Source organism: Sturnus vulgaris, chromosome 13 (genome assembly GCF_052056855.1).
Source record: "Sturnus vulgaris isolate bStuVul1 chromosome 13, bStuVul1.hap1, whole genome shotgun sequence".
Taxonomy (NCBI): domain Eukaryota; kingdom Metazoa; phylum Chordata; class Aves; order Passeriformes; family Sturnidae; genus Sturnus; species Sturnus vulgaris.
In genome coordinates, this window is record NC_142255.1 from 4,558,671 (window position 1) to 5,135,386 (window position 576,716).

General features: G+C 40.2%; 3 protein-coding genes and 1 long non-coding RNA gene across 13 annotated transcripts; 3 read left to right on the forward strand and 1 right to left on the reverse strand.

The window, feature by feature from the left end:
* Positions 1-86,192: 86,192 nt before the first annotated feature.
* RORA (RAR related orphan receptor A) lies at positions 86,193-446,253 on the forward strand. Of its 4 annotated transcripts, none has more exons than XM_014879113.2 (11): positions 86,193-86,564; positions 333,306-333,335; positions 416,750-416,835; positions 424,680-424,821; positions 426,520-426,915; positions 429,649-429,770; positions 430,989-431,121; positions 431,775-431,882; positions 433,272-433,382; positions 434,629-434,741; positions 435,956-446,253. In XM_014879113.2, exons 1-11 carry the CDS (start codon positions 86,399-86,401, stop codon positions 436,118-436,120), a joined length of 1,572 nt encoding a protein of 523 aa, XP_014734599.1. In that variant the 5' UTR covers positions 86,193-86,398; the 3' UTR covers positions 436,121-446,253. The 4 variants fall into 4 exon arrangements, with proteins under 4 accessions (XP_014734599.1, XP_088028537.1, XP_014734600.1 ...); XM_088172411.1 differs by having other exon boundaries at positions 86,237-86,564; positions 426,520-426,726; XM_014879114.2 differs by lacking the exons at positions 86,193-86,564; positions 333,306-333,335 and adding an exon at positions 374,724-375,085.
* On the reverse strand, positions 407,424-448,379 carry LOC148222216 (uncharacterized). The gene is made up of 4 exons (XR_015806464.1): positions 448,243-448,379; positions 447,607-447,703; positions 412,029-412,142; positions 407,424-407,966 (listed from the first exon to the last, which is right to left on the reverse strand). It is a non-coding gene; the product is annotated as an uncharacterized LOC148222216 (long non-coding RNA).
* A 94-nt stretch (positions 448,380-448,473) lies between these two features.
* ICE2 (interactor of little elongation complex ELL subunit 2) lies at positions 448,474-471,666 on the forward strand. 5 transcript variants are annotated; one of them, XR_015806462.1, is made up of 16 exons: positions 448,474-448,581; positions 449,447-449,551; positions 451,710-451,977; positions 453,042-453,161; positions 454,425-454,559; positions 454,920-455,036; positions 456,118-456,277; positions 457,023-457,207; positions 457,676-458,621; positions 460,630-460,808; positions 462,226-462,355; positions 466,576-466,660; positions 466,752-466,802; positions 467,796-468,048; positions 468,752-469,760; positions 471,001-471,666. XR_015806462.1 is itself a non-coding variant. In XM_014879201.2 (15 exons), the coding sequence occupies exons 1-15, from the start codon at positions 448,553-448,555 to the stop codon at positions 468,941-468,943; spliced, it is 2,955 nt and encodes a 984-aa protein (XP_014734687.2). In that variant the 5' UTR covers positions 448,474-448,552; the 3' UTR covers positions 468,944-471,666. The 5 variants fall into 5 exon arrangements, 4 of the variants coding, with proteins under 4 accessions (XP_014734687.2, XP_088028536.1, XP_088028534.1 ...); XM_014879201.2 differs by having other exon boundaries at positions 468,752-471,666; XM_088172410.1 differs by lacking the exon at positions 448,474-448,581 and adding an exon at positions 448,821-448,840 and having other exon boundaries at positions 468,752-471,410.
* A 10,789-nt stretch (positions 471,667-482,455) lies between these two features.
* Positions 482,456-506,848, forward strand: ANXA2 (annexin A2). Of its 3 annotated transcripts, XM_088172413.1 has the most exons (13): positions 483,839-483,893; positions 487,646-487,705; positions 491,356-491,455; positions 496,354-496,448; positions 499,239-499,352; positions 501,308-501,398; positions 501,862-501,941; positions 502,263-502,322; positions 502,915-503,008; positions 503,729-503,824; positions 504,789-504,847; positions 505,465-505,587; positions 506,478-506,848. In XM_088172413.1, the coding sequence occupies exons 2-13, from the start codon at positions 487,658-487,660 to the stop codon at positions 506,535-506,537; spliced, it is 1,020 nt and encodes a 339-aa protein (XP_088028539.1). In that variant the 5' UTR covers positions 483,839-483,893; positions 487,646-487,657; the 3' UTR covers positions 506,538-506,848. The 3 variants fall into 3 exon arrangements, with proteins under 3 accessions (XP_014734690.1, XP_088028538.1, XP_088028539.1); XM_014879204.2 differs by lacking the exons at positions 483,839-483,893; positions 506,478-506,848 and adding an exon at positions 482,456-482,925 and having other exon boundaries at positions 505,465-505,674; XM_088172412.1 differs by lacking the exon at positions 506,478-506,848 and having other exon boundaries at positions 483,538-483,893; positions 505,465-505,674.
* Positions 506,849-576,716: the final 69,868 nt, after the last annotated feature.

The following is a 576,716-nucleotide window of genomic DNA, read 5'->3' on the forward strand; positions in this document are numbered from 1 at the left end:
GATATTTCAGGCAAATGCTCTTAGTCTGTCACAAATTACACTGGTCTAAAGCAGTTCACGTAAGCAGTAGTACTGAAAAATCACATTGTGTATGGTATCTGGGATTTGTTGCTTCAGAGACTATAGGGAACTCCTAACTCCAACCTCCACTTCTTCACAACTGGAAAAGTGAATGGGCACAGGGATGCACAGGCAAATCTGCTGTGCAAGCACAGGAACAGGGTTCCATGGATGTGACAGCATGAAAAATGAACTTGCTGTGTCTGAACTCCTCAGATATGGTATAATGTTTAGTAAGCTGCTCTCTCCTCCATGTCTGTTGCTTGCAGACAAGGATTCTCTTCCTGGCTTCCAGCACGGGTCTGCTTGCCATCAGCATGGCATCAGCAGAGAGAAACAAGCACAGCTTGGGGAAAAGATCACTGCCAGTCAGTGCTAACAAAACTCACTTTAAACCTTTCCTCTGTGCATTATTAAGGTCAGTGAGGCAGACTGTAAATAAGAGGCCTAATTTCCAACAGATCTTACCTGTGCCATTTCCTTGAAAGTTGGCAGTGTCAGGTGAGAGCTGGCAGATGTGACTGTGGCAGCAGAGGCTGTCCCTGCCAAATCCCCGGTGCAGCCTCTGTCAAAGGAGCTTCTCCTGCTATGACAGAGAAACGTTTGCCTGTGCCCCAGTCATCCCTGCTCACACCTGACTTCTCAGCAAGATCCCACCCTTTGGTTTAAATGAAAATGAACGGCCCCCCTGCCTTAGCCAGGATAGGTTTGTGTTACTGAGCTTCCACCCACGGCTCTACTGACACAAATGGAAGTGGAGATCTCGAGGGGTGGGAACAAGCAGGTAGGCACAGGGATACACAAGGCACCTCTCATTGCTATAAAGGAAACATTTGTGCAACTGGAACTCTTGGACTGACTGGGGTAAGCATGTGAGCCTTCAGCTGCTTTTGCAGTAGGCAGAGATGGAGGATGGAGCAAGGGGAGACTGGCACAGCAGGGGACACTAATGCCAGCTAAATCCACCATGCCTGGCATCTCGGAGCCCTTCCTCTGAGCCGTGCATGCACAGCATCGTTCAGTTCATCAGCCTTATTTCTCTGCTAGTGAGCACTTAGTGAGCAAATTCTATTCCACAGCCATTTGCCAGGATAGCGATCAGCTCTTTGAAAACAAAGGGTCAGATCTGGGAGCAGCACCTAAGAAAGGGTTTGTTCAGTGCAGTTGTAAAGAATCCTGATGTTCTAATTGAAACAAAAGCAAGGCAAGGTGGGGAATAAAGAGCAGAAAGCAAGAGGCAGTTGTTCAGGGGAGTGGGTGGGTCGCCTTGAGACAATTGTTTTTGTTTTTTTTCACCTGTAGCTGCTGGGTGGAGTGGATCTTGGTAGAGGAAGGGGCTGCTACAGCCAATTGTTCTGGTAATGCTGTGTCATCGCCACATTGGTTTGTATTCACAGTCTTGCAATCTACTGAAAACCAGAAACAATAGGAAAAATTCGTTCTGTATAGCAGTGCTAGTGTATGTATCTCTTGGAAAACAACTACAGAAAGCCTAGCTGGGATTTCCAAGTACAACTATTAATTATATGCCTTGTGCTTAACATTGATGAATTTCTTTGTGGTAGAAAAATATGTGCACATTTCTTCTAGGCATTAAAGCCTTTTCTCTTTGGTGGTGATAATTAAAAAACAAGGACAATATGACTGGCAGAATGCAGTGCTTTTTTTCTTTTTCTAAGAAGACATAATTTATAAATTAAAAGCACTATGTCTCAGCCAAGAACAAGCTGGTCTTCTGAACTATGGCATGAATGTCATCAATGAAAATGAAAGAGAAAAGATGAAAAGCATCTTCTTTTCCACTTAGAATGAGCATTTTGCCAGTGTATTCAAATTGCATAGAGAGGAGTTCATAACCCTTCCTCCCTCGTTGGGACAAGTGGCCAGGGAAATCCTGACTCCTTTTGAGAGCAGGAAGAGATCCAGACCATTGACATCCCAAAGATGAACAGAGGGAACAACCCAGGAGTGCCTGTGCTCATCTGGGCACCTCTTGTCTCTGTAAACAGACAGGAGGGTGGGTGAAGGACCTGCTAACAAGTAGAAACAAGTAAATAAGTTCTTAGAAATACACTTTGACTTGACAAGTTAGTAACCATCTAAAGGAGCCAGCGAGGAATGCTTTCCACTCTTGCTGTGGCCTGCACCCCACATAACATTAACACCTATCCAAAAGGTGGTTTAAGGATCTCTGCATTTCTTTTGCCACTAAAATGATTATTTCAGCCCTCCTGTCTGCCTCTTTCACCTCTTATCCTAATATTGGTGAGAGGCTGAACTGAGTCCAGCTTAAGCCATGAAGTAAAAGTAAAGATTTCAAACAGTTCAGGTCCCACTGAGCAGCCTTTACAAGGGAGCAACTGAGAAAACACAGGGAGTGGAAGGAGTGCAGATCTACATTTTTCAGTGGTAATCTGATCTTAGATCGATTTGAATAAATCATGGATTAATCCATTCTTAAACAGAGCCCAGTGTCTGAGAGTTGGATTCAGTTAATTACTTTCCATGTTAGCAAGGTGCATATTCTAAACTGATCAAGTTTAATGATACTAGAAGGGTTGGGCTGATTGGGGTTTTTTATATGAATATAATTTAAAAAAAAATTGTTAGTTTGTGAATTGACTTGTGTTGCACTCCTAGTTGCTCCAAAACTAATTTTAGTGTTGGAAGCTTGAAACCCTGACTGAATCTACAGCTTTACCTTTTGTTCTCAGTCCCTACAAAAGGAGGCTGCAGTTCTCATGTCTTGAGTTGATGGTTTAGGTGTTCCTGCTCTATTGTGGCCATGGAGGATGGAGCTGTACAGTTAATTCTCTCCTATAGTGTTTTTATCTGTTTTGATGACACTGTTATTCTACCTTCTGCTTGGCAGTAATTTAACAATCTCTTATCTGGAAACTAATGAAGAGTTGGGCTGGCTGATTTCTTTTCGATTAAAAGCAAAGCAAGCATGATACTGTTTTCAAAACTATGTCCCTAAACTTTAAAAACCTCAGTGAAAAACTGGCTTTTCTAAGACTTCTCCCCATTTTTATTCTCTTTCCCTGTTCTCTGTCCCTTGTTTCAAGATTTAATGTATTTTTGCCTGGGACAAAACTGGAGGGGGGGGAAGGGGAGGGAGAGGGAAGTACAGAGAGCTGGGAAATAAAACATCTTTTTCAACTCTCCCCACACAAGTACCTGTCCTTCCATCAGTGCAGGTTAGAACCAGCTGCAAATGCATTTCTGTGGCCCCAGTATGCCTGCACCGTGTGAGCACCTCTGCCCTCTTCTTGATATTTTTAGCCCTGCTTTTCTTTGGTGTATCTCTGCTCTTCCTGTGCACTAGAGGACAGCGTACCTTCCTCTGTGGTTCACCTGTTTTCACTGCCCTTTCCTGACCCCTGGCATTTTTTTCCTAGAGGCAGTAGGATGAATTTGACTGCTATTCAAGCTCCAGGCATGACAGTGCCATAAGTCTCTGATGACACTGGCTATCACAGGAACTGCTGAGAACGCTGCTCGTGTTTGAGAGGTCTGATTATGCAGTAGGTCCCTTCTTTTGTGTCCGTTTGCTGTGTACTAAGGGGGAGCTGAGCCAGAGAGGAGTTAATCTCAGCTCTTGGGCCATCAGAGCAGCCAGAGCCTGGATGGCAGCGTGTATTACCTGGGGCCATCCTCCCACTCGGCATCTCCATCCTGGTGATGCCTCCCTAATCCCCTTTGGTGCAGGGTGAGTTACCCCAGTACAGGGGGAAGGAAGCAGCATCTGCCTTGGTCTGCACTGCTGTGAGGAGCTGCTTGCTGATGGCAGCAGAGCTGTGTTCCCCTTACCCTGGGACAGCACAGGGAACTCGTGGTGGGTGACAGACAAAAGCCAGCAGTGAGTGACTGTGATCTGCCTTCTCCCAGTGGCACTGCTGGTGGCAGAGTGTGCCTCATTGCCCTGGAGGAGGAAGATGATGGGGTGCTGGGGAGTAACCCTAACCTTGCTGCTTGCTTTTTGGTATTTTTGTAACCTCCCTGAAGTATTGCTGATTTCTGAAATCTCTGGAGATATCTTGATTAAACACAGAAATAGTCTCAGATGTCCTAAGGCTGCCAGAAGAAAAATGAGATTATGAGGAAAGTCATGGTTTTGTTAGTAAAATACCTCCTCAAACTGATGACTTGTGTGTAATTGTTTAGGTGGTTGGAGTCTGCATAGATTTAGGGTACTGAGAGCCCAAAGCCATCAGACCTGTCAGGAATTTCTGACAGAGCTGCAGCTCTGCCTTTTTCCAGGACAAGAGGCTACAAATGCTTCTGGAAGCACTGTTCTGTTTGGGTACTTCATTTGTTTGTTTTTATATCTGATAGTGAATTCAAAATATGTACTTAGAGCAGGAAGTGTTCTCTCCAGGACTAAGAACACAGTTGCAAAGAAAATAAATAGGAAACATAATATGTAAGTTTTCATTCACTGTTCCTACAGAGAGGTCCTAGTATCTTTTGGGTGGCTTTTTTTTCTAGAAAATAATGGTTGAATTTTACTGTGAAGAACAAGAAGGCAGCTCTTCCACAGCAGCTGGATTATTTAGACTGCTTCTTTTAATTTCTGCGGTTGGATGAGCTGTTTTTTTAGGGTGCTTTAATGCAGTTTGTGCTAGAAAGAGTGACCTTGTTATGAGAAATACCTAGTAGACATTCAATATGCTGGCAGGACTAGCCTAGTAAAGTTAATGGCTTGAAAATTCAATTTGAAATGGTACTTTGATTTAAAAGAATTTATCTTTGCAGTAAATTGACATTTGAATAATGTGGTTAATTCTACTGACAGAAGTATTAGAAAGCAGTGGTGTTTATATATCATTCTCTTGTGGCTTCTAAGGTAGTTGTCTGGCACAATGCAAAAGGAAAAAAGAAAACAGAAGATAAAAGGAGAAATTGGACACTTGAAACTCAGCTGCAGGATTTCAGACTTCTCTTTCTTTTTTTTCCTTGGATTTACTAGATAAACTTCCACTGCAGATCTTTTATATTTGTCTGATAAACCATCAATTGACTTCACTTTGTTAGCGACCAATCCTGAAGTGTGGTTTGAATCTTTCAGGGATATGTGAGGAAATGTATAAGGATAATCAAAGATTCAGCTGGATTTGACCCATTTAAAGAACACGGAGACAACAGAAAACTGGAAAAATGCAATATAGTATCTGAATGCATTTAGACTTGTGAGATGCTGCTATGAGACTTCTCTGCTGTTCGAGCAGTGTTTCTGAGCACCAGTTTGCTACCTATAGAGCAGGTCTTCTTCTGTCTGTTTTTCCCTACTTAATGACTTTTTTTTTAAAAAAATCTGTATTTGAAAGACCCAGCAGGCTCCACCTGCCACACTGGCACAACCTGCTGGAACAGCAGCATTTCAGACTAAGTAATGCTTTTATAGGCAGTAGTCAGCAAAGTGCTTTTCTGAGCCAGCCTGCGACTCTGTGTGTGGGGCAGCAGACAGGAGGTCATGTGAACTTGCCTATGTTGAGCACAAACATGTCATAGCCAGCTCTAATCCTTAAGCCTGCTTTTGTTTTGAGGGTTCTTGTTTGCTGCAGGTATCTAAATTTAGCCATATTTTTGTCAGCTAGAACTTATGTTACAGAAAAGAATGCTAGCAAATCTTAGCAATGTCACACTTCATTAGTCATGCAAGCACTTAAAAGCAAGGTTAGAAACACAAAATTCTAGAGATTTGTGGAGGCAGTTGTTTAAAAATGCCACACTGAGCTTTTTAGGATTTACCTTCTGAAAATGGACCAAGTTAGAACATTAAATTTCATGAACAATGCGGCTTTCTTAAGTTTGGACAAGTAGTATTTAAATCCTGAAGAAAAGCTTCACTGGATGTGTATCCTTCTCTTTCTTTGCAACATTCACAAGTCCCCTCACATTCTCTTCCAGGTTCAAAGGCAGAAAATAGTATTTGCTGACAGCCTGTTTTCTGGTCTGGCTGCTTGGGTCCTGCAGAAAAGCTCGGGGTTCTCCCAGCACCCCATTCTGCACATCCTTTCCCCTTTGTGTGCTGCAGTGGGGCTGGCTCTGCTGCCCTGCCCTGCCCTGCCGGGGTGGCAGGGGGACACACGAGTCCCACACACGACACCTCTGACAGAGCCAGGGCCATTGTTTCTGTTGGTCAGACCTGTTGTTCAAGCAGCTGTATATAAAAATTTCATTTGCTTCTATTGATGTGCACTTCCTGCAGTGTGCTCTTGAAAAGAGAGAAGCTCCTCTCACCATTATGCTTTTTTTTATTATTATTTTTAATATAGCTGTGTGGAATTAACATTGGGTATTAAAAACAGAGGCTTTATTCCCTGGACTCTCTTTCCAATACCTTTTTTCTACTTTTCACCTTTGGCTACTTGAAAATTTGGTAAGAGAATGCCTTTAAAAATTACTTCTTGGTAAAAACATGCACAGAAAGTTCCAGTTACACGCCAAAAAAGCTGAGCTATTTTAATGTGATGTGGAAGTCTCATCCCTCTTGTGATAGTGCCATTCTGCAGCACTACTCTTGAGCATCCTGCAGGTGGGTCCAGTTTCCAGGCAGCCTTTGTGTCCTGGGATGCTTATCCTGGGAAAAGAGCCATCCCAGGCACCCAAGGGCAGTCTGCTGGCATGAGGTTTGTGACATGGATGCTCGGGACACTGCAACCCTCCTCCTTTGACCTGCACAGTGACCTGCCAGCTGCTGTCCTGGGGAGCTCCTTCTGCCAAGGGAGTGGCCGAGCAGAGGGATCCTCGGTGGAGCTGGGCTGGAGCAGCAGGGTGGAAGCTCTCCCTGACAGTGGGGCAGAGGGCAGGGACACACAACAGCGAGCTGGCACAGGATCCAGAGATGGCAGGGTGGCCCCACATCGCTGACTGAGCAGGGAGCAAACATGGATCCAAGGGAAAAATCGGCTGCTGTCACAGTCTGGTTTGCTGTGACCCTGAGCCCAGTCCAGCCAGAGGGAGTGTGGTAAAAATAGAGGGATGAGAATGATGGAGTTGCCTGAAGAATGAAGAACTTTAATGGATAAAATAACAAACATGGAAACTGCAAGATCCAGAGATGAGGGGGTGTGGTGAACATGAACAATATATAGGGGACCAATCACAAATGTGAACAATTAACACGACCTTGTATGTGACAGCTCTGAACCAACTGAGAACAAGAACCAGAAACATGACTATTCTAGAATAACTCCATTAACATACCAACTCCCATGGATACACTCTTCTCACAGTAACCTGACCAGCCATCTCCCTCTCAATATCCTGCTTCCCATGGTCTCAGGTTGATGCCTCCTGCATAAGCTATCGAGGCTAAACCACTATTTATCCCAGCCAGTTCTATTCCCACAATGTGAAGGAAGGTTAGGTTAGGAACTTGTTAGCTGTTGTCCTCTTCAAGCTGCATTTAACCAAAGGTCTGAGTGGAAAACGTCTGGATAAATCCCCATTTATCCACACTAGAATTGCTACAGAAATAATTCAGAGGAAACTAAGTACATAACCAACTATCCTGACTTTGTTGCACAGTTGTGAATTCCACCCAAGCAGTCTGCCCTCACAGCGTGACAATCAAGTGGTTTTACATCTACTGGAAACTTCAATAGTTCTCAAAGAAAAATTCAATTATTGTTACTACTGTTGTCTTCATTAGACTGGCAGTTGCAAAGTTATGTGGAAAGAGATTCACAGATTATTCTAAACCAGGACGTATTAGCAAGTTTTCAGGCCTAAAATGTTTCTATCTCCTGTCAGGAAGAATATTTGGTTTAGCATCCCATTGTAGGGGTTTGGGCATTGGTTTTTCCTTAAAACTTGAATAGCATCTCTATTTCTGTAGACTCAAAAACGTGTATTCTTTCATAAAAGAGCTTTTTTCATAGCACCTAGACAAACTGATATGAATTGTCCTGTCTCCAAATTGTATTACACATTACTAATAGTATTGAGGACTTGTCTACTTTTCTCTGGGCAGGGAAGACACTTTGTAGTTCCTATTTGTACAAAAAGCTATCTGTGTCAGTGCAGTGCTTTGTCCACAATATCACATTTCTAATTGAAACAATCCATTTTGGGTTATTGTTGAATAATAGGTGGGAAATGATCCACCTATTTTCACCAGAATTGTGTATTCTCAGTGGTGACGTATTTATTTATTTGATTTTACAAAATACCCAATTCTGAACTCATAAAATGTCTACCAATATAGGAGGCACTCAGGATTTCAAAAGATCTAAGGTTTCAGAAGCAGGAGTTTCTAGAGTTCTGTCTACAGACTCTACACAGAGTATAAAATAAAACTATAAAGGGTGTAAATACAGAATGATCACCTGGAAATAAAGGACATTTTGAAAGTCATGTTATTGGATTTGTGCCAAAGTCAGAAGTATCAAAAATAAAATCAAAATTGCCCTATTTCAAGTGGGTTTTTTCCTTTTTCACAGCCTTCTCTCCTTTCTACAGCTGCTAATTTTACAAGCTATTCTGCTTCCAGGAACAGTAAATGTGAACCATAAACATCAATGAGTTGCACTTAACATGGTTCCCAGAACAGATTTCTGAAGGCACCACAATGTGAAGTTGTGGGTAATTGAGGCCTCCAGGCATTCTTGTCCCTTGCTCTTTACCTGGTTACAGAACCTCCTCTTCTGATGCCAAATCCCATTAGGATACCCCAAAATGACAGATGGCCCTGCCTAACTGCCAGTTGGCACAGATGTGATCCTTGGTTTTGGATAAACAATAGGATTCTTTTTCACATGTAGTAACCTAAATTTTCCTGGACAGGTTATAGCTGCTCTGTGACAACAATGCAGGTTGCTCTGTATAAATTCAAGCAATGTGTATAAGTGTATGTAGAAACATTTCTGCAAAATTTCTGTGAAACAGAATTATAAATCTGGGCCCTGGAAAGCTGTACTAACATAAGACAAGGTGTGAATTTTAAACCACTCACTTTTCTAATGTAACTCCTCCTGCAGAGCATCTTGACCACTGAGTTCTGCTGTAGTTAAGCTGAAGAGAGAGGGTCAGTGTGAGAGAGAATGGCATGACAGTAGTGGCTGAAACACATCAGCATAACACAGGATACATTGCTCTCCAGACTGGCCCACAGGCTAATCTAAAAATGTGTATATGTTATTCAGATAGCTACTGGCAAATGTTTTATTAAACATTTTAAGTGTAAATGCATCCTCACAAAACGACTCGAGTAGACCATTTAACCTTCCTATTATACAGTTGGTAAACAATGAATATTAATATAAAGCAATCATTTCCATATCCAAGGATATGGTACCTTTCTGTTAAACCTATTCTGCATGACTTTTAGTATTGCTAGTAGTGACTTCTCTAGTTGAGAAGCAGCAAAACTGTAAGGTCTAGAGGAAGCACAGCACAGAGGGAAGGGCATCTTTAGAAGGCAAAAGAGTTCACCATCCATGGGTACAGGAGTGGTTCAGGGTGTTGATGCACTTTACTCCTGCTATCCATGTAGGATTTGATGGTTACTCTGGATCAGTGTTTATATCCAAGGCTGTTTGCTCATTGGAAGCACAATTGACCACATCTGTGTACCCAAATCCATATGCATTCCCAAAATCTCCAGTGAACCTGCATTCTCATTCTCAGTTCTGAGCCTGAGACAGGTCTGTTCAACTTTCAGAGATGTGAAGCCACCTTAACCCCTCCAGCTTCTCTGTTTGTCTCCACCTGAGCAATGAAAAATCAAAGAACTCAGACTTTGCTGCTTGCTTTGAAAATTTAGACGTTGTTATGCAAATTCCCAGGAGCATTTCTCAGTCTGCAGTCGCAGCACCTCTAGTGTTTCTGGAAATCGACTTGAATATTATTTTAACAATAACCATTAATCCTTTCAGTCTGCTTCCCCTGGGCTGCAAACAGCAGAATTGCTCCTCACAAACTGCCGTGTGACATCCTGCTTGTGCTGCCTGGGGACATTTGCTCTGAGCAGCAGATCTTGTTCCAGATTGGTGTGGAAAACTTAGCTGTAAGGGCAGTGACAAAAAAGCCATAGACCTAGTCAGGATGCTATGGAAGCTGAGGAAAATTTTCAGTCTGGGAGAATTCTGTGAAGTATTTGGTAACTCCTGGAGCCATTACTCAATATGTAATTTTAAGGTTTCTACCAATGCAGTGCACAATGATTAATTCACAAAAGGTTTCTAATTCCACCTTAGAATAATTTACAGCACTTGTGTTGGCATTCAGGTGAGATAGATGAACTTTTTATTTACTGAGAGAATCAAGTGTGGATTTCCCTCAAGTCTGAAAGGGAGGAAATTAGGACAGCATTAGGAGCTGATGGACAGCCAAAATTGTATTGGTTAGCTCTGCTGAGGAATTGTTTGGACTGAATCCTGCTCCCATGGGAGGAAGTGAGAAAATTTTAACATAATAAATCTTTGTCTCTGAAAAAAATAAAATTATCATATTATAAAAAAACCTGGAAAGCCTGTTCCAAAAACCGTTAAAACTTTGGTATGTTGCTGGTGGTGTTTCCATCATTGATGCAGTGAATTCTGGATATCCCCTTTGTCTTTCCTAGACATGACAAATATACTGATTTCATGCACAAGGTGAATGAAATATCCCCTAGAGAGGGTCAGTGAGTACCACTAAGTGTTGTACTTAGGTTATCCAGTGCCTGGGCCAGGAGACATCCACACATCCCAGCTCCAGTACAGGATGCTCCTTGCATTAGGGTCTTGGCATCCCCATTGTGTGTCTCTGACTATAAATTCTATTGTGTTTTCTTCTTCAAATGCTTCCTGGGTCATCTTGACAAGTTGTTCTATTTGTTAGAGCAGCTAAAAATATTTGTATCTGAGAATGGAAACTGTGCCTGTTCTCAGTGTGATGTGAGTCACTCCTTTGTGGAGCACTTGGGTGCCAGGCTCAGCATGCAGAGCTGTGCTCACCCCGTGGGGATGAGGCTGGGTCCACTCAGCAGAGTTTGGCCATCCAAAGCCCTTACATGTATGTACAGAGAGATTAAGGAAATTAATCAGAATAGCCATTGCAGTTAACACTGGGTTCTGACACAAGGAATTCCTTAATGCTTTTGTGCCTGGTTTTACTAGGCTCAGCTCCTTGGGCTTGCTCTAGGCTTGGCCTCAATGAAGATAACAGAGGGAAAGTGCTCACAGTTTCACCGTGGACCTGGCTGCTGTCTAGGGGCTGGGAAAAATGGAGCTGGGTGGGGAAACCTTTGGAAAACTCAAGTTGTGCAGGGCAGGCATGTCCCACCAGTCCCTGAAGGGCACCCACTGTAGCAGTGAGGCAAGCAGAGATGCCCTGTGGGAAGGGGATGTTAACTCCAGCACAAACCCCAGCTTTTACTGTAGTACAAACAACACACAGAATGCCCTTGCTCCTTTTCAGTTTATATCTCTATCATGAGAAATACCCACTTACTGGAATGGTTGTTATTTACTTATTTCCTAATTTTTTTTAGCAACTTCTTGCTTTGACATATTCAGCTAAATGAACAGGGAGAAACTTGCATTTGTTTACTTGTTCTTTTAGAGATAAAACACCTCTGTGCCTCAGTCTTTGAAATACTGTGAGTGATGGGTTTTGAAAGTGAATTTAGAAAATATTCTGAATTAAATATTTATGTTTAAGCTTTTACAAGGCAATCTGAATAAGCCTTTGGGTTTTTTTCCACAGCAGACTTAATTGTGCCTAGCCATATACATGAGTTTGATTCCCTAGGTATAAAAGCCTTCTGTTGTTTTTTGTGGAAAATTTAAGCCCTCTGTAATCTCTGTGCTAAGGTGTTGAGCTAGGATAAAATTAAGAGGGTTTTGCCCATGAATAACACTCCTAAAGTGTTACACTGTAGATGAGTCCAGAGTGCAAGTCTACCTGGCCGTAATCCCTGGTAGTTCAGAATAGGTTAAATGCACAATATTCTCACTAACAATCTTGTGCGGGTTGTGGTATTGACTGTTGCAGGCTTCTTGGTGCTGGGAGAGCGAGTGGAGAGGATGTAACCCGGGTCAGGAGACTGGCACAAGGGCTGAAGATGCTCTGCAGAGGGAGTGCAGCGGGCCAGAGAGGAACTGCACGTCCCTGCTGACAAAGCAAGAAAGAAATCTGTGCCGTTTTGCACTTCCCTGCCTGTGCTCAGAGAACAGAAGCGTGTGCTGGTGCTCAGGAGCAAGGAGAAGAAGTCAGGGAGCAGAGGCTAAAACTGTGCATTCTGCTGGGAGCAAGCAAGACTCCACTAGATGTCCTTCATGTTCACATAAATGGCACTGACAGATTTCACTGAAAGGGCTGAAAGGTGTTTGCAAGAGGTGAGGGCAGACACGGCAATGCATGGATCTATGAGCACCTCGGGGTTCCTTTCTGCACAAAGTGAATTCATCTATGGTAGTGAGTGGCTTGCTCAAAAATGGGACCTATGTCCCTGGAAAATTGTTTTACTTGGTTAAAACTACTCTTTAGATTGCTGAAACAAAAAAATAACCCTTTTGAGGGGCTGGTTATGCATTACAGGCATGTTTACGTGTTTAAAATGGCAGCTGGGTTTTTTTTAACATACTGCAGTTTATAATATATTATTGCTGATGTTGACTAAAGTCACTAGGAAATTAGTGTGCATGCCAGGAGTTTCCCACACACAATCTGATGGAAAGCTAATGTTCACTAAGTTTGTGGTGAAAGAAGAAGGAGTTAAGGTTCACAGTTCAGATGAGGAAGATGGCATCAGTGTCACTGAAGTAGATGATATTTAGAATTATTAATACTCATATTATTAGTAGTTATTAATAATCTCTTCTTTGGGATATAAGATGGGCATATTGTTCAGGCAGCTTGAGATGTCTGGCTGTGCTCCCAGGCCAGGGAAAGTGTTTGTGACCGAATGCCAAGTTGTAGGTGAAGAAGAGTCAGAGGGAACTGGTGACATTTACGTACTGAAAAACAAAATATTAGGCTTTTATTATTGGTTCTCTAGACGGGCTGTGGAGAGGCTGATGGTAAATATGGAATCCATTGATGCCCTGGGTAGTGCTAGTGAGGGGCTGTTGATGTTTAGCTTATGGATGTTGGGATGCATTAATGCTCAGAACATTAGTCATGGGAGTGAGCAGCTGGAAGCAGCAGTGCTCAGTGGAGAACAGATTGCTCCAGGAGGACAGAGAACACTGCTCCTGATCTGTTCTGTGCTGGACTGGTGCTCACGTCTCCTCCTTTCCACCCAGTTGCATTCTAGGCCTAACAGGAAAACTGAGCTTGGACAGGGAAGGGCAGAAATGGGAAGGGTGGAGAAGTCAGAGGAGAGAAAGTGGGAATTGCTGAGGGGTTGATTCTTGAGTCTGCTCAGTGTGCTACTAATTCTGTCAGTGTTCAGTTTCAGAGGTTTACCTGGCCTTTTAGTGCCATTTCTAACTACTGTGTGATCTTAGCAGAAATATAGGCAAATGCTTTTTTGCAGTTTCTCACTTGGCTATTTTGTGTCTTTTTTGGATGGGGAGGGATGAAGAATTTTAGCAGCCAACACATCTCAGCAATGAGCACAGACCAAGGCATTTGAGGTGATCTGCTGTTGAAATGCAAGGGCAAAATTAGTATCAGTTTTATCATGGCAAAGGTGTGTGATGAATTATACTTTCTAAGAAAGGACTTTATACACACTGGATTTCGAGTACTTTTGTACTTTATGCCTGTTGGTATTTAAAAATGATTGATTAATCTGACATCATGTGAAAAAGCTGTGTCTGTGCTGTTCCTCTGTTATGTTACAGGAACAGTATCTTAACCTGTTGGGATGTAGGGCAAGTGGCAGAGCTGCTGTGGCCATAGTCAACAGAAGAAAGTTGAAAAATAGACATGAGCTTCTAGTTGGTATAAAAAAGGCTTGGGGAATAGGACCTTAGAGTAAAGACAAGTTGAAGAAGATTGAGGGATGGATATGGTAAAACAAGAATTCAAACAGATGTGGCAATTTGTTTTACAACATAACCATAAAATGCCACTTAAAATGCCTCATTTGTATTCTGTGTCAATGTAATAGATGTAAATCTTTCAGGGAGTTACTAAATATACATTTCTGTTGGCAAGTGTAGAAATCATATGATCAATGGGAGAAAGTAGCAGGGATTTTGTGTTGTCAGGACAGCATGACTGAACTTTCTGGGCCTGGATCACCCAAACGAGCCCTCTATTTTAGGCCATTCATTCTGCCTCCCTTTTTGACATTTTATCACTTACAGCATTTAAACATCTCTTTTCATCTTGTAAGTCATAGTAACTGGTTAGTGACACATCTGCTTTGGGCACTCATTTGCTCACTATGGAGAGGTCCCATCCATCTCACACGGAGATGCTGAGGCTCTAAATAAACCCTTCTGCTCACTGATCTGCCTTAGGAAGTGTCTCCCTCCCTTTGAATGTGGGTATTGCTGCAAATGAAACCACTATTTGTCAGGATTAAGAGAAGCAAACAGTAAGATAAATTTCAGCTTTAAAAGGATTTGTCTGAAAAGACACAAGAGATATCAACAGTTACTAAGATTGCAGATTTTCTGAGCAATAACCCTGTAAAAACGTGTGACACCATCAGTGAGTCTCACAGTGGCTTGTCAAATCCACTTGTGGTTCTGCTTGAAATTAAACTTCCAAATGAATTCCAGACATTTCATGAAAAAGTGCTGTTGGTGAGGATTGCAGTCTTTCCAAAGAATTATTTTCAACATCCAGTTCTGTAGGGGAGCTTCCTCAATCTACTTGTAACAGGTTTCTCATTTAGTTCTCTCCCCTAGGAAGATTATGTTCTCTTAATTTTTGGCCCTTTTCCCCTGGAGCATTATACAAGAAGTGGCACAGTTTCACAGTGAAGTGAGGCTTACCTGTGTTACCTGTGCATTAGGAACCAGAGCCTTGCCATACCTGCTACTGGGGCCTGTCCTCTGCAGTCAAGGCAGGACACTGGTCCAGCATTCGATTCCTAATAAAAATCCTAACTAACTTCTGAGTTGTAAGATTCCCAAATCCTGCTTTTTCTAGGAAGTGAAAAGTTATTATTCCATGAATAGTTTAGAGCTGCTAAAAAGAAGTTAGCATCTGGAGAAGTATTGCACTGATTACCTTTTCCTAGGTTGTCCCTGAGTTTTAATCATTACAGTATTTAGCCACACTCCCTGACTCGGAAATAAGCATTGGTCTTCCTTGTGTTTGGACATAGATTTCTCTGTGTTGTGCTAATCTGCAACATTCTTAATTAATTGAACGGTCTTTACAACAGATATAATACTTTATTTGCTATTGTAGAGAAAGGTTAATTTTCTCCTTTGAAGCTGTCTGCCTAGTGGGGAGGAGGAGGCTCCCTTCATTGGCCATCTGTATGAAGCTTTACTTCAGTGGTCATTGGCTTAGAAGACCAGGATAAAAAGGGTCTGTTCATCTTTTAGGACCTGTAGATTTCCTGTTTGCTCATACTACACTCCAACCATTGACTTTTGAAGTCTCACTTAAGATTGTCACTCTGAGATCAAAACTTAGACCCGTTGTGAGAAAGTTGGTGTTTCTTTTTCCTATCCTCTCCCTACTTCCTGTTTTACCATGACTTATTGTGAAAGCCTCACATTCATCTCCCAGAGCTGTCAGTTTGAGAGTGCTGCTGTGAGGTGCTCCATCTCTGAGCACTGCCATGTGTATTTGTTTTCTTTCTGTTTCTGGAGGAGTGTGTATTTCTTGGATGTGCTTTCTGTATCTGGAGGAGTGTGTATGTGTAAACTGCTTTTGCTTTGCAGTGGTTGCCCACAAGTGCTGCTCAGGCACGTTCTCCAGCTGCTCTGCCTGGCTGGCAATGAAATACAGCAATGAAATAATGAACTGGTCATTTGCCTAGAAATCTAGGGGTGCAGGTATGTACTTCAGCAGAGTTTAAACCCATAGGTACTTCATCTGCCTGTAATCTCCTCTGATCTGCCTCTTGTTTTCTTGCTCCCTAGTCATTCCTTCCACTGATTCAATACTCTCAAAAAGATAACTCCTTTGCTTTCACATCTTCTCCTTTGTACATTCACTGTTTTTCAAGAGGCTGGTTTCCACCATTGCTCACAGGATATTTGGTCCTTGGGGCAGTTTGTGTAATGTCTCCCAGTGAACTCTTTCATCTTGTTGAACTACACTATCAAGATTTTTTTCTGATGCCAACTAATTCTCTAAATACTTAAGCTAGGTTATCTGCCAAGAGTGGTGTTAGCTGAAGAAGAATACTGCAAAACCTAGAAAATAAATCAAAATAGAGTTATCTTCTGAAAACCAGCACTAAATAAAACCTCATAGAGCTCCTCGTTTATTGCTTCTCATGACTTAGGAGCTTATTGATGTTAAAGGTGAAAGAGTCATTCTCCAGATATTTGTTGTGGTTGGGTTTCATTTTTTTTTGCCTCTAAATAACACAGCTAAAGGAGTTAATTCTTCAGTGATAATGTAAAGTGGAGTTGTTGTGACTGCAGGCTTAGGATTTGTTTTCACTGAGGTGTCCACAGGTGGCTGTATGTACAGTATTTGAGAATTGCTCTGAAGAATTACCAAGTTGTATATTTTAACAAGAACTTTCTTAGAATTTCAGCCTGAGTGTAACATATCCTGTTTTACTTGTATGCCTTTTCCAGACACCTTGCTAAAAATCTTCAGACAGAGTTCCACTGTCTGAAGTGGGTATAAATCTGTTTTGCAATTTCAATAACAAAGAGGAAGAGAGGAAGAGCATAGAAACAACAGATGAATATTTGTGGCAACACAGCTAGACTCTGGAGTTACAAACACCCTTCCTGGGGTTTTCTGGATGGTGTCAGGCAGGCTGATGTTCTCTGTGTGAACCTGTTCATGCAGCTTAGAAAATCTTTGGCAAATAACCATTATTTTTGCTGCACATATATGCAACTTCAAGCACCATGTGCTGCTTGATATGCAAAAATTATGCATAGACCTTGGATTCTACATGTTAAGTAGGAACTAGGGGTTTATCCAGCATTGCACACACTGATCAAATTGTACAAGTTTTATGAACTGTACTTTCAACTACAAACAACCTGTGTTTCCTCTGGTTTCCAATTTTGCCTCCTGTCTGAAAAAACCTCTATCAAGAATTAGGTCACTATTAGGTAAAGGATTTGACTACAAAAATTTCAGGGAATGAATCTGTGAGACTTCCAGACCTTACATACCACCCCACACACCTCCCAGACTCTCTTTGTATTTCCATCTCTCATGCAGCATGCAATGCACGGTGTAGGTGACTTCATCCTGGCCAGTACCTCAGACACCTTAGAATGATCACAAAGCACATCTAATGGCACTTGGCCCCTCCTTCCTTTGCTGGTCTGCTCCCCAGGCCCTTGGTCCTGCTATTACAAGAGAACATCTGTGGGAAAGGGTGTCAGAATTCACTCAGAATTTAGTGGACAAGATTGCAGCCCAGCACCATCAGTCAGGTGCAGCATTTCTGTGCTCTGACAAGAAGTGTGTCAGATTCAGGGAGGTCAGCAGAAATAATAAATAATGGTGGCCTTATGTGGTATCTCTGTGGCCTCAGAACTGTTGAAGGATTTGAGACCACCAGAGCCAAGTGCTGTGCTAGCAGCTTTTCTTTCCAGACTTTAGCAGAAGAGGAATGCAGGGGAACAGGGCACTTCCAGTGCCAATGGATGGGCAAACTCCAGCTTTTAGCTAAAGCTGCCTCAGTTCTTTATGGGATCAGCTTCTCTTAGCAGCCCACATTGGTACCCACAGTAATATATTTGAGTTGGTATTAGTATGTTATGTGTTTGAGCTGGAATTTCTGGGTTATGTTTGATTCAGTATTTGTGTTATATTTGAGTTGGTATTTATGTGTTAGTGCAGGGCTCATTGGGGGCTGCAAAGATAAGAGAGAGCCCAATAAGAAAGAAAAATCGAGCAGATTGGAGGAAATAAGTAAAAAGTAAACAGTATATTTTACTTTTGTCTTGTATGTAAATCTCTGGGAAATAAATGCAGTAGTCTCCTCTGTCCTTGTGTCTTACACTGAGAATTAGCCCAAAGCAAACTTAGCAGAGAAATCACATGTTGTTAGTATTTTCATATTTTTACTACTCCTGGAAAGACTGAAGGCTTGGGCAATATGAAGGAAGGAACAATGATGCATTCTGCTTTCCCCTGGCTAGATATTCCTCAGCAAGCTTAAATATATTGACCAGGCAATTATAGAGCAGAGACTACTCCAAACAGATGCCTTATTTTAACATTCCAACAATTATTCTGATTCTGATTCAAGTGACATTTAAATATATTAATCCTGAATTTTTATGCATTATTTTGCACACCACAAAAAGATGCAAGCACATATCCTGTAAACTGCAGATTTTATGTCATTAACTTTTGGGACATGTAGTAAATTGTTTTGCTTTCACCACAAAGCATCATTAGTTTGGTATCACTTTTTCACTAGTTGGTTTTAAAGCATATTCTTAATCTCAAGATGCATTTGATATGAAAACAAAATTGCTCCTGAGAAGCAGTATTAAAATGTGCTTCTTGGTGTTATGTGCTTTTCATCATCAAGAAACACACTGTTAATCTCAGGGAAATGTTAATCTTTGGGTGTACACCAACAGCAAATCTTTTTTCTAATTTCATACTTAAAGATAATAGGCTGATTCATATTGGAAGCAGTGAAGCCTGAAAGTGAAATAGGTTTAAATTTATAGTTAAGCAGAGTATTTTATGTTTTGTCTTGCTTTAAAGAAAGATTCATGGCTATTTACAAGTAATTGTGCTCACAGAGTAAGTAATTGACGTAGCTATATATCTTTTTCCCTGATTAGAGCTTTAGGGTTTTTTCCAAATCTTAAACCAAAAACAAGGTTTAAAAAAAACTAGAATCAGAAGGCTAAATGCAGAGACTGTATAAAAATGAACTGTCAGGAATCTATGAATAGTTTTTTGCAGAAATAAGTTATCAAGGAGTTCTCTCAACTATATTTGGCATTTTTGGAACAAGAGTGTTGGTGTTTTATTAAAGAACAGCTCCATGAAAAGGGAGGGTTTGTGGACCCTCAGCCTGGAATGTTCTTGAAATGAATATAAGGAATTTCAAAGGTGTACTAATGCTACTGTGGCAATATCCAAAAACCCATTATTTGAAAAAATGTTTTTGGAGCACACATCAACCAAAAAGCTGTAAATAATCTACAGGAATGCTGAACTGTCACAAAATTATTTATGATGAAAGTGAAGGTTATAAAATATTCATCTTTTTTTTATTCATGTAAGAGGGTAAAATTCAACAAGGGGAGCAGCATACCTACTTTCTATGTCTCCTGCTTACCTTCTTACTGCCTAATAATCCTGGGAAGAGGTGGACTGGGAGCATTCCAGTTACAGCTCTGAGCAGAATCTTATATCATTGTCTCAGACTCTCTCCAATTTGTTCTCAACCTGATAATTTGATCTACAAAGCAGGTGCTCCCCCTCAGCTACACAGACTATTAAAGACAGAATTACAGGTTCATCTTGATGAAGAAAGAGCCACGTTTTGGGGTAGGAGCTCATGTCTGGATGTGCAGTCCTGTGCTGTCCCCACTTTCCAGAACTTTGGGTCCAGTTAATAGGATGAAAAATAGGCATGAAAAACATGGAATATAAGGTCAGACTTCCGGGTGATACATAAGGCAGATCTCTCCAGGTACTGAAATATAGTGCAGATGCGGTTTGGTTTTTTTTGTCACAGACTGAATTCTTAATAGTTTATTCAACGGCTAAGCAGCAGCTGCTGTTACCATTTCAAGAGTGATGCCTTGTGCTTTAACTACTGTTCTGCTTCAGGTCCCTGCTCTTAGAGCTCACCACAGCTCTGTGTGAGCTCAGAAGCACCACAAGACATCCACAGGCTTTAGGGGCAGCAGTTCTCTCAGGAAGATGGGCTTGCAGGCGTATAAACTGACTTCTTATTTGTGACCCTTGAAAAGGTGTCAACACAGAGCATGTGTATGTGCTGTAAATTATTTTCAGGCTGGCCTAACAATGGGCATCAGGGCAGAGAGCAAAGGTGAAAAGACACCCAAAGGTGGAGGTTTGGATCAAGTCCACAGCTGAATGCTGAACAGTTTCTCTCTTCAACTAGTTCCAACATGGGGAAAAAACCTCCACACAAACAAAAAGAAGGCTCACTTGGATGTGTTCCTGTTTGTCTTACATTCCTTTTCTATGCCATTTTGCCCAGAACCTTGAATATGTTAAAGGAGACCACATGGGAAGAGAGGAAAGAGCATGGAGAAGGAGTAGAAAGGGCAAGAGCACTATCCAGTCCCTCCGATCTCGTTTACTTGCCAAAAAAAAAGGAATACCATCCGTTGTCAGGATGAGGATCAGGCTGCTGCAATCATTTATTCAACTGCCAGTGCTGTATTCAATTCTCTGGATGCCATCCTGAAATCATCTCCCAGACCCCAGCTGTAAACATAGTTACTAAATGCATACCTCATAAAAGCACTTCTAAATGCAAATGGCCCTGTTTTCTTTTGTGTGCACAAAGCCATTTGGTTGTGCATGTGGGTGTGCATCATATTCCATTTGTCTGTGATTGATAGACTGTCTTCCAGACCAGAAGGGTAAAAAGAAAAGTGGAAGTCAAAGCCTCTGATTTTTATTTCAGCAGTAGCCAGGCACATACATCTGTGTGCAGAATTTGGCACTCAGCAAATCTAACTTTTGCCAAACCAACAAGAGTAGCTGGTGTAACAAGGCTCTTGTGAAATGAAAACACACATGAACTAAGTATTTCACATCTCTATATGGGAAGTTATTTTTAGGGTTAATTTGGGTTATGCAGTTATATTGTGGGTGATTAATACAGGGTCTTTACCATGCAAATGGTGCTTGTAAGGAGCAGAAGCCAGCTGATTCCCTTGGGAAGTCTTAGTGGCCTGGGCACCACAAACACATGTGATGGCATGTTCCTGCAGCAGACCTCTTGGAATACAATCCCAAACACAAATCACTCTTGTGATAGGTTGCAGCCATGGGAGGAGTGTCAGTGACACACAGATGCTGACTAGATACTATGGTTTTTTTCCTGACTGTCGTGTCCATATTGTGTGTTGTTCTGTTGCCAAGGGATGTGCTTAACAGACATTATATGGAGGAAGATGTATTGATTGGAGCTGGTTATGCAGTATAGGGATGAAATTGCTTTTTCTAAAATGCTTCTTAGAAACTAACACGGGTGTTTAAGTCCTAGCTGTGCATTCCTAGCGGCAGACCTTGCAATTACAAAATGACTATTTCTGGAGCAGCATTAACTAACTTGTTATTATTCTTTGAAACATCATGATTTTTGTATGCTGCAGATTATTTTCATTTGTTTCCTGGTATTTGTGTCTGTAGATTGCACTCCCATTCTTTTCTCTATGGACGAAATGGCTAGAATTTATACAGGAAAGAGAACTAAGTGCCCTATGAATCAAAGATTTCAAATACTGTGTGCCTTATGATAAAATCAGAATTGGATACCCTCTTTTTTGTGTTTGATTGAAATAGCACTGAAGCATGTAGGATACTTATGAAAATTTTATGGGGAAGGCATAATATTACCAACTCTTCATTCCCTGGAAGACCAAGCTTGGTGAAAAGGGGGAACAGATTTTAACCCTCTCACAAACATTAAAAAACTATGCTTGTACTATAGGTCATTAGAGCATGAGGTTGATGACTTCCTGAAAGTATTGGTGAAAAATAAAAATTGGGTGGTTTTCACACAAAGCTCTTGAGGAAGGAGGGGAACCCTCTGTTTTCCTTTCCTAAGATAAATAAGGACATTCAATACCCACGCTGCCAAAAACTCCACAAGACATGGCAGAAATCTCTGAAACAGGGATTCAAGTCATGCATTTTTCTACAATTCATGTGAACACTGACAGCTGTACAGATGAAACTGGTCCTGCTTTGAAACATCGTTTTCTAGCAAAGAGAGAGGATATCTTAGATGAAAATGGAATTGATTCCTAAAGACTGTTTCAACAGATTTGCCAAAAATCTCTCAAAGATGAGTTCAGACCAAGAAATACTGCTAGCCACATAGTCTGTTCTTCCATGAGCTTGCTTCCTCCTTGGCACCGGTTTGGCTTGGAACCTCCTTCTAAAACTGAACTAGTGGCAAAATGTTTAAAAAGAAAGCATGGAAGAGAAGGAAAAATAGAAAACAGAGGAGCAAAGATAATGTCATCCTTGATTCGAAGATGTCTGCTTTTGTGAGCTTTACAGCTCATGTTTTTAATTTCAGATTGTTTCATTACAATGAGCATCTGAGCTCTGGGAGGCTCATGCCACCTTGGCCCTGTCTCACTAAGCTTTGTGTGTCAGTGCTGGAAGGTGCGTCACTGCACGGGCCACACGCACTTTGATGTCTTTACAGATACCTTTAGAGAAGCATAACAAGCACTTTCCTGAAACTACTTAAAAATTATTTCTGAACCAAAATTAAAGACCACCTCTTGAGGTGATAAGAAGAACGCCCAGCTGCTTTGTCTAGCATAAAGCAGCAAAGGGTGCATTACATTGAGGGTACAGGTGCTTTTAAATAATGATATCGGCTCTGAGAACCCATCTGCAGTCTTGGTCTGGTCACCCCCTGAAAGAGCAAATTATTCCTTGCTCTGCAGTATCAGATGTGGTCCTTGTCTTATTATTTTTGTAATAGTGCATGACCCATGTTATCTTTCTGCATCAATATCCCCTAGATAATGGCCATCTGTGCTTTAAAGGCTTTGTAGGTAAACTACAGCTATTTAATATTTTCTTTTATAGTCAGTCAGTCTTTTTGTGAAGGAGACCATAGTGATCGAGTGATACAGCCTAGCACTGCTTTGTCTGTTACATGATTGTAACGTTTCCATTTATATCACAGTGTCCTCTGTACTATTCAGATTCGGGAAAAGAAAAAAAAACCTACTGCAGAGTTAGATTTTCTGTTTGTAGAAATGCATTTGATAGCAGGGGGAGGGTTTCATAAAGTTCAATTTTGTAATAAAACCCGATTTCCTTTTCACATCAGAGCCACACTAGGACAAAGGAATTGCAACAGGTGTCTTTCACAGAGGGAACATAATTGTGAAGCTTGCTGGCATCCTGCTCGCTCAGTCTCTCCAGCACTGGCAGCTGGGTGAGGGGCTGCTCTTAGAGCAAAGGCTTTAGCTCAGCTGTGGTCGGATGTGTCCATAGCAAAGAAAGCAGCAACAAAGTGTGCAGGACTCTGGTCTGGGGTCCCTGTCCCATGACTGTCACTGTGTGCTGTCCCCTCTTCTACTGAGGGAGGTGCTGCTGATGAATTCCCACTGCCCCAGAGGGCAGCAGCTTCCTCAGGAGCTGGTTTTGGTTTGGCTATCACTCCATCATTGGCACAGGTTGCCTGAGCAGTGGGGGAGTCCCCATCCTGGAGGTATTGAAAAGTATAAATGTGACACTTAGGGATATGGTTTAGTGGTGGGTTAATGGCTGGATTCGATCATCTCAAAGGTCTTTTCCAACCTAAATGGTTCTCTGATTCTATCCCCATACAAATGCTCTAGAGTCACGCTTGCCATGCTCCAGTGTAATTGTGTAACAGAACAAACTTCCCTGAGGACAGGGAGGGGATGTCCCTGCCTCTGCTGAAGCAGGAGAGGGAAGAAAGGGCACTGCAGTACCACAGGGCTGACCAGAGCCAAGCCTCTGCATTCTCTGTGTGGGAGGGATGCTTCAGACAGCCTCTGGTTTGTGTCAGGACCCTGCACTTCCTCCTACCACCCGGAGTCCTCAGTGCTGGGCTTGTAAGAGGGACAGAAGAGTGAAACAAAAGGTTGATTCTCTCTCTTCCTCTAACTTTTGCCTTCCAAAGCACTCCTTATCACATTCCTCTTAAGAGGGTACGGCCTGACACCACAGCGAGATGGGCTGCTGTGATACTGCAGATTCAGAGCAGGTGAAGATCTGGATGACTTTCATCTTTGTAGCCAATGTGTAATTTCAAGAAAAGGGTACTCTGCCATGGATATTTGTACCTATATCACTAGCTCTTAGAACCTGTGTTGAAGCAGAGAAAGCACAGAAGTTGAAATAAAAAAATATCCTCAGTGCAATAGCTTGCTGGATAGCTGCTTGATTTTACCTGTATTCTGCATCTGAATAAGCAGCAATTTCAATATTTCCCTTTCCAAAAATGCCATTCTTGTTCTAGTGAAAAGCTTTCAGGTACTCACTCTAGGGAGCTGATTTGTAACAGTGACCTGAAGAACAGGGCTGTCCCAGCTAGACAGGGAATGTTCATTTCTCCAGCCATTTCTTCACTTGTTAGTACTAGTCCCAAATCTGAATTACTTAATTTCACGTTTTTATTTCTGGCTCCTAATGTGAAATGTTGAGGCTGCTATGCCCAGTGCCATGTCTGTAGCTGCCCTTTTGCTGATAAATTCTACTAGTCCAGAAAGAAGGAAATAGCACCAGTGTTTTGAAATCACCTGAAGACAAGGTGTCCTGCTGAGCACTGCATAATAGCAGAGAACAGCTCCTGGTGCTGTCTGATACTGTTTTCCCATGTTTAATAACCTCTGATTGTTGCTGTCATTTGTACAAGGCTTATAAAACCTGGTTTCTGTCTTCAAGTGCATGTGCATATCTCTTGTTATTGTCTGTATGTTTAGGTAATCGCTCATGTTGACAGAGAATTTCCCTTGTTCTTCGAGGTCAGAGACACTCCAGTAATTACATTAATATGAACAGTTTAAGAATGGCCAACAGCAAAACCATTTGCTTTCTTCAAATATACAGCTCATCTTCCAGCAACTTCAATAATCTCTGCTTACCTCTCTCATATGTTATGTCATAAATTTTTGCTGTCTCTGAGCTTTAAACTCTTGCATGCTTCATAATTCCTCGGATTGCATCCTTGGCAACAATTCTGACTTGCAGCCTGCCATTAGTTGTGTCGTCCAAGTATCTGAGATTAGGTGCAGTGTGTTGAGAAGTTGATGGAGCTGACAGTTCTAAACCCACTACCACCTTTCAGTAAGTCAGTAGGAAAAAACTCTGCTTTTTAAAATATGGTCTTCAATTAGTCTTCAATAATATGAATGTTGATAGGTTTTAGCAAGGTCTCAATTTATGCAGGTTGTTTGTAGCCCAGCATTACACTGGAAGTGTTACTGAATCACATGGCAAGTTTTTTTCTGTTGTGTTCTTCTAATTCAGGGCTTTTAATCCTTTTTTTAAAAATTATTTAATCAGACCTTTGTATAAATGACACCTCACAGAAACATTTTGTTCTAAACCCTTACTTCAGGTTAACAGTTGACTTTTCCATGTCAAGTGTCCCAGTTTCAAAAACCTGTGAACTCCTAAAAGCAATTTAGCACCATTGGACCAGTGACAGATTTAACTCTGGACAAATCCATGCTGAATTTGTTAATCTGTCAGATGGACTTTTCAATATAGAGCCTGCTCATTTTTTACAAATAAACACAGTGGTGCACGGGTACTTGCTCCCAGTTTATGCATCACGCTTACCCTTCTTATTTGTGCGTCCATACCCTTAATCTTCTGAAAATACTTTCTGAATGAATTTTTCTTTGTTTAATTTGTGGCTATTTTTCACATGCAGCCAGAAATTTCCTGCAGTGTTCCAGCTCCTAGGAGACTTCTGGCTCTAGACCAGGGATCCAGAGCTAAAAGGGGCTATAAAACCCAGGAGAGATGAGCAGTCTCTGCTCTCAGTTACAAATCACACGAAGAGTGCTCAAATTTAAAGATACAGACTGATGTTCAGAGGTGCATCAGGGAGGTTCGTTGACCGTAAGGCATCAGTTCATTACACCTTTGAAGCTGATCTAGTGACCTAAAAAATTACAGAAAATGTACTTTTTTCAGCCAGCACAGGAATATGCTGGGCCATTTGAGATCAGATTTACCATTTTCTTTCCCATCATCTACATTCAGAAAAGATGGGTTCTTTTAAGCAGAGAGAGGCTCATTGGGCTATTGCAGTAGAGGGCTACTTTGGACTCCAACCACTGATTTAAATGCATGCTACCTGCCAACAACTTCAAGGGGAGCTAATGGTTGTTTGTAGTCTAAGACAAACTCTGCCAAATAAATCCAATATTAACAGTTTGTCTCCTCCCACCAATTACTTCAAAGCAATTGGATGTTTTGAGACAAGTATTGAATTGTTATAAAAATGTCTCAATCTCTTAGTTCAGACTTTGACATATTCCATAGTGAGTTTATTTCTTTAGCCAGAAATATGGCATTGAGGATTCCACTCAGTACTTTCCCACTCAAGTTATAGATTTTCTGTCAGAAAAAATAAAATCATGCTTGTATACAGCTACATTTAAAACATATGGCTCTGCTTTGGCATCTGTTCTTTTTTCTATTTAAAGACTTGGAAGTGTATAATAAAAGAGACTATATTCTGTGACTATAGTTTTTGTTAGGGATTTTACACTGATATCACTACAGCCATTCTTTAAGAGCTGTAAAAATAGTTCTTCACTCTTTGGTCTCTGGATCATAGCTTCTTGGCAGGAGCTACATCATCTGAATTAAAATGTCTTCAATTAAACAGAAAAAAGACTAGACCTGGAAAAGGAATTCAAGTTTGTTGTAGAAATGCAGCATAATTAGGCTGAAGGTTTGCATAGCCACACACACAACTGGAGGCTCCTTTTGCACTTCTGAGCTTTCTAATGTGAAGATGAGTGGTGTTACAGCTGTAGTAGAGTAAAACACATACTGTCTTCAGTACCTACCTAGAGTAAATTTGGAGAGCAGAAAGGATGTCTGAAATTTGCATGTAACTTTTCTTTCTGAGCCATACACTTTGCTTCTCTGTCAAGTGTATCTGTTTTAAAATAAATTTGTTTTCCATTTTGATGCCATTTTTACTTTTCATGTTCCAGCTTCTGAGCTCTCAGATTGAGTGTTATAGTGTTATGGACACAAACATGGGAACAATCTTGATTGTTTGGCAGTATCTTCACACTCACTCGTCAAACACCAAGTGCCATCTGATTACTTTGACAAATCACAGCAAAGGATACAGTTTACAGTCGGATTATCAGGATCCACAGAGCAAACTATGTGCTAACATATTCATCGCCTTCAAACATGAATACATTTGAGGAAATAATGATCTTCACATTGATAATCTTTGAACTAAAGTAGGCTGAATTTAGTGAGTAAGTTACTCATGAATTATTTGTTCAGCTCTGAAAACAATGATGAATCTTTTAAAAGTAGCAGTGAATTTTTTGATTAATAGAGAGCCTTGAGAGCATCTGTTTAGAAGGTATCTGTATATTCATATTGATGGACTCTTTTTGCACTAGCAGGCTAATGAGAGAAATATAACTTCTACTGCCAAGAGAAAAATCCTCCCATTGAAGCTGTTGGGAGTCTGACCACTGATAAATAAAAACAATCCCCTCCAGGTCTGTGAGAAATGATGCTCACTTTTTAAAATTTCAAAGGTTTATTAAACCTTAACAAAATACAACAGAAGACTGAATAAGGAAAAATTAGAGCACTGAGAGTCTTTGTGACCAGCAATCATGTGCTCAGCTACAACATGGCTGCTCCCCTTTTATACCCCTGGTGTTGTATCAGGTAACCCTGGCTCCTCACAGTCTGTCAGTTCTTCTTCTTCTCAGCCCAGTGGTGGAAATTACTTTCTTACAACTTGATTGGAGGCCAGGTCTTGCCATGCCACACTTCTCAGTTACAAGTCTGCCCTCCTCCCAAATGCCCTGACTGCTGAGGCCCTCCAATGGCAACAAAACAAGGGGGAGGAGAACGAGGGCTATGGGGAGAGCAAATCGCAGTAACATAACTGCACATCAATAAAACTTCTCTTAACATACACAAAATATTCATCCCTTAACTGTGAGGGCCAACCATTGCATTAGCCATCCATAACAGGTTCCTGCATGATCTTAACAGTCTGAGCAGAGCACTGGCTAATGGTTGACACCCAATGACTGCAGTCATGTTTTTTTAATTTTTCTTTTACTGAGCCTTAATAATATTCTCTTTTTCTTTCTTGCAGCCTTCTGTTTCATACACATTCTCAAATCCCTTGTATATTTCTCCAGTTGTTTATTACAGCTGATTCAAGGAAAGTTTACATTAAATGACTATATATATATCTCAACATTTCACATATCTTTCACATTTTAAGATACTAAATAATGGTAGGGGTTTTTTAATGACAGCACAGCCTCAGGTTCTTAAATCAGCAATGTCACTTTATGGCTTTTAATTTGCGTTTTGGGCGTTTCAACCTGACGTCTTCTGAGCATGAGACACACGTAAGTGATCAGTCTAAAAATGTAGATTCATTTCTGTGACTTAGGGGAAAAAATAGTCATATAATAAATTCTTGGTACTCTGTCTTTCCTAGGGCATCTACAGTTTTTACCATCTGCTCATTTTGACTTCTGCCTTTTGGCCAACTGAAGTAGTCAGTTCCTTGAAACAGCAGAGATTTTCATTATATTAATGATTAAAGATTTTGATATGGGTGGAGACTTGGTAAACAAACATATCAAAAGTATTTTCTTTTTTTTTCTTTTCAAATGCTCTTTGATTTTTAGCTGTTTGTTGTTTCTACAAAACCTTCTCCACTTACTGCCCTTTATGGATGCACTGACTTAAAGAAGCTCCCTCACTTACTACTCCTCAGGGAAAATATATTTTTCTCTACTTTTGAAAGCTACTCAAGATGCTACTTTTTGTCTTTTGCCAAACAACTTCTTTAAGAGAAGTTAGAGGAGCATTTAGTGGGATGCAGACTAAGACCTTCACCACTCTCACTCCTTCTTTTTGCCTTGTAGGACAAAAGATCATAGTACAGCTGAAGGAGAAGGATGGAAAAGGAGGTTTGTGGTGGGAATTGCTCCATCTTACTGTCCAGGGAAAAGTCACATGTGTATGGAAGCTGTCTAATGATAGTGCCAGGGAAAGAGTAAAATAGAAACGTTTCCAAGGTCCAGGAAAGACTCCCAGTTTGAGGCCCAGAGAAGAGGATACTGTTCATATACTAAGAGTGAGACCCAAGTGGGAAGGTGGAAGGAACACAGACAGCCCAGACAAAGAATTGGAGGTGAGTTTTCTTTAGTCTGCTTTTTTAGTTTAGCCTTGCAAGGGTAGGATTTGGCTTTGGATAGAAGACTGCAATTACAGGAGCTTGTCTGAGACAGTGGAGGAAAAGTGGAGTAAGGGGAAGAAAGACACAAGAAATTGGTTTTTTAACAGGTCAGTTTTGGGCATGTAGAAACCTAGATAGAACAGTTAAATATTAAGGGTGAAAATCTGTTGATAAAATCTCTCCATGCCCAGTCCTACTTTGTCATGCTGACTGTGGCCCTAGCCAGTGTTTTATATAATATATCACCCTTGTTTTTAGTCAGAATGTCATTTAGTAGTTTAGTTAAAATGGAAACTTCAGAGCATTTTACCCCACAGACCACAGAACTCTTCCTTATGATTTTGTCAACAGTTGAAGAATAATGGGTTCAGTTATGTTTGAATAAACATAAAGCTGTTATTCCCTCAAATGACTTTATTCACAGTGAATATAATAAATCTGGTTCGCCCTTTTTATGCATTGTAGATCCCAATTCAGATATTGAAATTACCATTCTCTCACAGCTCATCTTTATGTGTGCATGCTGGGGAGCCAGTTTTACTAGGAGGAATATTTACAGAAAGAGAATTTTGGATTCATATCGATGTACATGTGGGAGCCAACTGCTGTTGTATTTCCATGAGGAGTTGCACCAAAAGCACTAAGCAGCTATTGTGTCATGAAAGCAAAACCTGTGATATACCTGAGAGATGTGAGTCAACATAAATTTACTGAGCAGGGAAATTATCTTATTTATGCTTCTTAATTAATTTTCTAGCTTTTTATTCCATAAAAATAGTATCAACATTGTTTTAAAATAAAGAGACTGGGGCCAATTTAATCACATTATTTTCTTAGTTCCAATTTTTTTTTTGTTTAGACAGCTACCATATAGACTTGTTTCAGAGGGAAAGAGATTCTCAAGCAAAAAGACTACGATTACAGAAGGGCATTTCTTTTGTCTCTTTTTTTCTGAAGAGGGAAACTGTTCTCACTTGAATCAAATCTTCCAATCTGGTCTCAAGTTAGTGTTCTTTTCTCTCAGTGATTTTCCTCTGCGAGCCTCTGTGTGCTTGTCAAAGCCAGGCTGCCTGTGCCAGCACCTGACTCGAGAGCCTGTGTGTCCCTTCTGGGGCTGTGCCTGGGCTGGTGGGGTCTGTCCCTGAGTGGCATTCCCCTTGTGTCACACAGCTTCCCGCTGCTTCAGAATCAGAAACAGTTTTGCTGTTTCTCATTTTTATAACTTTGATTGCATTTTGACAAAAAGAAAGGCATTCCCCTCGCTTGCTCGCACTTCTGTATCATGTGGCTTGCATCGAATTTCCTGAGGAGCTCTTTGCTTTAATCCAGGGTTTAACACTAGATCTTCTAATAGCAACTTTTTTCTCTGAGCTCAAGTGCTCTCTAAACATTTCTTTTGTTGCATGTGAGAGAATTGCAAGACATTTGTCACTCTAAAACCTGATATGTCTGTCTTTTTCTTCTAAAGCTTCAGTTAGATGTTAGCTAAGGGAATGTTGGAGGGAGGCTTCTGCTTCTTAAAGGAGAAACACTGACAGTGGAGCTAAAGGCTTCTGTTGGAATTCAGAGTGTGCCCCTTCCCTGACCAAAGCCAGAGCTGGGAGTGAGGTCTTGCTTCATTGGGGCTGCAGTCCTTACAAAAGTCCTTTGCAAAAGCAAAATCTCTCACAAAGCAGGGGAAGCTGAAGTGACACTGTTTCTCTGACATTACCGGCAACCCCTTCAGATTATACCAGGTCTGTTTCTTATTTTAGTTACCCTTGTGCTCTGAAGTGTTTTGAGGAGTATTTTTGGACCTTTTTGGAAATCGTGGGGAGTTTGGCACAAAGGCACTGTGTTTTTTCATGTTCAAACAGCCAGTGAAAGAAGGCCTCCAAAGCAATTTTGGAAAATGTGAGTGAAGAGCTGATACATTGACCCATGGGTTATGGTGGGGAGAAATGGCTGCTGTAATACACTGTGAAAAAACCTTTTTGCCTGCATGAGTAGTACTTTTTGCAAAACTAATGTAGACTTTAATAACCTGTAGGCTTTTGTGTGTCAAATTGCAAGCCTTAATAGCCTATTAAAAAGCTCTCAAGTCCTTAATTCATTAAGGTGCACATTCCGTTCTGTATAAGTACATGGAATACTGAGCTGTATATTGAATATACAAAGGAAGTTATGGTGGGCAAAGTAAAGTTCTTTTTCCCAGGCAGATTCTTGCACCAGAACCTGCAGAGCCCTGACCTGCTGGAGGTTCACCCTTTGGATTTATCTGCAGAAGGAATAGTTGCCCATTAGGGGGAACTGCTGTGCAGACAGGCAGTGGGCTACAAGGGGCATCAAGGCATCTCTCTATTGAGCAGAGGGAAAAAAAGGCTCTGACATGCTTTACAGATGATTTTTCCTAATCTTTTTTACAATGAAGTAGTAAAGAAATTGTCCGTATTAAAAGAAGATATGGAAAATATTTGAATATTGTGGTATCTTATAAAGGAGAAAGGGAGCCTTTCAAGTAGTTTTCGTGATGAAAACAAATTTCTGGGGCACCCAAACCTGGTTATTAAACGGTATGATAGAACCAACGTGGCACTTGTTTTGGTCCTATCTGTAGAACAATCAAATATGCCAGTGTATTTGTTGTATAATTCCCTTAGCAGCAGATAAATCAGGTTGACATTGACTTACATAGTAAAACATCAGCAGGGAAACAACAGGCAGGAAAGTGAGGCCCGTGAGATGTCGTGGGTCGCCCTGCAGCCCCTCATGCATGGATCACTGCCTGCCTTCCACAAACGTAGATACTTAAGCATGGGAGCCTCCTCTAATTAAATCTGCTCCTCCTCACCTACACACAGGAAATCTGCAGCTGCCAACGGGGCTGAGGAAACAGGAGTTGTCAATTACTCAGAGCAGTGGATTTGCATAATTTGGGTTTTTCATTCCTTTTCAACATCCGAGTTCCATTATCTGAACTGACTTGGGGTCAAATGCCTGAAGCATTTCATGCACCCTAGAGCAGTGTAAGGGCCATAGTTGTGATCCTTAGGGAAATATAAGTAACATACTCTCTGCAGACCAAGGAGATGTTTGTGACTTGCCACAGGACAAAGGGGAGAAGTATGGGATAAAAATCTGATGAACTCAGGGTTATGATTCATTTGTGCATTTCCCAGTGGCTGAAACAGCCCATGAACCACCTGAAACAGAGTTCCTGCTGCAGAGCAGGGAGGAGTCAAGGGACTTTCTGATTCTCTTCAATGTTGCAAGTGAGGTTTCTGCCCCTCTGACTCTGCTTTGTTGGTTCTCCTAGGGAATTCTCGTAGATAGGTATTTCCTTGTATCAATCAGAGGGAGAAAAAGCAAGCAATCTCTAAAGGAAAATACATAAGAAAAAAATCACAAGCATCACAACAGCTTTGCAAACAGAATGGCATAAAGCCTACCAAGCTGTCATATCAGTTCCTCCCCAGAGGAAATAACGGGAAAAAATTCAACATGGAACATTTTTACATCAGATAAGGGAATGTAGGGTAGAAATCAGAACCATTTTTTAAAGCAAGTGTATTCCAGGAAACTTGCAATATAAGTTCCAATAAAGCTCAAATGAAGCCCCAGTGAAACAGATTCCCTGTTTTACTTAATAAAATGTGGGAAGTGAACCTTGAGCTAAGGCAGCCGTTAAGTGATGCAGCATAGCTGAGGATCAGGCAGCCCAGAGGGATGTTGTGCAGCTCTGAGGGGAGGGGAAGGTTGCTGAAGAAGTGGTTAGAGGGTTTTTTTTTTATATGATGCATGGATGTGCCTTTGTAGAGAGAGGAAACAGATAGAGAGAAGATGTCTCCTTGGGCTGGGTACACACAGAGGGATTGGCGCCCTGAGTGCACTGTGACACGGGACTGGGAGGCTGGCAAATGAGTACAGAGCACTTAGAGTTGTGTATTTTCCCCACAACGTTACATCATGTTCCTTAAATTTATTACTTGTTCATACCTATCTGAAATTTCCCAAGTTAGGCATCTATTGCAGGGGAAAGGAGATAATCTTCAGGGTCTCCCAGTGCAGGAAAGACCTCATGGTGTCCCTGCAATGTGGGAATGTGTAGGCAGATTTGGAAGGGGCAGAAAGCTTCTGTTCCCTGTGACATGCCTCTGCCCAGCCCTGCAGCACCTCTGCAACTCTCAGGTGCACAGCCCAGAAGCCACTTAACTATGTTGAGAAATTCCAGGACAGGGGAGAAGCTGCAGCATAGCAAGGGCTGTGCCCTGCTTTGTCACCTGGTTTGAGAAGAAACAATATTCCTCTGCCCCAATCTCATGGTAACAAAGCAGCTTCATCTGTGCAATTCTACAAGGAAACATATAACAAACATATCCTCAGAAAGTTACACAAATGAGCTAAATGAACAAAAGAACTAGATCATATATTATACTGGCCCAATTAATTTTACTGAAGATTCAGGGACATGAACCCCTATGAGGTTACATCAGCAGCGTGCATTTGTGAGTAGATAATAAATTTGTGCAGGCTAGCAACTGGGGACAAAATTGCTTTTTAACATTTCTGCTGCAAAATAGGCTTTCTTATGTTGTGTCTTGTTGTTCTTATGCTCGTCCCTATCTCTAAGAAAAATTACTGGAACTTCTTTGTTCAAAACCTTCAAGAGTTAATGTGCTTACAGTGCTGGAGAGAAACTAAATGATGCCTAAAATGTTCCCTCAGTAAAGGGTCAGATCAACACACGCCTAAATGTTAAAACCTTGTTTAAAAATTAGTTTCAAGACACCTCTGGTAAAGAAAACTAGTATTAGAAGAGCTGTGTCCAAACGGATCCAGTGAACTGGTTTCTGTGGGAATGGTGATGTTTTCTGCTACAATCTAAGAGATTGCTGAGGAAAGGGGTACTTGATGTTTTCTTACATTAGGAAAAAAAATCATGATCTGGATTTCCAGATGCTGACTTTCTTAGTTGTAGTGTGTTATCTGCAACTGAAAGATGGTCCTTTTTTCATTTGGGCACACCATAGGCAATCTCATTTTATGCTTTTATGGATGTGTGGGAATCGGAGTCGAGGCTGTCAGGGATGTCCTTCTCTTCTGTGCAAACTTGAAAAATACAAAAGCTGTTTTCATATTCCTAAGTACATAATTTCAGATTTGGACAAAAAATTTACATCAGTAAACATGAATTTCAAACTCCAGTGGTAGTGGCAGCATTGTTCTTCTTTATCTACAGTATTTTCTTAATTTGTTATAGTAACTTTATCTAATGGCAGTAAACTACAGTGTCCAACTTAGAACTCAAGGCAGTTATAGTTTCCCTCAGCTAAAGACTGTCAGATATGAGAATAAATATGTGATAAGTGGCTTTTATCTATAATAAAATACAGATCTTAATTTTCTTGATTTTTATTTTAGTTTTGTAATTAAAAAGAAATAGTCTATTTAAATGAACTAATTTATGCTCTGTGCTGAATAGTGAATTATTCCACTACTGTTTGGCTTTTTATTGCAGAACAACTCAAAGGCCTTATATTATTTTACCTAGGAAATAACAAAAAGAAAAAAAAAAGGGGAGGGGCACATTTTTCACAGGAAAGACAACCAGTATTCAGCTCCTTCCATTTTTGTTGGCTTAGTAATATTTGTCTGGATCAGTTCTTCTGTGAGGATGTGTGAGAGCAGGGTAGGAGGCTAGTGAGAGATGTGGAAATGCAGAAGCTTAGGCAAGCATGGCAGTGAGAGCATGCAAAGCTCTAGGTCAATGGCTGGCAGATGGCTTATGAGCTGAGGAGGCTGCTGGCAGATGGTATTGACAGTGTGGACAAGACAAAGATTTTGGCTACAGAAAGGGAGCTTTGGAAAGATGCTAGAAGTTTATCTTTCCTGATAAGAATACTGTCCAATTTGGATGCACATCACATTTTTCTTGGGTCTTTCTTGGTTGTTTTTGTTTTGTTTTTTTTTTTTACCACAGAAAAGGTAGAGAGGCTTTGCTGCTTTAGGAAAGAAAGAGTGACTGAAACAGAGATTGTGAGGTCTGTTATTTGGTCTAGTTCCCAAATTCTGACCATTCAATAACAACAAAACCCCCTTACTATGTGTAATTGGCACGTAATTATTTGTGATTACTAGTCTGATTCCTCTGCTGCTCTCACTGTTACTGAACTAATTACGCCTCTTATGCAACATTAGCAAATTAAATCATTCCAATTATCCACATTTATATCCTTGTGCTTTCTCTACTGCCACAGTTCCTTCTCATCACCCTGTGTGACGGTGCCAGTCACACTTTCATTCGCAACCTACTTTCTTCGTAGGCAATTAGTGGGTGCTGGGGCTGGGCTGGCTGCGAGCCCCTTCCCAGCCAAGCAAGTGCCTAAAGCTGCTGCTCATGTTCCTATGGCTGGGGAGGGGGAGGAATGGGGGTGGATGGGGCACACAACTCTGTGTGTACCCCTAAACTCACATGTCTTAAAGGCAGAAAACTTGTAGCTCCCAGAGGGATTTAGAGAAAAGAGAATCCCTTCAAATGAAGCAAGAAATGGCTTAAAATGTCACTTTAGACACACGCAAAAGACAGTTACTACTCAGATTGGAGTTTGTTCCATTTAGGATGCCAAAATACAATGGGCAGTGAACTCTTGAAGAAGCTGAAAATATGGTAGGAAAGGACATGGTCTGCTGTAGATGTGTTTGTTAGCAATGAACCTCTGAGCTGGCTTGGCAGCAGTGAGAACAAGGGGTTCTAGAAAGAGCTCATACTTCTTTCTGGGCGTGAGAAGGCACCAACACAGCTGATGCTTCGTGAGGTGAGCGGTGGTTCTCCATTAGGGGCCTGACAGCCCTGGATTGTCCTGATGTGCCTCACCTGGGGCCTCCCCACCTTGTGCCCTTGGCCGTGAGGAGCCATTGCAGCTCAGCCTGGGCTCTTCAGAGCTGTGCCTTTGTGCAGCTCAGCCATCGCTGTGTCTCTGCCCGGGCATGGGTACTGCTGCTCTGCACCCTTCAGGGAGCAGCTGGCCCTCTCCCTTCTTGGACATGTGTAACAACGTGGCTTGAAGCCTCAAGCTGTGACCTGGATCCCAGCTCCTGTGGAGCTGAGTTGACTTTTTGGGAGTGAGGGCTCAGAGCTGGAATGGCCGCGTGTGGCCCTCAGCGCCAGGCCAGGCCTGCAGCCCCTTCCCAGGCTCTCCAAGCGGGAACTGGAGCTGCTGCTCCTGCTGGTGTGCTAACAGCTAAGGCAGCAGGCAGAGGTCTTTGCTTATTGCTCAAGAATAACCTCTGTGCTTCTCCATTCTCCCTCCTGAGTGAGGCATTGCTGTAGCTCTGATGTATTTACTACTTCATGCGTTGTAGGATATCAGCATTACTGTTTTCACGGGATTTGGGCTGCATTGCATACTTAGAATATTCACCTTCATAGTGTTGTGTGGAAAATCACACTATGAAAAACCAGGGTCCACAAAGAAGACAGAAGTTCTGCAACTTGGTTCGACTAAAGGAAGAGAGCCCCCTGGGCCACACCCATGTGGGTCTCAAGTTTTTGGAGGCCGTGGACTCTGTTTGTAGAGAACTCCTGGCTGCTTGTTGCCCTCATCTTTTCCTGTTGGCTGAGGTACCAGGAAGGTGCAACCTTCCCGAATCACCAGCACATATTCCCCCTTGAACATGTGTGGTCATTTTCCCCTTTCACACTGTCTGGGTTCTGCAGCACACTTGCACGATGTGATGTTCGTGCAGACCCTCACAGCCGTTCCTCAGTACCCGGTGGTTTTTCAGACCAGTGGTGAGCGAGCACATTAACACCCATTTCTCACACCGGTCTAATGGAACGTTACCATTCAAACCAGAAACTCCAAAGCAGAGATGGATCCTTGCTCTGTTGCCCAACAAATGCCTGTTGGGTCTGGGCAAGGAGCTTCTGTTCCTCTGTGGGGACAGCGACCGGCAGCTGCCAGCCCTGGCTTCACTCACCTGGCCGAGGCTGTACAGTGTGGTTTGGGGGTCGAGGATGGAAAGGAAAGATAATTATGGCACCTCTGGGTGTAACTTTTCTCTTTCACGTCAATATTTAATATGCTGTATCAAAACTACTGTCTGCTTACTAAGTATTTGACTGCAGAACAGCTCTTCTCTGTTGCAGAGGATTTACTGTTACCTGATTAGGCATCTGAATCATAAGGTGAACAGATGCTTTGAATATCTTGTTATATTTTTATTTCCTGCTGTAAAAAAATCTCCCTTTGTTACTGTAATATCTATTTCTGCTGATTTTCAGGCACAGCAAATTTAAATTACAAGCCAACAAAATATGTATTTTTAGCATTTATCCTTAGGAAAGGAGCATGATATACTCTCAATAGGAAGGCCTAAGTAGAAACATGAGGAGACAGAAGCATAAAATAACTTTTCAGCAAGAATCCAGTGAGGCCTAGGAAAGAAGTTGGTTTCCTTTGTCTAGGCCTTTTAGAACTTAGAAGAGACTAGAGAGCAAGTATCTGTTCAGGTTTGAGCTTAGAGTGAAGTAGGAAGATGGCAAGTACAGAGCACCTCTGCACCTTTCAGACTTTTCTGAATTACTTTTTTCTGTGTGCAGAGCTGAGGTGACAAGGGTTGGTAACTAGTCAGACAGAGGAGTTGTTCCCCTTCTTAATAAGTAAGAATCTTGCTTTATAGGAGGGCTAGAAGCAGATATTTAACTTATTTTGTTTGTCTTTATGATATTTCCTCAACCAGCAGTGCTAATACTGTGTGCTAATGACCTAATCTGGACTTCTTAGGACAGTGCTTGCCAGAACATCCAGCATTGCTGAGCTGTCATGGCAGGACTATATTGTAGAAAACCCCTAAATTCAGCAAAAATGTCTTTAGGAAAACCGGGCCATGTACTGTATTAGCACCCACTACAAGTCCATGGTGTTTGTCACTGCAGTGGAGATGGGTGCTGGATTCCAGAGCAACAAATTTACACGAGGAGTGGCTCAAACCACACCTGCCTTCATGGCAGTAGCAGTGAAGAGCTCTGTATGTTTGTGATGACAGGTGAAATTTAGGGTGGATGACCAATCTTGCGAGGATTTCTTCCAGATTCTCACATAAATTCATGTATGAATCTTCTGTTAATGAACAAGTGAGGAGTTTTCATCAGCCAAGTTAATTAGCTCTGCTAGCAGCCTGAGGAACTTCCTGGTTCCCTTAGCTTCCTCCTAGAAGAATGTAAATGATACAGAAGGAATTGCTTCTATGTCTTTATTTTTAAACTTGCTGCTTTCTGGCCTTTTGAATGTGGGCAGCAACTGCAGGATTTAGAAATTAGAGTGGTGAGGAACACTTGGAGGATTTCTGCTGAATGGTGCAGACTGTTTTAATGCCCTCTTTGTGTGGACTGCTTTGGATCTCTAGCAACTAGAAAGTCTGAACACAAGCTTGTCAATAATTAAATGCAAGCTAGATGAGTTTATGTGGTAATAATCTGCATCAACAGGTGAATTTCAGTCAGTACTTATTAATGGTGCTGTACAAGGTGAGTGATGTTTTCTTAATACTAGTAGCTAACCTTATATTGAGCATATCAGTGTTAGTAACAGCTGTTCTACTCTTCAATTTTCATCTGTTTAATGAAAGCTTCTGGCAGTTATAAAATGTTTTTGCCAGTGGTTCTGTGATGATTCGGTATTCTGCTTTTGAAAAAGTAAAGTTTTGAAGTTGCATACTTATTAAATTTACTGGTATCTTCCTGACAAAATATTCTTGGTGTTAACTGCACTTCTCAGGTACTGCAGTTCTGGAAGCACGATTACAATGTTTTGTGTGATTCTTCCATCCATTATCACCAACACCACCTACTTGTGCAGAGCTGTAGCAGTGGGTGTGATGCTGTCTGGTGCACATTATTGGCCTGCAGTTCTGTACACAGGAAGAAAATAAACATCCGACTTGCAATAATGTGGTTACACATTTTAATTTAATTTTGGGATTAATATTCAGATTGTTAATTCAGGAATGGTTTTTTAAAATGGGAAATTGCTCTCTCGTGGAGACATGCAGCTATTTCCCCTCATGGCATGTATGGCTGAGGTAAGATGGCAGCATTTGGTCAGCAGGGCACGCCATTCACAGTGTGCCAAAACCTCCTTACTTGGTCAAGATAGCATAGAATTTGGTGTAGACATCTGTTTGTGTCTCAGCCAGCTTAATTGCTGTGACCCTAATGAATCCTCTTTTCCAGTTCAAGGCAAGCTGAACCAAATAAAATACATGTGTCTTTCAGAATGACATGAGGGAGGAGAGCAGATGCTATCCTAGTGCAAGGGCTTATTTTATACTCTGAATGGGATATGATCAAAAAATTGCTGGTAGGTTTTCTCAGGCATAAAGCAATATTCATCAGTCCAGTCATGTTACCATATAATGTTACTGTACACACCAGAGATGATGGCAAATGCTCTGTAACTGATGCTAAAAGATGCAAATATTTGCTGTATTTTGTACACAGTGATGAAAAGTTGTGACAGGGACCAAAGACTCCTTTTATGATAGCAGCCATCTGGTAAAATAGAAAGGCACAATATTTGTGCAGGATGGCTTACAACTTTAAGGTAGGCTAAAATGCTGCCAGACTTGCTCTTGTTGCTCCTTTCTGATCAAGCAGAGTCCTGCACTGCTTTTTCTACACATCAGGATGACTGATAAGCCTCGGGTCACATTTGAACTGATATTAATTGGCCAATATATCTTTTTAATTAAATAATGAGTAGACTTTATTGAAGTTGTGTAAGGTTCTAAAATGTCTGCACTGAAGGGTTCCATCTTGCTCAAGGATGAATATATAGGTACTTGGTTGCTTCACTGCCTCGTGACCTTTGTTGTTTTAGAAAGGATGAGGGGGGGAAGTCCTTGTCTCTCAGATACTTCTCATTCCTGAATTCCTCAGAGCTCATCCAGCTTTCATTATTTTCTCTCTGGAATCCCTGTGTGAGCCTCTCAGCCCCTCTGTCTCGTTCACCTGGCAGCCTTCCTCTCCCATAGCCAGTGCAGGTTGCTGTGGTGGCACAGGTCCTTTGCTGGGCCCAAGGCAGGAGGCTGCTGCATGGGTGCTGTCCTGTCTGGACTACCTTTTCCCTAATGAGGCCAGTTATTCTGTGACAGGTGCACATATAATAGTTATTGCAGAGAAGAATTTAAATTACAAAACAACTTTAATTCCCTTACAGCTAACCTCAAAGGAGCACAAGCTTAAATAACCTTGGCTGCATAATGTATAAATAACCTGCACTGCAATACATAAACATATGAAGCTTATATTAAAGTTCAAATAGCCTTATTTCTTGCCTGTGATTGAGAAGCAGCAAAAAGACCAGGATCTCTTCATCAGACCATTAGTTTCTCTGGGGGGAAGGGACTGTTTCTTTATGCAGAGATTAATGTCTTTAGTGGCTATATAGTAAGTTCTGTCCATATTACCAAAACACAAAGCAAGTGGTAGCTTCCTTTAACCTAGTACAAGATGAGGATAAGATACCCATGATGACTAAATTACATCTGTCAGCTGTTCTTAATTCTGTTAAGCATGGAACCTGGGGTGTCTGCGTGGGAACAGCAGTTTTGGGTGAACTTTGTTAGACTCTCAGGTTGATGTAGCAGCAATCTTTTAACCTTTATTCCTATGGAGCACACCTCTGTAGTAACATGAAGTTGTTCTGAGATTCTGTACTACTGATGGCTGACACTCAGCCATATAGACACAACATACCAGTGTCTTTTGAATTGTAGATCTGATGAGATTGAACACATTCACCTCTCAGTTAAAGCAGACAAACAGCAGTGAAAATGGAGGAAAGTGAAAGATGGTATTTGCAATAGTAGTTGTGGGCTGCCACTAGAGACCTGCTGCAGGGAGATTATTTCCTTAATTTTTGTCCTGTGATTGTCTTTAAGCCAGGCTGGCTCTAAGACAGTGACAGACCAGCTGTTACTCAGAAGGGAAATCCTACAAAGCCTGGCTGGAGGCATATGACCTTTTCTTCTCAAATGTTGACATTATTTTGTGTTTTGTTATTTCAGACTTTGATTGCTAAGACAGGTTTGACATGAGCTTCCAGGCTGATATTCTCCTCAGCTCTACCTTAGGAATTCAGGGTCCCTCTGATGGCCTGTTAGAGGTCTCCACACAACAGCTATAGCTCCATTATTTCCAATTCAGCTAAACCAAAGAATCATGGCTTAGCTTTCCCTTTGGAATACAGGATGACTCAAGTCAGCCAACTCTGCCTTCAAAAAGTATTGCTTTAAGTGGTTGCAGCCTGAGGTAAATCATTCCCATGGGCAATCTGGTGGAGCCCCTGGAAGGGTTGCCAGTAGATTATCCAGTTTAATACCTCCTCCAGACCCCTGTCACATCCTGCATTTCCCCAAAACTGAGTGCCACTAAGGTTGTGTTGTCTCCCAGTCCTTTATTGAACCTGGGGTGAGTCAGCTCCCTGGGGCACGTACATTCCTTTCTGGCTGTGGCAGCCTGTTCAGGCGTTGTCTCAGTGATGAGAGGACGTGCAGTCCTGTTTGTGGGGCTGGCACAGCACCTGCCCTCCCCTTCGGGCGGGTACAGCCTTTGCATAAAGGATGAGGAGGCTGTCAAGACACTGGCACAACACCTTGCCCTGGCCTGTAGGTTTTGGCCAATCTTGCCTCTTATCTCCGTTATCTCAAGGCGTGTGGTATGTTCTCAGGGCAGCAGCCAGGCGTAGGGGACTTGTGGAGAGAAGAGGAACGAAGGAGGCTGGCGGTGATTCTGTGAGCTTCTGGTGTGCTGCCTTTGTTCTTTCTCTGCTTCAGGTTTGTCTGACAGCACTGGAAGAGATGCTTTTTTCCACAACTTTAACATCTGACTGGGTTTTGTAGCTTCTGGCTTGTGTTTCACTTAAATGTGCAAGTGTAATGGCTGAAAATATTGTGTGAATGATGTTAAATATTTCATAGTATATTGAAGTTTTGGGGAGATGCTGCAGTAATTACCAAGTGCTGAGAAAGTCAGAATCAACATACAAAACATCAGAAAAGCTGAAGGATGATTTTATAGAAGTTATACAAGACACAGCTAGAAATTAATGGCATTGTCTGGAGTGCATCAAATGTATTAATATTGCAATAAACCTTGATCAGCAGATTTTTATCTGGCCATCTTTTATGTTATACGTGTTCACAGTGGGAAGATTGGGACATGTTTCTACCGTAGCAGCCTTGTAGTATCTGCAGATAACAGAAGCTTCTTGGTGCTATTTGTATGTTTTCAATTCTATTGGCATAATCTGGTTCATTACATTCAAAAGTTTTTTTAAAAGCTAAGATACTGGGCAGAGCTGCAAAGATTTTCGATTTCATTCCATAGTCATTTTCTAAACTAGAGTGAGAAAGGAGCTTTCCAGAACTCTTTATTTTTATTCTGTTTATTTGAACTGCAAAGACCAGCGTAAAATATTATTTTGTAAATTCCATTCTTTACTCAGCTCTTACAAGAGAGGCAAATGTCCATCTGAATTCAGGACTGTTGGGCTGGTTGTACCACAAACATTTTTTGAATTTTAGAATTTTTTTTCAGAAGAGTTTCAGATACAAGAACTGCTTGAATTGCATTTTGATGCTAACTAATGTTTGCAATCTCTCAAATAACAGTGCTGTCATAAACTAGGATACTAGCTAGGTAACTCTTAGAAAAAAACTATGTTTCAGTAGATATTTCTTGTCCTTGAAACTAGTTAAAAGAGACAAAGATAAATATTTAGTTCTAACCACAAAATTATCACATTCTTTGTAAAGTATTCATAATGAAATTCTACTCAGAATTAGACTAAGATTTTCTGATAAAATCACAAATGGACTTGTGATAATAGACACTTGTGCAGTGGTACTAGTACATGGATTTTCTGGGAAAATAAGGAAACGAATATCTTGTGAAATTGACAGTTCTGGTTATGAAAATGGTAGTATTTTTCAAGGGTAGGTGTCTTATACCACAGGAAGTAAATGTCATATGTTTTCTAAATTCAGATTGCAATGTGAGATGTCTCTTTTCTAGTAATGGCAAATAAAGAAACTAGGACCACTGTGAAATGAATTAGTGTGTATTGCAGCAGTATCTCAGACAAAACTGAATTTTGCAGACCTTTAATTACTCGTTAGCTAGGTTCAAGATGGATCTGTATATAAGCTAAACAATAGATACAAAAGAGCATTATGCGGAACACAACATGCCTCTAACCATTGTTTGTTCCACTTGATTTGAAGTTCCACATAACAAGATGCCATTTGGACTGAGATTTACTGCATGCCTTACCTTTAGCAGTTATGCAGAATTTTTTTAATCATCTATAGTCATTACTCCAATTAGAAGTTAACTATTCCTAGGCTTTGATTTTTTTAAGAAATATATTTTAAAAAATGTATTTCATTATAGTAAATGGGAGTATAAACTCACTGCTCTTGGTGGCTGGAACTGAATAACTGTAGTCACTCTAAACACTTATGAGCACTGTTTATTAATTTCAGGCATAGCTTGAGCTATATCTGCTTTATGTATATGAGCATACATAGGTGTTTTGAAAGTCTCTTTCTATCTACATGATCTTTGAGTTAGGTTGGACCATTGGGCAGTTACTGGGCAGTGAGTGTGATGCCTGGAAAGGCTGACCTGGAACAGAGACTAGGCAGAGTAAAAGGAATAAAATAGGTATGAACCAAAGGTATGAAACAGCCCTATTGCTTTCTGTGATCAGTGGAGGTTTATTTGTGGAACAAATGGCACTGACAGTTCATCAGAACTTAAATTTGCAATCCACATTAGAAATTCAGTAATATCTTTCATCTGTACTTGCAAATATAAATTGCTCTCTGCAGAATGGCTTACATGAATTTCTGAGGAAACTGTCAGAAAGGGTATTACAGCATGTTTTCCAAGAGCTAAAATGGCTTCAAAAGAATCTGCCCCATAAGTTTATGGAGGAGCTGGAGCAGTGCTGCTTTGATTCTGTCCCAGCTTCTTCCAGCTTTTCTCACTCACTTGGTCTCAACATGCAGAACAACAGAGTGAGGGACTAGAAAAGCTTTGGTTGTGAGACTTTGATTCCCAGACAGGAGATGCAAAGCTCTCGTGGCTGCACAGCAGGACAGAAAGGACAGCTGGGCAGAAATAAGGAAACAAGTAAACTGTTGGAGTATGTTACAGCTGTAACTTGTCACAAACCATTGGAGTTGCTTATTCTCTTCTGTGCTCTCCACATTTGTGCATATCCTGTCATATTTCATCTCGGGTCTGTGATCAATAACAGCAGCATGGTATAAGTTTTCTTTTATTGCTGGAATGGGGGGAATAGATGCCTGTTGCTTTTTGTTGTGATACTGCTAGTGTCGAAGAATGAGCAGAGAAATGGTGAAATGCTTGTAGATTAGTGCTGGTCCTCTTTCCCCACTCCTAAAGAGGATGGTTTGGTGGGTTTGGGGCACTCTTTCAGCAACAGTAAAGCAAATAGGGGATCAGGAGCTTAAATTTCCACCTACTCAAGTAGGACTACTGAGCCATGTGCTATGTCATTGTAGACTTGAAAGGGTTTACTTGCATAACAGAATAGAAAGTAAAACAGGTTGTTTAATTGAAAGTAATCCATAGACACCTACAATGTATAAATCCAGGAATAACTGGGCTGTTAGAAGAAAGATCAAAGAGTGTTTTTCACCTTCACTGTTGGATTCATTATAAAAATGCATGATTCATTACACTTTAAGTGTCACGTGCATCTACTGAACTTGCAGATTAAGCAGACATCAATTTTAAAAAAGAGTCTATATTTTATCAACAAAAAGTATCAAGTTGTACCAACTTTGGAATATTAACTAAAAAAGATCTCTTGCTTAGATCTGATAAAAAATTATGAAAACATAATTGTGTTATGCTTCATATAAACTATTTGGACCCATGTGTAACAAGGGTCCCTGCTTTGAGCACCTTGCTTTCACAAATGCTAGTACAAGGAGAGGCAGGTCTTCTTCAGCAGGTGGCATTTGCACAGATGGTGAAGTACAATTCTCTTGATACTGGTTATGTGTTAGCCCCTGTATTGCCTGCAAGTTGTTGTTTCAAGCCAGGTCACAGCCCCTGCACAGTGAGAAACCAAACATGGAAGTTGTGACTATTAGCCCTGTTAACCTAGAAAGGAGAACAGACATGACCGTTTTCACTATCATAACAGTCTGTGAAGAAATTATTAAAAAAATAAAATCTGCCATTTGTTTCCTTGTTTGTTGCCTGGCAAACACTGTCAAGGGATGGTTAGAGGATGCCCACTCATCAGTACAAGAAGGTGATAAATGTCAGATAATATTTTGTACATATTTCCCTTGTAAAACTTTGCTTTAATGTATATATGCTTGTTTTTAAATTAGATGCATTGAAACACACAATTTCTGTCCCTCAGCCGATTTCTGTGTTTCATGAGACATAAATGTATAGAGTTTTATGATGGGAATTCTTTGTGGATACACAACCTGAAGTGTATCAGCATGATGGAAATAGCAGAAGGGAATATTGTCCTGCTTGTAATCAGTCAAATTTGGGCAGTCTTTAAAGGCATAGCTGTGTCCAGTTGTATTAACTTAAAGGGAAAAACTGCGATGTTAAGGAGCCTGTGAGGTTTTCAGAGTAGCAATGGCTGAGTTTGAAGAGCTACAGTTTGTTCCCCCTCCCTCAGGCCCTGTGGGCACTGTGGGTCGGGTCCAGGTCTCCAGCTAAGGGCAGCCCTCTCTGAGCTGTGAGCTGCTGCTGGGCACTTGCCACTGCTCAGGATTTGATCAGCACATGCCTATTCCTGACAACATCCTGCTCCTGACAGTCCCCTTGCCGTGTTCCTGATGCTCTGGAGAGAACCACGATGTGTCCTTGCCAGCATGGCTGTTGGATCTGACTGCATTCCTTGGGTTTGACCCAAGGAGGAGGGCAAAGGCAGTGCCAGATAGGACTTTCTGACTGGTACACTCAGATTTTTGTAAGGTGCAAATTAATACCTTTTCTAGCAGCTGTTGATAAAGTGGTTCTCAAGGAAGTGCTAACTGTGGGCATAGCTCAATCCGGAGGGGAAAAAAATAAATTTGAAAGTGCCTTATATGAGTTGTCTCCTGCATTTAGAAATAGGCAGGGTAAGGTAACTTATCCTTTAATGGATAAGTTAACATGTTCGTGGAAAACTTCTACACAGCACATTGGGAAAGAGGAGTATCGCAATTGACTCAAGAGACAAGACACCACAGGCTGGGTTTCAAAGATATGCAGTATTTAATTACTGTCCTGATAGCGACATAATCACAGTATCCATCCAGTGCTCAGGGAAACCAGTTCTGTTTTTAACAGTGTTCAGGGAGGTCTGGACCAGGATACAATCTATGCCTGTGTTTGTGTTTGCTTAACAATAATATTTTTGAAGTGTGACTAAATAACATTAGATATTTACATCCTGTCTCTTACCTGGAAAATTAATGTAACTGCTGAAAATCAATTTAAAGCAGATAGCTGCTTTGACTGATCAAACCCACAGAAATGTCAAAAGCTGCATGTCTTTCCACATTGTTGCAAGGCCTACGGTTTTGGTGATGAATTCCTCTCTGGAAATGAAGCTCAGCTTCCTTGTTAGGGTATCTCCTGTCACTGAGTGACAGGGTGCTATAATGGACATGGGCACATGAAACATTGAGAGAGAAGGCAGGGTGTGTGTTACAGTGCATTGGTTACTCTGCAGCACTTGCTGTGTGTGTCCTTATCCTGCACAGCCCCTGATGGACCAGGTTTCCTGCTGGGGAAGAGCCCACACCAGTTCCAGAGAGTTCCATTCTCCAGCCACACCAGAGAGCCCCAAGTGCTGTAAGTTCACAGCCAGGCTGACTTTGCAATAGTTCATTTGCATGCTGAGTCTTGCTTTCTGGTATTTGCAACAGAAATGCTTTTTGAATTTCAGAGGAAATAAATGTTAGATACTCAGTTACACTGGGACAATGTTTCAAAAAATTCTTTAAAAATAATTAAGCACTATATAACTTTGGGGAATTGTAAGACTGACAGATGTGCTGAAAAGTATCCACAATGTCTTGGTGTATGCATGCTAATATATTTCGATGTCTTTATCTTTAATCTATTCTCACTTTTCTTGCCTCTGTTGCACCCTTTCCTCCCTTCCCCTTGAATAGGAGCTTTGCTGTGCTAGCAAACAATAAAACTTGTTCTTTGTGAGAGGAGAATATTTTCCTTTTGTGCAAGATAACATCCTTATATGCTGGCCCTTCTGCTTGTGCCCTGAGGGGTTACTGGAAGGGGTTCCCAGAAGTGAGATGTCTCCAGTAGCAAAGGAGCTTTCAGACCCACCGTTGTGGTCACTTAGTAAATTCAGCTGAGAAACCTGACTATTGAGGCAGTACATCATCATGGTGCAGGTGCAATTGTATGCCAAACTCAGTAAAAATATTTTGCATATTAAAAATTGTTTTTAAACTTATTTCAAGGCAATTCATTTTTGTTTTCTGATGGAAATATACTGTCTAGTTAGCAAGAATTTAAAGGAACATGTTTTGCTTTGCTCTTTGCTATCATAAAGCACATTAGAACCTGCAGGACTTCTAGGGCATGTGTCTAATCTATAAAAGGGTTATCTGATGTAGAAAAATCCATTGAGTTTGTTCCTGCTTTCTTTTTATTACAGGTAATCTTCCAGTCACATGATGTGAACTAAAGTGGTTAGAGGATTTCTTCCAGTTGAGAAAGATGCCAGCCACTCAATGAATTCTGTTTCTTTGAGCAGATTTTAAGTTAAGGATAGATGTAACAAAGATCAATTTTATTGTCCAAGCGGGACTTCATGCACAGCACATTCAAACACAAAGAAATTTTCTGATATCATTAGGGAACAGTGCTGGTCTTGGTCTTTACAATGTAGCCATCAGCAGTCAAGTTGTAACCAGTATTATGGTCCAGGACTCGATTTATTTTCTTTTTGTGTTCACTCTAATACTTTCCTGTCTATTTTAGAGATCTTTTCTGCACTCAGTTCTCAAAATAATTGTGTATCTGAAGTAAACAGGCATCATAACCACCAGAACACAATCTGAAGGGATAATTATCAAGAGGAGAAGAATCCTCAGAAGTACAGGGAGCTCCAGAGCAGCCAAACCAAGCTGTGCTGACCTTGGAGCAGGGAAGGTGCTGTTGGGGCAAACACCTCATGGGATAACTGAGCATTGCCACAGACCACTGATGCTCAGAGGCCTCCCATGTCAGTTATGTTGGGATGTGGAATCATTGCTGTGTGTGCTGTGGCTCCTTTGGCTGGCAGGATGACAACTGCAACAGACTGTCAATATCATGTGCTCAGCTTTACTTTTTTCCCTTAGGGTATTGCATGTTTAGCTCAGCTGGTAAAGCCCAGCACATCTTTACTTGATCTCTGTTTGTCCCCATAACTACATGTGCTCAGTAGGCTGCTTTTGGACTAGTGCTCTCCAGCTGTATTGCTCCTTTTACTACAAATAACTGCTGCAGCAAGGAATCAATGTTTCATTCTGGTAGTTAAAAATAGCTTTATAGAACACATATTTAATTATTTTCTTTTCTTTGGCTGCTTGCCAGTACTCTGCCAATAGACATCATTGGGCTGTGACACTCTCTGATTTTTTATATTTAATTTTGGGTCCTACCTGAGGGGAAATGATTACTTTGTACTTAGCAGACAAGACAGCAATACTTGTTCTTCCTTTGTTATACTTATCATGGGTCCAGTTTGAGTTATAATAATCATACTTCGTTTCTAATTCACAGCTGCCTGGTGAGTTGAATCTTCATCTTTCAGTCTCTTTTTGTTGGTGCCGTCACTTCTCCTGATGTCTCCCATGCACCATAATTTATTTGTGAGTTTAAATGCTATTTCATATCATCACACTGCATCATTCTGTGTTACTTTCCTCTCCTGGAGACCTTCTTCTTGCAGTACAGAGTGTGGTAGGTTTTTGTATTTGCCATTACTGTGCATTGACCAGCTGATTCTAGACTGGGTTTTGTCTTCATTGTTTTCAGTCCAAGTGTGACCCTTTAATCAGGCTTAATAGATAGTCTGCTCTTTTATTGTTAATCTTCCTGTAATCCATAACTGATGGCCACTGCTAAAATTGGTGATGTTAAAGGAGAACATGCAGAATATGTAATCGTTGTCTTTTAACAACTGTGGTTTTCTCTCTGCTTCTTCCTGTATCTACTGTTAAGTCTGCTGTGGATTTTGATTTTTATAACTAAATAGTGTTCCTGCTTCTCAACCATGGGATAAAATAGTTTGAAATCACATCAGATTTGTCCCTCTAATGGGGACAAGGCACTTGAAGGGTCAAAGACTCCTAGTTTACTGTTTGGATTGCAAATACTCAGGAAAATGTGTTTTCATTAATATTCATGGAACACTCTCATTCTGCAAACACTTGTGTGAACAGTATTTGTCAGAATCTACTTATTATACCTAAGCCTCCAGTAGAAGTTTAACATCCTAGGCCAGCATTTCTTTCAAGGCTGTAACAGGTTATTCATTTCGTCAAGCAGGCTGTTTGCAACACTTTGTGTTTAACTGCATGTCAGCCATAGGAAATCACGGATAAGCTACAAGATTGGCTTCTCCATGGGAATTCATGTCGGCTTGCACACAACTTCTTTAGCTAACTCTATTACTGTACAGTTATTATCAAGTAGATATATGTGGTGCTGACAGCTCCTGACAGGAGAATGCCTTATTACATAAAGTTTGCAAAGAAAAACCTTACAACATGACAATCTTTTATGCCCAGAAAGCTACATATTGGACAAGAATCCACATAATTAATATTAATTGTAATAAAGTGTGACAATCAAGAAAAAAATAACATAAGTCTGCTCGTAAGTTAATACCTCAATAGAGTGGAAGAAATAGAGCCAGCCAGAGATGGATGATGGAAGAACACTGGTGCTTGAATAATTCATGGAAAAGCACTGTATACTGCATGTGAGGTCTGGAGCCTTTTAAAGGCCTATGAATTAGATGATGAAATCCACTCAGTTCAGGTAAGTAAGAGAGGAGAATGGGGAATTCATATGTGATGTAGCATAAACTATTAATAAGAGTTAAAAGGTCATGTACTTCCCATGTCAAGTGTGAATGATCAGGAGCAAAAATTGCCAAAAGATGTATATAATTTTTAAGGAAACAAAAGCAAATATGACCTTTGTAAAAGCTTTGATAATTTGAAGATTTGTTAGCTGCATATTTTTGGCATTTAAGGAACCCTAGACTATTCCATTTTGTGAACAATATGTACAGTGGGTATTAAAACAGAGTATGAAGTCTGCAGGAGCAGGAGGTGAACAGCACTGTTATGTAGTTTGGGCTATAATGAACAGCACTGTTACATAGTTTGGGCTATAATTGGAAGTGAGTGTGAGAAGATAAATTCTTTTATGCATCACATCACTTGTGGGAACGTTTTGACCTCATGTAATATTGCTTCAGTAAATTATGGCCATGCTCTTTAAAAAGATAAGCTGAAAACAAGGAGGTGATATTATGGATGACAGAGTGGTAAAGATGTTTTGTGCTGAATGAGGATTCTGCTACAGATGTGAACAAGGGTGTTTCTGGGGAAAACATAGTTCGGTAGAGAAACCATTTGACCTGAAAGAAAAAAATGATTGAATTTATAGGTTTGCCAGCAGGATTTAATAAACTTGAAATCTGTTTGCTTTCCAAAGTCAGTTTCTTTGACTATTAGCCTTGTCAGTGATCAGCCAGGCCTGTCCTCCCTTCTGTGGCTATGCAAAGGTGTATCTCATGTTTACAATGATGGATGTTTCTGGGCAGTCCCTTTTCATTTACTCGAACAGAACAAATCAAATATTGCAATGCCTAAGTGGGAGAGAGAGTTTTTGGTTATTGTTTTGCCTATGCAGTTATCAGTCTACCAATTTTCTCTTGGCCAGTGAAGCTGTTGATTATTTTGTTCTTAACAAGAAAGTAGAAAGAGGAATATTAGGTTTGAGGAGAGAAAGGGTAAGCAAGTAAACTCTGGGCTGCAGAACACATCTGTGCAGGTCTGAGACTGGCATTGCTTCCAGCTCTGCAGCATGAGGCTCTTATGAGGAACAGGCCTTTGAAGGCCCATTTCTTTGAGATCATTGCAGGACAGTTCTTTTCCAGTACATTCATTCAAGAGCATCTGCCTTGCTGGCAAAAGCCAGAAACAGGAATCCATTCTTAGGAACAGTAAGAACACAGAGTAGTCTGTGGCAGTGGGTACACCTTGGGGAATGAGGTACTGCAGTTCTGATCATCCTCTGTCAGATATTTGGATAGTAAACAGAGTTGATTTTGCACTGCCTTCTCTTTCTTGTTTCTGATGTGACAGATTTGTGTTAATGTATATAGTTGCACCATAGAGGTTGTCACAGGGAAGTGAGAAGTTCTGGCAGCTGAGTAAAGGGTGTTTGGGAACTATCAGTGTTGGGAATGGTGTGGGAAATAATTTGGAAGCTGGGTTTGAGTATGTTGTTTCTGCCTTCAATGCTGAAAGAGCAAACAATATAGTTTCATCTTGCAATTCAACTGAATTGTATGAGTAGTTGACACTCTGCATTACTATTGTTTTGACTTTCAGCAAATAAAGTTGTGTGGAATGGGTTCTCACACAATTAGAATTTTCTTGGTTATCTCTAACTACAAGAATTAAGGGTAAAATTCTTCTGTTCTCTCATCTGGGGTTGTAGCCGAGTGGGAGCAGTGCCTTGGTGGTCTGCCTGTTACAACACCTTGAAACAATACAGCAAAATGTTCCTTTCAGCAGAAGAACTTGTTCCTACAGAAAGCGAAAATCAACATTGCAAATACATAGATCCTTTAGCTGTGTACTGCACTAGCTGGGAAATAGGGGCAAAGCGTTTAGAAGCTGGTTTATTTTCCAGCAAGTATTTGTATTTGAGAAGCATTTATGACAAGTAGTAAAATCTTTTACTGCATCATATTCAGCATTTTGCTGTGGTCATTTCCACTAAGAAGCTGGAACTTCAATGTATACAGAAATAGTACATCTACAAAACAGGGAATCTATCCTTGTCTGTGGAGTTGGGTAGGTGTCCGTAATTATGGCAAGGTGATCACTGGAAACACATCAGATGTGATTGTAAGAGCAGATGGGAAAAGGCACTTAGCTGAAGAAAATCTGTTGCTGTAAGTGAAGTGTTTCAGGAACACACTTTAATCCTAGCTTTTGGTGGAGTTAAGCTTTTGAATAACCAATAGGAGTTGGCTGGCAAGATGGTCTTTTATACGTGTATATGCTAATGTAAATGTCATAATGCAAATTTAAGCATTCAAGAACATTATGTGGATTTGGGAAAATCCCTAAAATTTTAATTCCATAAGCAAAATATTATTTGGCAGCACATGACAGAAATAATCCTTCTCCCAGATGTTTCATACTGTTGCAGTTGAGACTAGTTGCATGGTTGTCTTCAAGACGGCTCTAAAATAACACAAAAGCTTCTTGGAATATGAAGCAACTCAATCATACAATGAAGCGAAGATCCACGTCTGAATTCTTAATATTGCTCAGTCTTCTGGGGAAATACAATGGGGAACAGAGTCTTCACCAAGAGTCAAGTATGTCAGCTAGAGGACAAAGTCAAGAAAAGTCTTGTAACCCAAGAAGGGAGAAGTCACCTTCTGCACACTTACATGGATGCCATGGTGGACTGTGTGCCTGTGTTCAGGCTGGGTGCTGACAGCTGACTTGGGCGCTCTGTGGCTGGCACAGAGGAGTCTGAATATTCAGACTCTTTGTTGAGCATTAAGATTTCCTCACTTGGTTACATGCCTGTCTTGCCAGTGAGTTCAAATGTAGTTAAATTGCCAGGTACTGAACAAAATGTACAGAAATACTTGGAAATGTGTTTGATGCATTGTTGCGAGAGGTGCGTATTCTCCATTTCTGTTTCTTTAGAAATTGCAAGGAATCTTCAGGTAGAGAAATGCTTTTTCAAAGTAATTAAGTTTAAATGTTTGCTTTTATTGACCTATGTTTTGGTGTCATAAGCTGAACTCCATAAGGAGTGTGTGTTGCTGTGTGGGTGACTGAGCACAGACTGCCCAGAGAGAGTTTAGAGTCTCCCTCTCTGGAGATATTCCAGGACTGTCTGGATGCAATCCTGTGCCACGTGCTCTGGGATGACTGTTGGAACCAGGAGGTTGCACTAGATGACCCACTGTGGTCCATTCCAATCTTACCCCTTCTTTAGTAAATTATGGCTATGGATGATTCAGTGTTCATCAATGATCAAGATCATTCTTTACTGTTGCTTTTGTCATTGGGAGCTCAGGTGTGTAGGTTTTATTAAAAAAAGCTGTATGAAGAGAGCTTTATCCTTCCTCCATCCAGGACATGCAGCGAATGCCTTTCAGACTCATTGAGCTGCTTTTTCTCAAGCTGCAGTGAAGGCTATGACTGTTCCCTCTGTACTTCTGAGGTGGCTTTGCAGATGCACTGCTGCCACTGCAGAGCTCTTCTGCATTTGGGGGGATGCAGCAGTTGGACAGACAGATGGACAGACAGACAGCTGTGGCCTTAGCAGCCCATGTGTCCATCCTGCACAAAGCAGAGCATGCAGGAATCTGTCCCTGCCAGGTCACACCTGCATACAGCCTGCTTAGGTGGACATCTATAAAGTGCTGAATTTGGTTTATTTTCCCCAGAAGTAATTGAGAATTAATTTCCATGTACTTTGCAAAATAAACAATGACGTGCTTGTAAAAAAGTATGTTTTACAAGCTCTAAGAGAAAGTTACCAGGCCACCCCTGAAACTGGTCCCAATTTGGTCACTGACCCATGGTGTGGGACTGCCAGGGCAAAGTGACAACTCTGTATCTTCCATGGCCATTCCCCCCTGTGAGGAGCAGTGCTGGGTCCTCCCTGTGCATCATGGCCTTGCCAAGTGCTTCTGTAGGACTATTTTATGTAGCTGTGGGGTGTGTGTTCCTGACGTGCAGTGCTCAGTTACCTGGTTTTCCATAGCTAATCATGGCTCTCCTGTGGTTTCAGTAAGGACCTGTTTAACAACCCCATGATAACAGTTGCCCTAGGAAAAAGGCACAGAGTGACAAAGAGAGATCTATGCACGTGTGGGGGTGACACTAGCTGTAACCTGCATGTCAACATCAGTGACAGCTTTCAAATGAGTTGTCTTGCTTACAGCTCTCTTTAGCTACCTGCTTTCCTGTAAACACGCTGCTGTTTTTTCCCAGTTGCAGGGTAAATCAGCTCTGGCATCATCTGTGCACGTGCAAGAGGGGATTTTCTCTATGGCAAGAGTCTTGTTAAAGTTGGAAATTGTCCCTGTGGACCAACACATCCTTCTGTGAGCAGATTTCTCCTGGAATGCTGAGGATTTGTTTACGGTGAGTACAGTTGTTATAAGTGAAAAATATGAAATAGAAGGATATGAAAATAAGACCACAGGCTGGAAATTAAGAGAGGTAGGACTTTCTATATTGTTTTACATAGTGTATATTTTCTGACTTTGCTTTTCAGCAATATATAATTGTAAGTATTGCAAATTTTAAAATTTGCTCCATTACCCACTGGGTGGGGGAGAAGGACATCTTGTTCTCAATGTGGTTTAATGGTACAAAGCCCAACAAATTCACTGTCACATGCAGCACATTTTTCTCCTCATTCTTTCTGCCCTGGAGTTACCCTTAATTGTTTAATGTGTTGTCATGCTGCAGTGCCTTGTACAATAGCTTTGCTTGGCTGCCTACTTGAATGGGGAGCAAAGGGAAGGAGGAGGATGGATTCCCCCTCCTGCATCTCAGTCCAGCAGTGGAGAGTCCTTGTTAGGTGTGTTTGAGTTTAGGGGGAGTGGAGCAGAGTTGAGAGTGTGCTACAGCTTTGTGGGATTAGCAGGGGCTTGAGGGGCCCAATTTAATTGAGTGTTCTGGCTGTACTGCTTCTAATTGCTTTACAATTATGGATACAGACAATATCTGCTATCTAAAACTAGAGTGAATTTCGTATTTCAGATTTTGTGATATTGACCAGTAATAAAATAAAAATACAAGTGGAGGGAGAGGACCCTTATAAATTGATGTTTGGTCATATAATAGTTACCATAAGGGAGGGCTGAATATAAGAAGCTTAGAGTGAGGCTGGACCTATTCCAAACACTTTTTACACTCATGAAAAATTTAAGGAAATAGCGTGTTGGGCACTTTCAACTTGAATTATGAAAAAATAAATTGTAAAATCAGAGTGTCTGGCTGAAATCTCTTGGACTCTTAACAGTAACATACCTTTATGTATGTCTAATGTAGTATGCAGTTACATGGGTTTTATTTTACACAGAAGCTAGAAAAGTATGGCTTTCTTTTTTTGAAAACACTGTTAGATAAGAAGCTTGGTTTGAATTTAATGACATTCTATGAGGCAATTTTTCCCATGTCCTAATGCTAAATGGAGGAAAAGAGGCAACATTTTATTTTCCTTCATAACTTTATGATGCAGTGTACATGTTAGGCAGTCCCCTTACATCCTCCCTCAGTAACATGCCCAGCCTTTTACTCTCTTGTTAACCCCCCTTTAATTGTGGAAAGACACAAGTACCCAGAATGGGAAACTAACTCAAGCTGTTCACCTCACTTTTGACTTCTGACAATGCTTCACACTCCTGTTGAACCTTCCAGAAGGGGATCTCCACATGCTCACAACCATTAACAAATTTAACCTGCCAGCTGCCTTGGTAGGTGAGCACTGTGTTCATAGTCTGCCCCTTCAAATGGGGAAACCCAGAGACACAATTTCTGCTTTATTGCCTGAAAAAGCACTTTGCAGAACATACGGAAGGATGTGCTTGCCTGGGGGAGATTAGAGCATAAAAACAACCACAACAGAACAAATGGATGGGGGAGACAAAAGAGATTGGGGGAATGAAAAGGAGAGAAGGGCTGCAGGCCCATGTGGTCACTTCAAGAGTGATATGCAAATATTTGTGCTATGGCTGTGGATTTCATTTTGTAAGGCTTGAGATTTCTCTGTATCACGTTCAGAGTTAAAACCCAAGGACAGCAGGACAGAGAAGGATAATGGACACAGGTCAAGGGATGTTAAACAACATGTAATTCAAACTGGTGGGAAGAAGGCAGTTGAAAAGTGGTTCATCTACCACAGACAACGAAATAAGCCTAAAAAAGGCTGGCACGAGTGAGACTTGGCTGACTTGGGTGCAGCTGTGCACAAGCCAGAGGTGTTTGCCAGCACAGTGCTGTCTGCCCCTGAGGAGCACTAACCTGGGGAACAGAACCAAGCAGCTCCAATAGCTCTACCTCAAACCACCTTTCATGCATTTCCTGACTAATCAGCCTTGGGTGATGCATGTATCCCAGATGCTTTTTTTGAGGAAAAGGGAATGTTCTTTCTTTGAGATGATGTTAGGAAGATTCTTTTCCACTGTGGTTTTTCTTCTTACCTTTTTTCATGCACAGCATCTTATTAGAAGACAGGAAGCCTTCAACGCTGAAGAGAGGGCTGTGGCATCAACATGTATTATTCAGGATTTTAGAAATTGCTATTACTGTGTTTCATTTTATATCTAGATATATACTGCTGTTAAAAATGAAAGAGATTGGTAGACCTTCATCTGTAGGATGAGTTTTGTAAAAAGTTGCATGCAGAGAAGGGCAAAATAGAGTTTGACTACTGCGTGCTAGAAACTGTTGGCTATATTTTGATTAATATTTGTCACTAGCTCCACTTAATGTCAAATACTTATTCAGCTTATGATTTAAAGTCATATAAGGCACTGCATAATTGTAAGTAGGAGACATTTGTGCATCTGATATTTAAATGGAATATGTGTACTTTGCATTCCAGAGCATCCCTAAGCGCTGCTGTTAGAATTGTCATTTTAAAAATATGTTTTGTCCTGCTTTTAGAACCCATTTAATCTTTTCCCCATTAATCTGCTTTCCCTAAACCTTTCTCTAATTCTTCTGAAGGATCCCCCACCTACTGTGCAGGCTACACAACACAGTGAATCTAATCATGTCTGGAATTATCATTTTTATCAGTTTAATCCATATTTTTCTGTTATTTGCTTTACAAAGCCTTAGACATTTTATGCACTGTGGTAAGTAATGGAGCAATTGTGGTGGTTAGTGTATTTTCAAAAAAACAGTGACAATACAGTTAAAATAATAAATTTAGATTATTTTCTGGAATGCAGTATTAGTGTTCCATGGAAGTTAAGCTTGTTCCTTAGAATCATGGAATATATTTTTAACTTGAAATTGTAGATGAGTCAAGAAATGTCCCTGTGTTTGTTCAAGCAATCGTTCTCAATTTTCCTGATCAACACTAGCATGTTCTTGATTGCACACTCAGCGTTCTAATACCTTTCTGAATTTCTTCACATACCTTTTTTCCTAAGCAGTCTTATATTTATATTTTCCTGAATGCTTTTATGAAATAATTGCAGCTAAGATAGCAAATATTTTCTTTATGCTATGATTTCCTATCATTAAGTGCAGTTGATTTGAAGAGAGCAGTAGTTAACTCAAGCAGGTGCTTTTTGTGGAGCTCATGTGAATTTACTGTGGTCTAAAAAGAGAATTTTGTTTGGTGTTTCATTCTCTTACTCCTGTCACCTCTATTGCTTAGGGTCATAGGTAGGTGCTGGTACTGGCAAGGTCCTCATCAAACAGAATCTCCCAGCAATACCCTGCACTAATGTGGAAGAAATGTTTTGCCATTGATGTTCAGGAGCAAACTAGATGACTTCATGCAGATGCCATAAGTGAATAGCTGTGGAGGTGCCATCCTGGTTTTCAGGTTTGATCCTTTCCTTCATTTATGTCAGAGCTGCTTTTTCTCTCCTTCTCCTGCCCTTCACTTTTTGTTTTGCTGTGAAGCTCTGGGATGCTTGGCAACAGCTTAGCTGCTTGTGTACGTAAAGGTCTGGTAGTGCTACATTGGTAAGGCTGTTCTGTAAAAATGTCATTTAGCACAATTTTTGCATAAACTCTCAGACTGTAAAACATTTGCAGAAGAGCTATGGTTTGTAGTATTTTCATTCAAAGCAGGACATTAAGGCTCCAACCACATTTCATTATGCATTTGAATAACATTTTTCAATTTAAAGCTCTCTCTCTAACCACGAGCACTAAATTAATACTAGATTCTCTCTCTGCCTAGTGGGAACACTAAATAGATAAATAAAAATCATTGCAGGATAATTGTAGGTGCTGTGGGCTGAAAGCCAAACCAGGCCAATTCAGCCTTTGAGCCCTGTCTGTCTGTCTGCTTTTCTTTTTCCTTGCCCATCAAAATAGGGTATTCAATTATAATCTTTTTTCTGCATACAGTGGCCCAGAGGCATTATTAATCTCAGTGCATTTGGAGAGTGAGTGAAAAGACTAAAGGTTTGGGGGGGAATCTCTCCCCCCTGTAGCTGTATTCATCACTTAGGGTCTTTGTCAAAAATGTACTTTTCTTTCTCCCTCCCCCCATTCCTTGGAGCATAAGCTGGAATTGACTCCAGAAGTTAAAGGACAATGGAAGCATTAGCTCAGGGATTATGAATCTTCTTGTGCAAGGTGGGGGCTGGGGGGAGAAGGTAGAGGCATACACTGGCAGGATAGAAATTTAAAATTTGTGGCTAGAGCAGTGCGTACCACTACATAAGAAAAAGCAATAGTGCAATCTCTATTCACATGAAGCTTTTCAGGTACCTGAAAAGAATATGCAAAACCTGTTTCTGAAGCTGGTACATAAATACTTGGGTTGCAAGTTTAAGTATCTAAAGAATAATATTGTGTATTAGTGTGTTTTCCAATGAAAGAGCAATCTCTGGTAGCTTGTGAGTTTATGTAATTGATTAAATCCAAGTCCTCTGGATAGTTTCTATAAATTATTTGTGGCTGATTTTAGTTTGTTTATTTTTCCTTTTTTTTAGACAATGAGCACTTACCCATAATATTCCCATGGCGACTTGAAGGTTTGGAGAAACTGAATATTATGGGTGGAATACAAGGGATTTTGGTGGCAGTTAGCTGTGTGTGTAGCCATAAACTCGAATCAGGTGTTCAGCATTGTCAAGCTATTCAACGTGGTTTTCGAGGCAGTTTTCTGCAACAGGAGGGGCTTGGATCAGCCATGGACCACAATGAGGCAATGAGCCAAGTCACTAAGTCATAATCTCTATTTGATGTAGGTTAATGATGAATTTTAGATGCCCAAACTATCAAATTGATAAACGTTGTTCTCTCCTAGTGACGACACTAAATTTTGGTGCTTTCACTTTGGTAGTCAAAGCTGATTTGTGCACAGCAAATTAAAGACCATTATTGCTTCCTCTGTTTCAATGCTGTAGTTACACAGAGTTACTTACAGAGCTTTTCCCAGTCTTCCCACGTGGGTCTGGCACAGACTCTTTGATTACTGTACTCTTTAAAGCAGAGTAATGTGTTTATTTTCTTTCTATGATATCAGATCTTTTCCAAAGGCTTAGGTGCCAAAATATTGTTTTAAATGCCTGGGCATATCTAAGTAGGAATTTTAGAAGTAAGTCTGGTATGTGGCCTAATTATATATCTCAGTGATGCCTGCCTTTCTTATATCCTACTGACCTAATGAAAAAAGATGAGAAATTATTTTAATGACAAATTTTAAAATGGCCCTACCTTCCCTTCCTCATATTTCCCTATTGCTAGAACTTCTTCAATGACTACTCAAAATTTTAAAAAAGCAAAACAACAAAAACGAACTAAGTTATCTGGTAGAGTATTTTTTAAAAGAAACAAAAAAATTTCCCCAAATAAACCAAGCCTCCAAACTTGCAGAATTCCTCAGTGGAAGACTTCACGCCTGCCTACTGGTAAACTGGTATTTTTCAGAATCTGATTTAACCTGGATAATGCTTTAACAGTGTCTTCCAGCATAAAAGCTTTAACATTTCACATCAGGACCTTGATTTACTTACCATCTGCTCAGAGGTCTGTCATCAACAGAGATGATTTCTAGCTCCCTTCAGATAACTGGCGTTTGGCAGAGCTCTGCTAAACAGTCTCTAACCTTGAAGACAAGGAGTATATGATAACCCATGCATATCAGTTAACTTTTAAGTGACTTAATAGTCTCTTTTCTTAAATAAATCTGCCAAATACTTCAGTTTGGTCCTGGTTTCCCCTGAATTTTCCTTTTTTATTCTTTAAGTCAATAAAAATCAATGAGTCCTGGAGACAGTGAAGAAATTATTTTTTCTGTTTTATCTTTATTTGCCATGACCATCCTGAAACTTGCTTTTCTTTTTGTCTATATTTTTTTTATGATCATTCCAGTGCTGTTCCAACAGAAGAGTTGATCTGGAGGTATATGTATTTGTGGCAAAATAACAGAAATCTATTAATAACAAGTTTGATGTTTCAGGAAGTTAGTAATACATTTCTTAGGCTGTTGACTTAATGTAGCATTACTCACTAAATTTATAGAGCAAAAAATATATTTCTGTAGATGCATTGGCATACTTAAGAGCCTGCTTAGATTTAGGTTTAGATGTTAAGACAAGTTCAGCAATATTTGCTATATATATCAGACTTAAGCATGTATACAAGAGTTGCTATTAGATCAGGGCCAACAACTTTTGTGAAGTTACTCTTTTAATTTAATAGGTAATTGTAGAAGTTTGAAACTACATCATCCAAAATTACAGCAGCTCTTGAAGCAGTGGGGATTCTGCTAACAAATAATGTTAGGGTGCACAGCAGACTGGCCAGCTACCAGGTGATGCCTCTCTCAATGTACTGGACTGATTACAGGACTCTACTCTCCTGCCTCATCTTTTAAACAGGCACTGGCCAAACCCCTTGGCCACTTGAAGGACAATTGCTGGAACCTTTGTCTTCATGGACAAATTCTTCTCAGCAAAAATTCCTTTAGCCTCATCTCATCAAAAACTGTCAAAAATAGGTCAACTTTGCTTCCTTGTGTCAAAAGAAGCACCAAGAAGTCAGAGATGACAGTGGTGTGAGCCATACTTTGGGACAGGGAGGCACATCCCAGTAGGCATCCTGCATCCAGAGCAAGGGGCTGTGTATTTGCTCCGTGGTTGAGGGTTTGCATTCAATACAGTTTTTGGGGAGGAGGACTTAAAAGGCTGGTTGGGAATTCTACCACAAACGATTCTTCAGTCTTTACTTCTAAAGCATCTGAGTTACAAAAGGAGACTTGTAATGCTTAATTTGTCAAAACACTCTGCAGTAATTTCTTGGATAGTTTGGTTATCAATTTTAATGGCATTATGCCTGATGTGCTTTGTTTTCTCTATCTAAGATGAAAAACTGAATAGCAGAACTCTGAATGGTGTCCAGGTGCAGCAACACCTTTCTGTATTGCCTTTCAAATTCCTGACTGTGCACTAGGACTGCAATTAATTTATAATAAGGTTTGGCACAAGCCACCGTAATTTGGCTCTGAAAGAGCCAAAATTAGCTTAGCCATGATTAGCCTATGAATGTTTCTATACTGCTTGTGATTGACAGGAGTCCTGTGGACTTTGTACTACAAATAGATGTGATTTATCCCTCAATGAAAGTTGCTTTGTTTACTTTTAGGCACGTTAAAAATAAGAAAAATCACTCTGCAAATGTGTTGTTCTTGAAACCCTGATGCTTGTTGATTAGTGCCCAGGCAGTATTCACAGCATCTGTTTGTATTGTAAACCTCTGTCAGCTCTGCCTGTGCACATGTTCCTTTTTGTTCATGGCTGTCTATGAGAACAGGCTGGGAACATCCTCTGGGTGTACAAGGAGGGCCATTTGCTATGCATGAGATGAGTTTCTGTGCCCCAAAGTGCCTTGTGCCCCAGGTCAAAACCAGTGTGTTTTTTCACTTGAAGGTATTTAATCTAATTATGTATCAAAAAGCTAGAAAGGTTATATATTTCCACTGAAATTGTAGTTTTCTGGTTTGGCTCTAGTGTAGCATGCATCAAGAATTTATTGTGACCAAATTTGGCATGTTCTTGGTGGGATTTTCAGGAGATTTAGCATCTCTGTGGCACTGACCTACAATGGAAGAGCTAGAAAGATTAATTCTGAGATTCTGAAACATGAGCTTGGAGGAAGTTGGAAAGAAAACAATATACCATGACCAAACTTACTTCTCTTTGAGATTAGTAGTTCATTGGCACTAGAACGTGGATTTTTAGAATGTGTATTTAGCTATATTTCTGTCCTTGTTTCCTTCCACTATTTAATTTTCTTCTTCTGCAGCTCTGTTCCATGCTCTATTTTTTTTTTTTTTATTGTGCTCCACGGAACTCACCTCTGTGTCAATTTTCAGGCAATCTCTCGATCTTACTTTGACCTTCTGCCAGGTATCTCCTCTGTTTCCAAACATCACCTGCACTAATACATTAAATTGCTCTGACAGTCTTTTGAGCATGTGTTACACTGAAAGATCTGTATATGAAAACCTCTCCAAATGCTGTATTTTAAATAGAAAAATCTCTCTTATGATATACAACTAAGGCTTCTAGAGAGAAGGTTGGTCTGGTTACCACATTGTCAGCCCTTCTGGACTGGTGAAGCAGCACCAACATTTTCATCTGCAAATGCCTGAAAGAATGAAAGAAAGATCATTTTAAGTGGACAGAAATTTGTTTCTGCTTGCTGATCCTCGTCTGGCCTGTGATTCTTTAAGTCATTCATGGATGGCATAAATTAGAATAACCTAAAGGAGCCAGGATAAATTAGGGCAACCTGTCTTGGAAGAAGGAGCTGAAACCAGGGACGTGACACCACTACATTTTCCCATTCCCATGCTGAGTGGTGCTCTGGCACAGAGAGAGAGTCTTCCCTCTTCTCTTTTTTCATTATAATAATTTTAGGTGCCTGAGATTTCCACATCATAATTATTTTAGTGTGCAGTATTCTTTTGATACACTTTTGTATTTAATTCTCTAAATAGCCAGTCTTTTCCTTAAATATCCTGGCTATATTTCCTTGATTTACTTTCTCATTTAAGACTGTAATGATCTCTGGAGCTGCCAGAAATATTAGATGATTCTGTTAAACATTTGGAAACTGTCCCAGTTTCTGCTTCACCTTCAGAGGGGGTGATCTTCTGTTTAAAGTCCTCCATTGATCTTCTGTCTTTCAAAACTTCTCCAAAATGCATGAGAGCAGACTGCAAACGTAAATCAGGCTTAAAGAAAATGTATTCTGCTATCCTCACTTAAAGTAGGTAAGTAGAAGGTAATGCAGTCTGGTCATGAACTACCAGCTAAATGAAAGGGCCTGGATCTTTTGTCATCCCCTCTGTTACCCTGGATCCAAAATCTCACAGCTCCACTCGCAGCATGATTTCTGTCTGGAGATTTACTCTTGGAGCACACAGATACACTGAACTTGTGCTAATTCAATCTGATTGGGTTTTTTGTTAAATAGGTAGTCTTTCTTTTTCTTTTTTTCCAAGTAATTTGTACAGATCTCAATCCTGTGCGCTATTTTCAGCTTCTGGGAAGCCACTTGCATATAACAAATATTTAAATATTTTTAATATTTACATAAACTTTGGGAAAACTCTCCTCATTCAGAAAGCAGATGAAATCCTGCAAGATATATTTTGTGCTTAAAAGTGGGCCCATCTTCCTATGAATATTTTGAATGTTTTGATGGGTTTTTGTGTCATTTAATATATTTTCAGTGTGATCAAAATCTATCCAGAAAACATAGTTCTATCCTATCAAAAATATAGCCTATAACATGGCAATTTTGCATTTGCCATGTCCTCCTCTCTAGAAAAAGATTAGGTAAGCGAGTCTCTCCACTGCTTCTGGCTAAGGAACTTCAGTGCTAATCCCTGTGTGCCTTAGGGATGACAGGAGAAAAGACTTCAAATAATGTTGATTCTTGATCAAACTTGATTTTAATGAAAGTGTCTTTTAAAAAAGAGTATGTAATTGACCTGTCTTTGTTCTGCCTAATGTGATTGAGAGGAGAATTAAATAATAACTGACAGACACATCACTTTTTAAGCATACAGAAACAGCTACTGTCAAATATGCAAACACAGAAGAGAAGGAAAAGCCTCACACTGCTCTGTAGTTTCAGCTGAGATGAATTACATCAATAGATCTCCTGCAATTCTAAATCTGTTTCAAAGAGTGTTTTCAGTATAATAAAAATATACTTTCTTACTACAATTCTGAATGTCAGGAGTGGCTGGGAACAAGTCTGACTAGAATAACAAATTGTCACTAGTCAACTTTCTAGTGGGTGTCAGTGGGCACCAAGCCTATTATGCTGCAGGAAATTTTCACTGCAAATGTGTTAAGAGGCCCTTTGAGTCCTCCTGGCTTGCTCAGTGTTCCTTGCTATGCACACCAGTGTGCTATGCTTTACTAACAGGACCACACTGTACAGAGCTGAAGATGTAAACAAGAAAAAATACAAGCAGGGAATTATGAAAACAAATTTTGAGGTAGATGTCTTGCTGGAGTTCTCGCTGTTGCTTTATCAAATAATGAAAAACATTTAAAGCATGTTATAATTAATTAGGAGGTACACGGGCCAGGAGAATTCTCTTTATCAAACAAGGAACCAGACCCAGAAGAAATAAGGTTTGGAGCACCTTCTGGGAAATGATCTGGCATTCTGGGGACAGGAAGCTGCAACTAGCAACCAGTGCTACAAAAACCCTGTGGTGAACTTGGAAAGGCTAACTGGCAATCAGAGGTTCAGGTTTGATAAATATTCTCAATACAGCCAATCGCCTTGGGTTGCAGTGCAGGATGTAACCAAAAGTATGTATTCTATCAGCATCTCTTAAAAACCAGCTGGGGCAGTGTTCTTTATCTTTTCCACAGCCCATCCTCCAGGAGATATCTCCTGTTAATGGGCCATGGAGTCCCAGTGCATGGCTGATAAAATTCCATCATCCCATTGGGAGATGCTCCACCCAGAGGAGCCAAGCCTTTCCTGCCTAGATAAAATCTGAGACTTGGAACACCAGGGCAGCCTTTTTCCACTGACTTCCAGAGGAAAACCAAACCCTTTAACATCATCACTGGACCTTCAGAGGAAAACTCTTCTACAGGTTCACTGCTCCAACAGAACCACATCTGTCACTGCAGGAGGATGCAGCCACCATTTAATGGGACTGCTACCAACACCCTGACTGACTAATGGCGTTCAGCTTGGATTCTGACTCTGTCAGTGTTTCGGTTTTTTGTATTGCTGTATTTTTATTTTAATTTTCCTAGTAAAGATTTTTTTTCCCTATTCCCATATTTTTGCCTGAGAGCTCCTTAATTTCAAAATTATAATAATTTGGAGGGAGGGGGGTTTACATTTTCTATTTCAAGAGAGGCTCCTGCCTTCCTTAGCAGACACGTGTCTTTCAGACCAAGACACCAAAATATAGGTATGTGTGTGTGTATTTCTTAATTCACCTTACAGTTCTGGAGAAATTGTGTTGCTGGGTTTAACAGAATGAATACTAATAATGTCATATCATTTGAGAGCCAGAAGTAGCTAAAAACTTGTCTAGGACAATGAGTATTAACTCTAGATTCTTTAGATGGAAATAGGTGAAGCTTGAGTTGAGCAATACTTAATTTATATGAGTAAATGAAGCATTAGTTTAATTATCAGAGTAAATGTGAGTAACATTTCATCTGTAAGGGGTGCAATGAGTCTCCCATTATATGAAGTGCCATTGGCTATTTATCTTGGTTGGCAACAGAGAGGGTAGAAAATAATCCAAATCCTGCAGTTGGAAGTGAATACAGAAAACAAAATCATGGCTAATAAAACACAGAAATCAGTAATTTGAGTGAAATAGCCCACCATAAAATCAATTTTAACACCATGAGCTGCCAGAAAGTGTGGGTATTTTTCAGCTTCAATTTTGAGAAGATAAACCTCATTCATCCTGGGAGGTGTGGTACAGTAGGTCTTAGGAGCTTCTAGTAGCCATATTTTGCTTCAAGCAGCTTTTGAGCACTGCTGGGAAAAGAGAGGGTGTGATATGTCCCATAAAGTACAGGATTTCTCTAAGGATTCAACTAGTTCGTTCCAATTAAACTTGCCAGCTAAAAGGCAGTGACCATAATTTGTGCCCTAAGTAAACGGAACAATTTTATAATCAATTCATTGACCGTGTTGCCACTGATGGAAAGGCTTTACAGTCGGCACAATATGTTCAAATCATCTCTTTCTCACAAAAAACAGAGCAGGAGGCTGTGCCTGCTGGAGGTTGTGCAGAGCCCTGTTGTGCAAGGCAGTCAATAAAGAATTACAGTAATCTAATCCTGAAGAAAGACAAAAGTGTAAATGGCCTTTCCAAGGGCTTCCTGAGATGGAAGTGACAACTGCTTGGCAGTGGCCTTTGCAAACGGTACAGAGATGATGTAGTGGAGATGAAATGCTTCTCTGTGGTCTAACATGACTCTCTAATATTTCCATCTCCCAAAGAAAGCATTTGATTGCAAACCTCAGAAATATATGGTGGAGGAATAATCTCCTTTGAGCTTCACAGCCAAGAAGCAGCATGATTGCCTTGTTCAAGGAAAGTTTGATATGGAATTGAACATCCACCAAAAATGCCACTGCTGATGTTTTTCAGTCTGTGTCTGTAGGAATTATGTGGCTTCCAGACAGAAATATGAGAAATAAGTTTAGCGCTGTCCCTTATGAGTAGGGTTTTGCTTTTGCCTGCAAAGAACTTACCTTTTTCATAGAATAAGCATGTCCCTAGAATATAAGACTTGCATTGGAGTCTGACAGAAAGTGATTACCTTTCCCATTATCAAATATAGCAGAAGAATCTTCTTTTTGATCCAGATCTTCCTGTGTTACTTTACGTGTCCCCTGGGCTTGCTATCTGAACCCCAATGGAGCCTTGCAAGTGAGAAGCTGGAATCTGTGAACATGCCAAAGCTGTTTACAAGCTCCTATGGATATCAGAGAACAGATCAAAACAGATCAAAATTCAGTTGTGCATACACTTGAATTTCAGATCAATTTCTTAAGGTGCTGCTTCTGCTAAGCAGCAAATTCAAGTATTCAAATGAATTGTGAGGAGATCTTGCCAAGGAGACAAGGATGGGCCTGTTTCAAAGGGCACATGGCAGCTGTGGACACAAGCAGTGGATGTTAGAGTCCAGTATTTCATTTTTTATAAGAACTTTGTGTTCCCGGGGTCTGCTTTTTCCTCAGCTTTGCCTTATATTCAAAAATAATCAAGCAGATATACAAAGATACTCCTACAAGATAAATTTTGTAATTTTTAATTGTGTGCTCCCTAAGTTTTGATGAAAAAACACCTTTCTGTATCTTTCCTCTTGACTCCTTTTGAGAGGAAGCAAGAGGAGAGCGGCGTCTCTGACTTGGGATCAGAATACAGCGCTCCTTTTCAAAGCCTTCTGCTCAGAGAAACAGTGAAAGTTGCAGGGATCAAAAGGGTGGGAAAAGGGTGCAGCTGAGATTATCCTTGATCTGTGACAAACTCTATTGTGAAAATGAGACAACTTGGAACTTCAAGGCTGAACCAGAAATAGGAGACATGGAATGAAGCTGAGATGGAAAAAATACTCCAGGAGAATGAAACGCATTAAAGATAACTGGGGAAGGAAGGAGGGACAGTGATAAATGGTGAATGACAAAAGAAATTATAAAAAATAAAGGCTAAACCAGAAAGACCAAAAAGGATATAGAGTGAAGTTCATTTTCTTGATAATAACAGGAGTAATTAAACTGTATTGAAATTAGGAAGAAGCATAAATTCTTAACATTATCTAGAAAATAATTTTTTCAATCCAGAAATTCATTACAGTTTTGCTGGCTCTTGTTCTTTGTGCACTCTTGTGGTGCCTGTTTGCTTATTTAGTTGTACATGTGCATAGGGATGTGTTTCTACTACTACCAATTTTAATTGAAGAAAAGCACTGGTAATGTTGTAGAGATAATTTGTAAAAATAACTTTGAAAACAAGGCAAAAATGAGAATGTCTTTCAAGTTTGAAGATTACATGGCAAGTAAGGCAGGAGTTAGACTAATGGAATAAAAACCTACGTTTTTTTTTGTATCTGGTAGGAATCTCATGAAAAAGCACTGTGTGTTATTGTATAATCAAAGGCTATGATGTTTTCTCATGAAGGAGGAAGAGTAAACAGATGACTTTTTATTCTTTTTTTCTGATGTTTCTTTATTTTCCCAAACTGACGTTCTTAGTTTGACCTGCTTGTTTCTTTCCTCCTTTTTTCCCCCCTGCTTTTTTGGTTCTCTTGGGGGATTTATTTTTTTGTTATCTTTTTGGTGTTACAGCCATATTTTTTAATGAAAATGGAGTGTGGCATTTTACAATAGCTGAAAATTCCTACTTGACCTCAAGGTAAGCATTTACTAAAATAGAATTTGGAGACTCCTTTAAAAACTCATTCTGAAGGAGCTGCTGTAAATAAGTGCTTCTTTGTAGCATTAACAAACCAAATACTGAACTATTAAGGACTTTGAAAAGAAAGCTGGTTATAAACTGCCAGTGAAATTTATTATTTTTCTGAAAACCAGTTTATTTGCCTCAGTTTGCTCAGAGTAGGTCAAGTAACACCAAGAAGTGTGAATTCAATTACATAGATATGTGTAGAGTCATGTCATTGTGGCATAATAAGCAAGTAAATCTGAAAAAAACCCACCCTTATCTAAGTTATGTTGATATAAAATGTGTATCAACATGTAAATATTTAAGATACAATTAAGGAGTTTGTGAAAATCTGAAGAGAGCTTTAAAACCAAAAGGATGATAAAACATATAAATAAAATTATTTGTATGGTTCAAGATTTTCTCGGACTGCTTTCTGTAGGCCTGATTTTGGAAGTCATTATTCCTTGTTATAGTGACTGAGAAGATTTTCTTAGAAGACTAATCAGTAAAAAAGTCTTTCAGGGATTCTCTTGTCTATACTGTAGGAAAATCACATGGAATTTAATTTTGCAAGAAGGAATATAAGATGAAACTATGATAATAAGGGAGTAGAACAAATAAAATTCTTGCTATATATGCTCCTTAAAATCCAAAAATGAATACATTTGGGCGTGATCTAAAGTCTGCTCTTATATGAAGAGTCTGGTATGTTTTCCAGTCTGTGAAAGTTATGGTTTGGAAATGTTTTTGCACAGGGAAAAAGAAATATTAATGTCTTAGGGTAAGAATGGGAGAAGTTTTGTATTTTTCTGAGGCTCTTTGAAGAATGTCTTAGACGAATTGTGATGTTTGCATTCCAGTTCTGAAAATACAGAAAGTCTTAGTTCTTGCCACGTGTCTTTTAACTGGATGCACTCAAATAATTCTCTTTGGGATCACAGCAATACCTCTTTTTTGAGTCAAAAGAATTTCCATCCAAGTTTTTCCACTACAGAACAGGATGAGCTGTACAAATTATGCAATTGTAGAAGTTTATCTGTTCAGTTTATTTGTCTCTGGTTTTAGAAAGAGAAAGGAATTTAGCTTGCAGTTAAGGATAAATTAGTGGAGAACTGTCATGACCCCTCTTACTGTATATTGCATTAGTTTCCTTAAAACATGCTGAGTCTGGTACATGAAAATCCCTTTTCTGCTTTTAAAGAATTCTCCAGTTCTGTAAGCACACAGTGTCTTTATGTTCATTTATTTAGTAGTAGCAGAGAGTTCTTCCTTCCTTGAAGGCTTGGTCCCAGTCTCTTTTTCTGCAGCTGGACTGAGTGTGTGCAATGTATCAGTTCAGGGTAACAGCTATACCATTTCTGCTTTCCTTACACTCTCAATTGTAGTAAAAAAATTGTGAATAAATGTAGCAAGAGGTCTGGGCAGTATTTGTTCAGCATTCAGTCAGGACTTAAATAAAAAAATAGAAGCCTTTGCGAATCTTAATGAACATAAGTATCAGTAAAGGTGCATTTTGTGTTTCTGGAATAATCGGTCAGACATATTTATACCTTTTGTTGGTGTTAGTTATTGTTCTGGTTTGTAACACAGCTATTCCTGGAATAACATCACCCAAAAAAGGCCATAATGAAAAGGCAAAATTCCAGGGAAAGTTTAATAAAGATCATTTCCTGGTGAAAATATCTGGTCAAGAACCCTGAGAATTATGGATGAAGTGGACAGTGAAATGTCAGGGGTATGTGTGCTGAGAAATCAAATGTTGCAAGCACAGGTTGTGGCTGACAGCTTTGGAACTCTTCCTGGTTGTATGGGAAGAGCAGCCGAGCTCATTTACCTCGCTCACAGACCAACCCTTTCTGACAATTTTCATGTCAGTGGAAGTTTGAAATTAGTAAGATGGGAGCTGAGACAAGGCCTTTGTGTTTGTCAGTCTTTCCACCTCAAGCTTTAGGCCGAAACAATTGTGAAACACTGCCAAGGCTGATGTGTTTCATTTGGATTGCCTCTGTGCCCCGGGAGAAACACCCACAGGTCAGTGGTTCCTTGCAGCACTTTACCTTTGCCTCGGCACCTGCTTTTACAGACGTGATAAACTGCACTTTTGTGCATCATTTTCAGGGAGACTGATACATCTGGTTTCTAAAAAGTTGAGCCTTTTAATTCTCTGCAGTTCAGAAAAAGGGAAGTTATGCAGTCTCTCAGTCTCCCACTGTTTCTCTGGTACCTTTCCCAGTTTTGTTTTGTGTCAGTTTGGTTTTTTCCCGCCGAGACTTACGGTAGTTGTAAAAATGTGTGGCAGCTGAGCTTTTTCATCAAGCATCTGTTGGGAACAGAACTCAATCGGATGAGAAACATGAATGGCCCAACCAGATGCACCAAACTCTTAGTATTTTCCTCCAGGCCTGAAAACTCTGCTGACATTTCCCTAAATACAGCTAAAACCTAGGCAATCTTCTTATTTTGACAAGAAACTTGATTTAAGTTTTAATTTAAAAACTATTTGATTTTTTGAGAGTGCCTGTAATTAATACTATTTGTCTGACATTTCAAATACTTTGCTCACTGTAATTTTCTCAAGTGAAAGAGCTTTAAAGCACCAAGACTATAAATTAGATCTTGTTTTATACTATAAATATTGAGGTGTGAAAGTTCTTCCTAACATAGCTTTTAGAAACTTCTTTTGTATGTCAAAAAGTAGCATCGATAGATAGCTTGAGTCATAAAAAATGCTGAGCATCATACTTTTAAGCACAGGAGTTTTCATTATAAATGATAAATTGATTTCTTTTATAAATCATATAAACTTCTGTTGGGCATTCTCAAATTAATTATTTTCCACTGCAACACAAAGCAGTAAAAAAACCCAAAGACTTTCTCAGATCCTAGTGTATCTGTAATTCTTGTCTGAGCCTGGCAGTGCACCCTTATACCAGTGGCTGCTGAAAAGTTGCAGGAAGCTTCTAGGCCATGGTGACATCTGAACAACTTCAGCAGGAGCAGCCAAATCTTTTGGCTGTGAAGATGTTGTTTAGGAGCTGCAATCACAAGGTCAGAGATGGAAACATTTACTGGATTGAAATTGTATAGAACTTACGAGGAGCTAAACTGGAAGTTTTGAGTGTGTTAGCTGTCTCATGACAGTTCCCCAAATATTGGAGAGCAATGAGTTGAAGCTGGGCCATTTAATTTAAAAGTAGAGCTAAGCAGTTAAACTAGTCAAGGGCATGTTCATTAGATGTGAGCAGAATTTTCCTCTGCTCACTGTGACCCTCCTGGGATGGACTCAATTACGGTCACACCCACACTGGTTATGGGTGTAATTCTGGGAGGTTAATTTGCATCTAAACTGGAAAGTTTCTCTGCCCTGGAGTGTGCCCCTGTAGATTCCCAGCTAGAATCAGTGCTCCGTGGGGCTGTCATTGTGTTCCTCAGCATCTCTGCTTCCCCTGTGTATGCTGCAGCTGGTTTTGTGAAATGCTGGGAGAAAGTGTCTCCTGGATTCCAGCTTCTCTTGGATTTTAACTTCAACAGAAGCTGGGAATACAGGAGAATGGGGACACCACTGTCTGTCATAGAGAAGCAAGTTCTTAATTTGCTGCTGAAAAGGCACTGTCTTCCAACTCAGTTTCTGCTTATTAAGAGTTCAGCAAGACCTGAAAGGTCCTGTCACAATGATCATTTTAGTTGTTTTCAAACATGGAAATAAAGATTGAGATTTGTACACTGGAGATCATGTGTGATGGTGCCAGTCAGCCAACTCGTGTTGGTGGAAGAAATGTCTGTCCATGAGCTGCTTTAGGTGTGGGAAGCACAGCCTGATTATGCTACAGGATGGACATTTTTGGTCTTGGTGGTCAGGGATGGAAAATCTGTGCATGTTCTGGATGCCTTTCCCTAGAAGGGCAGGTATCAGTGGCAGTGGTATTTGCACCTTGGTTCATGTCACTTTAGCAAGCCCTCTACCTAATCAAGTCTGTTCACAGCCTCTAGGATAGGAACCTGTGTAGGGATGTAACTATTACCTTACAGACTCACACCATTCTCTTCCCCACTTGTCCTCTGCTGGGTTCAACAGCACTAGTTGTAAATGTATGAGAATAAGGTAGATACATTTACAACTTCTGCTCTTGAAAAAGATGTGGACCTTAACTGGAGGAGGAATTAGAACTGTCCTAAAACTTTTGTGAGAGCTCTAACTGCTGAGCTATTAGATGAAGAAAGAGCTTTTCCTGCAGTTTTTTATTAAAGACAGGTGTACCCTCTGGTTTATGGTAGACAAAGCCTTTGTATTGGAAGTTGAGAGAGTGGGGGCAGCAGTCTCCCTGCAGTGAGGATTTGCTCACTTGGTGTCTGCATCCTTAAGACATCTCTGCTGCTCTGTGTGAACCTCATCTCTGCCTAACCCTCCTTCTGCATTGAGCAGGAGCCCTGGGCACCAAACTGGGCCCTGGGAATTGTTTTAAGCCTTGCTTGACTGTGAGTTAGACATTGTGAAGCTCAGTGTCATTGTGCAGAAACCTTTCCGTGAATTCTCTTCCAAAAGCTCATGAGTGCTTTTGAAAATACTTATTTTTTTTTTCTAAGCCTAATTTTCAAAGGTGATACAGGGAGCCTCTACTGAAAAGGGACTAGAGCTTCATGATGTGCAGACAATCAGCACTATCCAAAAATAATTCTCAGGTTGTGCTCCAGTGTAACCATTCTCAGTATTACTATGTTATATTCTGTCTTGATATGACCTCTGCAAGTAGTCTTTATTCTCATATTCCCATTTCATACATTGTAGCAGTGCCTTTGAGATAAAATTCAGATAAATCAGTAGAAAAATCTGTGTTCTGACTAAAGGAAATATAATTTAAATTTGTCAGAAAACTAAATACTCGGAACATGTCCTTGAAAAACAAGTTTCAGGACAACCCAAGCAAAGTTTTTAGATTTACATAAGCCTGGGTGATATTTATGAAGATGTGTAACTCTCTCTGATTGAAAACCTGACTAAATATCAAACATCATTTGTATCTCTAGGTGCATAATGTAGCCCAGTTGATATAAGGTCATTGTCTACAGTCTATTTTCCTGTGTCATTTTAGTGGAGCTGAGATGGGTGCAAACTAAGAGTTTACAGGTGTTTTATCAGTGAGCAGAGATAACAGTGAAAACTGAAAAATGCAGTAAAATGAGTGGTTTATGAAGATTACTAGAATCTAGGAAGTGGCATTTAGTTTTTTATTTGTTATTCAGTAAATTCCTCTCTCCCTTTATGAAGACCAACCCTTCCATCTTCCCCTTAGAGGCTTCCCTAAGGCTCCAGTACAGAATGCAGTTCGGTTTGCCTCTTCTGGTTCTTTAATGCTGTATGGAAACTTGAAACAGATCATTTTTCCTTTCTGGGAATGCTCACAGATTAGTATATGGCTGTTATTCTAGTTTGTGTTTGCTTATTTTATCACATCATATAAAAGACCCTGACCAGAAAAGATGAAAAGCTTCCAAATCACTTATATGGAGAAATAAGTTGAGAAAGCTCCATTTTTAGCTTGTGCAGCATAATTAAACACAGCAATCAGTTTAAACATGAACACAGAAACAACACAGAAGACTTGATACTCAGTATTGAAGCATCCATCATTCTGTACATCCATTGCCCTTTGCTTTGTTAGACCCCCTTAAGTTCCAAGCTTGATTTGAAATTGCCCTTCAAAGTCTGTAGCTTGAGTATCTTTCTTCCTAATGAAACTATAGAGATGTGCCCAAGTTAGTTCATCCAGAAACTGCCCTTTCTGGAGTTAAAGGAAGGGAGGTAATGCAAAGACTGCCAATTTTCCTTTTTACCCATTTTAAGAGTCTAGAACTGTGGCTCTTGGTCCATAAATTAGAACTGTGAGAAACATTCCAGCAAATGACCAAATGTAAATGCTCATCTGTGAATAAAGCCAGTGGCAGTGTGGACCCATTTAGGAATCTACAGGGCTACCTGGGGGTACCTGCAGAAATGTATCAATTCTCTTTGTCCTTCCAGTGAATGGAGAGCATGTTGCCATTTGTGGGTTCCATAGCACTTTGTGAACTGCACACCAATCTGATCTTTTCTTCTTTTTGGAAAGCCAAATGCTTTAGCTATTTTCTCAAACATTTAGAGGTTTTGCTTTTCAGAATGTTCATCAATTGCTGCTAGTACAGTTAGACACAGGCAGTGCAAACACCAAACTCCTAGTCTTGCTTGGCTGAGCTGGCAGAGCAGTGTATGAACTGCTTGCATTGGGAACCTCCTGGGATAAAGAAAGTAGCAGTGACCAAACACTGAAATATCCGGGATTCTGCAGAGGGAGTGGCACTAAAATTGAAAGCATTAAACACAATCTTGCTTAAATATGAAATAGCTGCACACTAACCCCTTCTGCTTCCTGGCAAGAATAATAATGCTGCTCTAATTCAGAGCGAAATTAAAATCAAACAAAACAAATTCTCTGTAACCAAAAGCAAGTCGGTGGCAGGGATGAGTCAGGACTGAAGTTTTGAAATTATAAAGTGGATTTTATGCAGGAGTCTCTCTCCGTTTCCCTGTTGCCAGAGAGGGTTCATAGGCAAGAGACTTAATGGGTTAGGCAGACAACTTGTTGCTGACTAAGTCACAAAGAGCTGATTCCTTTTCTGCATTTTGGAAGGCTTGCATGCTCTCTGAATATTTTAGACCGGTGGCGTGCCTTGAACTCTTTTCCTAAAAGGAATTTTTTCCAGAGCTTTTGACAAATTTGGGGTAAATCACTTGCTTATTTGAGTAACTAACTCATTTTCTTCTTTCTGCCTTCTTATAGGTAAAGCACACTATTCTGTTAGCTGCAATATTAGTTTCCCCCCCAGTAGCAGGGAGACCTTGGGTCAGAGTCATCAAGAGGGATAACAGGTATTTTCAGATATTGCATACTAATGAATACCTGGCTCTTATTTGTTATTTATCTACACCAGAAATTTAATGAATACCTTGAAAGCTATTTATTGAATTCCGTATTTGTGGACAACAGTGTGTCACAAAGTGCAGATCACTGAATGCCATGATCAAGTTTCTCTATGTATGCAGTTAAATATAAAAATTAGTTTATTTCAATTATACATGTCCTTGTTCATTCTGCTGTTTGCCTTAATGGCTTTCTGCCACAATTTAAGCCCTTTAGAAGGTGGGCATAGTGTGAATTCAAGATAGTCACAAATCAAGGAGCATGTGGATAAAAGCTTAAATATATGCTACTACTACTTTGTAGTGTCGTACATATGAGGAGGAATGAGGATTCTGAAAAAGCTGACATGTATCATGGTTAAGTGATTTCTGATATGACAGGCTCCTCTATCAGGAGACTGCTACAGCTCCTATGCTTTGGCAGCGTTGAGGTGCCTCCCAAAATTCCCCAGCTGTAGGTCAAGTCCTGCTTTTTGAAACCCTGAGCATGGAGATGTGAAGAGCTGAAGCTATTGTGAGTTTGTGGCTCTGGTGACTGGGCAGCTCTTCCAAACCAAGGTTTTTTGTTTTTTTTTTTTTTTATTTAAAGCAGGAACAGAGCAAAGCAAAAGGGCCAGGGCAGAGGGGGAAAGGTGGTGAGTGCAGTGGCAGGGCTGTGATAACATCCCTGGGTTTGCCAGCTCCCTGCTCTACCCTCCTCAGAGGCTCACACAGGTTGCTGCATCTGTGTCACTCTGCCTGACAAGAACCAGAGGGATATTGTTTAACTCTTTGTGGTTATTTTGATGTCTTGCTTCCTGGTACTGGCAAAACAAGTACTGTAACTTGGCTTAGGCCTCCTTGGAGCTAATTCTGAAAGCATGAAATCATTCCACATATGTTTTCAACAAGGGGCTTGTTTTGAGCCTCTGTGTTGTTTCTTCTGCTTTGCTGATGGTCCAGAAACCAAAGCACCAAGTCCATGCAGTGAGCAGTTTGATTACACAGTGTCTGGAAACTTATTTCAGGGTGAACATAGAGAGGCTTGGTGTTGTCATGACTTCTTCCAGCTCTCCTCTTGATAGTTCCATAGATGCTGTCAAGGGAACAGAATTGCTATCACTTGACCACTCAAAAAAGACAGCTTAGTTTTCCAAAAGTGAAGTAGTTTATTGTAATTCTGTGACCACTGGTACCACTCAGTTTCTTGAGCTTGAATCAAAACTTCAAAAAGAGGGACATTTAAAAAGAAAAAACCTGACAGACCTTATATTTTAGGGGTTTTTTTTCCCCTTTTTTTTTCTAGGGAGGAAGCTTTACTAATTTAAAAATATTGTGGTTTAATAGTCCGTTTTCAATCCAGAATATTAAAGACCCTATTCCTGGTATTTATGAGGTCTGAGTTCAGCAAAACACTTGGGCATGTATCATGTAAAGCATTTTATTTGTTTTACTCTTCGTTAGTTATGTGCTTTTCCAAGTTTTATTTCTCCAAGCCCCCAGTCTTTTCATGTCTAAATCTGTGTAAATCCATTGACACTGAGTTTTTTGCTTTCTGGATGTTCTGCTTGCCCATGAAGTCTGAGGTGTACATTCTATTAATTGTGTGTAGCCAAAAAGGGCACATAACTCTAATTACCTGATACAGAAAGTCTTGACTAAATGTGTGGAGGCCCTGTGTCTGTGTGTGCAGTCCAGAGTGTACACAAATTTACTTGTAAAAGGATTGTATGCAAGCATGGTAATTTACACAAGCATTCTGTCTTTGAGTATTAAAAATAATAATGAGCTTTTAAAAAACATTGCTGGAAAATTTTTCTGACCGTTTCATAACTATTCACCTCCCCCATCCCTTCCTCTCTCAGGGGAAAGCATTTGGAGAGTTGGATTCTTAAAAATCTCACATCCCCAGACTGAAATTCTGCAGAAAAATCTACTGTGGTCATCAGTACATTCAACTGGGGAAAAAACAGAGCCGAGCTATTTATTTATCTTTAATTATAAGTGGTTAAACAAGGAGAATAGACTTACAGTTCCTACTGAACTTAAAAAGACTCTGCTTTGTGCCAACTAAAAATTAATTAGTAAGGAATTTTTAATTTCAGCATCCTAGGCCAAGAATCTATTCCTTGATAGAGATGTCCCCATGGAATAGAGTTATGAGATGAGATTAGAAGGAATGTAAACTTTGTATCACATGAAACTTCTCCTCTGAGCACCGATGCAAAGGGCATTCCTAAATTTTTTTTTGGTGTTGGAACATAAGCTCAGAGCTGACCAGATGGGGGCCCAACATGCCAGATGAAAGGACACAAGATGACATAATATAGCTGGAAGATTTTGAGGTGGAAAGGTATTAACGGCTTTTTAATCTGAAGTAAGAAATTGCTCTCCTGGATTTGTGAACCTGAAATGATATAATAACTAATACCATTCATTTTGGAAAATCATCACATGCTGCTGCTTGCCTCATGTCTGCTTGATGGAGAGGGGCATAAAGTACTTGTGTCCTATCAATTGTTTCTTATTCATTAAACCTCTAAGGTGTGGATACAAAGTAGGGAAAGCTTAAAATTCCCAGTGGGAAACACTGGGTGATCATTAGGTATAAAGTATTTCAGGTTGACGGCTTTTGTTTTTTGTGAGAAATAGAAATCTTTTGGCTCTCAAAGTCTAAACCAATTGATTTCAAACAATTTATCAGACAAATCTTACAGCATTAGGGAAAAAAGAGAGTTTAAATATAATATTTGTTAGTAGTACAGTTTTACATTCAAACAATCAAAAATTCTAAAGTAGAGCTGCTGTGTTGTTCTTGCCTGTTTGTATTGATTTATGAAAAGCCACAAACATTAGTAATGAACTTTAAAGTGAACTACTTCTTGTCCCTTTGAAAATTCTTCTCTGATCTCTCGGTTCCTTTTGGTAATTGAAAATCACAATGAAGACCTTGTAAAGCTGTGAGTCTCAGTGGAGGGGAGGCACAGCAGTAGTGTTCACTGGTACACGTACCAGGAAAATATCAAGGCATTAGAAAGGTTGCAGAAAATGGAAAAAAACATGTATTAGTGTAAAGCTAGCACTGTAAATATTTAATTATTTCTATCTCTCCTTGAGTTGGAGGCAAATGATTGCCATCATGTTAAGGTGCTAACTAGCACATTGTGAAATCTGTGTGGATTACTTTGGGTGAGTAGTGGCAGGCTTGAAGGGATGAAACACGGTGGAAACTGCAGAAAGAATCTGGGAAATGTCCTGTGGACCTCGTTAATCTGTCCATAGGGCAACATTGCCATGAAGTATGAGGAAAATAAATTCTCTTTTCTGTAAGCAAGCTGATTTTCATGTTAGTTATTCACTACCTAGGATTTTACTTTCATAATTTTTTTTAATAATCTTCGGTAGTTTTGCCTGAGTTTCTGCCTTATGTGATTTTCAAATGGTAGTTAAACCTCTACAATAGCAACAAGGATTGCCATGAGGAATTATGAAAGAATCCTACATATTATAGAAGGTACTAAAGAGAGAAATGTAACAAAAAATTTACTCTAAGTGACAAGCTGAAATGGAAGAGTACTCTAAGAATCTATGGAGTACAGCAGGTTTTACTTTTGCTTTAAACTTCAAAATAACTGTGTGGGTTATCATGAAGTCTCTCAGTCACAAGATTCAAACCTCAACTACTAAAACAAACTTTGTGTAGGAAAGAGCTTTCTATTTTTACATGGAACCTCAGGCATTTTTTTCCTAAATGAGAGCATATAGTGTGTGCAAATACATTTGTGAGGATATTTTACATAGCCTGTTTTTGCTTTTAGATAATGGCTTTATTTTAAAGAAAAATGGTAACTCTTTCAAAAAGGAAAAGAGGAGAGATGCATTAGCAGTCTCAGTTAGGGCTGCTTTCATAGGCCTGGAGAGATTCAGAAATGGAGAGCTGGGATTTTTCCTTGCTAGGCTTACTAAAGCTGAAATTTGATTTGAGAATGGTTGAGGCTCCTAGTTTGAGATACTGAGAGTCTCTCTTGTGGCTGTTCCTGAGCAACCTGTGTGCACTTTTCTACTTGATATCATGTGTAAAAATCCCCATGTTCACTGTACAAAGGCAACCAGCTCTCTAGAGATGTACCCAAAATGGAGTGACCTTTTTGGCTAGAAAAATCCATGGTTGGATCAATTTAATGAACTCTAATTTCTGATTGATTTATTCAACTGAAGAAGAAGAAATTGGAAAATATGCAAGACCTTGATGTTCCTTTTTAAATATGTTTCAGGAATTTGTTTTGGGTCTTGTTGGTTTTGTTTGGTTATTTACAGAATATATTGTTTTACTTTGAAACATATGTCAACACCATTTTTATGAGCTAGTTAAAAAAATCAAGGCACAAAACACATTTTCATTTCAAGTCTAGTTAAATATTTTGTTTGGTTATAAGGTAATTACTTTTCATCAGACGAAAAAAAGCTGGAAAAATTGCAAGGCTTCTTTTGAGTTTCGGTGCTTTATAGAACATGAAGACAACTCCAGCAACAACCAAATTTATTTTTACAGTATCAGAACTGTCAGTTGTGAAAGCTAAATAGTTCTGCCCTCCTCCCTCTTATCTCCAAACACAGAGAAAAACATCTCTTCTGTCTTACTATGCCTTTGTTCCATTAACACACTGGTATATATTCACTATGAAATTCCTCTTCCAAGGATTCCTTTTTTCAACATAATACTTGAAGCTTCATATTAATCTTTCTAGTTTGTATAAAATATATAAAATTTTGGACTTACTATTATAAAAGACACAAGCTTTTCTACCGTGGAGCTTGAAGCCCTCAAACAGTTAAAGCAGGCAGCAGAATATATGTTTTCTTTAATGCAAGCTGACCTTTGCATGCAGTAGACAGCATTCCATTTTCCTTGAAATAAAAATATTTTACTAGATACAGTGTTTAAATAAATCAAATGAGGCTTCAAATTATGTAAAACCTGACCATTTTAAATAAAATTACTACTTTCTCTTCTGCATTTCTGGCATAATTCAGTTTTAATGCTCATCTAAGCTGTAATGTCTCTGCTGTGTGTTTGGGCTGCTTGATTATACTGATGGGTTGTGTAGTTTTTTTGTTACACATACAATGAAGGTAATTTTCATGTTTCTAAGCTAGAAGATCAAGTTCTGTGACCTGGAGAAAAAGAAGGCAAATCAGAATGGGTACAGGTGCAGTTCCTTGCTGCTGCAATGGGAAACCTGGGAGAGCTTTCTAGCACCTGTTCAGAATGTTTGTGAGATGGCTGGGCTGGGATGGAGTGGGAAGGACAGATAGTTTGTACAATAACTTCCCCACCTTTTGGAAGGTGTCCTGTGGAAAATGGTGATGTTACTGGTGGAAATTCATTGGGAGAATGACAGATGTACGAAGGCACATACAAAATTACCATCTAGACAGTAGGAATTTTTTTAAATCAAGGACAAGCTATTTTTTTCTCCTTGCTTTAACGTGCTTTTAACCTATTGTTACTTTTAGAGAGGCACGTCTTTTTGCACAAATGTGAGTTATCAGTCTGATATGGATAAATTCTATAATAAATGTGGTATTTAAGGAAACAGATCTTGAGTAAAAACACAGTGAAGAAGGTAGTACTGAAGCAAGAGCTAATTAGAAATCAACCACACCCACTTTGGATGTGGGTGAAGTGATCCAAGGTTTCAGAAATGGCATCTCATTTACTCATCTTCACTGAAAAAATCTTCCATTTTCTTGAGAACAAAAATGTAATTCTGGATCAGATTTTTCTCTTCCCTGTTTGCCTTCAGCTCTCCAGAGAATATGGGCAGGCTGAGTTGTTCCTCTAATTCAATTAGCTTAGCTTTGTGGGAGGAAGAAGTCTGCAAGCCTATGAAAAGCAGGAAAATTCTTCACCTGGCTGAAGGAAAATATTCAATGTTTTTTTAAACTATCTGCAGGAAAACAGCAGCAAAAACAGCTTGCTGAGACAGGTGGGTTCTCTGGGCCTTTTACCTTAATTCAATCACAGAAAGTCTTGAATTCTTAAAATCTGACCTGTGCTGCTCTTTACCTCAGGAGATGCTGATCGTGGATATTGTGCAGTACAGATAAGCACAAAAGATTCTTTACTTTCTATGTTGTGTGCTTCTCCACTTTCAGAAACAGAAAATCCAATAAGGAACGAATCCAAATGGCAGGAGAGGAAAAGTGGAAATGGAGGCTTTAACAAACAATGAAAAGCAGCTCATAGTTTACACAATGAGTTTACAGCAAGGAAGAAGGAGATTGCACTGAATCTGTGCTGTGCTAGCTGATTAACAAATGCTCCTCAGTCTTTAAAACAAACAAAATTATGTCTGTGAGTGCAAATTCCAGCTGAACTGTTTGATGAGCTTTCCACTTTGCTTAGAGATAAAGTTGTGGGAAAGGGTCCACTGAAGCTGCATCCAGTCTAAGTGCCTGCAGCAGTTGTCTTATTTCTTTCCTATTATTTTTAATTTTGTTTTCATCTAGGATATGAGAGAATGCTGTTTGATTTAATTACTGTCAAATATTCAGGTTCCATACCTGTAGTTTACCAGTCTGCCTGTTTTTGCTGAAGCTTAATGGGTTGCATAATTTTGAGGAGGTTGCTGTATGTGTTTCCAGTGGAGGCAGTTTCTTGTCCTACTGTAAAATTTAATTAACTAAAGTTTTGTAAGCATTTAAAAGATATGCCACAGAATGTAGTTACAAAGAATAGATGTATGTATTTTAAACTCTTCTTTGAATATAGGTATATAAGCACGATGACATCAGAACTGTACTGAAGACCTACTCGGTGTCCTATGCCTTGCTTGACTCTGATACTCTTCTGAACGTCTTCAATCAATGATTTTTTAAATTTATTTTTTCCTGCAAAGACATAAAAACCACAGGGATATGTCCAATGGAAGTAAAAGTGCTTTACTCTTAGCAACTTGTTGTAGAGGAGGAACAGCTGTATCTCTGCCATGTTATTCAAGCTTTGCCCTCATGGTTATTCATCTCTGCACCAGTATTTTCTCTACCACTGCTAGACTGGAGCTAACAAAGCTTTCTAGGAGGGCTTGACAGGCCCCTTTGACATGTGTGTGCTGCAGTCAGGGGTAGCTCAGACCCCAGAACGTGTTTAAGAGTCTAGATGATGCTCTTAGTCATAGGATTTAGTTTTAGTCCTGTCCTGTGAGGAGCAGGAAATTGGACTTGGTCATCCTTATGGGTCCCTTCCAGCTCGAGATATTCTATGGTTTCATGTAACTCCTGGGTCAGGAATGTACTTTGGCATTCTTTTTGGAGGGAGGTATTTGAACAGCTGGATTAGTTATGTGTGTAGAAGACCCTTAGTGGCTGAGGTTCAAAGTGGGTTTGCACATTAATGGGCAGTGAATGCTGGCAGGATGGTGTGGTGCTCTTCTTGTGTGAGCTGTGGTTTGTTGCACAGAGTTGTGTGCCCTCTACCTCGTGCCTGTCCTGCCAAAGAACTGCTTTCTGTGTGTCTGGTTGCTGCATGAATTGCAGCTCTTCTTCCACTTCCTCTGCCACTGAAAAGGTGTCCAGATGATCTTTATACCTCCTCTACTCCAGAATCATGTAAGATTTATGTGACTTTTTAAATTAGAATTTTTAAAACTATTAATCATTCTATCTACATGAAATCAGCTAATCAATAGGAGATGTTTGGTGATAGTTGTCCCTTTTTGTTCCATTACTGATACTTCTGGTAGGATCTGTTGCAGGTAATATCTACAGTAATTTCTAAAGCCCTCTTTCATCTAACTAAACATTTATCCTCAAGTTTCTCAGCATACCTGTCTTTGCTGCTAATGCCATCTCACTTGTTGAAACAAGCTTAATGATCGAAGTTAATGAACCATCTTGGTAGGGATTGGAAGCTAGAAATAGACTGAAGAACGAGGAAGACCTTTTCTATGCCCAGGAAATGTCTTAGCAGAATAGGTTCACAGAGAGGGAGTTTTGGACAAAAGTCGTGGTGGTTTTCATGCATTATATAAATCTCAAGTGAACTGTCACCTGTCACCCTATTTCCTTTGCTCATGGTGCTTTCACTTTGTGGACATTCTATCTTTTTGCTAGAACAAAGCTTTGTCTTTTTGCTTGTGTAGGTGCTCCTAGATTGTGGCCTCTACAAACAAGCTACAGATTTGCCCTGCTTTAGCTGGTTCTAATTGCTGGTGATTTATGAGAGAGATGTTGTGAAACAACATAAAATTAATTTTTCTTCTCCATTAATTCAGATGTTCTAAGCATTTGGGCTTACTCCTGTGATTTCTCCTCCCTCACAATTTACTTTGAAAACCAAAGGTCTGTGTTGTCCTGTTGTAGCCATCAGTGTTTCCTTCTCCTTTCTCTTCTAAGTAAATTAAGAAATTGTTTAGATTTGGAAAATAGGGGAAAAGATGGACTAAATGACAACTGTGTAACAAAGGTAGATGTACAAAATATCAGCAACCTTTAGCAGATAAAAGGAGAAAAAACCCACTCTACACTCTCTGATTATTTGAAGTAGCTGCAATACTAAAACCAGTCCTGCAAAACACGTGAATAATCCTTACTGTGGCAAGTAGTCCAATTGTTCTCAGCACCGGTGAAAGGCAGTGGTCTGGCAGCTTTGAGGAATGAAATTCTTTTTTTTATTAGCCGGGCAAGTTTCCCAACAAACATTGCCTGGTCAGCCTGCTTAAACCCCAATTTGAAGAGGGAGGGATAAGCTTTTTCTCAGGCTAACAGGCAGTTTGGTTTCCAAAGATCGCATAATTCTTACTTATATTTGGAGGCTGTCAATTAGCAAAAAGTAAAGGGAGAGACTTTGCAGGAAATTGCAGCTCTAATCCACCAGACTTGCATCAGAGAAGGACCACCTTGCTGCCCTCTGCAGATTCTGGAGAGACCATGCCCAAAGCCTGTGCCCCCTGCCTGTGCCAGTGTATGTTCCGAGGGTGCTCACAGTCTCCACGTTAGTCCTGGAGAGGAACCTGTGCTCCCCTTCCACCTGTCCTGATTCCCTTGTCCATTTCCACTCGCTTTCTTTCTCAGGCTGCTCTCTAGGAACAGCTTCCATCCAGCTTGAGACCCTTTTAATTGATGCTGGTGAAAAACCTGCTAGCTTTTTTGTGCTCCCAGGCCTGCCCTAACCCAGTACTTATTCACAAAGAACAAGACTTGGTTTTACTCAGTGGGCAAAGTCTGTAAGCCCAGCTCTGACCACCTCAAATTTATTCATGCTCTGAAAGTGAATGCAGAATAATTCTTTACTGTTACTCTGTCTTCTGCAATCGCTTCCCACTCCTCTCAGACGGAAGCAGACAACAGATAATCAGAACTATTGTGGTGTTTGTTTCCTAGACACGGGTAATTGGAACTTCAGGACTTCCAGATCAACTGACCCAAGATTCTACCCTTCCACCAAAAGAACTATCAGCAGTGCAAGATGTAATCCAGTTTGTGGACAGGTGCCAGGGGCAAGTGGGACTCATGGTAAGTTTCACAGCTGTTTGAGCAGACACCGTTTGTGGGAGAGTAGTGCAGCACTGGTGATTATACTGCAGAATGTGGAATTGCCCAGGGTTTACCTAGAAGTTTCATCAGGTACCACCAGCACCAGCAGTGTTGAAAGCCGTAGCAGCAGTCCTGGTTGGCAGAAGGTGGCATATCAGCTGCTTGCACATGATCCAGTGCCATTTGGAAAAAGCTTGAACCGCTTTTAGTAAAAATATCATGATTTGGTCTGCTCGGGATATGCTTCTATCAGAGCAGTCAAAGCAGGCAGCTTTAGCACCTTCTGTGCAGGAGGCAGTAGGGCTGCATGAAACACGGCCTCTGTTGTACAGGGGTGATGTGTTCTCCAGGGTGTGTTTGTGGCAGCTGTTACTGGATTTTAACATCAGGTAGTGGACAAGGAGTTGACCATTACTGAGACTGTGAACTGCACAAGGGTGCTTGCAGAAGTCAGACCAGATCTGGAGGTTTTCTGGCACCTTGCTAGGCACCTTTTGTTCTATGTCAAAGCGCACTTCATTGAAAGAGAGGTACTGTCTGAAATTTTGCCTTTTCCGGCTGCGTGGCTGCTAAACATGTGGGTCTTGAGACGCTTAATACAGCTGGCATCTTCTGATGCGGCTTCAGCTGAAACAGTCATGGGGGAGGGAAGACAGCCCTGCGTGGAAGCTCTTCCCGCTGGTACCGGGGCTGCAGAGGGGAGCACCTCGCGGGCGCGCTGGCCCCGTTGGCCGGGCCCCAGCATCGCGCCGAGCCGTCGGTGCCGGCCCGGGCGGAGGTCGGGCTGGCTCCCCGCCCGCCCTGGGCAATGGCAGCACCTTCTGCGGCCCCGGCCCCGCTCGGGGGCCGCGGGGATCCCGCGGCCGTCGCTCCTCCCGGAGCCGCGGGCTTCCTCGGCGGGCGCGGGTCCCGCAGCCGGGCCGAGGCCGCGCCGGAGGGCGGCGGTGCCGGGCGTGGGGCGCGGGGCTGGCGGCGGAGCGCGGGGGGTGCGGGGGCGGGGGGGTGTGCAGCTCTCGCTAGCGCTGCTTGTGGTCACAGCCAGGCAAGCTCACATCCCATCTGGATCACGCTCGCTCTCTCCCTTCTGCTTTCCTACCATAGAGTTGCGCTGGAAACAGAAGATAGAGGGAGTGTAGGAGCTCGCCATCTCCAAGCGATCTACATTGGGAAAAACATGGAGTCGGCTCCGGCAGCCCCCGATCCAGCAGCCAGTGAGCCGGGCAGCAGCGTCTCCGAGGCGGCCGCCGGCGCCAGGGACACCCCGGTGAACCTGGAGCCTGCCCGGAAAAGCGATGCGCCGGCTCCCGTCCGCAGGCAGAGCTACTCCAGCAGCAGCAGAGGTAGGGAGACTTGGGGAAGGGGGAGGGGGCCGGGGGAGTGGGATCGGGGGGTGGGTGGGAATAGGAAGAGGGGGGTAAGAGAGAAGGGGGAAATGCAGCAATTTAATCCCCTGGTTTATTGCTCGTGCTTGTTGAAGCCGCGCACGCAAAGAAGCCGGGCTTCTACCCCCTGCAAAACCTTGCAAACTTTTATAGCTTCTTTTAATTGCTGCAGGAGGAGGGACAAACGCAATGAAAATATTGAGCGGTGTTTGGTGCTTTCCTGTCTGTCTCGTTTATTGCCTGTGGTATCCGGATGGGTACTGTGCCCCTGAAATTACATAATTTTATAAATATATAAAGCAACAGCGGGAGTATTGGGATTCAAGGGAACAAACTTTTAAAGCTGCAGTGTCCTTCCTCCCCCCTCTTTTTTCTCCCCCTCGTCTGTCTCCTTTTGACAGTTTCTCAACTGGTGTGCTGTGGCTTGTTGTGAATGGGGGATCTGTGATTAAACAGGAGATTTGCGGTCTGCGGGTGACTTATTCACTCTGTTGTGCGCTGTTTTCCCTTAATTCATTTAAGTGTATCTTAAAAATTATTTCATCGCGGAGTGGATGACCTCGTAGCTGCTCTTGTTGAAGGTGCACAACTTCGCAGAGGGTCTCCGTGCGCCCGAGGATTCTCTTACCGCTGCCCGCCGGCCCCCGAATAAACAAACCGCTGCAAACAAACGAGTCCCCCCCTTTTCTGCCGCCAGCTGTCAAAGCCCTCCTGCCTCAGGTTGCGTGTCGGAGTCGTGCGGGTCAGCCCAGGGCTGTTGAAGTTTGGCGTCAGCCGCGCCAGCGCCCGAGCCGCGCCGGCGGCGGGAGAGCTGCGCGCTGCCGGGCGGAGCGGTGCGGAGCCGTGCGGGGCCGTGCGGGGCCGTGCGGGGCCGTGCGGGGCGGGCTGCTCCCGCCGCGCCACCGACAGCGGCCCAGCTTCAAACGCCGCCGGAGTTTGCCGAGACGTGCGAGAGGGAGGAGGCTGCGGCTTTAATTACTTGTAAATAATTTATGAAGCGTTGCTCCTACAAGAGGGGGAGCGCGCTAGAGAGGCATCGCTCGGTAAAATCCCTCGGTGATGGGTAAAAATGAATTAAATAACGCTATGTATTGAAAGAAATGACGGGCGGAGAAAAGTACGTGCCCGGCGGGAGCGCAGCCCCCTCGGCGGTAGCCGGCGGGGCTGGGGCAGAGATGCCCGGCCGCCGGCGGTGGGGAGACCGTCTCTCCTCGGACGGAGGGGGTTTGGGTTGTAGATTGGAATATGGCTGATCATGTGTTGGCTTGTGTTTTACAGTATTTTTCCCCTTTTGGCCACACCCCCCCTTCCCAGGCAGCTTCCCACTCAGGGAATCCGCGTACAGTAAAAGCCATCGAGATGTCACACGCCGAAACATTTAATTAGAGACGATTTGCGAGCAGGGAGCGCGCCGTTCGGCGGATGCCGAGGCGAGGAGGAGCGGGCTCGGCCGGAGGAGGCCGGGTGGCCACGGGCGTGTGCGCAGGGAGCGTTTGGCTGCGCGGGGTATATTTAGAGCTTGCGAGAGTGGATTTGGAATGCAAGCGCCTTATGTAACGAGGTTAATCAGAAACACTGGAGAAAATTTCCTTAATTTGTCGGGGAGTTTTCTGGATGTTTGCGGAGCCGGCCGTAGTTCGTGGGTGTTACACAACGCCCCCCCCTCCCGGCTCTCCGGCTCAGCGCTCCGGCGGCGCAGGCAGATGGTGCTGCCGGGGAGCGGGGCCGGCGGGAGGGAGCCGGCAGCCGGCTACGCCGCGTTTGGGGAGGGGGCAACTTTGGGATCCCATAAATTATGTAACACTCGGCTGTCGCTTCTGTATGGATGCGAAAAGGAGAGGGGGGTGCTGGGAAGCCTGGGCAGCTCCGGCGGTGAGGGTGTTTTCTTGGCGGTCCCGAATTGTTTAGGCTCTGGTACTGCTAACCTGCTGACCCACATGTCCCTCCTCTCCCGGGGCTCGTTGGGGAAGGAGCAGGGGGCCAGGCACTCGAGGCACACGCCGCCACTCGCCCGGGCTCCCAGTCGCCGCACGCAGGCAGGCACTGCGTTATGTAACAGTCTGAGTGGGAAAGCGAAGGTCAGTGATGGAGGCATCCCCGGCAACACAATGGCCAAAGCCCTGCGCGCCGGGGCTTTGCAGGCTGTAAAGAGAAATAAAGCTCACGGCAGTAATTGGCGTGTGGTTTGGAAGGGCTTGGGAAGGGAGAGGGGAGAAGGAAAAGGAGAGTGGCAGGGATTTGGAGGGGGGGGAAAAATGTGTTTGGGTTTTTTCGGATGATGTAATGGAGCTGGCAGAAAATACAAGTCTACTCCTAGAGTGCAAACAGTAAGAGAATTGTAGCTGGCATTCTGTGCTAATGTTGCATAAATTAGTGTATTGGAAGTAAATTGACCTATACAATACACACCAGCTGATTGTGCCTTTCTAATAGTTAAAACTTGGAGATACAGAACCACACAGGAAAACGTGACAATGACAACATTTTGGCTTCCTTGAAGTCAGGACTTGATGGATGGATTAGGTGTTAGGGGTCCCTGTAGACTTGTAGGTTTGTGGGTTTTATTTTTTTTTTTTTTTTCTTTTTAAGCTATTGAAATATCACTTGATTTCTTGCCTTTTTTGTTTTTAATAGAGTCCTTTATATCTTATGGCAACAATGTGACCTTAATGTGTGACTAGTATAGGTGAAATTATTTTTAGAACTCTTACCTTATAAGCTCATATGTTCAGCTGTGTATTGATTTCAAAAATTTACTTGTTTGGGTCACAATTCTGCCATGTCTTGTAAGCAGGCAGCTCTGGAGTCTCATGTGAGCTGTGTGGAGGATAGAGACAAATACATCGATATTTAGGTATATGTACACATTTATACACCTCTCTAACTGTAAAAATCCTTATTTTTGACTCGGCAAATGCTACAAATATTTGTTTCATAGCCTTAATTTTCATAGCTGCACACACTGCAAAGCTGCTTTGATATGTCTGGGTTTATAATAACCAGTGTACATAGAGAATAAAGAAAATAAAATCAAAGAGAGGTCTGTTGATGGAGAAGTGAAGAAAGTTTGCTGTGGAATAAATTCTTAAGTGAAGCTCTATCTATTATAATATTATCTTTTCAAAATACTTTACTGCTTGATACGCAAACCTGTCTGTACCGCCAGATCCTTACATAACTTGGTTTTTATTTTGCAGAGGTTATGCTGGTTTTGTGTAGAATACTTAACTTGAAAATGTAAATTCCGAGTTACCAAAAGCACTTTTCAAATGGGGAGTTATGTGATATATTTAGTATATGGGGGCATGCATGCATACTTGCATACTTCAAAAAATTCCCTGCAGCCTGATATTAAAACGGATTGTTAGGAAATTGTCACCATACTGGAAAAAGTAGGAAATGGATAAAAAGCCTGGTTTTCCCCCAGAGGGAAGTTTTTACTCCTGACAGTAGTTGTTAAAATTTTCTGAAGACCAGTCACTGACCAGCAGGTTGAATTTCAGTCTGAGTGTGTATGTGTGTGTGTTCTGCAACAAGGGTTTGTGGTTTGCCATGCTTGGTAGAAGGAATGCTTCCCTCACCAGCTCTGGCCCTGGACTGTGGCTATTATTGACATTTATTTCACTTTGCAGCTTTGACCTCCATGGAGTTCTACCCATGCTGCACTTTAAGGCTTGATGTTCTGTTAGTCCCCCTAGAAATAGTTGTAATTGAATAAACTTTATTTTAGTAAAGAACTACTGTCACGTTAAAAAGCAAAGTACATAAAAAGCTTTTACATTTGCTAAAAAATGCTTAGTTTGTTTAGAACTGAGCTCTTGGTTTCAGAGTTAAGTCAAGAGAGGATGTCTTGCTGAAAAATATTTGAGACAGCTCTTACATCATTGGATGATGCTATGTGCAAATATGTTTATGATGCTTAATATTTAATAATTGAAAACTGCAGCTATGTAGGTACTTGTTTTTCTTTTCTTTCTGTTGAGGTTCTGAGTGTATTTGCTGTTTTCCAGAACCATTTGAAGTTTCTTATCATGTCGTCTGTTTATCCTGATCCTGTCTCTACTCGTAGATTGTGGCATGTTGCTTTTGTGCTTTTTTAAAAATTTGGATGATGCTCCACAAGTAGGGATGTAACATCATTAATAGTGACAACAATAGGTTTGTGGTGTTCTTTTCTTTAGATGCGCCTTTTTTTTCCCCCCTAGATTTTCTCTATTTCTGGATTTAGGCTATTCTACTGAGCATAGTCACAATACCAAATTTTGTGTGGTGTTTTCAGGAGGACTCTGAATTTTGTAAATTTGGATGCTTTCTGTAGATTCTTTGGGATCCCTTTGTCATCATTGAGGACTATTCTGCATGCACCACTGATTTAGTCCTATTTTGGTAGATGATATGTGCTTTGAATCCTTCAAAGTACAGCATTGTTTTAAACGTTTGTAGCATAGGAGCAATAATAGCAGCAGTATGTTGTTCTCCTAGGAACAATGCAGTTCTCTTATTTCAATAAACCCTAACCTATTCTCTTATTTTATTTGCTTGAGAAACATCTCAGGAGCTCATAAACCAGTATGTAAATACTGTTATCATTCAACCAAATGCTGTAATTTTACTAAATAAAGAACACAGTTTGTAATGGAGATTAATGGGCTGTATGACAATTTCAGTTTTGGGTATAGCACTGCATCTGAATGGAAAAGGCAATTCCAGCTTTGGGGGGTTGTCTTTTTTTTTTTTTTTTTTCCTTTTTTCCTTCTGATATTTGTTTTTAAGCTACAAAAATATGTGTTGGTGAAAATCTTAAATTACACAGTCGATTTTGTTGGATTTAGTCTGAGAGCTATCCCAGTGCAAAGGGGAAAAATCTCAACCTTGTTTTAAATGACTGTGATATCTGTATCACTCTTGAAATTAATTTGTGAATAGGTGATCCATTCTTCACTGAAATATTTTTAAAAGCGTGTTTTCAGTGACAGGCAATTATAGGAAGAGACATTTAAAAAGTGAAAAAAAATTAAAATTCAGAGTATATCTAAATGCACTGGCAAGTGTGGGTGCTGTGTAGCTTCAGGATTGTTTACAGGCTCTGTGCTTCTCGCTGCTGCTCGGGGAGCAGAGGGGCTGCAGTGGCAGCTGCAGCTGCTGTCACACAGCTGTGGCAGCCAGGGAAAGGCAAAGGGGAATGCTGGGCTCAGGTAGTTTACAGGAGCTGTCAAAATGCAACAATTCACTTGACTCAGGGCCTTCTATTGCCGTGCTGCAAGGCAGTTTGCACCCCTTCAGCTCCCTGTCCATCCTCGACATTTTGGCAAGAGGCTGCTTGTCATCCCAGGGCCTTTGAGTGGGATGCTGGAGTGGGAGCAGTGTCTGCTTCTCAAGAAAAGCTGAATTATTTTTCTCTGTCACACTTTTACTGGACCTGAGCTATGGAGGTAGTTTTCTGTGGCTTTGGCAAAAGAGGAAGTTCTAGTGGGTAAAGGGTTGAAGAAGCTTCCAGAGTGTGTGGAAGTATCCACACTTCATATGCAGATTTCTACTGTCTTGTTTTCTTGACACTTTTTTTTCAAGTATCTTGTGTTTCACCTATTGCTGAGGCTGTCTTTGTAGCCATGATAATAATTTCTGGAAATGTACTTTATAGAGCTGTTGATTTTATATATACTCACATCTGGCAGACAGGTGACACATCCTTACCTGCAAAGATTCTTACAGATATGTGGAGGAGGGCCCTGCAGAGCAGAGTCAGAATCCCCTAATGTCACTAGATCCGTGTTGCACATTTGATGTCATAAAAAGATCACACTTGGGTTTTAGGGTTGTTACGAATTTTTTTTTTTGTCCCAATGTTCTGATAGAAGGATCCTCTACAGCTTTGTTGTCAGATGATCAGAAATCTTCTTTTCACTTATAAGTACTTGTGTTCATGATCAGTTAGCTCACTTGCTTCTTTAAATGTTTTCTATAAAACCTCCTTGGACTGAAAATGAAGAGCCTGGTATTTCATTTTGTGAACCAACAGTGAGCTCTGTTCTATGACTCACAGTTTAGCACTTCAGCATATCTGTTGTAGATGGTCTGTGCTGATAGAAATATGAGAACAACTTGGGCTGTGTGTCATGAGGAGTTAATTGTCTAATTTCTTGAATGTAAAGGTTGTGAATTTTTCTTCATACCATTATCTGAAGTCTCATCTAGATATGTTTCATTCTTGGCAACAACTGAGCTCTTCAGAGACTAAGTGTATTGGGGTGTGTGTTTTCATGACGAAATTGTGGGGCTTATTTTACAGCAGTTGAATCTTATAGTTTAGCCTCATTGCACTGTTCATTTGGAAGGATCCCCAGGTGTTTTAAACACTATTGGGAACCATTTTGCTTATTACTGAAATCCAGCCATTTCTTGTGTGGAATCTGACAGCTGTTTAATGGTGCTCAGCCATGCTAAGCAGATCAGAACGGAAAGTGAAGAATACCATACCTGATTGAAACACTCAGAGGGATTTTGGATACAGATAATATAATTATCTGCATTGGAATTGGGTCAAACAGCTCTATTCCTGTAGAAAATTACTAGATATTTTCAGTGGCAGTGTATGGTCAAGAAATTGGTTTGAAATACCTTCCTGAAAATGATACCACCAGCAGTGAGATAATTGAAGATCCTGCTGCTTACCCTATTGTGATCACCAGTTGCAGAATGATCAATGTTTTTAGGTATTTCTGGATGTATTAATTGTTTGGTTCCATGCTGGTATGTGAAATCTTAAAAACCAGGGGGGATGCCTGGGATGTTGCAAGTCTTGCTTTAGTAAAGCAAATTTCTTTACTGGTGAATTCCTTAAATAGTGAGTTGCTGTCCGTGAAATGTACTCATATTTCCAGAGGTTTTAAAAATGGTTCTGGGGGATCTCTTGACACTAAGCCAGTAGGGAATGGGGGAGGTGGGTGTCAAGCCTTGTCTTGTGAGGATGTTGATGACTGTGGGGAAAATACAGCTCTTTTCCATTTGTCTTCAATTTCACTTCCCATGTAATCTGTCAGAACAGAGAATAAACAGAAGATCTGCAAAGGAACAGAAGTCAAAATTCATGATCAACTGAATGTACATAAATGTCCTAGTAATAATGACCAACTGCAGAGTCTTTCATTTGTAATTTAATCTAATAATTTCTATGGACTTCTAAAGGAGCACACTATGAAGCTGGCAACTTCTGAGAAATTGCTGCGCTGTTACAAACAGTGTTTGAGCTGGCATTATAACAGCATGATAGATTGTGAGATGGAGAACAAAGTTAGTGTGGAAACTGAGCTGAGAGAAATTGCCAGCAGAATATGAGAAAGCAGAGTTGGACTGTGATAACCTCCCTTGTAGAATCAAATTAAACCGTTTTTAAAGGCTTTGTTGATTTTTAGTTTGTAGTTGTACCATGTATTTACTTCACATGGGTGCAGGAGATTAATGAGGCAGGTGTAGTGATCATGGGATGAAAAACTGTGGTGCTGCTGTTCTTTTTAAATGTTTCATTTCATACAGCATTTACAGCATTAATTAGCAATATGTCTGTGTGCTTTAGTTCTGCAACTGTTCAAATGTATTGAAAGTGTTTAATATGCAGAGGCAATGGAAATTGTAACTTCTGGAAGGAGGTTGGACAGAGAAGCCCCTCTCATTTTATTTTATTTTATTTTATTTTATTTTATTTTATTTTATTTTATTTTATTTTATTTTATTTTATTTTATTTTATTTTATTTTATTTTATTTACACTTATAAATATCTTTTAAAATGGCATGCTTGTCCAGAGAGGTGGTTTGTGTGAAGAATGAGGAATATACACCCAGAAACTCTGCAGCTAGTTTTGAAAATATGTCTGAAAGAAACCAGAAGGAAAAATAAAAATCGAACCCCAGAAGTAGATCATATAGCCAAATGCTGTTGAGTGTGTATCCAATAGCACTGCCAGCTCCTTACCTGTGAGAGAGGAGTTTTTTCCATAGTTATATAGAAGTGTATGCCATGCACTTCTGAAATAAATATATATGTAAAACTGTAGACACCATGGGGAAGATTTAAATTATGTATTAGTAGAGCTTGGCCTGACTGCTTTGGCAGTGAAGCAAGGTCTGTTAGATACAGTCAAGGATAAAACCAAGGCCAAGACTTGTGAAATACTGATTATAGGGTTTATTTTATTCCTGTAGTGGAATTACGAGAATACTTTAAAGTAGGATTTCCTCTCATAGTTTCCCTTCAAATGTAAGGGTAGGAAAGAATGCCTTTTTATGAACTAATAGATGATTTTGCCAAAGTCTGTACCAAATGTAAATCAGAGGCCTCTGCTGCATTACATCTTTTAACTAAGGGCAGAAAGGTAAGGTTTAAACTATTTCTTTATAAGAAGTCTTGAAATTTGATAAGACAGGCTAAAGTACAGCTTTTGCTAATACTTTACTTGAACTAAAAAAAACCCTGTCAGCATAAAGCATCTCCTAAATCCTGTGTATATTAAAAATAAAATAAAATGAAACCAATCTTAAAGGAAACTAGGGCATATCAAAAACCTCTCTGTGAGTCCTGCTTCATTTGTGTAATTTTCAAGAGGAGTTGTTTAGTCATTTGTGTTGTCATTATAGAAGTTAGGAAAGGGTCCTTTACTGCCTGGGTTGTTAGAGAGGCCTTTTAAAAATTCTAATGAAGTGAGAACTGTTGACATCTTCTGTGGAGTCAGAGTGCTTCTGAGATAATACAGGAAAATCAGTTAGAGCACAAAAGCAACTCTTTCCAGGATAGATGCTTGGAGGAATAATGGACAAAACCATGTATAGTGGTGATGTATTTTCAGTCCCGTAGCAAATCTTGCCAGTCCATCAATAGCCAGGCAGGCTTTACACTCTGAGAGCCTTTAAAAAAACAAAACCACTGAGTTGTTTCTAGAGATTTAATTTCCACTCAGCACTCAATATTTGTAATTTTCTGCTGGAATCAGGTGTATTTTTACGAAGTGATCTGATTTTCATGAGTGTGAATCTGCCAGAGATCAGTTTAGATCAGTCATGTGTTGACAGCATGAAAGCCACCCTTGACTATTAGAAGTGTTCTGCTCTACTGGCAGAAGTCTGGATCCTGTGACAGTTTGTGTGTGTTTAATACTTTAATACTAAGCGTTGTGGATGATTCTGTTGATGGCAGTGACAGTACTTCAGTGCAGGGTAAAACTAGGTGTGCATGTGTAGTAAAGATCAAGAGGGAGCTGCAAGTAATCAAGAACTGCGCTGGGAAATGGTTTAAGAAAAATAAGAAATTTTGGCACCAATAGAAATGACTCTGGATAAAAGATGAATTAACTGTAGTTTTCACAGTAGGTAGGGCTGGGTGAGTAGTTGTAATTATTTTGGCAGATACGCTGTTACTCTGCTATAATTTTGCTTTCAGGATCCTACTGTGGCTTTATTGCTGGAGAAGAATTTGTTTCCCTACTTCAGAACAGCTGTTAGGAAGTGAGCAAGAATTTCCTCAGGTACAGAACCTGAGTTGCACTTGTCTGTTGCTATATATGAAGTGTGTTTCCTAAGTTTACTAAAGGTTTTAATTTGTAGCCACTGACATCTTAACTCTATTCTTAGAACAATCAAAAAGTATTTTTTTTTGTTTTGTGGTGGAAAAAATGAAGGGAAAGGTGAACTGATTGTAGGGATTTAGCTTCAGAAAATGTAATAAGCTGACTGTTGAGGTGGCCTGCCTTACTGGCATTTCTCTCTCTCAATATTGGCTACCTCTAATATGGTTTGATCATAACTGAATTATTTTCCTGTTTTGTTTGGTTTTGTTTTGTTTTTTCCTGAGTAAATCACGCTATACCACTTGGCCTCCTTTTAGAGATACACCGTTCTAGTTCATGAGAAATCACAGTTGTTAATTTTTTGGATAATAATACCCCACTGAAATTCCCAGGCCAGCTCAGCAGTATCCCAGAGATGCTTTAGTGTGACATGTGTTGTAGTATCTAAGGCTGTGCTAAAGAACAAGGGAAGATATTTTAATTTTTTTTTTTTTTTAAACGGAAGCAAAATCCTTCCAAAATTCTAGCTAGTCATTAACTTTCCACAGCAGTGCTCAAGGCAGCCTGTCACTAAAATCTTTGGTTTCAGTTCTCTGAAGAACGCTCCCCCATACAACATTCACCTTAGAGGGGATCAGGACAAAAGCTTCTGGATGAAGGCAGGATTAGCAGAGCAGCTAGGTTTACAGATAACCACGGGCTTCCATTTACCAAGCTGTATTTGGCCTCAGTGTTGGGTTTCCAGCGTTCCCAAGTCCACCTTCCTGTTGTTTTCAGCCCGGTTTAGAGGCTGTAGAAATGCTTTGTTGTAGATCTCTGCAATTGTCAAGTCTCCTCAGAATTTCTTCCACGTATCCTTTGTTTTCTTTGCCACAGCAGAGGTTCAAAGCAGAATGTCTTTAGGGATTTGAGAGAAAATGATCACAAGTGGCGAGGTGGGGACTCATGCCAATATACTGAAAATATTTTGTTGCATTGCTTTTCTCTGCACACAGCAGAACACACACTGGAAGCAAACTTGGCTCTGAAAAGGCAGCAATAGAAAATGTAAAAACAAACCCAGAAAGGAAGTAAATGAAGCCAAAGGGGGAGCAGGGTAGTTTTGGGTAATGAACAGTAAAAGAAGGATGTGGAACTTAAGGAAGAAGTGTAATGAAAGGGCACAAAAGAAAGATGACTGATTGGGAGAGTGGCCTGGAAAAAAACCCCCAAACATTTGCAAAGGGACTGGAGTAGTGGGGAAGCTCCAGTGTCTGCTGAAGGGAGGGAAATTTAGTGCCTTATTTCCTCTGTACAATTAATATGGTCTTATTCTGTGATCTTCTCTTTGCTGTGGAATGTAATAAAATGTGTTTTAGTGCATGGTATGGTCTGAAACAGTTGCCTCAGGTTTGCTTCAGCACCCTCTTGTTTCCAGTGAGCTCTGACTGAATTCTTTTGCCATAGATATTGTGCTAATGTGTTATATGAATTATTTGTCTTATCTTAGTCCTGTGAAATTAGAAGCCCTTTCCCACAGTGTGTTAAGCAGATTAAAATGAAAGCCTGTTTTTATGGTCCAGCAACAGTGCAAATATTTGGGAAAAAAATGGAAAGAAAAAGAGTTGTGAACTAACAGTGGGGTGCTGTGAGGACTCTTTGTGAAGCAAACACATCTTGTCACCTAAATGGTGACATGCTAAGTTCCAAGCTTCTCTTGAAAAGATTCACACTGTTTCCCCTGGTGCCTTAATTCGGGGGGAAGAGTTTGGGATTGGTAGTTTGTACTAAGATACCTGTTGTTGTTGTTGTCATTCGATGTTAACTTGTGAGGCATCTCTGCAGAAAACTTGATAAAAAATGGATGAATGGCTGTGGTAAGGGGGTAAGCAGTATTCCTTCTTTGGGTGAAGTTCTTATGTGTTGTAAGTATTTTTCAGAATTCTTTGATCAGATCAGCACAGAGAAACTTGGTTTTAGTCTGTCTCAGGTAGTGTCTGATTTTTGCAACCATATTTAAATGTAAATATAAGCAGTTGAAGTTTTTGTGTAATCCTGACATCTCTATATGATGTTTCTCCATAAACGTAAATATTTCTACATTACGTTTTTCCAATGTAATGTTTTAGATGTAAACACATTGCTCTTGGTTTGCAATTTTTTTTCATATTTTTCCTCTGTGTTTTAAGCAGAGAATTATAACTGCTGGACCTTACTGAAGGAAAAGTTTTATAGACATAAACCAAGGATGTATAGCGAATAATTAAGCTATATTAAAATTAAAGCATTAGCGATTTTTAATACCTTTAAGGTAATTTAAATTTAAAACATACTTTAGATTTAAATCATATGAAGCTGTTCTGCATGACTTACACCAGACTTTATTAAGGACTAAGCACTCTACTTGCCAACTTTTAGAGATTACACTTTTATTTGTAATTTGTGTTCTAATATGCAGTTAATAGCAATATGGCAGTCAGTCCGTTTTGCAAAATCAGGTAGACTTCTAATCTGTAGAGACGTTCCTAATACATGTAAAAACACTTTATTCAAGGCATTGCCATAATAATTAGCCTCTTCACATTTTCCTTAAAACAATTTGGATGAAAAATTCCTTCCAATGACACAGATTTGGATATTCATTTGTTTCCTCTTGCTGTTTGAATGTTCTCATCAATATTCCAAATGGGAGGGTATCCATTCCTTCCCATTTGTTTCAAACCTCACATGGTGGGACTGGAAGGATGTAGTGTGGATATGATGTGCTTTTCTGACTGTCCCGTTTGTTCACCTGGATCCACCTGTGCAGAGTTGCTGCGCTCAGTGTGGTGGGACAGGGGTCTGAAATGTCCACACTTTATATTCTTTTGTGCTGCAAGAGTTGAATTCAGTTTGTTGCCTCTGATCAGAGTCCTCACTGTGGCCATTGAGTTACCAAGAGGGAAATGTCTTGCAGGAGAGCATGAAAGCAAGAACCACAAACTCTGAATTCCTTGCCATCAGTGTCTCCTGTGGTTCTACCTCGTCAAATCCATACCTAGAAACTGAAAGGGATGATGGGGCTTTAAAATCCCCTTTTCTCTGGAACTCATTTGGACATGGCTGTGTTCCCCTTGTGTGCAGTGCTTGAGGACCAAAGGGTGTTGGGAAGGCTCTGGTTTGGTGGCCACTGCTGCAGGTTCTGAACTTAAAATGGGAGTATTGGCTCCACATAAGTTGGGATCATTAACTATCAAAGACTGTTTAATGTGAACTGGAGTTTCAGATCCAAGATGTGAAAAGAATTGAAATACAGTGTGTTATGTAACTTTTAGTTGCTAATATGCAGTTGTGTTACAGAGAAGGATTAAGGGCAAATTTTATCCAAAGGCACTTTCAGGAACTGGAGGTATCCAAAATATTGTTAGTCATCCTTTCAGCTTTTTATTGGCAGGATCTTGCTGAGACAGGTGATTGTTAAAATGGGAAAGGAAGTCTGGTTAGTTCCAGTCTGAAGCTGTATTTAAGTGAACCTTTTCCAGCAAAGGGGAAATGGATCACTGCTGTGGTCTTTAGACAGAGAAACAAACTTGAGATCTGCTTTTTAGTTCATGTCTTCAGCACTGGAGAAACCTGTGTTTGGTAAACTTTGGAGTAAAAAGGAGATTTGTGTACCCTTCAGAAGCTGGAGAAGAGATGGAATCTTGGCTGTCAGTGGGAATGGACTCTTCTCATATCAACTTCCAAAGCAATTGTTACCATAACTGAATATTGCCCTGTGCATGGCTCACCTCATATTTCAAACACAGACCAAATTCAGGAGTAGGTTTGAAATTGAACTGGGCTTCCAGAAACCAGCCCAAATATCAACAAAACCCCTCCAATCTTAGTATGAGGAGCTTTAATTGAGGCATCATGCAAATCCTGTTAATAATGTAATAACTCTCCATTATTCTCATGGCTGTTATGTCTGCTGATTTTCAGCTACTTGATCCATCATCAATTTGTCAGTTGTACTGAAGATTCTTTTTATATTCAGATATTGGAAAATGATTTGGGTTTCTGTTGACTGTCTAATTTTTGCATGCTTCCTGAGATAACTGATGTCATGAATTAAAATTCCCATTTTAGGAGTAGAAATATCTGTTGAAATTCTTTTTCCTTACTTCCTCAATACCTACATGTTGTCCTTTTGAAGTAGGTTGTACTGCATCCCAAGAGATTAGGTAAGCTTCCGGTCTTGCTTTTTCAATCTTGCTAATGCAAGTGTTATTCTGTGTTAAATATGCAGCAAAACAACACTGATTTCTTCCCTTCTTTTCTGTGTGGTGGAAAGAAGCAGAAGTTGTTTTACTCTTAGCATTTATCACACCCAAGTAGGAGTAATTTTTCTAGCACAAGAATTATTTCTAAAAATATTTATATTTATTCAAACAGTTTGTTTCAGCTTTCATTTCTGAGCTGAGCGGGTTTCTAAAGAGCTCTTTTTCCAACATGAAGATGGTGGATATTAAAATTTAAGTAAAATATTTATAGTCCTGGAGGAAAGGTAGATCATCAAGAAAAGAAAATGAACATTGCTTAATTGATAATGACATGTGTGCTGTATTTGCTTTTGTGGAACAGTTGTGAAAATTCATCTGCCCTTATGGGTCCGTGTCACTTTGAAACTCTCAGCCATTTTCATAAATGGGATCTGTAAGCTTTTCCATATTTTAGATTGAGTGCCAGTGTGGAAGATGGAAGTGCCAGGATAGGTATTTCCTTTCCCTTAAGGGTGGGTCACAGTAGAATTCAGAAAATGGAGATAGCCAAAACGTTGTTAGTCATCCTTTCAGCTTTTTATTATCTCTGTAGAATTAACCAGCTAAATTGAGCTCTGAAGGTTCCATTCAAAGCATTTAACAAGTAATTCTAAAAGAGCAAAAGAAGGTTTCAGGTAATGGCAAATGCAATGATATCCCATTAGTAGAGATCATCTTCCAGGCTGATTTTTTTAAATTAACAAAATGATAACAAATGATGAACTGTTGATATCAAAATTTAGTGACCAATTAATGGAGACAAGAAGATGTTTTCTTTTTAGAAAATGGATGTGGTGAACAACTGGAGCAGGTGCAGGTTTGCTCAGAAATTGCTAAATGGATGCATTGGAGTACTGCTTCTGAAAGATAAACAGCCGGGAAAGAGTTAGAGAAAGTGTTGATTTTTGTCTTAGTGACATAACTACTGACAATCAAATGAATAAAAATAATGTTCCAGTAGGTTATTATTTTAGTGACTGGTATGCTTTTTTTGTGCTGGGAGTGTAATGGAATTGAGGTCTCCCTCCATCAAGAATTAATAAGCTGTGTTACACTTGCTTTGTGTTGGAGTAACTTTGTTGAACTATTTTGCTTTTTCTTCTCTGTGCTGCTAAGCCTTCTCAGACTCTTGCCTGTAGGTATTTCTCACTTATTTATTTCTCATATGTCTTATTCCTCATTTATAGCCAGTGTTTTTCATGGTGAGTAAACTTTGTGATAGTTTAATGAAATTTAGCTTTGCTCATCTCTGTCCCAACAACCTTCCTTCTGGCTAGACAAAATTAAGTGCCAGTCTCTTTGAAGACATGTTTGTGTACAGATTTTTTTCAACTTTAACTGATTGCTGAAAACATCTAAGATTATGGGCTAGCAGTAGTCACTACCAATTCTGAATATTAAAGAGGCATTATCTAGTGTTTCCTAGGAAAAGTCCCTGTTAAAACAAATGCTCTGGTAAAGGGAGCTGCTAGCCCAGCCATGCTTTGAGGAACTATCACAAGAGGGTTTTGGGGTTTTTTTTTTGCCATGAGGCTGGTTACCAATGTTTTTGTTTTGCTTATATTCTCTCTTTGTAAGATTCAGCCTGAAGGAAAACAATGTTTTTTTGTGAAATCCTCTGAAACTTAATTGCTTAGGCTAGATGAGAGCAGACTGCAGAACCCCACAGGTGCAATGGTGTCAATGGCCTCTGCTCACTGGAAGTGGCAATAAACATATGCAGGGGTTTCAGTGGCTCTTGGAATGTTTCCTGAACAACCCTTTACTTTTAAGTCAGTTTGTGTAGAGTTTGCAAAAAGTAGAAATGGTGCTGGATTTTTGTTTGCTTTTGCCTTGGTGAGGCTGGATATGTGATCAGTATTGTGTGGTATGAAATAGCCATGCAACGCAAATAACACAAAATAATAAGTCTTCTCAAATAAGCAGAATGAAATCTGTGGGCTCCTACAGGCAAAAAGACAGTATTCATAAAATCAGTTGCTGAAGGAGTGGTATTGCTGCTGTTGTCACTAATATACCACACAGTCAAACCAATGGCATTGCAATGTACCTGAGGACTTTCTGAAGTGGGAATACTTTGGTCATTACTTTTTCTCTCACTTTAAATGGTAAGGCAATAGCTATAACTAAAAAACCAACATAGACACTCTTTCTTCCCCACTGTTTCTTCTGATGTGTGGAATTTGTACCTTCTGTGGCAGGTAGGGCTGCCAGTGTCTAGCCTGAAGTGTAAAGAATTATTTCCTCCAAGGGTGATTAGTACTCTTCAGTTTAGATATGGCAAGTAAGAGAGGATATATTCTGCTGCCTTCCTCAGATTTCTCTGGGATCTTTACACGGAGGTTTCGTGTATGCTAATGACCCTAAAGAGATATGGCAGAAATGAGGAAAAATCCTAGTGTGGTATCCTGGGCGGGGCTTGTCTCTGGAAGCATAAATCCTGAAGAGCATGTGGAAGCTGCTCTTGTTTGGGCTGAGGAAAGAAGTATGAAAATATTATTTGTGTCATAGGTGATTAATGGGCAAATCAAAAAACCTGCATAATACAGAATGGAAAAGAGCAGAAGATGAGAGAAACCTCTTCTGAGAGGTTTCTGATGTCTGGAAACCAAATGAGTGAGTAATGTTTTGAAATTGCTTGAAGTACTTAGTGTTGATAATAGTTTCTTTAAGCCATGGTGGAATGCCCTGACTCTCAGCTGCATTATTGTGTGCCACAAGTCCCAGCAACACAAAGCACCGTGCTGGAAGATGATTACCCAGCTTCCTCACAAAATCAAACTTTACAGCTCTTCTGCTCCTTGGTTATTCTGCTGTAGTGGCCTTGAAGCTCCAGCCATTTTCCTTGATAATGTCGAGTAAAGTCTGCATTACCTGTTCTGATCATTTCCCTTTCTTAGTTGTTTAAAAAGCATTAGAAGGAGAGGAGCAAGTCTCCACGGCTGATAAGAAGCATTGTTGTGTTTCACTTCCCACTGTGAATAGCTGTGGTGGGGTGTTCAAATGCTGCTTCTCTCCAGGTGTGCAGTATTGACACCCCTTACAGCCAAACTGCAGCACAGGGAACAGTCATCCCATGTAGGATTCCTCTGACAATCCATGATGTTTGCACAGTAGATATGTATGTCTGAGTTCTTCAAAATGCCCTGTATTGTCTAACATACAGAAGCTGGCACCTTTAGGGGCTCATCAAGAGGGTAACTCTTCTGAAGATGGAATTCTTCTGAATTAAGTCCGTGAATCACCCTGAGCATACCTGTTTCTCTCCTGTAAACCATACAAAAGCAAGGCCACTGTATTAGAGTATTGCAAATTCACATTGACACCATGGGTGCTTCAGGCCAGGTGCAGGAGAGGAATTTGTCTCACCAGCATTAATTCAGGAAAGAACTAGAGATGGTGCATTTTGGGTGCACTTACCCCATTTGCACTTGTAGGGCAAAAAAAAAAAAGTCAAGACCGAGTGATCTCTTTCTACTTTTTCCTTCTAGCCAAAATTTTAAAAATGGTTGTTGGGAGGTTGCATACTAGATCTCTTTGTGTTTTTAAAGGGTGTAATTTTCAAATTGCTGAGCATCATTGTTAACCCAGTAAAGCTGAATGTGATTTCACTTAGAGATGCAGCCCTGTCTTCTTGTTCATGCAGGAAGAGTTTTTCCTTTCTTGTGATTGCTGCATTCTTTACAGACTTAGGCAGTAATCAGAAAAAGTCATACTTGTAATCCATTGTGAACAAAAAAAGAAATAGTCAAAACTAGATGTTGAGAATAGGTAGCCCACTGCAGTTAGTCTGTGTCAGATCTAATGCAATTATTGTTATAAACTGAGACCTTTTCAAATTCCTTTTATTCAAGCCCTATGTAATATTTTTCATTTTCAAGTAATGTATGTCTGCTGCCAATTGGGAAATATTTCAGATAGAATGACGCTTCCAGCTCTATATATGCAATATCATTTAAATTTTTATGGCTGACTCTAGGGCCTAAATGTACTTTCATGTGCAGTTAGGAAGCTGCTGTCAGAATCTACACATTGCATAACTGAGTGTAGATTTTGGCCCTTTATATACCACTATATTGTTAAAAATCTCCACCAAAGCTAACAAACAAAAAGCAAACCAAAAAAACCCCAAATCATACCCAAACCCAGGAATCCTCGTGAAATTGTTATAATATATCCTACATTTTCATGCCTGAAAATCTTTGATTACAGTAATTTGAAATTGACCATTTATCTATACAGGTCCTCCAGACATTCTCATTTTAGCTGCTTCTTTCTGGCTCTCTAAAGAATCAATGATATTACTCCAGAAACATTAATGGATCAATAGACTTTGAAGATTAGTGGGTCATGGCCAGGTACAAAATGCATGTTGTAAACCCCAGGCTCTTATATTTACTTGAATCCTTCCTCAAAAAAATGAGAGAAGGGGTAGCTTTGAACAACAGACCCCTTTGAATGGATTAATTCCTCGTGTATTTCAAAAGGTTGAGAATATACCAGAGAAACTACGAATGTGGAATTAATTTTCAGTGACTTGAGAATTCAGCTAGCTGAAAATAGTTTTCCTAGATAAGCCAGGATGCTGTGAATGAAAATAAGACAGTGAAGAAGGAGTGCTGGACTTCAGTTTTTATTTTCCCTGTCTTCCCACCTTGTATTGTAAATGGAGTTGCACAGAAATAAGTGCCTTTATTACTTTGCATTTTAGTCACATCTTCCTGATTTCAGGGTTTTGTTTTCTGTGCAAGACTAGATGCTAAGATCTCTAACCTCAAATAAAGATAAATAGGGTTAATTTGCATCTGCTAAGAGTGTTAAATTAATCTGTAACTCTCCAGCACTCAGCTACAGCTCCTGAAATGGCCTGTCTAGACTTTCTAGAGAAGCTAAACCAGATCCAAGCAGCTTTTGACGCTCTCTAATAATTGTATTCCAGTGCTAGGTTGCTTCTTCTGCTTCTGCATGAAAACAGTGGAGTTTAAAAAAAGGTGGAGGGTTTGAAGTGGCAGATTAGGTAATGAACACAGATTTCTAAGTTCTGTTTGTTTCTTGTCAATAAACTAATCGTATGATATTTTCATTCATTTTCCTTTCTTACTCTTCTTACCCTCAAAGTTGTCATCTTTCATTCTCATTCTTTCATGGGGATTTCAATTTTAGGTATATTTCCCCTCCCACTGCTATTCTTCAATCCATCAGTTTTGGTCATGTTTCACAGAAGGACAGACGTTTCAAAGATAATGACATATCTGCAAGTTTTCTGAGAATAGGCATACAGAAGAGGCTTAATTGCAAGCAATTAAATTAAAGTACTTATTATTAGACACTAGAGAATCCATATAGAGGAGAGAGTTTAAAAATTATTCCTCAGCAGAAAAAAAATGGCAGTGGAGATTGTAATTGATAATGAGCATCAGACCCCTGTGAAATCTTATTTTAGCAGTGCCAGGCTGGGTGCTGTGTGTGCAGCAGGCTGCATTTACCAGGGAGGCTCAGTAACATGAGTTGCATTAGTGGTAAATCTGGTTTTTCATCCACTGGCTTGTTAATGTGAAGGAGTTAAATTATTTACTTCTGCAGCTAGAAATGCTGTGGCTCTGCAACAACTGAGAGTCCTGTCTATACACTCTAATTAATAAATTCCCTGACCAAGCCTGATCCACAGTACTGCTGGGAAATGAAGGAAAATCTTCCCCAGGGCAATATTATCTGTTTTTTCTCCTCTCTTCTGGGATATTGCTGCTTTTTTGTTTTAATGCTAAGATATAACATGGAAACCTGTATTTGGAGCAGCATATTCATAGAAATTGATATTTTGGGGGCTGGCTGTATGGTTTCATCTGTTATCAAAATGTTTTTGTTCTACTGTGTAGTTATCAAAGAGATTTTGTGGGCTTTCCCTTGTCTTTAGGGAAAAGAGACTTAGTAGTTGCAAAGTGCACATAGAATTTTTAGGGCCATTGACAGTTTAATTCAGGAATGATCTAATTAGGGATCCAGAGAACTGGATTCACCATATCCTTAAGTATTGACTGTCCTGAGAGATGCTCTGGCAGATGGTTAGTTCAAAGTGAGTTTACCTTGGGCTCAGTTTCTTTAGACTGACAGCTTTTTTTACTCAATTAAATGAGACAACTGTCAAAAGCACAGACTTGGAGTTGATGCAAATAACTCTGCTGCACAGATAAAGCTTAAATGTGTTCCTTGAGTCAGCTGAAACTGTCAGGTGCTTTGAGTAACTAGTTCAGCCAGCCAGAAAGGCACACTGGCAAGTAGAAGAAAAGGTTGGGAGGTGCCTAAAAATAAAACAACTCCCAGGGTTTTGTTACCTTCATTGATTTTACCTTTTGTCACATACTGGTAGGCATGTTGGGAACTAGTCTTTGCTTTCACTCTTGTATTCGTTTAAGGAAGGAATTCTCATTATGTTTTAATTATCCCCAAAAGTTTATTTGTTGTTAATGTGCCCAAAGTCCTTAGGCTATGAAAGCATGAAAATAATGAGCTATTATGATGGAGCTGTCAGGCAGTCCCTAAACTAACTGTCCTTTGCTCTGAGATTTCAATTGTTTGCAAATAAATTAATATGGTTTTGGTGCTTTTCTGACAATTTTGATATCCATATATGCTGTTTGTAGTTTAAAATCAAGACTGTGCTTTTCACCCTCTCTTGCCCACCAAGAAGAACTAAAGTTGCTCTTCCTGGTGCTCATCTCATGGAGCAGGCAAGGCCTTGCCTTTCTGTTCCCTCGACTCAATCCTGCAGCTTCCATTCCATCATGAGTTCCTGGGTTTTGTGAACTTTGTGGAGCAATGAGGAGGTCCTGCTGCTGATGCATGGCCATTTGAATGGTGTCTTCTATGCAGCAGGCTTTGTCCAAGGTAAATTGGAAATGAAACTGGTTTAAGTAAGGCAACATATGCTCATGGGTGAAAGAAAAGCCACTTGTCTGCTGCCAGCCTCAAAATGAGTTGTGGGCATCTTAAAATCTGGAACATAACTGTGAAATAAGAATAGCAGACATTGGAGGGAAAAAAGCCAAAAAATGGAGTGCTGTGGAGAAGGCTATGATATGTGGGTGTGCTTAGAAATACAGAATATTTGAATGAAAACTTGTTAAGACTTTAATACTTTCTTGATTGAGACAAGGGGGAAAAAATTTACCTTGCCCTTACACTAAATTTCTTTTTCAAGAAGAGGAGTGGGACAGGGCATGGGCAGTGCTCATCTAGTGCCAAAGCATATGAACTGCTCTTATCAAACCACACAGCTCTTTATTATGCTTTCTGGATTCCTTCAAAGATAGACTCACAGAAGACTCATAATTTCCGTAGTCTAAAATTACTAGAAATATTAACCAACCATTGTGATTTTAAATTTTTAAGATGTGAACAGAAAGTCCCTTGAGAGGATGAGGTTTGGATCAAATACAAAGACAGGAGCCTCTGTCAGTATGTTAAAAATAATCGAGTCCCAAGACACATTTTGTTATACATTGGTAGCCCTTGACTTGCAGCTTCTGTTGGATGGCTTATTGATTGCTTCCATTTCCATTCCTCAAATGCATTGGAAATGTGAAATTCTCAAGTCTTACCTGTGAATCTTCTGTGTTGTTACCCAGGTGTGTACCTTGGAATCACAGAGTTAATGTTCTACTTTGGACACATCCTCCTTTGCCAGCATTGTTAGCTTCCTGAGAACTGCTTCCAGTTTTCCTTCCTTATAATTCTATATTACCCTGTTTCTTCCTGTGTCGTCAGAGTGTAAGTCATGGAGGAGTGTACAATACCAAACTCACATAAAATAAATATAACCCGTTCAGAAATAAGGAGGTATATATTTAAAATTTCTTCCTCCTCGTTAGGATGGGCATTTTTAGAACTTGTGTTATTTTCCTGGCATTTCAGTTTGATGCTGAAAGGAATGTTGTCAGCTCAAGTGAAAAAGAAGTCCAGTCCAATGAGTTGCATAGGGTTTTTCATGTAAAAAACATATGTATGTCACTTGATACATTTAATTGACTTATTTGAAAGTATTTTTAAACAAGGAGCATTAAGCTCTAATTTCAGTCTCAATGAAAATGCTGACTACAATGGAAGTTAAAGAGAAGTGATGAGAACATCAAAGGCCTTGTTACGTCTGTTAGGAAACAAGATACAGAACTGTCTACAAGCCTAGAGGGGAAAAGGAATGATGAAGCCAGGAGTAATTGGAAAGAAGGGTGTGGCTTGTGGGTGTAATCAACAGGCACTGAATGTAGGAGGAGTGTCTGGGTTGATATAATCTGGTTGATGGGCAGGGCTTGTACACAGAGGCTGGCAGGCAGAGTCTGTCATTTTCTGTTCCAGGTTGAGAGATCATTTTTTTAGTTCACTTGTTAATGTGAAAATTGTTGATTAATACTACAAAATGGGAATAATTATTTAAAAGCAGTGTATTTATCTGGCATAGCTACATTAAAGTGGTGCTGCAAAGGAATGGTTGTGATACTGGAAGTCTATCATTCTTCTGGCAGATATTGGTGGAAGAAGTTCACATGAATCTTGATGTGAGCATAACTTAGGAATTGAAGAAACTGAAGATGACTTGGTCAAAGATGATTCTGAGCCCTTTATTGTCATCACCAAAGATTCACTTTTTCTTTGTAGGTAAATTTTTTGAAGGGGGAAGCAGTGAAAGTGAAAACAAAGAGAGCATTATGGCAGTCACTGTCAATTTTAACCTTTGAATTTCCTTAGCACTCTGTGGTACTCTGTAGATAGGTCTGTGCCAGACAGGATCTGAACCTGTAGGATTGGTTTGGCCCAAGCTGTGCCATCCACTGCCTGCTGCAAAGCACTTTGGCCAGCAGCTCTTATCTCTAGGGAAGAGATCTGTGGATCCAGAATGCTGTAGCACCTAGATCTGTAGCCACACTTCAGTCTGGCGATTATGTGATTTGATTTATAGAACTATGCATTTGGGCAATTGATGGGGCTCTCAAATCTCTTTCTGGAGTTTCCTTAAAGGGAAGATGGAGGAAAAAAAATAATGTTTGTTGTATGATGGATAAGCAGTGAAACTACTGGTGTGGAAGTGGTTGGACTTGGCCAGCTGTGCACAGGTGACCTGTGCATGTTCAGCTGGATCCCTTTGGGTGCTGGGCTGTCTAGTGCAGTCAGAGCTACTTCCTTGACTGTCTTGCAGAATGTCTAGAAATCCTTGTTCAATTCCATAAATCCTGCTTTTCCGCCCCAACAAGATTTGCAGTTAAAAGAAAATGAATATGTTTTTCATAACACAAATGGTAGATGACTGTTTATAAATTTATCAGGATATAATTTTTTTAATTTTATGAAGCTATTGGTTTTTCTTCACCATTCCATCCTTCTTCTGTTCTCATCCTATTGTAGTGTGTTGTAGTTTGCTTATGGAGAGAATTATTTCGATGAGTATCAAGAGACAGTCAATTGTGCTTGTCTTTTAAATATGTTAAAACATATGTTGCTTCAGTTCATGCTTTTGTCACATCACAGTCGGCTTGGTAGCTTTCAGGGTTTCAGTATATTTCTTTGGAATGCAGTAATCCAAGAAAAGCTTTGTCACTGTCTATTCCAAACCTGTGAGCTGTAGGATAAGTTGTCAACAGCAGGGATCTAGTGGAAGTCACTACAATCTTCTTTCCTTCTGCAATATCCTCATTCATTTAAGTCTGAAAACAAGTTTCTGTTCAGAGAAGTGAACGCTATTCTATCAATGAAGAAGTTGGTTTTTACTCTCAAATACATGCAAGCATTTCCCAGCAAAACCTGAAGGCCTGGCCTGATCAGAAGGTGGTAGAGCTATGCTGGTAGAACAGGGCAGGAATCTCTGCTGGTAGAAGGATCTCTTCACCTAAAAGAAGCTCTTCAGCTGGGTAAAATGCAAAATAGAAAAAAAGCCCCAAACCAATAATTATTTGGTATTTCAAATGTATTAGAATGTTGCATGGTAAGACCCTAAAAATTAAATCTATTTTAAAAATATTTTAAAAAATAATTTTAAAATATTTTAAAATTATTTTTAAAAAATTAAGTCAGTTTCAGGGAGGCTTTTCTAGAAACATTTCAGTTCTGAGTTATTCACATATTTACTGCTACTGCTTTTGGTGTTTATTTTCTGATGTTGGTTGAGCGATGTTATCATTCCCTGACACTGTTCCAATGTCAGTGCTTCAGTTCACCAGTTTCAGCTGAAGGTAGTTCAGTGACTACTTGCCTCTTGCTAAATGATAAAAGAAGGAAAACAGATGAATAGATTCATATTAACAGATAGTCATAGGGAAGCACTAATTGCGAGTGCTGAAACAGTTTCCTAACAGTGCTAATAATACACTATTCTCATTACAAGGCTCCCTGTTATGATTTCATCACGGTACAAGCACGTGCACTTTGGCTCCTCGCTGTATTAAACCCTGGAATTGTCTGTGTTGTTGGTGCCTGCACATGGAGAAGAGAGCCAGCTGCCTCAGCAGGCAGCCCTGCCTTGCCCAGGATTTGGTGCTCTTGAGCTCACTCTTGCAGTGGCTGTCACCACCGGCTGTCTGTGACAGGCAGACTGGGGCCTTGATGTAAGACTGACCTACCCTATTATTTCTATGCAAGAAGGAAACAAAAAAGGGCCCTGTATCTTTAAATTTCTCTTAGTTCACATGGCCTGCCTGGCGATAGACCTCTGTCCTAAACCTGCAGAGTTAAATTTACCCAGAATGACAACTGTATACTCAGGGTTTAGTTACATAACAGCAGTTGCTGCGTTTCACATTGCACTAATCCAAACACAGCGATAAAGCAGGCCATGGAAAAGCTGGCTGATTTTGGTGTGTTACATAGGCAGGAGCACAGAGCTTTTAAATTTCCTTTTCTGTGTTGCTGATAGTATTCTATGACTTGGATATTTAACCATCCAGTGGCTTATTTGGTGCTTTAAGTGATGTGATAGCAGAGGATGTTGTTGTGCAACTCTGTTTTATGGAGATGGGTGAGAAGATGGTTGTATGTAAGGTGCATGTGCCACTGCTTTTAGATAATAGCATTACAGCTGGCGTGGTGTAAGGTGCTGCAGAGGTTAAACACTGCTCAGCTTTCAGGGACTCTTCCAAAATTGCTCTTACCCCAGCTCCCCACAGCTCTTTCCAGGTGTACTCAGAGGCGAATCTGTGTGCTGGGGTAAAGCAATTACCTCTGCATGCTCACTAGTGCACAGAGGACAGATCATCTATCATGGATGGTATCATTAGTGTGTTATGGCTCAGCTTGGGAGCCCTGCTGAGACCAGCCCCACATGCACTGGTGAGCTCCCTTTCCAAGTGCAGGCATTCAGATCCCCAAGGGAGTGTTTGCAGGGCCTTGTTAAATAATAAAGACATTTATCCAGCTTCTCGTGTGTTTAATCAAAGTAGGAACTCTCCCAGGAAGTGAGGAGAGGTACTAGGGATGAAGGCAGAGGATGCTGAAGATTTGTATTCCTTCAAGGGCTTGGAGTTGGGACACAGCCATGTTTTTCCTTCTAACTTCCTCCACATTATTGCTGAGCCCCTGGCCTTCTCCCTCATCCACCTTTTTTATTTTTTTTTTTCTTAGAGAAAATAAATAAAATACAGAGAGCAATAGCCCAATAGCCTTTGTGTATTTTATGCTAGCACCATGTTTGCCCCATGGTAAATACCATCACCCCTATGGCACAGGAGGAGCCCAAAGGTTGGATGTTCGTACCCCGGAGGATCGCTGCAGGGGGCTGTGTCTTTTTGCTGGCAAATGCTCATGGTCTGCAGCAGAGCCTGGCAAGGAGCCACAGAAATCTCTCCTGCTCTGCTGCCCAGTGCACTGGGGGGTGAACCTGGGGAGGGAGGGAGGCTGGAGTGTGCCCAGGAGACCTGAGCACAGGGCCCAGGGCAGCGGTGGCTCCACGGCACAAGCGCCACGGAGCTGTGCTGCAATCCCGAGACAGCTTCCAGGACTTGGGGAGAAGCCTTCAGTCTGCTAAAGGAAGATGATAAAACCAAGTTGCTGAAAGAACAGAGGCTACCATAAGCCCTCACAGGGTCTTGCCAGTGGAGGAAGTTGACATTTTAATGTTCAGGCTTCTCAAACTCATTTATAGAGCTTTCAGAAACATTGTCCAATGTCAGTGATGGATAGGGACACCAATTTAAATTTACCCAGGACTCAAATGCATGTTCAGAACACTATCTCACTCTTGGTAAATATAATTTACATATGTTATTCTTAGCTGAGCAATTTATTTGGGTTTTCTTAACTGTAGACTTGCTACTAATTTCTATGCATAGACTGTTAAGATCAGTTAAATAGCTATATGCTGGTTTTGGAAAGAGTACGCTGAAATGATTTGCATGGATACATTACCTTTGATCTCTCACACATCCATCTTTAAATTTAGAGCTTTTACTACTTGATCAAGAATTCGTAAAAATATAAAAATTATTTTCTTAAGCCAAACCAGTGCTGCAGTATATAAAAAGAATCACCTTTGATAGGTGTCCAAGAGCAAAATGTTTTATTTCTTTCTGCATCAAGCAAAGCTTACAGGACCTAGTAAGGAGCCATAGTTGGGAGATATTTGAGTGTTCAGGGGCTCACTTTTGCAACAGGATGATCTGAAAACCCCAGCATAATGGATAAAATTTTTGGTTTGTGTTTTTAGCTCTGGACAGACAGAGCTCCATTTGTGAGTGTTCCCTGATATTTGTCTTCTATTTGAGAGCTAATGGGCTTATTTTTTCTTTTCAGTGAACACATGTACTGTTCATCCCAATTAGAATGAGGAGATATAAAACACTTGATTTTTTTTTTTCCTTTCCTATTCAGCTCTCTTGTGTTTCATAATTTGTGTTCCTTTTCTTGCAAACTGTTAGATGAAAAGCCATTTTGGTTGCTGCTTTCAGGATGAGAAGACTCAAGAGAGTGTTGCAGAGAGAAGTAATGACAAGGAAAAACAATTGCTGTCACTTGAACATACTGGAAAAATCTTTTTGTTTGTGGTATATAGCTGTGTTTCCTAGCTTCATTTCTGTATAGTTAAATCTAAATTCTTAAAAATGAATGTGCTAATTTGAATCACTTATTTAAAAAATGAAGCCGGAGATGATAGATTTGTGGTTTTGGAGTCTGAACTCGAGATTTTAAAGCATTAGTAACTGTAGAGCTGATGCATGATAGGGTTTTGCTTTCAGAAAAAGGCAATGGAAAGGATCTGGTCTTGACCTCTGAGTGTTAAATGGAACTTTTAATAAAGACAGCACCCTTTTCAGACACATTTAGTGTCCATCTTTATATATTGGTTGCTTAAATCTATGATTTATTCTCTTGAGTAGCACTGCCATGTAGTTTAAATACTTTATGGAGATCTGCAAAGTGGAAATGGTCAGTGCCTTTGATAGCCTAGCTCATCTTTGGCTTTTTGAAACCTTTTCCTTCCCCTAAGTGTTTTTATTCATCAATCGAATAAGCTTCCATGTGCCAGAAGTTCTGGTTTGAGAGCAGTGTCGTGAAGTTGCTGTGGGGTATTTTTGTGTGTGTTTCCCACAATGGCCCAGACGAGCAAAGCAGTGAAAGGTTTTGGGATTTTTGCTGGTAGTGGTGAATTTATTTTTTTCCTTTAAACAAGGTAACTATTTTCACCTCCTCCTTATGAAAAGACACAACGTAAAGCTGCTTGTCTCCCAGCTGCAACATTCAGAAGAGATTTTAATACAACAAGCTGTGTTGCTAATGTTCTGAAATTTTCCTGGAATTTCATGGGTGTCTGAATGCAAATTTATTCTTCCCCCCCTCTTTTTTTTTTCCTGTTTGAAGGTTAGTTTTCTTTAGGGTATCGCTTCATTCCTGCCAATCTGATAAAGCTAACTTAATTAAAAATATTACCATTAGATCATACAGTTCTCTTTATTAGTTTAGTCCATGGGGCTCCTTTCCATGGGGAAATTATTTACTTCAGAAGTTGCAAGAGTAGCCTTGGCTGGCTTTGTTTAATGCAGCTGCTTTAAAGCTTTCCATCAGATTAATGTTTTTCCAGGTCTTTTCTTGCAGGTACGCTGTTACTCAGAGATAACTGTGATTGCTCAGATCTGTGGCAGTTGCTGCAGAGCAGTGCTGGGATTGGAGGGCTTTGTGGCAAAGCAGACACAAGGATTTGTTTTGAATGGTTGGTTATTTACCCCTTTTCTCTTCTTCTTTTCTTTTTCTCTTCCCTACACCCCCCACCGGTATTTTTCCTTCCAAGTGAAAAAGTCATGTGGTGGTCTGTGGACTGTTGGAAAGGGGGAAGGAGATGGGGGCACTGCTAGAGAGACTCTCCTCTCTTTCCCATGAGCAGTTTTAAGCAATAACAATGACAGCTCATTTAGCTGGAGGTCTGGTCTGCAGGCTTGTACTTCCATTTCCTATTCCTTGTCTTGTGGAGGAGCCATACTGGAGTGGATGTTGGAAGCAACCTTAATGTCACGTGTCACATAATCTCCAGATGGAGGTAGAGGAGCAGAGCAGTGTGTAAATGCTGTGCTCTAAAACAGTTGTGATGTGGCTTCATGTAGGTGATTGCACCTCCATTTTCATACTGCATTTTCCATCCTGTGTCTGATGTTCCTTCTGAGTATTCCCTTCCCATGTGTGCCCCTCCTGGACAGCCTGTCAGTCTGGGCTCACAGTGGACACCATGAACAAGCTGCAGGCCTGAAGGCATCACTGGGCTTAACTGTGCTCAAGACTCATTGCTGACCTGTTCAGCAATGATCTCTCCTTTGAGGCATTTGACATGGGACAGTTTTTTCCAAGTGTCTGTCTGTGACCTCATTGCCTACATGTCTGCATTAGTCTGTACAAGAATTAATATTGCTTGGGCTCAGGCATTTCTTAGGCTGATCTCTGAAAACTGAATCCATCCTTGAGGCCAAGACCCCTTCTCCAAAGACTAGCAGTCCTACTGAAGCAAAAGAGAGTAGGCTTTCTCCTCCTTATCTTGCCTATTTTATTTTCATGGGAAGTGACTGCTGTAGCTTAGGCCATGCTCAATGCTAACATGCAGGCAGCATTATTTTTCAAAATGTTCCCTCCCTCATAATTAAAATTCATGAACAGTTCCCCGGAGAGCCACCTGAGGTAACAGAGTCTTTTCAGTGTGCCATTAATATACAGGAACACTGAATACAGGCATTTGGCTGTGTTCACTCTTCCTCACTCTTCCCTGGCTGCCCGCCTGTATGTGTTGTGGAGCAACAAAACTGAAATCTGGACAATTTATATTTCAGTAGTGATGCGATATTCTCTCTTTCGCTGTCACTTCACATTAAGGACCTGCCACTAATAAAACTAATTAATAACTCTTGGCTCCACGCAGAACACTTGGACTTGCTAGTGCTGGCACCGTGCCACAGTAGCTTTTGAAAGAAGTGCTTCATCTTAGTCAGGGACAGGATGAATATTCCCTGCAGTTCTAATTGGACCAAGTGGCTCTGCATTTCAGAGACAGCAGATTAGCAGGCTGTACATCTCTAGGTAGGATCTTCTTTCAGAAGCCTCTGAGACACAGACTTGTGGCTTGTCTGGGTGCTGTGTCAAGAGCCAGAGGCAGTGAGCACTGCCCAGGAGGGGTGGTTTGGGGTGTGAGGCTTGTCCTGTTAGATGGGGAGATGCACCCAACACCTGTACGGACCAGGAGGTGTAGGCTGGGTGGTTCCTTGCTCGAGAGAACAGTGAAGCACTGTCAGATGGATCCTTTTGGCTGTTTTAAAACAATCTGATTAAATGATAGAAACTGTACTGACCAAGTGACAGTTTGCTGAAAAGTTTCTTCTCTCTAGGAGGCTTTGTTGGTGTTGTGATGCCACTTGTGGGCGTATTTTGGTTTTTTTGTTCTCGCTGCTGACATAACTGTGCCAGTGAAATTTTGTAGTATGAGCTGGTCTGTGTCACATAAAAATATTGTTCTGCCTTCGACTCTCACTCCCCTCTTTCCCTTTAGAAATACTATTTGCTTGCACACTGTAGCATTGAGACCCTCTCCACTGCTGTATTTCTCTTCAAGTAAAAGAGGCAAGCCTTGATGCTCTGGGATGCCATGGTATGTGTTTATTCATGACCAGATCATTATAAACAAGAATGTTCTGACACCTGTGCAGCACTTTCTACATGCATTTGCTCCTGCCAGGCAGCTACAGTTCTTTCCTGGCACTGCCTTTTATACACATGTAATTCAGAAGGGAAATTACTACAAGGAATATGGTTGAATATGAAGTTGGCCATAGGATTTTTATTTTAAAAAGAATTAATGAAAACCATGAACGTGAATGTAAAGGAAACAAACTGCAAACAGCAAGCTCCTGTGTTTTTTTGACCTGACAAAAAAGTATCTGACCCCTTACCATAATTTTCCTCAACTTTCTCAATGTGCCTCCTTACAATCGGAGCTTATTTTTTAGGCTAAGGTATTTTTTAGTGCTTGAAGGAAGGAGAAGGCTTCAGCTTATAAAAACAATTGATTCGGTTCATAGCTGGAAATACCAAGCATTGATTTTAATATCCCACAATGTATCAAGGAAATGAGTATCTTTTCTTCATCACACCCACCAGTTTACTGTCAATATAAGACACTACTCATTTATTACTATTAATTTGTTGTGGCTGTGGATGTTGCTTTACTGACAGGGGTGGATTCTCTGGCAGAACTTGTTGTGTGAGTTAAATGAAGCTGGAGGAGGTGTCAAATGCTGGATTGGAGGTGGAGAAGGATGGCAGTGGTGAGAGCACCCACAAGCCTGGGTGCCTCATTGAGACTAACATTTCCATAACTTCGTGTGTGTGTGTGTGCACAGTGGGCTTGTCCTCAGGAGCACATGGGACACGTTTCCTCTCAGTTCCCAGTGCCTCTCAGTGCTTACAGTGCCCTGGCAGTCACAGCAATGGAGCTGCAGCAATTAATATGCACCAGGTGCTAGAAAAGGAAGGAGTGCTCCTGATTAACTATAGTGTTCTGTTGGCAGAAGGAATAGATTGTCAAATATGTATGAAGTTGCTGCTTTTTCAGATTCCCTGTCATTCATTGCAGAGATTGTAAACGATGGGAAGTGAATCCAATTCTTTCATGGTGACGTAGTGCCACTGACTCCACTGTCACTGCCTTGGAACTACACCAGTGAAACTATACAGAGGAATTTGCCTCCTGGTCTTGTTGCCAAGTAAACTTAAAGTGTCAGTATTAAATTACTGGAGAGCAGCCCCTTGCTCTGCAGGTCCTGGAGAAGTATTAAAATCCATGTTGTACTGTCAGACACAAAGAAGAGTCCCCAGCTCCCAGCTGTATGCTTTTCCTAGTTTCATTCTTCCAACAGTTCTCCTTGACATTGCATTTTAATCCTTTCCAGCAGAACGGCCAGTTGGCAGCCTTGTGGTCTCAGAAAATATAGTAGTTGTCTCTTCCCCCCCCCCCAGCATGAAAAAGGAGGAAGGTTGGCTGGAATTATAACTGGTGACTTCAGTTCCCTCATTACTGAAAAAGCTTTCAGCTACTGCCATCTCCTTCAATTTTTGTTGGTATGTCAAGAATAAGAATGTGGCTGAGCAGAAGTGTTTATCTCCAGTTTTGTTGCACCGTTGTTTTAAGTTACTTATTTGTGAAGTCAGAGGTGATGTGCAAGAGAATCTGCAAGACCCTCTGTTTTTCCTGGAATTTTCTGTGTTCCCTGTATATCTGCTGTGGCTGCCCCTACACCCCCCTCATGTTTGTGTCTGTCTTTGCTGATGATTTTTGTAATGAAAGGGCTGCATTTTTTTTATTTTGAACAACACTTGACTTTACAGAAATAATTAAACTAATCTTTACCCTGATTCTTTGTAATCAAATCCAGGTATCCTAGGCAAAAAAAGCAAATAGTTTATTTCCTAACCGAAAGACATTTTTCATTTTTTAAAGTGGTGTTTTGTTTCTTTTTTTTAAAGGTATAATCCACAAAAGGATGTTGTTGTAGGAAGGCAGGTGCTGGTTTCTTAAGTGTCAAATCAAGGTGTAGCTGAGGAAGGCAGGAAGATGCTGCTGCCAGAGATCAGCAGGGTAGGAAACCTGTCTGGAGGATCAGGAGAGAGCATCAGAGGAGCTATGGGTAGTCCTTGTGACAAAATGACTGGGCAGTTAAGCAGCACCCAAGGAAGCTTGGTTTGGTTATGTGGGTTGTAGGAGTGAGAAATCAGTTTTGGGGTTGAAACAGGTGCTGCTGGAAGCAAAGCTATTGTTGGATATGAGTTTTACAGTGTTATTCTTGTAAATGAGAGGCCTTTGTTTCAGGGTATTGAACTGTCATGTCTTTTTTACTGTTGTTGAGTTGCTTTGCTCTAAGGTTATTCCATCTATAACCACATTTTGATACAATTGTTTTCATTTAGTAGTGGGGTACTTCCAGTCAGAATTGAGCATGTGAAGGGCTGCTTGCTTGGGGTTCTTCTCTCCTTACAAATATTAGCATAAGTTCTTTTCACGGAAAGTATGACATGAGTGCAACTTCAAAACTCCAAGTGTCATCATAGTTAAATTCCAGGATGTGTAGGGAACACAGTGCTATGTGTTGCACTAATTTTTGGAGACTAATATAAGGCAGTGAGAAGTCTGGAAGCATTTGTACAGCTGATTTCTCAAATGGGACTGCTGAGAGATGAAAATGTAATATTGGTTTGTGGTTAGTAGTCAGAAACAGCAGTCCTTGGTGTAGGGGAAGGTTCTCTGAAAATGTGATCACTACCCAAAAACGCCTGGTGTGTGTCAGACCCAAACTGCAGCTCAACCCTGATTGCTACACTGCAGGACACATTCTGGCAGTTCACCTTCCTCTCCTGCTCTGGGCAAAGTGGCCTGGGCAGTTTAGGGAGCTTCACTTGGGGAGTACCTTCTGCAGCTTCCAGCCCCTCTAGTGCTAAATGTGCTTAGGGGAACAGGGAAAAGAGAATTGGTTTGTCTGTAGTAGCGCAGTGAATCCTTTTATTCACAGAGTTGTTGAAAATGAATGTAAAAATCGAGGAGGATGTTTCAGTGAGTCAGAAGCTGAAATGGAAAAGAAAATTGAAATACTACTTAGTGCTCCAATTTGGCATGCAGGGGATATTCTAAAATATCTTGTTGGTTCTGTTATTGTAGCTTGATTTTGGAAGTTAGGAAAAATAATAATTTAGAGCCTAGTCTCCTCTAAATATGCCTGTTTAAAAGCTTACTTGTTCAAAGAGATGATTTATTTGACTGGGTTTGGGTGGCTCTAGAGCATTGTTCAGTGCTGAGCTTATTTACCATGTAAACTTATATTGAATTATAGTGTTTAGAGAGTGAAAACCATTTGGCATCTCACTCATATCTTTGTTTACTCTCTAATGAAATAGCAGTGCAGGCTTTGATTCCTGTGCATTTATTATCTAAAAGAATTCTCAGCTTTTACTTCATTGTAAGATTCATTCATCAAAAATAAGATAGTTCTTGGTTCTGTTACTTTTGATGATGATATAAATATACAGTGTTCTCTGTATTGTTTAAGCAAGTTGTGCATGAAGAAGAAAGTTATCAATCAAGATTTGAGGTTTTTACAAAGCCATTACCTTGGGAATCTTCTCTTTTGTGTTGGGTTCATGCCATGTTCTTTATAGAAAAAATGCATCATTTATTGGTAACTGTGAGTTAATACTAGATATAACTAGTTGAAAGTTTTGGCATTTTGTACTTGCCTAAAAGTTCTTGAATTTCCTTTGACATTTGACAGCCTCAAGCACTGGGGATTTCCCCTGTATTTTATAATTTTGTCAATCTCTCTGTGTCTCTGTGATTTCTAAGTAATCTAGGTAATTTCTGCATTCTACATGGCTAAAAAGACACAGAAAGTGTAATTTACTTGGTAGGGCTTGATACTGCTCACTGCTCTGCCTTTGGATTTGTCAGAGCCTTGATGTGTGAGTGCTAGTGCACTCTTCATGTTTTCTTGCACAAGTTAATTAAATAAGGATTTATGACTTCTAATTGATTCCCAGAAGTACTTTGTATAGATGTAGTACAGGAATAATCTGTTGATAGCCTCTCTTGGTGGTGATGAAGGATTTAAGTAATGTGCATTTGCAAACAGAACAAGTTCCAGTATGTTCATCTTTATGCTAAACAAGGCAGGGATAAGGCTGGCAGGTATAGCTCAATTTGGAAGCATCCGTTTCAGAAGTGCAGCTCTGAAAAGCAGAATTCTGGTGGCTGTGGAAAGCACAGTCAGGCCATTTGCAGCTACTCCAGTGTGGTATCTACCAGGTTATCAGTAATGACAAGAAATGCACAGAGCTTTTTGTGGGTACATGAGCTCTTGCAACATTAAAAGTAGTGCAAAAATATCCCGGATAATGTGTGATGATGTGGTGAACAACATAAAATGTCCATGTAAAATCTGTGTAGTGATTTTTATCTTCAAGTGCTTTTCAAGTGTTCCTAATAAATAAAACTTGAATGTAGAACTGGTGGCAGATGTGTTACTTCTTTGACTGAAAACTGGTAGTCCAAGTGTATTGCCTGTCTAGGGAAGTCTCACACCCACTGACGACCAGATGCTGAGAAGGTGCTGGGAAGAGCAGAATTACATTTACACCCCTTTTCTGATAAATCTGTATAAATGCACTGGAAATCTTACCAAATGGCATCTTACCATTCTCTATTTACATAGAGTTGTTTTTAGGAATCCTCTTGCCTCAAATGCTCTGGTTTTCCAAATACTTTTTGGACGAGCACAAGCATTTGCTGCTGCAGCAACTAGAGAGTACCAAAATCCCTTTCTGGTGTATTGGTTGCCATAGTTTTTGCCATCCTGTGATATGCCTGTTGTTTAGATCATGCAGATACCCAGGAAAAGGATGTCTGTCTTAAAAGCCAAATGCTTAACACCCTTGTTTCTCTGCCAGAAATTCGGACTAACTTTGTCTGATTCCTTTAATAGGCTTTTTGCTCCCTTTATTTTTTTTTGTGAGGAAAGAAAACATTCAAATGTTTGTAGTATGTGTTGTTCTTAAGACATCCTACAGAGGCAAATAGTCTCTTGTGTAAAGCTTAAAATCCTAATTTCCAGTTTGCCACAATATGTGTTCATGCTCTTTCAGACAGGTTTAGATTTTAAAACTTCATAGCAGTGCTGTGATCATATTGTTGAGATTCAGGACATGTTAGGGAACTTGTGACTGCAGAAGGTTTATGTCAGAGGTCCTTGAACTCAGCCTGTCTTCCTCTCCAAAAGGCCCTACATGCAGGTGAAGCTACTTCACGGAATTCCAGGTAGAAATCTATGACATTAGAAACGTTTCACAAAACATGAGGTGTCTTTAGAAATGCCATATACCCAGAAATGTTTTTGGCCAGTGCCTGTGTTATATATCTCTGGCTGATCTTTCCTTCTTTCCTTCTTTCCTTCTTTCCTTCTTTCCTTCTTTCCTTCTTTCCTTCTTTCCTTCTTTCCTTCTTTCCTTCTTTCTTTCCTTCTTTCTCTTCCTTCCTTTCTTTCTTTCAGTTTTTTGGTGGTTTTTTGGTTTTTTTTTTTGTTTGTTTTTGTTTTTGTTTGGGTTTTTTTTCTTCCTCGATTGTGCAATCATTTCAAGTAGAATTGGAATTTATTCAACAGTCTTGAATTCTGACACATTCAGTCTAGGAGTAAGACTTAAATTCATAAGAAGTTTCCTTGCTTTCTAATCATTATGGAGCTATATTTTTTCATGGAGTATGGAATCAGTTCAGCTTTTGTGTAGTCTTTTAAAAGTTATTTTCTTGTGATGAACTTTTTTTCTTAATTCAAACTTCCAGGGACTTTGCAGTGGTGTTTTTATGCTTAGTATTTTTAAGCATCTGGTATTTAGCCCTTGAACTGCTTCATTTTCCATTTTGCAGGCAATTTTTTAAAATGCTTTTGCATGTGTTTGCTTTTGGCTGATTTGTTGTCTAGATTTTTAGAAATCTTTTTATGAGAACAGCATGTAAGTCTGTTTTCCTACCTTGAAGCTTTCTCTGTAGGCTGTTATGTTTATGTTAAGGCTGAAGTCCATTCTATAACTCCTCCTTCTTTTCTTCTGTTATGTAAAAAGAATAAATAATGCAGTTGAGTTCTCACATCTGTCTTATACATCAGGTCATACCCTCCTGGTTGCCGTTCTGCAGCGCAGGATTGTATCAGAACCCTTTCTGGTGGTGTGGTGTGCTGGTCCTGTCTGACAGGGGCGTTTGGACATCCCACCTATTTTCCATGAAAACTTTTTGTCTTTATGGGATGCAGACTGTGATGACCTCTTTTCAACTTGCCAGTTTCCCACGGTGTGGAGGGGATGTCTGAAAGAGCAGCTTAAATGAACTAAAAGATGCTTCAGCTGCCATTTGCTGAACAGACTGTTTTGCAGGCTCAACATTATAACTGAGAAAAAGCAAAGGAAGGAGGCATTGCTGTAGTGTGGAGGGGAGACAGAGACTGGGGAAGGAGAGAAGGGCTTCTTGCTCACTATTCAAGCTCTAATCCCAGTGGAAAAGATAGTTCAGGTCACCATTTTTCTGTGATTTCCCCCTGCCCCGAACACTCCCTGACAACAGAGATACTGTTGAGAGAATGCAAATGATTCCAGAGGTGCCTGTGTGGATATCTGGGGTTTCATGTGAGGTAAAGAATGAGAAAAGAACCCTCCTTGGGCCCTTACTAACACATTGCAGGTTGTTGTGTTTAGCTTGGCAGCAATTTTTTTCTTTTTTAGATAGAGGCTCTTTGAGTGCAATCCTAGAACCAGGTTTGTATTGTTTATGTGAGTGATAAAACTTGGCTGGAGCAGAGCTCTTCCACCTGCCTACTTGGTTTCTGTAGTATCTTTTACACCTCTTATCAATCCTTCCAAACCCATCTGTCTTCTAGAGTGCCTGTTTTACAGAAAATACTGCCTCCTCACCTGCGTGAGCTGAAGCTCAAAAGATACCTGATCTTTCTAAAATACCATCTTGGAAAGCCTGTGTAAAACAATCCCGTGAATAGATGATGTTGCATTGTTGCATTGAACGCAGGGATTGATAATGGCATCTCTTGTTCAAGTAGCTGAAAGAAACAGGCAGAGCTTCTGTCATTTGACACGGGTGGCTCAGCACAGGGGAGCAGCGTCCGTGGACACACCGTGGGTGCTGTGATTTCTGCAATGCTCCGTGTGGGGAGTCCGGCCGCGTTTTCCCCGCGGGCAGTCCCTGCAGCAGCCGAGTGGGGCTGTGGCTGGAAGTGCAGCGCCTGTGCTGGCCCAGGAGCAGCCCCGTGCCTGCCGCTCCTGCCCGCTCCGAGCAGCTCCGCCCCGGGCGCCCCATTCTGGGCCACTCGAGCTGGGTGTCCCTGGGAACAGTTCCCTCCTTCTGCGAAACACAACGGGATGGACTCCTCAGCTTGGTGTAACTCAAGCGAGATGGGGGTTACCTTAAGTTAATTGTGAATTTAAGACGTGCTCCAGTGGTCATTTCTTGGCCTGAGTTCTTTAAAGTTTCTTAACGTTCACTGAAGGAGATCATATGCATTTCAAGAAGATAGAGAGATTCTGTTATATATTCACCGGCTTTAAACATTCGCTTTGAACTGTTTAATATTTAATGTAGGGTTATGAATATGAAAACATGGTATTTCAGAGTTTTGGGGAAAGTTTTAACCACGGGCTTCTACATGTTAGATTTCCCTCCGCATAGATGGTGATTTGTTTTTTAAAATAAAAACAACCCCCGTGAACTGTATATAACATCTAAGAACACATTTGTCTTTTCCTGTGGTGTAAGTGAGAATATATATGCCTATATAAATATATACTGGCACATGTTTTTTGCCTTCAAAATGGCTTGTGGGCCATAAGTGAACAGACTGCTCAGTTACTATGCCTGGAAAGCTTATTTAATACTTCCAAATTTAAATATTTTTCTCTGTTGGTTTGTTGCAAAAAAGTGCAGTCAAAAATTGAACCTGGCAATAAATTTATTTTTCTGAAGGAGAATTACTCATTGGATGAAACATTCATTTTTCCAACAAATGGTTGCTTTCTCCTATACTACAGACATTCCTTTTCAGTGCTTATAACTGAAGTAGGAGCATTAAGGATACTGAATGGGAAATACCTTCATTATAGTATCTTGGTATAAGAACATGTAATTCTGGTCTAGCAGAGAAGTTTGATTCTTCCCTGTGAGGGTGGGGAGGCCCTGGCACAGGGTGCCCAGAGAAGCTGTGGCTGCCCCTGGATCCCTGGAAGTGTCCAAGGCCAGGTTGGACAGGGCTTGGAGCAACCTGGGCTAGTGGAAGTTTTCCCTGCCCGTGGCAGAGAGTTGGAACTAGGTGACCTTTAAATGTCCCTCCTGACCCAAACCATGTTATGAGTCTAGTATTTATTTTTTAAAATGTGAAAGTGCAAATTAATGTGCTTGTAATTAATGTAATGAGGTGACCTGGTTCACTCAAATTGGGTACAGTACATAGTTTCTTGCTGTTTCTCCAAGCTGGTACTGAAGTAATGTTTCATTAATATAAATAAATAATATTCTTCAGTACTTCTGCACATTCCATAATCTTTATAGGCACTATAGTTTCTTGATCTGAAAATACTTTCTCTGATAAGCTTCCATACATATATTAAGGTGTCACAGGCTACTTCATTTGCTAATGACTCAGAATTCAGATCAGGTATTTGCAATGGAGTTAACATACAGAAAGAATATTTTTCTACAGAAAAGAATAATTAAGACTACCATTTAGAAATGAAAAACACTCTTATTCCCATGAACTTGGTTGCTATAGGGAATATGGGGGAAGGGTGAATAACAAATGCAGTAGCAGTGTGCTTGGAGATGGCCTGCAGTTAAGGCCTCAGAATGATTTGGACAGGCTGTCTTTCCAAAGGCCAAAGGAGGGAAGAAACAGATTCCATCTCTCCACCTGGTGGGAGCAGGAAGGTTGGGGTGGTGCAAGGAGGGTATGCATTGAGATAGAAGACATTAACAATGGCTGGGGGGGAAGAGTTGTTATTCTTTTTAGATTTATGGGGAATCTGTTCTTCAGGTGACTTAGGCCATTTAGCAGAGAGCAAAGAAACGTTCCTGGGGTCCATCTGTCTCCTGACATCTGGAGGATGGCTCTTATCTCTCATGCTGTTCCTTTGTGCTGCTTTGTTTGGTGTCTCAGACTGATCAGCTCAAAGCTAACTTCAGAATACATCCCCAGCGTTCACAATGTGTTTATTCTTATGTGATAATTGCTGGTGCAGAAGTAAAGTTTGTGAATTCTGTTTCTTTCCAGCTGGAAGAAACATTTCCAGACATTTGTAGGACCCAATGCAGATGCTGTCACCTTCCCCTCTCTTCCCCCAGTACCATAGCAAGACCCTGTTAGGTAAATTATAAGCCAAGTTGGGTGAGATGATGTGGAAGAAGGCTTGCACCTTGAAAAGATGACTTCTTATTCCCTTGCAGGTGTTTTGTCTCTGTCCTGGGCTGGTGTGTAATGTCAGTCTTGTTAGGACTGCCTGCACCTCAGGTAGTGACCTGAGTGTGGGTATCATGCCATAGTCAGCAGGTGATAGCTCTTCTTTGGATATACTTTTGTCTGCAGAGACTCCCAGGCCTACCTCTAGTAACTACACTTTGGGGGAGAAGGGAAGGCACAATGTCAAGAATTCTTAGCACTTGCATTTGAAATAGCAGACAAGAGCTTTTCCAAGTGCTAGAGAAGAAAAACATTTCAGAAAGAAGTAAGGACACAAGTTACTGTCTCCCTCCAAAATGCAATGCACATTTGCTAAACTCTGAACAGATTTATGTCAGAGACCTTATGACTTTGGGAACAGGACTTCAGGTCACCTGTGCAGCTGCTCAGAAAGTGAAGGAGAATGGTGACCCAGCAAGAGGAGAGGAAACAAAGTGAGCACTGAAACTGTTCATCACTGTGGTACTTGTTAATGATTCTTCTGGGTAGCAGCAATAATGAGCAGTTGAAAGAAGTACTTTATGTACCCTCAATAAATTGCTTCCAAACTTCATAATTGCCACAATTCTGGCTTTCAGTAGACCTGGTAATGAATTTTTGAGTGGTGTCCACATGTTGTGCCTATTACTGTACTTGACTTTCATCCTATTTTGAGTGATCTCATCAAGGGATGGATGATGTTATCTGAATAGAATGTATTTATTCAATATTGGGCACAGTGGTGATGATGAAATGGAAATAACTATGCAACTGACTGCAAGTGATTTTTTAAAATTCATTTTGCTGTGATGCCACCTTTTCCTGATTCTGCTGTAGTGCTGATAGGTGTGTCATTTCAGATGGCACTGCCTGAAAAACCCAGTGTATTGATTGCAGGAATAGAGGATCCAGCAGCCTCTTACTGTTATACATGGGAGAAAATAGATGCCTTTTTGTCTTGGAAGTGTAGACACTGCTGAGGTGTTTCAAATGGCAGAAAATGCCTTAGGTTCAGATGGGCATGATGAAGCTTAAATGTCCCTTAAAGGCTTGTGGCATGTGCCTGTGATCAGAATTTAACACAGTTCTTGCCTTCTGCTGACAAAATAAAAAGGAGGAGGAAGTGATGGTGTTTTTTGGGTTTTTTTTTTGGTTGGTTGGTTGGGTTTTTTTGGGGTTTTTTGAAGGAGAAAAGTAGAGAAATCTGGAGAGGCTTTACCTCACTTATATGAGCTCTTTCTATATGTATAATTCAACATGGCACCTTATATATAATTTAATGTGTGAAATAAACATAACATTTGAATTTCACAACTGGAACTCTTCTACTTACAGAAGTGGAATTTTATCCATCTGCTTTTAATTTAAAAATGCAGTTTCTGCAATGAAATGAACATGTGTAGGGGCTTAAAACACTGAATCCTAAAGATTGCATGACACCTTGCCTCCTTCCTAAGATAGTGAGCTTAACCACTATACAAGGTATATGTTGCATTGATGTCAGTGTCATGACTGATAAATCACTTTCATCCTGCAACAGAGCCTTATTTATAAATAGCTCTTTAATAGAATGCCCTAAGATGGCAAAGATGTTTTTCAAACCCCAGAGAATACTGGCTCTTGCCTCAAAGAGCTTATAGTCTAAATGAAGTAGATAACCAGGTAGAAAGGAACAAAGAATAGAGGAGAAACACAAAGCAGAGAAGTGGTGGGTAGGGGGGAAGGGAGGTGGGCATAAATCTCAGGAGATCAGGTCTATCAGCTTCTTGTTTTTAGAAGGAATATTGTTCACTGCCATTATAATTGAAATTAGATAATGTTTTGGAGCAGAGCTCACTGAACAGACTCACTGCTGTTGAGTTTTGTGGAGGAATGGAAGGATGTTATTTTGTGTTAGAAGGGCTGTCGTAGGCATCAGGAGTAGCATGGATATGCTGCTTGCAAGGGGATTTTACAATAGGTGAACAAGTAGTGTCAATAAGCTTTGCTTCATTGATTTTCATTCATTCCAGCTGAGGATATAACCCAGTGGGAGCAGTTAGGAAAAAGTAATAGACCTAGAGGGGAAAAGAAGGTTTTCTTACCTTTGTTAAGCCTTTTGCCTTGCAATCTGAATTGCACCTTTGCTCCTCAGGAAGTGCCTTGGTGTATCATGCACAACAGAAGCAGCTTACTGGGCTGGTCCTCTTGGAGAGACAGAGTAAAGATTTTTCATATTGTCTTTTCCCTGCCTTCTCACATGCAGGGGTTTGTCAGAGACTGCAAAAATGGGATGCTACACTTATTTAAGGTTTCCTAACACAGAGGAAAAAATAGCCCAAACCAATAAAATTGATTTAGCTTGGTGCACTTTCGATTAAATGGATGGCTCTGCTTCTTGTGTATGGTGGGTTTCTTTATTTTCTTCTATTATGCAAAAAGTTTGCTTTTTATGTTGCTTGCTTATTAGAGTCTTTGAAACAAAGAATAAATAAATCTGAGAGTCACTAGGTATTAATCTGTGACTTGCCATTATATTTATTAGCCATCATCTATTAGCATTCACTTGCTGCCTGTATTTTATTTTGACTGCAAGACAGTCTTGGCCTTAGTATTTCACTTCTAGAGCTCATAGTATTTTAACTTGTCATCATCCTGAATCTGCTCCAGGTGGAATACTACCAGTGGTACAGGAAAACAAATATGGTCTCTTGAGGAAGAAAGAACATTTAGAAACTGAAAGCTGAGCAGAAGTGATGGATCAGAAAGGGTTTTGGTGACCAAATAGTAACAAATGTAATATGTTTGGATAGGACAAGTAAGGCCACTTGTAAAATATCAAGCGGTACTTCTGGCCAATTTATGTGCCCACTTCAGCTAAACAAACACAATAGGTTTTACATTACTTGAGAGTGAAGATCCAAAGGGTTTGCAATAGTACTTATTTTTATTACACTGCTGTTTTGTTCTGAATACATTGGTCATGCTCTGAAGCTGCACAGCTCAGTTGAGAGGCTTTCTCCACCACTGCATTTGTGTCCTTGGTGTCCAGTGGGAAAGGTGCTCCAGAAATGTTCAGAACATTCCATGTGTCCTTTGCCAGTGATGCCTGTGTATCTTTAGACTGGGGAGAATGAGAACAATGTTGTTGGGAACTGAAATCTTGGCCATGAACCTGAGCATTAGAAACAAATGAGAGGGGTGTGGTGGAATACAGAGGAAGTTTTAAACTTTTTGGATGGTCACTTGTGGAGGATGACAAGACATTGTCCTGTTGCTGCTGAGAGTGGATGTGAATTTGGGGCCTGAAAGTATGGTGGTGCTGACTTGTTCCCTATTCACTGGAAATGTAAGGCAAATGGAAACATGGAGAATTGAAGATTTTTTTGTTTGTGGCAATTATTTTTTAGGGCAGTAATGTTCTTGCCAGTCAGTTGGTCTCATAAAATGTTAGAAGCAATTAATGGCCAGCAGTTTGGTTACAGAAGCTTTAAAGATACTGGAATTATGGAAACCTTTCCATTTCAGTTCATATGCCATCAGTGGTGGTTGTAAAATATTTCCAGCGCACAGAAAAGTTTCCCAGTCCAAGGGAAGTTAACCAATATGAAATAGAGAATTCTTGTAAAACTTTCAAGATATTCCAAACCAACAGAAGATTAAGGAAACACACTCTCTGCTTATGCATAAAACCAGTTCTAAAGCTTTAAAATGTGTTTTGTGGAAGTGTGGCATTTGTATGCTGTGGCCAGAAGTATAAAAAGTCCCTGTGTCTTCCTGAATGCAAGGAATGTCAATATAGAGGTGATGATCAAAATGCTTGATAGTGCACTTGCTCATTATTACCAAAGATGAGGAAAATAGTTTTAATTCTCACCTTACAAGCACGTAGTTCTAGAAGATTGTTGTTGCGTCCAGGCTGTGGATATGGTTCATATAGGTAAAATATTAAAAGCTATAAATTTGGAAATATGAAGTATTGCTACTGTACAGTGGCCAAGTTATTGACTGAGCCACAGGAAAACCATTCTACTTCTCATTTTTTAATTGTAACATGCTGATTTTCTTTTATTGCACAGCCATACCTGCATTCTTGTTTTTAACTTTAGCTTAGTGAAACATCTTTCTGATACTTTTCCATTAACCTTGCTTGGATGAAGATAACAGTGGTGCAGCATAATATCTTTTTATTGATTCCCTCCTTTCCCTCCCTGAATTGCTAAGCCAACACAGAGAGGAGTGAATAGCTATTTTTAAAATACCTGTTGTGATTAAAAACCCTAGATAAGAAACTGACAATTTTTCCTCTTATTCTGCTCTCTGGGTTGTCAGCTTTGGAGCAATTTAACCACCAGCTGAGAAGGTGGACAAGTAGTGTCCTCTTAGATGTCTTTGCAGCTCAGGCCATGAAAACAGCTTTGTGGCTGGTTTTATGCAGCACCTCACATTAGCCAGTTTTCCAAAAGCAAATTGACCTTTTCTGTGTAATGTTTTATGTCAAGTAGGAGATCAGACCTGCTGTGCTTGTGCTGTAATTTCCTTTAAATGCAGTATTAGATGTTCTGGTGTAATGGTGATACCAGTTATTATGTCAGTTGGTGTTTGCTCTGTTCCCCCTCCCACTTTTTTCAATTCAACTTGGGCTCTCTTGAAATGTATCTGTAGAAATCTTTACTGCCACTTGGGCAAGAAAGGGAAGCCCTGAACACCTTGGCCTGCAAATACCCTGCCTGTGGAGCTTGCCCTGAGCAGGTGTAGCCACATCTGCTCCACTTCATCCAGGGGCAGCTCTTGGTGCTGGGCCCTTGCACAGGTGGCATGTGGGTCCCCAGTCCCAGCCCTACAATCAGCAGTTTCTCCAGTGCCTTGGGACTGAACAAAAGAGTGGCTAAAGCCTGTGCTGGCTAACAAGATTCGAAGTGATACATTTGTCTGCTGGGCCTTCTTCAAGCTGTAGAGAGAAAAATAGAACAAGCTTAGTTTTTCCATAATTTCCCCCCTGTAGCCCAAAGGAGACCACACGACAGAGATGTCTTCTCTAATCTTCACTTCCACCCTGCATTATTTTCCTTCCCTCCTCCTTTCCTTCTGTCTCACAGCTCCCCTCCCCACTCGCACACACACAGACTTTTGACAGCACACCAGTTTGATTCTTGAGCTCCCTTTTTAGCCCACATGGGTGTCTAGTCAGTGCTGCAGCCCTGGCTAATACACGAGAGTTGGAATAAATGTATAACAGCAGGTAGCAAGTGACTGTTGACAGGGTGACATATTGACTTAATATCTTGTGTTATGTGATATGAAGGATGTGCCTTTTGGTGTGTATTTTCATTTTAATTTTTTTTGTGTGTTTCTTAGACAGACACTTGTAGGCAGTTTGGAGTAATTGTCTGAAATCATTAACATGTTTATTAAATAAGGGAGCAGAGTGCATTATCTAGCAAATCAATTATGCAAATGCACAAAAAGCATAAGAGATTCATCTTTAACTGTTGCTGAACTGCATCCACTTTCCTAAATTATACATGAAAGTGGGGTTTTTATCAGTGTGTATGTGTAGTGTTAGGCTCTGCTTTGCTCTTTTGGAGCTTTAAGTAACATCGATTAATTGGTACTGTTGTGCAAGAAGAGGGCACTCCTGATGTACACTAATGAACACCAGTGTGCATACATCCTTTCTATACAGGGAAACAGATGGTCTGGAGTGGAGAACAGAAGTAATCTCAACTGGAGGGTCTGGACGACAAGATAAACTGACAGTGAAGCCCTAGCAATTTATTCTCTCATCTAGACACTGGAAAAAAAATCTCCGGGAAAATCTGTTAATCTCCAGCATTTTTAACAGTATGTTTTCTTTCTGATGACTTATGATCAAATGAGACCATGCCTCTACAGTTTTACCAATCTTTAACTTCAAGAGGAGGCGAGAATAGAGCTCATCACTCATGGCATGCTTGGAAAATTCACCTCTTTCCCTTACAGCTGTATAAATGGTGTGTGTAGGGAACCATGTGGTAATAACAGCACAAACTGCACTGCTCCATTTTCACCCACTGCATTTTCAGTCGTGCTCAGCTGGAAAGAGTGCAATCTGCTGTGGTTCAGGCAACTGTGATTTATCCACTTCTCTGAAGCATATTGCACAAAAAAAAAGGGAAGTCTTACATCTTATGGAAATGGTAGGTACCTGTTCAGGAGTCAGAGAAAAGGTTATGGATGCATTTTAAAAGTGAGTGAAGCTCGTGGAAACATTATTATTCTTCATTATTAAGTACATGTATGGTCTCAAGCTTCTAGTAGTAGCTGGGGCCTTCCCAGAGGGTATCACTATTAATCAGAGAAGGAGAACACATACCACACTAATTGTTTTTGCCATACTATTGTTTTCCTACCATGTCATCTTCTATGTATCTTCCACAGAGGTGTGCAGAGGTTGGGCCACTTCCAGATGCCCAGCACACAGGATGCAGAATTTCCCTATAATGCTGATTTTGCAGTTCATCATAAATGCTCAAGCTGTCTTACAGCACAGTTGTCCTCAGGACACGCTGTGGTTTCATCCCTACTGGAATGTCAGCACAAATAATTCAGCTCTATATTTCTTTTGTTGTTATTTCTAACCTGGCTTGAGATTGGTTTGTTGAAGAGACAAACTTCTGCTGGCTTGATGGGTAATATCCTGTTACCAGAACCCAGGATGGCCTCCCAGGAACTGAGGCAAGGAATTTTTCTTTCTTCCTTTCCTCTGGTACTCACTCTTGCCCCTAGGTCTGACTGGGAGGATGGTGAAGAAAGGCTTTGCAGCCTGACATCCCTCTGGACAGACCATGCACTGCAGTGACAGTCATTGTACCGGGTGATATAGGAGTTAATTTGTCATAAAATCAGGAACTATGCTACAGAGCTGGATATAAAGGATGCACACTGCTTTCCTGTATTCTGGCCAGGTGAGCTGTAGGCAGCTCTCTGAGTGCAGTTCGGTTCATCTGTGCAGTCCCACATGTCAGGGCTGGCTATTTGCTGTCATTGGAAGACTTTCTGGAGTGGGTATCACTGGAGATATGGCAATTCAGCTGGAGACAATAAATTATATTACTGTACCTGAAAGTAGGATTCATTTAGTTTCTGATGAAATTTTCAGCTGTGAAAATCTTGTTTAAAGACAGTGCCTTCTCAGGAATTCTCAGTGTTAAAATAACAGGACATTAAGTGTGTCATGTTTATTAATTGTCAAAATTAGATCAATCATAAGAGAGCTAACAGATATGCCTGGTTGAGCTGAAAGATGAAGATGGAAGAGCTAGCAGATATCACCAAGGAGCTGAGAGATGCCAGGAGAGATGACAGATGTGGCTGGGTGAGCTGAAGGGGGATTGGAAAAATGCAATCCCAGTAATTGCCTCAGGGAAGAAATAGTAAACCTTGTAGACCTTGAAAAAATGTCTCAAGTGAGCAGGAATGGAGGAGTTTGTTCTGTGCCATTGTCTGACTCACTTGCAGTGTCTGCTTCTTCCTCTTGAGAAGCTGCCATAGGGGAATGAATGCTGTGATAGCTTGGATTTGGAATTTTATTCATGTTTAGATGAAAAAGCAGACTGTAGAATATTATTGTGATGATCCTTTCTGACCTTTCCATGGTCCACACTTTGGCACCTTCAGGGACTTGTGAGTCTTTAGCCTGCAGTGTTAAAGAACTTGATCTTGCAATGATTCACTTGGCAGCAGATTCCTGTACCTGGGCAGAGAATGGGAATAAACTCAACGTTGCAAGCTGGGGGATCCAAGTCCAGCTTTCTGCTTTCCCAGAGAATTTGGGAAGGCAGATACATTGGTGTGATCTGTGGGATTTTTTCTGTTCTCTGTGAAGCAGGCAGAGAACTCTGCAGTAACATGAGAAGGAGCACTGGGGTTTGTGATGTGCTCAAGGGGTTCTGATGACATGGCCAGGGGGCTGTTAGATGTCGAATTGATAGAGCATGTATTAATAAGAAAACATATAATATATTGATATGTGAAATATGGCCTTTTGAGTATATTCAAATATAAACAGTATTCCATGTATCTGGAACATGCAGGTAGCTGTTGCACTGAGGTTTTTAAGTGAAGAGTGCACTCTACCCTTTTTTGTTATTTTCAGTAGCTTAAAAGCTCATTGGGCTGTACTAAAAAGAAAAACGACAATACATCCCACTGCATTTAGTGAAGTATCCCATCCTTTTACAAAGAACTTGTTTTTCAAAACCTACAAGGAGAGCTAAATTCCAGAGTGGTGTCTCTGTAAGAATGGAGCTCATGGGGCTTTTTCAAATGATGAAGGATGTACTTCAGACAATAATATGCATAGGTATGGCATGTCTATAAAAGTTGGTTCAGAAAGTCTGCACAACACCCCCTCGTTGATGCTATAAATACACCTTTGTGATGAAGCTCAAAATGGGATGAAAATATTTTGATACTGTGTTTTTAACTTTTGATACGTCTCTTGGCTTGAAAGATAAAAGGATTCACTCCTAGAATTTACACTCCTCTGATGTGATTAAAACCAGATAGGTGTACTGTAAATAGAATATACTCTGTATGATGATAGGTATGGCTTAGTGTTTTTGAGCAGGAGGTTTCTTACTGTGGAAAAACAGCTTTTCTTGATAAGTTGCTTGTCACTGTTTTCAGCAGCACCTCCTTTCATCTATTATTCATTTTGGAAGACTTAATAGTATGATTTGGGTGTGGGCTGATACCAGACACCAGTAGAGTATAATCCCTGCAAGAATGAGATCCACAGAGCTATTGGGGTTGGAGAGGCAAACAGACAAATGAATCTTTGCTTTTTGCAGAACATTTCCCCATCCAAAAAAAGAGTCACACTGTTACATGCTGCAAACTGTCTCCACTAGTCCCCTATTTAAATCCTGATTGAGCAGACAAAAAAGATGAGTGTCTTCACACCTTGTGCCTGTGTAAGGTATGGTGTAAAGCAAGACCCTCATTCTACAGTGAAAGGAGTAGCTCTGCCCTCGTTGTCCTGTAAGGATTGGAACATGGAGCAGTATCTGGGAAGGCTGCATCTAATATTTTTCTCCAGCCCATTAGCACAAACTGGGGTGCTTGCAGAAGGTCTGCAGGTTGTTCCCCATGGTTTACTGTGAGGTCTGTAGGGCTGCAGTTTGGTGTGCATGTAATGACTGTGAAGTCCTGTGTGACCGTGGATTTGTTGCAGTTGCTATGTGCATATAGATGGATATATTTATAGAAGAATCACTGTGAATGTGAGAAAGAAGCCTTTGAAGTGTCAAGCCAAATATTCTGGGGGAAAAAAAGAAGATTTCTTGTCTACATCAGAAGCTTGCATTTCATGTAGACTTGTCTCATTTTACCCAAAATATCTCCCAACAGGTCAGGAGAGCTGAAAGCAATAATAATAATAATAATTGGAAATGTAGGGGGCAGGAATGTGTGTATGAGAAAGGATAGGGGGAAGAGGGAAATAACAAACATCTCTGAAATGTTTTTGTTCCTCCTTAGTTATGATTTGTTTCTTTGCAGTAGCTGTTTCTCCTGCTCTGTCTCCTGTTCTCTCATGGACCTGCCAGGGCAGACAGGGCTGGGTTGCTTTCCCTTCAGTCAGGCCCCTGGAGGTGTCCTGCTGGCAAGGGACAAGGGATGCAGGACAGCTTCCAGTGCTCTCTGAGCAGACTGGACCCCCCCAAAGCTCCAGGTCAGGGTTAGGGGAGGTCTGGCGTGGGTTGTGTCCCTCAGTTCCCAGCGTGGAGGCCACCACAAAACTACCCCAGGCCTGACACGAAGATTTCCTTTGTTCATTGCTTCCCTTTGGGAAAGAAAAGGCACACAGACACGCCAGAGTCACAAAGGAAGGGGTCCACTCATCTTTCATTTAGCTACTACTGTGATATTAGAGTTGGCTGACTCTTGAATGTGGATTAAAGCCAAGGAATGTTACTGAAAAGAGGCTTTTTGCAAAGCAAAATAAAATACAGATGTTTTTCAAAATTAACTCTTCAGTTGATGGCAGTGGTTTTATGCATCATTTCCATTCCAAAAATAGTAGAGAGTAATTTTCAGGCTACAGTTCCTGGCTGGTTGGTGTCTGTGTACATGCACTGGGACAGCTGAAAACATTCCCATGGTGCCTTCAGTGAGAAATTCTTGCTCTCTCTTAGCAGATTTGAGACGTGACTCTCTGTTTTCTTCTGTTATATCTTTATTTGGAGACAATGTATCCTTGTCGATTGAAATATCAAAGTTTTGCTCTAAAATATATAAATCATGAGAGTAATGTTTACAGCGCCTATAAAATCTTCAAAAACATGCATTGCAAATAGTTTGTAGTGTTAAGGATGAGAATTCTTATTTTATTGCTTGTAAGTAATTACTTACATAGCGCTTATTTTTTCTGTTATTACATCCATTCCTTTTTCTTTTTAATATAATGTGTGGTACTGAAGCTAGAGAAAACCAGTAGATGAGGGTTGTCTTAGAAGTGAAATGCAAGATACTCTGTTTTTAAAGTACCATATACTTTGTAGCATTAAGTCCTTTTGTGCTATGATGAAAGGTTGTGGGCTGACAGCATCCGCTGTTAAGAGCTGGTTTGAGTCCCGAGCTACTAAATCCTTTCAGTGTGATTTTTAAATAAGGTTTGTGAAATTTAGCCAAGCTATTTGTTGTGTTCTGTATTTAAAATCCATTATTTTGGTGTGATTGTTTTAGTCTTGTTCTTGGAGAGAGTTGGTAAAACAGCCGTGGCATTAAGAGATTCATTTGCCGTCTGGAAGACATGAAAAAAAAAAAAGAATTTTCTAGTCAAAGTAACAGTAGATTGCTAAATGTTTGCTTTAGTGGTGTCCATTTTGAGTCAGGTCAGAGAGACCCAGATTAAGAGAGTGAGAGTGGGGATTGAGACGATGTTACAATGCAGCTTCAAATGGTTGTGAGTATCAATAATTGCCAACACTTCATCTTTTCCCGGGAATGCCTTGCACTGGGCCTGCACCTTGGCATTTGCGTTGCATTGCGCTGCTGTAGGTAAATGTTAACATGCAGCAAACACTGCAGGCTAAAGCTCTGGCTGCCAAAAGAAGGGCATTTTTCAAATGTATTGCTGCACTGTTGAATGGGAAGCTGAGAATATGCTTTCTCCAAGACATGTAAAATATTAAAGAAGCCAGTAGCAATAAATGGAAGTGCACCCATTGGTTAACAGCATTTGGCTATATATCAAGACCATTTCTGGAAGTAGATCTTGCAACATAAATTACTGAATACTGAATTACTGTGATGTGTTAAGGATTCCTTTTAATTACAGGATGTTAGGGCTTCAAAAATAAAATTCTTCAAAGTTAATCATGAAGTAAAATAACTCCGTACTTAGCTGAGTTTCAACTTCATTAAAACTGTTCAAACGGCTAATGGAGCCCTAATAAATTTTGTTCAAAGATATGACATCTTTGAAAATTTTCTGCAAATCTAACTCTATTATCTTTGATACTCTCTAATTGGATATAGCAATCTCTGTTCATGTTGTCTAGTGGATTTTGCATCCATGATAAGGTGCTATAAATGTATCCTGTTGTCCTGAAATTAGCAAATCCAGGGATTCTAAGGGCTATTTTCACAGCAATACTTAAGCCCTTCAGGCAAGTACAAAATACGTATTTTGCCTTGTATAAATATAAAACCACTTTGGAGAGTGAAAAATAGAGGAGGGGGAGGGAATTGAATAAGCAACATTCTGACAGTATCAAATCATTAATGAGGGCACTGGTTTCTAAATTATTTACAGTGTATTCCATGTGCTCAACTGTTTTAGAATTGTTAATACTGAATGTGTTGTTTGTTATATACAAACATTTTTCTCTCTTTTACTTTTAGATATCCTTTTTACAATGTAATTTAATTACTGATGCTGTTTGCTCTCAGGAGCTGAAAAGATTTTTTTTTTTTTTCTTCTGCATGGCAAAATCAGTATTTTACAACAGAATATCCTCTTAGGAGAAGCTGTTGGTTCTGTGTGGGTGATGGAGAGACGTAAGGATGTAGTATTTATTGTCACAAACGGAGGTAGGACAGGATGGGGGCCGGATGCAGAGCCCCCTCTCCAAGAACCAGCTCCTTTTTCTTCCTTGGCTTCTCCCTCCTTTCTCCCTCCCTGCCCGGCCAGGGCAGCCGGGCGCTGTTCCAGTGCCCTCTCCTCTTTGGGAGCTGTTACTTTCAGGACCATCAGCTTTTCATCCTCTTTTTGGTGTCCCTTAAAGCAGCTTAAGCAGCAGATACAGAAGTAGCATTTTGCCCTCTGCTGGGAAGCAGGGTCTGACAAATCAGTGGTGCGAGCTGCTGTGCCAACCATTGTGGGTGAGGAAACTGCGCAGGTCTGGGGAAACACTCGATGGGCTGTGGAATCCTTTTCTGTGCTTCATTTCCTCAGACACTGCAGCAGCAGCATAAGTTTGTGTTTTCTTTCTCCTTAAGAAAGATGATTTTTCTCCTATTTGATACTCTTCCTTTTATGTCAGCATTGTCATTAGAAATCATCTGGCTGTTAGTCAGGCTCCTGTGAAGTCCTTTGCCCCAGTCCCTACTGACAATCTGAGAGCACTGAGCTACTGGATCATACCCTGCTACTGTTTTTATGGAACTGATTTGCAGTGGAAAAATCAAACACAAAAAACAAGTGGCAATGACCTGGTTTCTAGTTCTGATTGGAAATAGGCAAAATACTTTTTGCATCTCTGGTGTAATTTCAGCTAAAGTTGTTGGAAGGATAATAAAGACCAGTTTGGGTTGGAAGAGGTATTTGAAAGGCATCTAGTCCACACGTGCCCTTAGAAGAGCAGCACATTTTCAACTCAGTCATGTTGCTCAGAGCCCTGTCCAACCTGGCCTTGAATGTTTCCAGGAATGAGGCATCCACCACCTCTCTGGGCAAGCCATTCGTGTTTCATTCCTCTCATTGTAAAAAAATTCTTATGTCTCATCTAAGTCTGCCTACTTTTAGTTTATAACTGTTACTTCATGTCCTATTGCCCTGCTAAAAATTTGTCTCTATCTTTCTTTTAGTCCAGAAAGGAGCAGTTCAGTTTTCCTGGAGCCCTCTCTAGGCTGAAAAAAGCTTTCTCCTACCCTGTAGCTATTATCTACTGTGGGGGTCCTCCTTGTTACTGTTTTCACATTTGATCCTCCATGAAACACAAACTTCAGTCTGAAGTTTCAGTAACTGAACCAAATTACTTTCTGTTTCTTACAAGTTGTCACTTTATCCACAGTTCTGCCCCAAAGCTGTGTTTATTTTTCTGTATTTTTTCTGAAGACGCTTCCTTGCTTTAAGAGAAATAGCCCAGGAACAGAAGACAAAATAAAGAATAGACCAATGTTATTTCCTCGATGGCTTGTGAAAAATGCCAAATGCATGTTTTGATTTTCTGCCCAGCTGAAAAATCATGTCGCTTTAATAGCTTGAATTACCCTATTATTCATGTTTATAGTTTTAGTTAATTTAATTTTATAAAGCTTGGTGATTTTTTAAAAAACCCAGCCACTTATGAAGGTTGATTTAAAATCTATATGAAGCTACCTTTCCTTGAGAGCTTATGCTCCATGTAACACACAATTTATGTACTTGTGAAATCAAATTGCTTCATCTTTATAAACACCCCCTCACCCATACATTCAGTATTTTTTTTGTTGTTGTTTATGTGTGGACATGTTTCCATGTGTATCATGAAACAAAACCTTTTTTTTTAATAGTTGAGGTATTTTTATCCCAACAAGCAAGCCTTTTTCCATTACTATTTTTTGAATTTTGAAGTTAAAACTGATAACATTCTTGGTTATTATGGACTACTGCAGTGGGCCAATACAGTGCATAATATGGAGTATCTTTATATCATTTATATCATTTATCTTCACATCAGACAATCCCATGCCTTGTAACCTGTAGCATTTCTGTGGTGTGCACTCAGTTTCACTTGTTTGATAATTTGAGTGGTGAAGACTTAATCCTTCTTTATTGTCTTCCAGAGTAAACTGTCAAGTAATAGTGATACTAAATCTGCTCATGAGATTCAGAGCTGGCTCTTTCTGCACAAAGCTGTATTGCAGGCATTGCTGAACACAGATTGGAGGCTGGAGAATCACTGTAGCTGTGAAACTAGCTCACAGAATTTATTGCTGTTCAAAGACTAGCTTCCCTTTCTTTTTTCCTGAATGGGTGTTTTTTGTGTTTTATCTCAATATAATTTGTCACTTCTCTAAGTGGAGGGTGTCAGCACAGCAGTACATACACAAATGTCTCCTCCTTGCTACATGAGGCCAAGGAAAATTTAGGTTGGATATTAGGAAAAAATCTTTTACAGAAAGAGTGATAAAGTACTGGAACTTCTGCCTGGGGAGGTGGTGGAGTCACCATCCCTGGATATGTTTTAAAAAAGACTGGGTGTGACACTCAGTGCCATGGCTTAGTTGAGGTGTTAGGGCATGGGTTGGATTCGATGATCTTTGTCTTTTCCAGCCTTGTGATTCTGTGATGACTCTTCGAAGAATATAGGGAATAAATGGAAACAATAAAGTAGGAGTTAAATATCATCTTCACATATATAGGGCAGAGGAATTAGTTGTGGTGAGCAGAGGAGCTGTTTGAGTACTGAGGGACAGGTACAAATGGACAAGTGGCCTCCCCAAGAACCGTCCCTCTAACGAATCAGTCAACAACTGCTCTGATGAATGGCTCCTGCTGTCCTGTCCTAGCAACAGTCATGGTTAACCTGGCACAGATCAGGGATAGCAGTGCAGGAAGAGTGATTTTCAGATTGTCCTTTTACAAAAACAAGCTGGGAAAAGGCTTGTTCAGATACCAGTAGTAACAGGTCACTTCATCCTGGAGGCTGTAGCTCGTTAGTGTGTGAGCAGGAGATGACTTTACAAAGGTACAGGTAATGTATGAGAAAAGTGATTGGTGAAAATAGAAATGAAGAGGAGATAAATGATGGGAATAGAGAACAAGGAAAGTTTAGGAAAAATATGAAGTGGAACCAAGAAAAACTGGCTTTTAGTGTTAAAGATGACAGAAATTACAGTAGCTGTTCATCTCTTTAGCTCAGCTGAATGTAGAGGAGTGTAAAAGTTAAGGTCCTGTTAAAGGGCAGGTCAGCAGTGTGACTTCATCATTCTGTGCTCCTACTGCAGTACAAGGGCTTGAAAAAGGGAACAAGATGAACTAAAGGTACATGGGAACATAAAATCCTCCTTTTTCTCTGTAGAAAGACATTATGATGCTTCAGCGTGAAATACAGGCAGTAATGTGCACTGCTTTGAACTGGATTTGTTTTATATGTTTAAAACAGTTGCTGCATTAAAGGTGGATACCCCCAAAATTTAGACTGTCTCCATCCAGATGAAAATTACGTAATTGAATCAGGTCTCTGCCCTATTTAGTGTCTCTTTTATCTGACAATGCCCTGTGTTGGCTGCTGTGAAGGAAAGTGTAAGAAAACCTACAACACCCAATTAGGGAGTCATGTGGCTGTATGTGGTATTTTTTCCATCTCAGCTAAAGACTGGCTTCTGCTGCAAAGCGTTTGGATTTCTATCCCTTCCACATTGGCTGAATTCTATGCAACATAATACAGGGTATTCTAGTTAGCTCTGTGAATCTCCAAACCTTTTAAAATGCTGCAACACCAATTATCTTGTGCATCTAGATGTCTATTCTTTGTCTGTCTTCTAATACTCATTCGTGTTGTGATAATTGTCTTGAGTTGGTCCCTGGCACACTGTACTAAATATGATAACAAATAAGAATTAGAGAAAATGGTTAGATATAAAAGAGCAAAGACTTTTTAAATGTACAAAGGTTCTAGCTTACATTATCCTGCAGATTTCTGGCAGGTTAGACTGAATTAGTGTAATAGTTTGTTCCTGTTAAAATATGACAATTCTGTTAATTCCAGCATTTTCAGTTATTATTTCAGAGAAATAACAACACACCAGCCCTTCCTTTAAGGATCTAATTTTAGACCAGGTGCTTTTGCAGTATCTTGGGTAAATGGAATTATCTCCCAAATACATTCAAGTCCTCACAGCATCTTTCTAACCAGCACAGACACACAGGATGTGGCAGCTCCCAGCTCTGCTGGAAAGTTGTGGGCTTGCAAGTGAAAATCTTTCCATTGGGCTGTTGGAAAACAGACTCTGATGACCGTAGGTAGAAGCCAGTTATCATGCATTCATCTAGGCTGAGACACCTCTCCCTGGGAGTGCCCAATGGAATCCTGGTTCTTGTATGGGATTTCTCAGTCACATGAATACTTCGAGGATGCTTTGGATTATTCTTGGTAATTGAAAATCCTTAATAATTTTGTCAGTAATTTTAAGCATTAAAAATTATGTACCTGCATTATTACTTGGATATTTGTAATTGATGCATTCCAAGGAAATGAACTCTCTTGTTGCCAAAGAATATCTCCCTACTTGATGCTGATAATCCATACTAGTTGTATTCTTTTTTAGTTTTGTCCTCCAGTTGTTCCTTCCTGTAATGCCCAAAGAGACATCAGTACTTAGCCCCAGACACCACTGCAATTTGTCTGATAGCTGTCATTGAACTCCAGGCAGTTTTAGAATGTCACATTTTTCTGTTAAGGAAAGTTGTTTTTCCTGGTGAAGTGTTTTAGTTATCCTTTTTCTCTATCACGCTGAGCTGAAACTGAAGTTCACATATACCTCAAACATTTGCCTGAGAATTAAAATTAGGGAAGAGCATATAGCCCTCTGTGGAGTGGGAGTTCAGAAAGAAAATAGGAGAAATTATAGTCACTGTCTTCCTCTGATTTACAAATGGGAGAGGAGTTTTCTCTGAAATACTTAAGAGTAAAAATAAATGGGCTGAGCTTTTATCCAGGTTTCCAGCTGTCTGGCTTACTAAATAAAATAGAACTGACGAAGTACAGAACTGTTCTCCAAATATAAGAAGCCCTCAGTGTGCCTCAAAATAACAGTAGGAAAGTAAAAAGAGGTTAAAAAATTGGTGAGAATCATTAATGGAAATTGAGCAAACTGCTCTTCTTTCAAGAGGGAAAAATTGTTTCATATAAAAGTGATGATACATATCCTAATAAAAGACATCGTTTCACACCCACCAGGAATAAGACATATTCTGTACTTTTATATCCCATCTTGTTTTGAGTAGGAAGAATATCTTTTTTAAGAAGAAAAATCTTTCGTTAGGAAAATGAAGAGGAAAGAGGTTTTCCCACATGCTGGAGAAATTAGTGAATCATTTCCATCAGACTATGGGCAAGAGCAGAGGAGCTGCCATAAGAGAAGGAAGAGCTGATTTTTCCACAATTGACCTTTGGCACAGAGATGATCTGGTCATGCTCTAACTAATTTTGACAAAGGTGTTTTTAATGAGGAGGAAAAATAAAAACTAGGGCCCTTCATCAGCTGCTAAATATGTTGAAATATTTTCTGCTGAGTTTTAAAAAGGATGCGTTAAAACTGCAGTCAGAGACAACAGATCCAAGAGAGGTGACAAACAGGTGCCACGTCACACTACCTTTGCTCTGGAGTCTCGAGTGGGAGGAATATTTTTGCTAGATGGAAGGTGTGTGTTCAGGTGAGGAAGTTCATCTGAGAGAGGCACAGCCTGAGGCTCTGAGTCACACAGGCAAAATCCCATTTTGAAATGCAGGTAAGAGGCATGACATGAAAGGGGAAGATGTCGGAATGTAGGGTTGTTCTGGGAGGAACCTGGAGGATGCAAGGTGTTTAAAGAGGGTGTTGAAGTGGGTGGCAATCACTCTTTCATCTCCTCTCTTTTCTGGCATACTTTCTTCCTCCCCTGGTCCTGTCCTAGAGCCCATATCTCCACCCTGTAAGGCAGCAGCTTCCTCCCAGCCACCTTTCACTTCCCACTACCTGTTGGGAGCTGCAAAAGAGGAGAGAGAAGGCGCCACCTTATACCAGAGGGAAGCACTGAATGGAGCCTGGATGGGGAGCAGGCAGGGGCTCTGTGAGGAAAGTCCTCATCTGTGATTGTCCAGGCTGTTCACTTAGATACAAGCAGGAGAGGGGCAGTGGTGGCTGCAGTCCTTGCAGCCATCTGCTCAGTGCCTTGAGACAGCTCTGGGCATAGATATCCAAACTGGGGCTCTGTCAGATTTGGGGCTCTTCCTGTGCTGCCAAGCTCTGCTGGAATGAAGCTGCTGAGGACAGGACAATAGGTCAACCTTGGAGGTGGACAGGAACACCATCTCTCCATTTCTCACTAAAATACAGCAGTGTTTTGTATAAAGCTGGGTTCCAGTTTTCCAGCTGCAAGCTGCTGGCTAATTAGTTTAAGAACTTCTTGCCTTCTAATTGACTATTATGCAAGTGCTTTATTTCTTCCAATAATTTCTTTCACTAAGTGATATTCATCACTGTTGCCTGACTTCAGAAAAGACCCAACCAATTCTATGCAAGGGAGTATCCAAGAGCAGAGGAAATGGAGGGATGGGTATGCACTTGTACCTGGCCAGAGAGTTAAAAAGAACTATTTTTGCAGATTTTGGAATAGAAGGACACACAATTTGAGGGATTTAGAGGATGAGTTGTGAGTGAAGTACACCACGTCTCCCAGGTGGTGAACAAGAAGCACCTAATTGTCCTACAGGTGGAGATGCATTGCATTATCTAACCTCTGCACTGCCAGAAATATGAAACCCAGAGAAGGGAGGGTCTCCAGCTGCAGCAAATGCTTGAATGGGAACTGTTTCTGTAAGGCAAGAAGGCCTGAGAGAAGGCTGTTTGGAGTTATTACCAGCTAGAGACTGGTTTTATGAGCTCATCAATGAGATGAAGCATTTCTTTAGGAAAATGAAGGCTCAGTCAAGAGTTACTGTGATCTGGAATCTCTGAGGTAAGCAGAAGCCTGGGAACAAAGTGATGCACTGCTCTTGTTTCCTTTCTTTGCAAACTGCTTGTCAGCTGAGTGGGAGAGGCAGCCAGGGATGGCTGAGGGAAGGGAAAATCTGTGCTTTGTTCTAACCCCTTGGCTCACTCTTTCTGGAACTTACCCAGGTACCAACTTAGTTTGGTGCCATAAAAGAAGCTTCTTTTTCGAGGCCTTTCTGAGATTAACTGATACAGTGTCATCCAAACCCTAATACATACAGATAAACCTCAAAATTGCAGCAGGATTTTCCCTTGGTTTGACATGTTCCCATGAAGGTTTTAGGGGGGTTGTTTTTTTGTTTTAATGAATTGCAAAGCCTTTAAGAAGTGATACTTACTCAATATTTCATTATAAGGAGTACTTTAACAAATGGTACACTAAACTGTCTTTTTCATTTCAGTGGTGTCCCAAGGAATGCATTAGTCTTTGAAGCTGAAACACTTTGACATCAGTGTGGGTGATGAGTTGCTATGGTTTCAAGGGCAGTGTTAGTCCTAGAAAAAGACCACATCCCAGAAATGTGCACACGCAGTCCTGGGCTCCTATATATTTCATGAGCAGAACGTAGGAAGTCGCCTTCCACATCAGTGCCCTCATCACGGGGCATAAGGAGAAACTGAAGGAAGATGTGGAACTGGATTGCTGATGGTTAACAGCTCTTCCATCCAACCTGAGTAGAACACTGTGGATGTGGCAGTTTTCAGCACTTTGATGGAAAGATGTAAAGCTTGGGCCTCGTGCAAAAACTCCCTGTGTTCTGCCTCCCAAGGCAGGCAGAAATCAGAGTGGGAGAGGGAGGTTTCTCATTTTCATGTGTAATAGACTCAATGCAAGCCACATGTTTTATTTCTTGAAATACTTTTTTCAAGCTGGCATGTTGTTATCAGGTACTGATTACCACCTTCAAGTATTTGTGTATATATGCTTTCTCTGAAGACAAAACAATACAGCAGGATTCTTTTAAAATATAAAATAATTTTTAGTAAGCAAAAATTAGGCATATTAGAACCTTGCTTTACTTATCACTTAAGCATCTTTAACTAAAAATAGAACCCTAATCAGTTTCCCCTTGAGTCCTTCAGCTTGCAAGTAGGAAATAGATAACAGCTGGATGTTTGAAACAATGCAGTATTTCACATTATTTCTCAGTACATCATAGGAATGTGAATTCCTCTGAGTTATATTTAATGCAGATAGTTCTAGAAAATATCTAGGAGCTTCACTGTGGGTATTGAAATGCATCTCTGAAAGAATGTTTTCCTTAAGTCTTAATGAATACCTTACTGATTTGTAATGATCAAATCCTCTCCTTTACAATCTCTCTTTCTGGTAATGGTAATTACCGTGATTGATGCTGTTACATTGTCTTCCAGTATTTCAGTTCCTTTCTCAGTATAGCCCGGGATGCTCTAGAACACCTGCCAACATTTGGAGCTATGCTTCACTTCTCCCTGTGCCACACAAAACCTTCCCCTCTTCTCCCAGGTAAAACAACACTGCCACTCATGAAGTCCTTGGCAGGAATGGCTCCCTGCCCTGGGCCTGGCAATTCCTCTCCGTACTGGCTGATTCTTTAGAAGCTGAGAGGTTATCAGGACGTGGTGGGCTCACAGAAACACAAGGAGGGGTCCCAGAGTCCTCTTATTTTTCCTGCTTGGTTTTTTTGAAGTGTCTTGATCCTTCCTTCACCTCTGTTTTTAAGTCTAACTTGTAACTTCTGACTTTTCCCCCCAAAAAATACCCTGTAATTTCGGAAGTAATGATTTGATCCTTAATGAGTTTTCTGATGTGTAATCATCCAGCAGGATGGAGGGAAGCCATTTGGAAATGAGCAGTGTTCATCTAGAAATTCAGCATTGTCACCAAGTGTTCAAGGGAGGAAACAGTGCCAGAGGAGTTCCCAAGATTTTGAATTCAGGGATTTCAAACTCAGAACAGCTGTATGTACACTGAGGCTTTTCTGTTCATTTGTCATCTATCTAACAAGCTCATGGCACATGTGTATATTTACTTGTGAAACCCAAAGAAATGTTTTGAAAGTCTATAGGGAATCCAGTTAATCAGTTTGATTCATTGCAGTACTTATTAGCCATGATGGCTGAGCCTCTGAAGGTTTTCCATTTTCTGTCAGTAAAGTTCAGTGTAGTCTAAGCCAAAATTGTTGAAATGAATATCTTAACTTTTATTACCCAAAGAAACTGTCAGATCTCTCTAATGATTTCAGATGGAGTGACACCACTTTTTTTAAACTTTTTTTTAAATTTAATTTTGTTCAGATGAAATCCATAGTGCAGACATATACAGCATTCCCTACATTGTGGGAAGGAGGAAATATTAGTTAAGGTCTAGGCTCTGCCTAAATTTTGCGTGGCCATTTAGGTAAATTAATTTTTTTTCCTCTTCACCAACTGCTACTTAACAGCTTGTAAAGATCTTTTGAAACTCTATTACTTTATGCATTAGAGATTTGCCTGCTTCCACCCTCCCCCTTTTGGGATTCTGTGAGGCTTTTTTCTTGTATGCTGTGCCAACAGCAGATTTTGTCTGAGTATTCTTTTTCTCATTAACATCAATTGAAGTGAGACATCAGAAATCCAGGACCATTTGCAATGACAGGACAGTGCCAATGCTCTTCCTTTTGTAACCCATAGGAATAAAACTATGCAAAGCATCATTTCATTATTCACATTATGATAGCCTGAATAAATTACAAATCATAAGCTGGGGAAAAAATCTTTATATACTTTGTCAAACATCTCAAGTTTAAATTTTGAGAGGGAATATGAGAAAGAATAAAAACTATCAAAATAATGTCTCCAGTGGATTGTGGAAATGTCTGTTTTCCTTTGCTAGTAATTTTATCACAAGGCATTATTCTACTTTGGCAAGTGAGAATAAATGCCAGGCCGTGTATTTCTTTGCTGCTTTATGGCAGGTGTATATACTGAAAATCATACTCTTGGTTTGCTTTTTTCCTCATAATGGTGAAATATTGAAGGCACTGAGTTGCAATTGTATCCTTTATACAGCCTTCACTTGGTAAGAGATGAGGTGAAATGCCCCAGCAGATCATGCCCCTCAGCCCTGCTGAATTGAGCAAAATGCCCAGCACACACTTTGCAGTGCCAGGACCTTTGTATGTGTCATAAAAAAAGACATTCTTCTTGAACTGAACTATGTAAAATGGCCTCTAATTCTTTATAGAAAAATAATTCAGCACCTGACTGTGGTTTAATTTTAAAGCTCATTGAATTTTTGGGTTTATTTCACTGTATTTAGTTTTTATGTGAAGATCTTGAAGAGAGAAAATACAGGGATACAGTGATTAGTGTGAGCACTGGTCTTGTTTTCATTAGATAAAACATTTTCGGTTGATTAATGAGGCAAAATCCAATTTAATTCAGTGGAGAGAAAGACACACTCTAGTTATACTTAGAGTACCTATGCCCTTTTTTATTGGATTTTGGTTCCCAGGAGCAGAATTAAGCCTTTTTCCTCATGGGGACCAGGCAGAGGAGCCTCTGTGAGAGCTCTGAGGCTCTCGGATTTTGTGCACCTTGGTGTTGGGACTGGTGGCTGATGTTGGGATGCAGCAACAGTCGAGGAGTGTGACAGCAGGCTGTACTCTGCCATACCCAGGCTGTAAGAACATGCTGATTAGGCAGGTGATAAATATATTTCCTGACTTAATGTCTTAAGTCTTGCCACCTTTTCAACTTACAGAAATGGTGAGGGGCTTTTTTGGGCTTTTTTTTTGGTTTTTTTTTTTTTTTGAGAAAATCAGTAAGAAAAGAAAGACGAACTGTCAATCTTTATGTATCCCCTTGGACCAGGGTTATCACCTCTGTAATTAAGCATTTTTGTTTAGAGAGAGCTTTTGGAAGTGGAGGGGGACACCTTCATTATAAGGTATTTATGAAAATTAAAGACATTAAAGTAAGAGCTGAAGTTCAACAGTTGTCAGAATTTATGTTTGAAAGAAACTGACAGAACTTACCGACTTTGAGACGTAGTAAAAACCCAGACCCACTAAAAAGCCAAACCTGTGTGTGATTTTGCTAATTTTCCTAGTTGCCTGAATAAGAAAACTGTAGAGAATAACAATTTTAATCTGACAGCGGAACAGGAGGTTTTTAGGGTTTTTTTTTTCTTTTTTGTGGATCATGAGAAGCAAGTGCGGGTTTTGAAATAAGAGGCAGGGCAGATAGGCACAATTCCTTACTATTCCTAAGAGGAAATTAACTTTAATAAAAAGGATCAGCATATTGTTTAATTGAGGGGAGAAACCAGAAAAAAAAACCCCAACATTTCTCTCAAATTTAAGCTGTAAAGGAGATTGATGTTGCATCTTTTCCAGATTAATGAAACATAGCACATTTGCAAAGTGGCATTTCAGGGTGGTTGCAAGGCAAATTCAGCATGTGTAAGGGAAAGGGATTTCATCCCTTCCTGCATGCAAATGACCCAGAGTTGCAGCGTTCATAGACTGCTTTCTGTGTGTGCCAACTTTCTGGGACACAGGTTTCCAGTGCAGCTGGAGCCAAGAGTCAATGAATGTGATAGGAATTGGAATGTCCTACTTAATATCCAGTACCTGTTAGTTTGTGCTGGTGCACAATCACTCGCAGGAGTCTTCAGGAAGTGTGCAAGTTGTTTACAGCAACAACAACTAATGTGTTCAAGATGGAGGAAAATAAAGGACATTTAACTCTCACTTCACATAGTTCTTCTTAGATTGAAGTAAAGTTCCCTATTAAAAATTTAAACAAAGCCAAAACATAACGAAAGGCGGTGTTACTGTAACTCATACATCACTTGTAGAAAGTATCTCTCAGATTAATTATGGAACCCCTGGATTCCAAGAAATCAGTTATAGAGGCAGGAGGGATGGCCCTTCAGGGGGAAATCTAAAGATGTTTCATGCAAGCAGTAAAAAAATTGTTAGGCAAAATAATTTCTTGGGAGAGGTTTTTAAAAAAATAAAATAAGATACAGGGAAGTCATCAGCTTGAAGTAAGAACAGAAAATGAGAATATGACTTGAATGCTATTTAAAGAATTAGTGGAAGAATAGAGAGGGCTTAGCATGGTTGTGTCTGAGATGTGGATGGCCAGTTTCAAAGATTTTGCTCAGCCCTCCTCTGGAGTTACCTCTAAGTGCTTCTGAGGTTTGGGGCTCTTTGGCCCTGCACCATAGCAGGAGTAGATTGTTGTTTTGTTCTGACCTGTAAACAATACCAGGGCTCCATTCCATTTTGCTGGCCCTGTTTTTTTCTGCTGTCCAGCTTGAGCTGCCCAGCTGGCTTTACTCTTTCAGGTACCACAGTTGTTGGGGCCTTTGGAATATAAAAAAAATGTGAGACTGTGGTGAGGTACAATCACCATGGAAGCTATTGTCTCTGAGATATATTCTGATGTATAAGTTAAAATTTGCAGAATGCTGTGCATCATAGTTAAAAATGCTAGAATAGATGCACCTTGGTCCTTTCCCTTCCTTTTAAGGTATTGTTTCTTATTTTAATGATCAAAATATTTAAATAATTTGATCTTATTCTGTTCCTTTAAAATCCAGAAAAATCATGAACTTAACTGTTTTCAAGCATGTAGGAGCACGTGACAGAATGGCTTTTGTAGATTTGTGCTGATTTATGCTTAGGGCCTGGCAGGGCTCAGGTCTGTGCCAGAGCTGGCTGCTGCCTGGGGCATGGAGGAACTGAACTGCAGCAGCCTTGGCTGCCTGGGCCCAGCTGTGGCAGCAGGAGAAGATACAGCGAGTTACCTTTTGCTACCAGAGGCATTGTTTTACCAGGTTTGCTGAAAATTGGAGTTATCTTGTCATATGCAAGAGGAGTATTCTTTTCTAGTTTGTGTGCTGCCACCTTGGGCCATTTCTGCAGTCAGGACATCTCTCCTGCCTTGGCCTGTTTCTTGGACCTCTCTTCTTTACTTCCTACACTCAGATAACAGTGGGGCTTCCTTCTCCTCCTCCAGGGTACAAGGGTACATGCTGTGAGAGGGCAAGAAGTGTCACCTCTGTGTTCTCACTTCTGCTGTGCCAGTGTACTGCAGTACTTTTAAGGGCAGATGGGAGAAGGTGTCAATTTTTCTTTAGTTTTAGAATGGGGCTGTGTCAGGTTCTGGAGATTATTCAGTGCTAGGGATGAGGCTAGAATTGTAAAGGCCCATAAAGGGTGAGCTTCTCTTGTGGTTTTGGGGTGCTGAAATTTTGGTCAATTTGTGTGAAGTTCCATCACTCTCTTGAGAGCAGGTTTTCTGTACTTTTTAACCCCAGGGTCGTCCTTAACACACTTTTTTTTTTTTTTTTTTTTTTAATCAGCAGAGGTCTGAGCAGCTGAAATGAAATCACAGTTTGAGCTGTGAATATAGCTGCCTACTTGGTCTGTAACTCACACCTGATTCCATTTCTTTTACCTTTGGCAGCATGTCAGCCCATCTTCTGTTCTATAGCTTGTATTGCCAGTCCCTTTTCTCTGCATTCACCTGTTTCTTTTGGTTGTTTGTTTCTCCTTTTTTCCCTTTTAATGCTATCTACTTTCCAGAAGAGCTGCATCCATGTGTATTACCAGCATCTGGAGAGGAGTATAACTGTGGCAAGGCAGAAAGAAAAAGAAAACCAGATTACTTCTACAGGAGATCTTGGTGTTTATTGCACAGGAATGATGATTGTCAAGGTAAAGGGTAAATGACACAAGGCAAATAGAGGAAGTGATCTGGGGAGCCAGGGCTGTGTAATGGCATTGGTGCTACAGAAGGGGCAATACCCAGTGCACAGCCTGAGGCAGGACTGACTGCTTTATGATGAGGAAGTGGAGACTTCTGTGAGATGTGCAGAACAGGAAATCTCAGGTTTTCTACCATTTATAAGGAGTTGCTGTGGCTTTCTGCAACTTCCAGGTTCAGAAGAGTGCTCTATTCTGGATGGAAGGCTGTGGAAAAGCTCTGAAGACCTCGCCACAAATTGTTACAGGAATTGACACCCAGACAAATGACACCAAATGACACCTAGACTTTTTCAGAGCTGGCAACGGGCAGGTTGTTCAGCCTGAAGTTCAAGTCTTTGTCTTCCTGGGACCTTTGGGACAACAGTGAGCTTCACCAAAAATAGTTTGCCAGGAATCCAAGATATTTAGATTTTACAGGTTTGCTTTTTTTCTTTTTTTTTTTTTAATTGTGCTAGATTTCATGCTAAAGTAGGAATAAGTACTGTTGTGTAAACAGGAAAGCTTGACTGCACACTTTGTACCAGCTGTAGGTTCCTAACTCACCCTCTTTAAGCCTATCTACTTTACCTTGAAATTCAGTCTATCAGATATGAGAAAAAGCAGAAGTGTGGTATTTGGACTTGACTTAAGCATTTTTGATTCCTTCTCCACTGACTGGTACACATCAACCAGCTTGGTCAGCATGTTTGCCTAGGAGCAGCCTTTAATTTGCAAATTCATGGCTATCAACATGTCCTTCCTTCATTCCAGGATGGAATGTGGAGGCAGTAGGCTGCCTCGGATCATCATCGATGGGTGCTGCTTTGTGATGATGCTGACACACATCAGTGTCATAGGCAAGTGTGGTACAGGAGCTGGAACCTGTGCAGCTCGGGGAGCTGAGTTCGTTCAGGCTTCATGTAAAATCTGCTCACCAAGTGGTGGAGGTGGAAAAAGGTTCAGAGACTGCCAGCCTATTTCCCTGCTGCTCCAGGACAAAGCTTGGTCTGCCTGGCATTTCCCCCACTCACCAGGCACTGTGTGTGGCTCTGGGCAGGTGACAGAGTTTGTGGCACAGTGGTTTGATACAGTCTGCCAAATTCTGCTTGTACCTTCTGCTGTCTGCTCTCTTCCAGTGGTCTGTGAGCACTGGCAAAACTCCTTGCAGGAAAGGGAGGAGACTTAGAGAGTTCTAGATCTTTAGTTTTTCAAAGCCTTGCGATGCAAAGCTGCAAGTGATGGTTTCATCAGCGTTTTGCACATAACCTGGTTTATGGCTCTCAAATTGGTTTCTACAGGGCTTAGGATAAAAGGCCGGAAGAGCTTTTCAGCAAGTGTTCCTGAGCTTGATGTGCAGGGCTGACTAGAAAAAAGAACAGAATTTTGTGTTTGAAATGGTTGACAGAAAAAAATAAAGCCCCTGCAAACCTCTCTGCTGCAAAGAGAAGTGCGGCATGTGGCGATTGACAGATTTACGTATCCAGATAAAATCTTCCACTTTTCCAAAAGCAGAACTTTCTCTTTATGCAATGTTAGTTTCAAAGCTTCCAGCTCCTGCTGTGCCTAATGGCAGGTATGTTTCCAGCTACTTCCTTTTCATGCCTGAAAATGGGATCATTCTCAGGTCTCCTCATTGTCATCTGGTAGCTATTCCCTTTCACTAATTTCCCCAAATGAGTTGTGGCCTACTCCGAAGGCTACAGGATTCATTAGAGTGAAGAATAATAAGAATGTCCTTGGTGTTTGAACAGGAAGAAAAGATCCCAAAGGCTGCCAGAGATAAAGATCACCCACTGAAAGGATAAAAATGAACAATGCTTCTTGCAGGGAACCTAAAAATACAATACTCAACTCTCACACAGGGTTTAGTTACTGAAATAACAACTGGATTGTACAGTCTCGGGATTATTTTGGTCTCAAGGAAGTATTAAGTCTTACAAGTTAAAACAAAATGTATATCAGAGAAAACATAGGTTCAAGTCTAAACCATAGCAGTGTTCTGGGGTTAACCCAGGTTTATGTGTGTCAAGGTACAAGGCTGGAACTTAGAAGATCCTTTTTCAATACTTAACTCTTCAACAAACTTCTTGAGCAGCTTTGGGTTGGTTGGTTAATGTTTTGATGCCTGTTTGTGGTGCCAGGTTTCTGGAAATCAAATGGAAGTGGCCATGAGTTTCTGCTTGAGCAAGTGGGCTATGGGTGAGGCTGGCTGTTGTGTTATTTTGAGCTCTCTGTTGTCAATAAAACATACCAAACCAAGCTGAGTACGCTGTGAAGTTTGTGACATTTGTCAGGCTGATTACTGTTGCCTTTAAGCAGAGTATTTCTTATGTGAACCTCTGCTTCAGTCCCTTGCTGAATGGTAGTTCTGCATTAATAATTAAATTTTCCTTTCTCTACTGTAACATGAATATGTATGCATAGTATATGTACACATATGTAGAAATGACATTTAGCAAATGGATCCTGCCTCCTACAGTCCAGTTTTTAAGACACTGTAAAGAGGCACAGCTCTGCATTTATTTTACTGTGTATAGAAACACACAATTTCCTGTTGTGCCAATATTTCTGAGTCCTGCTTCAGATCACAGAGCTGGAGGAGAAAGAAGAGGCAGCTTTTACAACTGCAGTCACTGCAACTAATTGTTCCTACTTGGTAAGGATGCATTCCTTTTACTGGCTCTCTGATGATGGCTTTTTGTTTCTAGCTACAAGCAAATCTAATTTGCAAATGAAAAATTTCATTATACAGAACTTGCCTGCAAGGGAATTAATGGAGGCACATTCAAAAGAATTCGGCAGATTGTAAAAATGCTTCTTAAAGAATGGATTTATGACCCCAATTCACAATTAAAGTAGCAATTGCTTTTAAGTGGTACCTATTACTTTTAAAAGGTTAAATATACTGAAAATAGAGTTTTAAGGGAATAAGGCAGCTTAAGTAAGCAAAACCTGTGGTAGGTAATTGGCAAAGCTCACTTAATATTTTTTGTTTGCTATCCAAGAGCTATTCACGATGCCACTGTAACAGTATGTTGTTGCTACAACAGAGCTGACAGTTTTCTGAGATGAAAAGGAAGAGAATGGAATTAATCACACAAACTTCATCATCCAGTCTGGCATAACTGAAAGTGAGTTCTGCTACACTTGAACTATTTTAAATAACTTCATGTTTTATTAATACAGTTTTTTTTCTGTTAACCTCTTCAGCGCTTTCTGTCCAGAGTTCCTCTGTGACTTCTTGTCCTTTACAAGGCTGTGCCCTGATCTCTGGCCAGCCTCGGCATGTCGTGGCTGCTGGGCACAGTAAAGAGGAGTGCTGGCAGTGCCACATGTGTCTGTCAAGTCACACACACGATGCCATGCCAAGAGTGGAAATGGGGGAGTGTCACAGCTGGGTGTACCTGGCTGGGGTAGAGATCCCCTCCCTGGAATGGAGTCTGCAGAATGACTGAAGTTTTAGTATTGCCTGCCAGGAGCTAGAATGTTTGCACATTTTCTTTCTTTTGTCCACAGAATGGCGAAGAGAAACAGCAAACTGTAACCACTTGGTGTTGTGGTGTCTATTTTAACCTTCATTCCAGAAAAACTAAGATACGTGCAGAAGAGCCAGATTGTTGAGAAACATTTAGCATCTTAAAAATACCGTGTGTTTTAGGAAGATCTTAAATTTGAGGTAAATGTGACTACATAGAAATAAGCTTGTGGTTGTGTTTGAAGACACTGGCAGCATTCTTGTTCAGAAGAGACAAAATAATTTTCAGTAAATTTTTCTCCAAGCCTGCTTAGTATCTGAGTGTTCTGATACTGTCTGCTTTGTTTGATGTTGTGCAGAAAGTGCCTAGCAGACCTCATGAGTCCTGTGTCCCTTGAGAGGGAAGAGAGAATATGAAATTCTTTCGGATTTTAACTTTGACATTGATTATGGTTTTTCACTACTTTTTACCTCTTCTGTTACATACTTAGAGACTGTGTTTTGTGTCCATTGTTGGCATAAGGTTTTCTCAGGTAAGGAATGGTGTCCTCATTTTCTTTTTTAATTCAGTGAGTTATCATTTGCCCTGTAAATGCTAGAGTTTGGCAATATTTTGATATGTTGGCCTCTTCGATAGTGAAAGCAAAGTGTGTTTGCAGAAAGATAGCACTGGTAGATTCTAGATTCCAAGGAAATTGCCCAAGTTCAAATCTTTTACATATTTAATGTCAAGCCATGGATGTCTTTGTACAGAGGACACAAAATGCTGGTCTTGCATTAGCTTGTAAATCACACTTTCCTCAAAGGATCTCTTCCATTCCTTTCACTGTCTTTCCATTGAAGTTGCAAATTGCATCTACTGTGATGTAACCTTGGTATGTTGGATATTTGCCCTGAACCTATTATGAATTAATATTTCCATCTGGAGTTTGGGTTTGCATTAGGAGACAGTGAAGGCTGGATGCAGCAGTTCAGTCAGGGAGGAGTGGAGGCTCCCTGAAACCGTGAGATCTTAGTTTGGGGTATGTGAGGTGCACCTTAATGCTGAGGAGCCTTTCACAACTGTGCATTGCTGGTTTTTTCAGTTTGGCATTACTTCTGTGTCTCACTAACACAAAATACATGCAGAAAGAGAAGGAAATGGGTATTTGAAATATTCTGTTGAGAAAGTCAAATGTTCAGCTGCTGCACTTTTTGCAAACAGGTGCACATCTGTTTCTCTGCCTGTGAGATAAAGTGTGTAATGAAGCGATCATTTTGTCTGACTACAATGTGCAAAGTTGTATCATTGTTTTGAGAAGTTTTTACCTTTAGTTCATCTTTTACAGCTTAGGAAAAAGTTAATTTAGAAAGGATTGAGACTTACAGTAAGTTTTAGTTTGGTTAAAAATCCTATCCCATTTTTTAGACAGTATATTCCTTTAAAGAAGAGAATGTGGAGTTGTGATAAATTTCTCTAAGCTAGGAACTGCTTTTATATAGGTTGCGTATATGTAGCCTGATACAGAGCTTTCTGTAAAGACTGAGAGAAAAGTACTGGTGGTTGACACTGTCCTAGAACAATCAGTAGCAACAGATCTGGTCGCTGCTCTTGAAAAATCCCAGTTTTACAAGAGCTATGTTCCAGGCTAATGTCGTATCTTATTTGATGTGAAATTGCAGTAGCAAAGACTTAAAAGCCTACAAGAAGAGTGCAGTTGAATTGCCTGCTCTTACTGTTACTGTGCTGGCACTGTGTCCTAGGACCTGTTTTAATGAAAACAAGTATTCTTTATTCACAGATTATATTTCACAAACTGTGGCTTGGGTTTTGGCAATGAGATTTCATGGTCTGTATGTCGTCTGAGGGACCTCGCTTATGAGAAACCAGGAAAGATATTTAACCTGACCTTATGTAAGCTGCTGTCATGTGCCATAGGCGTGACCATGAGCTGAGGTGGGACAGCAAGCATTTTAAATTAATATTTAGAAAAACCCAGCTGATTTCCAGACACTGAAATCTGCTGGATTTCATCACTGGTATGTTCCTTTGCTGCAAAGCTGAACCTGACTTTCTCTCTTCTCTTGTCTTTGACCTGCACTTCTCCAGTCAGTGATTGTTCCTAGTGCCACTGTCGCTTTGGTTTTTCTTGACTGTCTTTTTGCTCATTTATCTTATTATACTGCTCTAAGTATGACTAGTCAATTTGCTTCTTTATGTGATGTGGAAATGTTTCATCTCTGCTTTGCAAACACTGACAGTGCTTTTTGGCACAGGGATTGCCAGCCAGGCTATTTTTTTTCAGACTCTTAGAGGCAGCAAAGTTTTGAAACAAAAGTTTTCTTTTTTCATAGGCTCCAAACTTTCAGATTACAAATCACTTTCTACATGCTAATAAGCTTAGATAAGCAGAGTACATGTTAACACTGTTGTACAGATGGGGGAACTGAGATACAGGAACATTAAGAAACTTGCTTCAGGAAGTCTGTGGGAGCTGACCTTATTCTGCGAGAGACCCACGCACCATCCTTTTTCTTGTCAGATTCTTTCTTTTTACTTCAGCCGCTCCGTCCAAGGAGTCGTTGGTACATAGAAAGCTCTTTTGGATTCTGTCTATGTGTCTATATTTACCTACAGCTATGATAATTTATTACACGGCATTCCATGTGGGACTGCACTGCTCAGTCAATCGCAGAGCGTTTTCCAGTTTTAGAAAGCAAGGGCTGCTTTGCTGGTGATCTGGCAAGCTGCACTTGGGAGGCAACTGCACCAGGAAGCGAGCTCTGCAAAAAGTACAGCGGGTGTGTGGTGTGGAGCTGACTTGCATAAAGAAAGTGTTCCTTCACCTCAAGTACCCTGCAGGTCGTGAGCCTGCCTGTGCTGAGCTGCACACTCTGTCCTCATCTTTAAATAAGAATCTCCAGTGTTTGGTACGGAGGAGAAATGGGTGTTATTCCTCTCCTGCAGGAGTGGATGTATGGAGTTAAATAGTATAGGGAACTAGACATTTACTATTACCATGGCAACTTCAGATGGTGATTTATTAAGCCATATTTTTTTCCACAGTGGAGACTATGCATTTTTGTTGGTTTGAGCTCTCCAGAGACTGTGCCTTGCCACTCCCGAATATGTCCTTTTCTCCCATCCAATTCTTTGTTTCTCCTTGCTGAAATTAAAGAATAATGGAAATGTGTTTGTAGCAACCTTTTTGTCAGGCAGCGAAAGCTTGGTACAGTTTATGGCTTTATTAATAAATACATAACTGCTGGTTACCATCTTGGACTGGGACACAATTCCAATGACTAGCACAGCAACTGGGAGCAAAGGCAGCACAAAGGAGAGGGCTTCTCAAGTGGTAACAGAGCACAAGGTACTGCAGAAACAGTGGGGGAAGGTTTTTGGCCCAGCTAGGCTCTGTCTATTGGTCTTTAACTCTCCCTGTAGCTTTCATTCCTCTGTGACCATCCCTTCCTGCTCTTCACCCTGCAGTGGTTGTTTCCATAGTCCCCCCCAGCTGCCTGTGCTGTGCCCTTATTCCTACAGGAGTGCCAGAGCTCTTGGAGCTGCGGTGTCTCTGGTGTCCGTGACCTGCTCTACTGATGTAGCTCAGTTAGGGAACTCGGCAAGTTTGGTTAAATCTGCCATTTCTGTAGTTGTGAGGTGTTTGCAGAGCGGGGACCTCAATGACTTCTGTGCCCATGGTGGCATTTGCCAGCCCTGTGGTGTGTCAGTTCTGGAGCAGGGACACAGTGGGATCTGTGGCTGCCGTGCCCAGGACATTGCAGCTGTTTGGGGACTGCTCTGCAGCCAGGAGAGCTGGCTTTGTTCAGGCTTTGGAATGCCAGCTCCGTATAGCCCTGAGTAAAGGCTCCAGATGCAAATACAGGCAACTTGATAAATTATTCATTTTTGAGCTGCCTAGACATAGTTTGAAAGTCTTGAGGATGATAGTCCAGGTCCAAGCAAACAAAATGAATGGAACCATTTCCGAATATAGAATCATGAAATGAATCTTTGGAGCAGGAAAGCTCTCTCAAAAATCTGTCATCTTGTCATGCATCTGTCTTTATAAGCAGATAATGATTTTTATGGCTCTAAACTCTAACATTAATCCACATGTAATCATTGTTTATTTCAAGTCCTTGTGTGGGTGGGTTGGGTTTTTATTTGTTTTCATTCTTTGAAGTACAGAAATATCCTCAGGATTCTTAAATATTGTAGTTGTGATACATCTTGATGTGCAAACTGGTTGTCCCCTACCAGTTTCTGTGGGTACTTGCCTTTTCCCAGTAAGATTTATTCTTGTGGTGCAATTTCATTATCATTTGACCATATTACCCCTGAGTTAACTGCACCAGAAAGAGAACACATACCTACACATCTGTGGCATGTAACTTGTATTCTTTCTGTAACTGCTTTCAAGTTATTTAAGCTTGTTTTGTGATAGCAGGGCCCACAGTCCTTCTCTGGGGGAGCATTCTGCCTAGTTTTTTTTCTCCTGGGAAAGGAGACTGCATTCTTCTAAGGTAGGGTTATTTTCCTGACTTTTTTCTAAAGCATATTAGAAAGTAATAGAACATAAATCATAAGAGTATTAATGGTCAACATGCTCTAAGCATGTGGATCAAAGTCTTGCTAATATTCCTTAGTTTAGCAACATAAAGCTATCCATATATAAGGGGTTTCTTGACGTTTACATGTGATTACAACTCAACGAGTGGTTTAGGGTGTGAAGGAGTGTCTGAAGTACAATGCTACTTCAGTTATGGTAACATCTCTTTGCATCTTATGATTCCATACTGGTATTTTTTAAATTGAAGACTTAGGTATGGAAGAGGAAAATACCATATTTTCAAAGTTTTAACTGCATAATAAAAAAAGGTTTCTAAACAACATATAAATTTCACCCTCACATCTCCCCCTCCCAAAATCATTCTGTCGTGCTGGACAGAGTTTTTATGAAACATTTTTCAGTTTCAGCTAAACTGTGCTCCTTGCTATTGTGTGTGCTCGCAGCTGTCATGCAGTTCTATTGTTTGACCTGTGCTGCTGAAATAATTCATTGCTCAGTGTTCATTGCCAAAAGACAGTCATATATCTCCCAGCAGTACTCATAAATTTGCCTGCCTTTTGAATTTTCACATAAAACACAAGTTAGAAAGTGTGTTTGTTAGCTCTTGCTGTTACCCCATAGAAATGAGGTGCAGTAGAGGAGCTAAAATCTGATCACAGACCAAAGTTGAAAATTCCCGTTGTTGCTGTTTTTAGAAAAGTCAGCACAGTATATTGCAGTGATGATACAAAAACCCACTCTGCCCAACTCACCAGCTGCTGCAGGGACACCTTCTGTAATTCAGTGCCTATTGGGCACATCAGAGATTTGATTCTGGCTCCTATTATACATCAGTATATATGCCTGATGAAAAAAAATCTGTGCTAAAAGCGTCTAGGAAGACGGAGAAACAGGAGAAGGGACAATTCATTGGCTGCCTTTGCATTTTATAATCCTTTTCTGCTTGACAACCTGAATGAACTCCCCGGGTAAAAAAGGATCTTTAACAATAACAAAGAGAAATTATTTTTAAAATCTTTAATAATAAAAAGAAAATATTAAGGAAAACCCAAACAAACCCAAAAGCCCCAGACCACACAGGAGCCCCAGAGAATCACTGGCTGGACTTCACAGCAGGGTAGCTGCAGTCTGGATGTTATTATCATGTCAGAGCAGTCTCCTGGGAATTGCTGCTGCAAACTCAGAGGTGCCTGGGGAGACTTCAGGTAGCCAGCAAAGAGGAGGAGGGGGAAAAAAAGGAAAGAACTGAAACAAACCCCAGTCCCATAAACAGATTGTTAAAACTAGTAGCAGAAAAAAACCCTGCAAACACAAAAGGCTGTATTTGACACTGCTGCATCTCTAATAGCTTTCAGAAGGCGACTTTTATAATTATCTTATCTGACTATGGTTTAACACCAGCAAGAAACTTTTGTTCTGTAGATCCATAGATTTTTCTCTCTACCTGTGGGACTTCCATGTGATTTGGTGGCATTGATTTTTGCTGTAAGCTACACCTCTGGCCACTGTGCTGCAGGTGCTGAACAGATAGTGAAAGCCTTAGAAAGATGGGTTGCTTTAGCAATATTTCCAGGAAAATAGAAAACCACTGAAAGGATTGAGTATAATAAAGGAAGTTCACTGCAAAACTGGGAAGCCTGTATCCTAGTGCAGAACTTGTAGGCATTTGGCTTTGGGAACATCCTCAGTTTTCCTGCAAACATGTTCAATTCTCCACATGTGGAACATAATGTTTGCAGCAGGTTAATAGAGACAGGTTAACTCTTGCAATACCTTTTGTGTTCCATGAGTGGCACAACAGCCTCATGGCATAAAGCTTCCCATTTAAGTGAGGGTGAATAATTCAGGGATGGAACAAATTTTGCTTTGCACTGGCAACATAATGTGGGATTAATGAACAAATAGTGGGGGCTGTCTCAGTGCTGTTATCCACTCAGGCATTCAGTGTATGTTTACTGGTTTGGAACGTGGCTTATCTGGCCATTATGAGGAATTGTCCCCTTGGGGATGCTAGGAATTGTCAAGACCTGGAGAGGGAGGTATGTTCTGGAGCAAAGCAAGTCTTCAGTCATTTCTAGTATCCAAAGCAAGATATTTTCCAATGTTTGGAGGGGGACAAGAATTTTGCACCTAATTTTTTTTTTTTCCCAACGAGGACTTTTTTCAAGAAGTTAGATCAAACTCAGTCATATTAGCATGAGAGCAATTCATGCGAGGTAGGAAAGGTTGATTATAACAAAAGAGAATTATTAATAGGAGAATAATTTACATCAAGGAGATAGTGGGAGTAAAGTGAATTTTGATGTTTTGAAGGTTGATTGGGTAGGTGGGTGTGTTGACAAAAACAAGACAATCATGTCTTCTTCAGGAACTTAACAGGCTTCAAGGATTTAAAATAAAATCTACAAGCTCTGTGGAAAGCACAGGATCATTTTTTTTGCAAAAGTTCAGAATATAACTTCAGTTATATGCTGACCTTTGAGATCATGCTGTCACCAAAGCATTTTCTTTTAACATTTTAACATCTAACATTTCTGGGGTTAAGCACTACAGTTCAGTTGTATTCATCTCTATAACTTTTCTATAGCTTCTGGAAACCTTCAGGATAGCATTCCCAATTTCCAGAAAACATTTTCCCTCTTGCAGAGGCATATGTTGTGGAATAGTCTTTGGTGTGAGTGATGGTGTGTTTCAGTAATAGAAGAATGCAGACAGACTCCTTCACTTTGGTTTTGTTTGGATTCTTTAGCAAGTAAATCTTAAAATTTATTTTTAATTTAAGTTAACTAAAAGTCATGGAATGAAAGCAACGTGCAAAACGGTATCTGGGGAAAAGCAGATAAATCAGTGGTGTGGTGGTTTTCTTGTACAGTTAAAATGTAAGTTCAGATCTTAAAGGTGTTTTTTCATTTATTGTATAATAAGGAGTAAGTCCTCAAGTGGATTCTGGGTTTTTCGTGTTTTCTTAGCAGGTACACTGGGAAAGCTGTGTCTGTACCAAGGCATAGTTCATACTGAAATGTAATGGGGGGAGTTGGAAAGCTCAGCAACAATCAGATCCTTCTCCACTTAAATAGATGGTTTGGTATTTTGCACTTCAGCCTTGGTTCATAAAATTAGTGACTTGAAGAAATAAAAAAGAAATAGGAGCAAAGGTACTTGGAGCATGTCTGTGAGAAAACAGCAAAAGATCACTTACAAATGAACCAACAGGGCTGGAAAGTGACACGTGGGGAGGTATCAGGGGGCTGAAGGTCCTTCTTCCCAAACTTCTCCCCCTGTTTTTACCATTCTGCCTTGTGCTGTAGAGGCTCGGGGAGCTTTGGTCTCCATTTTGCATTAGCCTGCTCACCCCTGAGCTGGTCATGGAACTGAGACCACATTTTGCTCTCTGCTCTTATTGCACCCAGGTTTGTATCTGCATATCTGTGAGTGATTTTGGAAGCTGGATAAGATGCAGGCAGGGCAGTCATAGGTTTGTGCAGAGAAAAGAAAATAAACTTTTTGTAGTGTTAAATCCAAACTGATTAAATCTTTCATAGCTTCTACATCTGAATGTTGCATTAAATTGCTACGTACTTCCTAAAGGTTTAGAAGGAAAAAGAAAAGGGCAGCTGAAGGTGTTTATTGCTTTTTCTTGGGCCCTTTCTCTGTTAGCAGAGTTCTAGTCTCTAGACCCTTTTGTAGGTTGCTAAAAAAAATTCGTTTGCTATTTGCACAGCATTTTGGGTTTTGGTGATTTCAGTGCCAAATTTAGCAGTGATCAAACAGAAACTTGAAGAGAGGGAAGCTTTATTGACCTGTGTGTCCCTTGCTCTGATCCAGTCCATGGTGTCCCAGGGCAGAAGCTAAAGAGGTATAAAATCAGGTCAGTTTAGGGTACCTGTGCTCCCTTATTTCTTATCCAATATGCCTCTGTGTGGTTTTGTGTGGTTTTTGCCTCTATATGTAGTTAAAGGAAGCAGAAGATGATTTTCTTGGACAAAAAAGTAAGCGTGTTTATTGAGATTCACTCTTTCATTCTATCTTGTACTTTCACTGCATCAAAAATGACGTATCTTTTTGATTTATCTCTGTTATAACCTGCTGTATTTCTTGCTGGTGGATTAGGCCATCTGAAGAACTGACATGTCAGCCAATTGTTTTGGTTTTCAGCATTATTACTTCTAAATTACACTGGTTTTGGTTACATGGGTATAGTTTTAGGTGTTTCTGGACACTATCCTGAAAGATATTAAAGATCAAGCCTGCAGGCATATTTTTAAAGGTATGTATTGTGGACACAGAGGTGTTAATCCATATTTCTTTTTACAAAGATGTGCAAACACAAGTCAGCCCAGTGACTGTTGTGCCTGGGGAAACCTCCTGGGGTCTCTGAGGTCAGAGAGTTGTCACCAGTTCCCCAGCTGGGGACGGGTGATCTGCATGGGAAGGTCACTTTGTTCTGAGTATCTACAGAGGGGGAACAGCACAGTCATGTCAGCATCAGAGGCAAATACTGCAAAATGCCCTTTGGTGTAATGGTCCCTGCAAGGATAAATGGAACAGTCATGCTTTCAAAAGCTCAAATAAATAACTGCTGGCACTCACAGAACACCAGTCCTCCATTTGGGAAATACCACTTGATGACAGAGTTGATGAAAGGTCTTCAGACATCAAACACATTAAGTACAGCTAAAAAAAAGCCGTGCTATATATGGTCATTCCTCTCTTTGGGAAGACGTTCCTTCTGTTGTTCTCCTTTGCTTATTTTAGTCACCCGTTTCATACCGCCTCTTCAACACTTGACCCTTTAAAAGAACCAATCTGGTGATGATCCCTATTTTCTTCAGAAAACTGGGAATCAAAGAGACTCTTAGTGTCTGTGCTAGAAATTGCTGATTGTTTTAATTAATGCTTTACACCAGTGCATCTTCACCTTTAGGTGACAGGTGTGATTTCTGGGTTTAAGAACCTCTGTAAACTCATTTGTAGCATTTGTTTGTGACAGAGGAGTCCATGCAGTGACAGGGTATGCTCAGTTGTCTCTGGAGTTTGATCTGAAGCCCTTCTTGCATCTTCCTGCAAGTTCTTTTTTTGTTGTAACAGTCTGTGCACTAAGTGCAGCTCTGGCTAAACTGCCTTATCTCAGACACACGTTCATGGAGAATCACTGTGAGGTGCTACAGGGATTTCACAAGCATCAGAACTAGTTTCAAAACTGTTCAATATTTTTGTCAGTTACTTGGAATAATCTTTCTTAATTACTGCTGCTTCATTTCCAGGTAGCACCGGAAGAGTGGCAGAATGTGAGATAAGAAGTTAGTAGACACTTTACACAAAAGGCTCTGAATTGTTTTGCCTGTTTAAGCAGAGGACCTAAAATAAATAAATGAACTTGCCTAAGAAAAAGAAATATTCCAATGGGAAAAGACTCTGTCAAGCAAATCAGAGATGGACCTCTTAACTAACAGCTGGCCACAGACTGCTGGTGGAGAACTGTGATGCAATATTTGTTTGTTTAAATGGGAATGGGAGCTGGGAGAGAAGCTTTGTCTGCTTATATGCCTGTGTACCCTGACAAGACAATTCTAAAATAGCTCTTGTCGTTCTGATATCTGTGTGTTAGGAGGGATGTTGAGGGGTAAAGTTCAGAAAGTCAGCACAGAATACTTGGGGTAGGAACAAACGTTTGGTGTCCAATTACTTAGAGCATCATCTCTTACATTTGCCAATGAGAAAACTGGGTGTCTATAGGGTAGCAGTGTTTAAGAGTCTTCAGAGAAAGCAAATTCTGGTTGCTGAAGGAAATGGGAACCAGTGGCTGAAATAGATGAATTCAAATCAAGAGTAGGTAAAAATATTCAATTCTAAATCTGGTTAAATATGGGAATGGATTACTAGGAGGAAGAGCTGCTGCTCCATTTCCGGACATCTGCAGCTTCAGCTTCGATGATTTCTGTAAGAAAAGTTTTAATCAAACGCCGTGGGCCCCAGTGCTGGGGTTAATGATGTGAAATGCAATGACCTATGATATGCACGTCTTAGGATATGCAAGAATAGATCATCCCACTTGCCTTTTTTTAAACTTTAGATTCTATGAATTGATGGATGTCTGCTAGTGATACAGCTTGAATCTCTTTGTACCTTGCCCTAATTCTACAAGTCTTCGTACAACTTTTTCTCATTATAATCTTAAGAATACCTTGTGCATTATTCTCTCAGTCAGTTAGCTACTATTAGCAGCCCATGTGAATCTAGTCATTGGTGTTGTAAGAATTACTTGGGAAATTAACTTTCTCATGCTGGATTTTGATAAGATGGAGGTAATCTTGACTTTTAACTCTACATTCTTTAAGATAAATGTTGAGACGTTCAACTTTTTTCATGAGAAAATTATACTAAGTCTCAGCGTTCAGAAAATCTAACTCAATGCTTGCATGTTCAGCAGCACAGAGTGCAGTACCTGGTAGCTCATGAATTTTCTGTTTTTTGAACATCAGGTATTGGTCCCTCTAAAAAGCCTGGCTACTGCAGGGCAACTGTCTGAATTTGGGGTTGCAGTGGTCTCATGATTTTCTGGTTTGTATTTAATGCCACTGTCTGTTCATGTTGCAGAATATGAAATATTAGATCCAGTGGCTATTTTTTTATGGCCAACATTTATGGGAAGCAAGGACGGCTTGTGAGTGTCTTCACAGAATTTCTAATGTGTGAAGTAGTATTTTTCTTTTGTTGCTTTTTGTTTGATGCAGCCTAACTTATTACTGGCATGCTTAATACTATTTTGTAAAGTATTTTTGTAAAGAGTCAAAAGGTAATTTGCTCTCTTGAATTTGCAAATGTATTTGCCTTTCTGAATATACATTCTTTTGACAGTATACCATTGTCTCCACACAAATAACCATTCCAGCATAACTTATTTTCTGAGCAATGTATTGATAAAATTGATTGTGTGTTTGTTTTCTGTGTTTGATTGTGAAACTGTAATGAAATACTGGAGTTCAAACAATGTGGGTTTTTTGATCTGTGACAAGTCCTTAGAAGTAAAAAAAAAGAGGACTGAGTGAAGGAAGGGATAAGCCAGAAGATACTCTGATAAAATTATACTTTGTCCTCTCAAACAGCTTCTCTAAAGCAGGGAAGTATTGCTGTATAGTATATGATAAAGAGTGTGTTAAGTCCAGTGATGTTGACTTTATTAATTTAAATTCTGGTACAGGCTGTGCAGTAATGCTAAAGACTTGTGTATCTGTATATGAATCCATGATCTCTTTCAAAAGCTGCATGATGAATGTTACATGTACCTACTACTCATTGGAAGTGGAATTGTCACTTCACCAATGGCTTGAAATCATACAAGAGCAATATGTTGTGTGTGCTTTTGTTTCTGTAGACCTTTGCACTGGTCTTTACCTCGTTGGTCTAATAAGTCCTTGCTCTGAAGTTGGGAAATAAAAATTTAAGTGCAGGATGGAATTTCTCTTGATGTTCCACAGTGACAGCAATTTTTGCTGATAGAATTGCAGGAAGAATATTGCAGGTCCAAATACAAGCAAGGTTTCTTGATCTTTGATAGTAGCTGGTGGAGCATTCCTGCTTCTCAAAACTTTATTTTAGAATAGCTGATTAAATATATATATATGAAAAAAACCACATAAAAATAACTTATTTAAGAAAATTATTCCATTTACATGCAATCAAGAAAAAGCTTCTTTTTACCTGCAGCCTTCAATTGGCAGTTGTGGAAATGGAAAATCTTTCCATGCCCTCTTTGTTTCTTTTGATTTTATTTATGCATGCTTCTATTCCTATCTTGCATTGATTTTGGTTAGCTTGGAAATATTCTGTGGACTCAGAATACGTGTGTCTGATCCTCTCCTGGGGAATGAGACAGATAAATGGTGTCTGTGTGGCCAGTCAGGAGCTGTGAGGGGGAGCACAGGCGTGTCCTGCCATGGATGGGGTCAGGTGGGTGCTCAGAGGGACAGGGTGGGAATTTGGAGCTGATGCTGTGTGAGCCCTCGGGCCCATGGAGAAGGCAGCAGTGCAGCACCTCATCACATACAGATGTTCCTAAAGCAGGGACCTCCTCAGTGCTGGCAGTGAGCAGGAAGAGCTCTGGAAAGGTGGGAGCTGACCCAAGCCTCCATGAGTGGAGCAGCTGATCCTCAGCCACACTCAGGTAGAGCTGGCAGCCTTGGAAGTTCACTTGATGCTTTCTGCATAACTAATCTGCCTGAAAAGGATCATTTCAGGGCATTTGGAGTGGGATAGCAAGTTTCCATCCTTCAGGAAGTAAACTGTGATTGCCTAGGGTCTGAAAAGGAGAGGAAGAGGCATCTTCAGGAGTGAGTGAGTTTTCAGGCAGGTGCTTTGTTTGTGGCGATCAGTAGTGGCCAGGGCCTCTTGCTGACAAGCTGCTCTCTCAGCAGCCATGGCAGTGCAGGAAAGCAATGGGGGAGATGTTTTTGCTGTTAAGTGGTAGAAGCAGGTATATGATCACAAAGATGGTGTTAAAGAGTGTGCATGGTAGTTTTTTGTTCTGTTGTGGTGGGGTTTTTTTCGTTTTGTTTTGATTTTTTTTTTAATCAAATGCTATTTCTGAGCTCCAAGGGCTGACAGCTGTTCTAGTTTTGCTTGGGGATGTTTTCGCAGTGTGGATTAATCAATGTTATGAACTGGGTCCATGGGGTTTTGGGAATGTAATTGGTTTCAGATGACACTTTGCTAGTCAATCTGCGAAACAGCCGAATGTTGACACAGCTGAACAATTCCAGCTGTTTCCACTCACCCCTTCTTCTCTCCCTGGATGCACCAGCCTTTTCCCTCTCTCATGTCTTCCTTTCTTATTGTGACTTTGTAAAATAAATTTGGGATTGCAGTTTTTGTCATTTGTCTCTGCTTTGGTTTTGTTTCTTCCTAGAATACTTTCAAAATGCATTATTTTAGATATGTTTTTCGAGGTCCATTTTTATCACTTTGAGCCTAATTTGTCTGTAATGCAGACGTTAACTCTTAAGAAGCAAATTTAGATGTTGCTTGAAGGTACCCTTTTGTCAGATAATTTGTACAGAATATTTATGGAGTTTGAAAATACGTTTTCACTTGTTGTGCCAAACTCACCTGTTCTTTTAAGAAAAGGTAACAAAGGATGCAAAAGCAGAGACCAAGTGGGAGGACTCTGCATGGAGATATGTTGTAGGCCCTGCTCCACTGCTGCTCTGCCCTACCTGACAGCCTGGCTTTGGTCAGGCTGATGACACTTCTGTGCTGTGCATCCAGACCTTAATGACAGCAGGAATAACTCCCCAGAGGGGAGTGGCTCATAAATGGCCATTTATACTTCTAGTATTAATTATTTTTCTCTTTCCCGCTTTTTTTTGCCTTATTGTATGATAAGTATAAGCAACCCTATATATGTCATGCCACCTGCATCTCTAATTTTTAATATGGTATCAGTGCCTATTCTTGATTTGTGGCAATACAGAAGAAAGGAGATGCAATGCAAGACCAGGCACGTTCATTTTCCATGGTATTTTTTTGTGCTGACTTTCAGGACACTTTGCAGCAGGGACTACAGAATGGGCCAGGCAGTATTTCCTTGGAAATCTGTGTGCTCAGTCACCTACACACACTGCACAAAGCCCGCCCAAGCCACTAGTGGGGTGGTCTGGCTTTGTTCTGAAAGCCTTTGGCCACTATCCCTCTGGAGAGAGGCTGGTGGAGGGTGTTGAGCACTAACTCCAATGGGAGTAATTTGCTGTTTAGTATTATTTTCCCATTAAGCAGTTGGGTGGCTTTTGAAGGATGTATGCTCCCTCTTGTCTGAGTGGCTCCTCTGATGGCAAACTATTCTAAATTAAAACTGATGTGTGAAAAATTCTCTAACAAATCTGCTGTTTTCAGACAACAGTCAGCTTTGCTAACTTTTTGAAACAGGAGAAAGCACCCACATGTGTTGAGCTTTGTAAATCATCTCTCTTGTATTCAAGTAGCCTGTAATGGAATGGCTGATCCTGTAATATTGCTAATGCTTTACCTACAGAGGAGTCTCTTTGCTTAGTACATGTGACCTATTTAGAAAACAGAAAATGTGTATTGAAAACATGGTAGGAAAATGGCACCTCTGCAAGTATCTCACTTGGAATTATGTTACACTGAGAAAATTTCAAATTTGCACAGTGCAGTTTTCAGAGAAAGTCCTGATGTCATTAATTCCTGTTTTGTATTTTTTACTAACAGATATTCAATAAGAATATTCCATTCTACAGACTTCATACTGACAGTGGACACTGGGAGGTTTTTTTGCATTTTTTCTGGGGATGGCAACTTGGAAGGCATAAATTCAGTACCTAGATCTAAGCAAGCCTCAGAGACCCCATTTATATGGCAGGATAAAGCTCTTTAGATTTTTCTAGCTTTTTCCATCTTTGTCCCAGAGATTTAGGATTCTGACTAGTAGTTCAAACCAGCATTAAAATCCTCTTATTGACTGAGAGCTAGTTCAAAACTGTCATGATTTTTCATTTTATGATTTTTAGAATCTCTGAGAAACCCTGGACTCTCTCGAAGGACATTCTTTCTTTTGCTTTATTATTGAAGACCATTTTTCTCCAAAGATAAAGGCAGACAGCAGTTGGACTTAAAGCAAACATTTAAATGCACTTGCTACTTGTGTGTGTGACCTGAGGTATATCCCAGTGGTAAATTGGATCTTGCATTGATATTTCAGGTAAATTGGGATTTTGTCTTTCTCTGCTGTACCAGCCCACAGCTAGTTCTTAGTTAAGGAATGTCTACACAGAATTGAGGAGAGAAAAGTGAAGGCTAATGCTTATATCAATTCAGAAACAAAATTGACACCTTTTCTTTAAACTGAGCAGACATTAAACGCATTGAGGACATGTATGCTATTCACTCTAATGTTCTTTTCATCATTCTTCAAACAACCCGTAGAGGTTTTGTGTTGTACAATCTTTGACAAATCTTTCTTTGTATCCCTAGTTCTCTTTTGTTCTGTTGAACCACCAAAGAGCCCAGGTTTGTGGAAAGACGGAGGGAATGTGCACAACCAGTATGGTGTGGGAAGCCTGTCTGTGATGTTGTGTGGCTGGATTCATACAAACTTAGAGCTGCCACAAGCCCAGGTTTTCTCCGTGTGTCTCTTGTCTCCCAGTGGAAATTTTGCACAAGTGAAAAGGAAGGAATTGGGCTGTGGATTTGCAGATCTGCATGTGCTGGAGCAGTAGCACTGCCTGATGCTGCCTCTGCTCAAGTCCATGCCCATGGATGTAGTGTGAGAGTGCAGTGCATTCAGTCCAGTGCATGAGCAGGAAAGAACAGAGTGCAGAAGTCTCCTGCTCAGAAATTTGAACTTGTGGTAACTCCCCTTTTTTTGGGAATGGTTTATTGTTACCATATCAGAATCTAAGCAATCTACTAGTTATTAGTCATTTTATTGTGTCTTCAGACACACTTCCACTTAAGCCACAGTATGTTATGAACTGTTGTGCTTTGTCAGGTTAATGTCTCTGGCTGTAAATCCAGAAAGTTAAATTAACTGTTCCAGTATTGTGTGTTGCAATCTCTGGCCTGCAACAGAAGAAGCAGGTTCATCAGAATCTACTCTGAGTGTACCTGCTATGAACATGTGAAAATTCCTTCTCTTTCTACAGTGGAATATCCCTGCACTATCTATTTTTATTGCTTTATTCCTCTCTTCCCAATGAATTATTTGATTGAAGCCCACATGCCCTTGAGAAGCTCCTCCAATAGAAATGGGAAAGATTTCTGAAAAAGTTTCTATTAACCAGTCCATTTCCAAGTTAGCCTTTGGTAATTCCAAATCACCAGCTTCTTCAGAAACTTAGGCAGAGCCATAACCTCCCCACAGCACTAGAGGCAGAATTTTAATTTGTAGGCAGGAAGAGTCATTCCCCTGGCTACTGTGCCTTCTGTTAAATTGCTGGAAGAGGTGTGGCTCTGAGGAGAGCAGCAACACCCTCCATCAATGCCTGCCCCCAATTTCTATTCCTAGGATTGGGACCTGTAAAACGTTTTGCTGGGGCTGTGTTTTCCTCTATGGTGTTGTGTCAGTCTGGCTCTGAGCAGTGACCCTGGGGACTGTCACTGAAGTAGCGGGGTAGAAGGCATCAATAAATATTTTGTTAGCGTGCACTTGTTTGTGTATCTTCAGACATCAGGCTTTTAGGCATGCAGGGCTGATGCCTGACAGTACAGCACTGTCTAATCACCCATTCACATTCCTGATACCAGAATGCATCAGAGATTCATTCATTTCCGAATGAATCTTCATTTCTGTCTTCCCCCTCACAACCCACAATGCCTTTCTTTTTCCCCCCAAAACACGGCTGATAAAATCTTCATATCTCTATTTTCTTTTTTCTTAATTTTTTTTCTTTATTTCAAATTAAGTAAGAAAGGGACTCGATATGTATCAAGGAAGCTGGCTATGCTTTCACAAGCCTCATTTCAGTCTCTTTATCTGCTTTTTGGAACAAAAACACTAGCAACTTGCACACATAAAGTGCCATGTTGCAGAAGTTTCTGTTTGAGCAGTGCTCCAGAGCAGATCCCTCCTGTTTGTCTCCTCCATTGATGTGATGCCAGCTGATGCCTGTTAGGCTCTGGCAGTGCCCTGACTGCACTGATGGCCCTGGCCAGCCTCAGCTGGGGGCTCATGTGAAGCCCTGCCCAAGAGTGGGGACAGCCTTCAGAAACTCAGCTCTGGGCCACAGCCAAGCCTCTTTTTTCCTTTCTCTTAGAATTTAGCAATGCAGCTACACAAAAACATAACAGGCTTTACTTAGAGAGTGATAAGAAGAGATAATGAGACATAAAGAGAAATTCCATCCTTGATCATATCATCCTGGGCTGGTAAGTTGTTGCAATTTGTGGTGTGCTACGATACTAAATTTTTGACTCATTAGAAATGCAGCTTGAGTCGTCAAGTCCTGTATTTGCTGTTTTGTGGAGTTTGTTTTTGTTTGGTTGGTTTTTTTGTTTTGGTTTGTTATTTTTTAGTAACTCTTCCTCCAAAGATGAAAGCTGAAAAGGCAGTTTAGAGGAGCAGGTAAGAGTAAGTTGCAATTCCAGTTGTTGTGCAATAAAAAGAAGAACTAATGCAGATGGCAGGAACCTTGGCTGGTGATTCAGGAGGTCTGATGAAAATAGGAGTCTGTGCTCTGCTGCTGGGGGGTTGCTGATTTTGCTTCAATCCACCTAGTCAACACCTAGCTCGTGCTATTAAGATGCTTTTGAGAGCTTCGCTGGTGCACCAATGAGCATTTCAAATGAAATTTTTTTTTCAAGATGTCACAATTCTGTGTTCAAGTAGGATAAAAACTGATGGTTTCAAAAAACTGTTCATCTTTTTCATGCATGAAAACATATCCTACCTCTACTGTGGCATTGCAGACACTGAGAAAGAAAGTGATCATCAGAAAAGTCTTTGCTGCATTGAAGTTATCATTGACAGAGATGAAATCAAGGTCAAGATGCCACAATGTGTAGGATAAAGCTGGGTGAGAATTAGCAACTTCATCTATGGCTTTGTATCTCAGCTCGCTGCCAAGTTGTCTTTCTTCCACTGTCTCTTAGTGACTGTGAAAGAGCCATGAGAAATTGTATCATATAATTTTCCCCATTATGTGAGATCTCAGGATCTTTTTCAAGGTAAGTTCAAATAGATTCAAGCTGTTAAAGAAAAGAGACCATTTAAGAATTCTTGACTTTTTCACTTCATTTCACATTGCTCTTGAAGGAGGTGTGAGAGATCTCCTCCTGGTCAAGGCTCCTCACAGGTTTTTGTAGGACATAGTTTGTGAAGAAGTTCAGGCACAGCTGAGCTGGAATTATTCATTATGAAGAAGCTGTTATTAATTTGAAGGCAGTAGCAAATTTCCCTCTCTTTACTCTCTTCTCTCTCTGCTCTTTGGCATGTTCTCTAATAGCCTTAGCTATCAAAATGTCATCAGTATATGTCAGACACAAGTTCCACTGTCTCTGGGAGGCTGGGTTTGGATATTGGCATGGAGGTAATTTGTGTGTTACATCTTCATCTTGTTCTTTTTGAAAACCTCTCTATTGTCAAGCCATCTGTCCTGGGTCAAGTGTGAGAAATGTGGACTCTTGTTTTTTTTCTGCAGACCTCCACTGTTCAGAAAGTCAGAGTCTGTGACTCAAGCCCAAGTAAAGTTTGGGGCTGCTCCTGGTTTTGCTGTTTACTACTCTGCCATAAGCTCCTTAGGGAGCGTGCTGCTTCTCAGAGAATGTATGGTTTAATGAACTTGATACAAAAATTTCAACTTTAGAAGTGGGGTTTCACATTTCCTTCTTTCCTATTTGCCCGTACAGAATCCTGTGGATATTCTGGGCTTCTCTTCAATCTGTTCTGGCTGTGATTTTGTCTTCCTTTCTCCCGTTCCTTCATTTTCTCCCTTTCCTTCCTGCCTTTTGCCATAGCACATTTCCTTAAATAAAGCACTTGACTTGTTAGCAGGAAGAGGTGCTGACTTGCCAGCCAGGTGCCATACCTGGCAAATGTAACCTCTTTGTGTGTCAAGGTACAGCTTTCTTCAGGGCTTTATTGCTGAAAGGTGACGCAGGTAGCCTGAGATTGCTCTGCTGTAGCTCTCAAGCAGAACCAGGAGGGCCAGCCCCAGGTCCCTCTGAGCTGACCTGGTTTCTGCTGCAGTTGGAGCAGAAAAGCCCTACTCAAAGAGCCACACCCCAGCTCTAGCACCCAAAATATAACAGCTCATACAGGATGGACCAGGCTGTGTGGTTTGATTCAATAACATCTCACATTTGGTGTTTTCACTCTGAAGGAGAACTCTATGAATAAAGGCTATTTTTCTATCACTCACTATGCTTTGTAATCTTGTAGGATGCAGTAGTGCACCATTTTGGTAACAACAATTTGAATTTTTCATGAGTTCACTGGTCACAGCTCTCTGGGTCAGGGACTTGGCACGTCTGGGTGTGCCAAAGGTTCTCCCTTAGCACAGGGGGAGCTGCAAGCCAGAAATTTGACTAGCATTTCTTCTTGTGCCAGAGCACAGGAGGGTCGGGAGGGGATCTTACTAGGAGTGCTTTCAAGAGGGACTTGACTCCAGCAAGCCCCCCTAGTCTCAACTCCAGGAAGAACATTTAATATGTGTACTTGGGAGAAAGGACAAGAGTAGTCAGTGTCCATTAATTCAGTTCTTTGAGTTATTAGACAGGTACTTACCTTTTCTGCAGCCCTTTGAAAGGCTGGTACTGCTCATTTCTTTTTCCGTTTTTTGGGGTGGTTTTTTTGGATTTTTTTTTTGGTTTGTTTATTGCATAACTCCAATAGAAAGAAATACCTAAGGCAAGAATGTTAAGGAGGAAGGAAAGAATAAGTGATGCCAGTTAAATTTTCATGTATTTATGCCTTATTATGGCCTGACAGTCAGAAATAATATTCTTTTCCTTTTATCCTGATCTTCTCTTTTGACTGTGTATTAAAAAACCACCAGCAGTAACAAAGTGTAAAAGATTGAATTAAATCCTAGTTAAAATGGCTTCACCTTAAATAGTGGAATATCTTAGATCTCTTTCTCTTCCTTTTTTCTTTCTCTCTGTCTAGTCTACAGAGACTTGGCAGTCTCAGATACCCTTGGGTGTTCAAAGGTAGATCAGTCTGTGGCAGGGCTGCCTTTGATGTTTTCACCTACAAAAATGTCACATCACAACTTGCTCTGTTATTTCACATTGAATGTGAAAGATTCACTAAAAGGTTAATTTCAAGTCTTGTTGAATTTTATACCATTAAAGTCAGTGCCTTTTCAAGGATGCACCTAGAGTGGTTTCAGAAGGATGAGAGAAGGGGCTGGTTTAGAGTTCCTGCTGCAGCTACAAGCACTTGGTAATTGTGTGCTTTGGGTGCTTGTGGGAGCATAACCCCTCCTGCAGGAAGGCTTTGCCTTCCACTCCCTGGGGAGAAAGAGCAGGGATGGCTATGGATACTTTAAATAGCACTACATCTACCAGCATTACCTTTACCTACTTGTGCATGAGACCCTGATTCGAGTTGTGTTCAGTCTTGTGAAAGACGAATGTGAAGGGAGAAAAACACTTGGATACAAATCTTTTGGAGGTCTTGAATAATCCTGAATATCCGTTCTGATTTCTGGAATGAACTGTAGTGTAATTGCAAATGCCTGAGTGAAATGTTTTTGAAACAGTTGCACTCTTGGTTCTCCTCCTTCCCTTCAAGACCTGCGTCTTGAGGCAATGCTGTACCTTTGTATGAGGACTTTAATTTCTGTGTGGATGCAGTAAATGTGATTGGAGAAAGCTAAATGTAGTGGTTTTCAGACATTATTTTGGGTGAGAAATCTGTTTTTCTAAAAGGTTCTTTAGTTTGGAGGAAAATGCTTGTTTATCAATCACACAACAAACAGTGAAAGGCTTCTGAATGGACACGTGCTGAAGGAATAGGAGATAGAAGTTATGTTTTAAATTGCTTGGGGTTTTTAAAAAACAATTTCTAAGTAAGCAATTGTATTTTCTGTTTTCTCTTAGTACAGTGAAACCTTTAGACTTAGTGAGGGCACTTAGAAAAGGAGGTGACCTTTCTCCACCTCTCTTCTTTAGCAGAACTCAGATAAGTAATTTAATTGGTTACTGAGCTCGATGCTCTCCACCTCCTCTTCCCCCCTACAAATAATTCTTGCAAGTGAGCAGTGAGAAGTCAGGTAACTCGCTCCAGTGTCCTCACATTTGTCGTGTAGGAGAGGCTGGGATTACGTGCTTTGTCAAGCTGTGCTCTTAAGGATGTGTCACATTTCCTACCGTTTTAACACAGGAAATGTCTCTGTCACCAGGCAGCCCTGCTTTTCTGTGCATCCCCTAATTGTGTGTGAACTGAAGGTGCAGCTGGAGAGCATTTCATATCTAATTGGTGTGTGAAAGCTGAGGGCAGAAAAAACAATTAGGAAGTCATGGTCAACTTCGAGAAGGGCCATAATTGAGGCCGAACTGAAATTAAATATTGGATTGCTACTGCGCTGAAGTGGAAAGGATGTAAAGGAACAAAGCTGTAAACAGCAGAGCAGCTTAGGCGCCAAAGTTCCACTTGCTGCAGTGTATCCAGAGACCCAAGTGCCTCAGGGATACTTGATGTGGAGCTTAGCTTCCCAAGCCCCTTGGCATTTCAAAAAAATGTGTATGGGTTACTGTGGTGAAATTTAATGTGGTACAAGATGTCTCTCTCTCCCCCCTTTAAATCAATTGCAGTCTATTGATAGCCCTGGAATAAGGGCTAGCTGCTCTAGTCAGCTGCCTGGTTTTGTCTTCATTTAGCAGCAAATAAAGAGGTAGAGGTAATAGGCCTAAACGCGAGTGCTATTTTAAATCCACCTAGTCAAGAGTTTGAAGTAATTCAACAAAGGACTTTACTGCTCATACTGTAAGTTTCTGTGTCCACTATGTGATAATGAGGCCATTTAAAAATCCTCGTCTTGTAACAGGATGTAGGTTTTCTATTAATCTATTAAAATGTCTATTACAACAGCTCGTTACCATCTTACTGTTTGGTTGTAAACTCTGCAAGTTCTAAGGCTACAAGGTTATGGTCCAGTCTGTCACTTCTATTGTAGCATGTAATGGCTGATTCCTATCAGTGTCTTAACACTAATTGTACCAACACAAACGTAGCTGATAGCTGTGCAAACAGAAAAGTGTCAGAACAGCTCAGTGCAGCCCTTAGAGACCTGCTGGGGCTGCAGGCAGGCACAGGAGGTGGGCAGAGCACTCTTGAGCATCTAGAAAGCAAGAAGTGCCTGATGTGTAGAACGAGATTTTGTTCTTGCTTTGTTGTTTTTGGTTTTTTTGCCATTATCTTTGTGTCAGAGGAAGATCATCATATCTGTCATTTTGCCAGATGTTTATTAAGGTGGTGTCAGTGTTTGCATAGGGGAACTCCCATGCTGCTGGGAGAAGCTGGGAACTAGTGATTTAAAGTTGTTATTTGGGAAGCAGGTAGGCAGCCTGTGCAGAGAGTGACCTAGCTACAAAGTGTGATGCCACTGGAATACTTTCCTTTTGATTAACTAGATATTAAGTGATCATTAGCTTCATTTCTTTGAATTTCTGTGACCTTAGTCCTCTTTCCTGGAAGCTTTCACTTCTTGCTTGAGCTAAGGAGCAGGAAGGCTTGGGCAGTACTTGGGTTTCTGTGGTGTTGGCATGGTGTGTCATGTGTTAAAGACCTACTGTGCTCTTACCACAGCCAGAGTGGTTTGCAATTAGACGAGCAATTAAGAGATTTTTGTCAGATTTTGTGTGTTAGTTTTTTCATGTGCATTCCTGGTAGGGTTATTGCTCTACATTTACTTGTAAGCTCGTTTAGGATCTCTTTGGACAAAAAGCTCTCTGAACATGCTAAGGTTTTCTTACCAAAGATGCTAGGTTTGATGGGCACTATCCTGCAACTTGGACGTTTTCATAATTTTTTAAATGTAAACAAAGCAATTACCTCTTGTGTAAAGACGAACTCTTCAGTGTGTAAGGAGAAGAAACCCAGTCATAAATAGCTGCTGGGCTAATACCCACGTTCTGAAGCCGCTGACCATCCTGCCCTGGTGATGGTGCGGTCGCTCCTTGCTCGCGGTTGCTGGAGGCTGTCCTGTGCACCTGCTGGGACACGCTGGGCGGCTGGGAAGCCCAGGGGCTGTTTCTGTAGCTCGGGGGCTGCAGGAGAGGGGCTGCCCTGCTCCTGTTCCCTTCGTGCCGCTGCGAGAGTGCCCCGAGCGGCTGCGGGAGCGCTGGAGCCGGGCCGTGCCAGGCTCGGCCGCCGCGCTGGGCTCCGACAGTACATGGCAAGCATCACTAGGTGGCACAGCCACCCTGGTGCACTGCCCGGCCTGCAGCGCCCGAGCCGCCTTTGGAGCAGCCCCGCGTCCCGGACACGCCGTGCCGGGCTCCTACAGCGCCGTCCTGACGCTTCATCCATGGGCCGCTCCCGGGGCTGCGGCTCGGGCCGGGCTCGGGCCGGGCTCGGGCTGGGCTCGGGCCGGGCTCGGCTGGGCTCGGGCCGGGCTCGGCTGGGCTCGGCTGGGCTCGGCTCGGCTCGGCTCGGCTCGTCCCGGCCAAGCCCGGCTGCCCCTGTCAGGGCGCTGCCAGCACAAACCTGAACGTTTTGCTTACTTGGAGGGGGGAAAAAATGGAAATTTTTTCGAAGCTTCTTCAAATCTTGTTTAACCAGGCACTTACCTTAATCTGCCTGTTGAGTAATGAGGCTCCTGTGAAAGTCTGTTTCAGCCTTTTGGAATTTATGCCAGTATATAATTCAAATTTAAATGAAGCACTTTATATCTAGTAGGTGCTCATGTTTTAAGCAAGAGTTTAAGTGTTTTCAATATTGAAATGAAGCATAGTGCTATGAAGTTTGTGTTTAAAATTCACTACCAGTTAAACATATTGTTGATCTGGGGCTTCTCTTGGTTTTTATTTATGAAACTGGTCGGGGAAACTTTAACAGGTATATGATGGTTTCTGTGTTCGTTTCTCCTTTGGTAGAAATTGAAGTGTGGGTTGGACTGTATGAGAGAAATAGGTAGATCTCAGTTAAGTTTACTCTGAGGTGGTTTTTTTGTTTGTTTGGGGGTTTGTTTTGTTTTTGTTTTGTTTGTTTGTGGGGGTTTGTGGGGTTTTTTTGTGTTTTGTTTGTTTGGTTTGGTTTTTGATTGTTTTGGTTTTGTTGGTTTTTTGTTGTTTTGCTTTTGTTTGTTGTTTTGTTTTGTCTTTTTTTTTTTTTTTTAATTAGAATATCTTTTGTCTGGAAGACCCAGAAAATCCTCAGCAAATGATGTGTGTCTATTTTTCAAGTAAGCTCATTGCACTGTGGTGTGTCAATTCACTTCTCTAAACCACCATGAGTTTGCAGACACCCTGATTTCTCAGCACTGATTTTAAGTGGAGTGGTAGGGAGGTTTCTAAGAATAAAATGTGGATTTCAATTTACAAGAATGAGTTATGATTTAGAAGTTAAGCAGGCAATAGTTTTCTTTTAAATAATAGATATGGGTTGTATCATTGTGTATGGGTTGTATTCATACTTAACTGCCTCAATTAGGTGTTTTCAAGTGCAGTGACAGTTATTTTAAAAATTTCTGCTGTTTAAAAAGAAAGCATGGCTTCAACTTCATTTTTAAGGGAAGATGCTGTGAGAGATTGTGGTGGCATTATTGTTACTGCTTTTAACGTAGCTTGAAATTCATTCTGGCCACCTAGGAAAATAAAAAAGTCTCTTCCAGGATCTCTCGTCAAAATACTTCTAGAAAATCAGAGTAGTGTGGATAAAATAGATGCCAGGGCTGTGCATTAAATATATGGAGGACTGGAGATAACTTGCCTATAACAAGAAATTAAGATTTTATTTTTTTCCCAAGGGCCCCCCATTGTCAGAGTATCGCACAAATGCCACATTTATTTTCATTGTGGAGATAAAATTTCTTTATTGTAGCAGAAACATTTATGTTGAGACAGTGGACAACAGTGGTGATCCTAGAGTAGATCGAGGGTGGAGCTTTGTGTAAACATCCCTTTAGAATGTACCATTCTCCACGTGGAGATCACATGGAAGTATTTGAGATGGACACACATGCGTGTCCTGGGGGTTCAGTCCCATCCCTAGATCTACGATAAATATTGTGAGAAAGCACCAGGGTAATCTTGGGTCCTTGCTTAAAATAAAGCTGTAGGCTTCCCACACAGGAGACTGTTGGTTGTTGAAGGGGATTTTTATGGCTCACACTGGGACTGACGTCAGACTCGCCCACAGCCTGGAACTAGAGAAATTCTGAAGCTGTGCAGATGAGCAGTTCCTGCTTCTTGAGCAGAATAACCACAAGCGGGTTTGGCTCCCTGGATTTGATGCACTGGAGATTTTTGCAGGAGGAAAAGTAGCTCTTCTCACATCGTGTGAAAATAAAAGCATTCCTAGTGGAAAACATAGCTCTTCCTGTGCGTGTCCTTTGTCCATATTGGTCTTTGTTTTGTTTTTATGGTGGTTTTTTTGTCGTTGTCTTGGTGATTTTTTTTTAAATGTGTCCTGAAAGTTTGATCTGTCCATTTTTCTCTTCCTTATCACTTTTGGCCTGATAATACTCCCAGATATGTATTTCTGTGTGTACTGGTGAGTACCCCAAACTGTGGTGATGTCTACTGCTCTATGCCTTATATTTCTTTGCTTTGATACACAAAGCAACGTGGCCAAAAAAAATGCTACAGGTCAGTGGGAAAACAGATCAGGTTTCCAGGTAATTTTTTTCTTCCATGCCTGTTAAAAATTGAAGGACTTCCCTCCCCTGACTCTTGCTCCAAAGTGTTCTTGAAATGAGAAGAAACAGACTTAGAAACAGGAAAGTGAAAAATGGAGACTATATTTTCTGGATCTTACTAGACAGCCTAAAGTCAAACCCTCTTAGCATTAATCCTGCTGGAAAGAGAAGTGTTTGCTTTAGAAATGCTTGTTTCATCTTGGCAATGAATGTGATATAAAGACAACAGGCAACACCAAGCCCAGCCAGACATCCTCTCCTTCTCTGGAGCAGCATGGAGGAGGTGAGAACAACACTGAGGGCAAGCTTGCTGCTTTTCCTTCCTACAGTGAAGAGGTCATGTTTAGGTACACCATCTGCTCCTGCTTTTTGCATTAAAAATTTCTGTGTAGCCCATAGCAAAAATTATTATCTATGAGGAGTTCTTAGAGTGAAGCATTTGCATGAGTGGTGTCAGGAATTGTTCTCACTTGGGATGAGGAGTTGCTCACACAAGCAGCTTGACAAATTCAGTGTTGATACCTGTGGAATTTGGCTGTACTTGCTTTGTTCTTGCTGAGGTTCAAGTTCAGCTAAATGAGATTCAGATGGGAAGGACACCAACTAACTGTCACAGCAATCACCTGTCCACATATCCTTCCAGACTGTACTTTTGTCAAAAGTTTTCAATGGCTGCATGGCTGGGGACTTCTTAAGTCAAATAGCTCAGCCTGTAAAGAGGGTTTTAGATTTTACCTTTGCTTTTTTGTTTGCTTTTCTGTGGATAGCACTATCATGTCTTAGTTTGCCAGAATCTCTCGATGATGTAGTGCAGTCCCTATAAAAATAAATTTAGAGCAAAAACCAGTAGAATTTGAACCTGTTAGAGTTTGATCAAGGGATACTACAGGTTAACATCATAGCATATGAAAAATAGAATCTGAAGCTAAACTATTCTAAACTGACTCTGTGAAAGCACATGTGAGGTAAGCACTCTACACATTGCCTCCTTTACTTAAGGAAAGTACCTTGAATGTCTCCTAATTTTCTACTTCTCAGGCACATTTAGCATCACAGATAACAAAGTTGATCAATACTAATAGCGGAAATGTCAACATAAATAAGGACAGACTTCATTAATGCTGGTGCTTCCAAAACTACTCAGGTGAACGTGGGGGCTTCTGTGTGGTCTTTCCAAAGTGAAACTATTTTGTAGGGTTTTTTTAAAACCACTCAAACAAAATCTCCTTTAATAGGAAACAAGATGTAGGGAAAAGAGAAGCTTTTTCAGGAAAAATTTTCTAAGTTGGCCATAGAAGAATAATGTGCTTCAGAACATGCATGGGAAGAAAAGCTGCAGAAAAATTTGTGTTATGCATTTCTGGCATTTTAACAGAGCTATCTAGATGCCTTCCCAGCCCCCGAGATTTACAAATAATTTCCTGTGATTGACCAAGTCTGTGTACTCTCCTGTCACAAAAACAAGTACAGAGAAATGGATGCTTTGAAACTGCTTCCAACACCTTTTTTTCCCCTTTTACAAATGAAAGCTTTGAAGATTCTGTTGTCCAGAGCATGTTACATTTTTATTAGAAACAATCTGAAAATGTTCAGCTCTACCCAGATGCCAGAAAATAAAGGAACACTCAGAAACACAGTTTTTGTTATACTGTGGTTTGGTGTCATACTATAAAATTAATTCCAAATGCCAGGAGTGCTCTTGATAGCAGTATTACAGTGTTAAAGTTGCATCATGATTTCACAACCTGTTTGCTGTATTCAACATGAATAAACCTTTATTTACTTGTATATGTACAGGAAGTCAGTAGGGATTTCTGCATACAAGTCGTTAATCAGTTAGAAATCAGGGAATTCAGGGATAACTATGTTAGCTTCTGGTTTTGCTCCATCTTTTGTGATGGTTTTAAATATGTGTTAGAGTTTTATTGCTTTTAGCATGAAAATAACACCTATCTCTCTAATGTGTTTAAAGATGTGCTCTGAAAAAGTACACTCATAAATATATGTGGTGTTTTTTTAAAAACCCCAACCTAATAAACAAAAATCCTGAACATGAGTGAAATGAAAAAAATGAAGGTGAAATTTGAGATGAAACCTATAGAGGGGAATGTCAAATATTCAAGGAGGTGTTTTTTTAAAGATAGTATGAGGGAAAATATAAAGTAACAGTTACCTGAGGAAAAAGTGGAAATTACTTGTAAGATGTCCCAGTTGAAGTCAGTTTGCTGCAAAGCCACTGGGCAATCCATCCTCTTTTTTGTCTCTCTCCCTGTTATTACTGTTATTTAATCTGTGAGGAAGACTTCTGTGGTTGAAAGCCACCAGGAAGAGTATGTAACCACAATCATGAAAGCAATTATGGAGGAAGCAAAAATCAGCAGCTTCTTTCTAGGAAGGTGAGATTGTTTATCCTAGGTGACACAGGCTGTCCAATACACATCGAAGTACTAGATGAGATGTAGAAGAAAAAATGGCATTTGTGGCCCGTTGACAAAATTGTTGACTGATGTGGCTGAAATTTCACTTACAAGGTACTATGGTTTTAGAGTCTCCTCAATGCTAGTGACATAATTGCATTTTTAAGAATTTCTTTAGCCCTATATGTTTAGAATTTTGTAGCTTTTTCCTCTTCCTGTAACTAATTCTGAGCATGTTCTGTACACCTGCAGGCAGCTGAGCTGCCAAACTCTGCTTTCTGACTTGTGAAAAACCCTTGTTCACTATTAAGAGACAACTTCTTGATGAAGCCATGAATCTATACAGGATTTACACCCAGGGCTATTATTACTATTATTGTAAACCCAGGGTAAGTGAAATAAGATGCTGTGTTACCATTGGCAGTGTGAGATATGAGCCTGGTGTTTGTCTGTAGTGAACTATGTAAGAGGCAATGGAACAGCTTGGAAAGGGAGATGGTGAGAGATGAATTTGTGGCAGTGCAGCCATAAGCAGAGAGAGTAGGATGGATGGAGATGGTGTTAAGAAATTGGTAGATCAGGTGGCTAAATATATGTTGTGAATGAAATGAGCAGTGCTGTGTAAGCCCATGGAAAGATAGGGGATTTCCAAGAGAATGCAAATGAGTGTCAAAAAAACAAGATGCATGAGTAAAAACCAAACCTGGGAGCTGAAGGAAGGATGTTATTGAAAGGTAAGTAGCACAGTTGGTTACACTGAAGATGGCTGACAGGTTGAGCAGAGGAACTGCCAAGTATTGATTCTGAATTGTGGATCAGAGTCTGCACTGATTCCAGGCATGGTCCATATGACAGAGAATTCATTTTGCAGTTCCTGTAGTGCACGAGGGCAAGAGTTCTTGACAGTAAAAATCTGTGAGCATTAAGGTGCTAATAGTGAGTTAAATCAGTATTTCTAATACAGAAAAGATTAAGGCTTGGCTTGGATCAGAGTCAAAAGAGAAGACAAAGGAATAGAGTAGACAGGAAGGAAAGATAGTGGGCACCAGAAAGATAAAGTGATCAAGTATTGCCATGGGGAAAACAGTTGATTGGAGGAAGAAAAAAAGTTCAATGTGTCCTTTATCTTTGGTAGAAAAACAGAGTGACATTAGGCATGTGTTAATTTGAAAGGAAGGGGAAGATTGTTATGCTTACCAGCGTTCTTTGAAGAAATCATTAAAATCCTGTGCAGAAAAACAATGGAGATAGACAGATAAGAGACAAATGCAGTAAAAAGACAGGCATGATGGTGATGCAAAATTCAGTGAAATCAGAGAAAAAATTGTTTTGTCGGGAAACTGGCCAAACAGAAGGAGTGTTTATACTGAAAGAGGTCAGCCTCTCTTTTTTTAATCATTCCGTTTGTGTTATGGTAGCAGAAGGGCACCATGTGAAAGAGAGCAGGAGCCAGATCTGAGACTGAATCATCTCTGACTTTTCTGGTCTTGCATTGCAGTGACTCAGTGATATCAGTAAAAGTTAAGGAAGAATAGCCAAGGGAGCTCCACTACTTCATCTACTCACTTGACCTGTCACCATGACAAAAGTATCATTAAATAAGAGAGGAAGGTGCAAACAAAGAGATGACAGACATTATTTGGTTTAAAAATAAACTGACAAAACCCCCAAACACCACACACCTCCCTCTAAACAAAAAAAAAAACCAAACCCAACAGCACAACACCCCAGCCTGTAAGCTGAAACTCTGGGCTCCCTGTGGTTGAGAGGTTGGCATAGCTGTGCTGGACACAAAGGAAGGGGGAAATGAGGGCTGGACCCTTTCCAGCTGCTCCAGCAGTCCTGGCTTGCACAGCCTGCCTGAACACATGAACCATTTCTGAAGTTTTAAGGTTCTGGTAGTTGGTCAGAAGACTATGTTTTCTGTCCATTGGTGTTAAAGGTTGGTGCAGATTTATCCCAAGTTCTGTGAATTCCAATATCTGGCATACCACACACTTGGTGTAGAAATTGTTTCTAAATATTAAGACAGTCTCTTTTGACCTGACTGTTCCACAGAGATGTGATCAAAGTGTGGCTGATGGAACCAGTGACCAGCTGGCTTGTCATGTGTGATGACAATGATTGACTGAGAGGATGATTTTTTGTCCTCACTCAAGCCCTTGCACCAGACACTTTCTGGAATCACAGAAAGTTGTGACTGCCAGCTGTGCTGCTCAGCATGTGTTTCCCAAGTTGCTGTTGAGGTAACACCAACCATCCAATGGGAAAAATACAGGAAATTTTTTCTATAGTCTTTTATTTTTTGCTTTCCGTGGATAGGTGAGCTCTTTTAATTAAAATCTCTCTTGTAATGAAGGTGGAAAGATGTAAAAGAAGCACAAAAGGAAGTTGTGTGTATTCTTGTATATATTCTTGTCTGGCTGTGAAATGTTCAGAGCAGAAGATTTTTCATGTATGTCTAAAATAGCTGTCAGTTGGTTCAGAAAATGTGGGAAGTACCAAACGATGCCATCTCCTTACAGTAAATATTTCTTTCCCTGCCAGAAGCAGAGTAGAAGGATTTACAAGCTGAACAGAGGTGGTTCTGAAATTCTGTGAGGAGAAAGACCTTTCTGTTTTTGATTTCCCAGATGAGCTCTTTGAACTGCAAGTAAAAGCAAGATCATAGTTTAACAAATTTCCTCGTGTGTTTGGGTCCTTAATGGGATGTTTCTTACAGAGGCCACTAGGTCACCTTGTCCCAAGTGGTTTCTTTTCCCTGACAGCATAGCAAGTGGCCTGTCAGAGGCAATAGCAGGGAGGACTCTCCTTATTTGCCATTTCAGATGTTTAACTTGTTGACTGCTTTGCAGCTGGTCTAAACTCAGAGCTCCAGAAGAATTAGACCTTGGAGGGACATGTGAGTAAAGCAGCCCCCAAAAAGCTGAACAAAATGTAAGATTTGTGAGACAGCAATTCCTCGTAAAACGTGTAGCCCTGGTTTCCATCCCTCTATAAAGCATTCCCTTTCCTGCCTCTCAGTGAGTGTGTTAAGTGAGCTCTCCTCCTTTACTGCCAAGCCACTGCTACTGCTGGCTTCTCAATACACTTTCTAGAGTTCAGATCCTCTAGTAACATATATAAATTGTAGCTCTGCTTGATCCAGGCCTGATTTACAGTCTGTAATGGTTTGAGTTGGGGCTGGTTGTATTTACCTTTAGAATACACCCAGGGTCCTACTTGGAATATTAGTGTTGACATGAGACTTGAGGTCTAGGATCTGGATGTGAACTTACATTTTATGAATATTTGCTATTGCAGTGAGTCAAACAAAAACCTCAACAGAGAGAACGACCAGCACTCCCAGGGTAAAAACCTAGGGTTGGTACTAGCTTTTTTTCTTCTTTCTTTCCGTTTTTTTTCCTTTTCCCCTCCAGAGCCTCCTGATAGCCTACATTACCATTTAGTTGTCATTTGCTGCTCCCTGGCTCTGTTGGTTTCTCAGCTTAGAAACAGCTGCCATGTGATGTGAATGATATTTTAAAGTCTTGTGTTTGAGTTCTTGTGATAGCAATGTGCAGCGAATTGGCAAGCTCTTGGAAACAAAATGGCATGCTTTATTTTGTCACTAGAAGTATGTTCAATCTGCTGTTTGATTCTCTGTAGCATTTTGATTAAGAGCTCCAGTGAAGTTATGTGAAAAGTGAAAATCCTCTTTATTCTTTCTCTCCAAGAAAATGAGACACACAGCATTGTCAAAATATTTGCCTAATCTTGTAGATTTGGATACTTGTCGTAGTTGTTCTGACAGACCAAAACAATGGTCATTAAATGAGAAGCAGATGCAATAAGTATGCAAGCAAGCTTATGGGGAGCGACTAAGAAGAAGCTGCCAACAGAACTCACTAAGCACTGGAGAATAAAGAAAAACAAACTTTTCTTGCTATTGTACCCCATAAATAATCGTTTTCCTCTAGTAATCTAGGCATTGTACTTTTCTGCATTGGTGATTTCATATATTCTGGTGCAATATTGACTTCAAATCCAGATGCTTCTTTTGGCTTACTTGAATATCTCTCTTGCCAGGAAGCAAAATGCCAAAGAAATGCTTCAGCTTGGGTTTTTTTGCATTTTTGTTTGTTTGTTTTGAGCTTTCTTTGTTGGGTTTTTTGGGTATTTTTTTTTATTTTTGTTGGTTAGTTGGTAGTTGTTATTAGGGTTTTTTGTAGTTTTCGTTATTTCCCTTTTCTGGTTTTTCCTTTTCACTGCAGCACTGTTATTTTAGGAGTAAAGGACATTGTTGAGGAAGAGAGTGGGTATGTTATGCTCACAGTTTTGTACAATTGGGAAAACAGAAACTGCCTGTATGGTTAGGAAGACAGAAGATTATGATAAATTCTCTATCAAGATGTAGAGCATGTTTCTTGAGCAGGTAGCTTTTAAGGTCTGTTTTGTGGTTGCAGAGCTGTGATATAGACTCAGGATATTGGTCCAAAATCTGCCTTAAATTATAGACAGAATTAAAGCTTTTCAGCTTTACTATTGCTCCAGCAATTTACTCAAACCATAAGAATTAAAGATTTGCCTTTAAGGAAGGGAATTGAATTAGTATCTAGGATCTCCATTCCATGATCTGTGTATAGTCAAGCTCATCTATATGATTGCTGTTAGTGTTCATGCATTCTAGTATGTCCTTAAAGCTATCCATAAGTCACAGGTTTTTAACTGGCATGTGATAATTCTCCATCCTTGAGTTAAAAATAAAACTCAACGTTGGCAATATGGTTGTGTAACACTATGCAATTGAAACTCTCCCTGCTGCCCCACCCTCCAAATCCTTGCATCTCCTCTGGGATTGTGCATAAACAGAAGCATGCATACACATGTACACGTATGCATGGACAAGTGCCTTTCTGTCAGAACATAAAGAATGTGCAGATGGTGCATAATAAGGATGGGGATATCAATGTTTAAATAATGTATTGCTGACAAATCAATGCAGTGGGCTGCCTCTAAGCCAGACCTAGGGTAGTGCAGTATGTTGTGTTACACTGGCTCTTTGTTTCTAGAGGGAGGACTGGGGTGTGCTGCCTTTAGAGCAGCTCAGATTGACTTGGTTTGCATGAACTTGTCATGTATTAATTGTGTCTCTTTCTGCTCCAGTCCATCAGTGGGCAGTCACTCATATCAGGTGGCTACAAAGTCTGCCAGCAAACACTGAGCACCTTTAGCATCAGGGTTTTTTAATATTTTTCAGTGCATGCAAAGTGTGCTCAGGACTTTGATCTAAAAGGACTAAATGAAGGCTTTGCTTGCAGGCTCACATCACACTATGGCTTGGATTTACTTGTGTACAAAGACTGGTCATTAGAACCCACCTGTAAGGCTTTGGAAATATCCTTTCTTGTGTGTTCTACTGTCTCCCTGTCTTGTCCCTCAGTTAACTGCAGCTGCTGGTAGAAAAGCTGTCACATTAGGCAATGCCAGGCACTGCTGGAATTTTGTTTTTCAGGCTCTGAGGGCAGAGTGAGGCGCTGCATGGCTGGTCCTCCGTGCAGGTAGTGCCATAGGAGGCACTGATTTTTCTTTGATATCAAGGGCATTGAGCTCTATGAGGAATGGGATCTCGTCAGTGCAAGGTTTATGAGATGCAGTGTTTCACATGCTTCTGGTGCCTATTCACAGATTCAGTGTTGCCATGCTCTAGATGAAGGATAGCTAAAAGTGTCTGCTGTTGTATTTGACTCTTGAGTGTTGCTATAGTGTTTGCTTTAGGTTCTTCTCAGTTACTTATTTCTGCTAGTTTATAAAGGGTTATGCATCATTTTTGAGATAGGAAGCATTGTAGATATCATAGTGTGGTTTCTAAAATTAGAGGTATATATTTCCCTAATCACTTCTTTAATTTATATTTTGTCTTGGGTATTAAATATTTGGAGTCTGAGTACCTGTGAGATACTTGAAACAATCTATTTTATCCATTTTTCTTGGGGAAAAAAAAAGGTAGTGGTAAAAAGAAAAATTTGGAAGCAGCTAATCAGATAATAATTCTCTTCCTGTAGTTCTGTGTCAGTGCAGAAGTGGTTCTTCTGGCCAAGGCTTTAAACCAGTCAAATCAACCCAATGCCCAGGTTTAAACATCTGGAAAAAATACTATAATTCTTGAGAGAGAGACAAAAATGTTGATCATTAACTGTGGTTAGAGAGATTTTATTCGCATATGTACCGATCCAGTGTGCATAGATGATACTTCAGTGGATACAGTGGAGTGTAAATTTTGGATCTCTGTAAAGGGTTTGCGTCTTTCACTCTAGGTCTGTTCCTGCTGATTAGCTGGGTGTCTTGGTTTCAAAGACAAGTGTCCCCCAAGGAAGGCAGGAATGGAAAAATATTACCCCCCCTTCCCCCTGGGTTATTATAATTTTGAAATTAAGGGGCTCTCAGGCAAAGATATGAGAATAGGAATAGCAGTTGTTTACTAGTGTGTGTAACAAAGCAAACAAACAACAGCAGCTGCAGCCTTGACACCAAACAGAGCAGGAGCCCAGGGACCCTGCGGGCTTGGCCTGGGTGCAGTTCCGGGCACGGCCGGCGGGGGGCGCTGTGGGCAGGGCAGGGGCGGTGATTGCCCCGCCGGCAGGGGGCGCTGTGGGCAGGGCGGTGATTGCCCCGCCGGCAGGGGGCGCTGTGGGCAGGGCAGGGCAGTGATGGCCCCGCCGGCAGGGGGCGCTGTGGGCAGGGCAGTGATTGCCCCTCCGGCAGGGGGCGCTGTGGTGCCGGGCTCAGCCGTCTCTCCCTCACACAGCAATGGCTGGTGGGCCAGGGGATGTTCAGGGCTGCTGCAGGAACCTTGGAGTGGCCATGGGCATGAGAGGGAGAGCAGACCCCCAATGAAGTGTATCAGAAACTCAGCAGCTGTAGCAGGATACCCGGACAGGCAGGCAGTGTGGGATTACGTTGAAGCAAAAAACACAGAGCAGTGTCAGAGAAATGGCGGGGCTGGGCAACGGCAGCCGTGCCCACAAATGCAGCCAGGAGAGGCTCCCTTGGAGGGGGAAGGAGCTCGGGGTCCCTGGTTTTCCCCTGAGGCACCCAAGTAGATGTTGAGGGTCCTTTTCTAGTGGGGTAGGGTGTTAATAATGTCCCAGTGCAATGGCCGCTCCCACAAGCAGAGCTTGACTCGCAGTGGGAGAAGGCAGCAGGAGACGAAACTCCTCAATGACAGTGAATTCTCCCTTCAGCAACCACAGCCTGCCTCTCCTCCAATGTCAAGAGCAAGAGTGGGAGAGGAGCTGAGCCTGGCCACTCACCTCTGCCATGCCAAAATCTCGAGGTGTCCAAGGAGAAAGCTCCCCAGATAAGAGAGTGGCCAGCTGTACCTTCCCTCACCTTGACCATTTCTTCTGTCTCTTTTAAGTACTGGTTGTTGTTGTCTCTCAGCAACAGATAGGACAGAATTCCATGAGAGAAGCAAAAGGAAAGATCTTAACCCCCAACTTGGACTGGAAGTACCATTCAGAAACCAACTTCAGCTCAGATCTCTCTTGTAGGTTGGTTTTTTCTTCCCCCCAGTGTACTTTTAATGTAATATAACGTGTCTCATCATTCTGCTCCCTCACGTGCATAACTTGGGTTTATTTTAGGCTGCACCTGTGAAATCCCTGGCACAGGTAGCTCTGAGTCTCAAAGGACACTGCCATGGTTGAAAGAGCTGTGGCCCAGGGCAGGGCACTGCTCATGAAGCCCTTCAAACACATGTTGGATGAAACAATGACCTTTGGAAAAGGTTGGGTACGTTTGATGGGAATGGAATTACCTAATTTCTCATCTATTGACGTTATAATTTTTCATTTATTTCTTTTACTTTATGACTGTTATTTGTCTTAGTATAAGAATGTTTTTTGGACGTAGTGTGATGCATTTTGATACCTTTAGGATGTAGGGAGGAACAGCTGAAGCACTAAAAGTGATCTGAATTTTCCATTTTCTGAGGATTTGGTTGTGTAGCCCGAGCTGACTGATGCTGCTGAAAATTGGACCACTGGTGTAAGTGCCTAAGCTTGAACTCGTGACTAACTCTTGCTGAAGGGGTGACTAATGAGAGTTGGTCTTGTTACAGCTGGGAGAAGAAGCCTTAAGTCTTCCAACCACCAAGAGCTTCCCATTCACTGTTCTGATTAGTTCCCAACTCGAGTTTAAAGCTAGTCATAAGTTAATATGAGAGATAAGAGGAATAAGTGCTTCTCAGATGTTGAAAATGTTGGGGGTCTTTTTCAGGTTGTATTTTCTCTGTACCAGCTTCAGCTGGCTTATAAAGGGACTATAGCAAAACAAACTGACTTGAATAAATATTTTTTAATCAGTGAAATTAAGCTGAGGGCCAACTGGAGGACTTTGGTTCTGCTGGAATAACATCTCTGATTAGCTTGGGGCTAAATTACTAATTTCTCTGAGGGATTTTGAAGTTTTCATCGGGCTTAATGTGTAAAGCCCTTAAATATTCTGTCATATTTAGTAATCTGAAATACCAGGACCCTGTGAATCTGTGTCTGAAAGGCTAAACCCCACAAAAATAATGCTAAAGTTTTTGCTTTAATATTCTGAAATAAACAGATGTTGCCTTTAGTGACATTTTCAAAATCTTTACGGAGCAATAATATATTATTTGAATATTTTTCATGTGACAAGTTAAGATTTCAATGCAATTCAGTACACACAAACTTAGAACATTGACACCAATTAACTCTTAAACAAAAGCTTTAATGTTTTCTGAATATTGTACTCTAATGATGGCAGCTTGGTGAGATGCTATTTCATGTTTGCTGTTTAGACATGTATCTACTGAAAAGAATATAAATTGAGTTCTAGCTCTTGATTAGTAATCTATACAGCTGTTATCTTGAACTCTAAAATCTGGAGCTTTACAATTCGGGGGGGGAAAATGGACAATTTCAGCAATGAGAAGAGGCGGTGAGTTAAATTAAATGGCTGATGATAATTGTGATAGCTTACAAAGAATGATGCTATGTTATTTACAAAAGCTCCTTTTTGCATGGAATCTGCTGTCTTCTCCCATGAGCTTGCTTATAATTCATATTCCACTCTAATATGCCTACAAAATGTGCTTTCTTTCTGTATATGTATTATTTTTAGGATGTTATGTTTCCTTGGTGCATACACAATGAGCCTGAAATCCTGTAGGAATGTGTTTAATTTGAAAGTTTTATCCTCTGGGCCTGGTTAATTCAAATAGGAGGCTCAGAACAGTGCTGCAGTGCCGACAAGAATGCGGGAATGGCAAATCATCTGTACAGACGCAGCAGAGAGCCCAGGTGGCTGTGGTGCCACTGTCCTCAAGATCTGTTCTCTGAAGCTGCTCTGCTTCCTCCTTTCCTCTGTCAGTGCTGGGAAATGAGGGTTCGGCCAGCTTTGCTTTCCTTTATGCCCTGAGCGTCGTTCCTCGGCATTTCACAATTACAGCCTCCCCAGATCTGCTCTCATGCCATGGCATGGAGCTGCCTGCCTCCTTTGCTGCTGAAGCAATGCCTAGACAGGATTTGGAGAGGCATTGCTGGTATCTTTTAAAGCTGGAAAGCAATGGAACTGTGGCCAGTTCAGGCCTCCACCCTGTATTTTTTTGGTAGATGGAAGGAATACACTTGCTGAGTCCGTCCTTCTCCGAGATCAGTAAGCTGTGTTTGTTCTGTAGGAATGTAAGAGCCCAGGAATTCCAGTGTGCAGCCTGCTGGAAAGTGCTGCTGGCTCATGGGCAGCAGAGGGGAACAGGCCTTGCAACGATGGCTGGGGGAGAGAAATGAAAGGCATTTGTTATAATACCCTGGGCAGCATACGCAGGATGTTATGTCTGGCTTGGACTGGGCTGACGTGGTACATCGGATTTTTTTTTTTATAATGCTGGAAACACAGCTATGAAGGAAATTCAGAGATAGAAATGGAACAAAATTAAAATGAAAAGCAAGCTTTATATTTCACAGTGAATAATTTGTAGCATCTTTCCTCAAAGAAATTGGGCTGCCACTAGAGATATGAAGCAAGCAGCATAAAATCTTCTGCAGATTTATAATCCACTTGAATATCCAAATTATGGCAGCCCCATTCTGTGACTTGGGAAAAGGCACAGTTGTGGGCAGCTGTGGGGTGGGGTTGGGAGATGCCTCCAAGCAGCTCAGCTCAAGGAGGATTCCAACTGTGTGTTAGAAAAGAGGAAACATTAGGATGGAGAAAACAGACGAGAACTTCTGGCTTGTAGTTGGCCAAGGTTTGTACACGCTGATGCAGAAAGAGAAGGTATTAGCTCCTTCCTTAGAAGGGGATATGCATTTACTGGAGTCGTATGTCCTTTTCTTCAAGTACTTCTGGAGAGTGGAGTGGGTCTTATGACTTTTCCACTGCTGCTCACGGGCAATTGGAGTTGAAACTTGCTTCCACTCAGGAAAGGGGTTGCAGATTTTTCTCTGGTCTCTGATGGTAGACTTGTCTTCAATTTGAGACAGCACTCACCTGTACCTTTCTTGAAATATGTCTGCCTTACCAACTTTCATTTTGATGTGATGCAGGATGGGTTTCCTTTCTGTTGGAAATCCACAGGCTCTGTGCAGCCCTTGCCCTCTGTGGAATCCACCAGTCACACCCCAAAAAGTACCCTCTCTTTTTAGGAGCAGGAGTGTTGAAAAGCCAACAAGTGTGCATATGGGGGGAGATCCCAATCAGTGCTCTACACCTGATCAGTGGCTGCCAACTGCCTCGTTTATTTCAGTATATTAATAATGTAAGTCCCTGAGGCTGATTATTGTCTCTGGAGTTTGCAGTGTGCAAATGCTTTTCTATTCCAATGAATTCAGTAATCAAAGTCCCACTGGCAGGGCCAGTGCTGAGCAGCCCCTGACTTAGAAAAAGTAAGCTGTGATTTTCTGGGATTTTTTTTCCCTTTATTTAGGCTGAAACTTACATTGTCCAGGAATTTTTGTGTTCCTATTCCTGATTTTCATATACAGTCTAGATAAGAAATGAAGGCTTTCTTCAATAATTTTTAATACTTGGAGATGGAAGAGAGTTAAGAAGCCATGCCATTATATCTGCATCTTGCTTAAAAAGAAAATACTTTGTCTGAAGAAAAAGCAGACAAATTGTTCATTTGAGTTCATTGCCTTCTTCAGTTTTTAGAAGCTGCAGTGAAAGAGTTACTCCCCTTGCTTCTCTAGGAGTGTACACTGGGATTTCTAGTTCACATTTATTTTGCTGAGGCTTTGGAGTTAAGTTTTTCTATGTAGTTTTTGATGTAGGACCTAATTAGGCCCTACACATCTTAATACTTTTTGCTACATCTGCATTAAAGATGGCATTGCATATATTTGCATACAATTTACATTTAAAAGTTGGCCATGCTGTGTGCAATAATCATTTTAACAAAGTACCATTGACAGTCAATATACATAACCATGCAAAATATGTGAGGGTTATGGGAATAAGCATACAAAAACATATGGGTGCACACTGCTGCCAGTGTCAAAGCAGTTTGGAGAAATCAGGTTTCTTTCTTAACATTGTAATTTTGTTGGAGTATTTCCCACAAAAAACCAAGAGGAGCTTAAAGATTAGAGCTCCTATTTTAACTACATGCTACGTGTCTAAGACTGTGAAACTGTTCTAGTACTCCAAACCATACCCCAAAGTCTGGGCCCATACAGTGTGGTACGAGTGCCATTGCCACACAGGGTGACCAGATGTGACATTCATTTTTGGTACTTCAGCTGTGCCCAATCCGAATTTAAATGGTAGTTAAAAATCAGATGCCTGGGAAAGGTTGAGATTATTTTATTTTCATTCTGGCATGTAAAAGATAGTTTGTTTACTAATTTATTTTCAGAACTGCTGCCAATGGTCAATTGTGAAAAATCCTGAGGGTTTTTTGGTGTTTTCCTGTGGAAGCACACTGGCTTTTTACATTTTTCACATATCTCAAATCAGAAAAGGAATCTACTAGTGGCAGGAAGTCAGCCAAAAAAGTATGAAGTGAGTTACCATGCAGGGCAAAGAATCTGTGTGTGTTGATACTTAGGCCAAACATTTAGTCCATGAGATGCAGATTTACATCTTGAATAGTCAATTTTAAAAACATGCCAACAGAAGTGTCTCTGTTTTACTTGGCAAAACTCAACTCTTTTTTTTTTGTTTGAGAGGGATCAACATTTCTCATTTCACAACTGTGATGATGTCAAAACCTTTTCAGACTTTTTTTAAAAAAGCTTGAAAAGAGCTTGAAGTCAGCTGGTGCTTAGGCAAGTAAAGATCAGACAGAAGCATATTCTTTTCAGACAGACTTCAGAGCTGATCTCTGGGGTGGAAACTGGGAGTTGGACTTTCATGCTACGGATGAGTTGCACAAAGCAGCAGAGTCAAATGTTAATTTATGTCTTGGTGGTTAAGTAATAGGAAAAATCAAGAAGGATTAATAAAATCTTCTCTCATCTACAGGCAAATAGTTTCACTTCTTTGCATTTACTTATCTATCTGCGTTCATCTGTGTAGACATCACAGGCCGCTGAGGTTTGGTAAGTTGGCAAACTGATGAATTAAGGATTTGATTTTGCAATATTGAAGTTAACTGACCCTTATCAATTGTCTTGGTCAGGTGCTGTAGAAACCTGTGCTCCTCTGTTCGGTGGGGAACAGAATGAATCCTCACTTTTGCAGTGTTCCCAGATAAATGGAAAGGGTTTCTAAATCATGCACTCTCTAAAACTTGGTGTCACAAGTTTCTCCAGTCTGTTTCCTCTGCAAATTGTGCACAATTGAACTCCTCTGAGAAGCTCTCAGCTGACCTACTGTTCCTATAGCAGTGTGAAATTGGCTGAGCCAGTTCAGTGCTGTATCTGCCCTTATCCAGCTGGGTTATTAACACTGGGTTAACTACTGTGATACTGGTGTAACTAACTGGGGATGGCAATTGCCAAGTGCAGTTTAATCAACTGTCATTCTGTCTATGCAGTGCCTTTAGAAAATCCAATACCATTTCATCTTAATAGTCATTATACTGACAATTAATACGTTGGATTGTCAGTGATGTGAATGTTTACATTATAAAAAGCATGTGGGAGAGAAGACTTGCAGCAGGGTAAATACTTCAGAAATACTATATAGTTGTCAAGGATTTTGGCCTCTTTAGGCCTTAGTGGTTTCCTGCTTCCTTCTTCAGTTTCCCTGCAGATGTACAGCACCTGCATAAGGTGTGTGATACCTGCTTTGCCTCTGCAAGTTTAGGACAGCACCAAGTTGTGAGTCTTGATTCAGCTCCTGGATCTCTAATGACTCTAATCTGTTGTGGCTCTGGGAAAACTTATCTGAAAACAGCTTGGTTTACTGCCCCCCAAAAATCCTACGTTGTGTTTAAGTAATTTAATTATATAGTAAGTTTGTGCTTCCTGACATTCCCAATTTCTTTTTTATTAATAACGTCACCTCATCCAAAGGAATCAAAGAGCTTTTTCTGAAGGGGCCCTTTTCAGACAAAAGGCCTTCAGAGCAGCTTTTCTGTAAGTGCATTCTATGCTATATGAATTCTCTAAAACTAAGTTCTGAAAATTATTTTCTTATCTGCTTAGTGAAATATGAGCTTAGTTCCAAATCCCATGAACTCTGAAATTTCCCCTCCTTCGAGAGTGCTCTTCTGAGGTAGCATTTCTGCTTTTATATTTACAGACAGACCTTCTAATTATCTGTATGATGATCTTGAATGTGTTGCTTATAACCTATTCTGTGAGGTCTGAAAAAGCTGGAGGGTGATTGTAGATACTGCTCTTGTCTTAAATGATGAGAAACTAAAACATGAGAGAAGAATGCAGAAAATGGAATATGAAAAATTCATGTTTTACTAATGAAAATCTTCCAGATTAAGCACAAAAAAGAAAATAAACTCCCACAGTAAACAAGTGAGAGGTTTGAATCCAATGTAGAATGCTCTATGTATAATTGATGATTAGAATTTATTTTGATTGCGCTGCTCTTTTTTCTTTGTATTACTAAATCTTAACTGCACTGTAAAATTTGTCAGGAAGGAAATGAGTGGCTTTTAGGTTTCTGTTTTTCAGTACATATAAATACCAAATCTTTGTGGTTTTTGTCACCTTGAGAGTTTTTTTGAAGGATTAGTTAACATGGGTTTGCTGTTGATATGAGCTATAAATAATTAGTTACACTGGTATTTAAAATGCCATCCTTACAGATCAATTTTAGCAACCCTCTGACATCAGTTAGACCCTGCATGGTATGCAAATGCTGTTTGAGATTGTCAGCAGGCTTAGGCAGGTGCCATGTACGTTGATACTTCATGCACATTTTTCTGTCCTGTGCATTTCTTAGTGCTGCCTTGTGCCTTGCGAGGATTGGAAGTGTGGAAGTTTGGGGTAGGATTTAAGAAGGAATCATGAATTCCCCCGAAGAGAGGAAGGGGTGATTCCCAAGTGCTACTTCAAGGCTTCGAAGTTTGTGCCATTGTATAATGGTCAAAATTAAGACGTTTGAAAGTCTTTCTATGGAAAGAATATATGGGAGAGAAGGAGTGATCCCTTCCAAGCCTCAATTACCAAGGGATTCTGTGGCTATTAAGGTGGTTGGGGGCTGCAGAGCTGGTGCATGGGGAGAGGCCCAGTGAGTTGGGTATGCTCAGCCTGCTCAAGGAAAAGGGGGATTGTAGTACAAGATGGGACCTCAGTTCATTCCTCAACTTTGTTATGCAGAGCTGTAGAGGAAGGAGGTGACCTTTCCCAGGTACATGCACAGCAAGAGGCAGAGGTGCATACTTGCAGCAAGGTGATCCCTGCTTGGGATGGGAGTGCTCAGGGACATCAATGGGTTTCAACCCTAAAGACTTTCAAATCCAACTGGCTGTGGCCCTGAGCAAGCTGAGCTAGCTTTGAATTTAACCCAGTCATTACTGGCTTATAATGAAATAAAATTTTCTTCTTACAGTGTTTATAAATGACATGTAAACAATGGTTTTCAATGTCATATGGCTCTTTCTGAATGAAAACCACTTCAAATTACTGGGTTTTATTTGAATTTCTCACTAAACAGCCTTTGGCATTTACTAGCAAAGGAATGTTGTTGTTGTAGTAGCACATGCGCTCCCAAATGTTGGAAATATGGTGGCATATGTTCTTTTAGTGCATGTTTTAAGAATTGCTATTAACTTTTAAAAGGCAATATTTTGGAATTATGAGAAATTAGGCACAAAATATCATTAATCTTTTGTACTCGTTTCATATAATGTATAGAGACCCTTTGGGAATGCTGCCATTATTTCATAATTGCATCACTTGGCTGTTACCCATTTAAACAGGGAGCCACATTTTGCCAAAATAGTTACTCTGACCTTTGGGCAATTAACGTATGGCTTGTCAAAGAGGTGTTCAACATTCCTTAGACTGCCTCTGATGCAATCTGATGTGCTCTTAATACTGGGGGGAAAATTAAGTTTGTGGTGTATTCAGTCAGTCTACGCAGCATGCAGATCTCCAGGAGATGTGGATAAACGTGTCTGAGGAGGGAGACTGCAAGGCTGCACCTAGTAGAGCTGTAATGGAAAATAAGAGAAATCTCTGCAGTGATTTGTGCTTAAATTTATGCTCTGAAATGATAGAAGCACAGGCTAAGCTGGGAATCTGTAAAATACTTGACAGCCTATGCATTACCAATCAGGACATATTTTAGAAGTCGGTTGAAATAGGGAGGTTTTGCATAGCTGTTTTCTACTATTTGCTGTTTAATGCTCAAAATTTTTCCATGGTTAATGAGGTAGGTTTGGGTTCAAAACCAAGTAACTTGAAAATTTAACATGAAGAGAAAATGACATAAGAAATTGTGCTCTTGGAAAAGAGAGCACTGTCAGTTTATTCCATCTGTTGTTGGTCACTCAGGTAAAGCTTCTGAACATTTTTTGCATTGGAAATGACACATTGTTCCTGAAAAGTTCTAAGGGAGACAAGCCAGCAGTATTTGCAGTTCATGTGTTGATTAATCTGCCTGCTTTTATTTATTTTCCATCCAGTTCTGAAAATTAATAAACTGGTAAACTTTCATCATGGTCTGACCTGCTGTATTTGTCTTTGAAAGCACTTCAGCGAATATATCAGCAAATATGTATTTTTGCAAAAAATGCGAAGCAACACTGGCAAAAGAGGCCTTGTGACCAGATTCTGCCTTTGCAGAACACTTCTGTGCTCGGGTCAGATGGATGCTTTGGATGTTTTAAATGTACTTCTGTTCACCATGTCTTGGTATTCTGCATGTAGTTTTATTCTTCTTTTACTGACTTTGAGCTTTGAATAAGGCCTTGTTTTAATTTTGACATAAATTTTATCCTATTACCTAAAAAAAGATAGAGAAACTGTGGTGAAGGGACTGCATGTGGTGTTGTTCAGAATGCAGCAGCACAAGGCTTTTTGCACCAGACTGAATTTACTTGTGCTTTTTACCTACGCTTTTGTTGTGTGGATCAATTTTACACAGATCACTCTGGAGCTGGCTTCAAAGAATTTTGCTTGCACCTTGCACCTTGTATTGGCCCAGGGCCTTTTCCAAGCAAATGTCCTGACTTGATACTTGTTGAGGCATTTGCAGGTTTACAGGATTATTCAGAAGCATAAGTAGCCTTGAGGAGGAGAAAAGGTCGCAAGCTCGCTCTACAAAACAAGAAGAAAAAGATGTATTTTTGCATATTAAAGTAGTGGGACTTCTTCTTTGTCTTCTTATTTTGTTTGTTAATGGATGCTATATCTTCTGTGCTTAACAGTAAATTAATCTTTCCTCTGTCAGGAAATATTGTCAAGACAAGTATGAATGTAATACTTACATAATGGAAGAAAATATAGAAATGGTGGGGCGAAAAGGTGTTTTTGTTGTGTGTTATGAGGTGAGTGCCTGTGAGATTTTCAAAAGTGTTGAAAAATGACCATATTTTGTCCTGTGACCTTGCAGATCCAGGGTTGTGCAGACTTTGGGACACGGCCATGCACGAAGGGTCTGTGATCAGCTGCACTGAGAGAAGGCAGCACTCAGAATTCCCTGTCAGTGCAGTGGGACACTGAGAGTGCCCAAAGGCAGGGCAGCATAAAACAGCACCAGCAAATAACCAGCACGTGATGGGGGAAACAGTGGAGGGAGATTCTGGTCAAAAGGAGGAAAATGCATTTGTCTTGTTTCCCTTACTGATCATGTGGTGTTCCTCGCTTTTGGTGTGATGAAAATGCATCAGATCAGTTCTCTGATTCATGTGTTTGACTGGGACAGCACCACTTTAGAAAAAGATACAGAGACCATGCACAGCACAACAGTTCATCTCACCCTGCTGTCAGGGGCTGCGTTAATTGTCTGTGCAGTATCCCAGGGTTTCTCCTTCTTTCTCATGACCTGTGGGACTGAGTTCTGCCAGTTGTTCTGTGAGTTTGGCTGGGTCCCCTCCTGATCTTTCCTGTATAAAAGCATAAGCCATTATATATTCTGTACCTTCCATAAACTGCCAGTATTTCAGAAATACTTATATTGTATCAGATTATTTCTTTTCACATATCAGATGCCCAAATTTCTCAGGCATGTGATTTCCTACAGTGAAATGTCATATTGCAACTGCCATGAATTTTGGGGTTTGCTCCTGCTGCAGGTAGAAGCAACCCTTGGTAAACTGCTTCTTCTTTGTTAAAAGCCTTAGAATGAAGGAATATGTTCTTGTAAGTGGTGTTGTGATACTTTGAGGTGTTTAGAGTTAAAACCAAAATGCGAAACGAGAAAAGTCAGTACAAAGCTTGTTCCACTAGAGACTAAGGGCGTGCCTCTGGTTTTGCTTCTATCCTACTGTCAGTGTTCTTTCTCCCTGCTTTCCTTTTCCTACCTTTTTTCCCTGCCCTCCCTCAACCTCCCTGTACAAAATGTGCCAGAGTCACTTCATTTTGGTCAACCTTTCTTAAGCTTTATCTGCATCTGGACTTGAAGAACAAATTTTACTGTACCTGGAGGCCACTGTAGGTGAGGCCCATTTCTTTAGGTCAGAGAAAAATCCTGCTTCCCTATATATATATATATATATATATATATATAATTTTTTTTTTGTACTCAACAGAAATTTCTCAAAAATGTCTCAAAATTAGAAGCTAAAAGGAATGGTATTCTATGCCAAGGGAGCAGGGGATAAAAGGACTCAGAAATCCAGGCATCTGTTAATAGTGCTGCGACCAGATTGTTACATGACTTTGTGAAAGGCTTATAACCTGTCTCTGTCTCCCTTTCTGCTACTAGAAAATGTGTAAATAATACTTTTTTCACCAGCTTAATTAGTAGATGCCCACAATTAATGAGAAAAAAAATTGCTATTTTTCAGAGTTAATTGCAGTGATGTGCCAGAAGCCCATAAGCTCACCCTTCTGAGAACTGTCTGTACTGACTGCTGCCAAGTGTTTTCTTACAGGTTGCAAATTTATGAAAACTCACAGCTGAATTCCTTATGTTGAATATTGCAGAAGATTTAAACAAACTAGTTATCATGTCTGTATATCTCAGGAGATTAATGGTTAATGCAGGATCTAGCAAAGCTAGTTGGTTTTCTTCCATCTGGTATTATTCATTATCAAAGTTAGCTTGAATTTCATGCCAAAAGGACAACTGATCAGATCACCAACTTACATGGAACCCCTTATACTGTTGTTAGTTTGTTGCAAATAATATAACTGCAATTTATTATGCAGTTAAGCATATTTGTTCATTAAATTACCGTTTTGAGAGTATCATTTGGGGTGGATCTGTCAGTTGCAAGAAATCTGCCAGAATTGCGATCCTGGCTGGTTTATAAATGTGTCTTTGGGTCATCTACATTACACCCCTAGCCTACAGCTCCAGAGGTGTGCATTGTATCCTGGCAGGGGGACAGCATGCAGGTGGCCGTGGCTGACACAAGTTTCATTGGTGGCACTGACTTGAACTCCTGTGTTAGGGCAAGAAATGTCTTTTTTTAACCCTTCCCTTTGCTGCTGTTGAATGGTACTCGTCATCACTAAGCATCCTTCCACCTCGGCACACCGTCCCTTTCACACCACTCTCTATTTCTACTTGGGGAGTGCAAGTGCAAGTGTTTGGATCCCCACAGGTGTTCAGGGCTCAGCAGTTACTCCCTATGTAAAGCAGAGGAAGTGCCTTTGTAAGTAGTAATTATGGGTGTTTACTCTCTGTTTCCCAGTGTCTCTTCTTGGATCTGCTTTGCTAATGCAAGGTATGGCTGTTTCCCTTGCTGCTGCCACTGCTGCCTTCAGGGAGTGGCAGGTTTCCCGACTTGGTGAATAAAGTAGAAGGAGGTGGAGGAGGGATTGTCAGATGCTCCAGGATGCTCTACCAATACAGAAGTCAAGAAAGACACAAATTAATACAGTGGAGAAACCAGTGAAGATTCCTGTAGTCCTTGTTGAAGTAATTTGAGAATAATGTTTGTTTTGAGTTTCAAGCCAAAGACGTTGTCGCTGGTAATGGAGGACAAAAGCTGAGTGATGATATAATAGCTTCTGTCTGAGCTGGAGACAGTTCTCACTTTGCACATTCAGAGGAGGAGGAAGAATGGCATTGCTGATATTCCCCAGGTGCTAACCAGGGGTAGAAGTGGTGTCTTTTTATGGCAACCACTATATAGGATTTCTCTATACTAAAAAAAAAATGTAGCAGGGGCTGTACTAGGTCAAATCAAACCCAATATCCTGTCTCAAACAGTAACCATATGTCTAAGCCACTTAATATCAAATCAGGCATGGCAATTTTAAATTCAGTACGAGCTTTCAGAGGAAATGGAAGCTTCCTTCCTCTTTATGAAACCATTGCTCTATTTCCTTCTCTGTGTATTCTTTTAGCACCCTCAGAAGCTCTCTGATGTTCAAGATGAAATTAACAGGATTCCCCCTGCTGTTCCTGCTGAATTCAGTTAATATAATGAGTTTGTTGTTAAATTAAACAAAGTAAAGCATGCCATGTCACAGAAATATCAGAGATCCCATGATTTCCACCTAAAAGTCAGTGTCTGTGCTATGGGGTTATAATTTAAATGGTGGAGAGTATGTGTCTGACAGACACAATGTTAGGTATTTTTCATAAGAGCTTTGGACACAGTCAGAAAAACAACGTGCCTGTGACATAAAAGTCGGTAATTTTCTCTCTAGTGCAATAAATTAATTTCCATGGGAAATTTCTATTTTTAAGCCTGTGTATGCTTAAAAATTCACAAGGTGTTTTCATGACTCAGATAATGTGCATTGTCTTACTGCTTGCTGAATGCAAATAGTTTTGAAGAGCTGTGGCTTAGACTGCTGGCTCAGTGGAACATTGCCTGTGATGTTTATGGTAACACAAAAGGGTTCTGGAAGGAGTTGGGCCACACCTTCTGGCAGCACCATCCACTGCTGTCCCTACTTTGTTTGACACCTCTACGTTTGAATTCTTTTCTACACCTCTGCAGTTCTATCCTATCATAAGGAAGTTTTGTCTTATTTAAATTAGATTGTTTTGTTCTACCATCTGTTACTTCTCTGCCCACAATATTCGTTATCCAAAAGCTCTCTTATGGTTTTTATTTTGCATGTGCGTGTTTCCTTTTGTGGCCAAATGTAAAAGCCAGCTACAAACAAAATGGTTCTGTGTTCTCATGATTGATTCAAGTATCGAGAGCTCTGAGGTCATAGGACACTGATATCCATCAGTGACTGCTGTATTTGTACCAAGAGACTGTCACTGCTCAACATTATAATTGTTGTTGCTTCTTAATTTAATTTTATACACGTGTGTTCTTTTTTTTTTTTCTTTCTTCCCCCTCTGCTGATTTCTATGATATGCCTGCAAGAACTGCAAGCATTTTTGGCCTTGGGACTTGTTCAGACCTGGAAAAAATGCAAGATACAGTTTTTCTGTTTGTTGTACTTGGTTCTGATCTCAAAATGAGACAGGCCTAATTGTGGATTTGTAGGCTTGTTTACATTTTGAGAGGATTGTAGGGCTTGGATTTTGGTCCATCACTAATTGAAATCCCATTAAATGTAATACCTACTTTTGATGAATTTAAACTCTTGTTTAGTTGGTCTGAGACATGGGGCTTTGGCACTAGAACCTGAGGTGATTGCTTAAGCTCCTCTGAAATGAAACTGCTGAGTTACTGCTCATGCTTGCTCTTACGTGGCAGTTTTTTTAATATTTGGAGACTAATGTGTAGCTAATGTCATTACCTTCTTTCAGGCTTTATTTTTATAAAATTCTAAAAAACTGTCCCACTCAAGCACTACATATGGAAACTTATTTTTCTTTCCTGTAAAAGATCTCTGCAGGTTTCATGTGTTTTACAATTTTCCACCAGTCGAGTGGCACAAACATACTAGTTCTTAACACTAGAAGGGTGCTCTTCCAGCTGAAAAATGGTTTGAAACATTAACTGTGATACAGGAAGCTGCTTTTCTAGTCTCGTAAGTGTTTCTAAATCTTTGATAGATATTTATGTTTTTAAAATTCTTGCCTCTCTTGCCTTCCCCAGAAATCCATCTGCAACTCAGCTGCTTACAATGGTCTTTGCAATCAATGCCTGTTTAGATTTTGCTCACGAAACCAAGTGTGAAATCTATGGACACAAGCCAATCCCTGGTCCCATAAGGCTGAGACTGCTGAAGTCTTCATGGAAGCTTAAAGAATATAAAAGAGGAGAACAAGCCTGTATCGTCATAAAAGTAGATCTCTGAATAGAGTATTTTTGTGTAGGAATGGGTTATTTGCAGGTTAAATCCAAATATATTGCCTGTGAGGTTCTCTTCTCCCCTTGAGAGGCTCAGGGCTGCTGAGAGTGGACTGTGCAGAGCTGGAAACCTGGGGCTTCTCTTGCTGTCTTGGTCACTGATCTGCTGGGTGGCCATGGGTGAATCATCTGACCTGTATTTATCTCAGTCCCCAGGTGTAGTTGGCATGGTATTCTGTAATAGAATGAGTAGTGATGTGTGAAGTAATGTGTGAAGATCACTTGTTGGGAATAGAAGTTGGCTTGCACCATGGTGATTTGGAGTGTAAGGTTAAAATCACAAGTGCATGACAAATTGCAGTAACTCATAGAAATTTATGTGGCATCCCCAAAGGAGCTTTGACTCCATTTGGAGTACTAAATGCTTTGTCTTACAAGTAGTATTGTAAATTCTTTGAGGCAGAGATTCACTTGCACTTGTACAGTGGTTAGCTCCAATGCAGCCTTGGCATGTTGCCATCAGTAACTAAGTTCTTTAGGGGCAGGTCTCCAAATAAGAGGGTCCTGATTGTTCAGATCAACAGGAAAGGTAATATGGAGAATTGTACAGTATATTAGTGGTGAGAGAATCAATTATGTCTTATTTTTCTCAAAAACTTTCTCACCAGACAAAGTCTATCAAACAACCTTGCCAAATTCCTTGCTATTGCCATGGAAATCATACTGTTCTGTTGCTTGAAAATAGCATACTTGGTTATGTGTGATGATATGGGTGTTTACAAAGGAAACCACATTGCAATCTGAAAACAGAAGGAAGTTTTGAGTAGGGAATGTTTCACAGGAAGCCTTGGAGCAGAGGTGCTGGCCCGCTGACCTACCTAGGCCTGTCGTTCTGTACATGCACCTGCTTTTCTCTTAGCGAAGTTGGGCCCTTGAAAGAAACTTCCTTGGCCATGTGTGGTTGTTCAGAAGTGGTCAGCAGGCCCCAGGCTCTGTTTCTTCTTGGATCTGAAATGTCTGGTCCTTTCTCTCAGGATTTAAGGAGTTTTATGGGTTTGTGGGGTTTTTTTGTCCTTTGTCCTCCTCAGTTTCTTCTGTTTTTTGGGGTTTTTTTTTCCCAAGCTTTTTTCCTTAGTGCTTGACAAGGATTGCTCTGTGTGCCTCCTTTTACTGTGGAAGTAGAAAATTTGCAAAAGATTGTCCTTTTTCGTAAGGAAGAGTGGGTCAACAGTACTAATATGGTGGTGGTTGTTATTTACACTTTCTTTGTGGGTGTCATATGGTTTTTTTTCTTCTTGAGGGATAAAATGTACCAGGTGAAACAGGTGCAATACTGGAGGGACAAAACTTGCCTCAGTGAATGTGCTGCCTGGAAATGGAAGTAGGCACAGGGACAGGCATGGACTGTTCTCCACATGCTGTTCCCTCACAGGAGGCCCTTAGCTCAACTGAGGAGAGACAGACGAGAGCTCTGAAGCCAAACTGGGACTCCTGGCAAACATCAGAGCAGGCTGAAAATACCACTTTGAGTTAGACACAGTGATACAGTTGGAGGTGTGACAACCCACACAGATCAGTTTGAGCAACTGTGCTGGGTAAAAGCGTTGGATTTATCTACTGTTAAATAAGACAACATGTCTAGCTCTGAGACAGGAGGAAGGATGGATTTGGAGTGAGGAGCAGAGAGCATGAAGAAGAGGCAGTCTTCTCCAAGGTCACCTTTTACCACAGGGATGGGAGATGGAAGAGGACTTTGTTGCTGGCTTTGATGGCTAAAAGCTGCTGCAATCCTGGCAAATCTCTCAGGAATGGTTCAGGAAGTTCTGCTGCCATACCTGGGGCAGACAGTCATTTATTTGAGATGCAGTGCTCCAACTGCTAACAACCAGCTCAGTTTGGCTTATTTTTTCACAATTGTCATGGAGCCAGCCACGTTGTCTAAGTTGTGTGCTTCTGCACAGGGAAGTACAAACCCAGAAAAAGTTTTGCTGTCATTCTTATGTGTTTCTTCTCCTCTCATGTTGTCCTTTTTCCTTTTTTTCTTCCTTTACTTTCCTTCAACTATGTTTATAACCTTCCTTTCCTTTGTTACTTTGAAAACTTGGACTTTGTCCAGTCTCTTCTCCTACACGGAGATGCTCTGTCCCAACAGTATCATGTTATAATATCTACTGATAAAGACCTGAAATTACCTAACTCTTACATACTCTAAATCCCAGCGGAGCTCTTGCTAAAATCTGATATCTTTATGGCACCAATGAGGGTTTTCTGCTGGAGTTGCAGGGGAGGATGAGTTGAAATGCCTGATGAAGCACTGCCTGTTGGGGTGGTGATGATTGAGTTGTAAGTCTCACAAGCTGCTTAGTCTCCTTCTTCCCACAAAGGCGTTTCTGTCAGGGTCTACACAAGACAAAATTCTACCAAGAATGTCAACCAACTTCTGTTTGAGCTACGTGGGATGCTTTCAGTAAGGACCAACACTGCAGCTGTGCTCTGACACCTTCACCTGCCAAGCACTCTGTCTCCTAAGTCTGGGACTGATAGCAACTGCCTTCTAGTTTGTACCCAAAGAGTAGGTCTGTCACTGAAAGGCCATGTGTCACATATCGACCACATGGTACTACCAGGGGAGCAGTTGCAGGTGTTTGCACATCACTTTGTGATGGGTACGGGTGTTTTCAAAGATCTTATCACGTAGGTGACTTGTTCCAGGTCAGCCAGCAGATCAGAGACAAAGCCAGAAATGCTATAGAAACCTTGGGCTCCAGACCAAATGCTTCTGGGCATGATCTAAAGATTAGAATATGCCAAATCTCCTTTACAGCTCATTTTCCAGAGATCAGCAGGGATGCCCCTTCCTTCCACTCTCCCCAGGTTTGCATCAATTGCTAAAAATGAGAAACTAACTTTTTGGGGGGTGATGGTAAAGGAGAAAGTTCCTACTCCCTTCTGTGACTGCAGTCAGAAATTTCTGACAGAACTCTTGGAAAGTAATCTTAGCCTGTGTTAAGGCAGTAGCATTTTGTGTGCTATAATAGCTGGTGAGTGAGGCAGTGGTGAGACTGACAGGGTGATGATACTGATGGTGTCTGGAGACAGCTGCTGTACAGCTGGCAGTCACTGAAACAACAACTAAACTAAATCATGGGGGGAAGCAAATCCAGTTGCATGCTTGGGAGCATTTACCATGGAAGATTTGTGTTGTAGGACTTGGTTACAGGTGCTGTGACTCAGGTGTCACTCAGTCATGCGTCAAGCCCCAGTTTTGATGTCACGTTGGATGGTCTTTAGGAAGCTGTGTTATAATGGTAGTGGAGAACAGAAGTTCCTCCATGTGGAAAGCACTATAAATGTAGGTACTGGAAGCTTGAGATTTTTTGGAAAAGTGAATCTTAACTATAGAGGAACCGTAATAAGAGATGGTATTGTGTTTCTTCTCAAATTATTTCCACTACAGTTGTCCCTCACCATCATAGATGTGCCACTTTGCTGTCCTTGAAAGCACCTACCACTTTTTCTTTCCTAATGTCTATTTTGGTTTCTTACTCTCACACTCCTGTAAGAGTGAGTGTCTTATAAGAGCCTTTTATAATGTGTACAGATAAATTTAGACCAGGCACCAAGGTAATGTGTTGTTGTTAAAAATAAAAAATACCAATTAGGTACTTTAGGACGTACATGCACACAGTGTCTGTTAAACAAAAAGCATTTCTTGTCACAGGCATTTATTGTAGACAGGTAAAGGGATGGCTCTCAGGTAATGTTTCTTGTGACAAAAGTCCTGCAATCATGATATTGGAATCCCAATGACTTATGAGTTGTGAAATTCAGCTCAGTATTGTTGGATGCACTCAATAGCCAACAGTTTTCTTCTAAAGATCTTTGTTAAGTAGCAGGATTTTTTTATGATTTTGGTTTTGTGTGGGAAGAAATTAATGAGATGATCCTTCTAGGACTTCTCATATTTACAGCTAAAAATGAACTATTCTACCCAAAGTCAATAATGAATGCTTACTTTTAAAGAGGAAAAAACATTTCTATTTCCTCAGTAAGGTGAAATTCGTATTTGAGAGATTGTATTTTAATCCATCTTCCCTTCTAATTAAGGTTATTCTGAAAGCTGTTCAGTTTCTGAATGGGCATGTATTAGTCAGTAAGGATCTCATTATGGAGTACTCCCACTCCTAAATATGTGCTTGGCAGTCTGCTTTGCATTTCAGCTTCTTAGGTATTTTTATAAGTTATTGCTAGAGTGTTGCAGTGGTGGAAAATTACTCATTTACTGGCTACTACTGATTAAATTGTTAGCCAGCCAGAGCACACAATGAATACAATATGGCCTGAGAGCAACTGTTAACAGAATGTTGAAACATGGGCTGTTAACTGACAGACTAGTGGTTCAAGCACACCCAGGGACAGGTTTCCATTTCCCTGCTCATGGCAGGAGGGTTGAAAGTGGATGGTCTTTAAGATCTCTTCTAACTCAAACCTTTCAATGATTCTGTAATACCAAAGTCATAAAGGAACCTCTTGTCTCACATAAGTAAATGAAAGTTGCCTTGAAATGTACCTGAACAACGTTTTGGGATGTGTGTGGGAGAACATGTACTTCTGAAATGTTTATGTCCAAGGAAAGATCTTGATATTGGCGTTGGAGTGATCTGTGGTGGTGTCTGGTGGGCACCCTTCAGTTCCTTAAGGGATCCTGCTGGGCAGGGAGGTGGGACAGGCAAAAAATGTTTTGTCAGGTCCTGGGACAGAGCAAAGGGATGTGCACAACCAGGTTTGGCTCAGGCCTCCTGAAGACAAGTATTGTCCTCTATTTGATAGCACTTTGAAGAGAATAGTTTGCTGTTATTTAACATCTCTAATTATTGACAGGCATTTGTAGTAGGTGCTACCAGAATTGCTTGTCTAAATCCCTTGAAAAATGAATTTAAATCTGTTCACAGTGAAATCTGATTTTGTTGTTGTCCTTGTTATGATTTGTGGCAAAAGAAATCAGTGTGATTTAAGATTCAGTGAAAAGGAATGACAGAAATGAAGATGATGTAAAACAGTGATGTAGAAATGTGGAGTAAGTGTGTGCAGTGAACAGTTCAGGCAAAGCCTGCATATGAGGAATACATACATGGTAAGGAGCAGAACTCTGTGGAAAGGGAATTTTGGAACTCCTTACTCATTGACTCATTTTCAGACTCTTAATAAGGTTTTAATAGGTTCCATTCAAGCTGACTTCTTGAGGGATTGATAGAGAAAAAACATAATTACCACGAATTCATAATGGTTCTGCATGTTGTAGGCTTCTGAATATGGGTAGCAGAAGGGTGACCCTTGTCTTCACTGCTGTTGATCAGGACACGGTGCCTTTCTCAGAGATCATTTCTGGCTGTGCACATAGCCCTGGGAACAGATGGGGTCAGGACATAACCAAAACACAGGGGTTCACACTGGGGTGGAGAGCTTCCTGCTCACCATGGCAACTCTGACTCTAAGGGGGCAAATAAAATGGACTTCTTAATATTATTTTGATCACTTCAGATGTGGTCACATCCAATAGCATCTTAGGATGCTCATAATGGAATCCACTTTCTTTTTCCACTTACTTCTTTTGTGTCCTTGTGTCCTGATGCACAGGGCTCCCATCACTGAGAAATTGCCTTTTTTTTTGTAGGAAATGGGTGTAGTGCAAGTTACAATAGAGTAATATTTATTATGCTACAAAGACCTTTAAAAATAACTCTTATGCAGACTCAGACCAAACAAATAAAAGGAATTATTCCAACGTATATGCTTTAAGTGGCAGCTAGTGTTTTATGTACTGAGAAAGCATAAAACTTGCTTCTATTTATAGTGTCATTTAAAATTGCCTGGATGTAATGAGGATGTTTGATCACAGGCTAGAAGAGTGTGTAGGTGGAACAGTCTTTCCTATTTTCTTAAATGTGTAAAATCTGGAGGAAAAACTTGAAGATCTTTAGTTGAGTCATCTGACACAGAAATAGGGTAAAGACTTTTGGAAGTCTGGCTGTAAATAGGATTACTTACCCTTTGCTACCTCAGAGGATAGAGTTCTTTTCAAAGCCTTTGAGCATGTAATATCTTAAATAGATACTGAATTGTTATATTAAATAATATGAAACTATGTGACAGTATATACAATACAATGAATATGACCTTGAACTGCCTTTGAGGATGCACTGCTCTCTGAGCAAAGCTTATTCTTTCTCTTCTGATATTAAAAATAATTTGTTTAGTGGAGCTATGCTGTAGAATTGTTTGTGTTGATATTCCACGTGTAGATTCTTTAAGCACATGCTTTCACCAAACTCATGGGAAATGAGCATTTACAGAAGATAGTGAGGGTAGTGAATATTTCTTCCTCCCCCTTCTCTTTCAGCAAGTAGATTATGCCAAAGAGCACACATCCAATTCTTTATAATGCTACTGTTCTGAGGTCAGGTTGTCACCTGGAACCAGTGGCAGAAAGGGAACTTTGCATATTCTTTACTGTATTTGCTGAAAATTCTTTTTGGAAGATTATGTACATGTTATTTTGCTCATGCTTTGGGTTAGAGGGGCAAGGTTTTGGTAGTGGGAGAAGGTGCCAGAAGTTGTGTCTGAAGAGCCAATGCCAGCTGGCTCCAGGTTGGAGCTGCTGCTGGCCAGCACTGAGCCCATTAGCCACAATGGTTGTGCCTCTGGAATCCACCAAGTGGAAAACCCTGAACAGCAATTGCAAATGGGGAGGGGAGGGAGAATATCTGAGAGAAACAGCTCTGCAGACACAAAGATCTGAGGGTGAGTGTGTTTGGCCCATGTGGTAAATGGTGAGTGATTTCCCCCTGTCCTTATCTCAACACTTGAGGCTTCCACTGTTGCACATTTGGATATGTGATATATACTATCCACTGAAATCTGAATATTCTTCTTTGCACATTTGGAGTCTTCATTTCTTAAATATACAGAGGGTAACCCAATTCTTTTGCTTTTAAGAACACTAGTGAAATCATAATTTAAATGCACAAAATCTTTAGATAAGTATAATACAGTTTTGTATCTTGACATGCAGATAAAGATCGTAACTGAGCTTCCAGAAACTTCCAGTATCTTTTCTTGGAAAGCAGTGATACTTTACAGTCTAGTAAATTCAAACTGTATATTTCCAAATGACCAGTGTTAGAAGCATTACCAGAAAGAGAGAATTCTGTGCGACTTCTCTTAAAACTAGTTGGTGTTTTATAATTCAATACACTTAATATAGCAAGGAAGAAAGTAATTACTGAATTCCAGATGCATAAGTATGTGATTTCCTGAATCTCTCATAATTTAGAAGATTTTTCTATACAGTCTGTGATCTGTAGATATATGAAAATTGCTTTGAGAGGAGCATATAATATCTAGCAAAATACTTACAAAATTTGCTTCAGATACTTCCTACCTAATGGATTTTATCTCTGGTTATCTTTGTGTATTTAAATTATGAAGGAACTAATTTACCATTGATTACCAGGATTGGGAAATTCTATCATGTGAAAAAGCATTGAATTTCAATCAATCCCAAATTATTTGGATATTTGGAATCAGTTGGGCAGTTAAAAGACATTTAGCTTGTTCAGTGCTATGTAAATACACCGCTCTTCCTAAGCTGACATCAAGATATTTTTAAGAGCAGTTTGTGTTAGTTGTGCATTTCAACCCTGATCTGATATTGGTTTTCTTATGTAGATGCTTCAAAATGTGTTTGAATTGAACCTTAATTTAGATGATTGCTCAGGACACCTTTAAAAATCAGCTTTGGCCTTGGTAAGGAAGGGTGAAGGAAATGGGAGAAGAATCTTTTGCTCTCTTTCTGAAAGTCAGAACGTTTTAGCAAATCCAAGTCTGATTTGTGTTGGTGGTGGAAACTGGGGAGGTCCCCATGAAGTTACTATATTACAAAAAGGAACTAAAGTTGCATAGATTTTATACAGAGTTTAAAAAAAGGTGCATATATACCCTCTTGATGATAATCTGCATCCATTAAAAATAAGTTCCATGGTTCTCATCCTATGTAAAATCAGAGCAGGCTAAAGAGGTTTCAGAGCTAGAAGAGATGGGCTTTAAGGAATTGGGGGAATCAGGATTACAACAGGAAGAGCAGGAAAAGGGCAGATACAGAACATCACGGTGTCCATGTGTGCTGATGGCCTGTAGAGCTCCTGAATATCATGGGCTTCTTTTGTTTTCTTTGTTCAGGTAATCCATTGGCTTCAGAACTGAAGATGCTCTCATTGTGAATGACAAAGCTAGTTTAGATCAAATGTAGAGATTTTTGAAGTGGATTTCTCTCTCTTTATGCAGAACTGTTCGTAATTAAAACATTTATTTTCCAACTGAGAGGAAATGTAGTTGCTACTCAGGCTTAATTATCATACCATATTTATTAAGTAAAATATTTGTTTTCTTTTATTAATTACTTGTTTAATAGTATTAAATAACCAAAGTACAGCTTAACATTGGCTGTTTATGGCAATAGTAATTTATCCTTATGTGACTGCCTAAGCAGCTACTTGTTTTTCCCCTATTGGAGATGAGAGTGGTTTGAAGATATTTAATATTGCTACATTGAATCTGTAGTGTGACCATTTTCTCTAATTTGTGAAAGCAGGGTGATCATCTGTGACTGAATTCAGTTGTAATCTGAATGTTTATTAGAAATATGAAGTCATTAGCAAGCTGATTATTTTCTAATTACCAGTCAGGGATGAAAGGCTTTGTTTACGTCTTAGTTTACATTTATTTGATGTTGCAATATTTGGAATGTGTAAAATTACCATGCTGATTTTATTTTTCCGTTGTTCCCATTTTGGTTACTCATGGTAAAAGACCTATTTACTTACGGGAAGGCAGCACTCGTGTTCCTGTGGCAGTGCCGGCTGGAGCACTTGTTAAGGAGGGTGTGAGTGAGTGCAGCTCTGGGTGTCTGGGAGCTCCCTCCTCCTGCCGGCCCAGGTGCTGAGCCTGTAGCCATCCCTCCCTCCATCCCTCCTGCAGCTGCAGCAGGAGGGGTGGCCGTCAGCCCCCAGCCACCCCCTGTGCTCCCTCCCCGGTTAATCCCACCATGTGCCTGCATGCTCAGCAAGGGGGATTACTTTAAGTCTGCATATTTTCATCTTTGCTGGGTCCAGGTCAATTTACTGGCTGGGCACAGTGAGCCAGGAACAGATTGGTGTGGTGCAGAAGCAGCCAGCTGAACTTTGATGAAAGGCAACGCATCAATCTGATGTGTTATGATGTTTACAGGTTCTGCTGGATAAATCACACACAATCCAGGCAAAATAAATAGCCGATTTTTCTTCTTTTCCTGCTTTGTGGCGAGGTGATTATATTTAAGAGAAGTGCAGGAATTTCCATCTTACCAGTGACACTATATGAGAACCCGCTTAGCACTGAATACTGACAGCAAATGCTGAAGTGGAAAAAATATTTTCATCCATCTGCGCTAATCTTCTTTTTCTCCAAGATTTAATGGGGCAGGGGGTGGGGGAGAATGAGAGAGAGAGGAATCAGAAAAATCTTAAAAGCTTGGCTTAAGCTTTTAGCTTTGCCAGCTCATTCTCTAGTCAATGAAGAAAGTGCCAGACTTCTGCATTTATGGTGGGGATAGCGTGATTTTATTTGAACAGTGATGCCTGCAGACTTGATTATCAAAAATATATAACTAAATAAGGGTCTCTAAATGTGAAGGGAGGAAGGAAGAAGCCACAGCTGAGCAGAACTGATTGTTTTTTTAAAAACAGACTGGAATACACAGTGTACAACTGGAATAAACATTGCTGAAAAACTGTAGGTCTCCTGGTTATTTCTGTAACGATGTAATTTAGGTCCTCCTATGTCAAATCTGTGATCACCCATGTTATTGTGAACTGCACAGAACCGTGCCCTGCTGATCAGATAACACTGACAAAAGTATTTAATTCTTGCAACTTGTGCTGTCTTTGCTTTTACCTTGTTAGATATCACATTCTCCAGGAGATTTTCAGCTAGGAAAACCTGGACTATTTTACTCCTTTTTAGGTGCTGGATTAGATCTGAGTCTCATCCTGCTTTCCTACCCAATGGCGAGGCTGTCCTTGCAGCCATAGGGAAGTGCCACATTTCATAGTGGCATGGGCAAATCTTTGCAGGATTCTTAGAAAATCACCTGATAGCTAAGAAAGGTTCTGTTGCTGTAATATACAATGCATTAATAACAAAATTGCTGGGAAAGGAAAAAATTTGAGAATGGCCACCATCTCAGAAGTCAGTCTCTCTTCTCCCTCAGGGTGGGTCAGCTAAAAATATTTCCAAGTTTTTCTACTTAAAGGAGGGCCCAGGCAAAGAAACAGAGGTAGGACAACAGGAACAGAAACATCCATTTGAATTACTCTTTAGCAAAATAAGTCACCACTCGATATAATATATTTTAAATGTTGTTTCAGTTTGGATGTTTTCATCTTTCCACATCTCTGCTCTTTTCCTGATCTTAGCTGGGGGGATTTTTCTTCATTCTGTTTGGCTGTGCATATTTCACTGGATATTTCTGCTTCCTCTTTCCTTCTGGCAAGGAACACAAGAAGACTTACCTTGAAATTCGGCTTAAACGCCCCCAGGCAGTTTTGTTGTTTTTTGCGGGATTGTTTGGGCTTTTTTTGTTGTTGTTGTGGTTTTTTTTTTCTTTTATTAAGTAGTTTTTGTTCATCCCTACTAATGAAGAAAAGAAATATGGCTCAGGTTTAATAAAAAAAATAGCATAATAGATATATATATTGTTACACATTTAGAGGTAATAAAGCAGCAAGGCAATGTAATAGCTGAGTTTCAGATAGGCTTGAAACCTGAAATCATGCATGTGCAATTAAGTCTTGATGAGTTTGTGATGGTTTGTTTTATGAAGTGATTGTCAAGTAGTTGTGAAACAAGACTCCTGGATTTTCCTATGTGCAGTAAATATTTGAGTTTGAGGATTTCGGCATTTTAAGCTACTGCAGATTGTACATGTAGACTTGGAGGTTGTTTTTTGAAAAAAATCTCTTATTTCATGCTATTCAGTTAAGTTGCAATTTTCATCATCATTAATACATGTTCTAACTTGGATAGATTTGGTGCAACCAAAATAATTTCAAATAGATTAGGTACTAACAAAGTGGGCTGGGCTTAGCTCAGTCTGAATTCCCAGGTGTGTGAGACTTGGTGTGATGATAACCCCATTAAAAGAGGAATATTTCTCTGCTGCAGTTGGCAAAATAGAGTCCTGAAACCTGGTTGATTTTACTACACTGCCTACTGGTTTGAGTTTGCATTGCACCACTACTAAGATACACAGTTACAGGGTACGAAGGGAAGTTCTTTGGTTCTTTCTCTGCAATTGGAGACACACAGAGAAACATTTCTCGTTTTCATGCAGTAATAGCTGCTGTTTAATTTACCTTGGCTTTAGAAGTGTCAATATTTAAAGTGCTGTTACCATTGTGACCCACAGTCGGTGGGCCACATTTTCTGCTGTGTATTTTCATTTTGCTTGGTGAAGTAAAGATCATATCTAACACAGGATATAGAATTACCCAGTGCTGCCCTTCAATTCACTGCATAGTCATTCAGCTGGTCCCACCTTACTGTTGTTTTCTAAGAAAGTTAGAAATAAAATGTTTTCTTATGAATGTTTGAAGGTGTAATTTTGTATTTATTGCTGTTCCTCTCTGAAGAGAAATGCCAAGAAAATTGTCTCGAAATCAAGTCGTGAGGTTCCTGTAGTTCACTACTCAGAGTAGAACCACTCACATCACTTAAGCACAGGAAGGGAGTCTGATTCTGCACCAGAAGGTAGACTTCTGCTTTTTTGTGTTCTTCCCTTGCCCTGGGAGGCTTTTGGCTCCTTGGGACTGAGGTCTTGATTGTTGTCTGTTCATTTTTGTTGCCCAGAGAAGCGAGGTTGCCATCCTGACTAAGACTAAGACAGCCCTGCAATGCAAATACCTATGGGACAATTTCACTTGATCATTTAGAGACATCTTACTGTCACTTCAGTTGTAACTTCAGCCATCACTTATGCCATCCCCCAGCCTACCATCACTTCCTTCCCTTCCTTTGGATGATACTCAGAAGAAAAATATTGTCATACATTCAGGACTTCAAGGTCCAACTTGGCAGTGAAAAGTGTAATTGCATTTGAAAGAATTTGTATTCAGGACAAAACAAGGAGGAAATATGTGTATGTAGGCTTTGCTTTTATTCCAAACATACAGTAGGTGTGAAGGATTTGTTTATTCAATTGATTTTTGGGATTTCTTTGTTTCTCAATGGGTTTTGTTTTGCATTTTGGGGGTGTGATATCAGCCCAGGAAAACAATCTAGCTAGTAATTGCCGTGTTGTCTTTGCTAAAACCACTGTTTGCAATATTTGTTTGCTTTTGCTAAGAGTTTTGTGAACTTCTCATTATTTTGGTTCTAATCTGAGTCTTTGTGCTTTTGGGACAAATAGTCTGAAGGTTGATGTTTTGCCAAAATGAACACTAGAGCACTTGTAAAACTAATTAAAATGAGAACTAATGAAAGCCACTTTGCTTCTGAATGAGGAGTTCTTTCAAAGAATTCAATGATCTTTAATACATAGTAATTTTCACTTTAGTTAATTTGATTTAACTTGAATTGAATGAGGCTGTGCAAACAAGCACCAAGTCCCATTGATTTTCTGTGGGACTCGAGCTCTTAAAGTACTTGCAAAAATAAGGGTGCATTTGAAAATGTTGACTGCTCTTATCCTTGGCTTAAGAAGCACTTAATAATATTGTGCTTAGCTTTTATAGTACCTTCAACTGTTATCTACTTCTATTTTAAGATTTTCTTCCTTGTCATTATGGGATCCATCACGGCCACTCAGAAGCTGCTGATGCCACTGGCTTGGAATTCAGTGCCAAAAGTGACAGCCCCCACATATCAAAGCAAGTTATCCTCATGTGCATAAAATAATTAAGCTGCTGGAAGAAAGAGTGTAGGAGAGCCTTGGTACAATATTTTCATCCCTTGTTCTTGTAAAAATTAGCTGGGTTCTGATTTGTTTATTTGCACCACTGATGGGGATATTTCTCAGTTGAAAAAATGAATTGCACATCGTCTAGATAGATATGTCTGTGTCATGTCTGCTTTCTATTTGTTTGTAGGTGCATGGAAGCTTTATTCATTGTCTGTTACTATTAACAATTATTTTAGTGTTTATAATAGCTTTTGTGATGGATTGCACTGGAGTAGAGATGTACAGAGCTACAACTGCACAATGAAATGAGGAGGAATGAAGGAAGGAGTGTTACAGCAAATGGAGTTTGTGGTGCTGTGTGTAATAAGGCAGGAAATCCATATAGTGTTAGCTCACAGTTGGCCATGGGTAATTGAATAATTGGTCCCGCACATGGCTAGAAGGCCATGCTGTTAATTACTAATTTCTTTGCAAGGTATAGAGCATCTGCTTGCTTTGTTTAGTTTTAATAGTCAGAGGTTGACAAAACACCTTCTGGGTTGTTTGTTTAAATCCTGGAGGATTTAAATTTAGGAAAGCCATTTCTATTCTAAAAAGCCATGCATGTATCTAGATGTGGTGATTTTAGGATCATTTGTAGGTTAGTGCTCTCTCCAGTGTTGTTTTCCATGGCAAATACAAAAGGTAATAGTGAGTACACTCAGGAGGTACCTTTGAGAGGTCACTGTAGCCATTCCTGGGCCTTCATCTGGAAATCATTCTAGATCTGAAAGATGTGTGCCTACCTGAACTCCAGAGATGATCAGTCTGCAGTTGTTCAGGTAATCCATGCCAGTTGTTTCTGACATCTGATCAAACTTTGCTCTGTTGAAGTTGAAGCTCAGTACTTGCAGTGCTGTCTTCGGGTGTCAGGGAGGAAAAGGTGATGACACTTAAGCAAGCTCTCAGTTATTCAGAGGCTCATGTAATATTTACCTGGTCTTGTGGTATCTGGACCATGAATCAAAAAGCTTTTTCGATGTTTTTTTATGTCCATATTTTCTACTCCTCTGCGATCTTTCCAGCCAAGCAGCACCTTTCTTTCAGATGCTTTTAGAAGCAGATCCTCCCTTTAGTCCCTCTGCAGCTGTGTACACCACCTAAGCTGAGCGTTTTGCCTTCATCCTTGCTGAATCACCATTCATTTCATATCGCTCTCCAATTTGTGGTCATTTGAATTCTCCTCTTCATTCATGCTGCTTGTGACCTGTCCCATCTTTAGATTGTTGGCACAGTAAAATTATTGTGAAATACTGCTACTAAGTGACTGTTTGCTAAACAATACCAACAGAAGACAGTCCAGCTGGTAAAAACACATCTACCTAGCACGCCAGCATTTCTTTCTTCCCCAGACAGTTGTTACCCTCCTAAAAAGTTCATGCTTAGATAGTTTGAATCTGACCCTTCCAACCTTTCCATAGTTTCAGTTGTCTAATTGGAACCAGTGTAGGACTGGTACATAATTCATGTACAAGGGACTCTGTGTCTAGATTTGGTTTATATTTACTCTTTCCTACTGATAATGCTAGGATTGATCAGTTGTATAGATCTATCCAATGCTAAGCCAGGAGGCCCTAGGATAATATACCCATGTGTTGCTTCTCAAGATTGTCTTTTAGATACATTTCTTTCCTCCCTTTTTTTGCTCCTGCTTTGTATCTTAGGTGTCATTTAGACAAAATACCTCTTTTTGCCTTCATTAGTTTTGCAATATTTAGTGGTTTTAGTGCTTCTAGAGCAGTATTCCTGTGCCTGAGCACTTCAGTTATAGCAAAAGTCTGTAGATTGCAGACCTTCTTGTGCTGGATTTCTTTTTCAAATTATAGTAAACAAGGAGTTAGGATTAGCAAGTGGTTTGTTGGAATTACTGCACAGCTTTCTGGAGAAGCTGTAATTTGTAAATAAGGCTTGTGAATATGGGAATGGACCCAGTCTCAACTGTACTGCTGTAATTAGTCTGCAGAAGTGCACATTGTGATGCAGTATAGCCCAAATCAGTGTGTTGTGCCTGTCTGGCTTTCTTTTGTATTCCTGGTGATTGGAAGAGTCCCAGGCAAAACCTACATTGATGGTAGGCATATTTTACTTTTCTTTCCCCCTGAAGGTGGGTGATGTATTTGGGACAAAAATGCTGCATTAGAAACTTGCAGCTGAGAGTGCCTACATTCAAGAAGTAATTAATGCAGCAGCTGATAGGCCCTGCCCCAGCTTGTGTATAGGTTACTGACCACAGATGCTTGGCTTTTGATGGCATTATTAATGGATCCTGTCTGTCATCAAACCTTGGATGGGGTTAATAGTATAAAAAAAAGAAAAGAACTACACATTCTAATATAGTAGTTCTATTAGTAATTAGATTGGAAGGAAGTTGTTAATCAGTTATTAAAAATTTGTAGGAATATCTGCTAGGTCTGCTGGCATCATGGTTGGGGAATCAGGCCTCCAGTACTGTTTGGAAAAATTTGTAATCTCCTGCATATATATCATCTCAGTCTCAATTTGGTAACTTCCCTTACTCGATTTAGTAAGCTCCCTTACAGCACTCCAAACGAATTTAGTGTTCTCTGGAGCCCTTTCTGGATACAAAATGCAGGCCCTGACAGCAGAGGGGATTTCCTTCCTGCTTGGAGGAAGGGTTCCCTTCTCCACACTGCCCGAAGTTGAACTAGGAGTGGGAATGCAGGAGAAGAAATCTATAGGGCAGTTTAATGGTAAATGCTGACTTGAAGCAACATCAACATTATTTCTTAGAACTGAGGGATGGTCTCCAGAAAATGTTCCATCCTGTTGTTATAAAGTCACCTTAATAAGCAGCAAACAAAATGTTGCCAAGGATGGTTGTGACTGATTGCTGACAGAGTTGTGGTTGCTGCAGCTGGCCAGGTTCCTGCTGGCAAAAGACATAGTATGTATTGCTACAGGTCATATAATGGTAAATGAACACTTACTGCCTCTGTGGCAAGTGGATTGATTATTGTGTCCACCTCCAAACAGGTCTGCCTTTGTTTTACAAGTAAATGTATTTGTTCCTGCTGTGCTGAAGTCAGATGAGTTCAGATACACAGAGCTCAAAGCAATTGTGATGTGTACAGGAGCTTGTTTCAGCTTTTACAAAATGGCCTGTCATGTACATGTATATAAACAACAGTGTGTAAATGTACATTATTTTTTCTTGGAAATGTGATTTTATTCCATGGGTCAATGTACCTAGAATGTTGATATAAGATAACAGACAATATTTGATTGCTAGGCACTAGCTTCACATCATAACCTGTGGTGTGATAAAAAGGTTTGTCACCTGAGAGCATGGCCAGTGATATTTCTGGAGTGTAGGGGGATACCACTCAGTCTGATTTAGGGAATAAACTGCTTGAAATAATGATTAATCCTTCACTAGGTTAAATATAGATGGTAATTGACTCTGTAGCTATAGCCAGTTTAGGATGTGGGCTGGTGAAGTTCAAGGCTGAGTTTTGCTTGGTTTGGCACCTTTGTCTCAGGTATCTGCTTAGGCTACCAGACTGTCAACTGTTCTACGAAAGCACTCTGCAACATTCTCAAGACTTTCATCTTTTTTCCAATACAGAATGGAAAATATTTTCCAATCCTTAAATGAAATACAGTTCTTGTTTTCGTGCCAGCCACAACCGTAACTTCTGGCAAAAGTCAGTTTGGACTCCAGTCAGCACCAGGATGAGGGAGGAGAGAGAAGTGGCCTAAAGCTCGATCTACCACCCACCTCTGGAGCTGTGTCAGGCATGCTGGGACCTAAGCCCTGCATGTGTTCTGCATGTGCTTCCCTTAATTAAGTCTGACAGGGGGCTGAGAGATAACGTGCTCTGATCAAAAGATTTTCTTAGAACACGATGGGGCACTTTTTTTCCAGTTAAAGGCATTAGTACATACATATCCTTCACATGTTTATCCCTATGCATATTTACATAAACCTGATATGTATCCTGCAAATCCAAATATTTTTTGCGGATTGTGTCTTGGAGCAGCTTGCAATGAGGCATTTTTGGGGTTTTTTTTGTCTCTCTCAAGAAATCCTCGCTCAGGATCCTGCATGTTCTCATATGCTAACATGGAGCATATTTGCCTTGTGGAAAATTAGACTGAGGTGCTTGAACCCTGGTGAAAATGACCTAACACTGAATTATCAGAGGTGTATAAGGAGCTGATGCCCTTGCTGTGCCACTGGAAAGCAATTTTTCTCCTGAAATTGTCTGCCAAGTGATTTTTAAATCGTGTTAGGTAAGAACCAGGAGCTACATCCAACTTCTTAGATTTAATTGCTTTTAGAAGTATTTCTAATGTGGAACAACTCTGTCCTGTAGGAAACTGGTAGTAAACTATGTGAGGGAGTGGAGACTCAAAGAAACCAGGGCAACCTTTAGAACAAAGCAAAAGAAATGCTTGCCTGGATCTGTGTCAGTGAGAGGCCGCTGTGACCCCACAGCAGTTAATTTGTTTAGCATGTTGCTGCTGTAATGCTAATTAGGTATTTCTTGAACCAAGAGACTGTCAACTCCAAGTTTCAAAAATTCTTTCTTTCTTTCTCTTAAGAAAAAAAAAATAAAGGAAAAGGCAGATGAAAGTTTCTTGCAAGTGTACAATTCTAGGCTGCCTGTGCCTTTCTCTGTGCCAGGCTTTTGCAGGCACTACAAAGCTCATTTTCTTTTCTGAATAAAAACACTCTGGTAGTACTAGGTCAATCTCAAAAGCACAAAATTAACATAACTATTAAATTATAAGGATTTCAATGCTTAAAAGAAATGGGCAGTTTTACTGAGGAAGGGCCTCAAGCTGCATGTCCTTCAGAGAGGTAGGAGAGCCCACTGAGTTTTCAAACCTGTAGGATATCAGGTTAGAGGATTGACATTAACTGTCAAAACATTATGTGGTCAGTCCAAAGATCAAGGAGTAAAATGCTTTGTTCTTGACTTCTTTTTTTTTTTTTTTTTTCCCCCAGCAAATATTTCTATCATATCCAGGTAGTTTTGGGTTTTGGTTTTTTTTTTTTTTCATGTTCTACTGTTGAGCTTTCTCCTTCTTCTGTATCACACTAAAAAGATTGTTTGGCACATACCACTCCAGTATGACAGTTTGGAGGGTTTTTTATTAGCACTCTGAAAAGGAATTACTTTCAAGTTACCTTTAGTCTCAGTGCTGGTAGAATTGTGCCAGTTTGCATTCAGAATGTCAAACTGTAGTTGTTGGCAATGATAAATCTTCATGCCTGGTTCAGACTGTTACAGGCAGCATGCCGTCTTGCAGACATCCAGTTCAGGTGCAGCTGAATTTGCCTTCATTCTTGCATGCTGAAAATTCCGGTTTGGATCTATGAGTCTCTGTTTCAGGCCACATTCAGTAAATTATGCACTTTATATTTACAAGGAAGACACAGAGCTGCAGTTGGGTTTTGAAGTGGTGTAAATCTGGCACAGTGAGACTGATTTAGCTTTTTACCCTTGCATAGGGATAAAGCCAGGTCTCGATCTTGTTTAAGAGACTCTCCTCTGCCTCAGCCTGTCTTACAGTGCTGCCTTGGGTGTCCAAAATGGCTTTAGTAGCTTCATATCTAGTTGAGCCTTTTAAGAACTGCCTTTGAGCTGATGAATGAATTTAAATTTATGTAAAGGACTTGGCCGTGAGAAAAATTCCCCTCCATATAATGCACTGGCAGCCATCAATTGCCCTTCCTGTTGGAGGCAAGTGTGAGGCAAAAGCGAAGCTAAGCAAGACTGCAGTGGTAGTAATTGCCTAGGTGCTTGTTTAACCAGGCAGCAAGTAATGAAGTCAGGAACTGTAATGTCACATCAACTACATTACCTTGTTTTCTCCTCCTGCAGACACAGGGAGGTTAAAAATAATGAGCCTGTCTGCCTCTCCCCATACCCCTGAGCGCATTGAATCACAAGCACCTTCTTTCTAAAACAAATTTATTTCTTCCCGGCCTCCTTCCCAACAAAGACTTGCCTGTGATGAATACCAGACTTCACAGCATATTTGTCAAAGTGATACACCTGTGAGGGTTCCAGCACAAGATAAATTTTGGCAGGCCAAGGGAGTAGAGGGAGGTACCAGGCAAGGAATAAATCTTGGTGTGTTACACCAGACTGTGAATGAGCGTTCTCCTCCGAAGAATCACTCCTCTGACAAGTTATGATAAATTACGCTCTTTGTTGACACCTTCATCGTGTTATTTATGGCTCGTTAATTGAACTGAAAAGGAGACTTGTAGCACAGCAGGGGTTTGTACAATACGTTTCCACTAGGCTGGAAGCTGAACCAAAGAACAAAAAAGGGGAGGAAAAAGGTAAAGTAATATGTGTGTACTTGCCACTGAAAAGAACTGGCTGCTGTGAGAGACCAGTCCAGAACTGTAGCACCTGCTCTTGGTCCTCTCAGAAACATTCCCGTTCAGTCCTCCTGGATCTGCCAGTTAAAAGCCTGAATGTTTTTCTGGTTTCCACCTTTTATCCTTGTATCTGTGCTGCTCTGTGCATTGCTGAAATGTGGGTTATCAATCCCATGTAAAGGCAAGCATCTCGCCCGTGTTTCTGAACTTGACCATCCCTCCCTTCCCTAAGAGCAGTTTTCCCTGCTTTTTCCTAGTGCTCTCTTTCCTGGAGTGACATTCTGATAACACAGTGGGTGAAAAAGAAGGATGCTGGTGTGACACCATGAAAGTATCACATTTGTACAGCAACACAAAATTCTATTATTTTGGGGCAATATATACCTAGTTCAGAAACACGGTTGTTTGGGGAACCTTCCAGCTCTCTGCCAGTGCAAAGGGCAAAGTCTTGTTACCAAACATCCTATTGTGGGCAGCCTAGGCAGGCATTTTCTCTGAGAAGGAGTAGTGTAAACAGGAAAGGGAGAGGTACAGGATCTGAGCAGGTGGCTCTCTACACTTGTTGTGCAAGAGTTGTCTGCAGGAAATATAGCTGTAAGTCATTGTGGGGGATGATAAGAGAACAAAATCTTCAGCAGATAAATAGTGAGGCAGACAGGCTTGTTTCTGTGAAGAATTATAGATTTGTCTCTGAGTCTGAAACGGTTCTAACAAGCTCTGACCTGAAAGAAAATTAAGTAAACTGATGCCTGAGATTTATCATGCGTGAGTATTTTGAGAAAAAACAGAATGCTCCAAGAAAAGAGCATGTTTTCCTATCAGTGAGTTCTGAGATAATAATTCAGCTCCTTGCTGGAGAATATCATCTGAAATTCTCACATTTCCGTGGCAGTATGAGCAGCATTATTTATGGATTTGCTGTTTGGGCTCCTCTCAAAGGAGCCAGGTCCTTCTGTAGTGCCAAGGTTGAGAGTTAAAACAGCAAGTGGCAAGTCCCTTGTTAGTAGGGTCTAGAAGAGGGAGTAGTTGCCTGGGTGTTAAGAGATCTGAGATTCACCCTGGCAGAGTTCCTTAGTCAGCTTTGTAGGTACAGTCAAACTTCTTGAACCCTGTGGTTTGGTGTGTGTCTTTTTTTCTGGTGTGAGATAAAGCTTTACTTTTGCCTTAGTTAGAGATTGAGCGAATGGTTTGGCAGGGATAGAATTTAACCAGGTAATGAAAATTGATTCCTCTTTGATAGCTTTCTATCCTCTCAAGTGAAATACAGGTGCAATGTCTTTATGTTCCCCTTTAAGGGTTTCCTGGTGCAAGGGCAGTCTCTTGTGTGCCATTCTGTCGGTGGGGATGTCACTGTATTTTGCTAAGCTGTTGGTAAATGATGCCCAGTTCCTATGTATGCAGCTCCCCATGAAGACTGGTCATGTCCCTGTGTGGAAAAGTGGCCTCTGTAGCTGGGCTGGGATGTCCAGTGTCCATGGTTTCCCTGTGAGCCTCCATGCTGTGTGTGCAGTCGTGGGCAGTGATGTTTGCTGAGCGCTGGCCGTGCTCTTGGCTGCAAGGCTCTGCTGTGACAGGGATGGTGCTGGAGCTGCACAGGAGCTGGGCTGTGGCTCACTGGAGGGTGCCAGAGCTCTGCAGTGAGTGTGGAAACAGGATGGCAGCTTGTGGTGGTGAGGACCTCCCAGCCTGCTGGCCCTTCTGTTCCCGGCAGAGCCCACTCTTCTCTCCGAGGTTGTGGATGAGAACGCCATAAGCACTGCCCCTGCCGGGTTTGCTCCCTCTCTGCTCTTTGTGCACGGTGTTGATAAAAGAGTTAAAGCAGCGTAGTGGCGCTGTGCGTGTCGAGGCACTGGGAATACTCTATTTATAGCGCTGCTCTCCTTAGCTCCAGGGAATTGTCGCCTGCGTGCTGCAGAAGCGACCTCAGAGCACACTCCAGGTGCGGGTGGGTACAGCAGCCAGGCTGCCACACCCCGGGGTGTGTCCTGCTGTCCTGTGGGGCACGGAGTGTCCTGGGCAGCGTGGCCAGGGATGGAGGTGCCTGCTGGGCAGCTGCCGTCAGGGGCTCGCTTCTGTCTGCAGCTCTGCCCAGGAACAGCTGCTGCTCTTTCATTTCCCTGGAGGTCTTTAATGCCTTCTCTTCGAGGTGATTTAAAGCAATATGATTTGGTTTGTAATCATAACAAAGATGGAATTGTAAGGGGTTTGTTGCTGTTGTTTGGATCTAGAGAATGGGGTCATTAAGAGCAAGTGACATTAAGAGCAATCAGACACAAAATACAAAGTTGTTTCAAACAGCAGTCCAACCCCAATGTAAGTGGCAGCAGCCTCTGTTGGCTACTTGCCTGTGCCTAATTCCTCAGGAAAGTCACTGCTGCCAATAAGGATATCAGCATAGCTCTTGGTCTGAAAGGGTTTCAGTTTCTCACTTGATGTACTACCAGAGTACTTCCCTTGCCTAGTCCCCAAAGCACCCCATAGCAAGGGAAAGCCCTGAGGTAAAACTTGCACATACCAGTTTGCTTGGGTTTGCCACCTTCTAGAGCAGGAGTTCTGCATTGGATAGGTTCCAGGTTTGAATACTGAAAAACGTTTTCACATTCTGTTCTAAGCTAAAATGTAATCTAGCTGCCTGATAAACTGGTTTCTTAGGGATCTGTCCAGTGCTGGAAAGCATTGTGCTGCCTTCTCGTTCACCCTGCCTCTTCTGTTCCTTTGTGTAGTAACTTAAATGTGAGTGTTGCCTACAGGTCTTTTTATATGCTTCACACCAGAGGCTGTATTGCCAAAATATTAGCAGCTACTTGTGGAGCTAGGAAATCAAACATTGCAGGTTGAGTGGGAGCAAGGGGAAGGAAACCACACAGATAGGAAAAGTCTGATAGAAATAAAGCAGGAAGGAAAAGAAGTTTGCTGCAGGCTACTTTCAACCATCACTTCTGAAAACAGCTGTAACTAACATCCAATTCTGCCAAAGTAGGGCAACCAAAGAGCAGCTTTCAGCACAGTGTTCTGCTCTCTCTTCTCCATCTTTTGGTTGGGAGCTTAGTGCTTAGAAAGATCTTGTTTTTCATTTTGTAATTGTGGCCTTCCTACAGAATCTTCTCCCCAGACAGCTGGCTTTTGTTTTCAGTTACACCTGGGGGATTTTTGTTTGTTTGTTTTTTACAGTATCAAACAAATTGAGCATTAAGCGATTTCTTCAAAGTTTTCACTGACAGATCACCTTTCCCACTTGTTAATTTTTGATTAAAAACTAGTTGTAATAACATAGGCCACATTACTAGCATAATAAAAAGGCTCATGAATGAGGGACTTTCACTTAAATAGCCTTGTGGAGCTGCTGTTTCCTCACCACTCTTTCACTCTTTGCTGGCAGTCAATTTTCCAGGATTTTGACTGAGTACACTCATTTTGGCTCACTGCTGCAACCACTAGTATACATTTGCAACATGTCATGGTGAGTGTGGTAGAATATCTGTATGAGATGAGGAGCTGTAGTGAAATAATTCTAGTTTAATACTGCATTCAAGTTAATTTATGCCAGCTATTTTTCTGTCCTTGCTGATGAGACTCAAACTTCACATGTGGTATCTTGTCTTTGTCCATAATAGGCAGACTTTGGGAATACTTTTTTGTTGTTTGCTATGAATTTTCAACCCTGAGATGGTTGTCAATTTTCCAATTTTTAGCCTTTATTTTTATTGATCATGTTATTGGCACACTTGAATTGATATTCTGCATATTTGCATGTGCCCAGTGCTTCATTTCCAGATGTTCATACAAAGGCTTAACCATCTCAGCACATGAAGACAGCACCATCTCTTGGGCTTCAGATACTCTAACCCTGGGAGATGCTTCCCTGAATGAACTCTCTCAAATCAGACCATGGGCTGCAAACTGAAGATAACTGGGGAGAAACAGTTTACAGAATTTATGTATCCTGATAGGCCCTTTAATTCCTAGGCTGCTTGTACAAAAATGAGGCAGAGACAGCAGTGACATGTCTGTGTCTCAGATATTGGAGCTGCTTTTTTTCCAAGCTACCTCTGTGTTCTTGTGTCTGTGACACAAGTAGAAACCAAGCACTGTGTGGTAATGAATATAGCAGAAAGAAAGGGTGTTAGGACCAGTGTCTGTTTTCAAATTCAGCAATTAAAGTCTAAAATGAAAATAATTTTTATTTCTATCCACTAAAATTTTACAGTGGAGGGGTAGCATTTAGACAACTGTCATCCTTGATAACAAATGTTAGTAGAATCAGCAACTTTGATCAGCTCACGGGAGGTAAGTGCCACCCACACCAGAAAATATTGGCTTTGGTCTCTGTCTTTCTGCATTGTTGTTCCTTATTGATTACAAAGCTTAAGGAGAAGGGAAAAACAACCTCCAAGTCCCTCTTACATAATAGTTTGTTTTGTAAGGGTTCCACTAATCATGTCAATACTGAGCCTCTAGTTTTTGATAATTGCATTGGAAATGCCCAGTTTGTACATAGCAATTCCAACTATAATTACCATGAAATTATATAACTACAAATTACCCTGTCATGTGGATGGACTAAATAAGCATGTACAGTACCTGCTCTGTGATAACAAATTAGAATTACATGGTTGGTTAACCAGCAGTAATATGAGATTTTTGAAGTGGTCAAGATGGCTAGTTATGTGAAGAGAAAGTGTTGGATTTTCTTTCTGATGCTTGGTTAGATTTCAAAATAGATTATTTATTTCCTGATATTTCTTTATGTGGAAAAAAGAAAACAACTATGGCTGGTGTTTGTTTTTACTGGACATTTGTATTAAATTGTTTGCTTGGTCACTGCCAGCTGCTGTGTTGATTCTTCTGGGTGCTGGCTGCTGCTTGTGGGACATTGCTGGTTTGATTTGGGGTTTTTTAGGGATTTCTAACTCAATGTGTTAGAAAAAGATTGCTTTGCCTTTTTTTATCGAAGAGCTTTTTTTTGCATTTGCAGCAAAAAATCCCGTTGATTGATAACAGAGCTGTAGAGCTTATATAGAGGTGCAACCTTTCCCTTTCATTTGAGGAAGGGGGAAATCGTGTCTGAAACTCATACCTGATATATACACGACAGGGCTCTTCATTGTGTCAGAACCTCCCTTCAAAGCATCCATACTGCAGTTCTTTCTTACAGACAAAACAGAAATAACCTCGATCTTTCTTAGTTGCTCTTAACCTCTGACATGACGTGGTGGGGAAGAAAGGCACGAGCGGAGGCCGTAGCTGGCAGTGCTGGGTCACCGGGAGCCTGGCCGAGGTGGAGCTGCGGCAGCCCCGAAGGCGGCTGTCCCTGCGAGGGGACTCGCGCTGCTCCGCTGGGCGAGGCTGCTGCCGCTCGCCCGGGGAGCACAGCCGTCGCCTCGCCCGGCCCCAAACCGGGGGCGCGCACTTCGGGAAGGCCGCTGTGCTTTTGTGATCACACAGAAACAAAGGTACAAACGAAAATGGCTTCTGCATTTGGCCGGGCAGAGCCTGGAGGAGGCCAGTGGGACACGCAGCCCCCAGAGCCGTTGGGGCTCCGCGGCGGGGACGAGCCCGGCCGCGCTGCCGGCGGCGGCCGCCAGGTGGCAGCACGGAGAAGGCGGCAGCAGCGCCGGGGGCGCTTTGGGCAGGAGCGATCGCTGCCGGCACGGCGCGCTGCTCTGGAGCTGCTCTCAGCCGCCTCTCCGCACCTTCACCCGCCTCTCGAACGCGCTTGCCGCGTTCCCATTGCATTGTTTCTCATCTTAGAGCATAAAGTAATCAGACCGAGGAAAAGAATACCTCTCAGCACCTGAAGTTCTTTCGTTGAAACTTAGAGCTTCTTCCTGTGGCAACTGAAGCTTCATGCAAAGGTCTGGGCAACCGTGCCTTTAATCTGCCGGAGTTGCTACAGAGAAATGTGTAACGGAGAACAAAATGTTTGTCACTTTTTGCCCTAAGCCATACTATTGCAAGAGCTGAGCTTTCTCCAGCTGACTTTAAATTAATTTTCATGCTTTGATTTCTGGTTTCTTTGGTCTATTCTTAAATAAATTACATAGCTACCTACATGAGGGGGGAAATTGTTAAAGAGATTTACAACCTCTGTTCTTTGTTCTTATATAAGTTTGGTTTTTCTATATTTCTGACTGAATATTTTCCTTATGCGGCATCACCTCTTTTGAGGGATACACTTTTATTGGAACAAGTAGTTCTGGCTGAAGCTTTCCTTGTTTGCGTGCAATTGCAACTGCAAGTGTGTGTCTTCAGTTCACAATAGTTTATTTCTGATAGCCTCATTGGTTAGTAACTGTGGGAGATGGAAACTAATAGTAACAGGTTTCATCAGTGGTAGCAGCCCAGAGATTAATAGTGAGCCCTAAAGTAATCTCTGGAAATGGTCATCCTTGCTGTCCAAATCCAGGATTTGTAGACATTCCTTTCAGCTGGTGTATTAATTACTTATGTACTGTTCTTTTTGTTTCAAGCGGATGTCAGTGGTTCCATATGCATATATATATATATCTGTGTTTGAAAAAGAAAAGGAACACAGGAATTCTTAGCCTAGAAATTATTCAGGTTTGTGGTTTTTTAGTTTGTTTGTTGTCTGTCTTCTGCTTTTCTCATAGCTGGGTTCACCATGTCTCTTTGGTCTTTCATTCAATTAAATACTGTGCAAACCTGTAGGAAGTGTTCAGAGATTCATGCTGGGAACCTATTTCAAACAAATGTCCTGTAAGGGGTGAATAAACATAGGATATATTTCAAAATTGCGCAGGGACTCTGGCTAGCATGCAGTGTTTATGAATGGGAATAATTATAATTAAATGTTCTTGGTTCTCATATTCTTCTTTTACTTTTTTCTTCTTTTTCTTTGTGTCATCTCTAAACAATCCATCTTTCAAAAGGTGCTGACTGGGAACTTAGCAGCAGAGCAGTTTCTCATGACTCTCGTGTGGTAATTGGAACATCTCAGAAAGTTTCTGAGAGAGTTTGTGGTAATTTTGGTCGCACTAAATGAGATAATCCAGCAATCAGCCAGTTTTTTAGCTGGCTTGGTGCTCAAACTCTTACTAAGGTCAAGGATTGAATTTGGGTAGTTTCATCTTCAAAAAAAAATTGTAATTATTTAGATTATTTAAAGTATTAGGGGAAAAGCATAATTATTTAGATTATTTCAAGTATTGGAAAAAACTTTTTCAGACAATCAGTTTCATTGCATAGAATTTGTTCAAATAACCTGAACTGTTTGATTTGTTTGATTACCTGAAAGCTGTTAAGAGATGTGGTAAAAAGGTAATTGACTAATGGGGTTATCATCTGGAAGGGGGGGTGTTTTCATCACTTATTTTGATTTTTTTGGTTTTGTTTTTTTTTTTAGTACAAAAGTGACTGTTAATTCAGATAACTGCTGATGGGACATTTATGTAAAAAGCACAAGAAATATTCTTCCACAAAACCCATTGCATTCTCCTAACAAGTGGAAGGTTTCTGTGCAGCACATCCCCACTGAATGTGCTTGTAGGACACATGCTCTTGGTCACTTTTGCTCAAAGACAAGACTTTGCTATTAGTGCTCCTAAAATCAAGAAAAGTATCCTGAAAGAGCTGAGCTAGTTGTTTAAGAGGACAAGATTTGGTATGATGGTTACCTGAAGGAGGTGTCTGAACTCCCTGGGCAGCCTTCAGTGAGCTTTCAGACTGGTAGCACTGAGCTTCCACTCCACGAAGGGAATGTTCTGGGGGTGTGTGACTTAACTTGGCTATTCCAAAACTTGCCCCACTCAGATTTAATAGAAAGCTTCTTACATCATGGGACTGTGTAAATAACTGTACAAAGTATCCATGGTTTAATAATCCCAAAGTAAGCCAAGGCCATAAAATGTATTTTCCACTGGTGCAGCACTTTTCCATTCCAGATATATTTAGTATTGTGTAGTAGTTCTTTCCATAACTTCAGTGCATCAGCAGTCCTATTAATGCAAATACTTTTATTCTTAACTCCCTCCTTCTTTTGAACCTAAATATCACCAAAATTAGACACTTAGCTGGCCCATTTGAAATTTTGTAAACTGAGATTTTGAAATGGTAGATGAAATATGAACAGGGAGCCTAGTAAATGAGAACAGAAATAGAAATGATGATAAGTAGAACACTGCAGTTGGTGTGTGTCACAGGACAGACTTTGTGGAATGGGATGGTTTGTTTGAAACAAGTATTTATGTCCCTTGAAAGTTTTACTCTCTGTAATGTACCAAACCCATTAATTATTGTACTTATTATTAATTATTGAAATAGAAAACTCTAAGGCAGCAGGCAACGGACATTGTTTGCAAATTAGTCTGGAGTCCGTAGGTTACTGTCTGATAAAACTCTTGTAAGCAGCTTGAGAAAGATCCAAGCACACATAACTGTCACAGGAAGAGAACCAGTATCTGCCAATCCCTACATTGCTTCTGCAGTACTGATACTTCCCATTTTCGTCATTTGTTGCTCTTTTAGACCAACAAAGATATTATGAATTTCTTCTCCTAAGAGGTAATTTTTTCAGGTTGTGACTTTGTAATTTTGATGTTCCACTGTGTTTTCTAAGGCAGGTGCAAGAGTTTGGTGTCTGTAAATGCCAGTTAGGTGCTATTGCTCTAGTTGAGTATATCTGTGCTGTGAAGGCTGGCATGCCTTGGTTCATAGCTTTGTTAGATAAAAGTCATGCTTTTCCCACCTGAGAAGCTTTATAAATGCACTCCAGAGTTCTTGCTCAGTACGTAAACTTGTTGCTTCAGGACTCACTAATGATCAGGATTTATTCAAGGATTTGATTGATATTTTTCTCAATAAAAGAGAGGACAATTCATATAAGACTCTTCAATTTCTGCAAACTATTTGAATTTCTCAGTTTCTTATAGAAGCTCTTAGCTTCACTTTGAATTTGTCTGTATTCTTATTTGCATTCTTTTCTATGGCCCATTCTTGCTGTGCACCTGATTGTCTGTGCTGATCCCCGCTTGCAGGCAGATGGAGCTCAGCTGGGGAAGAAGCTCCACTTGCACTCTGGCAGGAGCTGGAATGCTGCTCAAGAAGGGCACAGCCTGTGCTGCAGCAGTGCAGTGCCTGAGCTGTGAGAAGGTGTCAGAATGGTCTCAGCTTACTTGGAACACTCAGAGGTGCTCCTGCAAGTCAGAGCACAGCAAAAGGCTCCACAGTTCCCCTAGGATGAGAGGTAGAGGGGCCTGAGTGAGTTTCCTGAGGTAGCTGCTGTACCTGATCCAGGGCAGTTTAGGGACAGAGGTGCTCACCATCCGGGCAGAGTCTAAAATCAAGGTATGATTTAGAGAGGCTGGCAACTGAAGAGCTGCCTGCTGATGCAAACAGGACAGTTCACATTCGAAGCCTGACTGTGCTTCACTAACTCACTGCTTATCACAAGATGTTTCATTTAAAATCTAGGACAGTGGGATTTTTCTCTTGAAGTCTGTTTTAGGAAAGCCATAATTATTAATGCTTTAGAAAGTTGTTTACCAAATGTTCTAAGATGTATGTTAACTTAGTGATGAATCAAAAAATATCTGAAGTTTGTGATTTATTCTGCAGACATTGAATCAGCTTATGGACTTACACGAGGAGAATTTTCTGTTGATTTCTTGTATGCTGGTGAATCTTTTACTGTTCAGATAACTCAACCACCCAGTGGCTCTTAGGGCATGTATTGCCTTGCTAAGGGTGCAAGGTGAGGTTTTAAAGTATATAACATTATGAAGTATCATCTCAAGGAATCAGGTCCTTCAGGAGAACTCTTCACTTCTGAATCTAAAGTTAGACTATTGATAAGGTTTCCAGTTGAAGCTTTTTATTGTAAAGATAAAATGTCTGAACAGTTTGAACTTGAAACTTCTAACTGGCCAAAATTCATATTGTCAACATCTTTAACCAGCAAATGTTGTAAGCATTTTAAATGGATTCCCCTTAGGGATGCCTGGAAAAGCACATCTTAACATAGAATAGCATGGATGGTGTGAATGGGAGTAGAGAAGTAGATAGGAAATGTGCTTTGCTTTTAATAGGGTCCCTTGAGGCTTGGCATTCAGCTTTACAATTAGAACAAATCTGTAATGCTGTTGTTGACAGTTTTGCATTCTTGTTGATTGTGTTGACTCGAAGGATGCCTGTAACTCATCAGCCTAGAATTCACTAGTTCATTTAGTTGCATCTATTGGAAAATTCTCAGGAGGTGTAAGGATTACAGCAGTAGAATTTAGGCTGCAAAAAAATCAGTCTGTAACAGTAAATATTGTTTACTTTTTATATAATTTGATTTATTATTGGAAAATGCATAATAAAAATTATAAAAGATGGTGTATGAATGGAATAGTTCATGTAAACCCTTTGAAACTTATATTAGAGTAAGTTCTTAGGCAGTGCTGCCAAGAGTTCTTTAATGTATGTGGATTAATAAGGCAGCACCTTGTGCAAATTCTTCAGATTTCTGATTTATCCAGTGGTGTTCAAGCATATGGATTGGTGGAGCAGCCAAAATCCTGAAGAGATGTCTGTTCCCTTTTTAGAGATTCTATAAAAATGTTGCAAGTGTTAGTGCTCCTGGTAGCTGCATTAAGCTGGATGCTCGTGTTCTCTGTCAGACAGGAGAGCACAAGGGGTTTTGTGTCCAGCATGTGTCTGTCACACCTCTTGTAAGAGTGACACTGACCACTGGGAGACTCCTCTGACTGACAGTCTCTCGTCACTCAGTAGCCAGTTGTTTGTCTTCCCAAGATCTTCAAAAGCAAGTCTTTTTCAAGGAAAAACATTCATGTTTTATATTTATTTAAGATGTTGAAAACCAGAAACGACAAGGTTTAAAGTTTTGAGTTTGGTTTTCCCTATTAAAAAGGTTTTGGTGTTATAAGCCATGAGTATTTGCACGAGAAGGATTTGTGTGTGATTTGAGAGTGTCTTTTATATGATTCATCTGTTCCAGAATTGCTAAGTGAGCCAAGTAACCATGAGTGCTGAACTTGGTGACCCGTTCCTGATCAGTCCATAGCCATTCTTTTTAATAACAAAAAGAAATAGCAATAGGTTACTGTTGTTAAATTGGTTATATATATAAGTTACTTTTATTTCTATATTGAGCTTTACATTGGAAAAGTACTGCATTGCAGTTGGGATTCTCTTGAGCTTTTTGAGATACTAATGATAAAAGTACCTTGCATGAGATATTTAGGGGAAAAAAACAGCAGAAACATAACATGGGGATCATGAATTCAGGCAGTTAATCTATTGGACTCGTGTTTGCTTGATTTGGTGAACCAGGGTGTGGTAACATCTACAAGGGTATGATTTTTACAAGCAGCTGAAGATTGGTACAAAACCAATGGACAATGCAAGTATTTGTGTGGGTACTTCATGTGACACTGTGCTTTCCAAGTGACAGTACAGCTGTGCTCTGGAGGCTGGCGGGCTGCAGTGTGTGGAGCCTCTCCATGTGCAGTAGCTGGTTTCAAAATGAGATTTCCCTTTCTACATAGGAAATACTGCCAATTCTGTGATAAAGAAAAAGGCTTCAATTCAGTGAACAGCTACCTCTTTTTTTTTTTTTTTTTTCCTTAATGGCCCACTTGTGGCATAGAAACAAAACCCTTGTTTGCTTTTAGGTTACAACAACTGTTGATTAATAGTTGTGGTGGTACGTAGTTTGCCAGCCTAAGGTTTTTTGTTTTTTTTTTTTTCTGGAAAGAAATTGCTGTGGTGAAAAGAAAATTGAGTGCTGGAAACTGTTTGGGCAGCATTTGAAAAACATAAACATTGGCAAAGAAGGAGGTCTGTTCATAAGCTAAACATGGGAGTGATTTTCTGTCTTGCTATCGATTTGTGCTCGGGGCATACAATCCGGGGAAGCCTGGTAAACTCCAGTCAGGAAAGCATTTGTGTAAAGCCACACGTATTGTTCCAGTCCAGGAGGTGAATGAACGTGGCTGTGCTGGTGCTGGCACATGCTGATCCATTTGCTGTGGAGGAAGAGCTCCTGTGTTGTTCCTAGTGCCTGTCGATGGCAGTTTATTTCCCAGCAGCTCAGAGTGAGACAGATGCTGCGTTCTCTTAGTGATGTAAGCTCAAGTGACAAGTCAAAATAAAAGACTTGTCCAAATTACTTTAAGACAATAAACTTGATGGCTCCTCATTGACAGCATGTTAAATATTAATTTCTCAAACTGTGAGTTTGAAAGGCTTTGACATGTGTCAAGATTCTGATTATTTAAAACCAGTCTTCCACAAAAATTCCTTACAGATTGAAAGAGGAAATGTTGATTTGTCTGACTAGCAAAGATGACTCTCTACTCTTTCTGCATTAAAAAAAAAAAATCTAACTCTGTGTATTCCCTAGACATGATATGGCTATTATTTGAAGCTAGCTGAAATGTCATTAATTGTCTTCCATTGATGATAAGCAAATGTTCCTAAAGGTACTGTCCAAGACAATAAAAATACCAGCGAAATGAGGAATGAATCAATGTTGTTGCTCCAGTAGTTGCTAAATGGTGTATTTGCTGTGAAAAGCAGAGCTTGCATGAAAACAGAAGAGAAGAAATAGAATCTGCTTCTGAAGAAGGCAGCACTATTCAGATATTCCTTCTGAGAGCAGGAAAGGATATTTTCTAAGATCTTCTGATACTAAAGCCCTATTACTGCTGTTGAGAGAAAAACATCTCTGACAGAGGATTTATCTTCTGCTAATCCTTAAGGGACTTTTTTTTGACAGACTCTTTATAGAAGATTTTCTCAGTAACTTCTGATTTGTTATAAAAGAGCAATTACTGATTTGTCCTCAAGCACCTTTTGATACATGTTTGTCAATGAAGTTCATGTATATACAGGAATGGGGAAGAAAAGCCAATTTGGATTGTTTACTGTGAAAAAGCACGAAGATTTGGATTCTACTGAATCTGCACTGTCTAGCACACAGGGTACTTAGTCTGTATTTCATTTAGTGTGTTATGTGGCCTGCTGAGCAGTTTGTGGAAGTGCATTTTGCTTTCTTAACAATGGACTGAATTTTTTGTTACCTTTTCTAAGCATGAAGGCTTTTCCTTCTGTGCAGAGTAATGCCCAGTATTAGATTTTAATACATATTCACATATTCTCATATTTTGCACAGGTAACCAGGAAGTCCTGGTTTTGTGGGGGCTGTGTTAGTTAAGGGGAATAAACCAACTTTCTTGTAATGCCTTTCTTGTACTGCCTCTGTGTTGTTCCTTTTTTATGAAGAACTCAAATATCCAACTTACATGTCCCTTTTCACAATCACAGACAGTACTGAGAATGCACAGAGAGCAGGTCAGCTGGGTCAGTTTTCCAAGTTTTTATCTGTGGCTCTGCACATGTGCTCACCTTGCACAATAGGCAGGATAACAGGCCTGCATTACCAATATTGTCTGAGTCTAATAAAAAGGTGTAATGCTGCTTAGCTAAAAAGATCTTGAATCACATTCCCATGATTTCCCATCGTTCTCCTGCCAACCTGTCTCATCCCTGATCTAGAGGCTTTATGTAGTTAACATTGTATTTGATTCACCTGCTGGCTTTGCTTCAGAAAACAACAGACTCTTAACCAGTGTTAATATTAATGCATGGGGTTTTTCTCCTCTTCTACTCTGTATAAACCCAAGTATTATAGAGCATACTGGATTGATATGAAAATTGTATTTCAAAGGGAAGCCTGGCCTCTAAACCTCTTCAATTTATTTCAACTATTGGCTTTTAAATGTTTTCCTTAATTCTAATGAATGTACTTGGTGTAAATCAACAGAGTTTGTGCTTGCTGCACAGACTATGCAAACCATTTCAGAGGCAAATCACATGAACTTCTTTCAAACATAATAATGTAATGTTTGTATCTTGGGAGCTGTGTAATTTTTGCTGTAATGCTAGAGACGTGCTGAAGAAGTGCATGCCTCTATAGTTAGTCTGCAAAAATTGAAAAAAAAAATTGTAACTTCAGGAACAATTCAGGTGACTGCCATTTAAATATCCCAAATCACATTCACAACCTGTTTTTGTCAGTGACCCAGCAGATGAACACTGTGACAAATACCATCTTGTTTAAATTTCAGGTCTGGAGAGTAATTAGCTGTTTCTTTTGGCAAAAAAACGTGTTACTTTTTCTCTAAATTCATCTGTTCTAAATTATCATTATTTATTTATCATAAAGGATAATTTCTGTGATAAAAATTTTGTGTCACATCTATCTAACACCAAAGAGCCACGTAAGGAACTGTTCTGCTTTTGTTACCATTATTTTTATTCTGCCATGACTTTCTGCTTTTCAAGAAATAGTCGTTTTTGTTAGAGTAAAAAACCTTACAATAGACACATTGCAGAGCTTATTATTATGAAGTTGTTTAGAAATCTCTTGAGGGAATGAGCTTCTGATAAAATACCAGGTATTTCTCACTTCTGGCAGTTCTAGAAATGATCTGAAAAAAGCTGTTCCTGAACTATTATGAAATTTACCGTGGTGAAGCTGGAACACAGATATGCACATACCTACATTTGAGTAGAAAAGTAACTATGAGGAAAAACTGGCATTTTAGACTCTCCAGGGAAGATTCTCTAATTCTTATGAGGAAGGTAATAATGTCAAGGGAAGGGGGAGAAGTAGCCTCTTTTCTTTCCAGAGGTATATGCTTCTAAAATGAAGAAAGCTGCCCTCAAAAGTCTGTTCAAGGGCTCACAGCAGGTTTAGTGGAGGAGAGGGAACACTGTGTGTGCATATTGCACTTCATACAGAGACTGACTCTGGTAGCAGTGCTTTCCACAGCTACCATTTTTAAAAAAGCAACTGTTAAATGGAGAGGATGTGCATGCCCTGTCTCTACTAGATGAAATTTGTCATTTTAAGAATAAAGCAGGTATAGCCCACACTGATGTGTGAATAAAATAGTAGACTCCAACTTAGTCATGGTAACCTCCAGTGATACTAATTAATCTTTACCCATTTGTTTTAATTTGACCCAAAAGTCGCACAGTCCTCTGATATCTTAAAGAAGGAAGAGATCAAGAGGGTGAGGCCTACATTTGTAGCTGCATTGGTAAAATGTGACATCATGGTTTAAATAAGATGAAAATGGTGGAAATTCGAGGCAGATCTATCTGGCATGTACTACGGCCTCTGCAAGCAAAGCTGTGTAGAAAAAGCCAGTTAGAGCTGGTTAGAGCATCAGAGCTGGAGTAAATCAGTTACTTGTGTGGTGCAGACAGACCAGGAAATGCTGCTAATGCCTGATGATCACGAGCATTGTCTCTGCTACTTACAGAGTCCTTCAAGAGAAGCAATGGAATATGTTTGTGCTCCATTCTGTGGCTCTCAGTGGCATCAGACTCAGTCTGACTGGGGGATTGCATCCTTCAAATGCCTTCTGCTGCACTCACACAGGCTGTGAAGATGGACAGCATAGACCTCTGTTAGTTTTACTTGGTCATGGGAGCTTTATTGATTTTACTATAATCCACGGGCCATGAGAGTCAGTTCCCAGGGTTTCCAGCTGTCTGCTCCCCCATCCTCTCCAAAGGCTGGGTTTCTCTAGTGCCTCTTTATGGTCAGACTTTTGATCCTGGACACTTTACAAAAACCCAAGCAACAAAAAAAAAACAAACCAAAAAACAAAAACCCCCAAAAAACTGGAAGAGAAGAAGAGCTTTTGATCCATGCTTTTTAAAAAATTTTAACAACATTGATTTTCCTTTAATGCATAAAGCCTTTTTTCTGTGTCCTTTCTTAGTCTCTTTGCTTTTTGTGTTTGAGGTGTCCATGAGTCCATTACCAAGTGCAGTTGATGAGGGTCTTGCTGCTCATGAAGGTGTGTCCTGAGAGAGCTGGGATGAAGAGTTAGGTTTGAACTTGCAGGTCTCCTGCACTGCAAATAAATGGGTTGTCACCAAGTCACAGGTGCTCACAGCGTGGTGGTGAAAAATAATGCAAGTCTAGAGCATTCTGATTACGTTTATCGGACCATAATGGATTCAAAGATATTTTTGCTCAGTTACCTCATGAATATTCTTTGGACAAAACCATTGTAGGATACCAGTATGTTGAGAAAACATCTTTTTTCATTCAAGAATAAATATTTTATTGTCTCTGTGTTTTGAGAGGGCCTCAAATGTCCTGTGATTATATGTAAAATTTGTATTTGTCTTGTGAATCAAAACAAAGGAGAAATGTGATTTTCTGATTACTTTATGCCATGCATAGCTTTGGTTTGAAATGGCAAAATCTATCCTTAATCTCTAACAGAATTCATTTTGTAAATGTAAGGTTACATGGGATCAAGGCAAAAGCTCTGGTAACAAACTGTAATGTTACATTGTTTAGGGATTGTTCCTCACTTTATGAACAATTAATTTTCAACTCATTGAGTCAGTCCTTAAATTATTAATAACAGAGATCATACAAAGGCTGGTGACATTGGACCGAGGTTGTAATGGGAGTTGAAGGAAACCTCTTCAATGACAGAAAATACTGTAAGTTTGTATCTCATACAACATTTTATTTTTTTTTTACCATGTTCTGCCTTAGAATTGTATCTAGGTGAAAAAGAGGCAGAGGACTTGAAAAATGTCTTTGTGAGGAGTAATTGATAAATGGTGTTGTGCACAGTTTGGATGGCTGTGCTCTCTTACACAAAGTAGTGTTCGAGAAGTATTTAATATATCATGTAGATCAAACCTTCAGGTTCTGTGGACTTTGTATTGTGAAGTGAATAATAGCTACAGCTTGCTGGGGCAGCAGTTCAATGCAGGTCATGTATTTAGAGCACATTGCACTTGAGAGCTGAGCTCAAAAGCTTAGCAGCAGACTTCCAGAAATCTGCTTGAGTGGCCTTGAACAATATTGAATCAAAACTCACAGCCCTTAGTTTCAAAAAAACTTTTTTCCCCTACAAGGGCTCTAAAAACAGAATGGAGCCAAAATCGTCAAGATATTTATTGAGTTGTCAGGCATCCCGAATTGTTCCGTCCCTACAAATTACTGCTCCTGGGAGTATCAATAGAAGGATAGTCAGTATCCTGACAGCTGAACACTGTATCTGATGTTTTCTGGAGAAGCCCTTCAAAACCTACAACTATGGAGGAATAGTTACTGTTATAGAAAAATTGATACAAATCCTGCCTATGGAGTGTTAGAGGGCTAGAGCTGCCTGTGGTTTCTTTGTCCATTTGTTTTATCTTTGAAGTATCAGTTTGTGGCAGTGTCCAAGCCATTCTGGCTTTGTTTGGCCTAATATAACTTGAATTGCAGGAAACAACTGCTTCTACAGAGCTAATTTGACAGAAACTGTCTAGACTGATTTTTTTTTTTATTATCGTATGAAGATTAAAAGGAGTAACTACATGCTTATTTCCCTTGTCTAATCACGTAATTACCTTGGTCTAATTTTGAAGGTGTCCAAGTGTATGGGAGAAAAGAAAATTTCATATCTGAGGACAGTGCTATGGTTTTGATTTTAAATACTAAAATACAGAGCATTTCTGGATCTCTGTGACTGCACTTTGTTTCTATAATGTAAATTTATTTGACAACAATGCAGTTTGCCTAGTAAACCTACTGAATTAAGAGGGAAGTTAACAGAAATTCTATGTTTTGTACAATGTCCTGGTCACAAGGCTGTGCTTTCCTTTTTGTGAATAGTAGCCCTGAATATTGGAAGCAAAACCCAAACAAAACCTAATAATATTCAAGCTTTCTCTATCAGTGTCCTATGATTTATATACTTTAAATAGGGATAATAAATGCCTTGATAACTAATTTGTTTTTCTCTTAGTGTTTTTGTAGACATTGTAATTTCTGAGGGCTTAAGGCTCCACCTGGATAGATTTTATGAGAAAAGATGATTTCATTGTAGCTCAGAATAAAAACTTGTTTCTCCTTGCATAAATAGAAACTAATTTTCTGAATTATAAACTTAATTCAATTACTTGAAAAATATGTGAACCAAAAAGGGAGTAAGTTCATGTTTGCTGAGCATTTGAAATGTATTTTGCAAATGAGTCTGAAAAGGGTTCTTGAGTAATGATCCAAAGTAACAAGTTTGGACAAACAAATGACAACGTATTGCAAATAGAGTACGACTTGAGTGGACAAAATCTGATGTCCTTTTTCTGCAAATGATGTACAAATCTCTGTTGGTAACAGGTCCGTGTGAGCCATGGTGGGAGCAGAGCCTCGTGTTGTAGTCAGTGTGGTCTGTGTGTGCTCCAGGTGGAATGCTCTCTGCCTGGGGAAAGAAGGCTGTGTTTGTGTATCTGTGATTGCTTCATGCAAGGAATATGGTATGGTCAGATTTCAGCTGAAGGTATTAAAAGTATAATGATTAGTTATGCTTCACAGTGCATTTTAATTCATTTATATATATTAGAGAGATACAACACATTGTAGCACTATGAGGTGGTGCCTGGTAGCTGTATTTTGCATGTGGTATTTGAACTTTTCAGACATTCTATTTCTGTTTTCATAATATTTTTTTTCAGGTTAAAGTGCTATGAGCACTGCTGATGTCAATGCATTCTTTCCAAACCTGCATGTTTCTACAGGGGGGGCTGCATAGCTCATGTTAAGAGTATTTAAATAGGAGCAATACCATTGGGAATGCTTTGCTTGAATTGTCCAGGTAGTAATAGCTGGGCTTGAGAGGGAGAAGGATTTTGCATGAGGCCTGTATAGTAGACAATTTTCTTGTGTGGGTATGGTGCAATAAATTGAACAACCCGAAAGCAGGAAATTCTGTGGAACTTGTTCTGTTTCTTTGTCTTGTCACTACCAGTGGATTATAATTACTGTTGTTAGCAAGTTACCTGCTGAGAATCAAACCAAATGAGAGTTTTCTACCATTGTAATTTGTAGAGCAGAGTTCTGATGCTGCCTTTGGTTGTGTCTAGACAGACTGCCTCAATGCTTCTCAGCCCCCAGTCTCCAGCCTGAGCTAAACTGCAGAGTGCTGTCTGGGTGCTTTTGAAATGTGCTATTCCAAAAGGCTGAATTTCATTAAATAGTAATAAAACTTGGCCTACTTAATTTAAAGGCATATTTCCTTTTTTCTTTGAGCAAACACCTGCTTTCAGGAGGAAGTCTGATGAATATAAAACTATTACAGAGCTCAAATACGACTTTAGCCCCTCTTTTATTTTTGTCATCTTACCTGCTCCGACTGAGGGAATGCCAGCTGATTTTTTTGTTGACTCAATAGTCAGCAAGTCCAATAGAGCTGCAGAACGTAAGTGTGCTGTATGGATGGTAAACAGTGTAAGTGTCCATCTTAAAACCAGCTGATTTTGTTAAAACAGGAGCCATTGGTCGAGAACATCGAATACTACTCATTAAGTCAAATCCAGCTTGGGAGGGTTGCTTCATTTGGGAAATTGGTCTCAGCAGCATATGCAGCACAGGGTTACAGGTTTGGCTCCTGAGGATGACAATGTAAATGAGGTGCCAAAGGATCTCTCATTACCGTGGAGTAGAGGGCTGCTGATGCTGGGCTGCCTGGCTTTTGCACTGCAAGCAGCAAGCAGGAGATGAGCCATCAGAAGTCTTGCTCACTTGTAATGTGAAGTGATTAAATATTCCCTGCTGGTTGTTACTTTCCTGCCTAAGTAAGTGTGCTGGGCTCATTTCTTATTTCTTCTTAACTAGCCATGCATCCATTTCCACCTTCCTGAAACCTTTTACAGGTCCAGGGACAAATAAATCACTCCTAGTGTATTCCCAGGATAGTCTCAACTAAAAAAAGGATATCAACATGAAGGACAATTGCAGTGTTGAGCTGTCATCTAGTCCCCACAGGTACCGTGAAAAATTACAGCCAATAAAATAACATTTTTCAAAATGTGACACTACTCTTAAATTTTTTTCTTCTGCAATAAATGGGTTGTAGAGAGAATTTCTGTCCACTTGAGTACAAACTATTCTTCAAGACCTCAATAATAGATTATAGATGAGTTATATTATTAATTTCTAATGGAGTAAATATTTTGCTTCGACAGTCATTTTCAGGAGCTCAGACAGTAATTTTCTATGCTTTGTTATAATTTTAAAGGTATATCTCATAATTAAAAAAAAAAATAAAAAATTCAGGGTTGAGCCAAAGCTCTCCAAAGCCATGAAATCTTGTGTTAAAATAGAAATAGAGGTCATAATTCAGCTTGTTATCCTTTAGTAAACGGTCGATGTGTGCAAATTTCTCGTTGTTTGGAATGTTTCTTAGAGGACAGTAGCAGTTTAAAAGCTTACTCTGATTTTGAGTGCTAGTCTAATGATTAAGAGGTAAGTTTGTCTTTATTCCAATTTTCTAGATCTCAAGCATGATATTAACATAGATTTGGTATGAGTTTTCTGTAATGTTGCTTAAAATTGGTTAAAAAAATGCAAGCAAAGTGTATGTCTGCAATTCCTAGAATTTGAACATGACGGTTATTTATACACTATTTATGCATATGTATCCCCTGACAATTGGTACCAAGAGCATCATTAAATTTAAGGGATTTGTATTCCCACATGGAGAGGTGGAAAGATAATTCTGTGAGGATCTGCTGTATAAATATTTTGACAGCAACTGGGTAAGAATTTTCTGTCCTACTATATATTACATTTTTCTTAATAGACTCCAACAGGCAGACTGTCCATCATTTATATCCTTGTATTTCGGACATAGTTGTATTTTTGTGTACAAATCAGGTGCTAAAGACTTTCCTGAAAAGGTTCTTGAAAAGACACTGGTGACTCCTGTGAGAGTGGCACAGCCCTTCATGTGGAGGATATTGCACCATTGTTTATCATTATTAGCAGAGCCTGTGACTGTAGCTCTGAATATATTACTTTCCCAGGCTTACTGCTACACAAATTCCTGATTCTTAATATCAGAAATAGAAATCAACACAGAGAAAAAAACCCTGAATTCTTACTGTGTAGCTTAAGGCCTTTATGTAAGGGAGTAGCTTGTTCTAGATCCAATATAAGATGTCCAGGTTAAGGGGAAGCAGAGTGGTGCCACTGGTTTGCTACAAAGCTGAAAAACAAACTGCTCTACTTGAGATATGACAGTTACAACTGTCATATATGCTGATGGTTACCCTTTACAGCCCCACTGGAGAGACAACCAAACCGAGAGTAAAAGGAGAGCAAAGCCTGAAAGCATGAGGTGTGATGTTGAGCAGAGCACTGGAATGGATTGCGGTGTTCAGCAAAATGGGAATGTACCTTGGAATGGTTAATGTCTCCAAACTAAGCAGTTGGAGCTTCTGTACAGACAAAAAGTAGTTACAGCATTTTGGAAGCATATTTACATATAAACAGCTTTTCTCAGTTGCTTAAGGAACCTAGAAATATTTTCTCTTTCCCCCACTCCCACTCTGCAGGGGTTTTTTTCCTGAGATTTTTTTGTACTCAGAGCAGAAAATACAATGGTTGGGTTTTTTATTTTATAGCCATTTTCATTATATTATCCTTAAAAATGTGTTATAGCGCTGTTATTAAGGAAATGTCATATATCACTAAACAACAGTTTGGGGTTCATCTGTATGCAATACTGCAAAATACCCATTTATAAAGGTGAACAATACAAGAGGGTCTTTTGATGATGGACTTCAATCCTGGTTTAAGGTAGAAACTAACACAATTCTGTGTTGTCTTCAGCTTCCTCTTGTCTCTAACAAGTTGAGCCATTGAATCAAAATTCACTTGAGTTTGGACCTGTAAAATAGCTGTTGAGGCCTCTTGTGTTCTGTTTCTTGTGAGTTTTGCTCAATTCTGTGAAGAGACAGCAGCACATGTGTACACCTTTGCATGTGCCAGAGAAGTCCTGGGAGTAAATGTAATTTGCAATATCTTTGGATTAAAGGCAGTTTAAGAATGTGGTGCCAGAGCCAGGTGTTTATTTAGTGAAGGCTTAATTTAGTTCTTTGTAAATGGTTACAAAGAATGGCTGCAAAAACAAATTGGTGCAAAATGTGGTGACTTTTTGTGGGTTCCTTGTGTCAAGACACTTTGAATTTCTCACTTGGTCATTTGTGTGTAGCATCGTTTCTTCACACAACATAACTTACATAGGCACGCACAGAACTTCACATTTTGATGAATCTTGGACAATTTTGAAGGCAGCTTAAGGGCACTGAAGGAAGTAATCACAGTGTGGTGTATTATATAACTGTATAGAAAGTAGCAGGGAAGCCAAAAGAAAGTTTTTGTTGATAAAAAAGGTATTCCAGAGGTTATTAGTACCTTAGAAATAAGTTGTATCCACCGTCTTCTCTTTTGGACTGTAAAGCAGTTGGCACTGTAAATGTCATCCCATCTCGGGCTATTGTGCTGTACAAGTGGTTCCTTGGGCTGGGTCACTTCTTTGCTATGTCCCAGGCTGTGCTCAGAGGGCAGTGTCTGTTTTCTCTTTGGCTGAGCTGCTGTGTATTTTCATGCTAAAATAATGCCACTGTTTCTATTAGCAGTAAATAGCACAAGTACAAAGCAGCTACACCCCTCCATGTCAGCACTGAGAGGGACTGAAAGGCTTGGCAGAACTGACAGTCAGGCCTCTCTCCTTGCCTTTGAAAGTGCTGTAGCACTCTGTTGACCAACATGTGCTACAGATGCAAGCTGACACACGGTTCTTGTAAAGATCCAGGGTTTTTCCCTGGCACTCATTTTGCTGAATAGACGTGATTTCACTTTTACATTGCTACCACGTGTGCAGGATTTAGAAGGAATGCTGGTCTTCTGTTCACACCTGTGGTGGATTAAGGTTGCAGTATGGGCAAACCATCCTTTCAGCATTTTAGTCGAGAAATCAGCTACAGACAAACTGATCAGAAGCTATGTGGCCTTCAGCTAATTCTTTATAGGCGTATGCCTCAGTAAGAAGAAAAAGATTTGCTTTAGTCTTTTGTAGTAAAAATCTCTTGAACACATTTGCAAGAGATCGTGAAGCACACTCAGAGGCACTTTGCACAGGTAAGCAGATGGGCAGGGATGGCTCCCAGTTCCCACTCTAAGTGCAAACTTATTAAATACCTCTGACAAGTTTATTGGTAGAAAAATTTTCATTCCTCTCGATGGGTGAAAGACAGGACAAAAAATGAAAGTTGAGAATCCTGCAGTTAAAGACATCAGAATGAATGCCAAAGCATGCTGTGCATTTCTTGTAATGCTGTAAATGCAATCTGAATGTGATATTGTCACCACTTGTTTCAGGTACTGTTATTTTGTGTGATGAAAATGTTTTGGAAGACTCTCACTAAGAAATAAGAGGCTTAACAAGGCAAGGGTATGAGATGGATCAACTGTGAGGGAATCCAGATTGTTGTTGGATAGACTAGATTCCTCTGGAAGCTTTGGAAATTCTTTCATGAAATGTACTGGGACGTGTGATAGAAGACTCTTTGTAAGCGTTTCAAGTTATACAGCCAGTCTCCAGAAAAGCAGAGAATGCCAACTGAACTGTAAAACTTGATTTCAGTTGTAGCATACGGGTTGTTTCGTTTATTTGGCCATGAAAAAGCTCAATACTCTTTTAACAAAGGACCTTCTCCATAAAGGGTAGGGTTGTTACTGTATTGGAAATAGAGAGCAAGGGAAAGCAAAAGAAGCCCCACCAAGGACTGATGTCTGTCCTTGTGCCTGTACCCTGAGCACAAGTCATTCAACTGCAGTGAGAAGCACTATCAATTTCTGCAAGCTGGGAAACAAGACAACCTGACTTAGAGTGTATTAGTTCAAGTGGGCTGCTCTCATGAGCATAGTTCAGACAGTCTAAAGATATGAGGAATCACAGTGACTTTTCTTATTTTTTAACTGCTTCTGTTTGCAAAATTAAACCAAATAGTTAAGTATTTAGGTAACAAAGAGACACACTTGTTCCTTTATTAAATCATAAATATCCTACCTACTAAATTGCTTTATATAAGCAGATTGATACAGTCACCTTGGGTATGAAAATGCTTTTTGCTTGATAGTTGATGTTTTTCCCAGCCACGCTTTCTATCACGTATCTTGGGAAATGAGAAGAACATACTGCCTGTGCACATAGTGCGTTAGGCAGCCTGTTCCTGTTTACCAGTACAGTAACTGGTAAGTCAGTGAAAGTCTCGTTAAAATAATGCTGAGTGACCTTTGAGAATTGGCACATTTTACTTTATATGCTTATCTTGGTAAGATATTCATAGATGGCACAGATTCATCTAAAATATATCGCTATGCATATATTTAAATGTTCTGATTATTGGAGTTGAATATTTTGAATAGCTGAAAAATTTTGTAAAAACACAGGGTTTTAATTCACATTTAATTCATATTATTGGGTGAGGAAAAAAAGGTGAACATATAACCTGTTTAGGTTTATTTTCCTATAGCATGATTGTGAAATTTTCTGGCAGTAGTCTGCAGGTAAGGTAATTGTTTTGAATTTTGATTTGTAACTGTTCTGTGATACAAAAACATATATATATATGTATGTATATATATGTCTTAAATACAGTTACTATGCTTGTGCAATAACCATTGGCTTTAGGGAACTGCTGTTTATCTTCTCAGAAAACATGAAAGGAGAAAGATGAGTTCATAAAGCATTGTTGTTTTCTTTTGATACAACTTGCTCCAGGGAGTAGAGAGGAATGTGGAAAAAACAGGTGTCTCACAGATTTCAGCAGACATTCTCCTTATATTCTCTTGGTTCAGCAGATGAGTTCCAGATACCTATAAAGCTTAAATCTGTGATCTAACTCAGAAAAGCCATTGCACTGAATATTCTGTGCAGACTGAGTCTGAAAATAACAGTGTGAGAAGATGTTTAGAAATACTGGGGTTTTTCTTGCATTGGCAGGGTTAAATATTCCAGTCCTGAGTAGCTTATGTATAGTCTTCTGCAGGTTTTTCATACATGATATAGTGGCAATGGGAGTAGTGGAGGAGGAGATAGACTTTTTTGAAAGAAATAGAGGACTTCTCTGAGAATTGTCTTCAATATGGACTTTAGAGTTCCTTCCATCTTTTTATTATACCAGAAACTGACCGTATACAAAGCATTCAATCTATGTACACCATGGGGAGAAAAAGAGGAAGTAAATCAGTAGCAGAAATGTTAGTTCACTGACAGCCCATCAGTAACATGTGTGGTGTGAGTTCTGATGTGGGTTGAAAAAATTGGTTTAATTCCTCAGATAAGAGACCAAAATGTGTAACTCCAGTCCAAACTGAGCAATGCATAGTGCAATTGTTCTTGTGTTTATTGTGTTTTTACTGCAAGTATGGAATGCATACTCCCAAGGGATCACCCAAGAATGTTGTTGCAGCACAGGTGCAGTCCTAGGCAAAAATGAACTGTGTACAGAGCCCCTGCAGATATCCCAAGTCCCAGGGCATGGAGCCTCCTTCCAGCAGTTCTCTTGCAGTAAAACTGTGGCCCCTCGAGGGCTGCAGTTTGGAGCACTGTGAGCTGTTCTACACTTCCAGTCTGTCCTGATGCAACACTTGTTTGTTCCCCATGTCCTTAGGCATGCCTGTTACTGAGGGGACATAAGCACAAATTTAAAGGCAGTAAGGAACTGCCACATTTCCCAAAAGTTATGCCATTTCGAATTCCTGTCTAGAACACCCATGTCCACCGACAGGTTATTGAATAATGTGCTGCCACATGCAGTGGAAAAAAACAAATCAGTGCTGTGCAAATTCCATACATCTTCAGGATCTGATTTTGTCCAAAGTTATAACATCTTTAGTTTGTTTAGTCAAAAGAGTTTATTGAGCTGCACTTCTGGTTAGTCTGATGATTTGTTTCAAAAGTAGGTGCTCGCCACATCACTAATTTTGGGTTATGCATTTAATGATTAAACATTTATTTAATAATAGTTATATGTTCCATGAATTGCTTTTGGGAGAAAGTGTTTGTGGGTGTGAGAAGTATGTGGGTGCTTCTGTGTGTGGCCAAGATTGCTACTGAGATTACTTACATCAATTGCATATGGATGTCGGGCATGCAAAGCTAAAATGTGGGGGTGTGTGACAGTTAAAAATCTGTCTGCTTTCGGAGCCTGATAGCTGCATTCAGCAAAACCTACTGGTTTCTGGTCCTCTGGGCAGTGTGGAAATTGCATCTGAGCTTAGTTTTTCCATGGATTTATTTCTTTATTTAGGATTTAGATTGACTCCAAAATTTTAACATACCCTAAGACAGCCACAGTTTAGTTCGTGTGATACCTAAAGCTTTGCATGATTCTGTAAATCAGCTCAAAGCCAACCCAAAATCAAAACCTTGACACAGTTCAGATTGTGGTGAATATCTGGAACTTCACCCTTATCATGATGCCTACAACCAACAAAAGTAGCATGGTTAGAGATCTCAGAGAGTTCACTAAATACCATGTTTGGGTTCATTTACATTGATTACTACTCTCTGCCTGTAACACAGCCTTGTCCTGCACATGGTGTGCTTGATTCTCATTAGACCTCATTGAAGGGGGAGATTTGCATCTTGCCATAGTTAAAGAACCAGAGTCCAACAGATTGTGCCGCATTAAAAATGGAATTTTTCGTCTCCTGAAGCTGAAATACAGCAGAGGTATCAATAAATCTCAGCACACCAGAATGCCAGCTCAGCATTCAAAGTCAAGGAAATGAATGGTTAATGGCCTTAAATATTTTACCCAATTCCGTTTTTTTCCTAATTACGTTTAAAATTATAATAATTTTGTTTTATTCGTTATTACTGAATACGTGGTATGCATTTTACAGGGAAGTTTTTGTGGCTGGTTTTAACTCATCCAATTAGAATTGTAGGCTTTTGTAGATTGTAGAAATGTGTCTCATTTTGTGACTTTGCTTTATGGAAACTAAAGAAACGCAAGTGAAAAGGCTGAAGTTTTTCCATACTTAAGATTATTTTTGTTGAATGTGCTGAGACCGCTTTTGGTGCGAGACCTGCAGTGTGTTCTGAGTGAGGCTGAGAGGACTTAAACTTTGTAGCTGAAACTGGGACAGAGATGTTGGTTTTGGGTGACTTAATTTGGAAGTTTTATTCTTTTCAATGTCTGTTGTTTGGGGGTTTGAGATTTTTTTAAATGGTGAGAGTAATTTTGGAGATCACTTTGACTCCCCCCTTCAGTCACTGTGTTAGTGATGTGATAATGTCAGCAAGCATTGCTATTATAAGTGAGCTTGTTGCCAAGATGGTTGTAGAGATTTCTATCTGTCCCTGTTGCAGATGAATGGAAATAAATACTTGGTTTAATCATCAACGGTACTTGAGCCCCATTGTTGTGCAGATCTTACATGTGTCTCAGATATAAGTTCTAATGATTTTCTTATTAGATATGTTGGCTATTCAGATTATCGTTTGCCTTTGCCCTTTTGAGGTTTTTAGTCTTCTCTACTGTTTTTTGGATTTCGTTGTACTTAGAATTTTTAAACCCACAGATTATCTGGTGCTTATCAGCCCTTGTTACTTTGCTGCAGCTTCCTGCTCTGCCCTCCCCCTGTCCCAAGCGAGGGGGGGGAAATACCATTTTTGTTCTGGTGATTAGTTTCAGGCTTATGGATAAATATTTGTAGTGGAAAAAATGAGTAAGAGTCGCTGATGATGCAGCTTCTGTCAGTTCCCTGAATACAGTAAGGAGCAGAAGTAAAAACACTCATGGTGGTATAACTGCCTCTGCGTTATAGTTTCTGATGGTATAGTACTATGGATAAATAAAAAAGGAAAAAAATAAAAAAATCACACCTCTAACCAGCAATGTTCTATGGGCAAAAGCTACTCGAGTTAGGCTGGACTCATTCGGGAATAGGTGGAGTAGAAATCTTGCAGTATTAGTCATTCTTCAGCTCTTTCAACCAAAATAGAATAACATGAAAGTGGCAGAGTATTTCCCCTTACTCATGGTGTAAATCTCAATGGAACAGCTTATGAGAATTTTGCATCATATATGCAGAGCACTTCGGTCAAATCAAAACATAAATCTTTTTCCTCATTTCCAAACTAATCTATGTCATGGGATAGCTGTGAATTCTTCAGCTCTCTAGCAAACCTTTCAGTTGAGAGCTCTTTGTAAGGACATCAGAGGGCTGCACAGGGATTATATAACCCCTGACCATTTGCTTGTCCTGGTATATGCTTTCCACAAGGTGCTAATGGCCCTTCCAATATTGCTTTGCAGCTGCCCAGCTCAGGGTAGGTGTGAGTGACAGTTTTTTAAGATAGAGCCCCATAATAATTAAATCTATGGGAATTTTGTTTTGTAGTTGTTAGAAGAAAATTATTAGAAGGGATGAATGTTTCAAATCTGTCGTAATTGATTAATATTTTCACTTCTTTATCTGTTCTGTTGTCATTGCAAACTGATTCATAAAAGACAGGAACTCAGATACTGACGAGGAACAGATCCCATCTGGATTTTCTGAAGTGCTTTGCAGTTGGGGGGTGGCACAGGCACAATCCTGAATGTATTTTCAACAGTACATGAGTAGATCACAATAAAGTTCTTGCTTGCAAAATGTGGTCTTTTCCTTGGAGCTGAGAATTAGGACATTTAAAACCACATCAGACTGAAGACGAATACTGATCTACACTGATACTTCTGACATTGACAAATTGTTGCTTAACTACTTAACCAAAATTTTGTACTGTTTTGTTTCAGCGGATTGTCACTGCCCATACATAATTATAGTAAAAAGGATCTTCTGCTGTTTTCTGAGTTGAAGGGAAAGAAAAGCCAAACAAAACTCAAAAGAAACAAAAAACCCCACCCTATCTGGTCAGCTTTTCAGTCACAAACAGTTCTACAAAATTTTACCTTCATGGTGTGTGCAGTATGCATCCTTCCTTGATGAGTGACAATCATGCTCTCTCTGAAATTTTCAACCTGTAGCTACATGGTAATTTTAACTACGGCAGAAGCAAGGTTTAAACAACCTTATTTTAGCCCATCAAATTAATAAAATGTTTGTATGGCTAATTTTAAAACCAGTTTTTTAGGTTGCTTGCTTTTTTCCACATTATGCCAAGATGCAGATGCTGCTCAGTTGTACCAGCATTGTGGAGTCCTGCAATCAGCTGTGCAGCCCTGCAGAACAGCATTAAACTCTGAAGTGTGATTTTATTTGTGTCAGAAGACGCTTTTGGAGTGTGGGGCAAAGAGCCTCTCATTTTAACTCCATTACTTAGATGCCAATATCAATATGCTAGAAATCTAGTAGAAACAGCTAAGTTTCACAAAGACGTGTCTCAAAAAACTGTTTATCTGACCATGTTGTTATCAGTTACATTGTGACATTTGGTTTTTTGTTTTAGAGTCTCATAGCAAACAACAAATGTAGGAGCTTTGCATATTTTTTCTCTATTCAAATGCAGTATCTGCTAAATTGTTGTCACACTTAGAAATTTCTTCAAAGGCAAAAAACCCAGCCCAATTAAAACAGCAGCAAAAAAAATTTCAAGTTAATATTCCTCACAATTAGCTTCTGTGACAAACATTTTAAACTCAATTTGAAATATTGCTTTGTTTGGGGTTTTTTCGAAAGAATTCCTCTCCTTTCTAATCTGATAGGCAGGGCTGGAAGTACCTTGTGCTTGTGCCTGTTTATGTGCATTATGGCACCTCAGTGGAAGCACAGGGATGTGTAAACCTAAACCCTGCCTTGAAGTGCAGTTCACATAGGGGAGATGATGCTGATACTCTCATCGCTTCTTGCTTAGGTTATAATGGAGGTGAAATGGTGGCAGCACGCAGAAGCTCAGAGAATTCCAAAGGCTTGTGTAGGAAGCAGGAATGCTGCTGTTTTTTCCTGGCTTCAGGTGATCCCCACAGTCCCAAGGCTGCCGGCGTTCGGGTACCAGCTGGAGGGAGCTTTGTGCCATTCCCCGCGCCCGGGGCCGCCGGAGCTGCGCTGCCGCTACCGCAGGGCTCGCAAAAATCGGTTTGCGCATTTCCAGAGCCCTCCTGGGGCTCCTGCCAATCCTTACGGTACCACCAGGAGGTTTTATGAGGTAATGATTAAACTCTTGAAGCAAATAAAACTGTCTCGTTTAGTAGTTTGCTTCCCCTCACACGTGAAGTCAATAGAAAAGCAAGGTTTAAATGCTTCCAGTTTACAAACACATTCCACTTTGCTTTGCGTCTCCCCCGCCCCCCCAACTCTTCTTTTACAGAAAGAATTTCACCTGCGTTCTTCCTCAGGTAATGAAGTCAGCAGTAGTTGAATTGCTTACCAAGCCTTAAAAATTTCTTCAGAACATGAAATGTTTCACAAAAGCCGTTTGATTCTAAATGGTAATTTTCTTCCATCTGATATCTTCTGCTTTTTTTGTCTATCGACACCAAGCTTGTAGTGTGGCAAGCACTAGAGACATACAAAAAAGGAAGCTCGTTTTTTAATAGAAATCAGTATTAAATATGCTGGGCATCTTGGAAAACACAGTAATTTTGTCCCAGCTTGAGGGAAATCACAGGAACAAGTGCTTTTATTCATATGGTGACTAGTACTTAGTGGGTGATGATATCTCTGATAATTGCATTGATGTTCCTATATTTTATCCATCGAATCATACAGGAAAAGTGACTCTCTGATTGATACTCTATAAATTATAGCCTGTTTTAGAGCTGATAAAATGTGCACGGGCTGGCAGCTGAGTTATGCACATGGGGAAAACCAGTTTTCTGGGTGGTGGGTTTGGCTTTTGGGTTTAGGTTTTTTTGGTTTGGATTTAATTGTATTCACATTAATAACAGTTGAACCCAGACTTCTTGTAATAATGGTCATTTAAAGTGATAGTGAAAGTTTCCCATTCTGTTTGAGATCGTGGTCCTTGGCTGTTTGCTTTTGTTGATGAAAATAAAAGCATTAAAGAAGCTGTGACATTTAGCCTTTTTTTTGAACAGATGAGTATCCTAGCAAGTCTCAGGACACTCACAACGCAGGAAAAAGTTATAATTAACTGAAATTTTCATGCCATAGGTGTTATTTAATTCCACTTCTAGAGTCAAATTGGTGATAACAGAATTCTGGCAGCTTGGTAGTTGTCTGTTTTCAGTCAAAAGCAGTTAGACTCAGTTGTATACTTTGATTTTTTTTTTTTTTTTCTTTTACTGCTGTGTAAAAACCAAAACGTGCAGCAATTCTCAAATATTCTGATCAGCAAATAACTGCACAATTACACTGGAAGTAATTTGTCATATGATTTTCCACTATTTCTTGATGGTAGCAAACGAACTAGGAAGGAGGCATAGACCTGAAAGCGAGTGAGAGCATCCCATTGCATTTAAGTTTTGAAAGACTTTATTTTAAATTTACTTGTAGAGCTGAATGAAGTTTTTGTGTCAATTCTCATTTTACTGGAACATGTTTTTCACTCTGCTTGTCACAGTGAAAACTGAAAGTTAACATTTCTTTTCAAAGATGGCACTCTTACAAAGGCTGTGACTGGAATCTGTTGACTAAGATAAAGAAGCTAACCCATAAATTCAGTGCTCACACCAATCTGGCTAGAAGTATTTTTGATTGTGAGGATGACAAGCAAAGGATCTGAGTTTAGGTAAAACTCAGATGCTCAAAGGTCACATTGCAATGTAGTCCCAAGTGTTAATTTTTATTAACCTTTGATTCTACGGAGAGTTTTTGATGACTATCTTGTACAATGTTGAAAAATTTTTAAGGGCAACTGAAAGACTGAAACTGAAATACCCATGTGTTTAAAATATTAGAATTTCTAATACATTTAAGGTTTTGATGCTTTAGATTTACATGGTCGGATATTTTTATGTAATGAGGTAAAAATATGAAAAATAGTATATGCTAAGGTAGCATAAAAATTTAATTAACAGTCCTAAACCATAGCTGGTTTTCCCACTGTAAGTAACAGTGCCAACATTCTTCATTTCTTGGCAGCAAATATCTAAGGTAGTATCAGATCTGAGGATTTTTTTCTCTATGTATCCCTGCCAGAGAAGAAACAAAAATGCTTTTCACCTGTTTCCTGGTGTTCCTTAAACTGCCAACAGCTCTTAAAGTTTGTTTAGGGCAGAAGCCAAACCATAAAAGCTGCTGGGTGTTTTTCACTATGCATGTCAGATAGAAGTGAGTGGATAATTTTTTTCTTTTACTCCATAGTTGTGGGTTGTCATCCCAAACTGCTGTTCCAACTCAAAAACACCAGCAGTAGGTTGGTAGGCCTTTCAGTAGTGTAGTACAGCCTAGGAACCAAACTCAAATACCTGTACAGGGTGGAGAAATGTGTGAACTCTGTCAAAGCTTGCAATGGGCTTTGCAGTGCCATAGAGACACACATATTAGGTGGTTGTTTTTTCCTTTGTTACCTGCAAAGCCTAAGATCAATAATCAATCAGTTGACATTTGATAAGCTTCTTGCCTCCCTATTGTTTTTTGGTATTAATCCTTCTTTGTTTTTCTTTGAATTTTTGACACTGTTGGAAGTTCTGGTTGAGTGGGTTCAGGTTTTTTGGGGAGGAAGGAGTTTGATTTGGATGATTCCATAAGGATGTTTTTCTTTGGGTTTAGGAAATGTAACAAGATGAAAATCAACTTAAGAATGGCATCTCTCCTTCCCCTTTCAAGACTGGGCTTCAGTTACACTTACTAGTCAGATTGGGCAATTTTCTGAAGTAGGCAATCTTGCATTCTGCTTAGGGGATGGACTGCATGTTTTCTTTTGTTTGCTTGCTGCTTGGCACTACGGATACAAACAGTAATCAGATGAAAACAATTTTAAAATGGAACAATGTCACACATTTAAGAAAGTGTCAGAAAGGGAGGAAAGACAACCTGCTTTTGATTCAGTACAGTAAAGAACCTTCTGAAATTTCTGTCTGGATGCTGTACAGTAGCCCACTCTGAAGAGGGAGTCTGCCATGGTTAACCCTGCCAGAACTGTGGGCTGCTGACAAGGAGAACATGTTGCAGTTGCAACTCTGCCATCCAGCAAGAATGAAATATGCTCAGTTTCCGTCCCCACAGTTGGCTTTATGCCTGTGCCTTGGACAGCTTTTCAAAATCTGTGGAGAAGTCCTGTTGCTTTAGAATTTCTGTTGAACATTTATGACTGGTTTCACTGAGGTAAATAGATGTTGGAAGTGAACGAGGATTTATTTGACCTGTTCATTAAGCTATTGAGAAGTCCCTAAAATTCTAAAGCAATCCAGTTGACTGAGATCCAGCCCTAGGCAGTGTGCTTCCAGACACACTATTTCTGTGTAGGGACCAGCACACTGAGGGAAGCTATTTGTGCTTTCTTTCTGTCTCCCTTATTCTTAAGCATTTTGGCTCTAAATCCACAAGTAACTTATTAATTAATATCATAACTGCAATATTCAGCTCTGTCCATTTCAAAGCCTGGGCTTCATTCTGAAGGTGCTAATGTAAATTGAAAGCTCTTCCGTAAACTGCAAGACTCATAGTCTGAAAAGTCTGGGCTGTAAAATTCCTGAGTTTGATCTCCAAGTAGTTATTTAGTAGCTCTGTTTTAAACTAGACTCCCTAGAAGTATTCTATACTCTTAATGCAGTTTGACACCTAGAACACTTACTCTTCTAGTGGAACAATTGACCTGTTACCACAGCTGAAATCCCTAAATCAATATATTCAGAATCAAATGTGCTTTGCTTTTGTGTCTGTTTACTTTAGCTAGCTGAGATTGATTAGCTGGCATCTGGAGATACAGAAAGGCCATTGCAGTTCTAGCTTCTGTACCTCTTTGGGCTTTTTTTTAGGTAATTTGTTTATTTATAATGTAAATTAAGGATTGTGAGGTGGCTTTTAGTGTCAATGAAGCAGTATCACTCCAGCTCTTAAAACTGAATGTGTGACTAGTTCCTTGAATTCAGTGGGACTGCTTGTCAACTCTTTTGCATAGAAGCTTATTAGTTAAGGCCAGGTAGCCCATATTTGGAGAAATCAACTCCTAGGATTTGGAGTTTCTGTCTTGGGCTTGATTCTGCTTGCATTCACACTGGCATGAATCCAGTGGAAAAAATCAGAATTGTATAGGAATCAAACAAACCTTTTCTGTCATCTCAACTACCTCTAATCTGTACTCCTTATTAAGAAACTAGTACTGTTCTTTTTGTAATGGATGAGTGACACAGTTGTATTAAATCACTGTGGGCTGAAAAATCCACATGCAAAATCTAATGAAATATTTTGTCTGATTCTGATTGCACTTACATTATGTGTCTCTGACTCCATGGAGATGCATTAAGTTATTCTGATTTTCGGGGCCAGAGACGTGGCCCCTTGTCGGAGAGAGTGGGGTGCTGGTGAGAGAGAAATTCTGTACTTCCAGATTCCTGGGCCTTGTCTTGGCCAAGCCACTGGCCTGGTATTGGGGAATCTACTCATTGTTTCTCCACTACAAAACAAGGGTGATCACATCGTAAAACCTGAGAGAAATGTGGGGTTTAATGAACGCTGTTTGATCTGTGGCTCAAAAGCGTTTTAAGTGTTAAATGGCTTAACATTCAAATCTAGAGTAATGCTTGCGCTTGTGGTGTAACTGAAGAAAAGATGGTACTATTTTTATAAAAGTTGTCATCGCTGTGCCAGGAAAGTATCAGCCAGCTTTCAATAAATTACATCCTTCTCAATGGGGAGCAGGAGTAAAGCAAAATTTCTGCTTCATGTTAATTCTTCCTTTAGCATTTACGTGAAATGAGGTTCAGTGTCAAGAGTTGCCAAAAGTAAAAATTTTTTTTTTTTTTTTTTTTCTTTTTTTACCTTTTCATATAACACAACCAAACAACCTGCTGTTATGGAATGTGTAGCTGGCTCAGGATTTAGAAAAGCTGTGTGCTGATTGTGTCCAGGTTCAGAGCTGTTAAGGGTTAACAAACCAGAGCCACTCACTTATCTGGGTTGTAATTTGCACCACTATGGCTGGGAGTTTGCACTGCTTTGTCTCCTCGTTCAAATCTAGAGAGAATTTCTTTCCTGGCTTTCCTCTCAGAGCTTGCGGGTGGGAGAAGGGAGGAATTAAACAAATCTCCAGATAGTCCTGATGTCATGATCAGTATTCTGCTGTTATTTCCACTTGTCAGGCACTGTTTGAGTTGCACAACTCGGAATGTTAAGCATCTGCTTTGTAAGTGTGTAGACATCAGGATCATTTCAGATTTGTTTATGGAGAGAAATTCTGCCTCTTCAGATTTGCAAGTGAATAGAGGGGCAGACAGAAGTTGATACTTTCTGTAAGAATTTTAGGGGTAACTTTTAGAATAAGCAATTGAAAGTAATAGAAAATAGAGTTAAGTATAATATTTAGACAATTCTACAGAAAACTTCTCACTTGCTCAATTAGGTTTAATGAACAGAAGTCTTAATGTATCAGTATCACAATCTTTTCCTATGTAATAAACAAATGGGATTGATGCCATTACATTTCCTTACTGATGTGTATTTTAATAATCCAGCTATGATAATAGCTGATAGAATAATAATAAACATAATTGTAACAGTGTCCTCATTCGATCATATTTACAGCATGGGGATATTTGTGTTTGATCAGTCTGTATTAGCAGAAGTTGCAGTATTTGTTGTATCTGCCTTTCTAAAAACCCTGTCCCCTGTGCATTGATGGGCTCAGACACTTGTCATTGCTTATGCTCAAGTCTCTTCAGTGTTTTTCTTTATCAGAGGAGCCAACCTCTGTGGTACTGCTCAGTGTAATGTGGTGTGTCAGCAGAGAGGTGCTTGAGTGTGGTGTGTACAAATTGCTGGGTGCCTGAGTTCCTCACTGCTCTTGCAGTAAAGACATGATAAGCAGGAAGCTGTATGTAACCTGAGAAAATTAGACCTTGATCAGGTATTTTTCTGTAAATGCAAACTGCAGGAAGACTAGTAGGAACCCAGAATAAGGTGGTTGGATATTCCATGCAAGGTTTTGATATTCCATGTAAGCTTTTCTGTATAATCCAGGGAAATGTATGCTTTTACTGTGCTGGAAAACCAGAGATATTTTTCATCTTCCATGTTAACATATCCCTGGTATAAACCATTGCATGGCAGGGTGCTGGTTGTTTTTGCTTTTATTAGCAGAAGCCCCTCCTTTGGTTAGGGGAGGTTTCCCAAATGCTTATTCTAATTCTCAGCCAAGGTAATCTCGGGTTTATGTAAAAACTGCTTAATGCTCATTGCAAGCACTTGGATCTTAACAGATTCTTCAGCTCATCAGCCTCTCACCAAATGCCATGGAAAAGGATGGTTCAGACAGCAAAGAGAAGGAATAGAGTCAAGAAAAAAGGGAGATTTTATTTTATCCTCATCCTGGTCTGCATACAAAGTCACTTTCTATATGAACTGCAGTAGAGTGTAATCAGAAGCGAGACAAAACAATTGCTTTGGTTTTGTACTTGATGTTAAATTAAGCCAAATCATTTAAAGTTAGACTGTTGAATACTGCATTATTTTAATTATTTTTATTATTACTTTGCAAGACTAAATATAAGATTCTGTCATTCCATTGCTTCCTGAAGCACACTATCCTTTGAGGTGTTCAGCATTAAATTAAAAATGAAGTGTCTCCCCAGCTGGGGCATCCGTAGCCAGCAGAGAGTACAAACTGACAAGGAGGACTTATAGAATGGTATAGAACCACAGAAGACAAAGTCAGCAACTTAAGAAAATACCTCTGTGCCAGGACATTCTGTAAATTTCTCTGGAGAAATCCTACAACCCTTCAAGAAAGTTGACCTCATTTGCATGTTTTGATTAGATTGCTGTCAGGCTTCTTCTGACTTCCTACAAAGAAAAGTAGTTTTCTGAACAAGTCTCAGGAACTTCTTCAAGTCTCAATAAATTCCTTATAAATAACTTCATAACTGAAGAGAAAGATTTTTGTGTTGTATGTCTAAATCTCTAGGGGAAGCATGTTTTATTGCAAAGAGGAATGCTCTCCATCTATATTCTATATTCCACTTTAGTGAAGGGATCATCAATCTCCTGGCTAAATTCCTGAAGTATTTATTAGTTAACTCAGCCTCTGGTATTGTCACAGCTGTGGAGCTGTTTCTTTAAAGGACTATAAATGAAAGCATAACTCAGAGGTATATTTCAGAGAGATACAACACTGTATGACAACTGTATGGTGTGGGAGTATCTTTTAAAAAGCAGGGAGGTGGAGAAAGAAACAATCGAATGCCCCCTCCCTTCCTCCAAGTGAGGGAAAATTTTAGAGGTAGAAAAATTGTTTGAAACTAGTGATATATTTAGGTACAATATAATGACCTACACAGCAGAGTTAAGCCAATGTGAGAACTGCAGTGTTCACTGCCCTTAATAGGTGTGTGAGTATCTTGAATAAGGATTAGGGGAATGTGGGCCTGAAAATGCTTAAAACACACAGCAGCTCAAAGAGAGGAAAAGGACAAACTGTACTTTCTTAATTTTTCATTACTTGTAATTGCCACTTGAAAATACCCTGTTAACATGAAAAGTCTTGTGTTTGCAAAGTACGTTTACTTCTGGTCACTTGCATTATTTTGGTTAGGAAAGATAAATTTATGGAAAGAGACAATGAGCTGGGCACTATTTTCAGTTTGCTGGGTATTTCCCTAAGTGCCTTATAAATAAAGACAGGGTGGAAAATTTAGACTTATGACAGCTTTGACTTTTCTAAGAAAAAGGAAAGTATTTAATCAACCAAAACGCATATGAAAGATGGTTTGCCTGTACCCCAGGCTCTTTAGAGATGAGCCATAAAGTCACAGTTGAAATACTTGTGCAAGGGAAGGTAAATGAATTATGCTGCTTTCCACTCTTGTTAAAAGGTGCTATGGTTTATTTTTATCTTCTACCATAAAAATGTGGAAATCACATGGAATAGAGAATGTTTTTTGTCTTCTACTTCCAGAGTCACTTATTCTTCTACTTCGTTATTACCCAAATTTGGGATTTGTTTTGGTATGATTGCTTTAACAAGGAAGGGGCTGCATTTACTTTTATGAGCTTTAATACTGGATCTTGGATTGGTCTAATGAATAGCTGGTCATTTACAACTGAGAATCCTGTTGCCTGCTTTGGCAGCGAGGTATCTTTGAGTTGTTGTCAACTTAATTCTGAGCAATGAAGTAATTAATATGACGGAGGGTCTTCCCTTGACTGTTGGAGGCAGAGTTTAGCTGTATTAGACCAAATCATGTCTGAATCTCATGAGCTGGACCTGCATGTTAGGATGTATATTATGTTGAAGTAATCAGAATTTGGATAAAACCACAATTCAAGCCATTTCTTGGTTTTCACAGTCAGACAAAAAAGTATTTTCTGCCAGAAACGTTCACTCGACTGCAGGTGGTCTCTTCCTGTTCCACCTATCCACAAATACACATAGAGAGGAAAACTCAGAGAAGCTCAGATGATGGGAGAAGGGGATTGCTTGACATTTTTTGCCATGAGAGATTAGTTTAAACCTCACCTCTTGGAAGATTTGACTCTACATCTCAATTCAGTTTTACCAAAGTGAAAGCAGCTATGAGGAATCATAGAATATCCTGAATTGTAAGTGACCCACAAGGATCAGTGAGTCCAAATCTTGGCCCTGCAGAGGACGTCAGGGATCACACCATGTGCCTCAGAGCATTGTCCAGTTGTGTCTTGGACTCAGGCAGGTTTGGTGCTGTGAAAAGGAGAGTGCAAGGCGTCCTGTGGCTAAGCTTTACCAAGAACAAACCAGCCCAGGGGTGTTCTAGAGCACATTCCCAGTGACTCAGAGTAGGTTTTAAGAGGGCTCTACCCAATGCTGTGCCTGTTCCATGTGACACTCTGTGTGACATGTGTTGCTGTGCCTACTGTGCTTTCAGAGCTGCAGTCCCAGTTCACTGTTGGTTGGAAAGATGTACCAAATTATGAAAGTTATTTTACTGAAGTGCAGCAGGCATTAGTGGTATGGAGATTCCTTTCATCTCCTAGAGGTTTAGAGGAAGAGCTTGATCTTCTGTCCTTGCATAGTTTAGTTGGCACACAGAAAGCTGACTTGATGCTTTAAAATACCTATCTTTAAAACATGAGTTGGAGCAAAAACGTGATTTCTTGCCATGCCCATGACTGCATCCAGAAGTCAGTTGTGTTGTCCTCCTCTAGAATGGACAAGGAAATAGAGAATGATTAAATTATGTAGCTTTTAATTTTGCTGCAATTAAAACAATGGCAACCAGCTGTCTTGGTTTTCTCCAAACCTCAGTGATAACACTTCCATTAAAAAAAATAAACCAAACATTGTTAAAGGGAACGGGCAATGGAATAACAGGAATTTTATAAAGGTAGCATACAATAACTCCAAGAACTGTGGGCTGTTCTTTTCTTTTGTAACCTTAAAGCTGAATTACACCACTGGAAGTCTTTATCTGTCTTCACTCTTTGTGCCCTCTCATGTGGCAATATCTGAAGTAGTAAACAAGGAAGGACATCCTGAAAGATTTTCTGTCTCTTCCCTTTTTTATCACCAGAAGTGTTTGTTGTTAGAGGTTTTTTTTGTTTCCTTTTTTTTTTTCTCCTTTTTTTTTTTTTTATCAGCTGCTACTGAATGGTTCTTTAAATTTTAATGGCTGAGGGAAGATGCTGACTGGTGCCACAAGCTCTCCTATTCCACTGGGGATATTGATTTGTAGGTGTCTGTTGCTCAGCAGTTCCTCTCCTTGCAGAGAAAAGTTGGTGAGGATTTGAGCAATCTCACCTATTATTAGCACATGCAGTGAGCTCAGGTGCATGAAGGAGCAATTTTAGATTCTTTTAATAAGATTTCTGTGAATTGCTATCATCATTTCCAGTAAGCCTAAGTATAGAAGTAAACCATAAGAAACAAAGACCTTCTGACAGGTTGAGAATAAGGACATTTAAGGTCAACCTGCTTCACATCTTTATGCTATTAGTCTTTAGAGACATCTGTAATTCAGACAGTCCTAATATCCTTTGTGTTTCTCAGTTTTACATTTTGGCATATTCAGAGCAATTTTCCATAACATTTAAAGAGAGGAAAATATGAACTTTGGAAACAGTTTTGCTGAACTCCAGGACAGCATTTACTTTGAGAAATATTTAGGCGACTTTTAATTGTTTCCTCTTTTAATGGCCTAATTGAGTTTTAGAACAAGCCAATGAAACCTTTTTCTTCTTGTTATTTGTATAACATTCAGAACTCCAATTCCCATCAGTTAACAAGAAGTGTCTGACTTCTGTTCTTCATTATGTATGAAACAGTGTGTCAACAGAAGACTGTTAGAATGAAAATGCAAATTTACCGTTTTTCTTTCGTTAGTATCACATGGCCTTAAATGAGGCCATTTCTATCCTGGAAACTCAAGAAATTTCAAAAGTTAAGATGTATGTATTATGTATTTTTTTAAATGTTTTTTTATTTTCAAAACGGATGGTCACCTTCTGCTATGTAAGGACAATTTATTACTCCTATTTTTCTAAGCTACTAAATCCAGCTACTGGAGTGCTTCTGTTGTGGTGGGATATTCTGTTTGGTTTGTTTGGTGTTTTTTTTTAATTCTGCTATGCTTTTAGCAAAGAATTTGAATTTCTTGTTAAATGCTAAAAGTAAAAGGAAGTGCATTTTAAATGGCCTGTTCTCCAGCAGGTCTGCAAAGGTAGTTCATTCATTAGATTGCACTCATAAAGGCTTAGCAAGCAGTGAGGACTTTACACAGAATCTTTTCAACATTAATTTAACAAATTAAAGCTTTCACTGCAAGTTTCCTGTGATTTTTTTTTTCCATACTGAGCAATTACGAGTGTACCTCCAATTTAAGGTTGAGTTTGCAATATGTTTGCAAAATTTGCTTTTATACAGACGCTGCTGTGTCCTCACAGTTTCATTAATTCTTCCTTCTCTGTGCAGACTGTGTATCACAGGCAGGCTTGTTGGTTTAGTCAGCAGAGGACTCTCAGAGCAGAGTGACAAATGACCTGTCTTAACTGTTTCTGAAGCTGCAGCTCCATCCTGACTTCATTCATAGCTCTCAAAGCTGAACTTGAGTTCTACCTTAGTTTCCTGACCCTCTATCCCACTTGCAGGAGAACACAAAGAATCTCTTCCCAGCCCCAAGTGTGCATCTGTGGAGCAATGCCATTAACCTGACCCCAGCTGTTGTTGTAGCTCTCCACTCTGAGCAGGACAAGAGAAGAATTCCATCTGAATTCACTAAGTGGCATCTACCAAAAAAACGTCCTGCTAGCTTCCAAGGCTGATATTCTTCCTAGAGAGACTAAAAGCTTGCTAATAGAGTGGCAACAGTCTTTGATCTCTCTCAGGGCTTGTGATCCCTGCTGGAGGGTCCCAGGTATCCAGGTTAGAGAGTCCAACCCACTGGGCAAAATCAGGGCATTGATCTTGTGTTCTGGCGCTCAGACTCCCATAAGACAATTTATATGTTAACTATTCTGATACATTTTGAAAGTTTGCAATATACCACACAGAGGGTCAATTTACTTGGCACCACAGGCAACTGCAGTTCAACTGATTTATAGACATTGTAAATCAGTTTATAAATTATATTTCATGGTTACTAAGTATCAAAGAAACAATGGAGAAAGGAGTTTTCAGTGCTAAACATAACTATGGAGATTTTGAATAGACAGAATGTCAGGGAGAGAAGAAAAAAGCTGTTTCCTTTATATATTATGTGAATATTTCTTCATCTAAAAAAGCTGACTTCTAGCCATGAAGAGTTAACATTCATGAGGAATGTGTGGAAACCTTACATAACTTGTTCAGTCTCATCTCATGGGTGTTTCTCTGTACACTCTGCCAGAACTAATTTCACGGTTTTAAAACAACTCATGGTACAAAAAGAATACATAATGAGTTGCCGTGAGATATGATTGTTTCCCATCTGAGAGATAGAAAGACCTGTAGCTCTCCAGGACTTATTAGAAATCATTTCTCAATTAAATACGGGATGTATAGCTTAACAAAGGCTGTGTGGTTCCTCTTGAATGCATCAGCGTTTGGCTGAGCAAAGCAGACCTTTTGCAAGCATTTGAGATACTCTTCCCCCTCCTTTTCCCCAGCATCTCTTCCTCTACTAGTTTATAAATTCAAAGAGACCGTAAGCTTGTGTAGACAAAAAACACTGACCTGGCATGGTCTGTCTTATCCTGCCTTCTGAATCCCTGTCATATCTTAGAGTTTGAAAACAGACAAAGCTTTCTGGTGCTGTCAAAAAAGTCATCCTTGAGAAAGAAAGCAGCATCCAAACTGTCAAGACCAATACTTGCTCCCTCTCAGCCAGTGACGTTTCACTCCTGAAGCCTGCATAGCAATAAACCACTGACTTCAGTTACCAAAGAGAGAGCTTACACAAAGTGCTGGCAAAAGCAGAGTCCAGGGAAAGAAAGTTGGATGGAATAGGGTGGTGAAAAGCAATCTCTTCATTTTAACATTAGATATGTACAGAGGGATAATTACGTTCTCCCCTTCTAAGAAAGGCAGAAAATAATGTTATACAAACCCCCCAGCATCATACAGAATGGGGAATGCTGTAGAAAGTGTGCCTAGGGTGTAAGCCAGCAGTTCATGGCACATCTTGTCTTAGTTTGAAAAACAGCCTTTTGGTTAGTGAAAAAGAGAAAAGAAGTTTTGATTAGTTAGTTGTTGCAGAGACAGTGGGCTGTAAGACCACTCTTCCCACCTCTGCATTCCAGGCAGATGTGAAGCAGAGTCAAAGTTCAGTTTGATAGCTCTGGCAAGGTCTCTCATCACTTTTTGAGGCAGGAAATCACAGGGGACTTAGCTGGCTAATATTTGCCCAGGTCTTTCCAAGTCATAAAGTGAGATTTATTTCCAAGTATCAGAGCCACTTCAGTTCAAATGAGTCAAAGTAGCCTTAAACGCTAAGGGAAATTTATAAGGATCTTTGGACCTCCAGAACACTTCAGTAAAGTAGCTGGGATTACTAATAAAATTTCACTGCTGTAAAAATGTGATTTGAAACAGAAACGTGGATGGATTGAGAGGACTCTCCTCCGACTCAGTCTATGGTGTTACTGTGCAGCTGGGAGCCCTATCATTGCAGTCAGCAGTCTTGAATGGAAAATTCAGTGTGATGACTCACTGTTTTCTACATCTTCCTGTGCTAGGAGCATAGAAACGAGGCAAAGATTCCTTGGTCTATCTCTTTATTTGCCCTGCTGCTTTCTAGGGAGAGTTGTATGGATATTTTTTTTGTGGCTGGAAAAGGGAGGAGGGGTAGTGGGAAGGTGCAGAATTGCCTCATTTCTGTGCTGCCAAGTGCCCATCTCAGGCACAGGTGAAGCTTTAGTTGCAAGGAAGGGTTACACTGCTCTGTCTGCTGGGCAGAAGTGGTGAAATGGATGCATGAAATAATTTAGATTAACCTCTCAAATTTTCTGTAACAGCAGTGCTGGAAGTCCTGCTAGTTCTTGGAAGGAATCCAAGAACAGATTTCCATGCTTCTTATCTCAAACTCACTAGTGATGAAGGAAATTTTTCTTCAGTAAAAATCATCTGTGTCCCAATAGGAAATATACCTTTTTATAGGATTCTTTTTTTTCTCTTGCAAAACTTGTCATTTTTAATGTGGGAAAGAGCCAGATGATGTGAGGCACAAACACACGTTGATTCTCTTTTTAGAAAACCAGTGAGAATAGGGATGCAAATTAGTTCACTATACAGTTCTAATTAATCAGCCTCTCTTCTCTTTTCTTTATTCCAGTTACCTTGAATTAGAAGTCATGTTATCCTTTGGGCTCTGACTGACTTAATGTTTTAGAAAACTGCCGGCTCGTAATCTGACAAGGAAGTCAGAAAGGGTCAATAAATACTCTTTGTATTGTAGTTACTCCAAAAAAATTGACTGATTTTATGTAGAATAGTGTTTCAGGGCTATTTTCCATCTCATATTTCAAAGCACAGTTGAAAAGAAAGTGAGTGTGCCCTGAGACACTGACTGTAACATATGTTGAAGGAATGTTCTATAAAGATAAACCAAACAGTTCCGCAGCATTAGCTGTAGATGGAATCTAGATTTGATTATGCTGTTTGGCCTGTCCAAGATTCAGAGATGTCTGAGCTTGAGGTTTATTTTGATGGTCTATTTTGCAGGGGAAAGAGAAGGAAAGATTGTCGTAAACAGAAAATTATTCAGCAGTTCCATTACATTCATTGCGAAGGCAGAGTGAGGCATTGAACTGTTATTTCAGTCAAATCTTAATTTATGTCAGTATTTTGTAAATAATTAATGTGACATTTTAAGTTGACTTTAAGTTGTTAACAACTTCAAGTTGTTTCATAATTAGCTGGAATACAATAATAAACTGCACTGCAGTCAATAGAAATAGCTATAATACCATGTCCTGTTTTGAAATTATTTTTCACTTACCAGTCAAGCTGAATATTAGTGCTTCTAGGTAGGAGGTTATTATCTGTATTTGCTCTTTGAAGAGAAAAGAGCTCCTCATAAAGGTGACTTCGACAGCAAAAGAAAATTTCACAGCAGAAGCCAATTTCCTCAGGGAGCAATTCCATGATTTCCCAGTCCAATGTAGATCTACTCTTCTGCTCACTTAGAGGAAGGGGCAAGAAAGCGAAGGAAACCATAGAGATGGGGACTGGGAAAATTTCAAATGTCACACAGACTTTTAACTATATCAATGCCAAGGGCAGTTTCTCGGGCAACCAGAGAGCTATGGAGCTCAACAGAGTGCAAATCTCTGCAGTAAACCAAACAAAGCTCAAGAAAGCTCTTGAAGTTTTACAAAGCCCTTTCCTGGACATTTTTCCTCAGGAGAGGTACACTGAACATGAGCTATTCAGTCCTCCTCTAGGATCTAGGAGTTGTCTTCCTTGCCCTTACGAGGGAGCTGCTTGTGCTGATGACCTCGTGCACTTTTGTGGAGTGCACAGAAGTGGAGTGGAAATGTTCCCATTACTGAAGCACCATTCCTAATGTTTAGGGTGGCTGAGGAACAGGAAAAAAGCATTAGAGGATCACTCAGTAGCATACACTGACTCCATGATTGAAAAGATGATGTTAACCTACAGGCAGAAGTGGCAGAGTGCTACTTTATTAATTTTGCTCATTTATTAAATGTCTGTGAGATTTTTGCAATGCAGCCCAGTTGAACTTGCTAATCTTTTTTAACCTCAAACAGGACGCTAGGTAAAGCCCAAAGGAAGATGTATTCTGTAACATTGAAATGGTGTGCAATTCATAATTAGCATTAGTGAAGGTTGACTTTGGCCAGCTGAGCAGAGACTGGATACTTTATTTTTGGAGCTGAGGTCTTCACCTCACTACTGTGGTGCAACATTGTGGAAAAGCTGGCAATGATTGATGTACATGGCCAGCTTTTATGTGTTCAGATTAACTCATATGACCACTTACTATTCTGACTACTGTGGGGTCACTGATGCTTTTAAACAGCACTGAAGGGTCACTGCTAGACTCTGAATAAAATCCCAGGCTCACACAATCTTTCTTCTGTGTTCTTATTCATATATTAGAATTCCAGGCTCTTTCACATGTTTTGCCTTCAAATTTGACTTATGGTTGTAGTCCACAAAAAAAGGACTGCTCAGCTAAATTTTGCCAGTGTAAAGAGCAGGAAAATCTTTTAAGTTCTATTCTCTAACACAGTCGTTGTGTCCCTTCCCACCTTCCTGACCCCTTTTCCCTTTTCTTTCTAAGCAATGAGAAATGTTACCACCACCTCTAACTTTTCTTGGCCAATTGAAGAATAAGTTTTAATTTTAATACCCCTCTCAAGCTATAGCATTTAAGCAAATACAGTTTGCAAACTGTGTATTTTTTTTTTCCTAGTGCTGACAGGGTAAAGTAATTTCTCATTCTCTTTCTTTTCCTTTTTTCTGCTTTGGGATGCCAGCCTTGCAAATCAATATTTCATTTTGAAGAAGCCATGTTTGATGCCAGTTCTACTTATTTGCTTTGCAGTCAGCTGCAGTAATTCTTTGTAACTCTGTCAGTATGTAAATTAAACCAAGCATAGATAGCTTTGTGTTGCTTAATGTTCAGCTGATAAAAATTAATGTGGTGTGAAATGAGCATTTTATCTGACTGCAGATACAGTGCTGGAGTTAATTAGACTGGCAGAGCAAAACGTTATTAAACATACAGGCCCCTGATCATCAAGAGCTGGGTGAACCTCAAAATTGTGGGTTTGGGTGGGCAGTGTAATGTAAATTGACTGAGGCAGGCTCAAAGCAAACGCACTGGGAATGGTGCACTCCTTCAGCAATAAGACATGACAGACAGAGCAGTAGTGCTGATGAATGCATGCCTTGGGTGCACAGTGTAAGGTACAAGGCAAGCCAAATGCTTCCAGCATGCTTGGGGAGTGCATTAATCAGCATTAACACATGATCTACAATGTCTTATTGTCATTAAACATTGCCACTTCTTAAGTTCAGGATTCGGTGACAGTTAAATGATCAGTAAGCCAAATCAAATAAAGTAGCAAAACATTTAATTCAGCACAAGTTATTTCAGTAAAAGTATTTTCATACGTTTAGTTAGCTCTCTTGGAAGATTGCCTTGCAGCACTGGTGTGTACATTGCAATTTTCTCTAATTAAAACAAAAAAGCACTAACAAAGATATCTTTTTTCTATACACTAAATATATCCCGTAAGTATTGGCCCACTTCATCTGTTGTCTGAATATGAAGCCTATTTTGATGTTCCCAATACTCTGTTTATGCTGGGTACATTTATGAAGAGAATCAGATGCATTGTAACATTGCCATGAAAAGTTGTGTTGGTTACAACCAACCAGGCTTCTACTTTTGATGCTGTGATGGGTGAGTTAGGAACCATGTCCTCAGTATTCATGCCTAGGCAAGATGTGAATCTAATGGTTTTATCTGAGGAAACCCACAACAATTTATGTTTTTTGGACTGTGACATTTCCTAGCATGAAATTGGAGACTTTGGGCTATGGTGGTTATTTGAGGAGATAGGAAACTCTAAGTCATGTTTAAACAGACCTACAAGCCAGCACCCAGAATGTCAGATGCTTCTCTGGCACTCAAGTCTAAAGGACTCTGGAGGCAGAACAGGTCACCTGAGAGAACTCTGTTGAGCAGTTTTCTAAAAGGACCAGGTGGCACTGGTGGTGGGGTTAGGCAGTGGATGTTACTGGGCAGTAAGAGCTCCAAGAATGCTTTTCTGCCTCCTTGTGAGCTCTAGAATGCTGCTGAACAACCTCAGTTTTCCTTCCTGGCAGCCTCCCTCTTAAATAACCCCACTTGGTAAGCCTGGGAGTCTGACATATTTTTACCTAGGGCTTCATCCTTGTGATATTTGCATAAATAGTATTTTCACTAATCTGATGTTTCTCTGTAATGCAGATGGTCAGTTTTATGCATTTCATCTGTTTATCTTTTAATTCCTTTGCTTTGAGAGTACTATATATGTTATGCTGCAGTACTTAACCTTAAATGAACAGGCCTTTTGTTTTTTCATTGTTAGTTCTTTTGTCTTGTGCTGGTCTGAGGTCCAAATGTTCCTCCAAATCAGAGGTACTATTTCCCTCTCAGCACCTTCATATTGTAAATTGTTGTCATGGGGCTTGCAAAATGTAATGCCCCATTCTCCCTTGGGTTGTCTTCAGCAGGTGAGGTGGTGGGTGGGCTCTGAGTGTTTTTATGAAGAGCCTCTTGTGCTTTTGCATTACATAATAGTCTGTGAGAGTCCTACTTTACTGCTTCTGAATATTTCTGAACAGTGCACACAGCAGAGAATAAATCTTAGGAGCAGACAGCAGGACCTCAGTTGCTGTTCTCAAAACTATTAAAAAGAAGCAGAGGGTGGTCAGTACTTACATGGATGCACAAATTGATATCCCTTATTAACTACATAATTTGCTTGACACTGACTGGAACTTCCTGGCATAATTGAAGAATTTAAGCTTTTTGGCTCAGTCTCAAAGGATCAGTGAAGGTGACCAAGGAATCCTCTGAATGTTATACTAAAATCTCACAATAGGAGGACTTGAGAGGACTTTCTCTGCATGCCTGATACTTTTAGAAGTGTTTGTGAGAAATGGAATGATGTAAGGGCTGTCTTGGTATTTGTATGCACTGCTTTGCCTTCCTTATACCTTAGTGATTTTCAGATAAAATCCAAATCTCCACTTTTTTCGAGTATTTATTATTTGAAAGAAACACTGTAAATTCCCTTCCTGTTTTCAACAGAGTTGAAATACTCGAGTTGGATTGTGTTGTTTCAAAACCCATGCCATTGATCTCTCCCCTTCAGATGTCACAGTTTAGTGTTATACATCTCTTAGATCCTTAGAGAGCTGCACATTGCTGGTAACTTCTTCCATGATGAAGACAGAATCAATCAGATTACTCCTAGTTCAGAATTTCTGGTATGCTCTGTAAAATTCCTCTGTGCTTAGAGACGTACAGAAATGTAGCAAGAGCAGTGTTAATTACTGTCCTAACCAGGAATAAAGTAATTTGCTAGATCAGAAACAATTCCTTGCTAACCTGGAGTGATCTGTATACTGGATCCTATAGAGTTCCTCCAGTCTATTTTTTGTCTTATTGAGAGCTACTCAGTTCTTTGAGGAGTTGCATTTTACTTAATACTGTTTTCTTTATGTTCTTCAAATTTTTTTTTCTAAATTTTCTTTAATTCTTTCTATCCTGTAGAGGACCCATCCAGTGGTTCAGAACTGGTTTTGTTCTTTAACCTAAGGGATCAAACATATATCCTTTAAGCTACTGTGTGACTTGTTTTGTTTTCAATGTTTCCTTTCTCATTTTCTATTACCAGGAAATAAAAATTAGGTCCCTTCCTCTGTAGTAACCTGTATTTGCTGCCTTTTACTACTGCAATGTCCAAGGCCAAATTTCCAGTTACATTGGTTTTTTACATATTCCTTTTTGTACAGCTGTCTAGACTTTTTACTGGCACAGGTTATGAATTACTAGGGCCTCAGTTTGGAATTTTGAAAATATATCTAAAATTAGAGAAGCTCATTCTTTTTTGGGCTAGAATTCTCTGTTGAGAATGGTCTTCTTTGGATTTTCCAGACTTCTCTCTGTTTAGAATTAGACGTAACAAAAAAAACCAAAGAAAACAAAGGCCACAACAACCAACACCATCACTTAAAATTATTGTGGATGCTGCAAATCCCATAAATCTCTGTTGGAGCTAATTTTTAAATAAAATCATGATAATTAAGATTTTGACCACCACCACCTAATTGGCAGGGGGAAAAAAAGAACTCCAAATAAATTAGTAGTTTGTGAGGTTTTTTTATTTAGTCACCTAATACTATCCATAGCTTTTGGTGAACTAAAAAGATCGAATAATTTTGCTCTGATGTGAACTTGTATTTATTTCTGTAGCTTCCAATGCTATAAAAATGAGTATAGAGGACCAAGCTGTTGTCAGTGTTAGGCAAAGTTGTTTATAAAGCTCCTATCTCTAGTAAAATGCTCTTAGACTTCTTCCTCTTTTTGATTCAACAGAATAATCTAAAATCTTGATCTTTGTGAAGTCTAAATCAGGCCCAGCAGAGAAACAGAATGAGATGCCACATTTCTGAAGTGTTGAACTTCCTTCCTCTTGTTTGCCCTTTTCTTACAGTTGCTTGAATGGCAACCCAAATTAATGACAGAATTTTGTTACACTGCAAACTAAAATAAATTGCTTATCTTAAATCCAACATTTATGTAGCAGTACCAAAATCCCTACCACCTGGGATATTTTCAGAAGAGTGAAGATTTATTTAATTACAATTTTTGTAGCTTTTTGAACTGTTTTGCTGCCAAGGATTCATAGGGCACATCTCAAACTGGAAATAAATTAATAGGATCCTGCTTGCAGCAGTTCACTTGTATTTGCTCAGGAGCAGACTTTGTCCTATAACAAAATCTGAGAGTCTGTCTGAACAAAATAATGTTTGGAAGGGGCCACTGAGAAATGTTTGGTCATCTGTTGTGTGCTCCTATCCTTGTTGAAGTGATTTGTGTACTGTAGCAAAAAAAAACAAAACAAAAAAAACCAACACACCCCAAGGTACCATCATGATAGTAATCAGTCATTTTAGTTCATTTATTCAGTCACGTTGGTGACTCTAGATAAGTGACTTTTCCTTTGTATCACTCAGGATTTCCTGCAGTGATACAGATGTCTGTGGCTTGGTTTGCACAATCCTTTAATTCCTACATGCCTGCTCATTAAGTTTAGTTGAGGAGTGCCAGCAATAGTGCTCAGTATCATTTGTCTCTGGATTACAGCCTAAAGTGTGTATACAAGTGCCTGAGATTAATTCATTTCACAGCTCTCCCTAATTCAGGAGATTCAAACCATGCAATGTTCCACCCCGGGGGAAAAAAAAAAAAGTAAAGAAAAAAAACTTCTATAAAATCTACAGTCCATTAGAGGATGAGAAAGTGTGTTTTTGTAACATTGAGAGCCGTAACACCTTTGAGATGTGGGTTCCTGCCTGCTTTTTGCCGTTGTGCCACATAACTGTGTCCGACCCCAGCCAAGCTCCCAGTGGCTCTGGAGCTCTGGAGCTCTGGAGCTCAGCGATCTGTGGCAGGGTGGGAATTCTCCTGGAGCACTTGGCAGGGTGCTGGCAGCGGGGAGAGGCACATCCCAGGGTGAAGGATGGCTCGGTGCTCCGGAGCAGCTGGATTTAGTGCACAAGCTGCTGCCTCTGTGCCGTTGGAATATCATAAAAGGCTGAGCAGAGGACAGAGGCTGAGCAGTGAAATTCACGGCACTGCTGTGCCAGTCTGCATTTCGGCCCTGCCACATTAACTTGGAGTCACCACACTCAGCATTCCCCTCGTGGAAACAACAATCTGTTCCAACAGTGAAATAGCCAACAGCATGTGGCTGCACAGTGACTGGATTGTAGGCTGAGGATTTGTTTGGTTTTACTTGTACTTCCAAAGCCTTCAACCTTAAATTCCAAAGTTGTTTAGTTCAACCTCGTTCAGCTCAATTGCTCTAAATGGAAGCGATTTGTACAGGCAGGTTTGTGGCACCTGTGGATGTGCATGGATAAATCTGAAGTAAATGTGAATAATGACATATTTTTATAGGCATTCAGTGAGAAGTTAGTATTTGCTAATATTCAAAAAATTTACTTGGAAAATAAGGTCTGTGGCTGATATAAGAAAGGATTATGTCAGTCCTACTAGATATCCCCAGAAAAAACTCTTCATTTCGCAGTAACTTTCTTTACCTATCTAGAACATTATGACTTTTATTTTTCAGAGCAATGGTTTGTAGTAAAATGTGGAAAATACCTTTTTAGAGGTATAGTCAACCTAAATATTAGGCATCATCAGCATTAGTGAGTTAGTCTAAATAAAAAAACACTTCAGCTTACAGGAAAAACTGCTTCAAAGAAACCAGCAGCAGCTATAGGAAAGGTAAGTAGGTCTGTGTTTTAATAGCTCAGTGTTTCTTAGAGGGTCACAGGAAGTTCATGAGAGACCTTCAAGTTAGTGCTAGCCAGGGTTCAGCCAGCTCCATTTCATTCCCAGCACTGTTTACAGGGGCACCTGATAAACATGCCCTGCACGGCTCCTCCCTTGCTCGTGCATAGTGTCAGCCACCATGAGCTGCCAGAAGCAGCTCTGTGGTCTCATGGGAATGCTCACAGCAAATCATTCCAGGTGGGCACAGACCAATGGACCTAAAAAGGTCCATGTGTGCAAAAAATCCTCAAAGCGGCATCTAAGTCTGTTCCTTAGAGTTCTCCAAACCCATTGCCATGGAGTGGGCACTTCCTGCGTTTTGTATGGACTTAAGTATCTCCAGCAGTCATGAGAAATACATTAAGCAGGGAGAGCAAAACTAAAGATTTTACTCATTGTAATCCCCTCCTCTCAGTCATGTATTTATTGAAATTAGAGATGGGGTAAGTTGACAGCACTTGATAGCAGTTGCATAACCAAATTTGGATGTGAGTTTATGTCTCAGTGTTAGAATGATTTGTGTGTCTAACAATTGCATGTGAAAATTCTGGTACTAGATTAACATTCTTATTGTGTATCCTGCTTTAATATGTTCTGAAAAAAATGTGCTAAATGAAATCCAGAATTATTGTTGCTGACATCTGTCCATGACCAATATTCCCCACCCATTCAATACCTAACACTTTAAGAGTTATTTAGTTCACATGCACAAAATTGTGTTAGGTACAGAAGAGTGCAAAACCAGACCAGGTCAGTTCAGCTTTGTAGTGAAAGGTGGCTTAGGGAATTTGTGTAAGAATTCTAACTTGAGTCACTTATGAGGTCTTTCCGCAAAATTGCTTCCTAGCAGGAAATCCCAAATTGCTAGAATCAATGACTTTCATGTAATCATTCAGATGTAGCACTCTGTGCAGACAGAGGCAATTTCCAGTCAAGGTTGTTGGGCCAGACCCCTGACTCACGAGCTACCGCCACTAAGCGAGATTCAGAATAGAACTGAAACTTCATTCTTTCACCTCCCCACTGAGTAGATACAGGCTACTTATGTCTTGGTATCTTTTTAGCTGGAGCTAGTTCACTTAGCAGAAACAGTTAATGATTTAACAATTAATGATTTAAACATTGGGAAAACATAAGCTGTAATTCTGCCTTAACAATCGGCAGGTGATCTGATGGGGCACTAATGCTGCCAAGTATCCTTTTGTCCTTTTAATTTCTCTTGGGGATGAGACTGCTTAAAACACCAAGAAGACACCAGAAGTTGCAGGATAAGATAGTAATTATGAAAATACTGCGTTGATTAGGATAAGCACCTAATTATTTGGATGCTGATGTGTAATTGGATGTGCAGCTGACACTATAAAACTTCAAAGCATGAACTTTATCATCACATTTCCAGTAGCACCTTTTGTGATTCCTACAGAGATGGCCTTCTTTTGTTTTTCAGCTCCAAACCTGGTCAAATTCCAGGAATGCAAGGACAGGTGGCATGGAGTTCCATAATATGGCTGTGGCTTTTTTTTTTTGCAGTAATTGTCACCTTCATCCAAAGATACAGCTTAGTGTTCATGTGCAAAGAATCCAACCTTTGTTCATTAATGCAAACATGGGGTCATTTCTACATAATTGAGAGGATTGCCAGTTGTAAGACCACAGCACCTTTAGCCATGCCAAAGTAATTGATATTTGTGTCTGTAACTTGCTGGGTCTGTCTGTACCCTGAACCCGTGGTGGTCTGCAGTGGTAACAAAGAAGGGAAGGACATGTGTTTGAAGATGCAAAGAAGCAGGGAAAACATTTCTTGCTTGGTTTTCTCAAGTGAAATAAGTGTTTTACCTGAGACCTGGCACGCTTCAACTGTGTGGTAGAGTTTGGTGCAGACATCCATCAACCATCCCTGCCTGACCTATCTGAAAAACCGGAAGTTCTGTATTTTCTTCAGTATGCCCCTGCAAACCTGCTAACCAGCAACAAGGTCTCAATATAGATAGAACTATTTATTTTGTGGCTCAGCTGGTACTTGTACAGGCTTCTGTGCTATTGAAGTGTCCAGGCAGGGGGATGCTGTGAAGGTTTTAAATTGAGCCTATTCTTATCTCTCCTACAAAGATATAGATAGGCTGATCTCAGATGGTATTGAGGATTTAATGAGTTTAATAGGTAAAATAAGCTTGTTAAGGAGTTAATGTTGTACTTAGAGTGAATCCACCTTCTTTAGCAGATGTGTGTGAACGTTCCAAGGGTAGCTGAGGTTCTGTTATGTCCATTTTGCAATTTTCTATCACTTTCCCTCGTATGGATTACCCACCTCAGTCTTCTAAACATCTTGGGGATTAATTTTATCAATCAATAAGTTTTATCATTTGAAACCATGGGTTTTTTAGCTTGTTTTTAAAATGTCCATACTGTGGTACTTTTTATTCCCACCATTTGTGGTACATAGCAAAGTTTGCCATTTGTCTCTCATAAGGGCAAAAGACAAGCACAAAGCTGTAACTCTTGGGCTGTTTTCTTTACAAGAGGTGGGGCTTGACATTTTTGAATTTTCCATATCCCAGCGGGTGAGCTTTTGATCCCCATTTCTCACTTTGAAGCAAGACATTTGTAATGAATTAACTTAAAATATACTTTGCTAATGGGTGATATGACTGATGTGGTTGGTGTGCCAGGAAAACACTCCATTAAAATGTTGAAGATGGCTTTTAAATTAATGAAGCTGATGATGAACGTTGTAGCCTGCATATTTTGTGGAATGTTTGGTTTCCTCCACTCTTCCAGCTTCTTTTGTCCTCCTGTAACTAGGAGTAGCAAAATTTGGATCTTATGTACATTGTACATTTCTTATGATTTCTGTAGGGCAGAGTTCCATGCTAGAAGCATCAGAGTACACTTTTGGAAGTTTTTGTTTGTTGGAGTTGTTTTTGTTTCCACCTCTGATAACTAATTCTCATATCAGTTCTAGAGAACAGCAAGATGCAAATGCCTTAGATCTAATTTTGCTAAGCCACAGATTTGTTTTTGAATTAGTAGTCGAATACAGATTAAACAAAGCAATGTTTGAATGATATTTTTTATAGCCAGGTATAACTCTTGCAACCAGTAAAGGACAACGTTGATTGCATTTTGAAAATACTTTCCTGGAAGAAAAAAAACAAACAAACCCACCCTCCCCCAGAAGAACTCAAAAATCTGGTCTGTCTCAGAAGCTTTTGAGACTTTTTTTTTTTTTAAGTTGATCTCTATATTATATTTTTTCCCCCAGAATGTACTCCTTGCTAATGGTTTGGGGCTAGAGCAAAGTGTCAGTGAGCCCAGCAAAGGAAAGCAGCGTTTGCAAAAGCGCTGTTAACCCCAACCACTTGAGTAGCAGTAGAATCTGTTTTATACAGATTTCCTGCATGGTAGGCAGAGGTTAGTGCTTGCTCCTTGTTTGGTAGAGTGGATTCAAAACACTGCTCACGTAATGCTCATTGTAGATTGCAAGTTTTAGCCTCTAAGTGAAAGTCAGAGCACTTGGTAAATAAATACATTTGAACTTCCACTAAGTTTTATGTGAGGACTGAAGCTTATTGACATTAGTGGACTCATTTTCTCAATCTACCCACATGAGGTCAAATGAACTCCAAATGGTTTTGGTTTTTTTATTCTATTGAAATTCTGTGTTCAAGCTAAGAGATTTTTAAATTTATCTTTTTTTAGTCAGACTAAGTCAATTTATCTACAAGTCACGTAAAACAGAATATAACTTTTAAAATCCACATTCTAATGCAAAAGAGTAAAAGTCAGCAAAAAGCATAAGAATTAGTTATAAAATTAAATTTTATTTTTCATGTCTGTGTTGCCACAGTGAATGAGGTTTGAAAGGGTAGGGAGTAGCACTCAATTCACTGAAGTGTGACAATTCTTCCATGTCACTGATTTCAAGCCTGAAGGGGATGACATCCTGTAAGCACATTCATCCATTTGTGTTTATTAAATTAAAGCCTACATGAATTTGCAACAACAGACTGTTCATTAACAGAAAGAGAGACTATTGCTTTTCTCTTGGGACTGTTTTGGCTTTGATCCATTGATCTATTCTTGCATTGACATAAATATTAGGGTTTTGTTTGTATTGGGTTTATTTTCTTACTGTGAAAGATTAGATTATAAACAGCAAAAAAAAAAAATCAGCAAAAAAAATTTCTCATCATGTTCCTATGTACCATATACTGTAAGCAGCTAAATTAGTTATGGAATATAATAAAATTAACAATGCATAATGCACCACCCCAAGTGAAAAAGAGTCCTAAGTTTTTTCTCAGCCATCTCTGCTAAATTGTGCTATACATTGCTAGGTGTACAGGTGTTGGGTGAAAAGCAAAAAGATGTAAAACACTAGCTAGGCAGTGTTATGCAATGTGTTGTTTAACACCTCTATTTCAATAGCACCCAAAGATTCATGGACAAAAGCTGTATTTTTATTGTGCAGCACCCTGAGCAGAAATAACAGTGATACCTCAAAGGCTGCACATGAGACTGAGAGTAAATCTCAGCTGCAGTTTTTCAGAAGCTCCCCAGTTCCCTTCTCCCCCTTTTACAGTAATGCATATTTCAAGCAATTGGGAAATATCTGTGTAATCAAGTCAGGATCTGCCTCTGTACGAGAAGGCAAAGGATTACAGGACAGGTGTTACAGTCTCCCTGAGCAGTTGATGAAGTTCCTGGGAAAGGGTAGAAAGGAGAAAGCCTTCAGTTGTTTTTGCAAGAAACTACAATTGAGGACAACAGGATAATAGATACAGGGGTCCCAAAGACTGGATACTTTGGTTCAACAGAGAATAAAATATACATAAAAGATGAGAGTGTAGTTTGAGGGATACAGAAATGATTGCTCTAGTTCTTCAGGGTGAAAAAAATTGTCTGTGTAGCAGAAGTAGGAGAGAGCAAAGATTGCTTTTGAAATACAAATTTTGTAGTGAGAAGAAAACAATGGATCCAAAGAAGAGAGACGAATGAAGTGATGGAGCAATCATGCACAAGGGGTGGTGTTTTCTAGGGGAAGGGTGGGTTTTTTTGGAATTAGCACCTGGAGCTGGCTCATGCTGCAGAGTAGGTGTGGTACTCTGCATGGGAGGGTCAGATAGAAATCAGTGTTTTGCTGAGGTAAAAAATGGATGCAGCATGTATATAAAATGGCAACGGGCTGATTATTGAAGATGAAGCTGCAGAGAATGAGTGTGTGGGATTGTGTGACAGTGTAGCCAGCAGTGAGTCAGAGAAAAAGGCAGAGCCAACAGAAAACAAAAGCCACATGAAAAGGAGGGTGCGTCAAGCTATAGAAAGCCTGGTGTGGTCAGATTACTGGGGCTTCCTGGCTCTGGCAAGAATTAGAGGACCTCCTGGGTAGTTTAATGTAAATTGGGAAAAAATAGCAGAAGCCTATCAACATCAGTAAGTATTTTTGCTAGCGTATCTAAAATGGGTCATAAAAAAAATTTAAGACCAAGATAATTAGGTATATCATTGAGAATTCAGTCTAGGTGAACTGAATGGAATATTTCCAAACTGAATAAAAGTACGGTTGGTCAGATTATGCCAACCCATCCTTTTTTACTTTTGGCATTACATAGAGTTAGTATTGAAGAAGTTTGGAAAAGAAAATCACTCTGCTATGAAAAAAAGGAAAATAAAAATCCATATTGAACCAAGATGCCAAGATTTTAACATTTACTTATGCTGCTGAAACATAACCCTTCCCCATTGTGGACTTGGGAGCCTGAAATCTGTGAGATGTAGTTTTATAAGACTTTCATACTGGTTTTTCCAAGTTTACTGGATTATTCCCCCTCCACTCCCCATTATGTAAAAAGGAGTCACAAACGATGGTCAGTAAATGCCAGGATTCATCCTTAGGGATCACAAGGTAAGACTAACTCCCTGGAGATCCCTGCACCTCGTTGCTGGCTGTGGGGAAGGCAGAAGTTGCCTGCTGCAGGTTTGAAATGGCCCACAGCTGTATGATGGGTTGCCTGTGTCTCTCCTGGGACATAAGTTTGGAGCTAAGGCACTGTTAGGATGCAAATCTCTGGGCCAGGTGCTGGTGTTTGGGGGATATAACTCTGGGTCATGTCTGTTCTGTGACAGGACTGAAAGCCAGCATGTTCTGGTGGTTCATCTAAAGCCTGATGGGGTCAGCAGGCTCTGCACTGAGGCCATCCAAGTGCTGTGTGAGATGGAATTCATATGCATGCCAAGACCTGGGGATTTCTAGCTAAGGAAATTCTTTGTAGTAGGTTCTTCAGCTTCAATAGTAAAGGTAGCAGAAGCCTTGCACATGGCTCCTGGTGATGACCTAACAGGGACACTTAGCTTTTTCACCTCTTAACGTGAATCCTGGAGCTGACAAAAGGGGGCACCTCCAATATGCCAAACTTGTGCCTAAAGCAGGAAGGTAAGGGCCAGAACAAGGACAGGTGGCAGATGTTAGATTTGGAATTCAGTGACCAGCCTTTTCCCCAAGCAGCCCTGCTGAGTGACCTGTCTTGAGTTTTGCAGCGTTTGTCCTGGGTGCAGAACAGCTGAATCACTCTGAGGAGACCCATGGCACTTTGTCATTTAGTGACCTCTTTTCCAAAAGGCCAGGCTGCAAGTTAAGGAGCCAGACACCCCGACTGGCTTCTTTCTTAGTGTCCATGTAACCTCCTCTCTGGTTTAAACAGAAGAGAGAAAAGAGAGAAAAAAAGACCCTTTTTTTAAGGTGGTGACAGTGTGCATCCCACAGTTATCTCATTGTTCAGAGGCAAGCTTGGCTTTCCAATATCATAGTTAGTTAATTGTTTTGAAAGTGATACATCTTTGGGCACAGCCTGTATTGCTGGGTGTTAAACCCTATAGTTATTCAGGCATTTGACTCCTCTGTAATTGTGCTTCTTTTTTCTTAATTAAATCGTTAATGCCAGTTTACATGGTGCTTATTTATAACCTGTAGTAGAAGAGCGTTCTCCATTACTCTTTCTAATGCATTGAATTTGCATGATTGGCAGTGACTTTATATTTGCAATCTATAAATCAAATATATAAGCATGATGATTTTGCAATATTTTTTATTACTCACTAAGTTAAGCTTTCTTAATAACTTCCTTAGATTTTAATGAAAAATGGATAGTGTAGGTTATCAGAAGTTAATATTTCACTGTTCTGACTGGCTTTCTTCAAAGTGCTGAAAAAGTTGGTTTGGCTCTTAAAAGAGTCTTTTTATAAAATGGGACAGTGGTTTACATATCAGACTTCCCCTAAAACTTCAGAAAGGCCTGAATATGGGATTTTAGATTTATGTGTATTCATAGAGCATAATTTCACTTGAAAAGAGGAAAAAGAGGTGGAAATACCTTGGATACTTAAACACATACAACAAGGAACTATAGTATTAATCACTTGGTTTAGGTACCAGTAATTTCTGAGAAAAGGAAAGAAGATTTTTTTTTTTTTTTTACCAGTCAGAAAAGCTTTTGGGGACCCTCCCATGATCAAGTTACTTTTTATGTGGGTCAGGTATGAATGCTCTGGGAAAAAAAAACTGCATACTAAAATTGGGAAAGGAATAAAAAGAACATGCAACAAAAATACCATTTCAGTTTATAATTTTTCCCCTTTTTTTCCAAGATGGGCTGAGCCTTTGCAGCTGCCACTTAGAAACAATAGCACCTGAGAAAATAAGGCTCATTCTAAATGTGTTTGTGTTGTTGTTAGGGAGCTGACTGTTTTTAACCCAGTGCCTGTAGTAAGACACACTTTTACCCAAACCATGAAAACAAAATTGATGCTGTGTCAGCATCTTGGCTGCAAATAACACTCAAAACAGATTATAGGATGTGCTAGGAATACAAAATAAGGTTAGAAATAATGCTTCAGCTGTGAGTTCTTCAGGCTGTGGAAATAATAGAACATAATTTAGTAGAAGAGGAACCAGGGAGTCAGCATGCAGAGGAAAAAAAAAATGAAAGGAGTAAGAAAATTTAAGAGAAATGGAAATAGGTGTAGGGGAAGTTTGGCAAGTCTTATCAGTGGAAAATTCTTATGCTGACTGTATGGAAGGGCCAGAAGGGATTTAAGGAGGAGCTAGAAGTCGTTCTCACATAAGGAAAGCAGTGACTGATCTTTGTGAGTGCTGCACTAAAAGTCCTGAAGAGGATATGAAAATAGACATAGAATCTGGATATGTTTGAATCTGTGCTCCAGATGAGCCCAGACTGTTGCAGGCTTGTGCTACAAACTGTTTACACCTTCTGCCACCTTTTGTGTTTGGAGAGCAGGGAAGCCTGCATGCCCTAATGATGTGAGATTTCTTCTTCAGCAAAGACTGGTGCTCAGTCTTATCATTACCCATAAAAAGACTTAGTAATGATAAAAAAAACCTGAAATTAACCTGGAATATGTATTTAAATTACACTGTGCTTGGAGTTTTAGTTTATTTGAGTTATTAAGGATACTTCTTTAGTGTGACCCTCCTCAGTGCTGTGGGAGGGTGTGTGGTGAACTGAAAGTAGCTGGCTCTGTGAGGTGGATAAACACATATTTACCTTTATACTGCTTGTTGAAATGCCATAATGAAGAATTAAGCTGCAACCATGAAGTGGAACAGAGTAATGAAAACTCAAACTACTGCTTTGAAAAGCTGTTACTGAAGTCTGGGTGCTTTGTGTCTTTCTTCACTGTCACATCTGAGCTTTCCTACTCTATATTTCACCACAAACAAAACAAGTATTCCAGTGTCTTTCTTCTGTTTACAACAGGGTGGGGATATGAATTTTTAACAATAGATTATTACTTCTCATTAAAGCAAACATGAGCTGAACTCCATATTCAGGAAATCCCTACCCTTTCTTCATTACAGGTTTTCTATCTCAGGCAAATTTAGAACTTCTAGTTCTGCCAATAGTGAAAGAGTGGAGGCAAAAATCTGAAAGCAAGATGCAAATTGATCCAAACAATGTAATCTCTCAGCAACTATTATGTAAAGTTTAGAATAGCTAAAATCAGTCAGAAGCCTGGTGAGAGCACTGACATATCTGAATAGGGTTCAGTCTGTGACGAGGTGAGTCTTGCAATCTATTAAACAACGTGTTCCAATATTCAAGTCTAGGTATCACAAAGACAGGGATTAATGTACACACATCCACACAGGAATCTCTGGTGCCTTCAAGTGCTCCTCATCTTCTGAAAAGCAGTCAGCAGCATCGCCTACATATTTCACAGCAGGCTTCCCACCTGGGCATTTCAGCCTGACAGTGGGAAGCCTTTTGAAATGATAGTGAGACATTTTGGTGTAGCTTGCACTCCAAGATCTAATAGCTAAGGTTTGGGCTTTGTTTGATCTGTACAAATATCTACAGACACAGAGCTGGGCAAGCCAGAGCTGGATGATTTAGGATCAAATTTTGAACTTTATTGTCACAGATAAATAATGTGGTCAAAGGCTCCAAAGTAATATGCCTGGTAGTAATGCTCTCCAGCAATAACTGCATAATTGAAAGAGGAATTAATACTTTCATAGGTAGTAACAAGAAAAAAGCTACAACAATATTTTTGTATGCATTTGTGTGTAATTTTCTAATATTTGTATAATTTAAAAATTGGGTTGTGTAACTGCTCTCCAACTTTTTATCTCTCTTTTCTTAATTTTCTTTTTCTTTTTTCTTTTTTTTCCCTTTTTTTTTAGATGAAGTTTGATTAATTTTCTGGATGCAGATAATTTTGGAGTAGAAAAAACACTTAAGCTCAGATGCCCTACCCAGGATCTATCACTAGCCTGAGGAACAGAGATCTAATTCTGTTTGATTTTTATCTTCAGTGTTTAGTACAGAGTAAGAAGTAGAGGGTGTATGAACCCAAGATAAACACTAACCAAAATATCACTGCAAAATATTGGGCTTTAAAATTTTGTTCAAATGAGGTTAAAGTGAAAGATAAAGTATGTTCAATTTTATCCTCATTCTATACTTGCCCATTAAAGAAACATTCACCCCTTTTGTGAAGCAGTAGCACAGTATAAGTTTAAAGCATTCCAGCCCAATGTAATTATTATTCTTTTTTACTCTTTTCTGGGCATTAAATTTATTCAAATATGAAGGAATAAGAAAATACCCATTAAAATCAGTAAAGTTTTCCTTATGTGTAAGGCACACACATGTTGGTCCTTGATATTGATCCAAATCCATTTATGCAATGAATAACTGGCACTTGTTCAACTGAAATTTAGGTGGAAAATCTTTAAATGCACATGGCAAATCTTTCTTAATCCCCTTTCTCGATGGCTTTGATTCCATGGCAGAGGAGACCCTGTGGTATCTTTGCATGCAACCTCCTGATCCCATGGGCACAATTCAGTCTGTCAGCTTGGGGTTCTGGTGCTTCACTGTAGTTCTGCTACTCCATTAGTAAAACACAAAATTGTAAGCATATAATGTTCATCGTTAAAGTTATGATAAGGATACAAAATGCAAAATACACTGTCTTAAAGAGCACCAAAATAGAAAAATAGGAGACATATTAGAAATAGGAAAAGAGGAAAGTGCAACAACCAGTGATCCTCAAAAAACCCAAAATTATTGGCAGTTAAGAGGTGGTTCATTTGAGTGAACTTGTGTGCAGTATAAGTAAGTGAATTAATAATCGAAGGCAAGTCTTTAAAAATATGTTTCAGATGATAGCTTTAAGTGAATTTGATCTCTTTTAAATGACAAAGTCTGGTGTCTAATTAGGTTTCTATTCTTACAGTGATGGATATGAGGTACTTTCTGAATCTGTTTGACCTTCTCAGCCTGGGGAGGAAAATTATTTCCATAGTCCTTAATTTCACAGGAGTTTCGCATTTGTTGCCACAGAGAACTCTCACAAACAGGGAAGAAAGTTTAAATGGCTGAGAGACCTGCTTAACTCCGTGCACTAGGCACAGGCTTTATTACTGCTTATTTGCCTGTGGAGCTCTTCTCCACCCTGCACATCTGCTTCAGTTTTCGTGGGCTTGGTGGTTACTCACAGGGAGCCTCTGCACTTGCATCTATCTTCTGCATTTCTTAATTTCTTTTGGAAATACTCTATTCTCTCACCTTATTAATGTTAAAAGGAAAAATGAAGGGGAATTTCATTGCTAAAGGCAGCAGAATAGCGAACTTCTTGGTGGAGAACTGTGTCTTCCCCTGTGAGTGAAAGCTAAATTAGTTCTGAGGTGCTTTCACTCAGTGGAAGCGTGATGAGAGACACCAGCCACCTCTCCGTTAATAACATGCCAGTCACACTGGGAGCGGCGCTCGGAGCCTGCTGGGAGAGCACAACCACCAGCACAAGCAGGTAGGAAGCAAAAAATAGACTTAAGAGAAAGGAAACACAGGTGGAGATCAGGGCTCTGATGTTCCAGGGTGTAAAGTCATTTCTGTCTGATGAGAGGGAGTGACTCAGCCTGGCTGGAAGGGCCAAGTTGCTGCTAACTTCAAAATTGCTGCTGCCAAAACATTACAACAGCACTGCTGCTGCTCAAGGGGCATTGGCAACAGTGTGGGACATGGAGTCATTTTTCTGGATGTCTGTTTGTTTTCATTACCTGTTCACAGTTAATTGTTTTATTTCCTTATTAAAACTGGGACGGTTCTGAGTTCTGCAGCCCAATTCCAGCAGTTCATGTGTGATGCTGCTGTATTTGTCAAACACAAGGTGCTGGAGGAACCTGAGCATGATCTCTGTTTTCATGAGATTCTCATAGTATTTCTCTTTCTATTATGAATTCCATCTTACATTGAACTCGTAAGGGTTAAGTGGCAGTCAGGTAAGAGCACAGGTGATTGGTTCTTGCACTTTCTTCTTTCCATCTCTCCAAATCAGACAAGCAGCTGAGTGAAAGTCTCATAGCCACAACTTCAATATGAATATTTGGGCTGGTATGTTAAACTCCAAGGAGCTGTGAACATGAGAAAGGGAACCCTGTAGTTCTGTTGCAAAAAAGCCCAGAGGAGAAAAAGGTGCTTCTGTGGTTTCAGGAGCAGAAATAAACTTAATATTCTTTTGGTCCTCTTGAAATATCTGCTGGCATTAGTTGACAGGATGTCTTATGACTATTTTAAAAAAGGTCTCACTCCTTTGTATGGAAAGACAGCACTAGTTTTCTGTCCAATTTTTCTAGTTTCTGGATTTATCATTTCTATAGGAAAAAATACTGTATCAGATCTTTGAAGGAAAGACTGTATCAGACTGTGCCATAGAAGATTACCTTTCACTTTTGTTTCTCCATGCTTCCACAGATAATTCTGAATCTGTGTCATCAATCTTCAAACTCTGTGGTTGGTACTAGGATTTTTGGATTTCTAGGTTAGTTGTCCAGTGTTACATACATAGATTGAAAAAAAAAAAAAAGGGTAAATCCAGGAGAGAACTGTTTCTCAGATTGTGGTCCAGAAAATCATATGAAATTGTGTTTTGCTCAAAATGTTGGGCATCAAAATGGCTGCTATCTGCTCTGTGAACATGGGTTGCTACAAGGTGTAATTCTTCTAAACATTCTTGGACTCTTTGAAGGTTTGAACACTTCAGACACAAGGAACAGAGACCACAGCTTAATAAAAAGTCTTCACATAAGGATGTAGGGATGTGGCTGTGGCCTTCAAGGATCAGGTGGTGACACTTCTAATCAGCAAAACAGCATCTTGAATATAATTTGCTGAACTCATTAGACGACGGCTAGCAGAGAAGGAAGAAATAGCTGTGGTTTCTAAAACTTTTACATTTTCTTTCTTGGAGACTTAATCTTGGGTCAACTTCCACAGAAATTGCAGACTACAGAATGAAGTAGGTTTATTATTATAAACAGCCACAGCAGCAGATAAAATGATATTCATTAGATTCACTTGGCTCCTGCTGTCTGAAGAAATAAGTACATGGCTGCTTGCACTAGCAAGTACACATACACTTTAAAGGAGCCCTGTTTTCTGTTTGCTCAGGCAAACCCCCATGGAAGTCAATAGGGATTTGTCTTGGATCTCTCAGTGTGTGAGAGCACATCCCACGAATGGACAAGATGCTGATCAGCTGGTTTATAATGTAATTCTGCTTTGTTTCTATTGAAAATATTCATAAAATCACAAGTCTAATAAAATAATACTCCTTTTTGGATGTTTTTTATACTGCAAAAGCCATGACCCTACTGTGGTCAAGAAATTTGAGTGGTATGAAGGCTCAGGCATGTAAACAGTTGATTTATGAAAGCTCTGCCCATTTCAGTCAAGTGTCCAGATTATGCCAATCTCATTTTACTTTTGGTGCTCTCTGTCATACTTGGGGAAATATTTTCAAATGGTGCAAGTATGCATATATGTTTTATGATTTCTGCTTCTTTATTATTAGCTTCTAGTGGCTTAAGAACACATTAAAGATATAAATTGCATATTACAGCACAGTGCCCTCAGCTGTCACCTCAAAGTACTATCATCCATCTTGAGTACAGAGGATTCTGAAGCTAGAGTTTCTCCTGTGCAAAAATTCAGAATGAGTAGAGCTACAACTCAGCATTGTCTTCTGCTTATACATCCGAGAGGGTAAACACAATATTGCAGAGGTCCCTACTAAGAACTTGATCAGTAGATGCTGGCTGGAGTGCCTGTGAAGAATTGGTGTCTTAGTGCAAGCCTAAGGAAAACATTGCTCAAAGCACCTGGATGAAATCTCTAGCATTTTGCTTAACCTCCACCATCCATATGACCCTCCAGGCATTTCTGCAATAGAATCCATTCCTGCCTCTTCCCCTACCTCCCCTCTGCTGGACCAAAAACAAGCAAACAAAAAAAAGCACTGATGTCTTCTTCTCTTTGTGCTTTGAAACAACAGGAAGGTTTAAAGGGTGTGACAGAAGTACTCTGGGTTGGTAGATCTTTGTCTATTTTAAATTGCCTGAACAGCTACTACAATTAACTCTTCAGTCCATGATAAAGCAATAGAGATAGCCATCCAAAACATAAATTTTGCCTGTTTTCCTGTTTTTACCTTCAGCAGCTGTTTGTCATAGATGTCATGGCTATTGTCATAGATTAGACTCTGTTTTCTGGCTTTACATGCAGAGAAATGAGATATGAAGGCTTCTTATGGCTTGATTGCATTAGTAGCCAGCACTGTGAATCTCCAGTTTTAAAAGCATGAATATTTGGTTCAGGAAAGTTTTTGAATTGAGAGCTCTGGCAGACTAGCCACAGCAGTTTAACCAGAATTATTCAAGATATTGCCACTGCCCACAATCTTCTCTCCACACAAAAGTCACAAGCCAGAATTGGTATTGTCTGATCGAATTAGCCTGCCACAGAAGTTGGAGCCTAGATTTCCATTTATTTTATTTAATATTTGAAGATTATTAAGTACAGTCTGTGAACTTCTGTGATATTTAATGTTGCTGAGAGTGTTCATAGTATATCCATTGAAGTAACAACTGCTCCAGATCTGGGGGGAAAAGAGGAACTGCCTTTGGTAGTATTGACTTCACTGTTGGCATCAGACTTGACATTAGAACAGACCTGGGGCAAGGGCTCTTACAAGCAGCATTGGTGGTAATGGTGTGAGGCTCAAAAGGCTGCCTTACAATGTTGCCTTGGTGCTGAAAAAGGAAAAGGTTCCATCAGCATATGGGAGGAATCTGGTGCACTACTGAAGGTGAGGCTGGAAGAATTCATAAGTTCTGTGGATGAAATTGTTCTGTATCAATAAATGTAATAATTTTGTTAGGGATTCTTCTACCTGTCTAGCTGGTTTTGGTGCTTCAATTATAGGGCAGAGAGTAAATCTATGGAATTTTAATTGTCTGTCCTTCTGAATTACTAATCATTTGGCACTATCCAGCAGTATAAGCATGAAGGAAAGAACATTTTCTGTTAAGAAAATCTTGGTGATGGATCAGTCTAGGAAGCATCTTGGCTGAGTTTCAGGAGTAAATCCTTCATTGAAAGCACTGGAAGCTTCATTGATATAGACAATTTACAAACACTACAATTCCTTTTCCAGGCTGCCCCGTGAAAGTTCATTTCATTTTATATGGAGAAATTATGTAAGAGAAGTGTCCTTAGGCCAACATTAAAGAAAGAAAAATATAGAAAGCCAGAATGGAGGAAACATAAAGTATGACACCTGTTGTTTCGGGTTTTTTTCCACATTATGCTTCATGTTGTTATGGAATTGTATGTGTGGTGTTGAGAGTGTCAACATAAAGATATGTAAAGTTTTTAATATTTAATGCTTTCGTCTCAACATGTGCAATATAAATATCTGTGAGCAGACTGAACATCTAATGAAGGTGACCACAGGTTACACTGCTATAATCCAGTAACATGACAAGCAAGTTTCATGATTATATGGTCAAAGGAACAAAGTTATGTGTTTCTTATTATGTGTAAATTAGATTAATACAAGTTTTCTTAGTTATGTAGAAATTACAGACATGGGGAAAGGAAAAGCACAACAAATTACAGCATGTCTGTGTATTCATACTTGCATTTCATCAAAGCATTATAATGTTGATAGAGAACAATAAACAGGAAGGAACAGGAAAAGTGGGTTTAGGTTCTGCTTCCAGCATGACTACCTTATGGTGTTTACAACACTTCAGGAAAGAACTGCAGAGTACTTGCCTTTGTGTGATCCTCGTCATTTTTCACCATGATCACTGATAAAGTTTTTATATGGAAAGTTGCTGTCATTTCATATGCTCTAGAAACAAGAAAAAGCCAATCCTTTTACCTTGGTGAAAAAAGAGAGTAAATGCATCAACATATTGTGACACTGAACACTTGATCAAATATAGTAAGTAGGTGCTATAGCAGAAAACTTCCAGCCATGCAGAATTATTTTGAGAGCTGAATGGATGTGTGACAGTTCCCTTACTGGAGGATGCTGAGTTCAGTAAAAATGGAAATCTACCATTTTAACGTTGTAAATCTAATGTAAAGCATCAATGTGAAATGGAGTTGTTAATAGAATACAAGAAATAAATTTTATGGTGTCATGATAAAATTGGAATGTTTGAGAGCCTAGATATCTTTTTAAAATGCTGCTCTTCTCCAGGTGCAGGAGTGCCATTGTTTTGGTACAGCCTGCAACAGGGGCATGCAAATGCACACCACTCCCAGTTATTGTTCTTAGCTCAGTTTGTGGAGCTGGCAAAACACAAAATATGCTGCTATGGCATGTCAAGTGTAAAAAGTGTTGTTAAACCAGAAGTTATGTTAATTTAACTCTATTAAAAGATTTGGGGTGGAAAGTAGGTGTCTGCATTGGAAAGATGAAAAAACAAATAGCTCGCAAAAGGAGTCATTTGACTATTCCTGAGAAGTTGGACACAGGCCCAAATATTATTTATCCAGCCAGCTTTAAGGAGTAACTGTTGAAGAAACATCTTGCAAATGAAAGGTAAATATTTTGTGGGTGCCTCGTACATAAAGGGTTAGCAGTGATCATAAACCAGCTGTTCCAGCTGTGTGGGGTGGTGAACCTGGTTAATGGTTGTTTTCCTGCACCAAGTCAGCTATTAACAGTCAATATAAATCTGCTAGTTAGGCATCATGTTTGCACTCTCAGAAGACTTTCTGGAGTGCTAAAAAATTACATGGATATATCCCTCTAAGATCATTCCCATCTCAGCACTGCAGCAGCAGTAAATTGTTTGTACAGAAAATGAGAGAGGAGCCATGCAGAGTAAGTGAATCCAGAGAACTGAGATGGGTCATGTCAGGCCTCTTGGACTGCACAGAGCTGGGGTTATTGAATGTCCCCACCTTGGTTCTAAAGCATCAGCAACTTACTATTTTATCACTGTCCACGTTAAGCTATCTTCTAACAGAAAGTTAAACTCCAGTTGAATATGTGTACCAGAATTTTGGATAACTATTCCCAAAACACTTGTTTTTTCTGAAAGTCTGTGTGCAGTGTGGGTTTTCCTGCCATCCTGTGTCAGCTTTCTGGCGGTGGTAGGTGATTAGAAAGCTGATTCACCTTGATGGCTCTTTCTACAGAACACGCTATAAGCCTCTTGCTTTGTTTGCAATCTTTTTCACTCTCGTTTACGAGGTCAGGACTGATGTTTTGGTTGTTTTCCCAGCAGTGCTCTACTGACCTATTTTGCTTTAATCCCCTGATGTCACTGAAATAAACTGAGGAGGGGGAGATTTCAGAAGTCGAAACAATTTCCTCTGCTGTTGTGCTCTGCAAATTAATTTGATACTATTATGTAAGCGTAATCATCTACTCTAATCACATCACAAGATTGGGAACAGACAGAAATAACAGAAGGGAACATTCTGGATAGTGAAAGGGAGTCAGTGGAATAGGCTGTCAGGACTTGAGCTGGAACACTTCTGAGATTCAGTGTTACTAGTACTCACTTGTAGCAGTTGTCTCTCACTCTGATGCAGACATTGTAGCTGTCTGAGAATTAGAGCCTTTAGCTCACTTCAGCCTACTAATACTCTTCATGAGGTTTTTGGTTTTGTCTCAGGCAGAGAGCTGGAAAGTGTTCTATTTCCTAGTGGAAGATGGTAGGGGGAAAAGCGAGCATTCTTCGATCTTGTCATTCATATGTTTATCTGCATTTTATGAGAATGGGAAATCCTGTGCTAGCACTCAGTATCCCCACTGGTTGTCCTTCTCAGAGAGTAAACAGATTCATAACTGTAGTCCTTTCTCTAAAATGTCTCTTTGATTAATGTCACTATCAGGAGCTTACTGGCAGATGTTTCATTAAATCTTTTCTGAGTGGAGTTAGCTCCTTGAAATGTAACCTCCACATCTTTAATGCAAGCAGAGATCAGAGAAAAGAGCGTTTTCTTTGCAGATGGGTTTGATATTTATAGGTTTTTCTTCTGCCAGTGATACTCTGGGTGCAAAGTTTGTGTCTTGCAGCCTATGGCAGAACCATGCAGCATGAACATCCGGCAGCATTTCAGAAACTCGTACAGGGAGCTCTGTGTGTACAAAGTGTGCAGACTTGGGACCCCACTTTGGTTTAGATGTAACAAAAGTTCATGTTGTGTAAATGTAATGCAATCTGCATTCCAGCTTGGCCTCAAAATGAGTGAACGCAGATGTTCTCTGCAGCATGCTTTGACCTCCTTAGCATAATTTCCTCTGCAAAAGTAAATGGAAGAGAGGGGATTATGAAACAGAGCAGTATGTTTGAAGGCCTGATGGAACCAAGCCTGAGCTGTGAGGCCTTTGCTTTTATTCCTGATATTGATTTGGATTGTAGCACCACATAACCCAACTGACACATTTTGTTTTTAGATCCTCGTATGCAAATATCCCCATCACCCCTATCCCATTTAAAATTAAGACCCTGGAAACTCATAGAGTTTTTCAGATATTTAAAAGCAGAATCTGACTCCGGGATGGGATTCCAAAGGTTTCTACTTCTGACCCCTTTGTTAAAGCCAACTGAACATCATTTAACCTGCCAGATCATTGTGGCAGAACCTAAACAATGCTTTGGAGTAATTTAAACTTATATTCCACTTTTTGATTAATGTGATATTTTAATTTTTATTTCTTTTAATTAGGAGTGGGAGTGTGGCAGATAATGCACAGAAAAATAGAAAGCATAGGTGCTTAGAGTTACGTGAGATTTTATTGGTATTTTAAGAGCTAAGCTGTTTATTAGAGTGGAAAGGTTCTATTGCATTAAGCAGTGTAATGTGTCATAGGGTGCATAGGTAAGGATTTACACATTTTATTGCTTAGGATGCTGCCCAGTTTAATGCCCAAAAAATCGTTACTGCCTAATGGTGGCCTAGTTTCTTTCAGAAATTAATTGGTGATGCAAAAAAAATATCTGTTAGAAGATTTAACCGTGAACTGACCTTGCAAACACCTGCTATTAAGTCTGGAAGAAAAGAGCTTTCTCAGAGAGGCAGAGCATGGCAAGGAGAACACAAGAGGTGACCTTATTGCCATAGGTACACAAATGACTCAGACTTTCTTTGCATGTGCAAGAACCTGATGTTTGAGTGAGATGTTGAAAACACATGTGCTTGATGGGCAAAGGAAGAGTTTCCTTATGACTCACTGTCTTGTCAAGCCCAAATAGGATTAGCAAACACTGCTTACCTTGTGGGAAGCCTTCAGAGTAGGAGCAGGGGAGGGTGAAGGGACGCAGTGGAACTAACTTGAAAATAGAGTTGTTATGGAAAATAGACTGATCTGTTCAAAGAATATCAATTTCTGTGCAACAAGATTCTTCATTTAGCAGGTTTCTGCTATACAGTAAAGGACATTTCCATTTCAAAGGCCCTAATAAGCTTCTGGCTAGCAGAACCAGCAGCATTATTTCATTATAGGCTCTTTGCTGAAATTGAGTCTTCCTGCCGTGGTTTGGACTTTTACTCTGCATAATTATAAAAGGCTTTATTTCTGGCATGCAGTCTAACAAAACAATTACTGTTATTTACCTCTGTTCACTCAGAGACAACCATTTCACAGAGGCTGTGCTGTATTTGACAAAACCTAAGAGAATTGTTACTCCTGCCTTTAATAGTCTCCCAGGCTCTGGTTCAGTGAGAGTTTTGTATTCTAAATGGACAGTCAAAGTTCTAGCACAAGATCAGTTTTTACTTCACATGCCCCTGAGACTTTTGTATTTAATTTGACTGCTTTTTGTGTAGGATTTTTTTGCTTTTGAATGTATAGCTTGTATGTTGTGGTTTCCACCTCCACTGGGCAGTTGAGTGTTTAGCATTGTCCAGAGAGTTTAATGACCTTTATATTAAATCTGATGGTAATTTATAAAATGACCTTACAGGATGGAGTGTACAAACTCTAGTGTTCCCCTTGCTAAAAACGTCTGTGGGGACAGTAATTGATTGTCCTTTTTATTTTTTTTTCCATCGTAGCCTTTCTTCTCAGACAAAGTTTTACTTTTATATCTGTGTTTTGACTGACGAGCAGTGAATATGCAGGAATAAATTACAGCTACCTGTGGAAAATATGCCTTCTGTCAGTGCAGTGTAACTGGAGGCAAAAACACTGAAAGATGGCAGTCATGTAGAGATCATGAGCTGGAATATATGACAGCTACTTTCTCTGTACCTAAATATGTGCAAATCTCATAAACTGATCAATAGAAAATGCTATAGACCTTATATGTATACCCGTTTGTGGAAATTATTATGAAATGGGTGCTCTAAAGCAACAAAGGGCATGGGGAAATAATGTTGCCCATTACAACTGTTGCAGATATGTTCTCGTGGCTACTTTTAATAAAACACGTGGTGAGCAGAGGATGACTTCAGATTAGGCTACCGAAGAGAACACAGACTGTGCAAGTGAAGAATTGCATCACAATGGGATTTCTCTTGAATATCTGGACACGTGCAGTGCCAGGCAGATCAGTACAAGTCCTGCAGGATGATTTCATGTGCAGTCTCTCTTTCACGTGAGGCTGTGTGGGAGAGAAGGGCCAAACCTTGACTTCCTGTGTTTGTGTTAAGCTCAAGGGGCAGAGGTTCAACTGCTGTCGCTCTGCCTCTTGGAGGGGGCTCTGCTCCTGGTAGATCGTGCTCATTTTTCACTCACAGTAAAAGTTTTGAGAAACAGGAATCACTGGCTTTGTCTCAGAACCATAGGGTAGTGCAGGTGAGGAACATTGAAACATACTGTTCAGATAAAATGACTTTTATATTATTTTGAAAAGCACAGGGCTTTTTCAATTATTTTTGTCAGGAAGTTTTTTTGGGGTTTTTTTTCTAATTCTTTTTTGACAGATCCCTGAAACATTTTTACTTTTTTCTATTCCCATCCGTATTCAATAAGAGATTGAGAAGTTGGTGAAAAGGAAGTACAAGACACAATTAAGAAGCCTTAGTCCCAAACTTAGCTCTAGTGGGTTTCCTGTTACACTGAACATTACGGGTAAGAGGATATGGATTGTGTTTTACAAGCAGGCAAGGTCTGAGCCTCACTCCCAAATTGCTCAATAGTCTCCAGGTGAGACAAGCAGCACACTACCCAAAGCCAGAATTGGGCAATGCAAGTGCTTGGACTTGAGGAGATTGTGCACCCTCTACATTCACTTCAAAAGTGACTCTGGTGTGTATTAGAAGGAACTCAGTCTTTTCCAGTAGTTGAATTTGAGTCAGTGTATAAAAGTCTTTAATCCATCCTTCAGTGTTCTTTTTTAATTACAAACATACATGTAACCAGTCAAGGAGCAGGACCGTCCCCCTTGGTTAAATAATTAAGTACATGGCTGTGATATGAGAGACTGGATCCTGACTGGAATGGCAATGGTTTGCTAATTTACCTTTTCTTCTCAAAAGGTCAAACTCCTTTAAATCACAAGTGAGTTACTGAAAACTAAAGCCTATTCATAACTAGAAAAAAGGGAGAATTTGCCATAAAGATTATTCTCTGTGAGCAGTTCACTCAGGTCTATTTTGCATATTACACAGTCTGTAACTATAATTCTATTTCTCCTATCCAGGGAGATTTCAATGAGTGTCAGTTGTTTATAGGTCACAGTGATTCACTTCTGTAAATAGAGTGGCTGCAGAGCACACCTGGTGACATTAATGGCTCTCTTCCTCCAGACTGGCAATGCTACTTAGAAGTCACTGAAGCTGAAGTCAGGTCTGAAAGCATTTCTGAAAGCAAATGAGCCAATTACAGCAGAATCAGAAGAAAATCAGCTGCAACGGGAAATGCATGAAAACAGTTTAGTTACCTGCAGGTAGCATGCTGGGGGAAAAGGGTGTTTATGGGAGAGCAGTTGCTCTCAAGGCAACTGCATCAAAGGCGTGGAGTGCCTGTTGAAAGGCTTTGCAGATCCATTGTGTGTATTTCCCCAGTTATCCAAATGTCCTTATCTGCTTTGAGTGTCCTTTAGACACAGCAGCCTCGGAGAGCAAGGTGGCAATTACTGAAAATCTCATTTAACTAACTTTGTGTCCTGGTTTTGGGCAAATTTGGGGGAAAACCTCCAGAAGGAGCCCCCAGACAGCAAACCCCACGACTCCTCCCCCCCCACCCCACCGGGTTCGGGAAGAATTTCCTCGGAGAAGAGTGGGAGAAAAAAACCTGTTTATTTAACAAGCAAGGCACTCCCCAGCACAGGGAAAAAAGACAACACCAGCTGACAAAAAAACTCTTTCACCGTTCTGAAGGGATGACAAACTCAGTCTCTCTGGCGAGTGGTCGCTCAGTTATCAGTCTCTGGCGCTGGGGATGACTGCTGCAGGTGACAAAGTGTAGCCTCCCGGTGTTTCTTGGGGTTCCCAGGTCCCCGTCCGTTCAGATGGTATCCAGGAGAGGGAGGGGACGGGGTGGAAGAGAAAACAGTCCAGGGAAAAAGTTGGACTGCCTAGCTGAACTAACTAATAAGCAGAAAGCAAGGGCAAAGCGAAGGAAAGAAAAAGGCAGAAGCGAGCAAGCAGGCAAGCAAGCAGGCAAGCAAGCAGGCAAGCAAGCAAGCAAGCAAGCCGAGCTAAAACCTCTCCTAAACATAGACCATGGGGGAGGTGAGCCGGCTGATAACAAGACAAAACAAAGCTTCACTCTCAGACTCAGTCCTGGAAGCACAGGACATAATACCAAACATAATCAGGACACACGATTGGAGATAGAAACACCATAACATCACCCTAGGACATTCCACCCCTTATCTCCATATCGTGAACATACTAAACAGCATGTAAAAACTTCAGCAAGTAGAAATTTCCATCTTTCACTTATTCGGACACATTTCCTTCTGTCTCATGCTGCCTCACCCCACAATCAGATCTCCCTGAGGCACACATCGTGTTGTTCCATCTCTCTGCATTACCCACCATGTACAACCTGGTCCTTGAGCAAAGACAATCCCACGAATGGGTTTGTCTGTACTCGGGGCAGAATTGATCCAAACTGCCTTCCCTAACAAACCTCTGATATGTGCCACTGGGACTTTGTCTCCATCTACTATATTCAGGGACTTAGACTGGGCAGGGCCCGCTCGGTTGGTGGAACCCCGGGTGTTAACTAACCAAGTGGCCTTTGCTAAATGCTGCTCCCAGTTTTTGAATGATCCCCCACCCAATGCTCTCAAGGTGGTTTTTAACAGTCCATTGTACCTTTCCACCTTCCCTGCAGCTGGTGCATGGTAGGGGATATGGTACACCCACTCAATGCCATGTTCCCTAGCCCAAGTGTTGATAAGGCTATTCTTGAAATGAGTCCCATTGTCTGACTCAATCCTCTCAGGGGTGCCATGCCTCCAAAGGACCTGCTTTTCCAGGCCCAGGATGGTGTTACGGGCTGTAGCGTGAGACACAGGGTAGGTCTCCAACCATCCAGTGGTGGCTTCCACCATGGTCAGTACATAGCGCTTGCCCTGGCGGGTTTGAGGCAGTGTGATGTAGTCAATCTGCCAGGCCTCCCCATACTTGTACTTGGACCACCGCCCCCCATACCAGAGGGGCTTCACCCGCTTGGCTTGCTTGATGGCAGCGCATGTCTCACAGTCATGGATAACTTGGGAAATACTGTCCATGGTTAGATCCACCCCTCGGTCTCGTGCCCACTTATATGTGGCATCTCTGCCCTGATGACCTGAGGCATCATGGGCCCATCGAGCCAGGAACAACTCTCCCTTGTGTTCCCAATCAAGGTCTATCTTCGACACCCCTATCTTTGCAGCCTGATCTACCTGCTGATTGTTTTTCTGCTCTTCATTAGCCCTACTTCTGGGAACATGGGCATCTACATGGCGAACCTTCACAGGTAATTTCTCTAACCGGGTAGCGATATCTTTCCACTCTTCGGCAGCCCAAATTGGTTTTCCTCTACGCTGCCAGTTAGCCTCTTTCCATCTCTCCAACCATCCCCACAGAGCATTGGCTACCATCCATGAATCGGTGTAAAGGTAAAGCTTTGGCCACTTCTCTCTTTCAGCAATGTCTAAGGCCAGTTGAACCGCTTTGAGTTCAGCAAGTTGACTGGATCCACCCTCTCCTTCAGTGGCCTCTGCTACCCGTCGCGTGGGGCTCCATACGGCTGCTTTCCACCTCCGATTCATCCCCACAATGCGACCGGAACCGTCGGTGAATAGAGCATAGCGTGTTTCCTCTGCTGGCAGTTGGTTATATGGTGGAGCTTCTTCAGCCCGTGTCACTGGTTCTTGTTCCTCATCTGTGACACCAAAACTTTCACCTTCAGGCCAATTTGTAATTACTTCCAAAATCCCAGGGCGATTCAGTTTTCCAATCCGGGTGCGCTGTGTAATGAGGGCAATCCACTTGCTCCATGTAGCACTGGTGGCATGGTGGGTTGAGGGAACCTTTCCTCTGAACATCCACCCCAGCACTGGCAGTCGGGGTGCCAGGAGGAGTTGTGCTTCTGTGCCAACCACCTCTGAGGCTGCTTGGACCCCTTCGTAGGCAGCCAAGATCTCCTTCTCTGTTGGGGTGTAGTTAGCTTCAGACCCTCTGTAGCTCCGACTCCAAAATCCTAATGGTCGGCCTCGAGTCTCACCAGGCACCTTCTGCCACAGGCTCCAGGACAGACCATGGTTCCCGGCTGCAGAGTAGAGCACGTTCTTCACATCTGGTCCTGTACTGACTGGGCCAAGGGCTACTGCATGAGCAATTTCCTGCTTTATCTGGGCAAAAGCTTGTTGCTGCTCAGGGCCCCAATGGAAATCGTTCTTCTTGCGGGTGACCAGGTAAAGAGGGCTCACGATCTGACTGTACTCAGGAATGTGCATCCTCCAAAAACCTATGGCGCCTAAGAAAGCTTGTGTCTCCTTCTTGTTGGTTGGTGGGGACATAGCTGTGATTTTGTTGATGACATCAGTAGGAATCTGACGCCGTCCATCTTGCCACTTCACTCCCAGGAACTGGATCTCTCGAGCAGGTCCCTTAACTTTACTCTTCTTGATGGCGAAGCCGGCTTCCAGGAGGATTTGGATGATTCTCTCTCCTTTCTTGAACACTTCTGCTGCTGTGTTCCCCCACACAATGATATCATCAATATATTGTAAATGTTCTGGAGCCTCACCTTTTTCTAGTGTAGTCTGGATCAGTCCATGGCAGATAGTAGGACTGTGCTTCCACCCCTGGGGCAGTCGATTCCAGGTGTACTGCACTCCCCTCCATGTGAAAGCGAACTGAGGCCTGCACTCTGCTGCCAGAGGAATGGAGAAGAATGCATTGGCGATGTCAATGGTGGCATACCACTTTGCTGCCTTGGACTCCAGCTCGTACTGCAGTTCCAGCATGTCCGGCACGGCAGCGCTCAGTGGTGGAGTCACCTCATTCAATGCACGATAGTCTACGGTCAGTCTCCATTCTCCTTCAGATTTACGTACAGGCCAGATGGGGCTGTTGAAGGGTGAGTGGGTTTTGCTGACCACCCCTTGGCTCTCCAGCTCACGGATCATTTTATGGATGGGAACCACGGCATCTCGAGTTGTTCTGTATTGTCGGCGATGCACTATGGAAGTGGCAATTGGTACCTTTTGCTCTTCTCCTTTCAGAAGTCCTACAGTACTTGGATTCTCAGACAGTCCAGACAAGGTGTTCAATTGCTGGATGCCCTCTGTCACCACAGTTGCTATCCCAAATGCCCACCTGAATCCTTTTGGATCTTTAAAATACCCCCTTCGGAGGTAATCTATGCCCAAAATGCATGGGGCCTCTGGGCCAGTCACAATAGGATGTTTTTTCCATTCATGTCCAGTCAAGCTCACATCAGCTTCCACCAAGGTAAAGTCCTGTGATCCACCTGTCACACCAGCAATAGAAACAGATTCTGCCCCCACATATCTTGATGGGACTAATGTGCATTGGGCACCAGTATCAACCAAAGCTTTATACTTTTGTGGTTCCGATGTGCCAGGCCAACGAATCCACACAGTCCAGAAGACACGATTTTCCCTCGCCTCTCCCTGGCTAGAGGCAGGGCCCCTCTAAGCCTGTTTATCCTTCTTTCCTTGGGCATATGTCTTAGAGGTTCCTTCAAGGGGATCAGATATATCATCATCATCATACTTGGCAGCTTGGCTACGGGCAACTGGAGCTGCTCTCCTTTTGGTGGAACTTCCTCTTTGGGTCTTGCCTTCCTTCAATTCACGCACCCGTTGTGCCAGAGCAGCAGTAGATTTTCCATCCCATCTCCTCATGTTTTCTCCGCAATCACGTAGGAAGAACCACAGCTCAGCTCGTGGGGTGTACCTCCTCTCCCCATCAGGGGAACGTCTGCGTTGGATACCAGGGCCTCTAATTTGTACTGCTGAGATTTGGAGAAGGTCCTCTTTAATCTCCTCCCTGAGTCTTTTATGATTCTCCTCTATCTTGTCTTCTAATTTCTGCAGACGTGTTTCCACAGCTGCAATTCTGGCATGTGTTGGGCCATGCACAGCATCTGCATATGCTCGGAGCTTCTTTGCCATATCAAGCACGGTCTCATCCCTCTCGTCCCGCTTCATTATTGCCAAAGCAGAAGCGTATTCATGGGGCCCAAGTCGTACAAGTTTTCGCCACATCACAGATGTACATGGTACCAAGTCCGGATTCCTAGTTGTTATGTCATCTGAGAAGATAATCTCTGCCACTGCCATTTCTCTCAGGCGTTGGATCCCTTGTTCTATCGTCTTCCAGTGGGTCTGCTGCATATAAAGATCATCTGCACACAGGTATCTTTGTGCTACACTGTCCAGGACCCGTGCCCAGAGGCTGTGAGGGTTAGGCCCTCTCATCATTCCTTGGTCGATGACAGGATCATGTGACAGGGATCCCAAATGCCTGGCTTCAGTGCCATCCAGAATTGTAGCCTCGCCTGCAGCATCCCAAAGACGGACCAACCAACTAATTATAGACTCATCAGGTCGTCGGGTGTAATCCTTTCTTAGGCCACGGAGGTCCTTTAGGGAAAAAGACTCAATATTGGCCTCTGATCTTTTACCAGTTGCTTTGACTCCTGGTTTTATGTCAGGAGGCGTCGAGGGTCCTTCTCCTGCATCATCATCATCATCATCCACTGGTCGATCAGTCTTGTCTGTGCACTTTCCACTTCTCGTGCTGGTAGCAACAGCCATTGGTTGAGGCTTACTGACAGGTTTAGCTGCTGGCTTAGGCTCACTGTCTGGTGTAGTTGTTGGCCTCGAGCCTGGGGTGTTGGCTGCAGCCTGAGTGACTGGGATAGTGGCTGATTTATCTGCCTGTCCCCCTTCCTCTGTCTGCTGCCCTACAGTATCTAGCAGGGTACGGTAAGCATATGCCAGGGCCCAGCTCACTGCAATGATCTTCTTCTCCTTAGAATTACCATGGCACTTCTCTTTCAGGTACTTTGCTACCTCAGCTGGGTTCTGAATTTGTTCACATGGAAAATCCCAGGATGTAGGGTCAGAAAATTCCTTTAAGATTTGGCCCATATCCTCCCATTTCCCACACCATTCAGGATTCCTCACGCCTGGCTCTACTCTGGGGTCAAGGGTCTCAGCCCCTCTAGAAATCTCAGCTCTCATTCTAGAGAAACTGCAGACTGTATAGAGAAAGCTTACTATATTAAACACCAGAAAGATGGTCTCTTTAACACTCAGGGGGAACTGAACATTCTCTAATAAGGATGTAACAAATTCAGAGGAGAAGAAGGAGAACAAAGGCTGAAAAGCCTCATCCCCTGCTTCTCCTCTAACAAACTGAGTGCACAACCACAACCAAGAACCATACATTCCTGGAACAGATTCCAGCACCTTTATAAATCTCCTGCAGGCCATTAAAACCAAGCCCAGCCCGATGGATATTTTGGTCAATGCCCCTCTGCTACAGAAACTACGCATTAGGGACAATACCGGAGCTATTTCTGGATAAGCAAATAAACCCAGGGACCACAAAGGTATTAAGACTTCAAAAAACCCTAGGGACCAAAATCCCATGCAGGCCTCCACCCCAAAAGACATGAATTCCAACAACATAGCCAATAACTGCTCTATACCAACACAAAAGAATTTGAACCAAATTATTATTATTAGAACAGGGTTTTTTTTCCCCACTTTCTCGAGCCTCGAGTTGGGCGCCAATTTATTTGTCCTGGTTTTGGGCAAATTTGGGGGAAAACCTCCAGAAGGAGCCCCCAGACAGCAAACCCCACGACTCCTCCCCCCCCACCCCACCGGGTTCGGGAAGAATTTCCTCGGAGAAGAGTGGGAGAAAAAAACCTGTTTATTTAACAAGCAAGGCACTCCCCAGCACAGGGAAAAAAGACAACACCAGCTGACAAAAAAACTCTTTCACCGTTCTGAAGGGATGACAAACTCAGTCTCTCTGGCGAGTGGTCGCTCAGTTATCAGTCTCTGGCGCTGGGGATGACTGCTGCAGGTGACAAAGTGTAGCCTCCCGGTGTTTCTTGGGGTTCCCAGGTCCCCGTCCGTTCAGATGGTATCCAGGAGAGGGAGGGGACGGGGTGGAAGAGAAAACAGTCCAGGGAAAAAGTTGGACTGCCTAGCTGAACTAACTAATAAGCAGAAAGCAAGGGCAAAGCGAAGGAAAGAAAAAGGCAGAAGCGAGCAAGCAGGCAAGCAAGCAGGCAAGCAAGCAGGCAAGCAAGCAAGCAAGCAAGCCGAGCTAAAACCTCTCCTAAACATAGACCATGGGGGAGGTGAGCCGGCTGATAACAAGACAAAACAAAGCTTCACTCTCAGACTCAGTCCTGGAAGCACAGGACATAATACCAAACATAATCAGGACACACGATTGGAGATAGAAACACCATAACATCACCCTAGGACACTTTGGAATATTCACCAATTAGTATTTTTCTCTCTTCCTGGCTGTCTTTCTTCCTTGCCAATTTTCAAGTTATGTCACAGGATTGCCAATGAAATGTAAATCTGTGTAGCCTGCTCTGCCTCTCGGTGTCATTTGTGTGAGCTCGGAGCTTGTTCTAAACAGTGCAAAGTGTTTCAGCTCTAGTAACGAAGCCTGCATTTTCCCGGGCCCATATTTTGAGTGCCCAAGTACTCAAGACAGCGTTTCTGAGTTCATACACAGGGTGAGGGTCTTCGAAGCAAAGTCTTATCTAGGCTCTTATCTCTATTGGTGTGAGCTTGCTCAGAGAGGGGGGGAGCAGAGTGGTGTCAGGAAAATGCACAAATTCTCTGAGCTTTGATATCCTTGCACTGAGCAGAGGGGAATATCTTATGTGGTTTCTTCGGGTTTTTTGTTTCTTTGACAACTTCGAGACAACTTTGATAAACTGAATTTAAGAGAATGGTAGGTTTGTTTGCTGTGCAAAAAGTAGGTGAACTGTAGTTCAGTGGTTAAAAATCCCCACAAACCTCAGAAGTTAAATTTGATTGCAAAGCAGCTTTATACCAGGAGTAATTCCATTGTCAGCCTGTCAGTAATCCAGGTAACAGGCTTGCTTGGCTTTGGATAACCAATAACAAAACTAGGGGAGATGTAGTGGGCCTGTGCTTAGGTTGCCTAACATTTTAAATGAGATTTCTTTTTTTCTTCCTTCTTAGAATAACACATCTATTGTTTGCAGAGTGCTTTTGCAATTCAGCAGGGAGAAATTTATGTAAAGAAATGTTTCATTTGTATTCTGTTCAGTTTTATTTGAATTAAAGTGTTAAAATTATTGGTTCCCTTTTTTCTTTTATGCTGCACGGAAGAGAGTTGGGAGCCTGCTTATTTAACAAATGAGTGAGAGAGGAATCAGGTTCTAGCTGCCATCAGCATTCAATACATGCTGAAAGCTGCAGAAAACCCCGCAGGGAGATGCTGTAGTGTCTGCAAAGATCAGTGTCCCATCTCAATAGTTCGTGGAGGTGGGGCTCCCACCATGCCTGATTCTTGGGGAAAAAGTAGAAAAGGGCTTTCATATGGAGGAAAACAAAAATATAACATACAAATCTCCCACCCCTAGTTTCCAGGCTAATATTTGTCATTGTTGAGTTGCCTTCGTACTTTATTCCTTAGCATAAATTTAGCCTGTAGTTAGCTGACTGATACTTTAAGCTTATTTCTCAGATGATTCCTGGCTCTCTGAGCCACATCATTAAACCCTTTTGCCTCAAACCAGAAAATACATATTGCACACCTTTGAAAACAAATGTACCTTGGGCAGGAGACAGCCCTAGTGCTGCGTTTTTGTAGCACCACAGGGCAGCCCAGCAGCAGTGGTTTCAAGAAGGCACACACACACCAAAATGCTCTTTAATGTTTAAGAACGTTTCCAACAGGATTACTTTTTTCTCTATCAGTCAGCCCCAGCCCATATGGTGGAACTCACTTGCGCAGTGGCTTCAACACGATTTTTTTCTTAAAGGGGAGCCATTTAATTGAGCCAGCAATTATTTTACATACACACCAAAAAATGTCTGATAGTCCTTTTAAGTTTTGCTTCTTATGCAAATTGGTCTTCTGACTGCAGTCAATACCTGTTCTTTATAATGGAGGTACTTTTTGCTTGCTGTGGTTAAAAAAAAAAGAAAAAAAATCAATAGCAGGTAGTCTCTCTCAGTGGCAATTACCCTTTCTAGGTATTCTTGTTATTCCTAAAAGCAATAGTTGAAAGTAGGTGAATTAATCCTGTATTTGCTTCTGTCAGTTACAGAAAAATATCTTCATGTCAGGCTTCTGGCGAGACAAGAGGGCTCTGTTTAACCATAGAGGCAGAAAATTCCGTGCTACTTACTATGACTGCTGAGTATGCAGGTGCTTAAACAGACACCACCTTCAGGTACCCAGGGCAAAAGTAATAACTGCACAACTTTCAACAAAGAAAACTTTGAATATCATTAATTGCATTCTGTGAATGCACAGCCTGAGTGGGCATAACAGGATGTGCTTGTTCACCATTCAGAGCTGACCTTCATTCATAGCCTGGCCGTTTTTGGCCGTTTCCTGATGCTTTCACATGCTAGCTGTTTAGTGTGTTTGCTCTCAGTTCTCTTTTTGAATATGAAAAGAAGGCATTAGGAACGATAGGTCATTAGTGAGGTAATTCTGTTCTTCATTTGATTGCTGACTGTGTTACTACCTTGTGAGATAAGCCAGCAAAAAGAAAACACACTGACTAGTGTGACAATTTCCTGTGACAAAATCACTGCAGCTGCAGTCAGTATTTCTGAAGCAGAGGAGATGTTACATTAAATAATAATTATTCCCTAATTCTGTAACTTCAGTTTCAACTGCCTGCTGGTGCAGGCTGCAATAGAAGCTTACACTTGCTTCAGGTTCAGTTTTTAGGATTATCTGAGGAGTGCAACTATCAATACAAATTATTCAGTAACTATATTAAATGTTATCACATGGAAAATAATACGAATATGAGAATATATTGAATGCCTCAGAGTGATGTAACTTTGGTGTTATTAAATGTTGATGGAGAAAAACATTTAGGTTTATATAGGGTTTCAAAGGAACAAAAAAGGCTTGATATATTCAGACAGGCCTACTCACACTTTAGGATGTTCTATTCTTACTCATTTTCCAGGGAAGTAGCATTCCTTTTTCCTGAATTCTTATGCAGATGTTTTGACTGATATGGGAAGAAATGGTGGCATTATTTGCTGTCTGCAAATTATTTCCGTGCCTAGTCCATATTTCTTCATGCAGAACTAAAGTTTGGGGTTTGCCCTTTAATCAGAGTTTAATTCTTGCTTTGAAAATAATACCTTCTTTGGTTCACCAGCAGGAAATCAGTGTTAATAACAGGGATTGCCTTTTTGGTTTTTGCTGTTGTTCTGTTACCCCTACAATAGTAAGACATTTTTCCAGAGAGTACATTCTGCTGACCACACGGTACAGTCTCCAGATTTCTGTGAAGCTGATGTTTCATAAACCATGTGAGCCAAAACCCTCAGGCCCTGTTTTTCTGTAGTAAGGTCTTTTTTAAAACGTGATAAGAAAACATGCCTGCTCCCATGACACAGCCTGTGGAGGAAGCCTTAGAGACTGCCATCCTTAGATTGGTCCTGGCTTGGGAATAATGTCTTCCAAATGTTAATTGTCCAAGAATCTAGTGACCATTAAGAACTAATTACCAAGGAGACTTACAGATACATGAAGAATGTATGAAACATTAGAGGATAACTTCATATCATCCTACAAAAATTCAGTTAGAAGTAAATTCTGCTGCTGTGTATCATTGTTCATACATCTGAATCTTAGAGGGGAGCCCATCTACTTTTTTCTCTGCAGAGAGGATATATGGCTAGAATTAATCCAAAGGATCAATGAAAAAAATAAGTGATGTCTGTAGAATCCTTCCTTTGGGGGCAGACTTTAGACGGTTGTTTTCTGGATCTTTTCAGTCTTCCAGATTGGTTGTAGAGTCCACTTTTTAAATATTTAGACTGCCAGATTTTCTTGTGAAATCACTGCACGTGTCAACATCTCAGGTTAGTTTGGCATTTACTGTTGGCTTCATACATAAATGAGAAGCCTTCATCCAGGGCAGAGCACCTTCTCCTAGGCCTTGCTTCCTTTCTGCAGCTTGGCAAGAGCTCAGCCTTGTTTTTAAGTCATTGGAAGTATCACAGCAATGTGTGCCCAGTCACCCAAGAATGTAGGTGAGCCCAAGCAGGGGTCTGCTATGGAATGAAGGTATGTTGAGAATTTAGTTTGCTGCCTAGAGTGATATCCCACATTTATTAAATGAAATATGAAATACAGATGGAAACCATCACAAAGATGTATGGCCAAGTTTGACTGCTGAACTGGGTGCAAAACACAGACTTATATTGGAGATTAATTTCACTCCTAAATAGAAGAGACTTTTGGGGAAAGAAAAGGAGTGTACCAGCCAGCACTGTCAGAATAGAAGGAAATCAGTGTGCTAATTGGAAGGACTGATGACAAAAAAATTCAGCTATCTAAATATTGTCTTATTTTTTTATAAATGAGAGTTAAACTGCTATGTAAAAAGTAGCTACAAATCCTAAAATAGCTGTTCAAGAACAACTGGCAAGAATTAGCAATCAAATCATTGTACATGTGAAAGTTATTACAGCTAAAATAAAAAAAAATTTAGATCAGGGTTAATTATAAGATGATGCAGTAGTATAATTAGTATTCTTCCTATGGAGGATTATGGGTCCTTCTAAATGCCCTTTTTGATTGCCTTCTTCCCTTTTTTAATTTCCTCCTTGTCCTTTTTGATTATCTACCCCATGACCCTCAGGGCTCCTAAATGTAATACAATTGGAATAACATTTTTGTTAGAGGTGTTTTTTTTATATAGGCTATTAACCTCTTTCTTACCAAGCACTGAGAAATTACTTTCTGTGAGAGCTCCAGGAACCATAGAGGGACTCACTGGAATCCCTGGAGTTTTTATGTAGTGCAGCTTCTTGCCTGTCCCAAAGCAGTCTCCAAGGATATGTCAGGAACTGATGTGCATGAGAATGAGCAGAGAGAGAGGAGAACTTCCTTGGGGTGTATTTTACATCTTGGCAAGATAAGATCTAGCGGATCTTTGATATTTCCAAGGCTGCTTCAATGGTCTGACTGTAAGCATGAGAGTTTAATATAAAATACTATTGTCAGTGTCCTTTAGTAGGATTTTTTGAATATTCTTTCTTATTATTATTACCTTTAAGAGCAATAGGCTGAGGTGTTTTTTTCCAGAGGTACATTTCTCACTTCTTTGGTATCCTTAAGAGGAAACCAGGACCTAACACTTCAGTCCATTTTGGATCCCATGAAAAACAAGGGTTATTTCCTTTTTATGTTTCCTGCGGGTGGAGTAATAACTAATACTTAGCTGCTCAATAAACATCCCTATTTCGTATGTTTCTCTTGGGCCTAATTTTTTTTGTGGAGGCTCACTGTTGGGAAGGAACCGTGTTTGTATCTGGACAATCAGATGTTGTAACTGAGATGCCTTTCAGTTAATATTGTTCAGTGTATACTTTAAAATCAATGGGAGAGGCACCTCAAAATACAGAGTGCTGGTTGCTAATGAAATTGAAGACACATTCTTGCTTGTTTCCATTTAATGTCCTTTACTCTTAAGTCTAACAACGAGACATCCATCTCTGGATGGATGCCCATTCTAACCCATTTCAGGCAAGGGCTAGAGCTCTGGTGCTTTGAGATATTCTTATCCTCTCCTCATTGTCTGTTTTTCCAAGCTTCACTAAACTTGTGCTTCACGTGTGCACGTAGAGTGAGGTCTTGTTTTCACTTGGCCAACAACTGGTGATAACTTTTCTGTGCAAAACTGAATTCATAAGGTAGGAAAGCACTGTGAGCTCTTTTTAAATTTACCCTGTCTGTAACCAATATTGATGATTTATTGTATACATTTCGGTTTTGCATGAGATGTTGAAATCCAGGTTCCTATTTTCTCAAACTACATCCCTTCCTTGGGTAGTCTCTTGAACAAAAGCATCATGTGCATATCTTTCAGTTCAGTCACTTTGCATGGCTAAAAAGATGGGACTTTAAACATCATTATGTTTTCTCTTTAGGATGTTCAGCATTTTAATGCTTAAATGGAAAGGTCAGTGTTTTCACTCTGCCAGCAATGCAAGTCAAGTGAATTACACCAATTCTCAGTGCATCCCAAATGGGATATTACAGCTGATGGGAGAGTTCACAGAATCACAGGGTTGGAAGAGACCTTCAAGATCATTGAGTCCAACCCATGCCCTAACACCTCAACTAAACCATGGCACTGAGTGCCACATCCAGTCTTTTTTTAAACACATCCAGGGATGGTGACTCCACCACCTCCCCGGGCAGACCATTCCAGTGCTTGATCACCTTTTTCCTAATATCCAACCTATATTTCCCTTGGCACAGCCTAAGACTGTGACCTCTCATTCTGTCAGTGCTGCCTGGAGAAAGAGACCAACCCCACCTGACCAAAGCCACCTTTCAGGGAGTTGCAGAGAGTGATGAGGTCACCCCTGAGTCTCCTTTTCTCCAGACTAAACACCCCCAGCTCCCTCAGCTGTTCCTCACAGGGTTTGTGTTCCAAGCCCCTCACCAGCCTTGCTGCCTCCTCTGGACACGCTCGAGCATCTCAAGGTCCTCCCTAAACTGAGGGCCCAGAACTGGACACAGCACTCAAGGTGTGACCTCACCTGTGCCGAGTACAGGGGAAGAATGACCCCCCTGCTCCTGCTGGCCACACCATTCCTGATGCAGGCCAGGAGCCATTGGCCTTCTTGGCCACCAGGACACACTGCTGGCTCCTGTTCAGAGCTGTCCATCAGTGCCCCCAGGTCCCTTTCTGCCTGGCCACTGTCCAGCCACATTGTCCCCAGCCTATAGCACTGCAGGGGGTTATTGTGGCCAAAATGCAGGACTTGGTACTTGGACTTGTTAAACTTCACTTTACTGGACTCTGCCCATCCATCCAACCATTGCAGGTCTCTCTGCAGAGCCCTCCTCCCTTCCAACAGATTGACACACGCTCCCAGCTTAGTGTCATCTGCAAATTTACTAATGAAACAATGAATACCCTCATCCATGTCATCAATAAAAATACTGAACAGGACTGGCCCCAGCACAGAGCCCTGGGGGCCACCACTGGTGACTGATCCCCAGCTGGATGCAGCATCATTCACCACCACTCTCTGGCCATCCAGCCAGTTCTTAACCCAGCAAAGAGAGCTCCTGTCCAAGCCAGGGGCTGCAGCTTTTCCAGGGAATGCTGTGGCAGACAGTGTCAAAGGCCTTGCTGGAGTCCAGGTACAACATCCACAGCCTTTCCTGCACCCACCAGGTGGTCACCTGGTCATAAAAGGAGACCAGGTTGGTCAAACACGACCTACCCCTCCTAAACCCAGGCTGGCTGGGTCTGATCCCCTGGCCATCCTGTAAGTGCTGTGTGATGTCATCAGTATAAACTGTTCCATTACCTTACCTGGAACTGAGGTCAGGATAACTGGCCTTTAATTACCAGGATCCTCCTTGCCACCCTTTTTGTGAATGGGTGTCACATTGGCCAGCTTCCAGTCATCTAGAACCTCATCAGTGAGCCAGGACCGCAGGTAAATGATGGAGAGTGGCTTCACAAGCTCATCTTCCAGTTCCCTCATCACTCTGGAATGGATCCCATCTGGTCCCGTAGATTTATGAACATTCAAGTGGCTCAGCAGTTCTCTGGCTGCCTCCTCCTGAATAACAGAGGGACCATGCTGCTCTGTGACACCATCTAGCAGCCCAGGAGGACAGTTGTCCTGAAGGCAACTTGTAATCCCACTAAAGACTGAGGCAAAGACGGTGTTAGGCCATTACCCCTTCTCTTCATCTGCAGCTATTAAGTTCTCTCCCTCATCCAACAGAGAACTAAGGTTGGTCTTACCCTTCCTTTTGCCATTAATATATTCATAAAAACATTTTTTTATTATCCTTCTAAAAGTTGCCAAATTAAGTTCTGAGCTTTGGTCTCCCTAATTTTTTTCCTACATACCCTAGCAACCCCCTTAAATACTTCCTGAGAGGCCTGATCTTCCTTCCAAAGATGATACATCCTCTTTTTATTCCTAAGTGCCTCCAAAACCTCGTTGCCCATCCAGGCTGGATGTTCACCTCGTTGACTCATCTTTGCACACAGGGACAGTCTGTTCCTGTGCCCTCAAGATCTCTGTTTTGAAGCACTCCCACCTTTCCTGGACTCCTTTGTTATTATATTGCTTCCCAAGGAACTCTCTGAATAAGTCTCCTAAATAGGCCAAAATCTGCCCTCAGGAAATCCAGTGTAAAAGTCTTATTGATGTTCCTCCTGATTTCACCAAATATCAAGAACTCTTCAGAGTTCAGAGAATGATTTCATCATCACTGTGCCCCAAGCAGCCTCCCACCACCACATCTCCCACCAGCCCATCTCTATTTGCAAACAAGAGGTTTAACATAGTCCCTCCCCTGGTGGGCTCACTCACCAACTGTGACAAAAAATTGTCCTCCACATCACACTAAAAACGTCCTGGACTGCCTCTTTTCTGCTGTGTTGATTAAGCAGGTGTAATAACATGGAATTGAGTCTGTAGTACCTCATGGATATCTGGAAAAGAGCTTTATGGTGGAAGGGTGAAGTGATTGTTTTGTTTCCTGAGGTAGAATTACTGTTATGCTTCATGTTTTCAGTGTCTGTGGTCTGCTTTTCATTGAAGGTAATTGTCAAGCAGATACTAGGAAAGCCACATGGTTATTAGGCATAAATTTGGGACCAGGAGAGGAGAAATAATGATCTGGTTAGGGAGCACCAGTTGTATTTTTGTTCAGAAAGCTGGGTGCAAGAATGTCATCATTGCCTGTTTTATGCCAGTGTGAAGGAGCTCACATAAACTCATCTGAAGAAGGAAAGCCAGCAACAAACTCTTAAAAAAATTCTGTACAAAAGTAGTATTAGTTGAGGTATTGGTGTTGAATACTACTAAAGAAAGCAATCCTAGCCAAAGAGCCCAGAGCTGATCTTTTGTGTGGAAAAATATACTGATGATGTTTTTTAAGAAGTGTTACCAGGTAAAATTAATAAGTTTTTGTATGAGTTTAAGTACACCTTACTGTGCTTTGTGATATTTGATACATTATTTTTGAGGAAGAACTGTCTTCTCTTTTTTTAGTCTAGAACTTTCATGCCAATAGAATATTTGTGTCACACAGGCAATATGCATTTGCTGTAAGTCATTGACTACCATGCTTCAAACGTTCTTGGGTGTCTGTACTCACTTTGAAGTATTTTAGAATGAAAAGACTGTTTTTTCAGGCTGCCAGACCTGGAAGCTTAGGTAGGAAGACTGCTGGGAAGTTTTCCAGTGCTGCATCTCTGCTGAGATCTGAGCAGTGCTGAAAATGAGTAGCTTGGCCATGGCACCATTATACTCTAAACCTTTCTGTTGGCACATCCCAGTTAGAGAGAGCTGAGCTCGGGAATTCTGGAGCACTTTTTTTGTACAGTCCAACTTCAGTTTCATCGCTCTTCGTCTCCTCTCTCTGGTTGTGTCTCAGAATGGGGTGGTACTTTCGGTTGGTTTGTGTTATGCTTGTGAAACTGAAAGAAGGAAAAGGAGCAGACAGTGCATCGTTCCTGGAATACACTGGCAGCGTGCTCTCGAGATGAAACAGCTCGGTGTGCAGAGCTCACAGCTTGGATTCTTGGGACCAGCGTGCCCTTGCCTTGCTTTACTGGCTTCTCTACTCAATTCCAAAATGAGTGGTTGCCATTTCTGTTTTTCCTGCTTATAAAAAACACCTTCAGCCAAAGATCAAGGAAAAAAAAGACTGCTTAAATTCTGCATTTTTAGGGAAGCAGTAGATATTCTCATCCTTTTAAAACTTTCTTATTTTTATTCTGTGTTAACCAGAATAAGTATTATTTTCACTTTCCCCCAGGGCAGTGAAACAATAGAGGCTCTCTTGGTCTCAGATAGTGCAGATTGTTGTGTAAATCTGCATAAAATCTAGCATTAAAGGCTGGGTCTATGCTCTGCAGGCACTGCCTCTGTGAGCCAAGGCTGACCATAGGTTTGAGTTTGCCACGTGTAGAGCATCCCCAGGGCCTGCAGAAGGGGAGAGGGTGGGAGTCCACATTCCAGCCAGCCAGCTTCTGTGGCTTCTGCTCTTTGGTCTGGCAAGTGAGGTAGCCTGAACAAGAGTGTGTGGGTGATTGAGGGGCTAACTTGAAAACACAGCTGTAAGAAACCCACCCAAAGAGTCTGCCAAGGCATTTGTGCAGGCCAGGCACTCTGCTCAAGGCCTGATGGCCTCTGTGCCAGCCAGTGTCCTGCCAGCCTCCAATTCAGTAAGAAATTGGCCTTTTGCTGTTCTCTGAAAAGTTGCTTGTGAACAAAATCGCTTGAACAAATTTTTTTTTTGGAGTTTTAGGGTTTGGTTTAGTTTTGTAGTTCCGTGATTTTGGTTTTCATTTGGTTTGTGGGGTTTTCTGTGTTTGTTGGTGGCTTCTTTCCAGTTGAAACTTTTAAGCTCCCGTGTTCCAGATGTGAAAGAGTTGAGAAAATGTAGTGATGATTGGCCTGCATTCCTTAAAAATGTATTATAATATCCTACCAGCAATCAGGTTAATTTAGCCTGTTTCTTCCTCTTTACTTTATCAGTCCTTATAATAATATAATTGTATATTATAATACATAATATATAGTAATATATTAATATATATATAATATATAATATGTAATAAGATAATAAGATAATATTTTTAAGATGGATCTTGATTCTTGATAGATTTTTATCAATTTTATTCATTCGTGCTTCATAACATTTACAAAATATTCTGTAGAGCTCAAAATCACTCGGGAAAGTCACGATGAAAAGATTTTATTTTGAGAAAACAGGGGAATTTTGTTAAAATAGATTATTTTCAGTCTATTCTGTACTTCATATCACTGTTTACAACACCTACCAGAAACTGTAACTATCTCTAACACTATTTAGCCAGCAAAATTCTTTCCTTAAACCTTCTGTTCCCTGAAGACCCTCAGGAATACAACAAGAACTTTTACAAATATTTGGAAGCAATAAGAAGCTGTGTACCAGTTTAAAAAAAAAAAAAAAAAAAAAAAAGAAAGGCATGAAAATATCAAAATAATCCACATTATTTATTCTCAGGGCTCCAGGGAAATTAAACAAGGGCAGGGGAAAAGGCATAACCTTACTCCTTTACATACACAGCTCAAATTTACTAGTATTAGCAACTGAAGCTCTAGACAAGAAAATTGAGCATTGGTCTGTAAATTCATTCTAATGACATCACTGCCAGGATTATCCTTTTGGGGATGGCTTGTGTAGGGGGTTGGGAGGAGAAGGCAAGGGATTGAGCAAGGGAGATTTGATTATGTTTGAGCTATTTCGATTTGAAGATGCTCTTAACTGACAAAATAGAAAGAGTCTTATCTGAGAAGGGATTTTGCTCAGCTGCTGTAAAAATCCTCCATACATACTGAAAGTCAGCACATTCCCTGGAGGATCAATTGGATTGACAAACTCTAGACATCCTCTATACCATCTTAGGAAAAAAAAAAAAAAGTATTTCCATATAAAAACTTTCTCCAGGCAAAAGCATGACATGCAAAGAAAGGGTTGTCCTGGGGCAATTAAAAAAGAACTTATAAGTAAATTTAGTGCTTGCAAAAGTTGCTGCAGTGACAACATTTGCTACCAAAGGGTTCTCTTTAATCCAACAAGCTGCAGCAGGGCAAATGTCTCCTCTGCCACTGCTCTCACAGCAGCATGAAAGAGATCTAAAGGTGGGGCAAGAGCTCTTCAGGCTCATTCATCAAGAAAACTCACTTCTAACTCACAAGCTGTCTCACTGATTTAAAGAAAACTCTCATCCAAACATTTCAAGTGCTTAAATGACTTCCTACATTTTAAGCAGTGAAGTGTTGGTCTCTCTGAAGGGGCCAAGGCAACTGCCAACTGTATTTCAACAAAAGCCCTGAATGCAGCTGGTACACAGTCAGTGGGAAAATGACATCTGCTTCAGATTTCTTGCATTTCCTGCACTAAAACAGAGTTAGTCTAAGATATTACCAAACAATAAGCAACTTCAACAAAGCTGTTCCTCTTATTGTTAAAAAGACGAAGTACAGGAATAATGTAATTTAATTTAAAAAGCCTTCAATTTTAAAAATCTGAAATTACAGATGATTATCCTATCCAATCATAAACAGGTAGGTTTAGAATATGATAGAATTTTAGAATATTTTAGAATACTAAAATTTAGCAACACAAGAGTTGGAGTGGCTGAAATGTGATCCCTGAAGATCAAGGCAAGGGCTGCCAATTCACAGCCAGGAGATCCCCTGGCAGCTCTCAGTTGGGTCATCAGCTGGGTGGCTGAGCACTGCCAATTCCCAGGCTGGATCTCAGCCCCACAGCGTGGAAATCAGTAATGCTCATGTGCCTTAACTCACCCTGAGCTGCTGCAGCCAGCCCATAAAGAAAGGAAGTGCAACTTAAGTGCACTTAAACTTAAGTTTAGGTACTTAATTAAGGTGCCTGGAGTTCCTATAACCTGCAGGTAGAAAGTGTGAAGATACATCTGTACATCAACTACTTGATAGAAGTTGAAGATTCACTTTGGATTATCTGTTCATGAGAAAGCACAGGTCACCACTACCGTGCATACTTCCTACAACAATTCCAGCATTCCCCCTTCTTTCATGCCTGGCTGTTGTCAGATTTGGCACCAGCAATGAAACAGATGTTGGGAGGTTCAACTGTTTTCAAAGACTTCACAGTTGAGGAATTCTGAGATTCTATGGGGCCACCACACGCTCCACATGCCAAAGCCACTCCATTAATTGCAACCATGGGATGAAGCACAGCACACTCTGACCTGCTGGCTCAGAACTGAGTGATTTGGCATGTGCCCTAAGGCAGACAGCACGGTTTATCATGCTCACTTTGGAGATAATACAGCCTGCCTACAACACTCCGGGTAAACACCTCTACCAGTTAATACATGAAATAAACAGATCAAGAAAAAAGGTAGGATGAGCTACACTAAAAAGAAATTAATTACTTATTCTCACTATAGTTATATCAAGGGATACATTAAAAAGTGATGGGATGTCTCCAAGTGGCTCTTGTGTTCTACAGTCTTAAATATGCTACCTTAGAAATTATTTTTAAAGAAATATTATTACAAGTTTATCTCACGACAGTGCAGTAGACTGGACAGACTTAGCTTAGCATTCTCTTGTGTCCAAATATTTATGCTAACCCAAGTATCCCCGGGAAAATGTGCACTGAGTGTTCCACCAATACTTTAAAAGTCAAGATATTTTTTGTTTTCTTATATCTCCAAATTACGTACGTTAAAGAATGAGAAGCTTAGAGAAACTCCTGCCTAAGACACTTCACATAAAAATAACACATTTCCTGGTAACATCAGTAGCACTGCACAGCTGCAAGCAGGCATTGAAACACTTGAAACAAAAGGTAAGAGAAGGACACAGGAGAGACAACTAAAAAAATCCCCAACACGTAAGCTGGGAGAACTTTGAAAGCACAAATCCACTAACAACTAATTAAGAACATTGGATCAATTCTCCAAGTAGCTCCAGTGCTATTTCCAAAAAGGAATTTGATGTTTCAGTGCTCACTTTCATTTGTGCATTTCCATTTGCAGCTCAATCCATATGTGTGATAGCTTGATGGGTATTTTCCTGCACAATTTGGTCAGTGCATCCAAGGCAGGGATTTGGATGTGCCTATTGAGCCAGGTATTCAATTCCTGGTCTGTATCTGCATTTCAGGGGTAACATTGCCTCACAGGGATTCTGTTGGTGAGGACAAACACAATCAAGTTTGAAAGGTGCTAATACATCTCAGAAAACTCATATAAACATATCCTGATAGGTTTCTAACTATCACAGCAGCATCTGGCATGACATTCATCTGACAGATACACAATGACAATAGTGGCCAGTTGGTTTAAATTAGTAATTGCTACCCATCATTGGTTTATTTGTGGGGTTTTCTCCATTTTCCCCTCAAACTTCTGGCAAATAGAATGAAAAAGGACAACATGGCAAAGTGGAATTCAGAAAAAAACCTTCAAAACCAGACAAGTTTTATATTTAACTTTTTATAACCTGAATTGCCATGTTCAGCATGGGTCAGACAAGGAATTTGTTAATATTTGGAAAGAGTCTTCTTTGGACGCCCTGAAAATGAGCTGTATTCATTACTTAAAATCATACACAAGTTGTATAAATATTTACTGAGCTGAAAGAACATGTTGGCCAATGTTTTCCACAAATCAGTGGAAGGGAGTCTCTAATTAATGAAAGCAAAACTGTAGGGTTTAGTAGGCACTTAGGGCCAGTTCTGGAAGCTGAACACAAATGCCATAGTTCAAACACTGCAGTCTATTAAGTCCTAGTGCTCTCTTGCTCTTGGCTGACTGCTCACAAAGTGTGAAGAGGATTAAGGTGGATGGGATCACTGCCAGCTTAAAGTTGTTAAATGACTGCATTAGAAAAAAAGCTCCATAACTCACTGCTGTTGAATATTTTTTCCTACAAAATTCTCAGCTTCTGGAAAGATAAAAAAGGCAGGGGAAAGGGTTTGGATGGAGGTTTTCTTGGGGAAATTAAAGTGCATTTACTGCACTGACAATAGCAGGGTCATAACCACCTGAGCCACTGAATACAAATAATTACTGAGGGAAAAACGCAATAATTAATGACCAAGTCTTTGTGCATTCCATCAAGTACAAACAGCTGTCATAAACATCTTAATTGAAAGAGCTGCTGGATAGGGAATTATAGGACTGTAAAATGCTTCTTCCTTCTGCTGCTCCACAGAACTGGAACATACCAAGGCTTTAAATTTTTAAACAGAGTTTTCATATTCTTTGGTCCACAGAAAAATCTCTGAAAAAGTAACTTGTTAAGAGATTCATCCAGCACAGCCTCCTACCTTCCTTTCTGTCTGGAATGCTTCTGTGCACTGAACAGACATCACTCTACTTATCAAAGTTTTTAATAATATATTCTAACTGTTTAAACACTACGTAACTTAACCTCATTTGAGGGGAGGCTATTCTTTATTATATGCAGAGTGTAAGCAAATCTTCTGGCTAAATCGTCACACCTGAAAAATTAGGCAGACCTCAAGGTTTGCCCTAGTTTTTCTTGTAGGTAAAAGAGTCACCATAACAAAGGGTTGAAATTTTTGGAAGTCAGAAAGACAGATCATTTCTTATACCCAGAGCGGAGCCAGAGAAAATGTGGAAAAGGAGAGCAACTCTAAAGTCTTAGTAACCAGTTATTATCAAATTAATAGAAGAATTTTGAGCATGCCAAAACCATCTCAAAAGGGCAGCCCACTGGTGTCTGCTCATTACACACAACATTTTCAAGATGAACTGATCCTACCACTACTGCCTCCTCTATTAAGAAGAGTCACTTTATTTGCCACACCATATTTGAACATTTGGGGTTTTTTATTGCCTCCTCTTGCCAGTAAAGAATGACTAATAACTGTAATTTGTAATTTCCCAGCTTTTGTGGTTTCTGTGTCAAGCAGTGTTCCTTATCTTTTGTAAGTTTCAATTTGGAGAAAATTGTCTTGTATACCATTTTTTCCCCGTTTTGTGTCAAATTAAAACCTTCTGACTCCTGATTATAGCATAGGTGACCAACACACCGCCCAACACAGTGACTGAGCTTTTCTGTTTTGATAAGGTTGCAAACAGGCGGGTATCAGAAGCATTATCTGCCTGTGTTGGTCAAGCAAAGTGTGCTGGAATCAAGCTGTCTTTCGAATTTGAGACTGAACCACAAAGACAGGTACCAAAAACAGGAAACACCACTTTCCCCCCAACCCTGAGAAAGGCTTTTCTCTTCAAAAGCACACACTGCAGTGTCCCTGTCAAAAGTTGGCATTCATTTTCTCTCTTGGCAGACACGAATTCCTTCCTTTAGATGCACAACAAGCAGCTGACTCAGGCCTTTGAAGACCTTGATCCTCACCTCCCTCCCAAGCTCTAACTTGGCTCCTTTGCTGCACAACCCCTGGAAAACAGGTGGGGACAGCACAGGTCACAAAGAAACTCCAGGCCTATCCTCCCCTCACTTCATGTCTTCTTCCCAGGATACTGAAGACAAGAATCTGTTTTATACAAAATACTGATTGCTCTTCTGATCTACAGCCTAGGAGATGAACAGCCATGCACATGTTCCATCATAATGCTCCTCAAGCCTTATTAAGCTCCACTACAAATCGCTTATTTAACAACAAACTAGAAAGCACAAAAAACTATTTGAGTTATGCCAGCTTACTAGGAAAGAAATGAAAAGCAGTGAGTTGGTGGCAAAGCTGGAGCGAGTGCAGTCCCTCAGTGCCTCCTGCTCCAGCCTTACCCGCGGAGCCGCGGGCTGCCCCGCAGTGTCACTCACGGCACTCGCACCAATGGGTTCCTTCCCCTCTGCTGTGTAACACAGAGATACATGACACCGACAGCTTCCCTGAGTTCAGTGCACAGAGGGGGGAAAAAAAGCTAAAGTCAGTCTGAAACGTGTGCTGGAAACAGAATTTTTGCTTGGAGCTTTTATCTCAAATTAACTTTGTATTTTCAGTGCCAAATTGATGTGCATATTGAAAGTGGTAAATACTTGCTTGAGGTACTCTGCTGTCTTTTGAGTGTAATGTATAAAAGAAACTTTTCAGATCTGAAAGAACAAACAGGCAAGACTGACTTGGCCAGATCATCTGAAAGTTGGTAGGCAGTGGGGCTGCCTTGAAAATCCCATCCCACAGACCTGTGGGTGAAGCCTGGGTGCGTTGCAGTCAGAAATTGCAATTCTGTAGTGGTGGAACACACGCTTTTGCTGCCATACACAGTAAACACACAGGAACACATTTCCCTACTACCAGAGCTGCCAGCATGCAGGAGTAACAAGTGCTGAGTCCAGGTGATGGCAGCTGTGGTGTGATCACTGGGTTTGTATACAGCACTTGTGTCTCTGCAGTCTTTTAGGACACTTCTTAACATAATGTGACCTTTTCTTCCCTTCTCCATCCACAGCAGGAATTTTCCTGCTTCTGAGTAGAGCTTCATAGAAAAGCTTCATTTCCTCATGGAAGGTGCTCCTAGGTCCAGGATCCTGGGAAGCATAAACATTAACTTTGCCATACAATTACAGACATACCAGAGCTCTAATGTAAGTCAAAAGTACATCAGGGTGGTATTTATGCTCTCTAATCCTATAGTTACAGTAAGCAGAGCTTTACCTTACAGTAATAAAAAGGGTCTTGGTGCTGTGAAGTAACTGTGTCATTTGGGGGCATTGATTTGGCTTATCTTCTTAGGATCTTCCTGAGAAGGTAAATACCCCTTTTTAGTATGTGTTGTAAAAAGAAAATCAGAAAATCCACTCCATCCTTGTTTTAAGGGCTTGATTCAGTGTAATTTGCGTATCTCATAGGCACTTGTACCACAAAAAATCTAAAACACAGTTTAGATTAAGGGTATATTAACACCTTATTCTGTTTCTTAGAACATGTATTATAAGCTGCATTTGAACTCTGCAGCATGATCATCTCTGTAAAGGAATTAAGCTTTTCCAGTAGCCCCTGAGTACAGGGACAGGTTTTGACTGTCCTGTGCATCATCTGCCACAACAACAGTGCAGTGAGTGCTACAAAACTGTCAGCACATAGAAGCAAAACCAGTGATACTCCTTAATAAGAATGAGAAAAGAAAACCCCTGAAAAGTGAGCATCCATCTAAACTCAGTGTCATTATGCTAAATAAATGTAGTTAGGTGACACCTAAATGCCAGTAATTCTGTTTACATTTGCAGCAAATATGAGGCAACTGGCCCTGTCTTTAGAAAAAATGCATAATGTTACAGACTTTTCGTTTGCAATTTATTTCCATTTATTAATTCTGATTTCTTTAGACAGTCACCTGATAGAGGTTACATACTTTTTCTGTACATGAACGTTTAAAATCAGGAAAGAATAGGCTGCTCTTTGGCAGACATTGAGGAAGGTCATAGTTTTCGTTTTTATAACTGGCACTGAAAGTGCAAGGTGAGTGAAACTTAGGAGTTTTTACTACTTCTGTTGTGCCATAGTATTAAATAACTGTTAAAAAAGAGCAACAAGTGCAGCATTCACAAGTAGCTAAGAGGGAATTAGAAATTTGTCAAACTCCTGTCAAGAAATGTAGTTCACATCAGGAGCAACCAGTTTATTAATTTTGCTGGAGTCGACAGACTTTTCTCCAGAGTGTTCTCCACTTTCCTGAAATAAGTTTAGTGATTTAAACTCAACTCTCCAGGGATCTTGGCTCTGAAGGAGTCTGAAATGTTGAAGTGCTACTTGAGCTATATTCAAGTCTTGAATTTTGCAAGAGCTTCTAGCACAAATCCTTCTCTCTCCCTGTTTTCCCCTCACTCTTTGCAGCTGTTGAAGACGACATAATAGAATCTTGCTTCTTTTCCTCAGGAGAGCAAAGCAATGAGACGTTGATACTCGACCTTAGTATATTTTGATATTAAAAAAAGGAGAAAGTTACTGTGATAGGAGACAGCCTCAGAAGAATACTGAAAGGCAAATGTACAAGCACTTTGCAGCTAAAATATTCAGTTGGGACTGATAAAATAATGTATGAGGTATCAATTTTTCTAGATCAAAAATATTGTCTTATAAGTACTTTGCAGAAAAGCAGAGCAGAGAAAATATGATCCTTATTAAAAGTATTGATGACCATTCAAATAAACTTAAAATAATCTGGTTGTAGTAGGAAGCTGATAGCCTTCATTCGGTGTACAATGAGCCAATTTTATCCAAGATGTGAAATGGATGAAAGTTATTGTAGTGTAAAAAGGAATTTAGCCAGCCTAATGCACTTTTTGATTTTGAAAGGGGTTGCAGGGAAGAATAACCACTAAATGAGACAGCTGTAATTTTAAAGCCTTAGAAATCCACAAAACAACACTGTTGAATCCTCTGTTGTCAGTGTGGGATTATCTATGTTACTCTACAGGATGATTTGAAGAACAATCAGTAAACATTTATTTTCTGTGTATTCATTGTCAGATCTTAGCACATAAGTAATACTGTGATCTTAGCACACTATTACAGGAGCCACTTCTAAAACAGAGGCCGAAATTTAATTTCTAAAATATATGTGGGTTGCAGTATGAGATGCACATTAAAATTCTGGTCCTCAAAAACATTAGATTGGTTATTTTGTGGTATCTCAGTCATCTTGATGAAGTCATGAACTGATTGTGAAAGATGCAGTGAGAAAATTCTTGCTTGGGGAGTTTTTAAATTAAGATTGCTGCTATAAGCCAGGCACCCAATTTATAAATACATGACTTGTAGTTACATAACTACTTAGCTTCTGTTTCTTTGTCTGTAAACTGCAGATAGAGTTTTGTTTTTGAGGATATATGAGCACTAACTTGATAATGGGAAGTACTGCAAAAAAGCCAACCCAGTAACACCAAGGAAAACACCCATGGTGGAGTTGCCAGCTTTTTAGTGTGGGATGAATCTTAGTGTTTTGGGATTTGCCTCAGTGTCATTGTTGGGTTTTTTTGTCTGTTTGTGCTTTTTTTTACTGAATTCCTCACATCTTTGCAAACATTACATCTCTACCTATAGTCAGTTACAAGAGTGACTTGGTAAAGTGCAATTGCCCAAGTTGATTATCAGTTAGAGAAGGAATTGACCAAAACCAAAAGAAAAATCTGGTAGCTTGCAAGCATCTCACCTTGTGTGATATTCCTGCTTGTTCTCGAAAGTTAACCTGGACTTTATTGTGGCTATATTTGGATCAGAGATGTCCCAGAGCGACTTGGATGTCAGAGCAAATGGGGTTGATAAATCACTTGATGGTGTCCTTCACCCGTGCCGTTTCCTCCAGCTTGGCAGAGAAGCCCTCTCACTGTTGTATCAGGGGGATTGTGCTGGTCAAAATGCCATCTCTCAGGTAAATACACAGCGACTATATATACAGTGAGTTCCAAGTACTTTGTAACTTTCCTGCATCCTTTTTCATCCCAGTTTATAACGTGGCCAGCCTCTCTCCACTGCCATCAGTGTTGTACATTTGAAATACCCATGGATCTGTTTATCATGAAAACGATCATCATCACAGGGCTGACCAAGCAGCATTTGTGGTAGAACAGTAGGAACTGCTCAAAGTTATTGGCCTGTGGTACAGAAAAAAACTTAGCAGCAAGGTGCTCTTCTCATTGGTGTTGGCAACTCTGTGATACAAATAATATCTGTCCATTGTCTTCACTTTGTGTGGCAGTTAAAACTCTGAAGCTGAAAATTTGGTTAGACATGAGTTAAGAACATCCTTAACACTTGTTTCCATGAGGACTTCCATTTGCCAGAAATTGCCTGCCATACATCATCACCACTGGCTTCAAGGGACAGAAACAAGCAGTGTTTTTGTTTGGCCACACGAAAGTATTGCTCTGCTTTGAATACATGAATAAATTGTAGGTGGTTCTCTCTTTTCACTGATGAGTGTAAATTTAATGTCTCACAGACGAGTGTTTGTTAGAAGAATTGTTACCTATAGTTTTTAATTAGGCATATTTTGCTTATTTTTAAGAACTCATCTTGAACACTTTTTTAAATGGTTATTCCTGAGAAGCAAGCAATTAAGACTGATGTTTGAACTGGTAATGAGTTTTTTTAATTTTTGAACTGACAGCAGTCTTGATGATCTCTTTATTTAAAGAGAGGAAAACCTATTTGACCAAGATCAAAAGGAGAGAAAACACTTGGATGTAACTCACCAGCAGGTCACCTTGTGCTGTATCTACTGACCAATTGCTTTCTATGCCAGCATTGGCAGAGTTTTATGATCATATCCTACTTATGGATAACTTTTGAATAGGTTTTCTTCTGGTCACACATTTCTTTGGCTGTCTATGAAGGGTCAATGAGAGCATAGAGGATGGATGGATGCATTAAAACCAACAGATTTTATTGGAAGATATGATAGGGTACAATAATAAGAAAAACAAGAACAATTTTATCTGGAAATATGTTCTGAAAAAAAACCCAATTATTTCCCCTTGCCTGATGTAATATCCATCAGGTAATTTTAAATCGTAATGCAATGTGTTGAGCTTTGCAATGTTCTTAAATAATGAATAATTATTGCACAAATTGTAAGTAAAAAGGACTGCAGCCATTTGATTTTGTTACATTTTGGTTTGTTTGCATACTGGAAGACCTTTGGCAGTCTGTGTGAAGATATTCACATGGCAGTTCTAGGTACCAAAGGCACAGAATTGGGGCATTGAGGCTTCCTTTATCTCCCATCTAGAGGGGCTGCCTCGAAGTGAGGGTTGGTGGAATCAGGACTGCTGCAGCCTTGTGGTTGTTATCTCAGCTAGTATCTCAGGTCCTGGGCCTCTCTCTGAGAATTTCAGTTCTGCTGGAAGGACAGTTTGATTTCCTGCATGGTTGGCCCTAGGTAACATACAGGAAGACAGCCCCCACCCTCTGTTTTATTTGTAGTTTGACAATTTTCTGGATTTTATAGAGATACCCTAAACTCTTGGAGGCCAGGCTCATGCTTTTAAATATGATGTTGTCAGTAGTCTTGAACAAAACAGCCTGAAAGGCTTTGATATGAGCAATGTTTAAGTGAAATGCTGCTTTGAAATTACTTGAAAAGTGTCCTTGGATGAGATGTCTGATAGGGGAGGTCTGGGAGAGCAGACAAGTAAAAAGTAATTTTATGCTTCACAATGGAGGAGAAAAACCTGTACAGGTGTGCACTGTGGGGACTCCAGCACGCACATGAGCACATGCATGTGCCAAACCTGCTGCTGCTTGACTCCTCCTAATATCAGCAGGCAAGGAGTGTGCAGAAATGGTGCTACTTGTGTCATGCTGGCACCTGCTGGGAAGTTTTCATGGGCCAAGCTCACACTAAGATAGGGCTGCAGTCAATGAATCGAGTGGCCAGCAGTGAGGATTGGCTTTGAGGGACATGGCTCAGGGACAAAACTGGCAGTGGTGGGACATGGGGTGGACTCAGTGATCTTGGTGGTCTTTTCCACCCTAAATGATTCGATGATTGATTCCCCTCAGGAGACTGCACATATTGCAGAGCTTCTTGCCCATATATCTGAATTAAACAAATTGTTCCTATTAATGTGCTGATAGGACAGAGCCTTCAGCTGAAGGGGACTCCATTCTTTGAATGTCAGAGGAAGGAAATAGTGTTGTGCCTACAGTGGTGTCTGCCATGCTCCTGCCAAGGCTCTTCTGTCACTGATAAACTCTGTGAAACGGGGCATTGCAGCAAGGCTCAAGCAAAGATACAATCCTCAGAAAGTCTGTGACTGTTTTTAGGAAATGTTGGGCTTCCTTACACTCTGTTTGTCCCAAGGACTGGAGGAGATTGCTTGGATTTGTGCAACTTTGTACATTGGCCTGGATTCTGGCCATGTACATGTAACTGTGCTGTGCTGCAAGGCTGTTTTGAAATCCTTGTGATTCACTCAGTTGTGTAACAAGTAGTCATTAAAACAAAGCTGATCTGTGGTCTTCCTATAAAGATTCCTGTTGGAAAGAGTCTTACATACAGTTCTGAACTGTCTTTGATGTTTAATATGTGGAATACTGTATAAATGTAGGATGGCTATTTCATCTACTCTCTGGTGACATTTGTCATGTAAGAACTTATGGCTAATTAAAGCATATTCTTTGTATTTTTTTCCTAATGTAAGACAGTTTATTTATGAGGACAAAAATACATTAAGGCTCAGAGGGACTCTCAGTGGGGTTGTGCAAGAAGGAAGAAATGGTTAAAGTTCGTCGTCTTTACAATTAGAAGTTTTCTATCAGAAAATCAGTTTGGAGTCTGTTAAGAAATCTTTATTTGGGAAAAGTCTAGAAAGAGCAGGGAATTCTTTTAACTGTCAGTTGTATAGGTGACAACTCAAGACAGGGGTGATTTCTCTCTTATGAATACTCTAAATTTGAAAGAAGTCATATGTATTCACGTTTTCATAGGTACTACTCTCACTTTAAAGGTAGGAGAGGCTGTCAGCTGCTGAGAAATCAAATCACAAAATGCCTATATGAGGCAGGAAGTCACTCGCAGAAATAGGAAGGCAGTCTGAATTCCAACAGTGAGAAAAGTCGTCTACCTCAGTAAAATAATGACAAACATTTTAAAAACATCCTTGCGTTTCTTAATCTGTTTATTTCAAATACTTTGTATCTGTATTTGAATAAAAAGTAAAAAAATCGTGTTCTGGAAAATTTTCTGTAGCTAATTCAGATGGAACCATATGATTCAAGCAGTAATACTAAATCAACCCCTTAAAAATATAGCTGTGAATAATTTATTGATAGAACTTAGGTACAAGGAACAGCTAGGAATCTTAGGATATAAAGGTTGGAGTTTTTTTCAGTACTGAAGCACTTAGGTCAACATTGATTCCTTTGACTTTGTTATACACGTATGGACTTGAGAATGTGATTGATCTTGTTGAAAAAAACCTAAAACCTTGTTTCACATGATAAGATCTTTCCTTTTCAATAAAAGATGTGAAAGAGTCTGGGAAAATCTGGAATGTTTAAAAACTTATGTCATCATATTTTGAGGCGGTTTTTTTTTAAAGAGACATTTGGGTTTGGTTTTATTTTGGAGGGGTGGTGACATAATTTTGGTAAGCTTCCTTGTTCGTTCATGACTAGTGGCTCTCGTCCTTGATCCATGCTACCCCTAGAATCTAATTTTAATTTTTTCTCGAGTGAACTGCAAGCAGTAGGGTCTAGTTTTGAAACAAAATAGTGAAATTACTTGGAGTACTTTCAGTAGTGTGTACTGATCTTCATTAACAGCTCTTCTGTCCTAGACAAGGACATTGTTTTGCTACATGATTTTCTTTCAGTAAATTCACTTAAGTTTTGTTTGCAATATTTGTATATGTGTTATTTCACCTTGGTCAGCATAAACAATAGCCCCCAAGGATCACAAAATTCCTTCAAGCCAGAGCTCCATACAGACTTAAATAGAAACCACTATTAAAGTTTCTGAGAGAATGAACTCCTTTCTGAGTACACCTAAATCTATTATTCTGCCTTGGTAGGTTTTCTGCAAGTGTCCTGGTGTTACATATAATCTTCTGCAGTAATTGCCAGCTTTGTGTGGTGACAGTAAAGAAGAATTGGAGTGACAGGATGAAACACAATGAGATCCAAGCTTGTAATGTTTTCTTTCTGATTTTACACAATATGTCAGGCGGGAGGCTTCGAGTTTAAAATTTTAAGCTTTGAGGGTTTTTTCCCCCGGGATTTCCAATCCATCCTAAAATGCCTAAGTTCCAAAACATGCTAGGGACATAATGCTGGCTTGAGGGGAGGGTAGGAGAAAGTGAGGAAAAAAAAAAAGAAAAGAAACATGTATTGATACACACACCCACATGAGTAGAGCATGTTATGCCCAGAGCATCTACAGAATGTGCTGTCATAAGAGCAGTGTTAATCACCTGATTTGGACACAAAAAGCAGAGCAAAGGGAAACAGTGGTGCTTAACAGAAGTCCTGGAGATCAGTTGTGTGCTCTGCCCGTGGTGCCTGTGTTTCTCCATACAGACTTCTGAGGCAGAGTTTTCTTGGAGGTTTAAGAAAATTGCACTTAAGAATATTCTACTTTGATATTTTGCAGAGTAATGTATTCTGCCAGACAAAGGCCTTTTTACTTATCTTTCTGTACATCAAAGTGTGTTTTCCCCTTGAAATATGAGAAGCTGACAACTGTACAACAGCAGCAGGGATCTGGGTTCACAGAGTAAGCAGAGTTTCATTATGCTGCTTTATTTGGATGGGCAACTGTGAGAAATAGCTTGTGATGTATAAAATATCTGAGTCTCTTTTTGTACTTTAAGACATTGTTATCTCTATTTGAAGTTGGCTAGTGAAGGTCAGTCAGGCTAACTGCTTGCAACAGAATATGCTGTCTCTGTTGGTAGATACTCTTCAAAGTTCATTGCATCCAGCAAGCTAATTTTGTAAATACCACCCATCATGGCAAATTACATACAGTTAGTGGGAGGGGGGAAAGGGAATGGTGTATTCTTTTCATTTAAAAAAGAAAATCAATTGTTGTTGTAAAGAGCATTGCATAGCTGTGATGAAAAGTGTAAGAAGTTAATTTGTTTAAGATTTGGTGTTGATCAGGAATGTCAAATTGCACTGCGGAAGTGATACATTCTATGATAACTGTAATACTGAAACTTTCACTCACTGATAACCATGGCAGTGATATACTGTGGTATTTTCATGACATTTCCTTTGCTTTACTTTGAAGTCTAGTTGGTTAAGTCAGGAAGTCTTTCTGTATTAGTAACACTGAAGTTACAGTGTTGTTTCTTCCTCTCTTTATGTTTTTTGTGTTTGTTGTTCAGTGAGAATGGAATGCTGACAGTGTAGGGGAGTGCTAATACTGGCAAGCAGTCACTTACTTCTCCAGCCTATCACATTTTGAAATGAAATCCATTTAAAAATGGGATTTTATATTAAGTAACATTTTAAAAGGAATCAGTAGGTTGTGCTCTACCTATTAAAAATAAATCTATGTCTTTCAGTAGTGTGTTGGGTTTAGGTTTTATTCTAGGGTTTATTCTCAAAGCTACATAAGCAGATGGTCCTGCCCCAGAAATATTTACAAACAAGTCCAATCCTTGGTAATTGTGTCTGATCTTGTGAAGAAAATTACTGATGTGTGTTGGACTTGCAGAATTAGTTTCTCAAGAGACCCTGTTGATTTTAAGAGAATTGATGTGTTGGCTGCACAGGAAAGGCATTCACATGTAGATGCAAGTGGGATATAGCACTGGCCCAGAGAGAGCCAGAGATCTTGTAACTCTCCCTTTTTACATTAACTGGTTTTCTGACTGATTTTTTTTCCACAATACACTCATTTCTACGTTATTATTCCCTACCTTGAATGCTCTGAATAGCAGTCGTTGGCTTCCTTCAATGCAAGGAAATCTGATTACAGTGTTGCATCTTCAGTGTTTATATCACTAGTTATAATGTATCTAATTTAAGTAACTTTTTGGATGTGCTGGTACCTTTTTTGCTCAGTTTTTCTAGTTGCTTAGAGTTGCCTGTGTGAAGAGGAAGGCTACTAAAAACTTTCTAATTTATTTTACGTCGGTGAAGATGACTGATTAATTTAAAACTGATCCTGTTGAACTCACTGGCAATATTTATCCTTGTTCCACCAGATTGCAGCTACTTTAAAACCACAGCTCAAAGCAAAATACTTAGTTTTCAACACAACCACCAGTGGAATAATGAAGAAGATGCAAAAATATCTACCTCTAAGCTGTTGCTTTAAAAGGTTATCTAAAAATATCTGCATAAACCAGCTAAAAGATTTTACCAGATTATAATCGGTAATTATTATGGAAACATCTGATTTGGAAAAACCCATGACACATCTCACATTAAAAAAAAAAAAAAAAAAAAAAAAAAAAGGTAGAAAAAATATAAGCACTAATATTTCCATCAGTGCAGTGTTTAATGTCTCAGGGAAAGTGGGTCCTCAGTCAGCGAATACAGCTAAGTCTGTTTTGTGCTGTGGCAAATCCCATTGTGAAGAGGCTGTGAGTAATAAGAAGTGACAGCATAAGCATTTTCTGTTCAAAGTGATTTTACAGAAAGCATTATTTGCTGAGAAAAGTACACATATGGCTCCCATAATGCTGAAAGAGCAATGCTGTATCCATTTATTAGCACTAGTGTTGGGAGAGGAAGTTTTGCAAATGGTGTTCAGATTTAAAGCCTTTTTCTCTGCATTTCTATTCCATAAAACATCCTTAAAATCATAGGAATCAGACAGATAGGCAAGAGCAAGGCAAGAGTGTCTGCCAAGGGGATGTTTGGACAGTTTGTGAAGATGAGGATGGTGTCAGTAGCTGCACCTGCTGCTAAGGGGTCGCTCAAGAAGTCAAACAGCAGCAAAAATGCTCCTTCTTGGTGGAAGAGCCCAAGGGCCAAGAGCAGCTGTAATTTACAGTTCAAAGGGTGAGGCAGACCCTTGGAAAAACCTGGAGAGAGGGGTTTGCCCTCATACCAAAAACTACATTAATACATTAATACATTAATACGTTTTGGTGTTGGTGCTTCAGATCTCTCTGCTCCTTCTCACTCGGGCCCTCTTCTTGCCCTAAGCTATTGTTCCTATAGCAATGCTCACATCCTTGTCACACCCTCCTGTCCTGTCCTGTCCCTACTCTGAGCCAGCCAATAATGGTTGGACTGGAAAGAAAACCCAAGTAGTTTTGCTCTTACAACTTATGAATTTAAAGGATGAATTTGCCCCCTGTGGTATTTATATCTAAAGGAGTTTATTTTTGTTCTGCTTGGGGGATTGTTTGGGGGGTTTTTGTTTGTTTTTATTGCTTACCTTGGTTCTACAGCTTGTGGTTATAACCCTGATTCCTTGTGTGAGGCGTGCATGTTTGGCATGGACATTTCAATTTAAGTTAATACACATACATAATCAAATTCTAATATTCTGATTTCTGTAAATTGCTTACCAGTGTCTCACATTTACAAAACTACCCAAAGGAAATACTCAGAGCTTCACTTCCCGAAGCCTGACACCTCTTAACTTTTCAGGGAAAACAAAGGTCCCTGTGCTAACACCTGTTAGTGCTTGATAGTTCAAAACCAAAATGCCAATAGCAACATAAGTGCAATTTTAAAAAAGTCCTCATGACAATCACGTCAAATTTGATAGCTTGATATTTGGGATTGGCACTAGGGTTTTATGTATCTATCAAAAACACAAATAATTTGAAAACTGTTTGCTTTGGAAGTTAGTTCTGTATTTGCAAATAAAGTGTCTTCATTTTTCTGAGTTATTGTAATTTACTGCCTGTCTTAGATGCTCCACAACCAAGAAGCCTAAAATAAAAGTCTAATTCTTCCCATAGTAATTTGTTTTGGAAGAGATGGTTGAAGGAGTTGGAGGGTAGCAAAGGAGATTCAGGTCTCTCTCTCTTTCATGAATTCCAAAATTTCATTACAGGCCTCGATCACAAATGAAATGTTTCAAATACTTGTACTGCTTCCAGTAACCTCTTTCTCATCATCTCATAAAATTACCCCCAAGGAGAGTGAAGCTTAAATACTGATGGGTCTGAGTGTGTCACCAGTTATCTACTAAAGTGGAGACAATATTGTTTGTATTCAAGCATGAATTCCAATGACATTTAACAGAGTTAATTTTATCTTTATTTGGTATTACAAATTTTGCCTCATTCTGTTCACTCTGTTGCTTTCTTTGAAATGCCTCTCAAATTTCACTGGCACTGGACCATCGTTGGTGATTGCTGCCACATGCCTGTCTAGCATGAAAACATCTTTATTACTTCAGACAGTCTATCTTTAATGGCTTGGAGATATTTGCATCTGGCTTGGAATTATGGCAAGCCATAGTCATATTGAGAGAGCTGTTTGTTTGGTTTTAATGAGCATAAGCTACAGCTTACCATCAAGAAACTGCTTCAACTTAATAACACAGCAAATGACTTGTGCTGCTCAAATCCGTTCTGTCTGGGTGGTTTAATGGTTTAATAGGGGTGTGGGACCATTTTTAGCCATGGAGAATAAAGAGGGCTTCCATAGCATTACTGGCATCTTCATTTTGTATCAGCTCCAGTTTTAGACCAGCCTTGTGGAGATATGCATTGCAGCAACAAAGTTGAAGCAACGCATGTTGAAACATTTAGCGGGGATTTATAAGGAGAGAATATACCATTAAAATCTTCACACAGAGGGGAGATCCTTCCACCTTTCATGTACAAATCATGGCAATTTTCATTTCTCTTTTGGAGTGGCTGCTGTGTGTCTGATAAAATATATTAATGATGAATTATATGTCAAAAGAATTTACTCAGTGGTTGCTTTGCTAACACTGGTGTCATTTCTTCCCTACAGGTATTTCTGTAACAAAGAAGACTCATACATGTAAGTAATATCTTTTGATTTGGCATTCTCTCACAAATGGAATTTCTGTTAGGCTGTACTGTGGTGCTCAGACTAATTGATGTTAGTCTGGCCTGAGAAAGCTCCATTTTAAAAATTCTGGTGATTTTTTCGGCCTTAAGGGTTTCAGTTCTTGCCCGAAGTGTTGTTGGATATACAATGTGTGTGTGGGAATATGTGGTACTCATATATCTGTTAAGTCAGAGGGCAGAAAAAGAAAGTTGTGAGGAAAGGCAGAATTCTGTACTGTATCAACTGTATCTACCTTACAGCTGGCTGATAATTAACATATCCAGAAAATACAGGTGAGGAGAATGGTTATTTTTATGTCTGTTATATATGCAGTATGATTCAGGTAAAAATAATTTAATTGTACATCTTCTGTCCCTTCCTATGCACTAATCTATAAGATAAATCATTCTCTCCTTGTGCTTAAGGAACTCGATGAAAAAGTGGAAGTTCTTGTTTAGCTCTCAACCATCTAAGCAAGCAGCCCCCATAAGTGGTGGCCTTGGAAATGGCTGTGGATGTGTGCATTTATTTGCATATAAATTTATTCCAAATCCTCATCAAAGACATCATTTCTGGGGATCAATTCTTATCTGCCTTGCAGGGAGCTTGAAGGACAATTCTGAGAAAATACTGGGATTTATAGCTGAAGGAGTATGTCGAGATTCTTCAGATACTGTGGAGGTTTGGAAATCTGGTAGTGCAAGAATTGTACTTGCCCAGGATCTGAGACAGGAGTAGGCTAAAGCTGAGGCTATTACTCTCATGAAAACCTTCTTGCAAAACAGGTGCTAGGCTGCTCAAAATTTACTTATATATATGCATTTTATGCATTTTGAAGTATTTGCACCACAGCTGCTAGGGTGTCATAAAGTGTCTTACATGGCTTTCATTCTTATTTCATTCCTGGTTTTGTAATACTCGTGGAATGAAAAATCTGAATTGAGATGGTGAATTCTCACTGTGTAAAGTTAAAAAGCAGATTTGAGAATTTCAAATGAGAAGCTGATTTTTGTGAGTTTTGAAACAAATTTTAAATGTCTCAGACTTTTAGAGCATGATGATCCTCCTTTGCTTAGGTGGGCTTGCTGCTTCATGCATTCTGAGGGCTGGACCCTCTTTGGCTGAATGTTGGTTTTGTCGAACTTAATGAGAGCTGCAGACAGGCAGCTGAGGGCAGAATCTGACCCTGGGATTTTTGGTGAACATTTGACTGGGATTGACAGCACAGGACCCTGAAGTGTTCCATGTATCTACAGGCCAGGCAGTGTCCAGCTTCCTGGCACAGCCTTGCCCATGCCCCTTCTCTCGGGGCTGTGGGTGCTGGCTGTTTGTGCCAGCTCAGTCCTGTGGAGAGGTGAATGTTGGTTGCTAACACCCCCTGGCAATCAGCAAAAACCACCCTGGGTTTTGTAGAGCAGTGCCATGAACTGACCCACAGAGCCACAGCTCCAGCTCCAGTATTGGGAATTTTGTAGGGAAGATTAAGTGGTGAGCACAGGAAACATCCCCTGAGCCAGGCCACACTGGTGCAATGTTGTCACCATGTACCTCAGCTGAAGCTGCTTCAGGCCTGTGATGAAAAAAAGGATGTGTTCCTCAGCTGTGAGAGATGATTAGTACTGCTCACCATACAAGGCCTTTCATCTAGTTCAAACAGAAATTAGGGTCCCAGTGTCTTTCATGTTGAGAACTCTGTGCTTTTCTGAGAGAACTGTCAAAGAGCAGTTCCCCGATTTGTTAATCAGTTGTCATGCAATTGCTGAAGCATGAACAGAAAAGTTGCCTGAATAATGGGAAGATAAGCTTGTCCATTAAGAAGAGATTAAAATAGAAGGAGCAATAAGCTGTAATTGGCATGATGAAAATGTAAGCTATGTTTGCCAGCAAATATGTATGAGGTTTCATTCTGTTTTGGTTGAAGTTCTTTTAAAATTCATTCCTGTTATGACAAATTCTTATAGAGTAGAAATGGATGTAAATTGTGCATCTTTGGCATTTCAACATCATACACAAGAAGCTTTTTTTTCCTCTTGTTGCCTAGAATTAGGTTTTTTAATTTAATAGAAAAAGTAGCAAATAAAATTGATGGTTTTGGAATGAGTTAGAAAAAAATCATTTAATATAAACACCTAAATACAAGAATTACACAGTCTGAGTTGTTAACAACTCTGAATCACAGAGAAAGAGTTTGTGCACCAACATAGGCTCTAGAATTTGCCTATCATTTTGCATCAGTATAAATAATTTATCCAAATGAAGTTACATAGAGTAAGACTTCTGCAAAGAAATTTTTAAAAAAATTCTTGCAAACTTTTTGTGTAATGTATATATATTGCCTGCTCTGATTTTTAGAAAAATGGTGAAATTGTCTTATTCCAAATTTACGATGTGTGGCATATGAGGGTGTTGACTGACTGTAAACTACGACATTTCTAATGACCTTTGATTTAATTAGGGAGAAAGAAATGGAGTGGAGAAAATGAGTGAAAAAGAGGAAAGAAATTAATGGAGGGAAAAAAAAAATTAACATAATGCCAGAAAGTTTGATACATGATGCATTGCAGACATCAGATGAATCCTTTTCAGACTTCACCCTAACAGCTGTTTTAATTGTGAGGTTTCGAAATTGGTGGGGGTCTGTCTCCAGTACTTAATTTTTCCTGGGTTTATTGTTTGAGGGTCTGTGTACATTTTATCCCCTTCTTGACATCAATCTGTGATAAGTGTCCAGTCAGCTGAAACTGAACTCCTGTGCTGACGGCAGGTGCTCAGCTAGTTCTGAATTTAACAATATCTTAATATTTGTACACATTCAAAATAGTAGTGCTGAAGAAATGCAGGTTTTTCATAATGTAAATATATAAATAAAACCTGAGAGATTTTTATCCTTTTTGAAGCAATTAATTTTATCCAAGTAGTCTATTTCATTGGTGCTTCTCCACATTTTCTCTTTATCACAGTTAAAATGTTTCAAAATCTGACACTTTTAAACAGGGACTGCAATAGTCTTCCAAGGAGCACTGAGGGAATAAATGTTATCCACTCCAAAATGCCCTTCTTTGCTCATTTCAAGTTTAAGATTAAAAGGCTTTTGAGGAAAATTTCATGCCTTCTGCCTGTTTGTAGAATTATTCTCTTGAGCTCACATGGCTATTTGTCAGGTTAAGCATCACTTTGGATAAGCTGTAGTCTGTCAGATGGTAGAGGACAAGTCCTGTCTCATCTTCCATACAAAGTGGGACTTCGGGTCTTTCAGTTCTTTTTTGACTCGAGAAAGACATGACTGACATTTAGATTCTTTTCTGATCATTTGATTGGCAGTAATATTTGTAAAACAACCCTCTTCCTGCCATGTCTCATGCTCTGAAGAGAAAAGTACTCCAAGTGAATTGTAACTTTGCACAACTTCACCCTTTTTGCAAATTCAGAAAGCATTCATTGGATCATTGATGATAAAAATCTGAAATTCTAGGAAACAGAAGGCTGCAAAGGACCTGGCATTTAATACTAACTGACTGGGCTTTAGGCTGTCCTGAAGTCTATAGTATTTTGTTTCTGGCATTTTAAATCTAAATCTTGCCACACTTCATATAATTAGTTTCATGGCCTCTACCAGACCACTTGTGACTCAGAGCTATCACACAATTCAATCACCTTATTTTTCTTCAGATCTCTGTTTTATCTTGGGCACTGACTTTCTTAAATGAATTTGAACTTGACTGCCTCTCAAAGTAAGGAGTTTCCTGTGGATGCACCCGGAAGGCGAATATTGTACTGAATCCAGGATGTACTGGAACCTTCTTTCTCTCACTATTTGAGTTGTAAAGAGCCACAGTCAGAAGTTTTGAAGGAGTTTGATTGCATAGCTGGAGTCCCTATCTGCACTGATGACCAGATGCATTCAGTCATTTGCTTACCTTGCATCCATAAGAGAGTAAAACGTGCTAAGATTTTACAAGTCTTCCTCACAATTTTCTGTCCAGAGCTCCATTGGAATGTTGTTTCACAGCAGAAAAGGACCAGGAGCCCTGGCTCTGAGTGTCACACACATGTCAGAGCAGAGGTGGGGACCTGCAGGGGTGCTCTTACCTGGCTTGGATTAACCACGTGCTGCTTTGAGCTAGTGGCTGCTCACTGCACTCGACTTTGCAGTGGTAGTGCACCTCCAGTTCCCTGTCACCACAGTGTGGATCATGGCTTTTCTGAGCTGAGGCCAGAAGTGACAACTGCTTCATTCATTTAGACTAAGTTATCACCATTTGGAGAGAAAGAGCATGTTTTTTCTTGTGATTTATCAAGATATTTAAATTAATTTTTCTCAAACAACTATGTCAGTAGACATCTCTATATGTATTCCTTAATTTTGAGTGAACTGTTCCTTACTTAAATTGAAATTATCCTTTCAGTTAATTTCTGGCAGATAAGAAATGTTTCCAAAGCTAGATTCTGATTTTAATGACATGAACTTCTGCTGGAAAATAAAGTGGAAACCGTGCTTTTAATTTTTAGCACTAAATAAAACTATTTGCATGAAAAACTGGCAACTTTGTTGGCAAAGGGTAGGACTGAGCTCATCCCTTCTGCTATCCGAGATCCCAACCCTTTTTCTCACTGCCACATCATGCTCTGGGACTGTTCCTACACTCACCTGTAGGTGTTGGTCTCGGGGTGTATCTTGACTCGGTGTTCTTTGTTAAGCACGCAGGAACTCTGGACTAAGGGGGCAATTCACGTTTCAGGTTTGCACTGCACGTGGGAAGTCTTGATTGAAGCACAGGGAGGTCAGCTTGACTGCCCACTGTCCACGGTGTGTGACAAGAGCTGGGAGGCTGAGAGTGACAGAGTTCAGGTGTCTTCACCTGCCCCTTGTCCTGACAAGCCCCTGAGCCTTTGCCTGGACCTTGGAGTGCTGTGCCTGTATTGCTGCTACAACACAGCGAGCCAAAAAAAAGGAAAGCTTTGTTCATGAAGTCAAAGGCGTGTTCTTAACACTGTCCTGGGCAGGGATCCATTCCTGCATTGTGGCCTTCCTATCTTTGACTCTAAGCAATTACTAAGAAGAGCACACTGCTTGTTAAAAATGAAGTAGATTTGGGGCAGAAGACAGGTCTTCAGCTTCTCATATATCCAACTATTCTAGAACTGTTTTTCACCAAAGTTCTACAAGCATATATTAATGTTTGCAGCTTAATGGAACCCAAGGCCCAGATTTATCTTCTTCTCTGATTTTACTTTCAATATTGTATTTACTGCGACTGTCAAAGATTTCTCAGTGTTTGCTAGTTATCTTGTTTAATTGCATTAAAGAGAAAGCCACTGTGATTATTTTTTTCTGGTCTGATTTATAATTGCTTATCTACTGTGCATTGTATTCTCGACTTCACCTCATGTGTTTTGTGTGCAGACTAAAGTAAGTAAATGATACTTTTCCCTCACAAGACAGGAGCCTTCAGAAAACTGATGGTTAACAGGAACTGCTGTTAGCACCGAGGCCTAAAGAGAACAGGTGAAAACTAAACCCTGTCCCCTGAGGCCAATAAAATAGCTGTTTGGTCCCCTGTGTGTAACCTCCTAATAAATTTACTGGGCAGCTTTAAGATCCCTTGGGGGCTTCTCTGCAAGAGCATTCCTTCTCTTTGTTCAGATTGCTTATTAAAAATGATTTTATAATGAAGTTGCCTCAAATAGCTGCTACTTTCCTTCTTGTCCTTGAAGCACTGTTTGCCCTGATGAAGAATCTGAAGACAGCTATCTAGGGCTGTTTTCTTGTTCAAAACTTTTACCGAACTACTGCTACACTTTTTTCTTTTTTTTTTTTTTTCTTTTTTTTTCTCTTTTTTTTCTTTTTTTTTTTAAACTTCCCTGCTGTGAGCCAAAGGAAACCTCTTCATCAGCAGCTCAGTTTGTGCCTTTAATTCCCCTTTGAGGCCATCCCTGTGGAAAGTTTAGTTTGGTTGCCACACAAAACACAGTGTCAGTGGCTTGTTTGTTGCCTGAGAGAGAATGAATGTGTGGCCATATTATTGACTACAGGGACAAAGATGAAGGCATTGTCAAATAATGAGAGGAGGGAATATTTTTAAAGTCACAGAGTGTTTCTGGCTGGCTTGGGAGAAAGAGTGAATGCAATGGCACAGAATGGCAATGGATGGGGATGGGTGATGTCCATAACATGGCTGTGGGTGAAATCTGTGGATGATCTGGTTCTTCTTGGCAGTTCTGCACCAGTGAAATATTTTCTCTATAAAAACTCCAACATTTGTGAGAGAGACCAGTCCCTTTACCCATGTGGAAACAGCCATGGGTAAAGGTAAAGTATCAAAAGAATTGTTATTAATGTATGTTTTGTGTCCTCACAGAATAACGAGACAAACCTGGTGCCTCTAATCTTCTCTTAGCTGCCCAAAAGCTTGGCATGTGCCTGGGCCCAAACCCTTTGGCACACTTGGAAGGAACGTTTCATTTTCCCTAAGGCTGATAGAACAGGCAATTAAATGCACTGCCCTGGAAGTCCCATGGGGAACTCTGTCTATTACCTGCATGGAAGATAATATCAGGTCTCTTCTCTGGTTTGTTCTGAGTATATGGAGCACCTTCTATCTGCTTGGGGTTTTTGGCTATAACCATTATTTATGGGCATACTTTGCTGTAAGTTTTCTGGTAAATACCATCAGAGAGAGGTTTTGGTGCCTTTAATAATGAAGCAGTATGCAAACTAGAGCAAGGGAAAAACTGCAAATGAGTTGAAAAGTAATTTTAACAAATGAAGATTGATAAGTATTTGCAAAATGTTAATAATCCAGTATGAAAATTTGTGTCCCTGTGTGTTGGATTACAGATCAAATACTTCTAAGTTTCAAATCAATATATTCCAGTTCTGCTCACATTTCATTTATTTTTCTGGTCGCCCTTGTGGAAGCAAAAGATGGGCAGAGACATTTTATTTAATGTTTAAAAAATATCTGGAGGCCCATGTTTTGAGGAATGATGAAGTGCTTGGAGAGCATTAAGGGGTTTCTGACGTTAGAGAGCTAAATTTTGTTAGTGTGTTTGATGGTTATTAAAAGATTGTGGATGTGACTCAAAAATGAATTTGAACTGTTTGTGGATGCAGGCAGTAAATACATTGGAAATGTCTGTAGTGTTCTCGTGTACCCAAATCTTGCTTTATAATTTCATAGAAGTTGCTCTTGCATGTTTTGTACCCTTCTTTTTTAATTCCTAAGGCTGTCTATCCGATGTAGGAAATAAGGAAGTGGTGAACACCTCCTGTGGTGCAATGCACTTTAACAGGGAAGGTGCAGGACTGCTCTGATTCCTATTGCAGCTGCTTCAGTGAATCCTGCTGGCTGAAACGTGCTCTCATCAGCCCTCTTAGCATTGCCGATGTTTTTGTTGTTTTTAAAATCTCCTGTCTTTAGAAGTCTCACAGCTGTTACAGAAGTTAATGTTTCCAGCTTGGTAAGAACAGCTGTCCACAGTTTTGGTGTGTTCCTTGGTTATAGAAGAGAACTTTGTTATGGGCTGAATCTAAGCTTAAAAATATCTGATATTCTTCACAGTCTAAGACTTTAATCCAACTCTGAGAGCAGTAGGAGTTGTTCTTTGCAAAGTCATTAAGTTAATTTTTTTTTTCAGTTTTTGAATGTCTTGGGCAGCAGAAAACTGGCAGATGAGACTTCTCCAAATCTACTTTTGTATTCTGCATATTTTTTCAATGCAAACAGTGTGAAAGCAAATAGGAAGTGTTACTGCTCATGACTTTCTTCTTTAATGTATGGGTTGCATATTTTGGCTCTGAATAGTCTAAGTCTAGCCAGCTCTAACTATGCTTACAGGGAAATACTTTTGACTACATCCTTTCCAGTAGCTCCCTAAGAAATATCTGTACTTTCTAAACAAGACTTGTGCAAGACTCATTTGGTTTGATTTGGTCAGTTCCTTGAAGTCACCTCAATATTTATAGAAAGGTGAACCTTTGTGAATGGATGGCCACCAGATACAGCAAAGTGTTGGGATTAAATTAGGGTTAAAATTAGGATTAAAACATGATCTTCATACCATTTGTTCAAACATCAAAAGTCCAAGTGGGTGTTTTTTCTATGGATGTATTGCTGCTACCTTTTTTCACGCTTTGAGAAGAATCTGTGGAGTTTTCTGCTTACATTCATTTCCCTTCATGGCATTGTTTATAACACAATGCTGCATTTTTTTTGTAGTAAGGCTGAATTCTAATGATTCTAAAGCAAGCACAGTCATAGGGACTTCTCCAAAGTTGGTATCTGAACCAAAAAAAGCACATTTTATTATCTGAATTTTGAAACCAGGGACTGATTCCATCATTCCTAATAGACTCATTTATTTGACAGTGCATTGCTAGACTTGAGCACTTGCCATTCTGACACAGCTATTGAACCTGAAAAGGGCTCTTTAATGTATGTTGATAGCTAAGCTTAATAAGGACTGTGAAAATATTGGAAATTTTGCAGCCTTTCTCTAAGCACATCAACCTAGAATTATTTAAATGTTGACCCAGCTGGGAGCACAGTCTGATGCAGACAGTAACTAAGGCAGCTCCTTGTGGCAGATCAGGTAATCACTTCAACTCATAATGAGGAGCTTGTTCTTAATGTCATGACCAAATGATGATCATATTTGTAAAGCTCCTAATTTAAATATAGTTTTGCTGGTCAGGTTTTTTTTCCCTATAAGTCTCCTAACATGATGAAGTAGAAAGGACAAAAAGTTTTAAAGGGCAATGTGAGTCAGTCTAAAGAGCTAAAACTTGAAGCTGAAAAGGAACAGAAACTGATCAACCCAAAATCAAATAGAATCCTGAGGGAATTTGGGATACAGACTTCTTAAAATTCAGCTTTTCAACTTTTTTCCTTTTGTTTTCAGAACACTTGAGCAGTTTTGAGCTATATTGCCAAAATTCTATGTCTTTGTGTATATTGCTTAACTGCAGAGAATGGGAGGGCAAGGAGGAGAACTGTGCAGACAGCATTTCAGAAATCTTGCCAGATATGAGTTACAGTTAGGAATAGAGGTGATTTTTGAGGTTTACATGCATCAAACCATAGTGACAGATACTTTGGTTTGAATTTGAGTTCTTAAATGTCAGCTGCTTTTGTAATTTGCACGAGGGGTGGGAAGATAGTTTGGGTGAGCAGATGACTATGCCCACACACAAATTCCTTCTGCAAAATTCTTCATTAAACTGAAAGACTCAGGAGAAATGGTGGCTGGTGTTAGTTTGGTATAGAGGAATAGTTAAATGTTCTCATGTCTTAGTAGTTGTGTTTCAGCTGAAAACACGAGAAAAAATACAGTGCATTCCCAATAACACAAAATGACACCATTTTCCTATAATGCCAAAATTACTTATTTTGAATTAACCGTACATTCACTATAAAAGAATAGTTAAAATATATGTGCTTTGGCATGTGCCGATTAGTGCACATTGAAATGAGCAGCACAGTATTGAAATAACCTTTTTTCTAAATATGTTTTGTGCAGGAGAGGAGAGACAGAGGCTATGTCAGTAATAAAACTGCATCCTCCAGTGTGAATACCTTTGCATTGTGTGTAAATATCCATTTATCTCTTGCTTTTAAAACACATGGTAGTAGAACCTTGATTCAGTCTTTAACCCCACTGCAGTCACCTTGCCTTAAATTACTTTTTTGTCTGGGTTTGGATTCACAGTTCACTTGATCAAAGCAATAGATCTCACTTAAATAGAAGTTACTGTTTTGTGGGATTGCATCTGGGACTTTGGGAAGTTTCCTGTCTTAACCTTACTGCCATTAATGGTTATATTCTCAAGTTCAACTAGTACTGAACCTTCAACAAGTTACTGTAAAAAACATGAGCAGTGAATTAAATAGGAAGCCTTTACCAAGAGGATGATGTCTTGGCTAGAAAAACTAAAACTTGTGAGGCGTTTTTGTTATCTGGCTTAGCTTCCCCTGTGTGTATCAGAGGTTTTTGTTTAAAGTGAGCACAAACTATCAGTTGTGAGGTGCAGCACTGTCACTTGCTTTGCAACAGACTAGGCACGCCCTCAAAGCAAAGCAATTTCCTCTCTCTCTCTCTCTTCTTTTTTATTTTCTTTTTTTGAGGTGTTTACCACAACTTCAAAGGCTGGTTCACAGGAGTAGTGGTGTTCTTGCAGTTTTCTGGAAATTCAAACAAGCCTTTATTTAATCTCGGTGCAACACAGGTAGGGAAACCTCTGGTTTCAGAAAGCCACTACATGACCAAAGGCATTTAGTGATTTCCTCTTAGATAAAGCCATCAGTTGATAACCACCATCCTTCTCACCCATGCTTGTCTGAAGAACTGTTTCGTTATCTTTGTTATGTTACCTAACTGATATGGAGGTGTGATACTTGCTGGCTGTAAAGGCAGATTCTTCTACAGATGAGGCAAATTTCCTGTTTAAAGTCTTCACATTTCTTTCACTCTGACCCTTTTTTCCTTTTCCCTGCCTATATTGGTATCTTAGTCCAGAGTTATGGTCCTTGAAGTAAAGGTGGATGTAAAGAGGTCATTCAAAAATATGATTTTACATGCTGTTTGAGGACATAAGGGTACTAAAGGCTGGCTGAAAATAATGTTCCTGTTAAACAGAGCTTGAGATATTTCAAAAAATATTTCACTGAAAGTCTCAATTTTTTTTCCTGCAGTTTTCAGAAGGGAGGTAAGAAAAGCCCTTGTTAACTCAGAGCAGGGTGAGTTGTCCTTCATATGGGATGGTGGTGGCATGACTTTAAGAGCTGACCTAGAAATGAGGCAGTTCAGGTACTTCAACCTTAAATTTCCACGTCCTGTCAACAGGACTTCACCACCTCACTGTCAGCTGTTTTAAGAGTACATTTTAGCACAAAATCCTGTCTTTAGAAGCAGTAATGTAAATTTCTCTGGAACATTTTGTCTTTGAGAAGCCAGCAATGTTGACACCGAAAAATCCCTGTTCTAACAGGGAGCCTTTTAAAAGAGAGAGACAGAGAACCTCAACTATAGAACAAGTAATTTAAGAAGTTGTTATTATTATTCTTTATGAAGCTAACACCTAGCAGCCCTAGTTTACAAAAGAAATTCCCTTTACTGTGGGTTCATTTGCTGCTTTTCACTGGTATTGGAGGGGAGGTTGTATGACAGCATTGCAACCCAGCACCTGCTTTATAAATAAACTGCTTTCCTCACTCTGCATTAAATCAGCAGTTCAACCTGGGGTCCAGCCTAGCAAGTGGTGGTGTGTCCTGGTAAGCAATACACTGGGAAGGTTTACATGTAACTGCTTATTTCCTTTTCTCATGATCCTGACATCACAAAGCTGAGCATTTCAGTGTGATGGATCTTTTATGTTCTGCACAGGCAGAAAAGACTCTGCATGTCTGTTGTGGCTATAGGCTGTCAAGTAAATCCTGTTTTTTCTGTTGTGTCAGATTTGGCTTGTGTGTTCCAAATGACTTCATGGCACTGTCATAGGAGCCTCCATGATGCTTCTCTCCAAATCAGACTTGTAGTGCTCCTTTTGTCAACCCAAAGGAGGTAGGAAGAGAAACAGAAGCTTCAGCTGAAGAACGGGTCAAACTGTGTTTAAAGACCACAGGAGCTGAATGATGGCAGTTTTCATATTTGAACCATTAAATCTCTGAAATTTCTGCTTGCTTCCAGTGAGATTGCAACACGTCACACTTCTACTTCCTTGCAACAAGATAAGCACGCCCAGATTATAAAATCAGAGTTCTGAGCCTCTTTCAAAAGAGCATTTCAAGCATAGTCCAAGAATCTCTGTGCAGCAGCAGCTACCAACTGAAATCTGACACTGTCTATGCTCTGAACATATCATATTCATAAAAACAACTTTTTTCTTTTTACTAGAAGCCTTCGCTTCTTTAATTGTTGCACTCTTCATTTTCCTCACAAAACTTTTCCCCTTAAAGACATGTCCAAAGCAGGTGTAGTGACATTAAAAAAGCAAATGGGAAAATTGTATACCTTTTGGAATCAGTAAAAAAGCTGCCCTTGGCTTTGGAGCCAGAAGAGCCACTTCAGAGCCACTTTGTTCACTGACAAGTGGTGTAGCTTCTCCTTTATTCCCACAGTGGTACAGCATACTTTATTTAGTTGTTTTTCACTCTATTATAAAAGTATTAATTTTGATAAGGAAAGAAATCAGGATCTTATCAGACTATTTGCCAGTAAAGTTGGGGTAATAGAGTTCTCCCAAACTGCCCTCTCTGTGTGTTAGTTCTCTCTACTTTGAGTTATCAAATGCAGAACTCTTGGTACTTTAAAATAAATTTCAAAAACATATCTTTATTCCTCATTTTAAAGGAAGTAACAATAACTCCATAAGCTATTCTGTTTAACACTTCATTGGTTATGTAGCATAAACGTGAATCCTAAGCTACTTGATTTTTAGTGCATTTTTGTCAGATGATTTTTTAAATTTAATTTTTGGTGCTTAGCGCTGAGAAAACGATTTTTCATTTTGTTTCTAACCATGTGTTTTCATGGAAACAAACCATCTAGAACACATTGTATTTCTATGAAAACACAAGCTTATTAAATGTCAAACACTTTATGTTTTCCTGGCAGTCATCTTGAAATTGGCTCATTCACTGTGTCAGTGTTGTATGATGTAAGTTTAAAACTGTCATATTGTCAATGTTCAGACATTAAAAGGTCTGAAGTCTCACACATGGGGGAGGAGGAATTAGGCTCTTGTCAATGAGCAGGTGGTGATAATTTAGGCACGTTTGTTTGAGGTTTGTATTAAGTTAATAGAAACTCTCTAGTCTGAGTATCCTCAAATATTTAAGCTGATAAAGAGGTGGCGTCAATGTTGAAGTCAGAGTCATTTGTGCTTACTAAGGGCTGACTATAAATATCAGGGCTGCTGGTGGAGCTTGGAGTGTCTTTGCACATTTAACTTTATCACTCAGCTCATGCATTGCAGAAATTGCTTTAAAAAGCAGTGAAGCTGGGAGGAACTGCCCTCATGGCTGGACAGATCCTGTGCTTCTGGAGCTGGTGGATCCTTCGGGCTGTGTAGGGAGGGCTTGAGCACTGCTTACCCATTTTGCAATATAACTGAGGGTCACATTGTAACAGGCTGAAAAATTCCTTTGAAAGCAAGATTGGCTCCTGGAAGAGAGAGGAGCCCCCTGAGTGAGTTTATGGCCCTGTCCTGGTGTCAGGGAGGAAGAGAGTGTTGGATGAGCTGTGGTTGATTGGGAAGTGAACCTGTTTTATGGACACTGCACTCACATCCCAGTCTGTCACTGCTCTACTGGCAGGTGAGGTGGGCATCAGGCTGTTAAATAAAAGATGAAGGAAGCATTTGATGCATCTGGAGCAAAATGCACAGGTCACAGTAGAAAAAATGTTATCTTCTCTAAGATAGGAAATACTGGTACAAGAAAATCCCTTTTAGCTCTCCAGCCCCCATCATCCTTACACTTGAAACAACATCCACAGCTCTAGTGTCCCACTAAGCTTGACATTTCCAATACATGTGGATTAACAGGCAGTAAAAATAATTTTGCATTTATCATGCTGTGCTTTATTTTATAGAATAAACTGGTGTTGATTTTATGGTTGATTACAATATGACTGTACTCCGAAGTAGCTCACATGCAGAAATCTTCAGGATTAATTTATGAGTTTAGTTACATACATTATCCTATCACATTATGCAAATAATTAGGAAGAAAATACCTATTTAGCTTATTTATTCTCTCTGTAGGGAAAATGTACACATTTTATATGCATGTTTCAACTATATTTCACCTCCTTGTGATTGTGAAAAAGCTTTTAATATATTTCTTTACCATGAATTTTAAATTTCACAGTGGAATTGTGAACCACAGCTGTGTAACCACAGCTAAATGGTTTGTTTTGCACTCTAATGGATGAGATTTAAATCCAGTTTTTCACATCATACAGGAAACGTCTTTCAATATTCTTTTGACTCTGTTCCATGCTGCAAAACCAAAGACAATTTCTCATTGTTGGAAATTGACTTTAAAGTAGTAAAGAAGGTCTAAGTTCCTTACTCAGAGTTTGTCTAACAGCTGTTCATCTTTCAAACTCTCCCTGGGGTCTACACTTGCACCTGTGTGGAGTCTGAGCAGGAGCTGTGAGAAAGCTCCACTCGTGGTCAGCCCTTGGTGGCTGAGATCTGGCCCAGATCTCTGGTGTGATGGTTCTTCCCTTCACAGCTCAGCTCGCAAACCTGACCCTGCCACGAGCATCCCTCACCCTCAGAGCTGTCCTTGTGTGTGTCTGCAGCAGCCCTGCCTGTGCCTAATGACAGACATCCACCTGAGACAAGCCCAATGACTCGTGAAATCCCAGCACCGGGCACGTGCTGCTTGCTTAGTGTTACACACGAACTGAAAGCACACGGGGAATTTATCACTTCCCAATTTCCGTGCCTGAAGTGGGTGTTTGATTATCTGAAAGAGGCAGTGAATGTTTACAGAGATTTGCGTAAGAGTCATTTTTCATTTCACCTTGCTGATGGACACAGTGGATTTCTGAGCCTGGTTATATTCTGCTGCATTTGACAGTATTTTTTTTTAATGTGTAAGTGTCATAGATCTTGTACTGTATATCAGAATATATCAGGTGTGTTGGTATGAAGCTGTCATTTAATTTTAAAGGAAGGATGAAACTATGTGAATGGTGCTGAGCCATGATGTCATAAACTTTGTACTGCCTAGACTCTGTATTTGAAGTGTGATTTTTTTCTCCATATAGTAGCAGAATAATTTTCTGAATTTTCCCCACAATAGCTTTTCTCTCTATGGTATCTCTTATGCTAACAATGTTACTAAATGAAATCATGATTTCTTAGCCTCACCCATGAGCCAGAGGGAGATTTACTGGAGGTGTATCAATATCTGTTTTTATTAATGTTCATACACTCTGTGCAAACTTCTCTGTACATGTTTACAACTCACTCATATCTGAACTTGAGGTAAGGTGTAAAGACTGCAGAGCCCTAAAGCCGTGTCTGCTTTGCCAGGTCATGCAGATGAAGGGGAATGGATCTAACACTGCACAGCCCTTGCCTCAGAGGATCTGACATCCACACTGTTTGGGGTTGGGCTGTTTGCTGACTTTGGAGTACATCGGGTGTGGTGGCAGGAAGCCTCTTGCAGTGCATTTTCTGTATTGTCCGGGAGGGCATCTTTCAGTCCAGTTTCCTCAGAAAGACACCCTGTTCGTGTGCCCTTGGGCCCCTGATGCAAACCAGAGCAGGGAAGTGATGGGGACAGCGGCTACAAAGCACCTTCCTGATTCAAACACACGCTCCAAAGGTGCAAGGGCAATTTGTGTATGGGACGAAAAATCCCCTAGCCAAAGTGGTGTTTGCTGTACCAGCTCTGCTAAACTACCTTTGGCAAGTGTCCTCATTTCCCTCTAGCCTTTCTGTTCTCTCAGAATGGTCCCCGTGACCACTGCCCATCTCAGTCACATCATGGGAACAGACGACTCCTCTGCTGCTCCAGAGACCACCTGTGAGCTTTGGGAGAGGACGAGCTGTTCATTCCTTACTGAAGGTTAATCGTATTCTACTTTTAGCAGTGCCTCTGTTCAGAATTAACTGGTGGTTGGAGAATGCTCTTTATGTTGTTCTTCAGTTTGTAAAGGCAAGTCAGATTGATTTTCTGGTTTTTTGTTCTGATTTCTGTGGTGTAGCATATCCAGTATAAGAACCTGAAGTTCACTCCACTATTTAAAGAAGTGCTGGAATTCAGTATCAGCAGTAGCAGTAGTTATTATTATTATAAAAATTACCACATACAGAGAAAACATTTAGTGGGGTGAAAGGGAGAAAGGCTGTTTTGTGTCCCTTACACAATATAAAAATGATCATTGAAATGCAACTTATAATACTCTTCTCTATTGTTCTTGTATAGATTCAGGCCCAAAAGTTACATTGCTCATTTTGGAATTTATTGTTTCCAGTGCTCAAAGCAGTGGAGATATACAGGGAAAAGAAGAAAACAAGGAGCACCATAAAGAAAGGCTTTCCACACAGAACCCAATTCTTTTGCAGGTGTACACGTGTGACCTTTTTCTTGTCATTATCTATGCATACAGAGCCTCTGATTCAGAAATTTTTTTGACAGTGTAATGCACTGCAGTAAAGCTTTTGCTGCCTTGTCTTTCTCACTCAAAATTAGCCCTAGTAAATATTAACTTGGTGTGATTTGTACAGTGCTGACAATGTGTTGCTTGGCTGAGTAACTTGTAAAAAAAGACTGCAACAAGTAGCTTCTACAAGTTCACGTTTTCTTTCATATTTGAATATATAGATTGTCATTTTCTGCCAGGCTCTGCATAAACGTGTCAGTAGTTCCTCATATTGACTCGTGGGTCCATTGAACTGCTCAGCAATCTCTGGTGCCTCCATTTGCATGCCTATGGTGAGCTAACTACACATGTTCCTACCCATCCTTTTTTATAGTTACATGGGAATGAGGCTGCACAATCTCCTCAGATTCTGGGACAACATGTTTTCCTGAGTCACTGTTTCTGTTCTGTGTCAGCACTGGTTCATCCTCTAATGTCAGTCAACTTTGTTTCTTCACCTCAAAAGCATTTAATAGTATTAGGGAGTATTTGTTTATGTTTAGGTCATCATACCTTTGGTGTTCCTTTTGAAAGTTTAATCTAAACATTGCTCCCCTTTTTGGTCATTACTTTCTTAGTTCTATTTGTAGGCAGTGTAAAGTGTGTATTTTCCTTCTTCATTTTCAATGGAAACAAGAAGCCCAAGCAGAGAATACCTCTTCTTCCTCCCCACTCAGAATTCTAATATATTTATCTATCTTTCATCTTCTTTATGATCTTTTGCAGACATACTGTTATTCAGGTGAATGAGCAGAGTCATGGACAATGACTGTATTGTGGCTTATGTGTTAATGTGCTTTTCTTTACATTTTCATTTTTAATGTTACATTTCTTTTTTGCTTGAAAAGAATATATTTTAAAGAATTTTTTAAAAAATTAAAACCTTACACTGGAAATGTGATGATTTGGCTGGGAAGGCACAAACAATGGTGGTTGGTGCACCTGAGAATTTTGGTTTTCAGTTCTTCACTTACATAAGCTGGTACTGAGAGACCTTTAATTTACGTTGCCATCACAGAGAAATAGCCACAAGAACTGCTCTGTAATATCCTTTTAAACAATATTTTTCATCCACCTATAATGAAAGGTGTCTGTTTTATGTTGCTGCCCATTTATCATTCCTTGGACACCTGCTGCCTCAGTCAGTTATTTCTTAGATCTGAGTTAACCTTCTAATGTAATCCTGCTCTCCTTTCTTCCTTGCTTAAACCTATTATTCCATAAACCAGGCGGTCCAACATGAGTCCAGTAACCTGTGAGCACACGGTGTAGGATTTAACATCTATCACTTGTGCCTGCCCTTCCTTGGAGCAGGAGATTTTTCACCACATCTTTATGAACAGAGGACCAAAGTACCCAACTCATCTGAACTATTCATTATATGCTCAGGGGTTTGCTTTATGTTTTCCCTCCCTGGCTTAGGACTTCATATTATTCTCTAATTTATTCTGTAGTCAAGAATGGAACAATTAGCCACAAACTCTCAAGCTCTGGCAAATGATAATTTAAAAAAAAAATTAACTTTGGCTGATAATGCCTCTCTGTGAATTATGAGCTGGCTGTAAGCCAGGGAATACTCCTATTGTCCCCTGCACATCCTTCCTGACTCAAATGCACCAGAAGTAGTAACGTTTTTCATCTTTGAGAATTTTTGCCATTGCATTCTTCAGCTTTTTAACTCCTTAGTGCAGTGTTTATGAATCTCTCTTAGCCAGCTACCATGTAATCCTCAGGGAAAAAACAAATCCTAATTCCTTTGCATTTCGTATAATTTGGCAGTTGAAGGGGGAGGTGGTAAATAAAGTTTAAAGCATTTAGGTAGACAGCCACATTGTAAAATCTTATTGTTATAACTACAAAGGTTTTAGTTAAAAATGTCAGACACAAAAAAATTCCTGTGTAGGCCTCTGCCAGTGATTGTAAATCACTTTCCATCTGTGCTGTGGTATTGGCACATAGCCAAGTTCCTGTGAAGGGAATATTTATGTTACTTTTACTGTTAGTATTCTTTTTTGCAATATTTTCCTAGGCCCCAGTCCTGTACCTTCCCCTGGTCCCCAGCTAGCAGGGTGAGTAACTCTGAGGCAATGGGGTAGTTTTGGCTCTAGAGGATTAGTGATTCCAAAAGCACTTGAATGACATTCACAATTAGCTGCTGCAAACGTATTTATTTCTGGGGAAAGGAATCTCGGCTTTGCTTCCTAAAAACAGTCTGGTTTGCTTACTAATAAGTATTATGAACCACTCCTCTGAGCTTGGATTTGTCAGCTCAGATCTCTGGAAGTCTTTCTGGATGACAGTGCAAATCTGTAGCTCTGCTTGGAAACAAGTGCCATTTCTGCAGGGAGCCTAGACATAATTTTTTTTTCTCCTGCAAAACACTGTGGTGAAACCCATGCTGCATAAAACCTGGTTTTGCTTTGAGGAGGAGGAGGATTAGTGTGTCTGCTTCTCATAATTACTGATCTGTACTGGCACACATATGGAATTGTTTTTCATCCATCAGCAAAAGGATTTCTAGAAAAGTGCTCCACTCCCAGTATAGGGGTGAAAAGCGAGAACCTGGGACTGCCTTGTGTGGTTTTCAGCTCTTTATTGGATAATTGCTGATTCCAATATTGTACTTTCCAAATTCAATCTTAAAAAAAAATAAAAATAAAAATTGCTGTTATAGGCAAATGGAAAAATACTCAAGACATAGAGGGAATCTCTGAGGCACTAATAATGAAAGGCTGTTGCCAAGACTTTACGCAGTGCTCTGAAACTTTCATTAATATTTTATTTCATTCCTGATCAGCACGTGGAGTTTGGCCCATTTCAGGACTGATTTGGTGGGCTTCCAATATGGGAGCCATAGCTTAGTTGAGTACCTACTGTGGAGAGGTTCATGTAGGATCCAATTAGTGTTTGAATTCTTTCTCATGCTTCGCATTAACTGTTCCAAGGATTAATTTATTGGACTCAATAGTGACTACCAGGGGAAAAAAAAAAAAGAAAAGTAGTCAAATTAAGTATAAATGAAAAGGTATTTTGTAGTAACTTGATGAGACTTGGCATAAGCTTGGCTGCTCTTATTTGTAGTTAAGCCAAGCTACCTGATGATGAGCTTTACCAAGTAGGAAGGAAAAAAAAAACTTCAGGGATCAGCGTCTCAAGGGAGTCATACCTGTCAGTAAGAACTAGTCTGTCCTTTGGGAGTGTGTTGGTTGCACAAGTTGTGTGAAAAATGACAAATGCTAAATTTTGAGCAAATGTGTCCATCTGTGTAATCATATTGAGGGTTGTCCTCTTTACTGCCAGAGGCAAGCACTGCACAGATTTTGGTAGCTCAGAATCTGAACAGGGCACAGAAGCACTCTTATCCCTAGAAGAAGAACCGAGACACAGAAAATGAAGGGATGCAAATCCTCTCCCAGCTCTCAGCTGTGCTGTTGTGTGAATGTGTCCCACACCCTTTCGGCAGAATCAGTCTGATTAGCCCTGGTCAGCAATTTCCAGCGCTTTGGGTTTTGTCTGTGGTGGTTTCGGGGCAGGTTTTTGAGCTGCCTCAGGAGCTGTCCTGCCAGCAGCGCTGGAGGGCTGAGCTCCTGCTCTGCTGCTGCTCTGCTGCTGCTCGGGGGGCGAGCGCTGGTCCCTGGCCACGGAGCAAACCCGCGGCTGTGCGAGGGCACGGGATCCTCTCCTGCTGCACAGGGGATCTCTCCATCAGCACAGGGGATCCTCTCCTGCTGCACAGGGGATCTCTCCATCAGCACAGGGGATCCTCTCCTGCCCATCAAGCCATGGGCAAGGAGCGTTCCCTGTCTCAGCTGCTGCTGGGAGCGCTGTCCCTCCTCCTCCAAGCTCCTGCTCCGGTGCTGCTTAGTGTTCCCAGTAACTCCAGTTTCAGCTGTGTCTCTCCCATCCTGTGAGTCCTTTATGCTGGGTACCCCTCCCCTCAGAGAAAACTTTCCAATTGTTTCACACACACACTGGGCTCTACTTGTTTCCCAAGTATGCTTCTTATTTTTCTTTTTAGCTGCTGGCAACATCTGCAAATAGGGAAACATTTGGCACTGTCAGCTAATTGAAGTTTCTGTGGGACAAAGTAGCCCCTGCTGACTCTTCAGTTTAACTGCTTTACTTTCTATTAGCAACTTTTTGTTGTGTAGATATCCAGGCTGTAAGAAATGTACTGCTTTTAGATAGAGATTTAATTCAGACTGCTTTAGGAGGGAACAAGTAATGTTGATTGATGATGCTGCTTAACATTCTTTTTGTGTTAATGCTAACAGTTTCCAGTCAGAAAATGTTTTTCTACTGTGATGCTCACACTTTACAAATTTGTTTCTCTCGCCCTTACTACAGAACTTAATCAGATAGTTCCTAAATGTGATCTTTTCCCTTCTGTCCATTCTCCTGTCATGAAATCCAGGCTTGTCCTTACTAATAGCTGCTTCATGAAACATAAAAAATTACTTTGGAAAGCCTTTCTTCCCTTCCTTCCTCAGTAGAAAGCCTTTTACTTTATTGTTTATATAGAACATAGTTAGATTTATTATTAGGAAAATTATTTTCTATGCACAAGGCCAGGCCCTGCCATTGCCAAAAGAAGCACTTTTGTATTGTATTTTGGAAGGGGCCTTGAGAGAAGGTAAGACTATGGTTTGTGATGCAGAAAGAAATCAAGTATCTGAAACATTCACTGCTGCAAAGGAGACCTTTGTGGTGGTGTTCAAAACTGGACTGGAATCGCCCCTGGCAGGCTACAGTGAACCATTGTGATTCACCACTGCTTTCTGTAATTGCTAATGGGGAGACTTCTCTAGGAATACTAAAATAAAGTATAACAATGATAATATTTTTAGCCAGGAAAGTTTGTATTACAATAAAGAACAACTAGCATAAGTAACAACAGCAGCCACCTCACAACAGCACAAGCTTGGTATGTTCCAGATGAACAATCCTTCAGTGGCCTTAGCTCTGCCCTTCAGTCCCTGGTAAACTGTGCTACCACAGCAGTGCTGCTGCTTTAAATCACAATACCTGGAGCTTTTACTGAGACAGATGAGGAAACTGATCTACCACTGATACCTGAATTGACCTGAATAAAGGGCACATAGAATGGCCATAGATACCTGGGTGGAAAGGAGAGCTGACAGTATAGAGCCTCTGAAAACTGCAAGTCTCATCAAAGTCTGCTTTGGTAATGCAACATTTTTAGACTAAAAATAAAATATATCTCTTTCTTTAAATCCAGGCTGTCTTTATGCAGCACCAAGTGACAAAATAGGCCTGATTGTTTTTTCATTTCTATTTTTTTAAACCTCCAGCAGTCACCTTTAAGAATCTGACCCTTATTCTTTGTGCTAGGGAGATAATTACTCATTCTCAATTGCTATCCCTAGGACCAGTTAATGAATGCTACATAATGAACAGAAGTAGGGCAACTGGATGAGAACAATGCACAGGTGGGTAAAAAGACTTCATTTGGTGAGAAGATAATGAACATGAGAACTTGTGGTTTGTCTAAATACCACCCTTGCCTCCTCTTCAGAAAGCTCCTGCGTTGTTACTGCTCTTCCTCAGTCATTCTACTTGTTAAGTGACAAGAGCAAGGTGGTTACAAAGGAAAGAGAGGTTTCCTCAGCAGAGATTCAGGCAGAAGAGGATCTTGTCTCTCTCTCTCTCTGTCTCTCAGACCCATCCTAAATGTACTTATTTTCTTATGTGCTATCCTGCACCTTCCCAAAAGAGGCTAATTCTGCAGGCAGAATAATCACTGCTTTGCACTGGTTTTATTATCTCTCTGCAAGTCTTGTCCCTTTCTTCCTTAACAAAACTGTACCAAATCTAACTTTTGGAAGAGAAGACAGGATAAATTCTTGAGACATTGATGTATGATGTTAGTACTGAGAGAAAAAGCAATTGTTCTCACCCTACCACTGCAGGTCTTGCCATCTGTGCTGCACAGCTGCACTTTGTAGCCAAGTTTTACTGCATATCTCAGGAATATGAATCTCTCCCAAGGGAGTTTAATGGCCCATACACACACACAGGAAGGTAACACTGCTGTCCAGCTGATGAGGATCAATGTATAACACAGATAAGTATTTCCTGTGCCTGACAGCCTCTCCAGAACTGCAGCTTGAGTCACAGTGCATCTGTGTTTTTAAGCCAGCACTAGCTCATGGTGAGACTGGCGTTCTGTGAAGTCAGCACCAGAGGTAAATGACTTTGTGACAGGAATAGTGAAGATGAACACTGAGCCAGGCAATTCGTTCTTTCTGCTCTGGGTTTTGTTAACCTGACTGACACACATAAAAAGGAAATGGGGTCTGAAGGTCTCGGACTTGTTAACTAAAGTATTAATTGCTTAGAAATTGCAAAATTTAGTTTAATAATGTGGTTTCTGATATTCCAAACATGACTTGACTTTTTATAATGTCCTGTTTAAACTGGAACCAAAATTTGTTGAGGCAGAATTTATCTGAGTGTGTCTTCCTGAGACTGTTTTTAAAATTTCACCTAAACCTGTCAAAGGCATGTTTAATACTCAAAATGGTAAAAGCCATAGCCAGAACAGCTTCCAGCTAGATTTGTGGTAGGAACATTATGCACACCATTTGCTAATACAGGCACGTACAGGCCAGCAGTAGTTCCAGAATCTCTGCCAGAAAGCTAATGAGAACATAGTTGGCCATAAACTTTCGTCTGACTTGGGCAAGGGCATATCTAATTCCAGTTGTCTCATGTCCACTAGCTGCAAAATGAAGGTATCAAAGCAACAGTGCCAGAATAAATTAGGATTTCTTGAGGGTTTGCAATGAGAGACTGAGACATGATAATTGAAGAAACCTGCCATGGGCTGTATTTGCATAGGTGTGTGTATGTTTTTCTTGGGCAAACAGGCCAGCTGTGTGTGCCAAGAGCTCGCCACATGTGTGATGGGCTGATGAGGAAACACTTTGTATGTAACATTCAGAGCATGTTTGAAGGAGAAAAACTGAATGCAAGTGTTATCTCTTCTGTAATGGTCAGGGAAATGTGGAGAAATGGTGTCACACCCACACCCTCAGAACAGTGAGCATGGCAAAGGCTGCACTCCACCATGTCCATGGCCCTGCTCATCCCAAACTAGAAGCCTTCTTTTCTCGTGTAGCATTCTTTGGAATAGGAGTTAACTTTATCTCTCTGAGGACCTAGGAAAAGCACACATCTCCCCTGTGCTCTCAGACTTATGATCTCTCAGGCCTTTTTCCCATGAAGACAGGGAACCAAATCAAGAGCTGTTACTCAAGAACTCCCTGAATGGGGAAAGCTTTCTCTCCTGCTTTTGAACTTTAAGCCCCCCTTCCTTTTCATGTCCTCTGCTGATAGATTTTAAGATAAACTTTAGAACCTTTGTTTCATCTCCAGCAAATCTCCACCAGCAGCCAGATTCAATGTTGCAGGGCATAGAACTACTTGGTGAAAATCCAAGTGCACTCCACAGTGATGATTATTAATTAAAGCTATTTTAAAGCTCTTTACAGTAAGCCTGGTCTCCTGTGGAGTGTATTATCCAGGCTTCTCCAACTCAGTGTGTCACAGCATCCTTGCCTGTTTTCTTCATGTTCCAGCTGAAACCTTGCTGATGAGTGAGCTTAAGGTGCTATTTGTATTCCATGTATCAGCATGTTTGGAGCTTGCTTGAATATTCCTACAGGGTACTGGCTTTTAGGGTCTGCATGGACTTAGATGGTTGGAAGCTATAAGCCTTGGATTTATAGGAATTGTTATTGTGTTCTTATCCTCCACTGGTGTTTGATTTATATCCAAAAAAGTCATTCCCAGAAGGAACATAACTAGATTTTTCTCCCAGATTTTTAATTTAATTAGTGATTGTTTACATAAGAATCCTTGCCTAAGTGAGATGATTTGGCAGGCCTCTGGAATGTAGAGTGCCTGACCTTCCCTGAGAAGCATCTTTAGCAGGTCCTGGGGGCACTGGCAGTGACTAGCACTTTTGTGAATCCTGACCAGCCCTTTTGTGAATCCTGACTACTCTTTTGTGAATCTGGGTGATGTAGAGGGAGGAGATGGGGTCCTCAGGTAGCGTTCCAAGGAGAGCCTTTATTGCTTCAGCTCCAAAGGGATACAGGGAAGAAAGAGCAAAGAGACAGGGGAAAGAGGGGTTTAAATAGGAAGAGTGAGGGGTGGGACAGAACACTGGGACCAATGGGATGAGGGTGCAGGGATGGAGCAAAGGGGAAGGACCAGTGTGGTGCAAGAAATCAACATAAAAGGATTGCAGGGACCAATCTTTTTGCTCTCCATAACTACAAGGATTATGGCTTAGGGGTTGGTCCTCCAGGGAAATACAGTAGGATTTTCGTTGTGGGGTTCTCCAGCCCTCACAGTTAAGTATGTTGATTTTGTCTTTTCCCAAAGGAGCTGTTCTTTTTGTGTAAAAGCATCTTTGGTTTTGTTCTTGTGTTTGAAACTTTGTTTACATGGGTTTAATTGAATTTTGTCTATATTGTACAGCAAGTGGGAGATGGCAATTTCACATAGTTCTTTCTTCCTGGAATACAGATTGTTTGCAATCTTGGTTTGTTAATAAATCCTGGCATTCCCTCAGCAGTAATTCTTCAGTGCTTTCAATGCCATAAATATTGAAAATAGGGAAAATCTGTCCTGCCATTATACACTCAGTTAATAGGAGTTATTTGTAGTGATGGCAGGATCTTAAACCCTTCTCTTAATGTGCTCAACACTGTCCTTAGCTTACAAATAAGGATGTCTGAATTGCTAGCTTACAAACAATGTCTATAAACCATATTTATTTTAGCATTAGGCTCAAGCTTCTGACAGTCTCAGCTTTTGAATTGTGCATTCCTGAAGCAAAGTAAGTACAAAGCCAGAATTGCTAACTTTGTTTTCAGAAGTCACATATGTAATTTATTTCCCACTTATGCAAAAAAGTTGGTTGGGTTTTGGATCTGTAATTTATGAGTAAGTTGTTTGTTACCACTCTGGAGTTGCACAGCAATTGGAAGACCTTGGCTGCTGTGTTCTTTCATCTGCTGTGCCATGGGTGGGCCTTGATCAGAGCAGCAGCTCTGGATGGATCACTGAGCTACTGAATAGCCTGCTAAGAAGCTAAATGTCACAACCCCTTCTGAAGTGTGTGCTGGCCCTGCCAATAGCTGGAGCAAAGTAGACCCCAAAGAGATGATTTGGTGATTGCCACTCAAAGTGGTGCTGTGGATCTATCCATTTCTTTTCCTGGTAACATCTTCTGTTGGCATTGGTTTTCCACTTCCTTTAAATTCATCAACAGTTTTTCTCAGTGATCCTTCTCGTGATTCAGGTCCAGACAAAGGGATTCTTTTCATGGAGCAGAGGCTTGCTAGCTGTATTCTAGCTCTGCATAGTAATTTATCTCCCTTGAGTCCATTCTGCTGGTCTAATTTGGAAAGAAGATGATAATGAAGCAGGTGCCCATCCCTGGGCTGCTGATCATGCTCCTGCAGAATCAGATTTCAGTCTGATGGTTCAGAGACAAAGTAATTCCTACTGTAAAGTGCGATTTGGATGGAGATAAGTCAGGATCAAATGTGACCCTTGTAAACTTAAATTAAAAATACCTCTACTTCTCCAAGCAAAATCCTTCTTTCTGACATACCTCCCCAACCAGGGACTCAGCGTTAACAAATGAAGCTTCTCTAAATATTTCTCATTCCTTTTTATCGTGTCAAAGTTGGCAATAGATTTCCTGATATTTTGTTTTGCTTTTCTCTCATTCCTGCAGGACTCAGTCTTAACTCAGGAATTTCTTTTGATCCATAGAGACCTTTAGGAAATTAATTTCAAATACTTGATGTTCCAAATACTTTTTGACGCTTAAGGGTATATTGCTGGACATACTGTCGATAGTTTAAAAAGCCAAGACCCAGCAGCTGCAGGAATTTATGCCCATTATGGAAAATCCAGCATGCTTTCTTTGGTATGGCAATACCAAAAGTCTGCTGGCATACCTGACTAAAGTACTTAAAACTATATAAAGGGAATGTCTTTTAGGAATTGGATAAAAACACAGACATAATATTTTCCATCAATTAGATGTTGCGAAGTGCCAGACATACAATGCTGCAAGTGAAATTAGATGCCTTGGGAAACCTATTCCAAATGGAAATCTAATATGTGGGATCCTGACTCAGTCACCACTCCCTCAGTTTTTTACCCTCCCAAAAATATATTTGGATATGCTAGTAATGTAAATATAGTAACATTACACCCAGTAAATATGCACAGATTGGATCATGCGAGCTGCACTTAAATGCAGCCATAGACAAACCACAAACTTGCCTATAGGTATTTTAAAAACTTGCCAATAATGCATATTTGCCGAGTTTCCTATGTTACTGCACATGTGCAGTGCTACTATTTGTGGAATCCTTTCAGCAAATTGTGTATTATTTATAAATGGAAAATGAGGGAGTTTATGGTGAGCCTTCTGTCATAGGTGTTTGGCACATGGGAATTATAAATAGGACTGGGTAATCACTGATGTGCTGTGCATTTGGCACTGTGGTCATTTCTGTCCCAAAGAGAAGCCACAGAAGATAAATATATATGAAGGTCCCTACCAGCTTTTTTGTGTGTTGAGATGTATTTTCTGTTTTAGTTCCTGCTTAAGCTGTAAGCTGAATGGAGTATTTTGTTTTACATAATTCTTTAACTGCTCCCACAGCAAGGGTCTTTTCAAAACCGTTTGCCCCTAAGCGTTTGGGGCAGATCTCTGTCAGAGGAGTGAAACCAGCACATCATTATCAGTGCCACTTGCCAAAGGTGTTTGAGAGCCATCCTGCAGCATGTCCAGGTGAAGAACTGAACACTCAGAGTTGTAGGGTTGTGCTGATGCTTTTTGGATGTAATCTGAAATAAATGCTCCCGAGTGCACAATGTAGTCTTCTATAAATCATACGATTGAGGAAGTGTTCTCTAAACTCCATGGAAAGCTTGCTGGCCTGGTCTGCAAAAACACCAGGAACAACACAGCACCCAAAAGGTATTATTTGCTTCTTTCCAGCCTAGTGAAGGTGGAAAAGAATTGCTGATGTTACTGATGGAGCCATTTGTCTCTTTGGCAACTCCAAGCACAACATTTTTGTTTTCCTTTCACATCTAATTCATTCAATTTGCAAGTAGTTGTGTATATATTTTTTAAACTTTTTAAACACAATCTGTGATCTAGTTGCATCCAGTTCTGCCTCCTCTTTGACTTTTTTCAGTGATAACTGCTTTCCTCATTTGAATTTAGTTGGCAGCTCTATTGATTGATGTTCCTGGTAGAATAGAATCCAGCTGTCTTCACTTAAGAGTATTGTGATGCAGGACAAACACTTTAGTCTGTGTCATCCATGTAAACAGTCTGTGATTCTAAAGCTACATAAATTCATCCAGAAGATTACAATCCATGCTTGGTTTTTGCTATGCTTACAATGTGGACAGAAGATGGCTCTGTGTTTTTGACTAAATCATTGCAATAAGCTAGCAAGGTGATATACCAGGCAATACTTTAATGAAGCATACATCAAGGTTGCCAAATAAACAGCTTTTAAGGCATATGCATATCATTATTGTGGGAAATGTTTCTGCTGGTATATTAGATAATGGCTGCAATTTGAAAAAAAGAACATGCAGTCCTGTTCCTCTCCACTCCTTGTGCACCCTTTGGGTGTGGGCATGTAATATTGAAATGTGTAGCTCAGCACATTTTCAGTTCACCTGGTTAAAAAGAAGTTGCAAAGCAGCATAGATATTCTTTTGCTTTTCATCTAGATCTGATGTACAAACCCAGTAGATTGTTTTGATTAAGTGGGCTTTTTTCTCTCCTCTTTCTTCATAAAATGCATATTTTGACACTGTACTTATGGGTAGTGCACCTTTGTGACCTTGTAACTACTAAGCCTTTTGCGTGAAGCTGTTTCTGCAGATGCAGAACAAAGGAAATTACCACCTTCCAGGTGTGCACATGAAAGCACATTTCAGGTGTATAAACAGTGTTGTTAGCTGAGGAGTTGACTGCTTACTCAGTGAGAGCCCGTTTATCTATGTTCTGATGGGTTTTGGTAATAATTAGTAGATGGCAGTTTAATCTGTACATTTGGGGCTCCCAGAGATGAAAGGCTCTTGCTCTGTGATGATTTCGTGAGCCTCCACCAGGTCTGTACCACTCCACAGCAGAGTTTCTACTTTGCACCTCCACTGGCTCATCCAGCTATTCCTGGTGGAGCTGATTTCTTTTCCTTTCTGTAATGTTGTTGCCTGCACTTCTTTATGGGAAGGTCAGCTAGGCAAATGACCAGGAGAGCTTACAATTCCCTATGATGAGTGAAAAAACCACTCTAAATGGCTCAGTCTTTTTAAAAACCCTCTATAATGAAATATTCTCAAGCCAGGGAAGTGCATGTAGAGGAGGAGTGCAACAGCTTGCTCTTCATCACTAAAAACTTCAAGTTTCAACATTGCTTTTGTTAAGCTGGGATTTTTTATCTTCCTATCCAATCACCCCCTACCACCAGGCTTTAAAATTCTTTTTTCTCTGGTCAGAAAGCTGGTTCAGATGCCATACCTGTGGTTTGCCTTGTATTCTGGATCTTTTCATAGAACTTGGTTTCCATAGTAAATGCTTTTCAAAAAACGTATGGTTCAATGAAAGTACTCTGCAGTTCTTCATTTTATAAAGGAGTGCTCTCATTAACTCACTGTTGAATAACTCTTACAACCTCAGATCTGTTTGAATTCTACTCCAAATGTTCCATTAGAGGCCATCTGACACCTCATGAAACACATAAGCTCCATTGCTAAGTTTCTGATCTTAAGTCTTAGTCCTCAAACTATTTTATCATACTTACATTTGAACAAAATATGCTGAGACAGCAAATGAGGATCCATATTTAACCATGCAGAAACCAGGAGAAAGGATTGGTTAGTATTTACTGTTGACAAAATTAATGGTTTCCAAATTTCCTAGAGTGATGTGATGGGAAGCTTTTTTATTCTCTGTTTTGACTCTTTTAATGTTGTTTTGTCAAGACACGACCATGTTTTCTATGAGAATTAGAGAAGGGAAGATGGTGCACCACAGTTACTCAGGGAGCCCTTCGTTCCTGCCTGCTGAACCTGAACACAAACTATGACACTAACAGCACAGGGCTGGTTTCATAGATGTGGAGGAAAACTCCCCTAACCCAGCAATTCTAGTTTAGAAACAGTAACTCAGCAAGAGACCTGAATGAAGTTAGGCAGCTGGTGACAGTCCTGCCCCATGTCTGCAGGTGCCTTTTGAGCAGTGGTCTTGGGCATCACTTCCCTGCAAGCCCTAGCTGCACATGCAGCTCTTGGAGGGATGCAGCTGGCATGCATGTGTAGGAGTGCTGTGCACACAGTATGGAATCACATCCTGCAGCACTGCCTAATGCCAGTGGGGAAACCACAGCACAGTGCTCCCACTAATCCCCTTTGGCAAAACTCAGGATTGCCATAAAGGAATAACAATATTCATGCTAATATTGATTTGTCCTAGTGATAAGGGAGAAATAATAACCTGGAAGTAAACTAATAATATCCTTTAAAAAGGCAAGGTACTGAGGTACTGCTTTCAGATGTGACCTAGTTGTGTTTGGCTTGGGTTTTTATAACAGCACGGTGAGCACCAAGGTACTGCAGTGTTGCTGTATCCTGACTCTCACTCTTATAAACCCTCTGTACTCCAGCAGTTCTTATCTTGCTGCCTTTGCCAGTCCTTGCCTATGGATTACTTTATTTTCATCAGGTGGGAGAATAATTAGGCCTATTTCTAGTGAGATTTTTCACCTGACTTTGCAGAGTGAAAAGCATACAGACATTCTGCTACTCATGCTACCAGTGTCTTTTAAGTTTGCTTTTATGTCTTTGCTGGATTTTGGATTACATTAGTAATCTGTCACATCTCCAACAACAAGCATACAAAGTGTGGCAGAACATTATTTCACAATTTTGGATGATTGTATCCTACTCAGTGTCATGGCACATGATAAAATTACCAAAAAACTACCATAATATTGGTAGGACCAACTAATGCCAAGCTCATGCTTTCTTAAGTTGTCCTTTTGTCTTCATGAGAAAACAAATGTGTGAGGCATCTAAATGGCTGGCTGGGAAATAATTTGAATCAGCACTGCAAGTAGTGGAAACAAGTGTCTGAGCCTTTAAAGAAGGAGAAATATCTGTGACAATATGTAATGATATGGCTGTGGGATCATCAGTGCTCACGAGCTATTGGTGATGCACCTCTAAAGTTATAGGTTTTGGTATAGCAGTATGAAACATATTCTTATTTTCTCCTGACAAAGACAGCACCTTTTTCACTTAGGAAAAGGGCAGGCCTGTCTGTGATAACCATGCTGGCTGCAATCCCCATGTGAACCCCAACAGCTTCCTCCCTCATACAGACCACTGATCCTGCATGGGTTTTCGGGGGCAGATATGAGAATTAGTTCTTGTGTCAGGGAAACTAGGTCTTTTTTGTTTGTTTGTTTGTTTGTTTTTTCTTAAATGGGCTTTATAAATTTTTCCTTTCAATTTCATCATATAAAAATTCAGTGGTTTTTCCCTTCTTAGTACTGTTAAATGTTTTTCAGGCTGAATTTAAACATAAAGATTGCCTGAATACATTTGTTTTCTTACTTGGTTGACAAAACCAATGAAGCATTTATATTGCAATGCTTTGGCATCTTTTCAGTTTGGGATCCCTAGACAGCTAAAAAGGAAGGGCTAAAGTCTGTGAAGGTGAAAATAATGCACTTATTCCCCCTTATGAAACTGCACATATTGCTCTTTGAAGAGTAATAGCCCTGCATGGAAAAGTCTAACAATAAATGTTTTTGTGTAGTTTTGAATGCTATATGGTAAGACCAATATTTATACAGATGAAGCAAGGAAGACAAGATTGGGAAGAAGAAAGTAAAATGTCCAGATCTTTGGAATGGTGTATTTTCCCTGTCCCAGGTCAATGCACATCTGAAGGTTCCTTGTAGGTTGGGAGGGTCCATGGCCCCCTCAGGGACTGGCCCCAGCTGATCCTGCCTTCTGAACAAAATGCTGTGGAGCCCTGAGGAAAACGAGGCACTGAGTCCCCAGGAGTGATTCCTCCTCCCTTCTTTTAACACTCTCCTCAGAGATCCTTAGGAGTCTCTAGGGATAGGGCATTATGGAATTTCTCTCCTTTTTAGAGGGCACTCCAAGACCCTGACTGTGTCAATGCACAAAGATACTGAGGATCCAGAATTACCTCAGTTTTTCCTTCTTGTGTTGGAGGAAAATTCCCAGTTCCAGAATCAAATATAGTTACTTTCACTGAAGAGAGTGGTCATGCCAGCAGGGTTTGGTGACCCTTGCTATTGGATCTCCAGCATATTGTGGGATGTTGGCAGACCCACCACAGGCACCCATCCGTTCCCAGCTCTCTGCCTGTGTCTCTTCTGTCCTGGGCATTGCTGAGCATTCTTGAACACTCCTGTAGTGCATTTGACTTGGAGTCAGAGCTTTCAGGTTCTGTTAGCTCCCATTTGCTTCTTGTCCCTGTTTCCCTTCTGTACTGAATGGAAATGCAGCAGATGCAGCACAGATAGTGAGGAGAGTCAAGAAGCTGTCACAGGGAATACTGTATTTTCTCCTTCCCTCCAAACTGAGGCTCAGAAGGAGTTGTCTAGTGTTTCATGTTGTTCAGAAACATGCTACAGGAAAATGTAATCCCTGAATAATTGCTTCTGTGAGAATATCCTTTGATTTTTACCATATGCCTCTCCTCTATGATTTTCAAAATTATTAAGCAGAAGGTTGTGAAGAAAAATAAAGGTGGTTTCTGGATAACAATAGCATAAGTCAATTTTTCACATTGAGGTAGTTTGCCATACCTTATCTATTTCACATTAATAGTTCTCATGATATCAATTTCTGTTCATTTTGTTTCATATTAACTACCTTCAGCAGTGCTTCAGAAGCTTCCTCCCTCTGCATTTTGGTGCAGATCTCAGCAATATCTCTGAACTTCAATTCTTTTTCACCTCCTTTTGAAGTGTTCTTCTGTTAGAAGTGATCCAGCTTCCACTTGTCTCTAATTTGTTAAAAAACAGTGCCATCCATTCATTGAGCACATTGCAGCCATTTAGTCATGTGCACAGGGGCTCTTTCCACCCCTCATCTGGCTTGTCCCCAGCAGTGGGCAGGCTGACACTCTGATCAGTGAACTGCAGAGGTGCTTCTGGCTGCTATAATTCTGAGAAACGTACCATACCTTGATATTGTGCATCCTTTTTTGTCTTACACGTTTTTGTTTTTTTTTTATTATTTTCTTCCTATTTCTGTGAGTAGTTATTTTCTTGAGTTTCTCATTCTTTGGCAGGTCTTTCATTTTTTCACTGTTTCATACTCTGGCTCATACACTTCCGAGTTTCACTTGACAGCTCCTCACCTGTTGGCAGATATTGCAGAACACCTGGTTCTTTTTTATGGAGTCTGTAGAAGAAGAGTGCCCCAACATAACTGGACCCAGGCTGTTCATCCCAGAAGTGTGAGAGTGGCCCCAAGGATTTTAGCAGGACAGCTCAGATGGGTGCAGCAGGCTGTACCTTACCTGCAGTTACCATACAACTGCTTGTGGATTGTGTAATTCTAGTAGTTTGTTGAACAAATGTGAAGTTTAACAGCTCTGATGAGTGACTTGAACTGAAAATACAGGTCCATTTCAGCAGTTCATGCTAGAGAGCAGATAAATGACTCTTAAAATAGCAAAAGCACTGGTTTGTAGAAACGGACCCCCAAAAAGGCCAGTAAAGACTTTTAAAATTACTTTCAGAAGTCAGTTAAGAAAAACCCAAATGTTTTGTTCTTCAGCTAAAAATGAATAGAATCATTAAAAGCATTGTTGAATTATTGGACACTTGAAAATCCATACAATCCAGTACTGAAATTCAAGTGTCTCTGCTAATTGTAGCTTGTAGAGTACATGCCTGCAATACATGGGCTTTGGAGTGAAGAAATTTGTGTTTTAAGAACAAAGGTGTATGCCTTAGAACCTGACTAGAGAAATATGAAGAACAGCTGCCCTGTGCCAGAGGTAACCTCCCCAGCTACAGCAGCCTTAAAATAAAGATTAACAGCTCTTAAATTAGCCTTGATTCCATTAGAAATGTCTCTAATATTTCATGCTCTGGAATGGGATATGAGGAAAGAATATCATAATGTTTCCCTGTTCTTCAACAAGCCTTTCACTAGCCCTGTCAAAAATCCTTTAAAATGGAATTGAAATAATCAGGAATGATGTGCCTGTGTGGAAAATGCTTGGCACTTTCTTTTCTGTAAGACGTGTAGGGTAATAAGGTTTAAATTACGAGTTAAAAATGATTCTTATCAAGCAAGTGCTAGTAGCTCAGATCAAATTACTAAAACAGAAAATGAGGAGGTTTCTAAATCCTTCCCGTTTCACTTTCTAAGTAGGAAAAAATACTGTCATGAGTTAAATTAATACAAATGCAGATTATAGAACTCAATTTTAGATGAAGCAATAGATGATTCTCTATAGGTGTTCTGCTCTGCTTTGTAATCAAATTTATCAGCTTAGAATACTGTGCAGGTGTTCTCTGAACTTGGTGATTATTAGCAAAACAGTGCTCTCAAACAATTACCTTCCTTTGTAAGTGAATCATCTTATTATTTTGCTTCTATTAAAGTCTAGTATCCTTCAACAGTGTCACGTTATCATGTCTAATAATCAGAATTATGCAAAGGAATTATCTGTATGGATTTCATGCCCAGGAACTGTATCATCGTTTATTTACCACTCGAAATAGGTATGCAGTGTTTTGTTTGTTTGAAGTACAGTAGTTGAATATGTATTGACTTTTGAAAATAGATCACTAAAGTTTATGTTTTCTTTAAAGTTGAAGCCTTAAAAGCCATAATCAAGTGCTATTTATTTTTTAATAATGGAATCAGAAGTAATGAATTTTCTTTGATAATTTCAAGAATGTAATGGTGCTGTGGAGGAAGACATCAGGAGCGGAGGCTGCTGAAGTGGCTCTGAAGTTTGAAGAAGTGAGAAATGAGAGAAGTTAGCAGTGATCTACCAGTACATGATCAGAGAATATGTTGGACTTGCCAATGTTTCTGTTCTGGAGCTTAGTATTAATCTGAGGAGGAAGTGGAGAAAATGCTAAAGCACAATATATACCCCCCCCCCATTAGCACTGTGCTGGAAAAGAGGGGGTCAGGCAGGCTTAGAAGCCCACATAACTGTGGCCTGAAGACTTAATTATGGAGAGAGTCCCAACACGGAATTTTAATTGCCCTAGAAAGCACGTCTGGTTCTGAGCTTGTATTTTGCATTGAGACATAGAAAATGTACAAGATCCTAAAATTTTTGTTGTAATGTCACAAATAGTCTACAGTGCAAAGCTGTATAAATAATGTATATGCTCACAGGAGCAGGAAATATGCTGCTGATCAGACAATGTCAACTTAGATGAATGCTGTCCTGGAAGCTGTATTTTAAATGTGAGCAGTAAACCCCTATTGACATGTGGCACTACCAACTGAAACATCAATAGTTATAAAAACAGTATTTCATAACACAGAATCATTGCTTGGTTTGCTTGACTGGACAGATGGTTTTACTTTCCATGAAAGAAAAATAATTTCCATATTAGTTCTCTGAGTGTCCAGCACAGTTTATTTGTCCCACTAACACTCACATTCTTAATCACGTTGTTGAAAATGGGCAAAATTTGTTTGCTGGTCTCATATAGTGTAAGAGGGAGGTTTGACTGTCACTGGGCATTACATGAAGCAATTTAAATGTTGGCATATTTACAGCTGCTCTCGGGTTACTTTTGCTCAATCTGGGAGCGGGTGCAACACAAATTCCTTGTGTGGAACATCCTCATCCCATATGTGAGACTGCTTCAATTGTTCTCTGGCAACTCGACTCAGACCTATCATTTCCAGAGCTTATGGGCAGAAGGAGCAGCTTTGGCTGGCTGTAGAATTACATTTCTCTGGTTATTCTTAAGAATAGCTGAAGCATTCAGTTTGTTGAACAGATGAGAGCATTGCCGTAAGCAGCAAGGAAATAAAGAGACTGAAGTGCTATGAATGCCCTGGGCACATGGAGTGGCAGAGGATCCACTGGGATATGCACATATAATCTTGATTGTTAAACCATTCATCAGAAAAAGGCCAGAAAACTCCAGGGTTCCTTCTTGCTGCTGCATCTGGCCAGACACATTTGTGAAGAAGATTGTGAGCAGGAAACCTGTCTCACTTCATCTCATGCTCTGCTCACTACTGCCACTTCTCCTGCCTTGGCTATCCTTGATGATGCAAAAGAATGCAGAAAGGAAAGCCCAGGAATTTAAAAAAATTTTAAAACTTGTTACTTATCCCTGGCATATAACTGGCTAATGATCTAAAGCCAGTAGTCAGGTCAGTCATAAATTTTCTGGGGGTAGCAAATGTTCCAGGCTGGTATTGGGCATCTCTGTGAGCATTGCAATTCTTCCGTGAATGGCTGCATGTACAAAAGTTTGGGAAATGGTCCTAACACTTCGTGAGACCCAGTTGTTACTCATAAAATGGAATAAAAACGCTATAGATCAAGGGCTTTTTAGGGAAGTGAGAACTTTTCTAGTACTGCTAAGATATTTTTCAGAAAGGGACCAAAGCACTTAGAGAGTTCTGTTCTACTCTCAGCAGGCCTCCAGAGGACCCCAGCACCTGTCCAGCTGACAGGAGCTCTGCATCCAGGCATCTGCTCTCACCTGGCACCAGCAGGATGCTCTGTTGGTAACTGAGCAGCTTTGCCCACTCTCCCTCTGTGCTACAGAAACTGACACCAAGGTGATAAGGAGCAAAAGGACTTCTGAACATTCTAAAATACCCTGAAGATGTTCCATTGCAACCAGCATGATTGTCTCTCGGTTGATTTGCAGGGAGAGATTGTTCTTTGGAGAGCCTGTTTATTCTGAAAAATTATTATATGGCAAGGATCCTCAAACAAAAGTTTAATAATTACTTCTTTGAGGGTAATTAGTGTCTTGCTGTTTTTTGCTGCTGCCCATCAGCAGTTGGTTTATAGGCTGTCTATTGAGTTTTCCCCACCTAAAGGGATATACAGAACAATACATGGCTGCAGTTTTTGGTAAGCAACACTGGCCAAATACCCTGGTAAGATTATGCATTAAGAAGTAAGATTTAACAGCTTTCAAACAATTCCTGCTTTTTGGCAACATTAATGCCAGGATGTTGAAGGAAGATTTGATCCTTCAAAATTGTATAAATGCGAATCTTTCTGAGATCAAACAGGGACTCTGCAGTGGCAGTATAATCAATAACCCAATATCAATCACTTCATAATGCCCTTTTAGGTGTAGACAAAAGGGAGAAGCTACCAAGGCAAATTTTATCTTTCTTGATAATTTTGTATTCTTTCCATGGCCCAATTTGCAGTTGGTGGCAGATGATGAATTGGTGATAATCTCATCTTTCTAATCACTTTATTTCTAAAGTGTACTGCTGTTACCATACAGTCTGAAAAGCAGCAAATATGAGAGCCTTTCAAGGGATTTCAAGGTGAGAGGAAGCTGGATGAAAATTCAGTTGACTAGATCTTTAAAATCTTTTGTACCAACAGCATACCTAGCTGATAATAATGACTTTGGACTTACCTTTCATCCAGATGAACCCCAAAACATATTGTCAACTCATACTTCATTTCACCAGGTGCAGAACTGCAGCAGCTGTTTGGCAAAGCACAGCAAGCCATCCAGCAGTTGGGGATAGCAATGGGCTTAATTGGGAGTTGTGGAGTAGTCTCTAAAATGACGATTAAGATGTATAGCTGCAGGCCCACGCAGCACAAGCTCACCTCCTCAGCAGGAACTGAGGCAGAGATTTTGTCTGAAGCAAAATGGAATGATTGCAGGGTCAGCATAGTAGCAGTTTTAAATAGATGAAAAAGAGGCAACTTAACGAGGACAACCTCAGTTAGATTCATCTTCCACAGTGTGCTACTTGGACAGCTAGAAATAAACGAAGACTAAAATACCACTAAATCTAGAGGGGCTATGTGTTAGGGAGCAATCATTTTCTTTTTGGGAGTGTTGTATATATCAGTTGGAAGCCACTTAAAAATTGATTGCCAACAGGGTGGACATGATTGTGAATTGTGGTTTTTAAGGATTATCTAGAGCTGCAGTTTCCCTACACTTGGTTTTGGGTGTATTTGGTAAACAAGGATGTTGTGATCACTACACCTGAATGGTTTCACATATGGCTGTTGTTGAGTAAGAAGCCAAAAGGGCAAAAGCAGAGTGTTCTGATGCTTGGAATTTGTTGTATGTTTTAAGCTCTGGTCACATCTAGACCTGCAACATTAATATGAGCTGGGAGCTGAATGCTTTGCCTGATAGTAGGACATGTGATTGGGCTGCAATTGGAGAAAGGCTTTGCTTTCTTCCCATTTACCAGCAGCTGTTGTCACCATCTCTGGGCAGAGTTTAACTCTTCAGAGGAGGTCTTTAAATGTTGAAAAGAAATTTTCAACATTTTCTATAGGTGTTTGAAGTCCTTCAAACAGGAGAAAGCACTTGAGCATTTCTAAATGTTACTGCTGCCTATTTGAATCAATATAAAATTTCCTAAACATTTGAAAGAAAATATTTCATTGACAGCTTATGAAGACTTCAGAAAAATAATTAAAAATATGCATGATTATGTAGATTTATACTGCCAGTGTAAGCCCATTCAATAAGTGAACACATATATGTAAAACTAGCTCTAGGTCATTTTAAAAAATGTGAAGAAGCTGTCTTTGCTAAAGCTGGAAATGTGGAGGTTCTGGATGATTTATTGAAGTGTTCTTCTATCACATTTCCTTCCCAGTAAGTAGGTATTCATCTCCATGGGAGAATGCAGCATGCAGCCTTTGCCCTGCAAGAGGTTTGCATGCAGTTGTGTTTGTAGCAGTGATAGAGCAGTGGGTAAGTGCTGTACCTCACAGTGGTTTGACAGCTTCAGCTTCATAACAACCCTGTGTGGCTAAACCTCCTTCAGACAGGGGGTGATTACATGACACTTTTTTTTTTTTTTTTTTGAGAAGAATTTTTTCCTCTATGCTAGGTAGGGAAGAAGGGCGGTGGTTGTGCCCCATATTTATTATTCAAATCTTAAATTTTAGTGATAAGGAGGTCTCAAAATTATTCCTAAATTAAGCCTAACCATGCAGCTTTACTTAGGCAAGAATGCAAAACATGACCCAACAGTCTGCAGAAATGCTCCCCACTCACATTTCAAGTCAGAACAACATAAACATCTTTGTTTAATTAGTTGCATTTAAACTCTTTCTGTTTGAGAATGTCCTTGAACAAATAGTTAGGAGTAGTTGTTGGTTCATCTTGGAAGCTGAATTTATTACTTAGAGCAGTAGGTTTTAAAAGAGGTAGAGGAGGAGAGCTTCTCAGTGTTTTCTGTCCTGTGCTTAGAATACTCAATTAATACTGTCTCTTGCATTACCAGGGCTAATAGCTATCATAGGTATTTCCCCTTTCTCTGTTACCAATTTAATGCTTCTCTGTTTTGCAGCAGGATTGAAAAGATGTCTAGAAACAGTTTTTTCCCTCAGATTGTTGCAGAGTCTTGTGGTTAGCTGACAAGCTGAACACCTTTTACCTCAGTACAATACAGAGCAGTACTTGATAAGGTTCCCCAATCTGTTCCCATCCCTAAAGCAGCAATCTGACATTTGTAGTTCCCGGGTGTTTGTGTGTGCTTAGGCTGTGCCATATGGCTCAAAGGACGAGCACGTGCTGTGGTCAGGGTCTATTTGCAGGCCACTGCTCAGTCTGAACCATTAATAAATACATTTGACATGTTCAGGAGATCTCTGAATGCAGAAATCAAGGCAAGAATTGAGCGTATCCTGAGGTGTAGTTTCTCACTCCTGTGAAGAGTTTTCAGTCTTGCAGTATTTCATGGGTATCTATCAAAAGCTTAAGGAACAAGCAGGGTAGACGACAAGCTTCTGGAAACTGGGAAGCATTCCTATCAGTCAAATGAAACCCTGCTGCACAAACAGGGAGAGCAATCGCCTGTCAAGTGTACTGCAATACTCAGCTCAGTATTATTTGACTGGTACATTGTTTTGTCACTGATACGGTGTCTGAACTCCAGTGAGACTTTCACTGTTGCAGTGGTTTGGTAAATGGGGAAGGAAATGGATTTTGGATGGAGTTTTCATAATGAGGTCCATCTGAGACAGGAAACCAAAGTGCGAATGGTTGTGTTTACATATTCAAAAGTCAGCACGTGGCTTTAGATGGGATATTGATGACAAATAATAAACTGTTTTAGGTGTGCTCTTCTCACTTAAAATTTCTGATGACAAATCTTCTGTAATTTTATGAAGCACCCTTTGTAAGGCATTTGTAAGAATGCAAATCTGTGTCATCTGCTTATTATTGAAGCCATTTAGCACATCGGATGTCATTCCAGATTACCAGTTTCATTTCAGCTGGACTGGAAATAAATCCAGATCAGTAATAATGTAATGCTGTGTACCTTAAGGTTAAATGTCTGACAAGACAACTAGTGCTAATGGACTGTGACATTTTTCAGGCCATCGGTCTGACATTACTTGCTGTGTCAGAGCAAAATGTTTACAAAGATCTAACTCCACATTATAATACATTAAGACATCATTCTTTTCTGTTGTGCATGCTCCAAGCTGCATCTAAATTCCGCAGTTGGCCCATGTGTAAAAGCAGCATCTTCAAGGCTCGGAAGTGCTCTGAGCACCACTGTTAGTGGGATTTGATTCAGTCCAGAATGCTCTATGAGGTTTCTATTCAGTACATTGCAACTTTACAGCTTGTGCTGCAGATAAAACTCCATGAGCACAAACCCATCTGGGACCAGGTCTGCCACTGTAAATTTTCTGAGCAGTATCTCACTATGCATGTGCTATTGATAGGAACGGCTTAATGTAAGGATAGCAAATACAGATGAAAAATTTTACGACCAAGATATCTGCTGAATTTACACTACTGCAGCTGATTAGCTCTTGGAATTTTTAATTTTTTTTTTTTTAATAAGGAAAATTTAAAACATTATTTTGCCTTAATGGGGCTTGAATGACTAGACTGATAAATGGTAAGTATTCTTAGATCAAATCACATTTAAATAATATCATACCGTATTAAGAACTCATTAAAGAAATAGGTAAGATTTAGCCATTAAGAGCCATTTAGGAGTAGATTGTTTCAATGTCCTCATCTCATAAGGCTTTCTAAATATAGGGCTTTGTTTCAAATACTGAGATGGTTCCTTTCACTTCTGTTTGTAACTATTTTCCCCTTATTTTCATTAAATACTTCCGATTCAATTAGATTAAATGGTATATTATGTCCCCTCTTAAACAGCTTATAATGCATCAATTTTTTGTGATTTTATATTTTGTGACGGTTTATTCTAGTGGCTAAGACAGGAATTTGAAAAAATACTGGTTTTGTTAATGCAATTTTCAGCAAAGTGTGGGGTTTTTAATAGATTGGATTATTTTTGTCTCTGTATGTGTGTTCAGTCATGCGCTATCCCTCCTGTAGTGTGGATGTGTGCATATCCATGAACACAAAACTTCATCTCACAAACTGACAGTACAGTGACATCTGATGCTATAGAATAGATGAAAACTCCAGCAGTGGTATCATGCCTCAGACGTTCCAAGTAAATCCTAAGAAAGCACGAACCCATCACCAGACAGATTTAAAATGTAAATGCTGCCCTGCTTGATCAAGTCAACGACTCTTAAGTGCAAAGCGTTGTGCCAAGATGTAGCGGCAGCACGGTTATTTTTTACTTAAAACACCACTTCGGGGGGGCTGTGGGGGAACAAACGCGCACTCGAGCTGCGGGCCGGGACCCGAGGGACGGGAGCCGCTCTGGCGCACTGCGGGAGCGCTCCTGCTGCTGCTGCTGCTGCTCCTGCTGCTGCCCCGGCCCCGCTCTGCCCGCCCCGCTCTGCCCGCCCCGCCAGCGGGGCCGCCCCCGGAGCCGCGGGCCGGCCCCAGAGCCGCGGAGCACCTGCCGGGCCGGGCCGGGCCGGGCCGGGCGGAGCAGCCCCGGGGCGGCGGGGGCGGTGCTGCGCGCCGGGCGCGCCCTGTTGAACGCCCCTCGGCGCCGGCAGGGGAGGGGACGAGGCGAGCCGTGTAAACAAGGCGGGGGGCCGGGGCTGGCTGCATGTCAGCGGGTCACATGGAGCCTCATATGGGCCGGGGGAGGGCGGCGCGGCGCGGCTCTCCGCTGGCAGGCGGCGGCGGCTGCTACTGAGGCAGCGGTGGCGGCGGTGGTGGTGGCGGCGGCGGCGGTGCTGGCGGCGGCGGTGCTGCTTCACGCCGAGGGCCCGTCCCGCCTCCCCTCCCCGCCTCCTGCCCGCCGCGCTCCGCTCCCCGCCGTTCGCCGCTGACAAATGATGTGCGTTGTGCTCGCCGCGATGAAAGGTAGGCGCGTCCGCGGGCCCGGGCAGTGAGCGGGGCCGGCCGGGGCCGCCGCTCGGGGTCCGGCCCCGCTCGCTCGCTGGGCCGGGGCGGCGCTGGCCGTGCGGGGCCCCGGCGGCGGGAGGCTCCGGGAGAGCTCGGGGGGGACGGGTGGCTCAGCCCTGGGTCGGTGCCGGCGGCAGCGCCGCGGAGCCGCCGCACTTTACAGCGGCGCCTGCAAGTTAGAGGGGCAGAGCCCGTGTGCCAGCACGGCGCTGGGCAGGCAGAGACTGCGGCTGCCGCGGCTGGAGGCGCTCAGAGCGGACGCGACGTGGTCTTGGGCTTTCTACAAACCCGTGAAGAAAACGCGCTCTCTAAAATCTGACTCTAGCAAAGAGGAAAGGACGCGCAGCATCCTCTGGGTAGCTGATGGGGCTGAAATGCCGTCTTCAGGCAGCTGCTCATCTTTGGAATAAAAGGAAAGACCAGAGTTACTTAGTGATTTATTTTTTCTAAACCTGAAGTTTTCTCTTTTTGCGGATTCGAGTCCTTAATGAGGGGCAGTAGCAGACTGAGGACAGTCAAAAGAAGTTCTTGATGAGATACCAAAAGTTTAGAGGTACGTTTGCAGTCTGCCCTGTTTTCTAATAAAATTAAGCCCGCAGTAGAGCTTTGCACTGGCGTATTTTTAAAGTCATAAGTTTGGGGATTTTTTTAGTTATAGAAAAAAAATCTAATCCAAATAACCATCTTACTTACGTGCAATATTCTTTCGCAGTAATCTGAAGACTCTAAGTGTTGGCATTTGAATTTGATGCTTCCACTAAAATACTAAATGTGTGATGTTTAAAATTAATTTTAGGCAAAACTTCTCTTTAAAAAATTTAATTACTTGGAAAACGAATATTGAATCTTGCTTCAGTTGGACACTGTTTCCTTTTTTTCCCACTTTGCAAGGCACTAGGTAATGCACACCAGGTAGTGTTTAAGGACAGTAATTTTCAATTACTCAGCTTCCTTTTCTTCTTGGGGAGAAGCCTATGTGAATAAAAAGAAAAGCACTATATTCACTAATCATTAGCCATGCTGAATGTATTTGGCGAGAAAATGTAATTGAACTGATCCAAATACCTGCATCTGTAACAAAAGGAAGTGCATTTTTTTGAAGTGAAAACTACATGGATATTTTAGCAGTTCTTTGGAATTCTACATATTCTGATAAGAGTTTTTTAGCATATCCCTTATAAGCCTGTTAGAACCATGAAATTAAATAAACAATTTTTTTAAAACAAGTAGGAAAGTACGCACACAAAAAAATTGGAGAGTGTGATTATTGTTGTGCTTCTGGACAGAGATTTAAGGTGTGTTGTAAAAGAGCAGGCAGATGATTTACAGCAGTTACAACTTGGAAATATATTTTTATATTGTTGGGAGTTTCATTTAAACCAGTTTCCACATTGATGTAAAATCTTAGGAGAGCCAATTTTTTGGGTTTTCAAGTGTCGTTCCTACTGGCGTTATTATGCAAATGCTTAAGTCTTTGTACTTTATAGGGACTACTTCTAAGTATATCTAATTCATGTTTCATAGTATTTAGTTTTCTAGTGCATTGAAAAACTTCGTTGGTTCCTTATCCTTTGTCTAATTTGCTGGACAGAGTTCAGCTGGAGGAAATGTGTTGTCATTTGTCTTAAAAGGGCCTCTGACTGCCATGAAATAATCCAATATTATGATTTGAGAGAAGTAGACCAATAGAATAGGGAATGCAGTTTGTTTAAGCTCGAAAGTACAAGGGAAAAATGGAAAATCTGTCGGTGAATTGAGTATCTTGTTTGTTCTCTGTTCTGTGGTGGCGTCTTCTAATCTTTTACTGTTCGGAAGTTGAAGTGCAAAAAATTATGTTCTTTAGGAGAATATGGGATTTTCATTCTGGGTTTAATTTTCTTAAGTGAAAGAGTATTAAATGCCTTTTCCTATTGCTATTTAGATAGCCCAAACTGATACCACGTGAAGTTAATTTGTGAGTTGTTTTATTTTTCTTATAACACTATGTTCTGACAAACGTTCTCTTTAATTCTGAAAAGTCCTGAGCCTGCGTCCGGGTTTGGGTGACTAAAGACGGGCCAGCTGTCACACATCACGACCTGCGCTCATACACTTGGAGTGCTGGGAACAGAGCAGTCCAGGGAAGAGCCTGGGCATGTCTTTGAGACAGGCTGTGTGTTAGGAAATGAAACTTTCTCATTTCAGGCAGAGCAGAAAGAGGATTTTTTTTTTTTCCAACTGATTTCTAAGAAAACGGGCAGAGATGAAGCATCAAAGTTTTAAATGACTGAATAAGTATTTTCTAGAGTGATGGGCTTTAGAAACTATTTATCAACTGCTGTGAGTCTGTAGAGTATACAGGAAGCCTTGCGTTTTTAGTTTGTAACACAGGCAAGCCAGCTAACCAGCCGCCACTCTTAAGGGAGACAGCAACTTCACATGCTCACCAGTGAAGTCTGCAGAGAAAACCGATCATTCTGCCGGTGTAGTCACTGGTACAGATCTTATTCCAAAGGGTCTTCCCTGGCAGGAGCATCGGGGTGACTTTAAGGAGAGTAGTGCTAAGTGCTGAACTGATGAGCAAATACACTGCGCTGGAGTAGAACCAGGGATTCGTTTGTCAGGCCAGTACAGAGCCAGAGGTGAGCCCAAGACCGAGGGGGATCGTTTCCTCGGTATGGGATTGTACCATGCTCTGGTACCTGCTTTGTACAGAGATGTGCCAGTCAGGCCCAGTGCCGGAGAGAGCTCAGGTTCTTGTCTTGTACTGTCATCAGGCCTGGACAGAAGGGTTCAGTCCCGTGATGAGTTATAAATATGGACAGGAACCGGGCAAGAGTTGCATTATCTTTCTCACGGACATTCCTAAATAGACGTTGGTGGGAAGGCTGATGTAAATTTGCAGAGTTATTTCAGCCAAGGTGTATTTACTCTTATTGTGGCATTTGAGGTACTCATCCTGACTACTGCTGTGTGGACGTGAAGTTCAGTCTGTTGCTATTTTGTGCAAGGTGGACAAGATGACTAGAATCTGTTGTTCCTAGGCTGTAAGGGAAATTGTTTTGCTTTGGGGATCTGTGCTTGGATCACTGGAAATATAACTAGCTTTTCTACTCACAGTGTCTCCAAATGAAAATTCAGTCATTAAAAAATACTTGTTTCAGGAGAAAGACTCCACTGGTTTCCTTATTAGCGCTCAGGATTTTTGGAATCTGCTGCATTTTTCCGGAGCGTTTCCCTTGCTGCCGCTGTCCCATTGCCCCAGGTGCTTTCCTTGAGCGACCCCCACGCTCCGGAGCAGGCAGAGCCGGGCTGCTCTGGGGCCAGACTGGGATTCACGCACTGCTGCTTCACTTGGGTGAGCTTTTCCCTGTCTGTCAAGCCTGACCTTTTGACGTGTTTTTTGTCATGTATCCTGGCACCAACCTCCCAGCACGTTGGTAATTACTCGGTGTTTTTCACCAGTAAACAAATGCCTATGGAAAAATATCTTGCCATAGGTTTAAAAAAAAGGTAGCTTTGCAAATTGAAGTGTGTTTAAATTTACCTTCTCTGTGGCACTATAGAAAGTTAAATCCAATTTAGCAAATACTTCAGTACAGAACTTCTGTTGACTAAATATTAACAGAATCTGGCCTTTGGAATTGCTAGCTGACAGGCTGTTTTCTTGCTCCTTTAATTTCATATGACTGATCTGAATGACTTGCTTGTATCTAAGACATTTGTTGCGTTACATTCACAGGATAAGATTGGTTTGAGGTTTGTTGCTGAAATGTACTTTTCAGGCTCTTTGAAAGACTCTCGAGATTTAAAAGTAAAAAAGGAAATCTGTCTTTATGTCTCGCTCTGTGAAAATCAAAGGCAGTTGCATGCTCTGTACAAGTCTCAGTTGGGGATGCTCCTTTCAAGTAAGGAGATTCTGTCCTGTTTAGGTCAGCAAAAACTGTGGGTGCTGAACATCTCACTAGATCAGACTCTTTAAACTTACGTACAGCTTGTGCCTAGCTAAAATGGTGAGCCTGTTCCCAACGGCTCGTAATGCAGACTTAAAAAAAAAATAATTCTTCCAGGATAATTCTGTATAATTGGGGCAAAACTCAAGCGGTCTACAGACACAACTCAAGGACTTCTGTACCCTTTTTTCTGAAACAAAACAAAATGAATGCCTGAGGGGGTGAGGTCGTAGAGGAGGCTGGTGTTTGGGGTGCGGGCTCTGCACAGGTATGAAATGTCCCCGTGCTTTATTCAGTGAGCTGACGTGGGGTGTCAGGGGATGGCAGCTGGTTCACTTGGTGCAGGGGAAGGGCCTGCAACTCTGCAGCCTGGCTCTGCAGTGGGGAGCTGAATGTTTGTATTGGCATTTTTTACTTTGGGGAGTAGTGTCTAGAGACCTTAGTGAAGAACTGAGTCCTCTTTATATCAAGTATTTCCCCACTGTGTGTGAAAAAGACTTATTTCTTTACTCATTCCCCCTTTATAGAGAACCTGGCATGTTTGGAGGGTTTTTGTCTGGGATGATGTAGCACTCAATTTTAACCTTAAGAGGTTTTAAAACCTCTTGCTTCTCTTGCCTACAGTATAGTGCAAAAATGGTGACTGTCGTGTAGTAATTGCTATCAGGGTTGTTAGTATTTCATCTTGACTATACAACAGAGTTCTAAATTGGTATATTTTATTCTAAACTATATGTACTAAATCAAAATTGGAAAACCTTTGTGTCTCTCCTGAGTAGATACATTGCAATTCTTTATCTAGTATTGGAGGAAGTTGAGATCCAGCATGTTCTTTTTTTTTTCCTTTCCCAGGAGATAAGTTTTTGTAGTGTGCAAAATAACTGCATATAATAAGAATGTTATTACAGTCAGACTTGATACATTTTAGAATGTTTTCCTGTTTTTTTTTATTCACAATGAAAGGAAAAAGTATTCACCTTTCTTGTATTTATCTGTGAGCTGTAATTTGCAATTACAGCTGGTAACTTCTGAGATCAAGCAAGCAGTAGTTCTCTCCTTTTGTGGTTTGTCTTTTCCTTGAGGACTAATATCTAAGGGATATGCACATAACTAATGGTACAGAAGCTGTCTTCTTCCTTTTTGAAGATCAGGGTTTCTCCTTTTTGCAATAAACATTAGAAGGGGAGGGGAGCGTTCTGTCCTCCAAGAATAACTAAGGCAAGAAAAGGTGATTCTGTACAATGCAGACCTGTGCTGCTTGGATGGAAAAAAAAAGACACTGACTGGAAAGTTGAAGCAGAAAGCCTTTTTAGGGAGTATGGAAGATGGACTTTCTCCTTGTGCTTCATCATGTAACCTGCCTGTGCTGAACCAAGTCTTTAGCTTGCCCAGCTTTTTTTGGTTTGTTTTTTTGGTGGGTTTTTTTTTTTTTTTCTTCACTTAGCTTGCTAGAGGCATTTAGGCTGAGAAGTTCTGAAAAATACAGGTTGGCAAGCTCGGTGCAGTTTCAGGCTGTTTCCCAGTTGCCTGCACCTTCTGTTGAGAACATGAGGGAGTGATTCAGGGCGGCAGTGACTCACGGGGTGTCGTGCTGTTCCCCTCTCGCAGTGCGGGTTAGCTGCAGCAGGGAGCTCGCTGGCAGCCTTGGGGAGCTGGAGAAAAGCCTCCTGAGGTACCACCACTGTTCCCTGGGCTTGTCTGCCTGCACAGGTTACCACTGATTGCCACTTCCCTGAAAAATGGAATTAAATTAGTGTTTGCTTCCCTTTTTAGTGCTAGGGGAAGGTGAAGCAGGCATGTTGAAAGGAGCAAATGGGATATGTAAGGAAATCTGGGTCCAGTGTTGAGCCAGTTGGGCTCTCAGGCTGTCCCAGCACTCACTTGGTGCCAGTGTGCTGTCACTCAGGGGCACGGAGCTGGTCTGTCCATGCTGTTGCTGTGTCTGCCATGGGTAATGCTCCTCACACTCTCTGGCTGCAGCTTAATATGAACCTCTGACATCTGCAGCTCTCACAAGTGCACAATTTCCCCCAGAGGAGTCTGGGGCTGCCCAGCACTGTTGGGGTCAGGTGTAGCCCATGTTCTTGCTGGCTGTTAGCTGGGGCACTTCATCTCAGTGGGGACTTGCACCAGTGGCCTGGCTCCAGCACACCTAAGCAGTCAACTTCAGATTTCACTGCGTTTTTTGTTTTCTTTCCTATATGATGGTGAGTGGTGCAGGACCCATTGCTCATGGCTCTCCTGTTTGTGTGATTCTAGCCTTTGGGCCTTTTGTCATGCTGCATACATAGCCATCTAGGCTAAAATCAATGTGGAGAGAGGTATAATCATCCCAGCTTTCATTTTAAGAGCATTTATCTCAAAGCTTAATTAAAGCTGCTTGGATGTAAATAAGTCTAACCTCTTCACTTCTGAACAATGCAAATAGAATAGTCAGCATACTTATAGGGTATCAGCCGTGTAATTATTGTGTACTGTTGGTGTTCTTTGAAATACTGTGCTATTTCTTGCCACTGAATCCTGGGATAAAGTGCTTTATAAAACCGACTGCATGACTCTTTATTTATGTTTTTAGAAGAAGTTGATCATTCTCAAACAAAGTGTGGAAAAGTGACATTAAATCTTTTCATAGACAGACTGTGACAAAGGGCTTGTCAGAGTATTCCTTCAAACTGAAGGGACCACAAGCTGGAGTTTTGACTGGCTGACAGAGAAGCAGGAGTTCCTGCATGCCAGCCTTACTTTTCACCAGCTCTAGGTGGTGCTGGTCAGAGGCACAACGGGCACCCTGCGAGAGCTGTGTGCTTGGACCTCTGCCACCTCTGCTCACACCTGGTATGCGCAGAATACTTTCTGCACTCTCAACCAAAAAAAGAAAGAAGGTCCTGACAGCGTTGGCACATGCTGTCTTCTGCGGTGTACTCCCTGGTGTTGTAGAAGTCCTAAAGTCTTCGCTGTTCTTGCTGTGATGTTGTTAACAGTATGAAATGGGGAGCAGTGCATTATGGCAATGGCTTCTGCTTCCAGTTTTTGCAGATACTGAGAGCTCATGTATTTGATTGGCTCAGCAATTTTCTTCCTTCTTCCGAGTATGGTTTGCTGTTTAATGCCTTGTGCAATTTACATAATCCAATTAGAAATCAAATTCCCATTTCATGTGGCACTTAATTCACACCTCTTGTGACACTGCCAGGGGTTTTAGGAGGTAATACTGTGCCATGGGTTAAGTGTGCCTAGAACGTACATAAACTTATGTTTACCTCACTCGTAGCTCTGAAGAGAGGAGCACTCTTGTCCAGCCTCCTCTGCTTGGCCCTATGTCTAATCGGACATGATTCAAAGGGACATTTATCTTCTTCTCACCCCAAAATTCTTTCTAAGCCCCAGGTGCTCTTTGCCTGGAATCTCTAGTCTAGGTAGAGAGTTGAAAGCCAGTAAAAAAATGATCCCTGGTCTGGTATTCAGAACATTTGGAGCTTCCTTTTTTAATGTAAATATCCGCACAATTTAGTTCTGGCAAAAATTTGAGTAGTATAAATTGCTGTGCTACTTGATGGGAGCAGCAGTAGCTACTGTCCTCCTGTGACAGCTGGAATGCTTTCATAATGGATGCATTTTCCCATTTAGCTAAATTAATTACCCCATCTTTGTGTTTGATTTGTCAGCGTAGCTATTGTGAGAAAACACACATTTTCTAGTGCATTTATAGTTATTTCTTGCTCAGTTTGAGAATTAATTAACCCGTCTTGTGCACTGCAGAAAACTGCTTGTTGTAGAGTACCCCTGCTTTTTCCTCTCCTTGGACTACCTTCTTCTAGAGTCTCCTGTAGACTCGGTCATACGATGGACCTTATGTTGGCAGTTTTGGAGCACACAGACGTAAGTGAAACCACTGCCCAGTACTGGTTTGGGATGTCAGGCTGGAGCTCTCCAGGACTGGGGAGGTGTATTTGCCACTCTTGCTGCAGGGGCACCCTCTGCTATGTGGGGAGAGGCAGATTGTTTGTGGTCGTCTGGAGGAGCAGAGAGCTCGAGCTCAGCGTTGTTTTCTGTCCAAGGGACACACCCCGCAATTGCTAGATTGACAGAGATGCATTGTGATAAATTTGGGGAAGAGTTTTTCTTTTACCATGGGTGCCTTATTGAATTACAAGAAGCATTTGCTTAAAATATGAGCACATAAAGATGTTTGTAACTGCTGGACAGATTCTTGTATCAACAGATAATAAAAAAGTCAGACAGGTTAATTAAAGAGCAAGAGATGTTTCATTTGAGAAACCTCATATACATAGGCGCCTTCTAAATGGCTGAGGCATCCAGGCCCAGGGCATCCGTGCCTCCCAGATGCTCCGTGCGATAGCAGGGGAGCAGCCGTGGCTGGCAGCGCCCGAGCTGCAGCTCTGCCTCGGGGCTGGCACCAGGGCCTCGGGGGCTGGAGTGCAGCCAGCTCGGGCAGCTAAATTAAGGCATTGATCTTCCTATTGTTCTCTTCAAGGAGGATCAAAATGCTCTCTCCTGTCTCCGGCATGGGATGCTTCCACGGACACCATGTATGAAGCCTCTCAGGAACATGAGCAATATTTCACCCTTGTGTTTTTCTTGGTGGGTTGTTTTATTGCACATGATAGGATCTAGGTGAGCACTGAGAGCTAACTTCTGCCTGAACCTGAAAAAGGCCCTGAAAATGTGGTGTTTCCAGTATTGCTATGGCTAGCTCTGTATTTCCGGGATTAACTTTGCATTTCCCAGTCACAAAGCTGGAGTGCAGCACCTGGCTGCCTGACATGGCAGGTGCTGCAGTGCTCCCTCCTTTGCATGCACCTCACTAGCTCTTAACAACACTTCTCCTTTCTGAGCTGCAAAATGTTTTGGAAAAAGAGGAATCAGTATCTTTAACATATCTGCTTCATTTTAAATGTTTTTTTCTCACTTACTAAAACCATGTAAAATTATCGTATGGTTTATTCACTTTAAAATTATAACTTGAGATTAAAATGTCCGACACGGTGCATTTCTCTGGCCAGCACACTGACAATGCACCTTTAAACTATTTGGCTTGGAGAGGAGCATCAGTAGCAGTACTGATTTTTGTTGTGGAAACCTAGAGCTCAGTATGGGGAAATGCTCCCTCCTTGCTGTGACTGTTCCAAAATATTCTAATTTTCTTCTTATGTTTTCCCTCTCAACCACAGTGTTTATACTTACAGAAGGGGAAAATAGCCAAATGTAAAGGTCACTCTAAAGCAGAGACTTTGTGAATACCAAAATCTCCCTCCAAAGAATTTCAGCTCGTAAGATTTATTTAAAAACCCTCACAGAAGCCCTTCAGAATGGAAATGCTTTCTTATATCACACTGAAAGCTGTGGCTTTTAGTGGTGGTAAATTTGCACTTCCTAACATGTTATTTCTGCCAGTGTTGATTATAGTTTTGCTGCAGAAATAACTAACTTTGTAATTTAATCTGCCATGGTATTGTCAGCCTAAAATTCGATGTGTGCATGCTGCATTATGAAAAACTGTAGTGCAGAGGCTGCCTCTGGCTCTGCAAGTCCCTGAACTGTGAAGCATTGGAGGCTGGCAGAGTATCCAGAGAGGTACCACTGCCTGCATGCCTTGGTTTGTCCTGTTCCCAGTGCAGCTACTCCTGGCCACTGCTGGATTCCAGGCACCATCCAGAATTACCTAAAAGACAGTGGAGAAATACATGCTTGGCTACATAATTATTCTTTATGTTAAATATACTCAGGTATATTAGCCAATGCTTGTATTAATTTGTAATACCTGAAAAACCCGATCAGGTCTTGATTTTTTTAATCAAGTTACCATTCCAGAGGAGTAGCACAGTTCTTGTGGAAATTCTTAAAACAAGGTACTAAGAAATCTGACTCATAAAGCAAATGCCTCATGAAATTTGAATGTTTAGAAGGGAAAATGACTGGCAGCTCCCCTTGTAAGTGTGCTAGTTGCAATAAAGTATAAAAGTTCAACATCAAAGAGATCACCGCTTAGTCTGTGGTGTATTTGTACATCAAAGAACAAATACAGGACAAAAGTAACTGCACAGAGATACAGTTCATCCTTGCAGACAGGTCCCCGTGGAATGCTATAAAGAGCTGCTTTCATAATGTGGAAATGATCTCTGGCACATCTTCATTTCTGATTTGGGGAATAGGTAAGAGTAAGAATTAGAAGCAGTGTCTCAGAACCCGGTGATGCCAATGCACTCGGTAAGAGCGTCGGAGATTATGGGATGTCAGCGCCGCAGTTTGTGTCTCACTGTGACTCAGATGTATCAGCCTGGGTGACAGATGACAACTGTGTCTGCAGCACTGCCACTTCACTGGGGGGAGGCTGGGCAGAAATGTCTCAAATGCCCTAATGAAAGGGAGAGGTCTGCTTCTAGATTTATTTGTTGTTATGCCAGTGGTCAGGTACTGTAAGGAGTTGCCCAGAGAGGTTGTGGAGTCTCCATTCTTGGAGCTGCTCAAACCTCAACGCTGAGCCTTATTGACCCTGCTTTGAGCAGGGGCTGCATCAAGTGATCTCCAGAGGTGCCTCCAACATCGACTCTTCTATGATCCATGAGAGAAACTCTTTTATAGTAAGGCAGCTGTCTGCTTCATATTTTTAATTATGGCCTCTCTTAGTGCAAGACACAATTCAGCCAAATATGTGACTGGCTCTGGCACAGGAAAAGCCATCCACCTTTTTTTACTGTTTTTTTTTTTTTTTTTAGCTTTTGTAGTGTGAAAGCTTGATGTATTTCTACTGATTCGTGCTTTTAGTAGTTTGTGGTTCTGTCATTTGGTGGGGTTTTGTTGTTTTTTTTTTTTATTAATTCTTAATTGTCTTGAATTAGAGAGAAAGTTTGTTTATGTCTGCCTTAGAATTAAAGAAAAATGAACTTGGCTATGCAGAGCATTTCCTCTTTCAGCACAAGGCAGGTCATGAGAAGTCGGACAAGGAAATTGTTGGACTGGCATTGATCGATTGGTGAATTGTATTGAAGGCAGCAGAGACTTTGCTATTAACTTGAATGTATCTGTTTTAATATTAAAATGATAAGTAAGTCACATCTATTCTTCAGTTCTAGTCTTTCTACTTGATTTGTATCTCTGTAAGTGGTAACTGCATATGTGATACACAGAAATGTTAATCAGGAGACCCAGACTGAATCTGAGTTCTCCAAAGTTCAAGTGTGCTTGGATCAACGGTTTTCATAACAGTTCCACATTTTGAGGAGATAGTATTGTCAGCAGACTAATTTCTTTTACTGCAGAACTAAAAATAGTTACAATCTTGTGGAATCATTAAGAAATACAAAGGATTTCTGTTAAAAACCCTGGGGAAACCTGATTAGGCAGACTACTGTATAATTAATTTATGTGCTACTACACTTGGAGAAGTAGTGCATCAGTAAACAGAAGTCAGAATGTAAAAGGCTAAGAACTGCTGGGAATTGTGTTAAGACATCAAGGCTTGAAAACAACAATTTGAGCACCTCAGGGGAGACGAACATTTGCATTTGGTGGAAGGACAGACAACTCCAAAAGGCCAGGGCAGGGGCATCTGTGAAGGAAGGCTCATGCTTGTGCTTAGCACTTCCTTTGCCAATAAACACCTTTGCTACTACCGCAGTATTTTATGCTACCTTCAAGCTGATGTTCTGATTGGTCCCTAGACTATATTCCTACATTTATGAACCTATGTCAGGTAAAGTGTTGTTAGAATGTTCCTTTTGTTAGTGCTGTGCTTTAAATGCATTCATTCTGATAATTGAGTTGTTGCCTAAGATGTGACATGGATCACTGATTTGTGCCATTGTTTGTCTTGTTTGCTTTGAGATTGGAAGTAATTGTCAGCAAGGGTCTGTAATTATCTCTTTGGAAAAAGTCGGAATCTTCCTATAATGAGGTGCAGCAGTTGTGTATGTAGAAATCAGGGTGGCTGTGATGACAACATGAATGAATTATTCTTCCAGAAATATGTTTAAAACCAATTTCTACCCCACTGCAATAGCATCACCTGGAGAAGGAATTCCATTCTGGGACAGTACATGTACCATGACTAGACCCTGTGGTGGCCAAGGAGGAAGAAGGAGCTATTGGCACAAGCTTTTGGTCCTTCAGCAATGAACGTTTTTGGGAATTTGAGGAAGATATTACACGGACAATCAATTTATGTTTTTCTGTTTAGAGAAAAGTATAATGTAACTATTTTTAATGAGGCCTATTTCTGTGTCTGTTGTGTGGCTGACAGGGAGAAATGGGCTGTGGTTGAAGAGCTTTACTAAATAAGTGGCTTCCTTGGATCTTGTGTCATGCTGGAGTCCTTCTGGTAGCATTGGCTGCTCATTCTGCACACAGGGGAGCTGAAGAGAGTTGAGGATGCTTAACATGCTGAAGTCAAGCCTTTTCTCAGGAAATGATAATAATTGGTTTTAAATAGTGACCACAGGTAAATGTAGTGTCTGTACAAGTACCTTGCTCTGTGGAATGAACTGCAGACATGTTTGTACTGTGCTGTTAAGAGAAGGTGGAGCTTTCCTTATTCGAGTGTGTCAAGTCCCGACCTGCTGGCTGGCACATACTGCGTTTGGACAAGACAAAAGCTTTACATTTTAGAGAGACTAATCAAATGAATTCAATTTATATGCTAAATTGAAGGAAAGTTCACTGTTGAATTATAAAAAAAAACCAAAAAACCAAAACACACCAACAATGAACTTTTTGAGGCTCCTTCCCACCTTCAAAACACGCTGAGTGTCAAGGTAACAGTTTATGTTGCAGAGTGTGTGTATTTGCTTGCCCAGGAACAGTTGCCAGCACCTTGTAAAATCAAAATCCCAAAATGAAATCCTTCAATACTTTGCTCTTTCCCCTCATTGAATTGAATCGAAAACTTTCTTAGGGAGGTGCCAGCAAAAATAATGTGGGGTTGTGCGGCTTAACTTCTTTTCTTGGGCTGTTGCCTCAGCATTAGCGATTGGGTAACTATGCTAAGTTCAGATTTTGTATTAGCAGGGGGTGGGATCTCTTTATGTGGGAATGAATATCCTGAATGAGCAACGTGCACAGATGTCCAACTTGTTTCTGTGGAGGCTCAAGTTAAAGTTCTAGGAGCATGTCGAAAGCTGGCATAAAGCTGTGTATCTCACATGAAAGGCACTGCTGTGTGCTGGCGAAGGCATTCGTTCTGAATTGGAGTCAGGTTTTTTTAGCCAAGCATTTTTTCATTGGTGGAAGTTTTAGAGTTTCTGAGGACTTTTATCTGTTTCTAGTGTAAAAACACCTTAATAATTGAAATGACATAGCACTGCTTCAAATATAATCACCAAATATAAAGTGTGAGAAGAATTAATTTAATTATAATTAATTCCAGTTTTCAGAGAATGCTTTCAAAGTTGTCTTAAGCTGGATACCAAAATGGTTATCACTTTGGAAAATGTTCCAAGTCTCCAAACATCTCAGTCAAGTGTCTATTTCACAAAAGATTTCTTTGATCCAGCTATCTAGGAGATTTATCCGAGGAGAGAAAACCCAGATTGCTTGCTGCTAATCCAGTGCTTTGCAAACAAGATTTTAATTTTTATTCCCTTTACTTGTTTTTCAAAAATTCTGGCAGATATACAATGGGATGGTTTCTTCCCATAAATAAGTAAGCCCGTTGTAAGCAATGTCAGTAGAAAGTAGTCCTGAGATTCATTTAGTTTTAAGTACCTACTCATTTTTTCCTTTTGAAATTAATACCATGTCCTAAGCAACTTGAATGCTCATAAATCATGTTAGTTGAAGAGGAGAAATTATTCCAAATTTAGTCTCTTTTAGGCATTTACACTTCTTCTCAAAGATGTTTTGTTGTCCCAAAGGCTGCCTAGAGGAAGTTGTCCTTTGGCTGGATTCACAGCAGGTTGGCCCCAAGGTTGGCAGGTCCTGTTTGTATTTCCCTTCACATGAGTGGAATTGCTGTGTGCACCAAACATGCAGCTGGTCCCTGTCACGAAATGCAGGCTGAGCTGCCTCTGTGCAATAGCTGGGGAAGAATTCTTCCCTCCTCTCAGCTGGGGCAGTAAAGCCGTGGAGTTTGTCAGAGAAGCTGGGCTTGTTACTGCTACTCCAAATCATACCATTGTCATTATGAGATCAGATCACTGAACAAACTAATCAAAGGGGATTTAGCATGGCCCGAAAGAAAAAAACATTCCCATACAAAAAAAAAAGAAGCTGATTTTTAAATACTATGGTATTTTTCAGGGAAAAGAGCACATCGTAACAGAATAGATGAAAACAAAGGGCTGTGTTCTAAAAGAGACCGTATCAGGAGCACTAGGGGAATGAAAATAAGCAGGTATTTATTTACCTGCCCATTAATGCCATCATTCAGTTCTGAATACATTGTTCATTTGAATTAAAGAACCCACCCAAATGTTCTAAGACATTATTTATTAACAGTAACTGGTTTTAATGTCAAGAGAGAGTAAATTAAGTTGGTTACACAATTTAGCAGATGCTGCTAAATGTTGTGGATGTTATTAGTCATTAAGTAACCAACAGTTAGTCTGGCAATTTATTAAATCTCAGGACACTGGATGCAGGAATCTTTGTTTTCTTTATGAAGTGGAAGAGCACCTCAGAATAACATTAGCAATATGTAGACGTGTATAAATTCTTCCTTGTTCTTTTCCTCATTTCTCTCTTACTGACTGCTTTAAACAAATCTTCATTTAGGTTTTAATGAAAACATTTTTTTCTGTAGTGAATCTGTCAGAAAAAGTAAATTGACATGTCATGGAAGGGCTTTGTGATTTGCAGGCTGTTTTTTTCCTTTTTTTAAGCATATGCAAAAGGTGTATTTTGGTGCTGTTACACTGTGATGGATAAAAAAAATTGCACTGACTTTTATCCAGGAGAGGAAAGCGAGTTGTTTTCTTTCAAGGGCTGTAGATCAATTGATGTCTTACAGAAGTAATACCATGAAAGTGGGGAAGAGCTATTCTTTGATACTCAAGTCTTTCTATTTCAGTTGGTACAGTAATGGGCTTTTGAATTAAAGGTTGGTTAAAGCTTGTATCTATTTCAGGGTATTGACAGCCGAAGCAGACTCACTGAGCCAAAATTTATATGTTTATCCAAGCTTGTTAAAATCAGAATTTATGTTGACTGTACTAATATGTAAGCTTTAATACCACTTTTATATAGAAGGCTGCTATTTGAATTTTCAGCGAAGTAAATTTCTTTACAATATGCCTTTGAGTTATGGTTTATAACTGGATTCATATAAATAAATGCTTTCAGCCAAATGCTGTTGAACTAATTCCATTTTGAAGTCATTAATTATATTTAGCTCACTGAAAAAAAGGAGGGGTAAGGCATCGACTAACCATATATAAAAGTGACAACAGAATTGTTTCGTGAAGGAGCTTTGGGCCTGTTAAACTACCAAGAGTGAGTGCTTTGTTGGGTTGCTTGGTGTTTTAATCAGTGAACAGAAGCTAACTAATGCATTGCTTTACTGCAAAGACATTCCATTTTGAACAGATGTTAATACAGTTAATGCTTTTTGCTTTTATCGTGTTAAGGCTTTTGCAAGAAAATCTGGCTATGCAATGACACTACTTGTTTATGCAAGAAAAAACCCCATGTTTCTTCATCGTAAATCCATTAGCTCTTGTCAAATTGGTGAATTTCAAGGTCAATTTCTTCAGATGTATGTTCAATTGTAAAAGTGGTTTGTTGCAGTCAAGGTAAAAAAGAAAACTTACGGCTTTGACTTCTTACAGTATGTATATATATATGTGTATAGTGTGAAACTGAAGATAGAGTGCCATGAAATCAAGATGCAACCAAAACAAAATTTTAGTGCAGTTTGTGTGAGCCTGCTCATTGCACTTTATTATTAAGATTTTGTTTCCAAGAGTTAGAGGACATAATAAACCTGAGCAGTGCTCATTGCAGTTTCCCAAACACAGATTGGGAAATGTGTATATATATATATATATATATTTAGGCTGGAGCATGGTACTTAATGCCATTTCCATCTTTATCCTTCCATTTTGGCTATTCCATTAGATGCCTGCAAAATTTTCCTGTTTGGAATTTACATTGCCAGGATTGCATAGGCTGCATGCAGAGCTCTCATCTTGGTGAAGTGCTGTCCAATTGCCTGATCCTCTTTCCTTTGCTGTCTAGTTTCTTTTTTCTTTCATTTCATTACTTTCATTTCTCCTCCTTCATGTTAACGTTCTTCATCTCTAATTCACTTTCTTGTGTTTTTCTTTCACTCTCTTTTGAAAGCAAACTGCCAGTGCCTTATTTAATTTCTTTGAATGCACTGAGGGGTAGCAACGCTGTGCATTTTAGCCCTTTGTAACCAGCTGGTTCAGATCAGGGTGAAAGAGTGAAAGACAGAGCCCTGTGGGACACCTCTGTGCTGTGCCCTTCTGATGCTGCACTCTCACTTCTTCAAGACACCTTTAGTCTCTTCAAAGAGGAGACCTTTGGTCCTTCAATAGCCTTCTGGAACAGTTCCAAGAACACCAGAGGGTCGTAACAACTGCAAGAAACTGTCTCTCCATCTGGACTTCTAATTGTCTTTCCATCTACCAAAATTCATGTCTAGTCTCTTAAAGCTCTGCTTCCTGCAGAGCTGCCCCCCCAAAACACTTCTGACTTCATTAGCATCTTGTGGCATTCTGTGCCAGGGACACCCCTAGATGATCATTGGCATCCTCAGAAAACTTAAATTGTTGTTGTTTGTTGTTTTACTCGAGGAGAAACTGATGTTCTCAGATTTGCTGTTTTGGAGGGAAGAGATGTGGAATTACCCTGCCGAGCTGCTGCAGTATCTGAAACATTTAATTGTTCATCATGAGCTCCCTAAACACACGTGAACTGTTCTGGTTACCAGCATGATTAACCAGAAATCAACTACAAGCTCGATTTCAGGAAAGTTTCAGTGAAAGCTCTGCTGTGCTTGTAGACTGCCTAATAAATTTGAGTTTATTAAAATGAGCTAGCATGAAGCAAGAAAGCTTGTCTTGAGTAAGTCTGGACTTACTCCTAAGTCCTTTAACAAAACACTGCGGACATCACTTAAATCACATGTGAGGTACACAGAACCAGAATTACAGTGGAGTGAGCTGGTCAGCAGTTTTGGACCTAAATAGTAGGAACCAAGGAAAATGCAAAAGATGATAGAGTTTTGTACTTCGGTTCAAGATTGTTGGAATGGGGACCCTCTTTTTGTCTGCATTTTTTACATATAATGTTTTATGTCTGAGGTCCTCATCCAAAATTGTGTTTCCTCAGCTCTGCTGAGTGGTGAGCAAGCTTCTCCCACTGTCCCTCCTGCTGACTTCATCCTCAAGAGGAGAGTGCAGCACTGGCACGTTTGCTGACACTGATAGCTAGGAGACTTTATTTAGGAGACTTTATTTATGGTGTATCAGGTGCCTTAGAACTCTGGTCTCAATCTCATGCACCCCATCATTAAAAAATAAAATCTAAGCAAGTCCAGTAGATCAAACGATTTTTCATTAATTCATTGCAGTTTCTTGACAAACTACTGACTTATGTTAATATATATTTTCCACTCGTCCATAAGAAACAGAATTAATATTGGAAAATGTTTTCCTTTTTCAGTTGCACACTTCATAGTGTGTTTCCATCTTCTGCCCCACTCCTGATTTTGTCCAGCTCTGGCTTTTAGAAATATGGATATAGCTGATCCTCAGCTATTGCTTGAAAATATTCCTAATAGTTTTAATCATGGATATAACTTGTAGATATATACATATATTGTGATTTTTATGCATCTAACATGCAGGTTATTTAGCTTTTCAGACAAAGCTACCTCCAGACTCAATTCAGAAACTACCTGTGGGTAATACGAGGGAAAGCCCATTCTTCAAACTCATCATTCTTTTGTACTTCCTTTGTTTCTCTGTTTCTAGAAGACCTTCATGTAGAGCTTTGCCATGGACTGTTTAATTGGTTTTATACTGGCATCTTGCTTCAGTTGATTGTGGTGATTATGGAATGCTTCTCTCTGTCTTTGAAACCTGAAAGTACCCCAAATAAACTGAAACCCAAATAGACCCACTAAATAATATTAGCTAAAAATCTTACAGCTTTCTGTGTCTCTGTGTATTTTTGCTTCTTTTTTGTTTTGTGCTTTTTTTTTTATTAAATACTCAAGGGTTGGCAGTGCTGTGAAGTAGAACAGTGAAGCATAAATATTAATTGTGGTAGAAATATTGTCTAGAATCTCATTCTTGTTTTACTTGAAAATAATACTCAATTGTCTTGGCCGTGCTGGAACAAAGACAAGACCTAAGGGATGTGCATTTATTTGGCTGCAACTTTATTAACACGTTTGGGAGCAGTGCCTGGCAATAAATCACACGGAGTGAGTCACTGCCTATTCCTTGATGGTTCGTGCCTCTCTGGGGAGCTGCTGCCAGCCCTCCCTCCCGGGCTGGCTCCCCGCACTGCGGGGCCTCCGCACGTTTCGTGTGCTGGGGTGAGGGGAGGGTTCTTCTCCCAGCACCAGAGGGTGGGAGCCACAACTGCTTTTTCCCAGCTTTCTCAGAGAACCACTGCTGGCCTGGCTTGGCTCTTTTCCCCTCTCTGGCAAGGTGAAAAACCGTGGGAATGTATTTAAGACAGGTACCACCTAGGAGTGGCAAGGTCTGTATCTTCCCACTGCTCTTCCTGAGTAACACCTCATTTTGGAGGATCTCTGCCATAGATAGGGGCTAGTAATCCTTTGTTTGCGTGGGCTCAAAATGCTCTCTTCAGTTTGGGGAAGACTTTGAATTTTATGGGCAGAGATGAAAATTGCAGCCCAATTGATAATGCATGTTTTTCAACCCCTCTCACTCAGGCAGCCACACACATGTACGAGGTGTGTCTGCACTATTACTCTCAATTGTGACTATAGTTTCTGCCTGGCTCTTTCCTGCTGTCTCCACTTGCAATGTAAAAGTATGTTGGATAAAAATTTCCTATCATTAAGCTCAGTGAGACTAGTGCAAAATAGCTGAATGGATTAAAAAGTTTGTATTGTTGCCTCACTGGGGGGAATGCAGAGCTTCTAAATTCTTCTTTGGTGCCCTACTAGTGATTATTACCAAAATGGATATTTTAATTTAATTTAGCAGTGGCAAGTCTAGTTTGCTAGGACAAGGAGCACTTCTCCCTTCCATAAAGAAAAGTGATTCCAAAAAGTTGAAAGTTGCAGTATTGTAATGGCTGTATTTCTTCTGGTAGCCCTTGTGTGCTTTTCTGTGTAAAGATGATAAACTGCCCTTGATGGGACTGAGGTATAGGCAGGCTGGAGCTCTGCTGGAGCTGGCCACATTCCAGCTGTAGGACTACGGGAAGCCACAGGGGAAGCCCTGGTTGTGTTTTAGCTCCAAATTGTCCATTCTGGGCCAGAAGTGTGAAGGCACAGGCAGGCCCTCCTCCCTTATGTAATACTGTGCAACGTGGAGTTGAGTCTGTGTTTTAGAAAAGTGGTGGTGTTGATTGGTTAGTTGGTCATTAAATCATAGGCAATTTATTTTTAAATAAACTTAATGACAACATTTGTGCATGCTGATTTTGAATGTCATTTATGTTGCAACAGAGCTTTAGATGGATTAATTACATCATTTGTAAGCAAACACCAGACGAATAAAGATGAAGTTCACTGGACTTTTGACAGAGAAACTTAAAAGACTTAGTTTATCTGTGCCCTGAGAATTGTCATCAATTGGTCTTGCTTTTCAGGTATTTACCTTACAGAGAGACAGTCAGGTTGTTACGTGTGAAATGAAGCAAGTGAATTCGCTGGTGCACAGCAACAGTGACAAATCCATTTTCCAGTCCTGGATTATGGTCTTAAAATCAAAGCAGTAATTGTTATTTAGTTCCTGTAATCAGTAAGCTCGTAGGTTTCAAAGAAAACTAGAAGTATTTGCTGTGTGGGCTAGGTGATAGCTCATGACAGAAGTTCAGTTGTTTGAAAGTTTACTTCAGCTCCTACTTTAGCTCCTGAAAACTGTGATTGCAGAGAAAGTAAAAACTTTCTCGTGTTTTTCAATATCGACTGATTGAATTACGGTGTTTTTTAAAATGACCTGATTTTAAAAGGCTTTAGAGTTCTAGGTTGAGTAAATTGCGTGATATAGTGAAGGCTGTAAATCTGTCGAGTTATATCCTGTACCGTTTGAAGAAAATGAAAGAAACAGCTAACATTTGTGGTTTAGTCTCTTCTCACTTTACCCTCTTTAGTCAGTGCAGGCAGAAGGATTAGTAACTCTTGGTTCTCTTTCTCATCTGTTTCTGGTCATCCTAGGATGAAAACTGTGTTTTATTTAATTTGTTTTGTGCTTAGATATTGTACTGGTTTATGAACACTTGAAAATAAAGGCACTTGTGAACTTTGTCCTAATCGCAAGCAAGGCACTTGACAGTGTATAAACAAAAAAATACATTATCTGTCTTGGTGAGCTTACATCTGGAAATGTAGGATAATCAACATGGCATTTGTAGAACTGTCTTTACATTCTCCAACAACTTGTAAATATATATTTGTGAAAAATAGAGCTTCCACCATTGAAGTCTTTGTTCCAAATGTAGATGTTTTCTAAATGTTTTAGAATTTCTTCAGTGAAAGTTTGTTAAGATGGCACATACAAATTGTGCTGGAAAGTGATGGCATTTCATTCCAAGTACAACTAAATGTAGGAGATGCCCTACATTGTATGAAATGCTTTTGCTATATTACTGTGTGACTGTGTACTACTATAAGAAGTACACAGTCTTTTAAAAAACCTTTGTGGAATTCAGTAAACTTGGTTTTCTGAATTGTATGCAGATTGTATCATCACTTCTGGAATGAGCTTTTTTCCCTGGGCCAGGGCTGCCAGACAGAGCTCTCTGACAATCTCTTTATCTGTAGGGTTGTCTATAATGTTAATTAGTGAACTCTTTGAAAAACCGGCTTCCATGAGTTAATTTATGCACAAAACATCACTGAGGGATGCGTTTTACCTGTTTCACAAGTAGGGGACTGAAACATAGCTTAAGGGACGTGGCTTGGGCCACACAAGAAGCCTGTGTCATAGCCAGGAATCATGAGATTCACATTTCATTGCTTAACCACACACATTCAGAAAATAAATAGTTGAAGAAAAGCAGATGCAACACTGAGGATTTGAGTGTTGGGTACAATTTACAGGATGCTTAACTCTGCCCATAAAACCAGAAGGATCTGCTTTGGGAGGCCAATAATTCTTTTGCTTTCATACAGCCCTAGAATGGCCTGGGTTGGAAGGCCAGCTCCCTGCAAGCACCTGCCGTGGGCAGGGACCCCTTCCACCATCCCAGGTTGCTCAGAGCCCCGTCCAGCCTGGCCTTGGACACTTCCAGGAATGGAAAGTTGCTCTAGGCAACCTGTGCCAGGACCTCTTCCAAATATCAGGTCTAACTTTCCTCTTTCAGTTTGAATCCATTCCCCCTTGTGCTATCACCTCATACCCTTGTCCAAAGTTGTCCAGCTCCTTTAGGCACTGGAAGATGCTCCAGGGTCTCCCTGGAGCCTTCTCTTGTCCAGGCTGAAGAGCCCCAGCTCTTCCAGTCTGTCTCCGTAGCAGGGAGCTGTTCCAGCCCTTGCAGCATCTCCATGGCCCCCTGGCCTTGCTTCAGCAGGTCCAGGTCCTTAATGCCAGAGGCTCCAAGCTGGGTGCTCTGCACTGCTTGGTGCCGTTAGCAAACTTGCTGCTGGTGCACTCAGTCCCACCCTGTACATGCCCAACAAAATCCCTGTTGATCTGAGTGCAAAGTGCCAGGCTGGCTGCAGACATTATAGTCTGCCTTGTATTTTGGTAGTGCAGAATTTCCACTTTATGTTGATGCCTTTTTTTAGCTCACTGGTACTACTTCGTAATAGTCATTACTTATGGCTGATGCCCTCACCCCAAGGACTAAGGAAACAGAATTTGAATGTTAACCCTTTCCAGGGATTTTTAGAGTATCAGCTCAATCCCTCAGAATCATAAGGCAGAAGTGAAAATTCTGAGGCTAGTATTTAAATTTAAAGCTGTCTTTGAGAATTCTTATTTTCATTAGGTTTGTGTTTGTTTTTAAATATGTGCTTCTAATCTAGCAAGGACGTAATGAGCTCTTGAGACATAATAAGCTCAGTAAGACTTGAAACACTGTTTACCACTTGAAGTATTTACGTGGCTTTTATTCCTATTAATGTATCCAAGCACAAAATGGCATTTAATAGATCCTCACAGATAGGAAGCCTCTAATCCTAACGCTCTGCAGGTATGAACTGAATTACAGAAAAGATGTGCCCAGCTTCATGAAGCTGTTCAGTCATTGAACTCGTAGTGTGTTCATAAGTCCTGCACATTTTACGGGAGTTCAGAGTGTGCCTAACTCAGGGATAGTTCTGTGGCTCACACACACAGTCCTTGTTAAAGCACAGGGACATGGAGTCACGCCTGTCAATCCTGTAGCAGCAATCCTGAGCTAGTCGGAGAGGAAGAAGCGTTTCCCATTTGCTTCTGAAGGAAGGCAGGAAAATTCAGGCTAGAAGGAAAGGACAGGTTGTAACTGAGGAAAACAAGCTGTTGAGCAACTTCTTTTAGAATCAGGATGTGTTTTCTATCACTTGATGGCTCTGTGTGCATAATTATGGCACTTAAAAAAGAAGTGCCTTCTAGTATAGCTGGTCTGTATGGGCATCATACAAAACCTGCTGAGTGAAATTCCCTCATTTCTATCACACAAAAGGTGAATTTGATTATAATGTTATCTACCACCCTCGTTGTTTCTGTTTATGTAAATTTTCCTTGAACTGATTCCATTATGCTGATGCTGGAAGCAATGTGTAGACAATTTCTTTCAGTTCTAATCCTATGATATTTTGTATCATGCAGTTTTATCTCTTCTTATCAGAAATTTTGGAATTGGGAATATGAAGAAGACGAATGGGATACAGTCTATCCCTGACTGCTGTACAGCTAAATTAGCACATTGGCATAGTGCAATTACTTTTGCACATAAGGAAGACGCCTCCCTGTAAATTCTTTGTGACATAAGGTTTCTGACTAAAATTAGGTCATGGCTATTTAATTGTTTAGGTGTCCACCCATGAGGGAGCTACAGAGAGCTCTTTCAATTCCTTGCAATCAAGTAAGTAGCAGTTACTCTCATTTATCCTCCTAGGAAATAGTCCACCAAAAATAATACGTTGATTCCTTAGCCCCTCCCTGTCACTAATCACTCAGCTCTTGTAGCTACAGACTGACTTGGCCTTCAGCACCGGAGTGTCCAAGTGCTTCAGTCATTAATTTTCAACTTACGACACTTTGGTGATGTAAGAAAGCGTTGTCCTCATTTCACAGCTGAGGAATTGACACATGAAATAAGTTGCTTGCTTAAAGATTCACGGCAATACTGGCCATAGAAACCAATGACTTATTCATAGAGTATTCTGTTTCTTGGAAAATCAGTCTTGTGTTCCTTGTCCTTCTGCCTGCTACCCCAGATCTCCTCGGACAAATTTAGCAGGCCAAGAGTTTAGGCTTGTGTGTATTTTAGCCTCCCATAAGCTGGCATTGCCAAACAAACGCACCCCTCCCTTGTGTGAGCACAAGCAGTATCTCCGCTGTCACGTGGGGAATTAAGTCAGGAAACTGATTCAGGTTAAAGTTAATCCCCCAAGAGCAGTCCCAGCCCGAGTGGTTCTGCAGTTGGCCCTTGCAGTGCAGCTGTAGAGGCACCACTCAAGTGGGGAGAGGGACGGGAGGCGAGGCCAGCTTTGCTCGGTGACTGGAGGTTTCTCCTGGCAAAAATGCTTGTGGAGTTAATGGGGTCAAGTTCATGAAAACCTTAACCAAAATAAGTTCTAGTTTCTTCTTTCTCTGGAGTCCACATCACATGCTTTAAGTTTTCCCCGTGTTTGCAGAGCCCACCCAAAGCATAGGGACAAACTGTGCCCAGAACACAGAGGAGCTTTTTCTGTCAGTTTTTACTCTGGGGACATTTTACATCTTCCCTGCATGGCAAGTTTTTTTTTGTGTGGCTGCTATCATTAAAAATTCTTGATTCTGCATAACTTTTTTCTGTTTGAAATGAAACTATTTTTGAGTAGTTGCAAATGCAAGCAGGGAAGAAACACAGTTACCAGGATAAGTACGTTTGTAAAGGAAATAAAGTGCTGTAAGTGTGGAGCTTAATGCCTCATTTCACCCTGCACCACACTGACCTATGTGAGCCCACTTTTCCTTTCTGCCCTGAGTGGTTCCATAGAAAAGAAGACCAATTGGAATTGTGTGCGTGATTTTGGTCTTTAGGTGGAGCCTGTCTGCCATGACTCTTCTCACGAGTTAGACACATGGGGAGAATCCTCCTATTTAGCTGATCCTTCTCGGAAGAGGTGTTCAGAGGGCTTCCCAATTGCTGTGCTGAGGTGAACATCCAGCTTTGAAAACAAACTACGAAATGCTGCTGCTTCATTTGAAAGACTGCACCTAGGAGAACCTGTAACTGTGAAATGATGCCCTCGTCCTGACTACATCAAAAGTCCACAAAAATATATGCAGGGCCTTTGGCATGCTAATAACTTGGTTGTTGATGACTAAGGCAGGAAGAAGGGTGCCAATGACATCTAAAAGGAGACTGAAAGGAATTCTTGTACTTAAAATATTGCTGCAGAAAAGAGCAAAACATCTTTTAATGACTGCTGTTAATATCTTTAACATATCTTTAACCTTTTCGCTGGAACTGCCCCGTGACCCCTGAAAATATTTTTTGCCATCTTTTTTGCTGAATCCTGTTCCCCAACTTTTCTGGCTTTTTTATTTTGTGGTCAGTGTGAGTCCTCTGAAGAGAGTGAGAGGATGTTGCAGATGGTCCTCTGCTATAAACTTCTGTTGTAAAAAAACTGAGAGCCTGTGTCAGCCACAGCCCCTGTTCTGACCCGGCCACCTCAGAAGCCTCAAAATAAATGTGTGTGGGATTGTTGTATTTGGGTTTTTATTGTTCAGGCCTTGTTCAAAGGTTCAAGACTGGGGCATAAATCTGTTTGATTTTCTTCCTCAGCTGAACACAGATCATAACATTTAGAGCACAGCCACTTTGTGTAGCAGGAACCTAACAAGAACCAGATTTTAACATTGTCACTAGTTCCTTTGAAGGAAGGCAGTGTTAGCAATTACGATCTAGACTAGACATTGGTAAGAACTTAGCAAATAATTATAGGCTTCCTAAAGGAGTATAGTATGAGTAATTGCAGATTTAAAAATGTTATTATGAGGAGTAGTTTATACCGAAACTTCATCCTGCTCTTTGAAACCAGAATCCATAAGCATCATGCCACAGCAAATGCTTGCCCTTCTCCACAGAAGAACGTAGACTCGCCTTATTGTACAGCAAATGTTCTGTGGTACATTATTTAAATTAGCATATAATAGAAACCTAATTGCCCACTTGGGCCCACAGCTTTAGCTGGTGGAGATCGATGTGCTTCCACTGAAGTCAGTGTAGCAATGTTGATTTTCACCCTTGAGGATCTGGCTCAGCAGCTTGTTTCTATTCCAGGCATTGTTAAAGGAGATAGTGTGTTTAGAATATTAAACCATGGCATTGTCAGAGATAGTCAACTCAATTTATGTGCAAGTGAAGAGAAATAAAGCAGTAAAACCATTATTTTTATCTGAGGATTTCAATTTCCATTGTCGATTATTCATATTGACTGATCTGCTACAACAGGGAAATCATGAGCGTGGGGTCATCTTGTTGTGGTTTTAATTTCCTACGTCTGTAGTTATCTAATCCTCTCAGTGTGAGCAAGCATGATTAGTATTTATTTCTATTCTCTGTGCCAGTGCCCTGGGCCAGGTTCTGTGCTAAATCCAGAGTGACTCTCCTACTTAATTGGCATTAGCTTGTGCTGCAGCAATATAAATAAAAACTTGTACTTTCTGTGTGAAGTACTCATAACTCCCAAAACAGGTTTCTTCTATGTGGATATTCTTCCCACATGTAGGCTTGTGATAAATCTGTATTTTTTACTCAGTTTGGAACGTCTTCTAGCAGTGTTTTCCAAATAATACTTAGGGAAGCACAGATTTGGAAAGACTTTGGCTGTTTGTTAACCATTGAGGCACTACTAGAATCATTGCTAAGCTGGTTAAGAAATTGCTAGAGTAAGAACAACACCTGTCTCTCTCTGGAGGGTCAACTACCAAAGTGTACAATAATTTTTCACTATGTCAGATGGTTTTTACAGTCATTTGGAATGCCTACTTAACGAAGCTTATTTTATTTCATGAATGCTCCATTCAGGAATAGGGAAACTTTAGGGCTGAGCTGAGCCAACAGCTCTTTGTGAGAGGTCGTTTCCTCTCCTTTCACTTCCATTATTCTCAGAAGACCTCTGGCTGCTCCCCCACTTATTTCTGCTTCCATTTGTCCCCTGGGAGCTTTGAATAATCAAAGTTATGCTGCAAGTACTCTTCAGAGAGTAGGATGGGGGGAGTTCTGGTTAAAGGGTTTGGGTCTCCATCGAGGACAGTACAGGAACTGACTGTGAGCCTTTTGAAATAATACAGTATTAAAACTCCAGCAAAATTTGGAGTTGCCTGGTGTTCGTTGCAGTCTGTTTTCTGATATGTGCAGAACACAAACATAGGAAGAAACATCAGCAGGAATGATGGGTAAAGTTTGTCTTGGAAGGGTTGAGAGATTGTGTTCATCACTTGCTAAGTTATTGTATGGCTTCATTCAGCTCTGGTTACAAAGTGGTCTTGTTCTGACAAAGATGAAGCTTAGTTCATGAACTGGTTTGGATTGTCTTTGGATGAAATGACTGTAGTAATACAGGTGCTGTGTTTCTATTATTTTCTTCGTGCTTTTGTTAAGTATCCTTTTTTGGGGGAACACAAATTGACATTCACTAATTTCCAGCTTCTACTTTTTTGAGTGATTTGGCCTTTAGAACGTAGCATTAGCCATGTGAAGCAAGCTGGATTTTTCGTTTGAATCTATCAAAACCACTTAGCAACAGTTGAATCAGCAATCTTATTCTATGTTCTCCTGTTCATACTTGTATTTTGTCCGGTTCTGTGGGTCATAAGATTGTGTTCTCCTTATTGAACTGTCAGACTTGTTTGAAAAATGTGTCAGTGTTTCCTGTTCGGGGGGATTATTTTTTGGTGGCCATTTTGCAATTTTGTTTATTTTATAAACAGAAGTACTAAGGCATTCATATAGGCGTTGATGGTAAGTTCCATAAAGCTCCTTTGTTTTCAGTAGTGAATTTTCCTGGGTTTTTGTGGGCTTTTTTTGCCCTTGGAAAACATGTAGCGCATGTGACCAGAGACTTATGTAACACAAGATGTCTTGTGTTGAGGTAAGGAAACCATTTTCGAGCTAGATATCTGAGATGAGCGTTGTGTTATCTCCCTTGCAAAGATAACAGACATTAAAATTCTAGAGTCTGGTGGCCAAATGGCAAAGCACCAAACAGGATAAATTTTCTTTTCCTCAGGTGGTAAATCGTGTTAGATAATTCATGATGCAAACTGCTGTTACTTTTTGAGCATATGAGCTTCTGATGGCACAGCAGCTTTTCTTACCTCTTTATGTTCGATGAAAAGCTGAACAAACTTTGAGAACTGCAGAATGTGGCAGTAGTTTTTCTGCAGTAGATCAGCTAATACTTCTTCGCTTGTATCACTTTACTCCCCAGTGTGGTCGGCGGTGCAGCTCTTACGTGCTCTGCTTTTTGCCTTTTTGTGAGGAAGAAGCGGGATTGCAAAGATAATGGAAGAAGGCAGTGGAGCATTCACGGCAATAATTTCGAAGAGCTGGAGATAAATAAGCAGGCAAAGTTGACAATTCATCTGGGTGGGGGTATTAGCATTTTGAATACCCTCTGCACAGATACAGTTATCACTTAATTGCCTTGACACTAGAAAAGCACTTTGTAGCTGTGAAGAAGAAACCTCTGCGAGTAGTCAATGGTTCTCTTGCGCTGTCCGGGACGCTCGGGCTGCTCTGCTGCTGCGGGAGGGAGAGAGCAGCTCTGGGATCTGCCGCTCAGCAGCTCGGCTGTGCTGTCCAGCACTGGCCCTTCCATCCCGGGGTTGCCCTGGCGGTCACAGGGCTGCGGAGGGAGCCCTTGTTCTCCGGGGCCGATTGCTGCCAGCCCAGTCCTGTCCCCGCGGGCTGAGGCCGCTGCCGCCGCCTTGCAGCACCGGGCCCAGGCACGGCAGCAGGTCCTGGCTCTGCCTGCCATTCCCGCCGGTGTGGGAGCCGGGGCCCGCTCCAGCGTCCCTTGCTGTGCATGCTGGAGCCAGCAGAGCGTTGTGCGCTGGGGCTGCAGCGGTCTGTGCCGCAGGCAGGCGGTAATGGATGGCCGCCCGCAGAGGCGGCGAGCTGTGCTGCGGCCCCCGGGCAGCTCCTCCCGGCCCGGCTGCCCGCAGGAGGGAGAAATGCGGCAACCACGAGAAGACACTTTGTTCGTTTTCTTTGTAACCTGTCAGAAACAAAGAAGGTTGTTTGGAATTTTCAAGGGAATGTTGTGGGCATACAGTTGATGGTGTGGTGGTTGGAGAGGCTGCAGTCAGAGCTGTGTGTGCCGTGCTTTGCGGACAGGCTGTCTCCTGCAGATGCTGCCGTGCCTGGTTAACCCAGCCAGTGAATCCTCACCGAGTCCTTTCACAGAGCAAGATGGGTGTTTGCTGCCCGAGCACCTTCCTTTGCTCACCTTGATTTGCTGAAGATGCTCAGAGTTGCACAGACAGTGTCAGCAGCATCCTCAATTCAAATTCAATGGGGTCTTTTTCTGTGGAATAGTTACTTAGTTTGCTTCTAGTCATTATTTTAAATTTTGCTATCTAAGCATGTTAAGGTTTTATTGGTATTATTCCTTCAACGGCAATATTGGTTACTCCAGGCATTGTCTAAAAGCTTATTTTATGTTTTTTGCAATTCTTAAAGAGAGATTTGGCTTAGAGCAAAATCAGTAAGGGGAAAAGAATTAGGAAATCAAACCCTTCCTTTCCCTTTTTGAACCTCTTGGTTTTCCAACCTCAAATAAGTACGTGAAAGGGGTTTAACAACTTTAAATTGGATTTTGGAATGTCAGATGACTCTAATAGCCTTTGTACACAAATAACAACAGAAGAGCTGATTATTGTTTCTGGGCTCTGCGATGCACTTATGTAATCATTAATCTTGGCACTTCTTTATCTGCAGCAGATTAGGAGGCCACTGTCATTTTGAAGACAGCCATTAAGTAGACTTTGTTAGTGTTTAAATATGTGAAGCTTAACTTTAAGCTTCCTTAATGTATGCGGTGGAGGTATTCTGTGCCTTGAATAGAGCTGTTGGAGTAAGTTTCAGTCACATATCTGCTGCCACAGTCTGACCTCAGACTTGGGTTTATGTACAGTGTTTGTTAATCAGCCTCTGAAGACACTTTGAAAGCTTTTTAAGCGTAAAGCATTAATATATCTGTTTGGAACGGCAAGCAAACTTGCTTTATCTACTACCTTTCAGTTGGTTTAATCATCAAGAGGCAGGAAATTAAATGCTGTGAAATGAGAAGGCAGAAAGGGTTTTAATGAAGGTCGTAGCACCTAATCTGATTGTGGCAAAGGAAGAGCTTTTGCTAGACCTTTTCTTTCCACAAGCTTGTCATTTTCTAAAACGTTTTTGTGGGCAGCTACGTTTTTTTCTTTCATGATCCTTGTCATGAAATGAAGATGGTTTTCAAACACTGAGTATATCATGTACAGACATCAAGAGGCTCAGAAGCAGAGTTGAGTCCAGGGAGGTAGTGTGAGCATGGCTGGTGGGGGACATCACTAAGAAAGTGAAGAACGTGTAGGGGAATAAAGCTTTAGCTGTGAGAGAAATGTTTTTGAAGCTGTTTGATAGACTGATGGTGCATTTATTTTGTTGTAAGCCAGAGCCCATAAGATTTAATAATAATAAGCCCTGTTGTCTCCAGTGATAGTATCTTGTGTGTTCTCTCTGGTGCAGTTTTTGGGGATGGGCCATAGTGTTGTCTGCCTGTGCCCTTTTCCAGGGGAACGTCTGAGGAATCCTTCTAATCCCACATGTATGTTAATATTGCTCCCTCTGAGGTGGAGCAGGGGCTGGATGAGGTGTCTTTCTTGGAGGGAAATCAGGTATATTTTTTCAGCAGAGATTTGACCTTCTGACATAAAAAAGGTTTTCTCTCATGTCTGTATTTACTGGCATCTTAATATGTATCAGGAAACATTTATCAGCTGAAAACCACTGCTTGGTTTTGAACTTCAGTAATATTTTCTTTGAAATGGAGAAAACATGGGTATATTCATCTGTTTTGTTTTCCCCCTTCAAAACCTATAGGAATAGCTGAGGATGTGGCTTCTTCAAGTGCCCCTCAGTTTCACTCATCCTCTCATCTCTGCAGAGGACTCACAAAGAGGAGCTGTGACAAAACCACACACTCACACTGGAAATAAGGGTAGTGGAAAACATCTTTGTATCGAAAACAAGTGACTCTGTGTCAGACTAGGAAGATGCAGAGCATGGACTTCAGGACAGCCTCTTGTGTGAGGTTTGAGGGAATCTGGTTGTGATTTGCTTGCCAGAGCCATTAATCGCAGATGGAGTTGAAGAATTCATGCTCAGTTTTGGCTGCGGGATGATGAATCCAGGAAGGAGGTGTTGGAGGGATTTAATAAATGAGTGAGTGCAGCTAAAAGGCTTTTTACTGTTTAGACTTCTGGAGTTGGTTTTGGTTGTTATTGTTCATCTCTTAGATGAATCATCTGAAACTGAAAATTTAAACTAGACATTTAGAGTGCACCTTTGTGAGAAACTAATGATTCTACTTGGCATACAGCATCAAAGGAAGCCTTTTTAATGACATCAAATTCATTTACAGCCAAAAAGAAAATATTTTAAAAATGCAGATGTAGTCACATCAGAATGATAGTTTCTAGTCTGGGTGAAATACTTTTTTTTTTCCCCTGCAACTTTTTATTCTAGAATTAAATTCAGATTTGGAGTGGTTTTTCATCAAAGTGCAGCTCTCTTGTAGGGATGTGGTTTCTGCACCAGCCACATTTTTCTGGCTTTAATTTAATCACACAGAGTCCTATTTCTCTATGCACAGTGACAGATCCTGCAATTTCTGCAGAGGCCAGATCCTTTTTAAAATCCATTTTTGCAGCCCAGCAAAACAGCAGGATAAGGCAGAATCATGGGGAACACTGTGAAAGGACACTTTTTGGGTTCCCACTCCTTTGTCACCTCTTCTGAGTTAGTTCCATATTCCTCTTTTCAAACTGCCCTCTCTCCGAGGAATGAGGTGTTAAAGTAGAACTTGGCCAAATGGAAAGGACCAAGGAAAGCAGTGTGGGCATTGTGATGGAGAATGTGTAATGGGAATGGGTTGCCTTCTAATGAGTTGTGTCAGGAATTGTTAATGCTTGGTCTGGTGCACATTTGTACAGGTGATGAGGCTGCAGTGGTACCTACCCACAGTCAGTCGTGCTGTATAATCATTGCAGTTCCCTCAGGTTCTGGGCCTATCACCTTGCTAAAGAAAGGTGTGGTTGAAATTGTAAATAATTTTGACACTATGTTGCAAATGATTGGTTTTTGTCAGGTCTGTGTGGTTGGCTGGGTTTTGTTGTTTCCTTGTTGATTTTTTTTTTAATCAGGTACCTGTGGCTGTTCTATGGTCTGTTCTGGTAGGCAGCCTAATAAGATCAGTGAGCTGAGATGCAGTTTTTCAAGTGGACAGCACAAGTGTGTGTAGCTTCTTAACAAATCCAGGGATGGAGCTTTCATGTTGTACAAAAGGAGGTCAGCAACTCTTTACTGCTGTTCTAAAGGACCTTTCCTTAATGAAGGCTGCTGTAATTCAGGTACCAAATGAGCACCTCTCCTACTCCTGCATAGGTAACTCGGCACTTGAAATAGGGGCTGGAATGATTGCCTTCTGAGAACTGGGCATTTACGGCTGCTTGCAGCCAGGAAAACTAATTCAGGGCAAGGTTGTTGAGCTGTTATAGCCGTGTTGTAGCTGACTTGCTGAAGTGCTGCTTAACACTGGTGAGTGGTTGATGAGTTCTTTGGTTTCCTACCACAAGCGAATAATAGAAATGCCAGATTTTCCCCTAAGCTAGTGCAGTTAATTAGGGAAGAGAAGGTGGGAGGACAGTGTTGGAGTTAACAAGTTCTAGTTTTCAGAAGACCAGGTCCAGCACTTGAGTAGGAGATTACATCCAAATGGGGGCTCTGTGCATTAATCTGTGAAAAAAATGTTGGGGTGATTTGGACTTCTTACTGTAAAATGCTGTGTTTCTTCAAGACTTTTTATTTAAGTCAAGTTTTTATTCGTTTCTTCCAGAGATTTAGGAAATGGGGCAGAAGTACAAATACATTTAAGCTTTTCAGTACAGGTTTTTTTTTTGAAGGAAAGGAAAGAATTATTTTCATATTGTCTCACTAACTCCAGCAAATAAATTAATCTTATTCTCCTGCAGAATTTCACTTCTTGTTTTCCTCTCCATTAGTGCTAGATAATGAAAGATCCACATACAGACACCAAGAAGGAGAAATTGGTGTAGAGTTGCTTTTCCCAATGCAAGAGAACAATAAGTGGCAAAGACTACAAGAAACCTCAGTGTGATTGAGCATTCAAGGGCACTCTGACTGCCTCAGGGTGCACACACGTGTTGGCTCCCAGCTCCATTCTCCGTGCTGTTTTTCATTTGACAGACCATGTGCACTGGCTGGTTTGGGCAGCCCAGGGGTACAGGTTGGATCACAGTAGAACTGTGCTTGTGCCCTGCTGCAGATGTTTGTCTTGACAAATGCTCCAGGTTAGTAATCATCTGTAGGAAGAAATTAAGAATGTCAAAACATAAGTGAACTCTAGAATCCTGTAAAAACAAACACGATGGATTCACACAAACCCCAGCTTGCTACTTACTGGATAAAAGTAGTAGCAAATTAGAGCACCAAAAGTCATTGCTAGCAGTTTCTGTGGTAATAGCTCACACCTATGTTGCTCCCAAAACTTGCATTTTGTGTCATTTTATCAAAAGAAATGTTTTGTAGGTGTGTCATTAGACCTGTAAGCTTTGCTTTAGAAAGTGAAAAAGGAAAGTAATAGACGTTCAGACCACCAGCACTCCTCTGTACAGCTCTGTAGCAACTTCCCTCTCAGAAATGCAGAATGCTGTAGGTTTGTGGGGCTGGAGCTCTGCTCACTGGTCTCTGGGATCATAAGACCAAAACCCAAGATCTGGCAGTAGGTACCATTCATCTCAGGTAGCGGTAGAGATACAGGATGATTATGCTGCTTAGAGGAAATAAATTTCCTCTTAGATAGAGGAAATGAAACACCAGCTAGCATCCCCATGCTCACAGCATAGCAGCACTAGTGAGATTATAGTCTCTGCAGCACCTATTTCTTGACATGCAGTTCAGAGCTTTGATTAAAACTGTATTATATTTCATTAGAAGATCACATTATTTCAATGTCACTGTGTTTTCTTTTCTTATGAAAATCTTTCTGAATTGCATTATTTAACAAGAATTCTATTTAGCCTGGTGAAATTAATTGTGCCCCAAGCTGTGTTCATTGTAGCCAGTGTAACTCCTGTTAATTTTCAATCAGAGAAGAAGAGGCAAATGAAATAATTAAATGTTTACTCATAAGCACCTGAGCCACCAAGAAAGTGAGAAGCCAAAATGTGGCAGAAACAAACTGGTGTTGTATGAAATTTGGAAGTCTGTTGTGACCATGTGGAATTCATCAGTCTTCAAAGTTTGGCTGCTGTGTGTTGTTACTGTGTCAGTCTGTTGTGCCTGGTGACCCCCCAGAAGAAGCTGCTGTAGTTGTACATGTTTTGGTGTATATTTCTGCCATTTTCATTACTTAGTTCATGAAAGCAGTAACAAAGATGGAGCTTGGGGAACTCCACAGATATCGTGGGGTGGGGAGATGTTAATTGCATGCCCTTGATGTACCGAGGGATTGACTGTCCCAAGAACTGCTCATCTGTGCTCATGGACAACAGAACACATTTGAATGTGGCAGGTCTGGCTATTTTGGTTGAGCCCAGGCTTGGACTTCAGTGGTTTGATGTTAGAGTTTGGTCTGTGGTATGGTTTAATAATGTGGCCAGAGTCCCAAGCTGCAGTTGTCTCTACCTGTCATTCCTTCAACAAGGAAAATCAAATCATCTTGCTTTCAGCTGCATTCATTGCCCAGTCAGGAAAGAGTGAGAATATTTCTGGATGGATGAAGACAAGGCAGTGGAGAGAGATGAGTGTTATACTGAAGGAAATGAGAATCATGTAGTGTTGTACATGTGAACAAGAGAGCAAATATCATTTCTCTGAGTTCCTCTAAAAACACTAGATCAGTTTTAACTTGTGTTCCTGAACACTTGCAGAAGTCTCAGATTGTTGGTGTTGGGATGTCGTTTTGATTTTTCTTTATAGGAATTCAGAATATTATGGTGATATTATAATATTAAGGGTTTACAGTGATTTTCTGTTTGTATATAACATTAAAAATAGAGACCTCACCACAACTTCACTGGAACAGTTTTGCCTTTTAGAAAACCCAAACGATTTTCCATCTTGCCTTCTTCCATTAGACATTCAGGTGTCTTTGTTGAAGCCAGTGCTTCATGTAATAGCAAGGCTCTAGTTCTTTGAATTAAAATATGTGTCAGTAAAATTTTGTGTGGCTTAAAGGAAAACAATAACTGTAAACATCAGTGATCCTGGCATGGGAATATGAACTCTTACTGCACTGTTCCCTTCCATGTGCCCAAATCAAGCAGATGTTGAAGGAATTTGTACTGATTCCTCAAAGTCAGTCTTGCAAGCCCCAGAAGTGCTCAGGTGGTGCCATGCTATTTATCCTGTATCTCCTTTAATATGGATGTTTCCAGCATTTGGGAATGCTGAGCAGTGTCAGTGACCTCCTGAGGGATCCAGATGTGCCCAGGCCCACAGAGCTCAGCTTGGCATTGCAGCATTTCTGCCTTGTGTGTTTGAGGTGTTGCTCATACTTTACTTTTAATTAATACTTTGGAGGCCATGTTCGTTTCTACTCCACCCATCACACCCACAGACTTCAAAGGATTTGTACCAGTATAACCTCAGTATTTATTTTATTACCAGTGTGATTTCCTAAGGAAACAAGGCTTGGAAATGTTGTTTGTTTGGTTTTCTGCCCATCACCCCAATCCTCCCCATTTCCAAAACATTTCAGCTAAGCTTGAGAGCATCAGCGGTTCCAAAGATGTAAAAATTGAAAATCTAAGAGAGTTCCCCATCTGATACCCCCGAGGGACAATGTGCAGCCGAGCTCAGCTGTAGGGAGGAGAAGAGAATCTGTAACAGAGAGGAAGATGAAAATATCCCATGGGCTGGGAAGGCTTCTGCTGGAATTTCAACCTTACTGGACCCCAGAAAAATCCAACCATGAGACACAAATCTCTTTTGTTAGTTCTTCTCTGGAGCTGTTTGTTGCCAGGTCTGTCACCACAGTCACCAATGGGTCCTGCTCAGAATGTCCTTATGGTAAGAGTTATGTATGGAATAAACACACCTTCACACAAGGAGTGGGCAGGCTCTTGATCAGACACTTACTGTGTGCTTAAAATCGCCTCAGATGTCTCCCAAGCACCCCTCATCCCCCGAAGCTCACGGGTATCAGTGTTTCAGGGTGAGTGAGTGGAGATGGTCACTCACAGCGTGCATGGATGGGGTGGGCAGAGCTGTGCTGCCACCAGTGCTCGGTTCGGTGGAACTGCAGCGTTTGGAAGCTGCAGGTGTTCGGAGAGTAATTTGCAGCCAGCTCAAATTACTTAGGGTACATGACAGAGCAAATTATTTAGGTAATGAAGCTGAAAATGCAGGAAGATTAGAATATTATATAGTAAAATCATTCCGTGTTAATTCAGTTTGTGATCAGATATCATGTTGCTTTAAATACCACATTACATGCAGTACCCTTGTTTGAGTCAATGAATATGTATGAATATGTCACTGAATATGTATGCCTCCTAATTTAATCAATATACTTACAAACAGCACTAGCAGGAATGTCTGGCACAAGCCACATCCCTCTAGAAGAAGGTTGGCCCAATTTGTGTGTGTATCATGTTCGTTTCAGAGCCCTTCTGAATTGGCTGTACAGTCGTACACACCAGAGAGGTTGGGCACAGGTGAGCCACATCCAGGGAAAGGGCTTTGAGGGGTTGCTGCAGCCAGGGAAGAAATTGCTCCTTAAGCAGTGTCCTGAGCCCCAGAAGGTCCCAGCTGCAGCCCTGCCTGCTGTGTGTACCCCACGGGAGCCTTGGGCACGTCCTCAGCCCAGCTGTGGTCAGCTGGGGATGCTTTACCTGGAAAGCTGTGCATGTGAGGAGGATGCACAGTGCCCGTAGAGGCTTTAAGGAGTAGAGACTGGTCTGGCAGACTCAGCAGTACGTGCTTAAGTCTGTCTGTACTGAGTGGAAAAGTGTATACGTGGAATTTCTGACATTGCTGCCTTGGGAGCTCCTTAGAACTGCTCGTGTCTCAGTGGTGCCAGCGAGCACAGGCAGCTGGGACCCCAGGTACCCTGGGGGAAGGGAGCACCTCCTGCACAGGTTTTCCTTTCCAAAAAATGCTAATTTTTAAATTCAGAAATGGGAAGACACAGTAGGATTTACCTGACTTTCACCTTCTAAAACTTAGGCTTGGACTTAAAATATCATTAAATTCCTTCACTGTTAAGTGAAGAGGAGGCTTCTCCACTCAGGGGTTCATGTTGCTTTTTTGAATAAGATGAATCATATGCCCTTTTTCCTTCTTGCTTTCTCTTTCTTCTTTCCTTTGTTCCTGCCTTCAGTCTAGAGCAGACAAGACAATTAAATTCATTGATTACCCACCTTTCTAGATCACTCAGGTCAGCTGGGTAGATCTCCCCTAAAAGGCAGACATGGGACCAATTTTTGCATTCACTGAAGAGCCCTTCCCAGGATACCAAATCTGAGATTTCCTACCTGTTGTGAATTGGGAAAACAATGTTATTTGTGTGCATGTACAATTTTAAAATAACGGTATGAAAACAGAAGGAGGAAAGAAAAAACCTTTTTCTACTCAAAGACAATTAATTCACTAGAAACAAGCATTTTATTCACAAACGTTAATGGGGAGGAAAAAACTTCTGTCTTTGGAAAACGATTTTTTCTTTCAAAAAGTGTGTTCTTCAAGGTGAACAGGTAACACACTTTCATGTGCTGAGGTTCAGTGTGTTTCTGTTTAAATGACAGAACTGGGGAGAAAGGTGACCTGTGCTTTGCTCGGCTGTAGAGGCTCTTGCCCTGATCTGAGTCTGCCCCATGAGTGAGAAAAAGAAATCCAAGACTATGATGAGCTTGTACAGTGCATTCCCTTACAGATACAGAGTTAGGCTTTCTTATTTCTCTACTGCACGAACTGGGCAAGGAAAGAAGCAACATATCACTATGTGGGGAATTAATGAAAAGAAGGAGGCTGTCTAGAGGGTTTGGTTTGGGGAGGTAACTTGAAAAAGGTAGGCCAACACAGTGAAATTGTGCTAGGTTTGGGGAACAAACTCCCCTGGAGCAGGAGGGAATAAGGCATATTGTCCTGTTCCAGGTGGCAGCCAAAGATGTCACTGAGTGCTCTCGCTGGCTGACTGCTGGCATGTTGCCTAGGAATTAGGTGGAGGCCATGGTGTTATTTAAGCATACCAGAGCTACCTCAGACAGTTGCTGTGTCAAGACACAGTGGATGGAGGAAGAATAAATGTTCAGGGGGGGGAAAATATTGGGGTTTTTTTCCCCTGTGTTACTTGGGCTCAAGTTCCTGTTCCGTCTGATTTTTGAGTAGATCAGGGTCCACGCTCCTTTTTCTGGAAGCTCATCTGACATTACAGGGGAGGACAGTTACCACACAGTCTGGTGATAGCAGCAGCTCCAAGTGAAGGCACATGAACTGAGGGGTGCTGGTGGCTGGCAGAGACCCTTCACTGTGGGGATGAGCTTGTTTGACATCAGTTTGTAGGGATTGCTGCCTCCAGCCTGTGGAAGATCCCTTCTTTCTCTCAGGAGCCCTTTGTGTAGCAACTTGTTCAGTGGTGGCTCTCGGTGCTCGAGCTTCCATTTGTTGCTCTTGGTGGTTTGTTTGGGCTTTTATTCCTCCTCTTTGCTGCCTTTGGCACAGGACGGCCTTGGTAGGATTGTGGAGCACTGTTATTTCAGGGTGTGAAAGAGTCTTAGGCCTTTAATCTGGGAGTACAAACTACATCTGTCACCTGGGTATCTGTGGCGGTTCCTAAGCAACCACAAGAGTTTATTTTTTTCTGCAGTTCGTATTTAAGAAATTGCTCATGCATGAACCAGCCTGAATCAGCCTAAGCACCACCCCAGGAGACAGAAATTGTAAACTGTAATTTGGGCTAATTCTAGTCTAAAGCATGAATTAGAGTATTCTGTGTAATCTTGAAAAATATACCATATAAATAAATGTAAGCAGAGAACAGGTACAATTAATTTGAGCACAGTAGGAAGCTTTAAGTAACTCTGGGAATGTGAGAAACCAAGTTGGAACATATTCTTGACATGTAAAAATATTTCCCACCTGCGTTGTTTGCATAAGAACAAGGTTTTAGCAAGTACATATTTGCATGTCAAAGTTAAAAGTGGGGAAAATATTTTCACCCTTGTAAGAAAAAATGCATAATCTTGGCACAGGCAATTTGCATTTAGTAAGTTTAAAGTATCTTAAGTCCTTTCATGCTGTATGGGAAGTGTATGAACCTGCGACAGGGGTTCCATTTCAATGAGTTGATTTGCAAAGGCACCGCAGTGGAGCAGTAATTGATCTGATCTCTCTGTGCATTAATTTGTATTACAATTGGTTGTGGCAGTCCCGAGTGATTTGTGCTTCTGAGATTCATCCATTGTCCTGCATCTCAGAGTGCAGCAGTAAGTTGCAATTTTAAATCCTGTGTGCCTAATTGAAAGTAAGTACCTTGAAGATAGAAATTTGAAGAAATCAGGAATTCCAAAACTATATCTGATTTGGTGCCGGCACTCATAAAAATTATGTTGGGCAAATGCTGGCACAGCTGGAGCCCGTGAATCTGTGGAGATTCTCTTATACCAGTAAAGCACCCTGGAAAATGCATTTGGGACTAATTATGGCACCTTTTAGACTATTGCTAACCTAGCTTTAGGCCATCACTTTGAAGGCATGTTACATTCCTTCAGAAACACTCTGCAAATGTCCTGTTGCTTAAGAAATAGGGATTGCATAGACAGGCTTCATGGGTGATTTAACTAACATGCTGGAGATTGTAGATAAACTAGATCCAATTATATCATACTTATTCAAAATAAGGCAGTAATTATGTATATAAAAGTGAAATGTAAAAAATACCTTGCCATGTAGCTGTGGAGATAAGCCTTGTCACTACCCTGTCCAAGGAGCTGCAGAAGGCTGCTGATTCACTGCAGCAGAGGAGAAAAATAATCATATGTTGAAAAGGCACAACTGGGATTTGGTAGAGCTATTCTGGAACCTGCCCACAGGATTGCTCTCTGAATTTGAACTGCACATGATTCAAAATCTGAATTTCTGTGAGTTTCAGTCTGTTCTACAGTTTGTTGATGTGAAGGGGAGGTTATGCCACTCTTTCTGCTACAAGTTTATTAACATATTAGGCTCCAGTAATAATTCATGTAGCACATTAATGAAACAGCACACACATTATTTTTCCCTTTTATTAGTTTGCTTCCTCCTCCATTATATTTAATGTGTTAGCTGAAAGCAAAGTGAAGTTTTTGGGGAAGAACTATTTCCTTCCTTAAGTGTCCTAAACAGACCTATGAATTTCAGCCTGCTATTTTATTGCTGCAAGGATGGTGGGGTTTAAAGGTCAGGGATGCCAAGGTCCTTAGCATGGCAGCAGATACAAGGGGTATCTCACTGTTTGGGACTGCTTGGAAAGCTGCTCGTCCCGAGCTGCCTGGCAAAAGCCCTGGAGTCCATAGCAGCTGCTGGGCACTGCCTTCTCCAGCAGAGTATTTTAGCTGCTCTTGGGTTCCTGGGAGCAAATAGATCCCATTTGAGTGCTGCTCAGCTGCTCCATTGTTGCACTTGATGTCACCTGGAGAGTATTTTGAAGGAATATTTTAGCACAGTTGATGCTGTGCTACAAGTCTTCTGGTCTTCTGTTTTATAATTATCTTATACTTTGGGCCAGATCCTGAGCTGTGTTGTGCTGCAGTGAAATGAAGCACACAGTAGTACTGCAAGATGATTCTTGATTAATAATAAGCAGCCAGTTAGGGATTCAATGGCATGCAAAATGGAATGTTTTTAGAGTGGACATGACTTTTTGAGAACACAGTACAGCTGAAGTTAAGTTAATGTGTTGTAAGACAGTAGTATTAGATGCGATTTTATGTGTTGTCACAGACTGGATAGCCATAAATTGGATGAAAGAGGAGCTCTCTTAAACAGCTGGGCAGCTTGTGAATGGGTTTAAGCTCCTCAAGGAGGTGAACAGCACTTGTTAATGTGTCACAGTTACAGACACAGCAAAAGTTGCACTTGTACTGTTCCAACTAAGCTACTTCCAGAAAACTGCTGCAGCTCATCCTAACACACTGGCAGAGCAAGGGCTCTCCTGGGGTTTCAGTCACCTGGCCATGTGTGGTCTGTGTTTGTGAGCACTGCCAAGCACGTGTGGTGTGTGCCCTGTTGGTGTTTGATCACCAAAGCACTGCCTGTGCACAGTCTGTCCAAACTTGCCAGCAAAACAACTGCAGCCTTTTGTTTTGTCCAGAAGCAGTTGAGAGGTGTCCCTGAGCATGCAGGAGTCCCTTCTTGGACCCCAGTATTCACATGGGAAGGTGCTTGATTTAGAGATAATCACGCACCAAAACTGAATTCAGTATGTGGGTTTATATGGATGAAATTACATTTATCAGGGCTTTCACACTTATAACTGTATGGCATTTTCCAGGCTGTGCCAGCTCCTCTGGTTTCAGTGAACTGAGTGCAGGTGCATTTTCCTGCCTGCTTTGTTCTGTGGTAGATAATACACAAATAGGTACCGATAATTCCCTTTCGATTCACGTAGGTGAGTTTTGGATTTCTCATGCACAATGGAGTTGCTCTTTGCCTCATAACTTCTCTTTAGGGTGGGTTGAGTTGGTGTTGGTGGCTGTGGTCAAGGTGGTACATTTGCTTCTTGGCAGGGCAAGCTTTAAAATTACCTGTTATGGTCTCGCATGAATGCAGTTGGAAGAGACCTTTCTAGTGTCATCTTAGCTCTTTGGCCAAAATGTGAACTCTCCTATTCTTTTTGGCTTTGAAATGCTGATTCTAGCCTTCTTGTGGGTTCTTAAATACCTTCTCAAATGACCCATTTTAATAACCCAAAAGCTATTATATAACGAGCAGCCATAATTTAGTCCAAAGCTCTAGGGGATCCTTGCAGTTCAGCAATGAATAGTTAATGCAGTATAATGTTTAGCAGGTTATTAGTTTTCACTGTACAAATGCTGATCAGGGAATGCTTTTATAAGGTGTTTCAAAGAAAATGTAATTAACTGGTTGCGTGCTTCTGTTGCAGCTCAAATTGAAATTATTCCATGCAAGATCTGTGGAGACAAATCATCAGGAATCCATTATGGTGTCATTACATGTGAAGGCTGCAAGGTAAGCTTCTAAAATATTAAGTCTGAAAAGAAGCATTTAGCCTTTGGATAGTGATTATTTTCCTTCTTTTTTTTTAAAGAGCAAGCTTTGCTCCTAAGTTGAATATAAAATCGTTGGGGATTCTGAAGTACTGGTCTTATTTGGGCTTTAAATAGGACATTTCTGTGACACACACATAGTTACACTGCTGCAGATTTTAGGACAATCCTCAAAATCACACAGTTGTGCTAGGTGTGCAGTACATTGTCTCTCTCTGCATAAGCAGAAGAGGTACAGGGAGATGATCTACTTCAAGCACACCACCAAGAACCTGTTCAGTGCATTCAGCCAAGGGAAGATGAGTCTGGCTTTCTTCAATCTCCCTATCTGGTTTTGCTCTGTAAATTACTATGAAGCTCTGTTGAAATAGGTGAGAGCTCTCCCCTCTGTTTTCTTTTGCACTCTGCTGCAGTTAGAAATCTATTCTATTTGGCAGGGGAGATGGTGTTTCAGAGTAGCACATGCTCCTGGTGTTCAGTATGTTCAAGTCTTGCTGAGAGCACTGCCTGTTCTTGCAGTGCAATCACTGCTGTGTAAGGTTTAGGCTTTGAAGTTTTTCCTGGAATTGTACCTTTGGTAAATCTAGTGAACAAGGATTGAACTAGAAGCATTTCTCTTTTGTTCAGTGAGTCTGTCACAACCAGGAATTAAACTGGACAGAGCCAACACCAGGTGGGAGTGAAGCTGATCACTCCTTTTGATCCCTAGTGCAGAATTACAACACTGGCTTGGGGTGACAGAGTGTGCACAGCATGCTCTGGCTTGTTGCTCTCTTCATGGATGTATGTTGCAATCCGATACTGATAGGTTTTCTCCTCTTAATCTATAGTGAGGTGTGAAGAATTGATCATTATGATAGTTTTTAGTCTGCTCTCCTGACTTGCTTCATGCTACAACCCATCTTCAAAAAGTCAACTTCTTTGCATTCATATTCTGAAGTTCTCTTTTGTGTTTTACCCAGGAAGTTTTTTTGTGTTTTCACTAACAAGTCCTCTCAGTCTTGTGGAAGTTTTGGTAACAATGAAGGAAAGAAATTAAATGTAAGAATCTTGGAATGGTATGGGAACAGTACCTTCTGCCCTTTGTGACTGCTGTTGCTATGGAAAATGTTATCAATGCATTTTTAATTTATTTCTTGCAAAGTGGTGACTTTTTCCAGCTTTCTGTTGTTAAGCAGCCTTTGTCAAATTTCAGCTGTGGGAAGTGCAGACGTTGGTTGTGAGAATTCTGCTGTTTGACTGTCTTGTCAAGGATCAAGTTATGTTCAGGGTCCGAGAGCTCTTTAATCTTTAAATGATCTGGGACCAGAGTACCTGGGGAAGATCCATGATATCCAAACCTGAGTGCAGACACAGCAGGGTTAATGTGGTGCTGATGCTTGGCTGGGCCTCCCCACACGGGGCTTCTTGCAGAGCAGGAGCCCAAGGACAGGGAAGCTGCCAGCTGTGTTTTCCTTCCTTCATCTTCTTGCACCTGGTGAGAAATGTGTGTGCAGTATACTATATTTTAGAACAAATTATTTTCTTTCAAGTGCTGTATGAATCAAGTTCTCTTGGAGCTCTTTGCAGTCCTCTGCTTCTGAGAATTCCACCAGAATGGTCAGCTGGTGAAAAGGGCAAAAGAGAAGGCAAGCAGGCAGGGATGCTCAGCACACTGAAATCCATTTGAACCTTGAAAGCAGAGTGTGAGAAGTAAGACAGTGGCCCAGTGAATGACTTAGGCATTTTTTCCTGCTCTTGAAGGAGCACAGGCATACAATTTGTAGCCATACACTTTCAGAGAGAATTTTATCACCAATTAATATCAACTTAGTTAACCAAGTTATCTTCCTTTGAGAAGCTCGCTCCTAAAGAAGCTCAGTCTTCTTTAATGCCAGAGCCCAGATGACCTGCAAGTAGTGACAGACTGGGGTAGTGCTAGTGGGCATAAGTCACAGGAAGAATTTACATGATCATGGCCTAGGAAGCATTTAAAATGCCTTGCTGTGGCTTATGGATTTTGCTTGTGCTACACTCCTTCACAGTAATGTCAACAAAGTCTCACCCAACAGAACTATTTTGGCTGGGGAAAAGGTTGGCATAGCTTGACTTCTGCCAAAGCAGCCAGGTGTGGATTGGTATGGGTTGCTTTTCCCAGCTTTTCTGTGGCTATGACTGCTGCAGGTTTGAGCATGCTTATGTTGCCCTTCATGTTATGCTAAAGCTTCCTTTGTAAAAAGTACTTGGCTACAAAGACCTTGTTGCCAGTCCTGTGCCTTGGCTCCTGCAGTCAACGTCCTGCACAGTCCCAGAGAAGTTCATTGAGGTTCTGCACCGGTGCCACAAACCCACCCAGGTGGCAGGAGCAGGGCTGTGGTTGTCAGGAGGGAACAGCTGTGCTGCTGCCCTCCAGCCAAGCCTGTCAGGAATGATCTACAGGCAGCAACAGCCACTGCAAAGTCGGCTGTTTTCAGCTTGGACTGGTTTCACTCCAGCTTGGTGTGAACTTTAATGTTACTTAATCCTAATGTTAACTCAAATGTTACTCTGTAAATATTGATAACCAGCAGAAATATCATTTGTTCAAAACCTAATCTGTATCATGGATGAAATCACAGACCAGTAGCTCTTGTCACATTGACTTTTGCTGATCCGGTTGCTCTTCTGCAGCTTTGCAACCCTTGCATTTCAGAATTGAAAGTGTTTTGACCATGTTGAGTTGTGACATTGGATTTCATGTAATTAGACTTGAAAATTTGTAATGAAACCCATTAGTGTTTCTTGGGAAGTTTTCGTTTCCTACCTTGCTATGATGTTGCTGGCTTTTTTTACAAACTTAGTGGCAGTGTTATGCACAGGCATTGAGTACTCCCAAGCCATCAGCCTATTTAGCTCAGTTTGAATCTGCCTTTAAAAAAATAAAATTTAACACCCCATCATCATCTCCCCTTTAACTGAAAATTTGAGGTTTTAGCCAGGCTGTATTTTACACTTTATCCAGGAGAGCATCTATGGCTTATTATAAATAAAATAACTTTTTTAAGAGAAGGTAGTTGTAGGAGCACTATGGACAAAGCTGGTATCTGTATGGAGCATTTCACTCAACCATTACCTGTGGGAACCCATTAACAACCTTTTATGCTGTAGGAAGGACCATGCTGGGAAAGGAGAGTGGTTTGTACACATCCATGTTCTTTTCTTCTAGCTGTAAGTTGAATTCAGTTCCACATTGTCATACAATGAGCTATATAATTTAACTTGCAAGTGCAGTTACTTGGTTTTACTGTCCATAGTTCATGCACAGCTGACCCACCAATACAGTAGTGACCCCTTTGTTTACCTGACTGCGTGCAGCTGCTCTTACAAGAACACCCATGCGGGGCATTTCTGGGCATTTCAGATGCTTTCAAGGATTTGTCAGTACTGGCTTTTGTCTCTTGTGTCTTTTAAGACCTCAAATGATCTTGTTCATTGTAACTGCAAGGGGTTCTTTCCTTCAGGAAACTATACCTGGTGTGCTGTCCCTGCCCATTTTGCTTTCATTCGTTGACAGACACAAGCTCACACCTGTCTTTGTTACCGATGTAAAACTGAGTGGTTTTGCTGTTTTCAGTGATACTATGACTTTGTTACCAAATACTTTATTAAAACAGTTCATTAAACAGTATTGTCAGAACACTTTCCTCTCTTTACAACTAAAATACATGCTGGTGGTCATAAAAGGGTTAAAAATCCAATTTGAATGTTTGCCTGTCTTTTGTATTACAGTGTATTTTTCTGATGTTTCTTTGAAGAAAATTTGTGTTGGTTTCCTTTAGAAAACAGTCAAAGAATGACTCCCCCCCAACTAATGTTAATTGCTCAGAATATTGCAAAACTTAATGATACGTGGAAGTCTTTAAGTATTAGCCATAAATCATGGGATTATGAATAAGCCTTTGTTGTCACAGGCTTGCATACAGTCGTTCCAAAACGTCTGCCATTAGGATGCAGCAAGGCAGCTGTCAGCTGTTTTCTTGTAATTAAACAGCCAATGAGCAGCTAATTAAGACATATGTGTATACAGAAGTGGAAGTGGGTATGTTAATGAACTGTAGGAATCAATTCATTAAATGAAAATTTGTCAGAAGACCAAACATGAGCTCAGCTTTTCAGCCCATGCGTGATGGAGAGGGAGCCTGTGCGGTGCCATTTGGGACACAAGGGAAGCACAGCTGGCTCAGGAGCCAGCTCAGACACCAACATCTCCAATGCTGAGCTGCTGAGCAGAGGAGTCACTGACACTATTAATAGACTTTGCAAAAACTGCTATTTACATTTCAAAGTCCTTTTTTAACAAGTTGTTATTCCAACTGACTTGCCGATGAAAAGTTCTTGCGTTCTTTTTCCCCAAACCTGATTTTGTGGCAGCAAATGAAAACCCATAGACTGTGTTGTGTATAAATAGGAGTCTGAAACACGGGGACCAAGCTGTGGCTCTGCTCTTCTTCTGGCACCAAGTGGATCCATCTGCAGGAAAAGGCAATGTGCAGAGCTCAGTGGCTGGGGCTGGATCTTGGTGCTGACATTGGGAGGGGCTGAGACTTGGCCAGAGCATGCCACGGGTCAGAGACGCGGGGGCTCCTTGGGTGCAGTACCAGTTTTGTCTCTTTGCTTGATCAGGAAGGCTGGCTCTGCCTTGGCCCACTAGGTCACATGAAATAATGGCTGTAAACATGCAGGCAATAAAAAGCATGTGACCTGGGCTGGCTTGCATAAGGCTTGAATGTATACACCTCCTCCTTCCTGGTGGAAAAATTAGAGCCAGCTCCGTGTCTCTGGCAAAAGCAAGGGAATAGAAGAACAGAATAGAGCATTTCTCCTTTTAATAAAGGAGGGGAAAAAACTAGAAAGAAACTGTAGGTACATACAAAAGGCTCCTGTAATAGGGGCTTTCCAACTTGTCTTAGAGTGATGTGAAAGCCCAAGGACAACCAGAAGCTTACAAAACTCACAAGACAGCACCATAGAACAAAACATCCTCACTTGACCTTCATTGTCAATCCACTTGCAAATCCAAGATACCTGTGTTTCTGAGCTCTGGACAAGTTTAGATCAGTTTTTGCAGTTTGTGACAAGGTTTCTTCTTTCTTTAGCTACTGCTGATATTTTGTTAGGTTTGTTTTTAAAAGCACTCTGGTTTGTAAAGTGCAAGTGCTTTTAAAGGCAGGGGTTCAGGCATTTGTGCTCTACTGGAAATTTAGCTTCAAGCTGTAACTTAGCTGATATATTGTACACTAAAATGTATTGAGCAGCTGTATCTCTAGGGAAAATCTGGAAAAGGAAAAAGGCCAGTATTTTCTCCATTATAATACTAAAAATATTCCTCAGCTTGACAAGGCTATTCTTAAAATATGCCCAAGTGGCAATTTAGAATCAGTGTGTGTGTATATATATATGTATATATATAATCTCAGCTAAAGGAAAACATATGGATCCTTGAGGACTGGGACATGTTTAGGCTGACTTCCAGAATCTCAGAGGGGGAGAGGGTTTCATGCAGCTCATGTGTTTCATGCACTCAGGCATGTAATTCAGTGTAACTAGGAAGGTGTTTGGAGAACCGAAAGTTTCAGGGACTGATGCAGAACCTTGACCAGTCACTGGTCAGCTGAATCCCTAATCCTGTTTTTCTGGTGAATGGCATTGCACTTGTACTTGCACTGGAGTGACAGGCTCCACTGATGATGCTCCCAGAACTGGAAATGAATCTATCTACTTATCCAAGAGTTAGTTTCTCTAGAGAGATCAGTTGTGATGTTGGAATGGTAGATATTTCCATGGTATTTCAGGTTTTCTTTAGGGTGAAATGCATGCAACTGGAGCTCAATATGTGCAATACTTTCAGTCTCAGTGACAATTACCTCACTGTTGACAAATATGAAAAATCTGGTTGAAAGTTCAGTCATAATTATATACAGGAAAACAGGATTAATGACAACATCTTCAGTTGCTTTTTTAAAATATATATATATATTCCAGTTTCCCTAGTGAAGCTTTAATAAAAGGGGTGTAATCGACAAAGACTGGTGCCCTCCTGCTAAGATTGAGCACGGGCTTTGTCTCAGTGTTTGCCATGTTCCTGTCTGCAGGGAGTTTGATAGGAAATACTTGACTACTTGAGACTTGGCATGCAGAAGTCCTTCCTTTGTTTGCTTCACCAGGTATCTGTGTGTCTGCTCAGGAACTCCAGCCTGAAACCTTTGAGTAAATAACAAATTGGTAAATGTCCAGCTTTAATTAAAAGGTGCCTGGCCTTTCCAAGGAACTATTTTCTTGGCAGCACTGTTAATTAATCCATTATGTGGCAACGTAAAACTAAAATAGTGTGCTCACTGCTCTCAAATGCCTGTTTGGAATGACTACATGTTTGCAGAATGCTTGTGAAGTAGGTATTACACACACAACAGCTTATGTTTGGGTAGTCTGTGGCAAAAGGATGAAATGGACTTCAAAGCAAACAGCTGCCAAGTGGTTAATGACATGCACCCTTCTCGATGAGACAATAGAGTTGTAGCTGTGCGTAACCTTCCAGCCCCAACTTTCTTTGGAGATCAGGTTACTCAGGAAAGAGATCACACATTAAGCATGTTTTAGCTTTCCCCCTCCTTAAGAATCTAGATCCTGCACAGAGTTGAACAAAACCTGGGCTGTTAGCATCAAACTTAACTCAATAGCAGCAATAGGTGACAGCAGCACCAGTGCAGTGACCATCCCTCTGTCCTGCACTAGTGATGCATCTCAAGTACTGTGTCTGGTTTTGGGCCCCCCATGACAAGCAAGTCATTGAGAGGCTGGAGTTTGTCTAGAGAGGGGCAGCAGAGCAGGAAAGAGTCTGGAGCACAAGTCTGTTACTGGTTTTAAGTCTGATAAGGAACAGCTGAAGGAGCTGAGAGGGTTTAATCTGGAGAAGAGGAGGCTCAGGTGTGATCTTCTTGCTTTCTTCAACTCCCTGACAGGAAGATGGAGCCAGGTGGCAGTCAGGCTCTTCTCCCATGGAGCCAGCAACAAAACAAAATGGAATGGCCTCATGCTGTGGCAGGGCAAGTTTCAACTGGCTATTAGGAAAAAATTCTTCACTGAAAGGGTGGGGAGGCATTGAAATAGGCTGTCCATGGAAATCGTGGAATCATGACCCCGGATGTGTTGAAAAAGACATGTGGATGTGACACTTGGAGTTTAGCAGTGAACACAGTGGTGCTGGGATAATGTCTGGACTCGATGATCTTAGGGGTCTTTTTGAATCTTAATGATTCTGTGAGCCTATAAAAAACGTGTTAGGAAATTGTTTTTTGTAGGAGAAACTGTTCAGCATTGTGCTGTGTGTTTTTCAAGACATACACACGCTGGTGAGTGTATGTATGAACGTCAGAACCTGCCCCTATCACTCTGGAGAGCAGAACAGGGTCGTAGCTGTTGAATCCTCCCTATTTTGAAGAACTATGCCAACCCAGGAAAGATAGGAAATCAAGGTCTATAATTAGTTTTATCTCATTTGGGAAGAGATGGAATACCATATGTAATATAGGATATGTAAGATCAGTGAATAAGAAGTGTAATTCCTTTATGCATTACAACTTTTTAAATTAACTGTTTCTTGCTATTTACTATTTTTTTGTTTATGTGTAGGAGAGGAAAAAAAAAACCCCTAAACCTTTAATTTTAACTTCCTCTAGTTGACTACAGAGCACTTGAACTTCTTTTCTGTTAAGTACGCTACCTTTCAGAGTCTTTATGTGCTCCATCAGTTAACAGCTTCTTGACTTGTATTTTGCTCTTGCATCCCAGGGCTTTTTCAGAAGGAGTCAGCAGAGCAATGCCACGTACTCGTGTCCTCGGCAGAAGAACTGTCTGATCGACCGGACCAGTCGGAACCGCTGCCAGCACTGTCGCTTACAGAAATGCCTTGCTGTGGGGATGTCTCGGGATGGTAAGCACTGCTGACGCGGGGCCTCGCCGCAAAAAAATAACATTGGGAATGCAGAAGGTGTAGTATGATGTATAGTCAACCAAAAAACATAGCATTTATATCCTAATTGTGCATTGGGCTGATAGTTGAGATCATTAAGTGATGATGCTTTCTATTTTTTCTGTTTTTCTATGTAACATGGTCTATGGTTTTAGATGCTGCTATATACTCAAATATATATATATATAAATCAGGGCATGTACAAAGTTCTTGGATTTATCTTTTTTCCTGCTTACCTATTATAGTTCTCAGTTAAGAGCTTTGTCATTTACTGAAGATGCAGTTTATTAGTCTTATGTTAATACTTCCTCTGTATATTCATTCCAACGTAAGTGACCTCCTATAGTTGCAAGTAGCACTGCCTGGTGCGCAGGTACAGATCAGAACTGCTTCACAGTATCGACAGAATTTAAATATGTGTATAATGAACAATTGAAAAAATGCAAAGAAAAAAATGCACTGTTTTTTCAAAGGTAGAATTCCGAATAAAAGATGTTCAAGTGCTGTTAATATTAAGCTCAAAATTGCAGCTTGAGTAGTGATGAAAGCCCGCCTCTGCCAAACAGCTGCTTATGTAATTCAGTCAGAACTGGCTTTGCAGCTGAGACTTGCACACCTCCCCCACAAATGGAATGGACCTGCCACCACTTACCCATTTGAAGATCTGTCTCAGTCTTTTCCCCTGCCACAGTGACAGCAGTTCTGTATGTTCTACAAATACACATTACTCTAGGTGCATGAGGCCCGATCAAGGAGATTGTTTCGAGATTATATTCTTGAATTACATTGTCTTTATTTTTTTTAATTGGCTATGAGACTGAAGACCTGAAACAGTTGATGATATAATGACTATTTCCTTCAACACGTTTGCTTTCCTGTAGAAAAGCAGAAGGCATTAGTCACCTTTCTAAAGGATGAAGCTTTTACAGCTGATATATCCCATGAAATCCCATGCTGCATCCTTGGGAATTCCCTGGATGCTGCAAACCAGTTGCTGCTGGCTTACAGCTAATGGTCCTCAAAGTCATAGTAATGTTGTGGAGATAAACACATGCACTTGTGTGCACAAACACATAGGTTTAACATAGGTGAGTAACACATAGGTTACTCATCTGCTAAACGTTTTTGCTTGTCTCAGAGTCACTGAAGGCAGGTTTGGTGGTTCTTCCCACATGCTTTAGTTGCAACATCAATAAAACCTGCTGTTGATAAACTGTGATAGACCCCACATGTTGGCACCACTCTCTAGGTTCACTCCACAGTGAGAATGTACAGCTGGTTGGAACTGCACAGTTGTCTCAGGCCAATGCGTTCTGGTTTAGCATCTACTTTTCTAGGTAGGGTTTGAATGCTGAAGAGATGCATCTGTCAACCTCAATGGACATACAAGAGAAAATCGTTCCAGTACAGGAGTAGAAAGTTAATGAATTAAGCTAAACCAGTGACTTGTAATGGTCTATTTCAGTGGCATGTCAAGATAGTCTTTTGAAGAGTAGGTGCTGCAGCTGTGTACCTGTAACTGAGAAGTGGTTCTTAGGTCTGCCCATCTTGTGGATTTGGGGTTTGTGCTATATCCTTCCATGAAGTGTTTAAAGACTCACAGTTAAAAGACAGTGGTGGATGTGTAGAGATGTAATCTCTTGTGTGTCTGTATTTCAGCTGTAAAGTTTGGTCGAATGTCAAAAAAGCAGAGGGACAGCCTGTACGCCGAGGTGCAGAAACATCGAATGCAGCAGCAGCAGCGGGATCACCAGCAGCAGCCAGGAGAGGCAGAACCACTCACACCAACATACAATATCACCACCAATGGGTTAACAGAGCTACATGACGACCTCAGTAATTACATTGATGGGCATACCCCTGAAGGTAGCAAAGCAGACTCTGCAGTTAGCAGCTTCTACTTAGACATACAGCCTTCTCCAGATCAGTCGGGTCTTGATATTAATGGAATCAAACCAGAACCAATATGTGACTACACACCAGCATCGGGCTTCTTCCCTTATTGTTCTTTTACAAATGGGGAGACCTCTCCAACTGTGTCCATGGCAGAATTAGGTAATGAGAGAGAAAAGCTTCCATTGTAATTGTCTTAACAGTACCCTTTGGATTAAAGTGACCCATGTAGCCAGATGATAGTGAGAATGCTGCTTCAGTAGAGCTGTGGGAATGTATGGGCATTCTTGTGTGAAGTGCACAGTAAATACCCTGATCTCAGGACACTCAGGGAACTCCTTACTGCTCTAGGGAACTGTGGTTGATCAGCTCTACCAATATTGCTTTTGCTTTCAGTCCTTGCAATAGAACCCTTGGAATACTGATTAAGAAACTAATTTTTAGTGCTGAGAAAACAGGGCATTTCTTTATTTGAAGAGCTTTTAACAATTTATCTCATTTTTCATTACCTCAAGTCTGTTACTCCTAACAAAAAGCAATGAGGCTGATTTTCTTCTACTCTTTACCTGAGAAAAGCACCGGGCTAATCTGAGGGCAGTTCTTGTCACTTATTGAAGGGGATCTGGCTCCAGATACTGAAGGACATTTTGGAATGTAGCAAGTTTTGATAATTTCTCTAAGAGCCTTATAACAACCACATTAATTAGCATGTTTTACTTTAAACTCTTCCCTTAATGATTACACTAGGACTGAATTCCACAAGTATGACTTGTCAACAGCAGAGACTGAAGTTAGAATGTGCTGTGTGAACTGGTTGTAAACAAAGTGGAACAGGACATCAAAGAAGTGGTTTCATGATTCCATTACTTATGTAAGCAGCCAGGCATTTAAAACTGATTCCTAAAACTTGCCTAAGCAACATTTGTCTAATTATTTTATTATGAAAACCTAATAATAGTTTTAAAAAATCAGATATTCCACATGAAAATTCTGTGTGGTTTATGTTCTTTTGAGAAGTTTTGCATAGAGGAAGTCACAAGAAGCTTGCTTTTTAATGTCCTTATGTTGCAGAATGCTGTTCTCTACAATATAATTTGTCCTGACAGCCAAAATATTGTGTCTGGCATCGGTTCAAATTTCAGATAGGTAAAAAGGAGAAGAAAATGTCAGGACAAAGGCAATGCTAACAGCTTTGTCTCAGTGAAATGATTGCTAATTTTCTTGTGGAAGGTATTAAAAATACCTACATTAAACCCACAGGAAAAAAAGGGGGGTTTTCATTTTGTAGGCCCGGGGTTGTGTTTGGAACACTGGCCTAAACTAAGTTTGTCTTGTTGCTTACCTTTATTTACATAGTGCTTCGTTTAAAGCCTGCACAGCATGATATGGGTGCCCAGCATTAACATTACTGAACAATGTTTGAAGAATGTTTGCCAGACGAAGGTTTCAATTTAGAAAGGTGTGGCTGTTCAATGAAAATATTTAGGTGTGTGCTGAAAAACAGTCCTGAAGTGAGGCGGAGGTTTGCGAATAACATGGGACTATTTCACCTCCTGTATCCTGCAAGGGCACAGGGATCCTGCTGGCAGCTGCTGCTACCGAGAGAGCAAGCATTTTAACTACATACTTGTTGGAAAAAAAAAAATTCTTCTGAACTACACCAAAGCTATGGTGACAAAATATAAATTATGTTGTGTTCTACTTTACTGATTGGTCAGGTAGCACATATAATCTGATTTTATCTCAATTGTATGTTGAAGACTTTTCAGGTAATATCTTAATCAAACTACTGACAGACTGATTGGTCCAGCGGTTCAGTTTGTGAAGAGTTGAGTTTGATCATTACCAAACAAAGCCAGTTTCACAGAATACCCTGTACTGCAGTCCCTCAGAATACCTCCATATACCTCCAAGTGACCACCATTCCTGTTTGGTTTGAGCCTTCATTTTCAGTGGCCTAACAAGCAGAACTGTGTGAGACAAGTCCCCAGGCCTCTACTTGTCATATGCTAAAACAGGAGAACATGCCCACCTGAAGGGTCAGGGTAGGAAAGAGGAAGTTAAATAAAAGTGGAACTCGGCTCGGGTATCTAAATTCTATTCAGGCTTTGGAAATGTTCCTAAATTCTTACAGAACCAGGTCTTATTACTAAATCTAAATCTGCTTTATGCGTCTTTTAATCAAGTATAGCAGTAGAAAATAATTTCATTAGGAATTAAATAATTGTATGGAAATCTTAAATCATATGCAGTAAACTAGATGACTACTCTAAAGCTGAAGGAAAAAAAAACCCTGGTGTTAGTGATTTTTTTAGTGTGTTATTTTAATCATCTGAATTCTCCAATAGATGCATTTTCCTGATTTTTTTTTTTTTTTTTTTTTTTTTTTTTTTTTTTTTTTTTTGTTAAATGGTATGAAAGTAGGGGGGAAAAAAAAGACACTTGTCCCTGCCAGGCAGCCTCATGGGACGAGCGTCCTGCTTGAGAGAACGGTAGCTAGGTGGTGACTGTATTTCCCCATGTCAAAGCGTTGGTCCTGGCGGCAGTGCCGTTGTGTCTGGTCCCTGCCGGTGTCCCGAGTTCCCGTTCCAGGGACAGTATTGTGCCCTTGCTCGCGGGGTCCGTGTCCCGCCGCTCGCGGCGCTTTCTGCGCGGTGTGTCCCAGCCCGCCTGTGGGCCCTGCCGCGCGTGCGCCGCGCGCCCTCTGCCGGCGGCTGCGGCACCTCCGCCCGGGCGAAATGGCGGCACTTCCCCGAGCCGCTTCCAAGGGGACTCATCTAAAGCAGCTTTCCCTCTGCCCTCCCCCTGTTGAAACTGAAATATAAGAGTTTTTTTCGCGTCTGAAGGTATAGCTTTGCATTTCTAATGCGTGTCGCTTTCTGCTCTTTCTTTTAGAACATCTTGCACAGAATATTTCCAAGTCACACATGGAAACTTGCCAGTACTTGAGAGAGGAGTTACAGCAGATAACATGGCAAACTTTTCTGCAGGAAGAAATTGAGAACTATCAGAACAAGGTATAAAAGCATGCCAGGCTACGGCATGGTTTCTTTAAAGCATGGTTATTTCCATAACACGGTGCAAAATTCACTTTTTCACTGCTTTCTCCTTACTATCAGGAATGTATATTTCTGTGTGTTTTAAAAAAATAATACACTAGAATAGAATCAAAAGCAGCAAGATGGTCAGGATATACTTTGCATTTGTGACTTTTACAGGTATAGGAAAAGGCAAAGACATTCTCCTAAAATCTGACTCTGATAGAAGGATAGGAAATAATAGGAATTTTTTCAATCCTAATTGGCATGTTATTTTCTTCTCTTAATTTGTAATGTCCTGGATCAACAAAAGCCGAAGCCAGCCGAGTTTATGATATTACATGCTGTGTTTTGGTTTGAGTTTATAAACACAGAGCTCCATCAGATTTCTGTCCTTCAGAGTTCACTGTAATCCTGATTCATGCTCCATTTGTCCCTCAGTGTTTGGGTTTTACCTGTGGAATAACAGCATAGTGCTGCCATGCCACCAGGGTATTGTAAGATCTAATCAGGGTTATTTCCAACATGCCTTCCATCTGCAAGCTACTACCAGTTGGCTACTTTTGGAAAATGGCCTTGGGAAGCACTACTGAAGCACGCTGTTCTTTGAACATATTTTTCATTTCCACAGAAATATATTTAACTTTAGGGATATAATTTTTTCTGCTTTAGGTGATTTCATTCATTTCATTATTATCAACACGAAAAACTCAATACTTGCATGCTTTCTTTGTGTTGTTATCAAGATGATCTTCATAAATGAACATCTTTATATGTATCCTTCTGAAGATGAGCTAGGTTGATAATTTGCACTCAGTACAAAATAGAGAAGCTGATAGGAAAAATATGATCATGCCTTTCTGGTGTAAATTGGCATTTTGTTTTCATGCTATGAATAAAATTCCCCCTGAAATGACCAAAATCATTACACTTTGATGTTTTTGGTTTATGAAATAAAAATACTCCAAGCTGGATCTCTTCTGACATGACTGAAGAAGTCTTCCATTCTCACTCATCCACATGAGGCTGGTTTTGATGCCAATTCCCCTTATCTTATAAGCAGACTGTAGCCAGGAGTGTTGGAGAGAACTCACTCCATTTTGTTGTTTGGTTTTCTTTAGCTCAGTTTTACTTTCTGACAATGAGTTTTCCAAAGCTTGGTTAGTAATTTTTGAATTTCTCTTCTCTCTCAAACAGCAAAGGGAGGTAATGTGGCAGTTATGCGCAGTCAAAATAACAGAAGCTATACAGTATGTAGTGGAATTTGCCAAACGCATTGATGGCTTTATGGAACTGTGTCAAAATGATCAAATTGTGCTTTTAAAAGCAGGTATGTGGGTCAGTTTTAAGATATGCTTCTTTTAGTTTTGCCTGAGGAAGGTGTTACATACAGTGGCTGCATACACATATATTCAAATGCAGTACAATGATCATTTAAAATTAAATAAGGGAAACCTTGTAAATTGTCTGTCTTTGAAGTAAAATCATCTTATTTATTGTGGGGAGAAGGAATTCAAGTCTATCTATTAAATTTTCATTATGGACAAAGGGAGCAATGAGTGTGTTAAAATATAAAAATTGAATTTTTTTTTTGATTGCTAAAAGTGAATATTTCAAGGAAAATATCCAGATTGTTCTATGGAAGATACTGTAGAAGTAATTCAGGTTACAAATATTGGACCAAGTTGTTAAGGCTTGGTGAACGTAAATATAAATGAGCTTCTTTGGCTTCGGAGACTTCATTGCTCTAGAAGATTAGTAGAGTTTATTAGCATTAACTAAGTTGCTTTAGCAGAAACTTCTAACAGGGTTTATAGTTCTTTTAATTCTACCAGCGAAGCAAACTATGCTCTGTTATACCACAGCAACTTACTACTGTACTAAACTGAAAATTAATGCAGAGCATTATTATTAAATCCTCACTTGCTCTATGCAACTGAAGTCTTTCCTTTCATAGTCAAACATACATTGTTTCTGTTTTAGGGTCTTTAGAGGTTGTGTTCATCAGAATGTGCCGTGCCTTTGACTCCCAGAACAACACAGTCTACTTTGATGGCAAGTATGCTAGCCCAGAGGTTTTCAAGTCCTTAGGTAAGGAAATGTGTTGTGTCTTTAAAAATTCAAAAAACCCAAATAAACAAAAAAAAGCCAACAACAAAATAATAAGGTGGAAAAGCAAGGGAAAACAGCTGCTTTGAAAAATCAGTCTATAGTATTCAAATAAAAGAGTTTTGGAGCTCAAACTGCTGTTTTGTCAGCTGTCATGCTGGCTCTGTTTAAGGCCAAGCTGATTTCAGGAGGTAAAACAGCTTAACTCTGTGCAGTAAAGGACTATTGGTGCTGAAGTTCAGCATTTTGATTAGGGTAGAGCAGGTTTGGACTCACTTGTTGAGAAGAGAAGCCCAGATTTCATATCTGATATAACATTTCATATATCCTCTTGCAAAAGGCAGCAGATTTTAAGCTAATTTGGGATATATTGACGTTAGAGCTTTGAAGATGTTAATGGTGTTTTAAAATCTTTAAGTCCAGTTATTTGCTGGTAAAATGCAGTAAATAATTTTTTTAAAATTAAACATACAATTTTGATTTTTTTTCCCATTAGTATTTTTGCTAATTTTAAAAGGATTTATTCACTGGGTATAGATTTGGGCTGTAAGACACTTTGGAGGCAGTGAAAAGTATCAGTGGAGAATGCTGGACAATTACTGAAGTTTTCCCAGCCTTTCTAAAACACCTCAAGGTACAAGGTCAGAGTGCAAACAGTTCTGGGTTCTAAGGAAATGTACCTTGGATCTGTTATTGGCCGTATCCACAAGTTCAGGCTGGGGAGGCTGAGGAAAACCCTTGTCTCTCAGATTGTGATGCTCTTCAGAGCAGGGCTCATTTTAAAGACAGTACCTGCATGTGTGACAGCAGCAGTAACCTGAATAACATCTGTGTGAGCAAGAGAATGGATGGAAAAAGAGAGTTCCTCTTCTGCATGAACCATGTTCAGTCAGACCTTGGCTTCTCCCTTTGCTTCCTGCATGTCCCTTGTGTGCCTCTCTCTTCTACCACTCTGTGTGCTTAGTAATCTTAAAATCAGAACTTCTTAAGTCCACATTTCAAGCCTTCAGTCCACACTTACATGACAAAGTTCCATGTAGAACAGAAACAAAGATAAAGCAATTTTGACCTTGAAAATAAATGGCTATAGATTTATCCATATTTACTCCGTGAGAACCCAATGTAGAAAAGATACAGTGTGCAAAACCTTCAGAATCTTGGCTGCCAGGATGTGGGAGCTGGGAACTTGTGGGAGTGGAGTAATACCCTCAAGGATGAGTGAGATCTCACTGCCATCACTTTGCAGTACTTAAGAAGACTACCTATGAAGTGTTTTACATCTATTTCTCATCTCCATCAGAATAAATCAACAACTTTGTAGTGCTGAAGTAATTTTAAACAATGTAACAAGAGCTTACATTCTTTTGGCAGGTTGTGAAGACTTCATTAGCTTTGTGTTTGAATTTGGAAAAAGTTTATGTTCTATGCACCTGACAGAAGATGAGATAGCTTTGTTTTCTGCGTTTGTTTTAATGTCAGCAGGTAAGAGATGAAGGTTTCCTCTAGATTTATTTGGTAGGGGTGGTTTTTATTTTGAGGCCTTTTTAATGTTAAGGTTACAATTATCAGACATAGTGGAAATAACATCTTTTTGAGTCTACTCACCAAATTTTTTATTTTAATAAACGCATTAAAACTATGAATTAAGCAACCAATTTTTAAAATTGGAAATCCTAATCTAAGCCCTTATTTTCCACATTTTCACCTTGTTGAGGACTCAGCTTCTTTGTAAAGGTTTAAATGCATTTGAGTGAGTCCCATGAGCCAATCCTGGTGAGACAGGCAGTTAGTGAACTTCCATAGTCAGCTTTCCATGTGTGTGAGTTTGCAGCTGCAGCACAATAGAAAACTTCCAGCATTGCCATTTTAATGTGACTGAGGACACTGAGAATTAGGGTGCCAGACATCCAAGTCACCCCAAAAGTCAGCCTGGGTTTGCCATGCCTGTGGCTAAATAAGTTAACAATCACAGGTGAAGGTGCACAGTGTGCTCCAGGTCCTGGAAAGGCTTCTTAGGTCAGGTGGAACAAGGTGCTGGGGGCAGAAAGTCAGTTTGGCCTGGACACCTGAGGAAGGAAACTCTGAGTTCAGACTGCAGCATAGTGGACTCAGAAGTGAGGATGAAAACTTCTATTAGCAATGGTGGGTGGGTTTATTGAGTCTATCATAAATATGTTCTCATACTGTTGGCCCGACAGGAAGTGTGGTAGCCCTGTCTCTTAGCAAGCCACAGAACCCTACAGTTCTGTCACACCAGGAATGTGGCAGCTAATACTGCTTTTCTGCCAGGAAGTTTAGCTGCTTTTTTTTAATAGCTGAATCTTTGCATCTGATGTTTCTCTAAGTCACTGCAAGTTCTGTAAGATCTGTAAGATTCTGTTGGTTTTCTGTAAGATCTTAGCAAGGAGATCTTTTCCAACTATTTGTTCATTATATGATTTATTCATTTCCCAGTAAAAAGTTGCTAGCCTCATTCTGTAAACACTCTGCATTATAGATCTTACTCAGATTACATTCTCCTAAATAAGGGCTTTATAAAAGTAACTTCAGGTGCACGTAAAAAATGTATTTCAAAACCTATTAATTTTAAAAATCTCGTTTTCTATGTGAAAGTATATAACAAGTGGAAGGAAAGTTGCAAACAGGAAAAATGAATCTGTAACAGACTTAGTACTTCCTGGTGATCCATGTATGCATTACTAGAGGTTTTAACTCCATTTATATTCAGATCGCTCATGGCTTCAGGAGAAAGTAAAAATTGAAAAACTCCAACAGAAGATCCAGCTAGCACTTCAGCATGTCCTACAGAAGAACCACCGAGAAGATGGAATTCTAACAAAGGTAAGAGTCATCCTTGTGCCATGTCACTGGACTGTGAAAGAGTGGCTTCATCTAAACACTGCTCTGATTATGGGGTAAAAGCTCATATGCAGTTATTTATAAATCCAGAATTCTTTGTTCATAATCAAGCTGCTCAGCTCAACCTATTAACTAAACCTAGAAGAGGTGAAATGATCATGGACTAGAGAACAAGGTTGATAATGGTCTGAAAGGGAGTATTTTTATGTGGAACTTCATGAAAACTGATGAAGGATTTTATTGTAGTTCTCCTACATGACACTCCTGCCACACAGAATACTATTTCAGTGCTACAACATGCATGCCTTAGTATTTGTGGAATCTCTGCCTGCATGAGAATTAAGTTGTTATAACATGCAACACACAAACTAAACTTGTTTTTCAGACTTCTGTGAGAAATTCCCCACACAGCCTTTTTCTCAGTTCTTCCAAATACTGATACCTAGGAAAAAGAGGCACTACCAAATGTTATACTAAAGTATCTTCATGTAATTTCTCAGAAATGGGAAATTGGTGTGATGTTACAAGAAGTAAATCTGAAGAACTGGGGAAAGATAGGTGCTTTACTTCTACCTTGCAGAGGTAGTTCCTTTTACACCTCTGCACAGCCAGAAAGCTTATGTTTTGTTTTACACTACAGAGCCAGTTACCGTAGAAGCAGATTGTTTTAATTTCAAATCCTAGCTCATGTAATTTTCTCTCAGTGTATACTTTGGACACCTTTGTCAGAAGAGTCTTCCATACGCTTTGATCCAATTACTTTACTCAGGAACTTCAGGGAGTACCCTCATGGTCTTTTTGAAGTACATATTTTTTACCTTATTTGGCTTAAGGTAAATAAGTCTAATCTATTGCAGTGCCAGTTCCCTCCCTAATATTCACAGTGGGTTTAAAAGCAGTTGGGATTGCCTTCTTCCAAGAGGATAATTTAATGAGTGAAGATCCAGCCCTGAAATACTTGTTTATCAATCCAGTGAGGAAACCTAATGCCACGTTTTCCTAAGAACTTAAAAAGATTATTTCGCAAATAGCTGTGAGTCCATTACTTAAATACTTTTAGCAAATAGCCATGAGGGTGCATCTGAAATGTCCTTGTTAAGTAAATAATTTGGTTTGAGAGAGCTTTAATCCTTACAGCAAGATTGGGAGGCCTGGTTCCATGTATGACCATATGACTTGTGTTCATTTTTTTACAGTTAATATGCAAAGTGTCTACTTTAAGAGCACTGTGTGGACGACATACAGAAAAGCTTATGGCATTTAAAGCAATATACCCAGACATTGTGCGACTTCATTTTCCTCCACTTTACAAGGAGTTGTTCACTTCAGAGTTTGAGCCAGCAATGCAAATTGATGGGTAAACGTATCACCTAAGCACTTCTAGAATGTCTGAAGTACAAACAATAAAACAAAAGAAAGGAAAAAAGGAAAAAAAAAAAAGAAAGAAAACCAAGACACTTTATATGGCCCTGCACAGACCTAGGGAGCCAACACACTGCACATCTCTTGGCGGTCGGGGTCAGGCGAAGGATGGGAAACAATGAAACAAAGTTGAACTTGTTTTTCTCATGCATATGATTTCCATTATGCCTACAAATATGGACCCTTTTTCTGTCTCAACTTCTCAATCCTTGACTTCTGTTTACACAGACTGAGGGTACTAATGTCAGAAGGTTGTTTTCTTCTGTAGTTCACTGCCCAGACTTTTGACAGAACAATCAATTTGTTGGTCAGAACAGAGTCCACCTAGTAATCAGCGACTGGTGTGCGTTGCAGAGATTTCAGCATCAGTTTGCACAACTTGCTCATTGTTTCATGAAGGACGATTTTTTTTCACCTACCACTGTTTGCCAGTAGACAGAACGGCATGAAAAGGGTCCATAGCAATAGCAACAATAGCATTATAATATATTACAGGGTAAATGGGCATGAAGACTATATATAGCAAAAGAGATATTGTTTATATATTGTTTTAATTAATATAAAATGTAGTTACTGGTATAGCTTTTCTTGTTGAATTGATAAGGCACTTTCATTTTGCACCTTTTTCTTTAAATTAAATGCTAGCGTGTTCATTGTTGTGTTGCATGTGCACCAGAAATTCAAGTTTAACTGAAAAAGGTTTGGCAGGTACTGGTACATTGGGAGGTATTTATGCTGCTGTTTTCCATGTTACTTTTAAAGAGAGGCTGGTCATATCCTGAAACAGCTACAGATTTTTTAAAAGAGTTGAATATAATGACAATTTTCTACATAAAAATAATCTTTTCAGAAGTTAACTTCAAAGATACTCTTATTTTCAAATCTTTCAAACCTGGATATTTCAAAGTCAAAAGCCTCATTTTCAAAGGTTCTGAGTTTCCACTGTCAGAGTTGAACTAATTAATTACAGATTATTTACAAATGAGTAACACAGCATCTTTGAAAATCAGGCTATTAAACAGTGTATTTCTGCCCACCATAAATCCAGGTTTGAAAGTATTTATTCAAGTCTGTATCTACAGTAAAAGTATGTGTGTGACATGCTTGCGGAAAAGTAATTTTTATACGTAATATTACATACTTTTGTACTCCATATCGTAAACAATGCCTTCAAATGCCAAGCTGTAGCCTATCAAAATCCATAGGTTTGTCTTTGACTTCAGTGAGATCAGATACGCTGACCCCTGTTCTTCCAGCATCCAGCAGTTCAGTTTCAGGGAGCTGAACAGAGAAGTGTGTTCTCTCCTTGTTTAAAAAAGACGCACTTTAAAGTTGATCAGATGGGGACAAAGAAAGGTGTAGGGCACACTGTTGTTCGAAAGCATTAGCTTGTACTCAGTACAAGCCTGGAAATCATTAATATCAGAAACCTGCATTCTGTAATTCTGATTCCTGTATTGCATAACCAACCAATAAGCTGAATCTTGCAGTATTACTAATTACCATTCCCTTCAGGAAGAATTCTGTCTGAGCAAAGCTGGCAGTAAATGTGAAGCAAGCAGATTCGCATAAATGACATCACAAATTAAACTGTGGCTGTTTGAGCCAGAGGTGTATAATTGGGTTTGGATGAGATGAAGATGCATAACTGGATGCCTTGTAGGCCATCAAAATGCAGTTTTGATGAAGTACCTAAGAAAAAGCTGGGAACATCAAAAATTTAAAGAAATGAGACAGAATGTGCCCTACTGCTTTAACTTCCAAGGGTAAACAATCTCGTATATATTATAGTTGTTGAGAAGTAACAAGTGAATAGAAGCACACCAAAGCCCAAGTATTTTAAAAAGGAGAATCAGATCAGCAGGTTCTTATTAGCAAAATATAGGTTTATTCTATGATTTGAACATGTTTCCTTTGGGGTCAAATTGAGACATTTATGTATGACACTTATTAAAAATGTTCCAGTCTAGCACATCAGGGAAGGTTACAGCTATCACTCATCTGTAGGCTTTGAAAGGAGGGCGAGAGGAGATCATCACACTTCCTCCTCAGAGCAGCGTGCCCTGGTGTGTGGGAGGGGAACACCTGCAGCGCTGTGAGCACTGCCATGGAGGCAGGAGAGGGCTTTTGGAAAAAGTCCACAGAGCTGTCTTTTTCCTGCTCCATCCTGCCTGCTCCTGAAGAGGCGGCTCACAGCCCAGCACATGCTCTCTCCACTCCCACTGAATCACTTTTCCTAGGATCATTGTTTACTTTATTGGAGTAACTGGCATTCTAATGTGTGTTCCTATTTTTTAATTACCCCTTGTAACTAAAATATGTTTTCTGAATGTGACCAGCCTTTGGTGCTAGTCCTGTAAAGATCAACTAAACTTAATCTCAGTGTCAACTAATGAATAGTGAAGTACAGACCTCTACTGTTTTAGAGAATGATACACCTCCTACTTCTGACAATGTAGACTACCAGGCAAAATATTTGAGGATTAGTTTTCAGTCACATCCTCTTCTTACCTTTTCATGATGACTATTAGGGCTTTACCAGGCATCTAGGTGCCAGTGGTTTTGTTTGGAATCTGTTTAGCATATTTAACATCCATAAATGATTGACAATATAAATCTTGGAGCATTTACTAGTAAAATATATAACATTTAAAAGGTTTCAAATAGGGCCTTAGCTGAGAGTGATCTTCCAGGTCAGAAAGTACTTTTTGTACTTTCAAAGTCATTTTTGTTTGTGAGAGCTCATGTGTACTGGGACCTTGTTAAATCAGGCTGAACATAACACACCCCAAGTAACTCTGCTTTCCTGGTCACAGTTAAAAGCCACCTGGCAATGGAGTGTCATTTTTGGGTTGCTTTTCTTGGAGAGGGGAAAAAAGGGATACAGGATAGCAGATGTACAGATAAGACATCTGTTGCCAAGGAGGTTTTTATGCAAGGGGACTCAGAATAACACCAGAGTAGCTGGTCAGAGATGGCCGTGTAAGAACCCAGCACAGCAGAGGAAATGCCCTCTGCAAAACCCTTGGGACTGTGGCCTGGTATCAGACAATCAACCAGTTAAAAAACATTGGAGGTCAGTGGATATTCACATGAGTATTTTCATCATCTTCCCAGTTCACTACAAATAAAAACACTAGGATAGCTGAACATAATATTTTAAGTTTTGATGACCCAGTCCTTAGAGTTTGCAAAGATATTTTCCTTGGGAGTTTTATCTATTCCTGGAGGTGTTTCTGGCTTTCCAGGCTATACTGTCATCTGAACCACCCTAATATATGTCATCACCTCCAGCATTGTGTGACATATGGAATTAGGTAAAAATGGAGGCTGTTTTTAAGTTTGGTTGTTCTTTATTAGCTTATCTTAGTATGAATACCAAGATATCTGTCTATGTGCACCTGTGTGTGTGTGAGAGAGAGTCCATTGTGTGCACACGAGTGTGTGTGTGGGATGTGTGAGCGGCTGCTTCTAGGCTGTTAAGTGTCAATGGAATAAAGAAAATGTATTCAAAATACTTAAGTCAAAAATAGAAGGTGGTAAAAAGATTTATTCTATACAAAGCCTTGTCTGGACCACTTTAGAGAGACTTCTATTTTTTTAACCCTTCTATAAATGTTTGATGGCACTTGAAATATTCCTGCAATAAAATGTGATTTGTGTAAACATTAAAAAGAAAATTTTGTAATGTGAAACAATGAAAGAAAGTAATGTAATTTTTCTAAAAAACAAAAAAAAAAAACCACAAACGAACGAACTTTGTATTATTTTCTTGATGGAATTTGTCTATTTGTCTTTGGAAAACTTTTTATTTCATTGAATGTGCCATAGTAGAGGTGCGTTTTTCTTTTTCTTTCTTGTTTTTTTATTTTTACATTTTAGATTAAAGGAATAGCTGTGTTCCGACATTCCAAAATGCAAGATGACATAGTCATGATTAAAAGGTTTGATTAGTAAGCTTCAATCATTGTTGCTTTTTTTGCACATGTTCTTCATTCCTCTACAGTGCAATATGTACATAGAGCACTTGCGGGTGTAACCTTGATCCCTCAGGGAAAAATACATATTTGTACAGGATTTTTCTTTTTTTCTTTTTTTTTTGCCTTTTTTCTTTTCTTTCCTTTCCTTTTTTCGTTGTTTTTTTTTTTTTTTGCTAAGGAATGTCGATTGAATCACTTGTCTGTTGTTGAGGGGCAGCCAGATAATAATCCTAAACCACTGTCACAAAATATTGTTTAAATTTTGTGCCCTTCTATTATTTAAAAAAGAAAAATAAAAGTTATTTTCTGACAGTTCTTTGTGCTGATTGGTGAAAAAAAGGGTAAATAGATAAGCACCTTATGATTGACTTAACTGTGAATGACAATCCATCTCGTTATCAACAAGAGAAGCCCTATCATTTTGGAGCTGGGGTTTATAAGTCAGAAACTAATGTGCTCAGGGATCTTCTAAAACTCTTCAACAGGGTGGCCAGTACTGCTGGTGGAACAAATTACTTTTTAAAAAATATGCTAGTATTTCTTCCCTTCCCCCTGCCCCCAGGCACAAGAGAACTGGATTTTTTTATTTTTTTTTTAACTAAATGCTCTATGCATGCCTCATTCTCTTGCTCACTCTTGCAGTAGAGCTGCTTTTTGGTTGGTATTGTGCTCAAAACAGAAGTACTCCAAATAGCACAAAGATTTTACAATTATATTTTAGAAGATAAATGCTGACCCACTAAATAAATGATTGAAATTAATTTCAATATCCAGAGGATATTTGTAATGATAGGACTACTTTTCCAGCTGATATTCAATGTTCTCAAATAGAAAATGGCTTTTTAGTATTTAAATTATTGTCAAAGAAAATGAATCAGTTGGTGAGAATACAGTAAGAATGAAAAGGTCATGGTTAGGTTTCAGCAGTGAAGTCACTTAGAAAGGAACACACATCTGCAGGAATACAAGAACAACACTTCAAATATTGTCTGTCATTGTTGCAGATGTTTCATGGTAAAGCCAAAACCTGACTGGAAAGAAATACTGAGGCTGAAGAAATTTTCGTATCTAGTACATCAAATGCAGCAATTCTAAGTGATTTTACAATGGCACCAAAACCCAGCAATGTTTAGAAGTCTCCCAGTGCCAAACTATAGGATGCTGGATGCCTGTACCAGTTAGCTTTGTTTTATGGCTTCATATTCTTTTGATAATGCAAGTAGAAAAGTAAATAAATATGAACAAAATGAGCAAGACTTCAACACTTTGGTTATGTTGGAAAGAGAGTGAATTTGATTTCTCCATCAAATCTGTCTGCTTGGAGAAAGCCCCAGTTTTCTGGTATTTTTGAGGGTTTTTTCACAGGTACATGGTTTCCAGTTGGTTACTTTAGATTGCTTAATAAATAGGGAAACTGTAGTTATGGTTTCACAAGCTTGACAGTTGAGTTTAGCTTGGAATGGTTTTCCAAGGCAGACAAGCACTTGGCAAGTATGATCAGTTGGTGTTCTGGCATCTTCAGCAGAAGAGAATTCCTATTGCTGATTCACAGTGGACCCTATTCTTTACATACTTGCACATCAATTAAATACTCTTAGAATGGACAACCTCTAAGCTGTTTTAACTGTGTAGTGGGATGATCCAAGCATTACAATATCTATTTTTGGATTGGCATAGACAATCCCCAGTCTGTACTTGATGAACAAAGCAGGTTGCACAGTGTAAGCTGTGCAAACGTGTAATTTTTTTCCCTAGACATTCCTAAATTCCTCAATGTAGATAAACCTATTAATATAAATGCCAGAAACAGCACTTACTATACAATATCCAAAAATAATAAGCAATTTTCTCATGAGTATTCATTGTATGGAATTCTACCTGTGCTAGCTGATTCAGATTGCACAGAACATCTTTATTTTCCTTAGCTGGAGAAATATAACTATTAGAATTATTTTTTAATTATTAATACTAATATTTATCATTTTTAAAGTTACATCCATTAATATATTTGAATATTAGCCTCTTACTTTCTTTTTAAATATTCCTGTCAGTAAATCATTTGGTGGAAATGAGGGCAAATGCATACAGATACCAAATACAACAACAAAAAGAAAAGTTTTAAAATGTAAATGAGTATTTATTTAAAAATCCTTGCAGTATGTGCTTTAATTCTAGTACTGTGATAATGGCTTGCTACATAATGCTAAGTCACTGGACTTGGGGAAAAATACGTAACATAATATACAGTCTTTCTCTGGAACTTTATTCAGGTACTAAATAGAATTTTAGCATCTAAACAGAAGCTGTATTCTACCTTTTCCATCTATAATGTTGCTGTTTGTCTTTTTTTTTTTTGCCTTTATCATTGGTAGAATATAGCAATAACTTTATAGCAATAAGTAGGCTATCCAAATAAGAAACAAAACATGATAAAGGCTTCAGATCAATACTCATAGGCTCACTTCTGCCACAATATTCACTTGTTTGTCTTCCCTCATAATTTTATAACTTCTTCAAGCTGAACTTCACAATCAAGTTGTTCAACTTGATGTGTGACATCACACTTCGTTAACATCTGCATGTTTTCAGTGTTCACATGTCCTATGTATACTTGTGTTCCTATGTTAGTGTTTCTCAAGGTTTCTGAAAGCACAATCTCTGTGAACTATATTTCTGCACAGGGCTCTCTGTGTTGGAATTGACTTATATTTCGTGGGGCAGGGAGTGTGAATAAGCTGGAATTATTGGCAGCATTTCCTAACTTAAGGAACCAAGCTGCTGCAGGTCCTTGGGAACTCTCTGGCCACTGCAAATGCGAAGTGCAGTCCCCAGCTGGCTCCTCCAGGCTGTGGGGCTGAGCTGCAGCTCCCGAGTTCCCTGCCCAGTGCACTCCTGTATCCAGTACAAGCCCGTGCTCTGCGCTGGAGAACCCGCACTTCACAAAGAACCGAGCTGGGTGTGCCTGGCAGGGTGTTTTGATGACGATCGAAACACTTGGGCAGCGTTCAAACAACCAATTGTGACTTTCAGTTTGAGAAACGCTACCCTGAACTACCCCACAAAGTCTTAATGTAGATGCACAAACTTTACAGGAACTTGCAATCTGTAATGCTATCTATATCTAATGCAGAGAATTCATAAGCAATACAGTGAATTTTATTTCACAAAAAGGCATATGTACTGTACACCTTTTTAAATCCAAAATGTTCCTCATTTCTACATTGATTTAGAAACAAGTTACAGAACAGTGGTCACTATTTGAAGTATTAGGACATTAACTGGCTGCTTCTTTATATGTAACTGTATTGTCTGCCTGCTCCTTTTCTGGAGATGTGTTTTTGTATTGGATGTTTGGGCCAATGGGAGGCTTCAAGCTACAATGTATTTTCCCAGATTAAATATATTTAACATATGACAAACCCCAGACAAGGCTTTTTAAAATGTATAAAGAACTGCAGTGTTAGGTGGTTTATTTGCAAACTGTTTTCAATGTTGTCCATTTTTATGGCACCTTTAACAATATTCTTGTTTCCAAAGTACAAAAAAAAAGGTTAAAAATATTCTAGCCATAACTGAATGTCAAGCAATAAAAACAAATGACTTTTTGTGCATAGATTTAAAAGAAATACAAGTTTTAGACATCTGCATGTAAATGCAATCTCTTGTTTACTGCTTTCTTAAACTTGAGCAACTGATTCCTTATTTTACTACTAATTTAAGGACTTGTAATGGCCTGTAAACATTTTATCTTGCTCTATTCTTTCAACCTAACTTTGTCTCTGCTTTGGAGTCATAATATTTAATGTTGTTCTGCTCACCTCTATACAGTTAACTTTTTGCTTTCATTCTGTATAGATAAAATTATACTATAAACAGCCTACACAGTGCAAATATTTATCTGTTTATCAAATACCACATTATGCTGTATAATATCTGTTTTACTATATAATCTATTTTAGACATAGCTGTTTAGAACTAGAGTGTGCTATTTTTGTGTTTTTCTGATGTGTGGTGCTAGATAAGTTACTTTTGTGAACAAAAACAAACAAACCCCTTTTACTCCTAGACAATACCACCTTTGGGTCTTGTTAATTTCACTGAGTATAACTATATATAAATATATATATTTGTGTATATATATATATACACCAACATATGCCCAACAAGTACCTGTATCAGAGTACAAGATTTGGGACATGGTTTTCTCTTTAAATGCATAGTGTCATTATATAAATTATTCTATAGTATATTTAATAAGGAGAAAATTACTTCACCAGTACAGATACTTGATATCAAATGTAGAATTTTTTTCTACATTATTAACATTATTAATTATTAATGTTATTAAAATTGTTCTGTCCAGCTTGTTATCCTTTTGGTTACTAAAACAGTCTGCTTGTATTGTATCAAAAATAAGAAAAACATATAATCTGCCAGTATAAAATAATTACAGTATGCTGTCTGTCTGAAAGGGAGGTAGTTATTTGGCTTGTGGGGGAATTCTATCCTGTTGTTGCATCAGAAATGTATAGATGTAATTCTGCTGGGTGCCTTCCTCCCTCCTCACTTTAAGTAGGATCTGTGCACACTCAGACTGCCGATGTTACTGGGCCATGCCTACACACTTAACTCCAGTTACTGTAAATAGGAATGTTGTGTAAATCTGCCCTGATAGATGGATGGCTAAATTCAGTCCCTGGATATGCTTTATACACCATGCATACATATCCAAGGACAGCCAGTAGCAACTAAAGTTAATTAAGAAGTGGAATTTGCAACATTTTGTCAGGTATGGGGGTTTTGTTTTTATTTTTTTCATGTATACTTTAATTTACGTAGTCATATACCCTTCAAAATATTCCTATCCCCTGTTCCTTTCATTCTAGATATTGTTTTCATGTTCATTCTTAAAAAGTGATGGATATCAAATATCTAACTAAGGAGGTAATTAACCTTTTAAATATTTATTAGAATTTTTCTGTAATATTACTGAATTTATAAGATCTTTAGCAAAGATTTTTGAGCAATTTATTAATAACAATGTTTCTGTTTACTGCACTTTTTGATAATAGAAGGTAGTGAATTTTAAAGCCATGGTTCTTGGCTTCCATGCACTGCTTTTATACCCTAAATCCAAGGAATATATATATATAAATATTTTTTTTTAAACAGCAAACATACTGTTGACCTAAAAACAAAAACAAACTTTACTTCACCATGGGTATATTTTCATAAGTGGAATGTTTAACTGCAAACACTATCAGGACAATTATAAAAACCTCTTGAAGCTACAATCTTATTTAAATATAAGCCATGACAATTTTGTTTTCCCTTCTTGATTTAAGTCACCTTTTGATATTTTCAAAGAGAAAAGGATTCACTCTTAAATTTGTACGTACCAACCTATACGTAATGCCAGGAACACATTCTCCCTATTCTTTTAATAGTTTGATATATTTATGCAAAACCATTTGGTTAACATTTATCCTCCCTCTTTACTAAATGTTCAACATACCAACACCAGAATAAATGCTGATTACAAATATACATCAGATTGAAGATGAAGCACACAGACTTAAAAACCTCGTTGAGTGATATGCTCAAATTTCTGTAAATACACACAAGTTTAATGCAATTATACTGTACATGTAAATATGTGCTGTCTGTTATGTGTACAGTATGTATAAATTCCTTTTCTAGCCACAATAAAATGTAAGCCATCAAGAGGAATACTAAAGTGGTATTGTACTAAACCTTTGCTAATGATCTTTACCCAATCACTTCACTTTTCCCCTCCATAGACCTTTCCAACTCACTCTTACGATAGCCTGCTTATATTCAAGTTTGTTATTTTACTCAGTCCCGAAAAAAGTATTTTGATTCATTTTGTAAATATGACTGTAAAAATAAGAGATTTAATGTTGTCTTTTAAATACTCCAATTTTCATTCTAATATGAATGTTGTTATATTGTACTTAGAAACCGTACCTTTAATATTACATTACCTTTATTAAGTGCATTGAACACATCGATTTTAGATGTGCTTTATGTACTGTTATCCTGTAATAAAACTTCAGCTTCTAATGGAAAAATCTGTCTTAATGTTTTTGTCAGTCGCATCTTCCTTGTTTTTCTGAATTACGGTTTATTAGGTTTATCCCTTAAGGAATGCACTGATACAAAATTAGGCTACGCATATATTAGAGCTGCTTTGGCATGTACATCACATTTTGTTTGGCAGCAGGGAAACAAGATGACCCCCAAACACCTTTTAAGCTCCCGTTTTGGCCAATAAGAGCTTTAAGCCTTCTCAGAATGAATGTGGATTAATGTAGCTTCCCTCTATTTGAAGATGTCTTGTTTGAAATCAGTTCACTACATCAAGTGCAAAATACAAGAAATTTGGCACCAAACACTCCAAGCAGAAATACTACTTCACATCAGAGTCCTAAATGAGGATTTGGGTATGAAAATTGAAGTTTTAATACAATTTAGGCGTCAAAAGTCAAAGATGCAATTTCCCTTTTCTGTGCTAACGTTGGGAACACCTGGATGTGTCAGCTGCATGCTTGGTCTTAAGACTTCAGGCATGTGAAATTCTCCTTCTGCATGTACTTAGAAATGCCTCAGTCTTGACAGAGCTTTTAACAGCTCAGTATTTATATGCCTGACCATGATCCAGAAATAGATTCTAGCATTCGTCTTTGAAGCACTGTATCTGGAAGCAGCCTTCACCTACAGATCAACTCTACAAAAAAAGTAGTGTAAGTGATAACTCCTAGAACACTCCTAGCACTAAGCAGTGCCATGTGTTCTACAGCAGCTCCATGTCTACAGCAGTCAAGACACTGAAAACACAGATTTAATTTTCTCATCCTCAGGACATGATTCCTGCCCAGTCTTCCCAGTCACAGGAGAGTTCCTAACCACCAAGATACAGGTTAGGGAACAGCTTTAAAAAAAACCTGTATAGTTCTGTATAAAACACGGGAATTTTTCTAAAGTGAGACAAACTGAAGACTCCATGCCTGCCATAAGGAAAGCTAACTGTACGTTAGGAGGTGGTGGGTTTGACCTCTGATTATTTCACAGAGCCACAGAATTGCTGATGGTGACAGGGACTTCAGAGGTCAGAGACAGGGTCTCCTTGATCTGGTTGCCCAGGACCACGCCCAGCTTTTGAATATTTCCAAGGATGGCGACTCCAAGACCTCCCTGGGCAACCTGTGCCACTGTTTCATCACCCTCCTCACCCTCCCAGTGGTTCATGTTTATGTCATGGAAGTACAAAGATTACCAAGAGGAAGTAGGACTATTTTATTAAAACAAAACAAAACAAAAAGATACTGCAGGTTTTAGAGAGAGGCAGCCTTAAGTAGGATTTAAGCTGCCACATTCATGAAAATAAGCGTTCTCATAATTCAGCTACAGAACTGTTACCATACCTGAGTCGGGAACTAAGATCACTCCTCACACGAGGGTCATTCCACGGCTAGGCTCTGGGTCTGTCTATCCGGTGGGATAGAAAACCCTGCTGCTTCTCTAAGATAAACAAATCAAGAGGGAAGAATTAAAATCACTGTCCTTAAAACTGGTCTGCAAGCAGGCTGAAGACTCTCTTGTTGGTGGGTTTAGAACTCATTCTGAATCACCTCCGGGTTTTCCTGTATTTGTGTAAGAGTCCCCCGTTTTAATCAGAGGACACCAAGCACAAAATCTGCCTTCATCATTTCCCATCTTTAGAGCAGTGACCGGCATCACCTTTTCTTGTAACATCACAAGCAAATGAGTTTCCATCTCACAGACTTAGGAGTTCTGAGAATGCCCGAATTCCACATTTTACCACACTGGGAAGCTTGCCCATCAGTTTCAAAAGGTTTTGCGGCTCTGCTCACGAGAAGTGAGCCAGAGAAACTGAACGCCTTAGAGAGGAAGGAAGCTGATGAACGCAGCCGCCTCTAGGGGCACCTCAGCCCTCACACGAGGCTGCAGCCTCTCACTGACAGGCCACCCCCCACCTCTGCACCTCAGCGGAGCGGGAGGAGCCACCCGGAACACCCACCCTCTGCCCAGGGCCCCACCTCTGAAACAGTCGGGGAGGGGTGGGATGCACCGCCTGAGACATCCACCTCCTGCTCAGACCCCGCCTCGGCCCCGCCTGTGAACACGGAGCAGATCTCCCGTGCACGGTCTGACTCCGCGCCATCATCCGCCCCGCCCGCCACAAAATGGCGGCCACATTCTGAGGCGCTGCTGCAGCCCGTGCTCCTATTGGCTGGTTCAGAACACCTGACCCATGCGCCGGGCGCTGATTGGTCAGTGCCCTGAGGCGGGCTCGCACGGCGGTGAAACGCGGAACCGCGAAGTTGCTGCCCTGAGGGCTTAGCCAAGATGGTGGCCACGGGGCCGCCGCTGACATGGTGAGCGCGTCTCCCTCACCCTAAGCGCCCTGGCTGGGCGCGCCTGAGGTGTGGGCGACAGCCACAGCTCCGCACTGCCCCGCCGGGAGCAGAACGCGCCGCGACCCGGGGGAGCGGGGCAGGCTCGGTTCCCGCCCCGCCGGACGCCGCCCCGAGGGCGCGTGCGCCGTTTGCTGTTGGTGCCGCCATGGGAGCGGGAGGAGCGCGAGCGGTCCCTGAGGGAGCGCTGGGCTCTGAGGCCGGGCTGGGCGAATCTGAGGTCCTGTAAATCCACGGCGTGGATTCTGGGCGCAAATACATAATTCGGCTCTTTAACTCTAGAGAGGCGAGCTGGGTTGGAATTAGTTTGTGAGATGAAACGTAATAAAATCTATGCTTGTAATTTTCACTATAGTTAGGAAGGTTGAGATTGTATAAACCCTGTTCACTTGAACGGCTATATTAGACAAAAGAAAAAGGAAATAATAAAAGGTCAAATCAGTGTAGAAGACAAGAACAATTCTTTTCTGAAAAGTTAAAACTGGTGTATTTTTCTCAAAAATTTAATCGATTTCAACCCAAACTTTCTTTTTTGATTCATGAACATGTGAAAGTGTGAAACTCTTACCAGAATTTCTCTCACCGTACCTAGAATTTATATCCTGTATTAATGAAATTCTTTTGTGAAGAATATGTATTTTACAATCAAAGAACATAAGGCATTAGTACATACGTAACTTCCATAAAGAGGAAATCTGGAACCACTGTGTAGGTGGCTGCTTTTTTTAATATAAATTAATTATTGTTTTTACTTCTCAGGGGCAGATGTGGCCTTTAATTGTTGTTTGTCTTGCAATATATTTATTTTTAAATTTTCTTTTGTTAGGGATATTTCACCAAAAAATGGCCAAGAAGTGTTTTTCTCCCATGAACTTTATGAAAAATATTCCTTGTCTCTGAGCCTCTCTGAACTCTGGTATTTATCAAACAGGTATATTATTTTATCATTTTGTGCTCTTTGTTATCTTCCTATGGATACATCCCCATAGTGTTTTGGGAAAAGCTGCATGTTGTCTTGCACACAAGGATTTGTTACTGACTCCTTGGGCCAGCTATTGGTCTGTGCTTTATCTGCTGTGAAACCTCAGAAAGCAGGAGGAGTCTGGGCTGAGTCCTTTGGTCTGGGAAATGAAGCTGTGTGAACACAGCTGCTACTGGTGTTTTGGCAGTTTTTGTGTCAGTTTTATATTTTCTTAGGTTGAGGAGGTAGAATAACATTTATTTCACGTAGTGAAAAGTGTGGCTCATGCTGCTGAATCTCAGCATTTGGAGGACTGCATTTAGGGTCTTGGTTTAAGAAGTTACTAAGCTGATAAGGGAGGTGAATTTGATGCCTGGTGTGTGAACCTTCACACTGACAGGAATGTGGATGGGAAACCAGGTAAGTGGGGAATTCAGCATGTGTGGAAATAGTTTGTTCAGAAGGGGAATTACTGTGTTTTTATGAACTGACAGTGAGAGTGTGCATTTGAGGGGCTACCTGTTACATCACATGATTTCATCCCACATCTTCAGCTAGAGAAGGCTGCTCTGGTTCATATCCATTAGAGCAACTTTCCTCGAATTGGCAAGATAGGAGCACAGCCTGACAGCTTGTTACTGGTACCTCTGATACTGCTGTGGGGTTCTTCCTTAGAAGAGTTTCTGGAGTGGATACTCAGCAATGAGATTGTGGCCAAATGTGTGTGGTTTGAGGTGGTTTATAGCCAGAGGAAGCTGGAGAGGTTGCACCTGATGAAAATCAGAAATGGATGGAGCTGGGTTGTGTGACCAGAGTGAAGAGGAAGAGAAATTAGACCTGTTGAAGCAAATGTGAATGTAAAAGCTGGAGGAAATTTGCTAATTTTGTGGAGTTTCTCATGGATATTTACAAAAGTGTATGTTCTCTTGGTGTAGAAGCAGTGAAAGCAGGTTGCTGATAAACTGAAGGGGAAAAATTTAAGCCGTCAGCTCAAATAAAGTATAATGCTGTAAATATGGACAGAAAAGCTCTGTTAGATTATTTTGGTTTGCACCCCAATGAAGACTGTGACAGCAGTGCATACTGAAATGATCTTGATGTGCTGCCATTTCATTCAGTGCTGAATATAGCCAATTTAAGCTGCTAGAATTTCTTGATGTTCTTACACTGGCATATCTGAGTCAGCATCTTGTTGCTGCTACAGCTTAATTAAATTTGCCAGTTTGTGCCACAAGGATGGACACATTCTCATATTTAGAGAGACAGCTGTGAAGTGTTATTAAGAACTGTGGATGTGATACTGCTGGGTTTGAATGACACTTGAGATGTTTTCTACTGCTGAAATAGTATCTTAAAAATACACTTTTTCCAAGATCAGCAGTTAAAGTTCATTTTGTTACCCTTAAATATTTTTGTCTTAAGTACAATTATTTTAAGTAGACCAGGGCCAGGCTGGTTGGCCTTTGTTTACTGGAGTTATTTTAACAATGAGCTTTGTGTTACTTTATTGTTGTGAGAACAGCCTTGCCCTAGCCTACTATTATTTTTGGTGACTGATTCCAGCATTGTTTAGAGTAGAAGATTAAATGCTTGATTTGTGTAATCTGTAAGAATTTCTTCATTGAAATCTGGAATTTTTATTGTTAGAATGAAGTAATTTTAATTTTATTCTTCTGTAATGAAGGAAAGGCTTTTTCTAGTTAAGTCTTTCTCCTTTACAATCAGAACTGACTGACAAGTCTGACCTTTCTGAATGCAAACAGTTTCTGAATAGTGGCCATCAGTGACTGATGAAATGTGGAGATTCTTTATGTTTTCATTAAAAATGTGTGTTTCCAGAACAAAGAATGTGTTTCATATTTAGCTTGTTAACACGATTTTGTTTTTTTTCTTTAAAAAGAAAATCCTACCTCTTTTTGTTTGTTTGTTTTTAAACCAGTTGCAGACCTGCTGCTGGCACTAAGGGTTGTACAGGTGAAGTTTCAGAATAAGAACAGTCCACTGGCACATATAGGAATTGGAATAGCAGTGTCTCTCAGAGCAGTTCAGGCTTGCACAGCTGCCTTTATTGTTTCTGACTAATATTAGTATTTATGTGAGGACGGCAAATTTGTTACTTTTCTTTCAGAGAGGCAAAAAAAAGTGCGGAGGCGTTGGCAAACTCTTCAGAAAACAGACAGACATGTCGCATGCAGGCTGCAGAATCACTTGAGGTGGAGGCTAAAAGCCCAGCTGATGACCGTCCTCTTCCAGAGCCCAGAGTCCCCTATCCATTTACCTCTTGTTTGACTGAGGAGGAGCAGAAAACATACTTGTATCTGATGACTAAGTTCTCAAAAAAAAGAAACCATTTCCAAGTTAATGCAGCAAGTCAAAGGGAATTTCTCACATATATGGTAAGATGTGACCATCACAGAGGCAGTCATACAATTTTTTGTTCTTACAAAGAATAAAGGAAAATGGAAAAAAAATATTCAAGATAAGCTTTTTAATAGACATTTCAAGTGTATTTGGTATTTTTGTTGAAATTGGGGTTTTGTGGCTTTTTTATTTTGTTGGGGGTTTTTTTAAGTGATCTGAACAACTGAGGGTGAGTGAAGATCTTTGACAACTGACCAAACAGCCCCTCAGCCCTCAAAAAAAAGGTGGGTTTTTTGGTTTTTTTTTCCTGAGGAGGAAGTTAGTTACTGTGATTTTAGTATTTAGTATTTCATAGGGGCATGTAGCAGTGTTAGGTGGTGTTAGGCCATGGATACATTTCCATGTGATCTTTGCCAGCTGTGGGAGCTTTGTTCATGAGCAGGGGAGGGCCCTGTGTGCTGCCCTGCTGTGCTCACACAGGAGCAAGGCTGAGTCTCAGCAATGTGTTTAAATGGGCCACCTTCATGTTAGGTGGGAGAATCATTTTAGTTGAGTCCTGTAAAATGTAATTAATTGGCAGATTGTTTTGAGCCATTGCATTTGGTTTCCCATGGTTCCTTATTAATGCTAATTTCTTTATTTTATGCTGTAACAATGGGAATATCCATTACTATAATATTTTACTTTTTATATATTATTATTATATTATTATCTTTCCAGGCACATCAGTTACTACTCTGTTGTTGTTACTTATAATTTCTCATGAAATCAGAACTCAGATATCTTTGTGACTTTGCCATATAAACTTTATCAACCATGTCTTGTAACCTCTCTATTTGTAAATCACCATATACAAAAGAAACTTGCTGTTTGTTGGGGGTGGTGTGTTGTTGATTTAGGGTTTTTTTAAAGGAAATGGGCCTTGCAAAAAATTTTTTTACTTATGTGAAACTGAACACTTGCCAAATTGAGTAGCAAGTGGAATCTATTCCTTCCCTCATATCATTACCTCTGCTGTCTCTCTGGAAATTTTGTCGGTTACATATCTAGCATAGAGAATTCTGTTTTGTCTTAAAAATAGTTTTTTTTCTTCTCCCAGCAAATGAAAGAAGTAGTAAACAATGAAATTGCAGAATTTATGAAATTTGCCCAAAACGCTGCAAAGAGCTGTGCCCAAGACTATGATGCCATCTCTGAAGATGCACTGTCTTATACTGAGGTAATTAATAACGCCATCCTTCGTTCCAGCCCTTCTTAAAGAATTGTCTTGGGATTATGATTGGGATATGTAGGACTGCTCATGGGATGTGCTGTTCCCTGACCTGCTGATTTCATGTTGGCATGAGATGGGGAAGTGGCCATTTCCCATATGCTGTGCAGTGTGGCTTGGCCCGTGGTTCATTGGAGCCAAAAAGGTGTGATGGAAGGGAAATGGCTTTTTACAATACTGCAAAAATATTTATTCATCAAATAACTAAATTGCTTCTTTATATTTGGGAAAGGAGGAGCTGCATTTTAGGTGTGCATTTCCATTAGGAAGTGGCTCCTAGATATATACTACTGGACAGAACATTAACCTTCCTCCACAGGAAAGCATAGTAGCATGTTAGAAGTCACTTTAATTAGAAGTTACTCAGGCTTTAATCATAACCCTCTGCAAGTTCATGCTGTGTTAAATATCCACTTTGATGATTCTAAGATCAAACGTGAACTTCATGTATCATTCTTGGGTTTATAGCACATGTAAAAAAAAAGAAGAATATAGGTTCATTAAACTTTCCCATTAGTGGGTTAACACAGAATTTGGGCACATGTGAAGACAAACATCTTGCTTTCTTTTTTTTGCCCCCTAAATATTGGGATTGGCTTTGCAATTTTACAACTTGTCATCTGGTCACAAAATGTGTCTCCAGACTTCCAAGTCCTCTTTATTGTTAATACCCTGACTTAAAAATGAAATAGATGCCCATATTTTGTTTTAACCAATGCTGAAAAAAAATAACTCGTTCTAGTTACTAAATAAAATCTAAATATCCTAAATACCTAATTCAAGTATTGTAATATAGAGTTGACGTGATAGTGAGTTTAAACACAAATGGAATCATCCTATGCCTTTATCTTTGTGACTTTTGCCTAGGCTTAGTGTAAGCTGGTAGTAATATAAAAATATTATTTCCTCTAAAAGCCAAAATAAATAACTAAAAAGAAAATTACCGAATTTAACACATTTCAGACTGTACTAAACTGTATGTTTTTAGTGTTTGGCCTGAGCTGTGTGCATACATTGACAGCCTTGCTTATGAAGGGCTGAGGAGAATCTGGAATATATTGCAGTTCTCATGGCAGTGATTGTAAGAGTATTATAGGTCTGTATAGTTACCTGCAAGTTTTTAAATGCAACTTGAAATTGCAAAAAAAACTTTTCAAAATTAAATTCTTATAAAAGATACAAATGCATAAATTATTTTTCTTTTTGTGTTAGGAATTGCTACGTGTGTGTATTGGACATGTGCAGAAGTATCCAGAGTTTTACACCCTGCAGGAGATCATGAGTATCATGGGAGGAAAGTTTCATACACAGCTGACCTTCAGGCTGGAAAAAAATCTCCTTGCAATGGTAATACCTTATGTACACATATTGGGTTTGTGGGGTTTTTTTAAGTAAGTAGAATTTCATCAATTTGTGTTATGCAAGGATTAGGGATTTTTGCAACTGTTACTCAGTTCTTGAGTTAGGGGTTATAATTTATAATTTAAATTCTTAATTAAACCTTTAATAAAATTATTTTGGTACTAATTCTGTTAACTCTTTTCACCAAATGTTTGCCGTAAAAAGATTACATTAATAGTGTGTTTTCTCATATAACTTTAAAATGTGCCTGTGTCAGTTCTTAGTATTTTCTTCATAAGAAATGCAGTGTTGGGTGAGCATGATTGCTGTGAAAGCTGTTTTTTAACACTGCTTGATTTCCCTCAGGGTACAGCAAGACGTGGTAAAACAGATTTCCCTTCCATGCCTGTTCAGCTGCCCACAGATTATAGCACTGTTACATCTATTATAACCCCAGAAAAAAAGGCTCATGTTATGCATAATGTAAGTAACCTTTTTATTGTCATTTTTAAGGCATGTTTTGTACAGAAGTGCGATCTGATTCTTTTTATGTGTTGAACAGTTTTTAGACTGCATTGGACCATTAAATAGCTGATATTTCTGTTTGTGTTCTACTGTGAAAATCAGGGAGGTTTCATTCTGTAGAACTGGGATTTTTGACTCTTTATTCCACATAATTTTTTATCAGCTAATTTAAGGAGTTTTTTTGCATGTGAAAACCCAAACTTTCAGCAGAATCACTGTTATTTCAGACACACTTGCTGAAGAAAGGAGCAGAGATGATGCAGGAGAATGGTATAAGCCTCAAAGATGTTAGAGCTGTAAACAGAGCTCTTCAGATGATGTCTCCGGTGGCAGAAAAAAACCAAAACACATAGCTGGGTTTTTCTTAGTGCTCTCATGGTCCTCAGTGCTCCTGGACTCCCATTATCTTTGTAGTCCTTGATTATGGTCTTCAACCTCATTAGCATTCCCAGCTTCCTTCCTTCCTTAAGTTTAACGATTTTGTCATTTCAGTCTGAATTTGTATTCTTGATGGTTTTGTATTTGTTTTAAGGTTCTTTATATCTAATCACTATTGTAATTGGATACATTCTATTGCTTCTGTTGAAATGACTGTGCAGTTTTAAGCATACTTCAGTACTAGATGTCTTTATTGTGCTGTTGCTTAACTCATAAGATCTGTAGTGTATATTTGTGAGTTAATTTGATTTGGGGGATTTTTTTGATTCAGCATGCTTCCTTACTTCATGATGATCTAAATTTCTATTCAACTTAGTAATTCTAATGTATAGAAATTAACTGAAAATACAAGTTAAAAAGATATATTTTCTTATACTGCAACGTGAATGCATAAGATTCAGCTGAAAACCATCAAGGAAGTTTCTTTCATTGTCATTTCAGTTTGAAGCCTGGCACTGTGGTAGTATTTGGTCTTTTTTGGGGGTTAGGGGTTGTATATATCCATTTTTGGTTGGGTTTGAAGTTTTTCTTGTAAATTTAAATTTATGTGTATTTCTTAAAAGAAGAAGTTTGAAAGAAATAACTTTTGTTTTCTCTTTAGGATATTAGTTCAGATTCAAATGCAGAAAAACTTGCTTTGAAATACTGTCCTCAAGTTGTTTTGAGTAATCAATCATTATTTACTTTACTGAATAATCACGGACTAAACTACAAGGAACAGTGGGAAATCCCAGTTTGTGTTAAAATGATCACTGTTGCAGGTATGGGATGCTTTTGTTATTAAAACTATGGGGGGGTTATCCAAAAGAGCTGGAAAGCTGATCCAGGATCACTGGATATCGTTTTCTGTACCTTTGTTACTGAGAATAGTTACAACCTCTGCAGTTAACACCATAAACACCAAATTTGGACATTCAGCTATTTTCCACCTGGGGGGAAAAAAAGCCAAAACAAGAAAACAGTTGAAACCAGTTTCACTTTTCAAAACTGTAAGTTTTGCTCCTTGGAAAGAAAACTGCATGAAGCTGTGTGTTAAGGTGCAAACAAGGGAGTGGGGCAGCAGAGCCCAGATAGAGTTAACTGATTAGAAGAGAAATAAACTGCAGCTATCACTTGGGCAATGAGACTTAAAAAAAAGAATTGACTTTCAAACAAGGAAGAAAAAATATATTTTTGGAAAACAGAATACATTTGATGATACGGTACTGTATAGGACTCCTCAGTTCTTATTTTACAAATTCTCTATTTAGAACTGCATGTGAAATATGTTCAGCTATTAATGTGGTGTATATTGCTGCTGCAGGATCATAATAATTCACACCATATCTGCACATACTTTTATTTTCTTTTGTTAATGAATGAAAGGATCATTTTTCATTTTTTCTGGTGTGTATGTGCAGTGGACTTGACTGTAATTGGAAGTTGAAAGATTTATTATTTAAATTATACAACAGTCTTTCTTCCTCTCATTTAATGTGTACTCAATTTCTTTTCATTTTTGAAAAGGTAGCAAACCAGCTAAAGTGGTTTATGTTGATCCACCTCTGCTGAGAAAAGAAATGACAATAAGAGAGAGGAATCAAATCTTCCATGAAATTCCAATGGATTTCCTAGCAACTAAAACATCTTATGTATCAATTTCTGATGTGTCTATGGACAAACCAGCTGAGGACAACCTGCTTCAGTGGGATGTATGTAGGTTCACATATTCTTGAAAACAAGCAAAACCAAAAACTTGTGTTAAAATTCCTAAGTTGCTTTTTCTGTGATAAAGGGAAATCTAGGTTTTCTTTTGGTGGTTTTTCTATTGCTGAGTTACAGACCCTGTTAGAAAGTGTCTGTCTAGTTCCTTCAAATGCTTCTTCATGGGCATCTTAGCTTTAATGTTTACTTCATGAAAATGTCTTTTAATCAGTTCACTTCAGTGGAAAAAGTTGTGTGAACTTTTACCCTTTAGAAAGGCCTTTCAACTTGTATGACCCAAGATATTCAATGGTAAGCAAGAAAAACAATTTTTCAATTACTGCTCCTCTTTCCTAACAATCAGATATAGATGGTAGAACATTTTTGTGTTTTCACTTTGGCAATGTCTCGTTTCTTGGTTTGTTTTATTGTTGTGGTGTTTCTTAATTTTACTGCCTTCTTTTCCCTGTGTTAAGGTGTGTTCTGACACCTACCAGTGCAGGACAGTTCCTCCTCCGGATGACACAGGGATGGACTTCGATGATGATGTTACAGAGCTTGAAACTTTTGGAGCAACTACCAAGTTCTCAAGAACTTGTAAAATGAAAAGTACTTTTCCTGCAGCTAGTAACACTGCTAAAATTTTACCTCATGGTCTAAAAATGGGGGGGAAGAATTCATCCCCCATAAACAGTGGAGATGAAGGGGAGAAAAACGCCCTTTCTGAGCAAGAAGCTTCAGCATGTGCCAGCATGCAGCTTCCATCATTAGATGGCATTCCATGCCCTCAAGAACATTCTCCGTGTAAAAACTTTCAGGCAGTGCAGGCAGGACAGAACAAAGCACAGGATGTCTTGACCGAGGAAGTGTTGAACAATGAAACAAAACTAAATCCTCTATCTGTTGCAGTGAGTTCTGAGAAAGAGCCTCATGTTGTGCAGAAAAAAGAGGCTTACATTTCATGCAGTAGTGACACGGATGAAGAGCGTTTGGTGATTGATTCAGAATGTAAAACTACTGATTTTTGCAAACCAGCTCTACCAACCACTGTTCCTGGTAGCTCAGCAGAGACTGCCAGATCTCCTTCCCCTACCCAGAGTCCTTTAACAAGCATCAGTGACTGCTCAGATACCGTGGATCAGGGAAAAAAAGCCTCCAGGAAACCGTCAAGAAAGTTATCCAAAGAATTGGATCCTGTCGGGGAAATTTTGAAGATGCAAACTGAACTTCTCAAGTCCCCTTCCCACAAACCTCATGAGCCAGTGGCGAGCTCTGATAATTCTAATGCTGTGCCAGCCCAGCTGCCTCAGTCTCCAAAAGCATTGGTGACCTCCAGCACAGAAACTCTGCCAGCCCCAAGCTCCAAGCCCACCAGCTCCTCTAGAAACACCTGGACATGGCTTTTTGAGGGAATGCCAAAGAGTAAGTGTGGTCATTGTGTAAGGAGGAAAATTGAACAGAAAATACTTTACCTCCTTTATCTGAAGAACGTGTCAATAGTGCATCAGTTGCATCCATTTAGAGATGTGGCTCGAGTTCACAGTACCTTCTCTGTGTGGGAATTACTGTCCTGCACACAGAAGGGAGCACTGGGAGCTGTTTGTCCACAGAGGTGAATGAGAAATACTGTTTTACTGTGAAGAAACAAGTTGTCATACACGAAGTTTTTAAGCAAGGAAAAGAAATCGTTTGGTAGTGGAATGAGTTAGTTTTGCGTGGAAATTCAAATATTTGAGTAGTCTAGTCTGAAAAAGTATTTTCTTGTCAATCAAAAGTAGAATTATTTTAATTTTTTGTAGAATAAAAGTTAATCGAGTTATGCAATTAAAAATGGGGAAAAAATTGAATTTTTATGTCTTAAGTTTTGACCTTCCTGGTTCAGTTGCTGTTGCTTAACTCCCAGCACTCTGTCTCAGAAGGCAAATGAGGATTCACTACCAGCCACCTCTCCAAGTTTTCAGGCAATTAGCTTGGTATTGAATCTATGCTGCACCTGGACCTTAGCCCACAATTACAGGTTGTGAAGATCCTGGGGACCATGGCCCTGGAGGTTTTCCTCACATGTCGAGTTGCTCCTGAGCTCTGTTCAGCTGAAGTTAGAAACACTTCGTTGTGTTAGATAAATATGCAGGAAACCAGACAGGTTGTGTCAGGACAGATACTCTTCTCAAATATTTAATTCCAACAAATGCATGCTTTTTGGTGGGAAAACATGTTTGGTATTTTCTGAGGAGGTGTGTGTTAGATCATGTAGGAATTAATTACTTTATCTATAGGTTAACACAATTCCATTTTAGTTGAAATTGTGTTACTGCTTCCTACATTTTTATTGATTTAACTGAATAATTACTAAGACCATGTCTCCTCCCTTAGTTTGAAAGGCTGAGAGGCATGATGCTTTATTTCTTTCTCTGTTAAAAAGATAGAGTTCAGATGTTTTGTAATAGAGAGATTGTGCAACCAATATTTTAAACATGCTGAAAAGTGGCTCTGTAGAATAGAAGGCATAATTCTGTAATTTGGAATTTCTATGGCAAGCTGAGAAACTTCTTTGCATGTCTGTTTTGCAGAAAGCCAGATTTGAGATATATATTTTACTAACAGAAAATTACTTCCAGTTCCTTGGATAAAATCTCCCACAGTGTGCATGCACATAAACTCTAAATTTAATGGTAAAAAATCATTTGTTCCTAGCACTGCAGCAGTCCCTATTTGTAGGTGTAGTTTGACATATACTTCCACATATCTGCAGGACAAAAAAAGAAAGGATTGGATACATTTTCAGAAAATCAATTTGGAGTCTACTATGTTTATTTGAAAAGTTTTGTTAAAATGTTTCTAAGGGTTGAAGGGATGTTTGTTAATGTACTCAAAACTGCACGGGGAGATCCAGCAGCACCTCTTGAATGTGCTGGTGTCCAGATTGAACTCCGTGTGGTGAGGAGACTTGTGCTGCCATCCAGACCGAGACTTGAGGTACTTCAGTACCTGATGAATGGATGGCAACTCTCAGAAGGCATTAATTGTAAATAAAATTTTTCCCTCCTTTGTGCTGAGTGACTGTGGCTTAAAAAGCAACTTTTGAACTACATTTATACAAGAATGAAGTCTTACATTTGGAGTGTCCTCTTTGTTTGAGAAATCTAATGATGTGGGATTACATTAAAAATATAGTCTTTAAGCGTGAACATTTCTCAAATGTAATTATTTTAAATTTTTTTAAAATATGTGACTTTTTTTTGTGCCTAGCAAAGTAGTATTTACCCCAAAATTTTACGAAACAAAACAGATCCTAGAGTTAAAAAAAAAAAACAACAAAAAAAACCAAACGAACCAGAAAAAAAACTCTACTGCAAGGTAACAAAGCTAATCAGCTTCATGATAAAGAATGTCCAAACTTGTAATTTTGTGGTTTATTCACTATCTCCAGGAAAGCTGCCAAGTGAACTTCAGCTGCTTGAAGAAGACCCTTCAGAGTATCAAGCACCTGAGGAAGGCAATGTTGTGTACAAGCTCTTCAGTTTGAATGATCTGTTGTTACTCGTGCGTTGCAGTGTGCAGAAAGTGGAGTCACTGCCACGATACCAGAAAAAGAAAAAAGCCCAAAAGGTAAAGATTTTGTTTTCAACTTTTTTTGGTTTGTTTTTGTTTTTAAACAGTTGTGCTCAGCTGACATTTCTAGGATTCCCAGTCCTTGATAGCATTTGTGCTTTCACTGAGACAATTGTGGCTCTGCAGTGTGTCTTCTGTAAGTAAATATTTGCTATAGCAAGACAGGAAAGAATAACTTGTGATGTCTTTAAAGCTACTTGTTCAGAAGATAAAATGGAGAATCACACTTCCTTATAATACAGTAATATTCCTGGGTAATGATACTTATTTTAAAAAATGTAATTTTGAAGTATTCTTAAAAGTTAATGGAGTAGTTAGGGGTTTGGCCCAAGACTTTAAGAATGTTCATGATCATAAATACTTTAAAACAGAATTCAGCCTTGCTATTATGCCTAGTTAAGCAGAGAAATAGGAGATAAAATGAACAACAGAACACACAAAAAGAGATTCTATTTGTTCTGCTTGAAAATACTGTGACATTTCTTAGCAAATAGTTTATCTCATGGAATTGAGTAGTATGAATGCAGCTGTAATCAAAATAGTCCTTGCAGCATGAAGAGAAGGAAACTATTCTGTAATTTTCAGTAATTTAGTAATTTTTAAGAGTCCTCTTGATCATTTCACCAAATTTCTTGTGGTATGTTCCTCCTGAGAACCCCAGAATTACAGCAGGCAGGTGTTTTGTGAGGTGTTTATGCTTTGTTGAAATGGAAATAATCATTGGAACGCTGATTACTTGTCAAGAGTCTGTTCTTAGAATCTTATTTTGAAGAAATGTTATCTTTATGCTATTGATCCACTGCTCTTAAATGCCTGGGAGCAACTGCTTTGTTATTCAGAAACCAATCACTTGTTTATTTTTTTTTAATTTCTGCTGAAATCTAAACTGTGGTTTGTTTGTGAGAACTGACCGTGTTCATTAGGGTTAACTCACTAGTCAGGGTAGCCTCTGATTTCAAATGAGAGTCCAAGCATTAGGTTCTAATTTCAAGTGAGATTCTGACAGGAGTAATAAATGGCAGAATTCTGCTAATAATAAGCTAATTAGAAATGTGTGTTTTTTCTTAAATTGCTGCAGAGAGCAGTAGAGCACAGAAGTGTAAACTTTAAATTAATTTAGTCACATGGAAAAATTACTAAGTGGTAGAATTTTATTATTTGTAAAAGCTTGCCCAGGCCTTTTTTTCTTTTCTCCCCCACCCTGTCCATTTCTTCTTTCTCTGTAAAAAGTCTCTGTACTCCAATGTTTGTACTGTGGATTTCATAGAATGTGAACCTTCAAACAGAACCTCTGAAATATCTTGTTGCTTCAGCTATGGTGGAGGACTCTGGTTTTTATAAACTAAAAAATAGTTAAATTGTGGATGTTTTTGGACAATTGGTGCTATTTTTTTCTTTTATCTTTTCTTTTTAGCTGACTCCCATATTCGTGTTACCAAAACTAGAATACCAAGCCTACTATGGTGTCGAAGCTCTTACAGAAAGTGAAGTGTGCCTGCTGTGGACACAGAGTATGCTGCATTCTGAATGCTTATTTTATATTGGTAAGTTCACGTTTTGAATTTTTGCTTAAGGCACATGTATATGTGAGTATTTGTAGAATTACAGAAGAGATATATATTTATTAAAGGTATATTCCATATATCCTTTCTTATTTTAACTTTCTAACTTTGTTTTTTCACGTTTATCTTCAGTAAGTTCTTTGTCTAAAATTTCTGTTGAGTGCTGGATGAAGATATCCCAGCTTTGGTTTTAGATAAATAGTGTCCATGTCATTAGAAAATGCTGTGTTCATGTTTGTACAATGACATTTTAAGAAGTCAGGAAAGTGTTTATGTCTGTTGAGATATGCTGTGTAGAGTAATCAAAATTTTACATATAAAGAATGTGACCAGATTATTTTAACCACCATTTTATTATATGGAGAGCTTTCTGATACCAATCATCTTGTAATTAATAAGATGTTAAAAGGGAAAATTTGCAACAAAGTGGTTAATTGATATTTAGAATATGCTTGGCACATGCTACTCAGTGAAGGCAATCCTGTTTGTACAGTGAGTCAGTGTTCTGCAGTGGGGACTGCCTTGCCTTTTTGTAGAAACAAATCTGGGTTTTAGGGTTGTTATGGCAGCAGCTGTGGTCTGTGGTTGCCTAACCTTTCCACTTGTGCACTGAGTTACACTTTTGCTGTTGTTGGCTTACATCAGAACGCTATTTTAGAAATACTAACTTTTGTTTTCCACTTTTTACATGCAAACTATGCTACCATAGAATTATTAGGATTATGTGAAACCTAATGTATTTGCCAATTGCGTCTTAGTCTGCTCTCTCTATTCAATGGAAATTATGTTTCTAATTTTAAACTTTAAAAGCAGGTTTTGATGTGGTTTTTCCATTCCATTAAAAAAGAAATCCTTCTGAAGGGCTAATTATGTACAGAGTTCTCTATTTGTAACTGTATCTTAATGTACAGAGGCATTGCTTCTGTCTAACAAGGAGACCATTATACTGAGTGCACTCTGGGTGTTTATACTGAGCTGCACTGCAGTTGAGCTTCCTGTAGGAAATGTTATCAAAGTTTTTATTAACATTTCCAGAATGGCAAGCAGTGTGATGAAACAGTGAACTGTGGAGAGAGGGCTGATGTTTGCTAAGTACACAAAGTGGAGGAGTGTCTGTCTAATCTCCCATCAGTTACAGGATACTGAAGGAATGGCTTGCACAGGAGTTTGCAGACAGCTCATCCAGCCACCACCCCTTTTTATGGAGGCTCTTGGGAATGTAGGAGAAAGCAGGCTGGGCGTGCAGGCATCGTTGCAGATGAAGAGCCACAGAGCCCTCCCCTTCCAGCACAGCTTTCCTCCGTGTGTCTCCTGTAGGTTCTGCTGACTGTGGAACCAGCAGTGCCCTGGGCTAGCAGGCTGCACTGGCCTGGCCTCCAGCATATCTCTGTTCCCATGCTTGGGGTGAAGTGTCCTTGGGATTGAGAAGCACTGGTTATTCCAGTCAGGTTTGTTTGTCCCTTCCTGGATATACTCTTTGCAGAAGCAAGCCCTGGGGTGCACAGGAGTTCTCCTTTTGTGGGCTCTGAGGAGGCACAGGGTTCTGTGGGTTGTCACTGTCCTGTACAGTAAATACTCCCGTCCTGTGGGGCAGATTCTTGGTACTGCCGTGTAGTTTCTTATAGAGCTAGGTAAAAAAAATATGTGTAAGTATCTACTGTATGAAAGAGCATCTGCCACAGTTTTTAATAAGAAACTGTTACCATATTGTGCTTGGGGAGTCTTCTGCTCTTGGTATATTGCAAGGCAGCTGTGAAATTTTGCCTTTCAGTTTGTATCCCTAAGGGAGCTGTGAAAAACGCAGTGTTGCAAGTGTCCAGATTTACTCAGAGGGCTCTTTGCAGCAGAGAGCTTTGTCCTGAAACCCCAGGGACAGTTCTCTGAGGGTGATGATATCCTTGTGCTATGGGCAACTTAAAGTGGGGTGAATCTCTCATTCTCTGTTACTGCAGTGATCTGTTCAGTGTAAGGAGAAAGGCAGAGAGTTTCTGAAGTCATGCTGTAATTTGAATTATTTTAAGTGAAATGCTACGTTCTATAATAAAAACATTTTAAATCAAACATTTCGTAAAGTGATAAACTTACTGCTCTTTTTAAATTACCTCACAGTATGAGTGTGGAAGTATAGAACAACATGATTTGAAGACTATAATCTCACTAACACAGTACCTACAACTTTCATTCTTGATCAGACAGTTAAGCCTTTAAAGTTTAAGTTTTAAGCATGTAGCAGTGGTAAACTGCATAGATGTTTATGGCTCTTGAAAAAGCTTAATTCTTTGTCTCATCCATCTCTTGTCTTGCCAAGTAAGTATGGATAAAAAGTTGTTTGGACCTTGGTCTATGCCCCCTAATTGTCCAGCATTGTGCTGTGGTGACAGGGAGGATCTCAGCTCTGCTATGACTCAGCCGTGCCACCGGCCCAGGGATTGAGGAAGAAATCAGACGTGTAGCCATGGCCTCCCTGAAGCCTCTGCAGGGGGGGAGATGAAGTTGCATTTTTTTCTTAGGATGTTCTCAGAAAGCAGAGATACTATCATCAGACAAAAAGCGCTGTCTTCCTCTTGCCAGCAAAGCACCTGGCTTGGCTGTCAAGTCCCCTTGCTACTCAGATAGGAAATCCTGCATCTTCAAAGGCAGTAATCTTTGTGACAAGCTTCCCAAATAAGGCACTTGTACTTGATCTAAGCAGTAAATAAAGTTGTGATAAGCTTTGCTGATTAATGGGAGCATTTTACTCTGACCATTATTCACTTATTTGCCTTAAGTGCTGAAGCAAAACTTTCTCAAAGAACAGTTTACCCTCACATGAATGGAATAATATTGGCCTTTAAATTAACATTATTTGAATAATGGTTTAGAAAAAAATACTTAGTGTACTTACTACATGACAAGTATTTTCAATCAGTCACTTCTCAAATATAAGATAAAGTTATATAAACTAGGTAGATGTAGTTCATAGGTATTTTGTAATTATTATTTTTTTTCCCAGTTGTGTTGTCAGTGTGTTTAGAAGTAGAGAAGTCTGATTTGAGGAGAGGCTGGTGAGCAATACAGAATCCAAACAGATTTTTTCTAAATTAAATTTTTAATAATGACTTCAAGTCTCTTTTTGTAGTCAGCAATGTAGAATATGTAATTTAGCTGCTTAGTCTTGCATAAAATCCTGATATCAAAAAAAGTAACAAATGTGCAGTGTTTAAAAGAAATCGGTTGTCCTGGTGCATCTTTTTATATTTGTTAAAGTGAGAGTTATTACTTAGTCTTCTTACACAACACATAAACTTAGTAATGAATAGCTTGGAATGTGAAATGCTTTGATTTAACAGTTTTAACTGTGCAGTTGAAGCATTTACACCTCCTAAGAGAGCAGATTTGTAGTAAGACAGTAAATTCCACTGAGTAGGCTGTATTTTATTAGGCTGCCTTTTCCTCATCCTCCTTGTGTGAACCAAAATAGAAAAGATTTCTGGGAAAACCTCAGCATAAGAAAGAACCAGAAGGCAAGGTACAGTTGTCAAATCCATGTCCAAGCTATGCTGGTGAATCTTATGGCTCATCAAGTGAAATGTGAGCTAAACTGTCCTTGGCAGCCTTTATGTTAAAAATGTGATGAGGAGAGCTTTGAATTGCTGCTTCTCACTGTGTCAAAGGCAAATAGTCTTTCACAACTTGCCGTGATTAAGGCCTGAGTTGTAAATTGTAATTTCTCAGGTAGGAAAGGGGGGGAAATTTAAAAGACAAAGGTCAGCATCCCTAGAAAGTCATGCAATAGATCAGAATAGAAAAGCAAGTATATTAAACACAAAAGTAATTTTTTTGTTGAAGATCAGATTTCAGGATCTGTCCAGTGAGGAAGCAAAGTGGTAAGTATCAAATAAACTTGTGAAGATACAAACTAACTGATGAGGTTAAGGCCATGGCAAGATAAGGTTGTGTATCCCACACACCACCCAAGATGTAAGGTTTGCTGGAGTCAGGCATCTCCTGGTTTACAAAGATAGTCAGGGTACAGATGTCTGTACTTCAAGCAGCTGCACATTTTACTCTGTGTTACGGTGCAACATTGATAAATACTTTTCACTGTTCTATGCCAAAAGAACAAGTTTTTTATCCTTTTAAAAAGGCATTAGGTCTGAAAATTATGCTCTTACATTTGTTTCGTTTTATTATTAGTGTATTAATTGAATTTCTTTTTTCAGGACATATTGATGCTTTTACATCAAAGCTTATGATGCTAGAAAAGATTTCTCCAGAAACTTTTAGAGAAAAACTTGGATTGATTAAGTGAGTATTTCTAGTAAATTTTTTTAGCAATGAATTACAAACCCTAACAAGCGTTGCAAGTAACTACTGTTGCTATTTTTTTCTTCCACAGACCTGCAAATTCACTAAATATACTTCATCATGTTTTGAAGAAAGTGTCTGAGTAAGTTCTCAATTTTTGTTCGTTGTATTTGTTTGCCACATTGCCCAGCTCATCTTGTTTCTTCTGTAGAATGTTTGTCTACTCTGTTTTTTATTTCTTCATATACATGAAGAAATTAATATTTGACAGGTTCTCATAGGTCTGTCATAGTAGTACTGTGTGAAATATGCTTGGTATTACAAGGTTTGCATAAATGATGCAAAAGAATGAGAACTTGAAGTTTTTGAACCAGTTTTTCAAGAGAGGAAACTGGACTCTTAGGGTCTGAGTGAACAGTTCACAGGAGTGAGGTGTAATATTATGTATAAGGGCTGACACAGAGTTTGGGCATTTGGGTTTTATTAGTCTTTCTGCTTGAATTGTAGAAATAACACTGTTCACTTCTGCTTACCTTGACTTAGAGCAGCCTGTCTTTCTCTGGACAACATTGCAACCTTTCTCTTACTTTATGTAGCTACTTCAAGGCTTTCAAGCTGCAAGTGTCTTGATTTTTTTTGTGAAGCATGCTTCTTGCACTGATTGTGAAGCCTTTTAATTAAAATTACAGAAGGGTTTTCCTGCTCTTTCTGTAGGTTCATGATTTTTGACTAGGATTTTTGATATGGGTGGTTAATTGACCTTCATCTTCCTGAAAACCTGTTTAATCCCATGTGTGTTGAAAGCTCATCTGTTCTTTGTGTGTGCGTCCACATGGGCATTGTTCTTTGCAAGATGCTGGTTAAGGAATTGCAGTTTGCCCAACATGGATGGTTTTCAGTGTATGCTTACATGTTTTGTTGAATATGATGACAGTCTGTACATTGTTGATAAATTAGTACATTATGAACACATTAATTAGTATGTATTTATCAGTACAGTTTAATTAATGCTTTCTTGTGCACAGTCTTTTATAAAACATGCTTTTGCATTAAGAATATATTAACTGTCCTGATCTGATATAAAAACTCCAAAAAACATTTAAATATATTTCATTTTGAATTTTTCTCATTTTAGTTTGGAGGAGGGCTCTTATTTATTGAGTCACGCTGCAGGAGATTCCTCAGTTGCAATTTACAAGAGTTCTCTTGACAAGAGCAGATCATCCTATAACTTGCACAAAGCTCACTGTGATCTGCCTGCTGTACCTGCCACTCTCTCAGTGCCATGGGTTCCACTGGATCCCAGCCTCCCTTTGCCCTGCCACATAAGTGATGGAAGAGTTCCCTGCACCTTTCCACCTGCACCCCGGGAAGGGTGGAAACAGAAGGTCAGTATCTCACTTGATGGAAAAGCAGATTAGCAGTTTAGGAATAACCAATTTCAGTCCCTTGAGGTGCAGTTGATATAGTTTATCTGTCATCTTTGGGGGTCAGAAATTCTTTGGGAATCCCATCCTGCTTTGTAATTTATGTTGGTGAGTAAGTGATGCCTATCATGCTTTAGAAATTTCCCAAAGATCTTGCTCTCATCTCTATTATTTTTGAGGTAGTATTGCCCTGTAAAAGTAAAAAAAATTTCAAGCATTATTTGTCTTCAGCAGAGACTTACTCATTTGTGTAAAAGCCGTGTACTAACTGTGCCCAGCTTTGTGCACTGTGAGATTGTTTGTAGGTTGGGTTACTTGTTTTAGCCACTGCCTGACTTCATATGAGGGCAAAATTGTCATACATCCATTCCTAATTACACTGTGCATTTGGCTTTCTGCCAGAAGGAAATCCAGGCATGTAGGCAGGGAAGAGGCAGGATTGGTCACTTCTCCCTGGTGACTGAAGACCAGCTGTGCCAGTCCAGATGTGCCCTGTGGGTCTGGTTGAAACGACACAAATTAGAAGGCAGTTGTCTGAATGTAGTTGTGTATGTTTGTGCTCAATACAGATTGAAGATTATTAATTCTGTTAATTCTAGTTTGGTTTTCTGAGTTGTTTTTGTTTGTTTGTTTTTTTTTTAATTCTCTCCCCATATGTGTGTAGATGGCTGGGGTGAAAGGACAATCGGACACACCCCATGAAGGAAAGCCAGTAGCTATGGAAACAAAAGGCAAGCCAGCTAAGCCTGTTAGAAATGAAGGTGTGGCTCCAAAGAAGCTGAGGAACAATTTCTGCAAGCAAACAAAAGTGAAGAAAAAGTGGAAAACTAAATTCAACAAAATGCAATTGAAATAGGAATAAGCCTGGAGAAGAGTAAGGGGACACAAGAAATCTGAGGTTTCTCGAAGCTTCAGAGGAGACAGAACAAGCGAAGGGGAAATGGCTCCAATAGCTGAAGCATTCTCTAAACCTTTAACCCTTTGGTACCTCAGGGGACATGTTTCAAGTGAAAATCTCAAAATCAGTCAGATAAAAAAAAGATGTGGCTGCAGCCACTTGGCTGGTTATGGGGAACAGAGTGTCTTCTGTTGGCCTGTGATTTTTATAGAAAAGCTGCATCTTGAAGAGTGAAGCAGTGACTGACAACAACCTCTAATACAGTGTAATGAGAAAAATAGCTTTTCAGCTTTCCCAGTTCTTCCAGATTCACTACAGATTTTTGTTCTCACATTTTTATATATTTTACTTCGTGCATTTTTTTGTGTATAGGGGAACAAGTTGGATTTAATTATTTAGCTTTCTTGACTTATGGCATCTACTGGCTTTTAAATAGCTAACAAAAATACATTCTTCTTTTTAGAATGGTGTAACAAATGAAGGACAAAATCTGTGTTTATTTGAATAAACTTGCATTGGGAAATTTACAAGTACAACTAAACAAGTAAAACAATAACAGGAGAGCTGCATTTTTGAGTGTTGAAACAGTCACAAAAAGCAGAGGTCTTAAAGGTGTTCTTCCAAGTCTTTTGTTTGGATTGAGGAAGTTACTAAGTAGACACATCTGATCAAACATTCTGCTGCTCACTGGGACTTGATAGGACATGTTTTAATGTCGTGCATGTAAAAGTAAAAAAAAATTTACTGGCGTGTACCTGCTAAAAAAATCCTGAAGGTAGGGATTTTTTTTTACATTAGGCTTCAATAATGAATGCATATTAAAAAGTTCTTTGTGAAATACAGAGCATTTTCTGATGTGGCTTTTTCCAACTGTTAGATATATTTATGTGTTTATTCTTTTTTTGGACAACTGCTTGTTTTATCTGCAGTATTAAGCTATTGACAAGCTGAACTTGTGTTGCAATTTACAAATAGTTCTGATTCGAAATCCTAAATGCCCTTAGTGACTTCTCATAATAGGAATACTTTAGTTGTGAGTCATTCTTCCCAGATAACTGACTGTGTCTTGGGGATTCAAGGCAGTTTTCGTTTTGTATATATAAAACTTTTTTGCCAGACTTGTATGGAATTTGGTTTCCCAATGCAGTTTCGTGAGGTAGGAATGTATGGTCTGTTTGTTCATCTGTCTCTATGCCTGCTGCATTACACTGGTATATTACTAATTGTAGTGTACTAATTGTAGAACTGCAGTGGAGCAGCCTGTGCTGCTGCTGCTGCTTGGCATTGTTGCATTGTGGGTGCAGGACTTCATCTCTGCTAAGGCTCCTGCAATTCTTGTTGGCCTGGTCATGCAGGCTGTCCAAGTCTCTCTGAAAAGTGGCTCATCTGTCCCCTCTACCTCCCACTTCTGCCTATTTGGTATCATCTGCAAAATCAGGGAAAGTTCTGTCACATTATCCAGCTGACCTAAAAATACTGAGTAGTGCCAGACCCCGAGAAGCTCTGTCCATGACCAGCTCACCTGGTTCAGCTTTGAGCTACAAACCACCAGAAGTGGAGGAAAGCCTCTGAGGTGTTGCATGCTGTGTGAGATCACTGATGGATGTCTGGTTCTCCCCATTCCCTGGTGCTCGTTAGGAGATGAAATTGCTGGCTTTGTATAGGTTCAGACAGTTTGAAGTTAGTTTTGGAGTACTGGAGGAGACATTCTGACCTTGCATTTTAGGTGACTGGTTGGCCTGTGTGCAAAACTATGGAACTTTATCAGTTCTTTATGTTGGTGTGAATGGGTTACTGGCTGTGAAATCTGACTTTTTTTTTTATTTCTGTAGTAATAAGAGTTTTTAAACATCATTTGCACTATGCACTGATAAACTGCTTCCATTCTCATATGTGGTTGGCTAAATTTCTTGACCTTTTCTGTCTGACTGCAAACACTTAGGGATACAATAGAAGCTTGTCTATGTAAAATATATTAGGAAAGATTTGCTGCATTTTTTTCTCTTCTAATGTAGCCTAGCAGCTGGAAGCACAGAAAACTGGGACCAAGTGACCAGTCATCCATTCAGTGCTGGAAGGTGGGAGATGCCAACAGCAAGGGACTCTGCCCACTTCCATGATGTGAAGTTCAGTAGCAGTTATTGAGCCATTTGAAGAGGTATTTCTTTTGCTTCTGATTTGTTTGCCCTGTGTTTTAAATAGCAGCCTGTTTCCAAAAGAATATGAAAGTCAGATCAGGTATTCTTTCAGAATGTGCAGTGCTGACTTGCATTTAAGCTTGCTTCTAGTTCTGCTGGTAGAAGTTGCACCATTTTCAGTCTGTGCCCCTGTTGAAGTCTGCATGTGTAACTTTCCCAGATGCTTCTCTGAGAAGTTATATAACTAAGCACTTTCTTTCTTTCCTAATAAAATATGTCCTTTCCTATAGTGTGTGTACACTCCTTCCCAGAAACACTGTCATTGCATTTAACATTGGTCTGTTAAATTTTTCTGTACTAAAAATATATTCACCTTTTTTTTAGTTGCTCTTAAAATGTATTTTTCTACAGGGATTCTTAAACTTTGTTTGCAAGTTCAAATTCTGTTCCTGTATGTCCAAATCATTGCACTAAAATGTTTTCAAAAATACAGTGCTGTGTTATATATCTCAAATTAAATTTCCTTCTCAATGCCAGAAAATACCTTTGATGGCTGGGTGACAGTCTGTATAAACATAAAGCATTTGAATTATGCCCTACTTAGTATAGATGGAAGATCTCAGTTGCAGAAAGCTGGTTCAAGCCATTCTGAGCCTTTTGAAGGTCTGTTGATAATCTCAGGCTGCTCTTACTCATGGCTGTGTCTATAAGGAGAGCACTTACTCCCCCTCTTGCTGCAGGACTGAGGAGACGTGCTGATATACCTTGCTGAGGGATTTTTTTGTAGTTTTTATGGAACTAAAATATACTGCGAATTTTTAAATTGCAGAATAATATAGTGTAATGATTATTAAATAATAGCAGTGCTAGTGCAGCCTTCAGGGCATTTCTCAGTATTGATGCTTCTCACTTCTGCCTAACAGTGAGTGAAAAAAAGAAAAGGCCTGGAAGTCCCATTCTACCCCAAGACAGCATGGCAGCTTTGTCTGACATGCAACAGTAGAGGTAATAGAGAAAACAGTATTGTTATTGTTTGTGATTAAAATATTTCAATAAATATTAGAAGAACAGTGTCACTTTAAACTCAGTATTAAAAAAATACGAAATAGCAGTAACTGTGGGGAAGGGAGGGGATATTATAGACCCCAGTGACATCTTCTCTGATTCTTGAAATGAAATACAGCAGCCACATCCTTCTGAGTATTCCACTGCATGTTTTTACAAGTGTACATTTCCTATTTTTGATAGCTCTAATAGAGGAAAAGTATTTATTTACTTTTTGAAATGGGCAATGTCGTTTTTGAGAGGAGCCAGAAGGAAAAGGATACTGGTATTGTTGACAAAAAGTATAAAATCTAATCGGCCTCTGCTTCCTTCAGCTTGCTGGGATAGCTCTCACTGCAGTGCAAAACCAGCTGCTCCAAAACATGCATGAATAGATTTCAATTTGACTGAAACTTACTCAGAGGTACTTTGCTCAACAGTTTTTCACCTGTGCATGAGATTCCTCCATTGTATGGCAGCATGAGTGGCCAGGAATGTCACCTTACCTGCCTGTGCCTCAAGAACAGGCAAGTACCACAAGGCTCTCATTTCTCACGTACTGCCAAGTGAATACAATTTGGGAAGAAAGAAAAGAGCAAGCTCTTCCATGGCAGGTATCATCAGGATCCTTTGAACAAAGGTAATCTAGAATTTTAAAATACTTGTAGGTTTCAATAAACCTTGCAATACTCCCGAGTGTTTCAAGCCTTTTGATACTCAAGGACATGTAACTGAAATAGTATTTTTGAAATTTTACTTTGAAGTGACATCTATAGACTCCCTGTCCACTCCCTGCCACTACCTTGTCCACACAGTCCTGAATTCTTGCATAATTTCAGGCTTTTAGAAGCTAATGCCTTCAGAGAAATAAAAACCATGACACTTGGTGATACTCTAATGCTGATAACATTATCTGAATGCAGTCAGTCCTTTGCTAGCACTGCACTGTGTGAGCACCATGAGAATTGTTAGATTTGGATGTTTAGGTAGAAAAGGAGCTCATTAATTTCTCCACAAAACAGCATCAAAGATGATGAAGTAATGCCAAATGACTCTTGACTCTTTTCCATCTATTCCACATGTACTAAAGGTGTTCCTGGGGAGGTCACAAAGTTAAAATACCCTTAGAGTATAAAATACTCAGGGTTAAAATAATCCTCTGTACAAACACAGAAACTGTGGGCATTTCCTTATAAAGACTTTTTGTGACCTGAAAATAGACTTCCAGAGTTTATATGTAGGTTCATGTGCAAGTACCTTTAGGTCATCAGCTGTGAAAAAGAAAGGTATTGACCATTCTAGTGCTTTTTCAGACCTCGAATGAAAAAGTGTCAAATTCTGTACATCTGGGAACAGAATCACTTGCTGGCAGCATATATTCTCAGCTGGAATTTATGTTTCTAGATTAATTCCCTGATGTGAGGGTGCATCTGTGTACCTGAGAGTTCAACTGTTTTCCCAAACAGATCCAACAGAAAGTCTTGCTGTGGCTTCTGCTCTCTTCTCCCTAAGGTATGCTGCTGCCACAGCTGCTGCTGCAGTGCATTCTGCTATGATTTGAAAGGAATTATGCAGCATAGCCTTTCTTACTGAAGTTCTCTTGCTTCTTCTGATATACTTTAGCATAGAGAGAACAATATAGGGATTTCCTTAAAATAAATTTAGAAATACCCATGTTAAGAATCGATGTAGTAAAATTCATGCTGAGATCAATACTTCTGGTGTGTTTTAAGAAACTGTTTTAAAACCTCTATAAATAAAATGAGAATACTTGTTTAGAATTTAATGTCATCACTGAAAACAAAATGTGGAATTATGATGGAACCTTGAAAAGTTTGAAAACTCATGTATGTTCATGATTTTTATCTTAAACATTTGTTTATCCCATGTTTGAGTGAACAGCATGAGTGCCACCCTGTGCCAGGTCTGCTGCAATTGATTCAAAAGCTCCACCTACCAAATCTTTGCACAAACAGTTCAAAACAAAAAACCAGGAGGAATGCAAAAAATTTTGTGCTGAAATAAATAATCCATCACTCTGTGTCGTGTGGGCTATGCTGCCAAGCAGACAGAGCACTTCAACAAGTATTTTAATGATTGGATTAAATTTGAGCTTAAAAAAAGATGGAAGGAAAAAGCTGTCAGAAACCCATGAGCAGGTCTTGTAGTTAAAAGCTACCTCAGCAGTCAAAACCTATTTATTTCAGAACCATGCAGTTAACTGCAGTTCTGTTCCCTTGACTGACAGGAGGACAGTAACCTTGTGCAGCTCTCTGGATATTCTTTGTTTATTGCAAAAAGTAATGAAATAAAAAGGAGATATAGTTACTGCAAAGCTGCACATGCTACTTTCAACAGCTTTTGTAGCCATTTGTAAATTAACAAGTACTCACATGAAAGTTGAAATTCTTGGGCTTGTTTGCAAGTAACCTAAGCAGAATGCACAGTGAGATTGATTAGAGTGAGTGGTTTTAGTGCAAAAGCAGCACATGGAAGTTGAGAAACCTGGAGAGAATTTTGTACACTGTTGATATCTCTGGAGAAAAAGCATCTTGTGAGTCAGTAGACCTGTCACCAGCCTCTTGGGATGTTTAAATAATAAGCAGAAAATTTGTGTGTGTGTACATGAATAAATAAGTTTGTTTCCTGTCCTCTTCAGGAACGATAATTCACAAGACATCCTAGTTATCAAAAAATGCATTGTCTTCCATTTATAGGTTTTCTACCAGCCCAGACAGACAAACTGAGAAGATAAAGTGTTGTACACATTTCTTTGTACTGGCAAAACCTTCCCAAAGGCTTTCTTTGGTCCATGGATGATTGCTGGCTGGGTTTCCATGTCTGTCCTTGTTGGTCAGCCAGCTGGGCTCTTTCCTCTGCTGAACTCAGTTATTCTATCCACACTGGTGGCTGCTCATTCTTGTATTAATAACTTCCTGGGAGGTGGTAGCATTAGAAAAATAAACTTTAATGTTGAGAAGTTGTTTGAAAATTATCTGTAGTTGTGTTGGCCCTGCTGCCTTTTGTTCTGTCTCCTCACCTGTCCCTGATGTGAGCACTGGCTACTGATGTGCAGGACACAGCACTGAAAGTTAGCCAGCTCCAGCAGAAGCCTTTACTGAAGGCTTCTCAAATGAGAAAATGTTAAGTATTATGTGTACTCCATGCTACTACAATAGGCTTTTATTATACTTTTTCTTACTCATTACAGGAAGAGATCTCTGGTTTTAGAATTCAGACCTGTGCTTCTGACCTGGAAAAACAAGTCTTAGCCTGCCTGGCAGAAATTAATCTCTTGGTAGCAGCCACTCAGTCAACAGCTTTTTGAAGTCAACTTTCCTAACTTTAATTTTTCTCTAAAGCTGTGAGATGCCACTTGAAAGAGCAACAAAAACATCAGTGTAGACAGTACTGTGTAATTAGGAATCTGTGGCATTCCTTTGTCTTGCAAGGCATCATTCATTCCCAGCTAGTACCTCATCTGATCCTAATTTAGGTAATTAAGTTCAGATCATGCAAGAACTTTGTCAAAATTTTGTGGTTTATGTTATTTTGTACTAAAAGAAAGTTGATATGTTTTGAAAACAAGCCACCAAAAAATCCCTTTCTTGCTATTTCACAGAATCATTGATTTTAATTGAAAATTTCCAGCTGTGTTCCAGATTGTGGTAGAAATTGTATGTTGACTTCTCTCAATGAACTTCTCACTGTAAGTGATTTTAAAATTCATTTTCCTGGGTCATTTCAGAGGTGGCATGATGTTAAACAAGAAGGAGATCATTTTTGCAGTATGTAGTTAGCAGCCTGTGGATTTGCCATAGGAGCCTGATGTGTAAGCATTTTTAGAGTAAGTTTAGGTGGTGCTTAATTAGATTCCTTGAACCTTTTGGAATTATTCCTCAGGATTCTTAGGTACATATTTAAGGTGTGAGAGCTTCCCCAGTACTTTGGCAGAGGCTAGGAGACTAATCCAAACCATGGGACTGTTTGTGTTATGAGTCACTAAAGTGGAAAGAGCACATAATGATGGGAAACAATGAAGCAGAACAGACTTAAAGCTTTTAACACTATTCCTAGGAAAAAATTCCCTGAGGACTTTTGGCAGCTTCCATCTTTTGTAGCTGTTTCTGTCCCTTGGCAAGACAGGCCAAAAGCTCTGCAGTGATTATCCATGCTGCTCTGTTCTGGATGATGTCAGGGGCTCCTACGTGCACTGGTAATATTTTCTACAGTTTTCCAGTGTGGTGGCTGTCTGGGGAACATTATTTTAGAGCTGGCAGCTGTGATAGTTTTAAGCACTGTGGTATCTAAATGGGTTCAAAATCTCTCCTTAGTGTATACTGGTAGCCTGTTTATACCAGCAGCATTGTGCCGATATTACTGAGAAAGCTGAACTCAGCTTAGTTTGGTTTTGAGACTTTTATCTTTTTAGCCAGTTAAAGGATTAGTACTAGGACCAAAGACAGCATGATACCTGGATTCAGATGGAAGTGCAGCTCTGCAACCCAAAGTACATTAAACTGTGGTTGAGGGTATTCATGATAATCTGAGAAGAGAAAGTAAACTTTGTTATCTGACAAGGCTTTCCAGTCCAGGTTTTGCCTCAGACTGCGTGATCTTTGCGTGAAAAGGCAAGCAGGCATCAGGAAGTCCCCAGCGACTGCGGAAATGCACTGAAACATGGTTACACACATAGTGACTGTTTCTACAGCCTGCCACTCTTTCATCCAATGTAAAGACTGGAGTTTATTCAAGCCTCCAATACCAGTACAAGGGGTTTGGCAAGTGTTTCTGTGTTTGTGTGTATCTAGGAAACCTCTCCTAGTCACTAGATGATTACAGCTCTGAGGCACACTGAAAAAGCCAAACTGCTAGTGATTCACAGCTGAGGTTAGAAATGGACTCGAGCTCCAGATACAAGTAATACTCATGAGAAACACATGCCAGAGGAGTTACTTTTCTGGGTTTTGCTACACTTATTATCTGAGTTGCTGGTTTACATTTGTTCATTATACATATTCCTGGCTGGATCTCTGGGTCACTTAATGTACAAACCTCTCTGGCTTACTCTAGTTCTCATGCCAAACAGAAGGAAAGAAGGTACAGTAGCCTGGACTGTGTCAGGAGGAAAAGCCTACAGCACATTTGAAGTTGGTGGCCCATGTTAGCTGTGTCAGCTAGGTGGGAATAATAAAGGGGTTTGCTTCCTTCTGAGCATCTTGACAGAGCACAGATAATTCCTTGTTGTTTTCCTTGAGCAGTGGACAGCCAGTGCAATGGGTTGCACCACCGTGAGCTAAACTTCATGAGCTTTGCCAAGTTATAGAGACACTATTTAGGCTGTATGTGTGTCCCAAGACAGTCTTTCTTGTTACTAGCTTTTGTGGGTATCCAAAGGAGTTCCTGACCGTAACTGTAATCTTACCTAGTATTTTGTTTCATTACTCCCTTGTCTTGATTTGGGATCCAAAGTCACTGAAGCATCTGGTTCTTTGTGGAGGCAAACTCCTTGTGCCAATAGGCTTGGGGTCAAAGGATCCACTGAGATTGAAAGATAGAAGAATGAGGATGATGGTGTTATTTACAGTGGTGAGGAAGAAAATCTTAGAAAATAAGTTAGAGTTCAAGCTAAGAAAACAGTTGACCATAAGTTAGACTTAAAGCTAAGGCTGTAGTCAAATATTCTTGAAGGTGGCAGGAGAGGGGTACTGAACAGCAGACAATTATTTCCCATATATAGAGCTGAGAAGTAGCTGAAGGCAAATCCATTGACGAAACAGTATAAAAGGAATCTTTTAAACATCACTTTCAAGATGCAGCCATCTGGTGGATAGGTAGATGTTTTACTAGCTCTGAGGAGCATTTACTGTCAGGCTCTTATGTGTGAGGCACTTGGAGATTCTGCATGGGAAGTAACTTCAGGGCATGTCAAACACATCATGTCTTTGTCAATCACAGCGATTGCTAAAATGCACCTCTTAAACAAGGTTACATCACCTTTCTTGTAACATAGACTTTGTGTGAAACAGGTGAAGATAAACTGGAAAGAATTTGATGAGTGTAATTTATTTTCGTATCTTGTTGAGGTAATTAATGTTGTTTACCATTTTCTTTAGCAGATGCAATGCTTAAACTTTGCTCTGAAGAGTTGACAGTAGAAAGATGGGGTGTGATCAGTTAGAAGGTAAGAGTCTAGGATCATAGAGCAAACCACAGTAGGCAGCCCAGGGAGCCAGTGTTTAACCTGCATGATCTGTTCAGAAGCACACTGCTTATGCCTACATTCACTCTCTGTTCCCAGACTGAACCAGCAATGCCAGCCACCTTACCTATTATAATGCTTCATTTGTAGAATACACTCGTAACAAAATACTAGAGATCTGGCCAACACACAAGATCATTCCAGAGATTAAGTCTTGCTTTTTAAAAGGGATTATTTCAAGTAAATTAAATTCTGAGTGGAGAATAACATTTGTGCAGGAATGTGCGTGTAGTGTAAGAATGAGAGTGCACAGAATAGAATTGATCCGAGGGCTTAGGTTGTTAGGTGGAGCACCTAACAAGATGTCTGGTTCTCTGGTATTGTGTTAGATAAAAGTTGGCATTGGTATTCTGGTATTCAGTCTCTTTTTCAAAAATGTGGGATTACAGTTCTGTAATATTTAGAGTAAACTCCCTCCACCCTCCCCACAAAAAGCCAAACAACCCAGCACACTACTCCCTTTCTCCCAAGCAAAACGACCCTTTCAGTGTTTATAGGGTTTTACTAATACAGTGTAATACTCCTGTGCTAAGCAAGAGTCCTTCCTTCTTTCATCTGTAGCCACAGACATAAAAACTTCCCAAGTTGTTACCCTGGGAACACAACGAGCACAACTTCTAAGTTATACTTAACTGTCTTTGTAACCTCTAATTACCATGAGAGGTAATAACAAATCAGTGCGTATTTGTATCATGGCAGTTCCCAAATTAGACACAAATAATCAAGATGCAAAAACAACACCCACAGGTCTGCCTGATCCATATGCTTATCAGAATGGAATTTATATTATCCTCTTGCAACACAATCAGGGAGCAACACTAGATAGAGGCTCAGTCACACCTAGACCAGAAAGTCCTTTCTCCTGTTCCCTCCCCTCTCTTTTTCTTTTAATTGAAGCAACAGGTTTAAGTAGGCAATACATATTGACAGAATTGTGTCTCTCATACCTCCAGTGTTAATGCAATGTTGATTGTTTGTAGACAGCATCCTGAAAGAGGTGAGCAAGATCTATGTAGATGGAGAAGCAAAATAGAAATGAGAGAAAAATCATCTGGAGTGACCCCGTATGCAAGGATGTTATTGCAAAGATAAAGTTGAATCAGAGGGGAACTTAAACTGAATATTCAAGTTAAGCACATCAAGCCTTCAGTAATATGATAAGAAGATAATGACAGGAAAAAATCATGTTGGTGAGGTAGAAGAAAGTGGTATATTGAATTGAAAGAGGGAGGAAAAAAAAGATAAAATTACTATCAAACAATTTTAAGCAATAACAAAAGGATGGTAGAGTTGGCAATGGTAATGTCACTGAGAGGATGGAAGAAATGTACCTACAGCATGTCCACAGACTACAGGCCGAAGATCAATCACAGAGAACAGTCAGAAGGAAGAATGGGAAGTTGGCACAATTATCTTTGTTTTTCCATCCACAGGACTCTGTGCAGCCCCAGCCAAGCAAAGTGTGCTCTCTTGGATTGCTGTGGTCAGCATGCAGGAAGCCAGGTCCCAAACAGGGAATTGCAGCCGAACGAGTTGCTGGCAATTTAAAATATCACCTTCTATGCAGATATTTTAAGGGAGTGCAGGGGCCGAACAATGTGAAGATGAATTGAAAACCTTTCTTGGCACTGCCTTACTTACTATCTGAAGCCTGTTTCTTCCAGTAAATACCTGTGAGGCAGACACAGAGACACTGGGTTTGCAGTAAGTGCAGTCCTTGTCTCAGCCCTTTATCCAGCCTAAAGCTGACAGTAGTGCTCAGGAGCAGTGGTCATGTACCAGAACCCCTTGGAACAGGTGCTATACAAACCCTCCAAGTTCTGGATAAATCCTCAGAAACATCTTGTATGACATACAGGCTTAGGTCTCATTCTAAAAAGTGATACGCTTGGCACTTGGCTGCTGTTTTCCAATTAATTCTCTTTCCCTGTTTGGCAGATAAGAGAAGGCTTTCCTGTTTGCTCACTCTGACTGCTGCCTTCCTTAAATCGCTGGTTTTGCAGACATTTTCCTTGAAGGTATGAAGAATATATCATATTTCCATGGGCAGCATCACTGGCTTTGTTATTAGGTTTTGGTTGTTCTGCCAAAAGCGTGACTGTGTTTTCTGCTGTTCATACTACTTAAATTCCCCAGCTGGGACCAGTGCCTTTGATGTCAGTTGACCTACATATACAGAGAGCAATAGAGGGAATTCGTAACATGTTTGAATAAGTTTGTATCTTCATGACTCTGAATATACTGGGGTTTTTTCTATTGTCAATCTTCTTTTCTTTTGAAATCACTTCAGCAGTCCCTGAAGTTTGTATAAGTTCAGAGAGGCTCCTGTCTATTTTGAACTGAGGTCAGTGTGTGATTCTGAGCTTAAACAACTGATGATTGAGTTGCATGTTAGAGACATTTCTGAAGCTCTTGGTTATAATAATAGCTCACTTGATAGAAAACTTCTTGCAAACTCTTCATATGAAGATGTAATTAGCCAAAACTAATAGTGGTATATGATCTACTTCATATTTTAAGTATTGAATCGTTAAAAAGATAAATTTCTAAGGAAGTGGGAGTAGTAGTGTCATTGAAAGAAGCTGCAGTAGAGGACTGAAAGATAAATGGTTAGAGAATTATTATGTTCCTCCTCAATTCTAATGGGTGACTCAGCAGATGGTATACAAAAATGCAATATATATGTTGAAAAGGCTTTTTTAGCTGAGGGTGTTGTGGTTATGCTTTTCAGCTTTTGTATTAAGAATGTTTGACAAGAGATGGGAGTTTTAAAAACTTTCCCTTGAGGGATTATGCAGCCATTAGGAGGCAAATTAGCTCTCTGGCTGTATATCCCTGTTCAAAGCCTCTAATGAATACTGCAGAACAGAATGGTTGTTACTTCTCGGATTGTAAGTATTTTTGATCTGTGAATGACATTTCCAAGTTGCCAGTGATATTTTTTTTCCTAAGAAACCTGAAAACAAGGGGGAAATTATTTAACTGTTAGTGACAGATGCTGGTTGAAGTGGGATAACCAGGAATTAATTTGGAGAGACTGGTTCCTTAATACACAGAAATAACCACAGTGGCCTTGCCATAAACAAGGCGAATGTGTCAAAACTAATGCAATATTGGCACTGACATTTTCTGACAAAACACTGCTCCATGATATGCCTTTTCCTGTGGCTCTTCCCTTCATGTCACTTCTGTTTAACCAGAAAAGGTGTATTAACATTATTTTCACATTCTGGAATGATCAGTTCATGTGTCCACTCTGTTGCCTCCATGTTTGAAGTTGAGTGTAGTATTTCCTAATATTTCTCCCTTTTTGTACTGCTGATCTTGTTTCATCTCAGCAGTTAGTGTCTCTGTTCTAGTCTCTTTCGTGTTTGCCAGCTTTTGCCACCGCTGTTTTTATGCACCGGGCTAAACCTAAAACTTTTTTACCCTGTGTCTGCTATCTCTGTCTATGCCTACAAAAAATACTTCTACTAGCAGAGACAGATATCTCTGCAGAATCAAATCAAGTGGGTGACCACATATTCTTGAAAGAACTTTGTACATTCATTCACCCTCAGGGGATTAAGAAAACGCTGAAGTTACAGGAAGTGATATTCGGGGTGAGGAGTGCTTGCTTTTTTCTGCAGTATTTAACGTGGATGACCTATAAATTGTCCATGCTTTTCAGGTGAAAGTCATATCAAGTAATCAAGCTTTGATTACTGTCCCTTTGTTGGGTGTGGTAGGCCTGTTCGGGTTATCTGAGCATGATTCAGTCAGCCTCAGAGCAGAGCTTGTGTATCATTCTTCCAGCATTTATTGCTTGTGCCAGACGTCATTTAGGCCTTCTGAGAACGGCTTGCAGGAAGCGAGCTGGGCCCCACCTGTAGGATCTTGGTTAGCTGTGTGTGAGCCCAGTTCTCAGTCCGGGACAGGGAGTGCCCAGTTTGCCGGGGCGGGGGCGTTCGGGGTCTGGGCCCTGTGCTGGGCACCTGGGACTCGGCTGCTGTGCTCTGCCCCGAGAGCCCCAGCATTGTCACAGCCGCGTTGCTGTGAGGAACTCAAAGCGCGGGCTGCAAACAACCACCTGCTGCAGCAGGAACGCTGGGGCGAGGGCTGGGGAGAGGCGTACGGGGTCGCATCTGCAAGGTGGGCGGCCAGGGGGCCGGTGGAGGAGCGGGGCTGGAGGGTGAGGGCTGAGCCCTGACCCCTGCAGCCCCGGGCGCTGCCCCCTGCGTCTCCCGCAACCTCAGGAGCCCTCTGAGCGTCCGGCGGGGCACGGGTGCGGAGGGAGAGGCTGCTCCTGCCCTACCCTTGCCCACCCCGTCCTCGTCCTGCGCCGGAGTCGGGCGCGGCCGGGTGAGTCAGCGCCGTGCCGGGGGGGAGCCGGGGAGGGAAGGGCCCGCCCGGCCCTACAAAACCCCGCCCGGAGTGCTGCGGGCCCCAGCCGCTGGCAGAGCCGCCCGAGGAGCCGCCCGAGTCGCCGCCAAAGCCACCCTGCCCGCCCCAGCCAGGTGAGCCCTCGGCGGCAGCCCAGAAGGGGAAGGGGGGCGGCAGCGCCGCGGGGCCGGGCCGGGCTGCGGGCGGGGGTCGCGCCTTAGGAGCCGCTGCTGCGGGGAGAGCGAAGCGGGCACTGTGCGGGCAGGATGCGGAGCGGGCTGGTGGATGCGGAGCGGGGCTGATGGATGCGGAGCGGGGCTGATGGATGCGGAGCGGGGCTGATGGATGCGGAGCGGGGCTGATGGATGCGGAGTGGGCTGGTGGATGCGGCAGCCGCCCCCCTCCCGCGCCTGGCTCCCCTTCCTCCGGCCCTGCCCGCCTGTTATTTTTCTGTGCTGGGTTGCACATTGGGACGGTGGGGCCGTGGGCGAGGCAGCCCTCGGGAAGCTTCGTGCGCCCCGCAGCAACTCTGGGTGTGGCAGCGCTCACGAAAGAGGAACCGGTCCCAAACTTCGGCAAACTTTCCCGCATAGTCATTTCTTCTCGTCGTTAAGGTACACAAAGGCTCGGCTGGGTTGACCATGGTGTACTGTGCGTTCGCTTCTCGGCACGGAGGCTTGCCCAGAAGCTGTGCCGGCCAGCCAGGCTCGCTGAAGGCGGTGTTCATTCAGTTGGAGCGAGGCTGGAATTGCTCCCGCAGACACGGCGGAGCCCCGAGCCCGCCAGCTCAGCGGCCCCTTCGCTTCCTTTCCCTTCTCACCCCGGGTGCGGCCGCGGCTGCCGGAGCCGCTGGCACGGGCAGCAGGAAAGCCCAGCGGGGCAGTGCCGGGTGGGCAGCGCTCCCCGGGCGTTGCCTTTGCGCTCCCCCGCGATGCTCCGGGGAGCCCCGTGCGCCGCCCTCTAGCACTGCCAGGCTTGGGCGTGGCTCTGCCTCCCACCCTGCCCGGCCGTCGGCAGAATTGCGGAGATTCCTTTGGATTGTCAGTTAGCTCGGACACCACTTCGAGTGAGGAGGGGAGGCAGGGCACAGGAATGTTACCAGGTATTTTAATTGAAAGAGAAGTGAACAGACTTCAGGATAGTTATGCAGAAGTGAGTTGTCTGCTTGTATGTAGCAGCTTTACTTCTGTTTAACATTAGTTCTTGTATTCACATTCAAATGCTATATCTGCACAGAGGTGCAGACCCCGCTCTTCAGGTCAGGAGTGAAAGACTCCTGGAACCAGCCCCTGAGTGATTCATCCCTGTGTGTGCCTTCTGCTGCTAGAGCTGGTTTTCAGCAGCAGCCCTAGTGGGGAGAGTTTTCACTGGCCAGTATTTGGTGTAGTTTGCCTTGATGAACAAAAAACCCCCCCAAAACTTAAATCCAAAGAGGTTTTCTTGTAAAGTCTCAAAAGTGAGAATAATTTGAATGTGAAGAAACAACAGTCTTTAATTTTGTATGTACATGGTATCTTCCTGGAATGGAACTTCCTGGGTTATTAGCAATCCCCGTGGAAGAAAATGGTTCAAGTATGTTTGTGGTAGTGCAGTTCAATGAGTATTGAAATGCTTTTCTTTAAAGATATTTTTGGTTGTTTTTGGTTTGGTTTGGTTTTATTGTTCAAAATAGTGGCTTTAAATGATGTGCTAAACCTTATTGGGTGGTTTGGGGAAATGCAGCCTGGCATATTTGTACTCCTGCTTAGCATTGTATATAAATGAATGATTTTGAGCCCTTGGTTCATTTACAGCAGATGCTGCAGGTCTTCCTCACTCTCCCTCATCTCCTGTGTTAACAGGCTTGCTCTAGTTTTCGGACACAAATTGCTCCAAGTGGAAGAGTTTCCATTCTCTCACTCTGGGGATGCTGTTTCCTTGGCTCAGGTGTCTGGGAGCACCCTTTGCTCATATCTCTTCCTATTATAATAAGTGCTTATTAAAATGCTAACTCTGCTTATTGAGCAATGCAGTTGTTTGTGCATACCTGAAACTTTTCCATGGAACACGGGGAATTTTTCCATTATATGTGTGAGCTGGCCCTGGAAATCAAGATGTGGGGCTGCTTTTAAACACATGTTCTCCTGTTACCAGGGAGTTTCAGGGGTAAGTTGGTGAATAGAGACTGGGCCAGTATAATAACAGACCTGTAAACCAGTGCTTTCTGGGAGGCCTGAGGTTATGCCATCTGTTTTAGCAGAATAATATGATTCAGATTGTGTAATGCACATTTAGAAATTGGTTGGAGAAACGCCTTAAGGTGTTTGTTGAAGTATTTGTTTACAGCTGGAAGGTAAGACTTGATTCCTTTCCAGTGTAAGGAAGAACAGGCTAGTGCAAGTACTTTCTATTTACGTGTCCAAACCCATCCAGAACTTGTCAAAACTACATCAGATAAAATCAGTCCATCAGAGAACAGTGAGAGTCTGTTCTCAAATGCAAGTGCTTTACAGAGCAGGGTGTGACAAGAGCTATGTTTGTTCTCAGGGTAAAAAATCTTTCTCTGCAATGATTCTTGCAAGAACTCCCTTTTTTCCTCTTTTGCCACCTTGTGTTGATGGGCAGTCAGTTGCTACAGCATTGTTCTGGTGATATGAACCTGGAGTTCCAGCTCTATGTGAGGGTGTGTTAGATCTGTTCCTGGACTCTGATCTCGTGTTTTGTTCCAACAAACCTGATTCAGTGTGGTTTTTAATTGATTAGAAACAGTAGTCTTGCAAAAAGCTGTTGAGTGATTTTAATTTTTTTCCATATGAAAAGTTGTGCTGCAGTTGCTTTGCTTCAGCTCTCACTGGTGTTTTCTTTGTGACAAGACAGACTAAAGGACTTCACTTGCTTATCTTGGGTAACAGTTGAAATACTGTCAGAGTACAAAGGTCTCACAGATAGGCTCTTCATTTTGTGAAGCGGAAATTAGGAATTCCATAACTCAGGAACATATATCAGTCCCTTCTAACCAGCATGGTTAATAATGCCAACAGCCTATTATAACCTCTGCAGCTTCTCTTTAAAGGCCTGGGTTGGATTTTACCTCTGAAAAAACATTTATTCTCAAATATATCAGTGCATGACTGTCATTTTTGTTCTCTGTCTTACTTTTCTTCTACTGGAATCTTACTTTTTGTTGAAGTAAAGTTGCTTTTGTTGCTTAAACCTAGATTGTTTCAGAAGATGGAAGATTCTCTTTCTGCGTTCTAAGTGAGGAAATGTGAGGTAGCATTTAGACCATAAAAGTACTGTAATTTTGCTGCTGAGTTTTATTCTTGTAGCACTAGCTATTTTTGCCAAAAGTAACAATTTATTTGCTTTTCTCTTTACAGGAGCTAAAATAAAAAAAAAAAAAATTAATTAAAAAAAAAACACAACAAAAAAACCCCCACCTTTTCCGTAGCGTTTTAACCAGACACCATTATCATGAAACTATTCCAAACTTTTCTGGTTCTCCAAGCTGTCGATTAGTCATTGAGTGGAGAGGAAATTGGCCTGTGTGGCTGGTACTGAGGAAAACCCCATCCTATCAGAAGAGTGACTGGTGGAGGACTGAAAACCAGTTGAAAGGACACAGCCAGGACTGGCTGCACAATAGCTGGGAGTTGTCTGGGGGGGGCATGGAGCCAAGTAACTGGACTGGGGAATGGTTACAGTGGGAAGTGAGGGGTGTGGCACCCAGCTGAAAGCAGGGCAATTTTGGTATCAGGTTCACTTATCAGTTCATGGAATGTCACTGGTTTTGAGGTGCTGCTGCCCTTTCTCCTCTCCTAAACCAGCTCTTTTCCCTGTTTGATACTGCTCTCTGTAGCTGGATGTAGAGGTCCTTGGAAGAGAGTTTTCATTTCAGCAGCAAATAACGTTTGCTGCAGGTGCCATCCTGGGTGGCTGGATAGCAATGTGAGCAGCAATGTCTGTCCTTTCTGTAGAGAAATTTGAGAGCATGTTTTTGGGAATGCATCAAGTCTTTTAAATATTGCCCCTGGCTTGCAACCTTTGTTCCTAAACTAAGAGACCGTTTCACTAAAACAATAATACAGCTCTGGCAAACTCCCTGACCAGACACGAGAGTTTAAAAAAGGCTAAGCATTGTAACTTTTATCACATCAATGTTTATTTCTGCAATGTATATAATCCATCTCAGGGTTGGAATTCCCCTGGTTTTTTACATATACAAGGAAGATATTATTCAGGTCCTGGCAATGGAGCATTGATATTAACTTGCCACAATGGCTCTTCTTTTTGGAGCTACCATTTAGAGATAGTCCTTACTACCTCATCTCTGATAATCGTGTTACTCAGTGGTATTTGTTCTGGAGAGCTACAACAAAACCACAAGGCCCAGAATCTAGGGTTAAAGATTAAACAGGGTTATGGTTTTGTAAAATGCCTGCAAGAAAAGAAATAATTTCACTGCATTTCCTGAGTACTTGAGGAGTTGGGCATGTCATTTAAATTCTACTACTTATTGTTATTCTTTGACTTGGAGCTGGACCAAGCTATGTTGTTTCTGAATAATTTTCCTAGTACTGAGTTTTCAGTTTAGGAACTCCGTTTCTGAGGCAGGGATTCTCAAATTCCTGTTTTAAGTATTTAAAATGCAGAAAAAATGCTCGTTTAAGGAATTTTTATTGTACAATGGAATGAAGACCTCTTGCTGTTGCATTTTTAATGGTGGTGTGGCTTGGAAACTCTTAAATCTTATTTTCTGCTTGGTATTAGCAAATCCATTGGACTGTGTCCCTTGAAGTGCTGTAATGCTTTAAGTCTGGTGTAACTGTAAATATATTTAAATCTACTTGGTCTTTTTTTTTTCTCTTCCTCCAGCATTCCTTCAAGATGTCCACTGTTCATGAAATTTTAAGCAAACTCAGCCTTGAAGGAGATGTAAGTATTATTATCTAAGCAAGAAAAGTTTGTTTTACTTAAATCTCATCTTGCTCCTTTTACAGGACTCTACACCAACAATTGCTCTGAGCTGTACAGTTTACAAGATTCCACACATCTCTTAAACTTTTATTGGCTAAAAACCTAATCAGCAGTGATCAGTTTTCATCCACAAACCAGCTGTAAACCACAGGACAGTTATATGATTTAGTGAGATAATGAGAGTTGTTCTAACTGGCCAGCAGCACAAGCAGTATCCTCCTGCTGGGCCTCATCAAAGAGATCACAGGGCAAACAATGGCTGGTTTGCATCTGTGTCCCTCTTTCTTCCAAAGGAACGAGTTAAGGATGAGAACAGAAGATGGAAATAGACTCAGTTTTGCTGATACCCTCTAAGTTTTTGGGTTATTTTCCAGTTAAAAATGGAGAACATTATGAGAGGAAAAATATTTGTGATCTAATTCCTGTAATGGTTATCATCAAAACCAAACTAGCTCTTGAAAAAATTTATTTTCTCAGACTTATTTTCTCATTTTCTGTTTTATTATAGATTGCATGTTTTTCTCCACATCTGCACTTGGTTTATAGTTTTATTGAAATACCAGAAAGCCACAGTCTTTGTTTGATATCTTAAGGTGCAGTTAGATGGTAGATTCCCAGTGTGGTATCAGCATGAATTTGCGGTTCTGTGATTGTTACTGAAGAGGAAGTGAATCCTATCTGTGCATTATTTCATCACATTTCTAATGAACTTGTTACACATATAAATCTTACAGCTGGTAGCTCTGCATCTGAGCTTGGTGCAAGCAAATGTTTTGCCAATTTTTGTTACTTGTTGCGAAATTAATTATACCAGACTATCTTTTTGGAAGAGCTGTTGCAAAGAGCTGGCCAGTGCACTGTAGGTAAGTAGTAAAACTGGTTTTGTAGTGCAAAAGTAGTCAAGTCTTCAGCTTTCATGGTTATGTATTTCAATGGAGAATTACTCTTGGAATAATAATTAAGCAATATATTCTCAAGGGCAGAAATGTTTCTTCCTTGATGCTTTCAAGTAGTTGCAAAATTCAGATTTGAATACTGTTCCATGGCAGCATTTCCATCAGAAATCCTGCTGCAGAGTGTAAGAAGGCTCAGGCACCTGGTTTGTGCTCTAAGTTGGAAGCCAGAATTACTGAGTAGCTGGCCTGTGTAGCTCTGCAGCATTTAGACCAGTTCCTCTAAGCAATGATTTAGCAAATTAACTGATGTTAAAAGCAGTAGTTGAGCCACCAGTTTTTCTCTTTAAAAGGTTTTTAACCTTGAGGGTATAGAATGGTTGTGGCTGAACCCCAGTGCTGTCCTGTGCTCTGCATCAGAGGTACTGCTGCTGATTAGAGTGAAGTAAAGGACCTGATTGCCTCAGCCTTCCTTCCTTCCACGGAGAGGATGGAGTTGAGCTGAGCTTCATCTGTGCTCCCAGTTTCTGCATCTCTCCACAAGAATACAGAAAGATTCTCAGAATACTCAGGTGTAGAGATTGTGAAAAAGTCCTGGTGTTTTTAGCTTAACTTAAGCCTCTGCAGCTGTCAGTGATATTTGCTTCTCCCTCCTGTTTCCCAATAGGATTAAATTTGTCAAGCTCACAGGAAGTAAAGCAATTGGAGGACCTCTGAAGCACACGAAATGCATTGGGAGAAAACCAATTTCTCTGCTTTAGTTTGGCCCAGATGGGTGGTGCAGTTGCACATTATCTGGACTTTTACTGCCACATAGTAAAGAATTTTGTACTGAACTAAATGGAAAGTCAGTTTAAAAGCTGTCTTGTCTGAAAATATACAGTACTGGTACTGTGGTACAGTAGTGTACCAGAGTAATTGAATAGCATGGGATTTAAATGGCTGTTTTTCATAGGCAATCACCCTGATAAGACCTGTCAAGTTCTCAGGGAAACTCAGTCTGACTGGGTACATGCCTTGAGTGGAGGGACAGAGGAAAAATGGCCACCAAATTGCAAATAAGCTGTGTATTTTGTTAGTGTATGCTATCATCTTTACAGTAAACTACTCCATCTAAATTACTCAGAAAATACTTAGAGCTGAGTGGAAGGAGAGGTGCTCAGCTCTGCTAAGGTCACCAGGTGACTTGTTTCATCTTATCCAGAGTGCTGGTTAATAATCAGTGGCCCAGGATGGGGATGCCTGGCTTAGCAATCTTTCAGGCACACACATTTCTCTGAGGCTGCATTGCGTGTCTGCATTTACTGTTCTGATTGCCAACTTGATCCACTGAAAGGAAAGGCTGTGTTTTGTGGTGTGGCTCTGGGCCAAACTGGGGCCACTTTGCTGGACTGAACTGATGGTAAGAGACAAAAGAAAATGATTGAGTTTATTGGTGCTTTTTTGACTTCCTATCTCCACAGCATGGAACAGACTGTCTCCAGAAGGCACAGGGGTAGCTGCCAGAGGAATCTGTACAGAACAGTGTGACCTCTACAGGGGTAGAGTCAAAATTAGTCAGAAACCACGGAATTTTTTTAGTTAAAACCTATCTTCTTTAAAAATTGCATGTAAAAATATTTTCCGGGGATATCAGCATAGCTTTGTTCTGTTCATGAACCCAACTTCATTTTGGAGTTAGAGATGGAAACAAAAGTTTCTGGGGATCTTTTCCAAGGAAGCTTAGTTGTTCATTTATTTAGGAAATGGCTGTGGCAATTTCAGGTGCTAGTAGCTCTACCTCTCTGCCAGAGGTATAGGTTTCTAAGTTGAACTCAGCAGAGTAGGATTTGTGAATATACACAGCTACTTGTATGAAAATCTGTGCTTTAATTTAACCTTGCCCTGTGTGGTGATAACAAGCTGTTAGCTTACACTGGAGCAGCTGAGAAGAGTTGAATCTCTGTTCTGATCACCCTCTGTTTGCAGCTATAATCCTCAGGAGTGGACTATAATAAACAGCTGATAAAATCTGGTAGTTTGGAAGATGTTGCATCTTTTTACTAAGTGAGCTTACCTGCAAGTCCTCTTACTCTTCGCAGAGGGAATTTGAAATGTCATTTGATTTTGCAAGCTTCATTCTGCTTAAAGCAAGGATCTGGAGGCCAAGAGTTTCAAAAATTATTATTAATTTCTGCTTTCTAGAACTATGGCTTTACATAGATTTTTTTCTTTTTGTGTATTATCTTTAAAGGTCATGAGATAGTGCACAAAACTCTTTCTGACTATCAATTTTAATCTTTAATTTCCTTCTTTTTAAAATTTTTTTTGCAGCCTATAATCAAAAGTAAAATATTGACTTCAAATTTAAAACACTGTAGAACTTTAACTTCTTGGTATTAGCTTCCTGTAATCATTTTCCTTCAGATCTAGCCAGAAAACTCCAGATTTTAGAATACTGAAGTTTACTGAGTGAACTTGGAAGGTGTTGGGGTTTTGCTGTTTGTATATATTCTGTGTTGTAATAAGCACGCTGTGGGTGGATTTCTGGGCGATACACTTGAGGAGAAGAGAGTTCAGTGGCTCTTAGCAGAATTCCATTTTCACACATACCTGATGGTAGTTCTTGCATTTACACATTGGGCTGAACGCCAGGTAACCGAGAGCCATGTGTTTTATTAATTTCAACAATTGCACAGTTTAACTCTGAACGATTTTTTGTTCTTTTCCTTGCAGCATTCTCTCCCTCCAAGTGCCTATGCCACAGTGAAGGCCTACTCAAACTTTGATGCTGACCGGGATGCTGCAGCCCTCGAAACAGCCATCAAGACCAAAGGTGAGCAGCAGGGGCTGGGGCTTCCATTCTGTGCTAAGGTAAAAGACTGGCTTGCAAAAAACAAAAAACAAGACTGTGTTTCAACACCAACATTTTGATATCCATACTCAAAGATGCCTACTTTAGGAGGTGTTGGATTCCTCAGACTGCACTGATGAAATCATGACCAAGTTAGATTTTGAACACTGTAAGTGCATGCCTTGAATATGCTTTTAAGTTTGTAGCCGTGAGTTGTTGAGATTATCACTGCAAGTGTCCACTTTTTCTCTCTTGACTCATCAGTACTTCAAATTCTTCTTCTTTTCTGCCACTTGAGAATGAAGTGTCAGCTCCTTTGGCAGTGAGCTCTGAATCATGGATTTCTACTGGATTGTTGGATTGGACATTTCTTCTCCCTTTCAGTTCTCCAGACAGCTGCATAGGAGTAATAAAACTCATTTATCTTGTATGAATTTGGGGTCAAAGAAGGTCCTAAAAACTAGTTTCTGAAATGAGTTTGCAGTATTTCAGGAACAGGGCAACATGAGAGCTTCTATGAGCTGGGTTATTAGATTGGCTTCCCTCTGGTACATTGAAACCATCAGGAGAGCAGGGAGTGGGAACTGCAGCTCTGAAGTAATGCCTTGGTGCTACTCCTGGCCTGTGATCCTGTCCTGGGACAGGGAGTGCCACACTTTCCACACCTGCTCCAGGCCAGAGGAGCAGCAACTGGGTGTAGCTGGAACTGGCAAGTCTTTTGCCTTCATGTCAGAGAGAAATTTAAAAACTAAACAATTTCTAATTAGAAATGTTTCCATCAGTGCCAGCAAAGCATGTGCTTGACTTGATATAAATTGTAAACTATATCCCCTCCATAACAAGCACAAGGGATTCTTTCAAAAGATTTCTTAATTTAACTGGAGAAATTCCTTATTAAAGTGGGTTCAGTTCGATTTTGAATCATTTATGGTTTGATTTAAAAAAAAAAATCTCTAGTGAAAGATACATATATATATATATAAAAAATCAGATTTGGCAGCAGATGCTTTGTATGTATGTAGAGTTTTGTCTAGACTTAATGATTTTTTTGCAGCTCTGATTATAGGGCTAATCTAGACATGTCAAATACATCATCAGACTCTCAGGATAGATACAAACTTATATGTTTGAATTCCCAAGCTGCTAATTATTGCAAAAGGAAATTGCAATATCCTAGGCAGTACAAAAGCTTTTCCAGTCAGGCAAGTCAAGCTCATGTTGTGTTTCCACTTTGTCCCAGCAAAGATAAGCAGTGCAGTAAAGTTGCACGGAAACATTAAAGTAGAGAGATGATTTTTCAACTCTCTGAGGGAATAATAGGGAACCTACTCATGGACCTGCACGTTTGTAGGATTGAGCTTCTCTCTGCTTATTAGTTTGTTACCCAGATGTTATTTTGGGAAGGTGGCTTTAAAGGGAAAATCTCTTTATGGTTTTGATACCGGATCTTCCACCCTAAAGAATCTCACAAAGGAAATATTCTTGTGGAAAATTAAGAACTAGAGTGCTATGACCCTTCTTCCAGGTACTGTTTCCTTGCATTTTGAATGCTCTGGAACAGGATATTTTCATTTACTAATTCAGAAGATTTGATAAAATGCATATGTAGGATTTTTCCTCAAATGAAAATTCCAACTCATCCAGACAAGAACTGTTTTTATAAACAGTGATGTAAAGAGCTACCTGCAAGAAAAAGTTTCAAAATAATTCTGGGAAGTATCTAAAAGTTTTTGAACTAAAAATATAACACCCATAATGAACAAACATCCACAGCAGCTGCCATTTTCCTAGGAAGTCTCAGCATTTCTCTAGAAATTAGTTTGCATTCTATGTGGGAAGTAGAAATAAGCAATCTAAGTTACCACAGAATGATGAAGAGGAATATGACTTGCTCATTTTAAAACAGTGAGAGAGGTAAGTTATAAATATATGCAAGCTGGTTTGTGGTTGAAAATAAACCAAAAACCAGGCATGTAAGGACCATTTGGGGGGCTTTATGCTCTACAGGATAAAAGGACACCTGGTATCTGAACCTTTGGGCTTCCTTAGTGTTGAAAATCAAGATCTGTACGTGCTATAATGGGCCTGTATTTCACACTCACCAAAGCAGTGTTTCCAGTATATTGGAAGTTATATCAGTACCATGGAAATGATATATTGTGGAGTCTTATCTCTGGCTATACCTTAAATAAACAGTGCCTGAAGTCTGGTGTTTGCCATCAGGGCAGGTCAGTCTGGGAGAGTTACATTTAAATTACTATCCTCCTGTGTCTCAGTAATGGAAGCTCCCAAAATCAGAGTTATGAATCTCCATTTTAGTGATTCTTGTGTCAAATGGCTAAAACTTACTTTACTGCCTAAACAGCAGCTGTATATTTTGTTTAGGGAAAAGATCTAGGGCAGAGTGTATGACTGTTCTGCTCTGTGTAATATCTAAATATTTCAGCATTCATTCACACTCTTCAGATTAACTCTGCACAGGTTGCTAAGCCATCTGTTGGCACCTCTGGAAAATACTGTGATATGTTTATTTGGGCTTAGATCTACCTGCAAAAACTATACTGCACAAATACATTGTCCAGTCCTTTTCAGGGCTTTGAGTGGAGTTGAATTAAATTTATATATATATATATATATATATATATATATATATATATCTCCACCAGCCTAGGAAGGGAAAAGTGCAAAAATTACTCCAGGTCATATAAAACCTTGTAGTTAGCAATTGTTCAACGTAGAGGTTGCATAATGCAAATAACTTGTTAAAGTTCTGGCTTGTTCCTTTTGGTATAAATGCCATGGCTGTGTTTCATTTTTATGCTCTGTAGTGTTTCTCTATCAAATTCATTTAGTGCCTTGGCATGTCCTTTGTGAACGTTGGCTTTTTGCTGCATAGGACAAGAAGCTGTTTAATTTCTGTATAATGCTCTACTGTGCTCTGTGTATAGATTAGCTGATGTACATGAACCTAAACAGAAGAAACTATCTGGAAGGGCACTAACAGAGCTTAAGTTAGATTTCCTTTTCTTTTTTCTTGTAGCAAAGACAGCTGCTTAAGTGTGTCTTTTCTGTTTCAGAGTTATTTCCTAGCATTGACACTTAGTGTGTCTCAAGTTAGTTTTGTCAGACTAGGTTGTGAATATTTGTTATTTGCAGCCTTTTATTGAGGTCTCATGGGATACTTTTTTATTCCATGAGTGGCAGAATTCAGGCACAGGTTTTTTGTAGGAAAGGGCTTAGAACATAGATCTGTAATAAATTCATTATATCCAGAAATTGGCAAAACAATGATGACATGTAAAGCAGTCAATTCAATTTTACAGAAAGGTCTTCTGTGTATGTGGTATTTCCAACATGCCCATACCTTTTGACAGAGTTTTTAAGATTATGAAGTAAAGGTTTTTAGAGGATATCTGCTGGCTTGCTGGTGAGAGAGGGCAATGCCTGAAATCCACCAAACTGCATCAGTCAGATATTCCAAATATTGAAACTGTCACTAAAGAAATATCTTATTGCAACATGGTTTGGGTTTGGTGAACCCTTGCTAAGGAAAATAGCAGAGCTGAAATTATGGTCTTGTTTTATCTAAATTTTTCCCTTTGACCCCATTCTTGTTCATTTCCTCATTTTTGCTGACTGAGCTCCAGCACTGTGAGCTTACCAATGCCAAACATTGTCTCTTTCACAAGAAAAGCTGTTATTAAGCAGAATTTTCCTTTCCATTCCCCATTGATAAAAATGCAGGGATAAAATCTGCCTAGCCAGAATAAATTTGGAAATAAACTCTTTTTCATTGCCTTGAAACTTTCAGAGACTTTAGCAAACAGCAAAGGAAAGTGTTTGAGCTGCTGTCCTGCTGTGCCCCACCTCAGCAGCTGTGAGTCAGCATCCTGTGTGTGAAGCATGATTCCCAAGTGTGAATGAAGTAAAAGCACTTACTTTCCACTGGATGCCAGAGCAATGAGTTAACTTCATTTTTCCATAGTGTATGTATAAGAAACTTGGATGCAGTCAGTCATTTGTGGACTTTTAATCTGTAGCAATTGTGGTACAACTTGAAAATGTCATTTGCTTTTTTGAATGCCAAGAATGGTTTAAATTCAGAATTTATTAAAAAGCTTAAGGCATTGGCTTGTGCTGTGGGCCTGCAACAGCTAAAAGGCTCAATGTCTGTGTGTGGCCATTTCTGGACAGGGAGAATTTGTTTTCTCTTATAATGTGGGAACGCTTTAAAATGTGTGGGAGTAGATTACGGCTGAAATGTGCAGTCAGCCTGTTTTCAACTCAGAGTTTGTAACTTAGACACATGATGCTTTCCAGGGCCTTCTAGCATCATTTGCAGGCCAGGCTTATGTGAGGAAGAGCACTGATGTAGGTCTGCCTCAGCACAAGCTAAGGACACGAGGCTACCAAATGTAATATTTCATCATGAAAAATGTGATGAAGAAAGAGAATTTTTGGATTTGACTTGCAATTTTAGACTCTGCAGCTAGGGTTAAAAGGTTTTATGCAAGATTCCTACTTTAATGATTCATTTTTATAGTATCTGTTGCAGTTCTTTGTTTCAGGTTACTTTGGGTAACAGGAAAAAGAAATGTAGCTGAATTCTGGCAGGGATCTGAGTCCTGCTAGTAGCTGCTGATCCAGTGCTTACTTTCTGAGGTTTTTTTATCAAGAAATCATCTTTTACACTGATGTGTATGCAAGTGTGAAAAAAGTTATTCATAATACTTTTATTAAGCAGGATCAACACTAACTAGTGAGAGCTGCTGAGCTCTGCTCCAGACAGCACCTGTGCTGTGTTTGGAGTGTTGGGAACCTCCTGATACAAAAACAGGGGCAAGAAAGCTTCTCTAACTCTCTGTCTCGTGTCTTTGTAGGTGTGGATGAGGTCACCATCATCAATATCCTGACAAACCGCAACAATGAGCAAAGGCAGGACATTGCTTTTGCCTATCAGAGGAGAACCAAAAAGGTAATAAAACATGAAGAAATAGTAATTACTGAATATTTTTTTTGTGGAAAATTAGATTTTTTCAGGGTTTGTCTTTTCACTGAAATTCAAGATGCATCTACTTTGTCCATGCTGCCACAGTTTAGGACTGGTATAACTTTGAAATATGTTGATTATGCACAATCGGGACTGCCATCTGTTGGAGATGGTTTCCTAGAACCTTCAGAAATCACAGTGGGATCCACAGGATTCTTTGGTGAAATGTGCTAAAAATACTGAGAAGTCACTGGCATGAAGTGCCTCCATTTGAAGGAAAAAATGAAAGAGAGTGCTTTAAGGGATTGTTTGTTTGGGTTTTTTTTTTTTCTTTTGGTTGGTTTATATTTTTTGAGGGGATGTTGGATTTTTGTTTATTTTGTTAAGACAACTTAGCATACAGGAAATGTTCTGTTTCTGTTCCACAGCTAACTTAGCTGAGACAGGACTGCAGTCAGTTGTGCTACGAGCACTGCAGCTGTGGAATAGTGATCTAATGAGTTGAACTGTCATTAAAAATGATCCTGGCAGAAAGACCTTAGGTACTGATCTGTTGATGGAGAGACATTTGTAAGATGTGTTCAGAATTCTGCAAAATGAGTCTTGCTGTCTGGGAGGCAAGAACGCTTCTCTTTGGAAGTTTTGGAAATCTTACCATATTTGAAGTTTCATGCTGGTGAAAAAGAGGAAACTTATATATAGTTCAGATTATGATGAATGTATCTCTTCCAGGTTTTCCAGACCCCAAATGGTAGTCCTCCAGTAGCATCCCAGAATACTCATCTGAAACCAAATGTATTTAAATGTAGATTTAAATTTTGGAAGTTCACCAGCTTTTCTGCATGACTGATAGAGGTGTATGCAGAGGCATGGCCAGGTTGGACACGTGCATGTGTGCACATATCTGCACACCCTGCCCTGGGGACACTGGGACAATCTGCACAGAAATGGGCCCCAGTCATGAAATTGTGTCGCTTAAAGCTTTGTTAAATGTTCTGCATGATCACAAAAATGCACAGCCAAGAAAATCTGCAACTTTTTTCATGTTTCTCTCTCACTTTTTTCCTTGCTGTGACCCAAGAACAAACTGAATTTATCAGAAGTTTAACAAGTTCCAAAGAATAAAACAGTTGTATAAACAATGGAAATGTGCAATAGAAACCACTCAGAGAGATAAACATATGAGGAGGCAAAAGAGGAGGAAGTGGAATATGAAAAGACACGTAGGTATATCTTCTAGGGACAGTGTCTGATGGTTTTCTTTGCCAGCAGTTGTGCAGATTTTGTTGGCAATGTGTTGTGCTGTACTAGGCTGCTTGCTTTGTGTGTTGCAGGATCTAATAGATCCTAATAGAAATTACTAATGGATCATAATTTTCAAATGTCATATAGGCCACCTCTCTTTTAATTCCTTTGGGATGAGCAGTGTCTGATGGAAACCCTTGCTTAGGTTGGAAGGGAACCTCAGTGCCCAAGATGGACACCTTCCACTAGATCAGATTGCTCAAAGCCCCATCCTGCCTGGCCTTTTAAACATTTCCAGGGATAAGTCAACCATAACTTCTCTGGATAATGTGTTCCTTAAAATTGATTACAAAGAGATGTGCTATCTTTCCTGTGGCTGTTCTGAAGAACCCATTTTCATCCAGATAAAGATTGGAGCATTGTATCCCAAATGAAGTAGTTGCACTAAAATGTTTCTTGTCTAAGGCAGCCAGATGCCCCAAACCTCCATTCTCTCCCTTGGTCAATCCATGCAGTAAGTGCATACTGTATTAGCATCAACTAGTGCCCTGGATTAAATGGGTGACTCTGGAAATTAACTAAATGCCTTGGCTCATTATCCCTCTGGCACAACTTCTCTGCAATTCAGCTTTCTCTGCCTCCTTTTCCCCTGCCTCTCCAGATCAGTGATTGTTAGTGAGAAACCAGCAACTGAAATGCAGCAATTCCCTTCTGCATGCTACAGATTTAACTTCAGCTTAGGGAATACATGGATCTGTGTGAACCACAGGCTTGATCCCGGGGATTTCAACTTTGTAGCATACAGTACAGGGAAACTGATAACTGGCATAATTCAAGTTGCATCTGAAACCCATAAGAGGACACGGGCTCTGTTAGGTGCAGATTTGCATCCTCTGCAGTGAACGTCCCTGACTGTTTCTTTTTCTTGGGCTGACTGGCAATTAACAATAGGGATTTAGGCTACAACCTTCTGGTGGTTTCCTTGAAGATAGGCATAATTTTTCAGTGCTCAGGGATGATTTTTTTGTCTCCTTAGATAGCTGGTTGGGAACTGGGCCTTACAGTGGAATAAGTGTGCAGTCAGTTTTCCGATGTCTTAGCTAGTAAAGGGCTGGGATGAGAGGAAAACCACAAATAATACAGTGCTGCTGGGAAAACTGTGGGAGTATGATGGGCAAGCACTGACCACGGTGAATCAAACTCAGATCCATCTGTGCTTATTAGCTCCAAAAAAGCACCAGTGCTTCAGGACTGGAGTGAAGCTGTTCAGATGTGTCTGCACTGTGCTTTCCAGCACTTTGTCAGACACTGGTGAATTTCTTGTTTTCAGAGGATTAAAAAAAAACCCTTTGCCCTAATTTCTTTCTTATGCTTTCACAACCAGAAAGCTCTTTATGTTTCTGTTTTCTTGTCTGTTGTGTAAGAAACACTGCTGCAGGCTTGGCGACTTAGAGCCCTGCAGGTTAAATTCTCTGGAGATCAGAAGTGAGCTTTAATTTCTTTTCTTCCATCGTTCCATCTATTTTACAGGAACTTTCTGCAGCACTCAAGTCTGCTCTCTCAGGTCATTTGGAGGCAGTGATCTTGGGCTTGCTGAAGACACCAGCACAGTATGATGCCTCTGAACTGAAAGCTGCCATGAAGGTAAATAAGCTTTGAAATTTAACGTTGTTGATCTGGTGCCGAGAAAGAATATGGACTTCATGTTCAGGGCTGTGGTTTTCAAACTGATTACTTTATTTTTAGTGCTACAGTTTAAATATCCAGCTGCAAGACATCCAAAATGAGAGAAATCATGGAACTATGTTTAAACTAAATAAAGAGTATTTAAACTCTTGATTAAATCCTCTCTTTGAGGAAAACGTTATTCTTGTCAGTTCAGGAGTAACAAGTAGGCTTCTCTGCCTGGCTGCTTTACTGACTGCTTTTACAAACAATGCACAGGTTCATAGTATGAGAAATCTTTAAGAGAGTAGTTGTTGGCAGGAGCCATCAGATCCTCTGCTGGCATTTATAGGCTTAAACGGTAATTTTCAGTTACTGGGTCATCACTGATAAAGAACATCCTGTACCAGCCCTGCCCTTGTGTAAAAGACAAGGAAGATGAGGCATCAAAAGCAGTCTTTGCAGAGATATCTGCTCTGCAGGCCACTGAAGTAAGACTTGACAGGTGCTCATGCCAGTCCAATCACCTTTGTAAGCAAACTAAGGTGTGGCAAATTGTAGCTATAATCGTCTAATCATCACTTTATAATCGTTTAATCATCACTTCTGGATGTTCTTGTTAAAGCTTTGGCTTTTTTTAAGAGTTAGAGACAAGTACTTAGGTTTTATTGACATGTTCTGTATTTTAGACATAACTATTAATTAACTTCTCCAGATGATTAAAAAGGAGTTAATAAACAAATAAGAAAACAAAACCACCCCGTCCACCACATAAACACACACACAACCCCCACCCCCCCAAAAAAAATTTCCTTAAATCCTCAAACTCAAAAAACCAACCCACCATGGAGATGGTAATTTCAACTGTGGGCCAAATGCCCTGTTTGAGTAATCAGATGCTGCCCTCTCCTGGTCTGAGTACAGCCTATCCATAATTTATTGTGACTCAGACTAGTTTGGGGTTTGGGATTAAAGACCAAGCAATTGCCTCAGAGTAGTCCCAAATGTAGAATAATCTGTGCTCTCCATGGGTTGCTCTTCCCAGCTCCCAAACACCTGGTCTGAATTAGCAAAACCTCTCAATGCTCTGAATTTGCCTGAGCTTAAGTTTGGCTTGATAAATAGAGCATTACAAGCTATGACTTTGGTATCAGAGTTGAGAAAAGCAAAGTTATCAGTGAGGAGTTAATTATTTTTCTGTTACACATTCTTGAAAATATTTCAAAAATTTTTAGAAAATTATATATGTTGTTAGTCTTCATTTTTTCCTCAGATGCTTATTAGAATTAGAGCCATTGTGTGGAAAGCTCTTCTAGTTCTTTTAGCTTTAAGCCATTTTCATAAAATTACTTGGGTTTGCTCCTTTTTTTTGGGGGGGGGGGGGTTTGTTCCACTTTCTTGCCCCTTCAAGGGAGACATTTTACCCAAAGGGTGCTTTGCCACATAATTGCCTCCATTTTCCACATGTCCAAGACTGCAACATGAGATACATTTTCCCAGGATGTTATTCTCTTGAAATCCTGTGGAAACTATGCCAATTTTTGCCACTTGCAAAATGACATTGTTACAGGTGGGCTTAACAAACAGAGTCCTAACAGGAGGAGAAGACTGGATTTTCTTCCCTTGCTCCTTGGAATATTTTTTCCCAGAAAAAAAAAATATCACACAGGCCATGATATGCTGATGTTCTCCAGTTATGCTGGTGAGGAGGCCACTGTTAGACACTCATAGCAGATGCACGTTGCCCAGAGAGAACATTTAGAGGATCTCTAAGCCACTAGAAATATTCCATCTGTTTTTTCTCAGGAGCAGTTGGCGAAAAATATCCGTGAACTGTTAGAGTGGAGGAGAGGAGATGTCTGTAAAATATTTTTAAACCATTTAAGTGTTCCTGTTCATTGCTAGCTCCTAACTGAGTCCCGTGTGTGTTGCAGGGGCTGGGAACTGATGAAGACACACTCATTGAAATCATCTGCTCCCGGACAAATCAGGAGCTCAGTGAAATCAACAGAGTTTACAGGGAAAGTGAGTTTACTTTGCAATTTTCCATGTACTGTATCTTTTACACTAAATTTCTTGGATAAATTCCCCTCAGTGTGACTTTCATTATTAGAAAGCTCACTCAAATCTGCTTTGATTCTCTGCTATTTTATACTGGTGTTCTGGACATTTGTGTAGTTTATATAGTTTTGTCTTGTTGCTTGGTGGCAAACAGATTGTAGGCTATTTGCTACTAACACAAGTTGTGTCTAAATGAAAATTTTTTATAAGTTTTCCATGAGAGACTGATTGCATGGAACTCATGACGAGCTGGTAGCAATGCTGTTTGAATTAGGCGAGCATGGGCTCATTTCCATTGTCCTCCACACCTGACTTAGATTGTAGCTGTTTGTTAATGTGCATAAAACACAGTAATTAGCGGCCCTTTTCCTTGCAAAGGAGTATTTGTAAGACACCCTTTGCTTGAAAAGAACTCTTTGTTTCCTAGTGTACAAGACAGAACTGGAAAAGGACATCATATCAGACACATCTGGTGACTTCCGCAAGCTAATGGTTGCCCTGGCCAAGGTAGGACTGTTCATAGTTTCCCACCCTTTAGATTGTCCCTGCGTGGTGGCTGCCAGTGAAACAATTTGGTTTCTGATGCACTCTTAAATTTCCCTGTATTTTCACTGACCTTTGGGGGGAAAATAATATTAAAATGTTGAAGGGTGCAAAGTATTTTAACAGAAATGCAGCACTCACAGCTTAGCTTTATAATGGGGATGGAGTATGCAGCTACTCGTTTAGAAGATTCAGGTTAAAAAAAGGAAAAATGATGGAATATGCATATGGCAAACTGCTTACTTTCTGTGAAACCTTTCTAAAATACTGATGTCTTGTTTGAAGGGCAAAAGGTGTGAAGATACCTCTGTGATTGATTACGAGCTGATTGACCAAGATGCCAGGGTAAGTGCTGGTATTGAGCATGAAATATCTCCAGTTGGTCAGGTTTGGGGGATATTGAACTGTGGCAGTGGAGAGCATTTGTGAAGTAGGTGTGTGTATTTTAGGTTGTCCTGCACAGTAATGTTTGCATGGTGTCAGTGAATCTGCCACTTGCAATCCTGACCACTTCAGGTACCAATTTTCACAGACTACTTGCCCACTATACAAAAGCTCTCTGGTATTTCTTTTAGACACATGAAGAGAGAGAGAGCCTTTAACAAAAGGAAATACATCCATTGCAGTGAACTTAGTGGCTGTTAATGCTTGTTTGTTACATCTGCATCTGTCAAGAGCAGTTCTGCTGAGATAAACAGAGCTAAATACAGAGTAAAGCTGTAGCCAGAGGTGAATACAAAGTAATTAGTCTTAGTGTCAGATTTAGATCCTTAAATGTTGTCCCGGTGACCTGCCCAGCCACCTGTCCTTGTATGTTTCTCCCACAGACACCGTTCCAGCATTGCTTGTTTTTTCATTAAGGAAATTGTATACAACTGCAATGGCTTCTTGTGCAACTCCTGATTTTTTGTGATTTTCTTCTTCTTTGTAACCCCAGGACCTCTATGATGCTGGTGTGAAGAGAAAGGGAACTGATGTCCCCAAGTGGATCAACATTATGACTGAAAGAAGTGTTCCCCACCTGCAGAAAGGTACTATTCAAGAGACAGATTTTTTTCCCCCCTGTAAGAGAAAGTTATAACAAAATGGTAACTATTTTGTCACAAATTGAAATGATTGTGAAAAGGACTCAAAAAACATAGGTGATCTCATAAATCTTAATTCATGTCCAAAGTGTTAATTTTTTTTAATCTAGTTATTTCTGTGGATGTGTTGATCTCACGTTTTAAGTGTGTACACCTCTTTTTTACACAGGTGTAACAATGCTCAATTATATGTCACATACAGTGAAAACAAAGATGTTGCAAACCTAGAAAACATGAATTCAGGAGACCTTGAGAAGTCCTTCAGCTTTTACCTCTGTGCCAGGGTAGCTTAGCTGTGTCATATGTTTAAATCTGCCAGTGAAGACTCAAAAGCAGCTCTGATACTCCTGTAAAGCAGCACATGGGAAAAGCCATTTGAAGACTTCAGAGCTTAAATCACTGTTGTTTCAAAAAATACCAGTACAGGATTAAGATGGTATTTTCCCAGATTGTGGAGATGTTCAAGGAAAACAAAAAGGCCATGACATGGGACCTTTGGCTGACAAACTTATGCTTGTATTTAAGATGAGATTCTCAGAAGGACTTGCATAGGTATTTATTAATCATGTGTCTCTACATTCCTGTGTCTGTGTACATGCTTTGGGTGGATATTTCTGCCAGTTCTTGGTCTGGTTTTAATTTCACCTACTTTGTTTTCTGTGCTAGTGTTTGAGAGGTACAAGAGCTACAGCCCATATGACATGTTGGAGAGCATCAAGAAGGAGGTTAAGGGAGATTTGGAGAATGCCTTTCTTAATCTTGGTAAGTTACCCTGAAGTAAAGACTGTCTTTATATAGGATGTTTTCAGGGCTCTTGCAATATATCATGATAAAGGCAGGGCCTAGATTCACCCTGCTGGATGAGAAGTTAGCTGGATGTACTGGTGTTGTTGGATCCACTGGTGTATTTTAGGATATTGCAGGTATTGAGAAGCAGCTTATCTTTGCCCTCTGCAAAATATAAACTTTGCTTTCCAGTTGAAATGAAAATGCATGTCTGTTGTGATCTGCTGTTAATTCCACTTTTATTTGATAGAGAGGCTTAATGTTTGTTTCCTCAAACAAACAAAAAGGTTGAAATTGTTCAGTACCCACATAGGCTGGAGAGAAAACTGTGTGTGTCAGAGGAGAAGACAGGCAGGCTGTGAGGGGTGGTAGGGGCTAATTGAAGAGTTGATTTGACACTGAATCCTCTGAAATAGGGAGAGGCAGAGTGTAAGGCTGATACTGTGCCATGAGGTGAAGATGACAAGGATGTCACTGTGTTTAAGAGAGAGGTCTTTAAGGGGAAAATCTATTTCAGACTAAGGATGAACTGAGAGCTGTGTAATGCAAATGGAGTATAAACAGAGCTCAGCCTTGAAAAGGAGGCTTCTTATGGATTACAAGGAGGTTTTCCAGAGGAGAGATTGCTTTTAGATGTAGAACCATGAATTGGAAACTGTGGAGGAGGGCTAGCATTCTGAAATTATACACTTCTGAAATGATGCAATTTCCATGTAAGGAAACACTTCCTAAGAATGTGAGCATCTGTGGTTCAGTCACAAGCTAAACCAAATGACTTCTAAGTAGTAAGTCAGGTAAAAATATTTTCTCTGGGTCCCCTTTTTGGAGGACTTTTGCTGAAAACCTTATTTTGACTACTACCATATCTTCAAAAATGGCTGCAATATTATGTGTCTTGTGTATGGGCAGGATATTTAATTATTCTTGTCTCTCTCTTCAGTCCAGTGCATTCAGAACAAGCAGCTGTATTTTGCAGACAGACTGTATGATTCCATGAAGGTAGGAAAGACTGTTTTTTGTTTCTACTGGTTTTTTTTGTTGTTGTCATTGTTAGGCACTTCTGTTCATATGAAATGTGACTGGCATGTAAATAAATTAACAATTACCTAATATTCTTCAATAGCATTCTTTAACATCTGGTATAGGGAAATACAGAAAAGAGTCTCATAATAAAGATCTTTATTACATCAATTGATTATAATTAACAAAGACACATCTTTTGCATGTAACTTAAGAGCTGATAGCAGAAAAAGCTGTTTATTAAATACCAAAATAAGATACTAAATTTGCCTCAAAACATTTTGTGAAGAAAAAGGATGCAAGAGAAACACCTGGTGACAGGCATTAGGCAATTCCAGGAAGATCTGGTGAACCAAAAGTGCTGCTTACAGTCTAAGCTAAATTTGTGACTGTGACTTGGTTAAACACTGCTGATGAGAAAGGTACATTCATTCTCAAATTATTGGATCATAATAATGACCTTCATTAGAAGATTGATTTCATTGTATCTTTTATTGCTCATCTTGGTTGCCTGTAGTTTGCTGTCCTACCATTAACTAATGGTGGCTTGTTCTGCATTTCAGCTATTGCAGCTCTAAATGTGTGTCTGCTTGTAGGGCAAGGGAACCCGGGACAAGGTCCTGATCAGGATTATGGTATCCCGCTGTGAGGTTGACATGCTGAAAATCAAGAGTGAATTCAAGAGGAAATACGGAAAATCTCTCTATTATTTCATCCAGGCAAGTTTTTCATCTTTGGTTTTATATCATGGGCCTTTGCAGCAGTCCTCATTGGATTCATGGTACCACTAGAAGTCATGGCAGGTGTGTTAGAGGCTGCAGTGATAATATTGTATTATCTGTGTGCTATGGAAAACCCCACCTTTATCTTCACAGTCTACACCTGGTACAGTTCCTGGCAGCCACTTGACAGTACATGCAGGCTTTGTGCAATCACCTGATGTGTTCTGAAGGAAAATTCTGTTCACCAGTCCATATCCTCAGATCAAAAGAAAAGACAACTGTTCTGTGATTGCTGAATGAAAGTAGAGCATCTAAATTGCTACTTTATTTCAGTGCTCAAGGAGAAGGCTCTTTAGCTAGAGTGGCTTTTGTCCATTTCTGTGATTAGATAGGAGCTACAGGTGCTAGGTTTTGTCTAACTTGGGGCACAGGTAAGAGCCTGTGCATATGTTTCAAAGCTAATCTTCACCCTCACAACAGCATATGCTACATTATTCCTTGTGTAGAGTCAAAATCTTGACTCAATCTTTTCCTGAAGGTGTCAACTGTAGATTATTAGCAAATTTTTTTACTAGTTACCTTGGTATATGATTTTTGCAGTGATCAGTGAGACAGAGCAGAATTGAGTCCTTCAGCTTTCCTTTGTTGTGTTTCTCTTTTTCATACCCAAACTTCTCTTTTCTTGGCCTTGCATTTGTATTGCAAGAATGATTAAATTATTTAAGTTCACAAGTAAGTAAAATTCAGTCAAGATAGTCTCCTCCAGGCTGAGAAATCTTCACTGTGAATCATACTGTCCCACAGATTTAGAATATAATTCATATGCTTTCACACTTTGTGATTGTTTCCTGACATGTATTTTGAATTTTTCTTCCCTTGCTTTACAGCAAGACACAAAAGGGGACTACCAGAGGGCACTGCTGAACCTGTGTGGTGGAGAGGACTGAAAACTGTGATGGAAGAAACCCAAGTCCAGAGACAAGCCTTTTTTGCTCTTCATTTTACTGTAATCCTAGAAAACCTGGATTTCCTAGCTAACCTTGAATTGCCCTTTCCCTGCCAGAGCCCTGCTGCAGTTTGCTCCCCTGTGCTGCGTGTGCCCCTCTTGGCAGCTCTGCTTGGCTCTGCCAAAGATCCTAACAGTGTATAGCCAGAGAAACTAACCCTCCAGGGAGAAACAGGCTCACACATGCTTGTGAAAGGCTCTGCCTCTCTGTGCCATGTTTCTAATAAAACAAATAAAAATGACATTTTACTTTAAGAATACGAGTATTTCACACTTTAATTTGAAGACTGAACAGTTGCTGTGTATTTAGCTTTTGCTGCCTATTTTCTGTGTTGTTTTCATCCTAGGGTATAGCAATGGGGAACAAAGTGACACAGGCCCCCCTTATGCATCCAGAGGAGATCACTTTATTGTAAAAGTCACACCCTTTTTTATACCTTTTATCTCTACCAGACATAACTGAAACTAAACTGAAGCCTAACAGAACAGCAGCAGGGCACCCATTGGCTGGCACAGCCAATAATTAATAATTATAACCCCATATCCTACACTAGAGTTCACTACTTGTGGTGAAAATCTTCCCTCAAGCCCTTCGTCTGTTTAATGATTGGGTTTGGCAGCAGATCCAAACCCATTCTCTTCACTGGTCGAGGGAGATGCTCCTGCCCCTCTGCTTGGCCCTGCTGAGGCCACGTCTGATGTGCTGTGTCCCCTTCTGGGCTCCCCAGTACAGACAGACACGGAGCTCCTGGAGTGGGTCCAGTGGAGGGCACAAAGGTCATGAAGGAAATGGAGCATCTCTCTGGGGAAGCTGGGCCTGTTCAGTCTGGAGAAGTCAAGACTGAGAGGGGATGTAATTAACCTATGTAAATATATCCAAAGTGGGTGCCAGCTGATGGTGCCAGACTCTTTTCAGTGGTGTCCAGTAACAGGACAAGCAGCAATGGCCATAGACTAAAACACAAGAAGTTTCACCTCAGCATCAGAAAGAGCTTCACATGGAGGGTGGAGAGCACTGGAAGAGCTTGCCTGGGGGCTGGTCATGGCATCATGGCATGTTCCAGTGTCACTTACTCCAGGTGACCTGCCTGGGCCGGGGGTTGGACTGGATGATTTCTAGCGATGCCTTCCAACCCTGACTATTCTGGCACCATCTTTCCCTGACTAAGTGCCACAGAAACCTGAGCCACAGCCACATCTGCCTGCCTGCGAGGGGCCAACATTTAAATCCCTCCTCAGCGGTTAAACACCGTGTGCCTGTATGCAAGGAGGAATAGAGAACGCTGAGAGCAGCCTGTCTGTACCAGCAGTGTTTTCTGCAGCAGAGCCGGGGCTGGGGATCGCTGCCCAGGTGCGCTTTGCTCTGCCTGTGAGGGGCGAGCCCATCCTCCCCCGGCACAGTCGGGAACCTGTAGGATGCGCTGCTCCTGCCTTACTGAGACACTTTACTACAGCGTGAAAATCCCACCCGAGTGTTAGGGAAAATGTGTGAAGAACAAAACAGGCGCAGCCGAGAGGGGCGCGGTGCCCTCAGGGGCCAGGCCTGAGGGGAGCGGCCATGCCGGGCTCTCAGGCGCTGGTGATCGCAGCCCAGCACGGCTTCGTGCAGCTATCACTGGGCTGTAAAACGCTTTCCTCTTTTCACAGCTGCTGCTCCTTTGGAAATGCAAACCTGCCTGTATGTGTCAGGTGTTTTCCCTCTGCCATTATCTGGTTTGTAGCCCTGTTTCAATGGCTCGGGTGCTCCTCAGAGAGAATTTTAATCTCAGAGAAGCACACGAGGAGGCTGTCTCATGCCACCATTAGAAGGGTAGGACATTTTGCTAAAATATCATTGGCTGTAGACCACAAAAAATATTTGGTGTGAAAACACTGTAGTTGGTAAAACATTGATAACTGAAATGCACAAATGATACAATTTTTCAGGAGCAGCTCCAATTTAATGCCTGATGGAGCAGTGTCATTCACACCTGTTTACAAAATGTCTCTCTGTCTAGATTTGTACATTTAAAAATTATTGCTGAGGTAGCAAATCACTCTTTGAATCTAATTAGGTAAGTCATCTCTATAAATGTTGCTTGCTCAAATGTGGCCCTATAAAAGAAATCAAACTGCAAGCATTTTTCCAGTCAGTGGAATGAACAACTAGAATTTGATGGCTGGCATGCTCTGCCTCACTGCCACAGGATGTTCAAAATTGCAGGCTGTCTTTCTTCAGGAGCAAAACCATATTAAATAACCCAGCAGGATTTCAAAGGCCAGGACTATTTTTGCTGATTTTAGACTAGGAAGTAAATTAGTCTCCTATGAGATCTAGAAGATTTCTAGAAATTTAAGTTGTTAGCATTGTTGATTTATTTTTTTTTTAATTACTGGCTTATTGACGTTTCAGATAGGAATAGATTTCCAAGCTCTGATGCTGATCTTGTCGTTTGGTCACAGCCTTGCTAATAAGCAAGATGGGTCCCTGTCCATGGTATATTGAAAAAACCAGGTCTTGGAGATTTTGAAAGGTAGGAATACCTTGAAGAATGATGTTGACAGTGTTGCAACATTTTATTAGTAAATCCTCATATGTTAAATTAAATATATGATTAAAAAACAAACACAATTTTCATTTGTTGATAATGCCATTTAGACCATTATCTAAGACCTATTTACATTCAGAAGTAAAAACAAAAAGCGAAAAAAAAAGAGAAAACCCCCAACCAAAACCTTAAAAATTGCTATTCCCAGTGTTTGTTGTCCCAAGAATCTGTGAAGAAATTTTTTTCAGGTCAGATCTTGATTCAGTTTCTTGTGTTTGCTCTTTGGTGCTCCCGTTCCAATAGCACAGGCAATAACCAGAAGTTTTACACTTCATTGGCACTGTTTCTTTAACTACCCCAAACTGCACAGCAAATTGCAGCAATAGGATTTAATTGGATGTATTTCTTACCAGATCTACTGTTTGACACAGACATTGGAATACAGAGCTAAAGAACTGTACCTTTGGGCGAGTATAACTTAAACTTAGTAAGACAATAGTGATGTTTCTAACATGGAAAAATGGTTCCTTGTCCTATGTTCCTCCTCGTGTTCCTGTGTATAAGGGAGACTTAACTGTTCCTTTCAGAGTTCCCTTACTACATTTCAGAGGAATTTTTCTAAGTCAGGGTCTAAACAGTCCCATTCAGAGTAAGAGAGCATCATTAAAGAATAGCTGTCATGCTTGTATTAAGACATGTTCCTTATTTCTGCAATTCCTGCCTTCATTTGCACAGCATCTAAACATCTTATAAACAAGCAGTTGAATAGTGCTGTGCATTGATGAGGAGTCATGCAAGACGTTTTACAAGTGAGAATCAGATGTAGAATGGTTTAATTAAACTTAAATGTAGTCTAGGTAAAACTGAAGCCAATATTTACACACTGATAAAAGGTTCCTTGCAAGATGGAAGCTTTGACTCCTTGCTGTTAAGATACCTTTATAATTAATATTAAACAGTTGTCCATAATTTCATGGATAATGTTTGCTCTCTGAACACTGCTTTGACTGTTTATAGGGACTGTTCCTCACGTGTAGCTTTTCCCCACTGCACTGAGGAGAGAAGAACTCTTCAGAAGCACCACCTAGAGCAGCAGGGTTGGGGTTTAGGTCCGGGGTGTGCCGTCCGGCGAGTGTTTGTGTTTGTGTGTTTGTGTTTGTGTGTTTGTGTTTGTGTTTGTGTGTGTTTGTGTTTGTGTGGTTGTGGTTGTGTGTATGTGTTTGTGTGTTTGTGTTTGTGTGTTTGTGTGTGTGTGTGGTTGTGGTTGTGTGTATGTGTTTGTGTGTTTGTGGTTGTGTGTTTGTGTGTGTCTGTGTCCGTTTGTGTGTGTGTGTGTGTTTGTGTCCCGTCCCTGGCGGTGGCAGAGCCGTGTGTTCCGTGTGTTCCGTGTGTTCCGTGTGTTCCGTGTGTTTCCGTGTGTTTCCGTGTGTTCCGTGTGTTCCGTGTGTTTCCGTGTGTTTCCGTGTGTTCCGAGTGTTCCGTGTGTTTCCGTGTGTTTCCGTGTGTTTCCGTGTGTTCCGTGTGTTTCCGTGTGTTTCCGTGTGTTCCGTGTGTTCCGTGTGTTCCGTGTGTTTCCGTGTGTTTCCGTGTGTTTCCGTGTGGTCCGAGTGTTCCGAGTGTTCCGTGTGTTTCCGTGTGTTCCGTGTGTTTCCGTGTGTTTCCGTGTGTTCCGTGTGTTTCCGTGTGTTTCCGTGTGTTTCCGTGTGTTTCCGTGTGTTCCGTGTGTTTCCGTGTGTTTCCGTGTGTTCCCGTGTGTTTCCGTGTGTTTCCGTGTGTTCCCATTTCGCGGCTGCCGTTGTGACCCCGAGCCGCTCCGGCTGCGCTGGCAGCGGCCGCTCGCCAGAGGGCGCTCGGAGAAAGCGGCAGGGCTGCAAACACAGCGCGGCCGCCCCGCGCCCGCCCCGCTCTGTCCAAACATTGACATTCCCCGGCTCTGAGCCCTCCTGTCAAAAATGCAGTTTCATCTGCCGCTGTTTTTTACTGCTCTCTCCTCTGAAATACTTCACCAGTTTTAATAATTGCTCTCTTTAGGCGTAGGCAAACAAAACGATTTCTTAAGTTCTGATCATATCGTGAATTTCCAAAACGGAGATGTTTTCTACAAGGAACCTTTGAAAGTGTGGGTTAATGATGACAATAAGTCAGGAAAATTCGAAGGAATTTTCTTCCTTTTCTTTCAAGGAAGGAGTTCTGATCTTGAAATTATCTGCTGCTTCCTAACTTAAATCAGGTACATTGTTCTTTTCTGTAGAAAATTAAACACAACCTCTATCTTTTGCTGTGTCCATAATATAAAAATTGCGAGCATCGCACACTCATTGCATTTTCACTATCTTTGCTAATAACAAAATATACGTGTTATTAAAGTAGCTTTTCTAAAGGAGATATTTCAATTTATTCATGTGTATTAACCCTCCCTTCCTCTCACTTTGACTGTTCTATTCACAATGGGCAATGTTTTTAAAATTTTAATACAGAAAAAGAAGTCCAGTTATGTGAAGTGACTGTTAAAGTTCATCTTACGCATTTTTAGGATCAAGAAAAGAAGATATTCATTAAACTTCTTATGAGTATGGCTTCTTTAAGGTCCTGTTTAATGCTGAACACACACACACACAAAAAAAAACACCCCAAAAAAACCCAACCAACACCGTATGCAGCTATTTAAGAAGGTAGATTGGAACACAGACTATTGCTGTAATTTCTTATTGAATAACTACTGAGGAATGTGGCCAATACTCTGCTCTGCTAAGTGTCCTTAGCTGGCTGATTTTTCTGATTTATTTTCAGATAATGTTCTACTTGTAAGATAAAAATAAAATGTAAGACTTGTGAAGGTTATTTCTAAGCATACACAGAACATATCTGAAAATCTTCTTTTAATATTATTACTGAATACTCATTTAATCTAATTTATCTCTTCTGTACAAAAATCAGAATGAATTACCTGATTCAAAATAGGCATCTTATTAAATCTTGAACTTAACAAATATTTTGCAATTACATTAGATGAAAGAGAAAGTTTTGTTTGAAGTAGCTTTAATACCATTTGATTTTAAAACAAATGCTAAAGCATTTTAGACACTAAAGGTAGGTGTGTATTCTAGGAAAATATTTTTGTTAACATTTTGTAAAAAAATATTAAATTATTAATTTATAGGCTTTCTGTGAATATATATAGTAAATTGTATTTTGTTTGTGAAAAGGTATGGCAATTAACTTAGTACAAATACATGAACAATGATGTGTTTAAACACATCAATAAAGCAACAGTTGGCATTGTACAACAAATATATTAATAACAGGATTTTAATTCTTTCCCAGTCCAGTTTTTTTCTCCACACTCAAAAAAAAAAGGTTAGGAGCTTTTCAGGTGTGTTTTAGGCTTTACTGTGAACTCTTAGGTCTGAATTTTCTTCCTCATTGTAGGAAGGTTTTCCCTGCAAGCAGGAAACAGACTATTCCCTGTAGTTCTGGACTGTGACTACATTGTAGTGTTATTATTGCAAATAATGAATTATAGGGGGGTTACTTCCTGGTCTCTTGGAACTTTGTATAATTGCAAATACACTCAACATGTCAAGGTTTTAATAGCTTGGTTTTAAACACTTAATATTCAAAGATCTTATTTAGTAAACAGAGGCGAGAAGAGGCTGATGTGAGCTATAATTACACCTGGAATACTGGCAGAGTTTGTTTGCCCTGGTTTGGGCTTTGGGTGGGTTTTAGATTTTTTTACTAGAGAAAGTCTTACTAAAGAAACTGCTTTTTATTTTCTGTTTGCTTTCAGCTCTCTCATGCTACATGTTTGATGTGGGTAGATGGGACAATTTTCTTCTTTTTTTCTCTTCCTCCTCTGTAGTGGTCTGTTTTATTTTACTTTGAGAAAATAGGCCTAGATATCCTGCTGGTTCAAAACTGCCTGGACATGAGCTGCATTAGCCTGAGAGTGCCATGCAGAAGAAAATTAAAAAACCCTAATAAGATGAGATGGGATATTTTCAGTTATTTCTTCCTCCACCATTTCTTGCCATAGACATGGAGACAGGATTTTGGAGAAAAATCAGAAGTGCAGTTATTTCAGAAATAGACTGCTGTATCTGTAGTTGGTGATAATGCTAATGCAATGTTTTAAAATAAGGAATTGGAACTGAGTAAGAGCCACAAGGCTGAAAATAATGAACTCCAGTAAGGTGAACTGACAAAAAAATTCAGACTTTGTGTTATGAGTGGAGCTCTGACTTCGTAGAATAGAACATAGGAAATAAATATGCAATCTGCTTTCTTCCCCCTTTTGTTTTAAGCAATTGTGTGGCAGGTATTTTGGATTGGTGGAAGCCATAGCTCAGAAAACACCGATGTTGGATGAATAAGCTGCAGAGCTGCCTCTCTAGGCTCTGTGAGAACCGTATTTTACAAGGACAGGAAGTTAAGTGGCAGATAATTTACATACACAGATTGATGTCCTCTGATTAAATATTAGAAAGGAAAGAAGGGAATACGGTGTGCAATTCATGGAAGAAAACCCCTGAGATGGGAAAGGAAGCTGGGCCCCGGTGTGATGTGCCTGGTAAGGGCCTCCCTGAGCGAGATCTGTAAACCCACGTCTGTGTCTGCAGAACAAAGCATCAGGCACTCCAATGTCCTGGAAGGTCCAGACCTGACATTTTCAGCAGTGGGAATGAGGTGTCTGAGTCTCCCGTTGTGTGGCTGCCTCCTAGGATCAGGCATTTATCAGGTTCTGAAGTGCTGCAGGTCCCTCAGCCAGGACAGTGCCCCAGCGACCTTGTTCAGAGTTTCTCCTAAACAGGGCAGGTATTTGGCTTACAGACATCCTGAGTTTTTGAGCCCAGTTTTCTTTGTCTCTCAGCTTAATCTTTACCATCACATATCCTTATGTCATCAGAAAACCTCATTTTTTTACTAAAAGTTATAACTGAAGAAGTTGCCACCAATTATAAATAGAAATTAATTGATTGTGAAAATGCTCTTGTTGCAGGATTAATACAGTAGTTCATGTGTTTTATAAATTTAGCTGTCCTCCCCCCAGCAAGGTGCTAGTTAACATTTGCTACATTTTTCAGGTGCAGGCACGAGTGCAAGTTTTGAAACAGTATTGCCAAGGTATACTGCTCTCTGTTTAATTACTCTGGCAGCACTTTGACATCACTGATAGAAGAAAAGAATAAATACTCATTTGGACAGAATTATCTGATTGCAGTTGCCTTTTTTCTCCTCATCTATTGTATGACATTCAGGTAATTTAGCTTACCTCAGTTTCTCAGTTTTTCCTTTTAAATTAGACATTAATTTCTTCTTTTTAAACTTAAAAACCAAACCAAACCAAACAAAAAAACCTATATTTTTAAGTCATTCCTGATATAGCAAACCTATTATAGCAGTTGATGAGCTGTTTTCATTAAGTGTTTTCAGTTCCCAAGTTCAGTTCTTCAGGACTGATTAACATTAATGATTATGTTTTAGCTCGAATGCTGCCTGGGAAATGTGTTTTGAAGCTTTGACCCAATTTTCATAGCCTGCATATCTGAGTTATTTCCTCAGGTGGACAAGTCCTTTCACAATTGTCCAAGCTGCAGTCTTGGTCCTACTCTTACTGGGACAAGAGTGAATCTGAAAACTTGGGACAAGGCAGCCAAGATGAGAATGCCCAGTGCAATATACCTTTCATGGAATAAATGGAGCAGCTAGAGTATGAGTGAACTTGTTAGGCTGAAATATTGGGGGAAGCCTTGTGCTGTGATAGGAGAACTGTCCTGTCTGTCATTCCAATGCTCTTGGGCCAGTCTTCAGTCTTTTGGGGGTCTTCTGTCATTGATGACTCTGGCTGGAGTTTTTTCTGTATCTGTTTTGAAATGACTGCATGCTCTGTTGTTCTCTCCCAAATCAATGGACCATAACATGTGTATCATTTTTCAGAACTGTTTTCCAATCTACCATGCTTTTGTACACATACAGTGCAAGCAAATGGAGTGCTTTGCTTTGAGAGCAGATTAAAGGTATAGTTTGCTCCCTTCCTGATCCTTCTGAACTACCTTCATCTCTCTTCTTTTTTTCCTTTTTCTTTTTTTTTTTTAATCTACAATTCTTTTAATTTTCTCCTCTTAACTCATGGAGCAAAAAATGAGAACAAACCTAGACCCTTGATCTAAAGCTCAGGGAGATCAGTTAAGAAGGCTGGTACTGATTTTGGTATTTGGGGATGTTCAAAAGAGCAAGATTAAGGAAAGAATTTTCCTTTCTGTGGTAAATACCACACCAGATCACTGGAAAAGAGCTCAGCTTTGTATTAGTGTATAGATTTGCAATTAAATCATTAAGAGGGTCATTACACTGATTCAAATTCAGTGTCAGATTTTCCAGATGGGCTTTCTTAATAATAGTGGCACCAGCATATTCAAAGAGAATTGCAGGAAGAGTGTCCAATAAAGTCAGGATGACTGCTGCTGAAACCTCTGCTTGGCTCAACTAGCAATTTATTGTCACTTAGTGAAAATATTGGTGAGAACATAATATTTTGTAATGTTCAATGTTTTATTGGCTATAAAAGATAAAATGCAGAGTAAAGGGAAGTAAAATAGTATTTTGTTAGGTTGAGAGTTAGTTTATGTTGCTACTTATTGATGGAATAATCAGTGGGTCATAAAGATCAGACTGCCTGCCTCCTATCTCGTTTTTGTGTGTGTGTATTCAACAATCTCCTCTTTCTAATAGTTAGGCCCATGGGAGCATACCAAAACACCAGGTCCCTTTTGTCCAAGGGTATTAAATTATCTGTTTAGATCAAGCAGAATGTAGTGGATGCTTCTGTTTCAGACATTAAGCAGTTGGGATAGGACTAAATAAACCAGGATGCTTGACATGTGCACGTGCTCACAAGGGACACTGAGCAGCATTGTGAACTAATTCAGCACACACAGAATAGGCATTAAATAAATTGTGCATTACCATTTGGTGGGGAGTAATAAGCAAAGAGATCTCAGAGTCTTCAGCTTAAAAGGAGTAATAGTGTATGTTTCTCACTGTTTCACAGTAAGTCTGGTGTGCTCTTACTCAAACAGATTAATAGTGGAAATTGCATCTGAAGTCTTCTCTGAAAAATGGCATTGAGATTATTCATTAGATTGAAAATCCCTATCCTGTGATAAAATTGATAAGATCTTGTGATCAGTGTTAGAGGAAGAAAGACTGAGTGCCACCATGGGGCAATTGTCTTTGGAAGAGCAGGGTGCAGTGGCAGAGGAGGAAAGCCTCTTTGTCAGAGTGAAATTGTCCAGCAGTGATACAGAGAATGTCATAGTCTATCAAAATTACAAAGGGCATTTTTTTTCCCTTTTGCCCCATAGGTACTGAGGTTAGCATGCAGATATGAATTCCTGTAAAAACTTGGCAATTCTGTTAGGGCCTTTTGGAGCGGGCTGCTCTGGACACATATTTTAGCTGGATTAAGACTTCATTCCCAATTGTCCTGTTAAACCAGCTTTCTCAGAGAGTAGAATTATTCTACACAAAGATTTATTCTAAATAACTTAATTTGGTGCAGCCTATAAGAGAATGTTGGTCTCACTAATGCCTGTGTGGACAGTGGTTGATATCACTGCTATGCATTTTTTTAATTATATGAAGCTTGTAAGAACCATGTACCTGCTTTTCCTCTTGGAACAAACAGTTTGATTTTGCTTCTGATCACTTTTCCTCTCTTCCTTTTTTCTACTTAGCTCCTTCTTTCTATCTCTCAGTGAGAAAAATAAAAACCCCATCTCTTTGTACCCCTACAAAATGACTCGTGTTGTACAATTCAAAATATGAAGAGAGAAAGTCTGGAACATACATGTCATTCTTTCCATATGCATAAGGCAGTGCATTCTTACATTTCTAGATAAGCACAAAGAGATTTTTTTAATATTCAAATCTCATACTCCTGCTTACCTGCACTGTAATAATTGCTTCAAGGAAAAACAGCTGAAATCCTTGCAGTAGAAGGACAATTGTGGTTATGCACCTTTGACTAGATCCTTTGTGCTCCCAAGGAAAATCAAGGCTGAGTTCTCAGCTGCTGGTGTGGACAGTGGCACAGAGTAGGGATCACACCTGATCTGGGCACTGAAATGTGACTTCTTCAGGACTTTCCTTTAAATCAAGGAATGCCCTGTGTTCACAGCTCACAAGACTGGCAGTATGGTGAAAAGACATGAAGAGCAATACTTTACACATTTTTTATTCTGGCTTTTATCCCAAGGGATCCCACAGAGCTTCAGTAACTACCATGGAACCTGCCTTTAATGAAGAGTGGTGACAGGCCTCAATTGTTTCAGCATATTTCCATGAGGGTTTTTTCCTCTCACAGAGTGGTTCATTTTTCTGTTTCTGATGGTGAGGGGAGGGGGAGGAGAGCTGCGTTTGGGGAGGTTTATATCTTTGCAACACTGCTGGTATCCCCATGAGACAGAAATAAAGGATTTTTTTGTCTGTAGCTTCAGGATAGTAGCACACAAGAAGGATGCTCACTGTGGCCGTGCTGCTCTGAAAGGACTTTATCTCTGCAAAACTTCCTTACTTTTGCAGGGCTGATGTGATCTGCTGCTGCTCTCAGAGTGAAGTTCATTTGCTCCTGGTGTAGTGAATTGTCTTTGATAGTTCATGCAGACACACACTCTGCTGAAATTCAGTTTTCACGACAGTAGAATAAAGCCTTCTGTGCATCATAGTGGAAAGGGTGCATTTAAGTCCTCTTTATACACATGGTTTGCTGGGGCAGGCGACCTAAATGGCCATCTCTCCCTGTCACTAACTTTCCCCTGTCTGTTTGCTTTGAAATAAAATATAAGGAATCTTCCTAGGCTAGGTCAGGTATGGGTTTCCCTGTAGCATCAACTCCTTGGCATGTGGAGCATCTTGACATCTACTTAGAAACTGAACTGGTTAAATGAGAACTTGGATCACAGGTTAAAAAAAAAAAGAGATCTTAGAACTGGACGAGCCAAGTGCTGCTCTGTTTGGTTCTCAACACTTTCTGCTGCTGCTAAGGAGCACAAGATCCTTTCTAGAGCCCAGTTTTACTAATTGAATACGACACTTTTATTAAATATGTAAAACCACCCAATTGTCAAGTACACACAATGTACAGCAAAGACAGCTGAGCAGGAGTGCCTGGCTGCAGGCACGGATTTGCAAAGTCTGCAAAAAAGCCCCACAAGGGACAGGGACAGTGAGCATTGCACTACACTGACTCCTGCAGAAGTGTGCTGTACTTTTCATCTTCCTTCATCCCACCTACATGAAAGGATCTTCTGAAGGGGCAGATGTTGGCCTCCCACCAATTCTAAATAATGGATGGTACCAGCATTTGTATTCTTTTTTAGTGGAGCCAGTTGATGCCCTGTTTTATTGGCTCCTAGAGCCCAAGGAAATGCGGTTTAGAGCCAGCCCTACTTCCATGGCTCTGGTTTGCCTTGCTCAGGAAGAAGCTGGGGCTGTTTCAGATAGGCCATCTGGCTCTCTTGAATGAGCTTATTAGTAATAGTGGAGGTGGGTCTATTAGCCTGGGACAGGAACTCAGAAACAGATGCTTTGTTTATGTGTAAAATATGGCTTCAAGCCAAAGCGCTAATCATGATTGCCTCTGAAGTGGTTCTAATCATCTGTGTGAGACTGCAGCCGCTCTCGTGTTGTTTGTACAAGCTGGTAGTTTAGAGGTGTTGTGTACAAGATATTTGTAGTCATAATTTCTCCAAACAGGTGAAGGCAAACATTATGAGAATCAGCATATTAATGTACTGTGATTCAAATTAGAATTATAAACACACTTTCCTCATTGGAGGCTTAATCTGCTAGGAAGAAGCCAGATGTTTACTGATCACACCATTATTTAGAAAGACCTATCAAACTAAAACAAATTATTGCTGTTTAACTGGAGGAAAGCCTAGTTTTATGTATCCACTTAGTAAAACAGCTCTGTGCTGAGATTGACCAAAGGAAGTTTTTACTTCAGGCAGTGGGCCAAACATGAATCCCAGTAGATGTGCAGATTCCCCTTCTGGCCTTAGGACAGCAAAAAGAGGTGTCTCTGTGTTTCTATAGCATGTGTGTGAGGTATGTGATAACAGGAAATTAGTAGTTCTGGCTTATTCTTTACCAGAAACTCATCCTTGAGGCTTTTTTTAGATTTTAGTTAGCACTTTAAAAAGAGGAAAATAAAGGTAGAAAAATTTGTGGAAAATAGAAATTTTAGACCTATCCTGCTTAATTTTTTTTTCAGTTTCTTATTTCTGAGAAGGGGAAATTATGACTGGGCAATTTGCATGAATGCTTAAAATCAATGATTTAATACTAAATTATTTCATTTGTTTTGAAATAGTATTTTGTGATTTAAAAAATGTGATTGTTTCAGGCAGGGTGGCTTTATCCATTCTTTCCTTTTACTTTCAAATTTCTGTTTCCACATGCTTTCCTCAGACAGATATTTGAAATCAAGGCATCTGTCTGAATCTGTCCCACTATCTTCAGTAAATTTTTGCTTCCACTGGCCTCTCAATATAGTATATTCCATCTTATGTTAGTTTTGCATCAAAGCAGTTTTGCTTTTTTCTTTCATTAATCTTCCCCATTTTGGCACTGTATGCCAGTCTTGCCTGCAACACCAGGTTCTGTGCTTTTACAAAAGTGTGAAGTTTGCCTTTTTTCATCTTTCCTCTGTGCAAGGGAAAGGGAAGGTGAATATTACAGGGATTGCCTTATGATTGTAGTCCTCTAAAGATAAGATGAAATATTCAAGATATGTGCCACACTCGTATGATAAACATCACGCTGTCTGTGGATACATACACTGATACTTTTGCTGTGGTCTGGTGGACTTGCAGAACTATCAAAGGAAAACTGCCTTTATTGAATCCTCTGTGTGTGTGTGTAACTTCGAATTGTCACTCTACAAAGTAGGATATTCATAATACTGTGAGACAGACCTGAAATTTGTTCACTGCATTGTTTTTTGAATGGATGTTTCCTAAAGCATATGATAAAAATACCTAAAATACTACAGTTATTTCCATGTAGAACTGATATAAACTGTGCCTTTCATTTAAAAAAAAAAAGTAAGTTGGTAATGTGAAAGCTCTGGTTTAGCTACAAACAGACTGTGAGTTATAGCTTCTTGGGATGCTAGGTGGCATATAGGAGAAAACAGTAAATATTCAGTGGAACAAAACCTGGCATCACCTACCTGTATCTGTTGTTAATTAAACTTGGTAGTCTTTCCTTTTTCCCTCCTGATTGCAGAGATGTAAGGGTTGGGTAAGTAAAAGCACACCTATTAATCTTTTGATAGTATTAGAGAACTAAGCGTTCTCAGTTCTCTCACTGAAATCTTCTTAGAGGTCTGGACTTGCAGGAACACACGATGGCTCTGAGCAAAGCCTGTAACACTGCTCCCAATGTAGCCTTTTTGTGGCTATCTACTGCAGCCCATGAAATGTGCAAAAATAACTCATGGCTCACAAAATACCTCAACCCACCCAGAGTGTGGAAGCTTAATTGGTAGAAATCCCTGCTGGACCTATCACCATCCTATCTGTAATCTTACTGGGCATGGTTCTCAAAGCACAGACACAAAATGAATCGTTGTTTAATTTGTCTTCTGTGCGTCAGAACTTCCCGAGAGCACAGAAGACCATAAAATAAATATTCTTTTCTGTTTTAATTAGCCACTTCTTCATTTTTGCAGCTACTTTCTTGGCAAGTGCATTATCGGTTTCCCTTGACTTTCCAACTGAGGACAATGGCACAAGGGCATCAAAGAGGGGATCTTTTGCATCCATCAAGAGGCATCTTTCGTGTTCCTGGCGTTGTCTAGACTGAGAGCTGTGGCTTGTATGAGGAGTTTTATTAATAGCTGTGTGGAATTCTCTATGTATTGGATGTAGTAATGACTGCAGTGAGTTTTCTGTGTATTCAGTTCATAAGGAGTTCAATGGCATTTACGTCTTCATAATGAAAGCCAGATGTAAAATACTCCTCTGCTTAGCAATAGGCTCTAACAGAAGATAGTTGAAAAATTAAAAATATAATTGAGCCCTTTTAAAAGACAACTTCAAAACTATGCTGGTGCTATTTAGTTAGATATTTGGTTAGGTAGTAAATCTTTTGTCAGGAGTGAAGAGAGTATCAGGAAGTAACTGTGAGGCAGATTCAATGGTCCTTCCCAGAGAAAAGCTCCCACTGACTCACATTCAATAGACACCACAGAATTTGACTGAGAAGGAATGAATTTTACCTTCGTAGGCTGAAAATGCCTAATTAAGGGCCCAAGTGGGTTTTCTTTGAAGTCAGTTGGGGCTATTCATTGAGGGAGCAACTGCTCAGCATAAGTGAAGGTGTCTGGCCCAAAAAACTTTACCTAATGTTGCACTGTGTTAACCTGAGAATCAAACACAGAACAAATGTAACATTTCACTTAATCAGTCTATTATACCATGTTTCCCTAGGAAACTTGTAATTATAATTAATTATCTCAAATCTTCTGTTAATCCATTTGAGCTTAGAAAAGACATGAATTTTAAAGAAGTTAATTTTCTGGTGCTGTGTTACTGTCTTTGAACATTTGAATATTTGGAGTAACATTACAACTGAAGGACTTAAATTTTGCATATATGTTCAAATTCTCCTCAAACTCTCCCAATTCTACATTTAGCTGCTCTTGAGCAAATGCTTATAAAAATTATTTGAGATGGGAAGAAGTAGGGAGATGTTATATTTGCATTGGCTCAAAAATAATACTTTTCATTATATTTTCAAAGTGAATTAAAAATAAATGAAGTTCCTGCATTTCTATAAGCTAAAGGGGCATATGGAAATGAAAATGCTATCCCTTCACCGATTCTCAAACAAAGTATTTTGGACTCAGTTTTAGAACCTCTAGCTGTTTGTCAGTTTTCTATCCAACTTCTTGCTCATAGATCTATGTGAGGTAATGTTTCTAAGAGCACCTGCCAAAAAAGGGAATATTATATTATAAATTATTATGCCAAATGCAGGACAGATGTAAATCTATGTGAGCATCTGTATACTGAGCATATTGATTTACATTAGCTGAAAAAATGCCCATTACTGTGCAACAGCCAATTGCTTGACTTGCTTCCATTGAGAAGGGTGATATTTAGTGTATTTAGTTTAGGAACTGAAATTTAAAAGGTATAAGAGAGTTGACCAACCCTGGCAAAAGAAATCTCTGCAGTATTGAAAACATAGGGTAAAGAACTGACTACTGTGATCAGCCTTAAAGGGAGTTATCAAGAGTCTTAATCCTGTCTGTTATCTATGATCTTTTTAATGTACCTTTCTAGCAACTTTTCCAACAGGAAATTATTAAGAAACTAGAGTTATAGTTTCATAAAGGCTCTAAATTAGTATTTCTGAATGTCTACCTTATAATTGACTGCAATGGACTCAGCAACCCCATTTTCAAAGAATTAAACTTTATAGTTGATGGTGTTGTATATTTTCATGTAGGTGCTAAATAATTTATTTCCTTAATCATTGCAGGTTGCCTCTGTCCAGGAAGGGTGAAATAATCATTCTATTCCTTGAAAAGCACTGGCTAGAAAAGCCCCAAGAGTGGCACTCAAGCAAACCAAGGCAGATTTTGCCATACAGAGTCTTTCAGGACCTACATTTTCCTGCAGCTTCTTCTAGCTCCGATTTTCTGCAAAGAAAGCAGAACATTGGTAAGATCTGGGCTAAAGAATCAACTGTTCTGGAAGCTGACCCTTGCAAATGGAAGAAAAAGCAGTGAGATCTCATTATTATACCTATAAATTGCTTTGGTTTAGAGAAAGTGCTGAGATACTTGAAACTGATCCAAATTGTCCTTAAATATTGTCTGGTTTGTGACATTGCACTTCCAAGGGTGTGGCTTGTGGCACTTGCACAACTTTACCATCTGGCACTGTGAATCCTGAAAGAATGCCAAGTATTCATGGAGTATTTTCTATATATGTGCTCTTTGCTTATCCTCTTTCTGCAGAATAGCCTGATGTGTGACTTGCATATTCTTCTTCAAGATTCCCTGCTGAATAATTTTTCTCTGCCATTTAAAATGAGTATTTTAATACCTGGAAAGTCATAATGCTTATGAAACAGATAGAGTAAGAGTAGAACTTAGACCTTTCCTCACTTGGAAGTAATTTCATAGGTTTAAACAGCAGTTATGATAATTATATGAATTTTAGTTTTGCTTCTCTTGATGTAGGAGGATTGCAAAGCAGTGCCATCAGATTTTCATTTCTGCCTTGCCCTCCAATTAGTTATAGGAACTACAGGCCATATTCTTCACTTCTAGCAACTGCTATCCTGAAGACAGGAAATTGATTCGAAGAATCCAGTCTGGGCACCAAGGGAGGAATCTCATTTCAGTCACACCAATTCTGGGAAGCTTCTAAGAGAGAACAGGTTGATTTTTGTACTACATTAATAGTTAATGTGCCATGTGAGAGAGGCCATTATGAGAAGAAATGTGGTGCTGTATGAACAGGTGAGGAGAAACTTGACCTGATCCATGTTTCTACTCTGCTCTGCTGCAGTTTCTCAGTCTTTTGCATCTACCACAGGAAAGTGGAAAGGTCAGGGAGTTCTGATGCTTTACTTGCTCCCAGCCAGTGTCTCACACAGCAAAAACTCTCCTCTTAGGTTGGCATTGATACTTTTACTAATATTTCTCAGTATACAAGATATACAAGAAAGCATGGAAATCGCATGCTGGGCTATGAATACCTCTAATGTGTATTTCAGTGGATCTCTGAGTATTTGGTGGTGGCTTTCTTTCTTTTCTTCAATTTCAGCACCATGTGGATCAGTGATTTTGAGAGGCTTTGTGAGGGGCTGCTTGATTTTGTGTGGGAGATAGTTTTAATACACTCCTTCAGAAATCTTGTTATAAAGAAACACTTGAAAAATGTATCCTTACTACTCTATAATACCTCATAATTCAAAATGCACATAAAAAACCCCGAAAAATATTTGGTTTAAGATAACCACACACACACAAGCTCCAAAACAAAAAACCAGCTGGTTTGGAGATTGAGTAACAAGGCAAAATAAAAGTCAGAAGAGTAGAGTCATGTGAGTCAATCACATATTGTTTTGCACTACAATAACCTCTATTTTTGTATTTAATAAAGTAATACAAATTAAATTCAGATTCTACTTCAGCATAATTACATTCCTCACTTTCTTTGGAAAATATGCATAAATTAATTAATAAGTAATGTAATAAGAATTCTCTAATGTGCAATATGGGTATGACTAGGTCTAAAGGTTTCTAAGAAGTGTTTAATTTCTCATGCTACCGATAAATGTTTATGAAAATGTTACATACACAACCGTTCTTTTTTTAGCCAAACAAATCACAGGTCAAAAGCTTTAGACTCAGAACATTGAAATTGCTGAAAAAAAAATTGTCTTTGTGTACTACACTTGCTAAGAACAGTTCTGTAGCATGGTATATATATACATATATGTATAGTTTGGTTTTGGGTAGTTGGGTAGTGTTTCACATCTAGCTTAGACAGCTGTTTCTAATATTCATTATATCAAGAACAAATTACACACATCATCTCCTGTGGAAGTCCAGATGATTTTTTTAACAGCAGGTCAGTGTGGGCAGTAGACAAGAATGGGGGATTTTAGGGTCTTTGGGCTGTCTATTGAGGAATGGAATTCAGCTGTCTTTATAGGTTTACAGCACCTCGATCTGCCAGAGGACTCCTATGCCATTATAGGTGGCAGCCTTCTTGCACTCAAAATGGATTTGGTGAGGAAGTGCTGGAAAATGAAGTGCACAAGTCTTGGTGGTGGACTAAAGCAAGCCTGTGTGTGACAAGAGGTAACATGGCAGCAGCAGAGCTGAGCAGCCAATTAGCTGGCAATTGTGCTTAATAGAAATACTGAATGTATACAGTCTCCAGAGCATCCTGTAGATTACATGCACGTTCCTGATATGTACATGATATACATAAAGTTCACAACTAAATGTATTTGTATTAATTGTGATTTTCCTGAAAACGCTTCTAAAATTAATTTCCTCAGGAACTGCATTGCTGTCATGAGATCTCTTAATTCCAGTGTTATATCTGTAAGAGGACAAGCACTGTGATTAGAGATGGATTGTACTGGAGCCTCACCCCTTGCCAGTGACATTTCTACATCACTGCCAGAGTAGGTGTTAATGATATAATGATATAATGGTGTACCCACCACAGGGGCTTTATGTCTGTGTGTTGGGGACGAGGCTGCTGGAAAGTGACTGACCTGTTGGCAGACTGGCTGCTCCATCCTCCTTGACTCCTGAATCCAGAGCTGTGTTGTATTAAGATATAGAAGCAGCATGAATGCTGATTTGCAGCCCTGGTGCCAAGTTGTGTCAGCGAAGGTTCTTTAAAAATGGTATTTGCAAATTATGTATAAAATGTCTTTTGTTCAAGAAATGAATTCTTGAACAAAAGGTTTTTCCCCTCCGCAAAGTTTTGTGGTGGTTTGGTTGGTTTGTTTTTTTTTTAGTAGTTACTTGTATTTTTTCGGAGTTTCCTTATTTTTCTTAGCTCCCTGATGTGTTCTTGTGGAAAAAAAAAATCAGGCTCCAAATGCCTTCTCTGCCTCGGGTGGCCTTGGATATGCAAATCTGTCTTGAATAGCAGAGGAGTTGATAACTCTGGCCTACAGCTCTCACACAAAGGAGACAGATTTGTCTTCTTTACCTCCTGTTTGTCTCCTCAGGAACTCTGTTCTTGGTTGACAATATAAGCAAAATGAAGAAAAAAAATGAAAAGCCTGCTCTAAGCAAAGTAAGAGAAAGGGAAGTAAGGAAAGAAAAAGCACTGCTTTGCTTCAACTAAATAAATTGCTTATTGCAATTTTTTGATAGGTGTCTGTCATTGTTTTTATTCTCATTAGTGGAAACGAGGAGCAAAATATTTCTGTCAGACTTTCACATTTCCCCATTATCATTGTATTTGTCACAATATGTCACTTTTCAGAACAAATGCTTCAAAAGGGCCCTGAACCATTATTGCTGGAAAAAGGCATGAATTGTGTTGTCTATAATAAACTCAATATGTTAAAGAAAAGGGAAATACCTCTGTAGATGTGATTGGAAAGAATTTATTGGCTATTGTAAACATAGAAGAAGAAAAACAATTCTGTCTTGTTTATCAGACGTTTTAACAGTGACAGCCTTTTTATTAGTCATTTAGAGTTAGTTTGCTATTTAAAGCTTTAAATGTTCAATTAGTGGGTTAATCCTTCTTGTAGGTTTTTACCCTTCATTTGTTGGTAATCGAGGAATTTGTTTAAATTCATTTTCCTGAAGTATGCAGTTAAAAGAAATTAGTATCGAGCCTTTGAATAGCAATTGAACATCAAAGCTTTTACAGGTGGTTTGTCACAGAAGGTGCTGTAATACACATTTCCCAGCAATATCCTTAGACATGATTTGCTAAGCTGGTTACTGACCAGCTATTGCTCACCTTTTATGTATCACTGGGTAAATGCAGCACCTGGGAAAAATAGTGCTATCAACACTTGTAAATTACTATTAAAAAAAAAAAAAATCTGATCAGGTTTACAGTACAAATGAGAAGTGCAATACCGTAATTAGGAAACTGTGAAATTGGAAAGGACTGGTTCTTGTCTAACAAAAAAAACCTCTACAAAAGTTCAGCAGAGGGAATTTTTGATGTAGCAGGAGTGTTAACAGCTGCACTAAATTAGAAGCTGCCTATGGAATCCATAATAAAACAGACAGTGAAGCTTCAAACAGAATTTCCATGACTGAGTATGCCTATGTTCCAGACCCATCTCTGGGTGTTTTTGCTTTATAACCTTCATTCTTTCCAATTCCCTTTTTCTGAGTTTGTGTTTTAATAAACAGTAATGCAATAAAAGAGTTCTCTGATGTTAATGATGTATATGCATTGCTCAATAGCAAGTGCTTTTTAAAATTAATTAATAAGTTAGAAGGAAAAGTGAGTTAATTGCTGCAGCAGGAGGCCAGTGAGTCTGTAGGAGTTTTGGACTTAGCCAGAAAATTGATGAATTGTGAGCAGCAGAAATAAAGTTTCATTATGTTGCCCTACATAGGTGCTTCAGATCTGATTCCAGGGAGCGCCCACTGGACAGAGTGTACCTCATTTTGTTCCAGTAGCTTTTTTCTCTCTGAAAGGCAATTCTCTGGGCTTAAAGGAACTGCTCAGAATGCAGCTCCCATTTTGTATGTATTTGTTCTGTGCCTCGTGTTTGTGTAGAGCCCTTGTCTCTAAGGCCCACGCTCTCCATTTTCACTGCCTCTTCCTTTTGGTGCTTGTTTTGGCATCTTTGGCCAGACTCCTGCCACCTCTTTGTCAGAAGTCTTTGATCCAGGTCAGATACGGCCGAGTGTTATTTTTAGTTCTGTGCAGTGTATCCCATGGGATTGCAATGTTCTTTATTTCATTGAATGCCACCTCCCCCGCTTATCTCATTGTGTGTACTGTTCAGCAGAGATGTGTACCATCCTTACTGATATACAAATAAGGATGCAATACACAAATTCCTTTTCCATCTGAAGCTACCATTCTGAGACCCCACGAAAACGAGTTTCCTGGGAACCTGTCTGCACTGAAGGATGGAGTGTGGTACAAAGAGCCCTCCTCTGTATCCCTGAGTCAGAGCTGTGAAGGGTGATGTTCTTTCACAAGTAAACGAAGCCCTAAGAAGGATTTCTTGATAGGCTGGAGATTTCTTCTTGAAAATTTCTTGAATCTTTTCAAGAAGATTGCTATTCAAAGGTTTGGTGCTGCAGCTTAAGACATTGGGAGAACAACATTTTTCAGAAGAATTGAGGCAACTAGACGGGGGTTTTAATTGTCTTCAATGTGTATTTCTCTTGGATTTAATAGGATGTGTATTTTATGTTAGCCCAATGCTAATTTTTTAGATAAACATTTATTGCTGTTTAACAGCTTTGTAATAGATATGTGAGTATATAAGAGATGCATTACATAGCTGTTATTTCTTAATAAATGTATTTTAGGTAATCAATGAGTATTTAATGTGCAATTACTGTCTTATTAAATCTAAATTGAATGTGTGGTTTAGGAAATGGAGAGCTGGCTTCTTTACTCACATATGTCTGCATGTTTGGCTGCAAATGCTATAAAGCTAAGTTTACCAACAGTGATTGGCTAGGAATATATTGTTTAAAAAATTTACTTCATTTCCCTGCTGAAGTTTGCCATGAGTTTCTGGACCTGTACTTGGCTCCTAGTGGGAGTTTGATTAAATGTTCTAGGTAGTCAGATGCAAAGTGCAGCTTTGCTGGTGGAATGGGAAATTCCAATGTGATGGTTAATGCACAGCCTTGTAAAAACGGATTGTTTAAAGCAGGCAGTAACTCCTGGCAGCTGGGACAGGGAGGGGTACAGTTTTTTTCAAGTGGTGGTGGTGGTGGCCATGGTGGTGTGTGAGAGTTTGCTTATGTGATTCTTCCTTCCATCCCCACTCCCTGTCTCCCTAAGGCATGGTGTTTTTACTAAGAAGGCCATGTACCAAGGAGAGAGATTGAGTAAGATTTATTTCGTTTGTGGGACTGTTGCTTTATATTTGTTTTCTACTAGATGTGTGTGCCTTTAGTGAGCTGCAAACTCTTTTATAGAATATTTTCCTTTCTGTCTTCAAGTCAAGAGTGGAGACCAGGCAGCTGGGATGGGTGTGAATCAAACACTGAAAAAGCTGTCAATGGGAATGGCAATGTATTCAAACACAAACCACCTGGAAAAGCAGCTGGCCCCTATTCACCAAAGACAGCTCCTGCTTTCTCTGGATAGTGCCATATTAAGGACACTTTCTAAGTTTGTTTTATAAATGGAAGGTTTATTTCTTATGTTTAAAAACTGGAGCAAGCATGAGATGTTTACTTCTACCACAATTCTCCTAAAAAGCTCATTTGCAAACCAAAAGCTGCTGACAGAAGTTTTGTCAAGGACTGTTGTGAGCTATAGAAGGAGCCTAAAGACTCAAGTCAGGAGAGCTGAGCTGTGAGTCCATACCGTCCTAAAGTAGGGTGTCTCACAATGTCAAAAGAGAGGGATTTAGCATCCTTATCTCTACTCAGGTTGTAGGGGCTTAAAATAGTGAATAGCTCCAGGTATCAGTTCAGTGAATGGCTAGTGAGGTACACCATAAAATTGATGGGCAGTACTCTACAATGACTAGAAAGGTAGGGCTGGCTTGTTCCAAGATACATGACTGTTTAATAACTCCTCTCTGACTGTGTTGTGTTTGTCTTCTTGTTCTGAACCATCTCCCTATTAACTCTGGTTTCATAATTAGGTGCTGCCAATTTTTATATGTTCAGATTAAAGCTCTCATGTAGTGTAGTATCACTCTTGACTTTTTAAATGACCTCTTTGAACAATTTGGCAGTGAATGAGTACACAGTAATGAGTTTACTGTGCCACTTTCTTAGTGTTCAACTTCATTTGATGCACTGTGGCATAGTCAAAAAGACCAATTATTTTTGAAATCATGCTAATTAGTAAAAAGGTCATGGCCTTATAGCTACTTGAGCTGAGTCAGGTACTGTCCCTCATGTCCCTCATCACACCATGCACTGCCCTGTTTCTAGAGATATGAGATGTGCATCATGAACTCTGGAGTGAGCACATTCCTCCTAGAATCACACTGAGGTCATCAGGGTGGCAGTTGAAGTGAATGTGTTCTGTTCTGTTTCCAGAAGACAAAGGTAAATAAAATTCAGCAGAGAAGGACAGTGACATTGCAAACACCTGCACGTCACTGAGTAATGACACAGCTGTTTGTCTAGCTAGACAAAGCCCATAACTCCTGCAGCAGCTAAGTATGCAGGACCCTTTTAATTCAAGAAAAACTTCTAGAGTGATAGAGCTGGGATCTTTAAAATGTACAGTGTTGATCCTTGAGCAGAAATAGTTTCATTTGGATCATGTATAATTGAGACTCTTCACCAGTTTCTAAACTTTATGGACTGCTCAATGCTTAAGTTGTTCTTAGAGCCATCTCTCATTTAGATCATGTTGGCATGGTTGTGATTGCTGTGGGGTGTTTTTATCCCTCATGTTGTAGTGTGTTTTTTCTTTAATGGTTTGTTCCTGTGCCCCCCTATGTTGCTGGCTCAGCCTAGGTCGTGCCCTCCTACCCAGGTGCCAGTCATACCCAAAGACCTGCCCCTTGTTGTGGAATGTTCTTTGTCCTTCCCCCTGCCAAGCTGTCACCCCCTGCTTGGAAATCCCCTGTGGAACTCCCCTGATCTTTGAAGCCCCATTGGTTTGTTTTATCTATTCCCTTCCCCTGCTTTCCCCATTGATTTGTGTATTGTAAACACTGCCCTGTGCTCCTCCCCAGCCTTCCCCCTGCTGGGTAAGAATTTGTACCCTTGCCTCTCTGTTATAAACACAGCCAGTGTCTTTGTCTTTTGTCCCTGGACCCTGCTTGGTTGTATCTGTCTTTGGTAATAAACCTTCTTGGAAACCAAATCTTAGACCTGGCTGTGCCTGCTTAGCCCATAGTGCCGTGGAGCCTCTGCCCAGCTAAGCTCTATTTCGGGTCTCTGTTCCTGGGAACTGCCCACTTTGACATGGTGTCAGGAGCTAGCAGTTGAATCTGGCACCATGTCATGTGATAGAAGAAGTATGTCATAGAAAATTGAATGCTTTTTTTAGCTTCCATTATATGTAGGGGAGTCAATAATTTGAAAGTCTTAGATTCAGTAGCTATTACATTTCATAGGCACAAAACTTCCCAGTCTATTAGAATGAAAGCCAGTTTTTCTTGACCTATTTGCAAACAATGGTTGAAGTGAACTGAGGAGGTTCTGCTTGACTGTTTGCAGTGCTGCCTTGCATATCTCAATAGAGAATATGCTCTTTATGGGTAAACCACCCACAGTTATCATCCTACTCCTTGTGGGATTTAGAGTAAACCAAACAGGAGAATGCTGGTGTAACCTAGTCTAGCCTGTGGTAGTCTGAAATTTTAGCCATTTTTATTCTTCCTGGAAAAGGTGCACGAGGACATGTGTGCATTAGCAAAATGATCTGAGATAGGCCTGGCCTGTTTCCTGTCAGAGCATGGAAGATTCTTTCACAAAAAAGGAAAATGTCTGCAGTTTCTCTAAGAGAGCAGATTCTTTGTTGTTGCTGTTAAGGACTGTTCCAGTTGGTCTAGAGAGACTATTAAAGTCTACAAAAGTTATTATGGATAATGTGAATTTCTTAATGAAAATGTAGGTTTATTCAGTCTGTCTGGAGCCTACATATTTGCTGCAAATTTTAACTCATTTTAATTTGTCACTGCTATCTTTTGTATTTGTAAAGCTCAGATGCTTTTCTCAGGAAGGTGTAACCTGGCTGTTGGTAACACTGGGATGGCACATCTGTACATAGATCAGTTGTTATGGATGGTCTATAAGCCTGTCTACTGAGGGGATAGCTGCTTTCAAATGCTCTGAAAAAATTACATGGATCAGCTGTTTCCCTGTTGCCTTCTGTGGGATATTTTGGGTATCCTATATGATTAACTAGCTATGCCAGTCCCATGTCAACTGCTTTATAAAGGGTTGTGTAGTGCAAGTATGATTAAAAAAAGAAATTATTACTAGTGGACTTGTACAGTAACAGTTGTTTGAAAATATTAATGCTGAATGTATCTTTCCTTCTGCTTCATTGCTTACTTTATATGGAGTTTCAAAGGTTGTTTGAAAGTGTTATACTGCTAATATAGTTTGCTTCCATCTTCCATTACTGTTCCAGTCTGTGAAGGTGAGGTGAAAGAAACTAAATTTTTGTTAAAATTTAAATAAAATAAAATTTATTCTCGTTTGTTATTTACAAGTACACTTTTCATTAGCAGTTGCAGAGGGATAGGAGGTGTGCAGTCCACTTATGAGGAGCACATGGTCTCAGATGTTGTTCCATGTGGCTCTGCAGCCAGGGGAGTGTGTCAGCAGCTCTGTGGGCAGGTGGGCAGCCTGTGCCTGCCCAGCCCTGAAACCACTCTGCTGAGGAAGTAACCAGTGGGAAGGGAGCTCTGGAGAGATGATGTCATGTCCATTCCTCCAGTTTAGAACGTTCTTCATCTTCTTCGTGAAGCATCTTCATTCTTCAAACTCTCTATTAGATGGTTCTGTACGTTTGTTATTCCCACCTCAAAATGTCCCTGTAGCTTTATTGAGATAGGGTGGTTTTGTTATTGCTTTCTGCCTTAGGCAACTTAGAGTGGAGTCCAACAGCTTCACACTTCTTCTCAGCAGGAGGTGTCAGCCTGCACGGTTCCCAGACCTCTTTTAACCAGGCAGGCGTGTCAGGGTGTGAGGCAGTGCTGTGGTGTCAGTCAGCCCCCAGACAGGAGCAGTGAGAGCCTTCTCTTCCTGCAGCCTGCTGGCTGCTTGGGGTGGCATCAAGTCCTTGCCCTGATTTTCCTTCTTGCTCACTTGCCTGTGCTGGGCAGGAGGCCCCTGCCCTTTCCAGCACTCAGTCATAATGAAAGCAAGGCAGAGCAGAGGGACAAAGATGGACTTGTTTTCTTTTGGTCCAGTATATGAATAAGAAAAAAATCTCTTGACAGTCTAGCCCCGAGCTACTATTGTTTGACAAGTGCTCAGAAATGCATTGAAGCTCTACAGCATACAAATCCAGCTCATGGTACTATGGTAAGATGATGTTTCCTGTTTGTTTGAAGGCATTTCCCATATTTATGTGTGTTTTACATACAATAAAGGTCCAAAGTGAAACAGTAACCCAGAGTTGTTTGCTGGGTCAGTCTTATCCCTTGTTCTAGGTTCCTCCTGAGTTGAAGTTCCATGACCTAGAAGTTACATTGCTCACAACCTTTCATCATTCCAACTCCAAACTGTGATTTAAGTTTTGTGGTGTATGTACCTTGATGCAGCAGTCAGGACATAAAACAGATGCTTCTTAGGACATGCTGAAATGTAAATGAACAGGAGTGTGGGGGGGGTAGAGTGGTATCTAAGTTCTTGCCTCTTTAAATTTTTATTATTTCCCATCCAAGCTTACTGTTTTTGTTTAATCTTGCCATTCCTTTTCTTCTTCATTGTGTGCTCTTGTTCTTAGGGATATGCAAACTTTATTAGTCAGCTCAGCTTTCAAGCTCTGTGCGCTTTTGTGTTTGAGAATTGGGAATCAGGTACTTTTACAGTTAGCCTAAGGGGAGAACTGGGCAGGAGGAGCCTTTATGAAAAATCAGGGTTGACATCTCCAGCGTTGTTCCTTCATTATAAATATTGTTAAAGGAGCTGTGACCACCATGGGCTCAAACAGAACAGAGCATGGAGGGGAAGAAAAAGACAACCTTTGATATCTGCTCTTTACTAGTTATCACTCCACTGATGACACCGGCATTGACAGGTCTCTTAGATTTGGCTGCCTTTTTTTTTGAAAGTTTTTCTTCTATTAGCATAATTATTCTCTCTGTTGAAGACCGAGTTCATTGTACAAATTGTAAAGGCTGGGAACAGTAGTTAATGCTGCTGCTTGTAAATTTTCTTAAATGTTGTATGCCTAATAGATGGGGAGAGCATTCTGATGGCATCAACTGGTTTTGGCTGCCTTCCTTAACTGGATTTTCTGAATACCCTTACCATTAATGAATCACATGCTCTCCATGAACTATATAATCTAGATGATTGGTTTCTTCCCCTCTTCCCAGTAGACATTTTTTCACTAATATGAGAGTATGCAATGCTATTTAAATAGAACCTTACTCCAAGCTTTATTCTCTGTCTTTTAAACTTGATTGTGTAGGAAAACAGTTGTTCAAGCCTGGACTTTTTGAGGGTTTTCTTCTTTTAGGAAACTAAAAGATATTTTTGCTATCACAATCAGCCTCTATACTGTATTAAATATTACTGAGAGAGAAAATCCTGTTTAGTGGGATGATTAGTTCTCCAAAGGGTTAGCACAGCTTCATGGGACATGTAGCATAAATTTTCTATTCAGAAAATACTTTGAAGTTTTAATGGGTATAAAAGTTAAAAATACAATCCAGTTATATATTCAGAATGATCTTGCTCTTGGAGTATAATACAAAATGTTTGCTACTATGAGCACAGGACTTACTTTATGAGACTCCTTTACTCTGTCACATATATTTTGCTTTCCTAAGCCAAGGTCAGATGCTTGCTGTAGTACCTGAAGTGCCCTGGGCACTTGTGCATTAGAATTTTTCTGCTCTATTCAGAGACCCTCATCTGGTCTGAGTGTCTTCCTGGAAAAATGTCTGGAAAATTACTTCCATGGATGAACTTGGAATCTTCCTCCATGCTCAGCGCTGCTGCCAGAGCATGAGCAGAGGGGGTAGAGAATGCTGAGGAGAGACTCTCTTTGAAATGAGCTGGGGAGGAGGCAAAGGGAGATAGAGATGCTGAGATGACCTTGAGAACTTTTTACTCCAGAATACCCTTTCAGATAACAATATCTGTAGCTTGAGGAGTGGGAGAGCATGGGAAGGGAGTACACCACTTCTGAGGCAAATATTCCATCTGTCAGCATGACAATTACAGGGAAAGTGGTGCTGAACTGAAGTTTGTACTATGTGGTTTATAGACTGGTTGGAGTTCTTGGTTTTACCTCTAAATAGGCTCAAACAGGACTATCAAATCGATCATGAGACAGCTGCTTAAACACTTTGCAAAGACCTGTTCTTACTCTCTCTGAGAGCTACATATTGGAAATAAATGTGTCTTTTGACTGTACACCAAGTGACTGCTTTGCATTCTGATTGAGCTTTTTTTACATATGGGAAAAATCCTTAGGCCTGTTCACAGGGATGATGGGGCACTGTGCACTGCTTGCTTGGCATAATGTTTGTTGACAACTTCCTGCAGATTTTTTTTTTTTACTTCAACGTTTCTATAGCAATTTCTTTCAATTGTCAACCAAAACTGAACAAAGAACACCAACTTTAAACTGAATTATAGGAAATATGTTAGATTATATAGCCAGAGCATGTGCAACTGTGACAATGTGTGGGAAAGGAATGGAATATCTAAAGATATTTGGTGGAGAATGCTAGCCAGGCTACTCTAAGTAATCTGTTATCACTTTTTATGAAAGATAATTGCCTCTTTCTGGTGATGACTTGGGGAACTGATAAGGTGGCTCTGAAAGTCTCTCCCATATGTAACTAATATAAAATGGCAAAGAACCTTCTGTGGAAAACAGCAACTGGTCCATGTGCCTACGTTTCTTTAGTCTTTTAGTACTCTTGGAAATGACTGAAGATAGATCAATACTTATTCAGAAACACACACATGGATTCTGCAGTAAAAGGTACAGCTCTCTGAATGTATGGCACTTCCTGTCAAATAAGATTTTGGAACCTATACAGTGGAATAACCAGCACTCGCTAATGTAGTGTGCAATGTTGTGCCATAAAACAAGTCTGACCATGAGAAGAGCAAAATGAATTACAGTTTTTCATAAGACTGGCACGTATGGAAAAATATTTTCCCCTTAAGGAAAATGGAACATCAGTTTGGGCTTTTGTTCTGCACGTGTTTGAGGGGCTGTTGAGTGCAATGAGATCCCAGGAACTCTGTTCAGACTGGACATGCTCTGGCTGTGTCCAGGTTACATCGAAGGAATTTTCTCTCCTATCCTTGCCTTGCAGTGCAATACAAAGCCACACTCATATTGCACAATTCTATCCTGGCTCTGTATTGATGAGGATGGAAAAACAAGAGAAAATATAATAGGGACCAAAAGTGTGAGTTAAGCAAATTTACTAAATAATTCTGGAGAATCAGGATAGCACTGTGAAATATGTACATATACAGTTTTCTTCCAGACTGTGTGCATGAACTTTCAGCATTATTACTGACCTTGCTGTCCCAACTCTGTCACACGTTCAAGTTTTCATTTCCCTTTTTTTGGCTTGTGCCCTGGAGCAATCAATGTGATGTTCAATAATTGTTAGCAGCTCCTTTATTTATTTGTATAGATGTTGGATTCTGTCCTGTAGATCCATGCAAGAAAGCACTTTATTCTACTAATTTGAAGGCATCTAGTAGATTGTTAATACAGTATAAATGGTAGAAGATATTATGCTTGTTTTAATTCCTTTTTTTAACTTTTTATAAAAAAACGCTTTTGAATTGATCAGAAGTTCTGCTTTTATGATACTCTGTGGGAAGGCTGAGTATGGATTTGCTGTTAATAAAAATTATTCCACTGGGTAAATAAAATTATTCTATCAGATTATGAACAATTTTGATACATACTGTGTTCCTTCCAAATGAGCAAAAGTCAAAATTGTGGTGATGTGTACAGAGGAGTAATGAGAGACTTACAGAAAAACAGGTATTTGCTTTTCTTCTAGTAAATCACTGAAGGCAGCAGGACCCGGTTCAGATGTGTTTAAAGCTTGTTTACACAGTGTTCAATGTCTGTAGGTCTTGAGTTTTTGCTTGAAAATAATCTGAACGTGGATAAGAAGCTGGAAGTGGAATTTTATTTGGTTTCAGTTTTTGTTTTAATCTCTATCAAGCTGTTTGTTCTTCTGTTGCATGATTCTGAATATAACTGCTGTCTTTTTTTCTCTTGGGGGGGGTTGGAGGAGATACATAAAATGCACTGATGGCCTTGCAATTCTTTTTGTATGAGAAAACAATTACAGAGGTGGGATCTTAAAGAGAATTTAGTAGCTCTTATATCTTCTATATTCTCAGTTTTGAAGTTATAGACTACCATCCACCCCCCTAAATTCTACAATTTTTAATTGTGTGAGAATGAGCATTTGTGATATTTTTATTATTTCTGTCCATATTGTCTGAAGATAAATAGATGTCTGATTTACTAAAAAACCAGCAAGTTCTGTGTTTTGTTTTGAGCAAGGTAAAGTTACTTGAGATTTTAGTTTTTGAAGTGGTGGATTGTCTTGTGCTCTTTACAGGGAAAGCCTCTAGTGTGACTTACAGGTTGGATTTTCACCTAATTCCTTCCTATTCACCAACAGATTTTTGCCTGTTCATTAGTTTGTATACTTGCACCTATGAATCTTGAGACATGTTAAATGAATAAACACTTCACCCTGTTCCAGAATTTAAAAAATACTTCCACTGCTTTACGAACCAGGATTTCTGGCCTGCCTTTTCCAGTGTCAGGATATTATTTTGCTCAGGGTCTATAAAAGCAGTGGCAAACATAGGTGTTTCTCCTTACTGCCTGCTTTTCTTTCCTGGCCTGAAGAATTTGCCTTATTGTCATTTATAAAACAGGGAGCTGTGACTAAGGGACTGGTTATATCAGAACTTGATAAACCTTTGTAAAGTAATGTGCTGTTGCGAGTAATGGCCTCCATTCATTATTAGCCCAGTTGATTTTCATTTACACTTGGCTCTAACAATTAGCTTGAGCAGGTGTGAAGGTGATGGAGGGCCAGGGACGAACAGAGGTCAGCCACTGCTCTGTGTGATAAATTAACCATTATTATCTGCAGTGAAAGTGGCTCTTTACGCTTGTCAGCAGCAAACAAAGGGACAACATATCTCACATAAAGTGGAATCAGGGCCACTACTGCAAATGTGATGTGTCTGTAATTTTTGTCTGGTAAATAAAGGCGAATCCTTTTGAAGTGTCACACCTGTGTGTTTCACTTTAAGGAGGTAAACCTATCCTGTCTTACAGATGTATATATATAAATTTATGGGTATTGAGTTTCAAAGCTGAAGTTAGTGGCATTTTATAGTAATATTTTCTAATCTGTATGAGAAACTAAGCAGAAAACTATTAGTAAAGGATTTGAAACATGGATATTTTTGGCAAACTCTAATAAGGAAATTGTCCGAGACTTCTAAGTTTTAAATTCCTATGTTACTACTTCAAAAGCATCTGCCATTTTCTTCTGCATCATACTGACTTTCCTCTAACACGTACCTATGTCTATCCTTCAAATGCACTGTAATCTTCCCCAAATCTAAAAGATGCCCTCTCCTAAAAGGTGTGGAATCTGGGAATGGATCACATGTAAACCTCTCCCAAGCCCACTGTGGGATAATACTGGACTGCAGAAGCAACAGAACTTGAGTTCTGCTTGGGCTTGGCTGTAGTACTGCTGCTTCACTCTTACAAATTTCTTGGTCAACTGGATTGCTAATATTTTACATGTCATGAGTAACTTATAAGGAATCTGCAGGCCTTGATTCTATGTGAAAATGAGAGAAAGTACAGAAAGGACATTCTATTCTCTCCTTCTTGCCTTCTCGATAAAATAGGGTGTGCCACGAATTTGAATGTTTAAATTGTCTGTTCTTGTCAGCTCCCCCTCATTTGTTCTGGTTTTTGGAAGGAAGGGTCTTACAGGATGAGTGCCTGAAGCGAAGTTTTCATTCTCTGGTTAGCAAAATAATCTGCCAATTTGCAATGTTTCAAGTATATGATCTCTCTCCATACACAGCCTGTCTTACCAACTAACAGGAAGAGTATACAGATTTTTGGATACTTTGTTATAACCACTCTTTTTATGAAGAACTTTCAAAGAAGCTCAAAGGTTTTTTTAATATTAGTTTTGGTTATCTGTGATGGGAGCAAACATTTCCTTGGTTTTTTTTTGGTGGACAAGAGTTGCACCATCACACTCCTGCTGGCACTTGTACTGGTTGCTCAACCCCACATTGTTAGCTTAGGTACCAGCCCATAATCTCGACTCCATGGGCCATGCTTTACTCCAGAGTGGCATTTCATTTGCTATTGAGACTCTTTTGTTTCTGCCTGGAATCGTGATGAATTTTCTTTAAAAGCCTGTTTCCAAACCTTCACATCCTTGCATAATCCATTTGCAGAACTTAGAGAAGCACCACAGATTTGGAATCCGAGTACTCCAGCTGATGGAGCAGTCAAGTGGCTGCGTGATCTGAGCATCTTCTTTTCCAAAAAGTTAAGGGATTAGTAATCAGTGTTATGGAAACTGAAATATGCCGAGGCCTGAGAAGGAAGTTGTGTTATTAACCTTCCACTGTGCTCTGGCAGGAACCCCCGAGGCTGCCTGTGCTGTCTGCAGTGAGGAGCCTGCAGAGCTGCTTCCTCTGCTAAGGTAAAGCCTTTCCAATGGAACAGCTCTTCTGTGCTCTGGTTTTACTGCAGATGACACCACTACTTCTTGGTGTTCCCTGGATGTAGTTAGGGGTGTCTGCATCACCCTGAAAATGCTGGAGTGACTGCCTTAGAAGCAGCCAGTGGTCCATGGGCTGGCACACAGAAGTGGCATTGCAGAATGAAGGGTAATGCCCTCCCCAGAGGAAGCAAAATATTGTCAGTTCAGGGCTGCTGCTTATCAAAGCACGGCTGAAAGGGGGTGGGGAATAGAGATATTTGGTATTTATTATAAAAAGCAAAGCTCTTGCAACTAAGTGGCAGCAGTTTAGTGTTGTATAGAGTCTTGTTAGAAGTAAAGTATATGTTTAATCATTTGATTTGTCAAAAGGGAGGGTTGAACTCAGGGGAATAAATATAATACACATGGGTTTAATTACCATGGATGGGTAGGCAAAAACAAAGTATGCAAAACAGTACATTTACTCTTCACATATGTGTGTATATACATATATAATTAGAGTTGGGCAGGAAATGCATTTTTTCCTGCCACCCACACTTGCCTTGTATTTTTATCAAAATAAATATTTTGATAGAAAAACATCCACCAACTCTACCATGTATAGCAATTACTTGCCATAGACAAAGATTAAAAAAAAAAGAAAACTTTGAAGTTAAACTCAAAGCAAAGAAAGCTAATTTTACTCATTAGAAATACATAAAACTCTAATTGGGAAGGGCACAGAAAGGAACACAAACATTTGCTGCATGGCAGAGGAATAAGCATGCTGTAGACAAACACGACTCTTGAGTGGCTTATATATATCATTGACACACAGGGATCAGGGACTTACAGAAATACTTTTCAATAATTTGTCCAATCTGTTTTATAAATCATTGTTGAGTGGGTTGATACTTTGAGGTTTCTACTCTTAGGCCAGAAAACAGCTGCCCCATCTCTTATGTGTTCCAGAAAAGGTGGAGGAGTGGGGGTGATGTTTTTTGTTTGCTTGTTTATTTTTTTTTTTATTTGAGAAACTTGTGAAGATTGAACAAAAATGTAATTTTTGTCTGGGGTATAAATGAGGTGGAATGTTGCTGCACAAATTAGGGAAATCATTAAATATGTGATGTGGTGTGAAGTTAGATGTGTTTGCTCTCTTGAGAGATTGTTCAAATAGGGAAAGGTCAATAAAAAACTGTTAAAATGTACTTTTCTTTGATCTATATTTTTAAGGACAATTTTTTTCAGTTAACTCATGCAAATTCAATGAATTTTAACAGCCTGCTATGGCTGAAGATTTATCCTCTTCCCAGTATCTTTGCAGAGAGAAGCATTAGTTTAGGAAGTTTATGATTTGGAGAAGATATATAAGTTAGACTGGGCATGATGCCAAATTCGGTCTGCTGCAGATTTATCACCAGCTGACAGTGTAAAGGGGGTGCAGATCACTAATGCTCAGTGATACATAAACGTTAAAAAGTTCAGCTCAGGTACCATTGCTGGAGCTTGAAACCATTTCTAAATCTCTGTACTCTGGCCTGAAGTCAGAAGAAATTGTGGTGGGGTTTTCTGGGGGTCTTGTATCTCCTGCTGAAGAAAAGTCAGGAATAAAACCACGTGATAAGAAAAAGGATTGGGCCAGGTGCAGTGCATAGGTTTCCTTTATTGGTTCTAACTTGTCATGCTGAAGTGAATTTTACTGAGTGGGTTTTATTCAGTCTGAAATTTCAGAAGTTACTTAGGTCTGGTTAGTGTCACAGGGCAAGGATTTAATTCTAAAACAATTTGTGATGTGAACTGGAACACCTTTGAATGGAAGAGCCTTACCTGTACTTCAAGGTGTGTGAGTGAAGCAGGCAGCTGTGAATAAACACAGTATATGTTCCTGGGGAGGCAGACCATGGTGGTGATATCATTTATCTTAATATTCAGAGTCTCTATTCAAATCTGGAAGATTTTAGCATGTTACCCCTAATGAATCCAAAATTATTTTGAAGTTCAACAAATGTTGAAACCTTGCCTAGAGGAAGGGTTGCAAATGCATGGTGGCAGGCAGGAAAGCATCCCAGAACTTTGGCAGATGGCTCTCAGAGTTGACTGGTTGTGTGTGTTTCGAGCTTCTGTTTTTATTTCAATGGATGTGATTTAAAATGAGATAAGTTTGGATTATTTTTATGTTTATTTATGCATTACAGATGTTGAAAACTACTGTACATTATTGAGAAGCAAATTGTATTTGTTCAATGAAGAAATGAAGCTCCCCTTTCCATCTCTAACCTTGAATGAGCTGATTATGTCACGCTGCTGTGAAGTAATACTTTTTACTGTTGGCATTTTTAAAGCTGACACAAAAGTTGTTGTGTGTTCTTTCCTCTGCACTAGAGGAGGAAATTGTGAAAGCACAAATGCTGTAGGCGAAAACTAACTTTCCCTGGAGCTGGAGCAAGTTCTGCCCTAGAAAGTATAAAGAATAAATTTTACCTTGTTTTGAAACATTAACTAGAAAAGAAAATGCATAAGGACGTTGATAGTTATTCTGAAACCATCTGTTAATGATGCAGCATTTAAAATACTCAGAGGCTTTATTGCACTCAGAAGAGAGAATTTAATTTTTTCTTGAAATTATCAGATTTGATCATTACCAGATATGCTGAATTCATAATTAGGTTTTTTTTTTCCGCTTCTTTTTTCCCTATTTATGTAAGTTTTGAGGGAATTAATCGTGTCTCCCTTTCAGGAATTTATTAAGGCAAATTTATAGCTTTAAGTCCATGAACAGCATCAGCTGGTAATTACCTGAGTCTTTCAAGTCTGCCACATGCTGAAATTCCATAGTGGATTGCGTCATTGCAGTGATGTAAAGGAAATCCCTTGGTTTCCTTTTCTTTGGGTATCTAAATATCCTAGTTCAAGGCCTGGTGCTTTCAAGTTTTTTAGCAATCGTTCTTAAAGATGCAAACTGCTTTTAAATTGCTTCAGTGGTATATGCACTTTCTGATTGCATATAGTTCATAATACATTTATATTTATATTTATACACTGCAAATTGTTTTATATGCTCTTGTATGAACTATGCATAGTTTTCCTGATGCTTTTAGGCCAAATTGAGGTTTGCTGCATCTCTGAAAGCTTATTCTTAAAGTGAGGTGGTTTTTTCATTTTTCCCACTTAAGCAAAATTCTATTGCTGCAAAGTAAAAATTCTATTGCTGTAAAGTAATTGTATGAGTGAGAGCCCCTGTTTAAATGAACAGTTTATGGTTATTGTATTAAAGCGAACATTTCAACTTGGCTAACACAACCACTGAATAAACACATATTGATATTATAGAACAAAATAATATATTAGTGCATTGCTCATTTGTGCTCTGATAGTCACCCTGATACTATTAGTCATGCGGGGAGTGACAAACACAATTACACTCGAGTGCTAATAGAGTGGAAGGGCAAAACTGCCTGACCTCGGCATCCTGGGTCGATTTAAATGTTTGATGTCTCATTGAATTAGTATCACAGTGTGAAAGACAAAGCTCAAACTAATGGAAATGAGCCTGGACATGCAATACTGCTGATTGGGCTGACATAATTAGAATAATATTCTTCACACAGCTAATAACAAGCAGAAGAAATAAATAACCAAGAGATAACTTAATGACTGCATGCTAAAATGCTCCTTTGAATATGCTAAGGTTAGCATTTTCTATTTACTTATGGAGCACTGAGGGAATTTTTTTCTCCGTGTAATCATTAGCTGTGGTGATCAGCTCCACACTGGTCACTAAGGCCATATGAAACTATGCAGGTTGACCCAACTTTTCCCCCTCAACATCATTATTTAACCCTCAGGGCATTGTTACAAATATCTGTCTCTCTAGAAAACCTGCCCAATCCCTCACAAAAAGAGAGAAGAAAAAGGAGGAAAAAAAAGCTGACACATGATGGATTCATAAATATATAGCTTTGTATCCTCTTACTCCCTTGATCTCCGAGGTACAGGGTTATAAAGCATAGGTAAGTGTGCAGGGCTTTTGAAGACTGTGTATTTCTGTGGGCATGAAATGGGATTTTGTTATGTTTAATACAAAACACCAGACAGTTTTTTAGAATGCTTTTTACAGTAGCTTATCTTAAACTTTATCATTGTTAATCTCTTATGTACCTCTTATCACCTTAGCTTGAGGTGAGGTGATGTAGAAACTGTCTAAGAAAATATGTAGGTGAGACAGATGTCTAGAAAATCACTTGGCATTGCTCATCAGTTCCATCTACACCTCTTTCTTCTTCATTTGTTCCTGATCACAATATGTGCACCAGAAATCCAATCTAACAAAGCACATTGGCTTCACTTCAGGTAGACAAATCTTTGCCATGGGTGGAACTAGTAACCTGTTCAACCATAAACATGTACTCGCAGGATGTTGTAGGAGGACTTTTGATTCTTAACCAGGACCTGCTGGAGGTAAAGCCATAGCAATTTGCTGCCTAGGTATCAAGGAGGGTGATTCTGAGACTAGGATAAAAAAAATAATTCAATGGATTAACTAGATAAAATGCTTTTTTCTCTTCCTGCTTACAGAAGTTCATAACATAAATGTAAAGATTTTTCTTATGTGAGTAAATCCTTGGACTGAAAAATGAGAAAGCAACAACAGCTTCCTGAAGAGGCTGAGGAATATTTTCAGCTAAAATTAGTGTGGTGTCTTTGGTAGGTATCAGCAAACAAAATGTTTTTAACTTTAGGCTCGATATGGAAACTTTGTCTTGGAATTTGCTAAGCGATGTCTTTTGGGTCAAGTCTTCAAAACAGCAGATCACCAGGTTTCAATCAAGTTAGGAAGCTTTGGAGTGTCTTTGGAAGCTGATGCAGGAAAATTCAATTTCTTAATGCAGGATCTGGCAGTGAACTTCCCTGTACTTCTGGAGCTGTGACCTCATTCACGAGGGGATATCACCACAGCACAAAATTGCTAATAAGATCCGATTGATTTAAATTTGACTTGTTAGTCAACTGAAACACCTAAAATCTTGAAACACCTAAGACAATATACATGGGTTTTTCATGCCCAGTTGACCCAAGCCTTCTATCATGAATGTACTGAAGTGGAAACCATAGTTTGAAATGAGGAAGATGTTGCACGTTGCAGATTTGCAGGTAGCAGTCCCAGCAGAGCATTTTAGTTTGACCAGCACAAGGCAGTGAAATGCTGTTCATCTGTTATGTTCATAAGCTGATCTACATCTGTTACTTCCTTTCAAATAATACCAATAAAAAAGAAGGCCCAGCATTTTCAGCAAATCACATTATTTCACTTCATTAAGGGTCAAGGGTTTTATGTCAGTCTATTACCAATTGAGGCTGAGATAGCAGTGCTGAGCCAGCATATGCCACAGTATTGAGGGCTGGCACAGAGGTGGATGTCCTTTGCTTCCAGCACAATCAGTGCTAGGGGGGTCTGGCTGGGGAAGGGCTTGAGGTTTGTGTTGTAAACTGGTGACTGTCATGCAGGCAGTAAGAAATATGTAACTGATTCCATTCCACGGATTTTTGATTCTCAGAGTAAGTGACCCAAAATTGTCCCCTCCTAATCCAAACCCCTCAGTGTTCTGATTGCTGTTAGTTCACTTACCTTTGTCAGCTCTTCCAGTCCTGTGGAGCTGTCAATATTGACTTTGTGTTTGCCTGCCCTGGGTTGTTTCCACATCCTTACAGAAGAAGCCTTGGTTCCCCTTAGTAAGAAAATCAGCATCACATAAGAGGAGCAGGAATAACTCTTTTCCTTCATAATGTGGAGAAAACAGAAGCAACAAATATAGTAAACTAATTACTATTCCCTGTGATATGCAGAGACATTACCTGTGAGCAGCACCTCTTTTTCCTCAACCCTCATCTTTTGCCAAGAATACTAAACCAGTGAGATTAACTCTGGGATAAGAAGTTGAATCTTGAGATAGTTTGAATTTAATGGTGAGGGATTATTTTCCCTCCGTGTTAAACCCAACTGAATTTATTCTGCTGAGCCACCAAACCTGCTCCACTCAGGCCCTTTAGATAACCTTCCGGAGTTTCTGTGCAAAATGGCTGTTTTGAAAGAGGAAATGGGTAACAGTGGTCACTAAAAACAAAAGATGAATCGCAAGCCGACCAAAGATGTTCCTATTTTTGCAGAGAGCTTTCTTTAAGCAAACCATCTGGCTTTTGCTCAGCCCAGATACTCATTTTTTGGTAATACACTGAACATTTTGAGACTGGAGTCAGAGGCCTCCAAGTACTTAGTGCACCAGAGCTGATAATAGCAATAGCTTGACTGATGCTGGTAGTTGAGCCTAACATAAGTTCCATCCCTCCATGAATAATTTCAAAGCTGAACACATTGAGTGCCTTGATGTTAACCAGTTGGATAAATGTGTTTTGTTATTCCCATGGTTTTATGTTCTTTTCTGTGTTCATTATGTTGCGTTCTTTATTTGGTGGCTCTGTTTTCTCACTCCATATAAATGATTCTGGTTGTACACCCATATTCTTACTAAAAAGTGTGTCAGCAGTCTGTTGTCTCTTACTTAGCTCTAGCTTCCAATTACAATCTGTTGATGTTACAGCTCAGCATAATTTGCACATCATTTGGCTTATTGAGACAGCTATATTTTTAAAAACTGAATTCTGTTTTCAGTATAACTGGGGGAAGAAAACCTGTTAAACAAGCAGTGGTTCTGCCTTTGCTGTGGCTCCTAAGGTAGTTAACATTTTAGTGAGGTCTGAGTTCTGAATTTCTTTGTGATAGTGAACTGGGAAAACCCTTTTCCTTTAAAAGAAATGTCCTCGGTCAATGACAAGACGTCAGCTGTTGCAAAAGCATCATAGTGATGAATAAGAAGTAGAATATTAACACTTTTAGGCTGAACATGTGGTCTCAACTCTTTATGTCCTTCTTCAGTTTTTTGGCACATCATCCCCTGAACTGTAGGTTGAGGTTTATTTCACATACCTGAAGAAATCTTTTCACAGATTTCTCATTTATATTTTCCATGTCTCCTTTGTGCTGTGATTGCATGAAAAATACTATGTGTTTAATTGTATGGTAAGTAGGAATTTAAGCTCAAGAGTAACTATGGGATTAGTTAAACCCTTCTTAGGAGGGTCTCTTTTAACAATATAAAAGAAAAACTCCTCTTTGGCACCCACTAGTGTGTCATTATCTAGTGCCTTGCGTGTGAAGGGTCATTTTTATATGATGCAGAAAGGATAGAAAATGTCACTGTGATAATTTCTATTCTCAAATTCTCTATTCTCACAAACAGTCATCTTTTTCTGTGTTTTAAATTTATACAACAGTCTTCTCCTGTAGTCATAAAAAAAAAAATCTGAATCAAGGGCATTGACATAAATTGAAATCTTTTGATTAAAGTGCTTTGGATTCCCAGTCAGCAAATGTGTGTTTCAGTTCGTACATTATTAAGGAACAACAACAACAGTCATGGCTGGCAAACAAGGTGTTTTTCAGTAATTCCTGGTGCTTATAGATGAGGTAATGCCCTGAACTGGAAGGTCTGGTTCCTTCTGAAATTTGTTTGTTACTTAATGTTGAATTCTTTTATTTTTCTCCTCCAACAGCCTTAATCTTGATGATACCTTGTGCACAGAGTGGTACTGCTTATTTTCACAGCAATAGTTCTCTAATGGAAGGAGATTGCTTCATCTGCAATACTCTGCATCCATTTTGAGCAGCAAATCCAAGTTCTGCCTGCACAGATATCACTGACAGGGGTTACTGACTAATGTATAAGCTGCCATTTGAGCTGGGGTACTTGGGGGTGCTCTTATGCAAAACCTTTCTGGACCACAGAACTGCAGCCTTTCCACATCATTCAGAAAAGACAGAAAGTTGAATAATAATTCAAAATCAAGTCCTTTGTGTATTCAACTCTCCTGGTACAAACCCTCCACTGGCAAGGAATGTACTGAAAGTGGTGGTATTCCAGTACCAGTTAAAGAAAAACAGCCTTTGGCTGTCTGGACTAATAAGAATGAAGAAGACTTGCAGATACAAAAAAACCCCAAGATTGTTTTGTTTTGAGCAAATGTAGAAATATCACACATAGTTGCAGATTTGATTTACTTTCATGCCACTTGACAATCTGATAATTTTTGTAAAGATATACTTAAAATGCTGTTTTATGCGAAGTTCACTTTTTTCCTTGTTTAAAAAACACTACATCTTTAATTTGCAAGGCTGTGTATTAATTTTGCTGAGTACCATTTATTTCCCTTCCCTTCCACTTCATTTAAAGTCAGTTGTTGACAACTTTCAGGCATGTCAAAGTCTCACCACTAATAATTGCTTAAGGATCCCTAACTTCTATAAATGTTGGTTCCAGCTAAAAACCCCATGCAATGGCCCTGTTTGAAGGAAAGGGGGAGGGGGGTACAAAAGGAAAAAAAGGGGTGGGGAAAAAAAAAGAAAAAAAACCTGAGAACTTCTTCTGATGAATTTTTGATTTTCCTTCCTAACAAAGAAATGTCTGCGATTCAAAGAAATAGCTTAAAGTGATATTATAAAATAGAATATGGAGTGCACTGTTCTGAATGACTCTTTGCTTTTAATGTGAGGCTTAAAAATTGTCAGTGCCTTTTTTGATTAGATGAGGGTTTTTTTTTTTTTTTTTTTTTTTTTTTTTGTTCTTGATCTAAGAATTGAGGAGAAAAACATGCTACTTGCATTTGAATATGGTATGAGCTGGCTGTAATGTGTTGAAGATAAAGCAATACCAGTACTGCCTGAAGGCGGCACCTGTATCTGTGGGTCAATGCCATTCCTCCTTAGATCGCTGCGGAGCCCCTCTCTCGGCTGCTGCTTTATTAGGCCTAATTAGGCAGGCTGTCACTTTTATTGGTGATGGAAAAGGAAGATAAGTAGATTACTTGTGTCATCTATCTCTATCCGGACGTGTCTAAAAAGTCTAAAGTGATTGCTGTGGGCCACAAATATATTTCACAAGAGGGAGGAAAAAAAATCAGAAATTTATTAAACCTCTAGAAATGACTTACCTTTGGCACTACTGTGTGTAATTTCAAACCCACAGAGAAAAGAGTTACAGTACGTACGTAAAGTCCTTTTGTTCTGAGGGAGAAGGTTGTCTGTAATGGTTTTTGTGATATCAAAATAATAAAAAAAAAGGCTGTTTTCTACTTAAAATTCTAGCAGCAGTTATATATATATATTAAAGTTAATCCAAGTTATAATCAGAGTGCAGCATCTGTGGCTGGTGGAAGGGGCTATTTTGATGACAGGCTTGTTGACGTGTTCCTCTGATAGGTTTGCTCTTTGGATCATTGCTCAGGGCATCTCCAGTTTATGCAGCATGTGTATATTTTAAATGATAGTTTATAGGAATAATTATTTTCTAAATAAAGTATCAGATATCTTCTTAAACAAATTAATTATTGAGAGCTAATATTATCAACAGCAATCAGCACTTGCAATATTTTAATTGTCTGAGACATCTTTTGCTTTGAAAGATGATAATCTTCAGAATGTTCCTCACCAGAAAGAGCTTATTAAGGCATAGCATTGTGGTAGGAAAATGAAACTACCTTTTATGGACTCTTCTGAAAAGGAAATATATTCTTGATTTAAGTGTTGGTAGAGTCAGACACCAATCATTACAGAACTTTAAGCTCAGGGTTAAAACAAAGTGGGTTTTTTATTTTTAAAATTTCTTAAAGCCACCAAATCACAACCAGACAGGTGATAAAATGCTTTTAGAAATTTGTTTTGGCTTTTTTTTTTCCTTTTAGAGGTGGGCTTTTACTTCAACTGTTGGTGCATCCAGTCATGTAGGGATACAAATGCTGACCTCTGAATATGTGATTGCAGCCACAGTATGGGTAGCAGAGTGTTAACATAGGCATCTTTAAAAAATATATAAAAGATGTCTGGGGTGAAAATTCTTAAAATCTCACGGGTCATTGTCTTTGACTACTAGCTAGAAAAAATGAATTAAACTAATTATAGACTTAAAATTAAACTCAATCACAATGCAAGGGCAGGATTGGGCCCTATCCAGCATTCCTTACTCAGAACTTCTTTAGGGTTGAACAATGTAATTTCAGGAAATATTCTTGTGTGTAAGGACTGATGTGGAAGGTCTGTTTAAAGACAGGTTCTGAATGCTGCACTAATGGCATCTTTATTCAAGATTGTGTTCCACAGGCTGTCAGCCATTCTGTTTGTTTGGAATCTTCAAATCTTCTCATTCATTATTCAATTCAGATTGTTTAGACTTTATTTTCTTTGCCCCAAAGTCTCCTCTTCACAGATGCTACCTAACTGCCTCTGTGAATATTGAGATGGCTGAAAGTGCAGTGTCATGGAAATCCACCAGTAGGACACACAATTTCATAGCTGCTGTACAATCCTTTTAGTATAAGTGGAGGTTTTTTGAGCCATGTTATGATAAAAAAAAGTCTAAATGTTGGACTGAGAGGTACCTAGTACCAGGAACTTTCAAATGAGTTTGTCTTGAAGAACTTGCAGATCATTATTAAGCTGAAAAAATTCAGAAATTTGGTTCTTCAGGGTTTTTTGTTCTGCCTCCCATTGTAAGCTATAACTTTTACTCAGTACTCATTTCTTGATTACTTAATTACAGTACCTGCTCAGAGTGGGAGTCTTTCAATCTCGAGGTGTCAAAGTCTCTAAATTACAGAGGAAATATTTTAATATGCAGTATTTGTTTTCTAAAGTTCAAGGCTGAAATGACTTTCCTCCATAATACACAACAGTCATCTGTAGTGTATAAAGGCAGTATATTTAGTTCTCCATCTGGCAGAAATTCCCTTTGGAAACTGCAGCTGCTGGCAGTCCAGCTCACCAGCAGCCTCCTGGGAGGCAATCTCTCATCAGAAACTCCGTGCAACTTTTGAGGAACCACAAATGAGATTTTGAATTTTTGAGCCGGTGAATCATCTGAGAAACAAAACGTTTTTACTCTGCAGCAGTGTTGTGGTCAGCCTTCAGTTCATTTATAGGGAGTGAGCACCTGCTGATTTACATTCCCCCAATCCATCTGCAGTAAACACTGAGGTGTCACTTTCCATGGGCTGCCAACTCTGTCCTTCCTGCTTGACTGGGTAACACCCAGGGATATGGCACACCTTCCCATAAGATTTTAGGCTTAGGTTCTAATTCTTGTTTCTGATTGTGGATACATCTTCTGCTTTTTAGACCTGAGTTTCAAGCATGGGGACATACTATCCATGCCTATTTGTTTATAAGGAGACTAACCCAAGGATTGTAACAGGATAGAGCTAGTGATTCCAGCAGCTGGTCACATGGAGAACCACACCTCAGTTCACTAAGCCTGGCTGATCTGGGCATTCACACCCAGCAATTGCTGCAAGGTCACCGGTGGGGAAAACTGAGGCCTGAACTCAAGGCAAGTGTGAGAGTTATTAGTTATTTACTGTCTCTGTGTCTCTTAGCATGAAGATCCATGGTCTGACCTACTTTGAGATGTCTAAATATATGTTGTCTGTAAGTTAAGGAAAAGCCAGTCTACATAAATATTTTTGCCATTATATTGTTTTCTGGATGTATCCACGTTTTGTAGTTTGTTGCTGACATTCAGTGCCACCACAGTAGACACAGTGTATCTGACCTATAAAAACTGAGTTCCTAAAAAGGTTCTTTATCTTTCTAATGCTTTTGAAAAGTTTCGAGGAAAAGAATTACCAAAATTACTTCACAATTTCGTGCCTGTAGCTGTAGCCCAGTTAGGGTCTAGTAGCTCAAAAGCACTGAAGTAGCCAACTGAAGCCAATTCATTTTTAAGAGATATTTAAGATTCTAAGATGTTCTTGATTTAAAAAAGCAGATTATGTTTCTCTAATCGTGTTTATTGCTTCTCTTCAGCCATTGAACCAATTAGGTACCAAGAAATATAGTCTAAAATGATAAAGTTCCTTGCACAAAGTTCTTACAGAGTTAGTTGAGATCAGTTTTAAAGATTCTCTAAATTTTTTAAGCAGCATACTTATCCTCCTCCTATTTCTGTGTTTCCTGTAAAGCCAGAGCCAAACTCCCTGTCAGCTACACAGGGCTTTGGTGAAATAGTTAGTTCTCATATTCATTTCTGATTGTGTATTTTTTTATCTTTTAACATGAACACACTTCTTTCATTTCAAACTGATGACATGTGTGTTGGCAGTGTAGGTTATTTGTGAGGAGACAACTGCAGATACAGAACAGTTCTTTGTGTGTGGCCTTTGCCCACCTGTGTGGATCAGGCAGGAGGAGAAAGGAATTTCCCTCATTGTTTTGCAGCACTTTCTTTCACAGCACTTTGACACCTCTTTAGGCCACATGGCCATCAGTCCAGCTAGGGTCCAGTGCACAGATGGCCCTCAAATTCTGTTTCAGCAGGCAGTGGTGGTCAGATCACCGTGATCTTCCAGGGAATTGTCCTTTAAAGGACGTCCTGGTGGCACAGACATGGCCTGTCTGCTGCCACTGAGTGATTTCAGCTGGGGTGTGAGCTCAGCTCCTCAGGGCGATGCAGAAGAGCAAGGGACAGAGCCTTCCTGTGGGGTTCTGCAGGAGACTTCATCCAGCTGCTTCCTGCAGGAGGAGCAGGGACAAAGAGCCAGAGAGGCAGAGGGAGCAGGGTTTATACAGGAAAGGCAGAGGGAGGGGTAGAACATCAGGGCAAATCATCTGAGGGCTCAGGGGCAGAGCAAGGGAGAAGGGCCAATGGGTGACGACAGATCAACATATGGCAGCAATGCATTCTGGGGGAAGTTTGTACCTCACCATGACCACAGGGGATTTTGCTCAAGGGTTGTCCTGCCCATGGGAGGATGGTAGCTTTTACCTCAGCCAGTTTACTGGCCACCACAGAATTTGGTAGCACCATAAAGGGCAATATCTGGTCCTAGCTGCATTTATGTTTTTCCTTGTTTCTTTCACATCCCATTTGTATTAGGTTTTGCTTTGAGAATGTAAAAAGCCAGAACTAAAATTTACAAATATTATTGTTCTGTATTAATGACTCCTGTATCCAATTAGTGAAGATCCTTATTGCAATATGCTCTGACTTGCATTGCACACAAGAGATAATAAACAAGATTCCCAAGAAGCAGCTTTATAAATAGCTTCTCTGCAGCATTCCTGGACTGCCCCAGTTCTTGTGGTCTGTCACTTTGCCACGCAGCAGAGTGCAGTAACACCAGTAACAGGCACTTAGCACAGGGTAAGGGTTCCATCAGAGCCAGAACAGAGTACAGGAAGTACCAGTGTTCTCTGCTCCCCATCTGTTTCTTGTAGGATAAGACCATTTCAGTCTTGTGGCTGATGCAATTAACATTTCATTTCAGGTAATAAAACCTGTTTGCTAAGTACATTTTAAGGAGAGATACTGTATTTTAATGGGCATTTAGTATCTGGCTATCAACAGTCTGTGCTCCCTGCCTGGGGACAGCAGGCAAGGTTTATTAAATATTAAGAAGCTGTTCATTACTTTATGAAACTATGACAACAGAACATCTGAATATTTAGAAAACAGTTAATGTTCTTTAGAACAGTTGTTTCAGTTAAGGGAAAGGACTAATGTTTGTCTGGCTAAAGATGCATAAAAATGTAGTGTCTTTTTGAAGTTTGCACTTTGCTCCTGCTACTTGAGAATGTTGAAATTAACCTCCACCATGTAATTTAGAACACAAGTGATAGCAGAATTTCCCATTAGAGCATGCAGGAAATCCGATATCTCAGATAAACATTGCTTTTGCAGTATCTATAAAAATCCCAAAGTCCATAGGGGTATATTGTTTAGAGGTTTGGCTGTCACCAGTAACTTCTACCTTTGTATGCAGTGTACAGAGACCATTCAAATTTCATTGCAGATCTCAAGGAAAAGATTAGGTCTTTGCAAAGAGATGACACCTTACTGAGAAAACATCCAGATAATTTGGAAGACCTTCCTTCACTTCAAGCAGAGTTTGAGGCAAAGTGAAAGCTCTTTGTCTATCAGCCATTTTAATATCAAGGAGGAATCACATACTGTATTTGTATCCACCCTTGCTGGTATGGGGTGAATCAGAAAATGAAAAAAAAAACCCCAGACTGACAACCCACTCTGATCTTGCCAGTCATGCTGAGTGAGCAGAATCTTGTTTCCACCTGAAGTAGTTGATAGCAAAATTCCCTTAGTGGTTACCATGGGATACAAGACTTTTAAGTGCATCTGTTGGGAAGGACAGGCAGCAGAATTATTTAGCATGAGACATGATTTCATCTCAAATGTATAGAGTTACAAGGGTCACAAATGTATTACCACTCGGTGATGTGCAACTAATGTTTTAAGAGTCTGGGGAGTGGGGGCAAACCACAAAAACTTTAGTCCTGTATGAGCAGTAAAGATGTTTTCCAGGCTTTAGAATGTGGAACTATGGAACCTTTTTGTATATTTTTCCAGTTCAGCACTAAAAATACTGACAAAGAGAAACAACATTACCTGACAATAAACAACCCTGGTGTCTGAAAATGATCATACCTTGGTCCCAAGACACAGACTTGGTCAGATAATTGTCCTGAGTGCAAGAACAACAGAGGGTGAGGATGGACTAAAGTAGCCTTAAGTCATCTTTCTGTCTTGTACCTCAAGCTGGATCCTGAATCTGACTCATCTGTGCTGCTGTGGCAGCAGAGCCACTGAGCAGGGAATAGGAGCTGGAGTGGGACGTGTAGTGCAGCTCACTGCTTAAATTGGTAGAAAAGACCAGAATGTACATGTGGAGACTGAAGGCATTCATTATAGCAGGCTATAGGATTGTTTTGTCATAGAAGACACTCCAGTCTACATTTACTTTCAGTAAATGGCAGCAGCAGGGGTGTTGAAACTGATTTTGGTGCACATCTGTTTCATGGGAAGTTATAACATCCTGACTACAAACTAATGCTATCAAAGCCTTTCTATGGAGTGGTTTAGATGTGCCTTAGGCACGAGTGAATTTCAACTACCAGTCCTATCTGAGAGCTGTAACACAAACTGTTCATTCCAGTACTTCTGGGTAATGACTTTGCTCTCATGTTAATTTTTCTGTTCTTTGGGTTCACCTGACCTGAGATGATGTGCTCATGTCGCTTGGACATAAGGATGTCTCCTTCCACTGGGTTTGCACCTGTGTTTTCTTTGCCCTCTTTCAGTTCTTTTCTGTTTCTCAGTTCTTTTATTTGCTTTTTCCCCCTATGAACACTTCTCTTTGGTCCTTCTGCCAGGAACTTTAATTTTTATTGGACTGTATGTTGTCCTTGCAGCCTTTCACTACCCTCTGCATTCAGGCCTCACCTGCCTTCCAAATCCTTAGTCTTTCTGAGCTCCCTGGCTCTTCCTGCCTCTTTCCCTTTTGGTCGTGTGTCTTTGCATGCCTGGTCTCTGAAGGATTACAGCACTCAGTTTCTGCCACTGAGCCAGAGAAAGGTGAGGAGCAAGTCCAGGGCACAAAATACCTGAGCCTGGGAAGAGTCAGAGTGGGTGTGGGCTCACTCTTGTCTCACCCCTCCACAGCCAGTGCATGAAGACTGGGCACACATCAGTTTGCATGGGTACTGGCTGTGATAACAGATTTGCATGGTTTGATAATAGGAAGATTTTCATAAGAGCTTCTCTGGTGGGGTTTCTGGCTACTCTGGGTTCTTTTGGACATTTCCATCAATATGTTGCAAAGCTTGTCCTTTAGGGAAGGGTAGAAAATAGGCCCAATAGGCCAGAAGAAGTAAAGGAAGACTATTTAGCTTCTTTCACTGCTGCATTTAATGAAGAAACTGTATAAGTTTTGTAGGGGAATGGCATAGAAAAGGGGAAGAAAAACATCTATGGGGAACCAGACTTCTCATGAAATGCTTTAACTGAGGGGAGAGGAACGACCCTAGAATCTTTTCAGAAAGGAAGACCTATGATGGTGCAACTGAAGCAAATTTCTGCTTTTCCAAGTCTTCTTGAACTCAGATTTTTTTCATCTGTGTATGAAGTAAAGTTTAGAGAATTTTCTGTTTTTCTGATCCTGCTTTGGAGTAAGTTTGCAAGTCTTCAACTTCTCTCTGAGCCTTTGCCGTGTTCTTCTCTAGTGGGAACCATCCCTTGGGTTCTTCCCCCACAAACAGTTCTTTGGTTTATAAGGGAAGCACTTTCATTTTGTTTTTGTTGCTGGCGTCCAAGACTGACAAATGGGTTTAGTCCCAGGCTCTTCTTTCAATTATTAATGAAAAATATTGTATTACCCGAGGCTAACCCAACATTTCGTTCCATTTCCAAGCCTTTGGCAACCAACAATCTCATTGCTGTCTAAAATGCAGAGAAGAAAATCTTTTGCCTGTTCCTTCTTTTCTCTCTGCTTCTGCCTCGCCTCCCTCCCTTAAGAAATTCACTGCATAATTGCAGGATGACTCTAATGAGTGTGCTAAGAAAGCATTGTTATAAATAAAAGTGAACATCATGCAGTCTGATTGTCACTTGTTTAGGATTTAAAGTATCAGTTCCTGAACATTACAGAGATTTAGACATGGGTTAATTAAACATTTACATACATGTGTGGAACAATATATTGTATGGTGCAATAATGTGCACTTTAATCAGAATCTGTGGGTGTTGTGTGTTTGCTTGTTCCATGTTAATTGGTATCGTGCTGGCTCCTAGCTTAGGTCTTTGGCTGGATGGAACAGAATAGACATGGTGTTTTAAATATTTTAATTAGGACCAGCAGTTCCCGGCTCACTCATTTCTCATTGGATTGTTTTTCATGCATGAATAAATTAGCTAGCATGGAAGTACTTTGCAGAAAGTAGTTGCCCTCTAGCCATAAAATGAGTCCTGTTCATTAATACTTTAATGAAATTAGCTATGAGCAAAATATCATTCCTTTTAACTGTGTTCTAATTTCTTAATTTTAATTAGGCACATAATTGTAGTATACTGAAATTATCTTAATGTACAGCAAGAAAAGTTCTATCACCATGGGCCTGTGGCTGAAACTTGAGCATACTTGCAGCATATTTCAGCTTGCAATTTTTCTCTTCGATGTTTCCTAGCTAATCAAAATCTTTTCCTTGCTTTGTGTTGTTGCAACATGAAGTCAGGAACTGACTAATCCTTTCAGATGCCAGAAAAATTAAAAGAATCTCTGATGCTGTGTTTTGTTGTTGGCAATATTCGTTTGACAGTCTCAGTTTTAGAGTCCAACATAACCCAAGAGCACTTCTAGGGAACAATGGAAAACACAAAACCTGTTTGTTGTTTTGGCTTTTTCCCCTGAGATGTTTCATGCTTTGCTAACCTGGAGTTGCTACATCTAATTTATAATTATACAGACTGAGGTAGGAAGCAGTGAGAACATATGAACTCTGAGAAATTTAGATTTTAGCAGCCCTAGCATGTCATTTTTAGTACAAAGTTTAATTAGTATAAATTAATCTAAGCTGTTTTATAGATGCCTCTTGTTTCCACTTTGGCAGATACTGTTCTGGTGGATGCAATTTCCTTACTGCTAAGACAAACATGTTCTGACAAAAGTATTGGTTACTCTATCTAATAGTAAGTTTGACATGAGTATTTTGAGTGAATGTCCTCATCCTGATAGAGAACTGTAGAAACAGAAAATAGATACATTCTTTTTTAATAGGAGAGCTAAGGATCTTCAATCCAAAGTTATGTCAGGAGGGATTTAAACTTCAGCTTTTACTACTTTGCTCAAAACTGCAGAGAACTGGAATAAGAAGCCAGGAAGGAATCTTGAAAGTTTTAAAATACTGAAAAAGGAATACATATTCAGCCCTAGAGTTTTTGCATCCAAATCCTTTGAAAACTAGGTTTTGTATTTATCACTATATTAAGCAGAGAGAATTTCAAGGAGTAGTGACTATATAGATATGAAATGTGACTTTGACCAAAGGAATTTTAAGGTCAAATGCTGGTACATTAATGTTGAACATGGTAGATTTGTGTACTGATTTCTCTCTCCTGTACAGTGCTGCATTATGCTGTTCTGCAGGTGTGTCTGTAACCTGTCCACAAGTCCTCTGAAATCCACAGTGCACTGAGCAGTTGAGCTCCATGTTCCTGCCCTCCCCATGGACATCATGCAAATCTGGGCTCTTGGCTCTCTTACAGGGTGACTGGGACCTTTGTCTTTGCTGAAATTGAATTTCTAATTGAAATCCTTTTTGGCAGTATATTTCACCGCCTGCTGTAATTGGCACCTGCTCTAAATAATATTGATATTTCTTATTTAAATAATAAATTATGGCTAATTGTAATACTTCATTATGCCCACAATTAAGTGAACTGAGGTTAGTTTACAATTAATACTAATACTAGTTGATGTGCAATTTGAATGTAATTTGCTGCTGTTAGCAGATTGCCAGTGGAAAGAAGAAAGCTAAGGGATTTCTTGTTTCCATTGGCAATCTTGTTTTTCTAGACAAACAACCTTAAATAAAATGTGAGTTATATTCAAATAACCAAGAAATTAATTAGACTAAACATTCTGGTTTTATTTCTGATCAATCATTGTCACTCTTCTACTGGTATACACATATTAAAACATTCCCTTTGGAGAACTTAATTCCAATTATACCTATTAAAGATTAGTAAAATTAATGCAGTGCATCTTTAATTGTTTCATGTTATGGGAGACAAGATAAGTAAGTTCAGAAAATTCAGGTTTCGCTCAGGCAATCTCCAATATGATGGATTTGTATCAGAATGCTTAGCCTGTGTTTGATCACAGACTGCTGTGAGTGCTAACAGAGGCTCTAAAAAGAAAATGGGAACGGGCTGGAAGTTTTGTGTGGAACTTCAGCCAATGACAACAAATGCTACAGACACTGATTGAAAGAAATACCACGGAATTTCCTTTCTTGTAGCAAAATATGTTTGAGTTTATTCAATTGGCTTTCCAAGTTACCTGTACCTTGAGGATTATTTGATGTAGAGGCAGATGGACGTTAGCTGGTTTGCTCTACTCCACCAGTCAAAATTCTCCAGGTCCTTCCAGCATCAGAAAACATTTATAAAGTGCTTGAGCAGCAAATTCTAAATGCATCATCACTGTATTCAGTTTTCTGACTTGACAAATTGACATTAGAAAAATGACCTGTATTTCTTATATACCCATCTGTAATAAGGCTTAAAGAAAAAGTTAAATTTAAAATTGCTTCCATCTTTTGTATGATCAGATAAGAAACTGTTGAATCAGAGCTGAAGTAATAATATAGAAACTTAGCAATCTCGATCTCAAATCTGCATGGAAGTCTAAGTAAAAATCAAACAAAAAATAGGGTAAGCTCTAAGGGAATTTGAGTAATAAACAACATAAAGGGATGGATCAAAAGCCTGTTGCAACATTCAAGTGCTCAAACAGCTGTCACTGGGGTCTCTTTCTATTTCTGTCACAGCACAGTGACTTACTCTGCAGTTTTTTGGAGTAAGGTAGTGGACACTAATATGATGTTCAGCTACCAAAAAAGGAATTTAGGCATTGGGAATTAAATAATTTGCATTGGAATTGTTTGAGGGAAGAAACACAGAAATGAGGAGGGGAGTCCAGTCTCTATTATGATTCTCTGCCTGCACTACAAACATTTTTCTGGCACAGTGAAAATTTGTGTATTTGAACAGATGTAGAATGAGATTAATTTCCTCTGCCCATGCTCTGGGGTGACCAAGCCTGTTAGGATGTAAGAATGGGGAATGACACGCCCAGAATCACTTGGAAGCAGGACATGAGATGGAACTTTACACTACAGTGGTGATAGGTTTAATGATCTTATTGCCACATAATTCTTGGTTTCTTTAGTTTGGTTGGGTTTTACTAGAACGTTATGACTTCTTAAACAGCCATCCAAGTACATCACTGCTCATTTAAAAATTATCTGGGGGAAAAGTTGATTAGGTAACTAGAATGAGGAGAAATGTTGGAGTTGTGAAAGTCCAACTTAAATCAGGACCACTTAAAAATTAAAAAGCCATCTCCACCATTTTTAACTTAATCTTATGATTTCCAGGTCAGTCAGAAGCCATCCAAAATGTATGGAATAGAAAAGGAAAATGAATGTTTCTTTTTCTAGAGGACCAAAAGCTAATTTGGGAGAAACTAGAGTTCCTTTACCAGATCAGCAAATAAACTAGAAATTGCAAATGATCTTGACAGAACATGTAGCTGGAGTGATTTGGAAGGAAACATTTCAATAATGAACATCCTTTACTGAATTATTTTTCCTTCACTGGTGGCACTTCTTAGACAAAGAATTAGGAGATTCTGTGACAAAAAACTTCATCCTAATCTTGTTTCCTCCTATCTTTCTAAATAGCTCTGCATCGTAGGATTTACTTACCAGCTGTAATATTAGCATTACAAATCCTTTTAGGTTCCCTGCTGTTATCCAAAGATGCCACTTTTAAGACACCAATCACTCTCTTCAGATTGCTTCTGCCTTCAATCAGTGGCACATCTGATTTCACTATAATTATGTTATCATTTAGATTAATCAGTATTTTGCCATTTCAGTTGATTAGAAAATTACAAGTTGAACACAGTATTCATAATAAAAATACAAACTAGATGGTAAGAAAAGAATGCTGGAGAACAGTGGGTGTTTAACAGCCTGTCTCTAGTTTTGAATTCAGAAAATATCTTCTTACAGTTGCCACAACTTCCATAAGTCCTTGATAACAATAAAGCATCAGTGCCTCAGAAACCAACAGCCCTTCAGGAAGTGGCTTTTCATTTATGTAGTTATGGAAAATTTCCTTTTTTATACAGTGTATATAAATCCTACCTCTACCAATGAAACAGCTGCTTTGAAATTCTGTACCTCTTTTCACCACAGTGCTTTTCTTAGAAATTCAGAAAAACAGTAAGCTACTGTTGTGGCTCACAGTTCTAACTAATTCTTATTTGTGGTCAGCTCTGTACACTTTGGGGTGACTTGAGTCTGCAAAATATGGAATTGTTTAATAGATTCAGAGAAGAGTGTTACAGAGTTAGGCCTGGGGAACCATAAGGCAAAGGATCAGAGACTTTTATTTTAACTGCTCTTTGCCATTCCTTTTTTGATTGTGGTGTTAATCCTTCCTTTATAAAAGGAAATAGTAAACATTAGTATGTCTAATAGTATTATTTGGACTTGTTGGAATGTCTCTGCTATAAGTTGTCCTTACAAATAAGGGGGCAATGTATCTTTGCTACAGATCAGACTTATTTACTGTATGCTATGAGCATAATTGTATAACCACAATGATCTGTGGCAAAAAAGATTGAACTGCCAGCTCTGCTATTCCATGTGCACCTTTATCATTTGGTCTGACTGGCTACCTCCAGTTCCAAAAAAGCTCATGGGAATTTTTTTTCTTCCTGCTTGGGCATTCTCTATCAAATCCTTTTTGCAATCTTTCATGCAGATTTACTGTATTTTCTGAAAGAAGAGAGCATTAGGCACATCCTCTGCGAGTTCTCTACAACCTTCTCCTTTATTTCTATCCGACATTACAATCAATCATGTGCTATTATATATCTGTTATGGAATCTACTCCTAATGCCAAAGGACTGACTGTGACACACAGCATCCAATGCTTCGAAAAAATGTCCAGCTCCTTGAGAGCTTTCTGATAAATTAACCGAGTTCAAGCAGATAGAACAAGGTTCCAATATTGAGAAATTAAACAAAAACAGAATATATTTTCATTTCCCTGGACTGCAGGGAAAAATAGTTGACAAATATTCATCCTTTTAAATACACTGAATTTTAGAAGATACTGCCTTTCAACATTGGCTCTTTTATTAGCTTCTCTACAGGTTGATATTCCGTTGCAGAGTATAAATTAAACAAAAAAATCAACCTAATTCATTGTGATTCCATTGGCCTTAGATGTCCAGCCTTATAAGACTTAAAAAAGCAGTGTCTGGTACCACTCTCTGAGGGTCAGGTCTGTTTCTCCCTTGTAATCATGAACATATTTTGTGAACATACCTGCTCCTTTTGTGAAGCCTGTGAAAACAACCTAGGAAACCACAATGTCATCAGCATTTTTCTAGCACATATTTTCAGACTTTGCAAGAGAGATAGTGGCATGAGTCTGCTACCACAATAGCACTGTAATGAAGTACTCATTAAATTTATGCAGATGGTAGTTTCTTTCCAAGGAAGATGTATTAATGTTTACCATTATGAATATGAAATTGTTAATTGTGGATTTTGAAACTTCAGGAGGCATTTTGAGTGTGCAATTTATCTTATGACAAAATTTATCCTAATAGAGTTGTGTTGAGCTCTCAGAATGACAAAATCAGCAGGGCAGTCAGGCAGACTGTCCCTGGGGAAAAAGAACTGTTTTGACATCTGTCTGAATAAATACAGTATTTCTCCTGGTTATTCCTGGACTAATATTACAGATGCTGTGTTTGGAGCATGATGCAAGCTGGTGTCTGGCTCCGAAGGGGGCTCCAGGTCTGTGAAGAGCACAAGCTGTGTGTATTAAAAATCAGTTGTAATTCAGAAATGTAGAGATCGCTGATGTCTGGAATAGATATCCCTTCCAATCAGGCCTCCTTAGGCTGACAGGCTGCAGCTTTCCCAGGTAAAGCAGGGACGGGCAGGGCTGTGAGTGTGGAGCTCCAGAAGGAAGGGGAGCGTGAGGAAGCACCAGCAGCAGGGTGGGCACTGCTCCCTCCCTGCCTGGAACTGGGGTTGTGGCTGAGGATAAATTGGTCTCTTGGTGGTGGCTGATTTCAGTTTTGTTTGAGTCGCCTCTTGCTGAGCTCAGTCTCCCGATCCGCCTTCCCCAAGTGACTTGTTCTTGCCTTGCTGCAATACAAACAGGGTTTTTTTTTAAAAAAAATAAACAAACAAACAAAAAAGAAAACCATTAAAAACCCCCAAAACCCAAACAAAATTTCGAGGTCTTGAGATTTAGAATTAACAGTAATGTTTTTACATTTATAGACACTTAAAAATTTTGATTACAAATTTTTGTGATGCGGAATGTTACCTACTTTTTTTTTTTTTTTTTTTTTTTTTTTAAAAAAAAAAAAAAAAAAAAAAAAAAAAAAAAAAAAAAAGAAAACCACAACCTTTTTAGCTTACCGCGGGGCGGCTGCGGGAAGGAGGATGCGCCCCAGCGCTGCTTTTGCCGCAGCACCCAAAGTTTGCCGGCACCCTTTGCCTTTGACTTCGGCAAATGTCTGAGGCATGGCTGCTCTCTGTGGTTCAGAGCATGCACGGCTAATGAAAAGGTTCGCAGAAAAAAATCCTGCTCGCACTTTATAGAGGAAATTGTATGAAGAAATCGTGGCGTTGAAGCGCCTCTACTGTTTTGTCAAAAAGCTTTGTAAGAAAACCCTCTTTCCCCCTTAGAATAGCAGTCTTGAAAAATTATTTTAATCAAGAGCTGGTTGACTTACTGAGTATAAGGAAGCATTATTTTGGACTGAAGTGCTTGATCGTTTCTATCTATTTTTTTTTAAAGTCCCTAAGAGGTCCACTTAGGTTCTATACTTATGGAAGTAGGACAAGACATTTACCGAGAGTTTTCTGCTTCACTGAACTGCTTTTTTACATCATTAAACAATATAGTGAGACAGAAATTAAGCCAGAATAAATAACACACATGTTTAATAGCGTAGTTAACCATGGGAATAAAGTCTGTAACTCAGTTTTTCCGAGAGGTGTATAAAAATTCAGCAATCCACATGGTCAAATGCAATATATATCGGTTATCCATGACTCATGAGCTCTCCTGTCTTCTCCACACGATTGACTGAGAAAGATGGAAAAATTATCTTTTCTCATTGAAACTGTTTAGAGATTTTTATTTCATTGTGATATCATGCTCCCCTTTCCAGCTGCTGGTTGTTAGCCCATGAAAACCCCTTGTGCTCAGCTATTCCAAGTAGGTGCAAAAGCAAAGGTGGCATTGAGGATCCCTCTCTTTCTCAGAAGGCCAGTCAGAGAAGAGGTTCACACTGACTCTAAGAGCACTTAAAATTAACATATTTTTCACATGGATAACATTTTGTTGCAGATCATTCTCTTAATAAGAATCAATTACCTGGGTTTTTTTGGTGCTTTTTTTTTTTTTTTTTTGAGAATCCAGTTGTATGGAACAAGTCTCACGGGAAGTGTAAGATTATGTTTTTAAACCATTAATTTCTTCTGATTATCATACTGCTTTCTTCATGCTAATTGCTAAACCCGGTGGGATCTCACTAACATGAGATACAGCCAGAACCAGACAACAAAATCGGAAGATAGCAGAGGTGGTGATTTTAAACCCCACTGCCAGGCTTATGGCACAGTACTGAGAAATGGAAAAGGCCAGTCCATCTCTCTTGCTGCTCAGGATTGTCCCCACAGCACATTGTGAATGTGTTTTGTCTCCTGTGTTTTATGGCTTTCAGATGATGTAGGGAGTTTCCACACTTCCCTGAAGAGATTGTTCCATAAACTTGTGCAATTTATTGTGAGATGCTTGGCTGGTGTTCTACTGTAATTTCCTCATTACTGAGATATAATTATCAGTAATATAATTATATATACTGTAAGGGATTTCTTTTCTCTCTGTGGTATTTACACCGTCTTTTAGAATCATAACCATTTTTCTTTGCAAGCCTTTAATATATGCATTTATGGCTTATTCTTTAAATGGTTCAGCATTCTTTATTCAGCCTTTTTTGCTTTTATAAAAAAATTTCATGCATCATGGTAAAATGTGATTTGTTTTGAGTGAAAAACTTTCAGCTGACCAAAACCTTGCCATCAAAAGGTTTGGGTTTTTTTTAAAGGAGGGAGGATTATGGAAGTTGTCTGAAAATGTTTGCTTCCCTCCAAACATCAGGTTTTTGTTGTTGAAGAACCAGTAATGTCCTGATTACTCAAAGGTCAGTAGTAAGTGTATATGTATATGTATATGTATATGTATACTTATATTTTATATATATATATAGTATACACTCATATACTATAAATTTATTTCTTTCTTGGCAGTGTTCACACATAGGTGCTGCTAGCCAGGTTAGATACTGTTATGCATATATCAGGTATGTTATGCAAGTAAAAATACATTTTAGAGTGACTGTCATCCACTTGCTGCTTTTAGGATGTTTTGCTTTGCTTGTCCATGTGCTGCTCTGAATCTCCTTGTAGGATATGGTTGGTATTATTTTGCTAACTTGGATGCTGTGATGCTTGGATGTCTTTTGTCCCTGCTCTCCCACCCCTGTCTAGCACTGTATAATATATGCTTGTTTATAGTATTGGCTTTTAAAGCTCTTTTTACTTTACTAATGAGAAACTTGCTTTTTTTTCTTTGGTGGTGATCATCATGGGATTACCCAGCAAAAAAACAATTGACAAAACAAAAGTTTCCCTATGACTTGGGGTGTTGCAAGTGGAGGATATTAGTGTAAAGAACTGCAGGCTTGATGTAATGAAAGAGAGTAATCCTGCAGGATTTGTTTGTCAGGGAAGGGAACTCAGTGTCTGTTGCCAAGAAACTGTCACACTTGCCTTAATTATGATTAACTACATACACATGTATCTGAGAAGATTTTTTCCTCATTGACTTTTGTAGGATGTCCATGTCATTGCTAAATATTATTTCACTGACATCTGCTATTGTAGTTTTTTATGATAAGAGCTGATCTCTGGTGCATCATCCATCTATACAGAAAAATTATTTGCAGTGCCTGCATCTATTGCCAGTTTCAAATGTCTTTCTCAGCAGATTTCTGTTCTAGGTAGCACCAAACTGCATTTATTTGTGTTGCTCTTGGCAGTTGTATAGTCTAATCCTGGTCAAGAGGGAAAATTGCTTTGAACCATGAAATAATGCTGGGGTTGTTTGTGAGCAAGCTATTTATGAACATATTGAGCAACTGGCTCCAAACCAACCAGAGTAGTTCATAATCTGTATTGATGAACTGCTCAGATTCACAATGAATGCACTAAGTTTGCATTGCAGAGTTTCTTATTCTGCCTGTTCTCTGTCTCATTTGTTCTAAGAGGAGTGTCAATAATGCATGATATATTTTTAAAGGAAAACTACAGTCTGGCCCATACATTATTTGCTTACAAGGATGCTTTCAAACACTTAGTTCCAGGATCATGACTATTATTACAGCCAAATTAATTGTGCTATAGGTTCTTGTTTTACAGTAACTTTATATTCAAAAATTACTGTATTTTCTAGGAGAAGCCAAGGGAAATCAAACGGAAATCAATAGTAACCAATGATGGTATATTCTATAAGAAACTACATATTGAGAAATAAGCCAAGAAAATTTATACCCACGTTATTTCATAGAATCACAGCATAGTCAGGGCTGGAAGGCACCTCTGGAGATTATCCAGTCCAAGCTCCCTGCCCAGGCAGGGTCACGTGGAGCAGGTGACACAGGAATGCATTCAGGTGTGTCTGCCATATCTCCAGGGACATTATATTATATATCTTCCAGGGAGATATATATATATATATACACACTTATGTACACGTGTTTGTACATATGTATGTATATATATATACACACACATTAAGGCTATCCAGACGTTACTAAACTCATTTAATTTTCACTTTCTCATTCTCTTCATCTGATTGTGTTGTGCAGGTAGAGTTATTTGTTATACTCCTCCAAAGTCAGCAGTAGAGAACTCTGTCTATTTCTTGTTAATTAGACATTTAAGCTCTAATTGGCAACACTTAAGACAGTCAGGGAGTGTACAGAGCATTCACTCACCAGGAATTGTATAGGCAGTTGATCTAATCAATGGTTTGTACTCCAGAGGCATTTACTTATTCACAGCTGAGTGGCTCCAAAGGACAACTGATTTAGATACTCACAGATATCCAGTAAGGTGCAGAAGAGCACGGCTACAATTTGGACATCTGACTAGTTTCCAGTGGGAAATATGTATGTGGGCACATTTTGAGTTATAGTGTGCATCTACATTTTCAGTGAAAATGGTTTTGTAAATGAATCTCAGTGCATGAGGAAAATGGAGAGTGCCAAACCAGTTCCCAGAAAACCTCTTAACAAATACTTCTGTTTTCTGGAGAGTGAGTGAGGAGGGGGAGTTTTATTCATACTTGAAGATATAAAATCAAATGCAAGTTAATTTGGAAAAATAAGAGAAGTTTTGAAAATCTCTTCCCTTTGGAATCACTGGGATACTGTTTTGCCTTCAGTAGTATTTACCATCCTTCTTTGTTTTACTCCAAGTGATTTGGAAACCAGTCTTGCCCACTGTTTGTCACTTCAGTTCCCTGGGGGCCAGTGCAGTGTCTATGAGGCATATTTATCCATTCTGGAGCAGTAGCAATGGCATTTGGCAGCGAGGTGCAAGCCTGACCTCTACTCTTGGTGCTTGTTTTGCTGAACCTCTGGGCTGATTTGACCTAGGCATCAACTTCCTTGTCAGTGTGTTATGGGGTTTTCACATCCAAGAGATAATTCTGAAACTAGAACTGACTTCAGTTGCTCAGGATCCAGGGTTGAGTTCATATCCCTGAAAATGCTGATTCCACTCAAGGCACGTGAAGCTGTGCCTGCAGCAAGGCAGGCTCAGCTGCCTGAGCTTCACTCACAAACCATAGGTTATGTCTGGACTGCAGCTACAGCAGGGACCTTTGGCTGGGAACCTCTGCACCAGAAGGTGGGACAAGCCCTACTCAGCCTCTTTTCCCTGAGCCACTGGCCAACTCTCCTTCTCCTTAGCACCTGGGGAAGAAATGCAACTTTTTGTTGCTGAGGCTCGTTTCTTAAGCAGCACACTTGGCAAGCATATTTCAATTTCATTCTTGTAATCTGGATTATGTGCTACTTCTGTATACAGAAGAAGTGGGTCCTTGGCAATGGGATGAATATTGAATGTTCTTTCTGCAGTGTTGCTGTTCAAGGCTCTGTCACCAATTGAAAATTAACTTCCCAAACTCCCATAATTTCTGAGGGTATTTAACCTCTAAGTTGGGAGTTGACAGTGCCTGATCTTTAAAAACTTTTCTTCTCATGGTTCCTGGTGAGCCTCATAGCACTTTTCTAGCTACTCCAGAGAGCTGGGTTGAGGGCAGTTAGTAAGTTAGAGGGAAGGTGCTTCTCGTGTCATTAATCTTGACCCTACCCTAGGGCAGGCTGCCTAACTCAGTTTAGTGAGTTCAGAATCTGTGCCAGGAAATCAAGCAAGCTCTGTTCTATCTGTATGGGCTCATACCGGGTTGTATCCTGCCTTTGGCCATAGCTTATATCTGCACCTTTTACCAGGAGCACTTCAAGAAGCTGTGGACAAGCACCTGGACAGAAATCCACAGATGGATTTGTATAGGATTGTTTGTGAAAGCTGTCTGGACACTTGCCTTGGTGGGCTTTGCAAGCTGAATGAAAACCCTGAGCAAGGGCTAAAAATTTTGAATATAATAATGTGCATTTAAAAAAATAAAAATAAATTAATATGAGTTGAGTGTTAAAAGCAGCCCAATTATGTCAATAGCTGGATTACATCCATTTAAGAGCTACCTTGAAATTTTGTCAAATAAAGTTAGTTTGGGTGACATCTGTAGAAACTAGATTTTTTTCATTGCATAGCACTGTAAAAATGCTATGAAATCAAACAGGGATGGTCTTACTGCCCACATGTGCTTTCATACTAGCAATAAAACTGACAGGAAATGAGTTGGTATGATTCAGATGAGACCAGATCAGAGGCCAAAGTCCTACTGATTTCAGCAGGAAAACAGATTGTACCTGAGCAGGAGAGGGGGAAGAAAACTGCATAATGCTGAGATCTCACCTCAGCCTGAAACTGCTGTAGATAAGTGTTCCCAAGGCAAAGAGATATTATCTTATTTTAAGATAAGCAGGTTTTACTTTCTTTAAGTTTAGAGACAAAAGGAAAAGGCATTTTAGCTTGTGAAAGAGATTCTTTCATCACAGTTAAGTTTTTTAGTAGAATACAAACTAGAACCTAGAATTTGAAACGTGTTGACATCGGAGAGATTTTTGTAAATTCATATGCTTAGGTGACTATGCCAAGAGAGCTGCCTTGGAGGGATTTTGTGCAGTTATAGAAAGATACTAACAATTTTAAATCTCCAAAGACTTTCAGTTAACTTGCAATCTTAAGGGTATTAATTTTACGTTCCTGCTTTTTCAGTCTGGTTAAGTGTTTATCTGCATCCAGTATAGTAATTGTCACACATAGTACTTCCTTGTACTGCTGTTCTATCATCAAAACAGAGATGGAAAGGTTTGTGAGTATCTTGGAGGGTTTTTTTGCAAAGAAGGTAAATAATTTTATCTCTTTTTTTGTGTGCAGTCATAGTATATTAAGTTTGGGTTTTTTTAATTAGTAAGGAAGATTATCGGCATAAATCTCACATTGTAAAAAAAAATAATTAAAACCTCTACTCCTCACTAGGAAGCATGATTTTTCAATAAGTAGTTTTACTAGTAAAAAAAAAAAGGCCATTGCAATTCTGTTTCCCAAGTGCTATAATTCCCTATCCTACCTGCCATTGCTTTAGAGATGTAAGAATCTGAGATACCATGCAGTTTGCAGTGTGATTGACACACGTATGTTCTGCTTTGGCAGCTGGATTGCCACAAGTGAGCTCTCCTTCAGTTTCCTAACTAGACTTGTGTAAAGACCAAAACAGAACAACTGATTTTAGTCACAAGGAAAAATAAGTGTGTCTTAGCTTCAGCTGAACACTCACAGTACCCTAAGCCTAGAGCTTGTGGAGAGTATGTTATCCTGCAGGCTCCCATCTGATCTTACTTTTCCAGTCAAAGCTCTTTTTCTTTTTTTCTCTAAAAACCTGACTTACTGACAATTTGTTATTTTTAGTTGGGAACAAATTCTGAGCAAGTGACAGTACCTAGCTCATCATGTGGAGACTGTGAGCTGCACCCATTTAAGTCTCCTGCCGTGTGTGCTGCCCTGGGAAGTGTTGTGTCTCAATAAAATTGTGTGTTGTGTCTGTTTGAAAGACAGGTGTGTGCTAGGGAAAGCAGGGCCCTCCCTTGAAATGGAGGAAATAAATCCTCTCCCTCTGAATTCGTATAATTTTGAAATTAAGGGGCTCTCAGGCAAAGATATGAGAATAGGAATAGCAGTTGTTTACTAGTGTGTGTAACAAAGCAAACAAACAACAGCAGCTGCAGCCTTGACACCAAACAGAGCAGGAGCCCAGCGACCCTGCGGGCTTGGCCTGGGTGCAGTTCCGGGCACGGCCGGCGGGGGGCGCTGTGGGCAGGGCAGGGCAGTGATGGCCCCGCCGGCAGGGGGCGCTGTGGGCAGGGCAGGGGGCGGTCATTCCTCCAGGCCAGCAGGGGGCGCTGTGGGCAGGGCAGGGGGCGGTCATTCCTCCAGTCCAGCAGGGGGCGCTGTGGAACACGCGGTGAGGGCGGCTGGGCCCAGACGGGAAGGGATGCAGGAGAGGCTTTGCCTCACCAACCCTGGGGCAGGGTCAGCCCCGGTGCCCCAGCAGGACGCTCAGAAACAGCAAATTGAAATGTCAGGACGTCCTAGCAGGGGTGTGGGGTCCAGCAGCAGAAGGAGGAGGCAGCTCCTGGCTGGGTTATGGCGGTGGCAGGGCCGACCCTCCTCCTCCTCAGCCAAGAGCAAGCGAGAAAGAGCAACTTCCTCCGCTCTCCTTTCTCCCGCTTCTAAATCTTGCAGTGTTCCCCTCTGCCCATATCTCCCTCCCTCCAAGAGAAACTCCCAAAAACCAGTTTTCCCCTCCTCTGTCTCAAGAACCTAGCCATCAGTGCTACTTAGCCTGACAATGGGAAGAATTCCACAGGCAAAGATGAAAAGGAAGAGAAAACAACCCCCAACATGTGTGCACATAGATGTCTGCAAAATCCATTTTGTAGGTGGTAGGAGCAGCTCCAGTTCTTGTGCAGAGAGCAACATCAGCTATTGTAGAGAAAGTGTTTGTGTATGTATCTGGCTGGACTGAAATGTGTCACCACAATTTCTTCCAGTGAGCCACCCTTTTCTATTATCACTCTCCTGAAATTGTGCCTGACAGGCCCTGCAGGATTGGTTTTGGCTGGGCTTTAATTTGCACCACTGTAAGTGTTTAAAATTAATGCCAGTTCTGAAAAATTCCAGCAGTTTGAGAGGCTTGCTGCACTCAGAGGCTTGGAGAACTGGTGTTGTACCTTCGAATGTGGCAGTGAGTGACAGCAGATATAAGTGATTCACTGGGTTCACTGTGTTTATATGTGTAGACTATTTGGGGTTTATTTTTTTTTAAAGTACCCACTCAAAGCAGTGTAAATTTATTTTTTTCCTAGAGTTTACTTTATCCATATTACTTCTGTAGTTGTTCTGAAGCTTTCAGTTCTGAGCTTGCAAGAGTTCAAGAAGTTACACAGTGTAAGCAAGATATGCTATAGCTCTGCAAAAATCTGCATATTTTTCACTGTGTGAGTGCATACACTATTTTTTTATATAATAATCACTGAAGTAGGTAACTTGGCTCCAAGAAATTCAATTGCAAATAATTTCAACCATGCTCCTTAAGTAGCAACTCAAGTAACCTGACATGGTGATTTTTCAGTAAGCAAGTAACTCATAGCCACCATTTTTATTCAAGTTGACTTTCTTGAAAGAAGGCTGTTTGTGGCCATATCATTGGTAGTAGTCCCCCTGTCCCTGACCCAAAGCCTTTTCTAAAGCTAATCTTCAGAGAAACCCATGCTACATTTAACTTTGGTATCTCTCCTGTGGGTCTCAAATTTAACCAGACACGGCCAATCTGAATATTTCCTGCATGTTAAACAGACCATTGTAAGCCTTTTCCTCCAGGCTAGATTGTTATAAATGCTGTTTATGATCCTGCTATGACAACTGTGAAGGACATGGCAAAGAATTTATCACAGGATTATTCATCCACCATCAGAATACCTAATAAGATTCTAAATGACCCAAGATGATAATAAGATCTAGCTTGTAGCAATAAGGTATTAATAAACTGGGGTTTTTTTCAATAAGGAATTGTCCTGACATCATTACCCTGACATATTTGTTTTCCTTCTATTTTGCTGGTAATATAGCTCTGGTGCTTTATACAGCAAACTTATAAAACCCCATGATGTATGAAAAATACACCACGTATGAAGTGCAACCCATAGGTTAAAGTCAAGAGCATTCTGCTTGCCTATGCCATAAAAGGACTAAATTTTTTAAGTAATAGATCCTAATTTTTCCATGCTCTTTCACTTTGTATTTAAAAATTGTATATAGAAGAATACATGCCCTACATACAAGGCCATAATTCAGATGAAGAGATTTTGTCAAAATCATAAACCAGAAAGTGCAGGTCGGGTGATTGATGACTGGCACTGGAGCCCTGAAGTCATCCTGAGCTGGAATCATACCTGCAATCCTTATTTGCAATGTTTCTGGCTTTGAAACCATTAGCTTCCTGGGGGAGAAAAAAGCTTATATAATGGCATAAAAAACTGGCAATTTCTGTTGCTGTGAAAATGACAGATGAAAAATACATGAATGTGCAACTGGTCTGATTAGACAAATAATCTGGGGTCTTCAGGAAGACCTGAGGTCAGTACAACCTGTTCCTGTGCACAGCTGACTCTGCTCCCTGCTCCCTCTCAGTGCTGGGCTAGGGAACTTCCAGATTCCACCACTGGCCCCACAGGAAAGACTCTTAATGGAAAGAAAAGACTATCTCAACATGAAGTTTCTGAGGAGGTGAGAGATGCCAAGTACAGGAAAGAGCAGCCATGTAAAACAGCTACTTATCCACTAAACCTATTGAACTGGTGATAAAAAGCTAGATTACTCCTTTAAAATGCAGACCTGTTACAGCTTCTATAAATACAAGTTTGCACTGGCTGGTTTCAGACTCTTACAGGTTGGTTCCCCTATTGCATTATAGTAAGAGAAAGCATGAAACAGGTGGATTGTTTTGCTCAGAGCTCTGACCTGAGGCAATGACAGAATTGCAATTCCTGGTCTCAGTCAGTTACTCTGCCCATCAATCTACATCGTGACCAAGGTCATTTTCTTAAAAAGCCAAAGATGGGTGTCTATCTCATTATTGCTTAAACTTTTACCAGAAGTTTATTCAAGCTGGAGAAAAGTGAGATTTGGTGCAGAACACCATAAAAAGAGGCACAAAAAGAACTCGGATTATTTAAGATCTTTGCTTTCAGTCACGTTTCTGGGTGGAGAATTGAGTGTTCCATTTACAGTCAAGTGACCTGGTGACCTTGCAGGGCTGGTTCATGACAAAGTAAGCTAGCATGGGACATAAAACTTGTGCCCCTTTTCGTTTTTGAACTTCCTCTGAGAACACCGGGAGATTGCTCTGCCTTGCTTCTTCATCTGAAGAAAGAAAATAAAAATATTTCCTACCTTAAGGGAAGGTTGTGGAGACAACTACCAAAAATTACAGTAATGGCAGTGCTCAGACATCAGTGGAATGGAAGCCTTGTGAAAGTCTAACAAGGTCTCATTTCTGGTGCTGTGCATATTTGACTTTTCTTTCTGATGCAGCAAAAATAACCATTTACACACCTATTTCCCAAATGTAAAATGAAGATTGTATGTTTCTATGGGTGCTGTGGGTACAGAAGGAATATGTGCCGAGTGTGCAAGTGTGAAATTAAAGGATAGATTTGAACAGACATTTCTAATTGAAAAAGGAGTGGGGTCAAGACTTTGTTCCCATTTACTTGTCTTTTCCTCACTGACCTCTGGTAATTTTTAAGCCACTATTCACGGAAAGTTTCTGTTTTCTAACAATCCTCTTTGTAGGGAATAAACAGGTCATTAAAATAGGTGGAAAGTAAGTAGCAAAATATTTTATGTGTTTTTATGTTTTATCTTCATCCTGTCTGATGGAATTTAACTTGGATCCATCTGGGGTGTGTTAATGGTGCTAAAATAAATATGCTAGAAAATTGTAGTCACATTCATTGCTGGTGATAATTCCGTTACTTGACCAGACTTACCAATACATTTAAAAACACCCATCTTCAGAATTTTCCCATGATTAATATAAACTTTGTTAACATTATAATATGTGTAGATCGATAGAATTTTATAGAGAAGGGGCTTGTGTCAGCTCTTATGAGCTCTGGAAATAGGAAATTTATAATTCTCTTAGCTTTGACAACTCTTGTATGTCATCCCTTCCAGCCTGATCAGTCCCTTTGCAACCACTGCTGTTCTCTGTGTAAAATGTGAGAACACAATGGGGAAACAAGATAGAATAAAGAACAGGAGAAGCTGTATAAATGATGGCTGAGGGGAGAAAATATTATTGTCTGTTAAGCTGAGAAGAGTACTTGTTGCTTTGGGGATTGGAACCACAGTGAATTGCTTGTGAAAGCTGTTCATTTCTAGTATTTTTTTCTTCTGCTATGGATGATTTCCTGGAAAAACTGAATACTTACAATAGTGCAATCTGGTAAAACCCCTTCCTGGGTTCAGCACCTGCTTATTGGGCTGTCCTTCAGATATGTTTGGAAAAGGGGATATTTTGTGAAAGACGATTGTGTGAGTGCAGGGTGACCTGCACTCTCAGTTTTCTAGGAAGCAGAATAAGTTTTCCCTTTCAGGTAAGAAATTCTGTGAAAGCTGTAGAGAGAGATAAAAGCAAACACTGTCTAAGCAAGTGAACAGTTGTGAAATTTTCTGGGACCAGCACCTCGCAGGAGCCAACAGCATTCCATCAGTAATGCTGGGAACAACCTGGGAAACAAGAATCACAGCTTCCCTCAGCCTCTCCTTTCAGGAGACGTGTATGGCCTTACCGTTTCTCCACCTACAGCTCCCACCTCCCAGTGTCTCAGAGGAATCCTGCTGCTCCACTGAGCACTGGAGAGCAGAATCATCTTTCCCAGGGCTGCAGCCACAGGGCTCAGGAGCTGCTTGCACAGCCCAGCTCAGAGCCAGGCCTTGCAGGCAGCAGCAGGAGGCTGTGCCAGTGAGGGGCTGAGACACCCAACCCACCGTGTCTGAAATGGGCATAGAGAGCTGTAAATGTGGGAGGGCAGGTCAAAAAACAGGTTCAGCTGCATCAATACCATCATTGTGCATCAATGTCGTTGGTAGCCTGAAGATTTTGTAGGATTGTGGTAAACCACAATTTATATTCTGGAACAGAAATGTTTTCTGGTCCCCAGTGCCTTGTATTTCGGACTGTTTAGGCTGGTTCTCTGCTACTGTATCTCCAAGGAGTCTTCAAATGTCACTCTTAATTTTTGCTAATTCTGCATGTCTTGCTGTCAGTAATGCCAACACAATAGAGAAAGTAGGCTAAAAAAGGAGAGAAGGCATGCTGATTTTTTTCCTTTAAGTTCTCAAAACAAATTAAGGAGAAATATTTATCTCTATAGTATTTCAAATCCACTGTATTGCTTCATCTATGTAAGTCTGCTTTCTCTGTTGTGTCCTATTTAACTCTAGTAAGTCACAAGCACATTGAGGCCAAATAGTGGTACAAATCTGACAGAAAGCTAATGAGCTCTCCTGTGATTATCAGTAAGGACTATGACTCATTAAATCTCATTTCCTGAGAAAGTTCTCATGAGTAGAGGAAATTATCTGGACTAAAGGTCTAAAAACCGAATTCGATCAGATTTATAGGTGTTCTTGTTGCAACAAAATAATCAATGAAAACAGATGAACCTTCTAATGAGAGCTTTTGGTTACTGTTCAGAGAGAGGGCTCTGCTTATTCAAGATTATACAGCTGTTATAATAAATAGATGTGTGCAATGTGACTTCCATTCAAAACTATGCTTGAAAATGAACCTGGCTTGTCCAGTTTTTGGTAGGTTGTGATTGCCTTGAAGGCAATGTTTTCTTCTTAGATGCACATCTTTGTGTAGTACATTTTTTGTACATTATTTAGAGAGGAAATGCCTCTTCCCTGTTGCAGTGAAGAAAAACTTACATTGATTTTAATGAGCTTTGGCTCACCCTCTGATAGAGCAGCTTTTGGAGAAGTTTTTGTTTTGACAGTTTTTATCTTTGTGTAGAAATGTGTGGACACAATCTCCCGTTATGTTGCATGCTAACATTACATGGATATGACAAAAAAAGTTAGTGTGGAGTGAATAGTAGCGACCCATCAGTGCCTGACAGGTGAGAAACACGGGCAGCTCTTTGCATTTGTAATTCAGAGTGTGATCTGAAGGGCTCAGCAACTGAACTGACTTGCCTTTATAACTTGATTCTTCCTGTGGGGAAGGACCTCAAACTGATTGCAGCAAGCTCTGGATTTGAACTGTTTAAATGATCAGCTTTCTGGGATACTGTGGTGTGATGATATAGTTGATCCTGCTGGCACTAAATTATCTTGGAACAGGAAGCTTAAAATAATATAACTATTTACCAAACAGAAATGTATAGTTCAGTTCGATCTCATGAGCTTGGGTCAGAAATGAACCCAAGGTGACCATCTGGGGAATAAGAACACTGATGCCTTTCTGAACAGCTCTGAGATTTTTTTCGGGGTTTTCATCTGAGCTTTTAGGTTTATAAAAGTGTTATTTGCTTAATTCAAATCCACTTCTTCTGGCATGAGAATGAAGAATATTGATGTCTTATCGAGACACAGTTTGAAGAACATGACATAAAAATGAATGTAGGAGACACGCTTTTCATGTGGACACCTTAGCAACTCTATGTTAGGAATTCCATTTTTGTATGTGTTTCCAGAGTGTTGAGTTTTTGTTGAAGAGTTGTTTCCCTCTCCTTCAGTTGTTCCCAGTTCCATCCTGCACATTATATGACATCTGTGGGATGTGTCATTCAGGAATTAAACAAAAGCCCTAGGAAAATGTGCTGCTGTTTATAACTTGAAAAAGCATTTATTAATGTGAAGATATAAGGTAGGAATTAGAGAGAAGCAGTTGTTTATGTGCTATGAATCACACTTTTCTGTTTGGGAATTGAAAGTTATTTAGAGGTTCTGTGTGTTTGGAATGAATTTGCTCCAGGACTGTTTTATAATGACAAAAGAAATTTTGTGCTATGTGCAATACAAAGATGAGAAAAATTATAAATTCTTACTCTACTGGGGAGCACAGCCAAAGAAACAAAGGAGTTAGAGAAGTGTAAATGTTCCTCTGGTAATATAATCTGAAATGATGCTACAAAAGTGCTATTTTTAACCCTGTTGTGGGAAAGACTTTGGAACACCATGAGCAAGTTTCCTTATCTAGCATGTGTGAAAATCTGCAGCTTTATATGACATTTTAAGTTACAAATCTGTAAAGGATGGAAAAGTCAGAAGATAATCTTGAGGGTTTTGCTGGTTTGTTGGTGGGGTTGGTTTGTTTTGTTTTTTTCAGACTGGAAATTGAAGCTTAATATCTGAAGACTAAAATGATAAAACATTACAACGAAATGTTTGGAAGGGCTTCAGAGTTATACTGCAGCCT

Excerpts from the sequence above, each read along its gene's own strand:
- ANXA2 (XM_014879204.2), top strand. The coding sequence starts at position 487,658 with ATGTCCACTGTTCATGAAATTTTAAGCAAACTCAGCCTTGAAGGAGAT. Across the intron at positions 496,449-499,238 it reads ATCAGAGGAGAACCAAAAAG|GAACTTTCTGCAGCACTCAA; the intron begins GTAATAAAACAT and ends TCTATTTTACAG. Across the intron at positions 499,353-501,307 it reads AACTGAAAGCTGCCATGAAG|GGGCTGGGAACTGATGAAGA; the intron begins GTAAATAAGCTT and ends TGTGTGTTGCAG.
- RORA (XM_014879113.2), top strand. The coding sequence starts at position 86,399 with ATGGAGTCGGCTCCGGCAGCCCCCGATCCAGCAGCCAGTGAGCCGGGC. Across the intron at positions 416,836-424,679 it reads TTACATGTGAAGGCTGCAAG|GGCTTTTTCAGAAGGAGTCA; the intron begins GTAAGCTTCTAA and ends CTTGCATCCCAG. Across the intron at positions 431,883-433,271 it reads AGAGGTTTTCAAGTCCTTAG|GTTGTGAAGACTTCATTAGC; the intron begins GTAAGGAAATGT and ends TTCTTTTGGCAG.
- ICE2 (XM_014879201.2), top strand. The coding sequence starts at position 448,553 with ATGGTGGCCACGGGGCCGCCGCTGACATG. Across the intron at positions 455,037-456,117 it reads AGGCTCATGTTATGCATAAT|GATATTAGTTCAGATTCAAA; the intron begins GTAAGTAACCTT and ends TTTTCTCTTTAG. Across the intron at positions 458,622-460,629 it reads TTTTGAGGGAATGCCAAAGA|GAAAGCTGCCAAGTGAACTT; the intron begins GTAAGTGTGGTC and ends CACTATCTCCAG.